A 576,716-nucleotide genomic window follows, 5' to 3' on the forward strand; every position below is an offset into this window, starting at 1 on the left:
TGTAGGAATGTTTAGTGGTATTTTGTTGAAAACCAACACACATTGATTCCAAAAACTATTGCCTACAATGTTGTTCTTTACTAAATTTTTCTGGTAGAGAAAGAAAACACTTTGCATAACTCAAAGAAATATATTCTTTCTAAACACCCAGTCTTCATGGCAGCTGCCCAAAGTCTCCCCAACTTCTTCCTCTATCCCTACCACCACCCCAGCCTCCTTCACCATTCTGGATCTTTATCTCTGGGTGTCTTCCTCATCTTATCTCATAACGTAAGTTTTGCCCTCTCTATACTTCAATACAGAAATTATAGTTATAACCAGTCAATACAACAGAGTCCAGTATTTAAGCAAAAGAAGAAACAAACAAAAGTGACTCTAGAAGGCAAGGTTATCAGGGGATAAATGTGTAAATAAAGATAACAGAGGACATAAATCCTTAAGCTTAATTTTTGGGGGCCTCTCTTACACCAATAGACATTATAGCTTCACACTATTGTACTCTTTACATTCTAAGTTCTCTACTTCAAATGTTCTGGCCTTCCCCTGGGCTTCTGGTCCAACTTTTCAGCTTTACCTGTTCATCCGTGAGGTTTAGTTCCGAGATCCCTCTTGTTTTTTTTGACTGGAGCTCTCACCAAATCCCCCACCCCAACACAGTAAGTGACTCCTTATGCATTCTCAGAGCACTTGGAGCACACTGATTGTTCCTGTACATTGTTCCTGTACACTGATTGTTCCCGTACTAAAACGTAAGCTCCTCAAAGATAGAAATCCTAATTTAGTCAATGATGATTGAGCTTTCACTGGGTGCCAAGCTGTGAGCAAAGTGCTTGAAAGTCATCAGTGAACAAAACGTGAAAATATCTGCCCTTCAAGGAGCTTGCATTCTGGTCAAGGGATGCACACAATAAACAATAACATTCTAAAGCAAATCATGGGTGATGTGAGTCATAAGAATCACGGGGGTGGGGGGAGAATGTACTGGAGGTGCAGACTGCAATTTTAGACTAGATGGACAAGGTAGGCTTGTTGAGAAGGTGAGGTTCAAGCCAAACTTGAAAGAGATAGAGAAGTTAGCCTTGGATATACCCAGGGAGAGAGCATCCAGAAAGATGAGAGTCACATGGTAAAGGCCGAAAGCGGGAGCTAACTGGCATTTTGGAAAAAGAACAAGCATGCTGATGTGGCTCCAGTAGAGTGAGTGAGGGGACAAGAGCCAGAGGGAAGCTTGGAGGCATTCTGGGAACCATGTCATGGAGTTCCTTGAAGTCAAAAAGGCTTTGGCTTCTACTCAACATGACACAAGAAGCTACTTCAGAGTATTAAGCACAGGCTGACATGATCTGACTTACATTTTAGAAGGCTCACTCAGGCTGCTGTGTGAGGACTGACTGTAAGGGTCCAGGGTTGAGAAACAACAGAACCTATTAGGAATAAAATTTCAGATGCTAAAAAGGGTCAGATTCCTTATATCTATTGAGGGTAGAGTCAACAGGAACTTGAGAAAGGGGAGTCAAGGATGACTTTTAGAGTTTTGGTCTGAGTAACTAGAAGGTCAGGCTTTCTATGAAAGTCTTTCTCTAGAAGTGAGTTTGGATGAAGAGAGTTTGAGAGTATCAGCATCTCTGTTCTAGACGTGGTGAGTTAGAAGTGTCTTCTCAACATCCAAGTAGATATATCAAGTAGACATTTGAGTTTTTGAACCAGTATGGGAGAGAAGTCTAAACTGGAGGTAAAAATTTGGGCATCCTTGGTATGTAGATGGTTTTTAAGCCCCGTGACTGGATGAGAGGGCCACGGGAGTGAGTGTAGGGAGGAGGGCCTGACACCCTCCACCATAAACTGGTCAGGACACAAAGGCAAGTCAGCAAAGGAGACTGAGGAACCACCAGCAAGGTGTGAGGAAACCCACGGGAGTGTCCTGGAAGTCAAGTGAGGTGATTATGTCAAGAACCAATCATAAAATGAGGACTGAGACACAAGAGCAATTTGTGTAGAACAGAGGGAGGAGAGGAACGGACAACTGGGGGTGCTAACAGGCCCTTTAAGGAAGTTTGCTCAGGGAGCAGAGAAATTGATTGGAAACTAGAGTCAGAGGAAGTGGGTTGAGAGAAATATGTTGGTTGGTTTGCTTCCTCATTGTGTTTTTTTATTTAATGAATGTATCCCATGCTGATGGGAATAACTCAGAAGGAGGGGTAGAGTTGGATGCAACAGAAGAGAAGTGGGGAAAATTCCTGGGTAGACCTCTTTGAGAAGGTGAGATGACATAGGCTCTAACACATAAGTACCGGCTTCATTAGTTCATCTGTATATATAGGATCAAGATTTAGCTCTGTTTTCCTGAAGGAGAACAATGTTTTCTTCATGGTTGGTGTCCAATGAGTGTGTATATAAGTGTTTACTCAGTCATTTATGTAAAAAATAAAAAATACATGCTCATATTTTTCTTCCCCCACCCTGCTCTTTTATCTGTACCATATTATACTGTAGTTCACTCCATTAGTTCACCCAAGATTTTCATAAGGAGAGAAGAGAGAGAATAGTAGAAGGGAGAGGGAGAGAGCTAGAGTGATCGTGAGAGCTGGGAGAAAGGAGAGACGGGGGGGAGAGAGAGAGAGAGAGAGAGAGAGAGGGAGAGAGAGAGGTGGGGGGGCTTGTGAAACTTCACGGAACTTTTTATTTTATTATATTATTTTATTATTTTATTTTATTGTGACAAACGAAAGCTAAGCAGCGAGGGAAGTGCTGCTGTCCCTGTCCCACCACACATGTAGCCAGGCAGTTTTCAGGGTAGCCTCGTTGTAAATCAACCAAAGTCCTCTGGTGGCTTCGCTGCGAATAGAAGTGTGGATTTGCTGCCCACTTTCCCTCCCCCTCGCCTGATGCCGCAGTGTTTTCCTCTCTTTGGCTCTGTTCCTACGTTCCCAACTGTCTGTCCACCCACACACACAAGGACTGATTTCCCCTGTGGGACAAACTTTTTATTTTTCTTATAAAACTTTAATGTAATTTGTGTTGCTAAATTGGTTCCCTTTCTGTTCCGCGTCTAGAGGGCCTGTCCTAAAGCCGGGTGAGGACTGACCTAGTATAAAAGTGCTCTCTAAACCTCTCTTCCCGACGTGTGCTGGTAACTAAGTATCTTCTAAACTACCCACTAAACCACCTGCAGAATAATTTGTAACAATTGGTATGTCTCACCCCTTGGCCATGTTCCTGAGTTTTGATAACTTTGGGACCGCGACTGAATGGCACATGGGAAATCTGGCCGCTCTGGGAAAAGCTGTCATCCCACTGGTCCCTCCACGTCAGGAGTACAGGGTCACCATGGATTCCACAGAAGAGCTGGTCTGGCGCTATTTTAAGATATCCCTAATTCAGGGATTCTGAAGCCAGCATTTGGCTCAGAGAACACAAGCTGATGCCAAACTTCTATGGATCTGGAACTTTCTCTTACATATTTGAAAGTCATAGATTCTTGCCATATCCTTTACTAATTTCTGCAATGAGGCTTGCATATCCCATATTTCAGTCTCTCAACTTTCCCTCCAAAGCCGAGGCTCTCTGTTGCATTGACTTTTTATATCTTCTGTGTATATTGGAAATGGCAGTCAGAGTCCCTGTTGAAGAGGAGGGCAGGGGTGTTGTGTCCTGGAGACCCTCCTGTATCTACACTAGACACCTGACCCAGGGCAATAGTTCCACAGGTTGGTCAGGGATTTATGATGGGGCCTAGTACAAAAGGACAAGCTGGCCCAATCCCTATACTATTCTTGTACGTTAACTGGTAAATACTGACATAATTAGGCAGTTGATAATGTGAGAGAATCTGAACTCCTGTTGAAAGCCAAGGTGGCTGGGAAAGCCATCATGGTCATGAGTGCTGACCTCACGAGGAAGCAGAAATTATGGATATTCAAGAAACACCGGTTTGTAGAAAGCAGGCTATTAACCCACTTAAGAGAAGCATTGCTGCCTAGGAAATGGAAGGGTTAACTGGCCACCAGGAGCAGGCATAGGTATTTAGGGTCTGAAGGCTACACAATTCTAAGGGTCTTATATAAGAAAAATAATAAAATTGCACATGTAAAATCACATGAAGCTGTCCCAGATTCTCGGTAGAGATTCAAGCCAGTCATAGGTCTCAAAGCTTAAGCTTTAATGAATTCACAGAAAACCCACCCCTGCTAATCACTAGACAGGCTTGATTTCTAATGGTGTTCTGGTATTTTTTTCAAGTTGGTGAGCATCTTCAGAAGAGACACCATTGAACTCGTGTGAGGTGTTTCTTTGCAACGAAAGCCTGATTCAAACATGCACTGTGTGCATCAACTACACTGAGAGCAGGTCAGCAGATCAGTAGATGTATTTATTTATCTCATCACTGCTGCAACAGGAAAAACACTGAACCCACTAGGTATCTAGGTTTCCTCTCCCATTAGCAATGTATATAAAGTCTACACTCTTGAAGTTACATTCTGATGTTATAAGTATTTCTTATACCTTCTTTATTCTCTTAGAATCTAAGTCTGCTATAGTATTAGAAAGGGGCCTGGTGGAAAAAAATTATCAGTAAGAATAAATTTTCTTTAAATTTTATGCCTATTTAAGACTCAGCTTAATAGCTCCAAATTTTAACTTTAATGTAGTCAAATTTATAAATCTTTCCTTTATGACTAACATATGGAGATCTTTTTTAATAAATCATTGGCTGCCCCAAAGTCACAAAGATATTCTCCTATGTTTTCTTCTAAAAGCTTTATTGTTTAACCTTTCATATTTATATCTATAGTTCATCTAAATTTGATTTTATGTTATGTATGGTGTGAAGTAGGAATCAAGATAAAAAAAATTTCTATATTTATTTTTTAATGTATATGCAATTGACACAAACCACTTATTTAAAAGAAAATACTTTTCCTCCCATGTACTTTGTCAAAAATCAAATTATTGTAAAAATGTGGGTCTGTTTCTGAACTCTCAATTTCTTTCACTGTTTTATTATCTATATTTGGGCCAATACTACATACAATTAAAAACTTCCATTTATCAAATGACAATTAAGAACATGAAAAGGCAAACCACAGAGTGAGAGAAGATATTTTCAAAATATGTATCAGATAAATCACTAGTATCCAGAATATGTAAAGAATTTCCACAAATAAATGAGAAAAAATACCAAGAATCAGACAATCCAATGAAACATAGGCAAAAATACTTGAATATGCACTTTTTAAAGAGAACATACAGGTGGCCAATAACTATAAAAAGGTGTTCATCTTCATTAGTTATCAGTGACATGCAAACTAAAACCATAATGTACTACCACTGCCAGTGAGAAACAATTCTCCATAGGTCTCTCATGCTCCTGCATGTGTTGCAAACAGAAGTAATGCTCTCCTTTGAAAGTCCATTTTTTGTTCTAGACTACATTCCAAAGATGCTTGTATAGCGTACAGCATCCAAAGATATGGTGTATCCCTCTGAAGCAAAGCAAGATTGCTTACTGCCTACTATAAAAGATTCAGTTTCTCTAGGCACAGGATTCCACTCCTGTAATACAGTAGCTCACTACTCAGGCTGGTTCCATCTGGCTTTCTTTGCATTGCTCTCTAGGAATTGGGGTTCAGGAAGTGCATGCAGAAAAGTTGATATTCTGATTACTGTAATATTTTTATTTTTAAATTTTTAATTACAGTTGATGTTCAAAATTATATTAATTTTAAGTGTACAACATAGTGGTTAGACATCCATATAACCCACAGATTGATCCCCCAATAAGTCTACCTGACACAGTGCATAATTATTACAATATTACTGACTATATTCCTTATGTTGTACTTACATCTCCATCTGGTTACTATAACTGATGTGAAGTAATAAAACGTCCTTTATTTCTGACCTGAGAATATTGAGTCTTCTTCCAAGGTCCATGACATTGGAGTAAGCTAACTAGTTTGAGTATAGAGTAAAAATCTCAGCTTTTTAGAGTCCTTGACACTGTGCACCCTCTAGAATGGCTAAAAATAAAAAAGATTAATGATACCAAGTATTGAAAATGATGTGAAACAGTTAGAATTCTCCCTGATTTTCAGGATAGAAACTGGCACATCCACTTTGAAAAACTGTTTGACAGCATCTACTAAAGCCGAACATTGTAACCTATGACTCAGTAAATTCCTCTCCTAGGTATATACCCAATAGATTCCCCATAGAAATGTATCCATGTTTATCAAAAGGCATGTACAAGGTGACCATAGGCACACTCTTTATAATTGTCCCAAAAGCAACAACCCAAACATTCATCAACAGAATGGACAGATAAATTGTTGTATGTCCATGCAATGAAATACTACACAGAAACAGGAATGAACAAATTATGATTACACAGAAACTTGAAGGAAGCTTCCAAATATAACACTGAGTGAAAGAGACAAATTATAAAAAAGTACATAGCAGGGTATATTCAGAACTAGGAAAGCTAATATATAGTGTTAAATTCTTGACAGTGGTTTTCTTTGATGGTGGCTAATGAAACGCATGGGGGACCTGAAGGATTCTGCTAAAGTGATAACAATGTTCTTTCTTAATCTGAGTACCGGTTACATAAATGTGTGTTAATGATGTGAAAATGCATTAAGCTAGACACTCATGGCTTGTGAAAGTACACAAATATACTATATTTTAGTAATAAGACTACAAAAATCACAACTCTGAGGCCTTTTACTTATGTTACTTCAAGATAATAATTCTATCTAAAAATTAGACTGAGCTCTTGGGCTGCAGGACGCCTGGATGCCCCAAGGCTGAGGCTGACACCACCAGGACCGTGGGGCTATGGGGGCTCAGATATCCTCATCTTTCCATAAAGCTGTTGCTCTAAATAACTAAATTAATTAAGTAATTAATTAAACTGAAAATTTGGAGCTCCACTGGGTTTTGACAGCATGGTTTGAAACTCCATAAAAACAACAATAACAATAATCATAGTACTAAAGTCACTTTAAAATGAAATGCTTTCATGTTTATATATTTTTGTGCATACTCTAAAATTTTTCTTTTTTATTAAAATGTTGATACATGTTTAAGAGTGAGTGATACTGATTCAGATTATATTAATGAAAATAAGAAATTTACTTAATTCAAAATTGTCTAGAACTAAAATAGCCAGACATACCTTTAGTAATGTTAAATATAGTAATAATAATAAATAACCTTTACTGAGGGTCCTCTACGCTCAAAGGAATCTTAATCCTCAATGGGTATTATTCCACTTAATGTTCTCAACAACCCTGTGATGTTCTATAGCCCATAAACTCCACACACAGTCCCTACCCCAGAGTCACACCTGCATCATTTCATTACAGATTATATTATCAACCAGCAATATATCAAAAGAAACATAACAAATGTCATTTGTGAAGTGACAGCACATTATAACAATTTAAAAAATAACTTTCAAGTAAAAGTTACTGAAAATAACCACCACTCCCTCAAAACCTGCTCTGCAAAACTTAAGAAATGATTACTCCTACTGCTCGCTCACTGTGTTCTGACTCATTTGGCATTTGATAATATGTTAAAGGAAGGTAACAGCAAGAAAGTTAACCCAAGCTTGTCGGTGTGCAGTAGAGAGTTATCTGCAACAAAATTTAAAGGAGCTCATACTAACTGGCTCTAGTTCAAAAATCCTTGTTTGTTGACACTAGAATTTATTACTACATTGCACACTATTAAAGAATCAGGAATGATCACATCTCTTATAACACTGTGAAGTGCTGCTTTATTTTTTATTTTTAAAAAATATATCTTTTTTGATTTCAGAGAGAGGAAAGGAGAGGGAGAGAGAGAGAGAGAAACATCAATGATGAGAGAGTCATTGATTGAACCCACAACCTGGGCATGTGCCCTGTCTGGGAATTGAACCCCGATTGCCTGGATCCCAGGTCGACGCTCAACCGCTGAGCCACGCCCGGCTGGGCTGTGAGGTGCTGCTTTAAAGCACTCTGCTTTGGGCCTTTGGTTGGGGCAAGGAATGGGAGATTCTGCATATATGGTTCTAATTCTTATTTTTTTCAGAAGGCCCATTGACCTTTTCTGAGATTTGAAAATAAAAATTAAATAATTTAGTTCATTCAAATGTAAAAATTATTATGTAAAAAGAGTACTCTTGGGATACATTTTACTAGTTCATGTGTTAAGTCAAGTGATCTATAATTCACCTGAGGTCAAAGCATCAATTTTTTTCAAGTTCACTTTGGAATAAGGTGCCCCAAACAGGCCTATCTAGGATTAAATAATCTTTAAAAATTGCCCCTGAAAAACCAACATTCCATGTGCTATACAAAAGCCAACATTCTCTGGTAAGGACTTTTTATTTATAAACCAAACTTGCCAACAGACAGATTTTTGGTCTTTGAGACCCCACCAAATGTCCTTCATAAGTTCCAGTCTGTTCTTTTCTGACAGAGTTCTGGTTCACTTGTTTATTTTGGTTTTACTATGTCAAAAATTAATAATAACAAACACTTCTAAGGTGCCATATTAATAACATGCCTCATAAATTTCTCTTAAAATAGAACATGATCTATAAAGACAATAAAATAATTTACCCCTCAAAATATTTTTCACCATATTACTGTCCTCCAAAATTCATATATGTTAGGTTACGGCATAGAAACACGGATATGTGAGGTGACTGTGTGGGAGGTTTGCTTTTGTATTTTGCCTTTTTTTCTTTCTATTTGGATGGTCTGAAGGATGGGCTAATTCATTCATTCATAAACCAATATATATAGGGTGTCCCCAAAAATATACATACACACTTTGAATAATTTTAAAGGCAGTGTTTATTGAAATACATTCCATTTTCAAAATTGAGCTATCAGCTGTTAAAGTATGTATACATTTTTGGGGACATACTGTATGTGTAACTGTTACATGGTAGACATAATACTATACTGAAATAAGCAAAAGGAGGGGGCAGTGAGAGCCCAGATTCCAAGGCTGGTGAGCACAGGGCCTGGGGAGAAAGAGAAAGAATAGGGAAGGGCTTCACTGGGACCAGCAGCAGAGGCCCTGGCAAGAGAGCTTCATAGAAAGCTTTCTCTGTGGACTTGGTGCAAGCAGTGTTTTGTTCTTTGATGAATCTGTTGGCAGTGCTCAGATGTGAATCCAGAGAGATAGAGAGACAGAGAGACAGAGAGAGACAGAGAGAGAGACAGAGAGAGGCTCTCCAGACCACTGCGCTGCAGAGGTTTCCAGGTATAAAGTGAGAAGTCCAGCAGGTTGGGTATTGTTTGCTAGGACAATGACATTAAGAAAAATAGAATTGCTTCGAAAGATATTTGTGAAGGAAGAATTAATGTACTTTACCATTTGCTTGGCTGGAGAGACTAAGGAGAAGAAAGATAACACAGCATGTTCCAGCCGAGGCAGTTAGGAGAAGAGCATTTCTCATGTCGAAGAGGAAGTCAAGAGATTCGGTAACAGGATCTTATTTTAGATACGCTCAGGGTTTTGTTTTCTTTCGATTGTGATAATGTCAGCGTTGAATTCGTTCACCAGCAAGAAGATATGTTATGTTGGAGATCTGGAGCCCCTGTGATAATATTTTAATGAAAATGTATGTTATTTACTTGCAATTGTTTGGTGGCTGGTTTAGTATTATAGCTGTGGGGTGGGGGGAAATGTCAAAGAGTACCAACTCTTCACTTTTTATCAGTTTTTTTTCTTTCTCTTCTCATTTCTCAGGAGTGTGTGTATGTGTGTGAGAGAGAGAGAGAGCAAGACAGAGAGAGACAGAGACAGAGACAGAGACAGAGAGACAGAGAGAGAGAAATTTGGGTGCCACGTTCTTCACTTGGCACAAAGGAAGAGGCAGTGCCCTTACCCTGCAAACAACTGGCAAACAGTCATCAGAGTCACAGTGTTAAGAACTCAGCATTTGAAGGATTCACAGCTACCAGCTAAAGCTTTCAGAAAAGACATGGAAGGAAATAATTATAACAGAATTATTAATATGAACTTTTTGCCTGTGAATTTCTTTCACACCGACTGCCTCTCCACTGCCATCACGTGTAAGTGGAAGCCAACAAGGCCTTGGGGAAGAGTACTCATTCCCTCTCTGCCAGCAGGAAAGCAAAGCAGGAGGATTAATATTTATGCGCTTGCCTTCATCTATGAAACTCCTCATGCTTATTGGTACATTTAATCCTCACAACTTCAAGAAGTAGAAATGATTATTCCTATTTTATAAGCCTGAGCTTCAGAGAGGTAGAAGAATTTCTCCCGGGTCCCATAGAGCGGGGTGGTACTTGTGAGTGTTCAAACCCAGGCCAGTGTGACATCATAGCCAGTGCCCTGAAGCATTAAGCCGTTTTGAAAATTATGGTTTTACTCAGATGAGAGGACTCAGACCACCTGGCATGTTCAGAACCAATCTTCACAATGAAGTTCATGAAATTACAGCCTTGATCCAACAAGATTTCAACAGACCATTCTCCCTTCCTTCCTTCCTTCCTTCCTTCCTTCCTTCCTTCCTTCCTTCCTTCCTTCCTTCCTTCCTTCCTTCCTTCCTTCCTTCCTTCCCTCCCTCCCTCCCTCCCTCCCTCCCTCCCTCCCTCCCTCCCTCCCTCCCTCCCGTCTTCCTTCTATCTTTTTTTATTTTTTATTTTTTAGAGAGAAAGGAAGGGGGAGGGGGGAGGGAGAGAGAAAAACCTCCGTCCATGTGAGAGGGAAACATTGACTGGCTGCCTCCTGCATGCTCCTTACCTGGATGGAGCCCAAAACCTGGGCATGTGTCCTGACAGGGCATTGAACCAGCAACCTTTCGGTGCATGAGACGTTGCCAGACCACTGACCAACACCGCCCAGGGTTCTCTCCTTCCTTTTAAAACATTATCTTTGTTTCATAGGTAAAAATTTATGTATATTGCTAGATGGTGACAAAATTTTACCATGTTGAATTAAAATCTGTTTATCCATTTCATAATTGGATGACTTCAAGACATCTAACACCAACAGTAGAAATGATTATACTCCAATAAATACACTGTATGCACACACAATATACATATGCGTATATATGTATATATATGTAATCAATATTTGCCACCAGTTTCCTGCTTAGCCTTAGGCAAGACTCCTCATCTTGCTAAGCTTCTTTTTCCTCTTTTCAACAGAATTGCTGTGAGGATTAAATTAAATAATATATGAAGCTCTTGCATAGTGCCTGGTAAATGTAAGCACATAGGACCTGTTGTAAAAAGTTCAAGTTGTGTATACATTTCGTTGAAATATTATATTTCTATTGTTTAGGGTTTAACTTGCATACTTATTTCTGTAAACTCTGATCTCTTCGTAATCCAAGACTATATACTCAACCTTCCAGTGGTTTAAGAATCTATTGCTGCAGTCAAGTAAACAATCCTTCCTCAAGTTGTTATCTGGTATTAATGTGTGTGATCAAAGACACACTTCTGTTGAGAAGGGGACTGTGCTTAAGCATCTTCATTTCCATTACAAAACTCTCTGAGATCTTCTACTTTGATGAGAGAGAGGCATTTTCTATATTATTATGATCATATGGCATTTTGTGGCTGTTTTATATCTATGGTTTATGTAACAACAGGGTGACATTCCCCTAGAAGTCCTCAATGTGCAGTATGAAACCCAGTCACTAAAACATGGTTAGGCTTCACTAATTTGTAAAGTTCTTGGGAACACGTGGATTTCGTGTACCATATTGGTAGAAAAGACTGTTATTAGTACTCTAATTATAAAACCCTTTTAGTGTCTCTTCAAGTATAATTGAGACACTTTCCTTAAAATTGTGATTCAGAGAATGAGCAATTCTGACATCAGGAGTGCTTATCAGCATAAAATACTTTAAATGTGCTAAAGAGTTCATTCATTGCAATCTGTAGTAAGAGAAGATAGGCTCAAGAAGAGGTTGTTTTATATTCCCAAATCCATCAGCACATACTTTTTATTTGGAATACAGTATAAATATATTGAATAATCTGGAATCTTTTTGAGAAACTCCATGTATCGTTTGAAAAGGGCATCTCCAAACAAGACAGGAAAAGCAGTGAAGGTAATTATGAAACAGCACTTCACTTGCTTTGAACTTCTCTTTATAAAAATCACAGGCTTTCAGAGCTGAGAAGAATCTTGAAAAGTAATAAAATTTTTCTTGAACTTCCTTTTTTTGTCAATGAAGGAAATTAAGGTTAAAGAGCATAGGTCACTAGTGTTTAAATCTAAAATGTGTTTTTAAACCTGTTGACTCATGGTATCAATATTATTGTCTTAAAAACACTGTTACCATAGGAAAGTCTTACCCTGTTTTGTGACTTAGACATGTCACTTTTAATCTTCCAATACACAGAAATCTCAACTAACTGGAAAAAGTTCTCCATGTGTTTAGGAAAAAGCAGAAAACAGTGGAAATACATTTAATACATTTAATATATTTAAATAAATACATTTATTTAAAATAACAAAAATACCTAAAATTACCTAGAATGAGTCTAGCTTTACCATGATAATTGGTCATACTGATGTACCCTAGAACTTCAAAGTCAAAAATATTTGACTAAATTAAAATATTTTGAAAGATTTTCAACAAGCCTCCTCAATTTTCCTCTGAATTCAATGAACAAGAAAATCCCACAAGAACTCTGATTAATAGAAGTCTTTGATAACTTTTTTTAATTTAAAATTTCACACCCTAACTTTGATACAGTATTTATTTATTTATTTTTAAATATATCTTTACTGATTTCAGAGAGAGGAAGGGGGAGAGAGAGAGATAAAAACATCAATGATAAGACAGTCATCATTGATTGTCTGCCCCCTGCACGTCCTCGACTGGGAATCAAGCTCCCAACCCTACGAGGAATCGAACTGTGATCTCCTGAATTCTAGGTCAATGCTCAACCACTGAGCCATGCCCAGCTGGGCTTGATACACTTTTTAAAAAGATGTAAAAAATAAAACTTCTTTCCAATGTTACCCATTGAAGTCTGATTGATATTTCTTATGTAACTTTTTTCTTTTATTAAATAATCATAAATAATTTCTTTATGTTAAATTATAAGCAGAGGCCACAGAAACAAAGGCCACATCCATTTAGCAATGAATTTTTAGATAAGACACCAAAAGTACAGGCAACTAAACATAAAATACATAAATAAACTTGATCAAAATTAAAAACTTCTGTGCACTAAAGGACACTACCAAGAAAGTGAAAAGATAACCTTTAGAATGGGAGAACATACTTAGTATCCAGACTATATAAAGAACTCTTACAAATCAACAACCAGAGGACAGCTCAAAAAATTAGCAAAGGGCGCTGGCTGAGTGGCTCAGTTGGTTGGAGTATTGTGGGTACACCAAAAGGTTTCAGGTTCAGTTCCCAGTCAGGGAACATACCTAAGTTGCAGGTTTGGTCCTGATCCAGTGTGTAGGGAGGCAACCAACTGATGTTTCTCTCACATCAGTCTCTCTTTCTCTTTCTCTCTCTCTAAAAATCAATAAAAAAAAACAAAGATATCCTCAGGTGAGGATTAAAAAAAAATAGCAGGAGATTTGAATAGACATTTCTTCAAAGAAGATAAAGAAATAGCCAACAAACACATGAAAAATGTTAAATATTACTAGTCATGAGGAAAATACAAAGTAAAACCACTACGAGAGGAGTTTGAAGATGGCAGCGGACAGGACCTGATGGATGCTGAGAGTGTGTGAGTGTGGAAGGGAGTGTGTGCGTGGGTGGGAGTGTGGGGGGAATCTGTCAGTCAGTGTGGGAGCTCCTTGGGGGTGCGGGAACTCCTGGCAGAGGAGTTGCCTCAGCTATAGCACTGCTCAGCCCCATCCTTCTCTCAGATTGAGAGTGGAGAGCATAACACTTTGGAGGATCCCAATGGCAACCCAACCCAGCACCCTGTCAGAATGGCTCCATCAACAAGTCAACAAATGATACGTACTGGGGAGGATGTGGAGAAAGGGGAACCCTAGTACACTGCTGGTGGGAATGCAGACTGGGGCAGCCACTATGGAAAGCAGTATGGAGTTTCCTCAAAAAATTAAAAATGGAGCTGCCTTTTGACCCAGTGATCCCACTTCCAGGAATATATAAGAATCCTGAAACACTGATCAGAAAGAATATATGCACCCCTATGTTCATAGCAGCACAGTTTACAATAGCTAGGATCTGGAAACAGCCCAAGTGCCCATCAGTAGATGAGTGGATAAAAATGTTGTGGGACATTTACACCATGGAATACTACGCAGCTGTAAAGAAGAAGGACCTCGTACCCTTTGGGACTGTATGGGTGAACCTGGAGAATATTATGCTAAGGGAAATAAGCCAGGCAGAGAAAGACAAACATTACATGATCTCACTTACATGTGGAATCTAAAGAACTTAATAAACTGATGAACAAAATAGATTCAGTGACATAGAAGCAAGGAACAGACTGATGAATCTCAGAGGGAAGGTGGAGGTGGGTGGGTAAAGAGAGATTAACCAAAGAATTTATATGCATATATACATAACTCATGGATACACAATAGTGTGACAAAGGTCTGGGATGGTCAGTGATTGGGGGGTAGAAGGGGTTAATGAAGAAAAACGGGGACATCTGTACTATTTTCAACAATAAAGATAAATTTAAAAAAGTAAAATAAAGGTAAAACAAACTAGCCTGAACCATCTTAAATAAATAAAAACAAAACAAACAAACAAAAAACTACACTCTTCTACACAGTCTTTGCTATTAGGACGTACAAATGTATTGAATTCACGTTACATCAAAACTAATTCATGCATTAACTATCTGGAGCATATTAAAATAAATCTTTGATAATACACAGGTGAATTACTCTTTAAAATGCTCATATTTTCTGTTTAGTATTATCATCTAAAGCATTCCCACTTCTGGGAATATATCTGAAGAAACCCAAAACATTAATTTGAAAGAATATATACACCCCTATGTTTGTTGCAGCATTATTTACAATGGCCAAGATTTGGAGATAGCCCAAGTGCCCATCAGTAGATGAGTGGATAAAAAAACTGTAGTTCATTTACATAGTGAAATACTACTTGGCTGTTAAAAAGGACCTCTTACCCTTTGCAACAGCAGGGATGGACCTGGAGAGTATTATGCTAAGTGAAATAAGCCAGTCAGATAAAGACAAATACCATATGATTTCACTTATTTGTGGAATCTAATGAACAAAATGAACTGACGAATGAAATAGAATCTGACTCATAGAGACAGAGAACAGATTGGCAGCTGTCAGAGGGGAGGGAGTTTGGGGGGCTGGGTGGAAAGGTGGAGGGATTAAGAAAAAAATACACCTCAAAGACACAAACAGTATGGTGATTAATAGAGGGAAACGGGGGTGGGGGAGGGAGAAGATGGTGAAGAAGGAATAGATGGTGATGGAAGGAGACTTGAGTTTGGGAGGTAAACACACAACACAATATATAGATGATGTATTTTACAACTGTACACCTGAAACCTATAAATTTTATTAACCAATGTCACCCTAATAAATTTTAAAAATAAAATAAACCTGATGTTACGTGAAATAAGTCATACAAATATTCTATGATTCCACTTGCATGAACTATGTAGAATAGGCACATTCATGGAAAAAGAAAGCAGATCAGAGGCTACCAGGAGCTGAGAGGAGGGAGAAATGGCAAATTATTTTTTAATGGTACAGAGTTTCCATTAGGAGAAAAGAAAGTGTTTCAGAACTAGAGGTAATGGCTGCATAATACTATGAGTGTACTAAGTGCCACTAAATTGTATACTTTAAAATGGTTAATTTTATGTTATGAGAATTTTACCTTAACAAAAAGAGATCATTAAATTGCCAAGTTATGTACTAACCTTAAATAAAAAAGAGAGGTTCACAAATAGGTCAGTATTGTAGGACTTGTTGGACAGCTTTCTGTTCTAAATATGTCTTAGAGGTTTAAAAAAATAGTAAGCATTTCTTCCCATATCCTTTTATAAAGACAAAAATCTTAGGCCAAGTGAACACAATACAACTAAAAGTACCAGGACTGTAGTAACTGGAAATACAAACATAACCGAAAAATTAAAAATATAGCTCTGACAACTTGAGTGGCACTTTACTGAGTGTCTGCTTGCCAATGGAGATGTGGGAACAGTTCAAAATAGACACAATGAAGGAATCATAACAAATGCTAGGCACATGTCTGTAATAAGGTTGAGGCTGAATTATAAAGATGAGTTTTTAAAATTGTTTACTTAGTATTTATTCCTATCCTATTGAAACAGGGATTAATATTTTGATTAATTTTACAAGAAATTCACTGGTTATTAACTAAATATTTGCAGATAAAATGTGTATTGGCTGAGCACAGAATCTGAAGCTTGTGTCTAGCCAAATCCTGCATAATTTAACTTTTTTGAGCCTCAGGTTTCTTAACTGAAGATGGAGATAATGTTATTCTCCTCCGTGTGTGTGTGTGTGTGTGTGGAGTATAACAAGAGATAATTTATGAAAGGCAGATTGCCTGGCATAGAACAAAAATAATTAAACATTTACAGGAAGGCCCTCTTTATCCTAAAGCTGTCTCAATGAGGTTTTTGTTTAACATTTGAACTGTGTTTTGCATTTTCTTGGTGGGAGGGTTGGAAGAGAAATTACAGCATTTTTAAAAATGGAAGTCTCTTATGAAGAATGCCTTGGAGCTTTGAAACCAAACATGAGCCCTTTCTGTTTTAAGGAATGGGCTACTCCATGTAAAATTCTTTTTCCAGTTATAGATGATCATAAAGGGTTATCTCTGCATAAACACATTCCTATTGCTGTTTCTCATGACTGTGATTTTATAATTATTTAATCATCTAAGAAGATGCAGTGCCAAAATTAAGAATACAAAAGTTGGACTCTTACCTTATACCATACACAGAATTCACTCAAAATGGATCAAAGACCTAAGAGTAAAACTTAAATCTGTAAAACTCTTAAAAGAAAACATAGGGAAAAGCTTCATGACAATATATTTAGTAACATGCATTAAAACTAAAAATAGATAAACTGAATTTTATCAAAATTAGAAATTTTTGTGCATCAAAAGACACTATCAACAGAGTGAAAAGGCAACTCATGGAATAGGAGAAAGTATTTGCAAATCACATATCTGGTAAGGGAGTAACATCTAGTGTTTATAAAGAATTACCACAACTCACAAAATAAAACCCCAAACAACCCAACTGAAAAATGGGCAGAGGGCTTGAATGGACATTTCTCCAAAGAAGATAGACAAATGGCTAAAGAACACATGAAAAGATACTCAACATCACTAATCATTTAGGGAAATCCAAATGAAATCCACAATAAGTTACCACTTCATACCCATTAGGATGGTACTAAAATCAAACAAGCAAACAAATAAAAACAATCACAAAAAACACCAGAAAATAACAACAGTTTATGAGGAGGTGAAAAAATCAGAACCCTTGTATACTACTGTTCAGAATGTAAAATGGTCCAGTAACTATGAAAAACAATATTGCAGTCCCCCAAATAATTATAAATAGACTAGTAAGCCCAGCTACCCCACTTCTGGATATGTACACAAAAGCATTTGAACAGATGTTTGGAACCTGTGTTCATAGCAGCATTATACCCAATAGCAGCACCCCAAGTAAGTGTCCTTTGACTGAAAAATTAATAAGCAAAACATAGTATACACATATAATGGAGCATTATTTAACATTAAAGAGGAAGTTCTGGCACATGCTATGACATGAATGAACCTCAAAGACATTATGTTAAGTGAAATAAGCCAGTCACAAAAGGATAAATACTATATGATTCTATTTATATGAGGTCCATAGAGTGGTCAAATTCATAAAGGTAAAAAGTAGAATGGTGATTGCCAAGGAGTGCGGAGTTTCGGTTTGGAAAGATGAAAAAAGTTAGGAAGATGGATGGTGATGATCGTTGCCCAACAATGTGAATGTACTTAATGCCACTGAACTGTACACTTGAAAATTATTAAGACGGTAAATTTCATGTAATATGTATTTTACCAAACTAAATAAAATTGAAAAAAAGATAAAAAGCCCATAATTAATAAATAGTATGCAAAATTACACTTGTAGACTTCAACGCTTCTTTCTAATCTACTGATAGAAGTAGGCCAAAAAATTAGTATGAATATGGAAGACCTGAAAAACACTACAAGGAACTTAATCTAATTTACATTTATCTAACAATCCACCCAAGAACAGCAAAATACAAATTATTTTCAAGCATACATTAAAAAAATCCACCAACGTAGATGATTTCTTGAACTATAAACATAAAACAAATCTCATTAAATTTAAAGTGATTAAAAGTATACCCGGCTGGTGGGGCTCAGTGGTTAAGCACTGACCCGTGAACCAAGAGGTCACTGGTTTGAGTCCCACTCAGGGCACATGTCCGGGTTGTGGGCTTGATCCCCAGTAGGGACATATAGGAGGCAGCCAATCGATGTTTCTATCTCTCTACACTTATCCATTCCTCTCTCTCTAAAATTCAATAAAAACATATTTTTAATTTTTTTTTATTATTATTATTTTTTAATTTTATTTTTGTTTAAAATATTACAGATGTCCCTTTTTCTCCCCAATGACCCGTTCCACCCCATCCCTTCCCCCTCCCCAGTCCCTCTCCCCACCATTGTCCATGTCCTTGGGTTGTGCATATATGCATATAAATTCTTCGGTTACTCTCTCCCCCTCCACCCCCCACCCTCCTCCATCCCTAAAGTATACAAGGTATATTCTCTGGTTACAGTGGAAATAAACTAAAAATGAAAAGCAGAAAAATATCTGGAAAGTGTCCCATGTATTTAGGATTGTAAAATCTCACATCCACATAACCCATGGATTAAATAGAAAATCATAAAAAAAAGTAGAAAATATTTTGAATTACATGAAAAGAAAAATACAAGTCAAAATTTGTGTATGCAACTAAACAGGTACTTAAAAGAAAAATTTATAGTATCAAGTGTTTATATTAGAACAGAAGTAAAATATGGAAACAATGATCTGAACTTCCACCTCAAGAAACTAGGGGGAAAAAAGAGAAAAAAAAAACAACCTAAGTAAACAGAAAGAAGGAAATAATATATATAAGAGCATGTTAAAAGTTTTTTAAAAAGAAAACAGAAAAATAATTAAGAAAATCAATGACACTTAAAGCAGGCTTGTTGAGATCAATAAAATTGGTGAACCCCTAGCCAGACTCATGAAGAGAAAAAAGAAAGAATGCACAAATTATTAATATCAGGAACAAAAAGGTAAATGTCACTATAGAACCTATAGATGTTCAAAGGATAGTAAGAATATACTAATAATATCTTTATGCCAATAAAACTGACAGCTAAGGTGAAATGGACAAATTCTTTGAAAAACATGATCAAGGCTTAAGAAATAACCTAAATAGCCCCAGAACAATTAAAGAAATTGAATTAATAATTAAAAGCTTTGTCATAAAAAAAAAAATCCAGATCTAGAAGTGAATTCTTCCAAATATTTTGAAAGAAGCATTACTAATTCTATATGAGCTCTTCCAGAAAATAGAACAGGGGGAAACAGTTCCCCGCACTGGTCTCAAGTTCTGAGGCCAGCATTCCTCTGACATATAAACCAAGGTAAGGTAAATTACACCTTAAGAAAGTTCATTTTAGAAGGAAAAAAAAATTGTGTAATGAAATGATCACTAGGTTTGATTGTCTTTGGTATCATTTCTCAGAAAAGTCTGAAGTAACAGAAGCTTACACCATATAAATGCTTTTTCTGCCTCACTTAAAAGAAGTCTGCAAGCAGGCAGGCCACCCAGAGCTGGTATGGTGGCTTTATGGTGCCATCAATGACCAAGGTGTCTTTTTTACTGCTCGTCCAACTTCATCATGTGGCTTTTATGAGGCTTCATTTTCTAAAATGTCCACTCATGGTTTAGCTAATACATCCACAATCTGGTCAGCAGGAAGGAAGGCCGCGGGGGGGGATAAAAGCATTTCTCTCCCTTCTACAGGTACTTCCCAGAAGTTCTTCACACCCTTCTTACGCTCTGCAGAACGTAGGCGCCCAGCTGCATGGGGCTGCGAGAGGGAAAGGGCAGCTAGTCTTTCATTCCAGGTATCAGTGTCCCAGGCTAAACCAGGTTCGGTGAAAAGGAGCTATGGGCAACTAGGACTCTCAGCTACAAATAAGCTGACAGCTTGGACTGTTTCAGTTCAGACCTGCTTCTTGATAAAGCAGGTCTCACTTTATAGTGTCATGACTTGTGTGTGTGTGTGTGTGGGGGGGGGGGGGGTACTTTCCATAAAAAAAGTTAAGACTGTTTGGAAAAACAAGGAATGAGAGGCCAAAGGCTTTGCTTACAAATGGGACATTTCTATCAACACATAAGTTGGGGCCATAGGAGAGCAAAATTAGAGTAAGTTGGATATTTTTCATTAGTCGTCTGCCCACCCCCTCACCTTCCAACTCTACTTTTAAACTGTACTGAATTTCTTCACCTCCCATCTTTGTATTTCCTGTTCTTTTTGCCTAGAACATTTTTCCTAATAAATTTTCTTCTGAAGTATTTTGCATTTATATTCATCATACTTTGTCTGTGTCTTGCCTGCTCTATAAGTACAGAAGCCATACCTTGTTCAATGCTATTATCCCTATTGCCCTGGATTACAGCAGGTGAGCAAATACACACACACACACACACACACAATGCCAGCAATAAATAACATTTGTGCTATCCATAGCTATTGGGGAGCTCAACCCTACTTCTAGTTAATATATTATTGTAGTCATCACAGCATACAAGCAAAAGAAATAATGTAACTCTGTTTTTCCAACCAAAACCCAGTCTTCACCTGTGCGGCAGAGCCCTTTGAAGTACATCAGACAGACAGCTGTGTTGAATTGAAAATGAGTCTTCAGGTTGGGGGTCTCAAAGATGCGTGGTTAAGTCCTGCCACTTGTCAGCTCTTCAGGCTTGGTTAAATCAGTCTCTGCGAGCTGTTCTTCAAAGCCCACTCACCATGTCTTCTTAAGGCACATTACTCGGTTATATTTCTCAGCCTGTCTTGCAGGTTTTTCATGTGACAAGGGTCTAGCCAATAAAATATAAGTGGAAGAGATGTATGCCTCCTCCAAACTTGGCCAACAAAAACATGCAATGTCTTTTTTTCCTCTTTTGACAAACCCAGATAGGAACAACCATGGTGACATTGGGAGCCACATTTTGGAGATGCCAGTCACTTGAGACTTGGTTTCTAAACTTTAGCATGAAACAGAGTCCCTTCTGATGGTGAATGACCCCAGGATCAAGGGAATACATTTCTTGGTCTCTGATCCACTAAATATTACGGTTTATTTGTTACAGCATTTGGACTTATCCTAACAGAGGGAATAGTAATATCTACTTTAGAGATGAGACAATGTATTTAAATCCTTAACATAAAGCCTGGCACCTTGTATATAAACAAAAGCACCAGTTATTATAGTTATAATAGGGTTTGGATGAGAGATAATTAACACGTGAATGTGCTTTAAAAAGTAAAAAGTGCTCTACAATATCATATATTACAGAGTTCTGACTCCTGGGTAGTTATAAGAACTCATGAAATCTTGTTTCTATGAAGCCTTTTCTTTGGAAGTGAAATTAAGCTTTCCCTGATCACTTGCACATTTCACTTGTAATCTTTACTACACATATGCACACACAAAACCCTCTTACACTGGATTTGCTTGCATCTTTATATGCTTTTAAATACCAATTGGTAATTTAGGCCATTCATTTTATAGTGTAAGTATACAAAAGACAAATGTGTAACTTAATGGAATGCTACCAAGTTAGGCCACTGGCCAATACAGGTATATCCTTATGAAAATGCTAGTAATAATGGCAGAGATCCAGAACTGCAAATGAGGTGAAAGATGATTTACTAAGTAAAATGAAAAATCACACATGGTGTAAATCTGTCCTAAAGAGCTCTTACTCCAAGCTTTTAAACATAGTCACAAATCCACAAGCAAGAGAAGAGTAAAGTAATTATAATCACTGTTTCTTCCACTTACAGGGAACAAAAAAAAAAAAAACAACCCACCCAACTCTTAAACTTCTGGCTTCCTTGGCCAGTGTTTCTTACCAGCCCCTGTTCTCATTTCAAAGCATTAGTAATGCCCAGAATATGTCTGTCCATTACGACTAATGAGCACACTGAAGTTCACAGACAGCTTGAACAAATTAGTCATCTGCATTTGAATGCCTCTGCTGACGACTGTAGGTCTATAATTGCATTGCTGGAGTGTATCTGCATAACTTTTAATGTTGAAAAGAATTAGGCTTTACTTATCAAATTTTAGCTGTCATCTGTGGCTTTTAAAAACTGCACAAGTCAAGGTATGCTAAAAACAAAACTAACCATGATAGAAAGCATCCTTGATAAATTTCTCAAGCCTTTTGCCCTCTATATTTCTTCTGACATTGTTCCCTTGTTTTAGGTAGCGCTAACATAATGTTACTTTTTATTTGAAATCTTTTGCAAGCCAGCCTGGCCTCTGAATGGGTACATTATAGTATGTTAATGTTCAATATGTGCTAATTAAATTAACACAGGTTATAAAGAAGGAATTAATATAATGCTCTCATGCCAGTAAGGATTAGGTAAATGTCTTTGTATGTTAAAACTTGCAAAGCTGCATGCTATATTTTAAGACACATCAAGACAGGTCATTCATTCATTCACTCACTCATTCATTCATTCATTCATTCATTCATTCATTCATTCATGCCACAAGTGTTTTCTTCCTCCATGGTACCTAAAGGTCAGATACCATGCTCAGTGCTGGGGGTACTAAGATGACTAAGACACAACTGCCATCCCCAAGGAACTCTGTCTACTGGCAGAAACAAAAACAAGGAGTTCAGTGTCATAAATTATATGAAAATGAATATAAAATACATCACCTTCGAACATTTAATTCACACTTCACTTTTCCTTTGGCTATATGTATAAGCATTATGAAAACTGATTTTCAAGGTTGTTTTGAAACTTTGTGGCATCTTTTAAAGCCTGATGAAAGATAAAATTCTACTTCCCAAATGGCCATCATTGAAAGTGAATGCACAGATAGTTAAGTATACTATGTGAAATCTCACAAATGTCAAGGGAAAACACTAAGTTTTATCGAGCCTGGTGTTTTTTAAAACCATGTTAGAATTTACCCTTCACCAAGTTTGTATTAACTAATCCATTCACCGAGTTTGCATTAGTGGGTTTCTAAGTGCTCATTGACTAGACTTAAGCTCCAAGTCTCCTGGTCTTCGTTGTCTGTGCTCCTCCAGTGGCACATGATGGAAGCTTGATGTATGTTTACTGAATGAATGCTGAAAGCACTCAGGGCAACTTGCCAGATTCTGAATGTGTGCTGCTGAACCAGCCTGCCTCCTGCCCAGACAGAGCTTATAGTCTAATCTAGAACTGGGGGTAACGTTGTCCCTGTGACTTAAACACTCTCTCAAGAAAACTGAACAGTTTCATCAAATGAACAGACCAAGAAGAACACTGTCAGCAGACCATGGAGATAAAATACATTACATACAACTCCAAAACTTTCAACACAATTTACCACTTTCATACATACAAACATGCACACACACACACACACACACACACACACAAGCACTGCTGATTGTTATAACTTTTTTTTTTTTTTTTTTAACAAATCTTAGCCAGGGTTTTGGGGAGGCTCCCAGACACGGTTTACAAAGCAGAGCATGCCCCCTCCTTGCAGGCTGGCCACCTATCCAAATCCTAACCAACAGCCTCCCAGATGCCCAGTCTGCTGCTTTTCAAAATGTTACTTTATGACTATTATTGCTCATATTATTATAAACCGATTGGTCAGTGCTTCTAGTTGACATTCAGTAAAATTTAAATAAAAACGACAATCTTAACAGCAAAGACGAGGGAATCAATGACACTTTGGATATGCCTAAATCTTTAACCATACCAAGGCCCATTCTTTAAGCCTGACTCAAACCAGGGTATGATAGAGATAGGTTTAAAATATGTTTCTTTCGAGAACAAGTACTGTGTACTATAATAATTTATGCCGCAGCAACAGGTAAAGGAGAGTTGAAGCCTCTTGCAATAAGTTTCTCTATGCCTATTTCAGCATACAAAACTGTACCGGTGCAAAACAATGCCGGCACCTAGAAAACTTGTGCTACAGAGAGTTCCACGGTAGTAAAAGTTGTTGCAATAAGAGGCATCCTCTAAGGGAAAAATAAGTGTCTTATTAGAAAATCTGAACGGCATACTCGGAATGAAACATTCTTGCTATGGCCACTACCAAGAGCTCAGGATTTTAAGGAAGTGCTCATCTGTCCAAAACGTGATATTAAGACTTCTCAACTCTACAGAAAAAGTCCAGTTCTGTACATCAGCAGTGCAGTTTTGCAAAGATGAAAAGAAACGGGGGTCATAAAGGAAAAACTTGGGACTCCGGCTTGCAAGCGGTCGCCCGGGCCCTCCCGGACTCGGCCGGCTGCGGCTGGGGGGCGCGATCCGCAGGGCAGCAGCCCCGGGGTTTTCCTGCCTCCCATTCCTGCCGTCACCCAGCACCTCCAGCTGCTGGCCCGGTGATGTCCTTTGTGGACATTTGCTCTCTGGGGCCACCCGAGGCCTTCACAGGTTTCCGACCTTCCCTTTAGGAACCGAGCCTCCGGACCCCTGGAGGGACCTGTTCCCGCCCGCGGGCCCCCGGGGTCCCCGCGAGGTGGTCGGGGAGCCGAGGGAGGCGAGCTCGGCCGTCCGAGAAAGGCGGCCCCCGGGTGCCAGGCCTCGCTTTCGCGGCTTTGAAAAGTTTCCAGCGCGCGTGCCACGGCGGCGCGCAGCGGCCGAGCCGGCCCCACGCGGCCCGCGCCTCCCGCGGGGAACTTTCCTGCCCGCCGGCCGCCGTGTCACTCTCGCTTTCCGACGCGCCTCCCCCTGGGCTCGCGCCCCGCCAGCGCCCTCCCTCTTGGCGAGGACGGTCCCCGCGCCGCCGCGCCGCGCTCGCTCTGCCCGGCCCGGCCGAATGGCGGAGGGGCCCCTCTCCCCGGCCACCCCGCAGCCCCCGCGCGCGCCGCTCTCCCGCATGGCCCGGCCCCGGCCCGCGCCCTGATTGCCGGCGAGCGAGCGCGGCGCCGAGCCCCGGGCGGCGCGGCGCGGAGCGGAGCGGGGCGGGGAGGGAGGAGGGGACCCGCCGCGAGCGGCCGGAGGCTGCTTGGAGCCGACTTTTCGCCAATGGTCCAAAGCGACATGTCCAAGTCGCCTCCCACAGCGGCGGCCGCGGTGGCGCAGGAGCTCCAGATGGACCTGCTGGAGAGCGCGGCGTCCGCGGGGGCGCAGGGAGCGGCCGCACAGGTAGCGCCGGCGCCGCGCCCTCTCCTTTCTTTGTGAGCCGCGGGGGCGCAGCCCTCCGCCTGGCCCGCGCCCCTCCCGGGATCCCTCGCCTCGCCTCGCCTCGCCCTCCTGCGTGGGTCTCCTCCGCCACCCCCTCCTCCCCTCCCTCGCGCTTTGCCACCCGCTCTCCTCTCCTGGCGCGGCTGACCCGACCCCTGGTCGCCTTGCCCCGGCTCTTCTCCGGCTTCCATTTTCCTTTGCTTACGAAAAACCGGTGGGAAGGGGCGGGGGTGACCTCCCGGCCTCCCGAGGCAGCCCCCCGAGCGGAGCGGGTTCCGCCCTCCTCGCCCCTTCCCCGGAGAGGCACATGGAGAGACATGAACCAGGCGAGCGGACTGGACCTGCTCAAGATCGTGAGTCCGGGGGCGCGGGAGGGGCTCCGCCGGCCGCGGCTCGCGCTCCCACGCCGACCCTTCCGGACGCGCTCCGAGCCGGGGTGGGCGCGGGGAGCAGGTGATGCGGGGGGGGGGGGGGGGCGGCTCCCGGCTCCCGGCTCCCGGCTCCCGGCTCCCGGCTCCGGGCAGCAGCCTCGACGCCGCCCGCGCCCGGGGCACGGCTCTGCCCCGACCGCTCAGCGCCCCTCCCCGACGGCCCGGCTGTGCCTAGACCCCTCGCTCCTTCCGTTGAAGCCGAGAGCGAGCCGGGGAAGTGAAAGTTTTTATTTTTCCACCCCCACCCCCAGCGTTAGCTATTTCAGAGGGCTCCAGGACCCCCTTTTTCTCCGATGGGTATTACTGGTTTCTGGGGAAATTCCTGTTTGCTGCTGCTGCTGTGAAATAGGAGATGTCAGTTGTAGGCGTTGGGCACCGAGACGGTGGCTTTTACGTAAGGCTCTGGCAGGTATGGTGTGGGTTACAGACACCTCCAGGTCTCAGCGGCGAGGGCTCTCAACTTTTATCCCAGCAGGAAAACGACTTAAGGCTCCTAGCTGTGGGCTGGTTGGCGTGCAGAGTGGGGACATGGAGCTAACCGCTTGCATGAATATCTCGCCTCAGCCAGAGGACCTGAATTCTTTCTTCTAGACTCTCGATTTTATCTTGTCACTTACCAGGTTAGATGAGAATGAGACGTGTTCTCAGAGACCTTCCAGGATGGAGGTCCTGAATATTGATAGAGGAAAGAACTTTCAGACCTTGTTTCTCTTTGATCTTCCTTCAAGGATTTTTTTTTTTTTTTTTTTAAGTTTTTATTCTTATGATAAAAATAGAGTTCCTGAATTTCTGAAGATCAAAGTTAGGGCTGACAGAAAGCATGACTGCATTCAGATAAGAGACACTCATTTATTTAGTGGTTTATATAGTTAAACAAAAAGTAAAAAAGTCAGTCAACAAATATTTATTGTACAGCTGCAATGTGGAAATAATTCAGATGTGAATTTCTGCCTTCAAAAGAACGGACATTCTGTTAGCTGCAAGCATGACAGATGTGTGACAAGTATGGCATGGGACTATAAGAAAAGCCTGAGTCTTATGTCGTTTTCCAGCAGTAAAGATCACAAATACTCTATTTGGAGCAACCTGCAAGGACTTCATAGAAGAGGTGGCGTTTGAGAAGAGACTTAATGGTAGGGAGCTAACTAATACAGGAAGCAAAGTCACAGAAGTTAGAAGTCTTAAAGCAGACATTTCTAATGCCTAGTTTGAAAAGAGTGTGGAAAGTTACAGATTGGGCATACTTAGGCATGAGACTGACAAGGCAATTCGAGCCCAGATCTTAGAGGCTTTGAAACCTGCAGTGTATTAAACAATAAAGAACCACGAATGGGATTCAGTGAAGGAGTGAAGTAATAGCTCATTCTAAAGAGTCACCTGGGAAGGTTCTGGAAGATAATTTGGAGCCTGAGGAGTCCAGAGGTGGAGCTACCCGAAGGGAGATTGATGGAACAGTTTGGACAAGAGGTAATAGGCCTAAGCTAAAGAGAGAGAAAAGATGATGGATATGACAGGTCTATGCAAGAGACATTGCAAAGACTCAATCCGGAGTAACTGGCAAGCAATTGCATAGCTACGTGAGGGAGAGGAGAAAGGGAGGAGAGGATATTATAAGCAGGTAAGAGGTATAAATATTCAGCTTCACCAGCATCCATCTCCTTGCTTTCTCTACCTTCCAAAAATGAAAGCAATTTTCCTTGAATTGTGTTCGTAGCACATCCATTACTTGAGGGAAACACTGCCTTGTTTATTTTCTATCTAATAAATCATGGCATTGCAGCGCTGGGAACACTTGGCAAAGGCATCTATCTCTTCCATCTCTGGGCAGGCCAGAAGTAAAACTGACTGAGGAAGGGAGCTGTCTCAGGAGCAACCTCCTTTATGTGACACCAAGTAATCGTAATTCTACTTAGAAACAGAATTTTCTTTGGCAAATGGTACCTCTAAGCCATCGTTGTTTTTACGAATCCTTTCTATTTCACCTCTGGATTAAATTGCAAATTCTGTATGAACAAAGCAAAAGGTGTAGATTCACAGATTCTGCTTGTTTTTTATGTCAATAATCCTACTTGGGGAGGGGGCACCTTCATACATTCCAACCCCTCCCCTCCAGCACACTGTCATAAACAAAATGGATATATTACTTACACGAGAAGCAAGTGGCAGTCTCACTGCAAGTTCTTGAAAGTTCTGATATAAGCAAACTGCATCACATTTTAGGGAACCTATTGCAGTTTCACTGCAAACTTGGCCACAGCCTACCTTCAGAATCAAAGTGCTAATTTAGGACTCTCTCCAAAGCTGCAAAACCTGTGCTGTCCACTACAGTGGCCACTAGCCACATGTGGCTTCTGAGCACTTGACATGTGTTTCTCCTGAACCGAGAAGTGCTATAAATGTAAAATACACACCAGACTTCACAGACTTGATATAAAATAAGGACTATTCAACCTCTTGTTATCAATTTTTATATTGATTACGTGTTACAATGATATTTTGTATATATTGAATTAAATGAAATACATTATAATTAATTTCACTTGTTGCCATTTACCTTTTTAATGTGGCTGTTAGAAACTGTCAGCTACCTACGTGGCATGTATTATATTTCTGTTGGACAGCATTGTTCTACAGTATGGCACTGGTAATTCTCTGAGGAGTTGAATAAATCACCTGTGAAGGCTGGGTGGGTGGGCAGTAGGTAAAAAGGGATTGAGAAGAGGTTGGTGACGGAGCAGGAAGTAGACGAGAAACCAGAGTAGTATCTCAGCACTTCAGGCCTCAGAGAGATTGTAGCAGGCACCTCCAGTCACACCTGAAAATGAACAGACAGTCACCAGAGGGCCTGTTTGTTTTGCTCCTAGCAACAGAACCCAGCTGGTTCCACCCCAGCCGAGTTTGCCAGATGCTTTTCAAGCATGTTGTAGTAATACGGCCCGGTAGTGGCCACATCCTGAATCTGCAGCAAGGAGCTTTATCTTAAAAGTGCAGCAGCCATTCTCCCGTGGCTCTCGAACCAGGTCAATACCATTTTCCAGAAACATCCCGAGGTCGGAGGTATAACAGCCTTTTGCAGCCTCCGAACATAATAGTCATGGGTCCTCTGTTCTATGTTTTGCTGAAACCTTCACTCCTAACCCCAGCCATTTTTCTCTTGAATGGCATTTTTGTTCTGTCGCATGAGCGAGATTTAAAAGCATGCTGATCAGACTTTGTGAGTGTGTTTTAAAATACGAAATATAATATCTGGCTATTTGAGTGATTTCAGGTTTAGTTGATCTTGTAGTTTCGTGTGTTTCTTTTTGTCTTTCTTTTTGTGTAAAGACTTAGTTTATCTGTTGCTACATTTAAATTTTTTGAATTAGACAGTATGTAGCTTGGTCCTTTCAAGAAAGACTGAGCAAAATATGTTAACCCTGTAGGGGGTGATGTCGCTCTTTAATTTTGTGACTGTGGGACATATCTATGTCCTGCAAATAGTATACTTACTTTCACAATTACAGGGAGTTAAAATTAATTATGACACCACTTCAGGTCACTGGGTCTTGTCTTAAGAGTTCTCTCCAAGCCTGGCTGGAGGTAGACTGTGACTAGGGCAAGGTTGGCCCCTGGCCTTCTCCCGCACTCCTTGCTCCCGCGTTTCCCCACTAGGCGTTTCTCTGCTTCCTGACTTGGTCCCTCTGCCCTTCTCTACCTGCCAGACCCCTGAAAAGAGCTCTATTTATGCTGCCTCTTAATTCCTTTCTGCCTTTGTGTAAACTGATCCATATAGAAAACATCTTATAGTTCCCTCTTTCTAGGGAGTTAAACTTCTGTCCTAGTAAAGGATCTGACAGCCTCGCTAAGCTATTGGTAAATGAGATTTCATGTCTGATTCCTCTATGGATAGTTTTGGCTTCGTTTGCTTTGGACCTTAAGATGAGGAAAGTCCTCAGTTCAAAAGGATAAATATCAAAGAACACAAATTGAGAGGGATAAAACTAATTTTAGGCATCAGCATTATGCTATGGGGAGCAGTCTGGAGGTAGGAGAACTGTTGCTATGTCCATCAATCACAGAAGGGACATCATTCTCGAGGCTGAAGTCTCCACTTAACAGGCAACTTCTACGGTTAACTACTACTGTCTACTTCAGTCATACAGAAATTTGCTTTCAATTACCTGTAGAAATGTAAACATGTAGTTGCTGATTTTGAGACTACAGTTCAGTTTTAAAAGTTATTTGGTATCAACAAAGACATTCATTTACACAGTGAATGTTGGATATCTTTTTAATACATCATTTATGTGTTGGTGGAATTCTTTTTTTTTTTAAGTTTCTGAAATCTTAGCTTGGTTGATATTTTAGGAGAAGTAAAGGAATTTAAATATACAGGTTTTTTCCCTTTTTGCTGTGGTGACAGTTTGTTTTTATTGAGCTGCATATAGCTAATAAGCAATGAGTGGAAATTGTTGACTTTTTGGATTGTGTTCCAAGAAGGTCTTAGGGGTCTACATGTGTCAGGGAGCGTGTTATGGGTTACACTTTGCACTCTGGCCAAACCCCTTTCTTCTTTCCCTTTTACTTCTTGAAACCTGGGTGACTCTGATTGTTAACTGTTTCTTATATCAGGTGTTCACATATTTCGCACTGCTAAGAAATATTAAAAAAAAACATTGTTCATAAAAGTAGATACATTTGAAATAGCACCTTACCTAAGAAAACTATACTTTTTTCCTGTCTTCTTCTGTTTGGGGAGCTTGGCCTTTACTTTTTTTATTTTATTTTGAATTCCTTCAGATATAACACTCTAATCCTTATTTTCAAAGATTTAGAGTAACTAAAAACACTGGTCATTCCAGCAAGATGGACTTAATTTTAAATATGCATTGGATTAAAGGAAACTTCATTTTTTAATGGTAGTATAAATTTTCACTAACATTTAAAAAGTATGTAAAAATGGACTATTGAACCATGTCAATACCAGAAACATTCACTTATATTCCAGATGATGCTTTAATTCCTTTTCTGGATCCTGATATTGTTATAAAAAATGACTAGTCACTGAGTAGTCACTCTACAGTTAAAAATACAAAGGAGACTCTAGAAGAGAAATTACTGCTGAAAATAGTAGAAGAGCAAAACAGAGGTATAATTAAGTATGTTTATTTTGGCCTTTAACAAATATGATCTATAATGAATAGGAATTTGCTATAACACTGTTAAGGCATGAACAAGCTAGTAATTTGAATAAATCATCTTTCATAAATTTAAGTCATTGAAGGATGATATATTTTTCTAAAAACTATCACCAGCTTGCAAGCGATTCGGTGTACCATAGCTTTTTTTTTTTAGTGTGCAAACTGTATCTTCGTACGAAGGAAATCTGTGATAATCCAATGTAAATACATTATGTGGGCAGCTAAATACACCTGAAATAATGTTTATGAGCAGTATTCCCAGGGGCCTAGAAAAGTTAATGTGATGTTTTAAAATACATTTGATTTCTTGCAGAGAACGGCAGCCTCCCCTGTGACTGAATGTCTTAAATGCCGTGTGGTTCTCACAGTGCCTGTTGTGCAGTTGTGAGGGGCCGTGAAAAAGCTTACACACCAAAGCAGCTGACTAGTAAAATGTAGTTATCACGAGAAGTCTGAAACATAAGTCAACAGAATTGCAGAGACGCTCTTTTCACCCATTTCAACATGTTACTGGAAAGGCCACATGATAATGGGATGAGATTATATTTTATTTTAGTTCTCAAAGATAATTTATGCTGCTCATGAAGACAAATAATATATATTCGCCCTCCCACTCCAAAAAACATGTTAGGTCCCAAAATGCTTTCCAGGTCAGAAGTGTTTTTCCATATGGAATAATGTACATTTTTTAATTTTAAGGAAATTTTCGTACTTTATTTTAGCGTCCTTAGGCCTTGGAGGACACTTCTGTCCAAACCTTTACATAATAATTGGAAAAGGAAGAACGTTGTTGAAAGAATGTTATTTTTCAACAGTTTACTGAGTAATGTTTACACAAGCAAGAAGAATAAGCTGTTAAGTGAGGAGAACCTTGTATACTACATTATGAAAGCCCAGCCTAGATGATCTTTCCTTTTATGAAGTTGAGAGTTAATTAAATGCCATGGAAACACATTTGTATTATATAAATCCCTGAGATACTTGGAAGAGAAGAAATACATTTAAGAAAAATTTTTGCTTTAAGATTATACCACCCTCTTGCTGATTGCAAATGCATCTAAATTACTCATAACACAAATGTTTGTACTGTAATGGATTTCAGCTTGCCTAAGTGCTATGTATATTATGGTTTGTATTTCCATTTTAATGAAAACCATATGAATATGTAAAATATAACAAAGCAGCATTTTCAAGACCTGAACATGGTGATTTTGAAAAAGTAAATTTTGTAAATTTTGATGATCTAATGAAGTCTCTGTGAGCATAATCATTCTAAGCATATATTTTAGCCCAGTTTCCCTGTACCCTTCCAGCCCTAATGTGGATATCATTTTTTTCATATATTATATTAAGTCCTTACCATGTGCCAGGTATTATACTAAATGCTATAAAGTATTTTATTTTATTTAATATTTAAAATAACTCTGTGAGGTAAGTATTACTGTCCCCATTTTAAGGATGAGAAGACTGATGCTTGGACAGGTTAGAAAATGTGTTGTGTTCAAGGTCTGCTATAGTGGGATCCCAACCTATGTGCATGCAACCATAAAGCTCAGTGATGAGCAACTTTTCACTTATATCTTAATGTTCAATATTCAAAATAACTTTATCTGTGATGAGTTATTTTTCATTTATATTTTAATGTTCAGTGTTCACAGTAACTTTATCTGTGCCTAGAATTAAACATTGACGTATAGTTTATTCTTGGTGCTCTCAGTGTAAACTGTAGATAGAGTAGTAAAGGCAAGGTCATTTGTATATGTCTGTATTTGGTCCAATCCTGTTATTGAAACAAATTGTCTTACCTTTAATGTTCTGTTCTTAAATGCTTACTCTTTCATTATTATTTCATAAAATTTATTTTCTTGCCTTCTCAGGAAAATCATTAAATAATTGAAAAGCAACATTTTCACATCGCATTCAAACATTACAACCATGGGCCAGAACATTTTACAAAGAATTTTAATTTCATGTGATTCACTAGCACTTATATAGCTATTTCAGTAGCTACATTCAGATTGCTTTCAAAGCAATCTCTATAACCATACAGTAGTGTGAGGAACTAGCACCGTGCTTCATTCGTGTTTCGCCTAGACTTACATAGATACATTTGATAAATTTTAAGGCCATCTGAATTCATATTGCAGAATGTTTTTCAGCCACCACATACAATTCTTGCAAGTACCACTCCAATAAATGAGTCCCTGTGGAATTACAAATTAAACCACGAAAAGAGGCAAAAAAATGGGCGCTCATCACCCCTGGACAGCAACGTTTCATTGTGCACGAATCTATTGCTTGCATGCTCTCTGAGAGTTGCCTTTCCTCTCACCTTACTGCTGCTGCCCCAGTCCCTCCTGCACTTAAATACTTACCTTTAAAGGCGTTATCTTTAGTGGGTTTTGCCTCTTGACAACAAACAGGCAAACAGCATAAATTGTTTTTAATTCCCCAGTTATTAAAGGCTTTGTCTAGAAATTTTTCTTCCCTGGACACTCAGTGATTTGTGATTTCTCCAGTAAATATCTTTTCAATAGCTCCTACGTGATGTTTTGGTCTTTGACATTTTCTAGAGGTAGGTGTAGGTTCCTGTGAGAGGGTCTAACAATAATCTCATTTTTTTCTCTTTTTTTAGTCATATGGAAAAGGAGCTAGAAGGAAAAACAGATTTAAAGGATCCGATGGGAGCACGTCATCTGACACTACCTCAAATAGTTTTGTTCGTCAGGTAAGGGAGCTCTTAAATTCATGATTTGGAGAATTACATTTAAATGAATGTTGTTTTCTTTAAGGCTGGTTTTATATCACCATCCTTAAGATTTGTATAGTATGATTGTATTTACTTTTAGTTGAAGTGAAAACTGTGCTGTTTTTGTCACAATTAAAATGTTTAAATTTTAAGTGGGACACTACACTCTTTCCTGCAAGTTGGGGAGAGACAAATGTAAAATTCCGTACAAAAGGATCCCTCCTTAACAGAATGAGTGACTTCTTAGTAGAAAGGATTGCAAGTTTTGGAGGTTTTTTCCGGGACGGGGCAGGCAGTGGGCATCCATGTCACCACCTGTGAAGCTGGGATCTGGTATTTCTCTAGGTTGAGTTGTCTTCTGCGTCCCACTTGGCATTGGTATTGTAAAAGAGAAACTTGTTCTTGGTCTTGAAATGGTTGAGGCTACTGAGGTTAAGTAGAGCATGAGATATCGTTGTGACATGATTTAAACTTCCCTTGGAGTATAGCCTTTATTTCAGATAAACATGTGGTGTAGTCTTGCTTAGCAGTTTGGAACTGTCCCCTGAACAAGGAGTGCCAAGATTCTTAACTTATAAACACTCATATATATATATATATATGGTAACAGAAAGGACTTTAACTACCAGAGGAAGGACATAGGCAACCAGGCCTCTGAGGGTAATAGGTTACGTGTGAAGGCTAAAGTCTCACCAAGTATAGGTGAGCGTCTCTTCATTTACCACTGCTCAGTGGAGAGAAAACTGAGGAGGGTTCTAAAAAGAACCTGCTTTCTGGACTGGAAGACCACCAGTTTCCGGTTGGTATGCTCATAAATAATCTCTTGTTAGTGACAGATGGCTCCCCAAACAGTGGTTGTCAACTGGAAAAGCTGTTCTGTTTCTTTTGGAAAGACAGCCACCTCCCCCTAGAGCAGGGGTGGGGAACGTCTGGCCCGCGGGCCTTCTACGGCCCATGAAATCATTTGGTGTGGCCCTGCCAAGGCAACCACAGGTAGGATTCGAAATTCTATAAATCCAGGAGCTCTTTTCCTAACTAATCTTTAAGTTGATAATTTTGTATGGCCCATGAATGATGTTATAAATATGCAAATGCCCTTGGCAGAGAAAGGTTCCCCGCCCCTGCAGTGCTTCCCGTGTCCCTTCCCCGAGCTTCTCCCCCATGTGGTTAGCAGCCATTGAGCTTACACTTGTTCCCCTGCTGTATCCGTGGGGCTTTTATGCTTGGCTGGTTGCTGCCTCCTTACGCTTTCAGACACAGACAGAGGATGACCCCCTCTTCGGCCACCAAGTTCCCACTTTGCAACAGCTGGTACACCAAAGGTATGTCTGAATGATTTACAGGCAGCAGGCAAAGTTCTGGTTCTGCTCCACGCCAGTTGGGAATTATTTCAGTCTTTGAAAAAGAGTTGGTTAAGAAGGAGTAGAGCTTGTTTTTGCTAGAAAACATTTAGAAAGAAAAAGGGAGTTGAAGCCAAGCGAGGCCCAGCCCTGGAGCGATGTTCCAGGGGGGCTGGGAAGGGGGTCAGAGGAGCTGAAGGTGTGCGCGTTGGCCCCATGTCATTGTCGGCAGAATCCACATTGGGGCCTGAGAACGAGAGAAGGGCCTTGGGAGATGGTGACTTAGCTTAGGTGAGTCTGTTAAAGGAAAGTTACCTAAAATCTTTTCCATTTCAAGCATCCATATTTATTCTGCCCCTGGGGCAAAGAGATTGAACCTGGAGAGCTAGAATACACAACCCTGAGTCACCATCTCAGGACTGAACGTCAGAGGACCTGAAGCAGAAACACATAAGCCTCTTAGGACGTGTAGTAGCTGCAGCAAAGCCACACAGAATGACAAGCAGCTTGTCAAAATCGCGTGGAAAGAAAAACTGGTATGTTTCAAGGGAGCAAGATATTGTAAATAGGAATTAGCAGTATAGAGCTCAGTATTGCTCATTTTAGCTCTGTAAAAATGTCATTTGAAGGCAGTTGCCGTGCCCCATTTTCCAGTTGTCTCTTTGGCTATGAATTCCCCTTTCAAGGAGTAATTCGAAAGGCTGGAAGCGTCTGCCACACTGCGGATAAATGAACTGGAATGTGTTTTCCTCATAACTTCCTTTTGACGCTGAGTTCTGGGTGATGTACGTGAGATTCTGTGCTTGAAACAATTATAACTGGTAAAGAGAGCTGTTAAGCTAATGTAAATTTAGATATATATTGCCAAAACATATGTGAGCAAGTAAGAAGACAAAACCAAACAAAAACAAAAAGAAAACACAAAAAACAATTATCCTAAAGGCCTGTCTCTTTGATTCTCAGAATGGGGTGCTTGCCTTGGCATGAATTTGGGGTAATGGTGACACGGGCGTTGGGAACCCTAAGTGCCATCTTGCTTCTATCACAGAAGGAAAACCAGTGTCTCTGGCTGAGTTCAGCACTGTATTTTACTTTGGTCATTGAATCTCTGCTCTGCTAAAACGGCATTCATATTTTGCTACTGTTTCAAAATAGGCAAAAGCTACCACGACCTAGCTAAATATTTCATAGATTATGGTTTCATCAGAGTATTTGCAGAAATGCACCGTAGGGAATACCAAGAAGCATGTGGTAGATGAAAGAATTCGAAAGAAACCCTTTTCAGTGTTTTCTTTTTGTCATAAGTAGATGTTCTGTCAAACTAGTGATTTGTGTCAGTAAACAGGCTCACCTCCGAGATATTGCGGGTTCGGGCCCAGACCACTCCAGTAACGCAAGTTGTAATCTTTTTGCTGGTGGAGGATTTTGCCTTTTATATGCAAGAAACACAACATCTGTGAGGTGCAGCAGAGTGAAACACAATGAAAAGAGGTGTGCCTGTACTATTTTCACCCCTGTTCCAAACCACCCGGCTAAGGACGACTCGTAGACAGATTCCCACCAGTGCTTTCAGGGTGAACGCATACAAAATTAGTCTTCTTTTAACTTTCTTTTGTATAAGAAGATGAGGTTGTCTTTAGCATTGTAAATTTTCCCTTGGTCTCATGATTTAAAAACAAGCCAAAAGAAAAAACACACAAAACAAAAAAAGCTCAGCATCATTCCTTTACTTCTTTCATCAGAAGTTGCGTCACCATCCAGCATACTCTGCCACTCTTATTGGCAATCAGAATTGGAAGAGTATTTATTTTTTCCTTCCTCCCACGCAAGTCAAAGAAACACACTCTTTTTTGAATCCTTAAAATCTTTTTTTTTTTTTTTTTTTTTCACTTGGACACGAACTCAGGTCTGAATCCCCTGCAGCACTGTGCTGGTTGGTTTTGAAGTCCAATTGAGGCTGCTGTGGGCCATGAACTGTCTTCTGTTGTGAGTCTGGATAAAGTTAGGCACACAGTCAGCATCCAGGTTTACCTGAGGCCCTTTTATAAATGGTTTTTCAGCTTATTAGGACTTTGCTTTGTAAATAGACATTTTAACTTTAAGTTATTCAGGGGCAGAAAGTGTTAAGCATGACTTCTAGGCACCCTAGGTAGAAGATTATTGTTCAAATAAGTTATGTACTAAAAGCTATTTAATGCATAGGCTATGGCTATGATGGAATTATTATTGAGATAACTAAGATATTGAGGTTGTCTTGGATCCTTATATGTAGACTCTGTACTCTGGCTCTGTGCTGTGAACAGATACATCAATAAGAGAACTTCATTTATCATCATAATAAACCTAGAAAAGCTACCATTCTTAAAATCCTTTGCATTTAATTCCTTGCATAAGTTTATGGTCTATTAAGATAATTAAGTTTTCATATAACTAAGCTCTTTCCCCCTACTTCATTAAAAAAGAAAGAAAAAGAAAGAAAAGAATTCCTGACGTCTGTTGTCTGGAAGTAGGTAAGGAGAGAAGGAGGGGAACTAGCAGTTTATTTTAGCACCAAAACCTAACCAAGTAAATTGATTTACTGGACAAAAAATTGGTGGACAGGAGAAACAAGGCCTGCCTGGCACTGAAGGTTAGAACATGCGTGCTGTTCTTTTGGAGACATTGTGCAAGAACTGCTAACTGTATAAATTCTTTGATGCTGCCAAGGTCAGGGAAAACTATGTACATCTGTAAATAAGTACTGGTAATCAAAGTTAAAGCAGCTTGTTGGGGCTGGAAAGGGGGTGTTTGCAACTGTTTAATAAGTCCAGTTGGATCTCTTGTCTCGTCTCTTTTTCTCGTTTTTTTCCTTTTCTTAAAGTTTCTTCATTTTCTTTAAGACATGTGTTCTTCCTGCCTGCATTTATGTACCTGGCAGTATTCCTAAGATGAACACCAAATGCTAACGACCAGTTTGCTTTATTTTGATAATTCTACAGCTTGGCAACTTTCATTCAGAGTCTGCTGTCATCTGAGGGCTACTCTATGCTCTGCCATATATGGCCAGGATGCACAAGCTGTTTCCCTGGATGGTTTTTATGGGTCACCCTGTTGTGCCACCGGTGTCTTTTGCATAGAAAGTTGAGCCTTAGGAATGAACAACTCTTTGGGGAATTTTCAAGTGCCATTATTTTGGGGTATTCACAGGGATCTACTCTGCAACTGATCTGGATATTTTGCTCACCAACATATGTTGTGGTTGTAATGCAGTAATCCTGTAGCTTCTGAGGGCTTCCAGAATACAGATCGAGATGACAGAATGGAATGAACCAAATATTTAACAGAAGGTTGCATGACACTTTCAGAACATAGTATTCTAAACAAATTCCGTCGTTTTCCAGTACCATGTTCTTGGTGCTGCTTTTTTGAACCTTTTATTAGTTCAATTTGGCTTTAAATACAAATGATTAATCACATAGACGCACAGTCTATTTTTTAGTTTTGTTTTGCAGAGACAGATTAAACTGCGATAATGATTACAGACTCCAGGCCTGCGTAGACCGATATGTTTAAGGTTGGATAAATCTTTCAGCCCTTAAATACTGGCTTGTTGCCTTGTAATGCTGTACCCGTCACAAACACAACTATAAATAATAATGTAGTAGATTTATTGCCGCAGTGATTTCCTATAAATGTCTTTCTGTCTTATTAGGCATTCACTTAGATTTTGTGAATGGTAGACTCTGTTTTGAGACCTCTTAAGAGCTCTTCTTAAATATATCAGTGTAAAAATATTGAGCTTTTCAGTACATAAACTCCTTGCTCTTTATATAGCATAAACCTATATAATACTAGGAATGTTTTTGTTTTAGGAGACATTTGGACTTTAAAAAGTGTTAAAAATTAGATTTTTGTGCTTCAACATGTTATTAACTTTACAATGTCTTTTTTAAGGTATATATATTTTTTGTGGGAGAACAGGGCCATGATTATATATGACATCTTCCTCATGGTCAGATTGTTTTCATATATTTGAAACACATACCTGATAAACTAGGTTTGATTAGGGTCTCTAATTATTATAATCATTTTTGTGGATTGAGGCACTTTTTATCTTCGTATATCTTTTCTACTGATATAAATATAACATTTTAAAACTCCAAATTATTCCTGCAGGTGTTTTTAGTTCCTTGGACTCTCAGATATATTTCAAATTATAGCATCCTTTCCATTTGTGCCCCATTTTCTCCCATTATTATTCATGCTTTGTTTGGACAATCCATGCAAAGTCTTAGAAGTTAAAGACTGAATTAGCGCTACTAGATTAATTGAAAGTTTACAAGTGACTACACATGGAGCAGTCATATTACTAAGAAAATAGAGTTTCATTAAACACTGAATTTACAAAAAGTATGTTTCAGTTGAACCCTAAACTTTTAGGAGTGCTGCTGAAGATCAGTTACTTAGCTCAAGGTTAATTATTCATGTGTCTCAGGTCTTCAGGGCATGGTACCCAAGTGGTAGTCCAGTTCAACCAAGGAATAGCTCTCAGTTCCCTACTCTGTCTTTTATAGCTGTAAATAATGCCAGCTTCTCTCCTTATTGATTTGTTTAGTGGAGATTTTTATGTCTGATGATTATCAAGTGCTAAAGAAGTCCTTTTTGGTATGTTGGCTTATGTCTCAAAAATATTTGCTGTGGTTCAGTTCAACAAGGAGGAATCCCCTGTGATCTCATCAGTATCCCACATTCGTGACCCAGCACGTGTGTTTATTACAAAGACCTGAGGTGGAGAAAAGCATCTGAGCCCCCCATCCCCACCCCCGACCTTACCATGCTTCCTTTCCCCATCTGCTTATTTTAGAGTTGGAGGGTGAAGGAGAAGAAACGAGCTGATCACAGGAGGAGGGGAGAAGCTCTGCGGAGTCTTCCATTGACTCATAATTGGGAAAATGTACTTAAAGCTCTTCAGGAAGCCTCTGTCCCCTGCCACCATCTCACCATCTGTGTCATCCCTCCAAACTGTCATCAAGTTTTAGAGAATTATCTTGGCTCAGGGCTGCACATCTCCCTTCATATTTCCTTGTGGCCTTAATATGTGTAGAAAAGTTCTAGCTTCTCTTGGTGACGGGACAGCCCAGGGGACAGCTTAATTATTTGGACTTCTGACAAGGACACTTCGCTTCAACTCAGCTTTCTCCCCTCCATCCCCTTGGGGAATCTAGGCGTTGTGACCACACCAGTTTTTCTATTTTGGAAAGTAGTGTTTTCTCTGGGCCCAGGGCCTTTGTTCCATGTAGATGTGACCTTGAAGTTTACTTTGTTTGGATGTTTATTCCCATAGAAAGATTTGTCGATTTCTCTCTGGTTTATGTGCTATATATCTAAGAATCGGAAAATGGCCAATTGTTTTATTTTTTTAAACAACCCCCACAGCCAAAAGAAAGAGGCAAACTTTTCATTTGAAAGAAAAATAACATAGTGTATTCGATTGCTAGAGTCATCATAGCAAAGTGCCTCAAACTGAGTGACTTGAACAACAGAAATCGATTGGCTCACAGTTCTGGAGACTAAAAGTCTGAAATCAAAGTGTTGGCAAGTAATCTGTTCTGAGGCTGTGAGGGAAGGATCTATTCCAGGGCTCTCTCCTTGGCTTGTAGTTGGCTATCTTCCTGTTCACATGGAGTTTTCTCTGCTATGTGTCTGTGTACAATTTTCTGTCATATGGGTTTAGGGCCCATACTAATGACTACATTTAATTTAATTACCTCTATAAAGACCCTGTCTTCAAATAGAGTCAAATTCTGAAGTATTTGGGAGTTAGGACTTCAACCTATGAATTTGAGGGGAGCACAACTCAGCCCATAACAGATGGTGACTCTGTTATAATTAGATTCATATATAATTTTTTTCTTGTATTGTAAATATTTAACATGAAGATAGACTTACACTAAAAAACATTGAACAAAAACTCTAGCATATAGCAAAAAGACAGAAAAACATCTTTTGCCAGAATATTAAAGGGGTAAGAAGATGCACTTCCTCATGTGTCAATATGATTCACATAGAAATGGAATAACTTTATGTATTTATGTATTTTTGTAATCAATCTAATAAATTAAACTAATACCTTAATTATGAACGTGCTTTAATTTTCTGTATCATAAAAATTTTTACTTAGATTATTCAGTTTCTCCAAAGTATAAAATCTCCTCTTAAGGTCTTCATAACTTATACCTAAGGACATTGGCAGAGATTCATAAAATGTTTAAAAGGCTTGGGGTTTTAAAGATTAAATTCATCAGTGTAACCCAGGATTTGGTTCTCACTTTAGCAGAATTTTTCTGATGGGTAGCATGCCTGTGAACTGCTGCATACCTACAGTAGATGGATTCTTTGCACTTCGCTTCATGGCAGCTGTGAACACAAATACACATTTTTGTGCATATATGTGTGTGTGTGTGTGTGTGTGTTTGTATTCTGTGACTTTCAGCTTTTCCTTTTACCCTTTTCCCTCTTATATTTAAAAGCAGCTATATTTTTAAAAAATAATTATAAGTCTAAATCAGTGTCCTTCAGTATGTATCGAGATTTAAACTACTATTTAAAAATAATTTTTATACTTGCATTTCTCACAGTGAATTATCTCTCTCGAGTTCTTGCAGTTATTAAGTTATTACTTTAAGCTTATAGACATTTAATGCCAAAAAGAATGAGGAATTAGGATTCTCAATTAATTTTTCTCTCTGACTATTATAAGGAGAGCTGTAGCAAGGAGCAAAGCCACAGGATGGATCAGAATACCCTGCTCTGTATTAGCTACTTGTGGGGGGCGGGGGGATCGAAGGACATATGTCATCTCTTGCTGATTTATTTGATGATGCTTCCTGGTGCAGCAGGCTGAGGATCAGACAGGAGAATGTTACTTACTCTTCCAAGGTGTTATTTCAGCTCACATTCCTATACTAAGCAGCGTGTGTTTAAGGAGTCCAATAGAAATCCCTATTAATGACTGGACAGTTATATGTGCTGTTAACATCAGTGGGCTGGGCATGGGCATTTTGGAAACAGCTCCTAAGGAATTCTAACCCTTGCTCATGATTGAGCACCATTACCTGGAAGGGATCAAAGGATCAGACTGGGACTTAAAGAAACAATTAGAGAGGAAGCAGCTATGAAGGAAGTTGTAAACCAAGGCATGACTTATTGACATATGAACAACCATTTGTGAGGGATGAGGGAGTCCTAGCAGAGGAGCCAAAGAAAGTCCTGTGAGAGCCCTGAGGAAGTGATGCCCTATTCTTAACAGTTAGAATAGAAAGTATTTGAGCATTTATCTCAAGAATAATATTAAATTAAAACTTTTAAATGAAATTAAGAACAATCAAAATTTTAAATAAAATTAAGAATAATTAAAAAATTGGAACTGGAGTTACACATTGTGTTTCTGGGATGTATGGAGTCCTGTGTGTGGAATCGGTATATGGAGAGATGGTTGGGAGATGAGGTTGGAGGTTCAGACGGCACCAGATCACAGGGGCCTCTGAGGAGCTTTGATGCAGCATTCTGGAGCTAGGGCAGGTTTAAAAGAATGCACCAATGGGCCAGCTAGTTGGAAAACCAATCATCTTCAAAGAACATATTTGAATAAACACAATAGTAATAGCTAACATTTATTGAATTCTGACAATGTGCCAGCCACTCTGATAAGCACTCTGTTTCATCTTGAACACAAATCACTGAGGCGGGTGCTATTAGGGTCCCCCGTTTAATAGATGTTGAATGGAAGCCTAGGTAGGTTAATTCATTTGCCAAAGTTTATACACATAGAAGTACATAGTATTTATTAGACCAAACTGGTATACTTGGGAATGTTTAGGTGTTCGTTGGGCAGTGAGAGACTTCAGACAACAGTGATGCTCAGAATCTGAGGCAGGTGGTGTGGTGGTTCTGGGTCACTAGGCCAAAGCCAATGACTGTGCCTGGGTTATAAAGCACATTCGGGTGACTGGTTCAGCCACCTTAGCTAGAACTCAGGCAAAAGCTGGGCAAAGTGCTGGGCCCCAAGAGCTGAGCTGGCTTCAGGCAGGGCTCCAGCACTAACAGGGAATCAGGAGGGTCAGGTATTGCATATATATAAAGAAAGATGTTCACAGTGAATGACTGGAAAGTTATACAGTTGTTAATCGTACCATTCTTTAAACTTACCTACAGATTTGAAATATTTTAATATAAATAGTTTGGGGCTGGAGGAAGTGGGAGGGGGTGGGAGTGAGCAGAAGCTAAGGGCAGATCTGTGAAGGAGATCAGGACCCCAGGGCAGGGTTAGAAAGGGCGCTTGGTGAATGTCTGCCCCACAGAGGACACAAAGGCATCTTTTCACACCCTCAGAGATTCCTTAGGTGGCCTTGCCCACCTGGCTCTTGGAGATGTTTCAGGGCCTGAAAGGCCTGATAGAACAATATTGGGAGGCAAAGTATGAGGTTTTCTACCAGCCACCTTACTACAGACTTTTGCATTGGAAAAAACAAATATTTTAAGACTTTTTCTTAGCAGACAAAATAAAACCGCATACCAACTCAATATAAGTAGGTTTCCCTCACAGATGTGGAGTTGCAGAAGGTTAGAGGGTTTATAGCCCCAAACAGCTGCTTATCTTAATGTCACAGTGTGACTTTTTCAGTAAATTCATGCAAACCCCTTTGAACTGGTGCTGCTGACTAACCACCATTTGCCCTTGAGTAAGGTAGTCATTAGTGGTCATATAAGTTGAAAATCAGCCCTCTCCCTCTGCCTCGGGCCATGTGTTTGAGGGAGAACAGTTGTTTGAGAAAATGGGATTATTTGGTTACCAAGAGACACCGCCCTTTACCCTCGCTGATTACCTCTTTTGGAAGAAGAATTGCTTAGTATGTGTTAGACAACCCTGCAAGCTAATGGGCTTTGGGGGATGTCTATAATAATCTCACAAGACAGGCCAAAACAATTTTACTAGCATTTTACAGTTTGTCTCTACTGCAGTTAATAGAGAAGACATCAGCATCCTGAAGATATGACATAAAATATGAATGCAATAAACTGTACTTAAATGAGTTTAAAAAAATGAGGTTGCATATAGCCTGATTTTCAAACACAGTTGTTTCAGGACCACACATCAGTGTTTAGTCTTTTTTATTCAAAGCAGAAAAGTACTCTGGATTCAGGATTTGAAGGTGTCTGTTCTGAAACAATTTCTCTGACCGTTTGTTTGTGTGTATATGAAAACTACCCTGGAAACAGGCCAAGTGCACATGTACTTTCTGACTTTGCTGGGCTTTGTTTGTACTAAGTTCTCTTGACTGATCCTCATTTATTCACTTATTCACCAACATGTGGAGTGCCTTTTCCAGGCACTGGGCCAGAGAGAAAATAAAATAACAAGGTTCTTTTCAGTTTTAAGATAAATAAGTCCTGAGGATGTAATGTACAACGCGGTGACTACGGTTAACAATATCGTGTTGTATATTTGGAAGTTGCCAAGAGAATAGAGCTTAGAAGTTCTCATCACAAAGAAAAAATTGGTAACTGCGTATGGTGATGAATGTTATTGTGATGATCACAGTGCATACCTGTAGCAAATCATTAGAATGTACACTTAAAACAAATACAATGCTGTATGTCAGTTATATCTCAATTAAAAACAAGTTCCATAGATTGACATAGTAATGTATTAAATGTTTTCGTTCTTTAAAGCCCCTGTTAGGAGTTATGTAATAGAGGTGAGTGCAAAATGGGGTGAGTCCACGGGGAAGGGACTGATTGCGTGTACCCTGAGGAAATGGAGACACCACCACAAAGGAGAGAAATGTTCGAGGAGAACTTGGGAAGGGATGTGTCAGGCTGCGAACATCGCCCTGTGCCAAGTCAAGAAGAGAGACTGAAAATGTCATCTTCCCTGTGCTGTGGGTGGTGGCTGGGCAGGGGGGAGATGACGCCAAACGAGTGTCGGTGTGTAACACTGACATATGGAGGAGCAGCATCACTGTGCCTGTGTCCCCTGTGATACCTGGGTGTCATCTGGCTTTTCTCATCAGGACCTCTTCTTCCCCAGGTTCTGAATGAGCTGTTCAGGATCTACTCTAACAGACACCAAATAAGGGTTTCCTTATATAGCGCTCTCAGTGTGGAGCATTTTAAAGGACTGTATGTTTATTAACAAACGCCATATGCCTTTTTATTTCCTTTAGACGTTAGATTGACCCTAGATATTTCTATTTCTGTGCTTTGAAGAGTTGTAGGTTTGTGGGTCAAAAATGCTGCATTTTATTTTAGGTTTTAGATCAAAAATTATCTTTTGGGGAAGTTATCTTATTTAAAAATCAGGCTCTACATATAAATTCATCCTGTATATGTGCATATATATGTATAAGTATATGCAATTTTCTTTGATGGATTACTTTCAAGATAACATGTAATCTAACAGTATTGTTAATGCCATAAGTATTTCTATGATAAATTGGCAATGACAGTTCTTAAAAATTAAGGCAGTTCAAATCTGAATTAATTCGTATTATAATTCTACTCCCTAGATCTATATTCTTTTAAAAATAAAATGTACAGAATTAGTGATAAGAGACATAATTGTATGATAAAAATACTCCCTTCTAAATAAAGTTTTCTGAGTTCAACTTCAATTCAGAGTACTTTACTCAGTCACTTTGAGGCTTTTGATCAAATGCTTTTATTTTATAGGGTGGATATTTTGTATTACATAGTGTAGATTAACTTTTTTATTGGAACATTTACTTGTTGGATCACAGTGTTTTACTCTTTATTTATCACTTATATGTATGGAACCAACATTCCCACCTGTTCATATTACTGCTCCAGTTTCCCTGTGCTGATCTCAAAAAAAAAGAAAAGAGCCCTGCCAGTGTGGCTCAGTGGTTGAGCATTGATCCATGAACCAGGAGGTCACGGTTAGATTCCGGGTCAGGGCACATGCCTGGGTTTCGGGCTCAATCCCCTGTAGGGGGCATGCAGGAGGCAGGCAATCAATGACTCACTCTCACTGATGCTTCTATCTTTCTCTCTCTCTCCCTTTCCCTTTCTCTGAAATCAATAAAAAGCATATTTTTAAAAAAAAGAAAAAGAAGGAAAGCATGGTATATCAGTTAGAATTCTGTTACAAGAGATTGCAGACATGACTCTGGATGGCTTCAGCAAAAAGGAAATCTGAGGGGCTCATTTATCTGTAAAGCCCACGTGTCAAAGACTGGAATGGCTCACGTGTCAGCGGGCAACTGGTTTCTTTCCATCTCTGGCTGTGACTCTCTCTCACGTTTGCTTCATTCTCAGCTCTAGGTGGTGGCAAGAAGGTTCCCAGCAGCTTTAGGTCTATATCCTTCCAACGTCACGCTGTATTGCATCCCATTGGCTCGGAATGAACGACGGCACAGCAGTGACCTAATAGCTCGAGCCGGTGGCCTGCGATTCACTGATGAGCCGTCAGAGAAAAGTCACTTCTTCATAAGGCACATGGACAAAGGAAAAGAAACGTGGTGACTTTGTAGGGGAAACATCAGAGGGCTGTTACCAGGGGAAGAGTGAACAGATGTTAGATGGTGGAAAAAGGAACTGAGGTCCACTTCAGAGGGTGAATGAAACCTGTTGACTTATGAGCTCTTAGATTCCTAGAAATGGCTTAGGAAAGCACCATCCCCCAGGCATGGGGAGAGAATACATCATCGGAACCCCTCAAGCCTTCCTCAAACCGTACCCTGTCCTTTTCTGTCTTGTAGCAAGTAGATTTCTAATGGCGATGAATGAGTCTGTGAAAACATGTCCCTGGGAATCAATGAATATATTCATTTATGTGTATAGGAATATGGGTTGGTGGCCATGCGTGATGCCTCTATATCTTTTAAATGATCAATTTTAGTCTTTGGGATAAAACCACCCTAGGTTGCCAGTATAAGATTAGAATGTCTTAGTGTTGTGTGTGTGCATGTGTGTTCTATATATGTGTACATGTGTGTAAAAAAGGCCCTGGTAGGGACAAGAAGACTAGCTCTATCTGATTGTCATGGTCTTAATAACGTTTGAGCAGAATTGGTGTGTTAGGGGCAAAACAGGGAGTTAACATTTGTTACAGAAACCAGTAACCTGTGTTCTTGACAATGATATCTTTTTTAGCTTGAATATAGTATTGTCAGGCTTTACCGGAATTCTAGACATCTTAGGGGAATTTAATGAGATGTTTGAGAACCTTAATAATTGGAGGAAGTTAACATATTAAGGTTTAGATTTTATAAGTGGTAATGATAACTTTTGCTTGGAATGTTATCTCTGGGGAAAGGAAGATTCATTTGCTAAATTGTGGGCTGTTCCACACCGTGTTATATTCATTACTGTTGGTTTTGTCATTAAAATCACACGTGGCACACATCCAGAGGAAATTGTTGTTCTTGTTTTCAGACTTTTGTAGTAATAATTTTCCATTATGCTTAACAACCCGGGGAAATTTTGCAAGTGGAATTGGGAAGGACATCCAGTTCTGCCTTCTGCAGGGCATTTGCTCTCCTTCTGGAGGATGTTTCCGTTTCCTATCCAGGGAATATAGGGGTTGTCCTTTGGAAAGGGGATTGTGACAAGTTAAGGATTTGGGGTTGTGTCAGAATCCCATCTCAAACTTGCATAAGGGGATTTATTGCCACCTGTAACTCTAAAAGGCTTGGCTATTCCCGGGGATGGCGAGATGCTGGCAGGACTGGGTCTCCCTGCACAGGTATTGGATTCTCTCTTACCACAGACAAGATTTTTCCTGTCTAGACAGGGATGTGACAATTAGAAGCTCCAGGCTCCCTTTTGTCAGCCTTGCTAACAAAGAATAAAAGACTGTTTCTCCGTCTTTACTCTTCCTAACTCCAGTTCAGACGACCACAGAGAAGGACTTTTACTTGACCAGCTTAGGCCATGCAGCACCTTTTGGATGAGTCTCTGTGGACACGGATGGGGTTCTGTGATGGGCCCCCTTGGATTGAATATGTGCGCAGGGCAGGCCCATAACACCGCAGCACAGGGGAGATGCAGGTCAACCAAGGGAGGGGGCCGAGGCAGCTCCTGGAATAAGTCAGAAAGGAATGCTGGGCAAGCCACGTAGCAGTGGGAATAGCTGACTTCCGTCGTACATGATGCTTATATGAGTGTCCCTTGGCCCCCTGCACAGTGTGCAGAGGAAAGCAGACATCTAATAGATACTGTGTGTTCTTTATATTCCCTGTGTCTTCCCCATGAAGTCCTGGATCGTCGCTTTAGGCACAGATCTAGATGAAGGGCAGAGCGAGGTGGGAGGTAAAAGATCTACTCTCCTGGGGAGAGTGAAGAGCTAGCCTTCCACCTGAGTAGTCGATTGAAAAAATGCTTTTCTGTTAACCTTGAATCTTCACTATTCCCCTTAGATTTCATTTACCTTGTGCTTTCTAGTTTTTCATGTGTTTTTTCGTACATCATTTCTTTCTGATGATACAGTATCTTCTGAGAGTGTGGAAATAGAAGTTCAAAGAAATTAGGCCCAAGGCGCCCCCCCCCCCCCAGCCAGGGAATGGCAGAGACAGGATTTAACCCAGTGTTCCTTGCCCACTGTGCCACGCCAGGCTGTCTTTGTTACCAAGGTTTCATTTTAATACTAGTGTCATCAGCATTCATTGCTGAAAGCCTACACCTATTTTCCTTTACCTTCAATGTGTGTCTTTACTCACAAGTGAAAGGCTGACGTGTCAGTAGTGGTCCTTTAGCAGTCACTATGAGCACACACTCCAGTCAGACTCCCTGATTCAAATCTGTGCTCCAGACTCTCTAGTTTGGGCAATTTTTACTTACCCTTTGTGAGTTTCAGTTTATCTTCAAATAGGAAATATAATAAGGCCCATCTTACAAAGCTATTGTGAGAAATGAAAGAGGTGAAATAGATGAAGGAAATAATTCACAAAATACTATGGTTTATATCAGCATCATGCCTGGTACATGGTAAACTCTATAAATATTGTTCCAAATAGTGCTAATCAAACAGCTTATTTTAGGACAGTGTATATTGTAACACAGTACCCACAGGTGAGAGATGTATTCTTCACTGAAAGATTCTGGGACATGCTAAGAAAGAAGTTCCTATGACTGTAGGCCATAGGAACTTGGAGTTTGGTTTAGACTTTTTGGGGTGAGATTAAGGTTTCTTATACTATTGAGTTTATTGTTTAATATTTTCTGCCTTTGGAATTAGCATAATAAGTGAATCATTGCGGCTCTGAATATGGGAGACATGCTTGGATTTTCATGTTTTCTTAACATGAAAATCAAGGATATTGTATGCTTTTTTTGATATTAAGAAGTTTGTATCCGGTAGTAGGGCTGTATCTTGTTATATTTTTGTAGGTTTTAAAAATACTTGGCAATTCACTGAGACTTTTAAATGTTTGGAGTTTGCATTTCTATAAAAGTACCACAAATATCCTTGCAAATTGTTATGCTCGGGGGAAACTGGTGGTAGCAAGGGTAGTTTGCCAGCAGAAAGCTGAAGCTGGTCAGTTTCAAATGGTCTTTATTAAATGAGTATCTTATTAGTAAAAGTCTAGTAATAGATACTTCTGGAGAGTGAAAAAGAGACTCTATTCTATCATAGTTACCAAATAGAGTCTCTGTTCTATAATACAGTTGACCCTTGAACAATGTGGGTTTTGAACTGCAGGGGTCCACTTATATGTAGATTTAAAAAAAACAAATACAGTGAATGTAATTTTGTCTTCCTTATGATTTTCTTAACATTTTCTTTTTTTCTAGCTGACTTTATTGTAAGGATACAGTAAGAATACATATAACAAACAAAATGTGTGTTGACTTGATGTTATCGGTAAGGCTTCTGATCAACAGTAGGCTATTGGTATTAAGTTTTGGGGGAGTCAAAACTTATATGTGGATTTTCAACTGTGTTGGGGAGGTTGGGGATCAACTGTGGTTACCTTTTAAATACTTTGACAAATCGCCTTATCTTTGTTTAATCTTGCCATTGTTAGAAGTAAAAACTTAGCACCTTCAAAGGTGGGAGTTTGAGACACTCATTTCTTTTTCTTTTTTTCTTTTTTTTTACCTGTGTATTATCAAAGATTTATTTCAATATGTTCCAGGTAGTTAATGCATGAATTAGTTTATGGCATAACATGAATTCAGCACATTTGTACATGCTTATAGCAAAGACTGTGTAGAAGAGTGTAGTTTTAGCGTTTTGTGTGTTTTTTTAAATTTATCTTTATTGTTCAAAGTATCACAGGTGTCCCCTTTTTCCCAATTGTTTTGATTGGTTCAGGCACTACCGAGGAGTTTGTGTGCAGACATCTGTCTTTCCTAACATTCGTTCAAATTTAAATACAACTTAGATTTGTTGAATGTGACCTTTAAACTTCTCCCTTGACTAATACAAATGTTTGAAAAACAAATTCACTTTAAGCAGTTGAGATGTACTTTTCACTCTGGTTTCAAGACTTCAAAAATGAAAATATATATTTAGAAACACAAATCAAAATGAAGAGCACCACAGCATCAACGACATAACAATGACTTACAAATTAAATGTCAATATATAACATATAAATAAAGTGACCTTTAACCTATCCTATTGACAAAGCCATTTCATCTGGCTGATGAGACGTTACCTCACTATAGGGTTTTGTTTTTAAATCATTTAAAATAAACCTGTAGAATCTTGGGGTTTTCCATGTTTATTAATATTAAACACAATGTACTTATGTTGAAATTTGCATACTGTTGTTTGAAATACAAATTTAAAGTATCAGAGTGATTCCTGCTGTCATTTCCACATTGGTACCAGTTTAGTACTGAGGGGTCTCCTTTGACTATAGGTCTCAGAGAAGTAGCGGAAGCTTGAAAGCTCTGCTCTCTCAAACACAGTTGTCACCTTACTTCTACTGGTTTACTGTGTTGCACATTAAATAAACAAGATGGATGGAAGTCAATGGGTCATGTTGGGTCAGAATAAAATGATTATGTATGAAGAACAGGTGAGAATTATTGAACTATTAAATCAACATTAGGAACAAAATGTTCTATGAGCAATGTTCATTTTGTTAAAGTTAACAGGTTCCTATTCACTAACTCTTCTGTAGTCACTTTCTCTACACACACAGACACACACACAGATACTTACACTCACACATACACACACTCACATATACACACACGCATATATACACACAGCGACTACAAGGGGACAGGAAGCTCTAGTCTGGCTTTTAAAATTCAAAACACCCTCCCACCCTAAATTATTGTAGTATCCGGTAGAAAAGAAGCACAGTGTATGTAGAAACCCAGGGGTGGGGAGGGAGGGTGAGTTCTTGCCGGTGTATTGCAGCAGACACTATCAGAGCGTTAAGACTGGATCGAATTCTGAATTCAGAATTTTGTGGATGAGAAAAACCTTTCGCGTCTTCATCAGAGTCATGCCTAGTGTGCTGAGGAAAACTGTGCTCTCCAGTTCACAATCCTGTAGTGTTTACGGAACAGCCATAGGAGTGCGTGGATTTTTGGCTTTGTAAAAATGGGAAGGAAAGCATCAGTTACTGGGGGTGGTATTGACAGCTGCTCCTTCCTTACCCAATATACAATATAAGACATTTCCTGGTGTGATCTCCAACCCCAGGAAGCTTACAAAGTGAAGGGAGCTAAAATATGCACAGAATGTGTTTTGTAGAAGTGGAAATGTCTTACACAGGGAACTAGAGAAAGTGCCATAGGAGTTTCCTATTGGAAGGCTGTGTTCTCATTAGGGAACCTCAGGAGGCTAGTAGGAGAAATCAAATGTGAGCCTCCCACAGTGGGAAGAAAGAGCATCCTAGGAGTAGGGACCAGGCTAACAAAGATATGGAGGGTGGAAAAGCATGATTTCTGCAGGAAAATAGTAACATGTTGCTTGGTGTTCAGGGAACATTAAGAATTAGGGGCAGGCAAGTGCAGAAAGGTGGGGTGAAAGAAACAGTGGAAAGCTAGGATGCCAAAGGAAGGCATTAGCGTTTACAGGGTCTGGAAGTCCATCTGCATTTGAGAGGCTGCTGCAGAGGGGACCCCTCCAGCAGCCTGGGCACATTGCAGCTGAAGAGGTGAAGGGTGCGAGGAGTTTGTTCATTGCAGCCTGGAGATTCTAGGGGCATAGAGAAGGTAAGGGGCACATGGGAGAAAATAAAGAGAGGGTGACTGGAGGTTTGCATTAGGAGTAAATAATTCCAGAACTTAATAGCGACGACGGTGAAAAGGGTATAGGCGTGGTTGGGGGAGACCCCCTACATTTTAGGTAGTGACTGAGGGAAACTTTTATTCACAGCGCAGTCTCACTGTGCCTGGGGTTTAGGTTATAAAGACATTTACTAAAGCCATTTAGTAAGGAGAAAATACAGAGGCAGAAGCACCCTTTAGAGTCCTACAAATGACAGGCAAAGTACACAGTATATATAATATTGAATACATCCGGGGCACAGAAAGCAGCTGGCTTGTATTTAGGGGGCATATAGTGTGTATTTTTAAGCTAACCTCCCATCTAACAAGGCACGATGACCATCCTGTGAGGACAGAGCTGTGGGAAGGACTGCAGGATATAGTTAGTACCTCATCTCAGGCTCAGGTGCCCCGGGGCACGTGCCTCTGCTTCTCCCTCTCCTTTGATTAGTGGTTGTTATTGAGGACGTAGACTTGCATTTGGGTACTGTAGAAATGATGTCACTTTATTGTATTTGTTATGTTTTTAAGTAGTAAGTCTGTAGGGATGGGGACTTTGTAATGTCAGTGCACACGATCCTGTGCGTATGAGTGTGTGTGTGTGTGTGTGTGTGTGTGTGATCCTTGCTGCCACTGATCTTCAGACTGATTTTTAAATCATTTAAAATGGTACTGTAAGCCTTAACTGTCCCTATCGGTCTTTGTTAGAGCTTAAATAATGAAACTTCTCGGATTCTTTCTCCTTCAGGAAGCGTTTATTAAATATCTGACTTGTGCATGTCTATTATCATTTAAGTACACGCCAGACACGGAAAATCATACAGAGATGAATCAGACAGGCCGTGTCCTCAAGGATCTGACTGACCAACAGAACCTCTTCCTTTTCAGTTCATTTTATTCTTAACTTGTTTCTTCAGGGTAGGATAAGGTCACCAAAAAAGATGAGTTCGGGGGAGGTTTTTCCCCCCTTTTCCTTGTTTTATTTAGTGTGGATGAAAGTAAGAATATTGGATGTGGGGGTGCATTTACCCTTCAGATGTGAGGGCTAGCAGAAATTCAGTGAAGTCTGAATCGGTGTTTCTGCATTTTCTGTTTTCTGCATTCAGTTCTGAGGCTGTGAGGACTGGCCTCGGGGTTGCCGTGGGGAGAGGGACTTAGAAGGAGCCACCGTTAGCAAGTCTGTTTGAAACTCTGACTTTGAGCCACAGGGAAATGGTGCTGGATAGGCCTGGTGATGGAGCCCGAGGGAATCCTGTATCTCAACTGCCAGCCCTGCAGGGACAGGGTGGGGAATGACCAACATACAGAGCAGCAGATGCATCTACAGCCAGCAGTGAGTCTACCTTTATAAAGAAAGAGAGACCTTCTGGCAGCTGTGTGTTCCAGCGGGGCCGTGAACACAAACAGAACATAATTTTCCCGGTAGCTGCAACCATTTTCATTGCAGTGTAAACTAAATCCTATGAAATAAATGTCAGTAACTGAAGTTTTTCTACGTTCTCTTAGCAGAGTATCAGAAAGCATGATCGTATTTATGAGAGCTGGTGAGAAAAAGAGCTTTTAAATAGGTAACCCTTGCTACCTTGTAAATTGTTGTAGAGTGTATTTGATCCCATAACCATTAATGAGGATCCTCTGTGCCCCTGGGTACAAGGGAGAATGATGGAATTAGCTCATGGACGACAGTGAGCTGAGTGTTCCCGCTGAACACACAGCTTTATCCCCACACTCCATCCCCAACATCATCTTCTTTCCATTTAGTCTGTAACATACCTGGCCAGTGCTGTTGAATGAAACTTTGTTTTTTTGTGCGGTCAGATACATTTGTTGGAATCTAGTAATTCTGGATGTGCCATAATAAGGCCTGCATATTTACCTCTCCTCATTCTGGGGTTGGGGGTGTGTGTGTGCGGATCTTTGGATCAAGAGAAACTCAAATCAGACTTTAAAGATAGAACTGAAGGATTCCTTCCAAGTATTCTAGTACAGCAGTTTGTGTTTTAGTTGGATTTAAATGTTTGTGTGATGCCTTATTGAGTACTAGCTGCTTTTTGCTTACCCATAACACACGCGCCTATGTTTAAAATGCACTTTAACATGGAAGAATTACATCAAAACACTTTTTGTTCAGACAAGTCACCCAAACTCCATTTCCCTCCCAAAAGTCTCACTTGTGGCTTTTATCTTCCTCTGACTCTCATAATCTTATAAAAACCCTTTTGTGCCATTGTTGACCAAGATGTTTTTCTGTATGGTATTGTCCTGGGGTATAGATTCGGCTTTGAGAATGGACGTGTCCTGAAGATCCCATCCTTAGGCTTATATGTACAAGCTGGCACGGCCACGGGGCCGCTTCCTCTGCTGGCTGGAACGGGGCTATTTATAGCTCTTTTCTTGGCTTCCGAGTTAGCGTATCAGTGTGTATTTATGCAAGGCAGAGCTCTGAGGCCATATAAGACTGTAGTTTAGAAACCTAGTAGCCCCATTCTCCTTTAGCTCTCTGGAAGCAGGAGAATGGCATCATATTTTGCCAACATGGAAATGTAGCGGGATGGAGTGACAGAGCAATCACTCCGGCTTCTCTGAAACCACAGGTGGCACAGCAAGGCCTGGGACAGTCTACACAAGGAGGGAACTTGTCCCCAGGAGGAGTGACAGGACGTCTTCCCAGATGAGGGGGTTGCTGGCAGTCGCCCTAGATTAGATCTTTTAGTTCCTTCTGTAGGTAGTACAGTTGACTCTTCAACAACGCAGTGTGTTAGGGGCACAGGGCCCCCCCACATAGTTAAAAATTTGCTTGTAACTTTTGACTCCCCCCAAATTTAATACTAATAGCCTACTTTCACCTGAAGCCTTACTGATAATATAAACAGTCAACTGACACTTATTTTGTATATGTGTTATATACTGTATTCTTCCAATAAAGTAAGCAAGAGAAAAAAAGATTATTAAAATCACGAGGCAGAGAAAATACATTTACTGTAGTAATTTTTATAAATCCACATCTAAATGGACCCACGCAGCTCAAACCCACGTTATTCAAGGGTCAATTGCACCTCTATCTTCCTTGTGCGTTTCTTCGATCACCAGAGGCATCGATGTTTCCTTGAGGCCCCTGATTTCCGATTATAACGCTGGGGCAGGCGGGAGGATGTCATGGAAGGAACGTGGGCCAGATAGGACTGGCGGTTCATTTCGGGGCCTGCAGTCACATGCGAGTCAGGTGATGTCGTGGAGGTCGGCCTCCCTGATCTCCAGTGTCCTCCCCTCATCTCCAGAATGGGACGATTGCATCCGTCCCTCAGAGGGCAGCTGCGGGGAAGAGGAACCGTGTAAACCACAGGGACGCGTCTGGCTCCGAGCAGCTGCCCATCAAATCCTGAAGACGCAGTAAGAGAAAGAAAAGAAAATGGGCCCGAGGCCGTCTTTCCCCCCAGGATCCACTTTAAGGCAGTGATGAAAAACAGAGATCTGTTTCCCTTTCCTCCCCCCTTCCCTTGGCACTCGTTGACCTGGGTCATCTTGCCCTGTGCAGCTCTCCATCTGAGCAAACGCCCGGGTCAGAGTGACCTCACCTGTCTTCCCCTTTCTTCCATGAAACTTGCCTCCTGGTGAAAGTAAAGCTGAGACTTTAGGAAGCTCTCACAGTGGGCCTACCGATGAGTCGATGGAAGCCCGTAGCTTTGGTTAAGCCTCTTTACCTTTTTGGCACTTGCTGCCACTGTTTACAGAACTCTGCTGAGGTTGAGCCTTCAGAGAAAATAGCCTATTCGTAGTGCTCTGTTGCCATTTTTAAAAAAATAGCCGAGAGTCAGAGTTTTGAAGTTAGAGATTAATGTTAAACAGAAGCCAGGAATGCTAAGAACACCTAGTGTGACAAGTGTGAGCATTCTAATAGCAGTCTGCTCCCGTGTGTTCTGCAGGTCTGGGGGGGGCGGGGTGACAGATGGTAGGAAGCTAGTAGGGATCCACTGAGTGACTGGGGGAGCAGCCCACCCCCCCCAGGAGACTGTGGGCTGCCCCCTCCCTTTGGCCCACTTGTGTCCAGGGTGCTTGTTTACCAGTTTGAAAAGTTAGGTAGAAGAGGTAAAAAGAGTAAGTCAAGAGAAAACATTTTATAGCAATATAATTTAAACTTTTAATGAGTTCAGTCATAATTTGCTGTATTGCTTTTTTCTGAAGCAGAAAAGTAGCGCATGTTCATAATAGAAAATGTGAAGGAGAAAGAAACAAAGTAGAAAAGATTTCAAGAGGAAAAGAAAAGTCACTCCTAATCCCTTCCCTCTACAGTTGTAACCATTATTATCTTGGGGCCTTCCTGCCCAAATCCTCTTATTGGACTCTCACTCACACACATTCATGTATATGTAGTCATCACACACATATAAGTAGTTGGGAAAACAGTATGCAAATAGAATTATAAGGTCCTTTTTTTCATTAGTAAGAGACAGAAGAGCAGCGTGGTGGAGAGATTGTCTGTACGTTTGGCTAGACCTGTGTTCGAGTCCTTGCTCTGCAGCAAAGTATTATTTGATGGTGGAAGTAACTCTCAAGCCTCCCTTTCCTCATCTGTAAAGTACAGAACACCGGTATCATCCCCCACACTGTGGAGCTGGGAGGGCTCCGTGAGTGTCATCCAGGTTCCCTAAACTGTAGCCAAGCAAACAGCCATCAGCACTCGTTCCTGTCCTGGTAGCATTGTCTTTTCTGTCCCTTCTCTCTACCCTGTCATCCTCAACATTTAAAAAAACCCTGCTGCTCATTTAAGGTCCAGCCTCCTGTGTTGTTCCCTGTGTGGAAACTTTCCAAGGGTGGGGATTCTCCTGGACGTGAACTTCTAGGTGCTTCTAGAAGGCTGTGTGGTGTAGTGGTTAAAAGTCCAGACACATCACTAAACTCGCCAGGTTGAAGGCCAGCTCTGTCACTCATCCTCAGGGGTCTGACGTAATGGCTCTAGGGTGCCGCATGCTCCTCTGTGGAGATGGTACAGTGCCTGCCCGTTGAGAGGGTCGTTGAAAGGGTTGAAAGCGCTGTTGCATGAAAAATGCATAAAATAGTGCTCAGCCCATGGTTAACTATTATTCCACTGGACATGCTGCATCGGGGCTAGTTATTTGGTTGTTGTGTTCATCTTTTAGGAAAGCCTGGGTTTTATCTTAGTTATCTTTGTATTGGCCGCCTGTGGGAGGTGCTCAGTTGACACTTGCTGAATTGAATGGCATTGGGTTGAAAATTGCAAGAGGAAGACAGGACTTCCTGAGATGATGACAAACCTAAAATTTTATTCCTGAGGCTCAGGGTCGTTGGAAGTATTAAGTTTAAATACGATAGGGAACTAAACATTTTTTTCTTTGTTGGCTTTTTATGTTCAGGCAGTTTTAGATGGAAAGAATTATTGCAACTATGGTACAGAGTTTCCATATGGCCGACACCATTTCAGTTATTACCAACAAGAGTCCTCAGATTTATTCAGACTTCCTCAGTTTCCCCTTAATGTTCTTTTTCTGCCCCAGAATCCCATCCAGGATAGCACATACTTCATTGTTGTAGCCCCCTAAACTCATCTGGCTGTGACAGTTTCTCAGACGGTCCTTGTTTTTGACGACCTTGACAGTTTTGAGGAGTTCTGATCATGTATTTTGTAAAATATTCCTCAGGTGGTTTTATTTAAATTGAGATATCATTCACATACTATAAAATTCACCCTTTTAAAGTGTATAACAAACTATACTTAAAAGTTCCCTGGTAGCTTGATTTTGTTAAACTTAAAATTTATTAACAACATAAGATTACTTAAATTGTATACGAAGTGCTTCCAGATAGGAAATGTGTTATTTAAATTCCATTTATGTGGTGAGCTCAGCCGCTTCTGGGGAGCGTTTATTTGAGCAGGGTTGTAATGCGTTTTGGCAAAAGGGAACCAGAAGGTCATCTTGGGTTTGCTGTTGCCCTGGAAATGTTGAAAGGAATGAATTTGTTCTGGCATCTTGGACTGTTTTGGACACTGTTTTAGCAGGGTACTTGTTTTTATATACTAACTGAAATAGTATTGATGTCAGAGAAGCTTGCATTTGGAAAACAGAGAGGAAAGTGGAAATACATCTTTTACCTTGACAAAAGGCTGCCAGCACATGGGCAGAGAGGGTCAGAAAGCAGAGACCGGGATGTGTGAAAGGGATTCCCATTTGTGCATCTTTCCCTGCATTCATTCATCTCTCCATCCATCCATCCATCCATCCATCCATCCATCCATCCATCCATACACCCATCCGTCCAACAAATTCTTATGCAGTGTGCCAGGAACTGTTCTTGGTTCTTGGGATTCAGCAAAGAGCAAAGCGGACAGAATCATGCTCGCATGAAGCTTACACACTGGTGGTGTAGACCAGACAGTGAACAGATAAATGTGAGTCAGGGGTGATAAGCGGTTTGGAAAGCATTAAATGGGTCAGGTGCTAGAGAAATGTAGATGGGAGGTGTCCCAGAAAGACCTCCGTAAGGTGACATTTAAACAGAGACACTGATACATATTTGACTGAAAGTGTGTCTACAATATGAAAATTCCCTTTGGAATGAAGTTCATTCAATTAAAGTCAGTCAAAAAAATTAACGGAGCGGCTTTTTACAATGTCACTGTACTATGCTTGGGGATTTAATGGTCAGTAAACACATGGTCCCTGCTTCCAGACAACTGACTGCCTTGAGTGGGAAAAGGGCATGAATCAATGAAAAATAAGTCCTTTAGAGACAAACCGTGAGAAGAGCTGGGAAGGAAGAGCCCTGAGAAAGGAGAAGAGGGAGCCAGACTAACCTGGCTGGTCAGGGAAGGCTGCCTTGAGGAAGGGACACTTAGAAACTGAGAGCCAACAGAGCAGGTGGGATGAACAGAAGTAAAGAGGGCTTGGGAGGGAGGCCGATGGGCCTGGGCACCAGGAGCGGGGGGGGGGGGGGGGGGTGGTTCTGGAAGAACCTACAGCGGTGGGAGCAGCTAGGAGAATGGCAGTTACTTACAGTGAGAGCAGGTTCTAAATCATTTGACAGCATCCCATGCTTGGAAACGGATATTCTTACTATCATTCTACACGCCCAGTAAATAGTAGTAAATGAAAACAAGTTAATCTAAAAAAAGCCGTCTAATTCACTTGCTTTGACATTTTTGGAATTTAGAGTGTATGTTAGATTTTGCAAAGATAACTAGAATGTGCTATTATGTATCCAATTTTTGATACTTTATTCAAATAGCCAAAAATTAGAAAAGGGGGGGGGAGAGCACGTGACAGTGTTTTAAAACAGACAACAGTGTGGTGATTGCTGGAGGTTGGGGGGTGGAAGGAGGTATAACGGGGATAAATGGCCATGGATGGAGACTTGACTTGGGGTGGTGAATACACAGTACTGTGTACAAACGATGTGTTGTGGAATTGTGCACCTGAGATCTATATAATTTTGTTAACCGTGTCACCCCAATAAAAAAAATTATTGTTAATAAAAAAATAGATTCTTTTTAGGAGGACAATTTTATTTTTTTTAAATTTTTTTATTTTTTAAATATATCTTTATTGATTTCAGAGAGAGGAAAGGAGAGGAAGAGAGAGACAGAAACATCAATGATGACAGAGTCATTGATTGGCTGCCTCCTGCACACCCCCGACTAGGGATCGAGCCCGCAACCTGGGCATCGAGCCCACAACCTGGGCATGTGCCCTGACCGGGAATCGAACCCTGATCACCTGGATCAGAGGTCGACGCTCAACCACTGAGCCACGCCCGGCCGGGCAGGAGGACAATTTTAAACTCAAGACTTAGAACGTTTTTCTTATTTATTTTATTCTGTTTTTTTTAAAAAACATATCATTAAGTGAAATTTTAGAGTAGATACTTAATTGTATTATACAGTATGGTTCTTAAAGGCAAAACAGCCTTTGGAGAATGCTTTTTAATCTAATAAAATGAATTATCTTTGTTTAAAGCTTTCCCTCTGTCTAGTACATTCAGTTACTTCACGTTGTGCATCATCTTTTAAGAGTGTTTTGAAATGACAAGCTCAGAGTCAAATTACTTTATAAGACTGAACAATGCCTTTGCTAAGGATGCAAAAATGCCTAATCTCTGGCTTTTAAAATGCTTCTGCCTTTTTAGGAAAATGAAGATGGGATTGTGGAGTAGTGCTAAATGAAGGGCTTCCAACAGTGGGGCGGGGCAGGTGTTAATGCTGGGGGTGATGATGGTGGCAGGTTCCTTGGGCTGTTGACATTAAGTTTGGATTATGACCCCTCTGTGCAGTAAACAGCAGACCCTGTTTGGTGACATCTGAATACTAAGTTTTATATTTCCTTTAGTTGAGAACAGATACAACACCCAAAATTCCAATTATTAGTTAAATTCTTCTTTCCAGAGCTTCAAATTTTGAGTAAACGTTGAACTTTAGGACCATTTTGTTTGTGTATTTCTATTTCTTAAGTTATGAAAGTAGCATATGTTTATTTTGGAAAATTTGAGAAATATGGAAAAGTAGGAGACAGATATTTAATCTCATCACTAATATCTCCTGATAGCATGTTAAAGAAATATTTTAAATGAAAATAGTTTTATTATTTTTTCTGTTTATAAAAATAATATATTCTTAGCATAGAAAAGAAAGACTCTATATAATGAGATAGTCACTGTTAAGACCGGACTATTTCTGTTGTGTGTAGTTGTGTGTGTGTGTGTGTTTGTGTGTGTGTTGAATATTATAAAACTTGAATTCAGATCAGTATTGGCATGGACTCTGGGAAAGGTTAGGAATACACAGAGGGTTGTCTACTAAAAAAGAAATCTTCATACTGGCTGCCTCTTGAAATTCTTGGGTTTTCACATTTTGATAATATTCTGGTATTTTCAAACTGGATGATTTCATGTTCTCATTTGTGGCTTTGAGCGCCTTCTTTTGAATGACAACTTAATGTTCATGAATATGTCATTAAAATATTTACTAAGTTATTTAAACAATAATTCATAATAATTTAAGTGGAATTTGAAAATAGAGCTAAAAGGGGAAAAATACAGGTTACACAATTCGCCAGATAATATGTTCCTATAGCCTTTTATGCTTTTTGGATGCGCATATTTGTGTGTTTGTGTATGTATGTGTATCCTTACACAAAATAGTTCGTATTATTTGCATTGTCCGGTATCTTATTTTCCTCATTAAGTTGAATATTGTGAAGTTTTCTTCATTTTGGTCCAGTGTTCTCTATTAGTATTGTCAGTAGGCCTTTGATTTTTTAATAGTCTATATCATATTTTAAGCAACTTTTATTGTAAAACATTTAGGTTGTCTCCATTTTTCCCCCATTATTAAAACACTACGGTGGTGAATATTGCTCTCAGATTATTACCTGGAGGTACATTTCTACAGGCTGAATTATTCAGCATTTAGACTGTGACTATTTTAAAAGTTTTTGTTATATATTGCCTATGTATTCTCCTGGAACAGTGGGTCAAATTCCAAGACCACCGTGTTTGCCTTCGGATCTTCACCAACACTTACCCACCTACTACTCAAGAAAAGTGTCTACTGACCATACAGTTGACCCTTGAAAGACATGGGTTTGAACTGCGCAGATCCACTTATACGTGGATTGATTGTCAATAGATACTATAAATGTGTTTTCTCTTCCTTATGATTTTCTTAATAACATTTTCTTTCCTCTAGCTTAGTTTATTGTATAAATACAATATATATAATACATATGACACACAAAATATGTGTTAATTGACTGTTATCAGTAGGGCCTCCAGTCAATAGTAGGTGATCAGTACTTAAGTTTTTGCTGAGTCAAAAGTTATACTCAGGTTTTCGACTACACAGGAGGTCAACACCCCTAATCTCTGTGTTGTTCAAGGGTCAAATGTAATTCATTTCCCCATACCCTGGCCACCTTGTTGCCATATTTTTAGATAGTTCTATTCACGGGTCTCCATGAAAACCCTGGAGATATATTCTGTTAAATTTCAGCACTTGGATGCTGACCCCAAGCAAACGAGATGGCAGTGAATTCAGGTTTTGGTAGTAGAGAAAGGTTAAGGGAACTCTGGAAATTCAGAACTTCTACATCATGACTGGTGTACATGCCACACAACTGGAAACTTATTCTTTGTGAGGCTATGTTCCCACCATGCACCACAAACAAACTACCCAACTTCTGCATCTATATTCCATATAAATTTAGTAGTAATTATTTGAGTTTGGGGAGATTCTGTGATTTGCCAAAAAGAGTTAAGTTAAATATATGTAATTTCTTTCAATTTCCAAAATTTATTTTTGATACTCTCACATTTTAAAATCATTTGCTTTTCCTAGGGTTTCTCCCCCTCTTTGTTTTTCTAATAATTACATTTTTAAGTGTGCATAATTCTTAGAGGTCGAAGATTACATTTATTTTTCCTATGCCTTTCAAAACTTCATATGGCCCACCCTGCCTCTGTGTGTATGAAGACGGTGGTTGTCATCCAGTGCCTACAAAAGATGTGTATCTCCTTGTGAGAGGAGAGCCAGCCTTCTATAAATGGGGTTTCTATCTTTGTTCCTTGAATAAGGCTTTTCTTTGTGTGAAATTAGTGATTCACATGGAGTTTGGACCTGTGACCTTATGCTACTGGATAGTATGCCTTCCCAGACAAGTTGTTGACTTGCTGAAATTAGGCCGTGGTCAATATTGCAGATTGGGTTCTCTGAGAGGTGGACTCTGAGAAAGAGTTTAGCAGTCTTTATTATATTTTTTTAGAGAGTGTTCTTGGACTCAACATTGTTGGAAGGGTGTAGTAGTGGAAAAGAAATCAGGCTACGTGGAGAGAGTAGTTGAGATGCAGTGCAGAATGACAGCAGCCTCAGTGACTAAATGGGGAGCTCTGGAGTCTGGTTCTTATTGCCTCCCCCTCACAGATGAGTCCTCAGATGGGCACCCCCCAGGAAGGGCATGATGCTGGTAGAGGCACTTTCATTGAATGGGCGACAAGTGATCCTGGCAACATGTACCAGGGTCACTGCACAGCATCAGTCATCTTTCGACAAGGGTTCTTGTGGACTGTACAGATGAAGCGAGGACAGTTGAGCCCCTGGGTATGGAGATAATGATTTTTATCTCATTGGTTGAACTCTAAGATTTGACATTTGTTGGATGGGACAGAAAGGATTTTTAATGTGTATAAATACAAAACAAAAAGAGAGAATGAGTTGCAGCTTTAATACTGAGCCTGAGTCTCCTGCATTAATAAGTCTATATGGGAAGGTAGTTTCTTGTAGGATTTATCACACTTCATCCCTTGGGGGGGAAGACTGACTCCAGGTTCCTCTCTTCTTCCTACTGTGAATTGAAACCTTGAGCACCACACGTATTCCTCTTCATGTGGGGTTATGGGTCAGCGGCCACAGATGAAAAGGGGACGTGGGTCTGATCAGCCTGGTGAGGCTTGTCCACCACACGTGGTTGTGCTGGCTGTGCCTGTTGGCTCCTACAAGGGACCTGCTAAGGTCCTGTAAGTGGAACTTGAAATTTGGCCAGTCCCTCTGGCTGGAGTCTCAAGGAAGAGTTACTTCTTTCTAATCAGTCTCCCTAGAGGGCATCAACTTTGCTAATTTATGCAAAGCCACCACAGTGTGTGCTGATCATAGTCCTGTTCAGAAACCCTGGTTGAAGACTATTTTAAATGGGGGGGGGGTGTGTGGTGTGTGTGTGTGTGTGTGTGTGTGTGTGTGTGTGTGTGTGTGTGTGTGCGCGCACGCGCGCGCGCGTGATGGCTCTCATAAAGCTCAGACCAACAGTGGGGATATGGTAACTCACAGAGAGAGACACTGGCCTTTCTTACCCCAGGAGCCCCTTTGTTATTGAAGCTCCTTTGTTACTGAAGCTCCTTGAGGCTGCAGCTTGTAACTCATGTCTGTATCCTCTGCACTCTTTGGAGTTGTAGGCACTTAACTGATATTAATCAGAAGGGGATTCTCACACTGGCTTTGTACCCGTGACCGGGGCAAGAAGATCCATGTAATAACAGACACATATTCACACAGGTTCTCTCTAATACAGTAGGTCCAGACTGTCAGAGATCCTCAGTGCAGCTCTGATGTCACTGCTGTGGTTCCCTCAGTACATGCCCCTTAGTCCCTCCCTGCTTATTCAGGTTTTCATTTTCGTAGTCATCTTTTGATGTTATCTGTCTACTTCAAACAGGCCTTCTGAGCTATGACTGATTAGTGATGGGGAAGATTAGGCACCTCAGGTCCTTGAGCAGCTTTGGGTCTCAGACACAGGAAGTCATATGTGAGTGAACAAAATCTTCCCAGTTTAACTGAAATTGAGACTCAAAGTGGTAAAGACCTATAGGCCATAGCTGAGTTTACTAGGGAGTTCTAAAATCTCTGTTCTCTAGAAAGGACTTCTAGAAAATTTTGACATCTTTTCAGCTCAGAATTCAGAAAATGCCTAATTCTTAGACACTCCTTGTGTGGCTGCTGAGAACACCCAACAAAAGCTTTGGTGGCCAGATTCCTCCTTGCAATGCCCTCCTTATGCGGAGCTGTTCGTTTCGGGACACAGAGGACCGCAGTGAGGCCTGGGAGGTATGGAAAGTATATTCCTTTAGTGTCTCCACCAGGAGACTTGCCCTTGAAAGAAGAGATCAGAATCACTGTGACTGACGTCGTGTCCAGACTCAGCCTTACCTTTGAGGGTCTTCCGCGCTTCTGTGCGAGGTTTCTGTTTAAGGAAACGAACATACCTATTTTTATGCTTCAGTCGTCCCAGTCGCCTAAAGTAGGAAACTACAGTGTGGACATCAGGATATCCATTCACTTTATAGTCATTGCTGATTTCGAGTTTGTCAGAAGACGATTCGTTTCAGAAACAAAATTTGATTCCAATTTTAAACATTTAGCTCTAGATTCAGCATTTAGGAAACTGCCCCTAGGCTGATTATTAGTATGTTTATGATCTCTAAAATTTATTTCCTTTCTTTGAATTTAAAAATACGCAGGGTGGGACAAAAGGAGGTTTACAGATGTTCATATGGAAAATAATACAATAATTAATAAATAATAATACAAGAATGAATTTGGTGTTTTGTGTACTCACACCTGTAATTAAGACAAGACCTTTCCTTAAATAGACGTTTCCTTAAATACTCAGCTATTGTGAAGGAAAGTTCAAGTTCTTCTCTGGAATACTTTTCCAAAATGTAATGGGGTTTGCTCTTTTTCACTCCGGTTATTTTAGGCAGTCATTAAACAGTTGTTAGCCAGTTTAGTAAGTTTATATAAAACTGCATATTTTGAGGCTTTAAATGCCACAGGAGAAGTTCCAATGTAAACAGAGAAGAACAGAATCAGTGCTTCAAACGGAAGCGCCCAGCACCCTACCTCATTCCAGCGGAGGCAGCGCTTACACGGACGAGGCCCTGACCACAAGCTGCTCACCCCAGCAGTGAAGGAGGTTCTGGGGTGATTGATCTCCAGTTTGGCCAGTAGGGCGAAGAGGCCAGGGCTCGGTCCTAGTTCCGTGTGGGTCAGCTAGATTCACTTTGTTCTGCGGTCACAGATGGTGACTCAGACCCTGGTAAATGTCTCATAAATGCATTCCACTCATCAAGGGAGTGTGGATTATGAGCTGCGGGCTCCGAGCCAGAGGGATGGTCAGCAACCCTCGGACAGGCGTGCCAACAGTTCTCTGTTCCCACTGTCAGTGCCTGACGTGGCGGAGACAGCTCTTGCTCAAAGTGACACCTGCCCTCGGTGGTACACTTAGGGCCTGACCCCTACATGTGGGGACTGGCTCAGTGTCTCCCTGAGCTGCCGCGGAGAAAGGAAAAAGGAGTAGAACTGCTCTTGCTTTCTGAGTCACATCTATGAACTTGAATTTACCAAGAAAGTCAGTCCTTTGGTATGGAGCATCCTATTCATTGTTTCATTAATTCAAATGCATGTGTACTTTTAAAATCAAGCTTTTGTCTGGATCTCTGTGATGCCTTTTAAAAACTCACCCATTTCATTACATTTTATATGTTACATTACATAATATATAAGTGAGATCATATGATGTTTATCTTTCTCTGACTGGCTTATTTCGCTCAGCATAATGCTCTCCAGGTCCCTCCATGCTGTCCCAAAGGGTAAGAGAGCCTTCTTTTATACAGCTGCATAGTATTCCGTGGTGTAAATGTACTCACTTATATGTGGAATCTAATGAACAGAATAAACTGATGAATAAAGTAGAACCAGAGGTATGGAAACATGGGATAGACTGACTAATCTCAAAGGGAAGGGGGGGTGGGGGTGGGGAGAGATTAACCAAAGAATTTATATGCATATATGCATAACCCATAGACACAGACAATGGTGCGGTGAAAGCCAGGGGGGCAAGAGTGAAGTGGAGGGGGTCAGTGGGGGGAAAAGGAACATCTGTAATTCTTTCAACAATAAAGATAAATTAAAAAATATATATATATATCTTTTTTATTGATTTCAGAGAGAGGAAAGGAGAGGGAGAGAGAGAAACATCAATGATGAGAGAGTCATTGATCGGCTGCCTCCTGCACGCCCGCCACTGGGGATCGAGCCCAAAACCCGGGCGTGTGCCCTGACCGGAAATCTAACCCCAATCGCCTGGATCCTAAGTCGACGCTCAACCGCCGAGCCACACCCGGCTGGGGGATAAATTTTTAATAAATAAATAAAGTAAATTAAATACATCAAAAAATATTTACCGATTTCTAGCTCCTCTAATCTGCAGTGTAAGAGTAGCATTAGTAACCCCAGTAATAGCTGTCACTGAGCAATTACTATGTTCTATGCAGGTTTCAAATCTAACTCATTTGATCCCCCAAGTAACTTTATGAAAAGGAAGCTAATGTTAGTATGACCATCCTTATTTTACAGATGAGATGCAGAGAGATTAAGTAAATTGTTTAAAGTTAGACAGTTCGTTGTAAACTGTGGGTTTGGACCCAGTATGTGGCTTCGGCGTTTATTTTAACCCACTGTACAAAGCTATTTATAACGCAGCAGCAGCAACAACACGTTTGGGTGTGCCCTATGGGCCGTGCACTTGTTAAATCAAGACCACTTTTGTCGTGTCGTTTAATCTCATTGGTGTATAAACAAACTCATCTTCCTAACAAAGAGACACCCTCGTTTCCTTTAATGTCATCTCTCTGAATGAAAGGCCTTTGTATGTGTGTCCCACTTGTCCTAAAAATAATTTAGAAAGGCTTAGAACAATTGTCTTCCAGGCAACAAAGCTTAAATTACCAGTCAATTTCTCTATATTCCTGATTTTTCTGGTACAGTGTCTTTTGATTCCATCCTATCCTGAGTTTTTCTTGCTGAATTTAAGACGCTCTGTTGTGCTCCTCTCTCCCCCTCTCCTCCCCTCCTCTCCCCTTTCTCTTTTCATTCCCCATAGGGCACTCCTCTATGCTTCTTTTCCACCTGGGTGTTGCTCTGTTGTAGTGACCAGACATTGGTCAATAATTTTAAAAGCTCTTTGATGGCAAAGACTGTGTCCTATTCAACTTCTTATTCTCCCAGTACCTAGCGTATGGGCCTGGCACACAGGGAACACTAGGTAAATGTTTACTGAATGAGCAGATCCCTTCCTTCCCATTCCTTCTTTTCTTCTGCCAATAACCTTCTCCAGACACTTTTTTTTTTTTTTTTAATATGTCTTTGTTGATTTCAGAGAGAGGAAAGGAGAGGCAGAGAGAGAGAGATAGAAACATTAGTGATGAGAGAGTCATTGATCAGCTGCCTCCTGCAGGATCCCCACCGGGGATCTGTCTCACAACCCGGGCATGTGCCCTGGCCGGGAATGGAACTATGATCTCCTGGATCATAGGTCAGTGCTCAACCGCTGAGCCATGCTGGCCGGGCTTCAGAAACTCTTTATGACTTCATTTCTAAGGTACATCAGTCAGAATGTTTTTGCCTGTAAGTAACAGCAAAGACAACTGAAGCTGGCTTAAGCAATATGGAACTTTATTGGCTGACAAGTGGCAGGCCAGAGACCAGGCAGGCCTCAGGATGGACTTGGCGAAGCATGCCAGTGTTTCTTTGTGATGGTTACAATAGTTCAGGTCCTTAAATTCAGTTACAGTGACATCCAACCTGTATCTTAAGAGGGCACTTTTCCTGTAAGTTTTCAGGAAAATTTGTATTTTGTTCATTTGAATTGGGTCACCTATGTGCTCAAGAACCAGTTCCTGAGGCCAGAGGATTGCCATATTCTGATTAGTTTACAGCTGGATTTGGGAACCATGGAGGAAGGGATTACTTTGAGACACAAATATAGTCGGGTTAGCACCTCCTGAAGCATATGGCCTCTCATGGAAGTGGGTGGAATGCTGAATAAAATTTGGGGTACTTTTGTGAAGGAGGGATGGACTTGTCCCTAATAGCCATCAATGTCCATTACACTCAGCTCTGCAAAACTTCCTAATTGGTGTCCCTTCCTCCAGACACTCCTCCCTCTCACCCTTTCCATATACACTGCTAGCTTACTCTCTCTCAAACGTGACATTTGTGACACAGCAGTGACGTAAAAAATGGTAACTGACTCCCCGTTGCTTACTGGAAGATATTCTGACATTCAAGCCTCTATTCAAGACAATCTCATTTTACCTTCCAATTTTCTGGCATACTAAAGCTGGCATTATGCACTGAATGTTTGTGTCTCCCAAATTTCCTATGTTTAAATCCTAACCCCTCAGTGTGATGGTGTTTGGAGTTGGGGCCTTTGGGTGGAAATTAAGTCATGAGGATGAAGCTCTCATGAATGGGATTAGTGCCCCTACAAAAGGGACCCCAGAGAGCTTTCACACCCTCCCTCCATCATGTGAGGACACAAAGAGAAGGTGGCATTCTGCAGCCAGGAAGAGGGTCTCACCAGGACCCACCATGCTGGCACCCCAATCTCAGACTTCTGGTCTCCAGCACTGTGAGGAACAAATTTTCGTCATTTATAAGCCACCTAGTCATGATAATTTGCTGCAGCAGCCTGAAGGGACTCAGATCACTGTGCTTTGGCCAAATGGATTTAATAATCATTCTCTGATAATGCAGGTACACACCTTTGCTCTGTCCTTTCATCCCCTCCGCCTGGAGTGACCGAGTTCCTTCTCTGCTTCATGTCAAAGTCCTAACCTTGCTTTCAAGTTCCCCCTTAAGTTGTTCTCTCTGAAGCATTTCATGACCACTCTCCTTTGAATCAATCTGCTACTACTCTAAATATTGTAGCATTTATTAATATAGCAGGACGCTCAACGTATGCTGCTTTATAATGCTGGAAAGCTTTTCACTTAAACTTATATCTTTCTTATCTCCCTAAAGGTAAAATGAAAGATGTATATGCATTCATGATCCTCCTAATAGCTAAGTTCCTGTCTTGCACTGGTAGATGCTGGATACAGAGTGTATGCGTGCCAGCCGAGACAAGCGGGAGCAAAGAAGCACGGTGGAAGTGTTGAAAATGTGAAGGTTGTGCCCAGCTCTTCGAATATTGGGTAGTACAGATATTTACCGGTTACCCACTATGCATGCATCAGGCACTGTTCTAAGTTCTGGCACTTACAGCAAGGAATAACCAAATTCCTTTTCCTGAATGAGCTCACATTGCTAGTGGAGAGACAGACAACTATTTAGTAAAATGTCAGATAATTCCAACCACTGAGAAGAAAAACAACGAAGGATTAGAGCACAGTGGGCTGATGCTTTGTAGGTGGAATGATCAGGGAGGGCTTCTGACCAAAGCCCTAACTGTAACTTTAAGAGGTGGTGTGGGACCCTGCCAGTAGTTCAGCTTTATTGTAAGTGACATAGGATGCCTTTGAAGGACCTTGATTCGGGCTGTCATCTGACCCGATTCACATTTTAAGAGAATCTTGTCGTGTTCTATGTGGAAAAGAGACTTCGGGAGAGCCAGGCGGGAAGGAGGAAGGGGGGGAGGAGACGGCTGTGGAGCCAGGTGAAGCGTGGTGGCTGGTCCCCGGGGCCGGCGGTGGCGCTGGGTGAAGCGGTTGGATCCTGTGTATAGTAAAGGTTAAAGCAACAGGATTCGACGTGGATTGAATGTGATGTGTGCGCGCGGGTGCCTGTGTGGAGAATGAAACGAGATAATAGTGGCTTTTCAAATAGAACACTTGGTTTAGCTGTGTTTTAAGAAAATCACATAAATGTCTTTGATCAGTGGACATTTTAAACCATTGTTACTCAAAAGTGCTACAAACGCCACAGGATCTCGCTTATACGTGGAATCTAAAGAACTTCATAAACTGATGAACAGAATAGATTCAATGACATGGAAGCATGGATGAGACTGACGAATGTCAGAGGGATGGAGGAGGGCGGGGGGGGGAGGGGGAGAGAGTAACCAAAGAATTTATATGCATATATGCACAACCCAAGGACAAGGACAGTGGTGGGGAGAGGGACTGGGGTGGGGATGGGACAGGGTGGAACGGGTCACTGGGGAGAAAAAGGGACATCTGTAATATTTTAAACAAAAATAAAATTTAAAAGTTAAAAAAAAAAGTGCTGCAAGTTCCACAGTTATTTAAAAATGCTAAAGAGATGACAAAATAATGAAATCAAAGAGCCCTTGGAGTGAGGAGCTGCATTTGTGACATTGTTGCCTTTCAGAAATGTCTATAATTTCGACATTTTTGTAGACATGCCATGAATTATACACTTTTTAGTTTGCCATGCTGAAAAGCTTCATTGTGAAAATCATGAATAAATTGAGAATATTTTGATTTATGTAATCTGCATATTGTTCTGACTTAAAATTCATTCTGCGTGGTATATTCTTCGGTATATCATATGGCTTGCCTAAAATTTCAGTGTCTCCATTGCTTAAAGGAAGGGGAAATATGCTTGAATTAGTGCGTAAGAATGAGCATAAATACTTTAATAAAATTTAACGCTCCTATTAAAAATAGTCTTTTGTTTTTCATCCTATTAGGCATTATTTCTGTAGTATTTCATTATTCGTTGTTTTATCTATTGAAATTAATTAGTCCATTTCTTGTCTTGATTAAGTGCTGCTTACAAATTGAGGCATTTAGTGAATACCAGATTTTTCTAAGAAACTCAGAACTTAATCAAATTCATTAAGTTTTACAATTTTATAATTGTCAAGTGGCAGTTATTAGGTTGCCTCCATCCCTTAAGTACGGACAATTTTCGAGATAGGGAAATGAGCAATTGCCATTTAGAAATTGTTTTCTAATGCCCCTGTGCCTGGGGTAACCTTCCTCTGGAACACCTTGCCTCTAGAAACAGCAGGTTTTTGTAAGGACGTGTTTTTCAGCACTGAAATTCGCCTCCATGCCATTCATTCTGGCTCTGGATGATGGGGTACGAATTTGCTTGCAGTATGATATTAGGGCTGATGTTCACTGGCTTCAGCTTTGTGGCCAAACTGAATCTGTTGGGTGATCAATTATTTGATTTCCCTCCAGGAGAGTTATTATTTGTTTGATTATTACTTAAAAACGTAGTACTCTTTTCATTGTTTTTTCACTCAGTGGAAATGTATTAAGCACTACCTTTCTCTACCCACTGCTGTTCCATTTTCATTGAACTTTCAAAGCAGTAGACCTGTAAGACTTCTCGCCTACTGCCTTACAATGGGGTCCAGTATCATTTTTAAACCTCTTGTAGGATCTGAGGACAAAATACAACAGAGCAGGTAGAATTTCAAGACTCCCTGCTCTGTATCTTCTCATCTGCTTTGATTCTCAGATTTTCTTTAACACATGACAAAATCTTTCATTACGTCCTCTAAATGGAACATGGTTAAAATGCTAATTTTGGTTGAAGGGCTCTTTCACCAAAGTGTCACCAGCTCAGTATTTATAAATGGTTCCATGTATTGGTGGTAGTTGGGTTAGAGAAGGCAGAGCACATGCTTTGAACTCCTGAAATAGAAGGTAGAATTGACTTTTTTGGGTGAAGGAGGTCAATGAAAAAGTTACCTGGCAGGACACAAACAAAGGTGAATGTAGAGGGCCTCCTAGTAGAGCCTGGGATAACCCTATTGACTTTCTTTTGGGTGGGATCAAACGAACGAGTAAAGAAGGTTATCTTGCAGAATTTGGAAGAAAGGTGTTCTCAAGATAAACAGATCTTATTTCTAGTTTATTCTCTGTCTGTGACTGAGTACTAACAGCTGTCTTCTCTGGACCTGTTTCTCCAGCTCTTACAGGAGACACCTGATATGGTCTGAATGTGTGTCCTCAAAATTCATATCTTGAAATCCTAATCCCCCAAAGGTGATAGTATTAGGAGGTGGGACTTTGGAAGGTAATTAGGTCATGAGGGTGGAGCCTCACAAATGGAATTAGTGCCCTTGCAAAGGAGCTCCCTTCGAACTCCCTAGCCCGTGTCACCCTGTGAGGACACAGTGAAAAGATTCTGTCTTTGAACACGGAAGAGGGCCCTCACCCTACCATGCTGGCACCCTGATCTTGGACCTCCCAACTTCCAAAACTATTGTTTATAAGCTACCCAGTCTCTGGAATTTTGTTGTAGCCGCCCAAGCAGACTAACATAGAACCAAACATTATAATGTTGAGAGTCTCTTACAGGCAGAGAGACCTAGGCCCAAAAATCAGCTCAGACATTTCAAGTTATTTCTTAACTCCTTTAAACCTTCATTTCCTCATCTATACAGTGAAGATAATAATATAGAATCTGTAAGAACTTAAGAAAATTGGAGATAATATAGATTAATGATTTCATACAGCACCTGGAACAGAGAAATTACTCAGTAAAGGGCAGCCAAATAGAACAAATTGTTGTAGCAGGGTTCAAGTTCCAGAATTTCCCTCAGGTGCTATTTTGGGATGTTTATCCATTCTGTGTTATGCTTGTGTGTAACCTCCATCTGAAATGTTGTAGCTCCTAGAAACAGCAGATTCTTTGCCCTTGCTTTCTTTGTCTTAGGAAGCACTCACTTTGTAATCTGTGATGTTTTGACATTGAAACTCACTTTCCCCACACCTATCCTGACCCTGTGTAATTAGGTTGGTTCCATATTATCTCTGTTATTGAAGAAGACTAAATTTTCATCTCTTAGGAAGATCTGTTAACATGGTCCTCATTAGCTGAGCCAACACTAAGCCTTGCCTTGGTTGATGCTTTAAGCTTCTGTCACTCACCCTTTGACGATACCAGCCTATGAAGCTCAGGAGCAGGTTTTGGCCATATTCTGCAGTATCTCCTGGGGACAAAGGAGACACAAGGAAATGAGCTCTCTTGTCACAGCATTGAGACCCAATTATCAGCAAAAAACTTAGCTTCTTCTTCTGTATTCCACTTAACCTCATGGAAGTAGACATAATCAGGCCGACACTAGGGAGGGAGGAATTGTTATAGAGCAGGATCACCGAGTAGGGGAACAGCGGCAAGCTGTGGCCAGAGGGGTGCAGCATCTTTACAAGGCAGGCGGACTGGCCTGGCTGGTGTGGTGTGAACCCCTCACCGAAAAGGGGTTTGAATCTTGGCTAGGAATTAGCCACTTCTCCCCTTTATTGAGATAGAAGTGACATATAACATTGTGTGAGTTTAAGCTGTACAACATATTGATTTGATTTCGCATTATGGTTGCCATTCTAGCATTTGCTGACATCTCTATGAAGTCACATAATTACCCTTTCTTCTGGGGGTGTGAAAAATTAAGATCATCTCTTAGCAAGTTTAATGCTTATGATACAGTTTTGTTTCTGCAGTCACTCTACTGTGCTTTAGGCCTCCAAGACTTATTTATCTCCTGGTTGCAAGTTTACACCCTTAAGCAACATCTCTTATACCCCTACACGCAGCGCCTGGCGACCACCATTCCACTCTCTGAGTTTTCAAATTCAGTTGTTTTAGATTTCACATATAAAAGGTATTATCCAGTATTTGTCTTTCTCTGTCGGACTTCTCACACTTAGCATAATGCCGTCACAATAGCCACTTTTTCTTGTTTGATGTCCATGGCCCTCCCTCTTCCTGTGTGTGTCCTCCTGATGACACACCACGGACGAGTGCAAGAAAGCTTTCATCACGAAGGTAGTAATTTCATTCAGGATTGAAATGTTTTGTTATTTTCCTGTAGTCCCCATATTTCATTTCCTGTATTCAATCAACTAGTACCTTGAACAAAGAGATGACTTAGTGACTTAAAAAAAGATGACTTAATGAGGACTTAATGAGAAAGCATGAATAAATACCAACATATATACATACAGAATTCATTGTGGACATGTGTATGTGTATATGCAGAGAAAGAAATTTAAAAGTTACGTGTGACTGATCGCGTGACAGTTTTAGCAGAGACTAGAGAGTGAGCAACACAATTACATATATGGTAATGAAGAGGGAATGATAATTGTGCTATAATTTCCCTGCTCTGCTTTCTTGCTAGCGACGGCTATTATGAAAAGCAGGTTGTTGGACTACAAAACACCAAATAAAGAATTGTCATTTTATAATGCCATTTTAGAGAATCAGTCTTTTGAAATATAACAAAAATTTTCGCAATCCATGTTTCTCTGCCTGTGCCAATTACCCATTGTGTTTGTACTTACTCATCTGTGCGTGGAAGTTTCAGTAGACAAATACAGTCATTTTTGTAAAGGTTAGATTTATAAGCCTCAATAAAAACAGGCTCATTCAAACAAAAAAGCAATCAGATTGCAAAATGGCAAATAAAAGGGAAGCAGATCCTTATAGAAGAAAAAATATTAAATTTTAGCATTATGTTGAAACAGACAAAGGGACCTACTGCAGACTTTCACAAATGCTCACTTTGCTTCCGCTGCTGAGGTTCGGCTTACAGATGGCCCATGCGATAGTTGCTATAGAAATCAAACCTTTTCCATCCATCTCTCTCTGTTGCTATGGTGTGTTTGGGGTTGCTACACAGAAACTTTTATATGAAGTGTCACTTACGGTTTTCATGGCTGACCTTATAATGAAACGTATCGACGATACATTAACCAGCAAGGCATGGCCTAAAACGATGCATTAGTGCTAAGCATCAGTTATGAAGTAGACTAGGGGGCCCTAAAATTCTTTGTAGGTGTGCCCTGTACACTTGTTAGCCAGGCTATTCAAAACACGTGATAAAGAAAACTTGCTCTGACGGAAGTGGAATCGTTTTATATTTTTTCTTGAAAGTGATTTCTTGTAAGATTTAAGATCTTCCGAAAGTTAAATGTGGAATAGGATTCAGATTTCCTGCGTTGTTATTTTTGCTCTGAAGTTTAATGAGGGGCCTTAGGCAAATCGTTAACCTCTGGGTTTAACGAGATCATGAAACTGTGGCATGATAGTTTATGTATGGTAAGCTCCACGAGGGTCGGTTACACACACTTTGTTCATTCCTGTGCATTCAGAGCCGGGTCCAGTGTCCAGACAGAAAACCTGGGACATAGTTAGCACTCAGAAGTCCTTGCTGAGTGAACGAATGTGCATGTTGTTGCTTCTGATCACACAAGCATCCTATACTATAGTTCCTCTGTGTGGTCTATTTCAGGAGTAGACTTCATTTCATTTTAACTGAAATACTTATTGAATTCTTAGTAGTGATAAAATGCTTCCCTCCTTGCTGGATCCCTTACACTTTGCAGAGATTTGGCTTTCATACCTGGGATTCTGTACTCCAAATTCTCTAACTTTTACTGATCTGTAGATCCCAAGTATTTTTATTTTTGTGTGTTGTTGTTCACAGCTTTAGGTATGCATCCTTGAATATAAATTCCCCGGTCATTCCTTTCAAGGTACATTATCAACAGGACAGTTGTCTATCCAGTGTTAGAAGCACAAAGCCTTTGAATCAGACAGACTCAAGTTACTTCCCATCGCGAGCTTCAGTTTTCTCATCTGTATAATGGGGATGACAATATCGCATCTCGTTATTTTGAGAATTAAATGGGGTTCACCAAATGCCTAGGAATTAATAGAGTGAGAACTCCACGGTGATAGCTGTTATTGTTCTCCTATGGAGAGAGGGTGTGATTGGGTATAGTTTGTGCAAGGTCAAAAATCTGTGGATTTCATTAATGGTTCAATTCAGTGCCTCTAACTGTGCTGTGCCGGCTCTTACCTTTCTACTGGGTGTAGAATAACTTAATAACATTACCATATTCTGTAACTTACCAGTCAATTTTGGGCTATAAAAATGGAATCCTATGTGGTTTAAAATTCCAGTCACAGGTATGCTTCAAATCTGATCACCATGACCTCCAGGCCAGACTCCTGGGTCATGGAATTGGATCTGGCTTGATCTGCTTGCTCATCAATTCTTCCCTGCACTCCAGCAACTTGGAGTTGGGGGAAGGGTGGCCTTTAACTCTTCGCTCTTCCTCGACAAAGCCCAACTCCTCCAGTGCTGTGGTTTAGATGAGAACTCAGGGCGGGGAATATCTTATGTAACCTGTCAGAGATGGGGAGATGTCTTTGTTCTTGCTTGGTCTGCTCTGGGTGGGCCCAGAGAGAGGGTACACATGGTGTTCAGTTTCCCCAGGGCCCCTCCATGGCTGAGCATTCTCAAAAAGAACAGCTGTCCCTCCTTTCAACTTCTGCAAACAGTCCTCACCCCAGTTTCTCTCCAAGTAGAACATCTTCTTGAAATACTATGAAGGCACCCCTTTAGCAGCTGCCCCACCTGGAGCCGCGAAAATGGGCAAGCCCTGCAGCCCTGCCTTTCCTCTCCCCTGTCCCCTGCTATGCCCTGTCCCCTCTTTTCCCTGTTGGCAACAGCGGCTCCAGAAAGCCTGCCTCCCTGTTTGGACATTTCTAAGGAAATGTAGAAGCAAGACACGGGCTGTGTCTGTGCACTTCTCTCAAACTCCAGGGGGGCACATCTAGACTCTCCCATGAACTCCCCAACATACTCTGACCCCTCTCCAAAAGGAGTGCTTGGGGGGGTTGGGGGGGGCCGGGAGGGGGGCCGCTTCTGTGGGTGCTGAGACTGCACATGTGCTGAGACTGTGCAGGCAAAGCCTGAGGACAGACATGCCAGTCCCCTTCTCTTGCTGGCAAATAAAGTAAGGCAAGCGCACATATACATAAAAGTAAAAATTTTAAATCCACTGTGTGCAGGGACTGGTACATCTTAGCTAATAAACATTATATCCTGGAGCATTACAATACATACATTTATCATTTGCCAAAAATTACAGTTTATAACACATATAGAAACCATATGGTGCTGAAATCTCTAATGTAAGCACCGGCAGTCCCGTAAAGTTTACAAAATCGTCTGCACACATTCATTTACCTTTAGCTCTCCATCCATTGTCCTCTGTTTTTAAATGTATTTGACATGCATATTCTAATCAGCATGATGCATTACGTCGCATACCGTCTGAAAGGAACTTTAGCTTTGTTACTTTAAATAATTACTGTGAAACAAAGGTATCATTGTACCAACAGGGAAATAAAAGCAAATTAGTAGAGTTTTAATGTCACATTCTGCATAGTGCGAGTAGGTGTATGCATATTCTGTGCTGTATGTTTTTTTTTTTTAATCTTAAATTTGTTTTTAAAACCCTAAATTTTAAAAAGATGCAAATAATAGGTGCATCTTTCTAGTCAGAAAGACTGGAAGTTTAACACAAATACTGAGACCCAGTCCTGTAAACAAGTCCTTGGGCTGAAAAGCCCTTTCCTCAGCCAGTTATGAGGAGTTCAGGAAAAGCTCCCTTAGTGGCAGTTCTTTAATGGATCTGCTGCTATTCCTCACTCCCCATTGTTTGATCGCCTCATTTGTTAAATTTTTGTCAGCTGACACACTGGAGCTGGCCTGAAGGTCTGAGGTCCTTTCCCATGGTCATCTCAGCTACTGAACAGGCAACTCTTAAACTTACTATTTTAGGGAAGGCCGAAGTGACAGAAGGTACCATGTTTAGAGAGAGAAAGCCCCTGAGCACAGATGAATCCTAAAGCATTGGAAGGAATTGCTAAACGCACATCCAGTTTTCCTGGGTGGAATCTGTGATGTGCGGCATTGGTTTGACGACTGAAATCACAGGATTTCAGCTGGAGAAGGCTCTTATTTAAATTAAAAGTAAGATCACTGGGTCAAATGGCAGGTCAATTTTTAATTTTTTGAGGAAACTCCACACTGCTTTCCATATTGACTGCACCAGTCTGCATTCCCACCAGCAGTGTACCAGGATGCCCTTTTCTCTGCACCCTCTCCAGCACATGACATTTGTTGATTTGTTGATGGAGCCATTCTGACAGGGGTGAAGTGATACCTCATTGTGGTTTTAATTTGCATCTCTCTGATGATTAGTGACATTGAGCATTTTTCATATGTCTCTTAGCCATCCGTATGTTCTCTTTGGAGAACTGTCTATTTAGGTCCTTCGCCCATTTTTAAATTGGATTATTTGTCTTCCTTTTGTTAAGTTGTATGAGTTCCTTATATATTTTGGATATTAATCCTTTATCAGATGTGTTGTTGGTATATGTTCTCCCATCCAGTGGGCTCCCTTTTCGTTTTGTTGATGGTTTCTTTTGCTGTGCAGAAGCTTTTTATTTTGATGCAGTCCCATTTGATTATTTTTTCCTTTGTTTCTCTTGCCCTAGGAGATGTATTGGCAAACATATTGTTATGAGAGATGTCTGAGATTTTGCTGCCTGTGGTTTCCTCTAAGATTTTTTATGGTTTCATGTTTTACATTTAAGTCTTTTATCCATTTTGAGTTTATTCTTGTGCATGGTGTAAGTTGCTGGATAAAAAGCTATGGTACATTTACACCATGGAATACTACGCAGCTGTAAAAAAGAAGGATCTCTTACCCTTTGAGACAGCATGGAGGGACCTGGAGAGTATTATGCTAAGTGAAATAAGCCAGTCAGAGAAAGACAAATATCACATGATCTCACTCATATGTGGAATCTAATGGACAAAATGAACTGATGAACAAAATAGATCCAGAGACATAGAAACATGGAACAGACTGAGGGATCTCAGAGGGAAAGGGGAGGGGAGGGTGGGAGAGATTAACCAAAAAACTTATAAACGTATATGCATAACCCAGGGACATAGACAATGGTGTGAATGCCTGGGGGGAGGGTCATCTGTAATATTTTCAACAATAAAGATAAATTTAAAAAACAAAACCAACCAAACAAACAAAAAAATAGAAAGTAAGATATGCAATACAGAACCAATGTCATCTTTTCCAGGTCAGCCGCCATGCCACATCACCTGCACACCAGCTTCCTTCACCCCTTTTGGGCCACAGGATTGAGTATATGTCGACAATAATGTAAATCTTATGCTTTATTAATGTTTTCAGGAAGCTCTGCCTGAAAAATGACTTTCGATCACATGCACAAAAATATAGTGGGTTTTTTAAAAAAATCATGTGCCTTAGGCAAGAAACAGTTTAATGGCAAAATAACTTCATGGAGCACTAAATTTTTTTTTGAAAAATGGATGAGTTTCTCCAGGGGCATTCTGCTTTAAATTGCAAATGGTATTAAATTTTCAAGGAAGGTCTTCTTTTAATTCTGAAAGTCTACCTACTTTTTTACTTTGACAGCAGGAAGCTAAAGTAAGGATGTACTTTTCCAGATGTCTCCATCTTGCTTTTCATTAACGGAATGGTTTTATAAGTTGGTACCTAATTTTAATCTGTGTTACACTGGCAATGAGAGGACCTACTTGCAAATTTGTTAAAATGTTGCAGTCATTTCCCTTTATATGCCTTATCGAGTTGGGGAGAATTAATATATATTAGCTATTGATATATATTTGTATGTAGTGAAATCAAACTTGATGTTTTGAATATTATATTGTTTTAATTAGTGCCAGCAAATCTGTTTTAAGGGCAACATTATATAGTCGTCTTTGACCGAGGAATTTGTATTTCCAAAACTATTTTTCTGTTATTTGGTCTGTTTATATGCTGAATATGATCTGGACACATTTAACAGGAAAAATCAAATGTAGTCTGAAAAAAAATGTTTTCAAGACCTATTTTTTTTTTTTTTTTTGGTGAAGATGAAAATATTAAATTAGTTTGGATCCACAAACGAGAAGACAGCATTTTGTCATTCACAAACTATCAGAAGCTCTTCATGACTGTCTGGGTTTTGAAATGCATAGAGCAAAAAGAAAGGATATCATCAAGCACTTAAAGTTAATTTCTCAGAGAAGCTTAGCTAACGTTGATGAAAAAACTCCCCTCTAGGTTTATGGGAGGAGAGAATGTTTCAGCTTTATACAGAGTAGAATACTACAGCCTGCTTCTAACACTTTTCCCCCTGCTAAATGTTACGGTTACAGTTCATCCGCAATGTCCCACGTAGGGATGGGTCACTCATTTTCACGCAGGATTCTGTGGTGTGACTGGCACGGTTCATTTGCTGCTCTTTCTGTTGATGAGCATTTAGGTGGTTTCCTCTTGCTATGAGGCAGGTGCCTGAGCTGTGGTACAGATGTGTAGGAGTTTTTCTAGGGCAGTGCTTTCATAACCTTTCCTGAATTCTGGCATATTAGAAAATCATATTTTTGTAGGCATCGCACAGCTGCAGCAGCTGGCTCAGTCCCAGGCCTCAGCTGCCCCTGAAGCTGAGGGGGCGCCTATCTCAGCCACACCTGGAACTTGTTTTCTTCAGCAGACTGAGCAGCTCTGCTTACAGTGTACCTTGGAAGGCAATGGCTCAGTTGTGTACATTTTTAACTTTATTGGATGTTGTCAAATTGTCCTTCAGAAGAGCTGTGCCGTTTCTCCCTCCCAACCAGCAGTAGGTGAGAGAACTTAGAAATGTTGGATGCCTTTGCCCATCTGACTCTCTTTTGCTTTTATACCTTGTCTTTCTGTTTTTTTCCATTTGTGTGTTGTGCTGATTGCTTTTTGTATTGAGCTGTATAAAGTATTTATATATTCTTTATAATAACTGTTTGTCAGCTATGAGTATTGTAAATATCTATCCCAGGTCTATAAGTTATTTTTATGTTTGTTTTGTTTTTTGATGAATATGAATTCTGAATTGTGATGTTGTCAACTCTAACGGTTTTCTCCTTTATGTTTTCCATTTCTCATCTAGTAAGAAATCCTTCCCTAGTAGTAAAAGGGCATAAAAAAATTCTGCTATATTTATTACTTTTTAAAAATTCATCCTTATTTGTTTTTATGATGAGGTAGAAATCTAATTTTATGTTCTCTGTTTGGATAATGACTTGTTCCCAGGCCATTTATTAAATGGTCTTTTCCCCCCTACAGATTGGCAAGGACAGCTGTGTCAAAATATCAACTGTGTATTCTGATTTAATTTATAAGTTTGATAAATGTTGATTTTGAAAATAGAACTCCAGGAATAAACTAGAATTCCTCCATTTGGAATTCAAATCACTGGATTGGATTTAAGAAGACTTGGGTTCTGAGCGAAACTGAGAGTGAGAACCCTGGGACTATACTGATGTATATAATCTCGGTCAAAAGTGTTAGTCTTTCTGGCTTTGAACACAAGTTCAGGTTCCTTTACTTTGGGAATTTGTAGTAAAGCACATGAGGAAGACGGACCCTGCCTCTATAAATGGTCACCTCGCAAACTGGAGTGTCACTTGTGGGAACAGCATGGTCAGAACTCGTTCCTGGTTTGTCTCTGGCCCTGGGTAGCAGGTCACATGGCTCAAAGTCTGGATACAGAGGGAACGCCTGGGGCTGCTTTCCTCCTAAGGGGCCTGGCATGTGGTAGACCCTTGGGGTGGCAGGGACTCAGCTCAGTAAAATGCGTCCTTGTGCTCTTTCACCTTCATTTTCTCATCTATTAAGCAAAGAACATGGAGCAGGTTATTGCTCATGCCTTTGGCGTTTTAGAGTATGTGGTATATAATTATGCATATATTATATGTAATTAAGTAAGTAAGTCACTGAAGAACCAAAGAGCTGGTTGGTGGCTTTGAAAATCTGGTAGGTGGTGTCATCTTTGCTCTTTCAAAAATTGGTGCTGTTTCATTTTATAATAGCTGACCGCCATGTTTGAAATAAATGTCAACTTAATTTTGGAGGGATCAAAAATACTATCTTTTGAATAATTTCCTCACTTCATTCCATAATATAAATTATCCTATGAACCGAAGTACTTTAGTAAAACTCTCTCCTGGTAGAAATGTGTTCAGTTTTATTGATGTGTTTTCAGAGACACATATCAAACTCTCAGAGCCCCTTTGTTAGTGAAATTGCTGTAGACCATGGTACTTGTTGATGTTTGTCACTGTGGTCCTAAGCACCCAAAAATATCTCTTTAGGCTACTTGAAAAGAAATACAGTGTAATAGCTAAGAGAATAGTCTCTGGAGCCAGATCAGGCTTTCAGTGATCAAGAACAGGAGAATGACTTTGTGAAAGTTAATTAACTCCTCTAAGCCTTTATTATTTTTTCTATAAAAGAAAGATAATAGGAGTAATTCATTCATATGGCTCTCATTCTTAATGAGATAGTGCATGTAAAATACTAAGTGTTAGCTCACATAGTAACTTATCAATATTATCTAGCTAATTATATTGTTATTGATATATTTCTATAATTCATTATTTTTATTTATTAAATTAAAAGTTATTGTACAGGTTTAACTCATGCTGAACTCTTGCCCACTGACTACAGACTTTCCTCAATTTATTTCCCAATTAAATTTCTGTATACAGAGTTAATATTATGTGCTTATAGCACTTACTTAATCTCAGATTTTACTTTTAAAAAGTGATTCCTCTTTTATCATTTACATGTGGTGAAAAACTGACTATAAAGATAGACAAGCCCGGCTGGGCGTGGCTCAGCGGTTGAGCGTTGGCCTAGGATCCAGGAGATCGTGGTTCGATTCCCGGTCAGGGCACATGCCTGGGTTGCAGGCTCGATCCCCAGTCAGGGGGTGCAGGAGGCAGCCGATCAATGACTCTCTCATCATTGATGTTTCTCTCTTTCTCTCCCTCTTCCTTCCTCTCTCTGAAATCAATAAAGATATATTAAAAATATATATATATATATAGACAAATTAATAAAAATATGTTTTTAAATGTTCACCTATTTTTTATAAATAACATAATCCAAAAATATTTTTGGAATTTCAGTGTCCAAAGGCAAATTCTAACTTTTGTGTTATTAAAAAAGTTCCAACTCTTAGAGATGAAAAGTGATATCAAATCCTTTCCGATGATTTTTACAGCCTTGACTCCATTGTTTCAGGTAACAGGGTAGATAGGTAAGAATTTTCCCAGGCACCTGGAGGAGGTTGCTGGGCAGGGAGCAAGAGCCCCAGTGACTTTTTGGCAAATGAGGTAGTTATTCAGTTTATGCAGCCCGGGTAAAACAAAAAGCCAAGGGTTATGATGCTGAAGCCAAAAATCTATTCCATGAGATAACTTGATTTTCAGCCTAAGTTAGTAGAATTACTCCCATACAGATCAACTCTAACTCCTTCTCATGTGCAAACAATCTTAGCTGTCAATAATTATGTATTTTATTAAGCATACTAAAGTTTGTATTAGATTTATCTAGCAAGTGAATGTAAATACTCTGCCAAGAAATTTGCATGATATTTTCCATGCAGTCACTTTTGTTCTAAGCTGTTTTTTTAATATTACATTTTCATAGGAAATTTCTCCTAGTCTTATTTACTAAAACACATAAAAGATTGCCTATTAAATATTTTTCAATAAAAGATTAATTCCTGATAATTTTTTGAGATTATCATAAATGTTCCTTTTTGAACAAGAAATGTTTTTTAAATTTAGATTAATGAAACCATCATTCCGGCAAATGCACTATACACCTGTGCTCAGCCATTATTCATGATGTATCATTCTGTGACTGGAGGTTGACAAGCTGGGAACACCCCGACGAAATTATGAATGATATGGTAGGCTCCTTTCCAAACTCCACATCAGACTCAAAATGTCTTCCGTGAAATATCCCTAGCACTTTTTATTTTTCCTGATGTGATTTGCGTTAATACTGAAATTCACCTTATTCCCCGAGTGTGTACGGGTACATTTAAATAAGATATTGTTCATTTTGTTTTCAGATAAACAAAGTGAAATTGTATATCTGTATGAATGTCCTTAAAAAGATCTGCTTTTTAATTTCAAAAACTTTAAAATGGGTGAACCAAAAAAATTAATGACTTATAGGGCTAGAACGGACTGAGGGGTTATTTGTCTCCGACTTCTCCTGTTACACAAACACAAACACAGACACAGGAAATCGTGTAAATGGGTTTCCAAAATATTTGCTTCCATTATTTACAACTGGTAATGGTACCGTTGCTCTTTATACTGTTATTCGTATAATTAAACTATTAAACTTGCATTTCACACCTATATCTTTTCTTTTTTTAATCTTCACCCAAGGATATTTTTCCCATTGCTTTTCAAAGAGAGTGGGGGGGGGGGGGGAGAAACACTGATATGAGAGAGACATCGACTGGTTGCCTCCCGCACTAGGCCCCCGGGGATCAAGCCTGCAACCCAGGTACGTGCTCTAACCACTGAGCAACCCGGCCAGGGCGACTCACCCATATCTTTTGATGGAGTGTTTCTGTGGAAGCACTCAACCTTCTTCTGAAAGGTGCCCACCTTTCAGTTTCCATGACTTTATTTCAAATTTCTTTTTTTTTTTTTTAATTGCCCAGGATCCTAGAACTTGGAAACAGTGTTTCTGTTGGACTGGTTTAACAACAGAGGACATCTACTTCTGCATTCATTTTACCTTACACGGGGATGATATAAAAACACTGAACAACTATATAGTGTGGCAGCAACCTGTCAGGATGGTCACCCACCATAACCTTGCAGAGACAGCTTGTAACCCTATAATTATAACTGGGGGAAGTTGGGGGCCTTTGATGTGAAGGAGACTTTTGGGGCTTGGAGCCGCGTCTCTGTGAACAGGAAGGAAACGTTTCAGTGTCGCAGCAGCTGGGATGTCTGCACCTGTGTGTACTGGCCAAGTGTCCCTCGTGTCACATCCAGTCAAGGGCACTCTGCCCAGATTGGGATAGGAGAAAGGTGGTATTTAATAATGATGATCACAATAAAAGTAATACTTACATCCATGGCTTCGCGTATGAAGAAAAATTTGGCCAGAAATCCTTGAGCCTTATTGGCCGTGCCGTGCTAACGCTACAGAGCCAAAATGATGACAATCGAAATAAAGAGTATATTGAGCGCTCCCTCTCTCATTTCCAGGTTTCCAGAATGGCATTTCATGGGAGCAGCGACATCTAGCGTTCCCTCCCGAGACAGCAAGGACAGAGCTAGAAGTAGCTTGCAGACTTGATTACTTCACCCAGGCCTGACTTTCACCATTTTTGCAGAACATTAAATTAATCTAAGTCAGGAGCCTGGTTTCTTCCAGATTTTCACAACCGCTCAAGCAGGTCTGGCTGGGAGGCCAGACATTTTCTTGTATCCTGGCCCAGCTCTGCACAGTGCTCTGCTCAGACGCCCCCTGGGAATAAGGCATTTCTGGGACCAGTCAGAGAATCTGCAAAGAATTTTAAGCGAGCACAAAACTACTTTTAATATAAATAAGGCACAAACTCAAGCCTAGCCTTTCCTCCTAATGCTTTTTTGACAACAACAACAAAACAACAAAAACAGTTGCTTTGAATTAAATGTGATTGGAAAGCTCTTAAGAAATTAAAATGAAAACTCACTAAAATCTTTTATGACTGCATGTACTTCCTTTTGCTGCTCTTTATCAGATTTTTTTTTAATGCTTGGGATTTCATGAATATGCATTTTATTTGTACTTCTGGTAAACATGGTACTAAGAAATTGAGTGAGTTTCAGGAAGGAGAAAAATCTTTTAGTTAACTATGAATCCTCCCACCCCTCATCCCTATCTCTCCACCGCCCACTGCTGATGCCACCTTGATATTTACTAGTGTCCCGTGGTTTTTTGTTTCTGCTTTTGAATTTACTCTAATGTTTGTAGCAAGTGGGTGATTATATTGTTTCTTGTTTGGATCACATCTCAGTGTTTTCTTTGCCAGGCTGCAAACTGCTGGGCTTATGGTCATGTGTACCTTTGAGATTCCCAGTCATTGTCATCCTATAATTCTCCTTTTATTTTAATTTAAAAGAAATTTTAAGTCTTCCCCTGAAATTCTTGAGTATGGTACTCTCTCTGGTAGAGTCTATAGAAGATGTTTACCATGGCCCCTTCGGTTTTAAGCCAAAACAAAAAATACAAGGTTATTTCATTAGTAGTGAGCATGTCCTATTACAACTCTGCGAGCCATATTGGCACCTGACTTGGTTGGTGACACCTGTAATTCTGTGCTAGAATCCCTCTGTTTCAGTGGTTTAAAAACATTTAGTTGTTGTAGACTTTTTTTTTTCTTCCTGAGAGCTTGTACAGAGCAGCATGAATGCCAGTCTGCTTGTTGGAGTGAGCGGAAAGAAGGCTGAAGCTCCATCTGCTGGTTCTTTTTATTTCTCAAAAAACACTTGCGGTTTTTTAAAAAAATGATTATGTGAAAATCAGCCATTCCTTAATCTCTCTACAGTCCAAAACAGAGGTTGCATGGAAAGTTTCTTAAAAGCAAACATAAATAAATACATTGGCTATAGACTTCTGCTGGGTGATGGGGCCAGTGACAGCGTGGATGTATAACCCTGTCAGGATGCGATAAATACATTTCTCTAGCCAGTCCGTTTATTTGGGCCACATTAATCAATTTCTTAGAGATAACCCAGATATCCTTCTGGGTTGTAAATGGAAGGTTTATATTCATTTATTTCTTCTTAGATTTATTAAACAAATATTTACGTAGCATGTGCTATGAGCCAGGCATGTGGGATACATCAGTGAACAAACATTACTTGTTATCCTGTATCCATCCCTTGTGGGTTTACATTTTACTGGGGGATACAGCTGTAAACAATAAACATAAAAAGGCTGTTGTTCAGTGTGATGGAAGGTTATAGATGTTAGAAAAAATGGAGAACAGGATAAGGGAGATTGGAAGTGTGCATTTCAGTCTTAAATAGGGAGGTCAGGGTGGTCCTCGCTGAGAGACTGTCATTTGAGCAAAACTAGACGTGAGAAGTCAGGAGTGAGGACATTCCAGGCAGAGGCCGAGGCTCAGTCTGCCGAGGTGTTCAGGAACACCAAGGAGACCAGTGAGGCTGGGCAGGGACAGTCAAGGAGTCGGTATGCAAGCCATGAGGTGAGACGGGGAGCCAGGCCAGCACACATGCGAAAGTATTTTTTGTTACCCTGTCTCCACCCCAGGAAATGACTGCTCCTGAGACACCTTAATGGTCTTTTTTCGCTCGAGATAGTTGTGCAATTCTAGTTTTTCAGTAGGAGTTTCACACTATTATGAAGAGCCCCTAGTGTAATGATGAATGTGGCATTTTGTCCCTGTGTTATATTTTGGGGGACATTCTGAGAGTTGGGGGGAGAGATGAGTTCTGTGTCCCCTGGGGCTGTGATGGAGGACCACTTATGTCTAGCATGGCGTTACTATTTTAATACACATATTTCCCACTTGACTGTAAGAAATGTAAATTCTTTGTCAGAGTCTGTCTTACTATAAACTCTGAAGCTATTCATACCATTAATGGGATGACAACATACCACTTGACTTAGCAATTCAACAAAACAACCTATCGATTAAGTCAGATACACAATCTGATTTGCTTTTCCCCTCTATTGATCCCCATGGAATCTAATTCAATTCAATTAGTTTGAAATGGTAAAAGCATAGATTCTTTAAAATTTGGATCCCAGGGGACAGTAAATACTCTCTGTTGTGACTGTTCCACTCCACAGGTGAGAAATTAGAGGGCCAGGGAGATTTTTCTGACGTGCAGCGTGACCGTTCAATCAGCTCTGTGTGTGTCTCAAATTTATCTCTTATTGAAAATACTTCTGCCTCCAGAATTTAGAACAGTATTTTTCCACTCTTGTCCTTACAAGAAGACAAGTGGGTTTCATAAATTTGCTGGTTATGACTTGTTCCCTGTTTTGCCTCAAATGTAAAATGATTCTGCAGTCCTCCTCGGAGGGCAGGGAAGTGATTAAGCTGGTGGTGAAAACAGGAGAGTCAGATGACCTGGTAATTTCGTTTCCAGGTGCTGTTGGCAGGGACGTGTGACCTTCTAAGAAGGGTCAGCCTCTAAGGACTAGATGTTAACTTTTAAATATAGTTATTAGAGAATTCTTTTCTTAATCCTTTTGCCATGTTCTTCTTAATACACATACCCTGGAGCACGTGGTCGAAGACAGAAGTAGACTAGCACAAAAGGTATATGAGACATTCTGCCTGCCTCTATATCTCACTTAAACAGGTTAGTTAGCCAGTGGGACATCCTTTGGAATATAAAAACTTGGGGAAATTCAGGTACTATACTCCAGTCATTTTTTTACAGTTACGTCTCCTAAGGTTGAATAGCTTCTATTATTCATCTTATCTCTGGCTCATCTCTGACAGGTTTGATCTCCTCTTCTTAACTAACTACTAATTGCATATCATTATCTCTGTTTATTTCTAGAGTCTAGAGGAACCTAAAGGATGGAGTTGGAATCTTTCCCTTTTATAGAAAAATGCAAACGATCTCCCTGGTGATGGAGAGAAATTAAGCTGGATGGGGTGGGGCATTTCTGCTGCTGGGCTGCTCTGCGCTGCTAGAGACTCGCTCAGCTGAGAGAGAGCGAGAGAGACGCCAGGCACCTTTATAACCCTTGTTAGAGGTGTTCCCAAAGGCCTTCCCCCGTTTCCTCAAGTTTTAAGAATTTTCACAGCTTGATACCTGCTTCCATTTTCGTACAAGTGTGTAAACTCGTTCTAAGGCTCAGTAACAGCAGCACTGATGGTGCCATGGAGCAATATGGAAATGAAGAGCTTACTGATGATACTCATGTCCTACTCACGACCACTCATTCCTGAGACTATTGCTTTTTCAGTCCCCAGAATTCACTAAATATCTCACATGGTTCAATTAAAGAAATGTTTTTGCCTGTGAGCATTTAAAGGCAGTTTAAAGACCTTTATAAATCCATTAAAAATAAGTAAAAAGTTTGAATAGGACTCTCTCCTCTTTTCTTCGTTGAAACCAACCCAGAATCTTAGACTATATTTCATATCATATCATTATAAAAACTGCAGTGTTTACTTTGTAAAAGTGGCATTGATTAAAACTTGTTTTTAGGGCAGAATTTCTCTACAAGCATCCCAGCTAATAAATGAAGGAGGGATCAACAATTAGAATTTCACCCTCTGCACTCCTCATGGTTAGTTGGCTGGGGGCACTGATGCTGGTACTTGCTAACTTCATAAAGTAAAAGGAGCCTGGCATGTGCTGTTTCTCCTGGTGGAAGTACCCAGTACACCTATGAAGTGTCCTTGCCAAATTCAGATAGGAATCCGATCAAACCTCTAGATCTAACTAGCAGTCGCCACTGGAACATGTTAAATGGTAGTACAGGGGTGCAAAATCCAGAATGTGTAAAACGCTACAGGATACAGGAGCAGTTTCCTCCCTCAGCCAGACTGATTGGGGGGGATCCTGCAGATTCGAGAAATTTGAGACCCAGCAATCAGTTGCAATGTGTAGACCCTTATTGAGATCCTGTTTTAAACAAAAGGTTATAAAACAAATGCTGTGAAACAATAGGGGAAATGAGAGTACAGACTGGTTATTTGCTAATATTAAAGAATTACTATTGATTTTTTAGTTTGTGATGATGGTTCTTACTATTACGTTCATTGTAAGTAGTACCAATCTTTTAGAGATACATGGTGAAAGATTCTTGAATGAGATGAAAAGAGTAGTATTGAGTTTAAAACTTACATCGAATACAAATTATGTGAAACTTGTCTCAGAATTATGCTTTTATTCTACTGGTAACTTATTTCCTTTGAGTGTTCTGTGTATTATGTAAATGACCCATGAGTCCCATCTGACACAACTGGAGAGTGCCTTGTTTCCTGGCAATCACATACAAATGTCACAGTCACGACACACACAGACAAAACCATGTCGATAGGATTCTGAGAGTCACTAATTCTGCCTCAGAAAGTATTCTTTGATTTTGATACTTTTTGCTTAATCTCTATATATCTAGTCTTCAAATGTGAACTGTGGTTTAAATCATATACTCAACACCTTCTACTACGTAATACTGAATATTGGTAATTGATATGTGTCATCACAACTCCACAACACTGTGGAATATCACATCATTACAGGGCTAGCCAGCAACAAGCATCCAGCCAGTGTTTGTTGAATGAATAAATGAAATTTCATTTAGTTTCATAGATTTTTGCAAAAACAAAAGAACATTATACTCTTAATACATTCCTCTTGTTCAGTAATTACTGATTAAAGTATTTTATAAGATTTTTAAGAGTAATCATTATAATGTACTGCTTTTAATACTTACACAGAAAAACACAGGAGACAGAATGCTCCTATATATTTTTTCTTACATCAAGAAACTTTCTTTTCTAAATTTTAAAGTGATATTTTTCTTTACAGACTATTACATAGTCACTAATGAAAAAGGTAAAAGTACTGGAAAAGTTCTTATTTCATCTCCAGATACAACTGCTACTAACATTATTATTTTCTTTTAAAAAATAAAGCTGTATTCATATAAGAAATTCAATTTTCGAGACAAAATCTTATTGCATAAATATTTTCTTTTAAATTTCCTCTTGGTATTCTTTTTCTCTAATAAAATGGGAACTTGTGAGCTTTTTAGAAAATGGAAAACCTTCTGTCCAGTGAAATATGTAAAAAAAAAATAGACAATAAACAGTCAACAGTTTCCAGTAACATAATCACTACAGCTTAAAAAAGGGGGCCTATTTTTGAAATTTTTTAACATTTATTTTTGCCCTGAGAACAATGGGGCTATTTTAATTTCTAGAAATAGCAAGGTTAGGTATGGTATGTACTACTATTATATGGGCCTAGAGAAATAAGGCCAAATTTTACCAAGATACAAGAAATAAAATATTACTCCTCTGCAATGCTTTCCTCCCCTAAACTACTCTTAATTAATGGTACTGTTGTATTTTGTTTTTGGCATTGAATGGCTACTAGAACCCAAGCAACTAATTATATATCTTTTACTTTAAACACTGCAAAACTTTTGAACTCAGTCCTATGGCCCTTAAAGGCTATGGCGACCTACCTTCTTGGTGCCGTCTCCCTTTTACTTTCTCCCTCCCCCAAATTTCTAATTCCTTTACAGTCTCAAAGCTAACATGGGAATAGGAAACAGGCTTATACGACTAGAGAGAGTCAGTTTCTAAATGAGAGTTTTCTATAAAAATCAAGGAATTCCATTCCGTTGGATACGTTTGCTCGCCTGCTTCCACCTTACGCCTTCCAGAGGATTCCTTTCTCTACCCCAGAAGGGATGTGGCAGATGTTAATCTCATTTACTGAGACTTAGGCAGTCAGTGCAACTTGGATCAGGTGAGCGAGCTTGTCCTTGACAGAATGTAAAGGGGAACCGCGACCTCGGACCCATAGTCCTCTGTCACAGAGTTGCAGGTTATGCTTGGGGACAAGGCATATGTCCCACAACCATGAGCAGCCCAGTGTTTCTTGGAGTTCAGTCCACTGTTGGCTCACTCTTCCAAGGGAATAACTTTGTAACAGGCTTCCATGGGCTGCAGAGCCAAGCTGAAGTCAAGCCAAGTTCCCAGATGGCAGGAACAGAAATCGGTTAAATGGCCTAAGCCTTACTCCCACTCCACCTTGTCTGCATCCTGGCCCAAATGTCTGCCTACCCCCCAGATCGTCACCCTTCACTACCTTTATCCAGGTTAGCTTAGCATAGGCACTAAAAATGTCTCCTTGTTCCTCTCATCTTCTCTAAGGCCTTTAACTTTTCTCCTGTCAGCCAGCTTTCCTGCTCAGGCCAAGGGTGTGTGATTACTTAACATAGACATTTCATTTCCTTCATTGCACCTGACCTGCTAAGTCTCAGTCACCTGACTCTGTGTAACAAACTTCTTTTTTTATGTGATCCGTTGTATTGTTCCATGTTGGGAGGAGTCACCGGGACCTTTTTAATATTGGATATTATAAAATCCCAGGCAGGGCGAGGGTGAAGAAAGTAGAAACATGATTAACTAGGTTAAAAACCATGTCCAGCCCGGCCGGGCGTGGCTCAGCGGTTGAGTGTCAACCTAGGATCCAGACGATCAGGGTTCGATTCCTGGTCAGGGCACATACCCAGGTTATGGGCTCGATCCCCAGTTGGGGGCGTGCAGGAGGCAGCCGATCAATGACTCTCTCATCGTTGATGTTTCTATCTCTCTCTCCCTCTCCTTTCCTCTCTCTGAAATCAGTAAAGATATATTTAAAACAACATCAACAACAAAAAACACAACCATGTCCATTTTGTTAAATCCCTGTTTAGCGCACACATTTTATATGCTATCTCAAAATACCACAGTAATCTTTCACAATAAATATTGTCTTCCTTTTTACGGAACAGAAAGCTAGGGTTCTGAGAAGCAGGACCTGAGTCGGGGCTGAACCTGGATTTGTGGACATGGCAGGCAGGCTCTATGCTAATCCTCATTCAACTAATATTTATTTTTTGTAAAAGATGTTTTTGATTGATTTTTTTAGAGACGGAGGAAGGGAAAGGGACAGAGAGAGAGACATCGATGTGAGAAGGAAACAGTGATCAGTTGCCTCCTGCATGCCCCTACTAAGGGTCAAGCCTGCAACCCGGGCATGTGCCCTGACCAGGAATGGAACCAGCAACCCTTCAGTGCAAGGGAAGACGCCCAACCGAGCCACAAGGGCCAGGCCTCAATTAATATTTAAATACTTAAAACATTTTTCTGGGGAGGGTGCAGGCTGGCAGTGGTGAGGGATGCTTTTATATTTCCATTCACTGGCATTAGCCACTTCTGCAGGTGTTGGACCCACTTGTCAGCTTTGCAAGAGTTACCAAGAGCTCTGAGATCTTTTCCCAGATTATTTTAGCAAACTTTTAACACCCCAAATAGACCAGTCCTCTGCTTCCTGACCCTTAACTTGCTCTGACTCTAAGCTACATAGCTGGTAAGGGCAGAGGTGGGACTTAAAGCCTGTGTTCTTTGCTTCTGCCATCTGCCAGCTCTTAAGATTCATGAGTGTGTGGCCGAATGACCACTGATAATTAATTCAGTAAATATTGATTGAGTGGCTACTCGATGCCGTACATTTGTGTATTGTTTTGCAGTTAACAAAGAGTTTTCACAGCTATAATCTGATTTAAATCTCTCCCAGAAACATGTGGATGATGTAGACTAAGGGTTTATCATAACCAACTCTCCTTCACAAGCAGAACAGGCTTCTTAGTAGAGTCAGGACACTCCCATCTTTTAACTCCTAGTTTTTGACACTATATATTCCTGTGTTATTTTTTTATGTCTGTTTTTTCAAATTTTATTTTTATTGAGGTATATTTTTATTGATATGCAGCATTATATTAGTTTCGGGTGTACAACATAATGGTTTAATATTTGCATATAGCAATATGATCACCACAGTAAACCTAGTTAGCATTGGTCACCATACATAGTTACAGAATTCTTTTTCTTGCGATGAGAACTTTTAAGATCTACTCTCTTAGCAACTTTCAAATATACAATTCAGTATTATTAACTATAGTCACCATGCTGTACATTACATCCCCAGGACTTATTTTTTTGTAACTGGAAATTTGTATCATTTGACTCCCTTCATCCATTTCACCACCTCTGGCCACCACCAATCTGTTCTCTGTGTCTGTGCACTTGGTTTTTGTTTGCTTGTTTTTTAGAAGCCACATATAAGTGAGATCATATGGTATTTGTCCATCTGTGTCTGACTTATTTCACTTAGCATTATGCCCTCAAGGCCCATCCATGTTGTAACAAATGGAAGGATTTGTGTGATTTTTATGGCTGAATAATATTCCTGTGTGGGAGTATCATATTTTCTCTATCATTCATCTGTCGATGGACACTCTGGTTGTTTCCATATTTTGGCTATTGTAAATAATGCTTTAATGGACATAGGAGCATATATATCTTTTTGAATTAGTGTTTGGATTTCTTTGAATAAATTCCCAGAGGTGGAATTGCTGGATCATGTGGTAGTTCTATTTTTAATTTTTAAAGGAACCTCCATACTGTTTTCCACAGTAGCTGCACCAATTTACATTCCCACCAGTGGTACCTGAGGGGTTCCTTTTCTCCATGTCCTCATCAACACTTGTCATTTCTTGACTTTTTTATAATGGCCATTCTAACAGTTATAAGGCAATATCTTGTGGTTTAGAATGTCATTTCCCTGATGACTAGGGATGTTGAACATTGTGTGTGTGTGTGCCTGCTGGCCATCGGTGTCTTGGTTCTTGCATTATTGGGTCTCTTTCAGATGATGCTATTGCCCAGCTTGAGAATAAGTGAAAAGAGGCTGGAAGGGAGGGAGGGTTACTTAGTGGCTTCACTTTCAAAACAAGGAGAGTGGCCACTTCCATGGAGCTTTCTTCACCCGTAGCTCTAAGGATGGCATTAGCAGCCCACATTAGAGGCAGGAAAGGAAACCTCCCTTCAGAAAAGACTCTAATGCTATCGCATTTCCTGAGATTATACTAAGAAATGTATGTTACATTATATAATGGGGTCGCTAATGCTTCACAGAGTGATGCCACTGGCACTGGGTCTTGGTAAGTGAATCACAATTTACCCAAAGCAAAGCAGGGAGGAGAGGCAAGACCTGCCTTCTGGGGGGAGAAGGGGAGACTCTCAAAGGTGTGATGGGGAAGGGGGTTTGAGAATGGTGAGTGGGAAGCAAGAGGTGTAGTGGGGCGGGGCTGAAGCCCCTGGACTTTTCTGTGCCAAGGTTATATAATCAAAGAAATGAAGGAGGCTAAGGACCCAGTTGGAAGGATAGACTGATGGAGGAGGAAAGCCCAGAGATGGGGTCCTAATGTTCTTTCCGTTCAGTATTTAACTCCCCCATAAAAATCATGTTTATCAGAAGCTTGAGAGAAAGTGAGTGGTTTCTTCAATGTATCTCCTGAAAAGAGAGAAAGCTAGCTGTCAACATTTTTATATTCTTTCAAGCGAGGAACACAGTGCTTTCCCCGAAGTGTGGTTTCATCTTGTATACAGATGAAACCTCACAAACCTCACAGCCAAAAGATTTGAGTATTTGATGGCTCACTGAAAAATAAATACATTGCTATTAGACAAAGATGGAAAGCATCTCATTCATTCTACAGAGTAGCATCAAGAAATGTCGGAATCCCAGCTCTGCCGTGTCCTTGCTATGTGACCTTGGGGATGTTCCACAGCGGTGACAAAGATTAGTCTGTGACTTGTAGTTAAGTTCTCTGCCGGTTGTGCTTTACGGGAGGTGCCTAATTGTCATTCTTTTCCCATTTTCTTTCTTCATGCAATGGATTTCTTTGCCATTTTAGAAGGCACTTTTATAGTGGATATACACATAAGATAAAATATCTCAGCTGTGTTTCTTATGTAGTCATGTGAGTAATGTCAGTGTAATTAGTATGAGGAATTAGTATTATTCATTAGTATGGGGAGTATTGGTATGTTAATGAAAAAAAGACCAGAATGTCACCAATCTGAGGACTAAATCCACAGTTTCAGCTACATGATTTTATTTCCTGATTCTTAGAAAACCAGAATGATTATTCCCATCTTCAGGGGTTGAGGCAGAAGTTCAAAACTTTAGTTGTATTTCTGTTTGGGAAAATAGCAGAGATCTAAAATTAGTCTTATAAGACCACAGATATGTACCCAGCCAAATTTAATGTTGGATTTTAAAGTTCATGGAGTTAAATAGTTCAGAGTAGCACTGTACAAAGCAAATAGAAAATGCACTTTAAAACATTTTTGTTTAGTTTTATTTGGTGATATCAAAATCACTTAAGGACCGTATTTCCATTTTTATGATAATGATACTTTAAATATTTTGGTGTCATAAAATGCATTAAATATTAAAATATTAACAAAATGAAAGGGATTTTTAGGGGATTTCTTTAGTGGGTATCATATTTGCTACATCAAATCAAAACACTCCTTTTTGTGGTATAAATTCCTAATTATTAGCTACAGATTTATACATTTAAAAGTTAGTCGTAGTTAGGTGTGGCAGTGACTAGTGTGAAAGCTATGATGTTAGGGCACTTTTTAAGTGGATATTCATGATTGAGTTATTTCTTTTTTTCTGTAGCTGAATAAGTTTGAATTAAGGTTTAATGAAATAAAATTAGATGTAGCGTTAGTCCTACCATTTGGGAAATCTGGATTATGACATGTAGGCCCATTAGTATTGAAACTAGGCACCCATTTTCAAAGGGAAAAAAAGCAAAGAAGAATCTTCTGAATTATTCCTGAATAAATCAGCCTCAAATCTTAGAGTGAGTGCAGGTGCACCAATTATTTTACCCGGAATCACCCAACAACCAATTCTTAGTTCATTGATTGTGTTCCAGACACCTGATGGAGGAAATTACTGGCATGATATTTTACATGGTAGGTTCCAAAGAGCTAACTAATTATTGGAAGGAAGGCAGGAGAGGGACGCAGCATCCTCAGCTTCCTCATTCCCTAACACAGTACCTTCCAAGTGGAGTGGTTAGGGAAAAAAGTGATAGAACTGTCAAAAATGTCTCAAATCAACAGCATACATTGCTGCAATAATGTAAAATTTCCTTGAAACTAGAAAATAAAAGCAAAAAGAGTGAGCTTCATCTTGTGGAGAGAGCATCGCCTATCACATTCATCTATTACCCCTTTCTTTTTTTCATACTATTAGTAAACAAACAAATTAACATAATTATCATATGATTGGAACTAGTCCTAGAAAATAAACATATTCGGTAGCACCAGTGTACAGCATATGGTTCCCTGTGCTAGTTTCTTGAGATTTCAAAACATTTTCAAGATATATGGCAGTGACTAGTAAGTAATAAGGGTCAGAGAGTTTTTCTCTTGGAAAAATCTACAAATGACTGAAGCAAAACATGCGCTTCTTAAAGAATCATAAACATTTAGATCTAGAAGGAATCTTGACCATCATTTGGTTAAACTTCATCTTACTAGCGTAACATTTTTTTCCTCTTTCTCTTTTTTTGTGTGCAAGAGTAAACAACACAAGTTCTTCTTCAAGTAGATAGATAGTAAAGCCACTCCCTTAGTCTAGTGCCAGCACAGAGTAGGGCCCAACTGTAGTGGACACAGGGTCCTCTTTACTGGTCCTGTGTGCCCTTCTCAGCCTCGGTGCTTTCACACGACCTAGACACCTGTGTATCTCTTTAGAGGGTCATCCTCCCACCCCTTGGCCCACTATGCATCCTGGGGAGCACTGGGGTGAGGGGGTTTAGCCAGCGGCTGACTGGTGAGGGGTATAAATGCCAGCCTCTTGCCTTGAGTTGGGGCAAGCCCTGAGACGTAATTTATATCCCAGCACTTTCCTACCTGGAATCACATGCTGTTCAGCTTTCCACTCCTGTCCCTGTCCTGCTTCTCCCGCTTCCTTGCCAGTTTCTCCTGAGATCACTTCCTTTAAAGGAGTCACCTGTGACTGGACCCTCATCTCAGGGTCTGCTTCTGGGACACCTGACCTCAGACACCAGGAAACATTTGTGGAATGAATGAAGGGGTGGTACCCTAATACCTGCCCAAGAGAGGGGCAAATGAAATGTGACGCACGGCTAAAGGAGAGTTGCTTTAAAAAAGTTTTTTTTTGATCAGTTCATTACTTTTTATTTTCATACAGTTGTAAACATAATTATAAAAACTTAGGTCTTTCAGTAAATAACTTGGAGGACACAAGATGGTGTGTGTATGTGTTAAAATGTGTGCACATGGCCACTATTAATGGAAACGTGAATAAATAAACACATAATTTGTGAGAAACCATGATGTTTCACTGATTATCCTTTTAAATTGACATTTAAAATTGCACTTGCAACTTCGAAGAGAAGTTAAAATTAGCCTAGTCTTTATTTCCCTTCCCTAAGCACAGAGAAACAACCACAAAGGTATTCATACAAAATATTTTGAGCTCTCTTTTGAAGGTAGATACATAGTTTATAATTTTGTCTTTTCTTTTGAGGTTAATGATTGCAGAACATGTTTCAAAGCATAGTAAGAAGAACTGTATCACTAGTATTGCCCATGGCACTTTATATGTAATGGCTCATTTAATTCTCATGATCAACCTATGCAGTAGATTGTCATCCTCATTTTACAGAAGAGGAATTTAGGTACAGAGAGAGGTTGAGAGTGGTCCCTGGTTACTTAGCCAACATCTGAGCACAGGCCTGTCTCCATATCACCATGGTCTTAACTACCTTACCGGACAACCTCATGGATGGAGACAAAGTATAGGAAACAAACAATTGCAATTTCAAATTCCTGATTGTCATTGTCTGCTTTAGGGAGTGAAAAGGTTTATTGAATTTATCTCTGAATCCTTAAAAGAAGGTTTTTGGAGGAGGGGTCCAAATTATACTAATCTCTGACTTTAATTGTGGGCCTTAGGGTGAGTTTTTGTGTCATCAGGTGGCAGAGCTGAGCTATGTTTTCTCAGCTTTGCCTACTTGAACTTTTCTCTGTCTCAATTATAATTTTTGGAAACTTAAAAAAAAATTTTTTGTGTGAATTCATTAAACAATGTAAGCCTAAGTTTTCCAATATCTTTTCAATAACGTGGAGAGCTTGGGAAAACACAGAGGCATGTTCCTCGCTTGTGCTTTTGACATGAAATTGGCAAGGCTCTGGTGCAGCAGCTACACCACACAAGCCTGGGCTCTCATGTTCCCAGAAGGACTGTCCTTGGAGACAACATGGAAGTCACCCAGGAGACGGCCTGCCCCGCACTTTACGCGGGAGGCTGGAGCAGTTGACTTGGTTTCTTTATTTATTAGAGAGTTGCCTCTTTCATGGATATAGTTACCTTTACCTTGTTATTTTTGTGTGTTGGTTAAAAACTTGTATGCATTTGGGAGTGGAAATATCTGTTTGTTTCTCTTACTGAGACTAGCTGGCTTTCTTTTTGTTAAGTTAAGAAAGGGCTGATGTCCTAAAAAAAAAAAAAAAAAAGGCACTGCTCTGGGAGTTGAGGATGGGGGTTTGATCTCAGACTCTGCCAAAGCTGTGACTCACGTCAGCAATTGGAGAGTTATTGTTAAGGAGCCAGGCCATTTCTGAGTGCTAACTGGCAGGCATTGTGCAAGTTCATGTACACGTTGTCTGTTTTCAGTAGGCACTTTTCAGTACCATTGTGTGTGAAAGAAGCACTGCCCTAGATTCTGTGGGGTATAGAAACGTATAAAAAAAGGGCCTCTCTCCCAAGGGCTTATTTATCAACACACGGGCCACTTATATTACAACAAATCATATCTGAAAACTCATTTCAGTAGTAACTTTTGTTTTAAAAAAAATGCACGTCCCTCTCCTTCTATTTCCACCTCTGTATTAAACATGGCCAGCAAGTACTGCACTGGTGGCCGAGCTTAGGAGGGTCGCCATTGTCTGTGCCATGTGGAGAGGCTGTCACTGAGTGCCTACTGGCCAGGACCAGACCAGCTAATACCCCCCAGGTCTCCAAAGTCTTCCTGCTCAGAGCTCAGGAGGCCCCTGCATCCTAGAATAGGATTGCACTCCAAAGGGGAAAATAGTGGTTCCTGTGTCCTAGCACTAAGACATACCAGAGAGCAGAGGTGGGCAGTGCTTGGCCATGGAGTGTTGGCTGCGAGGTCACATCCTGGTCTTAGAGACCAGTGTAAGACTGAGAAATGCTATCTAGGAGAGGCACGTCTCTGCAATGAGGTGGAAAGTGCGAGCACAAGGTGTGGACATTTCTGTGTTGGTGAGAGATCACGAATCTATGAGGAACCGATGAGGTACAGAGAAAAAGAAGGGGGCTCTGCAGGTGCCTTAGAGCCTTGCATTTCACTCCCTCGACCATCCTTTCTCTTATCTTTAGGTCCACCGCCATCTCAATAGGTCTCCTAAGAGCAAGGGGCCACCTTCTGTTCCAGAAGCTTAAGGCCAAGTGTCAGTAAATGTACTAGTTTTAGGTCAGGCTGTTGCAGAAGAGACAGATTCTCTTAGGACACATGTATTTGTGTTACAAAAAAAGCTAGTACCCCGAAAACAGCAGACTTTGGTTCAGAGCCTGCAGGATCTCCACCACTCCCTGCTTCTCCCTGAAGCCACTGACACCCTTGGAAATATTGTCTTCAATGATTGCCCCCCCTGCCCTTTCTAACCCAGAACTTTTCAGTCTGAGCCTCCCTTCAGCTAAAGTCTCTACTGGGGGATTGTTTCAATCTGACCTTGTAGCTTATCTGTAGGGAAAATATCCAGGGAGCTGGATGTATTCTAGAGGCAAACTGCAGAGGATGGTGCTCCTTCATGAGCCCATAGTACTAGGCACCAGGCAAAGCGCCAAGCAAGGCAAACACAAAAAAAGAAAAATGGAAAAGGGAGGTCCTGCTGACCTGAGGGTCTCACAGGCTGAAGGTGTGTGCAAAACACTTGCACCCAATGTGGTTAACGCTGTTGCAGAGCTACCAGTGAGGCTGAGGCCCAAGAGGTAGCAACCGCCTCTTGGGGAGAGAGAGAGGGGGTAGGAATGGGAAAGGCACTGTGTGGGTTGAATTGTGTCCCCCAAAATGACATTTTGAAATTCTAACCTCCAGTGACTGTGAACATGATCTTATTTGGAAATAGTCCTTATAGATGTAATCAAATTAAGATGAGGTCATATGCGATTAGGGTGGGCCTTAATCCAACATGACTGATGTTCTTAAAGGAAGAGAAAGCTGAGACAGACACACAGAGGGAAGATGGCCACGTGAAATATGAGGTAGAGATTGGGTTGAAGCATCTGCAAGCCGAGGAACGTCAGGGGCCGCTGGCATCATCAGAAGCTAAGAGAAAGACATGGGGACATGGGGCAGATTATCCCCTAGAGCCTTCAGAGAGAGCGTGGCCCTGCTGGGACCTTGATTTTGGATTTCTAGCCTCCAGAACTCTGAGAGAACAGATTTCTGTTGTTTTAAGCCACCCAGCCTCTGGTACCTTGTGAGTAGTCCTAGGAAACTAAGAGAGGTGGTATTAATATTGTTTGAGCTGAGTCTGGACCCTGGAGTGGTTCTGGTGGATAAACAAAGACAGAAAGAGGTGGGGCCTAGGGAAAAACAATAGCCATTTAGAAAGGAGTGCCCCACTGGGGTACTGGGGTGCTGGGACCCTGGAGCGCCAAGGGCAGAGTGGAGTGTCAGGGGGCAGTGGTAGGGAGAGAGGCAGGGGTCAGCCAGACAGGGCGTTTATGCCATGCTAAGAAGTCTAGACTTTATTCACTGAGGATTTTGTGGCTGAATGATTACAAGAAGGCACTGCAGCCTCACACGCCCCACTCTGCACGCTCTCTGCAGCTTAGAGCATATCCTAGTTTGGACCTGATGTTGTCTTGCCCTCTGGAGTTCTTCCAGATGGAAGGTTGGGCCAAGTATGGATGGACTTTAGGGCTGGAAATATGGGGACTGTTTTCTGAAACATCTCTCATTGCATTTGGCATTTGGTTTGTAGAGCTCCCATATCCACCCCAGACACAACTTTATGATTGGCATATAGTGTGCTTGGATCCAAACCATGATTAAAGTCTGTTTTACTTTTCAGATTCTTGGCACCATTTCATGAAACTCTTCCAATTTCTAGTCTGATCCTCTCTTAACAAAACCAAAGCTTTTGATAGCTAGTATTCCAAGATTGCCTTCACACATGTGCACTCACTCTGCACTGGGGAAAGCCAGAGTTTTGAGGTCCACCTTGGTTCAATTTTTCAATTCTTATCACAAACTCACTGCAGTCTTTTCATTTTTTCTCATGATTTGATTAATGATATTTCCAAATCTTTTCTGACTAATGCTTTTTATCTAATGTGAACTTTTAAAAAAAATCTCTGCCCAACATAATTAACTACTTGCTGTACTTTCTTAAAGGGCCATTTTAAATATTTTAAATATTTTGAGTTTTTAAGCTGCTTTAGTTTCACGTGAGTGAGCTGATGCCGAGGGGTATGGAGTTGAAGTGATTCAAATTTTCTTACTCTAAGAATGACTTTATATTTGCCAGAATAGCTTCACTCAGCTAATAGTAACTGTTACAGTGCTATAATTTTAAAAGCAGTGTGGAAAACTACTAAAGGAGATGTAAGAGACCTGAATTTGAGCCCCATCTCTGCCATTAACGCAGCAGCAAACTATTCAACTATTTTTGGCCTCAGTGTTATAGAAAATGAAAGAGAGGTGATTAGACTCTTTGTAAAGTCTACCATGCTGCAAACTTGAACTTCTTTTTTTAATTACAGAAGCAGTGTGAACTCTGACGAAATATTTTAACATGTGATGGCAGCTACGACCCAAATACCTTGAGAGTTGAATCTTGTAGAAACCTTTTCAATGGTGGCAGCATTCTTTAGCCAAGTTTGCCACCTAGTGGCTGCAAAGACTGAACCAGGGCTTTGCTTTAGTTTAAACTATTGAACTAAACAAGGCCCTTTACTAAGATTAATGGGCCACTGAATACAATTAATAAATTACGTTTTTAAAACTTGAGTCTACTTTAAAAGCGGGAAACTGTTCTAAATACTAGTTAATTTTGGATCTTAATTTTTCCAGATTTTAGTTTTAGTTTCTATACACCTGTCTCCCCCACCCCACCCCCGCCACACCCCCCCCCCCCCAAATTTTATAAAGCACTAAATGCTTTTATTTGTCTCAAAGGACTGTGGAGTCTGAGACCCGAGGGCACGCGAGGGCATTCATACATCGTCTTTGCTCTGTGAATTCCTTTTGGAGTCTTACCTAGACAGCTGCTTCATCAGCTGTAACAACCCTGCATGACCTTTGAGTAGCCTCATATTTTAAAAAACATTTGAGCATCTTAAGCGTGAGAGTTTCAGTATTATTTTTATCAAAATATTGAATGTCTGGAATGATAGGAATAGGTCACGCTCTGAACTAACATAACAAAAACTGTGAGTCTTCTATTGACATTAGACAAATGCCTAAAGTCATATTCTACTTGACATTTTGTTCGGTTCCACTTGGACCCTCTCCTGGACAATATTAGTCTACAGTCCAAAAACATGTTGCAAAAGATTTGCAGTGACTCAAATACTAAACATCTTTTCTTTCGTGTATAAGACTTAACCAAAAGTATGATTAAAGCCTTTGCAGAGAGTTGATTTGCACTCAAAAGGAGGACTGTCCTGCTCTGCACTTTGGTGATGTGCCTGCAGTGAGATGCTGAGAAAGTGGAGGGTGTAACCAGGTAGCCTGTTACTAATTTTTGATCCTGGGAACAAATCCAGTTGTTTTGTGACATCTCCTCTTGATTTTCTCAAAGACACCTCAGACTCAATGTGTTGAAGCTGAACTTGTGGTCTTGCCTCCCCCAGACCTGGTTCGATACCAGTCTCTTCCTCGGAAAATACCACTTCTCTCCAAGCAGCTACGCAAACCAGGAACCTCATAGTCATTCTTGATAACCAACCTCTCCCTCAAACCCACCAGCCAGTCTATCACCAGTTCTTTTGGTTTCACCATGCAAGTATCCTGAACAGATTCTTTCATCTCAGCCCCTTCCTTGGCCAGCTACACCTCAGCGGCCGTCCCTTCTTGGACCACTGCAGCAGCCAGCTGGTCTCCACACTGCCCTCCCCCGCTCATCTCCCACCCTGCATGTAACCAGTGTGATCTTTTCTAAATGAAAGTCAAGTCATGTATCCCTCTTGCTAAAACCCCTCAGTGACTCCCCATCATTATCACAAATACAAAACCCCTTCCAGTTGCCTAAAAGCCTTGCATGGTCTGACGTGACTGCTCTCTAGGCTCAGTGCAAGCATATCCCCCTTTGCTCGCTCCACACAGGCCTTTTTATTTAGGATGCTTCCTCGCATGGTCTCTGCACATGCTTGCTGGTCCCTCTCCCTGGATTGCTGTTCCCTTCTTCCTTTCACCTAGTTAACATTGTCATATTTCAGACCTCAGACTTTGTCTCCTTTTCTCTGGGAAGTCCTGGACTAGATGAAAGAAGAAGTCTGTTGTCAGCTCTTGCAGCACCTACCTTTCTTCTTTGAATCACTTGTACAGTTGTGATTTGTACACTCTTTAAGGGTGAAATCTGTGTGCATTTACTCCCCAGTGCATCTCCGGCTCGTCTCCTAGTGCTGGCTCATACTGGATGCCTCAGATGCTCACAAAATAGATAAATGTGTAAGACATTCTCTTACCACAGTATCCTAAAGTCAAAGTAAATCACAGGTTGAAACAAAATAATCCCAACCAAATAGAAACTTGTAAAACCCCCAGGTAAATTCTAATTTGATTGAAGAGGAAACCAACATTATACTAGAAGACTATTTTGACCAACAGTTGTCTGCATTCTTCTTATAGGAAACACCAACAGAGCAGGTGCACTGAGCACACTCGCATCGACCGTGGTAACTACTCAAGAGGTTGCATAAACTGTTTGTACAGCCCCCTGATAGTTACACCTTTTCTGCCCTTCTCTCTCAGAGATTCAGTGCAGAATTCTACACTTGGCATAGTCTGCTTTAGAAAACATTTCAAATCAATCTACTGCATATCAGAGCTCTAGGAGCCCAATAAAAGCAAAAATCTGAGGTTTCTAGGGAATGAAATTAATGCGAGTACCACACTGTGTTCTAACAAGTGCAGAAGTCCACCTTTACCACAGGTGTCCTGCCATTTCACTTTGACCTACAATCTTATGAGTTAAGTAATGATTCTTCTTCTACACTTATACTAGAATTGGAGTAAAACCCATAGCTGACTAGAGAGCCTGATGCTCTTGAAATAATTTCTTTGTTTGCTATCAAAAAGGAAAAAGAGAAGAAAATAAACCAAACTGTCATAACAACCATGTGAGGTACATGCTATTTTAACACTCACTCTAGAGATGGGAATACTGAGGTACATACAGAGAGGTAAAGTAACTTGTGCAAGGTCACAGAGCGTGTAAGTGGTGGAGCTAGGATGTGCGTGTCAGCCCAGTATGGGACTTAGAAACTGTACTCCCACATGAGGAGCACTCTCCTTAAATACAGGAAAATTTAGAGCTACCCCAAATCATTCTTATTTTTAGTACTAATTTTGAAATCCAGGACCATGTAACAAGACATGAAATATAACTAAAAAATGAATATTGGAAACAAACGATCCTAAAGCATATGTAAAACTAACACAATCAAATACCACACATAAAAAGTCATTTAGAAAGAAAATATTTCAACAGAGATAGATTTAAGAAAAAATACGTAAGATACAGCTGTAATGAGTTTGTGAGTGCATTAGCTATTTATAGAATGGTTTTAAAAATCTGTATCTTTGTACTTTTCTGCATTTTTAAATTTTTGATGAGTTGATACGATTTTTACAAGAACAATAGGGGAAATTCTATTTTTAAAATAAGATTGGAAGTAGATATGCCAAGATGTTATGTTAAGTGAGCGATGGAATTATGGATAATTATTTTTTCTTTTTGTTTTTAAAATTATAAAGATTAACTATTTAAAAATACTGAAATATGTATATGTAGACTCAGATAAACTGAGAAGTATTACAAGAACATAGATGAGAATACTAAATATAGAGATATTTTACATCCAAGTAAATTCATAGATTAAGATCCATCCCTATCAAAATCACAAAGGGATTCTTCATAAAGTTAAAAAAAACCTTTAAAAATTAAAATGTTTTAGCAATATGAGAATACAAAGGTCATGAAACAGAAATTACTCAGTTGTGTTTAATTTGTTTAACTAGGTAGGAAAGGTTTTTCTTGCTGTGGCACTACAGCTGGGTAGGCCACTAGGATCTGTGCAGAGCAGCTTCATATGGTCAGACAAGCAGCATGAGTTTTGCAACAAAACACATCATATGAATTACAGGAATGTTACACATGAATTACAGGAATATTACACATGAATTACGGGAATGTTATAAGCTTTTGGCAACACAGATCCTTTTCTCTAGCTGAAACACAAAGGGGAATTTGTCTCACTTACTACCTGGTACATTTCTGTGGTTAGCTAACTAGTTTTTGCAGTTTAAATAATATTGTAACTATTTTTGTTTATATCTACTTTTACTGAATTTTTAATTTTGTATGTATAGTTTACTAAAAAGCCGGAGAAGTGACTTTTGAAATGTTTATACAATAGTAATTTTCAGCTAGAATGATCTTCAGTATTGTGTAATATTTTGAAAGAGTAGTAAGCAAGCACATTAATCTTTTTGGTTATTATAATATGTTCAAGTGACAATAGACAAAAGAGAGGGATGCGTTCAGAAAATAATATACCAACAGGACATTCAGGAGACTTCCAACTTGCCTTCAATTTATGTAATATATAAAAAGAACACAATAAAACAATAGAAGAAGAATATTTAACAAGTAAAAAAATTGTATTAGGATAAGAAGTTAGCTACTTAAAAAAAATTAGATCCTCATCATATGTCGAAACCAATTAGAGTTAAGTAGACCCTGTCCCTGGGAAAAGAGTTGAATATAAAACATATTATGATTAGAATAAAAGAGTATTGATTTATCAGGACAATGGAAAGGTTAAAAAAAAGTCTTTGTTAGTTTGATGTGATAAAAAATTTCACAAAGAGTAACATATTGTTATTTCAAAATATTAAACTGCATAACAAGAAAACAGAATGACAAGATAGGTCAGGAAAATGTTTGAACAAATATGTGAGTGAAGGGTGAAAATACTGCTCGAACAGTTTCTACAATTTGGTAAAGCTGCAGTAATAAGAAACTGAATTTAGTTGTGCCTATATTATAAATGCAATTAAGTAAAAATAGCTAATTTTTAAAGAAAATTTGAAAAATACGTTGATTTTATATATTGAGGTAAAAACTAATATTTGCTATTTTCTAAATTTTCAATATTATACTTTCAGTAACAGTGAAACAAATTTATCAAACATCCTGGTAGATATGAAAAGAACACACTATTTTAGAACTTGTAGGACTATTAAGACAAAATCTCTTGATTTCAACACTGATGTATATACTTACTCTTAAATATGATAACAAATAAACACAAAATTCTGTTAAAACATTTATTCGAGTTAAAGACAAAACAAAATGGTGTATCCTGGGAAGCTAGGCCCTAGTGAGGTGGACATTCTATGTTTAACAGGAGGGCCACCGTCTCTCCTTACTGGGGTCACCCTGGAGAGAGTAGAACAGGAAGAAGGGAGAAAAAGATCACAATCGAAGACAAACTGGCCAGGTTTAAAGAGCAAGGACTTTGGTGTCTAAAGGTTTGGAGCTGAAATCCTAGCCCTGGCATTCACCAGGGTGTCCTTAGACATGTTACGTCACCCTGGGAACACTGTCTGCTCAGTGGTGAAACTGAGCTACTCCTAACTGTGGTGCTGCATTGCTGGGAAGAGATAAATCATGCAATGCATGCAGGGCAGAGGTGCTGCTTTTCTCATTGACTGTTTAAAAGTGTTCGATTAGGTGGAGCCCACTGGCATTTCCATAGTACAGTGTCCTTGCTGTCTGCCACAGTGATCTTGGCTGCAGATCTGTTACATCATCACAAGGATTTTGTGACTTTAAAAAACCCCATTATCTATAAAAGCTAAGATCTGGAAACGGCCCAAGTGCCCATCAGTAGATGAGTGGATTTAAAAGCTGTGGGACATTTACACCATGGAATACTATGCAGCTGTAAAAAAAAAAAAAAAAAGGATTTCTTACCCTTTGTGACAGCGTGGCTGGACCTGGAGAATATTATGCTGAGTGAAATAAGCCAGGCAGAGAAAGACAAATATCACATGATCTCACTTATAATTGGAATCTAATGAACAAAACAAGCTGATAAACAAAATAGGTCCAGAGGCATGAATGTGTGGAACAGACTAACAGATCTCAGAGGGGAGGCAAGTGAGAGGGGAAAGATATAAACCAAAGAACAACAATAAAAGTAAAATAAAACAAAACTAAAAATTTTAAAAAAAGAACTTATGTACACATATGCATAAGCAATGGACACAGACAATAGTGTGGTGAAGGCCTGGGGTGGGATAGGGGCTGGGAGGAGAGGGGTAAAGTGGGAGGGAATTGGGGGACATTTGTAATACTGTCAATAATAAAAATAAAATAATAAAATAAAATAAAGAATCCCTGTGGAACCACAGGTGTCTGGTTTCTCTGTTGAGGTCCATATCGAATAAGATTGTTGAATTCAGCACTGAATTTCAGACATCAAAAGTTTATCTTTAAACAAAAATCATTTAAAAATTAAAATTGAAATTATTAAACCATTTCCTAACTCCCGTATTTCAGGGACAATGGTGGTCCCTTAAGAATATGACTTCTCCTAATGTGCATCATAATCTCTCATTAAAAAATTCTGTGCAGGCTCACGTGAAAGAAAATACTGATCCTTGACCACAGCAGAGACATGTTAAGTGCACTTCAGCAGTTTTGTCCTCTGGGAGTTTTGATTTCATTCGTTAATTTCAAATTTCTGAACTGCCTCCCTGATTCTTTTGTCAGCCTTATGTGGGAGCACTTGAAGTTGGTTAAGATTCAATAGCAAAGTGCCCGGAGCAAAGGAATGGCTCCCTATCCACACACCCAGGCATGGGGGCTGACAAATGTCACCCCCTCTCCAGAGGTTCATATCCTGATCCCTGGAACCCATGAATATGTTACCTTACGTGTCGAAAGGGACTTGGCAGATGTAATTTCATTAAGGATCTTGAGCTGAGAAGATTATCCTGGAAGGCCCAGCGTAATTTCAAGGGTCCTTACGAGGGAAAGAGAATAATCAGAGTTAGAGCAGGAGACTGTGGAGCTGAAGCAGCAGTCAGAGGGATGGAGTTGCTGGCTTTGAAGATGGAGAGGGGCCAGAAGCCAAGGGATGCAGCACCTCTAAAAGCTGGAAAAGGCAAGGAAATAGACTCCCCCCTAGAGTGTCCAGAAGGAACACAGCCCAGCCCTCACCTTGCTTTTTCCCCAGGAAGCCTAAATTTGGACTTCTGACTTCCAGAACTTGGAGATAATAAATGTGTGGTCTTTTAAGCCACTGACGTGGTTTCAGTTTGTTACAGCAGCCACAGGAAACTAATACAGGCACATGTCTTGTAAAAGTGCCCCTGTCGGTCTGTTGCGTGCGTCTAGCTGAGCCAGGGTGGAGCTGTTGGAAGTATTCCTGCAGTGTGGTTGCCTGTGTTCATTTTTTATTCTTGCCAAAAGAGTGCAAAATATGTTTGGAATTAGCCACGTGATTACTGTAACTTCCTCCATCAAGAAGTGAGGTCAGCTGCTACCAGGCATTATCCTTTCCAGCGAGTTGTATTTTAGGGAAGATCATAGGCTTCTAATTTAAGAGAGATTTAAAGTCCTGGGGAGGTGAAGGTATGGGGTTGGACGTAGGAAAAGCACTTTCCTTTATTCTTGTTCTGACCTTGCTTTCAAATATGCATAGTTGTCGCATTAATCAGGTGTTGGGAATCAATCCATTGGCATCACTGGGTCGGTGCTGGGGGAGGTGATGTGCGGAGCAAGTATTCACTGTGGCACTAGGAGGGTGTTCCATTCTGGGAATCCAGAGGACAGCTCTGGGTCAAATCCTGCCACGCCCCCCAGGCCCCTGAGGACAAAAGCCTTGGATGACAGCCTGGATGCTCTAGTGGTTAATCCCACCAAGTCTTCATTCAGAGCCCCCAGAACTGAAGCTCTGCCTCACTTTCCTTAGCTGTGTGAACTTGAGACAGCTATGTAACCTCTCTAGGCTCAGTTTTCCCATGTGGTTAATGGGTACAGAATATTAGCTTAAAGGATTGGTGTGAAAATTAAAAGGAAAAAAATACAAAGTGCTTAGCACATAGTAAGCACTCCATAAATGTTAAACTATTATTATAACATTAAGGTATATCAGAATTTTGAAAGCGGGGAGCCAATAGGCTCTTAGTTCTCTATTTCTTTTTGAAACAATTTTTTACAATCTTTTCCCTACCTCCTCTGTTAAGTAAATGAGCCAAATGTGGCCTCTGTGTAGTGTTTATTTCTTCAGTGAGGGCTGAAACCGCTCAGCTCCAAAGCTGGCTGGTGCCAAATTCAAATTCTTATACATCCAGCTGTTTCAAGCAGAGCCCAAACACGCAGACTTTTAGCCCTTTCCTGCCTGCTTGGCGTACCCCACAAGCTCTTCCCCCACACCTGCTGCTTGTAGATAAGATTGAGCCTTGTGATTATAAGGCCCCCAGCTGGTTAAGCCCTACGAGGTCTTTTTCCTGGAGGTTCCCCACCTAGCTGGACAGACATCACCCAGACATTGTAGTTCCTCTTTCATCTCCCTCTCCCCTTCTGAGTAACAACCCCTGTGTGCCATGGTCTGTGGACACACTCCTGCTGTGAGGGACATCCGCCACAAGTCACCCAGTGAAGCTTGTGTGTGCCATTGCCATAGCTTTTTTTTTTTTTTTATCAGCCCCCAACCCCTCAGGCCCCCATGCCCTCTTTTCCAACAAACACCAACCCCCAGTAGACACACAAGCATATTTTTGCTTCTTCTGCCTTATAGTAAGCCAGATAGGACCAAGGGACAGAGAAGTGAACATTATAGTTTTCCTTAGAGTTGCCCAATTTGGGACATGAAGTGTTGGATATAGAAAGATTGTCAGGGATGCCAAAAGTCGAATGATTACATTCTTTCCATCACACCTTCAAGAAAATCCTACTAAAACTTTAGGCACATCTGTTGATACTTTCCAAAATAAATCTTCCTAATGAGAAAAGTAAAATTCAAACATATAAACATAAGCTTAGAAATTCAATAGCGAAGCCTCACTTGTCCAGAGCCAATTAAGTTGATTTTAGGACCCAAGTGAACTATTCTTTAGAAAGGAGAGAAAAAAAATGTTTATATCAAACATAATGAGTTGGATCTTTCAAAAAGGAAAATTCATAGTTCAGTTATTTCACCTTTGGAACTGTCTGGTTCATAAATCAAAATAACAAAAACTTCTGTGGTCTGATAATAATAAAAAAATTGGGCACATACACTATTTTTGAAGAACTTTATCCCTAACCAGATGACTCTCCCCAAGTTTTCTTTCTCTGATCTTAAATTTGAGAAGACTGTTTTTTGGTGACATCTATTATTTTTGTAGTGTTCTCAACTAAATTAGACAAGAAAAGAAAAATGGGGATTGTCTCACCCATTCCTTTGCCTTCATCGTGTTACCCCATCATTAGCACAGTATTATGAGATGAACTTTTTTTTAATTTTTAAAAGTTTTTTCGATTACAGTTGACATTCAGTATTATTTTATATTAGTTTCAGGTGTACAGCCTAGTGGTTAGGCAGTCCTGTACCTTACAAAGTGACCCGGTATTTCCAGTACCCAGCTGGCACCGTGCAGAGTTATTACAATATTAATGACTATATCCCCTGCGCTGTACTTGACATCCCCGTGACTATTTTGTAACTAGCAATCTGTACTTCTCAGTCCTTCACCTTTTTCACCCAGCCCCCATCAGTCTGTAAGATGAACTTCTTTTGATGACATCTTAGTAATGAATGTCTATGATTTCATTTGACATGTCTGGTATTACACTCCAAAAATTCTTCCTACTGTTCTATTATTTAATTTTTTGTCTTTGTCACCATCTTTTAATGGCCCATCACCCCCCTTCCCCATTGTCCTCACTTCACTTCTTGCTCTGTTTATATTGCATGATCCAACTCTCTGCTTCTTTCTCCTTCTGTCCAGGATTCCTGGGAAATCTCAAGCCCTGCGAAATCTGACTGTCATTGACTCTGCCCTTGAACTTGAGAAGAGGAGCATGGGGTCAAGGGGTGCGGGGAAGAGTCACAACTATGGGGACTGTTTTTCTTTAAGTTCCTGACCACAGATGTCCTGCCCTCAGTACTGCCTATTAACCCGATTTTCCTGCTCATTCCACTCTACCCCTTCTAAGGTGACTTTTTATACCTTCTACCTTCTTCTCAGTCTTGAACACTTTCCCCCTTCTTCTCATTCCCAGTTAATGACCTTTCTTCTAATTGCATTAGGAAAAATAGCAACTCTCCAAAAAAACTTTCCTGCTACTCCTACTAATTCTACCTCCTGGTACCCAAATCCTCTGCCCTCCTTCCTGTGAGAGTGGGTGAACCGACCAGGAGCTCATCTCAGCCAACCACTTTGCTGATCCATGCGATCCCATCCCCTCTGGCCCAACCGAGAACTTCGCTCCTGCAGTTATCCATGGTGTCTTTGAAAGCATCTTCTCCGCCCCCCTCCCTTTTCTGTAGTACCTCCCATTGAAGGGGGGGAATGCCTTATTCCCACCTCTTATTGTGGCTATTTTAATCTTTCTACTATTTGCTAAACAAAATCTTGAAAAAACTCTCCGTGTTCACTGTATCAAGTCCTTTGCCTCCCTCTCTTAATTGAGCTTATTTCAGTCAGACTTTTGACCTAGTCCCTCCATTGAGTCCAGTCTAGTCACAAGCATTAGTGGCCTCCAGCTGACTACATCTGATGATAAATTCCCAGTGTACATCTTACTTGACCTCACGTTGGTGTTGGGCAAAGCACATCACTTTCTCTTCTTGCAGAATACCACACACTCCTAGTTTCCTCCCTCCAGCGCAGTCACTCCTCTTCTGACCTCTAAATAGTGAAATGCCCCAGGAATCGGTTTCCAGACCTCTTCTCCATCCATATTCTCTAGGGAGTTTCACTAAAGCTCATTTCTTTACTACTATTTATATGATGACTTCCAAATTTATATCTCAGCCAAAGCCTCTTTTCTGAACTCTGGGACCATATACTAGAATGCCTACTTGACATCTCTGTGCTGATAGGCTACAGGCCTCTCAGATCATCCCCTCTAAAGTATTTCTTGTTCTCTCCTCCAAGCCTGCTCCTGCCTGTGTTTCTCTTCTCGGGCAGTGGAACTACCACTCACACAGTTGTTGGCCCTTGTCTGCCCCCCTTCCCAAACTGGGATCGTGCCTGGTTTCTTGTCTCTCTGTCACGACATCCGTGTATAGGTCAGTTCTGTCACCTCTAATTTTAAAATATACCTGGAATCCTACCACTTCTCAAGATTTCCCCCATTAATGCCCTTCTCTCTCACCTGAACTGTTGCAGTTGTCTCAAAATTGATCCCTCTGGATCCACCTTAGCTTCTCGCGGTCTCCATATAGCAGACAGCATGCTGCTTCTAAGATGTAAATCAAATCATGTGGGGGTTTTTTGTAATGACTATGAGAAATTTATTTTAGTCTCTTTGTACTTTATTTTTATTATCTAAGAGAGATATTAATATATATACATTTTTAAATGTTTTATTTTTTTATTGTGGACAGTATTACAGATGTCCTCCAATTTTCTCCCCCTTAGCCCCCTCCTCACAGCCTCTGCCCCACACCAGGCCTTCATCACCTATTTTCTGTGTCCTTTGGCTATGCATATGTTGTTCTTTTTAAAGCCCTCCAATGGCTTATCTTCACAACTGGAATAAAATCCAGTCCTTACAGTGACCCAAAAACCCTAAATGATCAAGTCCCCGACCACTAACTTGGGCTCCAGCTACAAGTCACCTTCTTGCTATCATTTCTGTGGGCCAAGTGCATTCCTTCTCAGGGCATTTGCTTGGATTTTTATTTTGCCAGATGATCACGTGTCTCACTCCCTCATTTTATGCTGCTCAAAGATGATCATTTTTAAAGGCTTTCCCTGACCGACTTATATAAAAGATAAACATACTCCTCTCTGTCATTCTTTACCTCTCTTCACCCTATGCAGCAAAATTGCACGTTGACACCTTTTCATATTTTTAAATATTAATTAAGTTAATATCAACAATTTCATAATTAAAACTTAATACTTGCTGCCATTTCCACTGCCTGCCTAGTTCCATGAGAGAGAGATTTTGAGTGTCTCCCTGGTGTCTCATCAGTGTCTGGAACTAGGCCTGGTACACAGGGAGTACTCAGGAGGTATTTGTTGAATGAATGGAAAAATTTAAGCAATTAACTCTTAGCTTAGGCTAGTAACCCCAATTTGTTTTGTTTTTCCACAAGGCCTTATTCTTCAACATCAGCTTCACATTTCTTCTCTAATCTGTCCTCAGGTTTTGAATATTATTTGCTTAGGGTAAGAAATTCAGCATTAGACAAATATCTAACCAGTTGTCTTAATGGATATAGTTCTGCCTGTATTTTTTATGGACTAATGTCAAATTTTTAGTTTTTAAAAAATTCTCATTACCAAGTCATTTTTGCGTATTCCCTATTTTTAATATGAACACAATACTTTATCTTTTCTTCTTCGATTTTTTTTGCATTTATTTACTTTAATGGGATTCTTATGTCACTAAATTTGTTTTGTATATTATTCTCGATGCCTCGGTTTGGCCTAGTGTTTTCAGTGCCAAGGAATACTTAGAAGTATGCATTCATTTATTTAACCAAAAAACTAGCATTGAAATTAACACTGTACTTACAGCATAATTTGAAAAGAACCAGAAATAATAAAAACAGTTTGTTTTCAGACTTGAGCTTAGTAGAAAACAGAAAGTTTGACAATGTGGGAGACTGTTTCCATGGAACTATCAATAGATCCTTAACAGAATCTATACAAAATTTGGCTCTCACTGATATTTTCCTTCTTTTTCTTAAATGAAAAATTTTGGATTGTGTGGAAGTCTTTCACAAGTGAACGTATCAAGGTCTTTGCTGCCCCAGGACCACTTCTTGTCTCCTCTTGGCTAACATCCACCACAGTGCCCCATACACAGGAGGTGCCCAGAAACCTTCTGGAATTAAATGAAGACTGTTAAAGCAACCCTTTCATCTTCTAAATTAATTAAGTTAATTTTAAAACACCCAGTTTCCTATTAGGATTAGAATAATACTACATGCTTTCCTTTGAAGATAAGATGAACTAAAAACACACATTAAAACACATTTATATATTTATATAAAATATAAAATGAACACAAGCTGGTATGAATTGATATTAATACCTACGAGATTAATTAATATTAATCTCGTAGTCTGCTTTTAGATAGTTTACTAAGTGATTTTGAGCATCTATTCTAATATAGAGATTTAGTAATTTTTATGTTATTCCATTTACCCTAAAATGCATATGTGCTTACCAACAGACAGACACTTTATGTCCCCTTCTCAGCTCCTGTTCGTGTCTAGTCCTCCAAAAACCATCTTAAAGTAATGTGAAAGTTGGCCAGTTTAATGACATGCCACAAGGCAATTGGCATTTGATTCTTTTAAGACATCTCTTCTAATTAGTTTCTTAGGCCAGCCTGTCTGCTCTCAGTGTTACCTCACCATTTTTGAAGTTGCCCCTTCTACATGTGGAGAGCTCTTCAGTGGGCAATGACAATGGAAGGACGTCTTTTACCTTAGGACAAACTAAAGATTTAAGATACCCAGATACTTGTGGCCCCTGTAGGAGTGTTACTGTAGAAACAAAACCAAGGCAAGTTGCTTTTGAACTAGACAACATCCATCTTTGGCTTTCTTTATTTCCATTTCTCCATCTCTACTATCTTAATCCCTCACCCAAAGACCCAAATCTTGAAGTCTTAAGCTCCAGCTCCCTCCCAGCTCTGTTCTTATTCCCAGAGCATCCACTCCCTGAAGCTGCCTTCCCCCTCTTTATCCCTTTGTCTGCAATTAGGTGTTCAGAACAAAAGCCATTTGCTTTAAGGACAAGTGTAAACCCAAGTCGGTGGCCTTGTCTTAAGCTGCTTACCTTCCATTGTACTTCCAGCTTGATTATTGGTAATAACAAGATGGATCTGTGTTAAACTAGCCACCTAAAATCAGTCCTAAGGTCAGTGTCATCTAGTATTTATAAGAAGCTTATCATTGAGGAACAGTATTCAGTGGGCTCTTTGAAGGGCACAGAGTCTATCGCTGTCACTCTGGGGCCCTGGAACATTTTATACGGCACCCGACCTACCTGCTCTTCAAACATTTGGGAGGATTCTCTTCTGAAACCGTATTCAATGGATACATTTTTAAAGGGCTTTCTCTATTTTTTTTTCTGTACTAATTGATGTCAACTCTTATGAGGCCAGTTTTATTAAATTGTATATTCTTGGAAAATAAACATTTCATTCAGGTAAAATAAATAAGTATTTAAAAATATAAAACTCTGACCAGGCCAGGCGTGACTCAGTGATTGAGCTTCAACCTAGGATCCAGGAGATCACGGTTCGATTCCTGGTCAGGGCACATGCCTAGGTTGTGGGCTCGATCCCCAGTAGGGGAGTGCAGGAGGTGACTGATCAATGACTCTCTTGTCATTGATGTTTCTATCTCTCTCCCTCTCTCTTCCCCTCTCTGAAATCAGCAAAGACATATTTTGAAAAAATAATAAATAAATAAATAAATAAATAAATAAATAAATAAATAAATAAAAATATAAAACTCTGGAGGCCTAGTGGTTGGGCACAAGAGCTTTGGAGTTCAACAAATCTGGGTTCAAATCCTATTTCTGCCTTAACCCAATGGCTAAACTCTTAAGTCTGTTTTCCTTATTTGTAATCCTGGGGTAAATAATAACAGTGCCTTCTTGAAAGCTGGTATGCAGATTAAAGAAATAGAGCTTACTCAGTGTTACATCAGTAATGTTAGCTCTTTCTGTGATCATTATTTCTGATATCACTTGTGGGTCAAGCCAAATCTGTAAGGAGTTAGGTATCTTCTCTAGCCCATTCTCTCCCCACTCCCCTGGCTTATTTCATTGACCATTGCTATGGTGTGAAACCTAGTTTCCAGTGACGGTCAGTCTCAGAAGCAGCTCTTTAAAACCCATTGCGGTATTGACCTTAAAGATGTCCACAAGAGTGCTGCTTATCACTTTACACAATGTTCCTTTTGACGGGGACATCAGAATTCGATGTCTTGTGTTCGTGCCAAGCAAAACTGTTCTTCTCAGCATCTGGTTTATTTTAAGCTCATGGACAGTAATTTGTATAACTGACTGAGCTTCCCTTTGGAGTTGGCCGCTAGAAAGCTTAGAGCCAAAGTTATGGTTCATTTGTAAGCAGTGCATCAGTTTTTATGGGATATATTTCAAGCCTCATTTCTCACTCCATGTTATGCCCCTGTCATTGTTACTGTTTTTTCCCCCTTTTAATCCCTCTTTTATTTTATGCTATTTAAATGTTATTTTACAATTTGTTCTTGTCAGTTGCCTTAAATTATTTCTGAAGCAAGATGAGAGGCCTAGATAGATAAATATAGATAGATAAAGTAAGGTCTTAAATAATGTAACTTATACAGACGTCTTATAGCTTCTGTATGTGAGAGATGATTACTTTTTCTAAGAAGATAGTTGTTACATAAAATGATTTTTTCGATTGGTAAAATTTCAGACTTTTCAAGGAAGAGAAAGGAAGACTCTCAAGGGTGGACATGTTTTGTAGAAAGATGAGGGTGATTTGGGAAGCCAGCAGGAGAACCTGGAAGGCTGACCCTATGGCTCAAGGTGGAAAGCAGTGTCTGCTGTTGGATTAATCAATCATTGTGTACAAAATACTTTTTACATTTCATAGAATGCCTAGGAAGACAGTGGACTCAGGAATTAAAGTTCCAGATAGAAATCCCGAGTCTGTCATATTCTTGCGCAATTTCTTTATTTATAAAAGCAGTATTTATCTCATAGGGGGTCTCTGGAAAATCAAAGGACGCTCTGTGTGGAGCATCAGTACATGTTAGCGCTCATTCTTCCTGGCCTTTCCACTTCAGCCGCAGATTTTTTAAAAGCTGTCGATCGTCAGTTATGTAAACGAATTGCACACCAGGGTTATTCAGATCGTGGTGGGACTGATGGCACTCTTTCTGATAAGAATTTTAATAAAAACATACAGGGTGTCTCCCCCAAAATGGATACACACTTTAACAGCTGATAGCTCAATTTTGAAAATGAAATATATTTTAATAAACACTGCCTTTATAATTATTCAAAGTGTATGTGCACATTTTGGGGGGACACGCTGTATACGTGGTTTATACGTAGGCCACCGAATTCTATAATCTCAGGAACGTTTCATGGCAACTTGAGACGAAGTGTGTGTTTCTCTTGGTCTTTTCAAACAACCGGGAACTCAAAATCGCCACTGCGAAGTATTTTATCTTGTTATCATCTTAGATTTGTGAGTGTTTCCTTTCTTTAAGCACGTGCTGCATTTCCCTAATAGCGATAATGAATGGAATGACCTGGTCAGGTGTATTCTCTGCAGAGTGGGGGTGGCGTGGAGAACGGGAACCGCGGGTGATTTCTTGGCCATTCCGCCCCCTTCCTCATTCTCCAGCCCCGTGATCAACGGAATGTCACCTTCGCCTCCTCAGGGTTCCTCCTTCCACCGGCACCTAATCTTGTTCCCTCGTTGCCGGCCACCCGTCACACAAAAGGTGAAGTTGGGTAGACAGAGAGGGCTGGAGACGCAGAATAAAAAGGGGCAGGGTTTTCGCTTGCTGGCCCTCCTTGTAGAAAATTTAAGTAATGGGGGAAATAGAAGAAAAAGAGAAATATTACAGACATAAAGCAAATCTACCAAGTATAAGGCTGGGAAATATAGGATAAGGGGGGAGAGAGAATCGGGAAGCTGAGGGCTGGGAAAGGGGGTTTTTTTGATGTTTTTGTTTGCGTGAGAGAGTGAGGGCAGGCTCGCAAGTAGCTTCAGGGCAGGAGAGAGTGGGAATGAAGGGAAGATGTATTTGACCGGTGTGGCTGGGGGGTGTAGGATTCTCTGTCCTATTTCTTGAGCAGTGCAATGAAAGATGAGTGTGATTTTCAATTACTTTTTGTTGTTGGTTTGCATCTCTCACTAGGACTGTGCTCTAAGAGGCCTGGGCTTTCCCAGGCTCCCGTAGCATTCCTCTCATTTTGAACACAGCCTTGTGTGCTAGCTCTGTAACACAAACTACGTTTTCCACTTATCATTGGAGCCTAGGACACGTTTTATGATTATTAATCGTTTCGCAAGTATGACTTCTCCCCCTAGCACACTGCACGTAGTTATTTCCTTTACTTCCGCTGAAATCTGTTCCTGGATGTTGAATAAACTGATGATGCCCCTCTGCTTAGTGAGATGAAATGCCTGGTTGTTGGTCTAGGGGGAAGAGAGAGTAGATAAAAAGGGAGCCCAGACACCACGGTGAGAAACGAGAGAGAGTAAGAGAAGGTTTTAGATCTGTAGAAGCTGGAATAAAATAGAGTGGTGCTTTTTGTAGCTAAAGGAGTGGGGTTCCATGGAAGATGAAAGAGGCCAGAGATAGTCAGGATTCTAAGGTGAGAAGCGAGGATTGTCCTAGAAGAGATGCAAAGGGGAGCTGCCATGAAAATTAAGATGCATCACAGAATGTGCTGCAGGAGACTGACGTTCACTGATGGGCAGAAACATCCAGAATGAAGTGGATTTAGGAATATGTGTCTTTTACACTGAGCGTCTTTTCCTGTTTTCTCTACATGCCCTTACCTGGTTTTGTTTCCTAAATTATCCCATCACCTCACTCGCTTCTCTTACCTTCCGCCTCCACCTCCTTATACGAGACACTATCATCTTTTACTTGGATAATTGCAGCAGCTTCCTAGCTGGTTTCCCTGCTTCCTTCCCGGCCCATCTTCCAGTCTGGCTTCAGCTCCACCACCAAAATGTCTTAAATGATACACACTTGGCCATGCCTCTTATCTGTGTGAGTGGAATCCCAGTGCTCTTAGTAAAAACATGAAAATCCTCAGCGCTGTCCCTGTGACCTGGTGGTCATCTGCCTCTCTCTCCACACCCTGCCCCACTCTCCCCCTCACCTCACCCTCCCACTGTTTAAACACAGCATTCTCCCTTCCTTCTGCCACAGAGAGCTTTGTAAATAATGTTCCTTCCATCTTCAATGGCTGCTGTATTCCCCCTCCCTGCCTCATCTCCCCTGCATTTGGTTAACTCCTTCCCACCCTTAGGACCCCAGCTGAATAGCGCTTCCTCAGGGAGGCCTTAGCCGACTCCTCTAATTCTCGATGCCCCTTTGCTCTACATCTCCATAGTATTCTGTACTTTCTTTCAAAGAGCTTACCAGTTTGTAATTGTACGTGTATGTGATGATTTGCCTCAACTTGTCTTTTCCCCTGGATTTTAAGCCCCCTGTAGTCAGGGACCGTGGTTATTTTACTTGTCCTTTCATGGCTAGTGCCTGGCAGACCCAGGCACAAGGTGAGTAGCTCTCAGTTGATGCTGTTGGCTGAATGGATGAATATAGGCACTTGTTCCTTTTTTCAGTTTGTTTTTACGGATGCTGTACAGGAGAGTTTAGTGGGTGCATCGGCCGGGGTGTCCCTGAGGGGAAGGGCCCCCCTCTCCTGAAACCAGAGCCAGGGCCAGCGGGAAGCCCTCAGCCAGCCCTGACAGGGAGGCCCCGGGCCACTAGAGGCTTCTCGAGGTGCGTCTGATCCTTCAGCATCAAAGAGTCTTCTCGGCCAGAGCACTTCATCCGATGCCTAACGTCCCTTGTGCACTTTATCCCTCCTAACTACTGGTGACACAGAAAGTGAAGAGGCAATAAACATTCATTCTCATACTTTATAAAGACTGCCCACAGGTCAATCTCTTGGACTTTAAAAATTCCTGGCATTGACACAGGCATTGTCTACAATTGTATTTAATTTGTTGCTTTTCTTATTCTACATCAGTGTCACTTTTTAATATTTTACTTTTAATATATTTCACATATAACAAAATAGCAAACGCAACAATTCATTAGGTTTGTGATTTAGCTACATGAACCAAATAGCTAGCTTTATTGACTTTATTTGATTTGGTTATTTAGTAGACATTTATTGCAGATAACTACAGACATTTAAAAGCTTCTGGTTTCTCACTAATATAGAACTATTGACTAGTTCTTTAGACCAAACAGTCTAGGGATTATTTTCCCCCCTCTATCTTAATAAAACAACAGGTATTTTCACATTTAACGGCCTCCATAATTCTGTATGTCCTACAAATACAGTCCAGATCCCCTGCTGTGGTGTTAAGGGCCTTCACAGCCTAGGCCCAGCCTGTTCTCCAGACCCCGCAGGCTCTCCTTTCCCCCTTTTCCGTCTCCCACTCCCCCGCCTCCTCCACAAGCTTAGGTTCTGTGATTTAATCATTCATTCCAGAAACACTTTGAGGTACTCTTGAAAGTACAGGTTTAGCTTCTATACTGAGGGCAAAGTAAAAGGGACTTAAATAATATAGTAGTTTGTCTGTCTTGCACAGTACAGTCAGGATGTAAGCGACATAGGGCTGACATGGCAGCCCCACAGTCCAGGCCACTCGGGTTCTGTCTGTCTTGTTGCTCTGTTTTCCTGAACATACAGCTCCCTTCAAATGAAATGCAGTTGCAGCTCTCGGCAGTGTATCTACATTCGGATCAGCATAGAGGGAAAAAGAAAGAGGAGAAAGCACATGACTGAGATGCTGGCACATTTCATTTCCACTCCTAGCCTGTTGAACAGAATCTGGTCCCTCGGCTCTACCAGGCTGCAAAGGAGGTGGGATAGTTACCCGGCAGTCACATGTCCATTTCTATTCTTAGAATGAAGTACAGAATGTCTAATGAGGGACAACTATGAGTCTTTATCATACCTACAATGTGTCTGTTCCTGTGCCCGGGACATACAGATGCATAAGGACTGAATTTGGGGGAGATCTCAGTTTAGTTTGAGGGACTTTGAATATATCCCGGTTATCTTATTCTATCATGGATATTTCATCTATATACATGCTTCTAGTACAGTCTCTATAAACAGAATTTAAAAATATATATATATATTTTAAATATATCTTTATTGATTTCAGAGAGAGGAAAGGAGAGGGAGAGGGAGAGAGAGAAATATCAATGATGAGAGAGTCATTGATCGAGCCCGCAACCCGGGCATGTGCCCTGACCGGGAATCGAACCCCAATCGCCAGGATCCTAGGTCGATGCTCAACCGCTAAGCCACAGCCGGCCTCTATAAACAGAGTTTATTCTGGGTATATTCTGTATGTAATCTTCTGTGCTCTTGTATATGCTACCCCGTTGGCTGGGAGTCTTTCTGCTCCCATTTCCCACTGGATGTAATTGTACCTCCAGTGTCAAGATTAGCCCAAGAGCTCCCACCTTTGTGAAGCCTTTAGTGTTCTTTGTAGGCATAGATAAGAGCTGTGTCACTGGTGTTCCCATAGTAATCAAACACTGTTCTCTTTCCTCTGTTTTGTTATAAGTGTGTAGAGACACATGTGGATTGTATTTTATTTATTTCCTACCCCCAGCATCTAGCACAGTGCTGAGCAAAAATGCAGGTGCTCAGTAATTGCTTACCTGAATCAAATTAGTCAGTGCTTGGCATCCTTTTGTGGATCCTTGAATGGCAAGGTGGGCGGTATCTCAGGTGAACTGGGGTTCGCGCTCTTATTGTGTCTAATAATGTCATAGTTGATGAAAAGTTCAGTGAATTACAAATCAAATTCAGAATCATTGGAGAGATGATGTCTCCAGTGTTTTCATTGTATCCTAACATTGAGTTAATTTTTAGTCTTTTTTTATTCAGTTATTCTGGTAATGTGTTGTGATTGATGTTGATGAAGGGTCCTTAAGAAAAAAGTTGAATTTGAATCATTCACCTCTTATATTTTTCACTAAAGTTCCTTTAAAAAAACAAATTGAAATCCTGCCTGCGAGAAATATATCTTGCCTGGTCCAGAAAATGTTTTTTCCAGAACTTCCTTCAAAAGCCAATTTGTTGTGTGATTCAGAAATTTTATTTTAGGTTTATGAATTTGTAATCACAAAAGTAACCTTATTGCCCATGTATAGTTCTATCCGTATTTGCCTTTTGGACCTTCAAATACGTAGAAAATTAATTAGTAGATGACAAAGCCATAGAATATTTATAAGCCTATTTAAATTATATAAATTACTAGGTGTTAGTAATATGATGTCTCATGTTACTTATAGACAAAACTCTTCACCATTTGGGGCCTCAGTTACTTTATGAGTCAAATAAGAACATAGAACTAAGGCAGAAGGTTGGGGTGTTTTATTTTTTCCAGCTCTAATAGCCTCTTAGACAACTAATAATAATATAGAGTTGTTACTTTAAATCATGGGTTTTAAGGAAATGTTGGTAGTGTTGAGGATTAATAGGCTTGCACTTTCCGTGGGCCCAAAGAGCATCGTGGTGGGTGATGTTAATCTGTGACATGAAACAGTTAACAGATCTTCTCAGGTGGCAGCAGTCTATGGAGGGTCTTGGGCCTGGGGGCAAATGTGGATCAGGGGCTGTGGCACACTAGAAGTCTACATGAACCATTGCTTATTAGAATGGCCGCTATCATGCAATTAATAGTTTTATTCCCAGATGCCTTTATAATTCATCTTTTCAGGTGTGACATGTATAAGGCCTTTTAGGAAGGATGTTGTGATCAGCCCAGTCTCTGCCAACCATGTCTTTAGAGAAGGGTACAAATTATAGGCTCCACGGAATAGTCATTTGTAAGATCTCGTGCTTGGAAAGCAGCCTTATTTAGTTTTTTTGTATCTAAATCATAGGTGATACATTACCTAAGTAGTTAATTAGCTCTGACTCTGATCAGATTTGCTTTGCCGGAGTTATGTTTATTTAATGTGCTTTAACATAGAAAATGAATATCTGGCAGTGAGAAGAAAAAAAAAAAAACACACACCCAAACCCGACTGTGTTAACTGCAGTGATTGAGGGAGCTGGGTCCTGAGGCCACCCCAGCAATCCTTTCTACAATTCATGTGAAACACGTATTTCGAGACAAAGCGTCTGACAATTTGGAGGGTGGTTCTGTAGTCCTAGGAATCCAGAGTGAATTAAAGTCTAGACCCGGTAATTTTTCAGGCGAAAGGGAGGGAGGGAGCGATTGCAGCTCAGATATGCCCAGAGTGTCACAGAGGGAACACTGAAGCAAAGGGGCTGCTGCCAGTCTGCATCGAGAAGAAGGCAGCAATGGCTGAGCAGCCCCGGGAGCAGCTGCATTCTCAGAAGCAGTGACGGGCAGGGCGGCATCGGGGCCGGGCCTCCTCTTGCACAGAGCAGGCTAACTGCAGCCTCGTGAAATGCAAGATTCTCCGGGGTTCGAAAACCTGCCGGGGTTGAGAACGGCTCCTGGACAAATGTTGCCAAGAAACTCTGATGATCTGCCGGTTGTGACCATGTGTGAGCAATAGTTATTGCAGGGAAATGAGGGATACCTTTGGTGAATTTCTGGTCCATCGACAGCTCCCCGAGGAAGATATCAGATTACCTGAAAAGGAAAAAAAAAAAAAACGGGCGAAACAAAGTTTGGGCATGCCTGCAGGAACAGGGGTGTGCTCGGAAACTACCTGGGAGGGGCAGCGAAGTGTGGATTTGCCCATGCCTCTTACCTGAGAGTTGGAAGGTGGGGAGAAATGGACAGTGGCTCTGAGGAGAAGACGAGGCACAGTGCAGCTGGGTGAAGCCGCTCACTGACGACTGCGTCCTGCACGGCTCTTCATGCAGTGCTGTGGGCTGGTGCATCGGCGGCGAGCACGGGTGTCCTATGTAAGTTTCTGTGGCTGTAAATTGCAGCTGGGGGCTGAAAATGCTGGTCGTGCCTGTCCGGTGCATGTTGCCTGTTTCAGATGTTTTTAACCCCTGTGCTGAGGATCGGCTAGAGAATCAGTCATTTGTACAGTGAGTTTTCAGAGCACCTGAAGTATATGAGATTCTGAGGTGTGTGGGGTTTTTTTTGTTTTTGTTTTTCCTGGAGATGTGTTTATACGTCTTTCGTGCTGTGTTACTTTGATAAGGGTGACAGTAACTTGCACGGGGACTGTTTGGGACGTCCATTGTCTTAGAGATCCGTGTCAGCGCAGACCAGTTGATATAGTCTCTTTTGCCTGGAGTACTCCTGTTTTCATATTTGAATCGTGGCATGACAGAATGATCTTTTAGAGAGCAATGCTACGGAGTTCGTCAAATTAAAGAGAGCCACAGAGGCTGTCATTAAATCCTATTTTGAACAGCTTCAGAAAAAGAGTAGATGATAATCGCCGGATGGGTGATGACACAGCTGTTGCGTTAGTGCCAGTCTTTATGGCAGCTTTATCGTTCTGTGATTATTTCACAGAAAGAGCCCTTATTTCACGGACCTGCTGTGTTTTGCAAAATGGCTGTCTGAGTATTAAATTCTACAAGGCAGGCTTACACAAACACTGAAGTACCACTACTTAAAACGATCGGATGCTAATTGAAATATGCTGTGCGGCACACTCGCCCGCGAGCTCGGAGGCGACGCCTGCTTTATTTCCATATTCCTTTTGCACGCGGCCACGGCCACCTTATTTCCAGGGAGCGACGTGGAAGGGAACAGGAGGTTTCTGCAGGCTGGCCAGACTGCAGTGCTGAATTGCTCAGCACTGGTTGGAGAGTCCTGGCTGCAAAACAAACAGAAAATCTACAAAGGGAGCTAATCAATACTTAAGCGTATGATGTAAAGAAATCTGTGACCTTGGAAAATTGGCCACTAGAAGAGATCTATGTGACACTTCCAGGACAAACAAGGTCATAATCCGATATAATATAAATAATAAAGTTGGAGGCTAGGGATGGGAGAGTGGGGAAGGGGTAATTATATTCCTATCAAATCTTAAAGATAATAGTCAGTTTTATTAAATAAGTAAAAGCATAAGAAACCTTTTCGTTAAAGGTTTTTGTAATTGTTATATGTCTGGCACCATTTGTCTTTTGAATGCAACAGTTGACATGTAAAAGTAAATGTAGTCCGGAGATAACCAGCAGAGATTTTTAAAGACGACATCTGCCGGGAGAGATTTTCTTTTTTTCAACAGAAAAATCAATTGCTTTTCAATAGGATTTGAGAATAAGTGTTAGAAAGTTCTGAAAGTATAAAATTATACACTTAAAGAAAATCTCCAAAAATTTGAAATTGAAAATCCATATTTTATAATATAATGAAGACTGACAATTCCATAGCTTTATGAATTTCTGTTTATTGATACACTGAATTTGAAGAAATCTATGGTTGTATAAACTATTGAATAGAGGAATCTGAAGTAAGACCTCAAACAAAGCAATAATTCTACTTATTTTTATCCTTTTGCTGATGTTGAGCATGTAAATAAATAGAAGAGATAGCATAACCTGTATTTGTCTGGAATCTTGGCTGAAAAGTTAGAAGATTTGGTTCATCTGCTAATTCTCAAACGTTTACCATGTTATTTTGGTTAAGGAAGCACAAAACACATAGCACAACTATATTTTAAAGATAAAGGAAATTTATATACTTTGGTCACTAGAAATACATTTTTCTTTATTTTAGAACCTTTATCTTGGGAATTGGGACCTGTAACCCACCTGCTGCTCTTTCGGGCTCTTCCCCGTGGCAGTTTAACGTGTGGGTTGCAGCCTTCTTTAGAGCTGGCCAACTCAAAGCTACAGGGACGTTACATCTGAAACATATTTCATTTCCTGTGTAGCTGGCGGTGGGTCTCTACTGCCTGCAGAGCAGACGACACAGAGAGCCTGGAAGTTGCTCCTTGAGTAACCAGGTGGACAGCAGGGCAAAGGGCAGCCCCAGACCGTATGTAGTGCTAGTGATTGGGGCTTTGTCCATGAAATGCCCATTAAGTGGACTGTCCTGGTGTCCTTTCTCAAATCTGTGGTCAATTTAAGGGGGTGATGACTTAGATCATACCAGTGCTAAATGCCAGCAAAACTTAGGAATTAAAAGTGTGTCTATGTAAAAAAATATATATGGATATTAGGTATAATATATAAATGAGCTAATATGTACGTGTGTGTATCTCAGTCCCCCACTAGTTCTTACATCTTTTTCAGTATGACAGTTTTCTTAAGGATTCCTCCTACTCTAACATTGTCTCTCAGAAAGAATATGAAATATATGTAGGTTTTGAATAAAGTTCTGTACTTATGCCATAATGCTTCATTTCCAGTGTTTTACCTTTGACAGCTGTCACCTCTATTAAGCTCCCTTCTCTAACTTGTGTAATGTTGCCTTCATATTTAAAAATTGTTCTGTGGGCAGTGGGCCCGCCCTGTAGGCTGTGGCCTCTCTCTTTTTCTATAAGCCTCGCTTTTTGACATTATTCAAATTCACAATCTAGTCTTCATTATGGTTTATACCTAACAATTATTCTTTTAGAACCCAGCTTCATATCTCAGAAAAACACCCTATCTTTATGTAAACTGTCTTGCTGTTCTTATTTCATTAAATGACATGAAAATCTGTTAGGTGAGTCAATACCCTTAAACTTAAAGGGATAGTAAGCTCTGTGTGCATCTCTGTTGAAATAGTTCTAAAATATTTGCATGCACTGAAGAGCAGAAATTGATACTAACTCTTCTTGGTAAACTTTTTATTGAAGGATCGCACAGATGCAGAAAAGTGCAGAAGTCATAAGTGTTACACTTGATGTAGGTTCACAAAGTGAACAGGTCTGTGTAACCAACACTGAAATCAAGAAACCAAGCAAAGCCTGCACCCTTACTCTTCCTTCCGCCCGCCCATCACTTTCCCCTCCTCTGGGGTACCCACTAATCTGACTTCTAAAGTCATGAATTAATTCTTTTTTTAAAAAAATATATCTTTATTGATTTCAGAGAGAGGAAAGGAGAGCGAGAGAGAGAAACATCAATGATGAGAGAGCCATTGATGGAGCCCACAACCCGGGCATGTGCCCTGACCGGGAATCGAACCCCGATCGCCTGGATCCTAGGTCGACGCTCAACCGCTGAGCCACACCCGGCCAGGCTGAATTAATTCTTTTTATTTCCAACTTTTATACAAATGGATTCACACAGTAGAGGGTGTGGCAAAACTAGGTTTACAGTTGTGAGTATACAAAACAGATTTGTTCTTGTATTATTATTTATTAATTCTTGTATGATTTTCCATATAAAGAAATGTAAACCTATTTCGTCCCACCCTGTATATGCTCTTTTTGTCCAGCTTTTGTGGCTCCTCGTTATGTCTATGAGACTAATCCATTTGGTGGCACGTAGATGTAGCTCACTCATTCTCCTGGCTGCATAGTATTCCATTATATGACGATATCATAATTTATTTTCCACACCACTGTCAAGAGGCATTTGGGTAGTTACCAGTTTAGGACTATTATAAACAGTGCTGCTGTGAACGTTTGTGACATGTTATTTGTGAATTTTATATATGCATTTCTGTTGGATATAAATCTAAGGATGAAACTGCCAAGTCAAGGGATGTGTATATACCTATATATATATTTAGATTAAGTTGATACTAGTAAACAGCTTTCCAAAGTGGCTCAGTCGATTTACACTCACCAGAACCTGGTGTTGTCTTTTATATTTTAGCCGTTCAAGCAAATGGATACAAGTACCTCCATTACGGTTTTACTTAGCACTTTTTTGATGACTAGTACAATCAAGCAACCTTCTCATATATTTATTTACCATTTTTATATCCACTTTCATGCAGTACTGTTCAAGCCTTTGCCTTTTTTTCCATTAGGCTGTCTTCTGAGGATTTATTTTTTGTTTAAAAAAACTCAAAAAACTGACAAGGAGAAAAGCAACTGCTGATTAGCATAATAAAATGATTAGAGCCCTGGCCGGGTGGCCCAGTTGGTTGGAGTGTTGTCCTGTGCACCAAAAGGCTGTGGTTGCGGGTTCAGTTCCCGGTCAGGGCACAGACTTAGGTTCAGGTTCAATTCCCAGTTGGGGCTCTTTAGGGAGGCAATTGATGGATGTTTCTCTCTCACAGTGATATTTCTCTCTCTGTTTCTCTCTTTCCCTCTTCCTCTCCCCCCCCCCAAAAAAAAAAAATCAATAAAAACATATCCTCCGGTGAAGATTAAAAAAAAAAATTTAATGATCAGAGACAAAGTAGTATTTACCGACACAGTTAGATATAGAATCAGGCTGACCTAGATTTTACTCTCGGTGTTATTATTGTTTGTTTTCTACTGTTTTGATAGTGGAGAGTATATTTCTCTTGCTGAGCCTCGATTTTCTCATCTATATAATTGGGGAAATAGTAAAAGTTTGAAGGTTTATTTTCAGCACCTAGCATATTACTTGATACACACTTGTTTTTCAAAAAATTGGTAGCCACTGTGAAATGAGATCATGAGATCTAATATCTCCTACAATAAGAGAGTAGTAGGGAATGCCAGGAAGGAAAATGGTAGAAAATTGCACTAGACTGGCTCGGTTACTGCCTGTGTTAGTTACTTAATGCTAATTGTCTTGAAAAGCTTTGATGACAAGTTAGGTGGTAGAGGATGACCTAGTCTGTATATAACCAGTCTCTTATAAGAGCACACTATCCTTAGCATCTGACCACTTCTGAACTTTTAGAGCATGCAAATGTAGCGAGATCACCAAATATTATTTTTGTATTTATCATAACTTCTGAGCAATTCCGTACTCAAGTTAAATCTGATTGTTATGGTTGTCTGATGTACAGTCACAGAGTCCTGCGGAGTTTACAAAGTGCTTCTAGGCTCATATCATTTGACATTAAAGCAGCCTTTAAGAATGAACAAGGCAAGTGATGATATCGCCATTTCATAGAGGAGAAAACTCCAAACGAGAGAAGTAACTCGATTGCCACGGGCCACAGAGCATGAAAGTGGCCAAACTGAGATTCAGACTGAAATTGAATCCTATCCCGTGTTTAATGTCTTCTTCTTCTTTGGAATGTGTTTCTAAGTTTAAATAATGGGGTTATAATTAAATTTAGTTAAATTTTGAAGTGCATTTGAGTATAAATATTAGTTATCATTAAACTTGAGATGCTGAAGGGCCGGTTAATAGAGATATCTGGTTAGTAGAATTGTAGGTAACATACCTTTCTTGAATTACAGTTTTTCTGTAACAATTCATACTTTTTTCAAATTATCAGAATTGTTTTACTAGTTAAAGTAAGTTTAAGCTACATACTTGTTATAAATAACCTTGAAAATACATTCTATTGTAAGTGACTTCTTAAAAGAGTTTTTGTGGCATCGACTCTGCTCCTCCACAGATAAAGCAATGATTCATATGCACAGTGGCTTTAATTTAATATATGCATATGTTATACCTTAAATTACTTGGAGTATTTCCAGCTATGTCTTAAGATGTCCCTGAAAGGAGATATTTCACTTTTAAGTCCTATGTCTTTTAAAGTCAAATATACATATATATATATATATAGCCTTACTTCCTCCCAAAGATATTTTCTCAAGAGACTGCTGACTTTTAATTTGGGACTTTGTGTGTTTTTTAACAGCTTTAATTTTGACCCTATTAAAATCCTTCAAATTTGCAAGGTGCCATTAATTCTATACATTTAAAAAAATTTTTGCTCACCTCTCTAGGATGTGAAAATATTTTGAAGAAAATATATGCCTACATTAGAGCAGACCTCAGCTGCAGAAAAAACAACCTTGAGTGTGTAAAATATTGTTCAATAAAAATACTACTTGATATTTAATTTTTCTGAGCTTTAAATTTTGCTTTAATTATGAGCTTCAGTACATGAGGACATTTTATTAATAGAAAATGAGATAGATGAATATGCCTGTAAATGTTAAGGAGCATGGAGGGGGAAGGGGAAATTTTTTAAGTTAAGGATTTGCAAGCTCTGGGCATGTATACAGAATGAGCTTGTTGATGAGCTTTCAGGGACATGGAGCCCTCCAGCTGCTTTAAAGCCTTCCCAGCACATCCCCAGTTACCACTCATTGCTTTCTCTTCCCACTGGAGAGACAGTTTGTTTGTTCGTTTTTAGGGAGATAGAACTTTTTAAAAATTTCAGCATTCTTGAGGTGTAATTGACAGATAAAATTGGAAGATATTTAAAGTGTACATCGTGATGATTTGATACATGGAATCATTGTGAAAGGCTTCCTACCATCTAGTTTATTAACACATCCATCACCTCACATACTTATCTCTCTCCCTCTCTCTGTCTTTTGGTGAGAACATTTAAATTCAATTCTCATCAAACTTAAGTGATATGTACAGTATTATCAACTATAGTCACCATGTCATACTTTAGATTTTTCAGAACTTATTCATCTTATAGCTGAAAGTTTATACACTTTCTCCAACTTCTCCCTGTTCCCACCCTCCAGCCCTGGCAACTACTTTCCTACTTTCTGTTTCTATGAACTTGACTTTTTTAAATTCTACATATAAATGAGATCAAACTGTATTTGTCTTTCTCTGTCTGACTTATTTCACTTAGCATAATGTCATCAGGGTCTATCTGTGTTGTTGCAAATGGCAGGATTTCCTTCTTCCTGATGGCTGCATAATATTCTGTTGTGTATATATACACCACACTTTATCTAGTCATCCATGGATGGACACCTCAGTAGTTTCCTACCCTAGCCACTGTGAATAATGCGACAATGAACACGGGAGTGTGGAGGGGCAGTTTAACGTGTGAGTGACCGACTTGGAGCAGAGGCCTAAAATTTGTACATTGTAGACCCTTGGGCAGGTCATTCTGTCACTCTGTGCCTCAGTTTCCCTTTCTGTTAAACGAAGAATAATGGTAGACTCTTACTGTGAGGTTTGCTGTTAACATTATGTGTTAAACTATGAAACACTTGGCACAGAGTAAGTACTCAATTACGTGTAAAGTATTTAATTATTTGTTATTCGTACTTCCCTCTGCACCTGATCACCACTTCTCCTATGGTAAGAAAGTTGTTGAAAAAGAGCCATCACTTTTGCAAAGATTGATCTATTGTCTTACAGAAAGCTTTTATAAAGTTTATTTAATTATGTAGAGCTATGGTAGTCATCATCCACCCATTCATTTACTCATGAAGCAATTACTCAGCACCTGTTCTTTATCCAGGGCTATCCTGAAAATTCGAAATTTAAGAGGAATTAAACCCCTAATCCCTCCCCTCAGGAAGGCCTGGCCCAGTGGTGGAGATATATGAGTTTATGGAACATTAAAATGTTAGACTTAACTGGAATATCCAACAATAGGAGAAAATAAATGACATACCACTCATAGTCAAGAACACCAAACAGCTATTAATGAGTAAAGGCCCGATTTGTATAGACTGACATGGAAGTAGGTCTGAACTCTGAAAATATGTTACAAAGCAGTGTAAGCAATATGATCATGTACTCTGAATGTGCTTTTTTTGTATTTGCATAAGAACAGTTCTAGAAGGCTATTCTAATGTGTGGGCATCTCACGAAGTGGGATGATAAGTGTGATTTTACTTTTTATATCATTAGACATTTTACAATAAGCATGGGGTTTTTTTGTAACAAATATTTAATGTAAAATAACTAAGAAAGACATATAAAATACAAATTAACACATAGATTATGTTGGAAAACATTCCATTTGAAATGCTTTCAGTGAAAATAACCCAGAAATTGACAAATATGTTAATTGAAAAATGGTCATATCTACTTAAAGCCCTTTGGAGTAAGAAAGGGCAGGTCTGGCTGCTTCCTTAGGCCTGTTCATGGGGTGTCACGTTTGGATGTGCACAAGTGTGAATCAGGGTTGAGTCCTTTGTTTTGCAGCTAAGAACCTGCTTTGTGGAAGGTGATCCAATCCTATTGAACTTACTTGCCCTCCAGCATGCCTTTATTGGTAGCACATTTCCTAAGTAAATGAAGATCAGAAGAAATATATGAGACCTAAGCAGAGGAACATACATCATCTTAAGAGAGGTTTCTATTAATTTATACTGGCCTGGTGAATCATCTTCCTCCGTGAAAGAGACACACCGGTCAAGATGGTCAGATAGTTGGCTTCGACGCCCATGGCCCCATCCCACCACCTTGAAATGCCTTGTCCTTCACGTCTGTGATGGTCCATATTTCTCTTCTTATTCCTTCTCATATACGTGTCATATATTTGTTTTTTTATTTGTATTCATGGGTATCCTTCAGGCAGGCATAAGTCTGTACTCAGCTCTCAGAGAAACTGATGAAGACCAGCATACATGTGAGGGATACTTAGAAGAAGGAAAGTCTAAAAACAATAGACTTAGGAGAAATGGCCAAAATAATGGAAGGAAAAACTATTCTTTGTATACGCTGATGGCTGCTAGATCCATAAGCCCAGCTCAGGTCATTCTTCCTACTTCCAGGCCCATAAGACCATCCTCAAGCCTTCAGACATCTGTGGAAAGCCTGCTTATCTCCGCTTCTCCCTTCCATTCTCCCACCAAAGCCGGTATCTATCCCCATCTTACCGGTCAGGTTAAATGACACCTTTATGCCCCCCATTGTTCTAGTCAGAATCAGAGCCATTGTCCCCGCCCCGTACTCTCAGATCCAGTCAGTCGTCACGCTTGGTCACCCCTCCCTCCAGAGCTCTGGAGTTTGCCCTCCTTTCCCTTCCACTTACCTTAACCTCGGTCCAGGCTCCAGCTGCATCCTTCCCAAGTTACTGCAGCAGCCTCCTGACTCGGCTCCCTGCCTTAGTCTTAATTCTTTGACAATCCATTCTCCACATTGCAGCCACCACTGGGATTCTTCTCAAATGCAATCATGTTATTTCTTTCCTTGAAACCCTCAGTACAATCTGATCAACATGCCACAGGGTACTTCTTTTAATTATTTAATTATTTATTTTTAAATTCATCTTTATTGTCGAAAGTATTACAGATGTCCCCTTTTTTCCCCGCATTGACCCCCTCCACCCCGCATCCACCCCACCCCCAGGCCTTCCCCATACCAATGTCTGTGTCCATGGGTTATGCATATAAGCATATAAGTTCTTTGATTAATCTCCCCCTCCCCCCACTCACCTACCCCCCACCTTCCCTCTGAGATCCCTCAGTCTGTTCCATGCCTCTGTGTCTCTGGATCCCTTTTGTTCCTCAGTTTATTTTGTTTATTACATTCCACATATGCGTGAGATCATATGGTATGCCACAAGGTACTTCTTGATGAAGCTGCTGTTTGTCTCCTGGGCCTTGACTCTTAGCACCTTCACTCTGAAGTCCCAATGGCACAAATGTCATTTACTTCCCCAACACGCAGTGTGCTCTTTTACCTTTACTCCTCCATGGAGGCTGCTCCCAGGTCCTGTGTGGCACTAACTATACCTTAACATAATTGCTCTGTAATCATCTGCTCCCCTTTGAACTCTAAGTTCTCTCAGTTCCTTTTTCATTGCTGTATCCCTATTGTCCAGCAAGAATGCCTGGCCTGTGGCTGGTACTCAAGACATATTTCTTCAGTGAATTAATGAATGAATGGTGCTGGAGAAATATCAAATTATTTTCTGTTTCCACCACTCATTACAATATGCAGTTTTTTATTTTATGTTTATGTAAAATTCATTACATAATGAATTACACTGCCCCGCACACACACACTCACAAACATGTCCCTAGAACTTTGATGATATAAAGTTAGGTTCCTTGGTCTCCTCAGGACTTACAAAGTAGAAGAGAAATTTTGTCCAGCATTTGAAACTATGTAATCATTTACTTTAGACCACTTTTCAGTGTTTAGATTATATTCTGTTTATTTATTTCAAGGATCTTAAGCAAGAACCAGTTTATTTACTGTGGCAAGGACCCGCTCAAGTGCAGAAGGGATCTTAGCTTGATTTAAATGATGAAATTAATCAAAACCCACAAACTAGCTTCACTTAAAAACAGTGGTTACAAAATAGGTAAATTAAAAACACACACCCATATTTTAAAATATATTTAAGCACAGCCATTTAAAAATACAAACACCACCAGATTATTTTGGGGAAAGCCTTGAATGAAAGGCTTTAGCAGCTATATGTGTAAAAAGCTGCCCTAACACCTTTCCCATATATAAGACTAGCGGCTCTTATTTTAGATGTGCCATTCCCCCCTGCTTCCCCCACGGAAGCTCAGGCAGGTGTCAGCCTTTGTGTTGTAGGATTCGAGCCCTTCTCTTGCCGAACAGCCTTTCTGTTGAATAGATCTGCCTTCCATGGATCCTCACTCCTCTGTTCCCTTCCTTGGTATTACATGGAGATGACAGCCAATTGTATTGTGTTCAAATCATCAGAAGTAGCTTCTTTCCCCCCCCCCACTGTTTTTCCCCCCTTTGTACTTCTGTGATGAGCATATCCCCATTCTTCTCCCCATCACCAAAGGGATAAATAATTTATATAATCCATTCGGATTTCCAAACAGCAATGAAGAATAATGGGAGCTAAGAGGCAAAGCAGCTTCTCCCAGCACTATGACTGGGGCACTGGGCATGTTGGGGTTTCTGTTGCTCACCATTTAAAAAAAAAAAAATATATATATATATATATATATATATATATATATCTTTATTGATTTCAGAGAGAGGAAGGGAGAGGGAGAGAGAGAGAGAGAAACATCAATGATGAGAGAGCCATTGATCGGCTGCCTCCTGCCCCCCACCGGGGATCGAGCCCACAACCCGGGCATGTGCCCTGACCGGGAATCGAACCTCGATCTCCTGGATCCCAGGTCAACGCTCAACTGCTGAGCCACAGCCAGCCAGGCTCATTTTTTTTATTTTTTATTTTGCAGTGGTCTCAGTGAGTCTCTGAAGCTTTCCCAAATGAGCCATTGACTTCTCTGTGTTGTTTCATTATTGGGAAAATCAGGTAGTTCTTTTGGGCAGATATTAGACTATAGTACAAAGTGATAGTCCAAGAGGGTGGATCGCAGCCTTTTTCCTACAAAGATGAGTTGGACATATTCTGATCAGGAAGAGAGGCTTCTTCATGATTTCAAGGGTCTGATTTCTGCCGCCCAAGGGACAGGGCAAGAATCAACTAAAAAAAAGCTGGAGTCTCTCTGCTCTGCTCTCCCCCAAGGTTACACACCTCTATGTTAATAATCACTTTCCAAGGTTCATAAAGGGTGGGTGATACAAAGTGATTTGAAGCTTAGAACTCTTGGCAGTTCACAGCAGTGTTTCTCCATGTGTTCCTTAGTTCACTAGCATGAGAATTCTTACAGATGTTTTGTCAAAAAATGCAGATCCCTGGGAACGATCTGGACCCATAGAATCTGCAGCTTGGGGATGGATCGTCATTATTTAACTTTCAATAATCTCTCAGTGTGATTTGTGTACCCACTTTTGTTTAAGGACAGCTCAGAGAATCAAAGGGAATTTGAAAGGCAGGATATGGGTGTCAGCAACTGTGGTTAAGCTCTTTGGAGTTCTTCCTCTCCTGTGAGTCAACTTATATCAAGTTACTCAAGGTTCAGATCCTTGGAAGAGAGGATCCGAGGGGCCCAGCTTCATCTTCTCAGGCCAGGAGAGGGAGAGCTAGTTGACTGACTCTGTTGCCAGGCCAGCATGCAACGGAGGAGAATTTCCCAAAGGAAAATCCAAGTGGTGTTTCTAGAAAAAAGGTAAATATATCCTGGGTGGCAGAAACCACATACATAGAATATGTGAACACAGTTTTTCAAATGAACCATGCTCTCCTGTGCTTAGCAGTGCTGATGTCCATCATCACATAAATGGGCATTGTGGAAGAGGTAGTGAATAGCAGTAGAGTTTGTAGGAAAAATCAAGAATTGCGTTTGCGATGGAATCGGTGCCTAGTTAGAAAAAACTTGTTAAGAGTAAAGACAATATTTGAATTGATTTAAATAACTCATACTGACAGTAAAGATTTCATTCAGGCGTTCAGCAAATATTGACACCCTATTGAATTGCAATATTGAATTGCAATTGATGTTTATAGAATCAGCTAAGCCACACTGTGAAGGCAGTATCAATACGAGAGCTAAAATAAAATACCATGGATCCTTCAGCTCCTGTAAGGCACACCCTGTGTTGCCAGATCTGGCTCACACCATTTATTTTTTCTTGCGCATCACTGACCTCATTGGAAACGTGGACCTGAGCAGATCCAGTTCTGATAAATATCTACCGTGAAAGATATAATGTGGATTTTGTATTTCCAGAAAGTTCTACACTTTTGAGAGTCTTACTTCAGCTCTAACCATGAAATCATTAGGGATGCCACAGAATGAAATGGGATATCCTGTGCGTGCTGATGTGTGATGGGCTACACAGGCAAAATCTATTGGCAGCTTTCCTTAGAGCAAGGTTGGGTTGGCTAAAATAAATTGGCCTGTCCACTTGTTTTGATGAAATAAATTTCGGTTGTACAAAAATATACAAGGGAGAGAAGGTCCCTGAAGTGGAAAAGTATAAGAAGGAAAACTGTTTCAAAATATGAATAACTATTAGCACCTCAGCACTTTCTTTTTCTGAACAAGTACTGAAAATGCCTTAAAAAGTGATTTAATGATGTGTCAGAAGTTTCCTAAACCAAATCCCAAATGTCTACCTCCCAAATTTGAATAAAGGGGCAATGTAGACAGACCTGGAACTTGTAATCTTATATTCAAGGGCTCTTAGCAAGGTGTGACTTTTCATTTTTGTCTGATTGAAGATGAGTGGAGAGAGGGTTAAAGCTCCCCCTTGTCATGACTTCACCTCCTTTGGGGTCACAAATTTTTAAAAGAGAAATCTGTGTATATGTATTTTTTCTTACAGTGCAGACCTTCGCTTTAGTTAAATTTTTCTGGTTTTAAAAATTTATTCTTTTAAATACTCTTAGTTGATCATTCTTAAAGCAACTGACTCATAGAATTTTTATTTCTGAACTATAATTACAATGTGCTCATTACATTGAAAATTTAACTATAAATTTCATAAATAAAATTATAATGTGCTCATTGTATTTAAAAATAGAATTCTAATTCCTACGGATAAAAAGCACTTAGAATTTTGAAATGAATCTTCACTTCAGAGGGACAAGCCATCACTGCTGGAGGGCATTTATCTGATTTTTCATCTTTTTCCCCATATTTTATTCCCTATTACACTGTTTCTCCCATTGAACCTGCCTTGTCAGCCATGATTGGCAGTACAATCACATTAAAAAATACTCTTAACCTATTTGGGTTTTGTTCAATTTACAGCTCCATGAAAAATGAGATGACCATCTGACTTTTTTCTGAATTGACTGGATATTTCATGCCTACTCTCCCTTTCTAAACCCTTGATGAGACAGGCATGTCTCCATGGCATTTTATAGAGTCATTAAGTCAGTGGGGATTTCTCTCTGACAACTCTGCTCCATTACTATCTGGAGAAAATGGCAGTTACTTGGAGTTGTTACAGTTTCACTGTGATTAGATTTTAGGCTACAAGCTTTAGGTAACTGCTAGAGCTCTGATGGGTCTGATATAAGGACTGATGTGCCATCTAAATACTGGCTATCAGAATTCATTTCCCAGCATTATCCTGTTAATGCCAGTACTTCACAAAGGGGAAAAGTTAGGCTCATAGTAAGGAAACAGATACAAGAGACTACAGGCACATGTTTTAATTTTTTTAAATTTATCTTTATTGTTAAAAGTATTATAGATGTCCCCTCCTTTTACCCCATTGACCCCCCTCCCCCTGCACTCCCCCCAGGCCTTCACCACACTGGTGTCTGTGTTGATGGGTTATGCATATAAGTTCTTTGGTTAAAGATCAGCTCCTAGAAGCTGATGGAAGGGTATGCACAGATAATTATTCTCATAATAAATGAACTGGCACATGAAGAAAAAGTCTGTTCATATTACCCCATGCAAGAATGGTTTTCATTGTTTATTTATTTTAAGTAATGGCTCTGCTCTTTATGAAGCATAGACTGATACAATGCCTAACGCTTTTACTAATGGCTTCGAAATTACCGTGTAGTCCAACTAAGCTCAAGATTTTAAATTTCAGGATAAAGCTTCACCATCAGTTTTTATTAGCAATATGAACCAACTTCTCTGGTTGCAAAAAGATTTCATTGCAAACAGAATGATTAGATTTGGTTCAGATTAAATAAGGAACTTATTATTCAATTTTTCTTCATTCTCTGCCAATCTCTCATAAATTCCCATAAGTTAAAGTATTAAAATATATTTTATAGTAATTCCAAATAATAACTAATAAATACATAACATCAATGTACCGTGTATTCAGCTTCACACTATATAAAAGTTTAGAACTATTCCAAACTTTGGGCAAAAAACAATGACCTCAGACAATTTCATAATGAATTAAACTTTGAAGCAAAGAGTGAAACTGATATGAGCAATAATATAAAGAAGTGGCTAATGATGCCAACCTTACTAGAAGTGCCAGTCATGCACCTTCCAGCCTGTAGCCTTCTATGTGAAATCACCGACCCCATTGTTACTGCCAAAGGGCAGCCCTGTAGAACTGCACAGACTTCAGTCCCCTCGCCCCAGCAGCAGCCCAGTGTGTTCCATCAGGGTAAGCACTTTGGCTCAGGAATTTGGGGAAATTACAGAATTTGTTAGCATTGGGAGCAGGGGCTGACAGATTGTCATGGATGAGTTAGGGTCATGGGGAGTCATGCAAGCCCAAGTTGTGAGTGCTGTGAGGAAGTCGAAGTGATGTGGTAAGGAGTATACACATAGGAAAAGGGGAGAATCATCAGAGTGGCTCAGGGTGCAGAAAAGAGAGCTTTCCAGAGCATGGCCTCTAAGGATGGCACTCCCTCCGGGGATCGCAGATTATGTTCATGGCGGAGCAAGAGAGTAAGGATCTAAACTAGGTCCTGGCCTTTCTGAAGTCTGATTGTTCAGCTTTTCTGCGTTCCTACAAATGTGTGTCTTTTTAATAAGGCCCTGACACCTGGGGGGACTTTAATGATATTTGTTCCTTTCCACAAAATAGCCCGAACTCTAATAAAACAAGCAAAAAACATGGAGACAAGAATGAATGCCAACTGTTAGCATAAACTTAAATGGTGTGACATGACATATCAGTATAAGACAGAGATGAAATATATATGCTAAGGTTCATAAAACAACACACAAAACATCTCATACATAATAAAGTGAAACATTTAATTTTTAGCTTAATGATGTTTAGGTGTATTAATATATTCAGAATTTACTTAGCACCTAGCACATATCAGATACTCTGTATAACCAGTTATATTGTGGCCACTTATACATAAATTTTGGCTCAAATCTTGGATTTAAGCGAGTAGCCTTAGCCCTATCCAGAGATGGATATTTTCTGGCTAACATATAAAAAATTGTGTACCAGTATTTCTAATTAGAGGGAGACAATTATTCTTAATATTGCTGTCACTGCATAGATTTATTTTAAGCCTACTCATAACTGCTGTACATACATCACAACCACAGAGATGCAGGATCGGGATTGAGGCTCAGTGTGAGAGGAAATAAGAAGCTATCCTATTAGTGATCGTAGATCTACAGTTGATGTACACAGAGGCACTCAAGGAGGATTCTTGGTAGCATGGGTGGTTGGGTTCAAATGGGGAAAGTCAAGGAGACCACTATCTTACTTATTCTTGAGATGAGGCAGTAAAGGGATGAGCGTCTCACTTATAGGGGCTGTTGAGAAGAGAAGACAATGAAAAATAAATACTGTGATTCTCATTTCTCCTGTTTCTACTCATAAAACACCACTTATTTAGACCAAAATTTTATTAGTCATAAAGGAACCAGAGGTAGAAAGTGGCTAAGATAGCCAAAGATAGTCATTTTACTTTTTACAGCATATTTTGGAATAATTACCCCTGAAAACAGGTATTTTTTAAAAAAATAAAATCTCTAATAATAAATTTTGGTTGAAATGGAGGATACTTGCAAATCTCATGAGTCCTCTCTATAGCCATTCCCAATGCTTTTTTCTTATCAAGGACATTTTAATTTAGTTGGTTGGCCAGTAAATGAAATCAGAACGGCTTTGGCTGTCTTTTTGAAAGCTGTCCCAGAGCAGGTAAAAAGAAATGTTCTGTTCTTCCTGGAAGAAGTTCAGACAGCCCCTCTCTCCTTGACCTCCCCGCATTGCCCTCTCTCGCCCAACATTCAGTCAGAAAGAGGCAGAAAATGGCTTTGTGACTGTTATTTAACACAGGTCATTGTTGATGGCTCCCCCAGGGGACTGGATGCTGTGGTGAGAACCTTGCTTAAGAAGTCACTGCTCTTTGACACTTCCCATGTCCTTGTCCTCTCTGGGCTGGATTGCTGCAGCGTGCTCTACTCGACGTGTCTTTGCAGTCCACTTGGCAGGTGCTCGCATTGTCATTTCAGCCAACATTTTTTTTTTGGTATATAATGTGTATAGTATTATATATTAAAATAATGAATACGCTTCTTGCCCTTGAAGAATTGTAATCCAACAAGAGACAGCATTTAGTTGATAAGTCGCCATAGGATAATAAATTCTCATAAGAAATATCATGACCTATTGACAGAATTTTAGGCAACCTATTAGAAGTGTTCAGGTTGGAGAGACATATAGTCTGTGGCACAAAAATACATTTAATGTATGCTGGGTGAACAAATAAGTGAGTGAATTTACCATAATCCTGGGTGGGTTTTGGTTCCTTCCCAAAGGATTTTTCCCCCCAGATATCAAAAATATGAATGCAGCTGAGATTTTTGTACAGTAGCTGGGTATCTATTTGTAAATGACAAATCCCAATTTAAATATACAAGTAAATTTTTTAAAAAACTCAGAAGGATCTAAACTAAATACAGGCCACTAAATACAAAATCATTGGTACTAGTACCCCTGGCTAGAGCTAAACAGAGCAATTTCTGGTGGAAGAGAATGAATTCTGACAGCTGTTTCAAATCATCAGAGCTGCTTTTATAACTTGTGTGTTTCAATGGTTCATCAGTTTCTTCATTATAATCATCCAAAATCAAGAAAACGAAATTTATACATTACTAATTAGATTTATTAAAAAATGTGTACACTTAAGTTGGTTTTGTATAGACCTAATTTCTGTTTCGAATGATTAATACTATGTGTCATTTCACCAAATTGGCATGTCTTCATTTCAATTATAGTATGAGTTATATTTATGGAATGATAGTAATAATAATTAGCTATGAGTATTTGTTGTTTACATACTGTGCGCCAGGCACTATCCTGAAGTGCTTTGCACATACCCATTTAATTCTCATAACCTATGAAAAACCTTGTGTTTGACATATGAAGAAATCGAAGCCCGAGGGACTGTGCCCACAGCTGAACAACTAGCGAATGCCAGAACCAGGATTTGAATCTGAGGAGTCTACTGTTTTATTCATCACACTTAAGGCCTCTGCTGGTCCTTATGGCCTCTCTGTGTATTTTAGAAACAGGGCTCTCTTTGAGTGGACAAATTAGAAAAATAACCCCCAATGGGGCAGCCTCTCATGGTTTGACCCCCAACTTGCCCTTCGGCCTGGTCTCTGTGCAGCGCACAGAATGCACAGCTGTATGTGGCAGCTTCTACTCTACCCCCCACTACCTGTCACTCCTTTTGCAAATCTCAGGTAACTTTCACATGCATGGTTTTATTTGATTTTGGCTTCAGCCGTATTAGGTAAACTTGAAAGTTAATTATTCTTCTCTTACAAAAGATGAATCTAAGACTCAAACAGGCTTATATATTGATCACACAATAAATACATCATGAAGACCAGGCAAGAACCGGGAGCAGGAAGCCCCCAGGTACTGAGCCGCTGTGTGCTTTCGTATCTACATGCTTTACACATGATTTTCATACAGTGTTCACAGAGGCTCTGTGGTGTAGATATCTCTAGGGTCTTTATGTGGATGACGAAACAGGTGCAATAAAGTTATTACCTTGCCCCAGTTTCCATATTTTGGAGTCCAATTCAACCCCAGTCTCTCTGACTCCAAATCTGTGCCCCTTTTTGCCATGCTTACTCATCTCTGTTTGAGTATTCCTGATGTTAGGTGTAGACATGTCCATGTGCAATAACACTCATAAGTGTCAGATAGTTGGGGCTTAGTATAAAGCACTACTTAGTTGGAGAAAATTTCCTATGGGGGGATCCACTGGAGAAGATACTGCTTGCGTTTTTAATAGGTTAGAACATGAAGAGATAATACTTTAAAGAGGAAGAACCACTTACTTGACCAGCAAGCACTAACTGAGCACCTGTTAAATGCTGGGCAGCCATCTAGGTGCAATGTGAGAAACAAGTGTGAAAGTCAAAGGGCTTATCCTCAAGGGGATCAGCCTGATTAGTGAGATTACTGAAAGGCCAGGATGTGAAAACTACAGCTACTCGGTAATCGCCAAGGACCTCTTTCAGTAGGAACTCAGTGAACTCACACCCAGTTCCTTCTGAAAGATTTGGAGTGTCTACTCCCTTCTCTCAGTAGAAGCGAGTGGATGTGTCTAATAATAACACATCTTGTTCCCCCAAAAGCAGAGCCTGAGACAGGACTCAGCGCAGGCAGTTTTACTGGGCTGGTGGTCTCTGGGAGACAGGGAAGGAGAAAGCCATATATATAAAAAACATCAGGGTTGTGGGCAAAGCAAGCTAGAGAGCACCAGGCACCCCTGAGAAGGGTAGCAGAACCTCCCAGAATAGTCCACTCTTAAGGATGGCCGTCCGGAGTATTTGTGTGTCAGCTCCTGTCCTGTAATCATTGAGAGTTCGCTCTATGGGCAGTGAGTCTCCCCCCCCCCCCATTTCTGGGCTTGCTGATGGACTGAGTGGATGTTTGTAGGTCATAAGACGGTGGGGCACAGTGGTAGGGTACAAGGCTTGGGCTTGAAGTAGGACACAAAGTTAATTGCAGCTGTGGCTGAAATCAGAGGTGGATTGAGGGACTGAAATGCCACAAACCTGTTTCAGGTCCCTCAGGGGGTTGGCGCACTGGCCGGCTGTTCTTGTAGTAACTGAAAGATAGACCCACGAAGCAGGCAGGTGTGGATATCAGGCTGTAGATGGTCAATGCCGGGTATTGCCAGCGGTCACTTAAAGTCTCTGGGTCTCCATTTTCTATAAAGTGGAGTGATAGTACTTGCCTCACAGGTTATTAGGAAGACTTATTAACTCAGTGCAATGGTGCTTTGTAGAATTCTTAGTAAGTACTCAATGAGCACTGAAAAACCGATATTGGCTGGACAAGGAGTTACTTTTAAGCACTTTTCCCCTTTTATATTCTAACTTGGTAATTCACCTACCTATCTTTTCCAATTTTTTGAAACTCTCTAGAAAGTCAATTAAGAGATTAACCTGCTGAAATATCCTTGATCAATGGGCTATACCTGTTTGGGCACAATAAAATTCAGTTCCTTTATTGCAAACACATGCACTAAAAGGAAAATGCTTAATCACATCAGTGGATATAAAACTTAGTCTCATTCTCTCCCTAGAAACTGGACACAGAAGGTTTGGAATGTAAGTCCATATTCATGACAATGTCTGTTTTATTTCTCCAGCCTATTCCAAAGACCAGGATATGTTTGTACATCGTATTTTTATGATGATGACAATTGTTAGATTCTTCTCGGGGAACTGTTATGTACTAGGCAGTATGCTTGGTCCTTGAAATAGGGAGGGTATAAAGACAAATATATAATGAATCTTGTCTTCAAGATAGAGCACTCTTATTGAAGGAATTGAATAAAAGTGGCTGAATTTTTAGAGATAATGGGGAGCTAGAGAGTATTAAATCACATATTTGGCCCCATTTTTTACTTATTCAAGGCCAAAAATAAGAAATGCAGTGGGAAAGGAATTCATTTGGGGCTTTTTGAGAAATAATTAGCTAAATAACTAGGTAATTAGAGACATGGGTGAGTATGAATAGCAGTCAGAAATCCCATGCTAACCAAATACAGAATTATGCTCAGTCCTTCACCTAGATGGTTATGGTAGTTTTCCATAGTTGTAGCTGGTCTCCACAGATGCCTCTGTCCCCTCTCATGAGCCACAAGAACCAGTATTCATGTTCTTGTGCACTTCCCTCCTTCTGAATCTAGGCTGGTCCTGTGACTCACTTTTAACAAGTATAACACAGTAGAAGTGATGCTGTGTGATTTTCGAGGTTAGTTAAGAATCTTTGCCTATCCCCCAGAGTTTCTTGGAATGCTTGCTCTTGTGATCCTGTCTCTTGGAACCTAAATGGCATGCTCTGAGAAGCTCCAGCCACATGGAGAGGTCACATGTTTACCTGTAGTCACCAACTTCAGCTGAGCTCCCAGTTGACAGCCAACATCAACTGCCAGCCATGTGAGTGAACCACCTTGGATGTCCAACATAGACAAGTTTTCATATGAGTCAGTCCCAGCAGCTACCTAGCCGTTAGCACGTCAGAGTCCCCAGATGGAAACTACCCATTTGATCCCAGTGAACCCACGTAGCCATGAGATATAAATTTTACTTTAAGCCATTATTTTAGGGGATAGTTTGTTACACATCAGTAGGTTTTTGTGTTTTGGTGGTTTTTTTTAGATTCCACATATAAGTGAAATTATCTGGTATTTGTCTTTCTCTGTCTGACTTATTTTACTTAGCATAATACCCTCTAAACCCATCAATGTTGTTGCAAATGACAAGATTTTATTTTTTACTGATGAATAACATTCCACCATATAAATGCACATCTTTTTTATCTATTCATCTATTGATGGATATCTAGGTTGCTTCCATATCTTGGCTATTACTAGTTATGCTACAGTGAACATAGGATACATTTATCTTTTCAAATTGGAAGTTTTTGTTTTCTTTGGATAAGTACCCAAAAGTGGAATTGCTGTATAGTAAGGCAATAAATCGGAAGAATTAATATGGTTAAAATATCCTTACTGCCTAAAGTAATATATAGATTCAATGAAATCCCTACTAGAATACCAGTGACATTTTTCCTCAGAATTAGAATAAATCCTAAAATTTATATGGAATCACAAAAGACTCCAAAGAGCCAAGGAAATCTTGAGAAAGAACAAAGTGGAAAGTATCATGCGTCCTGACATCAAACTATACGACAAAGCTACAATAATAAAAACTGTATGCTATTTTTAATTTTTTGAGGAATCTCCATAGTGTTTTCCATAGTGGCTGCGCTAATTTACAGATTCCCTTTAAAGGTTCCCTTTTCTCCACATCCTTGCCAGCACTTGATATCTGTTGATTTTTTTTTTCATGGTAGTTATTCTGATAGGTGTGAGATGACCTCATTGAGTTTTAATTTGCATTTCCCTGATTAGTGATGTTGAGCATTTTTTCATATGTCTGTTGGCCATATGTATGTCCTCTTGGGAGAAATGTCTATTCAGGTCCTCTGCTCCTTTTTTAATTGGATTGTTTGATTTTAGGTTGTATGAGTTCTTTATGTATTTTGGTTATTAACCCTTTATCAAATGTATCATTTGCAAATATCTTCTCCCATTCAGTAGGTTGTGTTATCATTTTGTTGATGCTTTGCTGTGCTGTGCAAAAACTTTTTAGTTTTATGTAGTCCCGTTTGTTTATTTTTTCTTTGTTTCCTTGCTTGATGACATATATCCAAAAAGATATTGCCAAGAGTGATGTCAAAGAGTTTATTTCCTATCTTTTCATCACGGGGGTTTATATAGGTTTCAGGGCTAATACTTCTTTTTAAATTTTTATTTATGGTTCCATACAAATCTGATGATTACTTTTGTTCTGTTTCTTTTAAAAATGGCATTGAGATTTTGATGGGGATTGCATTAAATCTGTATATTGTTTTGGGTAATATGAACATTTTAACTATGTTGAGTTTTCCAGTCTATAAACACAGAATATCTTTCCATTTCATTGTGTCTTTTTCAATCTCTTTTAATAAGGCTTTGTAGTTTTCAGTATATAGCTCTTTCACATCCTTTGTTAAGTTTATTTAGGTATTTTATTCTTTTTGGTACAATTGCAAAAGGAATTGTTTTTTATTTTTCTGAAATTTTATTGTTAGTATATGGGAATGCGATGGATTTTTGTACATTTTGTATCCTGCAACTTTATTATATTTGTTTACTGTTCCAAATAGTTTTTTGGTGGAGTCTTTAGGGTTTTCTATATAAAGAATCATGTCATCTGCAAAAAGTGATATCTTTACTTCTTCATTCCCAACTTGAATGCCTTTTATTTCTTTCTCTTGCCTGATTGCTCCAGCTAGGACTTCCAGTACTATATTGAATAAGAGTGGTGAGAATGGACATGATTGTCTTGTTCCTGATTTTAGATGAAAAGCTTTCAGTTTTTCACCACTGAGTATGATATTAGCTGAGGGTTTGTCATATATGGCCTTTATTATGTTGAGATACTTTCCTTCTATACCTATTTTATTGAGTGTTTTAATCAAAAATGGATGTTGCTTTATCTATTATTGTTGCAGAAATTTTTAACAAAAATTTATATTCAATGAACTATTTTAAAATTCATAATGGAACTGTACCTAATCAGTCAACAATAGTTATTGAGCAACCATGAGTAGGTACTATATTCCCCAAAGAGAAAATATGTAGTAGACATGAGTCATGTCTTAAGGAGCTTATAGCATAGTGAAACAGATGAGATTTACACACACACACATACACAGATACACAGCATACTCACAATAAAGAAAACATTTCATTTTATAAATTCTTTTTATCTCCACTTCTGTGTCTATTTTAATTTTTCCTCTGATTTTGAATTGGTTTAATATTCAGTTCATATGTGTAATTTTACTTGTAATATCATGGTTTTTAAAATTTTAATATTGATTAATACTGCCTCTACCAAAATCATTTGAAATCAACCTCATGAGATTGTGGTTTCTTGACTAAGTAAGATTTTAAAAGGGTAAAACACTTACCATGCAGTGTGTTTCAATTAATGTTGGCTATTATTATTGACTGTATCTGCTGAATGTATAGCCAAAATCATTAATTATTTAGGCCCTTTGCCTGCAGCACTGATATTTTTGTGATCAACTGTGTTAATGTTTTATACTTTACAAAAATTTAATCCAAAATGTTTTTTATGAGGAGTCCTACAACATTGTTATTTTTTAAAGTAATCAGCAGCCATAATTCCAGAGAATTCTTAAACACTTAATGGAAACATATGGTTCTTAAATATATATAGTTAGTTGGAAAAGACCCAAAGAAAAATATCCTGATAATGCCATTTAGTTTCATTGAGACAGGAGTCTAAAAAGCATTCCTTTGGGCCAGTAGATCTTCATTGAAAGGTACTGAGCATCTCTAAATCTTAACTCCCTCCTCTTTAACATATTGATATTAATACCTCCTTCAAGGATTGCTTGAACTTGAGTATACGTAAATTCCCTTATGTTGTGCCTGGTATATAACAGATGGTCAACAAAAGTGACTTCCAGTTCCCAACCCCTTCTGTAGCTTTCATGATCTCAATTTCTTGCTAAACTGGGTACCTTGTAGAAAAAAAAAATTAATAAATTGGGAAAATGCTGTGCATTTCTTCTATAGTAATTTACCTTTAAATCTGAAAACAACAACAACGGAATTTGAAAAAAAAGTAAAAAGTGAAATAGGTGGTTCCTGCCCCTTCTGTTTGTATACCAGCAGCTTCAGATGGCTAGATTTTCTTTTGTTAACTAACACACTCCCTCTGGCAGAACCTTCCAGAAAGCTTCAGTCTGGTGAAGAGAAGGACACCAGGCTTTCCAGTCGCATGGTGTCGCTTGCCTAGGGAGAAGGCAGAGGTCCGCCCCTATAATCCGATTTCATCGACTCACACTAATCACTAGTGATAGTAGCAGAATTTAGCCTGGATCTGCTTAGTTAATCTAGAGTGACAGGAGGTAAAAGAAACGGGATGCAAGGACACAGAAACAAAGGGAGGAGAGCCAGCTCTGATTTCCAGCCTTGCTCTTCCATCTGGGGCGTCTAATTTTCTCCCCTCTGGGGCTTCCTCTGAACAAATGTGACCGGTTGTTAGGAGACCAGCCTTTCCCGGAGCAGCTTCATGAACAACAGGTGCGCGGTGGGGCCCGGGCCTGCAGAGAGCAGTGCCTGCGGGGCGAGGCGAGGCTGCGCAGAGGGCCCCTCCAGGTACACGTTGTACCTGAGACTATGTATTATTTATTGAAACTGAGCTCTGCATGCTCTCTATTCTCCGGGCAGCCCTGGAGCCGGGCGCCTCCTAACATGGAAGCCGCCAGCAGCTGACCTGCAAGGCTCCCAAATGCTACTTGCTTTCACTCTTTCTCTAAGTAATTGGAAGCTGTCGCTGCTGAGCTTTTTATGAAAGCTTGGGGAGCAACTGGGAATGGCAGTTTAGCAACCGAGAGAGGAATTCCTCTGTGATTTTGGACAGGTCCACAGGGATTCAGGTTTTTGTTTTTTAAGGAAATACACCGCTTTGGATTTTATGGATATATAAAAGACACACATGTTGCAGCTTCTGCCTCCATGTGCTTGACTGCTGATGTGTGTGTTCACGTGCTTGGCACTGAGAAGAGAACTGGGTTACCTGGAGGTTATCCCCATTGCTACTTATGATGCCTGTGCCTGGCAAACCAGGGAACTGTTTGCGTTTGGGTAACAAAGACATTGGGAATATATTCCATTGGATTTTCCATGTTGGTGCAACTGTTTTTGGCCACCTCAGTGCTGCATGTTGCCATGCTAAAACCACCTAAGGGTAAAAATGTCTCCTGGGTAAGTAGACAATGATTTTCTATCTCTTAAAGATATGTTTTCTTTAAAGAAGAAATGTGTAATTTGAGAACTTAAAGGCATCTAGTGGTTTCTTGTTAGTAGAAACGTTTGGAAGAACTTCAGAAAGTATTGCCTTAGAAAAGCAGGTACATATTTTTATATGTTAGAAGTCCTTTGGCAGAAGCGTGGTGGTGTGCTTGCTAAGATACGAACTATAAGACGTGGAAACTCTAGGTCCTGCCACTTGTAAGTTGCTTCATATTCCTGTCCATACACAGAATTTAAAATGTACCAGTGCAAAGCCAAGGTTATGGTTGTAAGATGTTTTTAACTCCAGAACTGTCGGTGCTCAATGAAGATAGTATAGATTTCTCTGGGGTGTATTATGTCAAATTTCAAGGGTAGGATGAGCAGAATTTTTATTATTTGGGAATATCGTCGATATGCTCCTTGGTTTTTAGAAACAAGATAGCAATAGACATTTCTGAGCGTTACATGTCTGATTAATTTATGTCAGTCAGTAATGGCCATGTACAGTGCAGTTTAACATTCCAGGACTAACAGTGACATGTTAGTTTTCATTGAATTTGACTCTTTAATGTTGTTTCAAGTTAGTTTCCTACCAGAATAGAAAGATTAGAGTGAGCTCAAAATAACGAGAACAATCTGTAAACTCGTAAAGGAACAAGTGGCTTTAGTTCCCTGCTGTCAAGTTTAGTGAGCTTAGTAAATTAAAATTAATAGGCAAATGGATTCCTTTCTACTCCCCATCTAAAGCTCTTTCTCTAACACCAATGTTTTAGTCAATATCTCCATATGTAACCCGGTTTTACTCATCAAATAATTTCTTGTTTGATTAGGATTATGGTTTTCTTAAGTTAACTCAGGAAAAATAAATGATTCCATACTTTTGGTCTAGAAATAACTTTTGCTACCTTAATTTGGAAGTCACTAATTAGGTTATCCTTACTTGATATGAAATGTCACAATGTTTATCTGAAGATGATGGTTGTGTGTTTTTTCTGTTGCAGGCAGTCATTCTTTGTAGTACTTAATTAAAAGAGACGTATCTTAATTTAAGCACAACTCCCAGGATTAGCTCCAAAAAATTGAAAAACAATTTTAAGTTACTCATTATTAAAAATTACTATATTTTAAACTCAATATTATTGCTATTATTGAGTTTTCATCTCCTCCTAAAATAATCAAAAGATCTGATTCAGAGACCCTTGGCCTCGACAGTGAGTTTCTTCCCTCCCTGTATAGATGGCCCAGCGGCTAATTCTGAAGCCCGAGTGGGTGACTGCCACGTTCTCCCACAACACAAACACTGAAGAAAGGAGTAGGTTCAAAAGTACGTCCCTCCTTTATCTGATTAAGCATCCTAAAAGATGAATTTTTCCAAAGCAGTGCCTGCCTAATGGAGTGTTTCTGCCCTGAGGGCAAAACTTGAAATAATTCTTTATAACCTTCGACTACCGTTGGGTTTGGTTTACTTAAGACTCAATTATTCTAATATTTTTGGGAAAAGGTCAAGTAGTTGGCTTAAAATTCATTACCAATTATTTTAACAGAGTCAGAATACTTGTACATTTTAGGCTAAAATTTTCCCTGTATATTCCATTTTCTTACAAATGTCTCTGTACCCGAGTTGGTCAAAGCAAAGTTTACAAGCTTAATTACTATTGCATTAGAGGGAATACATTAATTTGGTTGGTGTGTGCTGTGTGATGAATCAATAAAGATATTCATTAAAATTATAAAATGCCTTACTTTGAATATAGTGGGTAGAGAGACACTTTCCAATGTTGACCATCGCTTCAATTTTAATTAGTTGTGGTTGTTTTAGGCATTGAACATCTCTCTGATTTCTCTGGCTGTGTGGAATGAAACTCACGAGGTATTGCATTTTCCATTCGCACATCCATTTAGATGAATTCAAGAGGAGAATGAAATGATTCATCTCGCCTCAAACCACATAGCGAATCTCAGAGCGGAGGGGGCAGTTTTTATCTCTCTCTATCCCTGGGTCTTCTCACGTATTCCTCACACATCCTTTGCCCTATATGATAAACACAAACATATGTTGCTGAACAGCACAAGCTCAAATGAAACACCACCTATAGCTCCCTGGCGCACCTGTGGCACACCTGTGGCGCACCTGTGGCGCACCTGTGGCGCACCTGTGGCAGTGCAGCCTTTGGGCAACTGCTTGAACCCCGCCTGAGAGTTCCCATGGCTGTGAAATGAACAAGAGGGGAGACTCCACCTGTGTCCCCGAGCGGAGATGAGGAGTCAAGTCATCTTGCTCTAAGGATTCAGCAATCATCCAACAAGGGTTTACTGAGAGCCTCTTCTGTGATATCCTTGGCATCGAGGAAACACCAGGGAATAAGGTGTTGGAAATTCCCGTCCTCGCAGAACTTGCGTTCTAGTGAAGGAAAACAGACCAAAGGCAAATAAATACTATTTCAGATGGTGAGCAGAATAAAGCACGGATGGTTAGGAAGCGCCAGGAATTGAGAGGAGGCGTTGCAAATTAGTTGGTCAAGATATACGAGCAAAGACACGAAGAAGGTAACAGAGTCGGCGATGGGGAAACATGGGAATGAAACATTCCCAGCCAAGGGAAAGTCCAGGCGCAAAGTCGGAGGCAGGAGCGTGCCTGGAATGTGTGGGGAACAGCAAGAAGGCCAGGGTGGCTAGGCCACAGTGACACGCTTGGAATTTCCTTTATTTCTTGTATGCACTTGCCTATCTTCGGTGATTGTTTCTTTGGGGATTCCAAGGCATCCCTAATCCCTCTATTCAAATCTCGAGAGAGCAGTGGTTTGTAGAGGTGACATAGGCCAGCACACACTGGAATTTGCCTAATGAGATTGTAGACAGCAGGGGGGAGCGGGAGAAGACTCACCATCCTGACACGTTCATGCTTTACAGATGGCTCACAAGAGTTGAGAAGTTTGCTTATTTCGAATGTTGTTAGCAATGAGCATGATGCTGCTTTGGAGGAACAGAAATTAGGATAAATTTTAAAATAATTTAAAGATGGTATTGAGAAAAAGGATTTGGAAGTAAGGATCCAGATTTATGGAACAGAGCCCTTCAGACAGTAATTTTTACTTTTTGTCAGGATAGATTAAATACACAATATGAAACTTTGTTATGGAACCTCCATATATTCTTTGATTATAAAAAATCTCTTCTAGAAGTGTGGTTTTGAGTTATGGTCCTGTGGGCATTTGTTCATGAAAGCTGTATGGACCCCTGAAGTCTGTAGATGTGACCTTGCGCTAGACTGACCTATTTTGTTGAAGAGTCACTTTGCCTGGAAATACAAAAATAACAGATCCCGCTTAGGAACCTGTCGCTGTGTAAACTCCCTTGCTGTTCTTTTAATTCTCGAGATCTGAAGTCAGTCATACTGAACTTTCTGGTACTCACACCTATGGACCTTGATATATTAATTATTTGTGTATAATATAATTAGCTGCTTTTCCATCTTTAAATTAGGAACAATAAGAAACTAATAATATTTATTTAAGAAAATGAAGGGAAGCTATAAAGAACATAAATGCATACATTCACTTAACACAGAGTGCTAGAGATTAAGAACTCAGAACTCTGGAGTCCACTTTCTATTTCTTGAAAAGATGCTCCTACCCAGTGCATTAAGTGTGTGCATATTGTCATATTATGAAATATATGTTACTAGAAGTTCACTAAAAGACTAACCTGAAAATTAAACACACTTCATATATGATGGGATGCTGACATGGTTGCGAAGTAGAAAGGTGTCCTCCAGGGAGGAATCCCCGGTACCTTTCTTTGGCCACATGACTGTATGTTTCATCTCATTTCCATATAGATGTCTCTTTCAAATTGTCAAGAATACCTGTTCTTGTTTTCCTTTTTAACCTCTCTAGTCACTTAGATATGTGTCTGTCTTCATGAATTTGAAGCGGATGCTTTCAGTTATGACTGTCAGAGATTTACCGCCTGTTGGTTTTGCTGGTCTTGCCATCTAGATTATTCGTCTTTCAGACAATAACAGTTTCTGAAAATATCCACTTTTATATTTTCTTTTCTATACTCTAAACATATACTGCTGATGCCAGCAATATTTCTGGGTGTTATTTGCTTTCCTGTCTTTATTTGTTGGGACACATGAGAAAGTTTACTAAACTTATTTCAAACACCTGTGCAGGTTTTCATTTTTTCAGCTTCACCCAGAATTGACAGGAAATCAAAGTGTATCTGGCGATTCAGACAAGTGCTTTACGTGTGCTCACAGCAGATAAGATTCTTCCAGAAACTCATGTATGATGACAGTTTTTTCTTCTTCCAATAATTTTTTTCTTTCACTAAATAATGGACTCTATGTCTAGGCTGGGAAACCTGAGAGATTGTACCAGGTGGCTCTAGTAAGTATAGATGTGTGGTACTATATAGTCACCCATAAAGCACTAAGGAATATCTACTTGTATGAAGCCTTGTATCTACTTGTATTATTATCTTTTAATTTTTATGTATTTATTTATTTTCCAAACTTTTTTACCTTTTGACCTTTCTCACCCATTTCTCCCACCGCCACCCCTGCCTCTAACAACCACCAATCTGTTTTTAATTTAATTTTAATTGCTTTTTAATATTAAAATGGGAACCCTTTAAAAAACCCTGTTCTAAGTTACAGGGTCCTGAGACATTTAAAAGGGAGCAAATCATCCTTCTTAGTCTCCAAACTAGCTCCTTTCTGCTGCTTTTCTGTTCCCCGTTTCTGGGTGACTCAGTGTTCTCACACTCCAAAACTTTGTGACAATGTTCTATAATGAGGAAAATGCAAACTTTGGAGACAGATTTGGGGTTTAAATCTGGATTTCTCTGGTAGCTGTGTGCCCTTAGGCAGATTTTTAACTTCTGAAGTTGAGTTTATTCATCTGTAAGATGGAGAAGGTGAAACCTTTCCTGTTGGAGTATTTTAAAAACAGGGCATGCCAAGTGCTTATGCTGACACTCCCAGGGAATTTGTTAAATTCCCATTTGCCCCCCCCCCCCCCCCCGTCTTTCTTTCCTGCCAGGTCTCTTTGCTATAGCACTAATTCGGGATTTATTGGTCTGTGTCTAGACTCTGTATTGAGCACTAACTTCCCAACTTCCTCCTCTCCAATCCTTTCCACACACTTCGACTCTTCAAAAAGTTCCCTGAAACCCAGATTCTCATCAGTTTTCTGACAGGTCAAATCCTTTACAGACTCCTCACCATCCACAGCTAAGGTTAAATTAAACATTCCCAAACCCAAGTGAATTTCCTGCACAGAGCAGACAGGAGGGACCAGAATCAGAGGCCGGCAGAGACAGAATTCCCTCTGCTGTGCCTTGGTTGGCCCCTTTCCCGTGGTTTGAGCCCTGGCCTCGGTGAGATGCGCTTCCAGCTGGTGGAACTGCCTTCCAGTTTGCTGGGAGGGCATCTCCGGCTGTCACAGAGCCCCTGCTGGGGCGAGGGAGAGGGACAGATGCTTCACATGGGCTGCAGACAGGTTCCCCCTTGGGGCTGTCATCTCAGCCTGGGAGTTTCCAGGTCTGGGGGTCATGCGCCGACGGAATATGAATCAAGACGGGTGAAGGGGATCAAATAATGCTGCTCAAGCCACTAAGTGTCTTCCCCTTTTCCTCTTTGTGCAAAGGTAAAAGAGAAGGCGGGGGGTGCTCAAGTAGGTGCATGAAAGACACCATTTAAATTCTAAACTTGAGAGCACTGTATCCACACTAAACAGGAAGTGTGACATTTCTGGGAGAAGGTGTTGATCTGTGTCATAATTTATTCTAGATGCCATCTTGAGGCCTTTAAGGGCCCAGGAGTGGGGAGGCCAATTGTGACTTGTTCCCTAAATTAAGATGTGACATCATTTGCGGGTTACCATACTGCAGTTTGTTCAGAGGAACCTGAGTCCACGCCCAGTTGGTGATTTCGTTTTGACCGCCCGACCTTCCTGCAGGCTGGAGATGAGTGACAGCCCTAGTGGGCAGTAGCTGCCTGGTCAGCTGGTCAGCAAACCTTGCCAGGAAAACCCACCACACTGGCTGCCACAGCCCTGCGAGTCCGTGGCTCGGTGAGAGGGGCGGGTGTGGCAGCCCTCCTTTGCACTGAAGCCCAGGTAATAAGGGCGCTCTGGTTCCTCCCACCCTGAGAAAACTTCATGGGGGCCACTGTGGCGGGGATCCCTTTGAGCAGTTTAGAAGGAGACAAGTTCAGGGGTGCTGTCTCTGGAGGAAAGGTTGGAGAGAGTCCACTGTGAGCGATTTCAAATTAAGTTACTAAATCAATGTTAACCCTGTTTCAGGGATTCGTTCAAACTAGGGCGACTGCAGGTCCCATTACAATGCCTGTTGCCCACTACAATTATTTATAGTGTCCTTTTTCGTTCTCAAAGGGGATCTGGTTTGGCAGTAAATTACATGGTCACTCTCATTGTTACAACAGAGTATGAATGGATGATTAAGGTAAAGAGGAGTGGGGCGAAGGAGGACTGGGAAGGTATGAGCTCTTCGCAGAAAAGGCTTTGCTGCTGGGACCCTGAACTTCAGTGGTGGGGGGCAGTGTGAACAAGCCTGTGGACTAACCTGGTGTTAGACAGGGTCACGTCAGCTCTGTGACTTTGGGCAGGCGAATTAATCCCTTGGAGACCACTTTCTCTACCCGCAAAATGGGGATCACTGTACAGGAGCACCTCCTTTTTTAGCAATAAGGTGTGTCTAATTAAGCTATGTACATTGTTTTCTTAGACATAATGCGCCTGCATACTTAATAGACTATAGTATAGTGTAAACATAACTTTTATGTGCATTTGGAACTAAAAAATGTGTGACTCACTTTCTTGCAATATTTGCTTTAGTGTGATGGTCTGGAACCGAACCTGGAGTATCTCCAGGTTTGTACTCACCTCACGTGGTGGTTGTGAAGGTTAATCATAAAAATGCAAGGAATATATGTATTGGGGACAGAGATGTCATCAGAAAGAACAGTTAGGCAAAGATTTTACCTGGCCATGCTACTTAAAATTACCTCTGGTGCCAATCTGGATTCCTTAGCCTGACCTAGAGTTTCTATCCAGCCTCAATCCACGTTTCCAGCCCAGCCCCCACCGCTTCCATAGATGGAACTTCTACCTTTCTGAACACATGTGGGGGTTCGCACCTCTCTGTACCTCAGTTCCCACTGCTTAGCTACCAAGTTGACTCCTGCACTGCTGAAATTTAATTGCTGCTCCTGAGCCAAGTTCAAAACTAAGTCTTATCACTAAAGGTCATGTGATTATTAGAACTGAAGGAGATCATTAGACTTACTCTCACCACATATGTAGATGTAGCCCTTGTGTAAAGTAAATTTGCATTATGTCATTAAGACTGACAGAACATACTACATTTCAGAGTTCTAGGTGTTTATTATGTCTGACAATTAACACATTTAAATATAATCAAAATCTGTGTTTATCATCAACAATGATGCAACGACTTCCTAAAAAAAGATTTTTACAGGATAGTCAAAATACTCTGGGGAGGAAAGGAAGAAGATTGTTTTTCTCCTAAGGACCATTGCTCATCTGAGAAAATGAGGCAATGAGTGAGGAAAGAGCACTATTTTAACTTTCATTCTACGAAAAAATTAAGGTGAGATGGAAACTATCAAAATGCAGAGAAAGCTCGCACTCCTCTCAGAAAGGAGACTCGTGTTGGGGAGTGCAAACACACCAGTGCTCCTCTCGCCATGGAAGTTCACTGCTTTCATCTTGGCACAGTTTGTTCCTTCTTAGCTCTTAAATTTATGATCGTTATTGACTTTGCAAGTCAGACCAGGAGAGTGAAATGAGCTGACTTAGCTCTCTCTGGTAGCGGGAAGGGAAGCACGTGAAGGTGGACGGCAGGGTTCTCTCTATTTGCCTGGTTAAACTAGTTCCTTTCCCGTTGCATAGGAAGGATGTGAATATCTCTCACATTTCTGGGGGCCCAAGAAGATAAGCCAAGTCCTGCATTCTATTTAAATCAGCATAGCCTTAAGAAAGGCTGGGCATAAAAATGTTACCAACCTATCAAAGCAGAAGGGAGAAACAGCACTGGCGTAAATTTCTCAACATTACCAGCATCAGTCTTCCCAGCTTGACAAACGAAAACTCAAAATGGAATCTCTTGCCTGAGAGTACAAGCGTTGAACGTCCCTGAGACATTGTCACAGTGATCCCAGGACCTGCGGAGCAGCAGTCGGGCAGTTCGGCGTGGCTTTTGTGACTGCAGTATCTGAGCTGCCTGTGGATCGGAACGGCAGCAGGGAGGGCACGTATTTTTAAACGCGAACGACAGGTGTGCGGTAGACTTTTCTAGACTTGCGGGCAGATTGCATCCTTGTGCAGCCTGGGCCCGACCGATACAGCCTGCTCTCTTGGTAGGGCTCTCGTATAGGTTCACGCCTGTCAGCGGGTGTCCTTAAAACTCTGAAGCTTCATGGGGGTCTCTCTGGGGGTCCTAGTCCCATGGCGGAGCTCACACTGAAGGAAGCTGAGTCAGGACCTTGTTGGCTACTGGTGTCACCTCTGGAGATTTAAGGAACAGAGAAAGTTCATTTTCGTTTTTGTTTTCCCCTAAAGGCTGTGCTGGAGTACAGACAGGAAAGCAGGGCTGTGAGAAATGTTTGAGGGAGGGAGGAAAAAGAAAGACAAAACAAAACACATCTCAGTGCTGCATGTCTCAGATGACACATTGCTTCTCCTCCTGAGAGCCAGCACTGATGTCTTGGAAGCTGTGACAGCTCGCTCGAGCGTCTTCATTTTCTGCCACTTTCTCAATAATCTTATAAAAAATACTGTGGCGATGTCAGAGTGCTGCCTGATGAGGCGGGGTATCCATTTGGGTGCCCATCCGGCTCTGCCCTGGCCTCTGGGAGAGACTGACACTGTTCAACACTCCGAAAGTGTTCTTATTTTATTGAAATGAGATTGAAATTCATTTGATTTCTAGACAGACCACTGGTGTTTTAAACACAGAATTGCAAGTCATGGTGGCAGGGGACAAGTGTATGTCTCAATGCTCCCTGGGCCAGTGTGTTAACCTCCAAGGAGGAAATGAAGTTCCTTATCATTCAAGACAGCGGAGTGCAACAGAAGATATTAAATAGACTGGTTTCAGATATTGAGTTGAAAAGATGTCTTGTTTCCCCCACATTTTCAGGTGAAGGATAAGTCTGTGCTCACATCACTCAGTTTTTTTCAGCGTAACCTAAACCTGTTAATATCTATATTCAGCAAAGCTGCCGTGGTTGCCTGGCAACCAGGCTTAGTGGGCTAGCGAGGCGCCAAAGCAAGAAATCAAACGCAGCTAACAAAACCGTGATTTATGCGGCCGCTGGACAGAAAACTCATTCTCCCTGTGTCCTGTATGGATTTTTCTTTTCAAAGCATAAGTAAATCTTTCAAAATGTTAGCTCAGTGCTATTAGGAGTTTTAAAATTATGGTATATTAGGTGAGGTTTCAATGCAGTAGCGTAAGTGTGAAGGAGAAATGTCTCTCTGCTCTTCCTTGATTAAAACAGGGGAGTTCTTTTCCTTACAGGCCATCGCGGACTTTCACTCTCATGTTTTGTTTTCTCTTCAGAAGGATGTATGCATTATTCTTGGAATAAAATAGCATGGAAATTGAAGTGTCAAAATTGGGAAATAGGGTTTAGGATTAATTACTTCCAAACATGTATTTTTGTATCTAATGCATGGGAGTGAAAAGAAGAATACATTAAAATAACTTTTAAAAATGGATTTGAGAGAGAGAGAAACATGGATTTGTTGTTCCACTTGTGGAGGAATTCATTATGCCACAACCAGGCATCAAACCGGCAACCTTGGCACTTTGGGACGAAGCTAACCAACTGAGCTACTTGGCCAGGGCCTGAAATGACTTTCCTTAGGTAGATTCTTCTACCTTTTCTTATCTACTTTCTTTTCTTATATTCTTCCCCATGGAAACTTTATCACCTCTAAAATTAAGAAAAAGGAACCACCTTTGGAATAAAAAAAATCAATGTGTTCTACTTCATGGACAGTATATTCAGTGTTACTGGGACATGATTTGGAATTTAAAGCTTACATTATCTGCTGTTTTATTACTTAGCTTGTGTCAGAGTTCAGATTTTATTGGGTAAATCCAATATTCTGGGGAAAAGTAAACTAAAGGACTCTGACTCAAATCCTTTTTGAAATAAGACTGAGAGTGATATAAGATAAAACAAATAACTGGGACTATTAAAGTGAAGATGTGGATAAGTCTGCAAGAATGAGAATAAAAGATAGACAGAATTAACTTAGTAATATCTGTGGTAACTGCTGTGAATCCTCAAAATCTGCAGTGAACGTGTCTTTTGGTTCCTACATGATGGAAGCCAGTCTTTCATTATTACCTTGCTGTCAAACAGTCATTTATATCTATTTGACACTCTTTTATCGTTGTTCCATAGCTGTGATGGTTTTTTTGAGCAAACTGGAAGTTCGGATTTTATGTAAAATCTACTCTAATTTGTAAGTGTTGATTTCGATACAAACTCACAGCGTCAACATGTTCAAGTTTAAACAAAACTTGCCTGGAAGCCAGAATATGCTCACGGTTGTCATTTGTGACTCGTGATGAAGGGGGAGAAGAGAAGAGGGTTGATGGAGGAACCCTGAGGAATTCTCACATTTGAAGGGCTGCAAATAAAAGTGAGATGCTCTGAGGGAGGCACAGGAAACAGGATTGTGCTGGGCACCATCCTGACGGAGGGTGGAGAGGATGTCAGGGGAAGAGGAGCGGCACCTACTGGGTAAAAAGTGATTTCAGTAAGAGGGTATTTGTGATCTAAGAAGAGAAATTTCAAGGGGTTGGTGAAGTCAAGTACAAATGCAGTGAATTATGGGGAGTGTCTAAGTGATAAAAGTGGAGACAAGCAAAATACAGCCTACATTTTCCAGGGGGAAGTAGGCCATAGTCACTTGAGGGGAAGTAAGTTGAGGTCAGATAGAGAACAAGTTTCTGCAGAAGTGGGAGAAGATTGGTCCAAATACAGAGGTCGGGGTTAACCATTGAAAGAATTAAGAATTTAAATGGAAGCAGAACACATAAATGAATATGTAAAGTTTTAGTGTGTGGTTAATGACATGAATTTTGAGTAAATTCCATGTTGGTTGCAATGTTATGTTTGGAGTAGAGGTGAGGTCCTTGGAAAATGAGGAAGGCAGGGTGAGACCGAAGGAAGAATGGAAAAGTCTGTAATAAAATAATTATCAGCACCTGGAGAGCCATGGACAAAGTAATTGGTTTTGAAATTCTCCAGTACTTTGCAGTAACCTGGGAGAAGATGACGGAGATTATCTTTAATTGGTAGGAACTGAAGAAAGTTAAGGAGAGGGCCTCTGGGTTGCCAAAGTTTCTACTGCCGAAGTGTTGGACGAGGGGTCGTGGGTCAGGCAGAGAAGCAAATGAGGTTAATAGACTGAAGATATTTCAGAGATGTTAACTCAAGGTCATGGGAGAGGCTAAGTGTATGTTTACTGTAAGAGAGGGAGCAGACAAGGTAAAAATAAAAAAGGTTCTGATCAGAGAAAAGTTGCAGAGTTTGCAGCCCCTTAGTCAAAACCATTTGGGGTAAAGGCAAGAAGAGGTAAGAGCTCCATGTGTGCAGGGGGCAGAATTTTGCGTGTGACTGTGGCAGAGAACATAGTAGAAAGGAAACCAGGCCAGGTGAAACGAAGCAGTGTTTCAATACCTCTCTTCCCTATGAAACTGAAGGGAAAGGCTGTGTTTTACCTACTTTGTTCACCACAGAACACGCAGTTCCCAGCATAGTGATAGCTCACAGTAGCTACGGTTCATAAGTATTTGTTACGGGAAAAAAGAGAGCAACGGAGGTGGGGGGGACTCATGCAATTTGATGTCACAGGCCTCAAAAAAGATGTGAGGGCACTGACTAAGGTGAGTGGGAGGTGTTTTGGAAGTGGCAGTAAAGAGCTTATCTCTTGATAAAAAAATAAAAGATAAAAATTTCTAGCTCAATTATAACAAAAGACATAATTAATTCAAACATTTGCTGTCCTGCAGGAGACAAAGAAGAAGGTGGTTTAATTTTTTTGTCAGAAGCATGTGTATATTTCACTGCTTTAGTCATATAAACCAAATTTTTTTTTAAGTCTATTTCAAAATTGCGTGTTTTTATGTTTCTTGAAAAATCATTATAAAATGGCAAATGTATTTTAAAATTATAACTCTCGAAAAGCAGGCCGGTGATTTCTAGGGTTACCATTCAATCTTGCACAAGGTCACTTTCAATAGTTCGTGCATCTGGCAGCTGGGGTCATAGTGACTAGTGAGCTGGGTTTGCATCAGCCTGATAAACAGCCCTGACGGTGCCAAGTGCGGGAGCCAGTGAAGTTACAGAAGGCAGAGGTGCGCCTGACACCTTTGGCTTTTGGCAAAATGAGTCAAGGGTATGACTTGACAACTATTTTGGGTGAACAAGTTGTCCCTTTTCTTTAAAATGTCATCAAGAAATGATGTGTATTTGCTGATGTCAGCCAGAAAATGAAGCACTTTCAAAAATGTAATTTTAAAAGAGTAGTATTTGAATATGAACTTAGCCTGATTCTCATTTTGGTTTGGAAGCATTGCAGAATTATTATTATATTTTTTTTAAGTTTACACCCCATAAATGATAGGACTGTATTTTTCCCCTCTTTGTTACCACTTTTTTTTTTTTTCTTCACTAAAAGTAACATTTCCATTCTTGAAATAAAAGTAAAACTATTACGTTCCCCAAATTTTAAAATATTGGATGGTGTTTTCTGGACTAAATCTTTTATCTTATTATATGTGTACAAGGAAGAAGTGGATTTTGTAAAAAAAAAAAAAAAAAAAAATGACTCCTGGATTTTGTAAAAGGGGGAAAAATAGAGGATTTTTTCAGAAACAGAGAGGAAGACAAAGTCAGTCATTTCCAGCAGGTGCATGGACACCAGGATGCCAGGCATTTTTATACTGAGGATAGAACTTGACCAGGAGGTAGGCGTTTCCACAGAATGGGAAGGCCACGGCCACGTGGTGCTGACAGCGTCCAGCCCGTCCAGCCCAGGACCTTGAACGCAGTAGAGCCTGAAGAAGACAATGATTTTATTTGATGCACGAATTTCTGTTTGTTTCAGAATGGATGTCCTGATACATAGTCCACTGAGATGAGGCAGGCATGTTTTTAAACTCGCATATAATAAATGGATTATTGATTAGACAATTACGATGGTGACAGAAGAGTAATGTAAAATTTAACATTAGATTTTCCAGTTTGAAACAGATACAATATAAGGATATCTCTGAGACCAGCTGTGCTATGTAATGAAGAAATAGGTATAAGAATACCTATTTTATCCACCCAACCGATAGCTATGGCGTTACCTGTACAGGAGAATCAGTCCCGGCTCTCAGGCAGCTTACAGTGCGACTAATTCTAAGCCTATTTGTAGAAACTGAGTTATAGCTTCTGATATTTGTTTATTGTCAGTTTATTCTGAATTTTGAGCAGAACAAATTTTTTTATGTTGTATTTTCGGAAATGTGTTTTAAAGCTGTCTTTGAAATTCTAGAATTCACTGATTAAGATTGGATTTTGTAGTTCTTAAACAACATTTTTTTTCAAATCTACTTTAATGGTAATAATTAGGTTTACTCTGTTTCTAAGACAAGAAAAGCATGCAATAGAATAAAAATATTTTTAACCTTTAAGGTAGATATATAAAATATGTATCTTATTTATCCAACAATCTTTTTCTGGAAGTTTTTGTCTCTCAACTTTTTCTGTCTCTTATCTATATATTATTTTCTTACTTATTTTTTTATTTTGACCACAATGCATGCATGGGGGGGGGGTGTGAAGGGGAGGAGTTGTCCAAATAGAAGAAAAAGATATGAAATAAAAAGTAAATATCTGCCTCTATACTTCCCTCCCTTTCTCAATTTTACTCCCCAGGGAAAAACCACTGCTAAGAGAGTTTATACATTTTAACTCATGTGGTGGTTACCGGTATACCTAAATATTAGTTTATCTCCCATTTAGTAATCTGTTAACTTTAGACCCTTTGAAAGAGAAATTTAAAACATACTGCCTCGCGCTTCTTATAGTTGGATCCTGTTTTGAAACGGGAATTAAGCCTTTAACTTCATTCTATGGTATAGTTTTTAAAATTGGAAACTAGTAAACAGCATTTACAGTCTCATAGGTATGAAAATATCATTTACATACTGGTTCCACGGAGGAGCATATGTACTCCATTGTCGTTAAAAGTTGCCATTCAGATGTGACTCTCATACCTCCCAGCCAGTGGATTCTCGTTATTTTCTTTCAAGTTTCTTCTTCTCAGTTCTGTTCAGCTGATAATGTGGTTGATATCCCAGGAAGTTCTCGTTCTTCAATTATTTTTAGTTTTGCTGGAAAACGTTTAGCAATTAGAAAATATCTGTTTATATTTATAATGCACTTTCAGAAATTTCTTCTCTTTGATCTTACATTTAATAATTTATCTTGAGATGGAATTATTATTTAAAAACATATTTTTTCCTCAGAACTTGTTTTTATTGTTTCCCCTCAATCATGCAAGACTGCTAATAAGAAACCTAATAGAAACCTGATTCTTTTATTTGTGGATAATTTGTTTCTTTGTTTTCTCCTTTCTAGGAGCTTTTCATATTTTCTCTTTATGCAGGAATTTCAAATTTTCTGCAGGACAAGTCTAGGGATGAGTGTTCTTCTCAATCATCCTGGTTAGCATTCGGTAGAACTTTCCATCTAAATACATCTATGTTTCTTACATTTGCTTCATTCTTTTTAAAGATAATGTTGAAACACCAGGAGCTATCCGTATTTCTTAACTTCTTTCATATTTTTCATAATTTTCCCTTTGGTTTAACGTACCTCCACTTTGATCTTCAGATACATCCCTTGCATTAATCATCTTGACCATTGCATTTTTTCAAGCCGGCAAGTACATTTTAATTTCCAAGAACTTTACCATTGCCTCCTTTAGTGCTTGTTCATAGCTTCTTGTTTTTCTTTTATAAATGCAAGCATCTCTTGACTCTCTGAAGGTACTAATTTGTATTTTTGTTTGTTTAAATTTGCTTATGTTCCTCTATCTCTGTGTCCTCGAGGGTCATTTTTTAAATGTTTATTTTGGATTGTCTCTTTTAGGCTGTTCTTTTTATTTTTCAAATGTCTGGTTGTCCTTATTTGTTCATTTTCGTGAACGATTTCCTGCATTGGTTCATACAGGCAGGTGGCGTGGGGTCCCTCGGACATTTTTTTAGTTTTGTTTCCCCAGTAGGCCCGCTGTGTGGAGGGGAGGGCGAGCTGTGGTTCTGAGGAGGGAAGAGCTGTATGTGGCGGTCAGGCTCCCTGGAGGGAACCACAGCCACTGGGTTAGAGTCAGGAAGGCTTATACTCCTGGGGGTGGGGCACTTCAGTTCACTGCTGAGAAAACCTACCTTTGCTACCCCCGGAATAGGTCCCTTCTGTGCTTTTGAGGGTGTCAGTACTTAACCTTAAACTGCTGTGCTCCTCTTTTAGTCCTAGCACCTTTTAAAATGCGTTTATCTATATAATACTCCTTGTCTTTTTTAGGCATGTAAGTTATCCAGTACAACTCCCCAAGTAAGCAAATCTTAGGCAATAACATTTTTTTAAAATTTATCTTTATTGTTGAAAGTATTACAAATATCCCCTTTTCCGCCCCCATCAATTTTCTCCACCCTGCACCCTCCCCTCTAGGCCTTCCCCACACTATTGTCTGTGTCCATGGGTTATGCATATATGCATATAAGTTCTTAGGTTATTCTCTCCCCACCCATCCCCCCACCCCTACCTTCCCTCGGAGATTGGTCAGTCTGTTCCATGCTTCTGTGTCTCTGGTTCTATTTTGGTCATCAGTTTATTTTATTAGATTCCATTAGATTCATATGAGTAAGATCATGTGATATTTGTCTTTCTCTGACTGGCTTGTTTCACTTAGCATAACAGTCTCCAGGTCCCCCCATGCTGTCTCAAAGGGCAAGGGATCCTTCTTTTTTATAGCTGCATAATATTCCATGGTGTAAATGTCTGAGAAGATGCTTGATTGGATTTCAGTCTTCTTGAACTTGTAGAGACTTGTTTTGTTTCCAGCATGTGCTTATCTTTGAAAATGTCCCATGTGTACTTGAGGAGAATATATATTAGGAAATAAATTAAAATTATAAATATAGTAAAATTTAAGGTCTCCTGAATATTCAATATAGTACATAAACTTGTTTTCAATTTAAAATCCTCAGTCTAAAGCAATTACTCAGTTATCTATTTTGAACTGGAATTAAAGGCTGACCTAAATTCTCTTAAATGTTAAAAATACATGAAATATGAACTATGCAAGATTCCTCTGCATTAAAATATTAATTATATTTGTTTAGTCATTGAAATACTGCTGTTTATAATTCTAAATTTTTCCAGGCTTACTCAATAAGGAAATAATTCAGCCAATTAGATTATACAATGACCAGAAATACTGGCCCAGACTCTGAATGAATGCTTGTCAATGATTATAATGAAACATAATCAGATCTCTTAAAGTCATTTCATCAGTGTCCTTTTAAACCTATGTGTTTGTGGGCATAAAGGTATGAGATGGGGTGGGGAAGAAATCCTATAAAGCACATCATCCAGATCCCTCATCTGCCCCTTAGTCTAGCTCCTGTGTGCTCTGGATGGGATTTTACCTTTCTTTAGCTTTTAATATTTGTATATGCCTTTGTCATCTAACTGTAAATACCTTGGATAAATCCAGCCTCCTTCTCATGTATTTTCTGACACTTAGGAGTGCACATCGCTTGAAGGATGTTCACATTATATCCAACTGAGTTCTAGAAAGCTCTCGTAATACTGAATTTTCGTTAACAGTGTTCAAGGCCACAGTACTGACAATTCCTGAGAGACTGAGTGACTGCTGACCTCTAGAGGATACTTGAGGAAATAAATTATAATTTTTGTACTAATAACAACACTGACATCAGATGGTTGTAACAAATTTGAATTGGGATGATGCAAGTAAAGTGCCTAGCGCTTGGTGAGGACTCAGTGACTATCGTCATTTCTTACGGCTGCATTAGGTAAAGCACCATCGATAACAAATACTCATATTTAGATGAGAGAGAAACTTTCAAGCATATATTTAGATTAGTGTTTCATATCGCCCCATCTTCCTTTTGTTTTGAGCAATATCTTATTAACCTAGAGTTACAATAATAATTTAGCTTTACAGCAGAATTTCTCATCCTTAGCACGATTGATAAGTATCCTTAAGCTGGATAATTCTTTGTTGCGGGGACTGTCCTGTGGTGTAGGAGGTTTAGCAGCATCCCTGGTCCCTACCCACCACGTGTCAGTAAGCAACACCTCTCTGGTTGTCACAACAAAAAATGTCTCTCGAGCTTTCCAAGTGTCTCCTGAGGAGGGCAGATTCACCTGTGGTTGGAAACCACTGTTTTATAGTGACACCAATTTGTGTATTTAAAAAAAAAAAAAATTTTTCCTCTTTGCTTCTCTAAACTTAGCTCCTATCTTAGGAGCTTTCTATCTTTTGCCCAAAAAGCAGCATAGAATATATCCTCACTTCCTTTTTCCCCCAAGCTCAGTGTCTATGTAAGTGAGAATGTAATTAAGATTAAATACAAAATTTTATTTAAATTACTAATTAACCTATTAGGGGGGAAATATGTTTCCCATAATCCATCAGATAGCACTTCCCGTGAGCCTGATTTTTTGCTTCTTAAGTTTGTTGCTGGTTAAGAGAATTGCAGATGTGTTCCACTGAGGAAAGTGGTATGTTCCCACGGTCAGGCACGACATCGTAGTCTTCTATTAATCATTTTCAAAGAGCTGTTTCTGTTTCTGGTTACTACAAAAATAATAGTTTGCAGGTCATCTATTTCTGATGAAGTTAATTCCTCTCTATTGAGATGCTGTAGGCTTTTGGTGAAAGGAATCAGTTTACTGCTTCTAGACAATCAATAAGTATTTTAACTTTAACCTCAGAGGGGTATTAGCTTTTTATAATCGGTAAATATTAAGTATTGAGAGAATGGATGACTGAGCATAAGTATACATTAGATTTTATCACATGGAAACTCTATGTTTATAATTAACATACTGTAATCCCAATGGTGTGGTTAATAGCTTTCTATAAATTAGAGTTGTTTGAAATCCATTATGTACCACTGTTAAGAGCTGGGATTTGGGAGAAAGAAAGCACCATTTAATTATCAACCTAGCAAAAAAATATCCTAAGGAATATTCTATTGTTAGTAAACTTACACTGTTCATTTTGGATGAGAAGACTGTAAAGATGCTCAGTGATGTTACTCAGTAAATTGCTATATCAGTAGAAATCAAGGTTTCTTTTCCAGTTTTTCCTCCTGGTTCAAGTCTGAAAAATTACTTGCAGAGAGGTGAAAACATATTTAGACAACTGAAATTCCACTATTCATCTTTCCATCATGGAAAAGAAAATGTTAGGTTTTCTAAATATGCATCCAAATTAACCAAACCCATCTATTACCATTGCCCTCAGTTACCTCTCAAGCACATCTTACCATAGAGTAAAACATTTCTCAATACACATAAACCCTAAACAACTTGCCGCAACAGCCACAACAAAAAATTACAATAATAAGCTTCCTAAGTTCCAATGGAAAATATATTTGTTTAGTACAATAGCAATTCTAGTGCAACAGGAGAATTTGACTTTATCCTAGAAACTTCTTGAATTTTGAACTGAGAGGTTAAAAACTACATAGTAAAACCTTATTAACTCCGAACAACTCATAGTAAAGACAACTGAAATTCTAGTGATTTTTTTCTTTTTTTTTTAAAGAAATCTTGCCCTTGGAAATTCACACGCTAGCTGTCACCTAACAAGTTACATAAAGACATGGATAAAGTAATTTCTAGTTCATAGACTGGAATAGTGGTGTGCTGGTAAATGTTTAATGTGAAGCCATCCAAAACAAAACAAAACAAAAACCCTTCTGATTTGTAGAATTTGTCAATTTTCATGATGGAAATTGGCCGGTTCCAAGCTACAGTGTGACCTTACTAAATCAGAGGTGGGAAGAGATGCTCACCAGCACACCCTGATAGTGTATTTCCTTCATATATATAGAGTAGGCATAAATAATCTCAAGAGTATAGATATTAGTAAAATAATTAGGAAACTATGAGTTTTGAATACTTAATATCTTTGTTTTTAAGCATAATGTATTTAGTTGTAAGTTCCATTGTTTAATTTTAGTAATGGCTGTATTTGACAACTGCCTGTCAAAATTCTTGAAATTTTCACAATTAGCCAAGCCAGCTCCAGGTACACACTGCTAATATTTTTTCACTTGTATGTAAATTTTCTAAGGGTTAATAGTTACTTGAATCATTTGTTTCCCAAGTCTTCTAAAGGAGTCTCCTTGCAATATTAACGTTCATGTATTTACTTCTGCAGGTCTAGTGCCTATAGCAGGAGCTGGCATGTACTGTTCTCAGTAAATGTTGGGGAACTGGCTTACCTTAAAAGTGGGAAACAGGCCTGGTAAACCAAAGGAAAGTTCAGTTCGCCCCTCAAATTATCTCTGATTAAAAATCTGTATCAAAGAACAGAAAAGGCCTGAACCTGCATATGGATCCTATGAGAATAAATAAAAGGCTCCGCTCTTGATTACTTAAGCTTTTCCTCACTAGGATTATGCAAAGTTCAAGGGGACCCTTGGCCCCAAGAGAGCCTTCCAATTTACTTCATACGTAGGTGCTATTTTTTATAATTCCCTCCAACAAAAGCCACATATCTTAGGAGAATAAAGAAGAGGAAAGGTGAGCTCCCTTTACAGGAGGAACAAACGATCCTTTTTCCTTCCACCACCTCCTTAATCTAGTTTGAGTGGAAGGAAACATGACCTTAACCTCCTACGTGCTCTTTTTTTATTAAACATTTTTAATGTTGATATTATTGCAGGTGTCCCCCTTTACATCCCTTTGCCCACCTCCCCCCCACACTCTTGGCCTTCACCACACTATTGTCCGTGTCCATGGGGGAGAACATATATGTTCTTTACCTAATCCCTTACTTTCTTTATGCAGTCACCCCACCCCTCTCCCCTTGGGCACCAGCCAGTCTGTTCCATGTGTCCAAGCTTCTGGTTCCATTTTGTTCATCAGTTTATTTTGTTCATTAGACTCCCCATATTAATGAGATCATATGATACTTGTCTTTCTCTGACTGGCTTATTTTGCTTAACATAATCCTCTCCAGGTCCCTCCATGCTGTCTCAAAGGGTAACAGATCCTTCTTTTTTACAGCTGAGTAGCAGTCTATTGTGTAAATATACCACGGCTTTTTTTTTTAAATATATCTTTATTGATTTCAGAGAGAGGAAAGGAGAGGGAGAGAGAGAAACAGAAACATTAATGATGAGAGAGTCATTGATCAAGCCCACAACCAGGCATGTGCCCTGACCGGGAATCGAACCCTGATCGCCTGGATCCCAGGTCAACACTCAACCGCTGAGCCACGCCCGGCCGGGCTACCACAGCTTTTTTATCCACTCATCTACTGCTGGTCACTTGAGCTGCTTCCAGATCTTGGCTATTGCAAATAATGCTGCTATGAACATAGGGGTGTATATATTCGTTCGAATTAGTGTTTCGGGTTTCTTCAGATATATTCCTAAAAGTGGTATTGCTGGGTCATGAGGCAGCTCCATATTTAATTTTCTGAGGAACCTCCACACTGTTTTCCACAGTGGCTGCACCAGTCTGCATTCCCACCAGCAGTGCACGAGGGTTCCCTTTCCTCCACATTCTCGCCAATACTTGTTGTTTCTTTGCTTATTTATGGTAGCCATTCTGACAGGTTTGAGGTGATACTTCATTGTAGTTTTAATCTATATCTCTCTGATGATTGGTGACCTTGAGCATTTTTTCATATGTCTGTCGGCCATCTCTATGTCCTCTTTGGAGAAGTGTCATGTGCTCTTCAACACACAGCAATTTGCTTTTTGTTCCCCATCAGCACCTCAACCCATGTTACTAAAACTGCCCTCCCAAAGGTCTCCAAGGACCTTCTCTTTGCTTAATGTAATGACCTCTTTTCAGTCCTTATCCTGCCAAATTTCTTCCTAATGTTTGACTCTACCAAGCACCCATTCTTTCTTGAAAATTTCCTACTTTTAATCAGTCATTCATTCAGCAAATCCCAACTGAGTTCATCTCAAAGCCAGGCATTGCTCTGGACATTGGGAAATTAGCCACAAATAAGAGAGATGAGGTCTTTGTCACTTGAAGGTTCTATTTTAACTGAGAAAGGCATCAGATAAATAAAACAAATCAGCAAACTAAGGAGAAGGGTGAGTGTTTTTGCAATAGTTTGAAGGCTTCTGTAAGGAGGTGAGACCTGAAAGACAAGGAAAAGCCACTCAGTGATCTAAGGTGTAAAGTATTCCAGGAGGGTGCAAAGGTTCTGAGGAGGACTGAGCCTGTTGTAACTATGGACCAGAAAGGCCATTGTAGCTGGAGGAGAAGGCCAGTGGTGAGAATGTCAGCACATGAGGTTAGACAGGTAGGCAGGGGCCGGACATGTTGTCCTGGTTCTATAGCTTTACTCTTTAGGTTGTTCTAAGGCACCTTCTAGTAAGTGTCATTCCCTTTGGTGAGCCCCTGACCCTTCTCTTTAGACTCTTCCCTCAATAACTCTCAGTTCCTCCATAAATTGGTCACTCAGCAGTTAGAATTAATTTCTTCCTCTTTGGTTCTCACAGAAAATTCTGTTGATTCTTTTATACCCAGTCCTTATGTACTTGCCAATTCTATCAGCCTGGAAGCTTCTTGAGGGCAAACGCTTTCTTGTTGTTTTTGTTTGTTTCACTTGGTTCGTTTTTTTGATAGACAAGTACAAAATAAATGTGTTTTTTTTGTTTGTGAGTGAGAATATGGCTACAGAATGTTGCCCTAGCAAAATAAGAAAGAAAAAAACTAGTGTCTCAAGCAAAGCTTATAAAATTAAGTGTGGACACAAAAACAGACATGATGAAAGGCAGTAGAATGTAATGTTTGAGAGCACAAAATCTGGATCTAGACTTCTGCTGATTACTAACTGTGACCTTGGACAAGTTACTTAACCTCTTATGCCTCTGCTTTATCATCTGGAAAATGGGGATAGTTGTGCATATCCCATAGGGTTATTTTTTAGGTTGAATGTAATAATGCATGTGAAGCATTAGAAAAGAACACTCATAACTCTGTAACTATTGGCTTTTATTTTTTTATTGATGGGCCAAAAAACTTTGTCATACACATTGCTAGTTGTTTACAAATGGAGCGTACTTAATTTTCACTTGTGTTAAAAGCAGTCCTTCTTTGAATTTTAGCAAATTTTGGAATGCCCCCGAAATTCATTTCATTACAAGTAGAATAACCATAGCCAAGAAACTAAGTGTTTGACTAGATGAATCATTGCTTTACTTAATTTACTTGCTTTGTGGTTAGAACTACTATTGACAACACAGAAGGGGAACAGAAAGCTTACATATTCCTTTTGTGGAGACTATTAGTAAGCTCTTCACTCCACATACCACTAACTACAGCATTTCTAAGGAGCAAGCCGGGAGGAAAAGGTGTCTCTTAGAAATGGAGGGAACTGGGAAGGCAAACATAGTCCTTCACAGCTAAGCTGAGAATCTCTGGTGCATCCATGCAGGCTTTGGGACATTTTCTCAGATGAGTAAGAGGTTGCTTTTGAACCTCTACACACTCCCAACGACCCCCCACCCCACCCCAACATAACCAATCACATTCATTGATTAGATTGACTTGAAACATAAACATGATGATGTAACTAAACTTTGAGAGGTTGTCTTATCATGGGTTTCAAGCTCTCTTCATGCATTTGGGAATACCACAGTTCCCTGGGGATTTAATTAATTTCTCCCACAAGCTACCAGGAGTATCCAAATTAGTGACTCATAAGGCAGTTGTTTTTTGGCATTTTAATAGCCTCAATAGTCCACATAAGTGACAGCCACAGGAGCTGTGACTCCATATGAGTTCTGGCCTGCTGAATGAAGCACCTTCTGCTCTCTGCCCCCTTTTTGTAAATTGGGGGCTTTCAATATTGAGAATATTGGGGGACTTTCTAGGATGCTAAAGTCCCTTGAGAGTATTAAGCTTTAATTTCCAAGAGAGCATAGCTAATGGCAAGAATCATTAAAATAAGCTGAAAAACACCCAGAAAAAATGTGACTCATCTTTCATGGATGAAACCTCCTGACTTACAACGAACAGGCAGTGGGCAGATATTTTCTTATTAGTGTTTGTTGATTACTAATGTTCTTTGCTGTTCACCAACCTGTTTAGTGTTTTGTTGTTTGCTTTATTGTAAATATATGTAACAGTGTTTTGTCCTATAAACCATCTATAATTTTACAAAATGATCTTGAATAGATGGAATAAGCAGATTAGAAACAATGATTTGAGGGCTATGAAATATATCTAACATGATTTTATTTCTTAAAAAATATTGGCCCTGGCCAGTGTGCTCAGTGGTTGGCGCATCGGCTGGAGCACTGAAGGATCACGGGTTTGATTCCTGGTCAAGGGCACATATTTGGGTTGCAGGTCCAGTCCCCATCCCCAGTCAGGGCTCATGTGGGAGGCAACTGATGGATGTGTTTCTCTCCCATTGATATTTCTCTCTCCCCCTGCCCCTCTCTCCCTCCCTTCCATTCTCTCTTTAAAAAAAAAATGCAATGGAAAAAATATCCTTGGTGAGGATTAACAACAACAACAATAAATTGGAGTAGTAGTTTGTTAGTTATATTTATCTATGATTTCAAAATGAATGAATGAATGTGAAACAAATAATGACTATATTTGTGAACCTAAAGCCTAAAGTAGATGAAAAATTATCGAAACATGACAATAAAGGAATAAATTCTTAAAAATGTCTTATTTTTGCATTAGCGACCACAGCTGGCTAAGTCATTTTAGATTAATTGATTTACTGTTTTTATATGCACAGTAGTCACCAATTTATTAAATATAAAAGTTTTACTTCCTGCCTAAAACATCTGGGCCATTATTTTTAAGATTTTTTAAAAAATTAGAAACCAAATGCATATAAAAAATTGTAACCACCCTACCTGTGTGGCTCAGGGGCTTAGCATTGACCTATGATCCAGGAGATCAAGGTTCGATTCCCGGTCCAGTTTTGGGCTCGATCCCCAGCAGGGGGTGTGCAGGAGGCAGCCAATCAATGACTCTCTCATCATTGATGTTTCTCTCTCTCCCTCTCCCTTCCTCTCTCTTTGAAATCAATGAAAAAATATTTTAAAAAAATTGTCCCCAAGAAACACCACCTTATCTATATTTAACCAAATAACTACAAAGCAAACTTCCATATAAACCACCCCCCCAAAAAGTCTAAAAACTAGAACATTTCCCAGTAGCCCGCAACATATCCCTCTACCTCTTTTTCCTTTATAATCACTACATGCTCCCCCTGCCTAAAGGTAACCACTATCCTTACTTTTATGGTGATTAGCTCCTTGCTTTACTTTATGATTTTATCTTTATCATTTCTGTACATACCTCTCAGCACCAGAGAGTCATTTTGCCTATTTTTGCACTTTTAATATAAATGAAACCATACTCTCTATATATATAATTTGGGGGCTTGCTTTTTCCCCCCACTAAATACATTTCTAAGTTGGTCTGTGGTGTTTGTATAATATTCCGTCGTAGAACCTGTGTCACAATTTATGTGTTCACTCTACTGTTGGTGAATATTTGGGCTGTTTCTAGTTTTCAAGCATTAACAGAATCATAGTACAATAATTAATGTTCATTATTATAAACCTGAGTCATCAAGAAAAAGTACACTTGGATTTCATATATGTAATGTAAGAATATGCGGAATTAGAGATTATTTACATCAGAATGCATCAAAGTGTGATATTTTTAAGGACTTATGGGAATGGGTTTTAATACCAGAAAATTACTTGGAACATCCTAATAAAAAGGTATAATCACACTTAGTAACTGCACTGCACTGAACTGGGAATCATAGGCTTGGAAGCCTCATGTTGTTAATAGATGTTGCTATCCTTTTATTTTTCTGTACAGAACATTATAGTACTGAGTTTCTTTCAGGCATGTTTTAAGGAGTTACAATATGATTACAATTCTTTGAACGTATCAGAATGAGACAACATAAATCTAGTTACCTCAGTCTTATAGTCTTTTGTAGAGAATGACACATTATACGCCACTAATACCCTGCTGATGTATAGCAGAGAAAATGTTATACACAATGGCACAATGTAAGGAATATGGGATATACCATATACAAACAGAGGAGAAAATATTTCAGATATGTAACTCAGTATATGAGTGAATTTCATGGCAAGAAAGGCAAATGAATCTTGGATAATACTCTAGCTTGCAAAGAATTAATAAGTCATTCATTCATTCATTCATTCATCCCTCAATTATTTAATAGGCACCATCTATATGTTAGATCATAGCAGTACTAAGATGAGTGGACACAGCTCTTGCTCATGTAGATTTTGCTACAACCTTAAGGGGAAGAAATGCATATTAAACAAATATTAGCATATACAGAATGATTGGTGCTATGACAGAGAAATATGCAATGGACAATGACGGGAAACGCTCTCCCTGAGAAGATCGGGAAGGCTTCTGAAAGGAGGGGAAGCTTGAACTGGTCTTAAAATATGGATGGGAGTCCACCCAGGTGCCATCTCACAATGCAGAAATTTTGCTGTCTTTGCCATTGCATGTCATTGTCATTACAAATACTTATTGAATGAGTGCATGGTAGTGATAAAGGAATATTCAAGGAGAGATAAGTAAACTGATTGGGAAGTGCATAACACAGAATGCAGGGCTACAGAAATCATATTTTTAAAATAGTTAATATTTACTGGGAACCTATGTATGTCAGACACTGCTTAGCACTTGAGGTGTGTTGTGCCATGTGCTCCTCACAGCAGCCCAAGAAAGATGTGCAGTTGGTGTCCCAGACATGTGACCTGTGCTTTGGAAGGGTTGATTCTCTGCTAGTGCCATCTTGGAATTCTTAATAATTTTGAACAAAAGGCACCACATTTTCATTTTACATCATACCCCACAAATGATGTAGCCGGTCCAGAGTGTCTCCACTTGTACTTTGCAGAATCTGGGACCTCTAGAGGAGAGTCACTTGCCTTAGGTCACAGTTATTAAGCAGAAGAGTCAGGACACCGACCTCGTTCTTTGCGGTGATGACTCCTGCTGTCTCTTTTTGTCTTCAGTGTTCGAGATAAATGAATAACCAGAGATCCGAGCAACCACAAGTTAATTCAAGCTAGTCTACTGAATCAGAAAGGAAAACAATAATAGGAAAAGAAAACAACAAACTGAATGGTTAATTTAGGAATTAGTGTCAGTGCTACCTTGAGTTAAATGTGGAAATCCAAATTAAATAATTAGTAATTGGGAAACCTTTCCCCAAAGTAAATGGAGCTTTGAATTTAAAGTCGTGTTCCAGGGTGACTGCTCAGTCTTGGTCGTCCAAAGTGCCACTGCAGGAGATTTGTGGTGTTTACAGCCCAGGGAGGGGAGCCAATGGAGGTCGACATGCAGCTCCTTCTTCCTGAGATTCCCTCAGTATTTACTGCGCCCTCTGACTGCATTAGACTAAATATTGCAAATAGACCAGCTCAGGTAGAAGTTTTACTTTAAGAAACCCTCATCGTTTTTCTTTGGCATATGGTCGTACCATGGGTTATGCTTCAATTTTTATTTATGCTTCATGTGAATTCAGCTTGTAGAAAGGATTGATTCTTAAAAGCACTTCCATAGACCACCCTTCCTTGAAGACTAATACATCAGACTTCCATAAAATTAATAAACGATCTCCTAGAACATTCCTGACTTGTTCATGCCTTTGGGGATAATGCCTTGAAATATGTTCTTATGTTATTCCAAAGCACCTGTGGATTTCGGGGTCCAAGTCAGTGACCACAAAAGAGCATGCTTATTGTATAAAGAACATGGTTGTGTAGTGTATCCATTACATGTTCATAATAAAAGCAACATAATTCTCTTTTGATTTATTTCTTCGGCCTCCAAAAATATCAGATGTACTAAAATGCTATTTTGTAAAAATATGCACATCTGGAAATACTAAATAGCACCGGCGGTGTTTTTAACCACCACACTCCTGCCTGGGCAGAAGTTTTGAGACAGTATCTGACTGACCCCCTCCTGTGAAGGAGCAGAGTTCAGCACGTGGGGGCTTCTGGAGCTGGGACTGAGTGGGGACATCAAGGCTGGTTTGAGACCTTGGGGCAGGGGAACTTGTATCAAGGGCCTGAGTGAAGGCAGAATGGGGATTGAGACAGATCAGAAGTGCCAAATGCAGATTGAGAGTTAGGACTGGATACAGCAAAAAAAAAAAAGATCTGCCTGTGGGGCCTGGTGAGACTCTGTAGCCAGTTCCAGAAGATGAGCCTGAAAAGATCCCAGACACCGGAGACAGGGCGTGTCAACCTCCGCTCCAGTCTATGAATATTAAAAGGCATCAAATTCTTAGTTTTGTGGTATGAATTCCAGAGCTACGAGGATTCAAGGTTCAAAGACTGAACTACGAGCAATGATGAAGCCTGCAGAGAGAAGAGCATTTTCATGGCCCGAAAGCAGTAGTTTTCTATCTTAGCTGCACATTAGGATCGCCTGGGGAGCTTTTACAAATCCACATGCCCAAGTTGATCTCAGCCCAATTAAGTCAGAATCTCGGGGGGTGGGGGGGTTCAGGCATCGGCTTCACTTGAAGCTCCCCAGTGGTTCCACTTGGCAGCGAGGCTGAGGGCTGCTGATTTCAGGCAAGTGGCAGAGTTGACGTGTGTACCTGGTTTATCCACTTATGTAGCGTATGGTTCAGAACTCACACATTAATCTCTTAAGCATATGTTGACACTTGAACAACACAGGCTTACAATGCTTGGGTCCACTTATATACTTTTTTTCCTAATAAATACTATAAATGTATTGTCTCTTCCTTATGATTTCGTTAACATTTTCTTTTCTCTATCTGACTTTATTGTAAGAATACAACATATGCTACAAATAACACACAAAATATGTGTTAACTGTTTATGTTACTGGTAAGGCTTCAGTCAGCAGTAGGTTATTAAGTTTTGGGGGAGTCAAAAGTTATACGTGGGTTTCTTGACTTCGTGGTGGATTGGTGTCCCTAAATACTTCAGTTACACTGTCTAGTTGTATACACATGCACTTAGAGTTCTGCTTATTAGGTCTCGATGCACATCATCAAAGCCTGGCACCGCTATAACCAACAGCTTATACCGTCAGCCTAATTTAAAAGGCCACTGTGGAGTAGCAAGACATTTATTCCAAAGAAACTACGTACGTTGAAATAGATTTGGGGCTCAGGGAAATGAGTCCCTCTCTTATCAGGGGTTTGCTGCAGGGCTCCTGATCACCTCTCTATGGACCAAATCCTAAGTTAGATATTTGCAGTAGATGATTTCATTTGGATATTTAGAGAATAAGGGGACCACAACCCTTCCTATCTCCCAAATATTTATTTGTGGGATAACTTCAGTTTTGCATTTGATACTCAGAGAATAATTTTGAGCTTGCAGATCTGGGAAGGTCTCTGGGTCCTCAGACCACACGGTGAGAACTGCTGACCTGGGGGATGTGCGTGGGGAAAGAAGTTAGAGCTGCAGATCAGCAGGAGTGTGTATGTTCCAGTTTTCGCCTGTAGTCGAGCTCTGCTCTGTCCTTGACTTTTGAAGATTTTATTATTATTCTGAACTGTCTCCCCAATCCCTTCTTCACCCAATGGTGGTACATGACCCATTCCGATTAAATGTGAATATTTGGGGCCATACAAGAAGGAATACTATGCGTGTGGATGGACCACTATGTTACAGAAAAGAGTGATGAACACTCAGAAAAAATGACCTCCCAAGTAAAGTGCTAAGCAGCTTTGAAACACAAATAAGGGCCCTGCTTGTGTTATATTCCAAAGTTCCTCAAACAATAAAGGAAATCATCCCAAGTTTTTATTCTCAAAAAAAGCAAATGATGAATTATGCCTGTAGTGTTTTCTAAATGTGGTTGTGAATATATATTTTCTTAGAGTTGGTACTCTTAAAAATCACCTTTTACAATAAAAGTAGTGTGGTGGGAAGGCATGAGCTTAAAACTATGTCAGTGTTTGTAGTCAAAATCAAGGCGTAAACACATTTTGGTGATTTATGGTAAATTTATATCTAGATTAATAGGATTAATGCCACTACTTCATTGGAGAAATTAGTAAAACGAAGTCACATGGTAAGACCATTATATTTTAGTTCATGATCATATTTTTAGCAGCCCTATCTACTTTTTTGTAGTACCTCTACCCCAGATTTATTTTCTTTCTTTATTTATTTTATAGTACTGAATTCATAAATTCATGTCTTTATTTTTATTTATTTGTTTTTTAAAATATATCTTTATTGATTTCAGAGAGAGGAAGGGAGAGGGAGAGAGAGAGGGAAACATCAATGATGGGAGAGTCATTCACCAGCTCCCTCCTGCACGCCCCCTGCTGGGGATCGAGCCCGCAACCCGGGCATGTGCCCTGACCGGGAATCGAACCTCGATCTCCTGGATCCTAGGCCAATGCTCAACCGCTGAGCCATGCCCGGCTGGGCTAAATTCATGTTTTTAAAACTTAGTTCATTAGAGGGTAGAAAAGTGGTTGAGAGGGGCCGAGGGAGGAGGGAAATGGGGAGGGTTTGCTAAAAGGGCACAGACTTTCAGCTGTGAGATGAATAAGGCCTGAGGACCTAGTGTACAGCATGGTGACTGTCATTCATAACACTGTATTGTATAATTAATATTTGCTAAGAGAGTAGAACTTAAATGTCACACACACAAAAAGAAAATAATGGTAAAAAAGATTAATATGTGAGGTGATGGATGTGTTAATTAACCAGATGAGGGGAATCCTTTTATGATGTATATGTATGTCAAGTCACCACGATGTACACTTTATGTGTCTTACAATTGTATATGTCAGTTATGCCTTAATAAAATTGAAAAATATTTTAAATACTTAGAGGTTCTTTTTAAAGATAACACAAATGAATCATAAAAATCACATTCATTATTTAACACTTAAAATGTTTGGCAGACTTCATATAGGTATATATTATTTGATGAAACACAAATGAAGCCAAATGGCAGATAGACTCCTTCTAGGATTTACTATGTGAACAGCTTTAGTTTAAATAAGAATTAGGTAAAAATTCAGTTAACCAAGCAAGGACCAGTTATTCTGACCAGTTTTTTTACCTGAATTAATTGTGAATATCCAAGAGATTACATTTGGTAGCTCTCACTGATCAAGACTACTGTATAGTCTTTTCCTTCAGTGTGTTTAATAGAATAACAGTTTTACGTGAGGATGTAAAGCACAGCATAGGAGATTATAGGCAATAATGTTATAATTACTCTGTATGGTGTCCCATGGATGCTAGACTTATCAGGGGGATCACTTTTTAAGCTCTATAAATGTCTAATCACTATGTAGTGCACATGAAATTATAATATCGTATGTCAACTGTAATTGAAAAAATTTTTAAATAATTTAAAAGAATAATGGTTTCCGTGGTCGGCCTAAGTCATTAGTATTTCTCTAGAGTGACTACCTGAACACCTCTCTTTACATTGGAGGATTCTGAGGCTCAGGCATATCGATAGCTTCACCATTTCGTTCACGGCAGCAGTGTCAGGACTCAGTTCTTCTAACTCCAAGGCTAGTGTACTTTTCACTTTTCTGAATGGATTTCCAGATTTTGCTGGACTATGGGTCAGATTATATTGCTCTAAAAGCAATAAGAGGTCATGAAAGCTGAAACTAGCATGGTGGACAAGCCACAAGTTCTACACTTGGTTTTTTGGGAAGGCAGACACGATCAGTCAATCAAGAAGGCGCCTTCAGCTACTGCTGCGTGCCATAGGGAAGATGACATAGGGAACGTGCTGGAGAGCAGTTCCACCTTGGTCCTGGAGGTCTTGGCTCCTTTGGGGAGATGAGTTAGTAAGTGAGACCTGATTGATGTAAAACAGAGGCGCCACGTGAGCGTCTACAGGGCAGTGCTCCAAGCACATGGGAGAGCTGGTGCCGAGGCCCTGGCCCAGGAATGCCCTTGGCACGGCCTAGGACAGGAGGAAGGCCAGTGTGGCAATGACAGGGCAGAGCGAAGGGACAGGAAGGCAGAGATGTGGCGGAGAATCAGTTCTCACTAGACGTGCAGGCACAGTTATTTAGTTGCCGTGAGAGACTGTTAGGGGATTTTAAGCAGCTGAGTGAGGGAAGCCAGTCTGTGCTTTAAGAAGGACCAGGTTGGCTGTTCTGTGGAGGCTGGACGCAGCCGTGAGATGAGTGAGCGGCTGTTGCTAAGGTGGTCTTGAGAGCGGTGGCCAAGGTCGCTGCCAGAGGGGACAGGACTTGCTGATGAGTTTGGGTCCAGATCCCAGGGAGGTGGGGTGCTATTCACTATGTTCGCTATCGTGTGCATGACTGGGGTGTGGGGGAAGGATCAGGAGTTCCTTGGGCGTTGGAAACCCAGGGGGAGGTGTCTAGTTGGCATTACACACAGGAGCCTGGAACTCAGAGGCCTAGGATATTTAGGACCACCTCACAGAAACGGAGAGTCGGGAATAATTATGCCCTTGGCACAGGTGAGAAGTGAAGTTTGCAGGAAGAAGCCCTAAAATAGCAGGATACAGAAGGGCCAGAAGAGGGTTGGGAGATGGGACAAGACGGGGAGAATCTCAAACACGTGTAAAAACCCCAGCGCTTTGTGTAACCACCCTAGTCCCCGGCACACGCCTCATATTGAATAATTCCGTGGCATTTGTATTAAGGGGAAATATTGAAGCATTAGACATAATACACTGAATTACATAGATTCATACAACTGCTATGGGAAGTAATCAGCAGTTTTTCTTTTATATTAACTCTAGAAAGACACTTGATATAGAGAGTTTTGCTATGTTAAAAGCAGGTTGCAGGTACCAAAAAATTACACGCTGTGCCTTTCAGAGTCAAATTTACTGTGGAACAGATCCATGGGGGCCCAGAGAGGTCAGAGGAGCCCCAAACACCTCCTCCTATTTATACTAGAATTGTTTGAGTGGCAACTTAAATGTAGATAAAATTACTGTTTCTTCATTAATAACAATACTGAAGGCTCTTTTCATACATATCTTGTCCAATGATGGGGAAAAGGGGACGGCGGAGGAGAGAGTCCCTTTCAGTTCTTGCATTTGGTTGGTTGTGATGTTTGAAATTAACCAATTGTCTCCAAAAGGGAGTTGTTCAGGCGGTGGAAGCTCTTAACGAATGCTAAAGTGCACACATAGTATGTGAAAAAGGAGAGCTGGTTTATCAAGAGAGGAAGGAAAAGGCTAACTGAGTTCTCTCCCCAGTGGGGAAACTTCTATGAAATAAAAGAGGGGGGCTTCATTTATTTGAATATATTTTTTAATATATCTTTATTGATTTCAGAAAGAGGAAGAGGGAGAGGGAGAGAGAGGGAGAGAAACATCAATGATGAGAGAGTCACTGATGGGCCGCCTCCTGCTCGCCTCTGACTGGGGATCGAGCCCACAACCCAGGCATGTGCCCTGACTGGGAATCGAACCACCATCTCTTGGATCCTAGATCGATGCTCAACCGCTGAGCCACCCCTGGCCGGGCTGAATCTTTTAATAAAGATTCTCCCTCTGCCTCTGCAGCTAGATGAACTGTGGGCAGGGTTCATATGGGCTGCTTAGGGGAATTAAATCTGAGAAAGAAAATTCAGCAGTACAACTCTTTGGGTTAAATAGTACAGCTTTGAGACAAAATTGCTTTGCTCATTCCCATAGTCTTCTCTGTCAGTAACGGATGGTTCCGTTGGAATGGTCACATGAAATACAAATAATAAATTTATTAGTGACACATATTAGGTGGGAAGAAAACTCAGTGGTGGATGCGACTATTTTCCTTTTGCTTGGAGCGGAGGGAGGGGGCTTGTGTTTTACTACGGTATTTGAAGTTGTTTCTATTTTTATATCTTGAGAAAGCAGTGTGTTTGTTATTTACCCAAAACACGTGGGAGGCTCCAGTGTGCACACACGCTGGAGTTCGTTTTGCTGTTATGATTCACTGTCTGGCTGGTGCACGCTATAGTGATCCAGACGAAGACACAGATCACGGCCTGTTGTAATCAGAGACGACACTATTGATGCATAAGCTCTGAACCCGGGTGACTTTTTCACAATCCTCGCCGGTTACATAAACAGTCTGGACTTTGAAGTCTGGAGTGGCCACTTAGAATATGTGACCTCCAAAATTCTGCATTTTTAAAATCTCCTGGCAACGTAACATATTTATACTTTGGCCGCCACCTCCTCGTGCGGAAAGATCGGCTGCTGTTTTAAAGTTTAAAACAACACGTGGGAAAGTTGCCTCAGGCTGAGGATTGGGAATTGCTGAAGCTGCCCTGCCGGCCTCCTGTGTACAGGCAAATACTAACAATTCCGAACACAAACAGAACAATGCCGAGAGCCCTTCTCTTGGCAGACGACTGAGCATGCATGTTTAGTTATAAAAATAGCACTCCAGGAATCCTCTGGTTATAATGTCATTGTCGTCAAGCCTTTTTCACAATTTAGCAGAGACAACTTGGGACTCGAGTGGCGGGGCGGTAGAAGGGTATTGGAAACAAGCGAAGGCAAAATATTCATGATGTGAGTGCCTGTAGGGACTGCAGGACGTCAGGCCCTTCCATCTGAAATCTGACCCCTGGCCCCTCCAGGGGTGTCTGAGGGCTTCTCTAGGGAATGAGCGTAACCAGGCCCTTGGCCGAGCTCCCAGGGGCTGCTTCTGAGACCCTCCAAACTCACCGTGGTCTGGTTCCCCGGGGCCCCACCTTTACTTCTCCAGGCCCTTCCTTTCAGACAACCCGAAGTGGAGCTAGGTATGACTTGCATTTCACATCGTGTCATCTTGTGTTATAATTGAAGCACATACTTCGCATCGGTAGCTTTGATATAAAAGGCACCTTCAAGTGTTTCAAATTGAGCACGATTGACATATTGAGCTGGGTAATTCTTTGTGGTGGGGACTGTCCCGAGCATTGTGGGATATAGTGCAGCATCCCCGACCTCTGCCCACTACAGGCTAGTGTCACCTCCCCCTCCCCGTGTGGCAACCAAAAATGTCTCTAGACATCGCTAAATGTCCCCTAAGGAAAAGCACGCCCCTCCCCCCAAACCACTGAGTTATACATGGAAAACTAACATTTATTTGGTATCTCTGATGTGCCAGCTGTTAGCTAGATGGTTTACGTAATCCTGACAATTATCCTTTGAAGTCTTGGCCCCTTTTTAAGATTAGAAACATGAGAGATGTCAAGGATAAGGGGTGGTGTTTTTTGTTTTGTTTTTGGCTCTTTATTTTCAAATATGCAACAATGAAAATGTGTTCTAAACAGAGAAATTACCTTGTACTTAGGAAAAACAAAAAAAAAAGTTATTTGAAATATATTTATTCTATAATATGGCTATGTATTTTAGGCATTATCTACGTTACAAACACCTAACTTGAAAATTTGCCAGAAGTATGAAAAGCCAAAAAAAAAAAAAAAATCACTATTGCATATTGACATACCCACCTGAATTAAGGTTGCCTTCCTTTCTCTGTTCTCTTAACACCCACCAGAAAGTGACCGTATTGCCTTGGAATTGTCACTTCTCCCGGTTCCTGGTATGATAAACTACCTTGCATCTAAAATCCATCATTTCCTTTCCTGCGTGTACCTCAGTTGTTCCCGTTCCTGTTTTTCACTCTCAATAGTCCCCTCATCATTGACGCCTGCCCTTCATCTTTTCCCTACATGTTCTTCCCAGGGACCTCGAGAAGATGTCCCTCCATCCCATTTGAAAGCAAGAAAAAATCCTAATGTGTAAAAGAATGATATACCTGTAACAAGACAACAGTGTTGTTTAGTATTAAGTTTATAGGAGCTTGGAAAGGCTTCGAAATTCCTGTGTGTTCCACTCAGGATTTCCATCTTCACCCTCCTCTTCTTCAAACCCCAGTTGTTTTTTGCTTGACTGAAATCAACATTAGTTAATATTTTCCCATGGCAGATTTATTTTAGTGGCATTATAAATTAATGTGGGCTACATTTGGAAAGCTACTAATCTTATATATCATCCTTATATATCATCGTCAGAAAAGAAACTATGTTTCGAATTGAAAACTGGTATCCAAGTACAATTTTTCAAAAATTGCAGAACATTCCTCTCAAATACATATAGAATTAATATGTGCTGAAGATTTTTTTCATTCATCGAGGAAGCCAGCAGGATGGTAAAGCCAGTTTAAAAGATTATGGGAGAGACATAAGTATTTATAGTCACTGAAAGAAAGAATACTGAGCTCAGATTGTTAATTTGGATACAGACCTGGTGAATGCTCTACAGGACAAAAAACAATAATTTGGGAGGTTGTCTTTTATATGAGAGAAATTATTAGCATTTCTGCTAGACAGATTCATTTCTAATTAATTTGCATTTTATCGGTTTTCTGCAAGTTAGTATCTACCCTCACAGAGATAAAATATCCTAATGTGTAGTAAATAGTGAGTTAAACAAAGACTTCTAATTTCCCAAGAAACTGGATAATTCTTGGTTGCCTGTTAGTTATGTAAGAAAACTTTTTTTGAAGTTGAAAAAGTAATAACCTATTGTAGAAAGTTCAAAAAATACTAAATTTTTTAAAAGGAGAGGAAAAACACACACCCTCAAACCCTACCCAGCTACAACCAGTATAAATAAAATTTATGTTTTCTTATATGCTTTTTCTAAATATTTTTAGCATTGAACTGATTAGTGTGAAAAAATTGGCAGGCTACTTTTTTTCTTTTACTTACTGTCATATATCATATCTATTTTGTTACACAATGAAAGTGTCCCATAAACATTTTAATGTCTGATGAACAGGCCTTTTGTATCATGATTCTTTTCACTATTTTTCCTAATTTTAAAACTATTTATTTATTATGCATAAATAATTTATATATTATGAATAAATGATTTGTTTATTATGGATTTTTTTCAGAATACAAAAAAGCATAGATACTAAAATCATGACCAATGGTGTTGGTAGGACCTAGTTTAAGAAACAGAATATCATTCATGGAGTCGCCCTCTCCCCGCATTCGCCCTTCCAAACATACCCCTATCCAGGTGGCACCACTATCCTGCATTTGCTACTCATTTTCACATTTATCTTTGTACTTAAAGAATACAGTGTTTTTTGCAGATTTTCAAAGTTTATACAAATTGTGTTATAAGTTCTTATGGCCTTAAGGTTCTGCTGCTTGCTTTTTTCTGACACCACGTTTGTGGAGATTTATCCACATACATAGTTACTCATGAACTATTCACTTTCACTGCCACATAGTGTCTCGGGATGTGTTCACCCACCTTCCAGTTGATGTGCACTGAGGCTGTTTCCAACTTTACTGTAACCCGCAGTGTTGCTAGGCCATTCTGGACCTACCCCCCCTGGGTACTCATGTGAGGGTTTCTCTGCCTGTGTAAGGAGGACTGGGAGGCCCGTCGAGGATGCACACATCTGCAGCTTCAGGACATTCTGCAAATCTCTAACGTGGCTGTGCCAATTCTCCTTCCACCAGCCAGGCATGAAAGCCGGTTGCTCTGCATCGGGAGTCAGCAAACCTTTCCTGTGAGGGACCAGATAAGAGAGAGTCAAGTCTTGGTGAAAACTCTGTGGTCCCTGTTGCAACTACGCAACTCCGCTGTTGTAACAAAAAGGCAGCCACAGGCTATTCATCAGTGAACGATCGTGACTGATGAACGTTTACTTAAAGACACTAAAATTTGAAATTCATATCATGTTCAAGTGATACACAAAATGCAATCTGTTGATTTTTTTTTTTAACCATTTAAAAATGTAAAATACGTTCTTAGCTTGCAGGTTGTGCAGAACAGATTCCTGGCTGGGTTTGGCCCTCGGGTCTTGCTCTGCCGGCCCCTGCTTGCCGTGCTCACCAAGACCTGGTATTTTCCGACGTATAGGTGTTTCCACTCTCCTGGGTGTGAAATGGTAAATTCTGATTTTAATTTGTATTTCCGATTAGTGTTGAAGTCAAGCATTTTATCATGTTTATTGGACACTAAGATTTTTCTCTCCGGTGATTTATCTATTTATTGTTTTTTTCCCTTCTCCTGTTAGATTTATTTATAGACTTGCAGGAGGAGTTCTTCCAGTTTCCGGCTCACAATCTTTTGTCTTATGCTTTGCAAGAGTGTTCTCAGAGTATCATGGTTATCATTTCACTTTTAAAAGGTGTCTTTTGAGGAAAAGAAGTTATTTTTAATTAAAATGAAATGTATCCAAGTGATACTTATTCGAGGGTGTGAAAGAGTTTTATATTTTTCATACACATTGTATAAAAGTGACCACACAAAAAAAAAGATCACTTTGTTGTGTGCGAAGGAGGAACTATTTCTTCTTTGGGGAGGAGAGGGAAGCTCTCTCTCTCTTTGCAGACTCTCTTGCAGTCCCCTCGTTTCCGTGAATGCCACGGCTGCTGGGCTGTGAGCCTGTCGCGGGGCCCTGGCAGCGCCGCCCGCAGGCCTGCGTCTGTATGAGCGAAACGTTGCCCTGCCCGGGAGTTTGCAGGCAGCTCCCCTGCAGGCCAGCCCGCGTCATTCAGAGCACAAAAGGACCCTCCCCCTTGCGCTGGTTCATTGACGGATGGGCTCCTCTGCCCGCCCGCCCGAGTGGTTCTGGGACTGAGAGAGCGGTTGTCATCTAAAAAACTTTAGAAAGTCACCCTGGCTCAGACTGCGCCCCCGAGCCAGCCAGGAGCAGGAGGGCAGCTGGCATGCAGGTCAGAAAGCGGGTCGCGGCCGCCTTGAGCTTTTCCACTGAGCGCCTGCTCCCCTGAAGGCTGTTCCCCCGAGAGCTGAGCCCCCTGGGGACGGGCTGGCATGCTTGACAGACGCCTGCTGTCCCCTCACACTAAGCGCAGTGTTCCCGGGGTAAGCACAGGGGAGAGAGGCAGGCCAGATGCGCTGCCTGGTGGCTTAGGGAAAATAGGAACCTACCGGATTGTTAAGGAACTGAAGCGACGATCACGTTAGTTGTTTCACCTTTTTTAGAGTTGTCCTTAACTTGCCAGAAATGTTCTCATTCATAATGTTATTTACAGAAATGTTCAGGTGGTTTCAGCAAGTAAAGTGCGACTCTGGTTTTAAACTGTATCTTACTGAGATCCATTGAGTAGCCGGGGAGAGAAGGAAACAGCGGGGAAACAGCGGAAAAGGAAAATTCTTTTCCAGCTGGAGCAGTCACTTGTTGCATCTGGATCACACTGACAGCCTAGCCACTGAGCCTTTTTGTTTCTGATGCCTTTCTGCGTAAATCAGAACGATTTGATTTCCTGTGTTGCTGCAAATTAAGATTTGACTGCTGTTTATCATGCTAATTTTTTTTTAAACTTAATAAATACAAACATGGGAGTCTAATGTTTAAAATACGTAAGCACAGAGCTTTACAACACAGTAATTAGATGTGTGGGTGTTTGGATTTGGTTTGGAACTTTTAAAGAAAAGATAGTATCATTATTGGTGCCCTTCTTTGGAAGGAAGGCTTTGGGAAAGAAATAAGAATTCTAGAATCCAAATGTACACTGTAGCCTCAAAAAATTATAAGGTTAGAAATATCTGTGCTAATAGGACACAAAAATATTTTAAACTCAATAAAGTATAGCTTGTTTAAAAATTCTTTCCAGGTTCCCTCTTTTATTTCCAGTTATTCCAACCTACACTAAATTTAGTTTAACAGAGAAAAAAATACTTGCTAAGAAATATTCACCTGGTAGTCATTTTTTCTGCGCAGTATCATATAGCACAGTCGGTAAACTGTGAGAAGCCTTGTTTAATCTATATGTGATCTCAGTGACCTTTTGTTACATTTCATTTTAAATTTTCTGAAAATAGAATTCTCCTTGCTTGTGTTGTCCCCGTTAAATTTTGTCTACTACAGTTTTATATTTCCTTAGGCTCTGGCCAGGCTGGTAATGTATACACTAGTTATAAAAGATTTCTGGGTATTAAACCAGAAATTGGTTGATACTCATTTGTTTTGAAAAACATCTAGAATCATCGTTTCCTATAAACTTGCCTCCTTTCTAAGAACGTTATCAGACGCGAAATAGCCGCTGTAGCTGTTCCTGCAGAGGAATCCCATGATGAATTAGGAAATGTATAATCCAAACCCCAAATTGCCAGCTACATGCTACCGGTCATTGTGAGTATTTTCAGGGGTGAAATTGGGCACACCACTGTCACCGGTATTTTATTGGAATGTCAGTCTATGTGATTCCAAATAGCTACTTGAATAATTTATTCTATGGAAAGAATAATGTATTCTTTCAGTTCTGTCTTGAAGTGTTACGGGGGATCTGCACAGGGATGTTTATCCTTTTAAGCTATCTCCTCTTTGCCTAGCCTAGGGTTTTTATTTCTTATGACCTCATTTTAACTAATACCTGTGTTTGATTAAGGCTGATGAATACATGGATTTTTTTTTTAATGGTTGAGTTTTAAAATAAGTCTTTCTAAAGACTCTTTTCTATTCCCATTTAACACTTTCACGTAGTCGTTCTCAGAGTTCCCCAATAATGACAGAAACTTTTCTTTCAATCTGGACAATAATATAAATGGAGAGAATTTTAAAAAATACATGCATGATTATGTATTTGTCTATATGTATATGTGTGATGGAATAACTTTGTAGAATGCTGAATAAACTACGTGGTTTTTATTTTGTCTAATCAAGTACGACTTCAGTATTCATATCAGTTATCCTTTTTAAAGTCACTACAAATCCCAAATGCATAAAGCACATTTAGAAATTATGCATTTTATTCTCATTCTTGCATTGAAATGAAATTAATAAACCAATGTAATTTTTTATAGATTCTTTTCCACTGCCAAAGGCAAAAAAAGTATTAAGTATACTTTTTACTCTTTTGTGAATCCTGGCATTTCTGCATTGCGAGTTTCTTGAACATAGTATCCTTTCTGACTGTAATTGTATGCCATGATTCTTAGACCAAGGTGGCCATTCCCTCTATCTCCTTTCCTCCTTCCCTCCAAATAAAAGTAGTCTTTTTGATTTATGCAGGTTTTACTATTTATTTAATATTTTACCTGTGATTTTTTTTCTAACTGTGCTTAAAAGCAAACGTTTGGACCCAGCTAGACTTGACATTGAATATTACACCATCCCCTTTGCAACTGTGTGATTTGGCAAGTTTTACCTTCTTCGGGCCTTAGTTTCGTCGTCTCTGAAATTAGGAAAAATAATATGCCTTTCAAGTGATGTGTGAGCATATTTATCACAGGGCATATAGACTGCTCAGCGTAGTGTCTACAGTTGAATCACATACTTACTTACATTTTCTGCAATGACTAGTAACAAAAAAAAGCCTTAGTTCTGAGATCCCAAACTATGATATCTAGGCGAGGCAGCAAGGGAAGTTCTGAGTTGTTTTTTATTTGCATCTTGGAAGGAAGACGGAAAGATTGGCGTCATGAACAGCCCTGTGAAGTGGGACTCCTACTCGGGCCCAGTGTCAGGGGGCTGGAAGGGGCGGGCGAGTGTAAACGCTCCGAAATCAGCCAACATCCGCCTGTGTGTACGTGAACATCTTCTAGCTTCAGCAGACTCCGAGTGGCCCTCAGCTCCCAATGATGGAGACCCAGAGCTCCTGAGTGGAAATAAGCCTGAGAGAACAGATGATGGAGGCCAAATACTCTAAGAAGTCTAGTAATCTTCGAATTATCCTTCTTTTCTCTGTACCTTTCTATTGCCAAATCAGTTTAGAAAAAAAAGAAAAAGGAACATGTGCCTGAGTATTCCCATATATTATAAAACAAATATGGGCTGAGGCTACAGGTGTCTGCATGATTTTTCGGGTATAATTTATATTAAATGGAAGCATAATGTTAAATAGGCCTGGTGGCTAATGTGTATGGACGTGGGGATGCTTTAAAGGAGACACACGGGGATGCTCCTTGATTAGCCAGAGATGCCAGAATGTTTGGTGTCACCTTGCCCCCCCACAAAGCAGTCAGTTCCTGGAAATACAAATTCTGTGCTATCCCAACAGATGTGCAATGTAATTTTTACTGTTAAAATTGAAAAAAACTTGAAAGAGAGCTTTACCTGTCAAAGTCGTTAATTAAAGTTATTAGTATTAAAAATAAAAGGAACATGAAAGGAAATGTATGTAGGAAGGCCCTACAATTTCAGCACTTTCTGTCAAATATTTCTGTTCTGAAAAATTGCATTCCAGTCCTTTTCACAAGCATATGTATTTTTATAGTTGTACCTATAGCATACAGAATATTCTGGATTCTGCCTTTTGTCTTATTTTGAGACCACTTTCTGATCAAGGAATGACATGGCCTTGTGTGGATCTACCATGATTTGTCCAAATAAAAATGGCCATTCATTGTTGGACTTTTAGTTAATTCTATAATTTTGCTTTTATAGATAGATAAATAAATGTCATACACATTTTGAGCATATGCTTTTTGGCTCTGTTAAAGAACTCTGAGATAAATTCTCCAATGTGGAATTGTATGCACAGAGGGTGGGTTTGAATGTTCTTATGCTGGCTGTGGCTTTCCACATCTCTTTTCAAAATGATTAAACCAATTGACAGTGCCAACATGACATTATTAATATGCCAGTTTCATCAGAATTCGGCCCACATTAGATATTAATAATTGATGTAAAATGTAAACAATTACACAACAGTGTTTTAATTTCTATCTACATTACCAGCAAAGATGAATACTTATCTGAGCATTTGTATATTCTTTGTATCTCTGTGTAAATTATTTCATTAGATCCTGTGTTTAGACTCCAATATTACTTTTATTTGTTAGGCATTGGGTAGTTCTTTACAGAATCAACTATTAGAAAGTTTTTCCCGATCCAGCCCCAGTTATCGAAGTATTCCCTTTCTTAAAAACTGTTCTTACATTTATGTTGCAATGCCCTGCTGGCAGCACTAAATGACACTTTAGTGTGAGGCAAGAGAGTCTTAGTTTGATTAGAAATCAACACTAGGCCAGTCATAAGCGTAAGGCTTAATTTTGGAAAGTGGAATATAAAGCTTTCACCTTTATTCAGATACCTAACTTACTTTCTGCAGAGAGGTAAAGCTATTTATTATACAAGAACCACATCTGACTCAGGCTGTCGCTAACATCAGAAGTGTATTCTGCGTCACCTTTAGGTTTTGCACTGTCACAGACAGCATGAGCCCGTAGATCAGAAGGTGTTTATTGATTCAGGGCCGTCAGAGCCCAGAAGGTACCCTGCACCCTGGTAGATCCCCCGGGGGCTCCCCCTTCCAGTGGTCATCCAGGGGGCCCATCTCTCCCACTCTTCTAGTGAACTTGGAGAACTGAAATTTTCTACTCTTTCTTGGTAGAGGACCTGCTGTCATTTTGACCTTAATGTAACATTGTATCATCTGTTAGCCTTACAAACGGTACTCAACTTTGGTTTGATCATATATTTTTGTTACCTGTTAGTGGTATTTTAGGCATCAGAGAAGGGGAAAATCTGATCCCTTAAACCATTCCTAAGAGCCTTATTTCTACTACTGGCGCCTGAAATAGATATATCACAGTTCAGAAGGTTCCACACCGTGCGATACGAGTGCCTCCTTTACAAAGTCTATTTTTTATCATCCCGGGTTCCTAATCTTCTTACTTAATCACAGACAGAAGATGGCTTTGATCTGAGGACGTGATAGGATGGACAGAGCTCACGACACGGAAAGAAGAGCAGGATTTTATTCTTGACTCGAGCTCTGGTTTCCTTGTTTGGGAGTCGTTAACATCTCTAGGCTTGTTTTATCACCTATAAAATGAAAGTAATAATTCTTATCTCTCCATTGCTCTCTAGGGAGGTTGTAAAGACCCATAGGGGATGATGTAAAATACTGACAGCATCTCAGAATAACCATTTTAGGTTTATCTGGTTTGGTTTTGTTTTTGGAACCCTCACAATTGCTTGAAGAATGTACCTTCAATATTAATATGTATTGAATCAAGTTTTTAAAGCTCATATTTTGTTTTGCGTGCCCCCCCCCCCCCCCCCCCCGCCCGCATTTGGGTCTCTCCAATCTTGGCACCAACACCGGTATTTTTACAGCATGAAACCTGATAAGCCTGAGATCCTTCCTGTTGGGTCCAAGTTTATGACCATTTTTGTGACTTCGTTTAATAAGGTTTAATGTTTAATAAAAACACATGCTTGGAAGTTTTCAAGGCTGTTCCACATCACCAGGTTTTGCACATGAGCCACAGCTCAGCTTCCAGGGCTTTCACAGGGCAAAAAGTCCTGCCTTTTACATTTCCTGCAGTCACCTTCCCCAGGGCTCTTTGTTTCTCAGTGTGAATTGGAGTTACTGTCTAGTGTCCTTCCATTTAAGCCTGAGGGCCTCCCTCCTCTCAGCGTCGAGTGACAGATTTTCTTCGTTTTTGTTTATTTTGGAATGTCTTAGCTTTTGCTTCATTTTTGAAGGCTAGCTTTGCTGGATATGGAAACTAGGTTGCTGGTTTTTAATAAGAAATGAGCTACTCATTCAGGATCCCTTCTATAGAATGGGTTGTTTCTCTTCAGTCAAGGTGCTCTGTGTTGTTTTTCAAGTTTGACGTTGATGTTTCTGGGTGCGGACAGTTTTAAATTTCTCCTACTTAGATTTTACTGAATTGCTCGGATGTGTAGATTACTATTCCTCTATACATTTGGGGAGTTTTCTATTATTTCTTCAAATATCCTTTTTCATTCTTTCTCTTCTCCCTTTCTGGGACTTCTATTGTGTTTATGTTGGTACGCTTGATGGTGTCCCATGGGTCTCCAGGTTCTAGTCATTTTTTTGAGTGAGATTTCACAGTGTGAATAATTAATGTTAATTTGATGTGTGGGTGTTTTTTGAAAGAAGCTTGCATGTGTGCCTCAGATATAACAGTATGAAAAAGAGGTTACCTCATGATATTACCTAAATTATTAATCAGCTAGACATGATATGTTTTGAGTACTACCCATGTGAAGTTAAAGGTGATCTCTGCTTTAAAAGAAATTACCATTTCTTCAGATAGCATAACAAGATAAAAATATGTATGTAACTGTGTAAATATTGAGGAATAGAGAATCATAACTCTATATTCACAGGCAGCATAAATAGTCAGAATTTTCAGGGTAAAGGAATGGTTGAAATTTCAGAAGTTTTGGAATTCACTTCAATTTAATAATTAAAGGATAGGTTGTTAACTGTCTCCTTAGCATGAGTTAGTTATGTATGTTTTTTCACTGTAGTTAGAGTATGGCAGTCCAAGATGATTTTGTGGCTTGATCTGAGCTCAGTAAAAATTTATATTTTAAAGAGATCTCCAACCTGCCTCTATTTTTTGTATTTTATATGAAGAGGAGGAATTCACTGGCCATTGTAGGAGGTTTGATAGGATTCACAGTTTCCATGACAGTCATCACTTGACAACTTCTGTATCACTCTTGAGAGATGTGATGCTGTAGGTATAACAACTAATAGGTATAGATGTTAAAAGTTGTTTGTGTAAAAAGACCCAAAAAGAACAGTTGTCACTGAGCTTCAGATCAATAAAGCTACCTAAACTAATAAATAGTTTGTGTGAATAATAAAGGGTATCTATTACTGATGGAATATCTCTTGTGGGGTTGAGAAAATGTGTATTTGTTTAATTTCTACAACTCGGTGGAGTGCCTGCCTTCTCTGAGACTATTTTTCATTCTATCGGCATAAACCTAGCCCTCATAATGCCATTAAAATGGAAGGCATTATGCTAAGTGAAATCAGCCAGTCACAAAAGACCAAATACTGTGTGATTCTGCTTATATGAGGTCCCTGGAATAGGCAAATTCCTAAGACAGAAAGGAGAATGGCGGTCACCGGGAGCTGGGGGAGGGAGGAGACATGGGGAGTTAGTGTTTAATGGGTACAGAGCTCCAGTTTGGGATAATGGAAAAGTTCTGGAGACGGGTGGTGTATTCACAACAATGTGAATGTACTTATTGCCCGTGAACTGTAACTTAAAATGACTAAAATGGCAAATTTCATGTTACCCATATTTTATCACAATTCTAAAAATGCAGTTAAAACCAATTTAGTGAGCATGTATGTTGCAAAAGGCCAAATGCTTTATATGATTTAATTCTCCCAGCAACCCAGGGAATAGGCACATGATTATCTCAATTTTACAGATGAAGAATCTGAGCAGAGCCAGGGAGGCCCCCGATCCAGGGCGCCCAGGTGTCAGCGGCATCAGCAGGGATCCCGGGCCATTGAGCAGCCTCTGGCGCGTACGCAGGGCTGCCTGTGTGCAGCTGACTTCCTTTTTCCTGTTTTTTCTCTGATAACTGCGCTCTTCCTTTAGGAATAGAGAACTGGGTTTCTGGGGCCCCTCCTCGACCTTTGAGCCCCGAGTGTCTGCAGCAGCAGCGGATGATGCCGCCCCCTCCTCCCCAGGAGCCCACAGGCGTTGCCAGCCTTTCCAGAAGCAAAACCAAAGGCCAGCCGCATACCAAGCGCATCTCTAGAATGACCCATTAGAAATAAAAAAAAGAACTGTTTTTTTCTTATCGTTATATCCCAGCTACTTTTCGGATAAACAAGAGTCCGGATTCAATACCCCTGGGGATGTATGCAGAAGTCAAGTAAAATATTTTCTTAAAGATTGCGTATATATTATATTTTCCTTTTTTTCCCTTGCTTTAGTCTGTGTTTATAGCCAGATTTCTCATCGTTTTTTTCATTTGTTTGTTTCTGTTTTTGTTTTGCTTTGATATGTTTATTTTTGCAATTACAGGCTTTGGACCAAGGATATACTGTCTCCCATCATCCTCTTGGGTTACAGATTAGAAAACAATTAATTCTGTGATCAAATCAATTGCATAAAACAAGAAAGAAGGTTCTTGGGGTGATGGGACTGGGTCAGAGATCCTTTCTGGATTTTGTTATCTAGTGATCATGGCCTCTTGACAGTCCTCTGGATTTTTTTAATTGGGTGAAATAGTGAATTTGAAGACTGCTTGCTACATCCAGAACCTCCAGTGTCTTTCAGAATTTTGTCGGGCTCACGGGCTAATCCATCGAACCTGTTTTCTGCCTTTTCCGTTGCACCACAGAAAGCCAGATGGGCCGTACCAGCTGAGGGAAATCATTTCCACCCAGCGTATTTGCATCAGTTTCTCTCTGCCCTTAATCTGGAACAAAGCAAACAAAATCATAGGCCAAACATAATAAATGCAATTAAGCTCCTAATTCCAGAAATAGGAAACCTTTGGGCGTAACTTAAGACTCCCTGCTCCTATTTCTTTCGAGGTTGCAGAATCCGTTGTAAAATGCGGTCTCTGTGTGAAGCTTTCTCCTGATTAGTTCATCAATTCAACAAGTCCGAATGCTGGCAGTTTTTACAAACCTAATGAAAATAATTCTGCCATTCAAAATACAAATACAGACGTGCAGAACTTCAAACCCTCCGCCCTGCTGCTGCTCCCCAGGCCGAGCAGTTTCTCCTAATAAGGGCGGCTGACCTGCTGGCATTGGCCTGGCAGATGACGCGTTTACGGGCCTGTTCTCCCTGTGTGTCCCCAGCAGTGCCCGAGCTGTACAGGCCAGACCAGCCTCATTCACCCAGGGTGCATTTTGACACCTGAGTCGGCGACGTCATTCTCCCTCCTTCCCCTTAACAGAGGTGCTGCCTCTATTCGGTGTCCGTGTTTTGTTTCAGATTGCTTGGGTTGTGGCGACTTTACCCCCTTGTCGCCTTCCGGGGCTGCTCTGCGAGGCGGGGAAAAACGTGGCATCTGGGCATCTGGTCCCGTTCATCCTTACGACACCCAGAGGACGTAACTGCTTAATCGCAGGGGGCTGCGGAGATAGGGCATGTCACCGCCGTGTCATTGCTCTCGGGTGACTAATGCCATGGTGGCGGTGCCCTGGGACAGGGCAGCGGGATGGACAGGCTGGGAAAGAGCAGGGTAGCCAGCGGTAATCAGGAGCGATAAGCGAGTGCGTGGCCTAAAAGCATTCCAGGGCTGCTATTTATAAGATCTCTGATTTCCTTCCTTCTGCTCCCTGCTCCTTGCTCGGGAAGAGCTTCTCTTAATTAGATTTGATGTTTTTCAGAAATTTCTATTTCGCTCCTATGTGAGTGACCAGCAGAATTGTCTCTCAAGTGATACTTCTTTGTAGCGTTTCATAGTTCTTAAGAAGAATGTTTTCACAGAGCACAATTTGAAATTATTACCTAGCATTTTTTTAGTTGTTCCCCTGAGCAAATGAAGGAGTAGATACATTTGTATCAATAAAATTTGTAAACAGGATATGGGGGCATATTTTGAATCTATCAAGCATGCTGTACCGTCTCTAGTGACGTATGTTCTAGTAATACTTTAATAAGGTTTTCTTATTTTCTTGATTTTATTCATGAAATGTTCTGTTTGATAGCAGCAAAATATGATCCGTTCAGTAAAAAGATAATGAAAGATCAAAATCTTATAATCATTTTTTTTTAGAGAAATAAGATTTCTAAGCAATAATACAGCCTAAATTTTAATTCTAGATGATCTTGTGTTTTAAAAATAGAATTGGACTTTACAGTTTTATGATTCTGTATGAAATCTATATTGTTGCATACTGAGAAAAATCTTAGTTAAGGACATGACTCTTCTCAACTGTTTTTAGCTCAGGAACTTTATGATATAAACTAAGTGTTTAAGCATTTCATTTTTTACAGCTGGATGATCGGTGTTGGTTCAGTATAGAGCACAGGTCAAAGTAAAATGAACCACATAAACATCTAAAACTGAAGGAAAAAAGAAAGCAAAGTTTGGTAAGAGAGACTGTAATGCTCCGGGGATTATGAACTACTGACATTTCTTATTCATTGGAATCTAGATTAAGAATAGGAATTTAGATTTCCAGCTTAGTTCTCAGTTTCCCTTATACTACTCTGTGGCAGTTAAAGGCTTTGCATTAATCATATTTATCGTACAGTGTCTGTTTAGTCTATTAAGTCCGACAACAGCTATTATCTATTTCTTTGCCCAAAGGCATTATAATGAAGTAGTGCTAGCCAAGTTTTATTTCTAGTATAAACAATAAATCTTTCTAGGCATTGGTCACCTCTAAGTATTCTGGTTAATGTTTTGAAACCCTTGATATTTATCAGTATCGGCAAGTGGCTGGTAGCTTGATAAGTACTTGATTAGTATTAAAGGTTATTTTTTTTAAAAAACAACAACAAAACAAACTGGAATAGTTTTAACTAGATGACATGAGCACATCACCCAGTACCCAAGAGAGTATATTTTCTTATCTTTACGATTAAGGTAATAATAACATGAGTCCTATCAACCTCAAGGGTCAAATATAATATACTGTATATGAAAATCGTGGAAACGGGAAAGCACTGTATGAGAAGAAGGGATTGATCATGCGACAGACATTGTTAAGCAGTGGCATGACTTCTTCCTCCTGACGGGGCCCTTAAACTGCTCGCCCGGGGGCCAGCCTCTGTTGGGAGCAGTCTCCTTGGCAAGGCGCCGTGAGAACTCCCATCACGCTTGCTTCCAGCCCTCAACCCCTCCTCTGCCCCTCCTGCCCCCTCCACCAGCTTGCTCTGCCCTTGAAAAGGCCCCCAGGCTGTCGGAAGAGACCCAGCGAGAGAAAAACGGTGGCCCACACCGAGACCGTGGCAGCGGAGCCTGGAGGGCATTGAACGGTGTGCAGAGGGGGCAGCTGCGAGCACCGAGGCTGAAAAGAAAGCCTTGTGTTTAGTTGTAGTTTGTTCTTTCTGTTTCTGTTTAGTTGGCTTGTTTGGAAATTAGAGCCATAGAGAGGAGGGTGCCATCTCTAGACGTGTCTCAAGACACTTTGGGGCCAAAGGCCCAAGAGCAGAGGAATGGGGTGCTTGTGAGAAGTGAGCAGACCAAGCAGCACAGGTAGCTTTTCTGAAAATAGCTTCATCATCTACATACTCTACGTGTGGATTGGCGGGGCTGGGAGAATTAAATATAACACAGCCGGAGAGCCATGTGCCGTTCCTTTCTTCCACAGTCACTTTTGAAGTGAAGGTATTAGTGTTTCAGCTTCGAACAGCTCTTGTTGTTTGAGCTTTCTAGATTTTGGGATTCTGGAGAAAGGGCTTGTCTTATGTAAACCGTACTTGTAAGCTGTTCTTTTCCAGGTATGAACTTGTTGTTTTTTTTAAAAAAAAAAAAACCTTATATTTTTAAAAAAGAAAGAAAAAGAAAAAATCCAGTGACTTTTTTTTTTTTTTTTTTTAAGCTGGGATTTCCATGTGTAAGTCAGCTTTTGGTGTTAATTTTGCATGTGATTTGTTCTCAGGATGATAAATGATATCACAGAATGATTGTAACACTTAAATAAAGGGAGGCTCTATTTTATTTCTTTTTATGCTACGGCAGAGCCTCTGCTAAAACTAAGAGCTGTAGTTATAATCAAGGAACTATCTGGCCTGAGCCCAGCCAGTTAGGCTCCCCATGTCTGATTTTTTCTTTCTCTTGTGTGGTATCTACGTTAGCTAAATCGCAGGTAAAATATACCCCTCACACACCAGCCTCCCAAGAAGTACACCTCTCTGGAAATTTTCAGAGGCTGCTTAGCTGGACCTGTGGCACACCAATGCTGCAGCGCCCCCTATAGGTCCCAGGAGACCTGGGTCTCTGCAGTCCTGCCTCCCTGCGGTGGTCCTTGCATATCTCCCCTTCTCTGAGGGCTGGAGCTCCAGCAACCCCATGGTACCACCGTGGCCTGGGTTCCTCCCCACCTTTTTTCCTGCCACACTGATGCCTGATTCATTCAGCTATCCCTTGCCAGTCCAGTATTCACTTGGTGTCCAGCTCATTCCAGGCACCACCAGAAAGCCCATCACCTGCAGTAATGTCCCCTCTGACTCACTGTCCTTTATCATCATTGACTTCCCCCCCAATTTTTCCAACAAGCTAAGTCCTCTCCAGCCTCACAGACTTGGCTCTAGCTGTTCTTTTTTCTGGAAGGTTCTTCCTGACCCTAGTTCTTACCCTTAATGTCTCAGTTAAACTATGATTCCTGGCCCTGGCGTGCTAACTCTGTTGATTAGAGCATCATTCTGATGTGCCAAGGTTGCTGATTTGATCCCTGGTCAGGATACATACAAGAAGCAACCAATGAATGCATCAGTAAGTGGCACAACAAATTGATGTTTCTCTCCCTCTTTCTCCCTTCCTCTCTCTCTTCCTCCTTCTCTCTCTCTCTCTGAAATTAATAAATCTAAAAACAACCCTACAATTCATCAGAAAGGTTTTCCCTGACCTCCCTGCATAAAGTGGTTCCTCCCATCAGTCTCTATTACAGAACCCAGTTTATTTGCTGCAGACAGATGTGATTATCTGACTTATTTATTATCTAGACTAGTGGCATTTCTAGTCTAGAAACTGAGCAGACTCAGTTTCTTTTACAAATACTTTGGCATGACTCCTTTATGATCCCGCAATCAAATTAATAGTTAATGTGAACATCTGACACAAAACTTGTAAAACATCAGAAAGTAATTAATTTATTTATTCTTAGGCAGCATGTATTTCGGTTTGTGGTTGTGTAGGCGCGACCACACTGGAAGACATGACTTAGTGACATGCCTGCCCTCTGTGGAGGCAGGGTGGGTGGGCAGCTGGAAATGCAGATTAACAGTGGCGTGCGGCCCAGGTGTGTGGCTGTTGGCAAGTTCCAAGCCCAGTACAATCTCCTGTTATTTTACATAGTACTTTAACTTTTAGAAAATTCGGCATATCTGACAAGGATGTAAAAATGCTTCGTGCTTGTATGCAAAATAGAGTTAGAGTCTAGGTTCGAATCACTTTATAAACAGATTTTTCAGCAGGACCGTCAAAGGGCATGAAGGGTGCACACTCATTTTATTATTACATGGGACTGTTGTGCACAATACAGGACATTTATGTCCCTGGCCACTGCCCACAAAGAGCCTGTGATGTCCCTCAGTTATTGAGGCAACCAAAAATGCTGCAACAAATTTCTGGAACACTTTTTTGGGGGAACAACCAGTCCAGACTGTAAGCGTCACTGAGCCCTGGAACCGTGTTTGCCTCATAGGAGCCATGATGTCTAGAAAATCATCTGTATCACAGCAGTGCATGACAAATATTTTAAAAATGAATGAAAGAATGAATGAATGAAAGGGAACGTGTGGACACAGGGAAAGACATTTATCTATTTAATGAATACGTGTTTACTGAGCAACTACTATCTTTGCCAGATGCTATTCTAGGACCTAGGAATGCCTCAGTTAATGAGGCACATTTCCTACTCTTATGAGTTTGTTCTTTCTCCATATTTGGAGGTACTTCGTGACTGCACAATGGCACCTACATTTCCTATATACAATGACTACTTTAGTGTATCAAATTTTTTAAAATTCAGAATACTTACCGAGTTAAGTCAGTCTATGATGATGGAGGAAGCTAGATAGGGAATAAAAAGCAGCAGAAATAAGTCAGATTAGTGACAGAGAGGTGTGAGTTGTGTGTAAGAAAAATGAGAGCCTGAAAATAATATAGTTATTTGTATTTATGTTTGTCTACACAGTATCAGAGAGCAAAACTTTTTAAATCCAAATCTTTGTTGTTGTTGTTAATTCTCACCTGAGGATATTGTTCCCATTGCTTTTCAGAAAGAGTGGAAGGGAGGGAGGGGGAGAGAGAGAGAAACATCGATGTGAGAGAGACACATCCACGGGTTGCCTCCCACACGCACCCCAGCTGGGGCCAGGAGTGAACCTGCAACTGAGGTACATGCCCTTGACTGGGAATCGAACCCGTGACCCTTTGGTGCACAGTCCGACGCTCTAACCACTGAACACACCGGCCAGGGCCAAATCATTTTGTTGTTGTTCTCATATACATGCAGTAAGAGAAATGCTTTAAGTGTCCGCTGTCCCCTGTGCAGTGGCTGTGTTGGGTGTAATGAAACACCTCCTTGAAATCAGGTTAAATTGTAAACCTGAGGGTTAGGCCCCTTTGAGCATTTTGCAGTTAGTGTAAGTATGTTCACGGTTCCATAGAATTTGCTTTGGAGTCACCCCTCTTCTCAGTCGGGCAGCCGGTTCGTCAGTCTCGGAGCCAGCCGAGGCCGCAGGAAGTGGCAGGAGCTGAGCGAGCCTGTTGGAAGGTGAACGCTCCTGCTTGCGCCTGGGAAGCTCCAGAGGGGGATGTTCAGTCCGCTTTAATATACTCCCTGGTGGGACTGAACAGATGGTCACGATCGAAAAGGAACATTTTGGGGGTCTTAATAGCATTGAAATACTGGCTGCCATTTCCTGCTTTTCACTTGGAACAGATTTAGGGAGATATTTTGCAGGCACACCTTGCACTAAAATTACCAGCGCCCTCTGAGAAACCCACCTCCGCCTCCAGAAAAGGAGATGTTGTTTCAAATGATGTTCGGGGTTTACATGTTCTTACATTGGCATGTCGATTGGCCACAACTCTTGAATTTTAAATAGTCTCTGAACTTTTCTGATGTTAGGTTTGACTTTCATGCTTCCTACTGTTGTGAGTGGTACTGAAAAGGCCTGGGTTGTAAATTCGAGTCTCCAACACATACTGCAAACTAACGTGTTCTCTGTTCAATCGAAGCCATAAGTATGGGGACATCACCTTATACTGGGGGGGGGACAAAAATGCAGGAGCATGGAGCGGTCATGCAGAATACTCACTCAGGAAAGATTTATTACATTAATTGATAATGAACCAACATGGTAAGAACAGAAAAATGAAAACTGAAATTTCTTTGACCTCAGTTATTTGTACCACCTTATAATAGGTATTTTTTTCTTTGTTGTATAAAAGAGGAAACTGAGACTCAAAGAGTTTTGTGCTTTTTTAACTAACATTAACTGTGTGCTTTTAACAACTCATGTATCCCTCCTGAGAGTCATGGAAAATAGGGCTGTATTTCCATTTTACACATAAAGTAGCTGAGGTGCAGAACTTTAAGTGACGGCATTGATACAGAGCTAGGATATTTTGGCGACAGGGCATGACTCAAGGAAGCGGACTCCAGAGCTTGTCCCCTTAAACTCGGGGTGCACTGGATGTCAGGTGTTGGGTCAGGGACATGGCTGGCAAGTAGCAGAACGAAGTTGTCTGCCTTCCAACTCCACGCCCCTTACACCATCCTTTGCAGCAAACCCAGTGACTTCCCTACCAATTGTAGGAAGAAGGAAGTGCCTTCTTCCAAGTCATCAAAGCCCAGCTTGACCGAGTCCACCACGATCGCTCCACCCATCCCCTCTCCTCCAAGTTCACTCACTGCTGTCTCCCTCGTGGTGTCTTCTCACTCGTCTCAGTCTTCTCCCTGGCTTTTCTGCCCCATAGGCCATTCTTCCTAGAAACAGCAGAATAGAGTTCCTAAACATTTCAACATCTCAGCTCCCTGTTTAAAAACCTTCAGTCTCTCATTAGTTATGGGATAAATTTCAAATTTCTTATCTTGGCATTCCAGGCTCTCTCCAGAATGGATGGCTGGGGCCTGCCTTTTCAGACAGGACACTTACAGTTCCTGTACAAACTTCCATTCATTGATTGACTGATTGATAACTGACTCATTGGCTACTACCCAGCAGGCTGACTCACTTGAGAATGTCTTGTACGCAGTGACCCAGCTTTCATCCTAGTCCTGGGCACATCCTGTTCCTTCTTGGGATCTTCTCCATCCCCCATGAAAGCCCATCCTCTGAATACCTGGGTGCTGTTTACTGTTTGTCTTGCTAGTTACTTTTACTAACATGTTCGTATCTTATGTTTTCAAAGAGTGTTTCATTACAAAGGCTACTTCCTTCCCTTCTCTCCCATCTCCTTTCCGAATAAGTCATAGAGTATTTAATAGTATCCTTTTATTTTAAAGATATGACTAGACAGGCGGCATTGATGTGTCAGAGAAAAGCAAGTATTTGGGGTAGAGGGTCTGAATTCATATCCTTGCCTTATGTACTCCTAGGACCTCTGCAACTTTGGCCATGGCACCTAAAATCTCCGAATATCAATCCCTCTTTTGTTGAACACTAAAGATAGTAAGACAAATCAAATAGATTTGGCTTAAGAACAAATAAATAACTTGGATGGAGTACATTCTACATCATAAACTGCTATAAAAGTGTTAACACCGGCAGTATTTTTGTTAATGCTGTTTTAAGTAATGTGGCCTTCACGGAGTTGATTCTCCTGGTCTTTCAACATCCTCAGGCTAGTCTTTCCTCGCCTGCCGGTTCCCCACACTGTTCCCTACGACTGCATTTTCTCCCCATATGTATCCATCTGCTGTTCTCTCCTTGCTTTCTATCTTTCTTCCTCTTTCCCAATTTCCGTTTTTCTGTCAAAACCCCATTTCTCATGCAGCATGTCTTCTTGTTGTTCTTCGGCTTTCTTTCTTGTCATCATGTAAAACTGGAAGGAGGTTGAATAATTCTTATAAAATCCAGCCTCCGATGCAATTTCTGTTCTTTAGGGTAGCATTTTGGGCAAGTGCTGTTTAGTTCACGTGCACAAAATTTTGGAATGTTTGAGACAGAAGAAGACAGAAATCCATCTAATCCAATCAACTTGCTTTAAGGGTGAAAGGATATTTCTGAGAATTAACTGGCTTACCCTGGATCTCAAAGTTAATGGCTGATGGAGTTGATAGTTAAGACTGCCTCTAGAGTTCAGCCCGCTGTTGTTTCTTTTCGCTTTTGCTATTCACTGTATTGTGTTTCCTGTCCTAGAGTTTAGTTAAGGACATTATCTAGGGGTTAGTGTGTTCCTGGCAGGCCATCTAGCTGATTGGCTTTGGGTAAGTTATTTAACCTCTCTGGTCGTGAGATTCTCATCAGAATATGAGAGGACCAGCTGTTCTTCAAGGCATCTTTGTAATTATCAATCTTCCTCCATCCATATTTAACAACTGTTGGATAGCCAGTTATTTACATTTATGAGGTGAATTGTATTCTTACACGTGGTTTGTGTTTATATGTTTTTTCCCCAAATGCCACCCCAGGTTGAGCCCCATTTCAATCTATGCAACCAATTACGCTTCTCCAGTATTTGGTTAAATTATTCCTAATTAAGACATCATGGCTTTCTTGGCAGTAATCCTGTCTTTGTTCTACAGGGATGTTTGGCAAAGTGTTTGTTATCATTTTATAAAAGGCTGTAGGAAAAGGAAATATTTTGTTGAAATATTTCCTTTGGATCATAATGCAACCGTATGCCCTTCTCATTATAAACTACCTGAAAGGTGATGGAAGAGCCACAGTATTCTTCATTGAAGGACCAGCATGGCATTAACCAGTATTAACCATTTATGGATTTCTTTGTATACCTTCCCACACAAATGATTCCCAACTTGAAACAAATACCAATCAAGAAAGAAAAAATTTATATACAGGTATCTTTGTTGATATAAGAATGGTAAGAATATATTAGATAATTTGGTTTGTAGGGGATACAAAGTCCAGTAAGTTACTAAATCATTTAATTTTACACAAACTGATTCTCAAGTTTCCTTTAAATTCCTAGAAAACTTTCTACTTATTTAAATAAATGGAAAATTAATCGCACTCAGTATGTTTTTTCCCTACCTACCTGGATGACTCTAATGCTTGCTAGCCCCCCATTGAACACTAGGACCCTTTCCATGTGTAGGTGTGTGTCATGTGATTAAATCACTTAACAAAAATGTGAATGGATGTACCCTGGCCAAGCACTTTCTTTGGTTTATTTTGCTTTTTAGTACTTAATATATTATACCCCAAACTGGTTTTGTTTTGTTGTGGAATTATCACTCAAGTTTCCAGACCATCATTTCCTGAAGTGATTGCAAACAGTCGCTTTTTTGTCTTTTGGTGTCTGGGCCTATTTTAAGAGCATTGCCAAGCGTGGGAAATGATAGCACTGTATTCCAGCTGCGGAAGCAGCATCGCTGTGATAATGCACTTCAGCTTCCTATAAAAGGACTTCTTTATGGCCAGGCTGACAATCTAGCTGAAGGTGTGTATGAAACATGTACCACCATGGCAGTGAGCATTCTGAAGTGGTAAGAAACTCTTTTTACGCTCATTGGCATCTAGCATTTTTCATCAGCTTTTTAAAATCATTTCAAAGTTTGTTTTTAAACTTTCTTCTCAAGTGCTTGACGTCACTCACAAAAATATAAAACAAATAGCTTGTTTCTGAGAGACTAGCACAAACGTTGAAATACTTCTGAACAAAGTTTAAAGTTAACAAACATTTGTAATTTTATTATTTGTTGTTTTTGAGATTGTTTTTGTACTTGAATTTGAATTGGAAATAGTTATTAATATTTTACAATGTCTTTTTAAAAGGTATTTTTAAAAGTCCTCATAAGTGTAGCGATAGGCAATTTAGATTCTTTTTAAAATATCTTGACTTCCCAGTAAAGTTGTATCTGTTAAACTTAATTGAAAGTAATTGAATTGAGAATTCTGTGTTATAAAACTTTATTTTGATCATTTGTAAGAAGCTGTTAGTAAAATCTTACTCTAAGAAACACATTTCTTAAATATTAAAAAAGTATTTAAATTAAGAGTTACATTTATAAGATTAGGATGCTTATATTGCTCTCAATTCATAAAATATGTAAAAAATTAACAATCCATACATAGTGCAAAATGAACAGTAACTATTTCTTATATGCAAATAAAGGATGAAGCTAAACTTTGAATTTTAGACACATTTTTGAAGTTGTAAAAAGGTATTTTAAACCATATATTGCTTTGAAATATTGTGTCATTAAATTCAAATTACATTTCTGATTCCTTAATATCTCGATAAATTAAGATAATAATTTGATCTGATTTTAGAAAGATTATAAGCTCTTTGTTAGGTTAATAATACCGCAGTTTAGCTGCTAAGAAATAACCTTATCGTAAAGAAGGAATTTTGGTTTTCTGGTCATATTCCACTAAAAAGAAGGAATTTTGGTTTTTCTGGTCATATTCCACTAAAAACCAAATTCTCTTTTTAGGTGTGTGTAGGGGCATAATAGAATGAGATGATTTCATTTCTTGTCATATAGCCAGGAGGAAAGAAATTTTTCCCGACAGTAACTGAGCTCTCTGCTTTAAACACAGCAAGTTGAAATCACAGTTCCCTATTTGATTTCTTTATTCCAACTATTGGGATAAGACTAAGATGATAGATTCAAATCCAGAATGAAAGGCGATGGGCTTTGTTGTAAATTTCAAAGTGGTAACACGTGTAAAACTTCTACTAAATAAATGATGCAGAAATGCATCTGACGTCTAAGGCTTACATTGTGAGTGGCTCATGCCAAGTTTGCAGACTGTGTAAGAGTAGCAGTCAATCATCCACTGTCAAGCAGAAAAATGTGTTTTGAGGAATGATGTTAACATGTTAAAGAAAGCATTCCTGAAAATGAGCTCCAGTTTTGTTTTTTTTAAAATAAAGGGTATAAACAAATGCAGAAGTTATTTCCTAGAATACACCCCAAAGAGTATTTTAGGAATATAAACATTCATTCACCCTCATGTGTGTAAAATACACACCTGCTTTACATGATTATGCACAGGAGCCAGTTCTTCATGAATAATTTGTATCATTTTTTTACATAATTTAAGACACCATATGCTTTATAATGAAGACAAATATTTAAAGTATGCAATCATGTTAAACACTTACAGCATGAGTCACTCTATATTTTTTTAAAGTGCTGCCCTAAAAGTGACAACAGTAACTTACAGGATTTGATGTCCATTTGCAGTGTGCTATTAATTTAAAGTCACTGTAAATTCATTAGTTTAGGTAATTTTGCTTATTGAGACAAATTTGGAACTTTTCTTGTGTTAAGTATTAAAATGTTTTAAAAACCTGAAAACTATCTCTGGTGGGGTGGCTCAGTTGGTTTGGAGCGTCGGCCCATACTCCAAAAGGCTGCGGGTTCTAGTCCAGGTCAGGGCACATACCTAGGTTGGGGGTTCGATTCCAGATTGTGGCGCGTGTGGAAGGCAACCAATTGATGTTTTTCTCACATTGATGTTTCTCTTTCTCTCTCTCCCCCTCCCTCGCTCTCTAAAATCAATAAGAAAAACATCCTCGGGTTAGGATTAAAAACAAACAAAAAGAACCTGAAAACTAAATTAGAATATTCACTGAGTACTTAAAGTTGAGTGTATTTGTTCTATAAGAAGAGGTCTACGTTAACTGTTTAAAAATTGACATTGGTAATTCTTTTGGGTTTTATAATGTACCAGAGCTGGTTAACTTTACTGAAGTCATAAAGAATAGTTATATGCAATTTAAAAAAACCAATTTTCCATTTCTTTTTCTGTTTTTCCCCCGGTAAGTCAGATATTTGGTTTGTGCCACTAATTTATTTTGGTATATTTGTCACTAACTTTGAATATTTGAAATGCCCTGTATTTTGCTATGGCATATAGGTCTCAGTCTAAACTTTGATATTTTTAATGCATCCACATTATAATTTTTGTGGTTTCTACTAGATTCCTGTCTACTCAAAGTGTGCTCCATGGACCAACACTTCCAGTATCACCTTGGAGCTTGTTAGAAATGCAGAAACTCAGGCCCCACCCCAGCCTCCTGAATCAGAATCCACATCTTAGCAAGATTCTCCAACTGATTCAGATGCTCCTCACTATTTAGCAAAGCTGGTCTAAGAGGCATTCTCACAGACTAGGTGGTTAGAGGAGTTGAGGGTTCCAGCTCCTTAGAATCTATAAGTCTTTGATTTTAGAAAAGTTAATTATTGAGATTCAAAGAGAGGTCAAGAGCGTAAGGTCTGAGTTTAGACAAGAGGTTGAAACCCAGTTTTGCCACTGTTGGCTTTGAGTGACTTTGGGCAAATCAGCCCATCTAAGGCTCAGTTCCCCTTGACTTTGGGCAAATCAGCCCATCTAAGGCTCAGTTCCCCTTCTGTGAGATGGGGTTGCTAATGAAATAGTACCTGCCTCACTGTTGTAAGATGTAGGTAAAGTGTTTGCACACATAATAAACCCTCAGTAAATAATCGGTTTAACTCACATTGTTAACTCACATTACATTAAGTTGTGCCTTTTTAAAGTGAGACAGACCCACTGACCTTAGCAGGCTTGGACAATTGGGTCTCTTTCTTATAGAATCTAAATTGGCTTTGCAAAGTCTCAAATGACGGTTGCTTGTCTTAAAGAAAAGAGGCCCTGGGGTCCTGTGGTTTGATTTTTGTCACATATTATATTTTTAGGATTAAAGCAAGAAATAATGATCCAGCCTCTTTCAACCATGAAAGAGTCCTTAAATTGGAGATCTAACAGCCTAGCTGGTTTCTTTTTACATTTAAGTTCCACTTTTCCTTCATCTCTCAGAGTGTGTGGAATCCCCCAAACAGCTGTAAAATGTCTTTTGAAAACTCTGCCTGTCTCTCTAACTCATAATTGGGGCCACAGCAAAGTGAAATCCTGTTCTCCTGGTTGCAAGATGTGGAGGGGTGTGTTTGGCAGGCCTTCCTTGGAGAACAGAATTTCCTTTTCAGCAAACTCTGTTTTAAAAAGAATGAACCCAGGGTGAGCTCAAGCTATTAGTCACAATTTTTCATCTTTATTAATGGCTTTTCATCGGGGAGCTAATCTGAGTGGGGGTGGGAGCAGTCTCCTAGTTAAAAATAAAATCCCATCCTTCTTTAATGTTCTTGTACTTCTTTTGACACTAAAAAAGTAATCCATGCTTATAGAATATTATTTTCATAGTACTTTTTATATTTTAGCCATTGCCTTATTGTTGGATATTTAGATTGTTTTACACACACGCGCAACATCATCATTATCATGTGATGGTGAACATTCTTGTACGTAAACATTTTTCTGCGTATTTATTTCCTTCACATAGATTTCAAAAAAGAGAATTACTGAATACATACTTTTAAAAGGGTAGTATGTCTTTTCAAATTGCTTTTAATTTACTTTAAATTTTCCTTTGTTTTTGTATTACAGTTGACATACAATATTATATTAGTCTCAGGTGTACATCATAGTAAGTAGACGTTTAGATACCTTACGAAGTGATCCCCCAATTATTGCTTTTTAGAAATGTTCTACTCATTTTGACACCCACCAGCAGTGTTTGAGTTCACTTCCCTGTAATATTATCATTTTAAAAATAGTTAAATTGATACAAGGAAATATCACTCAGCTATAAAAAATACTGAAAACTTGTCATTTGCCACAGCATGGGTGGATCTTGAGGGCATTGTATTAAGTGCAGTAAGTTAGAAAGAGACAAATACCATGTGCTTTCACATATATGTGAAATCTAAAAAGCACCCATGAACTCGTAGATACAGAGAACAGATTGGTAGTTGTCGGGTGGGGGATGGGGGGCGAAATGAGTGAAAATGGTCAAAAGTTATGAACTTCCAATTATAAAATAAATAAGTCCTAGAGATAGAAAATACAGCATGGAGACTGCAGTTAACAATCCTGTGTTATATATTTGAAAGTTGCTAAGAGAGTAGATCTTTAAAGTTCTCAAGAAAAAATCGTCACTGTGTGAAGATGGCTGTTAACTAAACTTTCCATGGCGATTATCTTGCACTGTCTACATATATCAGAGCATTATGTGGTACACCTGACAAGTACAATGCTTTATGTCAGTTATATCTCAATTTTTAAAATAAGCAAAAACTAAAATAGAAAATTAAAACATTTTAAACGGTTATTTTGGTAAACAAAAATATGATCTCAGTTTTAAATGTCTGCGTATTTCTGATTATTCTTCAGGTTAAATATTTTTTCACCTTTTTAAGCCATTTTTTTTCTTATTTGTGTGTCGTTGGGTAAGTTATTTAACTCCCTACCGCTCAGTTTCTTCATCTTAGGTCATTGTGAAGACCAAATGGGTTAATTAATATATTCAGACATTTAGAATAGTAGGTGCTGTATAAATGACTGGTTTATGGCTTTTGTCCATTTTTTTCAATCGAGATCCCTGTGTTTGGAGTTCGGTGGGGCACTGGCCTTCCTCCTTTGCACGAAGTTGGGAGGGGACAGTTTTCCGATGAGTCTAGTGGTTGTTCTTACTGAGGATCCTGGGGGCAAAGTGATGGCACACTCCTTGGTATTGATGTCATTATCCCAGTTTTACAGACAACACAGCAAAGGTTCAGAAAGTTTCAGTAGCTGTAACTGATTCCTCATCCTGTGCCCCCTCCATGCTGCTAGGGATTTGTGGCCTCACCCTCTCTGAGTTGTACTTTCCGGTGCATATCTTGCTGTGAAGGTGGCTGGTTGATGTGGACTCTGGAGCCACATGGCCTGGGTTCAGACCCTGGCTCTGTCACTTGCTATCTGTGTGACATTACAAGCGCACTCACGTCACCTGTGAAATGGGGACCGTAGTAATACCTACCTCGTGGATTGTTGTGAGGATTAAGGTAGTTAATCTACATGTAAATCACCTAGAACAGTAGTCTTGTACATGGCAGGTGTGGTGTGCCGGCTGCCGGGTTCATTATCACCAAGTTCAGGGTCCTGCGTGGCTGAAAGGCCTTCCTGACATTTGCAGGGGGGTGTCTTTTTGTTGTTTGTCTTTTTGTTTCTAGGGGTGGGGAGAGCATTCCTTAGTGGACTGAGAGCTTTTGTTTTTGCTCACCCTGTGCCACACTGAGCCAAAAAGGAATTTTGTTAGAATGAAAATGATGCCAATTCTGATTTGATTTTGTGAACTGACAGATGAGAAATCCGCAGTCCCTCAGGGCTCCCCAGAGAGAGAACCGTGACAATCCCTGAGCGAAGGGACTCCCGTGGGTCACCGTCACCCTCTCCTGCTGCCATCTCTTGCTTGGAAGCTGCTGAATGTCCTCGCAACAGGCCGCAGTTTGCTCCATAGCATGACTCCTGTCCACAGATGTGTGCAGCTCTCTGGAGACTGTCACTGTTGCTGATGCAGGAAGCACCCTACATCCAGTGGTTTGGGAATAAAAAAGAAGATCGAAACCTTGCTCTGAAATGCAAAATCATTGGCCAAATGGGAATTACAGCCTACCTGTGGGGATAGCACAGAGAACCTTCTTTGCAAAGGTTCTCAGAATCTGTGATGGAGGCAGAGGCTAGCCCTTCTCCATTCATTTGTTCATTCATTCATTCATTCATTCATTCATTCATTCATTCAGCAGGCATTTACTGAACCCTTACTGTGAGCCAGGCACTGTGCTTCCTCCTTCCCTGAACTCAGGTTGTTATATCTGATTCCACTATTATATCTTGATTCCTATTTCTGTTCCTCCCAAACCAAGCTGGACAGCCTTCCTGAAGAGACTACAAGCTGCTGTGCAAGGCTGATGAGAAGGATGGTAGCAGCTGTTATTTATGGACTATTTATATGAGGCACTATATTAAGTGATTTACATGTAGTATTTATTCAAAACAATTTCATTTTTACCACCCACAATTTACAGATGAGGAAAATGAGATTTAGGGAGTTTTTAAAATGTGCCCAAGATCACACAGCTAATAAGCGGGAGAACCAGAACTTAAGTGTGGGCCAACCCAACTGCAAAATCCAAGCCCTTTGTTGCTCTAAATGTTCTGCTCCTCTCATTCGGTCACTTAGCCTTTCATGTCCTGTGCAACAACAAATAACAAAGTAGCACCAAATAGCATGTTCCTAAGTACCACTACACAAGCACTGTCTTTTACAAGTATGCTTAGAACATCACAACAATTTTATATGCCCTGCTATCTCCATCCCATTTTCCAGGTAAAGAAATTCAGACTTCAAGATGTTCTGTAACTTGTCCAAGGTCATCCAACTAAGTATCAGATTTAGTATTTGTCACATTGCCTCCTAAAGAAAGGGTCCTTTAGTAAAAGCAAACGGCTGTGTCTAGATGTAGCCTGAGGAACAGTTATACTTTCTGGGGCACTAGAGCTTGAAAGTGATTGTGATGTGTCCTGTTTGCTTTCATCTTGTCCCGTGATTTCACCCTCCCTCTCCTGTATCAATGCCATAAGGAGAAAGGCACATGCATCTTTATTAAGATAAAGATAATCTTGCCCTGGCCTGATAGCTCAGTTGGTTAGAGCATTGTCCTGATACACCAAGGTTGTAAGTTCGATCCTAGGTCAGGGCACATACAAGAAGCAACCAACGAATGTATAAATAAGTGGACCAACAAACTGATGTTTCTCTCTCCCCTAAAATCAATAAAAAAAAATTTTAGGAAAGATAATATGAATGTGCTAATGGGGATGAAGTCCATTGTTAAATGAATCATTTTCTTAAATCCTCTGAGAGGCAGTATTTACCCTTTGGATTGAGCTTTCAAGGCTGTGTCTGGGGAAAATGTTGGGCAATTTAAAATAGAAAAAGCAGCTTTTAATTTAAGAAGACCTTTTTTTTTCTTGTTCCTACATAATCTAGTTCCTTGAAACTGGGAAATGGAAGGCAATATTTGTCACAAGCCACTGCTAGCAAGTGAAAATTGAGTTTCCCTGACCCTTACTGGGAATGTACAGGGTGGGGACCCATGCTCTGAGTGATAACCTGGATGTTCATAGGCCTGAGCAGGATCATCAGTAGACGTGGAGGTGGACAGTAAGTGCCTGTCCAAATGGTGCTGTATATGCCTGCGTTTGAAGGATGGTTACATTTGCCTGACTGGCTCACATGCTGAAAACCACCATGAAAGTGCCTCAGACATAGATTTGGAGAAGAAAACGATTTTCTCATCAGTTAAGGTAGAGGATTAAAAGTCAACTGTCCTAAAATACCAGCTTTAAGTACAAGTAAATTTTGATGAGGGAATGATGAGATGGGGAGGAAATTTCTTGTGCCACGTATATGGCCTCCAAACTAAACCTTTCAGCTACTCTTGTAAAAAAGGGAATTGGAGTAAGAAGTCATTTGACTAATTAGATATCAACATTATGCAAGCTGGGTAATTTTAAGCCTGGCATATCATAGAATACAGAAGTCAACCAGCTTTTTCTGTAAGGGCCAGATAGTAAATATTTTCAGCTTTGAGGCCACACATCCGCTGTGGCCGTCACTCAGTTCTGCTCCTGTGGTGCCATGGTCACAGTTTGTAAATGACTAAGAGTGACTGTGCTCCAAAAAAGCTTAATTTATGAACACCAGGATCTGAGTTTTATATAATTTTCACATGTCATGAGATATTCTTCTGTCGATTATTTTCAACTAGTGAAAAATGTGACCGCCATTCTTAGCTCATGAGATACAAAAAGAGACAGCAGGCTGGCTGTGGCCACGAGCTGTAGTTGGCTGGTCCCTGAGCCAGTCTGTGGGATTAGAATTCTGAAGATATTTTTATACCAGCAAGTCGTGTAATGCTTTCAACATAATGTTGAAAATTTGGGTCTGCACTATAGATGCTCCTGTGTAAAAAGCTGTTTTATTTGAGTTTTCTGAAAATTATACTCGCCAACTCAAACATTAACCTTCACTCCTAATTCACATGGTATTTTTAAATTTCTACCCAGACTTGAGAATTGGCTGATAAAGATTATTATGAAATACACAGGGCCCTTGACCTCTTTTTTTTTTTGGCTGTTTCAAAAGGTCATTGTCTTTATGTTAATTAGGACCCAGGAACATTACGCTTCAGTTGTTTGTGGAAGGTATTATGATTAGAGAAGTGGTCTAGCTAAATTGAGTGTGGGTGCAGGGAGCAGAGACCAGGCAACCTGGGAGGGTGAAGTTACAGGAACCAGCAACAAAGAAAACCCAGCCGATAATTATGGTAAATTTCTCCCTCTGCCTAAATACAAATCCTGAAATGTGTAAGTTTTCACATTTGAATTATACTGAACTAACGATGGCATACTTGGTGATATGTCAACATTTTAATTCTGAATGAGTGTTAATTGGGTATTGAGTACTGAGATTATTTGTTACCTAAAACACTGACACAACCTGAAGTTCTCTGATTTTTATAATTATATAGCTCATACAGCATTTCTTTCTCTAGATTTGATTGCTTCATACAAAATGTATTTGTGGCACACACTTTAGATCAATTAATGATTCAGAACTGTAATTATTAGACTCCACTGTGACTTCATAGTAAGAGTCTTCCTGAGTCAGCCTGTTCATAGTTTGGGACTGGCTGGGATTGCGAGCCTCAACTGAAGGAAACAAAAAAAGCCTCTCCTTGATGTAATGTAACACATCATGACTGTAGCAGGCGCTGTATGATATATTTGAAAGTTGTTGAGAGAGTAAATCCCAAGATTTCTCATCACGAGGGGAAAAATTTGTTTTCTTTTTCTCTTTTTTATATCTGTGCGAGATGACAGATGTTAACTAAACGTGCTGTGTTCATCATTTCTCCATGCAGTCTTCCCTCCAGATCTGCAGGGGGTTGGGTCCAGACCCCCATGGACACCAAAATCCTAGGAGGCTCAAGTTCCTTATGTACAATGCTGTAGTATTGGCATGTAAACTACACACATCCTCCTTACACCGTAAATCATCTCGAGATTACCTCATACAGTGTAAGTGCTATTTAAATAATTGTTACACTGTATTGTTTAGGGAATTATAACGGGGGAAAGTCCGTACATGTTTATTACAGATGCAACTATCCTGGGCCTAACTACAGTTAGTACTTGTCAGCGGCAACATAACTTTTTTTTCAAATATTTTTATTAAATTTATTGGGGTTACATGGGTTAATAAGATTATATGTTTCAAGTGTACAATATTACAATACATCACCTGTATATTGCATTAGACTCCACAATTGGGTGTGTTCATCACCCAGTTTTTGAGTATTTTTGATTTGCGGTTGGTTGAATCTAGGGATGCAGAACCCATGAATACAGGGGGCTGAGTGTATATGTAAGTCAGGTCATTGTTCTGCACCCCTGAAACTTATACAGTCTGTATGTCAGTTATACCTCAAGAAACCTGGGGAAAAGATACCTCCCCTCCTTCATTTTCCTCCCAACTCCCTAGAACAAATGTGCTGCGTGTCTGCTTATCCAGAGCAGCTCTAGGAGCTGGGGCACCGTGGAGAACGATGCAGTGAGCCATCCTTGCTTTCCTGGAGCTGACTTTTTCTGTTATAATGTATTTGTTAGCTTAATAGAGAGAACTTCCTGCTCTTAAGTCACTTTTTTTTTTTCAAGTTTGGAGGCTTACTCAGATTTCTCTACCAGAAACCAGGTTGGTTTAAAAAACATTTTTTAAAAAACAAGGAAAGGAACTTATTGGTTCATAAAACTAAAAAGCCTGAGGTAGATTTCAGGTATGGCTGGATCCAGATGCTCCAATGCACTGTTCAGGAAAATATTTCTTTTTTTTAATCTTTATTGTCGAAATATTACAGATGTCCCCTTTTTTTTATTGTGGTAAAATATACATATTAAAATTTATCATTTTAACCATTTTTAAGTATATAGTTCTGTGGCATTACTATAGTCATTAAACACAAATTCCCCATCCCCTCACCTTCCCAGCCCCTGGCATTCGTCATTCTACTTTCTGTGTCTAGATGAGACTTCTCAAGGCACCTCATGTAAGTGGAATCTTACAATATGTGCTTTTTGTGATTGGCTTATTACACTGAGCATAATGTCTTCAAAGTTCATAAGAAACTCTGATTTTTAAAATGTTTTTAATTTTTATAGTAAAATTTTTAGTTTTAATTCAGTTAGGTTAAAGCTTTTCATTTCAAGAACAATAGTATTCCTAATTCCTTGGAAAATATATATATATTTTTAATATTGACTGAATCACCAAGCAGTAGTTTTCATTTTGTTTTTGCCTTCGCCAAAAATAAGAAATTTTATTGGTTGAAAACCCTTGAATATTAGTCTAACTATGAGAACCAAAGTGCATTCCTTGCATGAGGGGAAGGAACTTTTTTGAGGGTGGTCCTGCTTTTAATTGCTTTCAAAAGAAAATGAGAAATTATTAATTAGGGAAATAATTTTGTAGGTTATTTTTAGAGAAAAATGTAGCAGAATATTCTTCGTTTTTCAGATCACTACTGAAAATATGAGGAAGAAAACAATAAATAATATCCCAACTGGAAGAATCCTACTTTTTAGGAAATGTGTAGCATTTTCTGCAGGTAATCCTCATGTAATCCAAATTATATTAATTAGCACTTTTCTCCTTATGTGAAGAAAACTGTAGTACCCTCCCTCTAGGATGGGCTGCTTTGCTTGTAAGCAGCCCCAGAAGTCAGTCTAAAGAATGAGAGCTGCGGGTTTTCCGAACGTAGAAAGAGGTGAAGTTAACAGGATTGTTAAATCCTCGCTGCTGAGACCACGTTTTCAGATGCAGTGCCAGCTGGGAAAATTATACTCCTGCTTGCTCTCCTCTGGTTCTGTTGTCAGGAATAAACAGGTAGGCGCTCCCACCTCTCCTACCTAATAGAAGGTTCATTTTCCTGCGATTTAATTGCCTGCAGAGGTTGGAACGTGGAGCTAGAATTGTATTAGCGTGCATGAAATACGTGGTTCACACAGGTGGCAGCAGGTCCCTACCAGTGTGCATTCAGGATGTCGCTTACCCAGAGCTCCAAAGTCCCCTGGCCTGGCCGTAGGCAGTAGGGTCCACCCATTCCAGGCATCTCTCTGGACAGAATGTGGAGATATTCTTGCATTTGGTTGTTTGTGGAAATTACAAAAGGCTAATTTGAAAAGGATTGAACTTCCATTTTTGGAGTGAGACTTTCATGTATTTTTACCATATTGTCATCTTCAAAAAAACTTATGTATAATTATAAATGATGTGCACTGGGGCTTTGATATTAATTTACGTTTTTCAAATTTCTGAAGAAGGCTATAACTCTTAGGTACAGCAAAAAAAAAAAAAAAAAAAAAAAAAAAGTGCCTGCCTCAGTTTGGATCTCTTCTCTTCTAGTGTTGTCAAGATTTGGCCAGATTTTTCAGGAGCGTTGTCTCCTTTGATAGGCTTTGCAAATGCATCTCACCCCAGGAACTGTTTTGCTCTCTGCTTACAGTTTCATCTTTCTCATATTTGGATGTCCCATGGTAGGAAATACAGATGTTGGATTATTTGAGGAACAATGCACTGAGCCCACAAGAGTTGTCTTTTTATCTGCTTGACACCCAATACCACCCAAAGTTTGATATGATAGACATATACTTTATTCACTCACCCCAAAATATTTATTGAGCACCAGCTATGCACCAAGGTGGGTGCCAGGTAATCAGCGAGGAGCAGAAGATCCAGATGTTAACAAAATGAAGTCCCTGTCATTATGGCAAACCCATAATGGGGGCAAGAGGGTCAGAAACCCAAATAGTTTAAAACCCTTATAATGACTGAAAAGGCCAGTTTGAATTTAGAATTCTCCTTAAACTCCACATGGAAATGTGGCCATGTGGAGCGAGCTGACATGCAGCCCTCTTGTTCCATTAGGTTCTGTCGAAGTCTCTGAGGGGCTCTTGTATGTGGGTAGACAACCTATCCTATATGTTCAAGCTCCTGTTTGTTTCTCCCCCCTCGGCAGCAGCTGCTCTTGGCCACATCTGGGTCTGGAAGTGTGCACACTGGTGGGGAAATGTGTCCTAAGAAGGATGAACCTGAGAAGAGACCAAAGCAGGCCTGAGAAACAGGCTGACAGCCATTTGGCCAGGGGGTTTCGGGATGTCTGGTACCCAGAGCAGCTATAGCTACCCTGAAAAATATGGTAGACCTCAGCATGTATGGCTATTTAAATGTCAATTAATTCAAATTAAATAAAATTTTAAAAATCAGTTTCATATTACACCAGCTATATATCAAATCACATGTTGGCTACAGGCTATAGTGTGGGAGAGCCTGGGTACAGGACATTTTCGTCACTACAGAAAGCTCGGTTGAGCAGTGCTGGCCTAGCAGGAGTAGCGAGGGCTGCAGCTGCACATGCAGGGCCTTCTAGGCTCCCGGCCTGGGCTCAGGCGCCTCTTTCCCAGATGTAAGGGCCCTGCTGCTTGACAGAGTTTGCATTCTAACTGGAGGTCCAGGGGACTAGGACAGATGATTCAAATGTAAATAATGATTGAACAAATATGTTTACGACCTGAAAGATCTCCAAAGAAAAGAAACTGGGTGGTGCAATAAAAGAACTGTAGCAAGAGACAGAAGTAGAGTTGTGAACGGGGGGGGGGGGGGGGGGGGGGGGACAGAACTAGAAGTTCTAAAGCGAAGAGAGTTTGCTATGTACAAAACCAAACAGAAGAGGTGGTCTTCACAGCTGGAAGGTAGTGAAGGGAGGGAAAAGTGGTACAAGATGTGTTTGGAGACGTAGCAAAGGCCAAATGATATAGAAAAGGAGTTTGGGGTTTTATTTGAAGTGAAATGGGAAGAAGTTGAAGTATTTTAAACATCGGAGTGATGTGATCTAAAATACATTCGAGGAAGGTTAATTGGGCCACTGGGTGTAGAAGGCTGGGGGTGGGGGCAGAAGCAGAAAGACCATTCCCAAAGCTGTTTCAGGAGTCTACCCACAAAATCAGTGACTTGACTAGGGTTGTGGCGGTGAAGTGGAAGGGGTGGCCAGTGATAGTTTCATAGAGATGAATAACAGCAGCTTCGTCTTCTGCCAACAAATCTTTATTGGGTGTCTGCTGTGTACCAGACCCTATGCTAGGTACTGGGCATTCAGCTGCAGACCAAAGTGACACAAATCCCTGTCTTCATGGCATCTGCATACTAGTGGCAGAACCGAGCCATAAATAAATCCATTAGTACCTGTATGATGTGCCAGAAAGTGAGGAGATGGAAAAATATAAAGCAGAGAAAGGGGAACAGTGAGTAGCTGATAGATTGCCACTTTATTTTTTATTTATTTATTTTTATTGTTCAAAATATTACAGATGCCCCTTTTACTTCCCATTGACGCCTTCCACCCTGCCCCACCTTCCTCCCCAGTCCCTCTCCACACCACTGTCTGTGTCCTTGGGTTGTGCATATATGCATATAAATTCTTTGGTTAATCTCTCCCCCCCCAACTCCCCTCCTTCCCTCTGAGATTCATCAGTCCGGTGCATGCTTCCATGTTATTGAATCATTTCTGTTCATCAGTTTATTAAGTTCTTTAGATTCCACATATAAGTGAGATCATGTGATACTTGTCTTTCTCTGCCTGGCTTATTTCACTTAGCATAATATTCTCCAGGTCCATCCATACTGTCCCAAAGGGTACGAGATTCTTCTGCTTTACAGCTGCATAGGATTCCATGGTATAAATGTCCCACAGCTTTTTTATCCACTCATCTACTGATGGGCACTTGGACTGTTTCCAGATCTTAGCTATTGTAAATTGTGCTGCTATGAACATAGGGGTGCATATATTCTTTCTGATTAGTGTTTCAGGATTTTTAGGATATATTCCTAGAAGTGGGATGACTGGGTCAAAAGGCAGTTCCATTTTTAATCACAGACATCTCAGGTAGTGGAATTTTCACTGATACATCTCCTAGGGCAAGAGAAACAAAAGAAAAAGAAACATATGGGACTACATCAAACTAAAAAGCTTCTGCACAGCCAAAGAAAACAGCCTCAAAATACAAAGGAACCCCACAGTATGGGAGAACATATTTGCCAAGGATGTATCTGATAAGGGGCTAACTTCCAAAGTGTACAAAGAACTCACACAACTCAACAAGAGGAAGACAAACAATCCAATTGAAAAATGGGCAAAGGACCTGAATAGACACTTCTCCAAAGAGGACACACAGATGGCCAAGAGGCATATGAGAATATGCTCAACATCCCTAATCATCAGAGAGATGCAAATTAAAACCACAATGAGGTATCACCTCACACCTGTCAGAATGGCTCCATCAACAAATCAACAAATGACATGTGCTGGTAAAGATGTGGAGACGGGAACCCTGGTGCACTGCTGGTGGGAATGCAGACTGGTGCAGCCACTATGGAAAACAGTGTGGAGGTTCCTCAAAAAATAGATTGCCATTTTAAATGCTAGTTATTTATGTCAAATCTATGACCTCTGACACTGGAAATTTACAGAGACATTTTGGGAAAAAAGAAAAAAGTGTTCCCAGAAGCAGAGTTAACAGGGCCAAAGAGGCACCATGGCCCCTCAGAGTCCTGGAGTCATTCACTGAGTCAATACGGAGATTCTCCCACAAAATCAGGTCAGCTTCCTGCCTGTGGGTCATATTACCAATATCAGTGGACAAGCCTTGGAAGAAACTTGAATATTTTTCATCATAAAAAGCAATTCACTGTCATTGCTCAAGGAATAAGTGATATAATTATATTTATGATAAAATTTTGATACCACCCTTACCATTGAAAAAGCATTGAATTCTTGCTCCTGTCCCTCAATCTGTAAAACTCAAGCTGTAAAACAAAAATAATACAAAGATTGTTAAGGTAAATTTAGTTAGTCCCATGAGTGTAGCAATATTTCCTGGAAGGCAGCTTGGTCTGGTAGAAAGAAAACTGGACTGGGAGAAAATGAGACTTTCATTTAATTCTTAAATCTTTCCTAAGCTGCATACCCATCTGAGTTTCTCAAAAGCCTTTCTGTTGCTCATTAAGGTATAGCTCCTTAGACAGGCCCAGATCAACTTCTTCCTCAAGCTGGTCCCTCTGCCTTAGAATATTGTCCCCATTCCCCTTTCTGTAAAGTTTGCCTATAAACTTCAAAACCCAACCTAAATATCCTTCCCTTTTGGAAGCCTCCTCTTAGACTCTCTGTTACCTTCCCTCGTCACACCCTGTGCTTTTTCTTTACAATGATTACCAAAATGATCATAAACTAATTTTTCATTATTCTATAATGTCTGTGGCCCTCACTAGGCTGTCAATCAGTCATTACATTCGGCATTACATTCTAAAGTATCTGTGTGTTGGGGAAGGGAGGTAAGAATGTTCAGTTATACACAATGTTAAGTGATCGTCATTTAAGTCAAGTGGATAACCTAGTAGGTGTATATCTTTGCTTTGGAGGGTCCGAGTCTGGTGTCTCTTTTAATAATAGTAGCATCAGATGTATAAAATCTGCATGCTCTACCAGTCTGCGGCACAGTAGTCACCAGGCCATAATGAAAGGGTCAACAGGTGACAGTCAGCAGCTGATACCAGGCCTTTCTAATCTTTACCAAACCGTCAAGCCATTTCTGCCCTGCTTGATAGAAGTTGTGCTATCGTTGAAGTTCAGTATACTTTTAAATGTAAAATAGCATGTGTCGCAGTCATTTGGACTGCTGTAAAAGAATACCATAGATTGAGTGGCTTATAAACAGCAGAAATTTATTTCTCATAGTTCTAGAGGCTGGGAAGTCCAAGATCAAGACACTAGAAGATTCTACATCTGGCCAGAGCCTGCTGTCTGATTCATAGATGACTGACTGCCTTTTCTCTGTCCTCACATGTCACAAGGAGATCTAGAAAGCTCTCTGGAGCCCCTTTAATAAGAGCACTAATCCCATTCACAAGAACCCCATCCCAATGACCTAATCACCTCCCAAAGGCCCCACCTCCCAGTACCATCACATTGGGCATTTAGGTTTCAAGGTATGAATTTTAGGAATACAGAGGTGAATATTTTTATTGCAAATATTCGATACATGGTGCCACATTGAGTCTAAGATACCATGTATTGAATATTTGCAATAAAAAATTCTTCCTTATTTGTGAGACAGGAAATATTATATGAATTGCTTTTTACCAACTATGTCCCATGTTTTGTTAAACATTCTTAATATTACCTGGATTTTCTAACATCAGTATTTTTGTGAATATAACCAATAGCCTGGTTATCTTTTCAGCTAAACGATCTAAAATGTGCAGCCTACTTCTAAACATAGATTGGTATGAACCAGATTGTCTCTGTCGTTCTTGAATCGCCTCCTGAAGGTAGGTTAACCGCTTACAGGGATGCATTAACTATTTTAGGTCAGTAGGGTACTTTTCGGTGCTTTATTACTAAATGCTCCATACCACTGGCGCTTTCCAGCCAAATCCCTGATCGTGTAGCCTATTTTTAATATTAAATCTCCCTGAACCAAAGTCATATCTTTCTGGAAGGTTAGACTTTTAGAGCAGTATATTAATAATTTACTACCAAATTACTGAGTCATTTGGCCTGCTTCAGTATCTAAACTAGTACAAAAAATTATTTAAACAGTCATGTAAGAAAAGCCTTATGTTTCAGAGATTGGATATTTATGTTTCAGTGGATATTTAAAGTATGTATCTTAATATATTTTCTACAAAGAAATTCAGTACTTTAAAATGTTAGCATTTCATGTCTAAGTACTTTTTATTCTTGTATCTTCCCTGATGTAATTCAAAAAAATTTTTTTAAATGGGCATAAAGAGTCTTTCGGGAGATCCAGAGCTTGCTTCCCTTCCCCACGTGCAAAAAAATGATCAAGGTTAAATCAGCCAATTATACATCTGAAAACCCTACTTTTTGCAACACAAAAATATATTCAGGCTATTTTGTTAGACATTTTAATTGCAATAAGAAAGATCTTTTTACTTCTATTCATAAAATATAACATTACAGAAAAAAATTTATATTTGTCCTGAAATTTGAAAACAAAGAAAACCAATCCAACTCTATTTATTTGGCCATTTTTGTATACTGCCAGTATTTTTACATACATGAATGTATGTATTTTTAGAAGTGATTCAGGCTTTTAAATTTTTTTACCAAATATAATCATTATAAACATTTGCTTATATGCTCTTTGGTTTTTTGTGGTTTTTTTTTTTTAATCTTTATTGTTGAAAGTATTACAGGTGTCCCATTCCCCCCCCCCCAATTGACCCCCTCCATCTCGTTCCCACCCCCTTTCCAGAACTTCACCCCATTATTGTTTGTGTCCATGGGTTATGCATATATGCATATAACTTCTTCGGTTAATCTCTTCCCACCCTCCAACCCCCTTCCTTCTTCCCTCTGAAATATGATCCTTTGTTGCATGTGTCAATGTCTCTGGATCTATTTAGTCTGTCAGATTCTTTTGTTCATTAGCTTCTTCTTAAAGAAGACCCTTCAAAATTTCATGTATTGCTGGTCTGGTGGTGATGAACTCCTTTAGCTTTTCCTTGCCTGAGAAGCTCTTTATCTGACCTTCAATTCTAAATGATAGCTTTGCTGGGTAGAGCAATCTTGGTTGTAGGTTCTTGTTTTTCATCACTTTGAATATTTCTTGCCACTCCCTTCTGGCCTGCAAAGTTTCTGTTGAGAAATCAGCTGACAGTCGTATGGGTGCTCCCTTGTAGGTAACTAACTGCTTTTCTCTTGCTGCTTTAAAATTCTCTCTTTGTCTTTAACTTTTGACATTTTAATTATGATGTGTGTTTGGGTTCCTCTTGTTTGGGACTCTCTGTGCTTCCTGGACTTGTAAGTCTATTTCTTTCCTCAGGTAGGGGAAGTTTTCTGTATTATTTTTTCAAATAGGTTTTCAATTTCTTGCTCTCTTTCCTCTCCTTCTGGCACCCCAATAATACAAATGTTGGGCTGCTTGAAATTGTCCCAGAGACTCCTTACACTATCCTCATATTTCTGCATTCTTTTTTCTTTTTGTTCTTCTGGTTGGGTGTGTTTTGTTTCCTCATGTTCCAAATTGCTGATTTGATTCTCAGCGTCCTCTACTCTACTGTTAACTCCCCGTAAATTATTCTTCATTTCAGTTTGTGTAGCCTTCATTTCTGATTGGTACTTTATTATGTCATTGATGGTCTCATTTGTTTTTGTAATAGTCTTACTAATATCCTTGAGCATCCTTATAACCATAATTCTAAACTCTGTATCTAGTAGCTCTCTTGTTTCTATTTCATTTAGTTCCTTTTCTGGAGATTTCTTCTGTTCTTTCCTTTGTGACATGTTTCTTTGCCTCCACATTTTGGCTGCTTCCAAGTGTTTGTTTCTATGTATTTGGTAGAGCTGCTATGTCTCCTGGAATTTGTAGAGTGGCTTTGTGTAGTAGGTGTTCTGTAGGGTCCAGTGGCTCAGCCTCCCCAGTCACCTGAGCTGGGCCTTCTAAGTGTTCCCCTGTGTGGGCTATGTGCACAGTGTTGTTTTATTTGAGCCTTGGTTGCTGTTGGCATCACTGGGAGGAATTGACCACCAGGCCAGTCGGCTGTGAAGACCAGCTGCAGCTACAGCCAAAGAGTTGCTGTGCTGGAGACACCCCTATGGAGCAGGATTTACTTCAGTGGAGCTTTGGTGTTCACCAAGTGCGCCCCTTGAATGTCACTCATGGATGCGGTAGGGTTGTAATCCAGCGTGGTCAGGTCTCACCACCAGGTGCACTGTCTCTGGGGCCTCCCGGGAGGTGCAAAGTCAGCCTGTGCCAGTGCCTTGCTCAGGGCCACCCAGCATGAGCTACACAGCAAACCGTAGCTGGCTGCTACTTGTGCTGGGCTTGGCATTGTCCAGGAGAGGCCAAGCTATGAGCCATTGCAGGCTGCTGCTAGTGCCAGGCCTGGGGCTGCTTATCAAGTCATATGGGGCAGCTGCTGCTTGTTTGAGAGACTTTAGGAAAGTCCTAAGCATAAGGCTCGAGAGGCCACTTGCACAGAAAAGCCCCTGGAAATGGCCGGGATGAGCTGCAGGTGGGGAGGGGCGGGGCCTCCAGGAATCATGGGCGGGGCCAGAGGTGTGGGTCAGGTGCTGGCGACTGAAATATGGCGCCTGCCTGCCGGCTGTGTGCGGGGAGGACTCGCCAAAGGAGCCATGGCCTCCGCCAGCCCTTCTGCCCGGGAGGAAGCCGCCCCCCCCACCTCTCGCCCGGATCTCAGGCAGGTTAGTTCCCCCCCGAGTGTCCCGGGTCCTTTCCAGCTGCTGCCCGGCGCTGGGCTCAGAGGGAGCGTCCGAGTGAGTCCGTGCGCGGGCCCTTTAGAGGAGCTGCTGGGGCTCCCGCAGCCTCCGCGACCCTCAGGGACAGTCCCCGCTGGTTTCACAGCCCGGAGTTGTGGGGACGTCTCTTCCCGGCCTGGAGCCTTGAGCTGGGGGCCTGCTGTGGGGCTGGGGCCCCTCACTCCTCCAGGAAACCTCCGCCGCCGAGATTCCCTCCCGGGTTTAACCCGTGGCACCGGGTGTGGGCCCGCGGCCGCGTCTCCGATTCAGCCCGGATCTACCCGCGTCTCCGCCCCTCCTCCCGGTCTCGGTGCTTCTTCAGCTCCCTGGTTGTGGGGCTTCTGTGCAGCCAGATCTCAGGAGGCTCTGAGTGACGGTGGTTCTGTATTTTAGTTGTAATTTTGATGTGGTGGCGGGAGGCGGCGGGTGCGGCGGGTGCAACTGTTACCGATGTGCCATCTTGTTTCTTTCTTGCTCTTTGTTCTTATAACTATTATTAAGATTTGTAACAATTTACTGATTTTATGGACCATAATTTAAGAATTTTAAGATAGGTCCCAGAATTGAAATTATTAATCTAGATCTGTGTTAGTCCAGATACATATCTAGATACAAACAAAAAGAACATTGTTTTCCCAAAGGATTGTATGAAACTCAAAAAGCCGCCATTAAGATGTAAAAGCATCACATCTCACTACATTGTCAATTGGCACTTTGCGAAAAAGATGCTAATTTAGTGAGGAAGTGGGATTGTGTGTAGTTTAGTGAGGCTGAACACCTTTTCTAGGCGCTTGTGACTAGTTGAGTATTTTGTGAATTTCTTATTCATAACCTTTGCCTATTTATATCTGTTGACCTCTTGCAGATTTTCTTATCCATTAGTATAGCAAAGAAAATTTTAGAGGTCAAATCTTTAAGGACTGAAATCATATTCATTTTCACAGCTGTGTGGCTCCTTGGAGGACACACATGATTACTGTCCTTTAATGCCTGTGTGTTGACTGTTCATTGCCACCTGGCAGAATTCGCCCTGAAAGGCAGAGCCAAGATTCAGTGTTTGGTTGTTATGCCATGCAAGGAAAGGCTTGCAGCTGGACATGTCATCTTTGGATGCGGCCTTTATTTAGTCCTACAGGGCTCACTAAGTTGTCCTGGAATTTTATATTTGTCCAGATAGTAAGTTGCATTCCATTAAATATGTTACTCAAAATTGCCTGGAAAAATATCTTCCTCCTCGCTGGCTGGATTTTTAAACATTCTGTCTTACTAGAAGTATGTATGGTCACGTTGTCTGCTGTGAATTTAAGCTCTGTCCCCAGAGAAGTGGGCTAGTGCATGAGAAGTGACAGTCAGCACCAAAGAATCATACAGTATGTATATTTACAACTTTGAACCATATGCAAGAAAATTTTCAAGAATATTCTTTCTAGTAGCTCTGATTTAGCTTACTCATTTTCTGGGGGTTCGCCTGGAGAATACTTACATGACTTGCCTCTGGCTACACAATGAGTCATTAGCAGCTTTAGGATTAAAACTTTGAGTTCCTGGAATGAAGAAGTAGAGTGAATGGGAAAAGAAACTTCCTAGAACATAAGCATTAGTCATATTTTTCAAAATATAAGATCTCAAATTTCTTGGAAGATGGATGCTATATAAACTTTGAATATAATTACTTTTATTTGTGAGTGGCTGACTTGTTATTGAACAGGTTTATTTACCCAACTTACCTATATTTGACATTTACACTAAGTTAATGAATTTGGTATTTACTTAGGTTTATGATAAAACACCAACTATTGAAGTCTTTGTTTGATTCTTTTACTGGCTATAGAAAATATTTATTGGCCACTCACTGTGGGTCGGTCAGATTGCTGTTTATGCCTTTTTGTTTTTTAAGGAAGCTGCATGAGAATGTTTAGGAATATTTGGAAATGTTTAGGAATGCTAAAAAGGACCCCATGCAGTGGAAGAGCTTCAGGATGTGGGATGTGAGGGAGAATAGGCTCTCTCTCCGGTAACCCTTATTTTTTCACTCAACAAATGTTTACAGAGCATGTATTCTGTGCCAGGCACTATTCTAGGCACTGGAATAAATGAGTGAACAAAACTGAAAGCAATCTCTGCCCTCATGGATGTTATATTCTATTGGAGGGAGATAGATACTAAACAATAAACATGACAAGTAAATTATATTACATGTTAGAAGGTAGTAAAAGCACTATTTTAAAAATGTAGAACAAAATAAGTGAGATTATAGATCCTGGGGAGGGCAGTGGGATTACAGTTTTTTGAGTTTTTTTTAAGTTTCTTTATCTTTATTATTGAAAATATTACAGATGTCCCCTTTTTATCCCCATTGAATTGATCCCCTCTACCCCGCATCCATCCCACCCCTAGGCTTTCCCCACACCAATGTCTGTGCCCATGGGCTGTGCTTATAAACATATAAGTTCTTTGATTAATCTCTCCCTACCCACAAACCCCTCCTCACCTTCCCCCTGAGATCCCTCAGTCTGTTCCATGCTTCTATGTCTCTGGATCCACTTCGTTCATCAGTTTATTTTGTTTATTACATCCCACATATAGTGAGATCATGTGGTACTTGTCTTTCTCTGACTGGCTTATTTAACTTAGCATAATACTTTCTAGTTCCCTCCATGCTGTGCCAAAGGATAAAAGATCCTTCCTCTTTACAGCTGCATACTATTCCGTGGTATAAATGTGCCACAGTTTTTTATCCACTCATCTACTGATGGGCACTTGGGCTATTTCCAGATCTTAGCTGTTGTAAATTGCACTGCTACGAACATAGGGGTGCATAAGTTCTTTGTGACTGTTTTTTCGGGTTCCTTAGGATACATTCCTAGAAGTGGGATCACTGGGTCAAATGGCAGGTCAATTTTTAATCTTTTGAGGAAACTCCATACTGCTGCTTCCCATAGTGGCTGCCCCAGTCTGCATTCCCACCAGCAGTGCACTAGGGAGCCCTTTTCTCTGCCTCGCCAGCACTTGTAGTTCGTTGACTTGTTGATGGAGCCATTCTGACAGGTGTGAAGTGAGACCTCATTGTGGTTTTAATTTGCATCTCTCTGATGATTAGCGACCTTGAGCATTTTTTCATATGTCTCTTAGCCATTTGTATGTCCTCTTTGGAGAAGTGTCTATTTAGGTCCTTTGCCCATTTTTTAATTGGATTGTTTGTCTTCCTTTAGTTAAGCTGTATGTGTTCCTTATATATTTTGGATATTAGCCCTTATCAGATGTGTCATTGGTAAATATGTTCTCCCATACAATACGCTCCCTTTTCGTTTTGTTGATGGTTTCTTTGGCTGTGAAGAAGCTTTTTTGATGCAGTCCATTTGTTTATTTTCTCCTTAATTTTTCTTGCCCTAGGAGATGTATCAGCAAACATATTGCTACGAGACATGTCTGAGATTTTGCTGCCTATGTTTCCTCTAGGATTTTTATGGTTTCATGTCTTATATTTAAGTCTTTTATCCATTTTGAATTTACTTTTGTGTATGGTGTAAGTTGGTGGTCTAGTTTCATTTTTTTCCATGTACCTGTCCAGTTTTCCCAACACCATTTATTGAAGAGACTGTCTTTACTCCATTGTACATTTTTGCCTCCTTTGTCAAATATTAATTGACCATAATGGCATGGGTCAATTTCTGGGCTCTTTTTTCTGTTCCACTGATCTATATGTCTGTTCTTGTGCTAGTACCAGGCTGTTTTGATTACAGCTGCTTTGCAGTATAACTTGATATCTGGTATTGTGACCCCTCCAATTTTGTTCTTTTTTTCTCTAGATCGCCGTGGCTATTCAGGGTGATTTTTGGTTCCATATAAATTTTCAAAATGTTTGTTCCAGATCTGTGAAATATGCTGTTGGTATTATGATAGGAATTGCATTGAATTTATAGATTGCTTTGGGTAGTGTGGACATTTTAAGATGTTAATTCTTCCAATCCGTGAACATGGTATATTTTTCCATTTGTTTCTATCTTCCTCTCTCTCTTTTTCCAGCGTCCTGTAGTTTTCCAAGTAAACGTCTTTTACATCTTTGGTTAAGTTTATTCCTAGGTATCTTATTTTTTTAGTTGCAATGGTAAATGGGATTGTTTTTTTAGTTTCTCTTTCTGAGAATTCATTATTGGTGTATAAAAATGCCATCAATTTCTGGGTGTTAATTTTGTATTCTACTACCTTGCTGAATTCACTAGTAGTTTTTTGGTAGAGTCTTTAAGATTTTCTATGTACAATATCATGTCATCTGCAAATAATGACAGTTTTGTTTCCTCCTTTCCAATTTGGATACCTTTTATGTTTTCTTCTTGTCTGATTGCTAGGGCGAGGACTTCCAGTACTATGTTGAATAAGAGTGGTGAAGGTGGACACCCCTGTCTTGTTCCTGTTCTTAGGGAAATGGTTTTAGTTTTTGCCCATTGAGTATGATGTTGGCTGTAGGTTTGTCATATATGACCTTTATTATGTTGAGATATGATCCCTCTATTCCTACTTTGCTGAGAGTTTTTATCAAAAATGGGTGTTGGACTCTATCAAGTTCTTTTTCTGCATCTATTGATATGATCATCTGATTTTCGTCTTTCAATTTGTTTATGTGATGTATCATGTTTATTGATTTGCGAATATTGTACCAGCCTTGAATCCCTGGAATAAATCACACTTGGTCATGGTGTATGATCTTTTTAATATATTACTCTATCCAATTTGCTAATATTTTGTTGAGGATTTTAGCATCAATGTTCATCCAGGGATATTGGCCTGTAATTCTCTTTCTTTGTAGTGTCTTTATCTGGTTTTGGAATTAGGCTAATGCTGGCCTTGTAAAAAGAGTTTGGAAGTGTTCCTTCCTCTTGGATTTTTTGAAATAGTTTGAGGAGGATAGGTGTTAATTCTTCTTTGAATGTTTGGTAAAACTGCCCTGTGAATCCATCTGGGACATGGCTTTTGTGTGCTGGGAGCCCTTTGATTACTGCTTCATCAGCAGTTCTCAGCCTATTCAAGTTTTCTGACTCTTCTTGATTGAGTTTTGGAAGGGTGTATTTTTCTAGGAATTTATCCATTTCATCCATGTTGTCCAGCTTGGTGGCCTATAGTTGTTCATAGCATTTTCTTACTATTCTTTGTATTTCTGTTGGGTCAGTTGTTATTTCACCTCTTTCGTTTTTTATTTTGTTTATTTGGGTCCTCTCTCTTTGTTTCTTGATGAGTTTGGCTAAAGGTTCTTCAATCTTGTTTATCTTTTCAAAGAACCAGCTCTTGGTTTCATTGATCTTTTGTATTCTTTTTTTAGTCTCTATGTCATTTATTTCTGCTCTGATCTTTATTATTTCCTTCCTTCTACTTATTCTGGGCTTTTCTTGTTGTTCTCTTTTTAAGTTTTTAAGTTGTAGGGTTAGAGAGTCTATTAGAAGTTTTTCTTGTTTTTTTGAGGTAGCCTGTAGTGCTATGAACTTCCCTCTCAGGACTGATTTCATTGTGTCCCACAGATTTGGAGTTGTGTTCATTTTCATTTGTTTCCAGGAAGTTTTTTATTTTTTTCTTGATCTCTTTGGTAACACATTCATTGTTTAAAAACATGCTTTTCAGCCTCCATCTGTTTAAATGTTTTTTAGTGTTTTTGTTGTAGTTGATTTCTAATTTCATGCCACTGTGGTCCAAGAAGATGCTTGATATGATTTCAGTCTTCTTGAACTTGTAGAGACTTGTTTTGTGTCCTAACATGTGTTCTGTTTTTGAGAATGTCTGGTGTGCACTTGAGAAGAATGTATATTTTGCAGCATTGGGGTAGAATGTTCTGTAAATGTCAATTAAATCCATCTGATCTAGTGTGTCATTTAGGGTCACTCTTTCCTTGTTGATTTTTTGTCTGGAATACCTATCCAGTGAAGTCAGTGGGTTGTTAAAGTCTCCTAGTATGACTGTACTGCTGTCAATCTTTCCGTTAAAGTCCTCTAGAAGTCATTTTATAAATTTATGTGCCCTATGTTGGGTGCATATATGTTTATCAGGGTTACATCCTCATGTTGGATTGATCCCTTTAGTATTATGTAATGACCTATTTTGTCTCTCATTATGGTCTTCATTTTTAAGTGTATTTTGTCTCATATGAGTATTGCTACCCCAGCTTTTTTTTTTCATTTCCATTTGGATGGATAATTTTTTCCATCCCTTCACTCTCATCCTGTGTGAGTCTTCTGTTCTGAGGTTGGTCTTTTGTAGACAGCATATATTTGGGTCATGTTTTCTTATCCGTTCAGCCACCCTATATCTTTTTATTGGGGCATTTAATCCATTTACATTTAAGCTTATTGAAAGATACTTATCTACTGCTATTTTGTTTCTTTATACCTATGTTTCTCATGCTCTTTATTTCTACTTCTAATTATAGCAGTCCTTTTAACATTTCCTGTAATGTTGGTTTTGTAGTGATAAAGTCTTTTAGCCTTTTTTTGCCTGGGAAGCTCTTTATTTCACCATCTATCTTGAATGATAATCTTGCTGGATAGAGTAGTCTTGGTTTCAAGATCCTTGTTTTGCATTACCTTGAGTACTTCTTGCCATTCCCTTCAGGCCTGTAGAGTTTCTGATGAGAAGTCAGATGACAGCATTATGGGGGCTCCTTTGTAGGTAACAGATTGCTTTTCTCTATCTTCCTTTAAGATTCTCTCTTTGTCTTGGATTCTTGCATTTTAATTATTATGTGTCCGGCTGTGGGCCTCTTTGGATTCTTTTTACTTGGGACTCTCTGTGCCTCCTGAACTTGTGTGACTTTTTCCTTGACCAGGTTAGGGAAGTTTTCTGCCATTATTTCATCAAATAGGCTCTCTAACCCCTGCTTACTTTTGACCTCCTCTGGCAGTCCTATAATATGAGTATTGTTACGTTTCATGCTGTCCCACAGCTCCCTTAGACTGTCCTCTTGTTTTTTAATTGTTTTTTTATTTTTGGATCTCTGATTGAGTGATTTTTTTTCTACCCTGTCTTCTAATTTGCTGATCTGATCCTCAGTTTCCTCTAATCTGCTGTTTATTCCTTCCAATGTATTCTTTGTTTTTGCTATGCCATACTTCACTTCTGATTGGTCATTTTTCATGGTTTCCATATCTTTTTTATGCTGTTGAGCATCCTTACAATCAGTATTCTGAACTCTATATCTGAGAGATTGCTTATCTCCATTTCATTTAGCTCTTTTTCTGGAGAATTCTCTTATTCTTTCATTTAGGGCTTGTTTTTTGGTCTCCCCATTTTGGCTACCTTTTTGGGTTTGCTCGTCTTCAGTTGCAGTTGATTATTCAGAGTGGTTTTTCTATGTTTTAGTTGTAAATCCACATTCTTCCCGGGAGAGTGTCAGTGTAGCTTCCACTCAGTCTGCCACCATCTTGCTTGGATTGAAGTTTTAAACGGGATGGTCACGGAAGGCCTCACTGAGAAGGTGGTGGTTGAGCAGACTTGAAGGAGATGATAGGCAGTCATGTGAAAATCTGAGAGAACATTCCTGGTACCTGTGAGGAACATCAAGGAGGCCCGTGAGGCTGGAGCTGAAAGGAGGTTGTGTGTGTGAGGAGAGAGTGTAGGAGATGAGTGGAAGAGGAGACTTAGAAGGAGCAGTCAACAGGTAAGAGAAATACCAAGGGGAGGGAGGGGGGAGAGAGAAAGGGCTGAGGGTAGGTTTCTTGGGAGCCAAGTTCAGAAAGTGAATAAAGGACAGGGAGTAATATTAAATAACCATGCTAAAGTCTACTGATGGTTAAGTAAGAAGAGCACTGAGAAGTGACCACTGGTTTTAGCCTCATATCACTGATGACCTTGAGTAGTTTTGGTGCAGTGGTGGAAGAGAGCAGGTTTAGGAGAGAACTGGAAGAGAAAAATTGGAGTGAGTAGAGGCAACTTCTTTGAAACATTTTTTTCTGCAAAGAAGAACAAAGACATGGGGTAGGAGCTGGCAAGAAAATGGAGTTAAGGGAAGGTTTTCTTAGGCAAAGAGAAATATAGTATGTATGTATGCTGATTGGGATGATTCAGTGGAAAGACTAACAGTAGTGATGTCCATGCAGTTTCTATACCCACCGTGAATTCCTATATCAGAAATTTCCTCCATATGATTAATTCCTTTTCTCTCACTTAATTTTTTGGCAATATTTTTAGAAAGTCCGCCTCTCCCAGGCTCTATTTTTCTGCTTCTTGTCGATTCATTTCCATTCTCATGACTGAAAAGTGAAGTTTATTATAAGAAATTATATTAGAATTAAAAATTCTTGTTGTCTATCACCATCCATAAATATTTATTAAAAGCCTAAATTAGAAGGACAATTATTTATCCTATGCTTGAAATCCAAGCTTTAAAATAATGTTAAAATTGGCCATCTAATTGTAACTTTTTCAAACTGCTTCCTTTTTTTGCCCTGGCTGGTGTGGCTCAGTTGGTTGGGTGTCGTTCTTGTGCACCAAGAGGTTGCCTGTCCGATTTCTGGTCAGGGCACATGCCCGAGTGAGTTGTGGACTCCATCCCCAGTAGTGGGAGTGCAGAAGGCAGCCCATCGATGTTCTGCTCTCACATTAATGTTTCTCTCTCTTTTTTTTAAATCTTCACCTGAGGATATTTTTTTTTCAATTGATCTTTAGAGAGAGTGGTGGAAGGGAGGGGGGAGGAGAGAGGGAGAAAGAAAGAGAGAGAGAGAAACATCGACCGGTTGCCTCCTACACATGCCTGACAGGCCGGGGATTGAACCTGCAACCCAGGTACGTGCCCCAGTCCAAAAATTAAAACTGTGACCCTCCTGGTGCACAAGCCAATCCTCTAGTCACTGAGCAACACTGGCTCTTTCTCTTCCTCCCTCTCTCTTCCTCCCTCTCTAAATATCAATAAAAATATTAAGGGGGAAATGTTCCTCTGATTGTCAAATTTTGCGAATATTGGATAGAGGCTCTTATGCAAAATATAAACAGCCGCCATACCCTCACTTTAAGGTATAATTTGGTGATGACTGTTTTTAATACATTACTCTTAGAGATATGCTAGTGACGTCTCTGACCTTTAGCCCTACCATTTGCATTCTTTAATAACTTCAGCTGCTGTGCTGCAAGCTAGCAACTGTTCCTGTTGAACTGAAAGGTTACTTAGAAGACACTTGAATTGCAGCCAGCCTCAGGCATCATCAGCTGCCAAAGAGGCTACTGAAGGCCAGCTTGCCAACTTATGTTCATTTTCAGGGAAGAGAGAAAAATTTAAATAGCCGGTTTTTTTACTTCCAATTGTTTCCCTGTTCTACTTATGTACTTTCCATTGTAGGTAAATAATGAAAAGAATGCTTTACAGTTTTGAGCTACTTGGAAGTGAGGAAAATTTCCGGGTAGCAGCCAACTCTGAATCCTTCTTTCCACAAAACAGCATTACATTGATGAATGAGAAATTATCTGTTTCATTGGACCTTCATTGGACCTTCACTGTCCTTTGGGAAGATAAAATTTGAGAATGGGAGGGGGGGAGCATGCACCAAATTTAGCAGAGGTATAGCTATGAACCTAGAAGTCATCATGACATTGATGACCATTAGAAATAGCTATATGTGACCCTGAAAGACAGATGTTTTTGATTAACAGAAACATCAGTTGCATCTAGCTTTTATTTTTAAGAACTGTTGTATGCATGGAACTTGAACTCAGATTTGCTCCTGCCTCCATTGATTATTAGCTTCATAACCTTGGTCAGGTAACTTAGCTTCTCTGTTCCTCAGTTTTTTTATCAGTAAAAATCGAGATAATTAGAGATTAAATTATGTAATGCTTCTGAATCAACACAGTGCCTAGCACAGTGTATGCATTTGTTAAAAATTCACATTTATTATTACCATTCATATACATAGTCTAATGTAAATAAATTGATTGCCCTCATTATTAACAATATAGAACAGTCTCAAAAATATACTTACTTTAGCCTTTAAGAGATAGTGCTGGATTTAGAAGGGTGAAAATCAGACGACTTTGTTTAAATCTCCGAAGACAAGATTGTTCCAATAAAGTGGAATTTACTGACAATTTAAATACCACTTCTAATTAAGAAAATCAAATATGTGTAAGTAGATTTTCTGTGACGTGATGCCATGTAAACAAAAAGAATTCCTAAAATTTGTATTCTGGGTGTGTTTGAATGTTTATCTACCTGTAGAATGAGAAAGAGAGGAAAGGGGAGGAGAAGAGATCTTAAATACTCCTGAAAAAGTAGCATGTTAGCTATACTTCTTTTCACGTTTTCAAAATGCTAAGCATTCCTTGTCCTCAGGGCCTTAGCACATGCTGCTTCCCTGCCTAGACATCTCTTTTCTCAAAATATTCCAGGGCTAATTTTTTCCTTTATCCTTTGGGTTTCAGCTTAAATATCACCTCTGAGTGTCATATCATACTCACTAAGCTAGCATCTTCCCACCATCATTATTTTATCTCAGCCTGTTGTATTTTTTCTCATTGTAATTGTTTTTTGGTAACTTTTTTTTTTTAAATGCTCTTTCACTAGAATATCAAGCTCCATGATGGAAAGAAAGCTTTAATCCTTTACATAATCATATTCCCAGCACTTAATTTACAGCTACAGCACTCACAGTTCTAAATGTATGGTTTTGGTTTTATGGGTTTATTTTTTGGTAAAATTTAATGTTAGTACATACTGTAACCACACAGAGTTATAAATTTTCTTATACTCTTGAGAAAATTGAAGCTAATATTTAACGTTTTACGCAATCATAAAAGTACCACATAGGGATGAACTTACATAGATTACCTTTACTTCTGTTAATGTTTTGACATTAAGCCAAATGGTAGGCCAAGCACATTTGAGATTTCATTACTGGATATATTTGAGTAGAAATTAGGTAATATTTGCAAACTAAAGTACACAATAGCAATGAAAATGTGCTTGTCTCAATAGCCCACATCATGTAGTGTCAAGAACACTTATTTTTGAATTTTTAGTGTTAAAAACGCTCATTATCAGTGAACAGTATATGGTTTTGTTTCTATAGAATCCAACAAAGCATGAAGAGCAATTCATTTTCTTAGAGAGGTCTAGATCTCTTCACAGAAAAAGAAAAAGAAAAAAGTTAATTCTTCTAAACTGTAAAGAGACGACAATATGAGAAATGAAGGAATTATCGCCCCAGCCAACACAAGCGACAATACAAGAGACCCACCCTTGCCCCCTGGTCCTTGTTCTCAGAAATCTGTCCCATTTTGCTTTACTTTAAAAATGTGGCCCGACCAGAATGGCAGCAGATGCCCGTCTATCCCATGGCAGGCCAGGAAGAAACAGTTGAAGTCCGATTTGCCATTGGCTTAGCAGAGTGCTCTACATGAGGAGGTTGTCTGAAGCCTGAAGGATTTTGGCTGGGACGTAGCTTTGTTTAGAACTTGGTAATCGTAGGATACGATGAGAAATTGACTTCGCCCAAAAGCATTGCTTTAGACTTCATGTGAAAATTTTGTACAGAAATTGATGAACAATTTGGGATCAAAACTGTCACTCCTGAATAGGTTGATGACTCTTATCCTTTTGGCTTTTAAAGAGAAAACACGAGAACACTCGAGATAACTGATGCTGGAAATATATATGACTGTTAAACAGACAAGTACGACATCAGAAAAGCAAACTATAAGTTTCAAAAAACGCTGAAGGAAAGGGGTGATGATTTTTGTGCCAATACTTGACATAAAAGTGTTTGGGGTGGGGGGCGGGGACAGAAATTGAAGAGTAGCTAAAAGCATAATTTAATCCTATTAAAATAAAATTTCCTAAAAGCAAAGAACACATATTTGGAGTGAGAGTTCTGAAGCTAAAAGTAGAAGATTCTGCATGAACTATTGGTAGACCTTAGGTACTCATTGTATTTGGAACTGTACAGTGAGGAATGAGAACATTAAGATGTAGAAAAGAAAATGTGGGTAGCTGAACATGTACCTGCAAGGACAAATGCTACCAAAGACGAGTTAATCACATTGTAGGAACTCGAGAGATCAAAGGTACATCTTGTAATGAACCTGTTCTGGAGTTAATGGAAATGATTGCCAGCTGTTCCCAACTAAAGACAACTTGAGGCAGAATGACCCAGAAAGTCCATATGGTACCAAAGGCAAAGCTTAATTAGATATATCACTTCTAGCTGCACATACCCACACTCCCAGAAGGAAGGAGCTTAATTGTAAAGCACATGTTGGGAGGGTGACTTTCAAAATTGTAGGAACTGTGGAGACTACAACGTGCTACTATTTAATAGGGGCTCTCTTTGGTGGGAGGATATGAGGTGACCTCATTTCTCTCTCTCTCTTTCGACAATGGGTACATGTAACTTCTATAATGAAAAATATTTTGAAAGTGTGTACTATTACAGGTACAAGGTGTGAAAATAATGTGGCTCCTTCTGTAAGCTCCACTAAACAGTTCATAAGCTACAGTTCATAGTTATATTTCATATTGTAAAATAGGTAAGGGTTGATATAGTGTTGCAGATATTCAAAAGATCATTGCCAAAAGTCAATGTAGAGGTTTCTTGTGTGTGTGTGTTTTTTAACCGCTTACTTATTTAAACCTGGAAACAGGTCTCAAAATGACTGTGCAATTAAAAGCTACATCTGATTATTAGCAAAGGACTTTTTAAATCGTATTTTGTTTAAAAGGGAAAAACCACATACATTGTGTGTGTTAATACTCTTCCTCTCATTATGGGCTTCTATATGACAGAAATGTGGCCTCACTGAGGTGTGACCTGAAACTTCGGCAGGGTGATTGGGTCTAAAATGCCAGCATAGTGACAATGGGCCCTGAGCCCTTTATGGGGCATAATTGTGCTACTTGGTGATTTTCTCCTGCTATAGGGAACGTTCTGGGAAGATGAGGAATCCCCTAGCATGTGTGTCTGTGTAGAAAGACTCATCTCTCCCTTGAGAATTTTAGTTGAACAAAAAAAATGGAATGTATTTTGTATCCTTTATGCATTTAACATTCACTTAATAATATAAATAATGTTTTTAGTATTAATTTTTGTAGTGATACCACAATTAAGATGCATTCAGTGCATTACTTCTATTCTAAAACCCCTACTCTACTGTATTTTCTAACATTGTCATGAAGACGAGTCTTAGCCCAGAGTTGAAAGGATGAAAGAGGAAAGGAAGGGAAGAAAGGGGAGAAATTCCTAAGAATAGCTTTCTTTCATTTACATAAAACTTAAGTAATTCCCTCACCACACTCAAACAGAAATGTAGGTTAGAATGCAGTGATAGAATTTTGTTTACTTTAAGAAACCTGAAAGTTATATTTCTTAACAAATAAACTTTAAAAATGCAGTTCCACTCATACAGGATATTAATATCTTAAGTGTATTTCCTTTTCAAACCTCAATTGTCTTACTTAGAAGAAAAATTTGGGCTAAATTGTTCCATGTATCCTAACTCGAGCTAATAAACCAACCAAGCTTTGAATTGTCTTCATCATTATTGTTATAACAATTCACACTGTTACATATTCCAGTGACTTTATTTCAAGTGGTAGTTTCTCAGTTGGAGAAGCAGTTCACAGTCATTTTGAGCTCGGTTAAACTCATCGCTTGGAGCTGTGATTACTTTCATGTCCTAATTAAATGGGAAAATTTTTTCCTTGCATCTTGTTTGGGAAGTCACAAGCAATCAAGAGCTGTATGCTACCGTGGTGGTTGAGCATTATTTGATTTTTGTTGTCCAGTAATGTATATAATATCATCTATGAGTTGTCTTATGGCATAGGATAGACTTGCTGTCAGCAGGGTAATGGAAAGGGATCGTTACATGAAAAGATGACATGCTGTGTTTTTGAGAGAATGTTTTATCTGAAACGTAAACATGACAAACAGACCTTGTGCCTGTTACTATAGAACCAAAAGCCTTTCCAGCTGTTTACACTTCGGATGCAAATGGCAATTCGACACAGACTAACCGAGTGTGTGCTGCGAGCGTCCGCGTGAAAGGCTACCTATGGAGCATGCCCAGTGCGGTGAGTGCCTCCTGCCCGCCCCCTCCAGATCTCTGAAGATAAGGCTTGAACTTTGCACTGGCAAATGTCACTGCATACGTTTGGCACTACGTTTTTTGTTGTGTGTGGTGTGTTTTTTTAAAGGTTCTCTTACGACTCATTTCCATGAACAGCCTAAGAGCAGGTTAGAGAATATTCAGGGTAGCAAGATACGTTTAACTTTAGAACGAGTTGGTGCCCGTCTTTGAACGCACTTGAAGTGTTATTTTTTAAAAAGCCACGTAAAGCATTCGAGTGTTTGTTCTTCCCATCGGAAATGGGAAAATAAGAATCTCCGCGGATTGGAGTCCTCCGGGGTCAGGGCTGAGAGCCCCGGAGGCAGACGGGGACCGAGACGAGGGGCTTGCCCGGAGCATGGATGGAGAAAGAGCAGAGGGGGCTCTGCAGGGCTCAGCGCGCGCTGACGATCTGTGCCCGGGGCTGCAGCTGCGGATGCGAGAGGCGCCGCCTGGCTCATGAAGGCCACCTGGATCAGGCTGCTGAAAAGAGCCAAGGGAGGAAGGCTGAAGAATTCGGATATCTGTGTAAGCTCCAGGGCTTTCGATCGGGGAGACGTTGTTTTGCCTTTGCTTCTGTGATGATTGGAGCGAGTGCTGGCACGGGCTCCTTTATTTAGTAATGCGATCCTGATTGCAGGAGGAGGGAGCCAGGGAAAGTCCTGTAATTTTCTGAGCTCCTTTCCCTGTGTCATGATTTACTGCCAAAGGAGCCATCCCAGGCAGGTGTTTTCTGTAGCCGGGTTTTGTTAACATCTATTTAAAGGTATTGAAAACAATGTGTTGCTTGTAGATGGAGGGGAGCTGACTGCTGTTGTCTTGCAGTTTGGGCAGAGACGGTGTCGGGTGAGTAAACAGGCGCACAGGGATGCTTAAGGTGGCAGTGGGAGTCAGCTCCCGGCAGAGGCATTTTGGAGAGTTCAAGTTTATAACTCGTGTGACTTTTCTGTATGTTTTTTATTAGCAGTGTCGTCTTTCTAGGTGTAAAGACTTGCTTTAGCTACAGTGTAGATTGTTTTTGAAGCTATCCTTGAAACCCATCTGTGCCCTTCAGCACTGCACTGCACCACGGAGCTGGTTTAATTATAAAAGAACTTGTTCTGGCTTCCAGAAAGGACAGTAATTGGAACATAAGGCTTGGGAAGGAAATGGTAACTTGGTAGGTACAGCTACCCAGTGAATGGTCTGCAAACCAGAGCATGGTTTTTCTGGATGGTTTGCCATGAGATGGATTATTTTCTACTCTTTTCAGGAACTTGTAGCAAAATCTAGGAAGCTAACTGTGGTGTCAGTGAAACATTTCCAATGCAAATGTCATAGATAGAATCTATTTTAAAATGTAAATTTTCCTTTCCAGGGTTCGGCAGACTCCTACACCAGCCGTCCATCTGATTCAGATGTGTCTTTGGAGGAAGATCGGGAGGCAGTGCGCAGAGAAGCAGAGCGACAGGCCCAGGCCCAGTTGGAAAAAGCAAAGGTAAAATCCTTTTTTCCCTGCCAAGCTCTTTCTCTGCCAGTTGTGCTGAGCCCATGATGGACCACCTGTGGAAGTTTCTCCTAAAATGTATGTTTGGATTCTTACAGTATTTCATTGTCTGGTTTAAAAGAGGTACAAGAAATGAGCTTATTTTCTTCCCTTGGTAGAAAAAGGAGGTGTGATATATAAGAGTGGCCTTGCCTTTTATGTTATTTTATAATCCAAGCAACATGTTTCCATGGGAGATGGTTTATTGAGACACACAAAAGGACCTCCGATTATTCAAAAAGAAAAAACTGTATCTAATATCAAAATGATTTTACTTTATTTTTCCAGCAAACCATTTCTCTGTTCTTCAAGTTAATGTTTATTTTGGTATTTACTTGAATAATCTTACCCCGCAATTTTACTCCATAGGTGCTTTATAATAGTATTTTCTTAGATTTAAAAAATGGATCATATTTTTAAAAAATAAAGCCACAAAGGATTTTATTAATTGAAAATGTTTCTTCCCTTGAGGCATTTCTTCTCCATCCCATAATAATAAAGTGCATATATATGTATGTGGAAGGGTGACTGGAAATCAGATATGAAATATACAGAATTTAGCTGAGATTCTATTAGATTTCACTGATTGTCACGATGTGAATTCTTTTTCCCATGTAGTCATTTGAGGAGCCGCTATTTCTAAAGCACAGATTGCTGTTCAGTTTTAAGGTACCTTGGTGTGTGTAATACTCTGTAACTTTTAAATGAACATATTGGAACACAGCTGTTGGTTTTCTTTTGAAAAAAAAATTACTGCTTTGAAAACAAGTACTGTGTTGACCTTGCTAAAAAATCGAGGGTAACATTAGACTCCTGCTGCTGCTGCTGCATCTCCGAGATAAGTAAAATCTCGGTGTGTTGCTATGGGAATCGTGGCCTGGAGATTCTGGTTGGAAAGTGTGGACAGTCCTTATGTAATTCCCTGACCTCTAGCACAGCTGCCATGGCAGTTGACAGAGGAACTGCCGGGAGGCCATGGCCCTTAAAAAAGCAGTGTTCCCATACATCAAAACAGCGTCCTCACCTCAGCGGCAGGGAAGCCATCCCCAGGGGCGCTAGGGCCTTGACCGTAACACAGCCCGCAGGAGCAGGGAGCTGCTGAGGCTAGGTGCGGCCAGCTGCTATCAGCTCATCTGCTCTACCGGAGTTAATCATTTAAAACATTATGTTGTGACAACATGGATGAAACTGGAGGACGTTATGCTCAGTGAAATGAGCCAGTCCAAGAAGGACAAACGCCGTGTGAGTCCACTCATGAGGTATCTAAAGTAGTCAGACTCAGAGCAGAGAGTAGAGTGATGGTTGCCAGGATCTGGGGGAGGAGGAAACGGTGAGTTGCTATTCAATAGACATGAAGTTTAGGCCAGATGACTGAGGCCTAGAGATCTGCTGCACCGCACCGCGCCTGTCGTTAACAGGGCCATACTGTGCACCTAAACGTTGGTTAAAAGGGTAGATCTCTTGTTAAGTGTTCTTATTACAGTAAAAAATTATGAAGATGAAATCAAACAGTGAAGAAAATTAAATAACAAATGGACTCTAGTGAATTTAATTGCCACAGGTTTGCAGTGTAGCTAGTCAACATTGCAATTTAGAAGCTGAATTGTACGTTCTACATTTTGTACCAGGGTGCAAAGAGAGAAGCCAAGAAAAAAAATGTTTGTATTCCAGAAACAAAAAGTGTTTTATTTGCACTAATTTATTCATGTGATTTTCACACACTAAAATTAAACAGTTTCTCAGGTTTACACCACATCACCATACAACCCAAGGTCTTAACAGGTTTGGTTTGCAAAGTGTCCAGTTGTCTGATCGGTCCATGACTGCTGTAAGTCCTGAGTTAAGCTTTTAAATATCTTTCACACCAACATGGATCAAAGTATTGACCCTAAAACAAGCCAGGTTCATGTTGTCATACAGACAAAAATGTTTATAGTTACAAATAATGTAGAAGGTGAAAGAAAATGAAGAGAATTTAAAACAAAGGGAAAAATAATTGAAGAGCTACTTAGTATGTTTAGTGAACATAGTTTATTTACATCCATTTTTCTTCCTGAAAATTAGATCAATATCTTAAAACTTTGATGTATTCAAAGGAGTTACATTAGGGTAAATGTGAATTTTAATATGTTCTGAAAGAAGATCAGACTAGGATTTAAGTTTACTTTATGTTAAAATCATGGTTTGGTAAATCTGGTTTATTAATTTCAGTACCCTTGACGAAGGAATGCAGAGAGGGATTGTAGATGGCTCATTCATTAGATTATTTTTCTCTGTTCCCCTCCACCATGCCTTTATATCATTATACCTTTTTTGAGACCTATTTCCAAAGGAAGCCTTAAAGTTGAAAAATAATATGAATTCTTCATTTAATTTTAAATAGTTTAAAACACTGCACATCCATTTTCAAAGACTCAAAAGTTTTATAGATGTATTTTGTAATCATCATAGCATCTCTCAAGCAGAAAGATTTTGTAAGTGGATGCCTTAATTCACCCTGCAGATCACGCCCAGTAGGTCTGTGTGAATGCCTGGGATAAACCTCAGCAGTACTTGCAGATCCTGACCCGCTATAAATATGAACTACATTACCCATTAATTGCCTTAAGAATACACCTGTGAAATAAGTTGATTGGCAAGCAGTGAAACTAGAGAATTAACTGACCTACAAAAGTTTATATAACCAGGCACTCTGTGCTTCCAGTAAAACCCAGTTCTTTTCACTACACTTTGTTATAGCTCCTCTCAAACTAGTAAACTTTACAGTGAACAGATTCTATATTAATTTGAGGCAAATAAATATCAACTAGCATGACATGTTTGTTTTTAACTTGGCGTTTTCCGATCCAAAAGCAGATTTTGCTCCTGTTCAATTTTGCCATACTTTGCATATCTTGCCTTATTTCAGCTGGTGCTCTTTGATTCTGCCTTAAAGACAAATAATATGTGTTTAATTTATCCCCAAGTTGATCTTTTTTAAAAAACAACTTGAGATATAATTCACTCATTCAAAGTACATGATTCCCTTTTTAGTATATTCACAGGGTTGTGCAACCATTACTATGATAAATTTTAAAACATTTTCATGACCTGCCCCTCCCCCCAGTGAAATATCATATTTTAAATTAACAGTCACTCTCCATTTTTTCCAACCAACTTAGCCCTAGGCGTCTACTATTCAACTTTATCTCTACAGATTTGTCTATTCTGAATAGTCCATATAAGTGGAATTATACAGTAGGTGGCCCTGTTGTGACTGGCACCTTCCACCTACATAGTGTTTCCAGCATTCATCCATGCTCTAGCATGTATCAGTACCTCATTCTTTTTTATTGCCAGATAATATTCCCTTGTATGGATGTATCGCATTTCATTTATTCATTTATCAGTAGGTGGACATCTGGGTTGTTTCCATCTTTTAGTCATTGTAAATAATGCTGCTATGAGCATTTGTGTATAGGTTTTTGCGTGAACGTATGTTTTCATTTCTTGTATATGTTTATCTAGGAGTGAAGTTGCTGGGTCATAAGATCATCTTTTCTTAACTGAGAGAATGATTTCTCTTTTTCTTTTCTCCCTCCCCCAAAATGGTCCTTTCTACCCTAAACTCAGATGGGAAGTCTAGATGTGGAAGGGATTCGTTCAGAGGTGAAATAGGTTCTGAGCTATATTCTTTGTACGATGAATTAACATTAAATTTTAAGTCCATTGTTCTCTTATCAGTGGATATTTGCTATGAAAGAACTTGCATTAGTCACAGTTACTGAATAGAGGCACTGAAAAGACAGCCACAAAGAAGAAACAGGCGGACCTTTGGCTGCAGAAAATCGCTACTGTTGGTTTAGGAAGAAGAGTTTGGCCTTAAATAATGCTAATTAGAGGTAAAACAGAAGTACCTTAGCTTGAGTGGAGACACCTGTGAGCTTCAGAGGAAAATACTGCACCCTGCTGGCAGGAACAGAAAATCCTTCTTGGAGGAGGTGATTTAAAACTAGACCCTACAGGATGGACAGATGGAGTTTACCTTATGAAGTAGAAAGTGGGGAATGGGGAAGAGGGAAATGCGCCCAAGGCCTAGTAAGTAATGTAAGTAAAGGCCAACGTAAGGAAATGCTTGGCAGCAAGAAAATATGGAATCTTCCAGAGAAAGGTTACTTTGTTGAGATCTTGCCAACTTGAAAATGTGTTTATTCTAGCCTCACATTTAATTAGTATTTTGGCTGGGTATAGTATTCATGTATGAAAAATATTTTCCTCCAGAGATTTAAAGACATTATTTTGTCTTCTAGCTCTAGCTCTGTTGATATGTTTGCTGATATCATTTAGTCCTTGAATGTGGCTTTGAAATTTTTTATAATATACTGAGAGCTGCTCTTCCTTTGGTATTTTGAAATTGCACGTTGGTGTGGGTCTTCTGATTTGTTGTGCCTGGCTTCTCATATGCAAGTTCATTGTGAAGGGCCAGTCACTTCAGTTCTGGAAAGTGACTTTTTTTTCCCCCCAATTTTTTTTCTTCTTTCTAGTTCTCTACTTTGTCAGAGGGTTGATTAGAGCTTCTTCTCTCATTTTTTCTGTACTCGTACCTCTGTCTTTTTGTTCTACTTTCTGAGTTTTTCTCTACTTCTAACCCATCTATTGGAATTTTTCTTACTGAAAATTTCTAATTTCCAAGAACTTGCTTCTCATCTCTGCTTTTATAGATTCCTGTTCTTATTCCATAGGTATAATATTTTCTCTTATACCTCTTAAGAGTTTTTAAAAGATTTCTGGACTGTTCCTATTTTTAAACTTCAAAAATTTTATTTTATTTTTACATACTGGAAACTTTTTCAGAGGTTTAATTTCTGGCTGTCCATTTGTAAAATAAGAGCAAGGCATTGTAAAGCCGACTAGCAGCTCTAAGCGCTATGACAAAGCTTCTTGACTGTTAGTCTTTTACAGGGTAACTAGTTGGGGGTGTCTTTTCTTTCAGTCTGGTCAGTGTCCCCAGAGAGGGGTCCCTGATATGGTATTTTACATTCTCACTCTTTCCCCTCTGTTAATTACCACTGTCTGTCGTTTTCTTTATCTGACATTTTGATCTACTCTCATTTTCTGTTCTTCATATCTGTGGGTCTATACTTTTTGAAAAAAAATATTTTTCAAGAGGTAGCATATGTTCAGTTGACCATGTTTTATTTCCCATATTTATTAATAAACATACTATGAAAGAGAAAATGTTTCTCATAATATGACATGGGGAGAATCCTACTCAATGGGAAATATTCCCCTAAGTAGCCTTTTCAGAAGAAAGAAGAAACATGAATGTGTTTGTTCACCTTCAACTCAAAGGTGAGTTTTTTTATTTCCAAAAATGTTAAATATGTTTTTACAAATGGGTCTTCTTTAGAAAATTATGTGGGAAGTAGGAGAGAAGTATATGTTTATGTCTGTATTGCATACTTTCTTCAACCTATAAGATACACTGTTGGAGAGAATCTACAGAACATGTATTAAAGTAAATGGCGGCTCATAGGACAAAAATGCATTTAATTGGTAAGAGTTAAAATCTAGCAGAGAAATCTCATAATAGAAAACACAAAGTATGGCAGACATTCTTAAGAAAATATTTTAGGCTAACATTAGTTTTCTGTCATTGATTTCAATGCTGTCTTTTAACTTTTGCATTGAAAAATTGTCAGTTCTCTTCTGCTCATAGCATACAAAATAGAATTACAAAACTGGCTAAATATCTCTAACTTCTAGCAGCGCGGGTTAGTTTATTGTTCAAATACACACTAGCTTAGATTACATCATTTCTAACTGTAAGAAATAAAGAGTGTGCCAAAGCCCCATAGACCTGGGTTTGCTTCTATGTTAACTCATAAGAATCCAATTATCTCCAGTGTTAGTTGACAATTATAGAAAGAACAATAACAACACTTGTTGTGTGACTACTGCTCATTAGAGACGGTACCTACAGCACTGATTCCTATACCATCTTTTACATCAGAAAAATCCTCACTCCTTCTCAGTTAGCTTTTGCTACAGAACAGACTGCTCTCAGTTTATTGGCTCAAAGTCACCACCATTTTTACTTGGGTCACAATTCTCTTCCATGCATCAGTGGCCAGCTGGCAGGTGAACTGGTGACCAGGTGACCTGGGAAGGCCTCTTGCATGTGTCTGCAGGTTGGCAGCTGCCAGCTTGAGTGTCCCATTCTCCTCTGGGTGGCCTGTCATCCCCCAGCAGGCTGGTTGGCTCACCCTCATGCTGGTCTCAGGGTTACAGGCGCGTCAAGAGAGAACAGTGCGTGATATTCAGGCCTCTTCTTGTATCACGTGTGCTAATGTCCTGTTGGCCAAAGCAAGCCATGCGGCTAAGCTCATAGTCCGTGTGGGGGGAACTACCAAGGTATCCTGGGACTTGTTACAGCCGTTTTCTGTAAATAATCTGCCACACCCATTTGTTTCTCTCTTACCTCTTTGGAAGAAGAAATGTCTTTTTACTTTTTAAAACAAATAACCCTGCCTTCCCTCTCACCCCACCTTTCCCTTCCTGTTAAAGTCAAGCTTAATTGCCCGAGGCTTTATCCCCCGATTCCAGGCCTTCCCCACTTCCTAGAGACTGATTTTTGTCTCTGTCTCCGTCTCCCTACTGAAGGTCTCCAGTGACTTTCTAAATAAGCTCATTGGCCTTTTTATTAAATATCCCCTTGACTTCCCTGTAAGCCCCGCCTCGCTTTCCTTCTCCGGTAAGTCCATTCGCCTTGCAGGTGCTGGCTTCTGCACGAGCCTGTTTCTCCTGCCTCTGGGTGGTTCCTCTTCAGTCTCCCCCGTGCTTCCTTTGGCCCCCCACTGCAGTGTGGAAGTGCGTCCAGCCCAGCGTTTAGGCCCTGACCTGCTGGCTCTTCCTGCTTCGGGCAGGCCCTGGGTGTCAACCTGATGGGCTCCTCAGGCGTTGCTGCAGAGGCAAAGGGGTGCCCAGTGTCCTGTGCATTCTGAATTCAGCCAAAGCAGCTCTCTCCGTTCATTTGATCTATTAGGACTTCCCTGGAAGTTTTTCTCTGAATGCATTGCTTCGCCTCCGTGGCGAGCTGTCAGCTGCCGCCATCTTTCCCTCCACCCTCATCTGTCTCACGGCTCCACTTGTGTCTGTGCCTCTGCCCCGACCTCTCTCCCTATTGTTAGTATCTCACTTCTTCCCTCTTTTGGCATCTCCATCAGTTCTGACACCCACTTAAAAGTGAGCTCCCCATTTCTTCCCTTCGAACCCTTTCTTCTCTACATTTTTGTATTTCTGTCAGTGTTGACTTTATCTTCCCAAACCTGAAGCTCGGGATTGGCCAGTTTTTTCTGTAGAGGGTCAGATAGGAAATATTTTAGATGCCAGGAGTCGTGTGTTTTCCGTCACAGTTACTCAGCCAGGGAAACCTGGATTCGGATCCATCTCTGCTGCGGACGCTGGTTGCTACGCCTTTCGATAAGCTGTCTGTGACGCTCCGACCTCGTTCCAGTGGTAATTGCATGTGTCAAGCTCAGGGTTCCCAGGCGGGGGACAGGGATGGGCAGAGGCAACTGGAACACAAGGCTCCTGCCTTCAAGTTCGGTGTCTAACGGGGAGTTCGCCTTAGAAGTTATGAAACCACTGTTTTCATTTCCTCTTGAGTGGTGTATGGTTGCCATACACTGTTACCTACGGTCACTGTTGTATTTGAGGTACTTGTTTCTAACTCGGTGGTGAGTGTCGTATGGCAGATCTGTCGTGTCCAGTGGCTGCTGACCTGAGTGGGATGTGACTGGCATTGACTCTGTCACTTGATCTTCACAACAGCTCACTTCGTGGGGTCAGATTGCGGCCCATCCATCCTTCAGACTGAGGCACATGTCCTGTCTCCTGAACTAGACTTTTTCACCTGAGAGTCAGGGAGTGCTCTGTGCTTCTTAATCTCCCTGGTCCAGATTCCTGCCTCAGTTACCAGGAACGAGTTAACACTTTTTCTTGCTGTTCTCACCTGCTGCCTTCTGAGTAATACCTGGGTATTTTAGGAATAAAATTACATATTGTTCTCGATTTCTTTATGGTTATATTTATCTTGGCAGTCTACCTACGAATAAGTCTTAAGTTTCTGATGGGCAAGACTTACATGTTTTAAAGAGAACCCAATATTCTGAGTTAACATTCTCTTATAATGGGTTTATGGTTTTTATTAATGGACGTTCTAGAGGGCTGGGGCTTGCTCCCACTTAAAACTGCGCTCTTGGGTAAAAACCCTTATAAGGACTGTTAACATAATGCAGACTTCTGGCTGTTTCAAAACCATAAATGGATTGGGGAGAGTTATTATAAACTTTGCAGCTCAAGCTTTTCTTTTTTCTTAGAGAGCTATCACTGAACAACTTTGTTGTATCATTATAAACACTGCTATAAATGATTCTCCCGCTCCTTTCTCTCTACCAGATAGGGGCAGGGAGCCACAAAACCTGTATGCACAGCTGAAAACAGTCAACCTCTCCCTGCTCATCAGTTTTTGCCCCACCAATAGCTAAATGACAGATGTTGAAAACTGTGGAAGAGAAATTTATTCAGTTAGCAAACATTTGATGAGTAGTATTGTGCTGTGGAGCTGGGAGCTAAAGGAAGGGGAATTAAAGATGTGTTAGATGTGGTTTTTCCCCTCAAGTGCTCATGGCCTAATGTTGATGCCCGAAGTGTGTGTCGCGGACTGAGAGTGACGGGATAAGAGTTAGACTAGCAGCAGCGTGGGCCCAGTGCCGTGGGGATGGTGAGCAGGGCCTCAGTGCTGCTGGGGTGGAGGGGGGCTGGAAGGCGGAATAGGACGGTGGGCCTAGGGCTGCCCCCCTGATACGGGACTGTCACTGCAGGAACAGCCTTTGCTAATCAGCAACATGCTTCTTTAAGGTTAGCAAGGTGGATTGCTAACTGAGGCTTCTAACAAAGGCTGTTATTTTGGTTTAATTTTGTTTAAATCTCACTTAATTCTACCTTACACTAACCGCACTAAAGTATTTTTTTTTTTACCCTCAGCATTCTGAAGTGTACGGTTTAGTAGTGTTAACTATGCTCACATTGCTGAGCAACAGATCTCTCTAGAACTTTTTCTGTCTTGCAAAACTGGACTGCTATACCTATTGAACCACAACTCTCCATTCCCCCTCCCCCAGCCCCTGGCAACCACCATTCTACTTTGTTTCCGTGATTTTGACCACTCTGGGTACCCCACCTAATGGAATCCTTTTGGCCCGTTTGTGACTGGTTTGTTATATTCAGCGTAATGTCCTCAAAGTTCATCCAGGTTGTAGCATGGGACAGAATTTCCTTCTTTCGTAAAGGCTGGATAATATTCCATTGTATAGAGATACCACATTTTTCTTTTATCCATTGAAGAAAATGGATGCTTCCGCCTCTTGGCTATGGTGAATCATACTGTTGTTTTTTAACCTTGGATTTATTTTCATGGTCCTGTTAAGCTGTGTCATCAGCAAGTAGTAATTATAGCTTATGTTTGTACAGTGCCTCAGTATGTAACTTCCCATTGATTTACTGTACGTGGCCCTTGCACCTGCCCGGTGAGGAAGGGAGGGCCGGCGGAGTTATCCCATTTTGTGAATGAGGAAATTGATGGTGGATAGTGGAGGGTCTTGCCAAGGTCAACTGAGCTCTTAAATGGCAGAATTAAGACAAGGACTCAGGCTTCTGTCAGGTAGGATTCTGTCCTTAGGTTCTTTCTCCTAATCAATGAACCCCTCTTAGATGTAAACTGAGAGTGATGCACTCATGCTGCCTCTGTGTCAGGCTCAGGAAGGATTAAAGGAATAAAACATTTATTTTTTTTAATGGTAAAAGCAAAAAAAAGCAAGGTAACCATGGAAACAATTTAAAAAGTAAAAACATCACCTCTGCTATTTTTTTTGCTATTGAGTCTAGATAGTACTACTGGAGTTTACAAGCAAAATACTCCTCCTTTCCCCCCACATTTTCAGTTTAGACTATGGTCTTTACACCACTCATTTGGAATGAGTGCGTTTTTACATCATTTAAACAAAAATCTTGAAATAAAACTTCCTGAACCTAATAAGCTGTTAAGGAAGGTGCTTTCAGGATGTATGTGGGTACTGTATTCTTGGTTAATAGGAGATACAAATGACATGTTCCTGAAACTATTTGAGTAAGATCTTCCCGTAGAGAAATGGAAAAGTAATCAAACATCTAGGAAATAGGTTGAATGAAGAATGCTGAAGAAACAGAGTTTAAGTAGGGCAAGGGAGAGAAGATTGAAATCACAATGAAACAATCTAAGAAGAGATTTTATAAGTGTTCTCTGTTCCTAAGGGGGGAAAAAAGAGGAAAGGAACTATCTAAAAATTCTGGCAGCCGAAAAAGTAAATTGAGATGTTATAATTGACTAGAGAGAGATGAGAAGGTGTTACAAAGACTAGGAAACTGCTTTAGTGATGTTTTAAAGAAATTTATGTGGCTTAAAAAAGTTTTGTTTTATTTTAACTAAATCCTGTTTGAGAAAGGAAAATGAATCACACAATTAACTGTCAAAGTTATTTATGTTCTAGTGATTCCCTAGTTCTTTCTGGGGAGTTTTAATAGTTCTTTCTACTTATACTTGCAGGATTAATGCCCACTGCTTTTTAAACAAAACAAAAAAAAGTGTTCTTGGAAATCTGAGGCTAAATACTATGGTCCTCCTACCCTCCCAAGACTGGGTCAGGAAGTGTGTCTTGCAGGAGCTGGGTAAAAATGTGGACAGTCAGTCAAGTCTTCAGTCTTTCAGCTTTCTAGATTTATTCCCTGGATTTTAAACAACTTGACTCTTCCTTTTGTCATCTTAGAGGAACTATAGTCATCCTTGCATGAAATATTTATTAGGCCAATTGTAACCTTACATTTGAGGCAACCTACATTCCGTAGAGACGAAAGTCAAGTTACAAGTTTTCTTACAAGGTAACCCAGTTTCACAGCCATTCACGCAGAATTACAGCACATCTTTGACGGTATACACTACTTGCTGTGGTCCGTGAATTGGAGTGGTCTGAAGCATATAATAAGGCATGTAATAGACACACAATGGAGCATAGAAATCCTTTGAATAGATAAAAATGTCCACATGATAAATTTAGGCATTCAGCACACTTGCATTTGATTACCTACCTTGTGGTGTGTGTGATGCTAGGGAATATAAATGATTAAGCCTTGGTCCCTGGCCTCCAGGAGTTCAGTCTAAGAGGACATTTAAATGGTAGCTGTGTGGTAATGTACAATACCATCTGTTCTACTCTTTACTTTAAAATGAGAGAGGGAAGTTGATCACACCGAGGCCCAGGTCCCCAGCTATCATAGACTGTGCACTAAGGTTTAGGAACTGCCCAATGTTTTATGTCAATCTTGCCACATAGTTTGACTCTCAGTTGGCATTTTACAGGTGGCAGTTAAGAGTCAGCTAATGGATCCCAACCTTAACTATTTTATTTAAGCTTAATTTATTAATAAATGAACATTCCATCACTTACCTTTTGCTACAAAACTAAGGCCTAATCTTTGAGTGTTTGCTAATTGAGGTTTCTATGCCTGTGCAGCCATCTTCAGCCTAGAATTTAGTTTGACATCCATGTGATTTTGACCCTATCCAAAGATATTTGGGTTCTAGAATACAAGAACTGAAAAGAATTTTTAATTTCAAATCATAGTCATATTTATACCTCAAAATGATACTTTAAATTTTTTCCTAAATAGCTTAGTTTTATAAAACATGAGCCCTTTTTTTCTAGTCCTATACTTTTAAAAATTGCCTTAGTAAAATAAAAAAGCAGGAATCTGGTAAAATGTAGTATCTTTATACGAGGGGATTTTTTCCTCAAAATTTGTATGTATGTAAAATGTTTTGATATTAGTAAAGTTTAGCCAATCTTGTTAACTCTAGGCCAAGAAAAAGGATCCATTTGAGTTAGGCAAACATGGTACCTAATAATCTTGGCTCTTGAAATAATTTTTTATATTTCCCTGAAATATATATGCTCTTTCCTTGGCTGAAAAATGTTCTTTGTAACATGACCAATATGGAAAACTTTTCTTACGTTTTTTTGTTAACAGTGGTTCTTCATCATTTTTGGATCTTGAGTGCCTTTGAATATATGATGAAGTCTGTGAGCCTTCTCCAGGGAAATAACTCACATCTACACAGCTTGACTGATATTTCCAGGGTCTTCCTAGACCCCTGAGTCAAATGCATGTACCCTAAGGGTTTATAAAGTACAAGAATCTGTAAGAATCTCAGCCTTCCTCCAATTAGAATAGCTGATGTCTGAAGAACTGTGGGACAGTTCTGAAAACACTGTTTTCCTTTGCTCTCAGATACTTGAGCAGATTACCACATGAATTCTTCTTGAAGTTCTCATTTTAGCGATAGTGTTTAGTCTAGTGTGGAAGCAGAGGTTGGGCAAATATACAGCACTCTGCATACTTTCATGTGCTATATATATGTGAAGGGTGTTCTAGTTTAAACAGTTGTCAGTGCTCAGTGATTTCGATGTTTTGTTTTGTTTCGATTTTTTCAGCGACCTGTGTGAGAAAGCAAACAGCACTGAAAGACCCTCTCAAGTTCAGCAGATAGTGGGAGTTAATCTTTCTGAGGTTTGACCTGGCCACGGGCCTGTTGGTGTACTGGTCTCTTGAGCTTCTGAGTTGCTTTATCTTGTGTTAATGCCCGCAGAGTATAACAGCAATTTTCAACCTTTTTCATCTCATGGCACATAAACTTATTACTAAAATTCTGAGGCACACCAAAAAATATATTTTTTGCCAATCTGACAGTAAAATAGGTGTAATTTTGATTCATTCACACTGGATGGCTATTGTTGTGTTGGCTGTTGTCAGTTTTTTATTTGACACTAAGGAAAACAGGTCAGTGCCCTGACTAAATAGTCAGATATTGCGTGTTTTAAACATTATTGTGGCACACCGGTGGAAAATTGCTGAAGTATAACCTACATATTTACTCCTGCGTAGTCTTGCCTAGATTGTCTGTCTGACTTGGATGACCAGGAGCTGACCAGCTGTACAGGGTGATCCTGCCTACAGGTGGCAGAACACTAAAGCTATCTGTTGCCTAATTTTACTTTTTCCCTGAATTAGACAGAAACCTCCTGCCATCTTTCTGGCTTCCTGGAAAAACAAATGAAATATTAACTGTACCCAGCAGCAGGACTTTTTCCTGCCCAAAGGTTTAGGATTCCATTCAGATGTCCCTGTCATTCAGCAGCTGTGTGTTCTCATCTGGCCCGTCACTCTATCCCACCAACCCACCCACTTTCTCCACTTGTCACCTGCCCACATACAACTTGTTCACCCTCCTTACCACACTTAGCATTCCATATTGGGTTATATGTTTCTCTCCCCAAACATGTAAACCTGGGGCTACTTGGACAAAGACTTGTCCTGTTGACACTTAAAATTTAACTCCTTCGTAGAGGTGTAATACATATTTGTGGATTGAATTAATCGCAAATCTGCTGAGTGATCTGGAATCCATGACTGGACCCCTAAACCTTTGGATATAATGATATTGTGCCAACTGTATCTTGTAAATAACTATTTTATGAGGTTATGTCTTGTCTCTGCCACTACCATGTTGCCTCAGAGCGGGGTAATCAGGGAATAGAGTTTACTTCTATCTCTCTCCATGTAGTATGCTAAGTGATATGTAGAAAGACTTTTGGTTACTACTTTAGTGCATTTTTTAGTGAAAATAATTATTGAATAGTTTTTGGTGGAGATGATATGAAGAAGTCTTTTCAGAAAACTTTGTTTGGTAGAGTAGGGCCTCCCACTCCAGGCCTGAGCTGAGGGAAGATTTAGTAGGAACCACATCTGAACAGGGTGGTCTGTGCAGGAGAAAGGGGGGCCCCTCCACGAGGCCTCATTCCTAACTGGCAGCTGCCCAGGCTTTCTGTTCCCTGTCCTGGGCAAAGGTCCATTCTAGCCCAGGTCCTGAGTTGCTACTCTGTTCTAAAAAGATGAGATTATAAATCGGAGTATCTCCCAGGTAAATTGAGGTCTCTATAAAATTCACATTGTGTGTATTCCACAAACAGATGATCAGGAGTCTTGGTCCTTTTGAAGTTTGATTATGGTCCCGTTAGGAATAAGTAGTGAAGAGGAGAAGTCGTAAAGTGACTCTTATATTCCTAGGCACAGACTACCAGATCATTCCATTTGTTTTTGTAACATGGGACTACAGCTCAAGAGAGAACTAGAATTACATGGCCTTGTGATCATTGGAAAGAGGTTGCCTCTTATATACCAATAAATATACTATCATTAAAGACTGATATGTAATAGGAGCATTTTTCTGCAGGTGTTGACTATAAATATATATTCTAGCATAATAAAAAGTTTATTAAAAATAGGATGCCAGCATCTCAATTATATTTTTCAATAAATTAATACATATAAAAGAGTATTTATAATAATAAAGTGAAAAATCCATGCACCCACAGCCTTGATTTGAGCTAGAGGCATCTGGGTAGCTTTGAAGGCTCCCAGGCTGCCCTTCCCAATGCTATTCCTTCCCCTCAGAGATTTTTTCACTGAATTTAATGTTTCTTACTCCCTTCCTTTTCATTGTATTTTGCCTTTCCACATATGTTTATATTCCTTACAGCATACCGCTTCATTGTTGTTTTAGAACCATTATTTATGTGGAATTCACTTAAGGTGTTCTTTTGTGACTTGCTTTTTTTGCTCCACCTTACATATGAGTAGGTTTGTTTCTGGGCTCCTTTTTCTGTGTCAGTGCCATACTACTTAATTACTGTAGTTTTAAAATAAATATTGGATATGTCATCCCACTGTATTCTTCAGGTCAGAATTGGCTATTATTGGACCTTTCTCTTTCTTATAAATTTTAGATAACATGTATGAAGTCAAACAGAAAAAATATATAGATGTCACCTTTTTGAGATGCAATAATATTTCAAACAACTGTGCAATAAATGTCGGCTTGTTTACCTTCTCCCTCTGTTCACCTTTGGCTGTGGGAATAGAATGAATCTGCTTTTCTTTTGATGCCTAAAGTAGGTCTTGATTTCTTTTTTATAAATTTCTCAACACTGTCTAAAAGACCTATTTTGCCTTTTCCTGTGGTTATTGTTTATGAGACAAACATACTCTAATTCAGTCAAAAAAGTTACAGTTCGTTACAGAAGTTAAAAGATCAAATTACACCCTGTGTTTGTAATTGTACGGCACTTACACCTCCATACAACTGCTAAAAACTAAAATATAAAAATAAATGTTCAAAAACAGCATTTCAGAAGCCTCTAGGAGGAAATTCATTGGTGGTATATTTCAAAAGCAACAGGGAGTACAACCAAAATACATGTTTTTACACCATTGAGGTGATAGATAGATGACATGTGTCTCACCCCTCTTTCTACTGCCCAAGCATCTCTTCCCTTTGGACTCCATGTTGCCATGTTTGTTACTTTTTGGCCTTATTAGAATGTAACTGTGTAGATAATACTGCTTATTCATGAAGATATATGTACATAGACATGCATATATACATACACATGTGTGTGTATTTATTTGAGGGCCTGTTAGGTACTAGGCGGGGTGCCAGTGCTGCGGATAGATACAAAGATGATTAAGATGGGATTTTATGCAAGGGGACCAGCTTGCTCCTCAGAGCAGAAGAGAACACGATTTGTATTAGGAACAGCAAGCAGTTTAATGTAACTGAATTAGAGACAAACAACTGAATTCTCTTTTACAAAGTTAGGCTATTTTATATCCCAGCATTTCTCATAACTCAGTTTTAGTGGAAACCAGGTGATGGATTAAGTGTCAGGGTAAACCTTGTGCAGACGCTTCTTTGTTGGCGCATTGTGGTGACCAAGACTAAGCTCATAAGAGAAATAGCTGTTGTTTCTGCAACTCAGCAGCTTTATATGAATTGCATTGGTTTATGAGACAACTGGTCATAGAGTGGTAACAATGTCTATGAATCTATATGTGCTTCTGTAGCTGGTCCTGAGAAGCAAAGAAAAGCCCTTTCTTGTGCAAATAAAAGATGTTAACTAGATAATAGGTTTCTAAGTGATATTTATGGTTAAAATTTTAGAATTACGTAAATACCTACAGGGAAAAATATATTTGTTATGGCAAATTTGAAACTTTCTAGCCTCATATTTTTTTCCAACAATCAAAACTATTTTCTGTAATAAGATGTTTAGTTTTTTTTGAATAACATGGAACTTCTTGGAACACAGCTACTGTGTTAGAACAAACTGTGTTATAACATTCACAGCCATCTCCACAAGAAGCTTTATCAGTTAATTTTGAGCTTTCTCTGAAGGGCACACAGCATGCTTATATAGATAAAATAATGGCTTTAAAACATAGAACACTGAGAGTTTGGGCCATCAACTTGAATAGAAAATGGTTTATGGGTAGGTTCTTCTAATTTACAGTGGGAGTAGGGGGTAATGGTAGGGAAGAGATTTCCCACATCATATGATTTTAAAGTTTTATTAAAAACAAATTCACATATCTTGTATTGAGCATCAGTTGAACTGTCTCATGGTTTGGTCAAGAAAACAACCACCACTTCAAATATTTCATGGAGGAAGGAATTTAATACAGGGAATTAGCAGCTTACAAAACCTAAAGGAACTGAAGCTACAAAGTCAAAGGAAGCTACTAGTTCTCAGGTTGGCCAGTAGCTTTGGCGGAATCTTCTGGAATCGCAGAAAATGGCCACTGGTCATTGCAGCTGCCTGAAGCACGGGATGAGTGGTTCTCAGGACACAGGTTAGAGAGCATTTCTCAAACTTTTTGGTTTCATGACCCCTTTACGTTCTTAGCAATTATTGAACACCTCCGAGAGCTCTTGCTTATGTGGGTTACATAATTTGCTATTTATTGCATTAGAAATTAAAACAGAAAAATTTAAAACACTAAAATACGCAAGCACACAACCCCTTAGCCGTCAGAGCCATAAAGTCCTTATTGGTCACGTAGCTTCTGGAAAATTCCACCGTACAATCATGAGAGAATGAAAGTATGAAAAGACAAATAACAGCTGAGTGTGGCTGTTAAAATAGTTTTGACCTGGAGGACTCCCTAAAAGGATTTCAGGGACTTCGAGGGGATCCTGAATCACTCTGAAAACTGCTGCCTAATGTACCTGGAAAACCTTTTGTCTGCTGAGGCCCGTACATATGCTTTCTGCTGGTGGTAGGGCAATAATATGGCATCTCTCGTGTCTTCTACAACTCACTCAAGTGCCTCTCATTGGGGGTAATTCAACACAATTCCCTATTGGCAGAAGTTATGTAAATACAATTACCAGGCATTCATGTCCTTTGATTATGGAAGAGTCTGGGGAGTTGTGGGGGAGTGCTGAGTTCGCAACAGATAATCCAACACATTTCATTACAAAACCATGAAAATCCACCTGATTTGACAATACAGCTTCTATGTGAAGGGTAGGGTTTCTAAACAGGTAGAGTCCTTATTAATCCTTAAACTTCCCTAAGCCTTTCCCAAGTATCACCCCTGTGCCTCAGTCTTTGACAGAACTAAAGCTATGAAATAACCATCAAATAGATCTTTGACCACTCTCCCAAATTTTTCAATAGATTTATCGATCCTGAAACTGTTTTTGCATTTATACACAGGGGTTTGCAAAAGTAGGTTTACAGTCGTGAGTATGCAAAACAGAGTTTATTCTTGTATTACTATTTATGAATTTGTATTTTTCTATACAAACAGTGGTAGACCTACTTTTGCCAACCCCTGTGTATGTATATGTATATATAAATACACATATTTATATTCATAACATCAATATTGTTGGAGATCCACTTAGCACTCAGCACTTTCTGGTTCTATTTAGAGAATCCATAGGATAGATGAGCCCAGAATGCGAGCAGTTCTTACATGGATCAGGCCTCGGGAGTAGGATAACTTTTTCACAGATTATAAAAATCTAGAGAGTACTTTTAGGTAATTTTTAATGAAAAGAGAATGAGAATAAAAATGAGTATTTCTTCTAGGAAGAATGTTTTAAAGTATGGTGGGTAGAGGGGGAGAGATTAACCAAAGAACTTATATGCATACATGCATAACCCAAGGACAGGGACAATGGTGTGGAGAGGGACTGGGGAGTGGGGTGTGGGGTGGGACAGAGTGGAATGGGTCATTGGGGAGAAAAAGGGACCTCTGTAATATTTTGAACAAAAATAAATTAAAAAATAGGGAGTTAAGGTAGATATTACCTTGAAAATTCTCAACTCAGGTGCAGTAAAAGAAGAATAAAATAGTGAATTAATTTAGATTTTATGTTCACTAATGGCTAGTCTACCAATAAAAAGAGTTTTTCTTTCTTTGGTGGAAAAGTTTAGAAATATCTGTTTAATTTCAAATTTGAATAAAATCTCAGGAGCCATTTCAAGTATATGTTGCAAAACCAATTTTAGCAGGAAAGTATAAATTGGAACCTTCTAGAATAATGTATTCATAGTAAAGCAGAGACCAACAACAATAAATAAACTAATCACCCAATCAGAGCAATGCTATTTTCTTTCTATTAATCATAGCCACACTCCTCCTTCCTTCTAAAATTAGAACAAGACTTGTAGGTTAAAATTGCTCCTTGAAAGGTCTACTTAGACCATGTACATGTGTGGATTAATTCTCCTTGACATATATGGCTCTATAATCAGAAGTACTGCTGCTTGCAAAGCATAATTGGTATTTTTTTAAACACAAAACACCTGAAAAAATAATCAGAGATCCGTATGCATACAAAAATGTTACTAGGTTCCTAGTCCATGTTGATGCCAAAACCAAATGAGCATATACAACTGAACAAAAATAAATTGTGTTTATTTTTTCCATATGCACTTAGGAAGAGAATATGCAAAAATAAATGTTCAGAAATATAAATTTGCCAAAGATTACCACATATGCCTGAATAGAAGATAAGACTTTTTCTCAAAAAGTATTCCTCAGAAAAGAGAGAGTCACCTCTGTTTGAACCCTCACAGAATATCTCCTGGCACAGGAAGCCCATTGGCCTCAGAGATCTCAGTCAGTCTTATTGGGGGGGAGGGGGGAGTGTATCTAATTCACCTGATAAATTTGACTTAAAAATTTAAATAGAGCCATGGCCAAATAGCTCAGTTGGTGAGAGCATCATCCTGATATGCCAAGGTTGTAGGTCTGATCCCCTTCTGAGCATATATAAGAAGTAACCAATGAATGCATAAATAAGTGGAACAACAAATTGATGTTTTTTTCTCTCTCTCCAAAATCAATAAATAAATTTTAAAAATTAAATAGAGATAACATTTATTTCTAGGAATCTGACCTCACAACTGTACATATTAGATGCTATGTTGAACTCAAGAACTCAAAATAAGTCTCTTTTCCAACAAATTAGATGGCAGTTTTCTCCGGAGGGGATTTAGATGTTTCCATGTGTCTACTAATGTCTATGAGACAGGTGAAAAGCTCACAGAAAGTTGTTCTGTGAAATCTGAATAAGGGCATGGAAAGAAGGATATTTCTAAATTAGTATACATTTATATAATGTACTATTTAAATAGTGTTGTGTGTAACTAAATTTTAAGTAGACATTCATTCATATGGGGACAAGTAATACTATCTGCTGTAACAAACAGTCCTAGATATCTCAGTGGTCTAACACAGTAAAGATTTATTTCTCATGTGTGTTACAATCCAGCTCCCACTGAGTGGCTCTTCTCCAAACAGTGGGTGGGTCTGCGGACTCTATTTTGTAATATTGCCATTTTGAACACATAGCTGCCAGACCCACAAACACTCAATACAATGCACAGGTGATGCATTATAGACCCACTAATACTCAATACATACACAGATGATGCATTATAGAATTGTATACCTGAAATCTATGTAATTTTATTAACCAATGCCACCCTAATAAGTTCAATTAAAAAATGAAAGAGAAGAAAAAGAACATGAACAATCACATGAGTCATTTTAATGCCAGGCTGGGAAATGGCAGGCATCACATTCCACTGGCCCAAACTCAATCACTTGGACCCAACTTAACTGCAGGGATGGTGAGAAATGTAGTTGTCCATGTTCCGAAGAAGAAACCAAGGTTATTTAGTGAGCCTCCAGAGTCTCAGCCATTGCACTACCTTCTCTGATCCTAAGAGTTGGATCCCAAAAAACGGTTAAAGTTGTCATTTGTAAAATGTGAGATTACCTTACATTTGGAATCTCCTTCACCTTGGAGATTCTACTATGTGTGTTTTGTTTTTCCAACACCACCAAGCAATGAACTCAGATCTGACACTGTACCTGAAGAGAGTAAGGTCCCACGATAATACATACCCTCTGCAAGTCAGATGTCAACTGCAAGTCCAGGTTTTCACTTGTGCTTCTTACCTACCAGATAGGAGGTTCCATTAACTTGCTAGAGCACTCACAGAACTCAGAGAAACGTTTTACTTACTAGATTACTGGTTTATTATAAAAGGTTATAACTCAGGAATAGTCAAATAGACGAACATCGTAGGGGAGGGCATGGGGAAGGGCGAGGAGCTTCCATGCTGTCTGGGCACACCACTATCCCAGAATCCCCATGTGTTCACCAACCTGGAGCCTCCCCAAACCCTTTCCTTTTGGGATTTTATGGAGGCTTTATTACAAAGAATTGACTGATTGAATCATTGGCCATTGGTCGTTGATTCAACCTCCAACCCCTTCCCCTCTGCTAAGGACTGAAAGAAAGTTCCAACCCTCTAACCTCCTGGTCTGTTCCCCTGGCAATGAGCCCCTATCCTCATGTTATTAGGGCCTTTCCCAAAGTCACCTCATTAACATAACAGAGACACCTTTATTGCTGACAACACTTAGGAAATTCCAGGGTTTTAGGAGCTCTGTGCCAGGAATGGGAATGAAAACCAACTACATATTTCTTATTATAAATTGCAATATCACAGGCATATCCTGCAGTTGCCTCAAAACTCCCAAGTCATAGGAAACTACTTGTTCATTATTAAATTTTAAGAAGGGTTTGTGGAATCAGGTAAAAGTATTCACAGTGAATACCTATTTATTTTAAGTTTTATTTTAAGAATTTAAATTCCATATTCTTCTAAAACTGTTAACTGACATTTGTCTGACCACTATACTGTACATGTGAAACTAATGTAAAATAATAGTGAATGTCAGCTGTAATTGAAAAAAAAAACCCACCTGTTAGCTGGTTAATACTATCAAAGAGTAGAATTTTAGAAGTGAAAGAGACGTAGATTTACTCTGGTTGTTTTTAAACTCTCTTCATTAGTAGGACACCTTTTTCCCCCCTTTTGAATGAAACCTTTTATCAAACCTCACCTGGTGAGGCAGATAACGTGGCTGTCCTGGTGGACCCAGGGAAGGGGACCTGGAATCTGGCCCGGTTGGATTCCCCTCTGCAGCAGCCCCTGAAGCATCCCTAAGCCATTGTGTCTGAACCTTGAGCTCTGAGGAACTGGGCTTGCCAACCACTGATTTAATCCACCTTGTTTTAATGGCCAGGGACCGGATGGCCAGATTCATCAGCTGGCAGTCAAGGCCCCACAGCTTGGGTGGTAGCTGGGACCTTGCAGTCCCAGACCACCTGTGCACTGCGTGTGTTTACACTGCGAACCTCTGGTAGGGATCCAGGCCGGTTATCCATCTGCTCTCCTGCACCACATCTCTCATCAAGGCCATGTCTTCTCTTGGCTGGCAGCCGGTGTCCTCTGCCAGAAGCTCTATTAGAGCGTTATGATTTATATATGGCTAAGTCTGCCTTGCTTTAACATATCAACCCTTTGATCCCAGTTTGCCCCCTCTGGGCCTTGTGGCGTATATGATCACCTCCTCCTCCTTCGGATTTTTTCTTTTCCAGGCTAAAAATTCCCGAGTCCTCATGACATTTTTGTATGCCCCTTTACTGAGTCCTTCTGTCTGAATGTGCTATAAATATATCTCTTACATAGTTGAGCACACATCGAATTAAATACTCTAGTTGTGATCTGGCCAACCACTAAGAAGAATGGACTAGGGCCTGGCCAGTGTGGTTCCATTGATTAAGAGCCGTCCCATGCACCAAGAAGTCATCCGTTCGATTCCTGGTCAGGGGACATGCCCTGCATGTGGGTGCCATGCAGGGGGCAGCTAATTGATGTTTCTATCTCATCCATGTTTCTATCTCTCTCTCTCCCCCTCTCCCCTCATCTCTCTAAAAAGTCAGTAAAAACAGTTTTTAAAAAAAGAATGGATAAGGAAGGCACATGGATTGGTGGTCAAGCAAAGGCTGTCAGGGAGGAAGAACTTTTCCTCTACCCTCCTAGGTTCGTTCTCTGGGGACCTGCAAATTAAACTAACAAAAGACAGATGAGCAGGAGGAAAGGCAAACACTTTTATTAATTTTACATTCATGGGAGTTCACAGAGCAGTGAAACTCAAAGAAGTGGTTAGACTTAAGAGCTTCTACACCATTTTTAACAAAGGAAAGGGGGTTTGGACTTCAAGAGATAAATGATAGGGAAGCTACTAGGAAATAGAGGAAACTAATGCAAGGTGAGGGTTCAATAAGGTACATTTGCACAGACTCATCTTAGTACCCATTCTCTGGTGATAAGAGTCGCTCTCCTGTTCCTGGTCAGGGAGAGAGAGACACCTTCACAAGGTAAATTTATGGGCTGAGTTTGGATGGATACAGTGAGAGCAGAGAGTTCTTCCTGCATCTGTTGGTTCTGAGTTGCCTTCACCTCAGAATAAGCCCATGTGCCATAGTGGCTTATTTTGGAGTAGCATATTCCCATCACCTTCAAGGTATAATTTGATACCTGCCCCTCTACTCCAGTTACCCTGAATTGCTTTCCTCTGGGAGCATAAGCCCCCCCACCTTCCACTACCACTTTCAAAATTAGGCGCTAAATATTATCTTCAGATTATCATACCATGAATTATGATCCTTGAGGTTTAATTGTTTTTACAGTTATAAATTACTTAGTTATTCAATCATTCAACTTCTGTCAGCTTTTCTGCAAAGATCCAAGGTCTCATCTGATATTTGGCCGATTCATTCATTCATTCATTCAGCCTATTGTGTGCCAATTTCTGTCCCAGGAATAATAGCAGTAAACAAAGTCCTTGCCCTCAGGAGGATTATGGTTCAGTTGGGGGAAGCAGGCCGCATACAAACATCTGTATTTATAACGTGATATAGTCATAAATGCTAAAAAAGCAAATTAAGAAGTGCAAGAGGATGGGGAATTGGGAAGTGATCAGAAGTGGCCTGAGAAGGTGATGTTTGAGCAGACACCTGAATGGAGTGAGAGTGCACACATGTGGATATTTGAAGGATAGAACAGAGCTGGCAGTAGGAACTATAGGTGCCAAGGTTCTGAGCACATCCTAGGAGCAGCATGGAGACCAGTGTGTCTGAGCACAGGGAAAGGGAGGCAGACCATGGAGAAAAAGAAAGAAAAGAAAGGAAAAATAAGAAAGGAAGAAAGAGAAGCACTGGCTGTTTTGTGGGGAAAAGGCTGTGGGTTTGGAACAAGTGTGAAGACCAGTCAGCTAGTAGTCTAGACATACCTAATAAACATCCACACTGAGAATGAGGCTTGCTTAATGAGGTTTGTTGTTCATCAACATTTGCTGGCTCCTAGCGATTCTGATTTTATTTCCTAAGTACGTTCAAGCTAGTTAGCTTCTGATTCCTTCTAGAACCTTCCACGATTGGAAAGCCAGCCCTCTGAATGTGTTGGGCATGCAAAGATCATGTGAGATAGAAGGAAGGGACTGTCCTTTGCAACGGATATCCCTGATTTGAATCTGGCTCTTCCTCTAAGCTCTGGTAGAGTAATCTGAGACTCAGTTTTGTTGTGCATAAAATGAGGTGATAATACTTCTCTGAGGAATAAATGCAATGAAGACTATTAAGGAGCTAAAATATATATAATTCCTGCACTTAGGGGCTCAACAAATCTCAATTATTTTTCTACCCATTTTTATTTGATTTTAGCATGCATTTAACCTGATGGCGATGTTTATAAGGATACGAAGTAGATTTTGTTTATGTTTGTGTCCTCAACAGAGTGTAAGTCATACGTAACAGGTGATACATTTAGAGTGAATCAGTGAGTAGGTGCAATCAGGGACAAGTTAGCACACAGCCCAGGTTCTAACACAAGGAAGGAGCCATTTCCAGGTGAGAAGCACAGTGACTGTAGCAGTCAGCAGTTTACCCGGAGTCCTCCAGGCTCCTTGTCAAGTTCACTAGGTGGCTAACTAGCACTCTCAGAAGTGGGGGGAGTCATGTGTGAGGCCAGCAGGGGCCCTGAGGAGCCTTCCTAGCACATTGTGCTTCTCTGCTGGGCTCCTGTGGTTATTTGTTGTTTTGTTCTGTTTCCTGGGCAGCTAAAGGGAGGTAGTAGACCCAACTCCCCAGATACTTGGAATGGCATCAACTAATATTGTTGAACAAATACTGTTCTCACAAGAAGGAAGATCCCCTTTACCCTTCCAGGACAATTCAGCACATCATTAGAGGAGCAAGTTCTGTTCCCTATCTGGGTGCAGGGAACTTACTAGATGATTAGCTCAGACCCTGGAAAATGGTCCCTTGTCATTACTCAGTGACAGCAATGATCCCATTCCTTCATCTGTGGCTCCTCAAACCAACCTATGGGATGCGGGGAAACCTATCTATGGGATGTGCTGACTCAAGCCGGGGAGCAGCAGAGCCTGGGCATGCAGGCAGGGTGGGCCCACTGAAGAGTGCTCTTGTAAAATATGTTTTACTTTTAAAACCCATGTAAATTTTACCTTTGCTCCAAAATATGATTTAAGAGAAAAATATTTTAGATTGTTTAGCAATTAAATTACTTAACATTATGCTCACAAATCTTTCAGTAAAATGGACAGAGCTGGGGAATGACTCATGTCTCTTACAGGCTTCATAAACCTATAGCCTGTGTCATGGGCCAAATTGTATCTCCTTAAAATTTATATGTGAAAACCCTAACCTTAAAATGTACCTCAGAGTGTGACAGTATTTGGAGATAAGGCCTTTAAAGAAAAAATTAAATTAAAATGAGGTTCTCTGGGGCCCTAATCCAGCATGACCAGTGTTCTTTTAAGAAAAGATCAGGACACAGACATTCACCCATTGAGGGGCGACCATCTGGGAGCCAAGAAGAGAGGCCTAAGAAGAATGAAAGCCCATGACACCTTGATCTTTGATATCCAGGCTCCAGAAATGTGAGAAAATAAACTTCCATTGTTCAAGCCACCCAGTCTGTGGAATTTTGTTATGGCTGCTCAATCAAACTAATAAAACCTGTGACCACAAATGGCTGAAAAGCACAGCCTAACACAGTCGCCTCTGAGAACTGGTTCAAAGGTCCTGGTGTGGGGTACTGTACCCATTTGCTAGGGCTGCCAAACAAAGTACCACAAACTGGGTGGCTACTTTGAGGGCTGTGAGGGAGGGATCTGTTCCAGGCCTCTCTCCTTGGTTTGTAGATGGCCTTCTCCCTGTGGCCTTCACATTGTCTTCCCTCTGTGTCTGCTTCTGTGTTTAAATTCTGCCCTTTTTATAAGAACACCCGTCATGGTGGATCAGGGTCCATTCTAACAACCTCATTGTAACTTGATTCCCTCTTTAAAGACTATCTCCAAATAACATCACATTCTGAGGTCCTGGGGGTTAGGACTTCAACATACAAATGTTGAGAGAGAATTCAACTGATAAAAGTATCATCTCAGTTAGAGGATGGTGACTATAATCTCATGCATTTGCCCTCAGTTTATTTATAAGGAGTACTTTCCACTGAGGACAGTGGAGTGCAAAGAATCAGAAAGACCTGGGTTGAAATCCAAACTTTTCCACTCATTTATCTGCATATTCTCAAGCATGTTACTGAATCAGTTGCATTTTCTGTTTATTTAACAAATACAGTGTGTCCCCCAAATTGTATACACTACTAAACGCTGATAACACAATTGCTATTTCTTTCTTTTCAGATTTAACCCATTGGAATTAGTAAATAATTATTCAAAGTGTATGTACATTTTGGGGGGGGGGGCACCCTACATTTATATAAAGAGCTTAGAGTTGCCAAGCATCGTTCTAAGTACTTTAGAGATAGTACCTCATTTAATACTTGTAATAACTGCAGGAGAAAGGTACTGTTAGTGTTCTGGTTTTACAGAAGGTGAACTGGGAAGTGACTTGCTCAAGGACACACAGCTAGTGATGTAAGCAGCAGGACTGGAACCACATGCTCAGTGCCAAGTCAGTGCACGTACTCTGCGGTGCTAGGCTGTGTTTCTGGAATCTGTAAAATAATAAGAACTCTTAACAGCGGTTGTGAGAATTCAGCAAATGTTAGCTTCCTTTCCCCCTTATATTTCATCACTTCATGTATATATGGTTCAAGGATAAAGTGACAAATATCCTGGCTAGAGGATTAGGGACAGCTCCTGGCATTTGGAATTATAAATTGAGGGGCAAAGACTAAACAATCGTATTATGAGAAACAAACACACAAAAAAGAGCAGACTTTTTGGACTTTTGTCCAACAATTTTACTAGTTCTCAGTGGTTTATCCTGTTGTTCAGAAAGATTTTAAACTATTGTTGAACTGGTAATTCCAAGATTTTGGTTTTGTTTTTACCCAAGTACTTGTGGCTTGTTTGTTATATAACAGACTGAGTTTGGCCCAGTTTTTCTTTATCGGAAATTTCCGACTGCAGTGGGGATGGAAGTAGGAATCATTTGTGTGTTTAGCTTCTGCCTTTGGTAGTTTAGCTAATAACTGATATTGACATGGTTCTGTTATTTTTCAGTTCAGAAGTAAGTTTTGTTAGGAAATTGAACCCATCTGATCCCTCTCAGGAACAGGAAAGGACATTGTCTAGCAGCTGGCACTCTGGGAACTGGTGCAAATTGCTACGTCTGATAGTTTATCTTGAACTATGGTGTTTATAGCTACCAACGGAGCATCCATTTAACAAAATTACAGCACTTAGTATTTAAGAGCTTTGCACTTTAAAGGAGAACATGAAGAATTTGCTTTTCCATCACACATGTCCTGGCCACTTTTTGAGAAAGGAGTTTCCAGTGTCCTTGCTTCTGCCTTTAGAGCTTCCATTTCCTTTTCTATGTGCAGGTCAATGGAATGTGACCCTTATGCATTATGCAGGTTATTTCTAGAGCTCCCTGGGCCGTCTGTACTGCATTAGGTGCAGCTGGGGAGATAAATATGCATGAGACATAGTTTATGTCCTCGCTGTGCCGCATTCTGAAAACAGAAGAGCAGATATAACGAGTGCAGTGGAGACAGCCCTATGGGATTTCAAAAGGAGCAGTGACAATTTATGACTGGGGCCTCAGGAAGCTCCGAGGTGGGGTGGGATTGTAGCTGAGCTGTGGAGAACAGTAAGCTTGGAGAAGCTGTGATGTTATTTAAGGATTTCTCATGATAAAGCAAGAAAAAGAGCGTGAACCAGAGCGTGGATGTGAGGAAAGGTGAGGGTCAAGGTCCACTTTAGACGGGACAGGGGGGTGGAGGGAGAGAAAGGAAGGGCAAGCAGGGTTTAATCTGGGTTAGAAAGGACCTTGAACGTTACTTTCTCTATGGTGACATTTATTCTTTAGCGAAGATTTTGAACCAAGGAGTGAAAGGATCTGAGCTGTGCTTTAAGTAATCTGGCCTCAAACTAATTCGGCTGAATTGAAAGGCCAAAAGAATGAAAGTGAGAGGAGTTATAGTACTCTGGCAAGAAATGGGAGCGGCCAGAAGTGGGGAGGTGACCCTATGACTGGAAATAAGGTCTTCGCATAAGAGTCAACCAGGCTGGGCAAATAATCAGATGTCAGAGGCAGAGACAAGATAATGATAAAGGCAGTGCTCCTTAATGTGTAGTAGTGGAAGTTCTGAGTGATGCATTACTTAGTGTTACTAAAGAAATTACGACCTTGTTCACATCAATTTGCAATTGCATGCCTTATTTTTGTGTGTGCAGGATTTCTCAGAGCCTCTCATATGCTAGTATGCTCTGTGCATCTCCAAGAAGATGATTGTGTTATCCCGTCCCCTACATTTATTTGTTATAGAAACCTTTTTTTTAAAAAATGAATTTCTAGCCCGGCTGGTATGGTTAAGTGGTTGAGCATTGACCCAGGAACCAAGAGGTCACTGGTTTGAGTCTGGGTCAGGGCACATGCCCCTTACAGTGGATGTAAGTGGAAGGAATGGGCCTTGTATGAGAGAGGCCATGATTGGGGGGGCGGGTACTGTGACCTGGAGATGGTGTGGAGGGTAGTGAAGACTATACCAAACTTCTTAAGTTGAAAAGAGTAGGAGAATACCAGTCCTCCATAGCAGAAAGTCTGAGGAAGTTGATATGGTCAGGCTAAATGACTGTTTCAGCGAAGTCACAAGGCTGTCTTATGAGACTAGCAAGCACTTAAACATAGCGCTTCTCATGAACTAACTTCTTCTATCCTCACAAGGACCCTATGAGATGGGTGCAATTATGCCCATTTTACAGTTAAAGAAATAATGAGAAGTTAGGTCATTTGTCAAGTTCACAAAGTTAGTAAATGATGAAGCCAGGAGTTGAATCCGGTCTGTGGGGAACTTCATAGAATCTCGCTGCCCAGACATTTGGCTTTCTCTTCTTTCGCTGGGTCCCTTGTCCGGGAGCCAGTGCCCGATGAGGACAGTGCCAGCTCAGGGGCTTGCTTTACGGTGCATTCCAGAGCCCCGCTCCATCTTACAGGGTTGTTCCAGAGCTGCTGTCACCCAGACGTGATTGGAGACATCAGCTAGTTAGAGGAGGGAGGGAACCTCGGCAGTGTTAGGCTTCCATGCCAGCGTTTGGAACAAGAAACAGGCGGGGCTGGAGTGGCTCAAGGGTGCAGACCCAGCCAGGCCGGCGTGGCTCAGCGGTTGAGCGTCGACCTAGGATCCAGGCGATCGGGGTTCGATTCCTGGTCAGGGCACATGCCCCGGTTGCGGGCTTGATCAGTGACTCATCATTGATGTTTCTATCTCTCTCTCTCCCCTCCTTTCCTCTCTCTGAAATCAATAAAGATATATTTAAAAAATAAAAAATAAAGAGTGCAGACCCAGAGCCCACCAAGGCGCCCATTCTCACCAGAATGGAAGGCAGAGGGTAGACAGCAAAAGGCAGAAGAGCATTTCATCAGGCCAATGGCACCAAAAGTCTTCTAGGTAAAACCTGTTGTGTTTTCTCTGTCCCTTGGGTCTATATAATTCTCAAATTAAGAAGTCTGTAAAGCCCCAAACTGTACTGTTGACACACAATTCCAACCATCTTAAGGAATGAGTGGCTTATAAAATACCTAGGTGCTGCTTTTCTCTTTATATCTGTCTTTTTTAAAATGAAAGGACATGGTTGCTGAATCCAGAGTTTGAGTGGAGGAAACCCACACATATTCCATGGGGCTAAAAACATCCTTTAACCAAAGCAGTGCTTTATTTCCCTGCTAGATATTTTTGCTGCATTTTTACTTCATCCCCTAAAACCCAGTGCTTTTAGTTATTATTGAGAAAGAATAAGTTAGAAAATGTGGTGAGTGATGTAATGACGTAGCTCACCCGGGGTTGCAGCTGAAGACAGAAGTGGGTGGTGAGGGAATCCCAGGCGCGGGGGCCTTCTCGCTTCCTCTTCAGAAAACATCTCAGCGTAAGTGGGAGGATCTGAGATAGTTCAAGAATGACCCTCAGGTGCTCCAGTTTACTTTTTTATAAAGGCAAAACGAATCCCTACTGATATTTCAGTATGTCCCTTGGGACATATTTCATCTCTACTGTAGCACATAATCAGACAATCAGTGTCCAGGTTTGTAATTTTAACCATAATGTGATAAAATCTGTTCAGGTGAAGAGATCGTCGTGTGCTAGATTAGGTTCGGCGGAAATTTGTGGGGGGCAGGAACTTGGAGGGTGGGTAGGTCTTGCAGGCATTTGAGCATTTCTTCCGCGGTTCTTGCATTTCGCCTTGTTTCTCAGAACACTTAATGTGAGACAAGCAACCTGCTTAACAGAGGCATCAACAATAAAGCAGCCGCCGTCTGGGCAATTTATCTTAGAAACTTCCAGTTACAATTCTAAGAAAAGGGTTAGAATCATTCTATCAGGTCGAGCATTACTGGACCAGATAGACCCCCAAAGTTCTCACCTCTCCCCTGCCTTGTTTCAATTTTTGTTCATAGACATTGCAGTCATGGGTAGTGTCTTTCTGTCATCAAGATATGCCCAGTCTCTCATGTCACTTCAGTGCTGTTTTAAACTGCATCAGGACAGAATTTGTTCACCGTGACATTTTCTTAATTAGGCATGATTAATTAGGCATGATTAAGAAATTAAATGGCTTCATAACTGTGTTCTGCCATTATACACCTTTTCCCCTACAGAAAACATCTGACCGCTTTCTTCATTACTTTCCTCCCACACAAGAGGGGGACTTTTCACAAATAAGGACTCTTTGCCCCCCAAATCCCCCACACCCACTTATTCTCCCCAATTGTAGCTTTGTCTTATAGGGAAATGTGTTTGCTCCTCGCAATCACCGATGGCCACATAGTCCATTATCAGCACAACAGATACAGGCACACTAGTGAAATCTACATTTTCATGGCAGGTAACTGTGAAAGCATGTCTCTGTCAAACAGAATGATAGGTTATAATGTCATAGCTTGTACTTCTAGATAGGGATCAATTTATCATGCCATTATGTGTTCTTCATACTCTATTGTGGTTTTCAGTTCAGCTTTTCAGTAGCTATAGAAATTCATGTTGCCAAGGATAAAAGAGGTGGCCTAACCCTCACGTCTCGCTTTATTCCTACCCTTCCCCACATATACACCTTTCTTTTTCCAATGTGCCAATTCTAACCCCTTGATCTTAGTCTGTTTGGGCCACTGTACAGAACACCAGAGACTGAGTGGCTTATAAACAACAGACCTTTATCTCTCACAGTTCTGGAGGCTGGAAATCTAAGATCGAGGTGCCAGCATGGTTAGGTTCAGGTGAGGGCCCTCTTCTGGCTTGCAGACAGCCGTTTTCAATGTGTTGTATCCTCACATGGTAGAGAGAGGGCAAGACAGCAAGCTGGTGCCTCTTTTATCAGGAGACTGGTCGCATCAAGGAGGGATCCACCCTCATGACCTAACCACCTTGCAAAGGCCTCATCTCCTAATACCATCACACTGGCGATTAGGATTTCAACTTGGGAATTTGAGGAGAACATAAACATTAAGTCTGTAACAACCCATAAAAAAAATGTATCTTACTGAATTGATTCTATCTTAGTAAATTAAGTTCTTTTAAAAAAAGTCAGAATATCTGTAAATAAAAATAAGCAGAACCGTAGCAGCACATTTAAAAAAAGAAAAACAAACCTAGTCAGTGATCACGTTGAAAAACTGTCTTCCATTGACCTTTACAACAGTGGATGCTATCAAGGTTGGCCTTCTATAGAGAGGTACTGTCAACCTAGCGTAATTTCCGTATTTCTGTCATTGAACTTCACAAAACGTCAGCCAGGTATTTCTCTAACATAATGGGTTTATTTGGGAACAACAAAGAATTGCAGTTTGGAACACGCTTTGGTGAGCCACATGCATGACCACTGAAACAAAGGAAAGGAAAATATTTTTATAGCGGGGAGAGGGAAGTTGGGAGAACTATTATAACCAAAGAGTACTTCCAGTTGTGCTTCACCATGGAGGTAGGGAGTGAGAGCTCCCCCTACAGGCTCTCCCAATTCATTTTAATGGAGGTTTCTGTTGACTAATTTGTTTTCACTGTTCACTAAAAGGGGTCTCTGCCCCACCCCCCCAGGAGCACCTTGGCTGTTTTTGCTGAGTATAATCATTCCTTAATGAGCGAAGCCTTACCAATGTATAAGTTATTCAGTGTAGATGAACGGTGTCCCATCCCTTCCTGACATCAGGCTTGGGTGAGGGGCTGAGATAGAGCAGTCAGAGATGGTCAGACAAATTTATGTCTCCACAACTTGGATTAGAATCAGGCTTTGGTGTTACAGAAATTCCTACTTTGGGAAAAAGCCCATCAGATTCTATGTCGTAAACGGAAGGTAACTTCAAAAATAAAAAATAAAAAAGAAGAAAGCATTCATTTTCTCTCCCTTTCTTTATCATAGACCATATTTTAAAAATTGTGTTTTTTTAGTTAGAAAATGTGCACATGGGCTTTTTGTTCAAACATCTCAGTACTGCTGAGTTATACTTTCCCGGCAATGTTCTCCTTTGGTCAAATCAAAACAGTGGTTGAGCAGATGTTTATCCTCAACTGAATATTTTTTTTAAGACAGTGATCCTCAGTGTGTGGCCCCCAGGTCAGTAACATTGGTAGCACCTCGGGACGAGTTATAAATATAAATTCTTGGGTCCACCCCAAGATCTACTGCATTTGGAACTCGGGGGGTAGGAGGGCCAGCGCTCTGTGTTTTAGCAAAACCCTCAGGGGATTTTAAGGTACACTAATGTATAGAACCACTGCTCTCGTAAAATATCTGCTCTGTGTTTCTTCTGGTCTTAGTCATCTTTATTAGTGGCTTTCATCTCTTTTTAAAACTTCAGCCTTAGCTTCACTACTGCAAACTATCAAATTTTCAAATTTCAAAGTATTTTTTCTCACTTCATGCCTTTGAGATAGACTCCTACAAGGTTTATAAATGGTTTATTCCCCTAATAAATCGGTACGGAATTTACATTAACTGTTGTTGAGGGGTTGCAGGGAGAGAAGTTGAGATTTTTCTGCCATGTAGTTAATTACTACATGTCGAATCTCAGCCACTTACTACACAAATTTCTACTAATATCATTTAAAGATGCCCAGTTTAATAGAATTTCCTTGTCATAAAGTTCCTAGCATAAAGACAACAGAAGTTTTGCAGAATAAGAATAACTGCTTATGTGGTAGATCACTGAAAGCATAATACCTGGAAGAATCATAGCGTCAGTCAGGAAACGTGAAATTTACATTTAGAATCTACTTCCAAATATTAGAAAGTCAGACGTCTTTATATGTTCTCTTTTAGAATTAATAATTAACAAGAGGGTGACATAAGTAGCATACTGAGTTAAAATATGAGATCCAGTGAGAAATTAAGGATTCAACTGTAAGTGTAAATTCCCTCACTTACAGTTGAAGAGAAGTTCATCATAGTCATTCAGTCAACTTTTATTGATGGTCCAAATATAAATAAGCCCCCTCTTTGGAGAAGTTTGGGGTCTGGTAGAAAAGCCTCCAGAATGCTTGGTGGATGCGCCCAAACCTACACAGTCAAGAAGCTTTGTCTGAGACTCGTACCGTAAATATATCAACAGGCTGGTTGGCTCTTCCAGGGAAGAAATAGCAACCGTGGCCAAGAGCCCAGCGTGGAGTTATAAAGTCCTGGGTTTAGATTCTGTTTGTGGCCCTGACTAGCTATTTGAATGATTTTAAACACATTACTTATTTTTAGATCCTCAGTTTCCTCATTTTTAAGACAGGAAAAAGAATTATCTCTAGATATTATAAAAGTAACATGGCCTGATGCTTCATTTATTTAATAAATTTATATTGAATACTAGCTAGATATCAGGCAACGTGCTAGGGATAACCAAGATAAAATCTCACCTGCACAGATGTTACCCGCGCCCATTCCGCTGCTCAAGCCCACAGCACCCTCCGTTCCAGTTTTCCTCTCCTCACCCAGGTGGCTTGTACCCATCCACGTTTGTCCATCTCTCCTGCCACGCCAGTCTCACCTCACCTGGACTGAGAATCCCAGAACTAACTTCCCACCTGTCTTTCCCCCCCCCCCGCTGCTTCTCTTGATCTCTCTCCTTATAACAACCAGAATGAATTTCTTAACACTTAGACACTGGATCCTGTCTCCATCCTGCCTAAAAACCTCTTGGGGCTTTTCACTGCTGTAAGATAAATCGGGACTCCTTACTGTGGTTCAAGGCAGTGGGTGAACTGGTTTCCAACGGGCCTGACTTTCCAGCGTCATGTCCAGCCAACCCCCCGCACCGCCCTCCCACCTCGCAGCCCCGCTGGTCTCCCCTCATCGCCTCCCGGGCCTCCGCCCTCTGCTGGGCTTAGGCTCCCTTCTGACCATCGCATGGCCCACTCACTCGCATCTTCAGAGAGAGGAAAGGAGAGGGAGAGAGAGATAGAAACATCAATGATGAGAGAGTCATTGATCGAGCCCACAACCGGGCATGTGCCCTGACCGGGAATCGAACCCCGATCGCCTGGATCGCAGGTTGACGCTCAACCTCTGAGCCACGCCCGGCCGGGCTCACTCGCATCTTCTACTTCCCAACTAGTTGTTACCTCCTTGGAGATTTCTTACTGATCACTGTCTTTCCTATCAGCCTGCTTTTTCTCCACAGAACCTTAACAAAACAATTTATAAACTGTGTCCCGTATGTGCTTACCTATTTCCTACCTATCTTTGTCACAAGTAGGATGTATGTGTGAGGAGGCCATCATTTTTATTGGACTTGTTTTCCACTGTACTTCCAAGGGCTCAGCCCGGGCCTTTCTCACAGCAGACAGTTCATAAATGTTGAATGAATGAAGGCTGTCTCTGTTCTCTGAAGTAGACAATGTAGTGAGGGGAGAAAGTCCAGCGGGCAATTATAATATAGTGTGATAGGTGCTAGGAGAGGGGACGGATCCAGCCCCTGGGAGCCTCCAGAAGGAGTGTTACCAGATACTTGGGAATAAGAGAAAATGATGTCTAGGTTCCCTAGTGAGTAACTATTATTGAAGGTTACAGCATTAACATTTAATTTCATACAATTTTTACGTCAAAGCAGTGTTTTTCAACCTTTTTTTCATTGTCACTCCCTGAAGGAGGAGCCTTTCTAGATCGTTTTTCCCCGATCACCATACTGTCTTCCCAATGGACTGTGTACCACAACTGTACCATGCACCTGTGTATGTATTCTCTGTGTACCTGTGCTGTTTTTTTTAAAAAAATGTGATATACATGCCCGTTAAAGTGAAAAGTCACCAGTGAAATTATAACAGAGTTCACATAATAATATCCACCAGTGTGTGTTGGGGGTACCTGCCTCCATAAAGACCATAAAAGATGTATCAGAAAACTTGTATTTTTAGGGAAAAAATGTGACAGACGAATGCATGGTAATCATTGCAGATTTTGGAGAGGAAGGTGTCGGGGCTGATTGATGCTGAGAGTGTTCGGTGCTATAGTGAGAAGACGACTTAGTAAGGAGGCGCCTAAGAGATGATTTGGAAATGGTAACTAAATTATTAGGTAAATACATGCTGATAGAATTACCTGGAAGAATTCGGGAAGGAGAGCTGTGTGAAAGGGTCCTGGAGATGATAACGCTTTTTCAGAGAAAGAGTAACCTGACTTCATCCTGCTCTCCCTTGCTGGAGGCGAACTCTGTGGACCGCCTTCACGAACCCAGGGAAATACCAAGCGGCTCTTCCTTGGAGAGTAAAGAGGGTTATAGAATTGGTGTGGGGCATGCTGGCCGGAGGAGTTTTTATGGTGGAAGTCAGCCCAAGGGCAATTCGAGTATCACTCAACACTTTCCACTTATCTTTCAGGAATTTTAAGAAGGTAGAACGCTGGGGCTGGTTAAACGGTTTAACCCCGTAGGCCCCATTTTTATTCTGGCTGTTATTTTGCAACTGCAGATGGAGCCTGCTTCACTATTATACTAAGAGAGCATAACCCCCCAAAGTGATGGGCTTCTCACTCTGTATTTTTAACAGCATTTCTTTTCATTAACCAAGTAGAAATGAGCTTGCTGGTGTGCAGTGAAATGAGGCATGACTTCGCTTGATGGTGCATGAAGGATGCTCAGCGAGGGTGGCACTCAGTCCCTTGAAAGCTGATGTTCCTATTTATACCAAGGATAGTTTTTGCAGCTGCACAAGAGACAAGATATTTCCCTGGTGCTACAGACACTTACCTCCTTCACTTTCATTCCATCTCCCACTTAAGCAGCCTCCTCGTCACTGAGTATCCTCCTTCATCTTTTCAATCTAATCTTCCCTTTCTTGACAGGTTAATGTAAATCATTGCTTTCATAATGCGCCTCCCTTAAGAAACGTCCTGCAGATCTGTTTTGCCTGCCAGTTGCTGAACCTTCCTTATTAACCGGCTAACCACGTCACTCTCCAACCCCCTTCATCGTTCTTTCCAAACACAAACTGCGAGGTCTGTTTCTTTTCCTCTAATGCCCGTTCCCTTCAGCTGCCCCTGAGGTTCTGCCCTGTTGCACACCTACTGCCCACTGTCCTTTCTTTGCTGCAGAGCCTTTACCTCTGCCTCCTGTTACCAGGCATAATGTACGTACAGATCGTGGCTGAAATACGTAAGGCGTCCTTTGCATACTAAAAGTGAACACCCCTTACTCTGAGTACCAGCAGTGTATGCATAGGGTATAAATTAATCTTGTGACTTCATTTAAGACTTATGTCCTTTTACCCGGCCAGTGTCAGACCTGGAGATAGCTTGCTACTGTATACTTGGGCACACGAGATACATGTAATGATGGCTGCAGGAATTAAATGGACATTACCTGAGTTTCTTTTGTTATCCCAGCACTTAACTAACAAATGAGAAAGGATACTGGATGGCAGTTGTTTGGATGAGTGTATAGACAGAGTTTGTCTCTTTGGAAAATGTTGCCCTAGTTGCTTTCAAGTTTATAGATTATTACCAGGATGATCCACCTCTAAGGATTTTTTTTTTTTAATTTTTATATACTGTTGGGGTGTTTTTTTTAGGGTTTTTTTTTATTGTGGTAAAATATACATAACATTTAACATTTTAACGAGTTTTAAGAAGACTATTCAGTGCCATTAAGTACATTCCCATGTTGTGTGACCATCACCACCATCCATCTCCGGAACTTTTTCATATACGCCAACTGAAACCCTGTACCTGTTGAACACCAACTCTCCAGCCCCCACCCAGCCCCTGGGAACCACATTCTACTTTGTGTCTGTCAATTTGACTACTCTAAGTATCCATATAAGTGGAATCTTACAATGTTTATCCTTTTGTGACTGGCTTAACTTAGCACAATATGTTTAAGGTTCATCCACACTGTAGCGTGTCAGAACCCCCTTCCTTATAAAGCTGAATGATATTATGTGGTACGTATATGGCACATCTGCTTTATCCAGTCCTCCCTCAGTGGACACTGGGCTGTTTCCACCTTCTTACTATTGTGATACTGTTGCTGTGAACATGGGTGTACAAATATATCTCCAAGAACTTTCAAACTCTTAATTATATTCAGAAAACTTGGACTGTATGGCATAAATTGAGCTCCTCCTCCACAATGTAATGCCTTTTTTTTTTTTTTTGCAATGCCTTATTTTTACATGCTGCTGAGTAATAGGACTTTTCTGTTTAAATATATACCAGTACCCGTTGTCGGAATAGTGATCTTTTTTAGTAACTTCTTTTTAAAGTAAAAGAAAACTGGGAAAAAGTGGAGAACTAAATATAAATATTAGCTTTTGTTTTTTTTTTAGTAAAGTATATTTGTTCTCAACATAGTTAATTGTTATAGATACTGACCAATATTGGACTGCAGATACATTTCACTAAGTCAGCAAATTATTTTTGAAATATTTTAATGAGCAGAAGGGAACCATTGTATCAACTCCATTATGTACTGGCTTTATGAAACATTGCCTTTAAATGTATACAAGTGTTTTACGCTATACATACAATTAAGTTTGAAATTAAATAAAATATTTTAAGGGGTTCAGTTGCAGGTGAATTTATATACCCCTACGCAGTAGAAATTCAAGATAAAATACCGAGCACATCAAATAAAAGTATTTGGCAGATCAAATATTGTGTAAGCCTATTTTGTAAGAACTTAATCCTTAGTTCACTGTCATGTTTCAATATTGATTTACATGTAGTGAATTTCTCCTTGTATTGATTCTAAGAGGTTGCATAGCTCCAGGAGATGGGGATTTTATTTGTTTTGTTAATTGCACACAGTGGTACTCATTAGATACTGATGCACACAAAAGAATAATCGTAGGATCATTTGGAAACTCTTCCGTAGACTTTGTTCATGCCTTAAGATAAAATTAACAAACAGAATTTTAAGAAATATCTCATATAAGACTAAAAAACACACAAAAGCCATAATAAATGTGAAATAAAAAGTATAAATAAAAGTGAAATATTTTTTCACCTTTTACTATCCTAGCTTTAATAACCAACTAATTCAAGGCCCACACATACTAGGATGGAAGAAATTAAGGTGAACTTTTACTAAGCTTTTAAAAGATTTTTCTCCTGATGGTAACTCAGCGTTGAAGATGGACTCTCTCAATGAATTTTTAGCTGACATTTTTATTTAAAATCCTGTAGTTTTGGCTTTTGTGAAAAGAGGTCTAATTGCTGCCTCAAATTCACACCTATAGCTGTGAATAGTAAAGTGTCCTGCGCGGATGGCACTGGGATCTTCCGATCAGTTGTCATTTGCCCCTCCTGATGCCTTTGCCATGTTTGCTCTGTAGTGATGTCACTTTCCTCTGGAACGGTTTTGGAGGAAGGAGGTGGCAAGACTGTCCAACTGGACATGTGCTTTTCTGAGCTGTGATCATTCTATTAGCGTTCCCTGGGGCTGACCCCAACCCACAGACCACCTCTGAGCTGGGACAACCAAATCCTTCTGGCTTTGCTGCCAGTAGGAACTAACCGTTCTTCACCGCGGTGGTGGTCCATGCCACGGCCGATGCTAGATTGAAATTCTCCAGTCACAGCAAATGATTTTTTCTCCCTTTTGTATTTTTATCCATAATATTCTAACACCGTGTGTAATATATTGGGTAGTTCTTACTCCCTAGCATTTTATAAAAGTAGAGTACTGACATATTCAGGGTTCTTTTTATAAAACAGTCATATTTTACTGATTGTTTATATACACACACACGTATACATACATGCAGGGGAAGAAGTAGGCTTCCAGTTCTTATGAAAAAAGATAATGCAAGTTATGATTATTACAATAGCTTTATTAACTCAAAAGAATGTCACAGTGACACAGTGCACTTAGCCACAACCTCCTAAGTGCTCAAATTGCCAGCCTCCATTATGCACACATTCTTATCTCTACTTGCTGTACTCAAGCACACTTTGGCACGGAGTTTTCTATTGTCATCAATTTCTTGACAACTATAAACTTACTTTAGCCCACCCCCGACACACACACACACACACACACACACACACACGCGCGTGTGCGCGCGCGCGACTGCTCTAGTGACAAATGAAATAATGAAAAGCTGTAATAAGGCATAAAAGAAAGGCATGGGAGAAGTCAGGAGTGTTGTTTTAATTCATGTTTTATCTCCCTGTTTGTGGCTCTTGATAGATTAACACAAAGGAGGCTGGGAAGGACCAGACGTAGTCTCCTAGCCCCGTATGTTGGACTTAGAGCCCACATTTATGGCCTTCCTCTCAGTGATGAGCTCTTGGAGGTTGGGTAGAGATTAGTTCTGAGGGAAGGCTTTCCCAAATTCATCGCTTTACAGGCTTTATGCAGTCATAGCTCTGATGTGTAAGCAGGACAGAGTTTTATATCTGTAGGAATATTTAGAATTATTCATCTTTTTTTTTCTGTAAGTGTTCTGATGTATACAAGTGTGGAGGCTGAGTTCGGTCATAGCTCCAGGGAGAATTCTCTTTGTGGAGATTATAGTGTGTTGGAAGCCCCCTCCTGGAAAAGGAATACCCCTGCGGTTGTGATTCTCTGCGCCAGTGTCCCTTCTTCAATAACTCTGCTTTCTATAGACATTTATCCCTAGGGTGCTGAGGATTGTCCAGCCATAGCCTCTGACCTTTGTCCAGAATGATTCTGCTGCTATAAATATTTTCCTCTGTGGATTGACCCCTTTCTAGCTTTAACTTTCTCATTTGATAGCACTCCCCTCTCTAGTTCCCTTTGAATCCAATGTCCATGATTTTTGCCCTTGATTTTTTTTTTTTTGATAAATTTTTATTTCAGACTGTAGGTTGTTTTAAGCTTTTTGATAAAAGCTCTCTATATTTTGTCCATTGCACTCAATTTGTCCATTGAACTTGGCCATTGTCTACCCAAGTCTGGAACTCCTCAGACAGTATGGTTAGGAAATACCAACGACCCCCGACCCCGCCTATGATGTCACCTCAGGAGGGAGATCATCCACTATCTGTTAAGACATAGCTGCTTCGGAGTACTGAAATCTTTCTGGAGCTCTGGAGAGATGGTCGAGGTGCAATTTTTTTCCATCTTGGATATTCACTTATTCCAGAAATAGATCCCTCTTCACCCTCCCGGTCAAGACCTCATCCAGTTCTGGGGAACGGCTACTCCATCGTGGTCATTTTCTCAAAGGAGTCTTCTGCACTTCACCTCTCCCTTCTTCACCCTTCGGCCCTCACCTCTCTTCAGCCCAGGCTCTGCTCCCACAACTCCAACAACTCGAACAAATTGCTCCGAGTGAGGTCAGTCCTTGTGCTGTGAAATCCGTCCTAAGCTTTGTTTTGCCTCACTCAAGCTGTCAGCAGCATTCGGAATAGTTGGTTACTCTCTGCACCTTGAAGTGTCTGCCCTTGGCTTCTACAAAACCACATTCCTTGGTCATCCCTTGCTAGTTTCCATCTTTTTCTTTTTATTGGGGTGGGGTGGGAACAGGCACCTCCCTCTCGACTCAACCTCTCCAAGTTGGGATTCTTCAGCGCTCAGAACTTGCCTCTCCTTTTGTTTCTCTCTGCTCTTCGTTCTGAGTTCCTGTTGATATTTACAGCTGTCCACACGGTATCTCCACTCCCATAGTTGCACGGTCCTCAAACTTGTCCAAATCAGAGCACTCGATTGCCTGCCTCTACTGCGACCAGGATGTCCCTCTCTCAGGCTTCATCTCGGTAATGGCCTCAGCCACCAGTTAAGTCCTGTTGTTTCTCTCTCCAGGATGTGCCCAGCTTTACCACTACACCACCAGTCCCAGCCACCACCATCTCTCATCTGGGCTTTGCTTCTATTTTTCTTCCTTTCCGACTTATCAAATTAGTAAATTAGAGAAAATTGGCAGCATTTGTATTTAAGCACGAGCAGTCGGAGTGAGAGGGAAGGGATACATTAAATATATATATTTAGCGAGTAGAACAGACTATAATGAGCCAGTGGGCCATGGGTGAGGGACTAAGAGGAAGGAGCCCAGGTCAAAGTGCTGTTTTGAAAAACATGAAGATTTTTGACTAGATGACTTAATCTTTGGACATGTTGAGCTGTGGGTAACCTGATGGATATTCTTGGATATATAGACATGGGAACCATCCAGTATAGATTATACCTGAAGTTTTGAAAGTGGGTAAAATCACCTGGGAAAATGTATAGGGGAGAAAATATGAGCGTCAGTCCTGCTTCTCGGCCTCTGGTTGACTTCTCGTATCTCCCTTCTGTCTCTTCCACACCCAAGCCCGCATCCCTCCCCTTCTCACAGCCTACACCACCGGTGTTTCCCCCTGGTTATCCCCTCCCAGGATGCAAGGTGAAGCACAGTGCTCCGTGCTCCTTTCCAATCTCGTTACTAACAAAGATAAGCAGATGCATTCACTTTCTTCAAAAAGGTTTTGTTGCTGAACTTTTGGCACTTAATAACTTCAGTTATCTTGACCTAGCAAGAGAGTGACAACACTTGACACACAAATACCGTCATACCTCTTCACCCTGGGGACGGCATGTCTGACATCCGTTAGGGCGCACAAAGCCAAGGGTCCCCCAAAACCCTTTCAGCTGTCAAAGTAGAATTATAACATCCAGTCGCTGCCACTGGAGTCTGCGTTTGTCTGTTTTACCCATACTTCTAGTGAGCTTGGTTTTCGGACTGACTGTTAATTTTCGAATTGTGTGAAAGTCCTCTGTGGAAGGTCTAAACTGGTGTTTTAGCAGAAAGAAAAAATATCAGATGTTCCTGTAGCCGCATAATTTGATCATCCGTTATGAATACTAGCAATTGCTGAAGGAATCGGAGACTCCTTTTAATGAAACTTCATAATCTTCATCTAATAATTCTGGCTCACTAATGGTTGGACAAGTTCTAGAACAATAACTATTAGAAACTGATATTAATAAACCAGGCCTCAGATCTAAATGTCTAAACTAAATATGGAATTTAAATAATGTCCCCAAAATATTGAAATACTGTTTTAAATGGAATAGGATGAAATAGAAAAACATTCTTAATTTTTAAAGGGTCCGAAATAATTCTGAATTCATTCCATTGACATGATAAATTCCCATTGCACTCTCCTTTAGTCAAAACGCCAAACATTTACTGATTGTGGTCTGCACTAGTGTTCAAACTCCAGTGTTAGACTTCACACTTGAAAACCACCTGCATTCTCAGAAACTGTTAAGTCTAACTTTGAGGTCAAGAGCTATTTACTGAGTGCCCAGTATGTGCTAGACACTGGAGAAACAGTGATAAATAAGAGGTAGGAAATACCTCAACAAGCTTACAGCTTGGTGAACTTACAGTCTACAAAGACAAGACTTGCATGAAAGATACAGTGCTAGATGTCAGGACAAGAGCTGCGTAAAAGACGCGCGGTAAATGTCTGTGCCAACTGAGGAGCATCCACATTAAGTGCTACAGGATTTCACAAGAGGGGGAATCGGGAGGGCTGCAGTAAGAGTGATTAGAGAAGAATTTACTGCTGTCCATCCAACAGCAGCGGCCAGGAGCCTGGGGGCCTATTTATTGCACTTCCCAACCCAGTTCAAATGGCTTCGCCTTATGGAGCTTTCCTGCCAACCTGCTGCTGTCCTGTGTCCCGCCCCGGCAGAGGTGATGATCCTCTCTGCCGCATGGACACCTCTGTTCTCTGTTGTTAATTATGCTCAAGTACCTTCGAGGCACTGCAGTAGATTGCATGTCTGCTCCCATGCGGAATGAATTCACAAGGTACAAGTTGGGCCCTGAAGGAAGGTTGCATTTTTAAATCAGTAAAACAAAAGACCTTTACCAGGCACATGGTAATCAGAAATAAAGAAAATTAAGTGTGCAGCCAGTGTGACTCGGTGGATGGAGCATCGTCCCAGGGTCACTCCTTTGATTCCCGGTCAGGGCCCATGCCCGGGTTTTGGGCTTGATTCCTGGTAGGGGGCATACAGGAGGCGGCCGGTTGATGTTTCTATCTCCCTCTCCCTTCCTCTCTTTCTAAAAATCAATAAAAACATATTTTAAAAAGAGAGAAGAAAAGAAAGAAAAAGAGAAAGAAAAAGAGAGAAAAGAAAAACTTAAGTAGCCCCTAGAACCGTGGTTTTCACACCTCAATGTGTCTTAAAGTTCCTATTAGCTAGGGCAACAGATAGCCCAATTTATTAGCAACTATATTTTGAATGAAAATCAACTCATGGACTTGAGGAGCTTTATAAAGCTTTATAGAAAGCTATTTTCACTGCCCAGGGTTCTTTTGCTTATTTCTGTCCAACTTCTAAAACATACCCAAATCTAGAAGCCTGACTCCTAACTGACTTAGAAGAGACTGCAAATAGTTTGGTTTTAATCCCCTCATTTTACGTTTAAGCAAACTGAGGCTCGGAGAGATTGAATGATTTTCCTATGATGAAGAGTTATGGTTAATAAACCAAGTTCAAGAGGATTTGCATGGTGAGCCAGCAATCACTATAAAATCTTAGCTACACCCATGGAAGGAATATCTGGTTACTAGGAAGAATAAATTCAACAGTAGCTATAGTTTCTCTAAATTCCCACCACACTTTATTAAAACCTATTTAATCACATCTACGCTTATTTATGAACATTTTTTTCCACCTGACAAGTCACTGGTATTTCGAGGTTAAGGGACCTGGTTCTACTCATTTTTATATGTAGCTTAAGAACTTAAACATAGAGTATGCTCAATAATTTTTTCTTGTCCTGTCATGCTATAAATCCATTTTGCAATCAAGAATGTTATGTGAATTTAAAAAAATGAGTATTTCAAATAAAGTATCCAACTTAGAAACTGCTACCTGGAAATACATTTGTGGAATGCATTTTCTTTATTTAAGGAAGCCAGGTGCTTGCACTAGGCAAAAAACAAAAAAAGATCCAGGTTTTCTTTTTTTCTGTAATTGCATGCAGGAGAAAAACTTCAGAATTATATGGATGGCCTTAATATAAATACATACAAAATGTAACAAGATTTTCAGTGAAAGTATCTTCTGGAGGTAAAATGCCAATGATATACAGTAGTCTCCCCTTATCCACTGTTTCAGTTTATGTGGTTTCAGTTACCCACAGTCAACTGTGGTCCAAAATATTAAATGGAAAATTCCAGAAATAAACAAGTCGTAAGTTTTAAATTATGCACCGTTCTGAGTAGTGGGATGAAATCTTGCCTGTCCTGCTTGTCTTGCCCGGGACATGATTTCCCCTTTGTCCAGCATCTCCACGCTGTAGCTGCTCCCCTGCCCCTCAGTCACTTAGCAGCTGTCTAGGTCATCAGACCAACTGTCACAGTGTCTCCGTGTGTTTGTTCAAGTCACCCTTATTTAACTTGATAATGGCCCCAAAGGGCAAGAGCAGTGATGCTCGCAGTTCGATTTGCCAGAGAGAAGCCATAAAGTGTGTGTATGTGTAGGAAAAACATAGTACATATAGGGTTTGGTGCTACCTGAGGTTTCAGCAATCCCCAAGGGTTGGGGGGGCTTACAACATATGCGCCGTGATTAATGGGTGATTACTGTACCTCGTAAGCTAAGTAATGATGTGAATATGCCTCTTAGGACTTGTTGGGTTTTTAAAACTAAATGTTCATTTTTTTTCCATGTGTTTCATGTGTTTAAAATGTTGTCTCCATTCCTGCCTGTGTATTTACGTTATGTGTGTATGTGAATATAGGTGTGTATTTTCATTTATTAACTATGAACTTCTCAAATATGTCACAGGTCGTATACAGTTTTGGGTTTCCCTGTTTTTCTCTCTGGCCTGTCTCCTCCTCTGGTCCTGCTTCAGTGTGCTCGCACCAAATGATGCCGCTCAGCAGGTGGTTATTGCTGTGGCTCTTCGCTTCCTTAGCTGATTTTCACAAGCACTTAGCCTGGCGGCTTCAGTATCTGGCACACAGTAGGCATTCCGGTGTTTGTTGAAATCTTTGTCGAATGCTGGGTGCAGAGGGTGGTGGTGATGGTGGTGGCAGAACAGAAAAATAAAGGAAACACCATCTTCCTTTAAAGGAACTCGGTCTGCTTGAGGAGGTGGACATGCAGGGTGGGAAGGGCATGACGGTGAGCCAAGCGTGAGGGTTTCCATTCTCCTGGCTCCCAGCAGGAGCTCTATGGGAGGCGGACACCTCTTCAGGTCCCACACAGGTAGTGTGGCCACGTATAAGATGTCAGATGTAAAGACTGGACAGTTTGTCAAATGAGTATTTCTGGAAGACCTTAAAATTAAGGAGTCAGTTGCACGTAATAAAAAATAACTACCTTTCTCTTCTCTAAATGTCATTGAAATCTCTATTTTAACATCTTAACAGTTCATTCTTGTTAGTACTATTTTTCTTCAAGATAGGAAGTCATTATCCTGCTCCCACTGGGCTGTATTAAACTGACCTGAGTTTAAGCCTGTGGATTTTCCAATTCCTCAGGAACGCTAGTTAGCCAGAGCCTAAAATTGGAGCAGAAATTATGGTGCAGTGGAGTTGGAATTATGGGTTAGAGTCCAATCTCTCTGACATCCAGCCATGTGGTTTGGGGCCTTCATCTGATTTTCTTCCTGTGCAGGGTGGGAGTAATAATAATTTACCTACCAAAAGCATTGGACATTCTCACTCAGAAAGGATCTTGAATTTTTCAACTTACAATTGAGGTAAAGAACTGGCTAGATAGAGAGGTGTGTGTAATAAATGATGCAATATCTGTAAAGATGTCTTCTGAATTGTAAGTTCCTGTGCAAGCATCGTGCCCCGACCATATCCAGTACCATAAAATCACACATTTGTTTCTGCTTAACTGCCGTCAGAGCACCTCCACCTGAAGGAACAAATGTCCCGCCCCAGAAAGATGAAACCCCGGTATCTCCCTGTTTAACTGCAGTCATCTCTCTCTATGGCTCCTTCACAACATCAGTTCTATTGCATCTGCTCTTTGATCTCATATGCACCTGAGAGGTTTTGGTTCCCCCATTTTATTTTGGTGGAACATACCTTCTCTGTCTTCTTACACACCATGAATGACCAGCTGAACCATTTTTGGATAAGGAATCTCAATTTCTTTGACACTCAACCCAGCCTTCCACTCTGCCTGCCTGCCTGCCTTGGTTCCATGATGTAAGCCACCTCTGTAACCTAATGTCAGCACAGAGTGGAGTGTCTGGAGTTGATAGAGGAACTGTAATGACCTTTATTTAAATTAGGTCTGCTTTAAAATTTTGTCTGACACAACCACATCTCCCTTAGCGTAATCATCTTGGTTTATTATTTTCAGTTCACTTTTTAGTTCAATTTTTAAAAATTTTAAAACACGTGGCCTTTCAGGAGAACTTCCAAAAAACTTAGTCCTCAAGGGCTGTGTGCTTCCAAATATTCTGCATAGCTTTGTTAACAATACAGGTTTTTTAGGTCTGGGGTGAGACTTTCCATTTGCATTTTGAACAAGCCCCACCCCCAGCAGCTGAATGTGGTGTAGAAACAAAGTGTGAGCATCACAGCTGTTGACTGCATTCTCACTCCCGGACCTGGGGAGACGGGAGAAGCGTTGCTGTTCTGTGTGCCAGTGGTTCTGATCAGAGACTTACATAAGAATCAACCTTAGTGCTTTTAAAGGTCATCAGGAAAAAATTCCATGCTTTGGCTCCACCCGCTGGCAATTCAGTGCAAAACTTACAAAGTGGGGCCCAGCACCCTTGTTTTTTAAAATGTTATCAGGTCATCCTATTTGGTGTATTGTGGTATAATACATCTATAATGAAAATAAATGCATGCTTTGGGCAGCAGTATTTTGATTTGATTTCATTTGATCTGTTAATAAATATAAAGCCAATATTAGAATTGTTATTCAAAGAACTTATAAAAGTAATATCTTATCAAAGTCTATAGATTTACCCCCAGTATTTTTTAAATATAGCTCTACCCAAGCCCTGAAAATAATGGTATACTTTCCCCTTCCCTCAATGAAATCACATTTAAATTCAGAGTCACTAGGGCTAGTTTACATTCAGTTCAAGACAGCAAGCTCTAAAATAGCCTTAATGACGCATGCAAAGCATTTTCCTCGGAACAGACTCTGGGCTTATTAGTGTGTGAAGCGTCAGCCAGGACTCATCTGGTGCACGGAGTGTTGGGAAGTGATGCCAGAAATGTATGCCTTCTCCTATCAGTTACACAGTCACCCGAGAGTTAACTCGACTTGCTTTAAATAGCCGAAGTGGGGAAGGAGATTGACTTTTCAGTTGTTCTTGCTTCTTAAAAATACCTTTTTTTTTTTCTTCTGACTCTAAAATAGCAATCAGAAACTACCATGTAAGTTTAAAAAATAATTTCCTGAGGTACCAATTGTGTTCTCCACGTATCAGGCCCAGGCCCAGAGTGTAATTGCACTCGGGGCGCGGAGCCCCAGATGCACTCGCTGCTGCACTGTTATCTGTGACCTTGAGGGAGACCTAAAATTGCTGAGCTTCACCTTTTAATTTTTAAACTGAGAGGGTTGGATTCACCTGCTAAAGGCTCTGTTAGCTCTAATTATCAAGATGATGAAACGTTATGTTTTAAGACATTTCACCGAAATTAGTCGCGTAGAGAAAGGGCCTTTGAAAAATACCTAATGAGCCTTTTTGGTAGGAAGTAGCTCTCATGGTCGGGTAGGGGGCCACTGTGAACCTGAGCATTGCCACAGCGCACAGGATCATGACGTGGCAGAACTGAAGGGCGCTTACAGACCTGTCACCTCCCGTGCAAGGAAGCGAGGGACAGAGAGGCAGGTGCCTGTGGACTCTGGCTCTGGAGTCATCCCTGGCAGCAAGCCAGGGGCTTAGTCAAGCCGGTGCTAAGGTGCCGTGAGTCACTGAGTGTGAGTCGTCAGGCTGTGTGCCGGTGAGGATGCCAGCTCACCAACTGTTCTTATCCCTGCACCCTCACCGTCCTGGGAAAGAAGGCCTGGCCCCACGAGCTGGCGGCTGGGAGGCGCAGGAGGCATCCAGCTGGCCTTTTGAAAGCGCAGACCCCGCGTTGGCTTCACCAGCCTGGCGGGGCCGCTCAGTGCTGGGTGCGTGCTCAGCCCTGGGCTCCCTCTGCCGGTGTGGCTGTAACTGATGTTCGGGTCAAGAGGCCTCTAACTGAACTTCTCCTTACTCCTTGCCGTCCTACCATTCCCCCAAAACAAATCTTACTCTATCCACCAGGACTGGACAGGCAGAACACAAGGTTGCTTAAGAACGGCTCTCTGATACTTATAATTCGATGGTTACCATTTTTTTGAGTGTGTCCCTGTTGCCAGGCACTGTGCTGAGAGCTATGTGTGTTCCCCCTCATGTCAGATTCGCAAAACCCTCTTTTAAAACATGGGAACTGGGCTTAGAAGGGCTTACATGCACTGGGTCACACAGCCAGTTCAAGGTCGGGGTCTCCAGCTCCCTCGGTCACACAATGACTGCATCCTGCTCTGCTTTCCTCAGCCCTGACTTGTTTCACCACAGCTGAGAATTCTTACGAGTTTTGCAATTTTAATTTTCCTTCCCGCTTACTCGGTTTCCAAATGTGATGTTCTCTAGGACATATTAAAGACATTTAAAACGTATACCGTAAAAAATATGTGGCATGTTGGTGTAGGCACTTGAGACTGAGTGAGAATGCGTAAGTAGTGAACTTCCTTACGCCGTTAGAACAAGGGGGGGATGCTAGCTGGGAGCCCGGCGGAGGCAGTCCCCGTGTTTTCATCCACGTGTGGCCTGTCTGGGAAGCTTCCCTCTCCACCAAGAGGGACAGCATGACTGCCCATCTAGCCGTGTGTAAGCCTGAGGCAGACTGTGGGATAAGGGGAAACATACAGAGCAGAGGCGGAGAGCTGAAGGACAAGACAAGGAAAGGTGTTCTCCGGTTTCTGAGCAACTGGCATTAGGGTTTGTTTGTTTGCTTGTTTGTTTTGAGAGAACACTGTAAGGAAACATCTTTTTAAACACACTATAAATTCGCTAATGTGTGTGTTTACAGTGAACTTCAGACAACTGCACACAGTCATCCATTAGTAATGAAGGGCCTTGTGGACGGACACAAGCTGCCGTCCTGGGCAGACATGTACCTGGTGAGCCTAGACGTGAGGAAAGGACGCCTGTGTTGGATCAGGATAGAGGATCTCTAAGCCACTGAACCACAGAAGGAATAAGTGGGAGTTAATATAAAACCCTGCAATATACCACTTGTAATTTACTTGTATGTAATTATGCTTATGTTGCAACAAGAAATGTTGAACACATTTTTTACTCTGTAATGGGGTTTCCATTTTCCTTAGTTCCTTTATTGTCTATAGAAAGGTCCAGATTAAGAGTTCCCTTTGGGGCTATCAGTAGCTATTCTGGAGATCGTAGTGGGCCCACCCATTGAGAAGAGCCATGGGGGAGGGGGGTAGATAGAGAGAGGTTGGCAAAGGGGTACAAACTTTCAGTTATAAGCTGAGAGTGTTCTCTGAGGATCTAATGTAAAACCTGGTGACTATAGTTGATCATTGAAATTTGCTACGAGAATACAATTTAAATGTTCTTTTTAAGAAAAGTTAAGTATGGGAGGTAATGGATATGTTAATTAAATTGATGGGGGGAGTCCTTTCACAATATATACATATGTCATACCATCATGTTGTACACATTAAATATCTTAAAATTTTATTTGTCAATTATCTCTCAGTAAGTCTGGGGAGTGGGGGGAAGAGCCATTTAGAAAAAAGCTGTCTTTAAGGCTTTTCCCTCCCTGGGTACACTAGCAATTACGTATCAGCCTAAACAATTATGGGAAAACTAACATGCCCGAACTTAAATAAAATGAGCAAGATACCCAAAGGAAAGAAGTAAATTCTAGATCATTTCTTTGTTACTTCTTTAAACAATTTCTTCCATGCACAATGGAGGGGGAAAATATCCTATAAATCTATAACTACTTGAGTGCTTTAAAAATATGGTTAATATTTAGCATTTCTTTTCAAAGTAAAACGATTTGATTGTATAGGATAGTAGATGATAGATGATAGATAGATAGATAGATAGATAGATAGATAGATAGATAGATAGATAGATAGATGATAGATAGATAGATAGATAGATAGATAGATAGATAGATAGATAGATAGATGATAGATAGATCTCTGTCGATCTATATATTGATATAGGTACAGATGTTCTAATATATATATATTTCCCCCTGAAACTCTTTCCCTGATGTTTTTTCTGCCGAGTAAACACAATCAGAGAGTCTATGATCCCATCTCTTGACAGACCTGAGGTGAGAAACTTCTGTAGGCATCCTGGAGTTCTTGGTAAAAATTGTAAGAAGACAGCTTATGGGGACCATAAAAAATAAAAATAAAAACTTCAGAGACCCATGGTAGGGACTGAATTCTCTCAGAAAGTATTGACAAATGGTTAGATCTGTCCTCTGAGGCAACACATGAACTACACAAGGAAGACAGCTCATTACTTTCAGAGTCAAGCAATGTTTTTAATTTAATAAGTTTCTCTCCCAGGTTGATCATGGTCCATTAAAGTTGGCTTTAAATGACTCTGGGATGTTTGAGAAAAACTAACTTGTCTTCAAAGGAAAACGAGCTACTGATATTAAAGGCATTCAAAATATTATACTTTTGATTTGTTGATACTTTCAAAAAAGGAATTTTAAATAATTTCCAAACAGTGGAAGCACACCTGGAATAAATGTACATTTTTTCCAAGAATGCTTTCTTGAAGGGGGGGCCATCACTAATTTGGATTAGTTTATACATGCTTGATTTTTAAAAAGTACTCAAATTATTTGCAGATCCATTTTGTGTGTGTTAAATATTAGATTTTTTTGATTTTTCTCTTCCCTGTTGACCTCGAGGTGTCCTGGTGTAGGACCCTGCTCTTCATGTTGAGTACCCAGAACTACAGGCAAGTGACACCCAGGGGGTGCACCTTTGACCAGTGGTGGTTAATAACACCCTCCTCCTGATAGACCTTCTTGAAGCTTGGTTTATGTGGCTTCTCAGAGGACAGTCCAGGAGAATTAACAATCAGTCTTACTATGTGGCAGTCAAGTCAATAATGGGTCTTCCTATTGTTTCTCTTTCTCTCTTTGCTTTACTCTTAGCCCTCACTTCTGCTTCCTGGAATGACACTCCTGTATGAGTACTTTGCCTCAGCTTCAGCTTTCTGGGGAACTGAGAGGCTATCTAATTCGTTAAATAAGACACATTACTTATTCACTGAATACTACATGTACAGCTATTAAAAATGACTTGGAAAGACAACAGCTTTTTAAGTGAAATAAAATGGTTACAAAATATTATTTTCATTTTTTAAAATATATACTAGTCTGTAAAATGTTAGCTAGACAATGGAGTTATAGACGACATTTCCTTTCTTTGGTTTACTGCATTTTCTAAATTTTCTACTTTTGCAGTTATATTTTTTTAATGGGAAAATACAGTTGGGTATATTTTTTGTAAGAATTTCAACTGGGAAATATAAAAGGAACAAATGTAGAAGCTAGCATGAAGGACACTGAATTTAAATTATTTGAAGAGTTATCAAATATGAATTAGTAACACTTTAGAGAAGTTATGAAATAAGTATACTTTATAGTATTTCCATGGGATATTAGACATGTAGTAGGAATTTTGTGGAATATTAGAGAATAAGTAGAAATAAGTGAAAATGAAAGTGTTAGAAAAGAGGCTGCAGTCTTTCTTTTAAAAATATATATATCTTTATTGATTTCAGAGAGAGGAAGGGAGAGAGAGAGAGAAAAACATCAGTTGATCGGCTGCCTCCTGCAAGCCCCCAACAGGGGATTGAGCCTGCAGCTCGGGCATGTGCCCTGACCGGGAATCGAACCGCAATCTCCTGGATCCGAGGTCGATGCTCAACTGCTGAGCCACGCCCAGCCAGGCACTGTGGTCTTTCTTGATGACAGTACAATTGCTATAAAAGAACATGTGCTTTTGTACTCAAAAAAGACTGGGTTTGAATCCCATAGCCTCACTTGCTAGGCACATAATCATAGGGTTTTGATAGAGACAAAATGAGATCTGTTTAAGCACAATGGCTTACATATAGTAAGTACTTGGTAAATTAAGGCAAGTATTAATTTTTACAGTCTAATAATACTTTAAAAAAATCTGTTTATCAAGCTTGTGCCTAAGTAAGTTAAGCTGATACTTCCTACATTCACACCAAATAGCCAGCAACTTTCTCTGAAAGCTTGGTGCACAGAAGGCCATAGGGAAATATCCCCTGCCTTGACCGAAGATGTCTTAAGCAGATATTTGAGCTGCCTTTCGTAAAGACCTTTAGACTAATTACAAGTTTTAAAGTAATTAAACAAGGAGGCCATTAGACTGGGGTGGCTGAAATACCTTGGTAATCTACATAAGTACACCAGAAACCCAAGCCAGAGTCAGTTCCTATAAGTGCACTGGTATTCCAGAAAACAAAATTTAATAGCAACCAGTCACAAACAGCCAGCTAGGCATTCCCAAATAAGCAACCCCTGGGGCTGTAGCCAATCAAGTAATTCCCTTGCTTTGCTTCAGCATCTTCTCCGTGAAAGCCTTTTCCTTACCTCCTGTTGGCAGAGCTCTCCTACCCACTTTGGGTTTGGTGCTGCCCGATTTGAATCAATGTTGGCCCAGATAAAATCTTGAAAATTTTAATATGCCTCAGTCTATCTTTTAACACAGCTACTTTCAGAGTTTAATTGTAGGTGTTCAAATGAGAGCTTTGCATCTAAAAATACAGCCCAGTCAGTGTTCAGCATTTGTCATTATTTAGGTTTATCACACACTCAGCTGATGTCTGCCTGCCTTGAGTGTCTACCCCTCTGGACCTTGTTCCGCTGATACCGTTGTAAATAACCTGGCTATTAATTAACAGGGAAGGCAAATATTATAGGCATGCCCAGTAAAGCCTGGGTGACATAGGGAAGGTACTCGCCTGTCTGTCACACCCGGAAACAGGTCATTGGCCGGAGTAGGCGTGACCACTGCAAGCCCCGAAAGATTTGAGATTTTGAGCTGCATAAGCTCCTGAGCGAAGGAGTTCACTCCCTTGCTCTCTTGGGACTCCTGTTGCAGGGGGTGTGCTCTCACGCTCCTGCATTTGCCCACATGGTTCACGTCCAGGTGGACCCCACGCACAATGGACTAATGGACTACAACTGGCCTGATGTTACACTGGACCCACCTCCGCCATGGAACGGAAGGAAACTCTGGACTCTGACTTTGCTTCTAGCTCTACAAAATCCCCAGCCGCACCTCTACCAGGCCTGGACCAAGGGAGATGGGAGATGTAATTCCACCCAAATAAAAACCACTCATCATCCTGTGCGAGTCTTAGAACATTCTTTTTCTCAAGATATCATAAGAACCCAACTCCCAGCACCCAGTGGGAAAGAGGTCCCCCACTTCCACTGATAACACTGCCATCTCAAGCATAGTGGCAGTCAGTCACAAAGCTTACTGAGGACAGTCATGCGACGCTGAGGTAAGGGAAGCAACAAAGGTTTTAAAAGTTTCTAGAGAGAACAATCAGAGAGGTCTGGTGTTTAGAACTTGCCACCCCCAGCTCTCTGCACTAAATTTGATTTCTGTCCTGCTGATATTCTACTGTTTGTCTTAAGAAAAACAAAGCACTCCGTGTGAAATGAATAATAAACACACACAACCATGCATAACTTTTGATCACTAGAACTCTGTGGACTTAGCTGAAACTGCAGCTGCTGGAATAGAGAAGAAAGTGAAGATTATGGAATTAAAACAAAATATAATGTGTCTTCCCATGTCAGTCGGCCTGGACTTTGTAAAGGCTTTCCTTGCGTTTGTTTAGAAAGCTGCTTCGGAAATTCTTTGTAGTGTATAATTTTCTAAATGAGTACAGAATAGACATTTTTATGATGGTTTCAATGAAAAGCAATGCTGTAGAAGGGTTCCTCTTAATCCTTTCATTCCTGTACTTGATGTGAAATGAAAGTACTGAGCAGAACCTCAATGGAGATGTACAGCATCCGTGCGGGAGGTACTGGATGTTTCCGGGCCACACTTTGCAGATTAAGGCTCTTCAAAGAATGGTGTGCCTGGTCCCTGTTGAGATGGCACTACGTCACCATGCTTTTTATTTTGATTTTTAATTTTTGCACTTTAAGAAAATAGAAACAGTATAGTTTAGGAAAAATAGCTGAGCCAAGGGGATGGCTAAGTGGGCGAAGTAGAGCAGAGAACAAAGGAAACGTAAGGTTGTTTGTTATCCAGGAGCTGGAAGCAGCAACTACACACACACACAAATGCAGCCAACAAGTAGCAGAAAAGAGTGAACAGGTATCTACACGTTCCACCTGCCTTTACCAGTTTTCATTCTGGAGTAGGCACAAGTTCCCCTAATAGGGTCGCAACGGGCTTAAGGAACGAAACCCGGGATCCTGCCCTCCCTGACCTTGGAACTGTACAGTGCCGGATTTCAAACAAAATAGGTGCTGAGTAAATGTGTGCTGAAAAAAGGGAGAGGGTTTTTAGGGACTTGACATTTTCCTAGTTTTCTCTGAAAAGTATGCAGGAATTTTGGACAGAGAAATTATCTTTGGTTATGAAGACTTTGATATCAAAATGACATAGATTAAAGTTGTGTTTTTACTAGAAATAGAAGCCATCATATTGATTTGGTTAAGGCAACTATGTTAGTCCACTCAAGCTGCCATAACAAAATACCATAGATAGCCAGCTTAAACAACAGAAATTGGTTTCTCATAGCTCTGAAGGCTGGGTCTGGCAGGGTTTGTTTCCAGTGGGGCCTCTCCCCTTGGCTTGCTGATGGCCCCCTGCTCACTTGTGTCCTCACATGCCCTTTCTTCTGTGTGTACCCAGAGAGAGAGAGAGATTTGGTGTCTCCTTCCTTTTATAAGGGCACCAATCCCCTTGGATTACGGCCATGCCCACATGACCTCATTTAATCAAACATTCGGTCCATCAAAACCACTGAAGAAAAAAAAGTGGTTTTGTTTTGTTTTTGTGTGGGGTTTTTTGCAGCAAGCCTGAAGTAAAAATTACTAGCTCCTGAATTATACCCTGGGGTTCTAAATAAGTTGAAAAATACTGTTATCATGGTTGGTAAGACTAATCAATAGTAAAACAAAAGATAAACAATTCTTTTCTTCTTAAGATGCTGGCTTAACTGAAAATTACTTCACATTTCCTCTAAGGCAGGGAGACGTATATTTCACAGCCCAGAATAAGTAAAATTGAGTCCTTTCTCCCAGGATTGGTTTCTTTCCCTGGAGGAGTTGCAGTGCCTTTTGAACAGGATGCTCTTGGGAAAGACAGCTGGGCAAGGAAGCCAGTGCCCTGCTGTTGGAGTGTTTTACTAAGACTAAGTGACAAAGTGAGCAACTCTGTGCTAAGCAGAAGGAAAGGGTTATGCTACATTTATCTCTAGGTCAATAGATAAGTCTGTACGTCACTATTACTCTAATCTCTCTTTTCTCTGCCTGTTGATTCTGCACCTTTGAGCACTACTTGACTTAAGCACTTATAAATGTTGCCCTTTTTGTATTTCAATTATACTTTTTAAGGGGTGTGCAGTATTTTAAGGATTACTGTTATTCACTTCCCAAAACACCTTTGTAACAGCTTATCTACTTTTTAAATTATCTATTGAAAAATAAAACTAAATATTTCATATATTTTTGCTCTGCATTTCACTTAAACTTCGCGTTGTGATTGTTAGTCATTTCAGTGGCTTTTAGGGTGATGACGAGATTTCACATTTTGTTTTAAACATTGACTCCTTTGCTTAATTCTTAATTAATATAGCTGTTTTACACTTAATAAATATATATGTACACTTGCACTTACGTACATGCACATTAATCATATAAAATAAAATCCCGCTCAGGCCAACTTTGCTTCCGTATTGATTTAGCCGTTCGACTTGTGTGGGCCCCGGAGCTGTGGTAACGAACCTTCCATTGGATAGATGCTGAATAAGCACCTGATAATTGATTCTTCTAACAGGAAGGAACCAGTCCCTTAATTGAGTCCTCTAACAATTATTCATGTATAACCAGCACTGTGGTAAATGCTTGGAGGCTGGAATGAAAAAAAACAGGAATATAATCACTCATCTGAAAAGGGTTATAAACTAGTTGAAAGATCAATTCAGGGAAGTAGGTAAAAATGCTCCCAAATATATAGAGAGAATATATGTACACAGACTATAATACGCACTTCCATGACACTGCTATAGAAATTTCAAAGCAAGATGGGAAAAGGTAACTTTAAAGCTGTAATATTTTGGTGTGGGACGATGCTTTTAACTCTTACCTGGGTGATGGCGCTCATTATATTCTAGCGTGGCGCGGCTGGCTTACTGTAAATCCATGACCTTGAGTCTCGGGTCATCTCTAACTGCCAGGCGACCTTTCCATTCTGTCGTAGTCCATTTAACCTTCCGTACTTTTATTTTTTATTTTTTTATTTTTTAATGACTATTGCATCCTCTCCTCCCTCCTCAAACCTCTGACACCCAGGAGAACTATTCTCGAAACTATGCCTCAGTTTCGACTGGGAAGAAGCGTTGTTGCCGGAATTAATTTAAATGCAACAATCCATGCGTAATACAGGCCACACTGCTCGGCACCCTGCAGACACCCCAGAGTGACGGCTTTTGTCATTGTAAGCTGTGCCGTGTACCAGACGAGAAGGCCCTGGAAGGGGAGAACACGAGTTTCTTTACCTCCCTCCCTTCTTCACAAATATTGACCGAAAACAGGCCGAAGGTACTGCGGTGAAATGGCAGCGCCTTTGCGTTTTCAAAGCGCTTCTGCGTAGTTGTCCGGGTAATGAGATGCTACTCTTGTACTTACGGATTTGTCCAGAGAACCTGCTCAGGCTCATCCACAGGCTGAAGTGCGCAGACGTTAATCCCGTGTGGCAGAAGGAATGTACCCGGCACGAGTGGTTCGCCCCCCAACTTACGCTCTGCAGCACGTGCCGACGGGAGGGACCCACAAACACAAAGGACCCCGTCGGTTCCTTCTGCCTTGACACAGGAGAGAGAAGCAGAGACTGGGGGACAGCGCGTCCATGTCGCCTGCTGGCCCCCCACGGCTGCAGAACAAATGGGGGGGAGTGCAGGTGGAAGGGTCAGCAAAGGCAGATGATACGGGCTCTGGCCCCTGGCCTGATCCTAAGGGTGGAAAGAACGTGGAGTTGGGACCCTGTGGCCTCCCAGTCACCTTCGTGTCCTCACGATTCTGTAGCGTGGGGTGAATCTAAGTCTAAATCTGAATTTGGATTTAAGTACCGTTCCACAGTCGTGGGTCATGACAGGACCTTGCCTAGGGCTGCGGGCCCTCTTTATATTTATACTTTCTCACTGTCTTCCCCTCCAGCTATGGCCCAGCCTTTCAGACAAACCTGGGAGGCCCTGGGGGGGGGGGGGCAGAGGTCAACCTGCAGGGGAACCGCCACCTGCAGAGCCCGCCTCTCAGAGCTCACCGTTACTTTCTGTGCGGGGGCCTGGGCCAGCTTTGCTTTCCTCAAGGCCCAGAGCACCTCTGCGTCCCAGCGTGTCTTGGAGCTCAGTCTGTCACCACGGCCCACTCTGTCCTGGTGTTCCCGCGAGGCCTCTGTAGGGCCACCGTTTCTGGGCTCCTATTTATTGTTTCTTCTCAGGACTTTGCTTTACCTTAGGGAGCAAAAAATAGAGAGTAAATGGCCACTGGCTTCAAGACATGAGAGCCCCAAGATTCTGTTATAGTCGCAAATTGTTACGATGGACGTGAGCATGAAGGAGGATGAGGGATCCGTGTCCCGGGGTCCTGATTACAGAGGTGATGCTGGAAACCATAACAATACGGCGGGCATCCAACCGAGAGCAAGGGTCAGTGGGAACCGGGAGAGGCCTGAACGAGGCAAGTCCCAGGAGGCTGTTGACCACACTGCAAGAAAGCCCAAAATGCAGGTGTCAGCGTGCAACAGGATATATTTGATAAAAAATGGTTACGTGGGGTAAAAATTCAGATTCCTTAAGGGATGTTCCCTTGGGACTTCAAGTTGGTTAAAAACAACAAACACGCCGTGTCTGAGGGTGACCAAAAAAAAATCAGAACTAGAGATAGGACACTGTAAGTGAAATGATTATGGGTAAAACGTACCATATTTTCAGCCCTAGAGAATGGGAAAAATCCACAATGGAGAGAAACATCTTGAATATATTCTCATTATATTTAGCATGCATCATATAGCAGATATTAAACTGTGGTAACCAGCTCGTCTGAGGAGGGTTTCAGGGGGAAGATCAGAGAGGAAATATTTGTTCTGGGCCTTAATAGATGAGGGAGTGTGGGGAAACGTATTTCTGTATAGCATTTATTTTGGGTATATAGCAAATGCCCATTTATTGAGCTCGCTCTCTATACCAGACACTAACCTTGCCTTGTGACCTGCATTTTCTGTAATCTCATAACAATCCTGCCAGGTTGGTGTGACTACTCTCATTTTAGCTATGAGACAACATGCTTAGTGAGAGTAAGGAATTTGCCCAGGTCACTCGCCTAGTAAGTGGCAGAATAGCACTTAAGCCCAGTTCCATGCAGAACCCCCGGTCTTGAACCCACGTGAATGGGATTGATGTGGAAAATGTCTTCCATGTTATACACACTCTGCCTGAGGTAGATTCAGCCAAAGTGAGTTCAGGGAATCAAAAATGGCATTGTCATTTGGCCCCGTTGATTAGCACCCTGGCGTCTTTCTCTCAAGCTGATAAGCCCTATTATCCTGGCTACATCTTTTCTCTCCTCCACTTTGACTGTTGTCCATTCTAATTTTAGAAATATCGTTTCTGAAGTAAAGGTACTGAGAGATGGGGTTCTGCTGCCCCCCTTTCCTGCCTGTGAGTTCTGTAAAGATGATTCCTGTATAAAGCGCCACATCTAACGGTAGCATCGTTGGCTATAGGAGTTGAACCAAGGAAGGAGGCACATTCTGAACTGATGTCTTAATCTGAGAAAATAAAATTACTGCCTGTAGCTCCTAACTTTCACTACCCCCCCTTTTATTTTTATTTTTCTTTCTTTCTTTTTTTTTTTAGTGTCCCCTCTTCCTACTATTCCAATGTTTGAAACATTGATCATTTTACAAAAGACATGAGATTTTTCCATGGGCTTCTCTGTAGAGCTGTACATTTAATATTTATGTCTCCTAGTGATGAAAAAAAGATGACATACTTAAACTCTGTATCCCACAAGGAATAAAAGACCCTGAGAGAAATGAAAGATCGTGTTCGCATAAAAAAGATCTTGCATCTGTATTTTTATGATCAGAGCTCTTCTGAATAATGGATGGATCTACTCATGAAAATCCTATTTCTAGCAGTAAAACTGAGTCAGATTAAGACTCCGTGTTATTGAAAAGGGCACCATCAGATCCTGCTGGTTGAAGTTCAAAATAGTGCAGCCCATTTGGACTTAGTTTGGAAAAGAATTTTAAAAGGTCTTGATAAATCAAGGCTTACTCATGCTACCTCTGAGACTCTTTCCCAAGGAAAGAATTCTAAATAGAAAGGATCTTTGTGCAATGATTTTTTTCAAAGCAGAATACTTACCGTAGTGGGGGGGAAAAACCCATAAACCTGAATGTCAAAAAAGGGGGACCGACTGAAGTAACTTTTTTAAATGATAGAGTAAAAAAGTATATCACATAAAAAATGCTGTAATACTTTTAAAATTGGATAAAAGTTAAATATATTATGATTTTAGTTGTGGGAATAAAATCTTATCAAGGATTGTGTTTCAGTGGTAGGAATTACTAGCAACCTTGTTCCTAAAGCCCATATTTCCATTCGAGGAGCAGCACCTCTTATATCATTTCATGTCTCCTGTGCCCATTTCCTGAACTTGGGCCTCGCTTCCACCTGCATCTGTGGATGGCCCTGAGTAACTTCATGGCTCTTAGCTCAGTCCTTGACCCAGACAGCATCAGGTAGAATGGATTCATTGTGGAAAATTTGGAAATGGTAGAAATTTGGGGTTCTCTATTCCAGTTCTCTTTTGACCCCCTGTACGAGTCCAGGTAAAGAGTTTGTTGAGTAAGGAGAAGCTGCTCAGGAGAAATCCATTTGTCAAAATGTGAAATTTTGAAACACATTGCCAGTTAGAACAGTACCACTTTTCACTCTTTCTGAGTTTTCCTATTTTTTTTCACCTCGTGGATAAACTGGTATTGCCTAGATCTCTATCTCAAACACTTATCCGTAAATCAGCAAATAGAGTCTGTGGCTCTTTTCTCATCCCAAACTTTATTGTACCTGTCGTTGGAATTATGTTGTTGTTATTCATTAAAGAAGATGTTGGGGTGGGGGTGGCAGTTACTAAGTCTTTTTCACTGAAACCACAGAACTGGGCATTTTATCTCTGAGTGATATCTGATTTCCAGTTGCTACACACTGTCAAGTGATAAACACCTATTTCAGTAGTTCATCCTTGCCTCTGTTTCTTGTAGTTCTTGTAGTGCTTTTAAAGAGAACAATGGCCTTTTCTAGTTTGGAAATGCGTGGTATGTAGCTGAGAACGTGGAGATGTCATGTGTATTGAATACTAATAAGCTGTTTAGTGATAGAAAACTAAAGTGGAAAAAACAACAGTTGTTACAGCAGTTATTCAGTGTATGTTTGTATTTGGGGGCGGGAAAGGAGGGAACACTTGTTTCTTACCCACCCCCCGACCCCACCCCCCGCTTTTGTTCCCTCTTTAGACAAAGCCTGTTGCATTTGCAGTTCGGACAAATGTCAGCTATAGTGCAGCCCATGAAGATGACGTTCCGGTGCCCGGCATGGCCATCTCATTTGAAGCAAAAGATTTTCTGCATGTTAAGGAAGTAAGGAAAATAATTTGAATTTCTGTCTGCATGCTTGTTTACCCTGAAACGTCGTTTTTTTATTATTGCTGTGAAATAGCATTGCATAGAGTGGCAACTGTGTAACATACACATGAAATCGGTGCCTCTCAGCTGTTTCTAATGTGAATATAACCTTTATAAAGAAGAAAGCAGTTGCAGGCCTCTTACAATAACTTCAAGGGTCCCCTGGGCTCTGTGACCCAGAAATTTGGGAACTACTGGAGGAGATGATCCCTTTTCATGCATAACCTGGACTTTTTATTTTAGTTTGTAGCCTTGACTCTGTGTTGTTTTCTTCTCATATCTCAAGTTTAACCATCTGGAGAGTGTTTAATAATAATAATATCTAGAATTCATGTCCTCTCCTCTCAGCTGACAGTGTCTAAACTCAGACCACTGGTGCCCTGTCCTTCGCTGATTGATCTCTGCAGTTGAAGGTAGAGTGGCCAGAGGTTAGGAGGTGAAGCCAAGGAGCAGATAGCAAGAAAATCCCTTTTCCCCCAGGCCAGAAGTCACCACCTTCCAGTTAACAAGGACTCACATCTGTCAATTAGACAATTCGCCCTTAATTAAGGTTTATTTTGAGTCAACATTGATCAGATGGCTGCTGTGCAGAACACTGTTACGAGGCCAGAAACCACCCCCGACATGATGTTCTCAGGGTGTGAGCGTGAGGTTTCCTGCAACCTGCAGAATTTACCACTGGAGCCTGGGGGAGGGTATGTCCTAGATGCAGATGTGAATTTAACTGTTCTTTGCACTAAAGGTTATAAACAAAGGAGGTGAAGAATGCCAATTTAAAGAGCTAGAGACTTTAGAGCCTCCCATTTCATTAACATTTAAGGGGAGATGTGAAGCACTGGCCAGGAGGGAAGGATAGGTTTTCAGAAGTGATGGCGAGCCTCGAATCTGCCTTTGTAGCAGGAAATAAGATTAATCCGGGGTCTTTTCCTGATGGCTGATGCTTGAAGAGGAATCTCTTTGCACAACAAAAGGAAAAGAAGCCAGAATGGATATTCTTCTTTGAAATGTGTAGGAACAGACCCGAAAAATACTATTCAGTTGAGGGAAATCACACCAAAACCATAAAGGTTTAGGGTAAAATATTCCATCCCCAGGAGGGACATTTTCAACATCAGTAGATGTAGAGAAATCATCTGTGAACACCATACTGCAGTAATTATGAACATGTTGCGCAAAGGTAAATTTTACTCTGCTGCAGAATATTTCAGGTAGATTTCAGTATCTCTCAGTCTTAGTAATTCTGATTCATCTCATTCTGTAAGAGGAAGACTGTAACGCTCTCTAGTTCTTAATGGTCTCTGGTTAGGAAGGGCAGTTAATCTTTTTTTGTGGTTGTTAACCCTCTCCCAAGGATATGTTTTCCATGGATTTTTAGAGCGAGTAGAAGGGAGGAAAGGAGGGGAAGAGAGAGAGAGAGACATCTATGTGAGCGAGACACATGGACTGGTTGCCTCCCCCACGCACCCCAACCAGGGCCGGGGATCGAACCTGCAACCCAGGTCTGTGCCCTTGACTGGGAATCAAACCTGAGGCCCTTTGGTGGGCTGGCCGACGCTCTAACCACTGAGCAACACCCGCCAGGGCAGAAAGTGCAGTTAATCTTTGACCAAGGAGATTTAACCCACTCACAGTGACAGCCGCCGCTGTGAGGGAATCCAGACTAGTCTTAAGTCTTAGCCAAATTCTTTGTGTTAACTGAAAATACTTCACTTTGACACGCTCCACCCACGAACCTAAGGGTGTTTTGAATTGTGATAGTCAGGCACCGGTCATTGTAACTGCCATATTACAGCTTCCGTGCACTGATCTCAACAAATCTGATGTTGTGTTTAGAAATTTAACAATGACTGGTGGATAGGGCGGCTGGTTAAAGAAGGCTGTGAAATCGGATTCATTCCAAGCCCGGTGAAACTAGAGAATATGCGCCTGCAGCATGAACAGAGAGCCAAGCAAGGGAAATTCTACTCCAGGTAGGAGAAGAACATCAAGTGTTTGTGTACAGATTACACCGTCATTCACGCGCTTCCTTTGTGAATTCCACAGTCTTTGTGACATGTTATCGAGGGGACCAGTGATAGGGTTTATTGATAGTACCCCAAGTCCTGTGTTTTAAAAAGTTCATCCCAGCGTCTCATTTTCATCTGATTTGGGAGAGAATCAAGTTATTTATTATCACTAATGAAAAGAGCTACGGTCATAGAATATTAAATTCAGGCCTCAGTGCAGAGGAAATTCTCAAGTCCTGATCTTTCACTGAAAATATTCTGACGCTGAGCAAACGTGGTGACTGATCGTATCTGCGGCTGCCTGATGGCAGGGAGACGTTTTAGAGGCCCAGACATCATTGGCAGGGAGCCGCCCTGTGGCCTGTTAGATTTCATTTTCACTTGAGAAAATCAATTCAGTTCTCCCTACTGCTAAGCACTTAAAGGGAAACTCTGTATGAAACCAGTTAAAATTGCCCTTGCAGGTAGTGATTAAATGAGTTATGTAATAGGCTGGGGCATTCTGGTGGTCGTTGGCTCCTCACTAAAAGAATCACTAGAAGGGTTACTGGAACAGAGTGACTTTGAAATTGAACCCCATGCAGCCAGGTCCAGGAACAGGACACTCTTCTCCTCGTGTGAAAAAGTGTGACGTGGGCAAGTCCTTTCTTCAGTGTGACTAGCGAGGCTCCTGTTTTCTCTGGCTTATATTTTTTTTATTTATAGACCGGTGCAAATTCTTTGTCAATGATAATGTTTTAGTGTGAGCAAGAATTTTTTTCCCAAGTGACCACAAACAAGTAAAATAGAAGATGCTTTTTGCTGTGAAACATCCATCTTCCTTAACTAGTATTTCATAAGTGTCAGGCTCTTTCAGTTCAGATGGATTCCTCCCTTTTTTGAGTCCTCTACCCTGAATTTGAGTTTTATGAATCCCTCAGTTTGTGAGATGCATTTAGTCATAAAAAAGTAAGAGGCATAGAGATAAACAAAGCACATGGACCTTACCTATGGGGCAGAGGAGATCTGACACTATCCATTCTATTTCTAGTGTTCTACTGGCTTTAGTGTGTATTTTTCTATTCTCCGTATTGACAATGGTATCTTAATACTAGTTCATAAAATCTTATAATGTGTCAAACGTTCATTCTCCCGGGACACAGGCATGGCTGATATCAGTTTGGTAGTACTATATGTAGTTTGTTGAGATTTTAAGTTATCTCAGCTGGAGGATGTTTTGTTTGGGTTTTAGTTTGTTAAGAATAATTCAGCATTTTCCAGAGTTTTCCTGTTAAATCACTTGAGAAAAGGGTTCCATGGTCAAATGGTTTAGGATACTACGAAGTTATTTTAGGATTTTTCAGTGCCTTTAAAATGTTAATGTGCCCTGTTAGTCTGGACAGTGGGATGGGGATATTTTTCATGCATATATTTGAATTATCTTATGAAAACTTTTCTCGGCCCCCCGTCTTAGGAATAGTGTTTTGTAGAATACTTTGTGGGAAATCTGGAATGGGACTTTGCAGAGATACACTTATGTATCTTTCTTTGCTTCTTCATATACAAACTGAGGGGGGAAAAAGCTACTTGTAAAGCAGTAGGAAGGGAGAAGTTTTTGCAAAACTGGTGAAGGAAGCGCAGTTTCCTGTGCTTCCCACCGGGGCATCCCTGGTCTAGTGTTAGGGATCAGTTCAGCATTAAAAGAAGTTATGAGAACAGTATGTGTGTTAGAGCCTCCACTTCACAGATGAGGAAACAGGCCTAGAGAAGTTAGGGAACTTGACCAAGGCCACAGAACTGGAAAGGGGTGGAATCAGGATGGAAACCGATCAGTTGGCCGTGGCCTGACCTCAGATGACCACGGTGCTGCACTGAGTCAGGTGGCCAGGACCTGACTCAGCAAGCACAGCACACACCCTGTTACTGTTGCCAGCTCTCAGTGTTCACTCTAATACATATATTGTTTGCTATCGCATTTTTTTCTTTAAAGTCCTATATAGTCTCTGCATTTGGGGAGGGTAACATCACATAACTTAGTCTAGGGAACTGGGTTACCTTTCATATCGCCATAAAAATGCTTTTTGCTTTAATTTTCTTGATTTCATTTTGTCCTCTTTCCCTAAGCTTTTTCCTAAATATGTGAAAATATTTTTACTTACTTTCAGAGGTTTTTACATTTGTCTTCTAACATTTTAAATAGTTTTGGTTTGAAGACATAACCAGAATTCAGCAGTATTTTAAAACTCTAATATATAAATTATAAAATCCGACTGACATCAAAGGCAGCAGAATTGCGGCACTGCTCAAGAAAGTGGCATTTTTGTAGAATTAAAAGTTAGGGACAAATTTGCATTTTGAACATTTTGACTATTTGCAATGTCTTTCGCAGTTTTACACAATTCAAACAGTATTTTGACTTTTATTAAAATTGAAAGAGAATTTAAAACAAATCCATGCCTGAACTGAAGTTAGACTTGGTACTTTAGAAAAAGGAAAAGGAAATTTTGGAAAAAAATGTTTTGGTCCAGGTAATGGATATTGTATAACTACCAGAGAGTGTGTCTATAAATACCACTTCTTATTCATTTTACATGCTGTCTGGTATCCTTGCTAAATGTACTGCAGTATCTTTTTAAGAGGCCTTATGTTAGTTGCTTAAAGTTTTGTTAAAAATCTCAGTAGAGTAGCAATAAAACTCAGCCTGCTGCTGGTATTTTAGTGGAACTTGCATCTTTGTATTATTGTTTACATAAGTAAATACTGCCCTTTGTTACACAGACACTGTAGCAAATTATTTCAATGAGACCCTAGCTTGGCTGTGATAATAAACTGTAGGCAATAAGACTGTCCTCCTGAAATTCCCTGCCACTCTTTTAAGATATTCCTTCCCATCTCTATTCGTGAGGGCCGTTTTGCAATGTGTTATGTAGCTGGGACCCTGGTATGACACATAAATGCTGCTGTCCTAAGGTTAACTGCAAACCTTCTAAGACACAGAATCACGTCTTACGTACAGCTTCAGAGTTGGGTAGTTCTGAAGTCTGTGCCCTTCAGGTCATCCCTAAACTAACCAAGCTGAATCCTCCACGTTAGCCGCGCTTGAGAAATGTCCTGGATGCGATCTGACCTGAGGGCTCAGTCACACGTGTAACACTCTGTTCGCCCTGTTCCTTCGTGCGCCTTTAAAGGTTAGCAAGTTGTGGAACTGCTGTGTTTTTCTTTTCCAGGTCGCTCATGAAAACTTGAGTCCTTTCCATCTTAGTGTATCAAAAGTAATCAAGCTAAGACAAAGGAGCAGGAACCAAATAAAAAGGAAACAATAAGTTTACGTTGCTTGGGAGAGTCTCTAAGATAAAAGCAGCAAAGGAAATCTCTGCTGTTTTCTACCCGTGATCCTGGCAGAGAATTTGAGGGCTGCAGAAACTGCCTGAGTTGTCTTCCATTCTCCCGGGGCCTTTTACAATGAAACCTTGAATCTGGAACAGAGACCATTACATGGCTGTTTGCGGCACTCCTGGAAGCTCCGCTGGGAAATTACTACCTGCCTCCTTGTAGGGAAGACAGATTTAAAGTCCCATAAACACACAATGAGCAATCATGTTTACTGAGCAATATAAATGTTTTAATGTCTGAAATAAGTGTCAGATTTAATATAAATTTTTGCTTTACTCCAGTAAATCAGGAGGAAATTCATCATCCAGTTTGGGTGACATAGTACCTAGTTCCAGAAAATCTACACCTCCATCATCTGGTAAGTAGGGGATAAGCGCTGGACAATTGCACACTGATTTCATGCTCTCCTCGGCCTTACCTGGTTGTATGATTGTACATACACTGAATCTCTGTGCGAACCCTGGACATGTTAAAAGGGATCAGAGACAATGCCCATATACTGTTAGCAAGAATCTGGGGAATTTTTTTCTGGCTTTGGGGGAAAAAGGGAAATATGTCGATGGGTTCACTGTCAGTTGCTCAAGTGCTCGAAGTGATGAACGTGTGTCACTTTGTATTCCTAGTCTCCGCCCTGGTGCCCAGCATCCTGCCACGCCCATTAACAGCCACAGTGCAATGAAATGTAGGCCTCAGTGTTAAGTAAAAAGAGAAGAAGCGTTAGAACTTTGGAAAGGTGAAGAAAGGGAAATAAAATGCGGGAGTTACAAGCCTGACATGAGCTATATTCAGAAGGCCCTGTGGAACGTGTGGCAGATATATAGAAGCATCAAAAAAAACACACAGATAAAAATACTTATGGAAGGAGTGACTACTGTTTTTTGGGTTTTATTTATAAAGAAGTGGATTCCTGCTTAGGGTTGCTAGATAAAATAAAGGACACTCAGTGAAAGTTGAATTTCACGTAAACAGAATAATTTTTTTAGTGTAAGTAAATATTGCTTGAGATATACTAAAAAAATTATTGGTTATCTGAAATTCAAACTTAACTGAATTTTTATTTGCTAAATGTGGCAGCTCTACCATTCTGTGTAGAACTTGGGATTCTATAGAAACAGGAGACTAATTGGTCAAACTGCATGAAAGCCCATCATCAGAGTCTTAGTTTGCTAAGAGATGCAATTGAAAGTCACAGTAATATTATAAGGGTTCACACACAGAACATTTGAGCAAAATGACTCCTTATCTGATTTCTAGGAAGAGGTCAAATACAGAGAACTGCACATTGATGAAGTTCAGGAGCTAGTTGCACTATGACTATTGTGTCTTAAGAACAGGACTCCTCTATGACTCATCACCAAACCCAGTCCAGATGCTGGTGGCTTTTAGAGACCAGCCAAGGGCTTCTTAGTAAAAACTGTAAGACTTTTTACATGAGCAAGATCTGAACACAGTAAGAAATAAGTCATTGTAGGATTCATATTGATTTCAAAAACCACGTACTTATAATTTAGAGCAATTCTGAGTTGCTCAAAATTAAGTAAAATAGTATGTTTGAAAGGAAAATTGAAACTTTTTAGGTAGTACATGGGGCTTATGTCTTTCCTTGACCAGTGGGGAGTAGATATTTCCTGAAGACACAGGAAAGGAGGCTTATCTGAGCTTTTTCTCAAACGTGAGGTTGGAGGGGTTACAGTGTAAACCTTACTCACTTCCTGTGTATGTGAAAGGCTGTCAGGAGACCCCAGAGGCTGGAGACGAGGCTCCTGAGATGGGAAAGTGCTCGTCCCATTGTGATAAAGCAGCAGCTCCTCCCACAGTGTCAGCCCAACGTCTGTAGACCAGGGAGGCTCTTCTGTTCCCTCCAACCAGGACTGCAGATGCAGGACTTCGGAATGACTTATTCTGAGTACCTAGAGTAGAAAATACTTCTGTCTGAGTGGATCGGAGGCATTAGCCAACTACAAAATTTATTGCAGGCATGTCAGAATCCTGGTATAATTTTTGTTATAGCCCAACTTCTCTAAAAGAAAACCCCTGAAAGTTCTACGGAGAGGGTCCCCCACCCACCTCAAGGGATGGCTTCGAAGCCATCAAATGCGGATTGGCCTACAATTGTAATGGTCACCTTTGTTTCCCAGAGGCCCTGCCTACAGTTCTCCTCACCATGGTTAGACCAAAGACAATAAGCATCTGCCTAAACGAAACATATTTATTAGGCAGTTCTGAAGGATTTGGAAAAGGAAATATTGCCACTTCACACCTGGGAAATGGCCTAGTAGCCAGTTGTACAGTGTGCACCCACGGTGTTACCCCAGTGCGCCGCTCAGCTTGACCCAAGTGCCTTAGGTTAAACTAAAACTAAATCTCAAAAAATGTTCCCAAAGCTCTCTATCAATAAAAATAAAAACATGCTAGTGAGGAGGAATAAAAGAAACTAATTTCAGATTTGTGGAAGCGGTTTTTCCCTAGTAAACGCCAATGTTCGCCAAGGTTTGCAAATGTAAGTATGAAAGTAAAAGGGGTAACGTTTCTCAGCGTAAGGAGAACCATCTAGTGAATAAAGTCTGTAGAACTATGGAAAGAATTGAACATGCTTCTTAACTGTTAGTAAGTCTCTTTAAGGTGTTTTGAAAGTGGCCAAATGCTTTAGAATATTTTTTTTCAGAATGAACCTGGATGCCTTTAGATTTAAGAACCAAAAGTCAGAATTAGTAAATGACTGGGGGTTTTGAGTCCTTGTGAGTAAATACAGGTAAATTTCAAACCTGACACAGGCTGTGTGTGTGGGTAGCCAGTAGCTTGGCAGTGTCACAGCAAAACTTTTTGGGCATTTCCACTCTTCCTTTAAAAAGTGAAAAAAAAAAAAAAAATCCAACTGCTGATCACAACAGGTCATAATCAATGGACCGATCATAAGTCCAGTTGATGGACTTGGCTCTCCTAGGGCTCTGTCGACTCTGACATGCAAACAGATCTCAATTTCAGGAAGGCTCTCAGGGGGCACTGTCCCTTTAAAGTGAACTTTATAAGCCCAATAGAAGGTGAGAAAGGTAAAATTAAACAGAAATTTACCATCAGAAGGGAAACTTATCAGAAGGGAAATTTACCATCAGAAGGGAAACTTAAACTAGATGTTGGTTAAGACATAGTATAGGAATAGTGAAAAAGTGTCCCAGATCCTCTCTGTCATATCTGGGACACCGGTGACATGCCTACTAGGAAGGCTTCAAGGAGAACCATTAGAGGGTGCTATAGAAGTCAGCATGGACCCCACCCCCGGGCCCGTTTGATAATGTTTCCATTGCACACTCTGGGCCCAACCTCTTCATTCATCCATATGCATCCGTGACAAAGAGAAAGACATATTTACTAAGTCTCACTGAATTCCTGGAATGGATTCAGTCCGTTCTTGCCTTCACTGGAGAGAGAGTCACAGCTCGCCTGATGCCAGCAGTAGCTGATGTTTGCAGCACTGCACAGACAATGCCAGGTTTCACAAGTCATCACAGGCTTTTGACCTAATCAAATGAAAAGGAACAATTAAACGAGAGAGCCTCCTTTTCAAAAGGCTGAGTCACCTAATATCCATAGTAATTTCAAAACTGAAAAATAACGTGCCGCCTGTCGGATGGTCTCCTGTCATTTGAGAGGTTGGCGTCAGCTGCCGGGAGCACTGAGTCAGCTTGTGCATCACGGGGAGGCAGCGGCTCTGCAGCACCGAGCTGTCCGATATTTCGAGGGTGTAATCTGTTCCTTAAATCGGAACGTACTGTGGTCTCTGGTAGAGGTACCATGTAATGTGATGCTTTCCTGGCTGAGTAGATTTTTTTTTCTTCTGTGGGACTTCATTTAAACCACAGAAGCAGCTTCTCGAGAGCTCAGCCCTGTGACATCTTCTGCATCCTGACTCTGGGGTCCCGGCCCCCTGGGGAGCAGAGGGAACAGGAAGAGCCCACCGGCTGTGAGAAGGGGCCTCACCTGCAGGGGCGCAGCCTGCAGGGTGGGAAGGGACTCCCACAGGCAGGAGAACTAAGTTGAGTCCTGGCTCTGCTGAGTTTTTGCCAAGAACAAGTCCCTTAAACACTTGAAGAGTTTATCTTTTAAAGCTTAAAAATAAGAGGGTTGAAGATAATCTTTAAAATCCTTCCCAGCTCGGACTCTACAGTCCATAAAATTCTCTAGTCATTGCACCTGGCAGCGTTCTGTAAACTTCAAAATGAGATGAAGTTTTGTTTATTTGGCACTTAATTTTTAAGTGATATATTTTCAGGGTGAAAGATTTTTAAAAGTGAAGGCATGTCAAACCACAAACCTAAACCTCTCCTTCTCGAGATAAGGAGACCAGTGGCATATTCTCTGGAGTCCGTGTGCCCTTCCACGCTGCCCCTTGTATTAAATCCAGGGGCTATATAGAAGTCGTTGGAAGTCCCCTTATGTCCCTTTATTAGACTCATGTGATTTGGAAACCGCTGGACCCGTTTCCCAAGCAGCCTTCCATCAGGCCTGCCCTCAATCGGTGCACGTGCCATCTTGAAATGATTTTGATCCTGCCCTCCTGGAACCGTTCCTGAGCCGTTTCCCTTGTGTATGACTTGTTTGTTGGTCTGAATTTAGGATTTTCTATTCTCACTTTCCGTTAAATGCCTGTTTCAGTTTGAGTGAACCTTCCCGCATCGCTCCGTTTTCACACAAAACCAAGCAAGATCAGAAATCCGAGGTGCCCTGTGATAACGGTTCCCAGTGAAGTTGCTTATTACCTAAAAGGCGGTTTAAGATATTGTAAGAAATGAAGTGAATTGTTCTGTACCGTTATGTACATACATGGATATGGAAAGTATCGGTATTATATTTGAAACTACAAATTTAAAATGTTGTTTCAAAAATATTTTTTGAAATCTGGCGTAAAGTTGATCAAGCAAACAGATGCCATGAGGGCCACTTTCAGTTCTGTTAGATTTAATTACAGTGTATTCTTAACGTGCTTTACCTTTAAGTTTTACTTTGTTTACTGTGCTGAGCACTCATTATAGATCTTTTACTATGGTTAATTTTATTTGCCTTCATTTTATTTTTTTATAACCTCTTTTTCCTCTCCTGTCTACCTGATGATTTTTGAATTGTTTGTCTGTATATAGCTATAGACATAGATGCTACTGGCTTAGATGCAGAAGAAAATGATATTCCAGCAAACCACCGCTCCCCTAAGCCCAGTGCAAACAGTGTAACGTCACCCCACTCCAAAGAGAAAAGAATGCCCTTCTTTAAGAAGGTAACATGAACTTCCGAGCTCCCATCTGTCCGCCTGCTCGACTGCACTGCGTCACATTCTAGTCCTGTTGACTGTCTGCGTCCTTTGATAAGCCAATAACATGCATGCTCTGTTATTCTTTGTTTCTTTTCCATGCTGCTGTAGCTAAGCAGAAGCAGAAATCGGTAAGTCTACGTTGACATAAGCTGTGTTTATCCTGCCACTGGCATCATTAGCATTCAATCCCACAGTTTTATGAAATACAGGCATTTCTGTCCTAAGTAAAAGAACCCACCAAACAGCTAATTGAGTCCATGCATTGCAGACCAACTAAATCCAGTGAGTGACCTGTGAAAGCACCATTACAGTACTTATCCTTTTTGATGGAATAATATCTACCACCAAGGGAACCTGTTAAACATCGAAGGATATCGAGCACTGACAACGCCACATAATGCACCTCTATTGTGCATGCTGATTCTGTCTGTCTTTGTCTCTTTTTTTCCCCCCTGGAAATTTAACTTATAATCAAGCATATTAAAACCATTATTAGATTCTGATTTTTGATATTCAGATACATAGCTTGTTCTTAAAAAAAAAAAAAAAAAGTATTCAAGTCTTAATTTAGTCAGTATTTAAACTTCTAATCCATTAGGTGCAAAATCTGCAGATGAGCAAGACCAGTGGAAAACTGCAGGCTTGTTTTGGCGGTTTACTGTGAGTTTTTCCTATTGTCCTGTATAAACGCTCTCCCAATGTCCTCGCCTCCTCCGTCAGCCAGGTTTCAGCACCTCACAGCTGGACAGTGGGGCCGTGGCCGTGCGTGGACCTTTGCCACTGGCCAGCCAGGATGCTGCACAGGGATGCGCCCGTCCCCTGACTGAAAACTGGACAGTCCTGAGCTCCCTTTACTCCAGGCGAAGTCTGGCTCCTTTCAGCATTTTGTAGCTCTGACGCATTATTTTTTAAGGAGGTCTCCCCACCAATTTCCATTCCTTCCCTTCTTTTACATGCCACTTTCTCCGGCCTACTGTGCTGTCTTTATAGTCATACTTCCTAATGTCACCAGGTCCTACACAGCCACGGGTATCTCATGACACATAGATGTTGAGGAAAACCTACTCTGCCCTAAACTCTCCACGTCCCACACTCTCCTCCTCTGCACACAAGTATTTGGCTCTGTGGTAGGACTCTAAGGTCATCAATGAGGTGTCAGATACTGAACTGTGAAGTTGTTTTTTAAATAAATTATGGTTACATTAATAATGGAAGACCTTAGCGCTCCAGGCAAAAATTAAAACACCTGGATTTTTTTGTGTTAACACAGAAGCCCCAGCCTGTCTCTCTGGTCCGATCTTCTTGTCACAGCGAAGGTGACTAGTGGTACAGAAGCCTAAAAAGTCAATATTGCCAGGCTCCTCTGGGCTCTAAAGAGCAGTAACATGAACTAAAACCATCATAATCACGATGAGATTTTTTTGAAGTTTTAAAATCCCAAAACTTTAAAAACGTGTATCACAATTTTCCCACTGAGGAATTCAAACAACATTAAGGTTAGCAGGAAAGGGTAGATAAAAGTGATGAGCACCGAGTAACAATATTCCATCAAATAAGGTAATTTCTGTAGCTACCTTATTGATTACGAAGCTGACTGATTACCAGCATCGGGTAACCCTTTGCTAGCTGGCAGTCACTGACCGAAGGAAACGAAGACCTGTCAAACACCGGGCCCCTTTATGCTTAAAGGCTCGAAATAAAATTTCTTGGTAGCCATTACTGAAATGCATGCAACTTATATTCCTAATTACACTGGTGGAAAGGGCATTCTCATACTTCATAAAGACGTGGCTTCTAAACATTTTCAGAATGATCCCAGGTGGTATAACTATAAGAATTTAATAAATATGCTTCTGATGCCTCCGGCACTGGTAGTCATTCTTACGTTATTGATTATGTGGTCAGCTTCAGTGCAGAGGTCAAACACAGAAACCAGCCTGAGAGTCAGTGACGAGAGTGCTCTCTGTGTTTTAGGTGGCTTCTAGAGTGGTGCTTGTGTGGCATTTGTGCTGTCACTGTATTATGTTTGTCTTGTTTTTTTTTCTGTTTAAAAGTATTCTACCTTTTATTGCTGCTTTTTAAATTAATTTTGAATACTAGGTAAAATTTTAAGCAGTAAAATTTGACAGCACAATCATAGTAATATTTTCTCCTTTCTGATTATATTTATCTGTGACATTAGCGATAACTTAAATAGAAGCTTGAGAATTTGAAATGGTTTTTAATCCTCCCCCCCTTAAGCAAGTTAAATTTAATTAAATTCAGAAAGTTTGCAATAAGCAATTTTAAGCAACAATGAGATGTTCTGAAGCAACAGGCTGATGCACAAATTATATTCACATTTGCAAATCTCTTTATCAAATTCTTAAAATAGTTTAAAGAATATTTTTCTGTTGGTCTGTGTGACTAAAAGAAATTCTTAAATTCTTAAAATATTTTTTTCCAGATGCTCCTTAATGCAGAAAGATTCATATAACAATAATTTGTTTACCTCAGGCCTATAGCCATATATCTCTCTTCTGCATTACAAAATGTCATTTTCAGGATTAGTGTAATGTTTTTTACTATTAAAATAGCCAATTTTAATATCAGACAAATTAGCGGCTACCTAATGCTTTGGAAAAATTTTATTTTGATTATTTTATTTGAAGCAGTTAAGCTGAAAAGTTTTGGAAGTTTAGAAATTGCAACCAAATTAAGCTCCTCCCCCTTCTCTTCCAAAAGAAAGAAAAATTATTGGGGGAAGCCATGAATTAGCTATGTAGCAGAAACACTACTCAGTGCTCCTGAGAGCATTTTAGAGATGCAGGTCGATCATGAACTTTTTGAGGCTTGACTGTCACGCATTATCCACCTTTCCTCCGAGACACATAAACCTTGCTTTTTAAATTTCAAGACAGAGAAACCAGGAATCCAAAAACATTAATCACTAAGCTGTGAATAGGAATCCTGCTTACCGCTTGCTGAAACAAGCATGCCTGCCAAGTTAAACTCTTACGGTGACATAGGATTTTTCAAGTATTTGGTAATGAGAGTTAGTGTTTTGAAATTAGGTGTTATCCAGGTAAGACAAACACCTAGGACGCAAAGGTAATGAAACCTTTCTTTTCTCTGTACTTAACCATGTTAGGTCTGAAAGTGTGGCTCTTCAGACAACTCCAGTGCATCTGAAAAGCAATCTTAGCTTCCAGTCAAGCCTAAAGCACCTATTCTGCATGAGGCATGTTTCTATCCGTTCTACCAACTAGTTTTCATTCAGAAGCAGCACCTTCTGCTTTAGGAACTCATCTGTTAGTAGCATTTCTTAAGGAGAGAGAAAAAAAAAAAAAAGTAGATAATTCAATAACTTGAAAACTTTAGGCAAATAAACCCACCAGTCTTTGATTGGGTTTATTTAGAAAAGAGGCAAGTTAATAAAAAAATTTAAAAATGAAATGTCTGGAAAGCCAGTGCCTCGTCTCGTATTAAGAGTTCAGAAAGAACAGTTTTTACAAAAAATACTTTAAGTTCCTCCTGCCTGTTAACCGTCTGACGTCTTCTCCTCTCTCTGCAGACAGAGCACACGCCTCCCTATGATGTGGTCCCTTCCATGCGCCCTGTGGTCTTGGTGGGCCCCTCTCTGAAGGGGTACGAGGTAGGTGGCTGCCGTCCGGGCACTGAACCGCTTTGTGACGCCACCTCCCTCTCCTGCCTCTTGAATTTTGAACTTAAAGAGCTCCTACCGCAAAGCATGGTGTTCTTCTAGCTGTGGTGGACAATGCTTCCTGTTTTGTTCTGGTTTCTTTTCTTGGCTGTTGCTTTGGAGGTTTCCGCTAGCTACAGTTTACTCAGCCCGAGGGAAACAGTGTCAAATGGAGAGTGACCAAAACCACCTGAGTTGTCGTGTGTTGCCATTAAAACATCAGGATAAATTCAGGGAACTTGGGCTCTTTCATTGTCGTTGTATCGGAACTCAGAACAGGAGTGCGTGATCTCACATGCTGCTTCTTCCAAAGGGAAAGCCCGGGTTTTCAGGCGTTCTTAAGAGAGTCAAAATGTTTTATTGTAATAGTAATATTTTTATTGTCTTTTAACTTACTGCTTGCTCAATTACAGGTCACAGATATGATGCAAAAAGCGTTGTTTGATTTTTTAAAACACAGATTTGAAGGGCGGTGAGTATTTCAAAGTCCTGGGTATTGTGGATTTTGTCTTGAAGATGACAGAACGTGGGTGGGACAGGCATGTGATCCCAAGAGAAAACTACCCTCTGAAGTCTATGGGGTGATAGGAAATAAGATCCATCCAATTCAATCTGATTCCATAAATATTTGTCATATTTGCTCGGCACATCCTCAAACCTGCATAATCCATCTCACTGTTCCTGCACCTGCTTCCATAGGCCAGACTTGGCCAAATGCTTGCTGACTGGCCCCACCCCAAATTCATGGTCAACGGGCCCTCATTGCTGCCCAGAAAGCATACTAAACATCCCTCTTCCATTTACTTTTTCACTCTTCTCAAAGACTTTCACACCAGCTCCTCTCTCCTCAGACCTCTAACATTGCCTGCTCATCTCACCGTCCCTCGTGAATTTGCTTCCTAGTTCATCGAGAAAATAGAGGCTAACAGGGGAACTTCCAGGAGTTGCCACCTATTCCCATTTGCATGTTTGCCTGAGTGCTCTGCTTTTCTCTCATTGCTGTTAGCAATGGCCAACCCACCCGCTTGGGTCCGAGACCCCATTCCCCACCCCCACCCCAACGAGCCATAGCAACCCTGGCCTCTCTCATCGCTATTTCTCATTCTAGTGGAAACACGATAAGAATCTAAAACGTAGTTATTTCTTCCTTCAGCCAAAAAGTTGACCTCATTTCCCCTCTAGCTGTCCCATTTTTCTCCTTTTATAGCAAAGCGCCTTGAACAAGTTGTGTGTACGTGCTCACTTCTCATACCCGGAGCCTATTCCAGTTATGTGTCCGTCACTCAACCAAAACTAGTCACGTCAGATCACTGGTTGTGTCAGAGACGCTCGTCCTGCTAATTCCAGAGTGAATCTGCAGTCTTCCTCTTAACACACCGTCCTCTTTGACATCCTTTGCTTGGTTCTGGAACCACACTTCCCTGGTTTTCTTTGTCTCACTAGCTCCTTTGTCTCCGTTGCTGGCTCTTCCTAGTCAACTAGACACCTTGGAAAGCCCAGGGCTCAGTCCCTTGGTCTTCTCGCTCTTCTGTCTACACCTCTTTGGTGATTTTATTTGATGTCAGACTTTTAAATAGCATTCCCTCCTTGGCCTCTCCTCTTAATTTCAGACCCATATATCCAGCTGCCTGTTCAGCATCACCACTGAGATGTCGGAGGCCCTTCTCACACTTCACCTCCCACCCTGCCTCTCATGGTCTTCCTTTTCTCAGTGGATAGTTTCTTCATCTTTTAGTCCAAACATCCTTCAGTCCCAGGTCATTGAATCATCCTTCACTGCTTTCCCTCTCCCATCTCACACCCAAGTACTATTATCTGTCTATATCTTCAAAACATATCAAGACTCTCTGCACATTTCTCACATCCTCGGCTTTTGGTCTGAGACGTGATCGCCCCCTCCCTGGATGACTGCCGTAAACAGCCTCCTTGCTTCCGTCACTGCTCCCTTAAAGTCTGTCGCCAATTGAACAACCTCAACTGCCATGTTCAGCTGTGAGCTCAATCTTATCACTCCTTTGTTCAGATCTATCCAGTGTCTTGTCTTTTTGCTCAGCATGAAAACCAGAGTTCTTACAGTGGCCTAAAAGGCCCTCCGTGGCCTGCCCATCCCCACCCCCACCCCTCTTACCTTTGACTTTCTTACTACTTTCCCCCTTGCTCTTCCTGCTCCTGCCGCAGTGGTTTCCAGGTTATTCCATGAGTGTTCCAGACAACCAGATACATGCCTGTCTCAGGGCCTTTGCACTTGAAGTTCCCTGTACTAGGAATACCTTTCCCTCGGATATTCTTCTCAGTATGTATGCGCACACACCTTCTCATCATTGGTTGATCCTTGTATGTGCCCTGACCAGGGATCGAACCCGCGGCCTTGCTATATTGGGACGATGCTCTAACCAACTGAGCTACCCGGCCGGGGCTGAGAAATGCAGAGGTGTTGAAGCCACTCACTGTCTTTGCCTATAAGGAACTCGTGGGTAAACCATAAATTGAGACCTCGAGCAGTAAAATGTAAAGGAAGTGAAAGGGCAGCCCGGCGGATGTGTGTCCAAGGTACACCGAGGAAGGACTGACACTGATTTAGGGAGGTCGGCATCCGGGAGGGGCTTTTAAATGGAACCTATGATTTCACCACCGAGTGAATTAGGAAGAGAAAGGGCGTGTCCCCAGAGGGTGAAGATGGTGTGACACAGCATCCTACTCGAGGCAAGCTACCCGGGCAGTCCTCAAGTCAAGTCTAGGCAGAGGGTGGCTGGTAGCAAAGCCAGGGCATGTCTGACGTGTCATGTTAATCATCTTAACCATTTCCTCTCCTCCCCTCTCCCTTCAACTTGCTCCTATAAATGTTTACTGAGCATATTCTCCGTGCCAGGCATTATGAGGAGAAAAGCAGACAGGACCTTGGCTTCATGGCACTTAGAGTCTATTGAGAGGCAGCCTTGAAACAGATAAGCAGTGGGCGCCGTAGGAGAGGGTCAGCCCGCTCCTAACAGGAGTCTAGGGGGAAACTTCAGAGTACAGGGCCGGTGGATGTGTCCGTATTGTTAACGAGATAAATGTCCTGCCTCTCTTTTCCACTTGCCTTTTCTTCTACCGTCCTCACAATACAAGTACAATAGATGGCATCTGTAGGTTTCACTGCTCTTTTAGATTTCTTAATATAGTACTTTCTCCCTCGACCACACCCGCTTGCACAGCCATTTCTAATTTACTTTTGGCAGGAGAGGCAAGGACAGAGAGAGAAACATTCATAGGAAGACAGTATGGTTAGTAATCAAGCAAAGGACTGAGAGAGACAGAAAAGGAAAACAGAATTCAAGGTATAAAAAGACTATATGATCAAAGTCTACCTAACCAAATGCTCCTAATTACATGTTTTTGTTTCCCATTGCTTTATGCAATATATTTTATTTTGTGCCAGGAAACACAGCTTGGCCCTGGGCCTTTGGCTTGGTCCACAGCTGTCAGGCTCTGGCCAAGTATAAAAGGCATGCCTCTAATCGGGCCCGTTTAGCTTTCACTTCTTTATTCTTGGCTCTGTCATTTATCACAATTTGGAATTGTCCACATGAGTGTGCACACCGAGAAAATTCTGCTAGACGAGGCACGATGCTTTCCGTGACTGAGGTAACTCACTGCCCTTTCCTAAATGCCACAGCGGGGGAAATGAGATGGAATCTCCTGATTTACCACTGCTGTTTAAACCTGAGTACGTTTGGAATTTGGAAGATAGATTCCAGCCATAGGGTGTATCTTGGACCCGTGTTCTAAAGTATCAGCCATCCAGATTGATTTCATTGAAGAAATACATAAACAAAATATCTGCATGTTGTACCAATCTTTTGTTTCTGGCCAGAGTAATTTCCATTTAATGGACCTGCCTTGGCTCATCTTGACTCAGAGCTGGAGTTCAACTTTCTAGGCCTGTGATCGCCAATGAAAGATCCTCGAAGTAATAGAGTCCATAAGGCAGAATTTCAAAAACCATACAAAAATCTAAACTTTTTTACTCATGGCAAGCAAGATATTCAGAGTAACTGATTCGTTAAGTGTTTCTGCTTTTGGCAAGCCAAGATAGCAGTAGAGGGTGGAAAGTCACCAAAAGCATCGGGTGTGTCTGATTCCAAATAGACATGTAATTCTAAAAGGAAAAAGTGAATTATTAATTAACTACCTATTAAATAAACTAATTTTTTTAATTAAAGCCCAAGAAGGAGAAAAATATGAAATGAACTGTTGGTCATGAAAAGATTCCAGAGAGGAACTCTTTTCTGTTCTTAAACCTTTCCGTTCCTCTGCTGCAGCCCTGGAGAGTTATCAGAATTGGGGTCCTAGCTGTTGAAATAGCATTTAAGTGTGTCAGGCCAAAGAAGAGATGACAAATCGCCATCCTTTCTGTTGTGTGCAATAGACTAGCCCATTTAATTGCATGACCTGTGTCATGTAAACAAAGCAATTTCCCAATTCACCTGGTAGGACAATGACAGGTAAATTATCAAGGAAATCAGGCACAAGGAGGAAAGCTAGCATTAGCGGTGAATTTAGTTGTCCTCCCAGTGTTTTGAAAATGTCAGCTCTTAGCACTGAGGTGTCTAGAATTCATACCGGATTGCTGTAGGGATATGTACACATTGCCTCTTGTGTGAAGGGATCTTATTGAAAATCAATAATCCTGGGTAACATTACATCACTTTATCTTGTGGGGAATTTACTTGGATGTGAGACAACGCCTAAACTAGCGGGTGTCTACCTTGGTTGCATGTTAGAATCACCTACTGTGTTTTAAAAATAAAACAAAATAAAAAACGGGCTTATATTCCACAGGTGACAAAGTGGAACCAAATCTCTAGGGTGGGACCTAATGTTACTTTAAAAGCTTATATGGCAATTTTGATGCACCAGGTGAGTTGAGAACCACCCCTACACTGAATTGTCCCCAGAATTTTGCCTTTAGGATTTTCAAGGTTTTTTTCCTAGTGGAAACTCAAGTATGACACTTTCCAAAGCATAACTTGAGTTGAAATAGTGTGGTGGCCAGCCTCACACCGCGTACAAAGCTCACCACGGAAGCAGGTCAGTGGAAGCCCGGCTGGACGGTACCAGGTATGGACAGGAAAAAGCATGGGGCACAAAGAGGAAGATGTATTGTTACAGAAAGCTCTGTCCTTCTGCTGAACGGGTTTAGACCTGAGAGGCTCCTGTCTGTCTCGTCACTGCTGTGATTCCATTTCAGGGCGGCCTCGTTAGGCACAGGACCCAGATTCTGGTCATCAGCAGTGCTTGGGTCCCACGCAGCTGTACTAGTGTAATGCCCAGCACCTCAGGTACTCGCTCTTCCCTCTGCCTAGAACACCCTGCCCTCGGCATCCGCAGGGCTCGGGGCTGCCAGGGCCGGGGGAGAGGCAGGATTGACCACAGACGGCTAGCGCAGGGCAGTCTGGAGGTTAATGGAATTATTCTGCATCATGAATGTGATGGTGGATATGAAACTCCATGAACTGGCCCCGACTCATAAAGGATGGATTTTATGGTATATAGATAATTTTTCTTGCAAAATCCAGGAATCCCTTTCCACACTGTACTGAATGCACTGCTATCCAAACGGCAACCGATTTTAACCGCATTAGCTGTATCTTTTGGTCTGTACTCCTTGCCTCTGAATAACACACCCAGTTTGCTACTTGAGTTTCCAGTGTTGTGTCCCATGAAGAATATGTAGCGCTCGTGCATATCCTTCCTCTCTCACACACACCTGCACTCCAGTCCCCCACCAGTGAAGCAGAATTTTTGGCTGGCTCCATTTTTAATGTGTATTATAGCCATGTAAATAACACTTAAGTGGGCCATGTCATACATTGTAATTATTCTCATGTGTGTTTCCTTTGCAGTACTACGAGATGGATAATTTTACTTTTTACACTTGCTTAATTTTCTATATATTTGGCACTAATTCAGCCCCAAATTCTCCCCCAGTTGTCTAAACCTCCCCACAGTAGATTCGCATGCACCAGGTAGTCTCTCACCTCTGTCCTTTTGAATCTGTCTCTGGGAGAGCTCTGGCCTGCTCACATCTGGACAGTTTGTCTCTGTGCTGGTGTCTAGTTGCCGTTCTGGGACATCCTTTGTCGCTGTTCTTGGAATTGCTGTCATCTTTGCTTTAGGATTGGAGCTCCTTTTTCCTAGATCCCTTGGTCTCTTTCAGGGTTTTTCCTGTCATTTTAGTCAGCATCCTCTAACAGTTTCCCTAGAAAGAGTACATAAAAACTTTGAGCCTGAATGTCTAAAAATGTCTTTAGCCCTGGCCAGTGTGGCTCAGTTGGTTGGGCGGCGTCCTGTGTACCAAAACGTTGCCAGCTGGATTCCCCCATCAGGACACGTGCTGGGTTGTGGGTTCTATCTTCAGTCTGTGCACCCAGGAGGCAGCTGATCGATGTTTCTCTCTCTCTCCCCCTCTTCCTTCCTCTCTCTCTAAAAAATAAAAAAATAAATATGTCTTTAGTCAATCCTCCCATGTAGTTCATAGTTAAAATGGTAGTGGAAGTCTGATTGGAGTGATTTCCCCTCAGAATCTTTAAGGCGTTTTACTCCATGGGACCTGTTTTTTCCTCTGGAAGCTTTTAGATTTTGCTTTGTCCCCCGTGTCATGAAATTTACATGGATATGTCGTTCAACCTTTGTGATGGACCCTTTTGTTTGGAAAAACCAGACTCTTCATTTTAGAATTATTATTTTAGTTTCCTATTGTCTGTTTTCTTTACTCTCTTTTTTCTGCTCTGTCTAGGGTCCCCTGGTCAGAGGCCCTCTCTTACTGCCGTAGAGGCTAAGCCGGCACATAGGGAAAGGACGGTCACCTCGCCGCGGCGGAGGGGAGGCGGAGGGCTCTAACTCTGCAACACTTCTAACCGAACCTCCTATTTCTAGTCCCCCCTTCACCTTCTTCAAAGATACTGTGACCCTTCTTTTTCCCCACACCTTTTCCTACTGCCAGTTGGTATATTCAGCTGTCTCCAGTCTGAGTCATTTGCACTTTCTGGCTTCCAGATTCTGTTGTTCTCATTTCTACCCTATCTAAAATGACACCCCCCCCCCCAACCAATTAGTCTGTCACAACACCCTCTGTCCTCTTTACAGCTGTCATCTTAATCTTGAATTATTTTATTATTTTATTATTTATTGCTGACCTCTGCCACTGGACTCCTAGCTCTCTGAGGAAGGACCACGTTTGTCTTGACCTTATTTTCATGCCAATCACAGCAGCTTACTTAAGGGCGGGTCTCTAACACAGGGGCTGAGAATATGGGCTCAGGGGAGCCTGGGTTCACCTCCTAGCTTCCTCACTTTTAGTTAATATGTAACCTTGAATGAAGAGAATCTACCTGTGGCTCACTTTCTTCAGCAGAAGCGGTAAGATGGTAAACCTCTGTTAGAGTTGCTGGGATGACTGAATGAGTCCCAGCGATGAGATCATGCTTAGCACGTGCCTGGCACTCGGTAAGGGAACAATAAATGCTCAGTTAGGTAGTGCAGGGTTAAAAAAACAAAAACAAAAACAGTCAAGTGCCCTAACTTTTTCTGGTTTGAAAATATGGTCATATATATTTCATACTTGGATGAGTCTGAGGCATGTACTTCTGTTCCTTTTTATTCTGTTCATAACCTCAGGGTCTTCTGTGACTTTCCCCCAACAGGATATCCATCACAAGGGTCACCGCCGACATCTCGCTGGCCAAACGCTCCGTGTTAAACAACCCCAGCAAGCACGCGATCATAGAAAGGTCCAACACAAGGTCCAGCCTCGGTGAGTGTGCGCCGCGGGCGGTGCAGCCTCGGAGACCGCCCGCGCTGCCGATGGATCTGACTAGACGCTAATGCCGTGCGCCACCGAGCCCGGACGCAGCAGGCGGCGCTGCCAGCAGCTGCGGCTCCCGTGGCAGTGATTTCACGGCGTGAAGAATGTGTGATGATGGGTTTGAGTTAAAAATCCCACAGGCTGTCAGCACGAATGTTTTGGTGGCGGCTTGTTTTCACTTATGGGACCTTCGGTGTCGGCACACTCAGACAGTCCCTGGCTTCGCGTCAGCGGTACCGTAAGCAAGTCTGTTACCTCTTTACGGCCCAGTTTCCTCATCTAAAACAAAAGAGATGATATTAATGAATCTGTGTATCACTGTAAGGATTAAACACAGTATGTCCTCCGTAAAGGATGGCTGCTACCCCTAATTCCTTAATAGTTGAATTATATCAATAACTGTCTCACATCCAGGGTAGTGTAGTGTGTGTGTGTCTTGAGCTTGATGAAGATGAAGTCAGTTCCTGGTTGTTTCCCACCGGCTGATACCGTGTATCAGTATTTTATTTTTGTTTGTAAAACCAGTGTAAAGGTTTCAGTTGATGTGCTTACAGGGTTGTGTTTGGGTACTGTTCATTAACAGGTACTGATCTGATCGAATGACGCCCTGGGGCAGCTGTTTCCTCTCTTTGGCAGGTGCTTGGAGTTTTAGGTTAATCTCTGTTATTCATGGAACTCACTGGGTCATTAGGTTTCTGTTTTTATAAAGTACATTTTCTTGGGCTTATAAGAGATCTTTGATTTTATTTTTTTCTATTTGTATGTTAAATATATAAATCTTTTGAGAGACTGGGTTTTAACATAGAAGTTTTTAGTCTACTTTGAAGTATATTATGTAAACAATGAAGAGACTTTAAAATAATAAACTTTATCTGGTAGTCATGATAATGTCTAGAAGTTAGTTTTGTCGATCTAATAACCCTCAGCGAGTAAACTTCAGTAATTTAGCTTTAGAATGTACTGGTGAGGCGGAATGTGATCATACATTTTTATAGTGACTTCATTTCACAGCCTTACCCTCTGCAACCCTGAAAACTCTTCTTATACATTGTTGATGCTCATAGTTATTGTTATAAAATGGTCATTTCATTGATTCGACTGTTAACAGTCAAGTGATTCATTTATAGACTCATCAGTTGAATCAGTGGCATGACAAATTTGTTTCGATTGCCAAGACTCTTTGTAACTATTAGCTGTATATTATTTTTAAATGATTCATCCACTTCATATACTTTATTGAGCATACACTAGACAATGAATGTCAGGCAAAAGCCTGGGAATAAAAAGATGAATTAGATGAAGCCCCTGCCCCCAGGGATCTTGGTGTAGCATTAAGACAAATAAGTTAACAGCCCCCTGAAATAGAGGGTGGTAAGTGGGCTTGCACTGAACCAGTTGCTGCAGGAGGGAGTAAGCCCGTGGGAAAGGCTTTTCCAAAGAGATAAGCCAGAGCTGAGACTTTAAGCAAGATGGGGTTTAGCCAAGAAAAGAGGGAAAGGCATGAAGAGGAACAATAGGCTTCTAAAAAAACATAGATGCTTTACTTTGGTTGAGTGAATGGTTTTTAAGAGAGAGAGATATGCTGGGTAGCTCAGTTGGTTAGAGTCATCCCAGTACACCAAGGTTAAGGGTTCAATCCCTAGTCAGGGCCCATACAAGAGTCAACCAGTGGCCCTGGCCGGTGTGGTCCGGTGCTTAGAGCATCGGCCCGTGCACCAAAGGGTCTCAGGTTCAATTCTTGGTCAAGGGCATGTACCTGGGTTGCAGGTTCGCTCCCTGCTTCCAGTCAGGGTGCCTGTGGCAGACAACCAATAGGAAAGCAGTTGTGTCTCTCACATCGATGTTTCTCTCTCTCTCTCTCTCTCTCTCTCTCTTGCTCTCCCTCTTGCTCTCCCTGCCCCCCCCCTTCCTCCCTCCCACTCTCTCTGAAAAGCAATAGAAAAAATATCCTAGGGTAAGGATTAACAAAAACAAAAACAACCAAAAAACCCCCCAAAATACAAAAAAGAATCAACCAATGAATGTATCAATAAGATTAGTAAGTGGAGCCCGGCCGGGCATGGCTCAGTGGTTGAGCATCAACCTATGATCCAGGCGATCAAAGTTCGATTCCCGGTCAGGGCACATGCCTGGGTTGCGGGCTGGACCCCAGCAGGGGACATGCAGGAAGCAGCCAGTCAGTGACTCATCATTGATGTTTCTATCTCTCTCTCTCCCTCTCCCTTCCTCTCTCTAAAATCAATAAAGACATATTTTAAAAAAAAAAAATCAATAACTGGAACAACAAATTGATATTTCTCTCTTCCCCCACTCCCTCCTCCCTCTCTTTAAAAATCAATAAATTTAAAAAAAGTTTAAGAAAATATATAAATAAAAGAGAGAGGTGGGCTATAACACCAGAGATAGGAAGGAGAAGATACTTAAAAATGTGGAAGCTTATCCTTAAGACATTATGGAACTATGTAGTTTTGGGGCATTTATTCATCCCTTTAACAAATACTGGATTACCAACCACATGCTGGACATTACGCTAAGTGCCGGGGACACGGAAGTGATGGACACCAAGTACTAACTCCTACAGAGCTCTTGTTTCATGGGGAAGACAGCAAAGCTAACAGATATGGATGTAGACAGATATAGTCAGTCAGTCAGTGGTTGATGAGCCCCAGAAGCAGGCCAAGCGACAGAGAGTAAGCTGAGGAGGAGGGTGTGATTCTGTAAGAGAAGTCAGGGGAGGCCTCTCTGAGGAAGTGACATCTAGCAGAATGATTTATGTTGTGAATTCCGTAGTCTTGTGAGGAAAGAATATTCTGGGTAGAGGGAACTGTAAGTGCAAAGGCCCTGAGGCAGGAGGATGTCTAATATATTTATCCTGTAGGCCTTTTAGTGTGGATGTGACAGGAAGCTGTAGGTAAGCAGAGAGGTGACATGATGTTACTTGTTTTAGAAGGATCACTGCTCACAGCATTGTGGAAAACGTAATGGAACAGGGCGGTGGAAGTGAGGAAAAATTAGGATTCTGTTGAAGCAGCTTCCAAAATAGTGCACTCTGTGTGGAAACATAGGTATGTAATAAAACTGGAGCCTCAGACGAATCCCTGTATTAGCAGGGGGATGGGGAAGACTTGGACAGGGAGGTCACTTAGGAGGGTGTTGTCATCATTCAAGTTAGAGAATAAGAGAGGCCTGCAGTGAGACAGTGACAGAGGGAATGGCAATAAAAGGAATCCGGAGGTCAATCAGGATTTATCAGTCTGTTGAATGTGGCTCATGAAGGAGAAAACCCCAGGATAATCTCCAGCTTTTTGCCTTGAGAAACTGGGTGAGTGATGGCGTTATTTGGAGGATAAGGGGTTTAGGGTGAGGGGTTCCAGATAAGGAGCCTGTTTGAGGGAGTGGACTGGGGAGGGGTTAGGAAGGTGACGACTGCACCTGTAAACATGTAGAATCTGCAGTGTTACGGAGCATCCGGTGCCCAGCAGGTGATTGTATATACAGATCTGGAACTCAATAGGTGCAGCTGATTCTCAATATTCATGGTAGTTATGTTCTGTAAGTCCCCGCGGACACTGAGCCATGGCTTCTAGCGGAAATGTAGGGGTAGGTTCCTGCAAGCCTCTGGTCACAACATTTTTAAAAAATTTATCTTTACTGTTGAAAGTATTACAGATGTTTTTCCCACCCATTGACCCCCTCCACTCCTGCCCCCCTCCACTCCTGCCCCCCAGGCCTTCACCACAGTATTGTCAATCAATAACCTATTTCCTGCATATTTCTGTTTAAAGACACCTTATTTGATATACACTGTTGACTCAACACTGAACTCAGTTAAGGGCTCTATAATTCATGCCTGAACAGAGCCTAGCTAACACCTTTTTCTCTGTGAGGCACATCACCACCTTCCTGCACTTAGTAGCACTAGACCGCACTTCAGCACCAGGGTTTAGGAACCCCTTTAAACAGTGAAATCTCTCTCTCTCTCTCTCTCTTTCTCTTTCTCTCTCTCTCTCTCTCTCTCTCTTTCTCTTTCTCTCTCTCTCTCTCTCTCTCTCTCTCTCTCACACACACACACACACACACACACACACACACACACACACACGCACACGAGAAAAACATGGTACTGAACTTCTCACAAAATGGACACTTGTTTCCAGTATGAGGGCTGGAGCAAGAAGGCAGTGTCAGTGTGCACATTGGGGAACTTCCGATTTTTGGCTGCTGTGCACGTCCCTGAGTGACTGACTACGAAAGTGCCACGAGAATTGACTTGGGGCTTTACAAATAAATTTTGGCTGGTAGGGAAGTCTGCAAGTACAGAATCCCCAAATAACAAGGACGGACTGTACTTCTGGAAGCCAGTTGTTTACACATGTAGCCAGAGAAGGGAGTGAAAGAAGAAGCCCAGAGCCCTGACAAGAACCAGCATTTTGGGGGTTGGCAGCAGCAGGGAAAAGGAGAAAAGAACAGTCACACTGAGGAGAGCGAGCGTCTTACTGGTCCACCTGCTCCAGGGCTGTCAAAGATAAAGACTGGCAAGGCCCACTGACTTTGCTGACGGCACTTCCATCCTTGACTTAGTGCTTAGATAACGCAGGGGAGTCAGAAGAAGAGTCCCTAGGCCACGTGGAAGGTGGCCGTGGCGCCAGAGCGGGCCATCTGAACTCAGCAACTCAGCATACATTTTTTTCTAATAGTTTGTAGAGAAGGGGAATGTATGTGCTATATATTAACTATTTGTAAGTATGAGGATATTTTAGTTTTTCTCATGGTAGCACTAGGGCAGGAGAATGGTCAGAGAGGATCCCCCCCTCCTCTGCCAATGGAACCTGTTAAATAACATGTCCTGTGTGTTATATGGACTCTGCTGTGTGGGAAACATGCTGAAGTTATTTTGTACAAAACTGATACTTTAGTACTCCAGCTGTCAGTATGTGTGTGTGTGTATGCTATTCCTTAAGATTATTCAGAGTACTAAATGCTACCATTTTTTTCTGTTTTCCATTTTATATATTATGCTTTTAATCTTTATTCTTTTCTTAGGTCTTTCCTATTTGTACTGATTTTAAACTAGCAGATTACTTAGTCTTTGAGTCCATTTCGCACTCAAAAGTACCAATGATATTAAGATTATACCTCTTAGGATTGTTGTGAGAAGCACATGATGTAGTTGCCACACAGTAGAACAGTCAATGGAGGCTGCTATTAGTTTTATTTCTAATTTTCCAAATACAGTGCATAGTTTATATATATAATTCCCTTCTTTATTTTCAGTAACTAAAGTAGGTAAGATATAAATTCAGATCTGATATATAGAAGAAACAGATACAGAGAAATTAAAACATGCAACAGACTGATGTATTTCAGAGGGAGGGTGGGGAGGGCGGGAAGAGATTAATCAAAGGACTTGTATGCATATATGCATAGCCCATGGACAACCAATAGTGTAGGGAGAGTTTGGGGAGGGGGTGGGAACTGGGTGAAGGGGGATGAAGGGGGGGAGGGGGCATCTATACTACTTTCAACAATAAAGATTAAGCCTATTAAAAATAAATATAAAAGTTTGGCGTAGGATCAACAAAGATTCAAACGAATCTTCAATACAAAAAAAAAGAAACATGTCTTAGACCTGAAAAATTTAAAAACTGGTAAATCAGTCAGTCAGTCCTCACTGGATGGGCTCGGGCTCAGTAGAAGGATGCATATAACAGAGTGAACTCCGAAGACAGGTCAACTCAAATGATCTTGACCATCTGTCTTCTCTTGAGAGAGAATAATTTATAGAGAATGAAGGGTTGGTGACAGGCTATAAAATTAGGATTGTAAATAAATGCAGAATTTATGGGACTGGCCGATCTTACGAATCTCACGTTTTCCCTCCTTTTGACGTTTCCATTACCACGGTAGCTGTGCTGTCTGGTGCAATCAGCACACTTATTCCACATTCCACAGCATCCCTCTGATGGCCCGGCTCCCGGAGTGTCAACCCAAAGGGAGCACTTCACTTCATGTATTTTGGTAGTCAGCTGCACTATTCACATTTTTAAAGATTTATTTAGTGACTTTTTCTACAACAGCAGCCTTTACGTACACGAATTTTACAAAATTACCTCATCGCTTATTGAGTTTACTCACTCCAACACGCTTTTTGAGCGCTAACTAGGGACCAGGTTTCAGAGGGAAGGCTTACCAGTAATTATATGTTGTCCCCAGTCTTCCATCAGTTCACAGCCTACTGGAAATGTCTTTAATGGCATCACTGAAATGCAGTGAGATAAGTGTTAACAGAGGCAGGTACAAAGCCATACGTGACATTTATTAGCACTGCTTCGGGAGCAGGCGCTGTAATAGGTGCTGTGTGTTCGCTCCGTCCTCATTTCCACTTTACAGATGAGAATACTTAGACCCCAAGAAGGGAAGCACGTACCCCAAGGGTCACACAGCTCTGTGAAGTGATGAGCCCAGTTTCTGCCCCAAGCCTGAGAGCGCACAGAGGCCCAACGTACTGGCTGCGGGGAAGGAAAAGGCTCTTCCAGGGGGCTTTACAGGTTCCTTCTTGTAAGCAGTTGTCAAAATTAGGGTTTGTGTTTAGTGATGATGAAAATGGCACTGGAATTACTGAATAACTGACACAAGAGCTGCCTCAAGGTCTTATTAATTCCCAGCTGACCACTTATATGCCCCCCACCACTAGCTACAATGAAAGTAATAACCTCCCCTCTCTGCACAGTATTGTTTGATTACTGAAACGTCTTCCTAAAGTTAACTTTCCTTCTTGTCTTGGACATGATGATTGTTCCTGAGTACTGCTTTTAGATATGAGGGATATAAAGTATCGATAAAATACTGTTCATTTGATAAGCACGTTTTCATTCACTGTGTAAGACAGAATGTGGAAGAGTTGCCCATTTTTGCTGAGGGTGCATTTTTGCCCTAGAGAGGACAACTCTGAAGGACCAAACTGGCTTTATGCCCTTTTCAGTTTCAGAAATGAATGTCAGGTAAGTTTTCACTTCTCTTTTTTGAAATAAGCTCTGAGAATGATGTACTCTGTCAAAGGAAACCCCTAGTAGGAATACATTTCTTTTTGAAGTCATCAGTTTTACTTGGAAGTTAAAAATATATTCTTCAAAATTTATTAATCATCTTTCCTTAAGGTTTATTTACTAATATGTTGCACTGGGATTCTGAAAAGCCATTTTAAAATCTTTTAGAATACCTCATTTTTTACCCCTTAGTTTAAAAAGTGTCTTATTTTTGCCTGGCGGGCGTAGCTCAGTGGTTGAGCATCGGTCTATGATCCAGGAGATCATGGTTTGATTCCCAGTTGGGGCACATGCCTGGGTTGCGGGCTCAATTCCTGGCAGGGGACATGCAGGATGCAGCCAATCAATGACTTTTATCATTGATGTTTCTCTCTCTCTCTTTCCCTCTCCCTTCCTCTCTCTGAAATTAATAAAATTATATTTTTAAAATCTTATTTTTGCATGGAAGAATACTAGAAAGATAAATATATGTGCGTACATGTATATATAAGTATACACACATATACATGATACATATATTAATATATTGACATATTAATAAAATTTGTGAATACATAAGATAATGCATTATTTTATCAGTTACCTGGATTTTATTCAGTGAACACATACTGCATTTATAATCAGTAAAAAAAATAATTGTGCTCAAACCTCTGAACACATTAAGTTATATTTGAAGTGTGGGATTCTGTGACTGTGTGAATAGTTATTAACTGAGTGCATAATGAGAATCTTTGTGATAAAATATCTTTTTTATTATGATATAATTGACATATAACAGTTTCAGGTATACAAGATAAAGATTTAATATATGTTGTGAAATGATCACCATAATAAATCTAGTTACCATCACCCTACATAGTTACACATTTTTTTCTTGTGATGAGAACTTTTAAGATCTCCTCCCTTAGCAACTTTCAAATATACAATTCACTATTAAATAGTCACTGTGTTGTACATTACATCCCGATTTCTTTATAACTCAGAGTTTGTGGCTTTGGGCCTCCTTTACATATTTTGCTCACTTCCCACCCCATACATCTGGTAACCATCAACCTGGTCTCTATATCTAAGTGTCTTGGGTTTGTTTGTTTTTGGTTCCACATATGGTGAGATTATACAGTATTTCTCTCTCTCTCTGTCTGACTTATTTCACTTAGCACAATGCCTTCAAGGTCCATCCATGTTATGACAAGATTTCATTCATTTTTATGGCTATATAAAATATAAAATATACACATATATCACATTTTCTTTATCCATTGCTTCATCAGTGTACACTTAGGTTGTTTCAATGTCTTGGCTATTGTAAATAATACTGTAATGAACAGAGGGGAGCAGATATCTTTTGAAGTTAGTTGTTTTCTTTTCCTTCAAATACACCAAGTGAAACTGAAGGATCACATGATAGTTCTATTTTTAATTTTTTAAGGAACCTCCATAGTGCTTTCTGCAGTGGCTGCACCAACTTATATTCCCATCAGCAGTGCACAAGGGTTCCCTTTTCTTCGCATCTTTGTCAACACTTGCTGACTTCTATTTTTTCAGTCCTCACCCGAGGATATGTTTTTTATTGACTTTAGAGACAAAGGGGGGGGGGGGGGAGGGAAAGGGAGAAACATCAATGTGAGAAACATCGATTGGTTGCTTCCTGTAAGTGCCCTACTGGGGATCAAACCTACAACCTGGGTATGTGCCCTGACCAGGAATCAAACCCGAGACCCTTCTATGCACAGGATGACACACCAACGAAGCCACACGGGCCAGGGCAACACTTGTTGACTTTTTGATAAGTCATTCTGACAGGTGTGAAGTGATAACTTCTATGGTTTTGATTTGTATTTCCCTGATGATTAGTGATGCCAAACATCTTTTCATGTACCTGTTGGCCACCTTAGGTCTTTGAAAAAATGTCTGTTCAGATCCTCTGCCCATTTTTAAATCAGATTTTGTTTTTTGCTAATGAGTTGTATGCATTCTTTATAAATTTTGGATACTGGCTCCTTATCAGATATATGATTTGCAAATATTTTCTCCACTTCAGATTTTGTTGATGGTTTCCTTTGCTCTGCAGAAGGTTTCTAGTTTGATATAGTCCCACTTTTTTATTTTTGCTTTGTTACCTTTGCTTGTTCTGTCAAATTCAAAAATCAGCTGTCAAGGAGCTTACCATTTATGTTTTCTTCTAGGAGTTTTATGTTTTCAGGTCTTATTTTCAAGTCTTTAGTCCATTTTGAGTTGATTTTTGTGCATGGTGTAAGATAGTGGACCAGTTTCATTCTTTTGCGTGTCTCTCTCCAATATTCCCAACACCATTATTGAAGACTGCCCATTGTATATTCTTGGCTCCTGTATCATAAATTAGTCAACCCACATAAATATGTGTGGGTTTATTTCTGTGCTGTCTATTCAACTCCATTGAGCTATGTGTGTTTTTTTATGCTAGGGCCATACTGTTTTGAATATTACAGCTTTGTAATGTAGTTTGACATCAGGGAGCATAGTGACTCTAGTTGTGTTCTTCTTTCTCAAGATTGCTTTGGCTATTAAGGGTCTTTGTGGTTCCATACAGATTTTAGGATTGTTTATTTCTGTGAAAAATGCCATATGTATTTTGATAGGGATTGCACTGAACCTGCAGCGGGTAACATGAACATTTTAAAAATACGAATTCTTCTGATCCATAAGCACAGACTATCCTTCCATTTATTTGTGTTTTCAGTATCATCAGTCATAGTTTTCAGTGTAAGGTCTTTCATCTCCTTGGTTACATTTATTCCTAATTATTTTATGCTCTTTATGCAACTGTAAATGGGGTTTTTCTTAATTTCTCTGGTAGTTCAGTATGAGTGTGTAAAAATACGTCCAATTTCTTAATATTAATTTTATATCCTGCGACTTTATGAAATTTGTTTATTCTAACAGTTTTTTGGTGGAGTCTAATTTAGAGTTTTCTATATATAGTAGCATGTCATCTGCAAAGAATAAGTTTTACTTTTTCCTTTCCAATCATATGCTGAATACTCAAGCTCAGACTTTCAATACTGTGTTGAAGAGAAGTGGCAACAGTGGGCATCCTTGTCTTGTTTCTAATGTTAGAAAGTTTTCAACTTTTTGCCACTGAGTATGATGCTAGCTGTGGGCTGATCAAATTTCTATTTCTGCTTACAATAAATGTTAATTTAGATTATAACCTGATTACTGGGGTTAGTAGCCATGAAAACATTTATAAAGCTCAAAGAATCCAGGTTATAGTTTAAATAAAAATTTAACGATCAACAGAGAAGAGTTAAACAAAAGTAATGTTTTAGAACATTATTATGAAATTATAAGAATACCATTTTTATTTTTAAAAATGTTATTTAAGCCCTAGCCAGTTTAGCTCGGTGGTTAGAGCATCGGCCCATGGACTGAAGGGTTCTGGGTTCTATTCCAGTCAAGGACACATACCTTGTTTGTAGGCTGGATGCCCGGCCCTGGTTTGGGCATGTGATGGAGGCAGCCAATCACTCTCTCTCTCTCTCCCTCCCTCCCCCTTCCACTCTCTCTGAAAAGCAATAGAAAAATATCCTCGGATGAGGATTTAAAAAAAAGTTATTTGAGGTAACTTAAATTTATATGAGTGTAGAGAGTATAGAGAACCTCAGGTACTCATCACCCAGTTTCAACTGTCATCTATTCATAGCCAATACTGTTTCATTTCCAGTCCTCTCCAATAGTTTGTGGATTATTTTGGAGCAAATCACAAACATATGACTTTATCTGTAAATATTTCATTATGTATTTCTAAACATTATGGACTTTTTATTTAAATCATAACGCTATTATCGTACATTAATACATCCCTAATATTATATTTCCACTCAGCCTATATTTCCCAATTGTCATATTTTATATATACTATCTATATATAAATATTTTATTTTCATATTATAAATATATATATATTACTATTCTTGAGTCAGGATCCAAATAAAGTCCATACATTGTGATTGGGTTATATAGGTCCTTGAGTCTCTTACTCTATAGTTTTTCATGTGGGTTTTTTTTTCTTCTAATTTTTTACTTGGAGAAACTGGGTTACTTATTCCACAGGGGTCTGATCTGAATTTTGCTATAACTACATTACACTGGTATTATTTATATGATTGTCCATTTTCTGTGGGTTTTTTTTAATAAACTGGTAGATCCAAAAGCTTAATTTTTCTTTCTTTTAGCAAGACGATGTTATGGGTAGTATGTGACCAAACACTATTTTAAAGTTGGTCTATCAAGTGGTGTGGGCCCTAATTTTAAAGGCACCCAGGTAAATAAAAGTACTCTAGTCATAACATATTGTGAGGCAGACAATTAGTGACTTACCTTTTCTTGAATAGTAGTTAAAATTATCTCCAGGAACCTTCTGCATGGATCCAGATGCAGAAGGGGAATTAGAAGTTATTCTGTAGGTCTGAAGTCTCATGGAATTGGCCCTTCATGATAATAATGGGCTCCACAGATTACATATTATGCTTTATTTCCCCGGGCTGCCTAGTACAGGAGTTTCTCTGGCTACTTAATTTTTAATTATTTAAATTACATTTTTCAAATTTAGTTGCTCATTCACACTAGTTACATTTCAGGTGCTCAGTAGCCATATGTGATTAGCAGCTATCATACTGGCCAGAGATGACAGAGAATATTTCCATCATCACAGAAAATTCTATTGGATAGTCCTGTTTTAGACTCGAGAGAGATCCTGGAGAAGTAGATGAACTGAGTGAAATTTTCTTGGTGTTCAAGTAGATTTTTAGATGTTTGGTAAGTTTCCTGTATGTATTATAGCTCAGATTTGTGTAGTGCTGCCTCTAATAGATAACTGCCCTATTAAACCTGAATGTTGCAGGACCATTGTTTCGTTGGCGGAAAATGTGATTAGTGTCTTTCTGGACAAGTTTGGTTGTAGACACTCTCAATGTCTTTCCTAGTATATGTTGTATTTCAGCTTGCTAATAAACATTTAGGCTCCATAATATCCAGAAAGCATATAGTAGGTGATAAACACAGGTAAGCCCAGGCAGTGAAAGGAAGGCTGGTGATGGTTGCTTGGGTAAAGTAGTCAGAACCATACACATGAAAGTTATCTCTTAAGCTTCTGTTTCACAGAATGAAATTTTACAGCTCAAAAAATAAGTTAGCAGAGGGAGCCAAAAATGTTGACTCTTAGAAATAGTGTTATACTGGAAGTAAATTTTATAGCTGGTTGAGAGGAATTCCCTAAATCTGTAAAGATGTTACGGAGAAAACGCTTTTATCAGCTCTACTGCCTATAAACATTAACCTAATGGCTGACCTCTGTACCTTCCTATTAAAGAAATCACGTACCATTTTTCTTTATCTCAATTTGCTCTAAAAATACTGTATTTTAAGTAATCTCTGCTTACCCTTTTACAGCGGAAGTTCAGAGTGAAATAGAAAGGATTTTTGAACTTGCAAGAACATTGCAACTGGTAGTCCTTGATGCGGACACTATTAATCATCCAGCTCAACTCAGTAAAACCTCTTTGGCCCCTATTATAGTTTATGTAAAGATTTCTTCTCCTAAGGTAAGTAGGCTTACTGTTGTTTGCTCTGTAATCAAAGTTTGCCAAATGTTTATGTTATCTTGCAGGTACAACAGGCTACATCTTTATCTATCATAGAGAGTTTGAAGAGATGTTAGTCAGTTTTTAAGACTGATAGAAGCAAAGCATGATTATTAGTTTCATGGCTTAGAAGAGCTGATTCTGAAAGTGTGGTTGAACCTCTGGGAGTTTCTAAGACACTTTAAGAGAGTTCACAAGGTTAAAACTATTTCCATAATAATATTTAACACCATTCACTTTTGCACTGTTTTGATGATGGTGCAAAAACAATGGTAGGTAAAACTGCATGTGTCTAAGCATGAATCAAGGCTCTGGTACCAGACAGTACTAGCAGTTACTGTATTCTTCCCACCATGCACTTGCCTTGAAAAAAAAGCCAACCAAATAACCAGTTTCACTTAATTTTATTAAATTTTGACCCTCCTACAAGCCTCTTAAATATTCTGAGTAATGAAATAGGAAGTACATATGAGCTGCATATACCCACGTAGGTTAGTTATCTTGAGGACATGCACCGGTAATGACTATTTGAGTTGTGAACTAACTGGCCACTTTCTTCAGGGAAGACCATTTTTATAGGAAGGAACTGACAGGCTGTGCTTTCAGACTTGGGTATCACATCAAGGAAAACTACTAACAGCCTTTGTTACCAATGATAGAACTCAAGCTTTCAAAGAAAAATTCAAGTTTTGGAAAACTTGTATCTACCTTTGAGAGCTTGGCAGTTTCCCAATAGTCAGAGACTTTTCTAATGAGATCAATGATAGATCAATGGTAATATTAACAAATATGTTTTAATGTTGTATAATGAAGTGTGTCAACATTTGGAAGATGTGAAGAACTCAGTGAACCATTATTTTCCAAATGACCAACGAATGATGTTACAATCACGCATGGTAACAGACCATTCAAATTCCAAGAAGGCCAATGGAATTTATGTAACAGTGAGAAAGTTCATTATCTGGTATGGTTTCACATTTCACAGAGCAACTGGTCTTTAAGAAACTAGTGTTATTTCTACACTACAAAGAATATCCACAATTATCTGAAAAGGCTACTAAAATATTCCTTTTCTCAACTACGTATTTTTAGGAGGCTGGATTTTCTTCACATATTTCAACCCAAGCCATACATTATAGCAGATTATACGTAGAAACAGACAGGAGGCTTCAACTGTCTTCTAAGAAGCCAGGCTCTGGAGAGATTTGCAAAAAGTGTAGCTATTTTTAGAAATAATAAGTAATTTACGTTAACATAATAAATTAATTTTTAAATGAATATTTTAATTTTTAATACGGTAAATATTAGATATAGTTCACACAAAGAAATACTTTTTGGATTTCTCAAGAGCTGTTTAAAACAAAGGGATCGTGAGACAAAAAGTTTGACAACTGCTAGCCATGAAAACGGACTCAGAAAAAACTCCATGGATAGTTATCTTGAGACTTATGTTAACATATCAATTTTGCAGGTAATCTTATACATTATACTTTATAGCTCAATCTATTAGCCATTTGTGATATATATAGAAAGTCCCCAGAGAAAGGAATAGTGAATCTTGTCATTTACCTAAGTGCAGCTATCCCTCTGTTTAAAAAATCTTTTATTTTACAGGTTTTACAAAGGTTAATAAAATCTCGAGGGAAATCTCAAGCTAAACACCTCAATGTCCAGATGGTAGCAGCAGATAAACTGTCCCAGTGTCCTCCAGTAAGTTCTCTCTGTATACAGTATAATCCACATGAAGAGATCAGACCTGGCATCACATTTAAAAACAAGCACACAGAAAGTAGATGACAACATGCCTATTGGGGGGAAGAATCCTTGCCCACTTAGCAGTGAGCTTCATTCCAAAGAAATGAATGGTTCTGCTTCCTGCCATGAGCACTTGTCCCAGTCATGGCTTACAAAAAGCTTTGTCAAGTTCCGTGGCCACCTTGCTTTGTATCTAACACCTCATTCATATCTCAGATGAACAAGACTGTGGTTTCAAAACCTTGGTTTATTAGATCTATTTGGGGTTAATCCTATTAATTATAGGGGTCAACTTGCTGCCTCTTAATAGCTCTCTGAGAAATTGACTTTCGACAGTGGAAAAACAAATGTCTAAACAATCAGTCACAGAGATTCTGACGTCTGAGTACGGTCCTACTTCTAATTCATGCTTTACATACCATGCCTTGGGACTACTGATGGCTTGCTTCTAGGTGGTTGTTTTTTTAAGTGCAAGTATTTCAGAAGCTCCAGATATTAGGACTACCTATTTTGATAGCTTGGAGTATGTTAACATTTACGATAATCACTTTTTGAAGTTTGGACCATGTCAAACCATCAGTGGTTTTAGTTTCTTCTGCCAAATTTCATGTCCTAATCTTACCTCCTGAATTTCCAGGATTAAGCTTTTCAGTCTGTGTCAAAGCAGCCTTCTTCCTGTACTATTCAGATTGTATTTTTTTCTCTTTAGATCTCTTTCTACCATAGTATCAATTCCTGTTTTCACTATTGACAGACAACTCTTGTATCATGCCCTTTAACAACTACTATTACACCTGTTCACTTCCTGGTCACTGCTGTTGGTTAAGCATCCACTGTTCTAAAAACTGACATAATCTGACTAAATAGGACAGTTAGCGGGATGGAAAAAAAGGAACCTATAAGCCCTAGCCAATTCAAAGTGGTGCAGCTTATGAGCCCCTTCCTGCCTCCCTTCTGTGTGAAACTCAAGTCGGTACTAAGCTGCTATAAGCATGCTGTCTGAAATGTTTGCCTCTGCAGGAGTTGTTTGATGTGATCTTGGATGAGAACCAGCTCGAGGATGCTTGTGAGCACCTTGCTGACTATCTGGAGGCCTACTGGAAGGCCACCCATCCCCCCAGCAGCACTCTCCCCAACCCTCTCCTTAGCCGTACTTTAGCCACTTCAGCGCTGCCTGTTAGCCCCACTCCAGCCTCTAATTCACAGGTAAGAGGAGTTCTTTACCGTCTTCACTGAGAAGCTAGGCTGCCTAAGGTCACATCGCTGGGATAGCCCAGACATCCAGCGCAGTGCTTGTGCCAGGAGAGTGGCTCTATCTAAGCTGAGACATTGAGTCATTTAAACATCTTCAGCGTGAGTGGTGTATCTAAGAAAAGCAGTGTAAACACAACATACTGTGAATATATACAGACTTTAGAACTCTCTACATGTTAAGACAGGGATAGAACTTTCTACACACGGCAGCACAGACAGTAGAATCAGACTGCCTGGTTGCAAAGCCGGGCTCTACCTCTTCCCAAACGTATAACCTTCAGTATGTACCCATCTGCTCTTTCCCTTAGATGCCTCAGGAGTAATACTGGCAACCTATCTCTGGGCTGCTTTATTAATGTGACTGCTAGAACAGTGCTTGTCTCATCGTGTGTCATTTAAGCATTTCATATTCATATTTTTTCTCCTTAATCCTTCCCTTAAGCCAAAGCCAACATCCTAAGGCTTTTTAATCTTCCCACATGTATTCAAATACAGGTAGTTGAGTATACACCCATGTGTAGAAAAATCTCAAGGACCTGTATCTGTATTTAAACCACAAAAAAACATATAAAAGAATGCCCCCCCTCCTCCTTCATTTAATCATTCAAATAAAAAGGTTACTCTGTGTACTGTTCTAGGCACTTACAAATTTAAAAAGTCCCAATATAACATAGTCCAAACCTTATAAATGCCACTAGACATCATCAAAAGAAGTAATGTGGCTAGGTGAAGTTTCATCTCGGCATTTTAGATACTTAAAAGGAACTACACTCAAATAGACTTGCTTTGTGATGCATTAGTTCCTTACACTCTGACCTTGGGTGATGCCTGTGTTTTCCCCCTTCGACATCAGGGTTCTCAAGGTGATCAGAGGACTGATCGCTCTGCTCTTGCCCGTTCGGCGTCCCAAGCTGAAGAAGAACCCTGCCTGGAACCAGTCAAGAAATCCCAGCACCGGGTTTCCTCCTCAGCCCAGCACCACAACCATCGCAGTGGTACAAATCGAGGCCTCTCCAGGCAAGAGACATTTGACTCAGAAACCCAAGAGAGTCGAGACTCTGCCTACGTGGAGCCAAAGGAAGATTACACCCACGAACATGTGGACCACTATGCCCCATACCGTGACCACAACCACAGGGAGGAGCCCCACGGGAGCAGTGAGCACAGACACAGGGAGTCTCGGCACCGTTCCAGGGACCTGGATCGAGAGCAGGACCACAATGAATCCAACAAACAACGAAGCCGTCATAAATCCAAGGATCGCTACTGTGACAAGGATGGAGAAGGAATATCCAAAAAAAGGAATGAGGCTGGGGAGTGGAACAGGGATGTTTACATCCGCCAATAACTTTGGCCCTTCTGTGTTTTGGGATTTTTTTAAGTCTTGTATAACAGCACCCTCAATCTAAATCTTTGGGGTTGACATTGCAATCATATGTGATCTGTCTTGTATATTTTGTATTGCTGTTGCTTAAATAGCAATAGCATGACAGAGTATTAATATACATTTTTTCCTTTTGTAAGTGCTATATAAATTTGCCTGGTATGGCTGCAGTCCTCTGGTTGTGTACTGGACTTTTCAAAAACTGTTTGGGGTAGCTGCCACTTGAACAAATTCTGTTGCCATTCAGGTGGCATTAGTATTTTAAGAAATGTAGCTGACCTTTTCAAAACTGTAGTTGACATATCCAGCAAGCCAGAATCAGCCCAGATAAAAAGTGGAATTTCTTGATTCTCCAGATTTTTAATATGTAGGCACCTGATTTGCATAGTCATTCATCCATGGACCACTGTTTCTTGCTTGTACCTCTGGCTGACTAAATTTGGGGACAGATTCAGTCTTGCCTTATACAAAGGGGATCATAAAGTTAGAATCTATTTTCTATGTACTAGTACTGTGTACTGTATAGACAGTTTGTAAATGTTATTTCTGCAAACACCTTCTTATGATAATTATATATATAATATATATATATCAGTTTGATCACACTATTTTAGAGTCTTAATGCCAAGTCAGCAGATTTGCTTTATGAATTACAGGGACTAGAAATGCCCACATTCAGGAAATTTGTAATAACGTCATCTAGGCACCTATCCCCATTCTAGTAGAAAGTCTGTACATACTGTAAATATGTGTGATTGCTTGACTTGAAAAGGTTTAATTTCTGAATGTTTTACCATCCTTGTAAATTTATAATTTTGACCATAAATTATGGTAAATATAACCAAACTCCAAAGGTTGTTCTAATCCATGCAGCTCACACTGATTGTGACACACATTCTTAGTAGCTAGTGTCTCATGTCACTGCACTGGAGTCTACAAGCCGGAACTCTGTATGCACGGGTGTGTGCGTCTGTGTGTAAGTGTGTGCGTGAGTGGTCAGTAGAGATGACTCTGAATGCTGAAGACTAACAAAGAAACTAGTGACTGGTATTTAGAATCCTACCCACCTGGCTTTGAACTGAATTGTGCTGCATGTAGCTTTAATGATCCATTGAGCAGTCAGGGAGCGTGCTGCCAAAGGTGACTGGGAAAGCGTTCTGTTGGCTCCTTGTCTTTGCTCCTAGAGAGCAAAAAATACAGGCAACTTTTAACTGTGAGTGTTTCACTGGAAATGTACAATCTTTGTGTGTTCGAGTATTTGTTATAGTAAGAAACGTTTACACAGCTTGTAGAATTATTTCGTGGGAAAATAAATTTTTCTAACTTCTCCCACTTCCTTTTCTAACCCTGCTTATTGCTCTGTTATCTCCCAGTTTACCTATCATTCCATCCCTACCACAAACTCAAAGAGTTTCACTGTCTGTCAAAACCTAGAAGTGCTTCTTATAACCAAAGTTTCTGCTCTTCAGAAGTAATCAGGGCAAATGGGGTGACTTAAAGTGAACAAAATGGTAAGAGCATTTTCCTACGTCAAACATCTATGAACGGGAAGCCAGAAGATACTATCTCCATGCTCAAAGATGCCACCGTGAGCAGCTCACAATGTGGTTGTCATGCTAAGGCTAAAACCTGCATGTCTCCTAAGTACATTTTTGTCCAGCTGTGACTAGACCAGTAAGACAGCATTCGGTGTACAAGTACATACCACTTGAAATCTGTCCCTGGAGAATGCCTCTCTATAATTGCCTGACTTCAGATTTGTGTATTATAGAATTATTATTTTGTTAAATAATCTATTTTTTGTTTTGCTTCTTTTATTCTTCTAGGTTCTTGCCAAATATTTTTTGACCTTTATAAAACTGTTTCACATGTAACTCCTTACTTCCCCTACCCCAAAGAAAACTTAGTTTTAAAAATAAGTTACATATATATTGTTTTATCAGCTAATATGAAACATTTCCCTCAGAATCAATGTACTTGTTAATTAGCTCTGTACTGTTGAATTTATTTATTGAATACAAAAACTAGTCTATATAATATATAAATTGATGCAAAGTAGTCACATCATTGGGAAACCATATTCCAATTAAGGTTACTTTTATAAAATAGTTGATAAACTTCTCATCAAGGTAAGATGCTGCTGATCACCAGCCTCAATCCTTTGCTACACGTAATTTCACCCCAATAATGACTTTAGCATATTGAAATTCTTGAAGTGTAACTGGTATGTATCTAACCTGCTGCTTTCAAAAAGTTGTGGTAATGGATTCCATTTTTAAAATTCTATCCCTGGATTCTTAGTTTTTAACTTCATTGTGAAATATGTTAGTCCAAATCAGAGTATTCCTCACAAAACTATACTGCAGGATTTGACATAAGAGCATCTATACATGAAAACTGTATAGTGAGCATAACTGTAAACAGTATGTACTAATTTGTAAATGCAGAAATAATCCCAGAGACAATGGGACATTTACTGACTTGTGGAATGTAAAATTATAGTCTTTTCACACAGCAAAAGCTTAATCTTAGTTGTAGAATCATGACTTCTGTAGTCTACCTAGAAAATGCTGGAAATGTTCTGAACAGTTCTCCTTTTTTTGTCAAACCATTTCATTTTCCTATGCTCTTTCTCTACTGCTCATCTAAGTTATACTGTTACAAAAAGGTGCTGCTAAATGTAGGGTGTCTTAGTCATACTGTACTTTGGGACAATGCCACATTTTTAACATGGTCTGCTCTGCATTCCTGTTAAACATTTGCTGTCAGCTACACTGAATTGTTCAACAAACCTGGTTTAAAATCATTCACATAAAACAAATAAAGAGCTGGCTTCTGCACTGTTTATAATTAGTAGCATCAATTGTGGTTTCAGGAATGATTCCTCTAGTTGAGAATATGCTAAAATTCAACACTTCCCACTTGTGGAGCCTTTTCCTTGGGGCAATGCCAATCACTGATGTTACTTTAGTGACCTGCCTATTATGTCTGATAAAACCATAGCTTAAGGTAGGTAAAGGGTTTTTTAAGATATGAGCACAGCAAATAATTCTCCTCCACCTTAATTCTACATGTGCAGCAAATCTTGATTCGGATTTTGAATTTTATTCATTTTTAAATGAAGATCCATTTTGATGACAAATTTAATTCCTCACCCTTGTCCGTGTGCTCAGTCATGTAATGCTGCTAGTCTTGGATACTCTGATCTTATTGAAACTTTAAGAGTTACACTGTTAGAGAAAAAAGGTAACTAGATGGTTTTGGGTCAGTTGTTTAATTTTGGCTAAATTATATTTTTAACTATTTGTACTTCTCTTTGCTATTTAAACTAAAATGTGATACAGGGTTTTGAAGTAAATGTACTCACTGTTGAATTAAAATGCTTTATCTGTTTCACAGAAATATCTATGTCAACACTAAATATGTTAAAAGATAATATATTAATTTTCTTCCACATTTTCCTGATCTTTTTCCTTTTTATTGTATTTTTTCTTGAGTTTCTTTGTCCTTTAAGATTGACTGTTTTATTTTCCAATTTGCTTTAATTTTTAAAGGAAAGAAACCACTGAAAATGTATATGTTAAAGGAAAATTTTTTAACAATATTATTTATTTGTCCTTACTGTTTTCGATATGCAAATATTTTTCTTCTATTTTGCCTTCAGTGCTTATATTTTGCTATTAGTATTAATCAAAATTTACACATTTGCTGCTACCATTTTCATCCCAGGCTTAGCACATAAGTCTTTACAGAGAGCATGAGAGAGAATGGATTTTGTGTATTTCTTAAAAATATATTTAAAATTTGGAGAGTTATATGCTAAGCTCTAGAAACAGAAATGCCACAGGTAAACACTATTTCTCTTTAGTCAAATGACATCTACTGGATACAAGGCAGAATGAGGAATGTAAAGAAGTCAGTCACATATCTGAATCTTATGGAGCTTGAAATATTTTTCCCCGCATTCAATAAGCATCTATTGGCAATCTGCTCTGAAGCAGTGACAGAAAACACAGGGTCCCTGCCTCCAGGATCTTCCCAAGTCTGAGGGTAGTAGTTAGGAACATGCCCAGAAAACCAGAGTACTTTCAAAGGGCCACAACAGCAGTAGATATGGGCCCCTAGGGGTACAGAAAGACAAATGCCTACCCCAAACTCAGGGAAGGGTGTTCAAGAAAGGCTTCATCAAAGATGAGGCCAACAAAAGGTCTTACCTTATCCAGGAGGCCTTGCAGTCTCGATGAATAATTATGAGACATTCCTTACAGAAACCTATGTGGGGGAAAAGAAACTATTAGGCATTTGTTTCCAATTGTCCACTTATATGCCCAAGGCTCAGGAATTTAGGGATGATTTGATAAGAGTTAACAAAAATTGATGTATATAACTCTACATATGAGAGCCTTTAAACTAGGGCTGGGTGTTTATATATGTTATCTAAAAGGCAGGTAGGATGAAGCAGGAGTAAGTTTATAATTGATTTTTTTTAAAGTAGTCACATTGGCCACTATAGGGGGATGTTTGGTCACTTTTGTGGCTTGGATATGTTCTTGCTTTTATCTAAATTCAGATTTGATTTTGGAGTGGTCTTTTTGTGTCTTGATGTGTCATAGTCATAACAGCCTTGTCTGATGTTGGTGTTCTGTGGAATTATGTTCACAGGAGACCACCAGGCCTTCCTGTAAGTGCTGGGCCAGGTCCCAGTTCTCAGAAGCTGGCTTCCTCTTTCTCACCAATCACATCTTCATTACCTGTCACAGCATGTGTTCCAACAGATGATAAAAGGTACTGATATTGCAGAATATTCTCGTTTTTTTAATCTACAAAGTGAAGAAAAGATTCATTTCACTTTTTAGTTTAAAATCATGGGGGGGAGGGGAGTAAATAGTAAAGACAGACTCTCATTTAGAAGAGGTCCAGACTTCATTTGAAAGGTTTATTTATCAAATAGTAAGCAGAAAAAGAAGTAAAATACCTGGTTCAGTAAATGGCACATGGCAAATGTCATACTTCTCATGCCCCGAATTCTTAAGGAACTACATACTTAGGAACTCAGGAATAAAAAATATTTTTTACAACCAAATTAAATATCGCTAATTTTTTTCCTTGTTAGATTCATTGATTGCCATTAAAAATTACTTGCATTCTTTACCAATTAAGACATATGACCCCAAATAAAAATGTTTCAGACATCTACAGGCATCTGCTTTTCTTTGAACTCTGATAAATCCAAAAGGAAAAATTATTTTAAAATTACAAAATTTAATCTCAAACCACCTCCCCATGACCCACAACTACTTCCTGTGTCTTCTAATCCCTGGTGAAACAGCTGGCAGCCTTTTCTGTTTCCTTAGCAATTACACCATCAGTCATTTGGCTGGACAACAGATGGTTTTTAAATTAAAACACACACAGAGTACATGTTTGGAATTTCCATTGCTAAGGATCCTTCTGTATACTTTTGCATTTTACAAATTTTGCAATAAAGAAACCTATACAATCTTTATTTGCCAGCCAAATCATGTCTTCTACTCTGGCCTCTCTGAGAGAATCAATGTCCATGTCCTGTAATGGCACAACAGATGGATCAAATCGCTGCAGCTGTTTCAATTGTTCAGATGACAGGCCAGCTCCCATCATTCCTTCTCCTCCAATCTGTGGTTCCTGTTTGGAGGAAATAAAAATATACATGAACATCCTACAATTAGTAAGTGTGTGCGCCTGTGCAAAATGTAAAAGACAAATTCAGTTGTAATTAAAGTTCAAAAATAGAAAAATGAGTAAATACTTTTTATTTTTGTATGTACTGTTTTTCCACGTAGTGAACTGAGAAAGCAGTAATATATGGTCACATGAAGAATGAGAACCTATTAAAGCTCATAAGCTTATCAAAGACCAGAACATTACAAAGGATCCGAGATTCATAGTTAAAAATACATGGTTTCAAATCGCAGCCCTGCCACATTTTAGCTATGTGACCTTAAGCAAGTAACTTTACTTCATCTTATAAAATACTCAGATCTGAGACTTAAATAAAGAAGGTGTTACCATGCCTGGAATTTAGTGGCATATAGTGGCTGGCACATAGATTAAACATTATTATTAGTAACAGCTACAGGTAAAAAAAAGTTCAGTTTCGTTTATGATACTCCCACAAACTAACAGGAGCCCCTTAGGCCTCTAAAGATGCCTCTCTCTGACTCATACCAATTGGATGATAAAAGTTTTTATTGTTATTAAATGCATTAGAATATAAAAAAGAAATCAATTAAGGCAGCACCAATCAGTTTAGCGGAACAAATACTAATAAGGAATTGGGTGACTGCAAAAGATCCATAATCCTAATTTAAGTCCCCATTTCACAGACAAGTGTTTATGTGTTACTGAAGATATATTTTCTTAGGTGTATGTCTGAAAACCTATCATTGATTAACCTACAGAGGGGAAAAAATCTCTCTATTAGGTATATATTGAGTGTATATATAGAGAGAGAATATATATTTATTTAGACACACACAAAATTTCAAGTGAATTCTGCTGAAGTCTTCCTTTCATCTTAAATGTAATTATCTTAACTTCTGCATCTAGAAACCATCTCCAGATTGCTTTTTATTTAGGTATTCCAATTATCTGTCAGAATTCTATACAGAAAGGTATTAAAGTGACATGTTGAATGTATATGAATGCATGTAAGCATTATTACAGATTTAGGCTTAATCTCAAACATCATGGGCTAAAAATCTACCTTTGAGACAGCATGGAGGGACCTGGAGAGTATTATGCTAAGCAAAATAAGCCAGTCAGAGAAAGACAAGTACCACATGACCTCACTCATATGTGGAATCTAATGAACATAAATACTGAAAAATATGTTTTCAATAAAAATCATAACAAACATAATGCTAGGAAAAATAAAGTACAAAATAGCTTTTTAAATGCTACCTAATTTACATAAGAAACTGTAAAGAAGCAATAATCCTGAACTATTTCCCCACCTTGACTAGATTAGTCTTTTGATACCCAGTTTTTTTAAAGCCTATTTGGGCTTTGATGTAACAGAGAAAATACTCAAAATTTTCCTTATTTGAAAAATATAGAATGGGAAGGGGGGGACTTGGAAAAAAATTCTGAGCAACTTGAAAAACAATCACAAGTGAAAGAAAGACCTAACAAAAATAACCTGATATAAGTCTGCTCCTCAGCTGGACCTCCGTTGGTAATTAATTCCAGGTGAATGTTTCTCAATTTAAAAACGGGCAGAGGACCTGAATAGACACTTCTCCAAAGAGGACACACAAATGACCAAGAGACATATGAAAAAATGCTCAACTTCACTAATTATCAGAGATAAAAATTAAAAGAACAGTGAGGTACCACCTTACACCTGCCAGAATGTCTGCCATCAACAAATCAACAAACAAGTGCTGGTGAGGGTGTGGAGAAAGGGGAACCCTAGTACACTGCTGGTGGGAATGCAGATTGGTGCAGCCACTATGGAAAACAGTATGGAGCTTCCTCAAAAAATTAAAAATGGAACTGCCATTTGACCCAGTGATCCCACCTCTAGGAATATATCCTAAGAAGCCAGAAACACCAATCAGAAAGAATGTATGCACCCCTATGTTCATAGCAGCACTGTTTACAGTAGCTAAGATCTGGAAACGGTCCAAGTGCCCATCAGTAGATGAAAGGATTCAAAAGCTGTGGTACATTTATACAATGGAATACTATGCAGCTATAAAAAAGGATCTCTTCCACTTTGAGACAGCATAGAGGGACCTAGAGAGTATTATGCTAAGTGAAATAAGCCAGTCAGAGAAAGACAAGTATCACATGATCTCACTTATATGTGGAATCTAATCAACAAAATAAGACAATGAATCTAATGACAAAAGAGCCAGAGACATTGAATCATGCAACAGACTGACGTGTTTCGGGGGGGGAGAGGGGGAGGAAGAGATTAACAATGAATTTATAGGCATATATGCATAGCCCATGGACAGTTCAGAGAAGGCCTAGGGAGAGGACAGGAGGAAGTCAATGGGGTTGGCGGGGAAGAAAACATCTGTAATACTTTCAACAATAAAGATAAATTTATTTCAACAATAATTTTTTTTTTTAATTTTAAAAATATACCTGAGCTCTGTGGCACTTGAACACAATGACAAGGAATGAACATAGGAAAAACTGTCAGGATATGGAATTTTCTATGGGCAGTCTAAATGGAGTTAATGAGAGAAACATTTTTGTTTATGACAGTATTTGTCTCAGAAGTTTTACCTAACATATTTCTTCATAAAAGAGCCTGTGTTTATCCAGCACTTAAGTTTCTGTGACGGAAATTCTTCTTACCTGGGGCTGAAGCTGAAGGCAAGGAAATGCTGTGAGGGCCCAGGCCACTTGTTCTTCATTTTCCGCCAGTGTGATGGTGCACGTGCTGTAAACAAGCACTCCCCCTGGCTTCAGCAGCTTCACTGCCTAAAGAGAACTGTGATCAAACGATGTGTACCACCGGGCTAAAGAAACATTTTAAGGAAATTTATATCTGTATGATACTTTTCAAATATTTGGGATAAATAAAATGTTCTGTATGACCAGGATTCTTTCCTAATTAGAAGTTCCAGACTAGATACATTTCATTATTGGAGCTGTTATAGTCCATTTGGACCAAGACTTTCCCAAATAGGATCATTTGGTTTCATGACTTCAGATACCAAATTTACATTTTTAGGCTAGTTTTCTTTCTAAATTCCACACTCATATATTCAATTGCCTTCTCAATATCTCTATGATGGAATTCAACATGTCCCAAAGTAAACCCCTATCTTCCCTCTGAAACCTACTGAAGTATTTCCATCATTCCAGATGTTCAGGCCCCAAATCTTACATTATCCTTTATCACATTCCCCATATATCAGCAAATCCTACTGTCTCTACCTTCAAAATATTCCAGAATTTGGCTACTTCTCACCACCTCCATTGCTACCACTCTGGTCAATCTCATGATCTCTGCCTGGATTACTGCCTGGATTATTTCCACCTTCTTCCCCTTGCCATTATACAATCTCTTATCAGTCTGGTAGCCAGAGCAGGACTTTCAAAACTTGTCACTTCTCAGCTCAGAGCCCTCAAATGCCCTCTATTATCACTTGGAGTCAAAGCCCAAGTCCTGACAGTGGCTGTGAAGGCCCTACACAAAGCAGGCCGCTTGACGCCTTTCTGGCCACACCCTGAACACCTGCTCACTCAGCTTTAGCAGAGCTGGCCCCTGCTGTTCTGGAGCACACACGGCACACTTCCCCCACAGGACCTGTGCACAAGCTTGGAAAGCTCTTCAGTTTTCTGTATTGCTTGCTCCTTCACAATTTTCTTATCTCTGCTTATGTCACCTTTCCAGTAATGCCCACCCTGACCACCTTATGTAAAACTGCAACTATTCCAACCCAACACCTATCCTCCCTTCCTTTCTAATAACTTACTCATCTATTTGTTAATTTTCCCACCCAATCAGAATAGAAACCTCATGAATAAAGACAGAAACAGTTTATTTTTTCACTACTGTGTTGTCAGCACCTAAATAATTTATTACATATAGTAGGTACTCAATGAGTAACTCCAATAAATACATGAATCAAAAGATAAGGTGTTATACAAAAATAAATTTATTCCAAATAACTAAAGTTTATCTTTTTAAAATGTTAATGAAAAGCTTTTTAAACTAGAGTATGCTGATCAAAATTTAAAATTTGTTACTGTGGGCCAGCTATTATTTTAAGCACCTTACAATAAATCCTTTTAATAAGTATGAGGGATGGTTACTCTCTCCACTGAGGTAAATTAGGTAAAGTTATTACTCCCATTTCTCATATATGGAACCAATGTACCCGAAGTCACTTATGGGGAGGACCTATGACTCCAATCAAGATTTGTCTGATCCTGGCATTCCTCAAGAAACAAGAAAAATCTCAAATAAGCAACCAAACCTTACAGCTAAAGAAACTAGAAAAAGAAGAAAAAAATAAGCCCAAGGTGAGTAAAAGGAAAAAAAATAATAAAGATCAGGGCAGAAATAAACAATGTAGAGTAAAAACAAACAAACAAACAAACAAAAGAACACAAAAAGATAAGTGAAACCAAGAGCTGGTTCTTTGAAAATATAAACAAAACATATGTAGCTTTAGCCAGACTCATCAAGAAAAAAAGAGGGCCCAAATAAAATCACAAAACAAAGAGAAGTCATAACCAACACCACAGAAATAAAAAGAATTATAAGAAAATACTACAAATATATGCCAACAAATTGAACCACCTGGAAAAAAATGGATAAATTCCTAAAAAAAAAATGCAATCTCCCATGACTGAATCAGGAAGAAAAAGAAAACCTGAGAAACCAAAAACTAAAAGAAATCAAATAAGTAATAAAAAAAAACTTCCAACAAACAAAATCCCTGGAGCATATGACTTCATCACAGGTGAGTTTTACCAAATATTTCAAAAAAAGACATCATTCTCAAATTATTCCAAAAAATTAAAGGAAAAAAACTCCTAAACTCATTTTACAAGATCAGTATTTCCCTGATACCAAAATCAGAAAAGACACTACAAAAAAAGAAAATAACATGGAAAACAGTATGGATATTCCTCAAAAAATTAAAAATAGAACAACCATATGACCCACCATTCCCACCTTTTGGTATTTATCTGAAGAAATCCAAAACACTAATTTGAAAACACACATGCATCACTATGTTCACTGCAGTATTATTTACAATAATCAAGATATGGAAGCAATCTAAGTGTCCATTGACAGACAATTGAATAAAGAAGATGTGGCATACATATACAATGGAATATTACTTAGACATTAAAAAAAATGAAATCTTACATAAGTAAACCTAGAGAACATTATGTAAGTGAAATAAGTCAGACAGAGAAAGACAAATATCATATATTTCACTTATATGTGGAATCTAAAAAGCAAACAAACAAAACAGAAACAAACTCATATACAAAGAACCACCTGATGGTTGCCAGGTGGGAAGGGAATGTGGGCTGGGTGAAAAAGGTGAAGGAATTAAGAAGTACAAATTGGCAGTTACAAAACTGCCATGGGGAGGTAAAGTGCAACATAGGAAATATAGTCAATAATACTGCAATAACTATGTATGGAGTCAAGGAAATACTAAACTTACTTCAAAAGTTATATAGATGTCTAACCACTATGCTGTACACCTGAAACTAATATAACATTGTCAACTGTACTTAAAAAATAAAAATATAATATAAAAATACATAAAAGAATAATTGGTCTTGTATAATTATTGGGCCTTTAAGTACATTTCTTATTGGCAGGAAGATGCCACTAGAAACTGAAATAATATATTCCGTGTTACAGGGAAGGTGGCTGTCAACAAGACTTTCTATATTCACTCAAGGGTAAGGACAAAAATATGTCATTTTCTGACTTAGAAAATTCACCATGCATAGGTCCGCAGTGAAAAAATTGCTATTGTAGCTACTTCAACAAAAGGAAAAGTGAATCCAAAGAAAATGCATGGAATTAAGGACACAACTATAAACACAGAGCTAAATTCTTTTTAATTTGGTAAATTTGATTTAAAATTGTCGTGAAAATCTAAAAAAAATTATAGGACAATCTTCCTGATGAACACAGATGTAAAAATCTATTAGAAAACTTAATTCAGCAATATATTAAAAAGATCATACACCATGATCAAGTGGAATTTATTCCTGGTTCAATATACACAAATCAATTAATGTTATACACAACATAAACAAAATGAAGGATAAAACTCATACAACCATATAAATAAATGAAGAAAACTATTTGACAAAGTCCAACAACAATTTATGATAAAAACTCTCAGCAAAGTTGAAATAGAGGGGAATATACTTCAATATAATAAAGGTCATATATGACAAACCCACAGCTAACATCATACTCAATGGTGAAAAACTAAAAGGGTTTCCCTTAACATCAGGAACAAGACATGATGTCCACTTTCACCACTTTTATTCAACATAGTACTGGAAGTCCTCACCACAGCAATCAGAGAAGAAAAAGAAAGAAAGGGCATCCAAATTGAAAAGAATGAGGTAAAAGTGTCATTATTTGCACATGACATGATACTATATAGAACAAACCCTAATTTTCCATCAAAACACTATTTGAGTTAAAAAATGAATTCAGTATAGTAGCAGGATACAAAAATTAATATTAATATTAGAAATTTGCATTTTTAAACATCAATAACAAGCTATTGGAAAGAAAAATCAAAAAAACAATCCCATTTACAATTGCATCAAAAAATAAAATACAGCATGGAGGGAACTGGAGAGTACTATGCTAAGTGAAATAAGCCAGTCAGACAAAGACAAGTACCACATGATCTCACTTATATGTGGAATGTAATAAACAAAATAAACTGATGAACAAAATAGATCCAGAGACATAGAAGCATGGAACAGGCTGAGGGATCTCAGAGGGAAGGTGGGTATGGGGAAATGGCTAGGGAGAGATTAATCAAAGAACTTATATGTTTATAAGCATAACCCATGGACACAGACATTGGTATGGGGAAGGCCTGGGGGTGGGGTGGATGCAGGGTGGAGGGGATCAATTAGGAAAAAAAAAAAAAGAAATGCAGGTGGCTCCTAGAACTAAAATTGATATGAAAACAGATTCTTAGAGTCTCTAGAAGAACAATTTCAAACTCCAAAATTGTAAGAAAGTTTGTGTTGTATCAAATAATAAATTTGTGGACATGTTATAGCTGCACTAAGAAATTTATCCAGTCTGATTATAAATATATATAATGATTTATAGGCATACTGAGATATTAAATTTTATCACTTGAATTCAATAGCTGACTATGATATTAGGACACAGATTTCTGCTAAAATATAGATGTATAATAAGTTGGGAGATTATTCTATATGTTTAATAAATTATTTTAGTTCGATTTAACCTCCTGATAGATTTACAGCCAAAGGAAGTAAACAAAACTTTAAAACTAAAGCCACCATTTCTAAACTTTGGCACAGACTTACTTGAATAAAAGTAAACAAGAGAAAACAGAATAGATGTAAGAAAGTGTAAGAATTGGAAATAAAGAGAAAAATATCCTAGAAAAAAAAAAGAAAAGACAGACTTATAGCTAATAAGCCAGCTGGGAGATAAAATGGAATGATTAAAATATACTTAATACAGCCCTGGCTGGTGTGGCTCAGTTGGTTGAATGTCATCCCATGCACTGAAGGGTTGCTGGTTCGATTCCCAGTCAGGGCACATGCCCCAGTTTCCGGTTCCAAATCCTGTCGGTACGTGAGGGAGGCAGCTGATCACTGTTTCTCTCTCTCCCTTTCCCTTCTCTCTTTAAAATCAGTAAGAACATATTAAATATATGTAACAAAATAAACAAGAAAAAGGAAAAAAGGATAGGAAAAACAAAATAAATAGCAAGATGGCAGATTTAAAAGGCAGAGTTTGTCATATGTATAAAAGAAAGACCCACCTATGTGCCGCCTACAAGAGATACACGTAGGTAAATGTAAAGATACACACATTCTAAAAGAAAAAAATACTACGCTAATACTAATCAACAGAAAGCTAAAATGACTACCTTTCACACATCCTCAGGTGATTTCAAATCTGATGATGTGATGATGAGACACTCAATATTTACAAGCTCCTATCTTATTTAGTTAATTTCTGAGGAATAAAAAGGCCTGAGTCATTAAAAATTATATGCCCTATTTAAGCAAGTTTTCTGGATACTTTATTGAGGAAAAAATGTTGAATACATTTTCTAATACATAAATAATATTTTTAAATGATTTATCAATGTTTAAACCTAATGTATATCTGGATGCCTCTCACCCTCACATCCTAATGGCACATAATTCCTAAAAACAGCAAATTTAAGTAATAAAGATGTTACCGCTGTAATCAGCTAGTTATTAATATTAATAATAGGAAGAAAGCAAAGGGAAGGCCAGACATTATAAGCATGGTGATCTAGGCAGCTTCACCAGGAAGCTGCAACTTTACACTCCCCGTGGAACCACTGGTCCATTTCCTGAAGACCACTGGGGGAAGGGGAAAGATAGGGGCATTCACAGTGAAGTCGGGGTAATGTAGGGAAGGTGCCTGCCTATCAGTCTAACCTGGGAAAAAGATAACTGGCTAGAGGAGGTGGGGTAACAGCAAGCACCCAAAATCCTGAAGGATTCATTGGACAAGCTCTTTGTTAAAATCCCCAAAGAATTCTCTCTTGTTTCTCTTGCTTCCTTGCCCTTGCACTCACTTGTTCCATGACCCACACTAGCTCACTATGTGGCCCTAGAAGCCATGTGGACCCCACACACAGTGGACTGCAGCTGGGAATACAATCTAACCTAGCCAGATGCTGTACCGAATTGTGCTTTGATATGGAGCAAAGACTCTGGGCACTGGCTTTAATCCTAGCTCTCTGCTAAAGACAAAATGGGACATTTTCCATGGTGGAATGAAGGGAGATGGGACCTTGGAAGGGAAACACTTTAATTTTACATCATCAATAATGCTTTCCATGATACCTCATCCTCCTGTGGGGGCCTCAGGAAATTTCTGTTCCCACGGCACCTCAAGAACTCCACTTTCACCAGTGACAGGTGGGGACATGGAGGACACCCCACCAATTGCCATCCTCAGGCAATTATTCTTGGGGGAGAAAAATCTGAGTTGCAAATTCCTTTTACCAGTCTATATATTTTAACCTTTCAGTAAATACAGAAACTAGAATACCCCTTCCTCAGTAAGTGTAACCAAATGATTGTTTCAAGCCCTAGCCAGTACACTCAGTTGGTTAAGAATGTCATCCAGATATGCTAAGGTTGTGGGTTCAATCCCCAGACAGGGCACATACAAGAATCAACCAATGAATGCATCAATAAGTGAAACAACAAATCAGTGTCTCTCTGTCTCTCTTCCTCCCTCTCTCTAAAATCAACTTAAAAAAAAAAAGTAGAGGGAAGAATCAGGTTAGTTGTTGGAAATGGGTTCCAAAGGTGTGAAGGCAATTCCATCCACCGTTAGCAAAGGGAAATGACCCTTAAATCCTAAAATAATCTATCATTAGGTCAAATGATTGTTTCAAAATACTCTCTATTATGCTGCTTTTTCAAAAAGTGTACATTTTTTTTACAGTTAAAATACGGTTGTTTTTTTTAAATTGATTTTTAGAGAGAGGGGAAGGGAAAGAGCAAAAAATATTGATGTGAGAAACATTGATTGGTTGCCTCTCATACACATCTCAACCAGGGATTGAACCTACAACCTAGGTATGTGCCCTTACTGAGAATCAAACCCGCAACCTTTTGGTGTACAGAACAATGCTCCAACCAACAGAGCCACCCAGCCAGGGATATTGTTTGTTTGTTTTTAAGTTGAAATGGCTATATTAATATAAAGTAAAGTATATTTCAGAGCAAAAAATATTACCAAAAATAAAGGGTGTCATTTCTTAATTATAAAAAAGTCATCAAAAGGACATAATTCTAAGTGGTTCTGTATGATAGCCAAGCTTCAAAATTCATGAAACAAGCACTGATAGAACTGCGATGAGAAGTAGACAAATCCACAATCCTAGCCAGACAAAAATAAATAATAAATAAATAAATAAATAACTCAAGAATAAATTTAACCAAGGAGGTAAAAGACCTGTATGTGGAAAACTATAAAACACTGAAGGAAGAAACTGAAGATATAAATAAATGAAACAATATACCATGTTCATGGATAGGAAGACTTACTATCATTAAAATGTCCATATTATCCTAAGCAATCTACAAATTCAATGCAATCCCCATGGCATTTTTCACAAAAATAGAATAATCCTAAAATTTATTTGAAACCACAAACGATCTCAAATAACCAAAGCAATTTCGAGAAAGTAAAATAAAGTTGGATTTACCATGCTACCTGACATCAAACTATATTACACGGCTACAGTAATCAAAATAGCATGGGATACTGGCATAAAAACAGACACATAGATCAGTGGAACAGAATAAAGAAGGCTGAAATAAGCCCATACCTCTATGGTCAATCAGTCTATGACAAAGAATGCAAGAATATACAATGGGGTAAAGACAGTCTCTTCAATATATGGTGTTGGGAAAACTGAACAGATACATGCAAAACACTGAAACCAGACCATTTTCTTACACTATATACAAGAATAAACTGAAAATGGATTAAGTACATATAAGACTTGAAACCATAAAACTCCTAGAAGAAAACACAGGCAGTAAACTTTGTGACACCACTTTTAGCAATATATTTTTTTCTATATACCTGCTCAGGCAAGGAAAACTAAAGAAAAAAAATTAACAAATGGGACTAAATCAAACTAAAATGTTTTTGCACAGCAAAGGAAACCATCGACAATACAAAAAGGACAAACTACTGAATGGAAAAAGAATTCACCAATGGCACCTCTGATATGGGGATAATATCCAAAATGTGTAAGAAACTTATATAACTCAACCAAAATAACAAATAATACAATTTAAAAATTGGCAGAGAATCTGAATAAACACTTCTCCAAAAAGAATGTACAGATGACTAACAGATGTATAAAAAAGAGGCTAATCATCAGGGAAATGTAAACTAAAACCACAATGAAATACCATTTCACCTGTGTCAGAATGGCTATCATCAATAAATCAACAAACAAGCGTTGTCGAGGATGTGGAGAAAAGGGAACCCTCATGCACTGTTGGTGGAATTGTAAATTGGTGCTGCCAGTATGGAAAACTCTATGGGGGCCCCTCAAAAAAGTAAAAATATAACTACCATATGACCCAGCAACTCCACTTTTGGGTATTTATCTGAAGAAATCCAAAACACTCATTGGAAAAGCTGTATGTACCATTATTTACAACAGTCAAGATATGAAAGCAACCTACGTGTCTATTGATACATGAATGGATAAAGATATGGTACATATATCCAATATTATTCAGCCATAAAAAAAAGAATGAAATCTTACCATTTGCAACAACATGGATGGACCTAGCAAATATTATGCCAAGTGAAGTAAATCCGACAGAGAAAAACAAATACCACATGATTTCACTTATATGTGGAATCCAAAAAATAAAATAAATGAACAAACTAAACAGAAACAAACTCATACAAACAGGGAACAAATTGATGGTTGCCAGATGGGAGGGGGATTGGGAGAAATGGGTGAAAGGTGAAGGGAATTAAGAAGTACAAATTTCCAGTAATAAAAATAGTCATGAAGACGTAAAGTACAGCATGGGGAATTCAGTCAATAATAAAAGCTATATATGATGTCAGACAGGTACTAGACTTAAGGGGGTGATCACTTCATATAAGTGTCTTATTACTGTGTTGTACACCGGAAAGTAATATAATATTGTATATCAACTCGAACTGGAAAAATAAATAAAAATAGGTTTTTCTGATTCCAAGTCCACATTATCAATCAATTTCTGTCCATGCCAGATGGCATTCCTGCTGTATTCTCAATTCTCTCTCATACTGTCAGCTGTTCCTTTTAATTGAGATAACGAATTCTAGGTAGCCTTTCTGAATTTTTTTCTATGGCTTAGAAAGAAAAGCCAAGTGTTTTAAGAGTGTCCTAATTTGCCCTGCCAGTTTGGCTCTGTGATTAGAGCATCAGCCCAGGGTCCAAAGGGAGTCAGTTTGACTCCCAGTCAAGGGCATGTACCTCAGTTGCAGTTCAATTCCCGGCACTGGTTGGGAGCGTGAGGGAGGGAACCAATCAATGTGTCTCTCACGTTGATGTTTCTCTCTCTCTCCCTCTCTCTCTCCCTTCTCCCCCTCCTCCCTCTCTCTAAAAATCAGTGGAAAAAATATCCTCGAGTGAGGATTAAAAAAATAGTGTCCTAATTTTACACCCCCCCCCATCAAAATGGATTTTAGCTATAAATAAAGCTTCTTTTACACTGCATGCTGTTTTAACTCCCAGGATGTGTCCTTCACAGATTGTATAAAAGAAGAAAAAGTTAAATTATACACTACCAGTGCCACCTTTGTGTACGAAAGCAGACAACAGGAGAGATGACTAGAAATGTACTCAAAGACAACTTCAGAGACTGAATATTACATTTATTATTGTTGCAGCACGTATATTTATAATTAAGGCCTGAGTAAAAATAATGAAGTAATCCTTGATCAAATGCTATCTATATTCTATGAAATCTACTGTATCATTTTTGCAAGACTGAGAGAAATCCTCAAATACTCTATCTGGGCTTCTTCTGAAATGTACTGGTGACCAATTAAATGCACAAAGTTTTTATGGTTCTCCTATCTCCTACACTGGACACTGTCACTTCCCATTTTTATTTCTATTGAACTTCCCACTTTTACAAAATTTTTTTAAATTTTTCAATTACAGTTGACATAACAATACTGTATTAGACAGTTATACACCTGGACTTCCCACTTTTAATTTGCTACCTAAAATAATTCAGGAACTCTATTAAAAAGAGTAATTGGTTTTATACATAATTATTTACATAAAGTAATAAACAATCCAGTGACATTTTAAAGATAAAGCAGAATGTTTGAAATTCATTGCATCTCAGTGAAGAAATTCTACTATTGCCTGTAAATGAAACAGTGACATCAATGAAACAGTGACATCAACATAAAGGAAAGCTCCCTGTATTTAAAACTAGGCCTTCTGTCCTTTTTTGTGTGGTAAAATATACATAGTAAATTTACCATATTAACCATGTTTTTTAAATATATACACACATATATAATTGATTTCAGACAGAGGAAGGGAGAGGGAGAGAGAGAGAAACATCAATGATGAGTCATTGATCGGCTGCCTCCTGCACGCCCCCTGCTGGGGATGGAGCCCACAACCGGGCATGTGCCCTGACCAGGAATCGAACCTTGATCTCCTGGATCCTAGGTTGATGCTCAACTGCTGAGCCATGTTTAAGTGTACAGTTCTACGGCATTAAATATGTTCACATTGTTGGGAAACCATCCCCACTATCCATCTCCAGATTATTTTCATCATACGAAACTTAAACTCTGTGCCCATTAAACAGTAACTCCTAATTCTTTCATATCTCCAGCCCCTGGTAACCACTAGTCTCTATAAATTTGCCTATTCTAGTTACCTTATATAAAGGGAATCATACAATATTTGCCTTTTTGTGTCTGGCATAATGTTTTTAAAGTTCAGAATTTCATTCCTTTGTAAGGCTGAATAATATTCGTTTGTAAGTACATTATGCTTATTTATTTATCTGTCAATGGACAATTTGGTTATTTCCAGTTTGGGTTATTGTGAATAACGCTGCTATGAACACTGCTTTCAGTCTTTTAAACATCAAACAAGTGAAGGCCAACTTTCTTTCACAGGGAAGTATTATCACATACCACAGTAAAGAGTTTTCGCTGCAATGGTTGATACGATGTCACTTCCTTCAAAGTCCAAGAGCAAGCCATGTTTGGTCTCTGTCCCATTCCACTGCAGGGTGCATCAAGAAGAATACGGTCAAAAGATTCTGGTAAGAATGGAGGCTCCCCTAGAAAGAGAATTATAAACATATTTGTATATGCCCTATTGGTCTATAATAAAAAAACTCCTGACACAGAAGCAATTATCAGGAATTTAAAATCATAGTCTGGAACAGAAAGCAGAAAAAAGCAATTCCTTCCTTCAATCAAGTAACTGGTGAAACTAATCCTGACTTATATTTAATATAGACCTGACTTCATAAAAAGGTTAAAAATGAGATTATTACAACTGAGGGTTACTCTGTTCATACAGTGCAAACCAAGGCCTAATCAAATGAGACCTTGTATCCCCAATGTCAGATGCCACAAATCATCAGAGCTGGGACCGGGAATGAATTCAAGTCATTTCTGAGAGCCGAGCTGATACTTCCTTTGGTAATCCCTATTGCAGACAGCAGAAAAAGAGAGTATCTATCAGGTTCCAGTCAAACATACTAATTCTGTGGTTTCTCAGGCTCCTTGCTTCTGGGGCCATCAGCAAGGCTACACTCTACACAAGTTAACAGCTCCCTGGATCCAATCTTTCACAGGTTTCCCTCTGCATTCATTTAAGTAATTGTCTCCAATCCAATTTCTGATCTATTTGGTGTTATTGGAGAAAGTCATAAAACCAAACAATCTGTTTATATATTTAAGCTAGCTAACAGCAAGACAATGCTGACGACTGCTTTTGTACAAAGCTAGTGGATTCCCCACAGTACCCACAATATCGTTCCGAATCTCACCAACGTAACTTTCTGCTTTTCTCTGACTGCAAAACTGTCAGACAAAAGTTCCTATCTATTTAACTCATCTCCACCTATAACCATCTTTGCTTTACCTACTGTCTCAGAACACACATCTTTTCAACCTAAATAACTATTTTCAAGCTTCCTGATATACTGATAAATGCTCTCTAGAAAGACTATGCCAATTTACACTTCCATTATCATGGGTGCATCTGTCATCCCCAAATCCTCATCAATCCTTTTATTGGCCAATAGTGTTTTTTCTTCATATGGTCACATTCTTTATTTTTGCCCTTTTTATACTGAGACTGTTGTATTTTCTTATTAATTAGAAGAGTTCTTTGTATATTAAGAATATTAATCTCTTCTCCCAGTTTGTTGGGTCTTTTTATACATGTAATTGTTGAATATCAAATATATCCCTTTCCTTGTTGAGTTTTACCTTTGCTTTCATGCTTTAAAATCTTCTCCATTTGTGCAGTCAGATAAAAGCTCACCTTTATCTGCCTCTAGCTATTTTTACTTTAATTCTTTACAGTAAACTCCTTAATCCATCTTCAAATTACTTTGTGTACATCCTTCCCCTCACCCTCCAACATAATTTGTCTCAGACCTATTTATTAACTAATTTATTCTTTCTTCCAGGTTTGAAATGTTTCTTTTATCGTATGTATAGGAACTAATTTCAAGGGCTTTTGTTTTGCCCCCACTATGCTAGCTATTAATCTATATTTTCTGAGCTCCAAATCTACCCGTCTCTCCTCTGCTGTGTGATGCTGAGGTGGGAACTCTGAACAATTCTCCCTTGCTTTCTGGCTTCCTTTCAAGATTCACTAGTTCCAGGAGATAGAGGAGTGAAGGGGGTGGGGAGATGAGAGACAAGGACTACGGAATGGACTTTATCATTCCTGTTTGCTTCCTACTCCTGTCAAGAGCATCCCAACAGCCCTTTACCTTGGCAGCTGCAGTTTCTAGCTTCTTCCATTAAGTATCAATATGGAGTGGACAGAGACCCCTCCCTCAGAGGTCTAAGCCCCAGTTCCATCACACTGCCTGCTTTGAGTCCTACGGAACGAGCAGCAGCTGGGTAGCACCCATGTCCTCAGAGTTTTGAATTTCAGCTCCATGGAGCCTCTTCTGAGAGCTTTTTGGTTCTAATAAGCAATCCCCCTCCCTTTGTTTCTCCCTTTGTTTCTTTCTGCAGCCATTATCTCTAGGTTGCCTAAGTGATCGCCTTCTGCTGTTTCAGCTCTCCAACATCTATTTAACTGACTCCTTATCCTGTTTATTTGTACTAAATTGTCTCTTTCATATAAATTTATACTAAATTCTCTCTATTGAAATACCTTGCACAGTTTTGTTTTGAATCCTGTGGCAGATGAATTCCCCTAAAATACAGCTCTCAATAAGTTTTTCATTCCTCTGACAATAATAAAACCAAAAATTATCATTAGTTCCACAGCTACCTAACATTCGGAAATAAACTCCTTAGATTAACAAATAAAGACCATTAATAATATGGCCTCATCTACTTATACAGTCAAATTTCTCTGTACTCCTCAATATTCACCAATGTTAAAAACAAAGCAAAACAGAACATTGCTTTGTTACCCAAAATGCATAAACTTTCCTATTTGCATGCCTCTGCTAATTCGCTTTACCTGAGATGTCTTCCGCACTCACTTCCATTTGTCAAAATGCTACCTACCCTTTCAAGGTCTGACAAATGCTACCTCCTCCCTTAAGCTCTTTTTCGACTGTCCCTATGAGAAATAAGCATTTTCTCTGATTTCATTTTGTATATTTTAGGTGCACAGTCTTAAAATATAGTCACTAGTGTTCATGTCTTATCCCCCCCACCCCCCCGTCCCCAGGAACTAAAAAATTCTTAAAAGCCAGGGAATCTGCAAGCCCACAAGATACTTTTGTGTGAACTGGACTAAGGCAATCTGACCTCTGGATTAACATGGTCCTGCACAAGATGAACAGAGCATGGGACAGAATTCAGCCCCCACTCACCCCTCAGCCTGGTGTACTTGCACAGGGCAAAATGGTACACTGTGGCCCTGATAAAGGTAGTAGCAATGCCTAGTCACTGAACTCACTGTTCCTAATAAGTACAATTTTCATAAGAGGTACTGGATGACTATAAATAAAGAAATTTATAAAAAATATTCTAAATCTGTCTTAGATCAGACCAAAAATCACCAAAATGCTCTCCAAATGCACCTGATCCAAGTGAAATTTCTCTTATTCAAAACTAGAAAGACAAGGGATAAACTTATAAGGCTTATATGTAGTGCAAGAGTGCCAGTATTTTTGTTTAGACAAACCTTTTTCTCATAATATGTAATCTTGGAACTACCTTTAGAGATTTGTAAAGCTGCATTCCTTTGGGATGGTGTATAATTTAGAAGCAATTTTACATTAAAAATAAATGAGATTGAGACAACTTTTGGAATGAGGGCATGAGGAGCTCCACAACCTTTTCTCCAATGGAACAAGCATAACTGGTGAAAATTATCAAAAATAAAACCTCCATTTAAAGTCTCTGGAAAATGTCCAGGACATACATCAAATGAAGAAACATTTATTCAAGAAAATACACTACATCTTGGCAAGAACAGTGAGAATCTATGGCAACTGAGCCACAACCCATTCACTCCTTTGACCCAACTGCCTCTCTTTTCCCTGAAGCTCAGAATGAAAGGAGATCCACTTCATGCGGGTGCAGCCAAGAACGCATGGCTCCCTCTCTCCCTAAGCTCCAGGTCAAGGAATATGGTAACTCATCCAGAAAGGCAGGTCTGCCAGTACTTTTCTTCCCTCCCCCTCAGTCCCACATTGCAGAGGTTCAACTCCAGGTAAGAGCACCTGAAAACTCTGGGGCTGCCCTCCTCCACCCAGCCCAATTCATAGGTGGGCAGCTCTACCTTGGGCACAGAAGCTGAGAACAGTAAAGCCCCACTTCCCTTAGCCCAATTCACTGATGATGAGGAAGTTCCACATTAGGAGAGGCAATCTGAGAAAACCAGAGGATGCCGAGCCAACCCAGTACTATGCTGCTCACTCATCAAGTGCCACTCCAAGAGAAACAGGTCACCATCTTGCCCTCATCTCTGGAACAGTGGGCCAGAGGTGAGAGGTCGCAAATAAAGACAGAGCTCAGGTGCTCTCCCCAAGTGAACTGATTTTGACTACAATGATGGAAAGTTTAAGCCTAAGGGCACTCTTGAAAATCATGAAGATTGTGATGGTAAGCAATTAAGAGAAGGCCAGCAGCTCCATGACAGCAATAAGCTAAACCACAGACCTGCCAGAGGTTTACCTGAGAACCAAGAAATGAGACAGCTAAGAAGAGCCCTCCTGGGGTGAGAAGAAACCTCAGAGACAGGCCACAAAGATTACATATGCGATGGACTCCAAAATGTTAGATCAAAATGGTGAAGTAGTTTATGCCCCAGAGCACTGTTGAAAACAACAGCATAATCAACCTGAAATGAGCAGAGGCAAATAACATCTTGTAATACCAACGGAAGCAGACCATTTAACACAAAGATCAGAGAAAGAGACAGTAAAGAGAGCCCCCATAAAACCATTGTCATCCCAGGATTACTGTGTACCTGCCTGCAAAATACAACTTACTAGAACAGTCCAGCCATCACAGTAAACATATAAGCAAACAACTACAAGCCTGGGAAGGAGTGATATGTATCTAGAGTTGTTGCCACTTATTACCGAGTTTTCAACAACAACAAATTATGAGTTATGCAAAGAAACATGAAAGTATGACCCAACACAACAGAAACTCTCTTTGAGAGGTCGTAGATGGCAGACATAGTAAAGACTTTATAGCCAATAAAAAATATGTTCAAAGAATTGAATAAAAAGAAATTATGCTTCAGGAAGCAAAGGAACATACAGCAACAATGTCTCACCAAATAAAACACATCAATAAGTACAAGTTACAAAAAAGAAACCAAAAAAAGGAAATTCTGGAGTTGAATGTGTAATAACAAATGAAAAATTTACTAAAGGGGCTCAATCACAGACTTAAACTGACAGAAAAAAGAATCAGTGTACTTGAAGTTAAAAGAACAGAGATTATGCAATCTAAGATCAGAGACATAAATAGAGCCTCAGAGAAATGTGTGACACCATTAAGTGCACCAATATAGACATAATAAGAGCACCAGAAGAGGAGAGACAAAAAGTAGAAAAATAATTGAAAAAAATTATCCAAGAAGCTCAAATATTAAGTAGGACAAATGCGAAAAGATCAGTAATCAGACACATATTAAAAATTTTGAAAGCCAAAGGCAAAGAAAAAAACCTTTAAAGCTACAAAAGAAAAATGACTCTCATGTACTAGGGAACTATAATAAAATTAAAAGACGTTTTTCTCATCAGGAAGAATAGAGGCCAAAAGGCAGGGAGATGATGTATTCAAAGTATAAAAAGATTATCTTTTAAAAATAAAGGTGAAATAGATGTCCAGCCGGCATGGCTCAGTGGCTGAGTGTCAATCTATGAACCAGGAGGTCACGGTTTGATTCCTGGTCAAGGCATATGCTCAGGTTTCAGACTTGATCCCCAGTAGGGGACATGTAGGAGGCAGCTGATCAATGACTTTCATCGTTTCTTATCTCTCCCTTTCCCTTCCTCGTTCTGAAATCAATAAATGCATAAATAAATAAACAAATGTAAAATAGAGATAAACAAACTGAGGTAATTGTTGCTAGAAACCTGCTTTATAAGAAATACTTTGAAAAGTTCAAGTTGAAAGCAACTGACACTAGAAAGTACTTTGAGTCCACATGAAAAAACAAAGAACACAGGTAAAGGTAATTATGTAATTGTAAAAAATAGTATAAATGTGTATTTCTTCTCTTGATTTAAAAAATCAACTATAAATATGCACATAATTTCACTTATTAACCTATATATGTAATAAAGGTTATATATGTATATATACATACTTATATACACATGTATCATATATGTGTATGTGTGTGTATATATACCCATAAAATGTATGTATGTGTATGCATAGGAAATGTAATATATTTACCAATAACAGCAAAAAGGGTGAGTGGAAACAAAGCTGTATTGGAGGAAGAAAATGACACCAGATAGTAACTCAAATCCACAGGAACAAGTGAAGGGAACTAGTAAGAAAGGTAATATAACAAAATCTAAAATTATATATTTCTTCTTTTTTTTTCTCAGTTTCTTTTAGAAATTTTATAGGCATAAAATGATATAAAGGAGTATTATAACCATGTGAGTCTATAACACATAAACTGAAAAATTCATTAACGTAAATAAAATATTACATTAGTGTATGTGTACTTGGCTTAAAAAAAGCAACTAAGGAAGGACAAAGAAACAACAAAAAAACACAAGAGGTATAGAAAAGAAAAAGTAAAATGGCAGATGTAAATCCAACTATATCAATAACAACGTTAAATGTGAATATATTATTTTCAGTCAAGACAGAGTGGGAAAACACTGTGCTCACTTCCTCCCATAACCATATTAAAATTAAACAAAATTATGAAACAACTCTCTCTTAGTACCACCTCAAGACTAGCTGAACAGAAGTCCTACAACTAAGGATATAAAGAAGAAGCCAGGATGAGACTGATAGGAGGTGCAGGAGGGACAGGTCCCATACCCAGGGTGTGGCAGCTAAGAAGTGAGAGGGAATAAAAAAAAAAAAAGAAGTGAGAGGGATTAAAAAAAAAAAAAAGAAGTGGGAGGGATATCTCAGTGGGAGCCATTCCTTCTGAGTAGCAAGGGGTCCAAAGCCCACACCAGGCTCCTAAGCCCCATGCACCAGTTCCAGAAAAAGTAATCACCATAACATCGGGCTGTGAAAAGCAATGGGAATGGCACCCAAGTGAAAATAGAGGGTTGCTGTACGCTGAGGCATCTTTTTAAAGGGCCCGAGCACAGACTTTCCTGCAAACTCACTTGCTCTGGTCTCCAGTACAAGGGCAGTGGGAACTTCAACAAAGAAAAAGCATAGAAAACAAGCAGTCAAAAATAAAAAATACAGTAAGAGAAATGAAGAACACATTACAGAGAAGCAACATCAGATTAGATAAAATAGAGGATCAAAATAGTGAAATGGAAGACAAGGTAACATAACACAATCAGAAAAGCAAAAAGAAAAAATTAGTTAATAAAACGAGGATAGTTTAAGGAACTTCTGGAACAAAATCAAGTGTACCAAAGCTAGAATCACAGGGGTGACAGTATGAGGAGAGAGAGCACAAGAGATTGAGAACCTTTTTGAAGAAATATCAACTGAAAACTTTCCTAAATTGGTGAAAAAAATAAACATACAAGTCCAGAAAATGCAGAGTCCCAAACAAGATGAACCCAAAGAGGTTCATCAAGACATATCATCATTAAAATTCCAAAGGTAAAGAAAGAGACAGAATCTTAAAAGCAGCAAGAGATAAGCAGTAAGTTACTAACAGGAGAACTCCCATAAAAAGGTCAGATGATTTCTAAGCAGAAACACTGCAGGCCAGAAGGGGCTGGCATGAAATATTCAATATTCAAAGTGATGAAAGCAAAGACCTATAACCAAGACTGCTCTATCCAGCAAAGCTAACATTTTAGAATTGAAGGATAGATGGTTTCCCAGACAAGAAAAAGCTAAAGTAGTTCATGACTATTAAACCAGTATTATAAGAAATGTTACAGAGACTTGTTTAAATAGAAAAGAAACTATCAAAAATATGAATAGAAAACACAGGAAAGAAAAAATTTTCACTGACAAAGGCAAACACTGAGTAAAATCAGTAGATCAACCAACTATAAAACCTGTACAATGCTTAAAAGACAAAAGTAGAAAGATCATGTGCAATTATGATAAGTTAAAGGAAACACACAAACATACACACTCAAAATAATTTAAAAATGACAAAAACATAAATGTAGAGGGGGTGAGAAAAATTGTCATTTTAGAATGCATCCAAATGTCAGTGCCCATCAACTTAAAACAGACTGCTATAAATACAGTTTATGTGAAGCACATAACCACCAACAAATAACTGCAAGAGATATACAAAAAATAGACAGAAAGGAACCCAAAGAGAACTCTATAAACAGTCATTAAAATAAAAGGGAAGAGAGCAAAACAATAAGAAAGGTACAGAGATGAACTACAAAACATCAGAAAAGAATAAAATGGCAATAATTAAATACCTATCAATAGTTACTTTAAATGTCAATGAATTAATGTTCCAATCAAAAAGAGACAGGGTGAGTGAATGAATAAAAACAAGACCCATATATATGCTGCCTATAACAGACACACTTCAGACTGAAAGACACAGAGACTGAAAGTAAAGGGATGGAAACAGATATATCATGCAAATGGAAATGAAAAAAAGAGGGAACAGTAATACGAATACCAGACAAAATAGACTTAAAACAAGGACTTAAAAAGCAACAAAGAAGAGAATTTCATCATGATAAAGGGATCAATTCAATAAGAGAGTATAAATAGTGAACATCTATATACCCAATGTAGGAGCACCTAAACATATAAAGCAAATACTAATGACCATAAAAAGGAGAGGGTGCCCTGGCTGGTAAGGCTCAATTGGTTGAAGTGCCATCCCATACACCAAAAGGTGGCCAGTTTGATTATTGGTCAGGGCACAGGGCACATACCCAGATCTCAGGTTCTATCCCTGTTTGGGGCGCATGTGGGAGGCAACTGATCGATGTTTCTCTCTCACATCAATGTTTCTCTCTTTCCCTTCCTATTGAAAAGCTAAATTTTGATAAAAATTCAAAAAATGTAAATGGATTAAATAATCCAACCAAAAGACAGATTATACCAGAGTTTAAAAAAACAAGACACAATTATAAAATATCTACAAGAAACTAAAAAATATAAGTAGGCTAAAAGTAAAAGAATGAAAAAGAAATATCATGCAAAAAAATAACCATAAGGAAACAAGTAGGTTATACTAATATTGGTCAAAGTAAACATTAAAACAAAAAATGTTATAAATTAGGACATTCTGGGGCAAAAGGGTTAATCCACAAGAAAAAAATAAGTAATTTAAATATACATCTAACAAAAGAATATCAAAATATCTAAAGCAAAATCTGGAGATCTGAAGGGAGAAATACGCAATTCCACAATAATAGTTGGAGACTTTGTTATCTTGCTTTCAATAATTAAAAGAACCAGACAGAAGATCAACAAGGAAATAGAACACGTCAACACTATAAACCGACTGGACCTAACATTCTATAGAGTTCTCCACTCAACAACAGCAGAATACACATTCTTTTCCACACATGTGGATCATTCTCTAGGAAAAACCACATGCGTGGACATAAAACAAAGCTCAATAAATTAAAAAATGTTGAACTCATACAATGTTTGTTTTCACATTAAAATGGAATTAAAAGTAAATGATAGAAGGAAATTTGGGAAATTCAGAAGCATGTGAAAATTTAAAAACATGCTCCTGAATAATCGTGGGTCACAGAAATCACAGGCAAATTATAAAATGCTCTGACATGAATGAAAACAAAAACACAACATGCCAAAACTATGGCAAGTCATTAAACAGTGCTTCGAGGAAAATTTCTAGCTGTATCTACATTAAAAAGAATGATCTCAAAACACTAACCTAACCTTCCATTTTTAAAAACAAGTTTTACTGACTGATTTTAGAGAGAAAGAGGAAAGGGGGAGAGAGAAAAGAGAAACATCGATTTGTTATTCCATTTATTGATACATTCACTGGTTGATTCTTGTATGTGTCCTGAATGGGGATCGAATCTACAACCTTGGCGTATCAGGACAACACTCTACCAACTGAGCTACTCAGCCAGAGTGAACCTTCCATTTTTAGACAACAGAAAAAAGATGCAAACTAAAAAATAAAGCAGAGGGAAGAAAATAATTAAGATCAGAGCAGAAATTAATGAAATAGGGAATAGAAAAAAAATAGGAGGAATTAACAAAACCAAAAGGTGTTCTCTGGGAAGACCAACAAGATTGACAAAACAAGCTAGACCAAGAGAGAAAACTCAAAATACTAACTAAAATTAGGAAATAAAATGGTGACATAACTAGCTACTGACCTTACAGAAAGAAAGAATGATTAAAAGGAATACTACAACTGTATAGATAACTTAGATGAAATGGACAAATTGTTAGAGACCCAAACTTCCAGAACTGATTAAAGAAGAAAGAGAAAATATGAATAAACCTATATTAAGTAAAGAAACTGAATTAGTAATTTTTAAGATTCCCAAAAAGAAATGACCAGGCCCAGACAGCTTCACTGATTAATCAACCAAACATTTAAAGAATTAATAGCAATCCTTCATAAATTGTTTCAAAAACGAAAGAGAAAGAAATACTTCCCAACTCATTCTATGACGCAAGTATTACTGATACCAAAACCTGACAAAGACATCACAGGAAAGAAAACTACAGACCAATATCTTTTATGAATATAAACATAAGTATCCTCAACAAAATACAGGCAAACCCAATTCAGCAACATGTAAAAAGGATTATACACCATGACCATAAATATATATGCCATAGATCCTTAAAATCTGGGATTTATCTCCAGAATACAAGGTTGGTTCAGCATCTAAAAATTAATCGAATAAAAGTCAAATACCACATAATCATCTTAATTGACACCGAAGAAGCATTTGACAAAATCCAACATCACTTGTGATTTAAAACACCCAACAAACTAGGGAGAGAAGGAAAATTTCTCAGTCTGATAAAGGGTATTTACAAGAAACCTAGAGCTAGTTTTAAGCCACTTGATCAAAATCTAAATATCAATGTCCCTGTCACCATTTCTATTCAACACTGTACTACAGGTTCTAGCAAGGGCAATTAGGCAAGAAAATGAAACAAAGGGCATCCAAATTAGAAAGGAAACCTATCTCTATTTGCAGATGAACACAGTTGGGTTTTGATTTAAAAATTTACTCCAAAGCTACAGTAATCAAGACACTGTATTGCTAGCTTAAGAAAAGAAGTATCAGTCAATGGAATGGAACTAAGAGTCCAGAAATAAATCCTTACATTTATCATCAACAAGGGTACCAAAATAATTGAATGGAGCAGGATTGTCTTTTTAATGAAAGGTGCTATGGCAACTGGATAGCCACATGAAAAAGAATGAAGTTGGATTTTTTCCTCACACCATACACAAAAATTAATTCAAAATGGATTCTACATCTAGAGGTAAGAGCTAAAACTATAAAACTCTTAAAACATAGCAAAATCACAAGCAACAACAAAAAAACAAACTAGACATATTCAAATTAAAAACTTGTTTGCTTCAAAGGACATCATCAAGAAAGTGAATGGATAACAAAGAGAATGGGAGAAAATATTGTAAATCTTATGTCTAATAAGGAACTTGTACCTAGAATATATAAGTAACTCCTACAATTCAATAATAAAAAGAAAAATAACTCACTTAAAAAATGGGCAAAGGATCTGACTGGACAAGTAGATATAGCATGGCAAATAAGTGTAGCGGAAAAGACTCAGGCCATACACCAGAGGAGGCGAAAGGAGACCTTTATTAACGCATGCGGGCCCAGAAGAGGCAGTCTCCAAATTCTGGGCCCCAAACAAAGGGCTTGGGTCAGCTTTATAGGGTCGTGGGTCGGGCCTGCTTGTGGCTCGAAAATAGTGGGCGGGGTTCCAGAGGTCAGATAAGGTTACATGTACATTCAGGCGGGTAAGCTGATACCTGAAATGGGGAGTCTTCCTAAAATGGCAGCGGTTCCTGCCTCATAAGCACATGCAAAAATGTTCAAATAATAAAATGCTCTAATAAAAATGCTCATTATTAGCCCTCAGGGAAATGCAAAACAAAACCATGAGAGACCACTTCGCACACCTACCAAAATAGCTATAGTAAAAAAGACGGTAAGAACAAGTATGGATGAGGCGGCGAAAAACCTGGTGCCCTCGAACACTGCTGGTGGAAACGCAAAGCGGGGCAGCTGCTTGTGAAACAGCCTGGCAGCTCTGCGAAAGGTTAAATGCAGTTACCAGATGATTCAGTAACTTCACTCCTAGTTATAACTCAAGAGAAATGAGACATATGTCCACACAAAAACTTACACACAAATGTCCACTGCAACATTATTCATAATAGCCAAAAAGGGGGGAAAACCCCAATGTCCATCAACCAATGAATGAATGAATAAAATACAGCATTACTCTTACACTGCGACATTATTCATACATGAAAAGGAATGAAGTACTGGTACACACTAGAACACGAATAAACCTTAATGTTTTTCTGACTATAAATCACACCACAATCCCACCTCCAGTTTTGGCTCTTAGAAGAACTGGCAGAGCAGTCTCCTAGTCCCTCTCCCTTCCACCAGGAAAGACGGGAGACGCTGTCTCAAACCTAGAGATGACAATGTGGTAGGCAGTTAGACAGATATGAGCAGAGCAAGGACGATGGGCTAGGTACAGAAGGTCATCAGGGTGGGAAGCCCTAGGTGCCTAGCAAAGGACAATTATAGGGTGAGACCTCACCTCCAGGGTGGCCTAGCATATCACTGATCATGAGGTTTGGACCCCCTGACCTTTCCTTCCTAGAGATAACATCTAGGCCTAAGTTGTCTTTCAACTCCAGGCCCAGAAAAGCAGCAAAACCCCAAGGCTGACCTCAGGACTAGCTGCATTGAGTAACGACTCCCCACCCTGGTGCTGACCAATCAATCAGTGGAGACCTAGACCCGGAAAGGACACACCTGGAAAGCTGCTGAATATTCTATTGAGATCTTCCACTGTGACCTTCCCTAAAATCTTTACCCTTAAAACCCTTAGGGCAGAGGACCCAGCATGTTCTCCCTCCTGGGGACACACTAGCGCCTTTCCCTCCCTTTTCTCCCTCCCTCCAGGTGCATTACCATTACCTTCCTCACTCCCAAGCTCTAAGGACACTTCCTTTACCTCTATAACTTGTTTCCTCAGCCCATTTCTTCTACAAATTACTTCTCCTACCTACTTCTGTGACTTACCAAATAAATGTTCTCTTATAGTTCAGGTCTTGGCTCTGAATTCTTTCCTAGCCAGAACCTAAGTACTGAAGTTGCTGAACCCAGGTCCAGTCTGACCCCACTGGACTAACACTCAGTGCCATTCCCGCCTACAATTCCATGTGTTTCCTTTGTTTGCTTTTTAAATCTCATGTGGTTTACTATGCAATAGGAGATGTTACAAAATAATTTCTCACTTTCCATGAGTCAGAGATATTGACTGATGTCCTTTCTACCAATCGATTGGGTCTACTGCCTGACCTTCTAAGTTTAACACTCCAAATAAAACCACCACAGAACAGCTGTTATTCAACAAATAGCTAAAGGTGATGACTTATGACCATTAGTGCATGAAGTGATATGGATGAGTGAAAAATCAATTAACATATATCCCAAGTTAGTTAATGGATTATTTCATTATAGCACTAAAGACTGACCTCTAAAATCACTATCCTATATATTTATTTTTCTTACCCTAATGCCAACCTACTGTCCTTGTGAATATGATCACTTTAATTCAGATACGTAAAAATTGGTGACCTAACAACAATTTTAGTGAAGTGATAGTAATGGAGTATTTTGAACTGTCTACTGTCTAATAGTCATGTTTATGAACAACAGCTTATATACCGGCAAAGTATAGGGTTAGAAAATTTTTCCCTATAGTATTAAAGGGAAAACCACAGACAGTATCAAAATGACATTACTCAGTGCTAAAAGCCCCGATACCAAGCCTAGATTTAATACCTGATTTTACTGTTTCAACCTTTCCCAGAAACATCTTAATCAACCAGTCTGGAATTTTCTGGTCAAGCACCAATCCATCACTGTGGGCCCTCTACATCCCCCATAGAAAGAAGAGGCAATCTATAGGATAAAAACCCTTCCTCTTCTCTACTTAGAAAGAGAAAGGAAGGGTGTCCTGGCCAAATATAATCCTTTCTTTGCTTTTGTTAAAGTTCCCTGGCCCCACCCTTCTTCCTCTAAAAACCTTCCACTTGTACAACCCCAGACAGCAGGATAAATGGTATGCTGCCCAATTCATGAATCAGCTCAATAAAGCCAATTAGATCTTCAAATTTACTCCTAGAGTTTTGTTAACAATGGCAATCTAAATGATGTGTAAGGGGGTTGGGAAATCAAAGATCACATCCTCAGCTTTTTAAAAGTCATCTTTAATCAATAAACATTCAGGAAAAACGAATGCCAGTTAGCTCATTAAGATATGCAAGTTTCTGGAGTATTTCATGAAATCAAATCTAAACAAGAGACAGGGATACAGAAATAGAGATAGAGTGACTTAATAAATATAACAGTTTTCCCTCCCTTCCCTGCTCCATAGCCTCACTCCTCAAGAAAAATGAAGAAATAATACAAAATATCTCAGGTATCATAAAATTGAAAGGTTCCGAAGCTTTCTGAGAAGCATTATGAAATTAAGACAAATACCTCAAGTATAAAGAATCTGACCAAGGAAGAAGGGGATGGGTGGAGGTGGAAGAAGATATAGGGGGATAAATGGTGATGGGGAAAAATAATAAAATAAAAAGTAAAATAAAATAATAAAATAAAAAATAAAATAGAGTTTGACCAAGTCTTGGGGATTTGACTTATATTAGTAAAAACTTGATATTCAGGGATGAGATGAAGAGCAAAGGAGTTATCTATTACAGCAAAAAATATTAGATCGATGCCAAAGTTTCAAGGCCCTGTGGATATTTCGGAGCTAGAACAATGAGAGCAAAATCTGCTTGTTTATAAAGTCTTCAAAAGATAAAATTTAACTCACCTTCTGTGTCCTTAACCATATCAAGTTTAAGCGCCTTTGTTCCATCAAAGCAAAAAGCCCTAATGGAATTTAGCCCTAATAATAAAGCATTCTGCTTTATTTTTTTTACTTTGTTGGATAGTTTATCCAGGGCTACTACTTCTCCCTAAAATAAAACAAAACAAAAAAAAACAGAAAAAAACAAAGTGTAAATCCAAAGTAATCATCAAAATTATTAAAAATGAAATGAGAAAACCATGAAAAATTATGGTCTTCCCAATTTCCTCCTACCCCTAGTTTTAAAGTTGAATTCATTAACCAAATGCATATTGAATTTATATCAAATACTTATTAAGTCTTTCCTTAAAAAAAAAAAAAACACCATCATGCCAGATAATTTTCTTATAATGCCCAGCTACTTTTAATCAACAAAACTCAAAACCAAAAATAGTGTTTGCAATCTTCTAAAGACACTTAAAAACATCCACTGGAGGTAAACATTAAAAATCACCAATTTGATGTATCTTGCTCAGCTCTGAAAGAACATGAACTAAAGTCCTGAGACATCTTCCTTCTAGTGTTTTAAGATACAAATAAATATTACTTACAAAATCAATCCTCATTTCAATATTTTCTATGCTATACACATAAAATTCATTTGAATTCTGACAACCAAAGACAGAAAACTATGTCTGTATATCACAGCAAAATGTTCTAGACTGGTATAAAATATAGTTCAAAACGAATTTTAAATGGTAATACTCAGTTAAATCCAAGTCAACAAAGACAAAAGGGTCATTTTAATGAATGTATTGTAATATTCGTATATTTCAAAACATACCATGAACTGATATTGCAGAGATGGTGAAATTAACCATTCAAAGTATTTCCTTGTTTTTGTTCCCTTTATATACACTGTCTTTGCATGACATCTGCATCAGTTGCATAGACTACAATACCAGAAATTTGCTGATAATGTTTCTACATGTGACATTAATGGTAGACATAGTTCCAATTAATACTCTGACAAACAGGAAAACCATTTCAAGTGAGCTGAACTGAAAAAGTAGGTAAAAACAACCAGAATAAGGTTCAAATGTACTTCAGTGAAGGAGTAATTCCAATGGCTGAAGGCTACTTTTACAAAAGTACAGACAGGAGTGTAAACTTACACTAAATCTAACTACCAAAATAAATCAAAAGAGCAACAAAATCTCAGATTAATTCTGGCTCAGGTGTCTTTACTCAGGTGTCCGTTTCTACGCTGCTGTCCCACTGTGAGATTACTAACTTCAGCTCGTTACCAACCTCATCCTCTGCCATTTCCCTTGCAGTACCCTGCCATTCTGACTTGAGCTCAGCTGTGATCTGCACTGGCCAATGGGATGACAGTAAATGTAATGCAAGCAGAGAAATGAAAAGCACTTGAACAGCTGGCCTTGCTCTACTTTGCCCTCAGCCATGGCCAACCCTTAATGATTGCCCTCTGCGGGGTTAGCCATCTATTCCTAGCAGGAGGATAAGGAACACATGGACCAGAGGCAGGGCACACAAGTGGTCTCAGCTGGTGTCACTTTAGATAAACCAACATCAACCAAAACCAAGTGAATAAACCTTCACAATGTCATTAGAACCCCTAGCTAACCAGCTCTGGGTCAGGTGCACAAGCAAGCCTAGCAGGGACCAGCTGAATCCCTGACTCATGGTATGAATATATGTTTAATTGCATGCAGTATAGGCTTTGTGATCATTTTTGCATGGCAGTATAAAACCAACACAACACACATACAACCACAATAACCAGACTCTATTTTGAAAGATCTTAGTAGAGAGAATAAAATTTCTATGAATAAACACCTCTAAGCAAACACAATAAATATCACTATAAATTAAGAGGAACAACAAATATATTTCTTAGTTACTTAAGCTTACTCACTGAAGCTAATCTTGTTTTATTGCTAGAGATTATGCTCACATGCAGGGCATATATATATATACATTTGTACACATACAATGTATACACACACACACACACACACTGTGGATATATATATGGTATATGTATTCACACACACATACAGCACAGACATAGGTTTAACCCTTTAATAAATTTAGTAAAAATATAAACTCTGTGTTTTGTATACTCACAACTATAAACCTACTTTTGTTCTACCCTGTATATGAATTTTCATCAGAAGTCTTTGGATAATTAAACCTTGCATTAATGTAAGAGAAAAGCTACAATTTCATCTTAAAACAATAAATGCTCCTACTATTTTTGGTAAAGCATTACTGTAAATCACTTCTTCCTAAGAATCATTAAATACAGATCAAAAATGAATCGACTTCTGGTAAAGAAGGAGGAGTAGGTAAGTGCTATGTTCCCCTCCTCCCACAACCACATCAAAGTTACAACTAAATTATAAAACAACCATCACTGAGAACTAGATGAAGAACTGCTGAACAAAAGTCCTGTAGCTAAGGACATAAAGAAGCCACATCGAGAATGGTAGGAGGGGCAGAGACACAGAACAGGCTAAGTGTGGTGATTAAAAGATGGGAGGACTATCTCAGCAAAGAAGGTACTCCCCAGAGAGCTAGGGGTACCAGCCCCAGCCCCACATCTGGCTCCCCAGCCCAGATTACCCGTTACTGGAAGAGGGAAGTCTCCATAACATATGGCTGTAAAAAACAGTGGAGACTAACTTGGACTCACTTCCTCTGAGATCCAGCAATGGGGGGGGGGGGTCAGCTTACTCCCATAAAGAGTGCTGGCAGAGGCCAAAATTCCTTTGATGAGCCCTCCCCCCCCCCACAGAGCCATCAGGTGGGCGTCATATCTGAGACACTATCAACCTGGATCCACACTGTATGACCCACCCTGGTAATTCCCTGAGGCCCTGCCTCACCCAACTTTCAGGCCCACCCAAGCTACTTCCAGGGGCTTTTCCATGCAAATGGCCTGTTTTGGCTCCAGAGTTTCCTAAATCTTTTCAAACTTAAGATTTTCCGAAAATCTCTCAAATAAGCAACATCTGGTCTCAGGGAGGCCCCAGGCCCCACACTATCAGCAGCCAGCCTTGTTTCACACCCTGTCCTCCCCAGGGCACCTCCAAGCTCAGCATAAGTAGGCATCTATAGATTGCTTTGTAGCTCATGCCAGGTGGTACACAGATGGTGGCTGACCTTGGACTGCACTTTCCTAGAGGCCCCAGGGCCAGTGTACCAAGTGGACAGCTTCACACCACACTGTAGCACCACCACCCAAACACCTCTACAAACTACAAACTCAAGGGTCAGACTCAGCAGGAACCAGAGTCCTGCTTAAGTAACTCCTGCTCTGTGGGTGGGCCCCTGCACAGCTGATCCTCCACAGTGGTCAGAGGTCGGTGGTCAGTGGTAACAGTCAGTCCTTCCAGCTGGCCATTGTGGGGGTAAATCCCCCCCATTGACATGCTAACAGCAATCAAGGCTCAACTACAAGAGGATGGTGTACACAGCTCACACAGAGAGCACACCTTCTGAGTGCTCAGCTCTGGAGAATGGAGAGGCTGTGTCACTGAACCCTACAACACACCTACTACATTAGGCCATTCTACCAAGCCTGGGAGATGTAGCAGCTCTACTTAATATATAGAAATAAACACAGGGAGGCTGCCAAATTGAAGAGACAAAGAAAAATGGCCCAAATTAAAGAAGAGAACAAAACTCTAGAAACTAAACAAAATCAAGACAATCAATCTACAATGCAGAGATCAAAACACTGGGCACTCAAGAAACTTGAAGTGAGAACTTCATCAGCATAAAAAATGGAAACCATAATAAAAAGTCAGAAATGAAGAATAATTTACAGGGAATCAAAAGTAGAGTAGAAGAAGCCAAAGATCAAATCAGCAATACGGAATATAAGGAAGCAAAAAGTGCTCAGTCAGAAATGCAAAAAGAAAAATGAGTCCAAAAGAATGAAGACAGGGTAAGGAACCTCTGGGACAACTTCAGGAATACGAATACTTGCAACCTGGGTGATGCCTGAAGGAGAAGAGAGAGAGCAGAAAACCTATTGGAAAAAATGGTGACAGAAAACTTCCCCTACCTGGTAAAGAAAATAGATATACAAGTCCAGCAAGCGCAGAGAGTCCCAAACAAGAGGAACCCAAAGAGGCCCACACCAAAACACATCATAATTAAAATGCCAAAGGTTAAGGACAAAGACAGAACCTTAAAAGCAGCAAAAGAAAAGCAGTTAGTTACCTACAAGGGAGCTGCCATAATACTGTCAACTAATTTCTCAACAGGAACTTTGCAGGCCAGAAGAGATTGGCAAGAAATATTCAAAGTGATGAAAGCAGGGACCTACAACAAAGATTACTCTACCCAGCAAAGCTATTATTTAAAATTGATGGATATATAAAGAGCTTCTCATACAAGAAAAAGCTAAAGAGGTTCATCATCCCTAAATCAGTATTGCAATAAACGTTAAAGGGACTTCTTCAAGTAGAATAGAAAAGATCAAAAACATGAATAATATTGCAAAAATAAAATTCTCACTGACAAAGACAAATATTTAGTACAAAAAGCAGTGGACCAACCAACTATAAAGGTTAAAAGGCAAAAGTAGGAAGATAGTGTGTAATTACAATAAATTAAGGGATATGAACAAAAACACACTCACAAAATAAGTAAAAAATGACAAAAACCGGGAGATTAAAGATGACTGAGTGGAAGCTACACTGAAACTCTCCTGGGACCAAACTGGAATTACAACTAAAATATAGAAAAACCTGCCTGAAAACCAACTGAAGAACTGGAGAACACCCTCATAAACCAAAGAAGAAAAGTGGAGATGGTATAGAGACTAGTAGGAAGTATGGAGGCGCAAAGAGGGCTGGCTGGACTCCCACAGGCAGCAGCTGAAGGTCTGGAGGGATATCTCAGCTGTGGGGGGTTCCCACTGAGGACTCAGGGGCCTAAACCCCAGGCTGGGCTTCCCAGCCAATAACACCAGAAGTGAGAAAGGTGCCCACATAACATCTGGCTGTGAAAAGTGGCTGGGTTTTTGTCTGCCAGGGAGAGGTTGCAGGAACTGCAGGCACCCTCTTAAAGAGTGAACATACAAAGTTTTGTAGACAGCCTCTCACCTTGGGCTCCAGCAGAGAGAGGGCAGAGGAGACTGGAGCTATGTGGGGAGAATCTGGGGTTGTAGGCTCTGGAGAGTGAGATCAGAGGGCACCATTTGGATTCCTGTGCCTAGTCATTCCCCCAGACTGCAGAGGACATCTTTCTCAGGCAAACTGTGTGGCTTTTGCCTGAGGGGGGAAGCAATTGCCCCACCCTGCTGGAAAGCCTCTCACCCTGCCCAGAGGAGTTTCTACAGCCTGAGGCTCATTAAGAGAATCAGATTAATCAGCCTGCAGGCAGAGGCAGACCTCAGAGGGCTTTGAGTCCTTGCCTGATCTCCTTCTGGACCCGGGGCCTTGGAAAAGTAGACTTTGGAGTGTATCTTCATCCTGTCCATATGCACCCAGTCCCAGCAGAGGAGACCTCAAACAGAGGGTTGTTGATAGCTCCAAAGAGGATACTCAGGGCCAGTCACAATTGCGTCTGACATTGGCTTGCACCAGAGACCCTCCAAAAAGACTGAGAGTCCTAGCAGATCTACCTAACATATCAGAAATAAAGAATACATTGGAAGGAAGAAAGAGCAGATTAGAGGAAGCTGAGGATCAGATCAGCAAATTAGAAGACAGGGTAGAAAAAAATCACTCAATCAGAGATCCAAAAAGAAAAAACAATTCAAAAACAGGACAGTCTAAGAGATCTGTGGGACAACAAGAAACATAACAATATTCGCACTATAGGAATGCCAGAGGAAGTCGAAAGTAAGCAAGGGTTAGAGAACCTGTTTGAAGAAATAATGGCAGAAAACTTCCCTTACCTGATCAAGGAAAAAGTCACACAAGTTCAGGAGACACAGAGAGTCCCAAGCAAGAAGAATCCAAAGATGCCCACACCCAGACACATAATTAAAATGCCAAGAATTCAAGAGAGAGAGAGAATCTTAAAGGAAGCTACAGAAAAGCAATCTGTTACCTACAAAGAAGCCCCCATAAGGCTGTCAGTTGAATTCTCATCAGAAACTCTACAGGACAGAAGGAAATGGCATGAAGTATTCAAGGTAATGCAAAACAAGGATGTGAAATCAAGACTACTCTATCCAGCAAGATTATCTCTCAAGATAGATGATGAAATAAAGAGCTTCCCAGACAGAAAAAGGCTAAAGGAGTTTATCACCACAAAGCCAGCATTACAGGAAATGTTAAAGGAACTGCTGTAATTAGAAGTAGAAATAGAGAGAAACATATGTATAAAGAATTAAAATGACAATAGATAAGTATCTACCAATAATAACGTTAAATGTAAATGGATTAAATGACCCAATAAAAAAACATACGGTGGCAAAATGGATAAGAAAACATGATGCAAATTTACGCTGTCTACAAGAGACCAACCTCAGAACAAAAGACTCACACAGGATGAGAGCGAAGGGATGGAAAAAATTTTTCCATGCAAATAGAAATGAAAAAAAAGCTGGGGTAGCAATGCTCATATGAGACAAAATAGACTTCAAAATGAAGACCACACTGAAAGACAAGAGAGGTCATTACATAATACTAAAAGGATCAACCCAACAAGAGGGTATAGCCCTGATAAACATACATGCACTCAATACAGGAGCACCTAAATTTATAAAAAAACTTGTATAGGACTTTGAGGGAGAGATCGACAGCAATACAGTCATACTAGGGAACTTTAACACCCCAATGACTTCACTGGATAAGTCTTCCAGACAAAAAATCAACAAGAAGACAGTGACCCTAAATGACACACTAGTTCAGATGAATTTAATTGATATTTACAAAACATTCCACGCCAAAGTTTCAGAACATACTTTCTTCTCAAGTGCACATGGGACATTCTCAAAGATAGACCACATGTTAGGGCACAAAACAAGTCTCTACAAGTTCAAAAAGACAAATCATATCACGCATCTTCTCAGACCACAATAGCATGAAATTAGAAATCAACTACAATAAAAACACTAAAAAACATTCAAACACATGGAGGCTAAATAGCATGTTTTTAAACAATGAATGGGTTACCAAAGAGATCAAGAAAGAAATCAAAAACTTCCTGGAAACAAATGAAAATGAACACACAACTCCAAATCTATGGGACACAATGAAAGCAATCCTGAGAAGGAAGGTCATAGCACTACAGGCTACCTCAAAAAAACTTCTAATAAACTCTCTCTCCTACAACTTAAAAACTTAAGAAAATAACAAGAAAAGCCCAAAGTAGAAGGAAGGAAATAATTAAGATCAAAACAGAAATAAATGACAGACTAAAAAAACAATACAAAAGATCAATGAAACCAAGAACTGGTCTTCTGAAAATATAAACAAGATTGGAGAACCTTTAGCCAAACTCATCAAGAAACAAAGAGAGAGGACCCAAATAAACAAAATCAAGAACGAAAGAGATGAAATAACAACTGACCCAACAGAAATACAAAAGACTGTAAGAAAATACTGTGAACAACTAAGATGGACAACCTGGATGAAATGGACAAATTCCTAGAAAAATACAACCTTCCAAAACTCAATCAAGAAGAGTTAGAAAACTTGAATAGGCTGAGAACTGCTGATGAAGCTGAAGCTGTAATCCAAGGGCTCCCAGCACACAAAAGCCCTGGCCCAGATGATTTCACAGGGGAGTTTTACCAAACATTCAAAGAAGAATTAACACCTATCCTCCTCAAACTATTTCAATAAAATCCAAGAGGAAGGTACATTTCCAAGCTCTTTTTACAAGGCCAGCATTAGCCTAATTCCAAAACCAGATAAAGATAGTACAAAGAAAGAGAATTACAGGCCAATATCCCTGATGAACATAGGTGCTAAATTCCTCAACAAAATATCAGCAAACTGGATCCAGCAATATATTAAAATGATCATATACCATGAACAAGTGTGGATTATTCCAGGGATGCAAGGCTGGTACAATATTCGCCAATCAATAAACATGATACATCACATAAACAAACTGAAAGATAAAAATCACATGATTGTATCAACAGATGCAGAAAAAGCATTCAATAAAATCCAACACCCATTTTTGATAAAAACTCTCAGCAAAGTGGGAATAGAGGGATCATACCTCAACATAATAAAGGCCATATATGACAGACCTACAGCCAACATCATACTCAATGGGCAAAAACTAAAACCAATTCTCCCAAGAAAAGGAACAAGATAGGGGTGTCCACTTTCACCACTCCTATTCAACATAGTACTGGAAGTCCTAGCCATGGCAATCAGACAAGAAGGAAAAATAAAAGGCATCCAATTGGAAAGGAGGAAACAAAACTGTCATTATTTGCAGATGACATGATATTGTACATAGAAAATCCTAAAGACTCCACCAAAAAACTACCAAATTTAATAAATGAATTCAGCAAGGTAAGAGGATACAAAATTAACACCCAGAAATTGATGGCATTCTTATACATCAATAATGTACTCTCAGACAGAGGAACTAAAAAAAAAATCCCATTTACCACTGCAACTAAAAAAATAACATACCTAGGAATAAACTTAACCAAAGATGTAAAAGACCTTTACTCAGAAAACTACAGGACACTGAGAAAAGTAATAGAGGAAGATATAAACAAGTGGAAAAAATATACCATGTTCAAGAACTGAAAAGAATTAACATCATTAACCTTTACCGGATGAAAGGGAACTTTAGTTCCCGGCAAGGAGTGGGTCCCGCTGGCCGAATTTAAATGTTGATGGAATTTAAATGCCGTCTTTTAAAGGTTAAATACTCAGAAACCTAAGCATATACGTTCTTTTTTACAGGCAAAAGGAAAGAAACCATTATTTGTACAGTTGATCCTGGAAAATATATGGAGTTTGTATGATGCTGTCTTTTAAATGCAGTCTTTTAAAGGTTAAAATGTCCATACTACCCAAAGCAATCTATAAATTCAATGCAATCTCTATCAAAATACCAACAGTATATTTCACAGATTTAGAATAAACACTTTGAAAATTTATATGGAACCAAAAAAGGCCCCAAATAGCCAAGACAATCTTGAGAAAGAAGAACAAAGTTGGAGGGATCACAATACCAGATATCAAGTTATACCAGATATCAAGTTATACTACAAAGCCACTGTAATCAAAACAGCCTGGTATGGGCACAAGAACAGACGTATAGACCAGTGGAACACAACAGAGAACCCAGAAATTGACCCACACCAATGGTCAATTAATGTTTGACAAAGGAGGCAAGAACATACAACAGAGTAAAGACAGTCTCTTCAATAAATGGTGCTAGGAAAACTGGACAGGTACATGGAAAAAAATGAAGCTAGACCACCAACTTAAACCATACACAAGAATAAACTTAAAATGGATAAAAGACTTAAATGTAAGACATGAAACCATAAAAATCCTAGAAGAAAACATAGACAGCAAAATATCAGACATGTCTCATAGCAATATGTTTGCTGAAGCATCACCTAGGGCAAGAGAAACAAAGATGAAAATAAACAAATGGGATTGCATCAAAATAAAAAGCTTTTGCACAGCAAAAGAAACCATCAACAAAACGAAAAGGGAGCCAACTGTATGGGAGAACACATTTGCCAATGACACATCTGATAAGGGTTAATATCCAAAATATATAAGGAACTCATATAACTTAACAAATGGAAGATAAACAATTCAATTAAAAAAATGGGAAAAGGACCTGAATAGACACTTCTCCAAAGAGGACATACAGACGGCCAAGAGACATATGAAAAAATGTTCAAAGTCACTAATCACCAGAGAGATGCAAATTAAAACCACAATAAGGTATCCCTTCACACCTGTCAGAATGGCTACCATCAGCAAATGAACAAACAAGTGCTGGAGAGAATGTGGAGGAAAGGGAACCCTGGTACACTGCTGGTGCGAATGCAGACTGGTACAGCCACTATGGAAAGTAGGATGGAGTTTCTTCAAAAGATTAAAAATTGAACTGTTATTTGACCCAGTGATCCCACTTCTAGGAATATATCCTAAGAAACCCAAAACACCAATCAGAAAGAACTTATGCACCTCTATGTTCATAGCAGTGCAATTTACAATAGTTAGGATCTAGAAACAGTCCAAGTGCCCATCAATAGATGAGTGGATAAAAAAAGCTGTGGTACATTTACACCATGGAATACTATGCAGCAGCAAAAAAAGGATCTCTTATCCTTTGGGACAGCATGGAGGGAACTGGACAGTACTATGCTAAGTGAAATAAGCCAGTCAGACAAAGACAAGTACCGCATGATCTCACTTATATGTGGAATGTAATAAACAAAATAAACTGATGAACAAAATAGATTCAGAGATGAAGCATGGAACAGACTGAGGGATCTCAGAGGGAAGGTGGGGATGGGAGACTTGGTGGAGAAAGATTAATCAAAGAACTTATATGTTTATAAGCATAACCCATGGACACAGACATTAGTATGGGGAAGGCCTGGGGGTGGGGTGGATGCAGGGTAGAGGGGATCAATGGGGATAAAGAGGGGACATCTGTAATATTTTCAACAATAAAGATTAAAAAAATAAAAATAACGACAAAAACAAATGCAGAGCAGGTAAAGAAAAATTGTAGTGATTTTGGAATGTGTTCGAACTTAAGTGACCATCAGCTTAAAATAAATTGCTATGAACATAGCTTGTTCTATATAAACCCTATGGTAACCACAAACCAAAAATCTATAAGACATATACAAAAAAAAATAAAGTGAAAGGAATCCAAACACAAACTGTAGAAAGCCATCAACATATAAGAGAACAGAGAAAATGTCTATCAATAATTACTTTAAAGGTCAATGGACTAAACACTCCAATCCTATTTCCATGAATAAACTGTTTCATGCTACTATCTAAAGCCACTTGTACATATATTCCCATCCCTCTTCACCTACTCAAAGATACTATTCTGTGAATTTTCCCTGTTCCCTCTGATATTACAATTTCCCCTTTTAATGTATACCTTTCTCATTAAACTCCTTGCTGACCAGTCACGAGTATACTCCTGTTTCCATGTCTGAATGTTGCTGACCAGTCAGGAGTTAAGTCATGTTTCCATTCCCAAATGTTGTTGGCCAGTCATAAGTTAACTTCTGTCTGCACTTAAATTAATTTAAGTAATTTTAAGGTCTGAAAGCAATGTAGATTTTAAAAGAGCGCTCTAGACTGTTTGCTTGGTTATCTTTCTTTAGGCTCAGATTTTAAAGGGTGCGAGATACAAGCCACTTCACTGCTCAGCAATTATTTCGGTGGTCCCTAGTTTTCCTCTTCGTTATACGTGCCTTTTTCTCAACTTTTCAGTCAGTATTTCCAGAGAAATGACAAGCAATATGTTTAATTTCAACGTATGGTAATATAAACATAAGATATGACAAAATAAAGTACATTTATTCTCATTCAGATGCTTTCATTTAATATTCAAGTGCGGAAAAGTAGCTGGCTGCGTGGGTGAGTTCTAGCTTGAAATAGCCGGTCAGCAAGGGTTTAAGACACAAACTTTATTTCCCTCATCTTAAAAAAAATTTTAAAAGTCCCTGACTTCACCTCTAATTACTGCCCCATTTCTCTGTTCTCTTGTAAAAACAAACCCTGCTTCTGAAAGGAGCCGTCTCAATTCACTTTGATTCCTCTCATCTCAAACCAGGCAAACATTCCCACTCACCAAAACTGCTCACGATAAAGTCACCAATTACCTACATGGTGCTAAATGTTCTGGAAGCTCTCAGTCCTCATCGCATGTGGCCTAGTAACAAGTGACATAGCTGATCTCTTCAGTGTCCTTTTCTATACATGGCTTTCAGAACATCACACTCCTCTGGTTTTCCTCCTACATCCCTGGCCATTCCTTCAACCTCTGAATGTTGGCGTGTTGTACCTATGAGTCTCAGTCTTCTGGCCTCTTGTACTTTCTATTGCCACCCACATTTTATATCTTTATTTATCTATATGCTGATGACTTCTAAATTTATATCTCCAAACCTGACCTCTCTCCTGTACTCTAGATAAATATCCAATTGTCTGCTCACCATTATCTCTTGGACATCTAATACACTTCACTTTAATATATTGAAAACTAAATTTCTGATTTTTCCCTGCAACACTTACTCTTCCCAGTCATCCCTCTCTAGCAACTCTATCTCTCCAGTTCCTCAGACCAAAAACCTTGGGAGTCACTCTGAATTATTCTTATTTTCACAACCCACATCCAATCAAACTATCAACAAATTTGAACGCTCCACCTTAAAAACATATTCATAATCTGACCACTTCTTACCTCCTCCATAACTTTTTCCTGAATTACTGTCTTCTAACTGGTCTATTTCTGCCCTTGCCCTCAATGCAGCTGCCAGAATGACACATTAAATAAAAAATAGGCTTATGTCAAAGCAGCCGCCAGAATGACACATTAAACAAAAATTAAGCTTATGTCACTCTTCTGCTCAAAACCTCCACTGACTTCCTATCACTTGAGTAAAACTAAAGTTCTGTCAGAGCCTACAGAACTGCTCTACCCAAATGTTCCCCACGCCCCACCGGCCCTCTCTCTGATCTCTTTTCCTCCTACTTTCCTCCTTACTTAGTCTACTTCAGCAAAACTGTGGAAGTTCCTCAAACAAGCCAGGTACCCTCCAGTCTGAGCATTTACACTTACTGTTTCTACTAGAACATTCTTTCCACAGACCTCCATGTTGCCCATCACCTTTAAGCCTTTTCTCAAATACCACCTTCAGTGTGGGTCTCCCTCACCACCCTAATTAAAACTGCAAACTCACTCTCTCCCTCCCCTCAATACTCCCAATTCCCTTAACCTTCCTTCATTTTTCACCACAGCCCTCCTCACAATCATATATGCCACATTCTTTTATTCATTTATGTGTTTATTATCTGCCTCTTCTTACTGGAATGTAGGCTCCATTGAGAAGGAAATTCTGGTCAGTGTGGTTTACTGCTCTACCACCAACACTTGGCACATAGTACTAACTAAACACTTGTTCAATCAACCAACCAATCAGTCATTTAAAATTTGATTCCCAATCAACAAATCTATTATAGGTGAAGATACTAGCATGTGTAAGTATTTTAGGAACCATTTAGCTTTACAGAATTTGAGACAAACAAAAAAGATAATATCAACTGGCCATATCCTTCTTGAATTAAAGAATCTTAGTTGAAGTATAGAGTGGTTGCAAGGCCACAGTGAGTGTTGAACACAGATAAAACTAGCCCATAATGAAAGAAAATACACTAGCAAATATGTATATGTAGGGAAAGAGACAGTAAAATCTGAGCTAAAGTTATACAAGGACATACTTATCATATTTTGTGACAGTAAAACAGGGTTTATAATTAAGCCAGATTATAAGATTTTTATGAACCCCAAAACTAGAAGAACGTATACACGTTTATGTGTGTATTTATACACATTTATGCATCATATGTGTCTTTGTATATATATCAACAAAATATATTTTGATACTCTAAAAATGCACTGTCAAATTAACTTTTAGTGGCAGAATTTATTTTAATAGTTTAAAAAGTGGTATAATTAACAACATGGAAAGGTCTCTTAAGTGTTTCACTTAAACTTAATTTTATGACAAAAGAATTCTGTAAATGTATTATCAAATCTGGGGTTCAAGAGGTCTTGAGATAGTCTTCACAAGTGATAACTGTCTACTGATCTCAGTATGTGATGACCAACATCACTGAATAGTCTTCCTTTTGGCTGAATCTGAAATAAATCAGATCATGAATGGTTGCATAATGTTTCATAAGTTACAGGCAGTTCCACCTCCATTACTGCAATATGTAATACAGTGACAGTAGTTTTGCTGTGAAGACAGTCTTACCTGATCATGCATTAGTGCTGCAATGTGTGTTGTCTTGCCTCCAGGTGCTGCACACAAATCTAGAATCTTCTCTCCAGGTTGAGGATCCAGAACATGAGTAACTACAGCAGATGGCAAATTCTATAAGGGGGGAAAAAAATCAATTATCAATGATACTAAATCAATTTAAATTTCAGAATCAGAGAACGTAAAGAAATCTTTGAGGGTAATACAGTACAGCATCCTCTCCCAAGAGTACATTTTTTGTTAACCATAATGGTGTCAGGAAGCTTTCAGTTTCCTTCAGTATCCTACGATATCCAACAACATTCACATACATGCACACACACAATGCATTTCTCCAATCAATTCAGCAAAAAAAAGCATATTGTCCTTCTCATCTCAGTGATTCTCACTATTCTGGAGGCCAGAGAGAGATCCCTTAGAAATATGAGAAAGCTCTAGATCTTTTCCCCAGAAAAAGTATAAAAATTTGCAATTTCAGGTGCTTCATCAACTAACTCCCATTTCAAAATTCCATTTTATGCAGCTAATGGCACTGAAAGGCATGCTTGGGTTCCTATCTTCCCACCACTACTACATTTCAGTAGGAGAAAAGTAAAATGTAAAAAAAAAATTAGCTATTTCTGATAGACACCTAGATATATATTCTGAGATTATACAACCCAAATATACCTCCACCTATAGTAGCAAGTTATATTAAATCATTATTAGTATTAATTACATATGGATTTTACTATAGGATGACCACTTTAAATAAGAGAATAATATCACAAAGTAATTAAAATTTAAAAATACTTGGCAAGAAAAAAGTAGAGACTAACAAGCATAGGGCTATTTAAAGTTAAAAGGTTTCAATTTATTCTCACACCAAAACATTCACATCCATTATTATGTCCTTAAGAACTGTGAGAAGCTTACAACACTCTCAAATGAATCCAAGATCACCAATTCAAAAGAGAAAATCAATGGTGAGAAAGGAAACACAAATAAGCAAGTTTCCACACACACACACCCTCCCTGTGGATACAGGAAGCATTAAAATCAATACAAACAACTGAGGTACCTGAAAAGCAGTCCCTCCCCACTAACCACTAAAAACAGCTCCACCTGTTACAGGTAGTTTTTCTGAACAGCCTGGTCTATTCCAAAAATATTTAAAAACTGAACTCTAATATGAAAACACTAAAACGCATATGTGGCTGATGGAGATTCTTTATCTAGAGATAAGTGGTTATGCTTAACTCTTAATGAAGGTAAGATTAATATACTGGTCAAAGATGACAGAAATTTTCACTGAAATGTAAATAACACATTAAAAACCTTCTGGTGATGCAATAAGTAAAAATGATGAAACAGTCCAAGTAAAGAAGCTTCACTAAGTATTTAAATGATGACAGTTTTCTTAAAACAATTTAGTCTACTACCTTTCTCTACAGTATTTCTCAATCCTGGCTATACAAGAGTATCACCTAGTAATTTTTTTTATAATGCTCAAAAACAGACCAATCATAAAATTCATATGGGGCCACAAAAGACCTTGAATAGCGAAAGCAATCTTTAGAAAGAACAAAGCTGGAGGCATCATGCTCCTGAATTTCAAACTCTATTACAAAGTTTCAGTGGTTAAAAAGATACATTACTGACATAAAAACAGACACAGATCAATGAAACAGTATAGAGAGCTCAGAAATACATTCATGCACATATGGTCAATTAATTTACGACAAAGGAACCAAGAATACACAACAGGGAAAGAACAGTGTCTTCAATAAACGGTGTTGAGAACACTGAACAGCCATATACAGAAGAATGAAACTGGACCACTTTCTTACACTACATACAAAAATCAACTCAAATTGGATTAAAGACTTGAATGTAAGACTTTAAACCATAAAACTACTAGAAGAAAACAAGGGCACTAAGCTCCCTGACATAAGCCTTGGCAATTTTTTTAACCAAAATAAAAGCAACAAAAAATAAGTGAGACTACATCTAATTTAAAAGCTTCTGGAGACTCCTGGTCAAGATAGTGGAGTAGATAAACACTATGTTCGCCTCTTCCCACAACATCAAAATTACAACTAAATTACAACACAACCATCATTGAAAACTGCCTGAAGACTACCTAAACAGAATCCCATAACGAAGGATATAAAGCAGCAGCCACATCGAGACTGGTAGGAGAGACAGAGTCGTGGAATGGGCTGTTCCCACGCCCACATGTGGCGGATAATTGGGAGTGATATCTCGGCTGTGGAGGTCCCCCCTGATGAGAGAGGGGTCCCAGCCTGACACCAGGCCGCCCTAGCCCAGGGCTCCAGTGACAGGAAGCAAAATCCCCATTTCTGGATGTGAAAAGCAGTCAAGAATTTGGCCGTGAGATGGACGACTGCTGGAGTCCCAGCCACTGAAGAGCTTAAAGGGCCAGCTCACAGTCTCACTCACAAACTCACTTGCTCTGAGCTCCAGTGCAACCTCAGCAGATGGAAAAGAGCCAGGGTCATACGAGGAGGAATTGCCTGGCTTCAGGGTGAGCTGGAGGGGCAGCTTTGTCTGGGACTGAAGTGCAAGTAGGCATCATGCTCTTTTTGAGCCACAGCTGGAGGAGCAGGCTGAAGTGCTGAGTACCACTGTTCCTCTGTTGAGCCCTTCTCCTACCCAGCCAGCAGGCAAAGCAGGCATCAAATCTGAAGGCTCCATCATCTTGGGTAACACTGTTCGAGAACCCTAACATATCTGATCTTTGGTATCTTCTTCTATTAGAATAACAACAACAACAGTAATAACACCACCTGACCAAATGGTAACAAATTAGTTAATATACACACAAGGACTTAATAAACTGAACAAGGCAAAACAAATTAGTTAATTTGTTTGGGAAGGCTGTTCGAGAAGTGATTTGTTACAAAACTGAATCATTTTTTCCATTAGAAATAAATTGAATTAATTCATTCCAGACTCCGAAATGATTCCCTTTAACCTTTCTTATATATAGTACATGTCTAATGTACTATTTAATCTATAAACAAACACTTCTTAAATGTATGAACCACCCCTACTAGCTTTACAGGAATTGCTTTCAGCATTCGTTCCAGGAGTGTCTTTCAGGAGGTAAGCATGGGGCATCTTCCCTTTTTCACATATCATTGCCTCAGAAATGCTGTCACTGGTTAACTGCTTTTCGTTTATCCAAATCAACAACAGTTTTTCTACCTCTTCAATTGCCTGTGATCATAGTTTCTTTCACACCCTTAGCAACATTAGCACACTTCATGGCCTCTTTATGTTTTTAAAATTGTGCTAATCATCCATTTCACTAACAATAAAGACAAAAAAAACCCACAAAAATATACTCAAGCACAACTTCCTGAGATGTTAACAACGTGAGGTTCAGCATGAGGCTCAGTGGTAAACTGACTTGAATTCTCTCCTTTGTTTGTGGCCGGAGAGACACTTTGTCATGCTGATAGATCAGCTCAAAAGGGTTGTTCGACATCAGAGACATTTTGAACAACTCTTGTGGAGAACAGAATTGTTCCAGGTGGGAGACATTTGAGAACTGAGGTTTGACTGTACTTGTTATAGCACCACAATTAATAATCACCTGACAAAAATCTGTTAGCAATAAACTATTTGAATCTTACTCAAAGTTAAAAATGAACACTAATACATATAGTAATGCATGTATTATTTACAGATTAATATTCTGAGACAGAAAGCAACAATTATAATAAGCTTTATATTAAAGCACTTGTGGGCAAAAGGGTAATCAGTTGAGAGTTGAGAGGGAAAAAAAGAATGCTTACAAAGTTTTTCTTATTGCTTAACCAAAGTAGATCAGAAAATATAGACCACAAAAAATATATTAATACAAGTAAAAAACAAAAAAAACCCTTAGATTTCAAGTAATTCACTGCAATATGTTTCAATGTCAATAAATATTTTACTTTTAATAATTACTTACCTGTAAAAATAAGTAGCTGGGCAGTACATTGTCAAATGAAGGACTGAGATACACTGGTTCTGTCATTCTTACACCTATACCTCTGAAAATAGGAAATCTAATGTTAGTCTATATAAATTACAATGTCTATACAAACTCTATTTCTAGGAACATACACAAGTAGTAGCATGTCAAATATCAGATGCTCTGCCTTTTTAAAACTTCATTTTACTCAACACCAAAATACTTAGAATATTCCAGTAATTTGTTTCTGAATTTTTACCAACAGTAGGAGGTCATCAGGTGAGCTTAAAAGGATGGTTATGTAAATTTTTTCATTTGGGCACAAATGAGTAGAATGAAAATCAAAGAACATCTGATATCCCTTTGACTGTCTCCTTCACACCATGCCTACCAGCACAAGCATGTCCATCTATACAAAGAATAATTTAAACCAATTATTGCTCAGGTATGGGATTACATGTTTCTTTTGAAACTATTTTTGTAATATGTATTTCCATATAATGCAAAGTATAAGATCTTATAGGATAAGCAGTCTGTTAGTAAATTAATCTACTTCTATGAGTCTACGAATGGTTAAATTCAGCTGGAATTCAAGAAACAAAGGGTGCAAATATACTAGCTAAACACTGGTAGAGTTGGTTCTAAAATTTTTAAAGAATATAAATAAGAAACAGGGTGTACATATAGCATTTCTTTGTAACAGAAGCATGCTTCTTCTCATATAGACAGAGAAAGAAATCGTTAACAGCATAACCGATACTAGGTTTAAAAATTGAGTTTAAACATCAACAGTTTTCTGGAAGATGGTTGCTTTGGACTCTCACCAACAAAGAGAAAATTATTCAAAAAAGTCTGTTGGCACAGTCCCTGAAACTACCACATCAAACAAGATAAGAGGATGAAGAGTGTACCACTTATAATGAACTACAGGAGGCAGTCAAAATATCAATCCCCTGTTACATGACCAAAGATAAACACAGATCTATGCTTTATCTTCATATTCATAAAGCCTTCTAAGGGGGATAAAATCTCCATTTTGGGCCATTTGGAAAGTACTGCTAACTAGAGCTAGGGAATCCAATACCTGTTTCTTCAGAAGAATTAATTTCAACTATAAACTCAACTTGCTACAACATGAAAAACCATTCCAGGAATCAGAGGTATGGTCCAGTCCTATGTGGAGCGGGAAGAAACCTCCCGCTATCCTCCTAGGTTCTTTCAGCAGGTCTAATAAATCTACATGAGACAGATTAGATTAACAAGAGAAAATAGACAAACCTAATCATATTCCTACGTATGGGAACCCTACATACATGAGAGTCAGAGACCCCACAGGCATGAGAGCTTCAGAGACAAGAAGTGAAATGAGATGTGTATGACACTGAGCTAAGGATGAGGTAAGGCAGCTTGGGCCTTCAGAGCGGAGGAAAGTCATTCAGAGAACATTCACAGGACAATAAGAACAGATGTTCACTAATTAGATGTTTACCCTGCCCTACAGATAGGTCATAAAAAGTTATTTTTGGTGATGACTCTTATTATGGGTAAGGCCCCTAATTTAAAAATCTTTAAAGGAGAAGTTAAAGTTTCTCGTGAGCCTGCAGGGTCTCAATTGCCTTTAGCTCAATAGTACTAACATGCCAAAGGGGCCTGTTCTGAACCCCTCCACAGAAATTCACAGCTTTCAGCAAACCTACAACAGCTGTCAACTTTGGAGTTCTGGAGCTGTCCACAGAACTCCTAAAACAGGCTGAAAATACTAAGCAAAATAAGAAATTGGACTGTCCATGAATTTATTTAGAGCCAGTAGCACCCAGAGATGATTTAAAACTAACTATATTTTAATTTGGTTTGAGTAAATCCAAACATCAATTTTTGACCACAAGTATTCAAGTGAGTTCTGACTTTCTGTTAAAACTCATTTCTGAGTAATTTTTTTCTTTTTTGCCCAACCAGAGTGGCTCAGTTGAGCACCATCCCATACACCAAAAGGTTGCCAGTTTGATTCCTGGTCAGGGCACACATCTGGGTGTCAGGTTCCATCCCCAGGCAGGACATGTACAGAGGGCAGCCAGTCAACATTTCTCTCTCCCTCTCTCTCTAGGCATGTCCTTGGTTGAGGATAAAAAAGACCTTTTTTCTTCTTTTTAATTTATATTAAACTCAGGGTTTTTCCTTTCACAAAATCAGAATGTTTAAAAAGATCTGGATAGGTTCACATGATTCATCCTTTATGAAGAAAAGTATTGATCTCCAAAGATGAAAAAATTTCTAATCAATAAAATTCAAAAGGAAAAGTAAAATTATTTGAATTACAGTGTGACTAGTTGCTTACTTAAAACTCTTTAATCTGAGCATTTACTGTTACCTAACAGCATTTTTTCTAAAAACATGGAAATATGGGTTAAATAATTTTCCAGTTCAATTTATACCAAAAAAAAATTCTTCATATAATGATACTAGGTATAAAGTTTTTAGTATTATTTTTAATTTTCCTTGAACCACAAAAAAAAAAAAAAAAAAATGCTTATTTCCCCCAAACAACACCTAATAACATACTTCAGTTCAGGTAGCCCGTTGAAGATTTCTCTGCGGCTTAATTCAGAAATCCCATTTCCAAGAAATATTTTTGTTCCATCAAATTCTTTGGCTCCTTTTTTACATTTGCCTTTAATATCAGAGTATACAGAAACAACATCTCCAGCTTTCATAACTAGAGAAAGAAGAAAATCATATTATAATGATCTATACTTCAACAGAAAAAGTTAAAGTTCTTTAAGCTAGACTGGAGAACTCTAGGGATACCAATAGTGGGCATGAAACAGCCCAAACTGACTCATCAACTCAATATAATCCCTAATAGAAAATATGACTTTCTACTTTTAAATATCCCTAACAATAAATCTAAATTGAAGAATTTTTTTCTAGGAAAACCAAGAAACGAAATAGTCTTCAAAATATCCTATATCAACTGAAGTCTTTAGCAAAGCAGAAAAGGAAAGCTACTTTCAAATTTATTTATTTTTATTGATTTCAGAGAAAGGAAGGGAGAGGGTGAGAGAGTCAATGATATCAATGATGAGAGAGTCATTGATTGGCCTCCTCCTGCACATCCCCTACTTCGGATTGAGCCCGAAACCTGGGCATGTGCCCTGACTGGGAATTGAACAGCAATCTCCTGGATCATAAGCTACCTTCTAATTTAAATTATTTCCCCCAAACCTAACATTCCCTAAAAGACTTCATATAAATCTTGATATTTTGGCTCCATCCTCAAATTCTAAGCTTCGTTCAAACGGACTCTTAAAAACATACACTCAAATTCTTCAAAGGAATCTTTCTAAATCCCATAACCCTATTGGTGTTTCTTTGCAATTTTCCTGTTATAACAATTAAGGAAGATTTTAATGATAAGCACATACATTCATTTATATGTGTATATGTACTTAGAATACCTTGAAACTGTACAGTATACAGAGTTGATTTATATGGCTTGATTAAATCTAGTTTTATAGTCATTTCATTAAATTATTTTCAGTAGAAACAAAAAAACACAAAAAACAGTAACATTAGCAATGGAAAATTGTATTCCACTTCCAAAAAATGTTTTCAGACCTAACCTATTATAAATTTGTCTAGCCCATTACCATGACAACAGTAGTGCAGAGCCTATCAGCTATAGCTAGGACTGTTCAAATCACACAGGTCAGGGGTCAATGAACTTTCTGTGGAAAGGACAAGTAAATATTTCAGGCTTTGTGAGCTACATAAAGTCTCCTGATGTACGCTTCTTTGTATTATTTTTTTAAATCCCACATACTTACATTTTGAAGCCGATACAATTCCTGGAACATAGACATGGGCTCCTCTTAATACAGCATTGCCACATTGGGCTCCAACAATGACTTCACATTGTTGTTTTTCTATATTCTTCCTACAGTCATAAGACAAGAGAAATTTAACACAGGAATATACCTCCAACATGTACTAACCTATTCAATGTTTCAACCTAAACCCTAAATAACCTGTTTAGTCCTGACTGCCCCCAAGATAATGCGATTAATGAATAAATGAGAAAGAAATCTGAAAATATTGAGAAAAGTTTTTTTAAAAAGATAGGCATTTGAGGGGGAAAAAAAAGAGGACCATCTGATAGAAGGCACCAAAAATTGCTTAATCATTTAACAAGCATTGCTGTTTTCATAGCAGTATTAGAAGAGAAATAAAGTCCATCTTTAAAGACTAAAACAAGGAATTCAAAAACATTTCTAAAGTGGTAGATTGCTGCCAGGGAAGGTTTTAATATTTTGAACAAGATGGACAAAGACTATTCTTTTCTTCCCTTGCCAATTTTTTTATGTTTTCCAATTTCTCACCTCCAATTAATTCCTTAGATCACTAAAATCTAGGCATCACTTCTAACGCTCAGAAAGATTTTTTTCAAAGGTCAGGAGGTATCAATTTGATCAGCGCTGAATAAAACTCTTGAGCACTAAGTCTCTAATGAGCTTCCCAGGTTAGAAACATTACATATGTTGTCATAACTCCTTGTTGGGGAACTTATATGTGTCCCATCTTTTTCCATTATCTCCAGATGATCAAATCTCACTAAACTTCTCAGCTTTATACTACTCCTTCCTGGTCCCACACATTCTCATTGCTCATGCTCTATTTCTTAATGAGGTTCATGCCCCAAGTTCCAAAACATGCTGCCATTTCTTCTCACTTTGCATCCTATCCCATGGAAATCTTATGATTTCAATAATCACTTACAAAAATAATCCATGTATTCTAATGCTTAGCCTTTCTAGACTCTGAACTGATATATTTAATTACCTGCAAGTAGCTATATGTAGGTGTCCCACAGTTACTTCAAACTCAAAAAGTCCTAAACAATGTTAATTTTCTCTGACTCACTCCTCAAATGCTTGGCAACACTCCAAATCTTCTCCTCCTCCTATGTTTCCAATCTTAAAGTGTCATTACCTGCCTTGAAAATCAAGTAGAAATCTCAGTATCAACTTAAATCCTCTGCCATACCCCCCCAACCTCCAAATATTAGTTGACATGCTTACTGCTCTGTTTTGTTATTCTTCATTCTAATTCCCGAGTATTTCACTGAAATTCTTAACCACTCAGCTGCACTTTATGGCCTATTTTTATTTAGTATTCCTAGGAGTATATAGCAGGATCATTTCTAGGTTATCTAGTTCACCGTATTGCTGGAAACAACTTATCTCCAGTCTTGCAATTTATCTTATACACACACATACACACAACAAACATTTCATGAAATATCTTTACTATAGGCAATGCAATATGATATATTATAAAATATCCCATTTCCTTTTTAAAATGCTCATTAAAAGACCCCATGAAATTAATTTTACAGCCTACTAATGAATCACAATCTGCACACACTTTGGAAAACAGAGCTTTATGCTAACATCAGTATTATGTTCCTAAAATACAGACCTAATCATAACTAATTAAGTGTTTTTGGCTCCTATGATCTATGCAAAAAAGAAAACACTAGTTAAAAAAAAAAAATCCTTTATACTTCACGGCTGCCTATCCCAACTTCTTCAATCTCATCTTTCACCAATCTCTCTGAAAACCAACTGAATAGCCAAATCTGGTCACTTTTGTGATGAACCACCATACATTTTCATGACTCTATTTTTGGATATGCTTTCTCTTTACCTAACATACCCTTGTCCACCTTACATCCATCCACATCAGCCTAATACCTACTCAAGGCACAAATGAAATAGTATCTACTTGGAGAAAATCTTTACCCATGTCCTTGTACTCTGCCCTTCCTATTCTATGCTCTGGCAGTATTAATTCATACTTCTACTGTTACATTCAGCACAATCTGACTTGTACCAAAACTCCCTGCTTTTAGACTAAACTACTATATTTCATTCATCTTTATAATACCTTTGTGTCTTACCCACAGCCTCAAGTCAAAACATGTTTTGTGAAATAGAACCCTGTAGTGTTAATCAGTGTTTTTATGAGAATAACCGTTTTGTGGAGAGGAGAGAATGAAAGCCTACGGAGAAGACTTAACATAATAGGTTTGAACCGCTAGCCTTTTTTTGGAAGGCCTGGTTAAAAGGTTGGGCCCTGACTGGCATCTGTGAACTTAGATTTCAAGAGAGTTCCTGCTATTAATTGGTAGGTGCAGCTGACTGTGCCTAAATTATTTGTACAAACTATATGGCTTATGGCACACCCACTTTCCTTCTGGGAGGCTAAAATTTAGGTATGTATTAGGCAGAGGGTACCCACATGACCAGTCCAAAAAAAACCCCAGATGGCCCGGCCAGAGTGGCTCAGCAGTTGAGCATCAATCTATGATCCAGGCGATCTCGGGGTTCAATTCCCAGTCAGGGCACATGCTCAGGTTGCGGGCCTGATCCCCAGTTGGGGGCATGCAAGAAGCAGCCGATCAATGACTCTCTCATCAATGATGTTTCTACCCCTCTCTCTCCTTCTTCCCCTTCCTCTGTCTGAAATCAATAAAAATATATTTAAAAACTAATTAATTAATTTTTTAAAAGTTCTGGAGGGTGAGGCTCGAATGAGGTTCTCTGGTTGGAAACATCTCACACTGTCGAACCAATGATGGGGAAAGTAAGTGCATCCTGTGTGGCTCCACTGGAAAAGGACTCTGGAAGCTTGCAAATGGTGTTTCCTAGACTCTCGCCATGCACCTTTTCCTTTTGATTATTTTGTTTCAGATTCTGTACTATAGTAAATCACAGCCATCAGTACAACTATATGCTGAATCCTCTCAGTCTTCCTAGAGCAGAGGTGGGGAAACTTTTTTCTGCCAAAGGCCATTTGGATATTTATAAAATCATTTTTGGGCCATACAAAATTATCAACTTAAAAGTTAGCTATGCCCTAGCCAGTTTGGTTCAGTGGTTAGAGCACTGGCACACCGACTGAAAGGTCCCAGGTTCGATTCCAGCCAAGGGCATGTACCTCAGTTGCAGGCTTGATCCCCAGCCCCAGGTCAGGACATGTGCAGGAGGCAACCAAAGTGTCTCTCTCACGTCGCTGCTTCTCTCTCTCTCTCTCTCTCTCTCTCTCTCTCCCTTCCACTCTCTCTGAAAAGCAATGGAAAAAATATCCTCAGATGAGAATTAAAAAAAAAAAAAAAAAAGCTATCAAAAAAGCTCCTAGATTTATTGAATTTCAAGTCTGCCTTCGGTTGCTTTGGCAGGGCCAGACCAAATGTTCCCCACCTCTGTCTTAGAGAATCATGGAACCAGGGAATGGTCTTGGGGATCCCTCAACACAAGGACTAATAGCATAAAAACAAAATGGTATGTACAAGTATCGAGATGAAAATCAGCTCTGCTGAAGGGGAGGGTTTTAGCCAGGAAATAGAAAAGTTGATGCAGGGCCAAAAAAGCTTAATGTTTAATGAAAAATTTCTAGATAAATGAGTGAAACAACTACTTTAAAGAAAGATGATTTTCCAATAGTACAGTAATACATATTGGAGGAAAAATAGTATGAAGGTACTTTGATTAACAGAAAACTATGAAGCCTGGCTGGGTGGCTCAGTTGGTTGGAGAAACATCCCATACACCAAAAAGGTTGAGGGTTTGATTCCCAATCAGGGCACATACAGGAAGCAACTAATCGATATTTCCCTCTCACATCGATGTCTCTCTCTCTCTCTCCCTCCTCCCTCTGTCCCCTCATTCTTACTATCCCTTCCTCTCTCTCTAAAATCAGTAAACATATCCTCAGGTGAGTATTTTAAAAAGAGAGAGAGAGAAAAACTATTAAAACAGCTAACAGTGAGGTGACTAGGAATTAAACACTGAGATTATGGGAATATTCTACTACAGAGTAGATAAAAAGTATAGACTGTTAACTATTTGGTACTTTTTTAACTGTACATATTACCAATACTATACCAAATAGGAGAGAATATAATTTTGATATATCATGATATTGTGGTATTACAAGCAAATCTTTCTTTTCAGAAGCACTGCCACCTGTATTTAATCAGCAATTAAATTTTGTGCAATTACTTGATTATTCTATTGCCTTTGCTCTATTATTTCATATATACAAACAGTAACTGAAAGCTTAAAGTGCCAATATTCTTGACAAAACAACTATGAAAGATAGAAATCAGTAAGGCTGAAGGAGAAGGGCAAATCCAACCTCATTTGGATCTCAAGAGGTTTATCCTATTGAATGGCATCTTCAAACATGGAGAAAGATAATTTTCTGACCTGCTGAAATATTTTTGTTGGGATTTTTATCAAAAACGGAAGAGCACTAATAAAGAAAATGTAGAGATCCTTAACAATTACAAATTGAATATTGGTCGAAAAAATTCTGATCTAAATGCATTCTTTAGAAAATGCCGGACATGATGTTAAAAACACTCTTGTAACAAGAGAAGCCTAGCATTCAACTTTCTCTTTAAGTTTTTTAATAAAGTTGATATTAACAACAGCATATTCTGCTTTACAACCATATGTTCAGTCTCATTAAATTACTAATGACAAAACCTTCCCAACATGAAAATATATTTAATCAGTATATTTAATATCATGTCAAATAAACTGAGGGAACCTAAACTTATGGTGAAAAATTACTTTTAAAATTGTTCACTGTCTATAAAGTTTAACCCATATTTTGATATTTTAAACAACTGTGTGATATTGAGCTTCTAGTAAAAGAGTGAGAATGCATTTTTTCTGAAGCCCATAGAAATGGAGGGAAACACACACACACACACACACACACACACACACACACATCTGAGAAGAAAATTCCATTTGCAATAAAACTAAGAAAACACTATAATCCTGCCCAACTGGCGTGGCTCAGCGGTTGAGCGTTGACCTAGGATCCAGGCGATCGGGGTTAGATTCCTGGTCAGGGCACATGTCGAGGTTTCGGGCTTGATCCCCAGTAGGGGGCATACAGGAGGCAGCCGATCAATGACTCTCTCATCATTGATGTTTCTATTTCTCTCTCCCTCTCCCTTCCTCTCTCAGAAATCAATAAAGACATTAAAAAAAAAAAAAAAAGCAGCTATAATCCCAATGATGATGAAGAATTTCCTGACACAGTAAAGTCTGGATCAACTCTAGTTCCCCAACAGGGTATAAATGCTTCTGTTTCTAACAAGAAAAGGCTCCTGGGGCCTAATCACATATTTATTACTTAGAACCAGGACTAGAGGTTCCCATAGAAAAAAGGAGACTCTGAGAATGCCTTGTCAGTAATTGTTCACAGCAGATAAAGCTGAAAGAGAAACTGACCTGTCAGGCAAAATGGGCACAGCAGACAATGTATTTTCTAACAAACTTGGTTAAACTGCCTAGAAGTAGCTAAAGGAGGAAAAGGGAAATAGCAACCAACTTTGCTGCTCCTCACCCAAGTCAATGAAGCACACAGGAAACTTAAGTCCAAAATAAAAAAGCTGAAAGCGGAAAGCCTTCACAGAGTGCCTCAGTCTTTATGAGCTCTGCTCACCAAGGCTAGAAATGTGTCACTAGTGAGGATGTGGTGCAAGTATTTCTGAAAAACACATCTGATCAGTTGTCTAGGCACAAGCTTCATCCCATTCAGTATCATCCTTGAGCAAACTGCAAACTAAGTGCATCTATGTGAATTTAACTGTTTCCATTTAATGAAACAGAAGCAGAAAGGATTCATTCAACATAAGGCCTATGCACAGCTAGTACAAGAAAAGCAAAGCCATAATTAAGTGAAAGGCAGATTTTTAAAAATGTACAACCAAAAAGGGGAAATTTTCAAAAATTCTCTATATTTTCAAAGATGCTGAAAGGAAAATCCTCAAAAAAGGGATATAAGAACAAGATAAAAAATATAGAAAAAGAAAAATCAACTTGCAGAGCTCAGGAAATATAGGATAGTATATCCTCTGAAATAAGAGATAACACAACAGGCTTGAGACTGCTATTCTTAGAAAGGCCTGCCTACAAGGTTGGCCCTTGGTTGGCCATCGGGAAACTTGACTGGCATACAGTTCCTGACACTAATATAAAACTTTCCCTAATGGTTAGAATGGTGTACTGTCCCTAACCTATTTATACAAAGCAAGGCAGTTTATTGTGAACACCTGCTTTCTTTTCGGGAGCCTGGGATTTTGGTACATGCTAGGAAGAGGTTGACTGCATGACCAACACCCAATAAAAACCTTGGGCACTGAGACTCTAATGTGCTTCCCTACTAGACAAGCATTTTACACATCACAATTGGGTGCTGGAGAAATTAGGAACATCATGGTAACCTCAGAAGTGTGAGCCTGGCTTCCTCTAGACTTTGCCCCATGCACCTTTTTCCTTTTGCTAATTTTGCTTTTGTACCTTTTGTGTAATAAACCTTCACCATGAGCATGACTATATGCTGAGTCCTGTGAGTCCTTCTAGTCAATCACAAAACCTGAGGGTTGTCTTGAGGTGCCCCAACACAAGGAATATCTGCACTGGAAAACATACAGAGTCCCACTGTTTTAATAACAGAGAATAGAGGAAAATATAACAGAAAAATATTCAAGGAACTACTGGAAGATTTGTAACTAAACAGTTACACTATGTTTCATTAAAAACTAAGAGAGAATAGTAAAAATCAAACTACATCCTAGCCAAGTTTCTAATTTTCAATGAGAAAGAATCTCATAGATCTCTAAGCAAAAACCAAGATACTGTTATAAGGGGGATAATTCTTTTTTTGGTCTCAGATTTCTTCATGGCTACACTCAATGCCATAAGGTTGTAAAAGTAATGTCTACAAAGTGCAAAGGGAAATAACATGTGACCTGAAACTACTATAATTAGCCAAGTTGTTGTTTAAATATAAAGGCAACAGGCAATTCTCAACCAAGAAAGTAAACAGAGCATGTGAAAGACATATTTTGGAGATGGAAGTATGTGCTGCAGATCTGATAAACGACTATGTTCACCAACAAAGAGATCAATCAATACAAAGAACTCAGAAATAAACTATGCCATTAGGGCCAGAAGTAAGCATTGAATCCTTTTGAACCGTGCTTATAGAAACTGTGATAAACCTTTACAGTGTTAAAAAAACTAACATAGTAAATAAAAATTGTCTGGTGGGAATTTTAGGGGAAATTTACATGTAAGAACATCCTCACTTTCCATAGTGGAAAGTCAAGAGATAATAAGTGATGATGAGTTTAAAAAACAAAAAATAATTGACTTGCTCCTTTTAGAAATGCAAGGTACATATGAGGATCTACAATCCTAAATGATTTTTGAATACTTTCCTGTAGTAACTCACCATTTGTATTTTATAGTTCACTAATGTTCTGACGAGTAGCCTAGGTCACTATAAAGAATAGGATGAAAGGATTATTAGAGTCAGGTAAAAGCAGTAAATATAGAAAATAATTAAAGTTAAATCATCAAAATATTTTGAAAGAACTAAAATGGCCACTATTAGCAAGAAGGAAGCATCAGAATCTTTCAAATACTGTTAGAGACATTAACTGGTAAAACTTTTTAGAGGCACTATGTCTCATACTAACATATACACAGGCCACTGAACAAGTGATTCCATGTTGTACTAATTTATCCTGTAGGCATGCTGATGTAAGTCCACAAAGAAGTATCTTAAGAATATTCAGCCCTGGACCGTGTGGCTCAGTTGGTCAGAGCATCGTCCCAAATACCAGAAGGTTGCAACATCGATTTCCTGTCAGGGCACATACCTAGGTGGCAGGTTTCATCCCTGGTTGGGGCAAGTATGGAGGGCAGCCGATCGATGGATGTTCTCTCTCACATCGATGGTTTTTTCTCTTTCTCTCTCTCTCTCTCTCTCTCTCTCTCTCTCTCTCTCTCTCTCCCCCTCCCTCCTCTCTAGACTCAATAAGCATGACCTCAGGTGAGGATTTAAAATATATATATATATATTTTTTTTAAATTAAGTGTCTTAAGGGCTAAAAAACTAAAATTGAGCTCAATGATAACATATACCGTTTATATAGCTATTGAAAAGAATAAAGTAGCATTATAGGAATCAGGGAGAATTATGGACATCATGGAAAGATGTCCACAATATACTCTTAAATGAATCAAGAAGCATAACCTTAAAAGACCTGTTATTTTTAAGTAACTGATTGATTTAAAACTAAATAGAAATAGTAACAGTGGTTTCCTGGTAGAGAAGCAGAAAGTGAGGGGATTTTCTGGGGCGATGGAAATAGTCTATATCTTGTTTGGGGAGGATATTGGCTACACAACTGTTTACATTTGGCAAAACTTAGGAAACGGTACACTTAATTAAGATCTCTCCATTTCACTGCATGCGATTTTCACCTTAAAATACACAGAATAAGGAACTTACAAAATCCATTTTAGATGGCAAAAGTAATACATGCTGATATTAAAAAATAAAACAGAAATGTTACAAGTGAAAATCTCTTCTTACTCCATTTCTCCCAATCCAACCTCCTCATAGTTAACTGCTCAAGAGTTAACCCCTATTAATAGTTGTGGATGTTATACTCTCCAGATTTTTTCTATATATAAATGAATGTACATAAATGTGTAGTTGTGTGCATCTTTCCTTAACTGCAAAGGAAATGTAACTATTCATAGCAACCCCACATTAAAGACCATATAATATGCCACTGCATGGATAAACCTGATTTATTAAACCATCGCTTTACTGTTGACCACTAAATTACTTTTAAAGCTTTAAAAAAAATAAGTATTTCTATATTTATTATAATTCTTAAAGGTATAAAAAAATTACACCATAATTAGGAATTTTAAAATACTCCTTGGGAAAAGATCTCCCATTATAATATGAAAGTCTGTTTTTTCAATTTTCAAACATGCCATCCAAATACATAAATAAGTAGAACAATGCCCGTTCTACTCAGAGAATATACAAAGTAATTTAACATAATTGTGAACTAATGAATAAAATTTTATAAACATATCAGCTATGAAAGTAGGAAATATGTTGTTTTGTATTTTTGCTATAGCTCAAAAAATGTTTTAATTTAGCAGTGCAATCTCCTAAGATATACAGTAAACAAATGGAAGTTACTTAGAAAGTAGAAAGAAAAAAATGTCAATCACTACACCAAATGGATGTAAAATGCATTATTCTTGAGGTATTTGGGCCTATTTCTAGTCTTCTATGTAATATTTTCCATATCACAGTATGACGTCAGCATTTACAAATTTGTGAATTCCTATCTATATAGTTACTATTAATGGAGACACTCAGTATTATCACCAAACAGTACATAAAGAACCTGTGATAAATTTTTACTTAAAAGAATATAATTTGAAAACGAAAGAGTTACAAACCTAGGTCCAATGACAGGAATAAGTAAGACATCCTGAAGGTCTGGATGTTGAAGAATAGGAACATTTAATCCATTAAACTGCTGTTAAAAGTAAATACACAGAATTATAAAGCAATCAATATATTTGATAAATTTCAATTTATGGAGCTTTTCAGTATTGTTACCTAAACAGAGCTTCAGCCTGGTTAGAGATATTTTCATGATATTCCATGGGATACTATAAAAATCAAAGACTTCAAAACAGCGGGAGTATTTATATAACTTCAAACTATGTGCTCTCTCTAATTTGATTCTGAAGTATCCTGACTTCTTTTTTTTCAATTACAGTTAACATTCAATAATATATTTGTATCAGGTGTACAGCATAGTGGTTAGACAATTACATAATTTATGAAGTGATTCCCCCAGTAAGTACCCACCTGGCACCATACATAGTTATTATAATATTACTGACTATATTCCCTATGCTGTCCTGATTTCTTTATAAGGCTAAATTTTGCTCACTGTTTGGTGTTATAAACAAAACCCATGTTTACCTTAAGTGATTTACTTTAAAAAAGAAGTCATTATCATTTTGCCATGTCAATTTTGGTGAGAGAAATAAATGTTTTTTGGTAAAGGTTCAGGACTTTTGGTATCCTCTATCATACTTGGCCATCAGACTGGAAATAGGTTCAGGGCCAGTGGTACAGGTGCTGAAGCCAACTCATACAATCTCATCACAACCAATTATGTGCATCTCTTCCCAACTCCATGGTCACGCTGGTTACTTGAAATTGACCACAGGGGGAGTATTTACATAACTTAAAACAGCAAAATATCACAATGGGTTATTTTTCCCAGAAATGGGTTATTGAATATGTTCCAGCACACCACTGTAACGCAGAAGATAACTGGGCACTCCACACAGCAGAAAACAGACCAGAATAGTGGAATGAATAGCAAGGACTGTATATTCCATCAGAGGGCAACATACAAATATTTGAGAACAAGTCTCTGCCATGCAGGCTAAAGATTATTAACTCATTAATTTTCACATACTACGTGAAAGAATAGTAACAATAATATATACTTGCATTGCCCTGCAGTAACCATACACTATCTAGAAAAGAACTTCTAAAATCAACTTATTAGTAAGTTGGTAAGAGAAAGAAATTGTTCACATTTTAGAAATCCAACTACATTTCTATCAAGTCAATAGCTCTCCTAACTTCTGCCTCCTCCAGGCAAAGGATATTTCAGACTAAACATATCTAACAGATAGCTAATAAGAAATCTGAAGGGTAAACTCCTTCTCATCTGATCAGTCACTTCTCCCTTTCTTTCCCTTTTCTCATTGTTTGGTGGTCTTACAGTATCCAGACTATGGTAAACTGATCTTTACAAAAAGAAAGATAATGTCATTTTGTTTCGTTTTGTTTTAGAAGTACTATTTGCTTTACGCTACAGAAATATTTTATATAAAGATCAATCCTTCTCAAGCCAAGATTATTCTCTTTTCAGTCAGATGTTAAAATGATACAGCAATAAAACTTTCATAAAACCATACAACGTGCATCACTTTCATGAAACAACCAAATAAACTTATTTTTAAACCAATGATACATATCACCTGCTCTTTTTCTGTCTGTTTCAACTCTCTGCCCTTTTAAAACCAGCCTTATTGAGGATTAATTTACATACTATAAAATGCACCCATTTTAAATGTACAATTCAATGATTTTTAGTAAACTTAAAGAATTGTGCAACCATCATCCCAATTCAGTTTTAGATAATTTCCATCACCACACAAAGGTTCCTCATGCCCATTTGTAGTCATTCCATGTTCCTAGCTCCAACCCCAGGCAACCACTAACCTACTTTCTCTATAAATTTGTCTTTTCTAGACATTTCATATAGATGAAAACATACTATATATATTATAATGTTTGTGTCTGGCTTCTTTCACTTAATATGATCTTTCTGAGATTCACCAGTGTTGAAGCGTGTATCAGTTCATTACCTTCACTGCTGAATAGTACGCCACAGTATGAATATACCACATTTTGTTTTCCTATTTACCAGTTGATACACATATGGACAGTTTTTGCCTTTTAGATACTATGAATAATGCTGCTATGAATATTCGTGTTCAAGCATTTGCATGGACATATGTTTTCATTCCACTCTTGGGTTGCACAGTAAGTCTACGCGTAACTTTTTAAGAGCCCACCAAATTGTTTTCCAAAGAGGCCAAACCATTTGACATTCCCCCTTGCAAAGTATGAAAGTTCCAGTTTCTCCACATCCTTGCTAGCTAAATGAAATTATAAATTATTATATTTCAGAATGTGGCCCAGAGAATTTGGGGACAAAGCACCTACTCTTATATCATCCCACTCAAGACATCTCTTTAGGTGACACGGGAGCTTTAGAACATGAAAGGAGAAAGAAAATTTATAGTCTAAAACCTCCTCCAAGTCCCCTTTCCTGCTCTACCCCCCGTTTCCTACCTAATGCTTAAGAACCAACCTCCTCTGTCTTAACCTTTAACGAAAGGAACTCAAAGCCCCCAGAGTTATTCTATCTGCCTTATCCTCAATTCTAGCCCATGAGATCCTGTATACCCCTCAAACTGGGAGACTAGAATATCCAAGCTCTAGGAATAACTTGCTAGAAAAGAAATCAATCTGGATCTCCCTCAGTTATGGACACCTCTGATAGGCCTCAGAACAGTTTCCTTTCTATTGGCTGAAAGCATGTATGCATGCTTATATAAAAGTAACAATTTAGTTGCTTAAAAGAACAGCTTATATTTTATGCCTAACATCATTACTCTCAATGAAAGTATCACTAATTAAAACTCAGATTAATTTTTCTCCAAGTCTTATACTCAGATACCACAGCTGATTCTTCTTATAACATAGTCTTCTACTCAACTTGAAATTTATAGACTTGGCCCTGGCCAGTGTGGCTCAGAGGTTAGAGCATCGCCCTGTGCACCAAAGGGTCTCCGGTGTGATTCTTGGTCAGGGCACATATCCAGCTTGCAGGTTTGATCCCAGGTTGGGGCTCATAGGGAAAGCAACAAATTGATGTTTCTCTCTCTTACTCTCTCCCTGTCCCTTCCTCTCGCTCTAGAATCAATGGAAAAACAAAAAACAAACAAACAAAAAAGCATATCCTCAAGTGAGGATTTAAGAAGAGAGAAATTTATAGAATTGTTCTCAAAGAGAAGCAATACCAGTAATATTTTTCTGAAAGTTTCTGAATATTATACCCAAAGTGATAACACAGACAGTGATATACAAATGGAAGCCCTTGAATCCTGCTTGCCTCTAGCTTTTAATTTACATAGTAATCAGGTAGAAGTAGGTCTGCTGACACCTACAAGTTAATTGTTCTAAGAGTTTTAATAACTACAAAATGCAATTTGAAGTATCCACCTCAGGCATGTTTTCCTCCATTTTACATTTCTTTGGAGGCAAATTTCAATGCACAGCATATGAAACACAAAATGCAAATTATGACAATATAAATAAGAAAATTCAAGCTTTTGAAAGCAAATTATGACAATATAAATAAGAAAATTTGAGTATTTTTATATTTGAAACTTATAAAAAATGCCATTTTAGAATACTGTTTTCATGTACAAAAAATGAGTATTATGCTTAAACTATTTTATTGGTTGAACAAAAAATAATTTGTGTTGATTTAATATAGTCTTTATGTTATTCTAATTTCCTGCTTTTATTAAAGATAAGGTACTTCTCCATCAGTTGTTGTTGTTTTTAATGTCAGATAAAAATATAATCCTACAGGTAATCAGTAGGTACCTCCCTACCTCTGGGCTCACCTCAGCTGTATAATCTGCCCAGCTCAAAGTTATATGCTGCTTATTAAAAAATCACAAACTTCTAGGATTGGACTGGACCTCTTCACATGTATTTTAATGATGAAGCAACTGAAGACCTATCCAATCACTAAAAATAAATTCAGAATCACAAGTGCTAGCTTCAAGTTCCAGCATTACCACTCACTTTGTAACCTTGAAGAATTTAACATTCATGACCCTCAATTTCCTTATTTGTAAAATAGTATTAAATCATTTATACGATTTTAGTGGGGAGCACCATGACATAGACTGTGGAAATGTAATTATGCACCTAAAGACATAAAAAACTTACACAAACCTTCTGAAGTTCATCAAATAACAGATTTTTCACATGTTGCACTGAGGCTAGATGTGTATTTACTCTGACAGTTGTGAATGATGGAGGGTGTGACAAGTGATTTAACAGAGTTTCAAACTTCCTTTCTGCTTCTTCTTTACCAAAAGCTGATACAACCTGAAAAGAAAAGAACGTTGTTTCAGTTTCATTGTATGAATTAAAAATATTAAGCAGAATATGCATATACATTGGTTCCATCTTATGAACATCTTTCAGCAATTGTTCAGTTCCATTTCATTTTGCTGTACTGTTGATTGTTAATAACACTGAGGGAATGCCCATACTACTTCACAGGGTTCTTAGGTTTAACTGTGGTAATAAACACCTAACAAAAGGCCCGACGTAAAGGCTTAAGAAAATACTGCCTCAACTTCAAGGCATTACTAACATTTTGAACATGTTAATACCTGCTATATTTATCCATATAAATTCAGTATTTCATTCTACTTATAATGCATTGTTACACCACTTCTGTAGAGCTATTTACTTACTAACCTCATATCCTAGAGCAAATTGGTTATCAGTCTTTTAAAACACCAGAATTTAAATAAGTAACACTGATATCGTCATCCAAAGGTCCACATGACATCAGCTTTTTATTTTTTTTAAAAAATATATCTTTACTGATTTCAGAGAGAAGGAGGGAGAGAGAGAAAAACATCAATGATGAGAGAGTCATTGATCAGCTGCCTCCTGCACGTCCCCCACTGGGGATGGAGCCCACAACCTGGGCATGTGCCCTGACCGAAATCGAACCACGATCTCCTCAACCGCTAAGCCATGCCAGGCTGGGCTACATCAGCTTTTTAAATGGGATTAGTAAATGTAACAAACAAATAGATATTATCAAAAAAAGTTGGGTAGCAAAGATACTAGTCAGAAATGAAGTTATAGACGCAAACAACCAAGCTCCCTTGTAATTAACTGAAGCTTTTCAAGATATGTATTTTCCCATTTTTGTCATCTTCGACTATACCCTGCCTCACAGAATCTTATAAACCACTTGCCAGTCTACAAATCTGCCAGCCTAAAACTATTAGTACTTTCTCAAGGTTTAGTTTTTTAAATAAATAAATAAAAATTGAATATTCCTTTACCTTTGATACTTTTACAAGAAATGCTTTTTTCTTTTCTAAAATCATATAGTTAGTGGGTTTGAGGCAGAAGTGGTATCAAAAAAATGAATTTGCACCCTAGCCGGTTTTGCTCAGTGGTCAGAGCATAGGCCCACGGACTGAAGGGTCCTGGGTTTGATTCCAGTCAAGGGCCCATACTTCAGTTGCAGGCTCCATCTCCAGCCCCAGTTGGCGTGCATCCCCGAGGCAACCAATTGATGTCTCTCTCACATCGATGTTTCTCTCTCTCTCTCTCTCTCTCTCTCTCTCTCTCTCTTTCTTCCAGTCTCTCTGAAGGGCAATGGAAAAAATATCCTCCGGTGAGGATTTTAATTAAAAAAAAAGGGGGGGGGTATGGGGAAGGCCTGGGGGTGGGGCAGATGCAGGGTGGAGGGTATCAACCACGGGGGTGGGGAGACATCTGTAACAATTTCAACAACAAAGACAAATTCTTTTAAAAAAAAGGTATTTGCATCTTCTTTTATAAAACAATGCTGACCATTTTAAAAGCTGAGAAAAAAATGCTGACTGCTTCCATTTCTCTTACTATGTTCCTTATATTTTAAGTTCTTTGAAAGCAAGAGAAGATATTTTCTCTTTTCATAGCCCAGCCCTTTAACATAATCTTCGGAAATAAAGTGTATAAATCAAATCTAAAGGTCATGGCTTTAGTAACCTTTTCAAAAACGAGTAACATTCAAGCAGCTTTATTTTGAATGGAAAACCAAACATTTGGAAAATATAAAATTGCCTACTAGAGGGATCACAAATCTTTTCAGTTTCAGACTTCAGTACTGTTACTTGAAAGCTGTGTCCATTTGGGTCAATTACATGAGTTTTTGGACCCTCATTTATCTGACCAGGAAATCTCTACCAGAAAAGACTGCGAGGAGCAAGATGTGAAGGTCTGCAAATCATCGAGCACAACTGGTAACATTTAAGAGGCACTCGACAGATAGCATCTCTGCCACCTGAGCGCCAGAGCAAGGGCTATAGGACGTATCTTCAAACAAGACACATTCTCCAGGACAGGTGGTCCTTTCTCGCTCATCTTTGTAAGTAAGCTCTTTGGTGCCACTGCCAGAAACATTACCTCTTTTTTCCTTCCTTTCTTTCCCATTCCTGTGTTAAAACACAGCTCATTTACTCCTCTCGAGAAGCATGAGATACCTGAGGGACGATGCTGGCATTTCTCACACTCGGCAAGACAAGTACTAAGAAACAACCGCTGCAAAGATTGTTTCCTTTTACACTTTTTTGTTTCTCTAGGGTGTGTAAATGTTTGCATGTTTGCAAATATCACCTAACCTGTTTATGTGACCTACCTGCTTATTCATAAAGCCCTCTTTAAGGTAGTTTTCAACCTCAAGTCTCAAAGATATTTTAGAAAAAACAGACATTTTTCCTATGGCCAAGAAAAACGCTGAGCACGACGGTTGTCCTCTTCCCAATCACAGTGAGCACCGTCCGGACGACGACCAGGACCCACGACGCGCCCGGGGGACCAGGCCGCTCGCGCCGCGTTACACCCGCAAGTGCGAATCAGCACCCAGGAGCCGCCGAGCGCCGCCACTTTCCTCGGCTTCCTCGCCGCCTCCACACCGGTCCCCGGCCCGCCTTTAGGGACGCTCACGTCGCCGGGGACGACAGAAAGGCACCACCAGCGAACCTCCGGGGAACCGGACGGAGACCTGGAAGCCAGGCCCGCGGCGCCTCAGTCGCACTCAACCTTAATGCTTATTTTGCAGACCCGCGCCCTCAATTTCTCCGCAGAAAGCGCTCCCAGATTATGTCACTTCCGGCGACGTGGCCCCACCCCCCCACCCCGCCTACCAATCCGCAGCCGCAAATTGCTGCTACGTCACTCCTCCGGAGTTCCCGAGCTCGCGGTTGGCGCCGCCTCGGGCCGGGGGCGGGGCCGGGGGCGGGGCCGGGGTGGGGGAGGAGTTAGGACCCAGGGCTGCCCAGGTGAGCAAACAGGTCGAGCGCGGGGCGAGCAGGGCCCGGTGCCGAGGAGCCGGGCGGGTGGAGGGGAAGGAGTCGAAGCCTTTCCTGGCCTGAGTCGGTGAGGGGTCCGAAAGTTCCGTGCTAGGTGACCTCCAAAGAAAAGATGTTTTGTTTGGACCTATCAGCCACCTACCTGATTTCATGCAATTCCCTTTTTCAGGCACACAGATCTGACTTCAGCTGTGAGTCAACATTACTCAGACTTTCAAAAGCTGGGCTAATGGATGTTCAGGTGAAACTTAAAAACCCACAAGTAGTATTTATAATTAGTTGATTTATACTTTAAAGGCCGGGGGACCTTTGCCGTCATCTTTTTATTCTACAGATGAGGAAAAAGATTCAAAGGGAGAAGGTACCTAATGAAAGTCACTGAGCCGTTTTATGATTGACTGGGAAACTAAAAATAATTCTCCTTTCCCCTTAGTGTGTTTTGCAGCTTCTGTAATTAACACATAACCGTAGGAAACAGCTTTTGCTTAGGTCCTTTTTAATTTTCACACGACCATATTTTTAAAGGTGTAATAGCTATTTTCTATGACACATAAACCAGTTTCTGTAAAAAATATATTTTATCCATTATGCTACATAACATCCTTGCAAGGGGATTATCATCTGTTTTACACACCAGTAAAACAAGACTACAGCAAGACTACCCCAGCTGAAATAACTCCACTGCCTCTCAACTAGTGAGAAAGTCAGGATGGAGATCACAGCCACCCGGCTTCTGAAGCCCCTGCCTACCGTGGCATACTTCCTCAGTAAGTTCATGGGATTCTCCGTGTTTAAATCATCTGTGACTAGGAAAATACCTAGACCAGGCATTTCCAAAGGACTCTTTGCAGCCTCTACAATGTGGTGACCATAGCACCAATAATGGTTGGAATCAGTATTTAGGAGCTAAGGGAGAGGAACAAATTGAACTAGATTGTAAACTCAGCATAAAGCCTTTATAATACCACTTCATACTCAGTGCCTAGCACATAATAGGCACTCAAGTACTGAATGACTAGATAACAGATGGATGGACATCTGTGTGAACTAGAGAAAGAAAATGCTGAGGAAGCACATATTTGTGGGGAAATTAGTTCACTAGTTCAGCACATGTGAACAGTGCTGAGGACAGGTAGACTATCCTTGGCTAGACTTTGTGGTGACCATTATGCTGATGAAGAGGCCTTTCGCGGTCCTAAGGTTGGGTCCAAGGAGAGCATTGCAAACCTGATGTTGGCATAGTGAATGCATATTGTCTAAGCAAAGGTTGACCTTATAAGAATTTAGGCTGTTGTTCTAAATGGGATAATGGCCCCCAATATGGGAGGGGGTTAAAAAAAACAAAACACACTTAGATCTAATCTTACAGTTTTAAATCTGTTTGCAATGCTCCAAATCTTAACCTTACCAAAAAACAAACCAAAAGCAAAACCACACACCCAACTATTCCTCAATATTTACTTTCACGGCAAGGCATAAGGGGATTAGGAAAAAATAAGTCTAGAAAGGCTGGAAATCTATCAATCTCAGCTCATCTGGAGACTGACCAACTAGGCTAAAGTCATAGTGAACATTATCTTAAAGGGTTAGGAGAGTTTTGTTCTGATTTTTTTTAAGAGTCATTGGCAGAACATGCTGTCCCGGGGCTTTTGGTTCAAGCTATATAATTTATCTTAGTTAACTGAGTAATAAATATAATTCAATTCCAGCTATAGCCAGTTCTTCCAATTACTATCTGAAGTTAATTTGTAATAGTTCCTTCTGAGGAATATTAGATAGGATATCAGATTTAAAAAAAATTCCTAGTTGTTCAAAGGTTTTTTCCCTTGACATTTCAGTTTCTTTGTTTTGCTCTAGGTACAGCGCTTGTACTTTTTTCTTAAAATGTGTTAAATTAGAGAGAAAAATTACTGGCATTCATTTCTAGTAAAGTTATTTCCAAGAACACGTCAGAAAATATGTTATAATCCTCATGATTGCATTATCATGCTCCTTTATGACATTTTTCTTCATGAATTCAAGATATATTTACATTCAAATTATAACATTCCATAGAACAGTGTTACCTCCTCTGAATCAAGAGCTACACTGAAATTAGGTTTTAAAAGTTTTTAAAGGATGTTTTTTAAGGAAAATAAAAGCACAAAGGTGTTAAAAGTGCTACATCTAAAAAGCATATTACTCAAAATTCTCTAGTTTGATTAAATTCTTAACAAGCATTCCTACTACAATTTATGTGACTAATACAAAATGTACAATATGAACTAAAGTGTATTTTTTTCTAACAGATCAATAGTTATGGTACATCAGCATGATTTCTATTTAGGTAATCGGTAACTATAGTCTGTTAACCAATCATAGTCATTTTTTCAGTTGTAACTAGTTTTCTTTCCTTCCAGTTAGTAAACTTATAATTTCTATATCTACCAATAAAACTTTTTAATGTGAAAAATTATTTGTCAAATGTTACAGCAGTCTTAGGTAAGTTGTAGAAAACGTGAGTAAATTAGAACAGTTGATCAACATAAGTTTCATACATTTCAAAAGAGTAGAACCAATAAAAATACCAACAGTGTTGCTTAAATGTATTCATTCCACCTAATTTAAAGTGAAAGAATAATTCAGATTTACTGTCTCTAAAGTATCATTAGACCATCATAAAAATAGTTAAGAAATATATAGCTGGGTGTTGGGGAGGGGGTTGCTTCAAGGCTCTGCAAAAAAATGCTTTTTTCAGATTCTGTTTCTTAGAAATTGGAAAGCCAGAAAAAAAGAATGTAGTTTATATTGATGTGTAACGATTGAAACTAAGTTACAAAATCTAAAGTTGTTTAATAAAATTAGGACTACAAATGTTCCTTTAAGCCTCTATTAACACAAACAGAAAATTAGTTACATTCATAGGCCAATGCAAGGCCATGAAAGTTAAACTAATTTGCATAGGCCCAGCAGACACCTTTTCCTCCATATGGGAAGTTGAAACTTGCCTTTAATATCAGAAAGTTGGAGCACATTATCCCATATATAAGGCTTAAAGGGTCTTTGAATCATGACATTGGAAAGACTTAATCATATACTTCTCTCTGTACAGGTAATGAAATAGAGGCATACCTCAGAAATATTGTGGGTTTGGTTCCAGACCACCAAAATAAAGCAAATATTGCAATAAGGGGAGTCAAGAGTGTTTTGGTTTCCCAAGGTACATAAAAGTTATGTTTACACTGCACTGTAGTCTATTAAGTGTGCAATAGCATTATACCTTAAGAAACAATGTAAGTACCTTAACTAAAAGGTACTTTATTGCTAAAAAATGCTAACCATTCTCTGAGTCTTCATCAAGTTGAAATCTTTTTGCTGGTGGAGGGTCTAGTAAAAACATCACAATAACTGCAACGAACAATCAAGCAAAGAGCAATAAAGTGAGGCTATGCCTAGTCTGGTGTGTTAAAAGGACTTGCTACCAGGAGTAAAATCTACCACCTAAATAAAGTCCATAGTCTCTTCAATTAAGTTCGCTCATTCAACTGGTTTCAGAGTAGTTACATTTTATCCCAGGCTGTGAAGCTTCTAAATTTGTTAGAATCTAACCATGGAAAAGAAATGTAATTGAACAGATCACGCAGCAAACTGGTTTATATACAACAGACTTCTGAGTTAACTGAATTAAACTGAGTTCAATTCCAGCTGCAGCCAGTTCCCCCAAGTATTATCTGAAATTAATTTACAATAGTTTCTTCTAAGTTATATTCAGTATATACATTTTAATTCTCTAGTTCTGTTGCCCGGAGACAATGAGACCTAGGTTCTTGTCTTCTTGAGGGAAAATTTTCAATCAAGAGACAAAGCGTAGCCTGGGCTGCGTGGCTCAGTTTACCGAAGACAGGATTTACTAGGTGGCTGCGAACTGCTGTTTACCTTGTCTCAGTTTCCCTATTCTGCTCGTCCTGGAATGTTCCTACCTTGTACTATGCTCTAACAGTGCGACATTTTTTTTTCCCCCATGAAATTTCAGTTTTGCTTCAAGTATAGCACTTGTAGGTTTTTCTTCTATTTTGTTGAACTGGAGAGACTACTGCGGTTACATTTTAAGTAAAGGAAGTTATTTCCAATTAACACTTCAGAAAGTAAGTTATTTTCTTCGTGGATTTGGGATCCACAAAAATATCAAATGCGTGGCAAAACTGGGAGCGCTTAGGTTATTCACAAAACTGAACTCTGGCTACAGGAATGCCGCGGATCCTCTCCCAGTCAACTCCATCCTTAATTACGAATCAAGGCGGCACCGCAAGCTGCGGCCTAGCACAGGGTGAAGCGTAGAGTCCGTTGAAAAGACACTTCCCACTTCAGCGCAGCAAAAACAGGCAGCTCCAGGAAACTGCAGTTGGCGCCCACGTTTAAAGGCCAGGGGCGCACCTGCGAGGCAGCAGAGGCTCCAGAAAGGGAACCCGGCGCGATTCTGAACAGTGACGCGGCAGGAAGCGTTCGCCGCGGGGAAACGCCCCACCTCCCACGCACACCCACCTCCTCCTACACCGCGGGCCGAATGGAGCTCCGCACACCGGAAACGAAACCGGAGGAAGCGCCACGTCGGAGGCGTGGGCTGACGTAAGCGCGACTACGTCAGGGGCCGTCCTCCGGCGAGGGGTGGTCCCGGGGTCGGGAGGGGAGGCGGAGAGGAGGCGGGGCTTGGGTCTGGTTGAGGATTTGGTGGGGCTGTGGGTTTAGACCGAGGGGACTACGGGTCGGCGTTGGGCTCAGTGGGCTCGAAACAAAGGACTATCCGGTAGGCGCTCGGCGCGGCGCCTTCGGCCGGGTACCCAGCGGCCGACCGGCGCTCCTCGGCCGGCCAGTGCCCTCTGCGCGCCGTCGGCCGGCTTCCCCGCGGTCCTGCGCAGCCCGCGCCGCGGTGGGGCGCCGGCGCTGCGGCACCTGCTGCCGAGCGACCCCGCGGCCGGCCCAGGCGCTCATGATGGGGCTGATCTTCGCCAAACTGTGGAGCCTCTTCTGTAACCAAGGTGAGGAGGACGGAGCTGCGCAACGGCTCGAAGCCGCGGAAGGGGCTCCGGCCGCCCGTGGGGACGGCGGCAGGCCGGCTGGCGGGCGGCGCGGACGTTCCGAGACGCAGGGAAGCGACTGAGTCCGGGGAGCGGGGAGCAATTCCTCACTTCAGGCTGGGAGAAGGTGCGGGAGAGGCGTGGGAGACACGGGGAGTCAGGAGGGAAGGCACGGGGCGCCCCAGAATCCAAACTACGGATGTTTGGATATTAGGAGCTAAGCGGAAAACACCGATTGGTACCTGGGAGCGTCTGGGGTGCTTTTTACGTCGCTCATGAAAACGTCCTGAGCCCTGCTCCAGGGTGCGTGTCCGCCCTGAAACTTACCAGCTGCCTTCTGAAACGAGCGCTGCTCGGTTTTCCGACGCGCGCTCGGCCGCGCGCCCGCCCTCCCCCGACCCCGCCGCCGCCTCCCCGGGACGCCGCGGCGAGGCGTCCTTTGGAAATACACCGACGGCTTTCTGGAAATCGGCGTCCTCTGCCCTTCCTCCCTTTCTCAGACGTTAGAGAACTGAAGGCTCCTGGTCCTCGGAGGACCTGGCGTGTCCGTAATTAGTCTGGAACTGAGACATCTAGAGGTTGCAGATCCAAAGGGACAAGAAGTTGTAAAACCTGTTCTGAGTCAGAGAATGAAATGGGATGTCTTCTGAAAAGGGAAAATACCCACATTAAAAAAAAAAAAAAGTAACAGTGGGTAAATTTTAGGTGTTCTTTATTTTTCTTAGTAACTGAAACCAGTTTTTGGACTAGTTTCTTTTCGCATTTGGTATCTGGACATAATAAAAACAATGTTTCTAGGATAATACCAATTTTCTACGGCTAGTGTGGTATCTTTTTTTCTGGATGAAGTGAAGACAGTGAAATGATTTTAGTTCACTTGTTCTGTAGACTGATAAGAACACTAAAATAATCTTTTTCAAGGACTATAAATATAGATCTATGCACACACAGATGTAGACATATTCAGTTACCACAGACTCCACTTTTCAAGTGAGTTCAAAGTGGCCAGAGTTCAATGCCTTATTTTTCAGCACTTTATATTTTCTAATCCTTGTTACATAAATTCAACTACTATGTAAAGCAGCATTTTAAGACGTGCTAAAAAGTATCAAGAGTCGTATAATAATCTCACCTGGTTACTTTTCTCTGTAGATTAAGAAATAAAACATTACCAAAGTTGCTGGTTCTCCCTGGTAACCTGTCCCATTCCCCTTTCTCGTGTTTTTTTGTTTGGTTGGTTTGTTGTTTTTTTTTTTTTTTTTGAGTCTTCCTTAATCAGGCTAAAAAGAACTGGAGGATATAAGGGGAAAATTTGGGAGATGGTGAAAGCCATTCATGAGCAGCTTTTATAGTCATAACTGTTCAGGCTCCCTAAACCCTCATTACTGTTTAGATTTTTTTCCTTTAACTTTACTGCTGTATATTTAGTACTACTGGTTTTCTGTCATTTTATTCTCATTCGTTCTTGCAACTAACATTTAATCATAGGGCATAAACCAGTCTTTAGAGTTAGGCATAGGAGATACAAAGATTTAAAAACAAACAGAAACGATGTTGTTCTTGGCTCTCATAGTGTTCAAAGATCACTACGTGACGGAAAGAAGTAGGAAAAAAAGCAATGTGGTAAATTATTTACCTGATGTGTATTAAAGTGTGGTGATGGCACCAAAAAGAAATGATTAATTTTTGTCATGTGGTTCCTGGAAGACTACAGAAAAAGTGTACTTGGACTTCAGTGTTAAGTAGGAATGTAGAAGGGGCATGTTATTCTAGGCAGGAGGACTAATAATATGCAAATGGGAGAGGAATTAAAAAGTTTGGTACATGGAAGGAAGCTGAAAATAGTTTCATTTGGCTGTATTTTAGTTTTCCTGTGGGTGAATTAGAGGAGGTGAGGTTGGAAAGGGAGCCAGGGCAACCAGATCACAGAGAGCCTTGTATGTTGACTAAGACTCTTAACTACACAGAGCAAGCGGTGGGAGCAGTTTAAGAGTGTGGTCATGGTACATTATTTTTGAAGCAAGGGATTGATACTTTAGTCCTGTATTTTTACTTTCTATATTGACAAAATTAACTGACAATCTCCACATTTTCCATTTTCACCACTATAACACATCTAATCCAGAGATACCCAAGCACTCAACCTTGGGTGCAAATTAGAATAATACGCCCCACCCCAGACCAGTTAAATCAAAATAGGGTGGAGTGGTCTGGGCAGTGCCGAGATAATCCAGATATACAGCCAGAGTTGAGAACTACTTATCTTACCTTAAATACTCCTTTCTCTTATCTATCTTTCTAGTATTTGCCTCACCTCCATCTTTTTTTCCTGTAGCATTTTAGAGCACCAAGCATCTTTTCATAAATTTGATACCTTTCTGGGAATGAGTATACAAGAGTATGTATTGTCTAAGTAAAGCTATTACAAAGTACATAATTAGTTTAAGGTACAAGACTGATTTACTTGGATACTTGTCAATGAGCACTGATAGCCAACTTTTTAAGACATTGTTCTATTGTTCTTCTGACTGCTCAGTCTGGTGTCTTTCACTTCTCTCTTTAACTTATTCTGCTCTTAATTCTGGACTTTTTCCTGGTTTCAAACATATGAAACTTAAACTTACCACCTGTCTGCTTTCTGTTTTCTGGAATACTCTTTATCCCTTACTTCAGATGGTTCAGATTTCTGATCAAATGTCACTCCTCAGAGAGGCCATCTCTGACCACTCTTCCCACCCCAACACTCATTTTCTATTTTTTGAACTAATGTTTTTCTCTACCTGTAATCGTAAGTTTGTTTGCTTCTGTGTCTGTTTCTCTCTATAGAAATAACTTCTAAGGCATGAACTTTGTTTTGTTCACTTATTGTATCTCCAATCCAAAAAAAAATTGTTCAATTTTTTGCTGTTTTGTTTTTGTTTGTTTTTTCACTGACTTTATTGATTTCAGAGAGAGGAATGGAGAGGGGGAGAGAGAGTTGAAACATCAATGATGAGAGGGTTATTGATCGGCTGCCTCTTCTATGTCCCCTACTGGGGACTGAACCCACAACCCAGGCATGTGCCCTGACCGGGAATCGAACCACGATCTAGATCATAGGTCTGTGATCAACCACTGAGCCACGCCGGCTGGGCATTTTTTGGTGTTTTTAAACATAAAATTTTGTAACAAAGCAACATGTACACATTTTTTAAAACGTTAAATAGTGCTAAAGTTTTAGCACTGTTGATACATCGTAGTCAAATCTCTTTAATCTCTTGACTTTTTTCCATAATATACTTCCATATTTTTTAATAATACGCATATATGAAAATTTTAAACATCATTTGTGGGGGTTTTTGAGATATAATTGACATATAACACTATATTAGTTTCAAGTATACAAATCATTTGTCTTATTACGGTAGAAGAGAAATTAGTACCTTTATGACCTTTTCCTTCATCATTCCAATATAGTTTTTTGGTTTGATCCACTCTGTCTTTTCATTGTTGTAACTAAAGTTTTGTCACTGCTGAGCCACAGTATGCTATATTGTTTCCCTTTTTTCTACAACTTTCCTCCCCTAGAGTAAATAATTACAGCCTCTCATTGCTTTAGTTTCTTTGTACATTTGACTAAGTCATTTCATGTTATTCAACAACTCTCTGTACGAGTTTTCCCACTTGGCGCACCTATCAGATGATTTACCCTTATTCCCCACACCCTCAGTATTCCTTCCTGCTCCAAGCTGGACTTGTTTCCCTCTGTGCCTGGTGCACAGCTGTTCTGGGCTTGTCTTTGCTATCATTCAAGGAATTCACTTTTTATTATAACTCATGTCCTTGCTTTACCCTTATTTTGATGGAGCACATCCTTCAGAAATTTCCCAAAAAGTTTTTTAAAGTGGTATTTTTTTTGCAGTTCTAAATGCCTGAAAATGCATTGCTCTGTTCTCACTTTTTATTTATAATTCGGCTGGATATAGAATTCTGCGTTGTAAAACATTTCTTTCAGAATTTTGAAGGTATTGATTGTCATTGTCCTCCAGCTTTCAGTGTTGTCGAGAAGACCAGTATCATTCTTACTCTGATTTTTTTCTATCTAGTAGATTTTAGAATTTTCGGTTTATCTCTGGTATTTTTTAAATTTGAAAGAGCTCTTCCTTGATTTTTTTTTTTTCTCTCTTTTTGGGGTTTTTTTGTTTGTTTGTTTGTTTTTTTGGTTTATTGCTACAGGCCTTCTGGACCTTTTAAATATAAATTTGTACCTTTTTTGGTTCTATAAATTGTTTCCTTTAGATTTAGCTTATGGATCAGTATTTTTTTTTTAAATATATCTTTATTGATTTCAGAGAGAGGAAGGGAGAGGGAGAGAGAGAGATAGAAACATCAGTGATGAGAGAGGCATTGATCGGGTGCCTCCTGCATGCCCCCAACCAGGGATTGAGCCCGCAGCCCAACCCGGGCATGTGCTCTGACCTGGAATCGAACCCCGATCTCCTGGATCCTAGGACGATGCTCAACCACTGAGCCACACCCGGCTGGGCTAGATTTATCTTATGGTACTAAATTATCAAGTATTCTTTTCAATTTTACTGTCCTTTTTGTGTTTGAGTTCTACTTTCTGGGATATTTTCTTTGTCTTCCCATCCTCCTATTCCGTATTTGAGTTCAACTATCAGCATATTTTTTAACTTACAAAAAACTTTTTTCTTAGTTGCTAAATGTTTTTTTTTTATTGTTCTTGTGGCATTTTCATAATGATATGTCTTTAAGTTTCTTTGAATTTTTCCTCTGTTCTTATTTCTTTTTATATTATCGTTTTACATTGGAAGCTTCCCCCCGTAGATCTGTTGTAAGTAATTCCATTGCATGAGTATACCACAGTTTGTTTATTCATTTGCATCATGATGGATTGGAATAATATGAAAACCCTTAAGAGTGTTTGTAGACATGTTTTTATTTCTCTTAGGTAAATATCTAGGAGAACAATTTTTAGATCATAGGGTAGATGTATGATTAAGGTTTTATAAGAAACCGTTAGATTGTTTTCTCAAGTGGGTATATACCATTTTTCTACTTTTACCAGCAGTGTTTGAGACTTCTACTTGTTCCACATCCTTACCAACATCTGGTGTTGCTGGTATTTTTAACTTTAGCCGTTCTCTTAGATGTGTAGTGGTTCCTCATTTTTATTTTTATTTGCATTTCTCTGTTGACTGATGGGTACTTATTGCCCATTTGTATATTTTCTTTGTGAAATGTTCAAATATTTTGCCCATTTAAAAAAATTTTTGTCTAAAAAATTCTATAGAATTACTTACATATTCTGGAATTAAGCCCTTTGTTAAACATATGTTTTGTGAATATTTTACCCAGTCTATGGCTTCCCTATTCATTTTCTTTCTTTTTTTTTTTTTTTTTAACTATATCTGTATTGATTTCAGAAAGAGGAAAGGAGAGGGAGAGAGATAGAAACATCAATGATGAGAGAGCCATTGATCGGCTGCAGCCCGCAACCCGGGCATGTGCCCTGACCGGGAATCGAACCCTGATCACCTGGATCCTGGGTTGACGCTTAACCACTGAGCCACGCCCGGTTGGGCCCTATTCATTTTCTTAATGGGGATTTCTCCTCAGTGGAAATTTTTAATTTTGGTGTAGTCTGATTTCTCAATTTTTTTTCTAATGGCTGTTGCTGTCTGTTTCCTGTTCCTTACATCTAGAAGCTTTAGCTTTTATATGCTTACACCTATAAGCCAACTCAAATTATTTTGGGACTATGATGTGAGAGGGCTTGGAATTCATTATCTCCAGACTTTTCTCTTGCATTGATCTGTATGTCTGTTCCTATGCCATACTACACCATCACCATTACTATACTATTTCATGGTAAATTTTGGAATCCAGTTGTGTCAGTACTCTAATTTTGTTTTATTAATCTTTTTAAAGAAAAGATTTTTATTTTCTTCCATCTACTTTGGGTATAGTTTATCCTCCACCCCTAGTTCTTAAGGGTGGAATGTGTGTGATTGTTTTTGTCTCTTTTTCCTTTCATATATAAATATTTCAGATCTATAAATGTCTCTCTTAAATGCTGCTTTAGCTTCATTTCACAAATTTTAATATGTTGTTCAGGTTTTTATTTTATATTTTAATTTATTTCAGAGAGAGGAAGGGAGAGGGAGAGAGAAATAGAAACATCAATGATGAGAGAGTCATTGATCAGCTGCCTCCTGCTCGCCCCCTGCTTGGGATCGAGCCGAAACCCCAGCATGTGCCCTGACCAGGAATCGAACCTCAATCTCCTGGATCATACATAGGTAGATGCTCAACCACTGAGCCACACTGGCGGGGCCAGGTTGAAAAATTGTTTAAATTTTTGTTTGATTTCTTCTTTGAACTATGGATTATTTATAAGTGTTGTTTAGTTTCAAAATATTTATTTTTCTAGATAGTTTATTATTAATTCCTAATTTAATTGCATTGTGGTCAGAATTATACTCTAAGATGTTCTTTTTTCAAATTTATTAAGACTTTTATAGTCCATTTGTATAGCCTGTTCTGGTGAATGTACCATTTGCTCTTGAAAAGAATGTGTATTATATACCTTAATGTGCATATCTTCTGGAGAGAGCATAGACTGGGCTCTTGTTTGTTTTTTTAATCTAGTGTGAAATTCTCTCCCTTTTAATTGGAATGTTTGGTCCAGTTTGTTTATATAGTTGGATTTATGATGTGGTTAGATATAAAGGTATGCAGTTTTATTATTTGTTTCCTGTTTATCTCTGGTTTTGTTTTTTGCTGTTACTCTTTTCCCCCTTTCCCCCTTTTTGGAGGTTAACTAGTTTTTTTTAATTTTTAGAATTCCATTTTAGTTTTTTATTGACTATCTTAATAGTTCCCTTTTGCATTATTTCTATGGTCCTTCAAGAGATTGTAAATACATTCATATCTTTTTACAGTCTACTTAGAGTTAGTAATTTAAGGCTTGTAAAGGGTAAGAACCTTGAAACTACTTAGTTACACTCTCCCCTCCCCTAGTCCCTTATAACCATACAGGTTATATATCATATGTATTATATCTAAATATGTTATAAACTTTAGAATACAGTGTTATAATTTTTGCTGTAAGGAGTCACATGTTCTTTAAAGTTTTAGAGAGGGTAAAATTTTCTCTTACATTTACCCATATTACTGTTATTTATTTGAATTTCCATCTAGCATAATTTTCGTTCAAGCTGAAGAACTCTGACATTTTTATATTGTGGCTCTGGTGATGATGAATTTTCTTAGTTTTCTTTTATCTGAAAATGCCTTCATTCTTGAAGTATACTTTTTTCTGAATATAGCATCTTAGCGTGATCTCCCCCCCTTTAATACTCTAAAGTCATTTCATTGTCTTCTGCCCTTCCCCCCCCCCCCGTGAAAAGTCAGCCAGTATTTATATCTTTACTTTACTTTATTTGTCCTTTTTAATTTCTTGCTGCCTTCAAGATTTTCCCTTTATCTTTGATTTTCAGATTAACCATGAACTACCTATTTTATCATATTTGGGGTTTGCTGAGCTTTTTGAATATGTAAAATTTTTATAATTTTGTAGTCACCCAGTTAGCCTTCATTTCTCAAATAATTCTGTCCTCCTCCCCCTCCCCAAATTATGCAACATAACCCATTGGTAAGTTGACAGAGTCAATTTAGTGAGGACCAGCATTTTAACAAGCAATGAATATTCTAAAATGGAAATAATCAGAATGTGTCTCAGCTAGTAAAAATACTGTTCTGTGAAACTTTTGTTTCAGTTATGTGTGCCCTGAGTCATGACATAAAACATATTCCTAAACTGTGGTCGTCACTCAACAAGTTTGAAAACCAGTGGATTAGATTGTCTTTGTTCCTTAACATTTACCTTGCAGATTACCATCACCTGGGCAGCATTTAAACACTGTGGAAAACTGCATTTCGGTATTTTCTTGTTGAAGCCTTTCTTAATCATTGCTTATTTTTTGTGAGTTCGGGAAAAGGAGGGATCCTTGGTCTTCTTCCTTAGGCACTTCAGGCACTTCAACCCAGTCTGTGACCTTAGTGTGTTTTACATAATTAGACTTTTTGATTTTCTTTTTTTATCTGTATTTAATCCCCTTGTTTACCTGAAAGTTGTCTTGTGTTCTACCAGATAAACTATTCTTATTATTGTAAGACTGCAAGATTTGATTTGTGTTACAAAAGTGGTGACATATCAAGTTGGGAGAGCATTAGCCAAATTTCAGGACAATATGACCTTAGGCAAGTTGACCTAACACTCAGTTTCCTTATCAGGGAAATGAGGAATAATATTACTTTCTCATAGAATGATTGCGAGGATTAACTTACATAATGCATGTAAAACACTTAGGCTGACAGTCTAGAATATTCCTTTATTATTGACATTTTATTTCCTTAGCTGAGAGTTGGATTCTAGATCTCACTTATCCTTAAGAATATTACCATTTGGCCTGGCCGGCGTGGCTCAATGGTTGAGCATCTGCCTAGGATCCAGGAGATCGTGGTTTTGATTCCTGGTCAGGGCACATGCCTGGGTTTAGAGCTCGGTCCCTAGTAAAGGGCATGCAGGAGGCAGCCAGTCAGTGACTCATCATTGATGTTTCTCTCTGTCTCTCCCCCTCTCCCTTCCTCTCTCTGAAATAAAGACATTTTTTTTTTTAAAAAAAGAATATTACCATTTGATGCTTCTATCTGTTGCTTTGTGCTAATGATGCTATATTATAAGTGCTTGTTTACATACCCGACTTATAAGATTTTTGAGGGTAGAGACTTTACCTTATTCATCTTAATCACAAATACTACAGTCATGTATATAATGAACTCAGTAAGTGTTGAATTGTGTTGAATCATCAGATTTATGTAGTTGCTCTTAACAAAATTCTGGCATCCCGGAATATGGATAATGAGGCGGGAATGGGGGGAGGCTGAAGAATTGGGGAGGGGAGTTAGTATTTTATAGCAAGAAGAGCAGGGAAACAAATGCTAGCTTTTACCTATGTAAAAGAAATTACTAAAACAAATTATTTAACTTCATAAGACCTCCATTTCTTTTTCTTTAAAATAAGCAAGGTGGCCTGGGTTAGTAGTTCTGCATGTTCTTGGAGAATTCTATTTCTCAGGGGTGCCTTATAGGTAGCACATTTTTTGCTGAAGAGGCAGGAGAGAAAGATCTCATTCCAAGCTATAATGTTTTGTGATTCTGTAATCAGTATAATATTGAACAGAGTTAGTTTTTTATGCCCCCCCACCCCCGCCAAGAGCTAGACTTCCTTGGGTTCAGGCCTCAGGTTTCAGATTGTGATATCACATCCTTTGAAAATTTTACTACCTACTTCTTGCAACAATTCAGACTTCTTTTCATTGTCTGTGATATCCCAACTTTGCTAAGTCAACAAATTGGGTGATGATGACTTAGGGCATTTTCTTTGTTTAGTTATATAATTGTTTACATACTCTGTTTGCTTTTGTTATATAACAGTGTTAGTGCAGATATTGTATATCTAGAAGGTAGCATTCCCTATTTCATGGTACCTTTTGGGCTTTCTTATATCTCAAAATTAAAACATCATTTTATCATGCTTTAACAATGTAAAGTAGATGTTAATGTAGTATTTCACAATTAACACTGCCACATTTACTACTTCTCTAATACTTTTGTTAGTCTACAATTTTATTTTATTTTTTGGTTCGGTATCTCTACTAAAACTACAAGCTGAGTTCAGTAAAAGAAAATTTTTTGATTGGGTTAAGGGAGAAACTTTTTTCAATCATTTTTCTTGTTAGTCATATTTTACCCATATTTGTCTACAAGTAAATACTGTTGATAACTGTTGTAATAATCTGGTTATTATTTAAAAGAAAAGGAGTGAAAGGGAAGACGATATAGGCATGCCATTTATACAGCTTTGCCAAAAAGCTACATTTAACACTGTCCAAGTCTGTTTCCTGCTCATTAATGAGGGAAGGGACTAGACATAGGCAGGTTACTGCCTGCCCAATAAGATCTGAGTGACCTGGGAAATGCTTGCCCATCAGTCACCCCTGGAAACAGGTAATTGGCTAGGATGGCTGTGGCTACTGCAAGCCTCGAAATCTAAATATATAAACTTCTAGACAAAGGAGCCACTCTCTCTTGGCTCCTGGGCCCTCTTGGGACTCCTGCTGCCAGGGGCTGCTCTCCCCGATGTGCACGTGACTCATGGCCACGCGGGGCTCCACCTGTGGACTGATGGACTTTAATCTGGCCTGAATGCTGAAACACACCCAGCTGCAAGGTGAAATGGAAACTCTAGACCCTAGCCCTCTTTCTGGCTCATCTGAACTCCCAGGTGCCCCTTTCCAGGACTAGCTTAAGGGGCAGAGGACTTTGGAACCCGAGAAATGTAACTTCATACAAAAAAAGCCGCCTTCCACATCCCATCCTCTTGTGGAAGTCTTAGAAAATTCATTTTCTGAAGATATCACCAGATCCCCACTCCCACTCATATCTGGGAAGTCTGGCGCTTTAATTCCTCTGTCATCGCTGTTGCTGATTTCCTTTTGAAGCCTCATCCGGTATAATCTTCATGTCTTTGCCCTTCTTACAAAAAGCTAGGAGCCAGGTTTTTAGGAGATCCAAAGGAACAAACACTACAGGCAGGACTGCAGAGAAACTTCTGTGCAAATACTTGATCAAAATTAAACAAAAGCTCTGAGATTGGACCTTTCCTTCATTTGGTGTAAATAAACACTCTTCCTGACCGGCTCTGGAGATGCATAGATTAGTAACATTGGAAGTACTCTTCTCAGACCTTTGTTGTGGGGACACCTGCAGCCTGGTGTCCTGGAAGAGCTTGCTAGTGAAAGTGATGCCCAAGGTGACTATCTCATAGTGTGTGGGCATGTTTTTAAAACATTTGGATTCATTATAACTTTGATACTTATAGTAATGTCTTAACCTAAAATTATTTAGTTATCCACTAAGGCTTTTAAATTGTACACACCCCATCCCCAACATACACATTCCTGTCCCTAAGCATGGATAGCTTATATTCTAACAACATATTGATTTTAATAATGCTATTTAAAATAAAAGGAAAGCAAATTTTCCATAATTATATTTGTAAAATTTATTCTAAATAAAGAATTTAGTATTGTCCACCTTATAGTTTGCCCTAGTTAAGGTTAACTGAGAATTGACTGTGTTTAAATCTATCAACTAAATAATTTTGCATTCTTGGAGAGAAGTTTGAGGAGTTAGAAGTTAATACATGGCTTATATATACATGTTGAGGAATGAGTTGAAGTTGTAAAACTATACAGTAGTATAGTTTTCTCCTCACAGCTTTAGGCATTTAAATTCTAGTGAAATGGAAATCTCTGTTATCTGCTGTGTAAGTAAAAATGATGTTCAATTTCTAATGTTTGTCTGACAGCTGATTTTGAAATTTGACCTTTGGGATAGATTCTTTCTTACCTTAATTGTTACTGATTTGTACCATAACTGATATATTTTGAGTGTTTTTAAAAAACTTGATTAGGTAAACAAATAAAAATTATTGTTGGGTAATACAAATAGTACAAATTTATAAGCATCTTTTTATATCTGCTTTTGTTAACTATGGTAGGTGAAGGAAATTATTTTCATCAAGGCTACTCTCCAGGAAATCACTGACAGTTATATAGTTTAGTTGATTGTGTGTTTTTTTTATTTCAACACATAAAATGAGATCTATATATGGCCTATTGATTATGCCCAACCAGAAAGACAGCAGTGCAGAGCAAGTACCTCTGAGTTAATGAGTTTCAAGCATGAGGGCCTATTTTTAACATCAAGCAACATCAGTTACCACTACATGATAGTAGTTATGCTTTTGGTATATATTGTGAAAATTTGATAGACCACTGTGATTCAATATTTTATTGATTTAGACATCACTTGTGGACATTTAAAGAAACTTGTTAATTCTATTTTCTGCTTACAAGAAGGAGATTATACGTCCATTGCCCATATTTTCCTTGTTCTTTGAATGGGTAAAAACTTTACTAACATTTATGAACCTGACATCTTTGGTCATTAACATATCAATTAGCAGCTAAATACAACGGAGGTATTTGAAGGAAGAAGAATTACAATTGTCCAACAGAATACAAACAGCTGTTATTTTGCACTTGCTTTTTTAGCAAATGCCCTTTGAACTTGATTTAACTCTTATGTATAGATAATGATAAAGATATTTTTCAAAGAAAAGATTTAAAATAAACCCTTGGTTATTTCATGCGTTTAAAAGCATTTAGCTCTTTCTATTTTGTTGCTGATGTTTGGTTATATAGAGTCAGGTTGTTGATAATAATTTCAACGTCAGAAGATAGGCCTCAGTTTACCTGAGGGATAGGTATCTGTACTGTCCTCATAAGACAGAGTTAAAATTGTGTTTTGTCTTAATTGCTAGAATTCTCTGACAGTGAGGGAAAAAAGGAATCTCACAAAGACCTTAAGTTAATCAAAGATTAGAAACTTTAATGAAATTCATACTCTTATCTACTTTGAGAGTTTGTCACCTTTGACTTAGTTCTGACTGGGAACCAATCATTCAAAATGATGTATTATTTATGGGTTTTACCATCACAGGCCTTAATACCGTGATCATCATAACAACACAAAATGTGATGCAAGGAGCACGACTGTTTACAAAAGTTGCCTGAACAGTAAATCATCTGGTACTATTCCTCCATTCCCTTCTCCCTGCAGGAGTACCTGCACCCATGTTTAGCTTACCTCTAAATGAGGCTTCCTTCTCATGCCTTCAGGACCCCATGGTCTCCAGATGCTGGGCAGGTGGTTTCCAGCTGTCACCAAAATTTAAAATGCTTGGTGCCGGGTGGTGTGATTGCTACTCCACTAATAAGAATGCTCCTGTTCTTGTACTGTAAGGGAGAAAACAGAGCAACCCTTTAAGACTGGCTTCATTAGAAATTGGGGACTACAAACCAAAAGAGTCAGAAAGGAAGAATTATAGTGAGTTACAATAAGCAAGTTTTGTTTTGTTTTATGAAGCATCTTCTGCCATAGTGATAATAGCCCTTCTAGAGCACCATGTCATTTGTCCTGCAATATTATGTGCCTACGGCGTGCAGGTCATTAGAAGATACAGAGATGGTTTGTCACCTAAGAACTTGTCTGTAAATTATGGCCCCTCTCTTTGACTGATGCAATATTAACATTTTAGATTGGGAATATGACCTGATGTTTGATTAGATGTATAATGAGAATGTTGACATTCATGAAAGGTTAACAAGAGGAGCAGGGTTCTGATATGAACTGTGTCACATCATTGGCTACAGATCAATTGATTGCTCTGTGGTTCTTATGGCAGCTTCCTTACATACCCTGTTGAGGATCACTAGGAACTTTTGAAACATTCTGCTCTGGGGAAGAGCAATCTTTAAGATATTCTGTATAGGTTAAAATCTAGAAAAGATGATATCTGGAGTGTTCTCTTCTGTGTTCAGAGGAGGTTTCAAAATATCAATCACTTAACAGAATAATTAGATGGGCCTTAAAAACTATACTTATGAAGGAAGAGACTGTTGAGGGCATCGCACCAGAAGAAGGAGGGGAATGAAGAGGTTTTTGTTGTACGAAGAGCCAAATAGTATCTGCTCAAAAGAGTTGTAAATTCCAGATTGGGGGGGGGAGGGAGTTAAAGATAAAGTAATTGCATATTTATCTATAAATTAATGAAAGGAATGAAAAACTGGTTGAGAGTATGTGTGTCTTATTAGCAACAGGAAGCTTTTCAGATTCACATTTTAAATTGGGTTTTTAAGTGAATGAGAAAAAAAAATGTTGGTACATAAAGGTGGGAAAACTTCCAGGTGTGAAAACAACTTGAGAAAAAGCAAATTTGATTAGTAGAGATGGCAAGCAGGTGTGTTTATAACACTTTAAAAAAGACAAAACACACTTTAAGTTATAATATCTTTTGAAGACCAGTATTGGGTGTTATCACCCCAAACTCAATATAAGTGGCCAGTTCTCCTATCCTTCCCTTTTTCCTATCACCCACATTACTTTGTTAGAGAGCTAGACAAAGAATATCGTAACAGATTTTATTTCTTAAGGCAGGTAGTCTTGACATCATAAAGTTCTCTTTTTTCTGTATTTTAACAATCTAGTAATAAATATCCAGTGAATGCTTGTCATTCGAGAGATAACCAGTAATCATTGTTGAAAGCATGTAATTGTCGTATGCAGCGGTATTAGATGCTTATGGTTTGCTTTCTCTCTGTAGAACACAAAGTGATTATTGTGGGACTGGACAATGCAGGGAAAACTACCATTCTTTATCAATTGTAAGTATGGGTGTTTATTTAAGTAGTTTTCATTATTTTAATTATTAGAACTAACTTTGTATAATTAATAAGGTATTATTCATATGGTTTTGTATTTTCCCAAACACAAAGTTTATGAAAAAGTAAGATAAATTGCTCTATGCTTGTTAAAGCCTTCACAAACTCCTTTTCTGGCCTTGAAAGAATTAGTATTAAACCAGAATAAATAAAGCACATATTATATAGTGCTAAAGTGAGGTGATAAAGTGCATTTCACTTAGTTATGCTCACACTGAGGTTCGTGTAAATAGATTGTTATCTCTAGGAAGTTATTGCTACTCTCCTAAGAGCTCTGGAAATGTTTAACACACGCAGACTTGTTAAATCAAAAGAAATGAAGATCACCCCTGAAAATATTGCTTTAGTAACTTGTAACAGGGAGAAGCTTGAAAGTTTCAGAGAAATACATTAATTCTTTAAGGAAATTTTAAGAGCCCATCAGTCTACTTGTCAAAGTATATCCCATTATCCTATTACTGCCAATGAAATGATCCTTGCTAAGCAATGAAAATGGATCTGTGTCCCAAACATTTTAACAAGTAGTTATAAAACCCAGAGTGCGCCATTGTGTGGCTCTTGTGTCTTCCCACCTCAACTTAAGTATATCAGCTGACAGCTCTCCAGAAATACTTCACTTGATCAGTGCTTAACATATTTTTCAGGTACTTTGCTAAAAAGCTACTAAGTTATAATTGTTTCAGAGTCGAGTATCTACTTGTTTCTTTAAAACATCAAATACAAACATTTCAGAAACCTGTCATATTGTTGAAATAATTTTGTACATAGCTTCAAAAATGTGTATAATGCCCAGAAGAGATTTGCAAGCTTCTTCCGACACAACACTGGCATGTTATAGGCAAATTCATCTTTGTTGAATAAATTAATGTAGCTTAACAAATGATTATGATAATACATGTGATATGAGTACCAGTGTACTAAATATATTTAGAATTAATTTTAACTAAATTTTTCATTTACCCATAGCCTTATCTTTTTAAGACTATAGTTGAGGTTAATAGGCCTGAACTAATTTTTATGGCTGAGCCAAGCCTGTTTTCTCACACAGACAGTCTTCAGAATTATAGATAGCCAACTATTCCATGGATGCTACATTGAAAGTACTGGTGTCACAGTCACCTAGAAACTTGCTCTTCCAGGATGGAGCATTGGTTCTGCTCTACCTAATAACAGGGCATGGTGGTATTAAAATTTTGGCCACAGAAATGCAAACTCACACCACAGACTTCAGAACAAAAAAAACAGTTTTCCTTCAGTAGTGTTCTTTGTCAGGATATTTGTTTGCACAGATGTTCTATAAGGTTCTATTTTTGATACTTGTGATTTACCATCATTGGTGCAAATAAGGAAGATCAATTCCTGTTAAATACAGAGATTAAAAGTTGCTTCAGGTTCTAGAGATTTACAAAAGATTTTTTACGGTGTCTGTCTTTCAACAGCTTAATGAATGAAGTGGTTCATACATCTCCAACCATAGGAAGCAATGTTGAAGAAATAGTTGTGAAGAACACTCATTTCCTTATGTGGGATATTGGTGGTCAAGAGTCACTGCGGTCATCCTGGAACACGTATTACTCAAACACAGAGGTACACTAAAATTACCACTAAAGTAAATTTTAATAAAAACCAAAGAGTAAACCCAGAAAACAGATAGGCTATACATAAGACATACTGACAGTTGCCTTTTAATAAGATTTTTTTGTAAGGAATTTGAGGTTTTCAAGTAAAAGAAAAGGCAGGTAGAAAGAGTAAAGGCAGCTGTTATTAGATGGTGCTCACTGGTGTGCAGGCCCTCCTTTTGCCCTCACCATGACCTGCGTTATCTCCCCTGGGGAACTTGGGATGGGACGATGAATTATATATCATCTTTCCCGAGATCTCAGCATTTTTAGAGGCCCTGGTAAGAGGAGGAATAAAATACTTTAAGCATAATTTAATACGAGATTTTCAAATAACATGAATTGAACATTCAAAATTTAGCTGTGATTATGCTTTAATTTTTTAAAAAAATGGATTTGTGGGCCATACCCCAGACTTCTCTGTCACTTATTTTATTAGTTCAGAGCCAACCTGGGGAAAAAATATAGAATATCTTCTATTTCTGTTTTTATTCTTAGAGGCAGATTTAAAAAATAATAAAATAAACATGAAGTGCTGTTGAGAGAGGCTTATCTTTGAGAATATTAATATATGATTACATCCATAATTTTACTTTACAAAGAGGTACACCCAAACAATTATTTTTTCTAAAATGAAGCCTCTTAAATTGAGTGGGGGTTTTTGTTGGGAGTGGAGGGGATGCAAGGAATTTTGGGTGAATAATTTGCCTTTTTAAATAAAAAGATGTATTCCTTTAGATTTATATTGTTACAGCATAAGCATTCAATCTAGTGCATTCAATCTAGTGCAGCGTATGACTGGTCAAACCAATATGGCATATCACAGGTATTCAGCAGTTGTGGTAGCACTTAATTTTTTTTTATTTGCAGGGGAGGATAGGTTGGTAAGCAGATATTATGGTTATAGGTTAGCTTAATTTAATCTATATATTTCTGAGTAAAATAATATTCTGAAACTATGATGAACAGATCAAAATTGATTCTTGCTGATTCATATACATTTGTAGCATTATAAGAGGGTAGTTACTGAAATTGTTGAAAATTGACATACATTATTACTTATACCGTTTGCATGAAGTATTCTTTTAATAAGCTATTTCTCCAAAAACCTTTGGCCTTACTGCAGTACACCTGTATAGCACACAGCATTAGCAAACTTAGGTTCTAGGTAGGGATCTTATTATCTATGTAGTGTTCCCCTGATGGCTTTTCTTGTCATCTTGCTTCTTAAATTCTTTATGTTGCACTGGCCGGCATTGCTCAGTGGTTAGAGTGTCGGCCCAAGCATGAAAGGGTCTTGGGTTTGATTCCATCAAGGGCAAGTACTTCAGTTGCAGGTTTGATCCTGGCCCCAGTCGGCGTGCGTTCAAGGCAACCAGTTGATATGTCTCTCTCACATCAATGTTTCTTTCTCCTTCTCTCTCTCCCTCGTCCTCTCTCCCTCCCCCTCCTCCATCCACTCTCTCAAAAAAAAAAAAAAATCAATGACAAAATATCCTTGGGTGAGGATTAACAGTAAACAATCAAAAATAATTCTTTATGTTGAGGAGTCATCCAAAAGCTGAAATGTGTCCATTACAATACAAGGAGTTACAGTTGACTAATTTCTGACATCTTACTCTTATTAACTTATGGAATTATTTCCAGTCTTTGCCATGTTTCTTATATTTATCTCTTCTGTTTTCTTACATCCCTTTCTAAGCTTTTCTCGGTTTATATTCAGATTACCCTAGTTGTCTCCCTAATTTTAAAGTCATCTGAATAATCTAATTCTACCCTTTCTGTCTTGATTTATTTTGCATCACTTCCTCCACTATAAACCTTAACATCATTTAATCTCATTTCTTGTTTCTTCTGCATAAGATGTTCAATTTAGAATCTCTTCTTCATTATATCTTATTTTTCTTATCAAAGATGCTTTTATTTATTTTATTTGTATTTTTATTTTTTAATCCCCAACCGAGGATATTTTTTCCATTGCTTTTCAGATAAAGTGGAAAAGGGGGGGTGGGAGGGTGGGAGGGAGGGCGAGAGAGAGAGAGAGAGAGAGAGAGAGAGAGAGAGAAACATCCATGTGAGAGAGACCCATTGATTGGTAGCCTCCTGTACACACTGCAACTGGGGCTGGGGATCGAACCTGCAACTGAAGTATGTGCCCTTGGTCAGAATCGAACCCAGAACTCTTTAGTCCAAGGGCCTACACTCTAACCACTGAACCAAACCGACTAGGGCAAAGATGCTTTTATTTTTAATGTGTGAGACCTGCCTTTATTCATATACACAATTATCAACAGCTTTTTTTAGTTTCCTTTGCTCTCTTTAATTTCACGCATCATCTTTAGCATATTAACACCTAAGTATTTGTTTGTATTTAGCACATTTTTCTTGTGTTTTTATTGTTGGTATTGTTTATAAAAAAAACTTCATTAATTTTTTTGTTTGTTTTTCTTTCAAACCAGCTTGTGTACTTCTTTCTAATAGGCAAGAGACTGTGTTAAACAATTATTGATTGCCTAAATGAATGATTATAGAGTACTTTTAAGGTTTAGCAAAGGTTATTTTACTAACTGTGATTTTCTTTTTTAAAATTACTTTTATTACTTGCTTTTTAAAATAAATCTTAGTATTACAGAATATTATGTACTCAAATTTCACTTAAAAAATAAAATTGGATATGATTTGTATTTGTTGAAGTTACAAGTTACTTCTTACTAACATTTGGATTTTACTGCTTGATGTAATTCCATATAATATGAACTCTTTGTGATGGAAAAGCAGTAGACTTTTATACTAATGATGATGCCATGTGAAGAAAGTACTTCTATCACTTGAGTGTAGTTTTGCAGAAAACTTCAACATCCCATTCAGTTCTCTTTCTTTTTAATTGTCTCCTAGTTCATCATTCTTGTTGTTGATAGCATTGACAGGGAACGACTAGCTATTACGAAGGAAGAATTATACAGAATGCTGGCTCATGAGGTAAATTTTGAAAGCAAACAAACAATGGAGTAAGGTACCTGTATACTGGCTTTGTTGGGTTTTTTTTACAAATATCAATGTGCTCTACTGTTGGTTATTTCATCATTAACAAAGTTTTATATATTAAATTAATAAAGTCTTGAACTCAGATATTTTCATTACTTTTTCAAACTTAAAAAAATCAAACATGTTAATTTGTAGACTACTGTTATTGAAAACATTTTTCAAAGTTAAAACTACTGATTTATGCCTTAAAATGTCTGATAGATCAAAGCAGGAAAGAGGAAAAGTTAAGTGTTTAAAATCCCAAGAGTTTATAATAACTGAAAATTCTTTAGTGAATACTTTGAGATCTCTTAATTCTAAATATACAAAAAACTTTAATAATAATAAAACACATTCACGCACCCACAACTCAACATAAGATAGTAAATATCTTTTGAGATTTCTCCAGTTTTTCTTCCTTTCTCAAGGAATCCAAAAAGAATTCCACTATCTTAAAATAGTGATTATCATTCCTATGAATATTTTAATACTTTTATTACATTTTTATTTACCTATCAGTTGTACAGAGTATTATATGCCATGTTTATAAAACTTCATGTAATGGTTTTATCTCTCTCTAAACTTGGCTTTTGTGGCACAACATTGTAATTAATCTATGTTAGTACATACGACTTAAGTTCATTTGTTTTAACAACCATATAGTATTCCACTGTATGACTGTATCACAGTTGATCTGTTCTCCTATTAATGAACATTTAGGTTATTTCTAATATTTTGATAGTATAAACAATGCTGCAGTGAACTTCAATGAATGAGCTTAAGTTATACAAAGACTAGTAAGTAGTAAGTTTTGCCCACCCCTCACCTTCACTACTCTCCTTTAAATTTTGGAGAAACTCCCTAGTATTTGGCAACATACTACCATATTTGCCCATTAGAATATTGTTCATATAGTTTTTAGTCAGTACTTAAGATTCAGGTTTATTTTGCGACCCCTTGGGCCCAACAATAGAAAAATAACTTACTCAGTTTATGTTAATCTGTCTTAGTTAGAGTGAATTATTAAATCATGGTTATTTGAGATAATTTGCTCTGTTCCCATAAAAATTTTAAATTAAACATTTGTGCCTAATCATTTTAAAGTGGGAGGGTTTCATTATAACTGTCCAGTAGGGCACATTTTACTCTTCTGCTTCATCAGTTTAATTGGAATTGTGACATTTCAGGTCTTAGAAATATTTCATGTTGATTGCAGGATTTACGGAAGGCTGCAGTCCTTATCTTTGCAAATAAACAGGATATGAAAGGGTGTATGACAGCAGCTGAAATCTCCAAATACCTCACCCTCAGTTCAATTAAGGATCACCCTTGGCACATTCAATCCTGCTGTGCTTTAACAGGAGAAGGGTAAGTGCCAATCAGCATGGGGGGGAGGATGACTTCTTTCAAATTCCTTTCCATTGTTTTAGGCCAACTTGTTTTCTTCTTTGATCATGCTCCCTTTTGGTCCTTAATTAAAGATGGTTTTTATCTTGTGTGGCAGGGTTACAGGATTAAAATAATTTTAGTCAATTACAGTTGTTAAATTACAATTTAACAAAGTTACTGACAAATTTTTTGTAACTTTTAATATAAACAATATTTTGCCAAAAAAGTAGTAAACTTTTGAGTTAAACTTTCACAGTCCACATTTTTAATTGTTCATTTTTTGATTTTATCATTTACTAACTGGGAGAAAACTATAATGTCACTTGAATTAGAGAGGAAGCTTCAAAGAAATTTCACATTTAAGCCTGTGCACCCAGCTTTCCACAAGAGTATGTCCCCTTTATTATCAAGAATCCTTTTGGGATGTGTGTTTCTAGACAGTAAACATTTGAAACAAATGCCATTATAGTATTTTCTTCCTTTCCTAAGAACTTGAGTTTGGATAAATATGCCAAGGAGAACCCAGTGTGTTATGCATGGGTTCCATTCTTTAGAATTTAGGGGGGTAGGTGAAGAAGTTCTGTTGTCCTTCTATAGTGGTTGCAGTTTTAGTTCATCTTAAAGGGGTAGGCGATGAGGCATATTTGCAGTCTTGCTGGCAAAACCGCCAAAGCTGTATCCTCAAGATGAGACTGAAGCAATTTCCCACATTACTCAACTAGGTAAGGTCATTTGGTTTAAGTGAATCTTCCACCTAAAATGTCCACATATTTTAGTGTTACCTGAATATGGTCACTTAAGTGTAGAAATCATTATTGTCCTACCAAGCTTTGGGCAAGACTAAAAATAATAAGTATACTTTCAATTTTTAAGTATAAAGTTTTTCATTTTGAAAATATTTTTCTCTTTTGTTTCAGGTTATGCCAAGGTCTAGAGTGGATGACCTCCAGAATTGGTGTGAGATAACTTTTTTGCTCGAAAGAGACTGCTCTATTTATTCTGTGACGTGAACATTTTCCCCTAGTACTTTAGCTGCTAAGGCAGCAGCATGTTTAATTTATAACAACACAAACCTCTATGAGCAACACTTGAATCAAGTGCAGCTGAACTGGAACGTGGAAGATTTTTTCTTAACTTTTTTTAATGCACTAATCTTCAGTTGGATGAACACTAATGTATAACTGTGTTTTCAGCAACAGAATTTTTCTGACTGCTTATTCTAATTATTCAATGACTGCCTTGTAAGAAATGTTTGTCATATGTTTAATGTTTTCTGAAGTATTGTAATAACTTTAATGTCCAAGTTCTTTCATTTCTTGACCACCCTACCTACCCCCACCAAGTAATTACTGGTTTGACAAAGTAGTGAAAATCATTGGGTACCGCTTGCAAACTTAACCAGCGCTAAATATTTGCTCCCTCTATAAACCAATTATCTTTTGGAGAGAACTTACCATAGAGAAAGAAATCTGCCTAGAAGATATATGTAAGGAAGATTAAACATCACACAAACTGCCTTTAAATGAGTTGACTTCCCCTACATTATTGCAAGTCATGGAATAATTTTAAGTTACTGTTAGCATGGAAATTAAGTAGGCTATTTATCTAAAAGAATTAAGTCCACATTTCTGCCTATAACATGGGATTCATTTTGGTTAAAAACTAATCAAGGTAAAATATTTATTTGAATGCCCTACTTCGGTAAATATTTTGGATAAGTCTGGTATTTTAAGAATGCCACATTATTCAATGCATATATAGATACTGGAAGTTATTAAAGAGTACCAGCACTAATATTAAAACCAGCGACTTGGAATATATTTTACTATCAATTACAAACAACTTTATTATCAGAGTTCAATTATTCCATTTGCAAGGGACATCCCATATGTTTTGGGCAAAGCTAAAGCAGAGTATAAAGTGTTTACTTTATTTCTTAAAATTTGAAATTGTGTCTGTAATAATAATACTACCACCAGCAGTACATTACTTTAAAAACCATATGGTTTTTCTTAAATCTGTTTGAGGTTGTAATGTAATATAAGCTTGAAACAGTTGCCATCTTTATCGTTATGCCTCGTTCTAAAACCTTTCGCTGGAATATAGGAAACTGCTGAATTTAATCCTAGCTTTTAGAATAGTACTATGAGACTCAAAGTTAATACGCTAAAAATTTGTAAATTAGAAAATAGGAAAAAAAGTCATAATCTATGAGATGTTTGTTTATTGGATAGTATTAAAAAGTTTTCAAGGCAGTTCTCTAACATAAACAATAGTGCACACCTTAAGAAGGAGGACAGGTATTGTAATTTTAATCCTCGTTATCTTAAATGTATGATTTTGCTATAATGAAATGGATAAAGTTCATACTTCGAGAATAATACTTCATCTTTGCAGTATTTTTTTTTCCATTTGGGTCAAAAATAGGATTCAGTGTTCTTAAGAATATCAAAATGCTTGTTCAAAAGTGGTATTTCAATTCTAATATTTTTTTATTGTAAGTTGGTTAAATCTTGCTGTGTTTCCAGGTATATTTGCTTTATTCTTTTGAGTCTAATTTAGTCAAACACGGCAGCAGTTTTCCCGTTTCTGTGTGGTGGCAGCACCCCTGGAACTGGACCATGGCCACGGAAAACCTTGGAGCGAGTTTCTTATTAACCCTGTTCTGAACCGTGTTGTTCGTGGCCCGCCCCGGTGGAGGGTCAGTTCGTTGCAGTGCGGTCCCTGCTCAGGAACCCGGGAGGCGGCCGGTGATGGGAGCGCCTCGGGTGCGAGTGTGGCAGCGAGAGGGGCGGGCGTCAGGGAAACCCTACTACCCAAGCACACGCAGCCCGAACTTCTCTCTTCATTGTGTAGTTTAGCTATAAATACTGGGAATGGTTCTCCTGACTCTGTCCTGACAAAAAAACTTGTTAATACTCCTTGTTTTTACTTTGGAATTTGTCGCCCTGTACCTAATAAGATTGGCTGGCTAAGTTTTCACTTACCAAGTTACGTGGTTATTTTTTATATTACCACATCAGCATTATATTGAAAGTGAACAACTGCTAGTATAGATTCAGGTTTGCTATTTAATTTTTAAAATACAGTTTATTTTATTTTCTGAATCCATTTTTCAAAAACATTTTGTTTTGGATTAGAAATGATTTATGTACGCTGTGCGTTGACAATGAAAATGGCATTCAACTCGATTTTGTGCCAACATTTGGGAAGTTGAATTAAGAAATTCATATAAGACCTTTTAAAAGTATATTATAGGTTCTAAATAGACATTTCCTGTTACAGTAATATGAAAACTGATTACCCTTTACTCCAAGAGAATGTTTTGACCCAAACATGTATCTTAATGCTAAAGCATTGATTCTGACATTCATTGTAAATCAACAAACTATAAGATATTGTCTGATGAAAAATGTAAATTTAATTAGTGCCTATATTCATATTTTGAGATGAGTTCTCAAATTAGCAGCTAATTAACACTTATATAATTCGAGTTTTTACTCTACCCACCAATCCCTCAATTGCCTAGCAAAGTTTCTAATAGTGGAAAGCAAGGGATGCACCAACATTAGTTTAGAAATATTCTACATTCTGTTTTTAATTTGAGTATAAAGAAACTAAATGTTATCTTTTAAATATGTCATAACTAAAATGTAATTGCTACCCTTACAAGTTCAAATATGGCACTTTTCTTAATTTTGAACACATTGCGTTCATATTTAAACCCATCTCTCTTATTGAAGCCTATTGGAGAACTCTTAGAATTAACAGGCCCTTTAATATGGGGATATCCTGCACATTTTTTATTGTTAGTGTAATTTAATTTCTTAAAATCTGAAATATATATCTGTAATCTATTGAAAAACTGATTAAATACATAACTTTTGCTTTTAGGTTCTGCATTAGTATACTTAAAGGTATAATTTTATTCTGTTCATTGGAAGAAAGATAACAAAAATAATTTTTACATGTGCACCACCCCTATAGCCATAATGATTTTCATTAAGCATAAGTTAATATTCATTATCTATAACAGAGGGAAAAAAATTTTTTTTTCCTATGGAAACAGTGACTGATGTAGGGAGCAATGTATACAGTATTTTCTGAAGAATTATGGGGAGTCACAAAGCAAAGAAAATTTTTAAAGAAAATAAAATATTAAAAAAATATTTTTGGTGTGGTATATCTTAGGCTAAATTAGAAATGGAATTGTTTCTGACTACCATGCATTTACTTTTTAATATGTAAAACCATATAGGTTGAAAAAATGTACTGTTATGCCTGTAGATTGGTGAGTTCCATTAACATTTATGTTTGAAGACCAACTTTATGAGTCTAACTTTTCATCTGTGGCTTTGGATCCAAAACATTTCACATCCAGTTCAATTCTAAAGGATCCTTTATATTTTGTCAAGGTAAAGTCATTTCAAGATACTGTATGATAAAGAAAAGGAAAAAAAGAAGAGAAAAAAACCCAAAAGATACAGCATGATAACTTGTATCTGGTACAATATTTTGCTAGCTATCGAAAGAAGTGGATTTGAAGCTTAGCTTGGCATTTACTTGTCTAGTTGGCCTTAAACAATTACTGTTTGTGACCTTCCTATTGTTTTTCACATACTGAGGAACTTAAACAAGCTACAACTCCAACATGTCTTTTGATTCTAAAATACAGCCTTCTTCAGTATGCTATATTAAAATTGAAAAACAAAACAAAAATACATGTAATGTGAAATTAATTTCATTTTTATCTATTATTTTATTCCCACCTATTTCATTTAGTATATGAATACAATCAAATAAGAAAACAAAGCATCACCTAGTAACTGCTACTCAGCTTAAACTGAGCTAACAGCTAATGACAATGCAAAAGAAAATAAGCCATATTATTGCTAAGAGCAAGATAGTAAGCTACTTAGGAAACACCAGCTTCTATTGGAAATACTCTTTTCTAGAGAATACCTCGCTTACTTTCCTGGCTTTTACTAATTAGAACCGGTTAGTTTGTTCAGAGTTTATTGACTTTCTGCCATCTCAAACTGCAGTTGTGTTTGACATTCCAGCATTGAAAGGATAGTGCAGCCGGCAAGTCAGTATTTTACAAACACCTACTAAATTTGAGAGTGGCCTGTATTCAAGGGGAGTTTTTTCTTTCTTTTTTTTCAGCACTGTCTCATCCTTACTCATTTATTATTACTGTGAAGACAAATCCAAAAGTCAGGTTCCCAAGAAGTATTTTTTTTAAGAGTTCCAGGTGGCCAAAGCTAAATAGAGAAGGCCAATAAAAAAAGATAATTTCAACTACTTTATATTTAAGATAGAAAAATTGTGGTCAGCAGACCTAAAATGAGCTTTAAATGTATATAGTTTGGGAAATGTTAATTTAGAGAGGTATAGAGGCATACCTAGTAACAAGTCAAAACACTTGATAATAAAGATAGACATGGGTAGAGAATCTTAAAAAGGATATTAAGTAATAGGAAATTTGAATTAAAACAGAATTTTCCCCATTTAGGTACTTAAAGTTAGACTAGAAAGTACAGTCTTTTACCGTAGAACTGGTTGGGCCTATATTATTTTTATCATGGCCAAAGGATTAAAGACTGATCAGGTTTTTAGACTTTGGGAATGTAGTCACATAGATCTTTTGATTGTTAAAACTCAGTAATCTACATCTCTCAGAAGTGAAGAAATAATAAAATGTGCCATGCATATCTTTTGAAATAGAAAACAAAGCTCTAGAAAAATGCAAATATTCTCTTGCACAACTTATAAAATTTTAATTTAAAAATTACCTCATTTTTCAACCCATAATAAGGTGCTTTGCTCAAGGTTGTGGGATGTAACACCATCCCATAAGTACCCCTTCATCCAAACTCTATTTGAAATATGCAAAATCCACAACTAAGGGATAGTATTAGTTGGAGGTTTTGTTACGTTTTGTTCTTGTTTACCACCAGCAGGGCTAGCCTGGCGTGGCGGATACAAACATTGTCTTCATTAAAGTAAGTGGACAAGTGCCCAGTCAATATTTAATTAGTTTAATTAATATCAAGGGAAAGGAAAACCTTAAAATCTGATTATACTGTGAATATATTTCCATTAGTGTTGGTAAGATACCAAATGACTATCAGTTGACCTTGGTTACCTGTAATTGATTTACCTATTTTGGCCCTATTCATGAGAGACTTTAATCGTTTTAATCTTACATTTTCCCTCAGAACACTCAGGGACTCTGTCTGTAGCCCCTCTTTTGTTCTCTTGGAGTAAACTGTTCAGTGTAGTTATGAAAACTTTTGATTTTTTAAAAAAGTTTAGCTGCTATTTCATTAAGAGTGTGAGATAAGATTATGGTTACATTTTTTTCCAATTATGTAATAGTTATAAATTTTACCCTTTTCATCTATTACACAGAACATGGTTTAAAAAGAAAAAAGTTAAAAGCAACAGCCCTGCTCTTGCATTTATTCTAATCAGAATATAATGAATATAATCACATGTTGCCATCTAACATAAATTGGTGCTTTAGAGCATTAAAGAGGAAACAGCAGGCCCTGTATAATATCCTTCTTGCTTCAGAATGTAAAACTACTTTAAAGTGTCTGTATTTGCATTTATGTTCATTTCTTATGGTTTAATACAACCTGGTGTTATTCTTCAAGCTTCAGGCTTTCTGCAAAAGCTGAAACAATATCTTAGCTAATAACCTTGGTCAAATAGAAGATGGTGTTAATAAGGCCAAAATTATGAATTGGATCTCTGTGGGTACCCTGGTTGTACAGAAGAAAAAAAAAAAATGTCTTTCATGCCACAGACTATGCTTTTTAACGTCAAGCAACTGAAATGTGTGCTATTGGTCTATTATATAAGTATTAATTTTTTTAAAAAAAAGCAAACAAATTACTTGCTGTATTTACATCATCTCTTGAAAATGGCTCAAAGCATGTTCTTCTAATGTAGGTTGTTTAAAAGATGTTTTAAATGTTTAATAGCTTCATTACTGTCATAAAGTGCTTCTTTTATATGTTAAGTTTAGGTTGCTGCTAGTCATGATTCTTTATTTCTGCAATTACATTATAATGAGTTGCCTGCATGTCTACATACCCAAGTAAAAGGATGCTGTTTGCTCTGGAATGTTCATCTTTTAGACAAGGTTTGCCTCATTTGCAATCATGGTGCAATACAGTGTAACATTCGTTTTCAGTCAACAGTTTTATTTTTGTCATAATAAATAATTACTTTTCCAATATTACGTGGACGCAGTGTTTTCTTTTAAAGATAAAATCTGTTTTAACAGTCTTTTTTGTTGCAGGTGATGGAAACCCATCCCATTAACGAAGAGCACAGAATTTTATTATAAGGTTGAAATGTGGTGGGTGCTCATAGAACCCAAGGTCAGGATACAACTGGATTTCTGCAATAGGGTGCAACCAGGGACCCAGGAACACTAAGGGGAAACCAGGAGATTATTGCTCCTACCAGTTTCCCCTTTCTCAGTCTTCCACTAGAATGGATTTTTCTGTTTCCTAGTCCACATTTACTAGAGAAGGAGAATCACTGGGCAAGAGGAAGGCAGTCCAAGTGGGTATGTGTGTTATAATACGAAATATGTTTAGTCTGTCCCCTGGTCACCAGAAAGATCAGGTTAGCAGAGGGTAGGACCTTTCGCCCCACCCATCAACCTCTGGGAAGTGGAAGTTGTCGGGGGCAGCGGTGCTGCTGATAAACTTCTATGAAAACTGAACAAGATTTGATAAGCTTCCAGGTTGGTGAAAGCTTCCATATGCCAATAGGATGGTGTACCCCAGTTCCATGGGGACCCTTCCAGACCTCACCCTATGTACCTCTTCATCTGGCTGTTTTTCTGTATCCTTCACCTTTATATTGATTCTTTATAGTAAATTGGTAAATGTAAATGTTCCTGAGTTCTGTGAGCCACCCTAGGAAAGTAAACCCAAGAAGGGGATTATGGGAACTTTCCGATTTGTAGCTGGTCAGAAGTACAGGTGACCAGCTGCATCTGGACTTGGAGAGGGGTCCAGTTTTGTGGGCTGAGCCTTTAACCTGTGGGATCTGATGCTACCTCTAAGTAGATAGTGTCAGAATTTAAATTGTAGGACAGCCTGCTCTACACCAAGGAAGAACCTCGGACTGAGCTCTCGGCTTCCTGCGCTATGCCTCTTATTTATGCCATCTGAGTCAACCACTGCAGGGAAACCCTGGGTTTTGTGGTGGTGGGTTTTTCTTCTGTCTTTCTACCAATGGACTGAGACCTGTCCAATCTGAATTGCACAATTTGGGTTCAGAATAAAGGCCCTGTGCTCAAAAGAGGCCTGGAGAAGGATTTCACACTGGGGGCAATTTTAGCTATCTGCCTGACTGAGCTCCAAAGGGACTCTGAATTCCTCTGCTTAAAAACTAATCAGAAACAGAAACAGTGGCTTCTTGTGAAACCTGTTCTTTTATGTTTTCCTTCCTCATCAGTGTTGCAAGTTTCTCTTTCTGTGAAATTGTGACTTACATGAAGTACATAAAACTATGTACAACTTAATAAATCTACTTGTACCCAAGCGTCAGTGTCCTCTTGGTCTACGCAGTATTCCTCCCTGGAAACGGCCACCTTCTTATGGTTATGAATACCACTCTCACACAACGTACTTAAGACCACCTTCCGTCTCCAAAGGCTTCCCAGGTGGGCACAGTGCTGCCACTGATCCTCTCCCAAAGGACCCACAGGACTCCCCAGGGATGAGTGTACACGTTCTTGTAAGGAGAAATCACAGGGAAAAAGGCTTTCCCCTCCCAGCCATCCCTTTATTTCCTGGAGACTGTGGCGTAGAGCACTCAGATCTGAGCTAAGAAAGGGAAACAGAGAACCTAAATTACTCAGCTCCTACGGTTTTACTGAAGGGTGAAATCCTTAGTAGCAGCGGCTATTAATGCCCATGAGTTGTAACTTCCAGTGCCCCTGCGTTTCTAATGACACTGTTGGTGATGCCCTCCACTCCGAAACAAATCTTGAAGCACTTTCTATGGGAAAAACCAGATGCTCCTGCTTCTGAAGGGGGAGGAGCAATATGAATATATGCTCATGAATGTGAGAGTAAAAAGTTCTTTGCTCCAGATATAAGAAAAGGCTGCTGTTTGAGTCTAATCCACACAGGTAAGTAAGCACAAAACTAAAAACAATCCCAGTTAATCAGTGACAGCCTCACATCAGGGCGTATGCCTCTTTGACAGTGATGGAAAGTCAGTCAGTCAATAACACAGTGACCACGCATCCTCTGCTTTGGGGGCATTCGATAATCTCAAACTCTCCCAACCCCTGAATTACATCCAAAACTGCATATAAGATCACCATTTGCTTTAGAACAGTGGGTCTCAAAATAGAATATCAGCACGGTTGTTAGAAACGCAAATTCTCAGGCCCCATCTTAGACCTATCAAATCAGAAATGCTGGAGGTGAGGGCCCAGCCCCTGTAATCCAACAAGCCCTCCAGGTGATTCTGAGGCATGTTCAAGTTTGAGAACCACAGGCTTACAAATCCAACTCTTCCTTGATTCGAAAGAAATACCTGTTTCAGATACTGACTCATGGCCTGTTCCTTCAACAAAATGAGACATTATTTCTGCAGGAAAAGTCGAGAGAAGGCTCAAGCTCACTGTGGGCAGAAAGCTGGTGGAGGGGAGAGGGTAGGACTCGTCTTTCAGGGACAGAGAAGACATAGGGAAAGGAAAAGAAGGGTTCCTCGGCCTAACGTCGGATGGGAATTCATGTAGAAAACATGACCATCGGCCACCACAGTCCAAGTTGGCTGGAGCCACCTTAGGAAAGAGTCAGGCTGTCAAACCCCAATCTGAGGAGCCTGGAAAACTGCACTGTCAGGACTCTGAGGCGATTATCTCCAGGCTAGCGCTGAGGGAATGAGACACAAACCCTGCCCAACAAATGGAGTGACTAGAGATTCCTTGGGAGTGGGTAAGAGTCTCATGTAGTCTTAGCGAGCTGGTATGACAGAATGCAGCCTCTTCCTTTTCAATAGACTTTTTTTAAGAAAGTAGTTTCATGCCCGGCCTGGCGTGGCTCAGCGGTTGAGCGTCAACCTGGGATCCAGGCGATCAGGGTTCAATTCCCGGTCAGGGCACATGCCCGGGTTGCGGGCTCGATCAATGCCTCTCTCATCATTGATGTTTCTGTCTCTCTCTCTCCCTCTCCTTTCCTCTCTCTGAAATCAATAAAGATATATTTAAAAAAAAAAAAAAAGTAGTTTCATGTTCATAGCAAAATGGAGTGGAAGGTACAGAGATTTTCCATGTTGCCCTGCCCCCACACAAGCACAGCCTCTGCACCAGAGTGCCCCATTTGCTGCAATCGATGAACCTACATTGATGCGTTATTATCACTCAAAGTCCATAGTTTATATTGGAGCTCTCCCTTGGTGTTGTATATTCTGTCAGCGTTTTGAGAAATGTACTGTATAATATCATGTATCACCATTTTTTAACAGGGCCAGTAAACTACATTTATTATTTACTGGGCACATCAGATACAAAGGAATCAGGATGAGGGGAAGTTAGGATAAGCTAAACAAACAAAACAGAAAAGAATAAGCTATATATACAATGCAATAACCTTTTTAAAAATTGTGCATTCATTCTTGTATATATTTCATGTTAAAGATTGCTTGAAAAGTACAAATACTTTGCCCAGCCAGGAGCGGCTCAGCGGTTGAGCGTCGACCTAGGATCCAGGCGATCGGGGTTCAGTTCCCAGTTAGGGCCATGCCCAGGTTGTGGGCTCGATCACCAGTCGGGGACGTGCAGGAGGCAGCCGATCAATGACGCTCTCATCATTGATGTTTCTGTCTCTCTCTCTCCCTCTCCTTTCCTCTCTCTGAAATCAATAAAGATATATTAAAAAAAGAAAAGAGAAAAGTACAAATACTTTGACCTCATTGCTTAGAAGTCTGTATCCGCAGCCCCTCTAAGAAACACCAGAGCATTTGCAGCCCATCTCTCCTTTAAAGTCCACCTTATTTTCAGATTAGCCTACTATCAAGTCCTCTTCAGAACAGTTTATATCTCTTTTTTTCTGATCATCTTCTTCAACTTTCCTGATTTCATTTTTTAAGCAATTTATAGTTCACAACTTGCTTAAAACCTCTCCTTAAGCTCTGCCATTTCAAAGCTTTTTTTTTCCAGCTTCTAATTTTTCTCTGGTTTTCACTTCAAGTTCTGCAAATATTGCTTCATGCTTATAGGCTCCTAACGTTAGCCGACAAGATGTTGTTAATAACGGTTGCATCATTGCTATTGGGTCTTGAAATACCATTTCATCATAGAACTCTGAAACCACTGTCTTTTTTCTGAGCATTGCATTGCTGTGTGACAGAAACAGCTTTAATGACAGGTCTTTCATTAAGAACGGTGAAAAGTATTTTGATGATGATTTCGAATGCACTCCATCCTGTTTCATATGGAGGCTCAGCGGCAACTCTGACAGGACTGCCATAGCTTTCATGTAATTTAAACTGAATTTTCTTCACATATGCTGACATACCCTCATTTCTATATGGTTTTACATGTACTGTCCACTGATCTTTTCTTTCCAAAATATTGAGCAACATTGCCATAAACTATTGGTTTCATGACAGTAACCCCCTGCACTCTCCAGCTAGAGTCAGGCCCAAGTTCGGCCATTCTCTTGAACATATTGTCCTATGGAAGAAGCAGCCGCCACTGGGAAAAGCAGAGTTGCCAGGGCCCTCAGAGGCCTGGCTCCTGCAGTGGGGGCCCAGGATGACGGTTTCCCACCCAGGGAGGCGAGTCACTGGTGCTGGAGGAGATGAGGAACTGCTGACTGTATCCACCGTTTTAGTATCAGGCCATAGTTTCACTGGCATAAAAATCCTCTATGCTCTACCTTTCCCCTAAGTCTATGGCATTGTCACAGTAGCCTGAAGAGAGGAAGACAGATGGAGACTTTGTGATTAATTGATATAAGAGGAAAGGGTTCTGTGTTTGTGTCAAAATGACCGTTAGGTCCCAGAAATTGACCCACATCATTATGGTCAATTAATATTTGACAAAGGAGGCAAGAACATACAATGGAGTAAGGACAGTCTCTTCAATAAATGGTGCTGGGAAAATCGGAGAGGTGCATGCAAAAAAATGAAAGCAGATCACCAACTTACACTATACACAAAAGTAAATTCAAAATGGATAAAAGACTTACATGTAAGTCGTGAAACCATAGAATCCTAGAAGAAAACGTAGGCAGCAAAATATCAGACATCTCAGGTAGCAGAATTTTCACAGATACATCTCCTGGGGCAAGAGAAACAAAGGAAAAAATTAACAAACGGGACTACGTCAAACTAAAAAGCTTCTGCGCAGCAAAAGAAACCATCAACGAAATGAAAAGGGAGCCCACTGTATGGGAGAACATATTTGCCAATGACACATCTGATAAAAGGTTAATATAAAACATATATAAGGAACTCATACAACCTAACAAATGGAAGGCAAACAATCCAATTAAAAAATGGGCAAAGGAGGGGATCAATTCAATGGGGATAAACAGGCGACATCTGTAATATTTTGAACAATAAAGATAAAGAAATTTATTAAAAAAAGAAAGAAAGAAAGAAAGAAAGAAAGAAAGAAAGAAAGAAAGAAAGAAAGAAAGAAAGAAAGAAAGAAAGAAAGAAGAAAGAAAGAAAGAAAGCATTTGTAGGTTTGAAAGAAAAGGGACACCTTTTGTATTTCTTTTATTAGGGTCAGTTTGCTGAGAAGTTAACAATTAACACACATTTCATTTCTGCTTCTCCTTAGGAAAGCATAGAAGATTCCTTAAAAAGTACATTCTAAGTATTACATCACCTCTTAAATAATTTTCTGATCTGCTGCATATAAAAATCTAGGCTTAGGTTCCTCATTCAGAGTTGGAAGCCTAGCTGCATCATTTAGCAGTTAGCTGTGTGACTTTAGGTAACTCTGTTACAAAACCTCTCTGTGCCTATCTCATTAGGAAAAGATGAAAGGCCATTTAGTAATAGTTGCAGCATAGTAGGTGCCCAGTAATTGCTAGTTATCGTAGCTGTTGCTAAGTGAGTGAGTGGCCATGTGGAACTTTAAGAAGGGTCACAAACTTCTCTTATCTGATGGCCAATAGCCAGAAAACTTAAACTCATACTTTTATTGTGTGGCTTTACTCTTTTAGTACTATGTCACCCAAACTGTATTCTGTAGTGTACATATTCCTTGAAAAAAAGTGTACTGTGGTGAAACAAGTTTGAATATGCATTTTAGAACAGTCCAATGGTCTGAGAAGTTCTGCAACGAACAATGCATTTATCTTCAATTTCCTTGAATCCAGTGTTTCGCAAATGTATTTAACTATGGGATGTGTTGTCATCTCAACATTGGTAGGGAAACAAGTTCTTTTGCACAAAGTTATATCCCCGTTAAATGGCAAATAGTTCTTGAGAGGTTGGTTCTTTCAGCCAGAGATTGGTAGCACTGCTCTCAGCTGTTTTTGTCTGTGCTCTTCATATCATTTGGTAAATAAAGTTCTGATCCTTCACTGATGAACACATTTTGAATGAATGAAAGGGAGGGAGACTTATAATGAGGAAAAAAAAAAAAATGGGCAAAGGACTTAAATAGACACTTCTCCAAAGAGGACATACAGATGGCCCAGAGACATGAAAAAATGCTCAATGCCTCTAATCATGAGAGAGATGCAAATTAAACTACAATGAGGTATCCCCTCACCCCTGTCAGAATGGCTCCCATCAATAAATCAAGAAATGACATGTGCTGGCGAGGGTGTGGAGAAAGGGGAGCCCTAGTGCACTGCTGGTGGGAATGTAGACTGGGGCAACCACTATGCAAAATAGTGTGGAATTTACTCAAAAAGTTAAAAACAGAACTACCATTGACCCAGCGATTCCATTTCTAGGAATATATTCTAAGAAGCCCAAAACACCAATCAGAAAGAATATATGCACCCCTTGTGTTCATAGTAGAGTTATTTACACCATCGAAGATCTGGAAACAGCCCAGTGCCCATCCATAGATGAGTGGATAAAAAAGCTGTGGGACATTTACACCATGGAATACTACGCAGCTGTAAAAAACAAGGATCTCTTACTTTTTGAGACAGCCTGGTGGGAACTGGAGAGTATTATGCTAAGCAAAATACACCAGTCAGAGAAAGACAAGTATCACATAGTTTCACATATACGTGGAATCTAATGAACATAATAAATTGACCAACAAAATAGGTCCAGAGGCATGGAAACATGGAACAGGCTAACATATCTCAGAGGGACGGGGGGGAGGTGAGGAAACTGGAAGAGATTAACCAAAGAACCAATATGCATATACGCATAGCCAATGGACACAGACAATAGTGTGGTGAAGGCCTGGGGTGAGGCAGGGGCTGGGAGGAGAGAGGAAAAAGACGGGGTGGAATTGGGGAACACCTGTAATACTGTCAACAATAAAAAATATATATTAAAAAAGTGACCTTTAGTTGTCTAGCTTATACAACCAGATAGTTGGGCTATTTACTAAAATGAAAAACCTGCAAAAAAATTTCCTCTGGGATATCTGTACCAGAGTTTTCTTTTTTTTCCCCCCAAATATATCTTTATTGATTTCAGAGAGAGGAAAGGAGAAGGAGAGAGATAGAAACATCAATGATGAGAGAGTCATTGATTGGCCGCCTCCTGCACACCCCCGACTGGGGATCGAGCCCGCAACCCGGGCATGTGCCCTGACTGGGAATCAAACCCCGATCGCCTGGATCCTAGGTCGATGCTCAACCACTGAGCAAATGCCCGGCCGGGCTGTACCATAGTTTTCTTATGCATTTTTTTAATAAAATATTTTTTAAAAGAAGAATACCTCTCCTCTTTTCATCCTAGATCTACCAAAAATAACTTTTGCTTTCTTATTTATTTATTGCTAATTAGACTGCTATCCTGATATTCCCAAGAACATTTTAAGTTAATCAACTTTATTTTTTAAAGCAGATTTAGGTTTACAAAAAACTGAGCAGAAGGGATAGATAGTTCCCATATACTCCATCTCCCCACCCTCCACAACTTCCCTTATACTTGCATTAGTGTGCTACACGTGTTACAATTGAGTAACCAATTTGACCAAAGTTTATAGTTTACACTAGGGCTCATTCTTTGTGTTGTACAGTTCTATGGGTTTTGGCGAATGTGTAATGCCATGTATCCACCATTACAATACAAGCTAGACAAGTAAAGTTATTTTGTCACAACACAGAACCCCCTTCATATCCAATCACCAAGCCCCATTTGTCTTGGTCCCTTTCGTCAGCTATAACACGATGTCATAAACAACAGACACTTTTCACAGATCAAGCCCCAGATGAAGGCCCTGGCAGAATCAGTGCCTGGCAAGGCCCTCTTCCCACATCACGGGTGGTGTCCTCTGGCTGTGTCGTCACATGGTAGAAGGGGTGAGGGAGCTCTGTGGGGTCCCTTTTATAAAGGCACTAATCCCATTCATGAGGGCTCCTTCTGCATAACCTAATCAACCCCCAAAGATCCCAGTTCCTACCACCATCACATAAATATTCAGTGTATTTCGCCATCTGTTTACCCTTCTCTAGGCTTCCAGTATGTTTCCTCCTCCGGGGCAGCCAAGTATGGCAGTGCAGGCAGGGTGCCCTGCTCCAGGAGACACTGCTGGCATAGACTGCCATCTGATGGGACTTCTCCGTCACCGCGTACTGCTTAGTACAAGCCATGGTGATACATGGCCTCTTAATTGGTCTTGTGCATAGTCCTTGCCTCCTTTCTCGTTGTCACTCACTGGATCCACAGCAATCTTTCTTTCTTTTTTTAAACTTTAAATAATTTTTTAAAAATTACAGTTGATATACAACATTATATTAGTTTCTGGTGTACCCAGTGATTAGACATTATATCACTTACTAAGTAATCCCCTGATAAATCTAGTACTCATCTGACACCATACATAGTTAATACCATATTATTGACTACATTCCCTATGCTCCTACTTTACATACCTCTGACCGCTATGTAACCACCAATTTGTACTTTTTAATCCCTTCACCTTTTTCACCTATCTCCCCAAACCCCCTACATCTGGCAACCATCAAAATGTTCTCTATTATCTATGAGTCTGTTTCTATTCTGTTTGTTCGTTTATTTTGTGTTTTAGATCAGTTTTGTCTGGTGTAAGTATTGCTACACCAGCTTTTTGTTTGGCTTGTTTGCTTGTTTTCTTTCATTGAAATATCTTTTTTCATCCCTTTAGTTTCAGTCTGTGTGTGTCTTTCAATGGATCTGAAGTGAGTCTCTTGCAGGCAGCATAAGTAAGGGTCTTGTTTTATTATCCATTCAGCCTTCATATGTCTTTTGCTTGGAGCATTTAATCCATTTTTACTTAGCCTAATTGTTGATAAATATGTATTTATTGCCATTTTATTATTCATTTTTTAAAAAATTTTCTTTTTAAAGATGATCCTTTAGCAGTTCTTGTAATACTGGTTTGGTGGTGATGAACTCCTTTAGCTTTCTTGTCTGGGAAGTTCTTTATATGTCTTTTGATTCTAAATAATAGCTTTGCTGGGTAGAGTAATCTTGGTTGTAGGTCCTTTCTATCACTTGGACTATTTCTTTTTGATCCCTTCTTGCCTGCAAAGTTTCTGTTGGGAAATCAGATGACAGTCTTATGGGACAGTCTGTTAGTAGATAACTAACTGCTTTTCTCTTGCTGCTTTTAGTATTCTCTCTTTGTGTTTAGCTTTTGGCATTTTAATTATGATGTGTCTTGGTGTGGGCCTCTTTGAGTTTATCTTGTTTGGGACTCACTGCACTTCCTGGATTTTATGTCTATTTCCTTTACCAGGTAGGAAAGTTTTCTGTCATTATTTTTCACATAAATTTTCAATTCCTTGCTCTCTCTCTTCTCTTTCTGTTACCTCCATGATACAAATGTTGTTACACTTGAAGTTGTCCCAGAGGCTCCATTTACTATCCTTATTTTATTGGAGCCTTTTTTCTTTTTGCTGTTTTGATTAGGTGTTTTCTGCCTCATCTTCCAAATCTCTGATTTGACCTTCTGCTTCATCTACTCCACTGTTGATTCCCTACAAAATATTCTTTATTTCACTTAGTGTATTCTTCATTTCTGACTGGTTCCCTTTAATGTTTTCTATCTCTTTGTTGAAGTTCTCACTAAGTTCATCTACTCCTCTCCTGAGTCCACTGAGCTTCCTTAGAACCAGTGTTTTGAACTCTGCATCTCATCCCATTTTGTTTAGTTCTTTTTTGGGGTTTTGTTCTTTTATTTGGGACATTTTTCTTAGTCTCTTTACTTTGGCTGACTCCCTGTGTTTGTTTCTATGTATTAGGTAGAGCTGATACATCTCCTGGGCTTGGCAGAGTGGCCTCATGTTACAGGTGTCCTGTAGGGGCCAGTGGCACAGACTCCCCTGTCACTCAAGCTGGGCACTCCAGGGGTGTTTCCTCTGTGGGCTGTGTTCACCCTCCTGTTGTAGTTGAGCCTTGATTGCTGTCGGCATGTCAATGGAAAGAATTTACCTCCAGGATGATTGTCCCTGAGGACTGGCTTGGACCACTGTGGAGGATCAGCTGTGCAGGGGCTGATCCCACAGAGTAGGACTTATCTCATCAGGGCTCTGATGCATAAGCCAAGAAAGGCCATTGGTAAGGAAAAGTCTTTTGGTTGGGCTCACAAGTTGGGTGGGGTGGGGTCTTAGGGAATCACCAGGGTGGAGTGAACAATGTTAGCCAGGTTGATGGAGTCTCAGACATGGCACCTGGCTGCTGGCCCTCTGGGGGAAGGGCTCAGAAAAGGAATAATGACTTCTGCCAGCACTTTTGTCTGGGAGAAAGTTGACCCTCCAGCTCTCTCTTTGATGCCAGACAACTCACGTCCTCCCTGTATATCACAGGTGCCCCAGTGCTGGAACTGAGAATAAGTGAGTCCGAATAATTCTGCATTTGGGCTCTTTAGGAGGAAAGCGTGGTACTCCAGAAGCCCTCTGTCTCACTCAGCCAAAATCCAAGCTGGTTTTTATAGCTACAAGTCATAGGGACTTTTTTTCCTGGCACTGGAACCATTTGCTTGAGGGCTTGGTGTGGGGCTGGGACCCCTTGCTCCTTGGAGGGACCTCTGCATCCAAGATATCCCTCCCAATTTTCATTTGCCACACACGAAAGTGAGACCAGTTCTTTTGCATTTCCTACCAGCCTGGATATAGCTTATTCTTTATATCCCTAGTTGTAGGACATCTGCTCAGCTAGATTTCAGCTGATTCTGAATGATGGTTATTCTATAGTTTAGTGGTAATTTTGATGTGGTTGTGGGAGGATTCGAATACAGCCTTTACCTACACTGCCATCTTGACTGGAGCCCTCAGAAGTCTTTCAAAAGTGCAAATCTGATTCACTTCCCTTCTTGAAACTTTGCAAAACTTGCTCACTGCCACGTGGTCTCCTAGTCTCCCAATGATTAGATCCCAGGCATCCTATGCAGGCCCATTTCATACTGTTTCTTGCTGATCTTTTAGTTCCAGAGGAGCATCACGCTTCCTCTCATCTCAAGGTCTTTGCATGTGCTGTTTACTCTGCCAGGAGTGCTCTTTCTTTCTGCCTTACTTATGTAACACCTACTTATCATTTGGATCTCTGTTTAAAAATTACTTCTTGCCCGGCTGGGCGTGGCTCAGCGGTTGAGCGTCGACCTAGGATCCAGGCGATTGGGGTTCGATTCCCAGTCAGGGCACATGCCCGGGTTGTGGGATGAATCAATGACTTTCTCATCATTGATGTTTCTAACTCTCTCTTTCTCCCTCTCCTTTCCTCTCTCTGAAATCAATAAAGATATATTTAAAAGAAAAAAAAAAAGAAACTTAGTTCTTTAAAAAAAAAAAATTGCTTCTTTAGAGAAGTTGTGCCTGATCGCCTAGATTAGACCAAGCCCTATTCCCATTAACTCTTTCTTACTCTCTGGGAGTTTTATAACTTTTTAAAAATTCTGATTAATGTTTCATCCCAGGAGACTTTTAGCTCCTAGATATCAGGGACTGTGCCTTTTTCTTATAGCATTTCCCCATTAGTGCCTATCACAATACTTAGCCCATAGTAGGCATGCATTAAATACCTGTTGAAAGAATGGATAAATGAAGTGAAAAAAACCCTGGGCTTTAGAGTAGGCAATGTAGCTTTATAGTGAAAGCTCCACCAATGACTAATGTGTGAACTTGAACAGAATATGGAATCTCTATTGACCTCAGTTTCTTTACTGAAGATGAAGAGATTGAAGTAGATTGTTTTTACTGTCCCTTTGAGTTTTGAAGTTCTTTGATAATGTGGATGGCCATGTTTCCTGTTTTTTTAAAGTATATATTATATTGTAAAATACTCTGAAAAGCAAATACTTTGTACAGTAGGCTGTCTATATCTACAGGTTTTGCATTCATAGACTCAACCAACCACACATCAAAAATATTTGAAAAAAATCCCAGAAAATTTTAAAAAGCAAAACTCGAATTTGCCACACGCTAAGCACTATGATGAAGTAATTTGGAGGCATACCCTGCTGTATGCAGATATAAGTCATATACAAGTACTACAACATTTTCTATAAGGGACTTGAGCATTAGCAGATTTTGATATCTGCAGGGGGTTCTGGAACGAATCCCCTGTGATACCCAGGGACAGCTGTACCTGTAAAATGCCACATTGCAATTTATAATACTGATTAACACTGGGAATATATTAACAAAACTAATTTAGAAAATCTTAAAATGTGGAACTAAAAACTTCAATGAAAACAATCACAAAAAGATAGTTTAAGCCGAAGCATTAGCAGTAACCTACGTTTCCTTTTCCCCTCCACTTCTTCTCCTCTCCCTTCTGGTCTGTCTCTGGCCCCTGCCCCCTCCTCCTCCTTGCTATTGATGACATAAAAAACACCTAAACCTATAGAGAATTTTTATGAGTTTATTTGAGCCAAACTAACATAGGCTGGGCAGCAAATCTCAAATGCTCCAGAAAGTACGTTTTGCAGCTTCTTGTATGCATGTGGAATTAAGAAGGGAACCAAGAAAGATGACATGCGGGTGGGGTGGGGGAAAGCAAGGCCGGGACTGGATTACAGGACGGGTAACAAGATTACGTGCTGTCTGGAGGGTGGTTTCGGTTCATTTCAAGCATGTGTTAACCTAGAGGCACAAAAACGACCACCAGCATTTACTTAAGGCAAAGATAAACCTTTCACTAAAGAAGTTATATGGGAGGAGAAACAAGATGGCGCGTAAGTAACAGCTGCACCCGCCGCCTCCCGCAACCACATCAAAATTACAACTAAAATACAGAACCACCATCACTCAGAGCCTCCTGAGATCTGGCTGAACAGAAGCCCCACAACCAGGGAGCTGAAGGAGCAGCGAGACCAGGAGGAGGGGCGGAGACGCGGGCGGATCGGGGCTGAATCAGAGACTCGCTGCGGGCCCACACCCGGTGCCGGGGTTGAAACCCCAGAGGGAATCTCGGCGGTGGGGGTTTCCCTGAGGAGTGAGGGGCCCCAGCCCCACAGCAGGCCCCCAGCCCAGGGCTCCAGGGCCGGGAAGAGACGTCCCCACAACTCCGGGCTGTGAAACCAGCGGGGACTGTCCCTGGGGGTGGCGGAGGCTGCGGGAGCCCCAGCAGCTCCTCTCAAAGGGCCCGGCACGGACTCACTCAGACGCTCCCTCTGAGCCCAGCGCCCGGCAGCAGCTGGAAAGGACCCGGGACACTCGGGGGGGAACTAACCTGCCTGAGATCCGGGCGAGAGGTGTGGGGGGCGGCTTCCTCCCAGGCAGAAGGGCTGACGGAGGCCATTGCTCCTTGTCGAGTCCTCCCCACACACAGCCGGCAGGCAGGCGCCATGTTTGAGTCGCCAGCACCTGACCCACACCTTTGGCCCCGCCCCGTGATTCCTGGAGGCCCCGCCCCTCCCCACCTGCAGCTCATCCAGGCCATTTCCAGGGGCTTTTCTGTGCAAGTGTCCTCTTGAGCCTCATGCTTAGGACTTTCCTAAAATCTCTCAAACAAGCAGCAGCGTGTCCCATACGGCTTGACAAGTGGCCCCAGGCCTGGCACTAGTGGCAGCTGCATTGGCTCATAGCTGGGCCTCTCCTGGGCACCTCCAAGCCCAGCACAAGTAGCAGTTAACTACAGTTTGCTGTGTAGCTCATGCTGGGTGGCCCTGGGCAAGGCACTGGCACAGGCTGACTTTGCATCTCCCCGAAGGCTGCAGAGACAGTGCACCTGGTGCTCAGACTCAACCACACTGGATTACAACCCTACCACATCCATGAGTGACACTCAAGGGGTGCACTTGGTGAACCAAAACTCCACTGAAGTAAATCCTGCTCCATAGGGGTGTCTCCAGCACAGCAGCATTTTGGCTGTAGCTGCAGATGGTCCTCACAGCTGATTGGCCTGGGGGTCAATTCCTCCCAGTGATGCCAACAGCAACCAAGGCTCAACACAACAGGATAGTGCACACAGCCCACACGGGGAGCACCTAGAAGGCTCAGCTCAGGTGACTGGGGAGGCTGAGCCACTGGACCCTACAGGACACATACTACACAAAGCCATTCTACAAATTCCAGGAGACATAGCAGCTCTACCTAATACATAGAAACAAACACCTGGAAGCAGCCAAAATGTGGAGGCAAAGAAACATGTCACAAAGGAAAGAACAGAAGAAATCTCCAGAAAAGGAACTAAATGCAATAGATCCAAGCAAGCTAACAGATAGAGAGTTCAGAATTTTGGTTATAAGGATGTTTAAGCAGATGGTTAGGGAAATAACTGAGAAAATCGATAACATAATAAAGTACCAATTTGAAATGAAGGCTACATGAACTGAAATGAAGAATAATTTACATGGAATCAACAGTAGAGTAGAGGACACTGAGAATCCAATGAGCAATTTGGAACATGAGGAAACAAAAAACACCCAACCAGAAGAGCAAAAAGCAAAAAGAATCCAGAAATATGAAAATAGTATAAGGAGCCTCTGGGATAACTTCAAGAGGCCTAACATTCATATTATTGGGGTGCCAGAAGAGGCTGAAAGAGACCAAGGAATTGAAAACCTATTTGAAAAAATAATGACAGAAAACTTCCCCTACCTGGGGAAAGAAAGAGACTTATAAGTCCAGGAAGCACAGAGGGTCCCAAAGAAGAGGAACCCAAAGAGGCCCACAGCAAGACACATCATAATTAAAATGCCAAAGCTTAAAGACAAAGAGAGAATCTTAAAAGCAGCAAGAGAAAAGCACTTAGTTACCTACAAGGGAGCACCCATACGACTGTCAGCTGATTTCTCAACAGAAACTTTGTAGGCCAGAAAGGGGTGGCAAGAAATATTCAAAGTGATGGAAAACGTGGAACTACAACCATGATTGCTCTACCCAGCAAAGCTATCATTTAGAATGGAAGGTCACATAAAGAGCTTCTCTGAGAAGGAAAAGCTAAAGGAGTTCATCACCACCAGACCAGCACTACAGGAAATGTTGAAGGGTCTTCTTTAAGAAGAAGCTAATGAACAAAAGAATCTGATGAACTAAATAGATCCAGAGACATTGACACATGCAACAGACGATCATGTTTCAGAGGAAAGAGGGAAGGGGGGTGGAGGGTGGGAAGAGATTAACCAAAGGAGTTATATGCATATATGCATAACCCATGGACACAGTTAATAATAGGGTGAAGGCCTGGGAAGGGGGTGGGAGCGATGTGGAGGGGATCAATTGGGGGGGAAAATGGGATACCTGTAATACTCTCAATAATAAAGATAAATTAAAAAAAAAAAAGTTACATGCCTTGGGCATGACTACCCACCATGACCTGCCCAGTTAGGAATTTAGGATCAGATCACCCTATGAGGTTACTTTCCATAGAAGCCCCCTTTTTTATCCACATTATGCAGTAGGGAAAGCTGAGAGTCGGTGAACCGAGTCATAGATTAAGTGGGAGGACTTCTTCCTCTCCCCTTCTTCTTCTTTTTTTTTTTTTTTTTTTGTCATTTGACATTTAACAAATACCTCCAGAGGGGTTGAAATGTGGGCAAAACATTGGAAAAGGGACCCAGGTGAATGGTGGGAGAGCTTACATCTCAAAATCTGAGGAATTGTTGAGGTATCCTGGGGTGAGTTATTTGGGGAGAGTCAAGTTATAATTGCATCAAAAATATTTGAAAGACTGGCAGATTGAGTTTGGTGAGGTCAAACCCAGGTGCCCAAGATAACCATGGTTACCCCACGGTAGGCACAGATTGTGCCGATGCCCCATAGTGGCCAGGAGAGTGTTCTTGGGAGTCACAGCCATGACGGGGCTCTGCATTTGCAAGTGCAAAGGCCTTGGAGGCCAGATGGGACCAAGCAAAGCTGGTGAGGTGTAAAACCTCAACTTGATACATATCTAATCTGCAGTTTTTCAAAAAATGCTTTTTATTTATTTTTTTATGTTTCAAATGGAAACTTCTATGTGTTTTTTGTTCTTTCACATGTAAGCTTTTTGAAGAAAAAAAATCATGTTAACCTTCACAGTATCGAAAAAGTGATAAAATGAAAGCATAATTAAGTTTGTTCTTTGGTTGCTTTGATAGATCTCAGCTTCCTAGCATCACACAGGCTACTTTCTTTTTCAGTGTTTACAGATAAATAATGAAATTAAACAATTTTTGTGACCTATAGTAAGTTTTGGTTTTAATTATTACAAGATTCAGTAGATTTACTGCTTTCCTACTAGTTAATAAAATAGACTTTCCCTTCCAGTTTTATTGAGAAATAATTGACATATATCACTGTATAAGTTTAAGGCATACATCATGGCAGTTTAATTCTCACATATTGCCAGATGTTTACAATAGGTTCAGCTAACATCCATCTCCTCATTTAAACACAATAAAAAGCGCTTTTTAAAATAAGTTATTTTCTTCTGCGTGTGTGATGAAATCTGATAGTGCTATAGAGAAAAATAATCTCTCTCACAATCCCAGCCCCTTTTTTTGAACAGAACATCTATTTTAAGCTTCAGGAGCCCTTAGGAGTTAGACTGTTTTCTAGGCAGTTAGTATGTCCTCTAGATGGCAGAATAGGATTTCATTTTGCAGTTGAATTTTCTTTGCTATTTAATTGATGGTTTCCTATTGCAGAAAGTTCTTAGTGATTTGGTATCCAAAATACTCAATATGTGTTTAAAAATTTCTTTGTACAGATACAGATAACACCTCACCAATCCACAGTCACTGAGGCAAGGTGCATTACTTGAAAATCTGAACAATGAATTTTTTAAAAACCCCAAACGTTTGATGTTCTTAAGTTGTTAATTATCTTCAATAAATTGCTAATTATCTTACCAAAATGTAGATCCTGATGGACTTGCTTTAATGAATAGATAAGATTTGTTGTTAATTGACCTTTATTGTTGCTACTTAATTAATGTTGCCGAAGTCCTTGAAAATTATTCTTATGTAGGTTAAAAATGTTGTTACATTTGCCTTTATGTTGTAAATTTGCTTACTGACATTTTTTTTTCCCAAAGAAATTTCAAAAATAAACTTTAGAATAGACCTGATTTACTTATTAGGAATTTTGGATTGGTCACATATAAATGATAGGTTTTATATCAAGCCCCGTAAGCAATCATCATCTATAAGAGTTTATAATATTATGAGATGTCATCTCTAAATACAGTTGCCATTGGGGAATCTTTTAGCTTTCTTCCATCTCTTAATAACCTATTTCTACTAGTGCAAACATTTTTCATATAGCAGACATTCAAGAAATACTTATGAATTTCAATGGGCTTGAACACAGGTGACGTTCACAGCTTTGATCTGAAACATCTAAGGAGATAAATTCTAGAGTTAAAGTTTAACCTTTTTTTCTAAAGAGGGATTATTCCCTCCCCTTCCCCCAAAAACACTGGCCCTCACATTTCCCAAAGTGAAGATCACTCTTTACCCCTAATATGCAGATAAAATAATAAGGACTAATTTCTGGTTTGCCTATATTGAGGTTTGAATTCTACACTTTTTGTTTTAGGTAGCAGGGAAAAGTAATAATTTGGGCTTTCTCAGTCTCTGATAATTTTGCTTAAAACTAATTCATACAATAGTTTCCCGTTTCTGTGGGGATACATTCCAAGATCCCTAGGAGACACCTGAAACTGTGGAGAGTACTGAATTCTACACATGCTATGTTTTTTCCTATATGTATGTATCTATGATAAAGTTTAATTTATAAATTAGGCACAGTAAGAGATTAACAACAATACCTGGTAATAAAATAAAACAACTATAACAATTCACTGTAACAAAAGTCATGTAAAAGTCTCTCTACCACAAAGTCTAATTACTATCCAACATCATATAATTGATCCCCCTTAAAAAAAAAAGCATATTTTTATACTTTATCTCTAACTATATATTATTGTCAAAATTCTCAGAGATTGAAACTAGGCATTTTAGAAGAAATTCTAAGCTAGTTAGCCTTTGTCTTGTTTGATATAGCTCAAATATCTATATATCATATGATATTTTAGGATTTAAAGACCATATAAAACCCAGTGATTTCTTGATGTAGATATTAAGAGACACAAAAGAAACACCCAGACCCCATTTACCAGACTTTGCACTAACACCAACAATGCTCAGTTTGAGACTGTTGGAAAGGAAAACAAATATATCTAGGCCTCATCAAACCTACATCTGGGGATCTGAAGGTCCAAGCTGTTTGGATGGCAGTTCCAAGAACATATAGAATGTTAAGACCGGATATTAATTGTTATTATTACAAACCCAAGTTTGAATATATTAATAGGGTTATTTGGCCTTTAAGTTGGAAATAAAGATAAAAGCTTTCCTCATGTGATATTTGATGAGTGTGTTGGGGGGGGGTTGTCATTAGTGTTTGCAAACATTTCTGGTTCTCTCATTCTGGGCATATGAAAAAAACTGAACTTTGTGAACCTTTGTGTTTGAGAAACCATGGAAGTAATTCTGGCCAATGAACTGAGAGTAGAAATGATGCCTGGCACTTCTGGGCCAAACCTTTAATTGCTGGTGTAAGACTTTCTGGGGCTCTCTGCCTCCTCTGGCCTGGTGACCAACATTCGGGTGGTTTCCCAATGAGCCCAAGTCTCCTAGTAATAACAACCAGCAAACCCTCCCTCCTCACCTCTTTCTTCTGTATTGACTCTGAAGGAAATGGGGCAAGAGCAGGAAGCGAATCTTGGTAGTTTTATGCCACTTAACATTTGAGATTGTTTCTTCTTCCAAATAACCTACCTCCTGATACAGGTAACAATATTTTTTATGAGTGGAAATATCACTGAAATGTCATTGACGGCTAACAAACTGTCATGCTTTCATTCAACTTGGCTAATAGGTCATGTCACTTATTCAAAGACACTTTAATTGACAGAGCAAAATCAGATGGAATTTTAAAAACCAGCAAGTCCTAGAAGAGATTAATTAGAAAAGTATACATATCATAACAGCATAAGATAGTACTAGATAGCTGAAGAAAAGCCGTACTTCTTACTTTTCAGATGACTGTACAACTTGGGGCTACAATAGTTTTGTAGACTGATTCCACTATTTCCATCATCCGCAGGCCGTGTGCGAAGTCATGACCTGAGAAGAAATTAAAACCCAAGTACTAAAGTGACTTTAATGGCCTAAACTTGAAAAGAAAATAAGAAACAAAATAAAAGGGTTAAAATAGGACAACCAAAAATCAGATGGCCAGAAGAACGTAAGTGGTAAGCAGCCGCTAAGGTGGCCCCATGTGATCCCTGCCTCCCAGGATTCATGCCCTTGTGTAATCTCCTCTCCTTGAATGTGGTCTGGACCTAGTGATTCCCCTCTAAGGAATAGGATGTGACACATATGACTGCCACTTCTAAGGCTGGTTTACAAAAGATGGTGTTTTCCATCTTCAGCTGTCCCTCTTGCTTTCTGGCTTACTTGCTCTGAGGGAAGTCAGCTACCACGTTGTGAGCTGCCCAATGCAGAGACACTTATGCGAGGAAGTGACAGAGGCATCCAGCCCACAGCCGGTGAGGAGCCTATGTCCTCAGTCTGACCACCTGTGAGGAAGGGAATCCATGTGAGTGAGCCGAGAGGCAGATCCTCCTCTAATCAAACTTTCAGATGTGCCCTCACCCCAGCCAACAGTGTGACCGACAGCTCATGAAAGGCCTTAAGCCAGACGTCCACAACTTAGCCACATCTAAATTCCTGACCCATGGACAGTGAGATAATAAATGTTTGCTCTTTCAAGCTGCTAAGTTTCAAGGTACTTGGTTATGTAGAAATAAATAAGTAAGCCAATACCTTAAGTATATCCTGGCACACGATGCCAAAGAATATAAATGCAAAGCTATAGGTTTCTGAGAGTATATTTTTAAAATGTCTGGGCTAAATCCAGTTATCATAAAGGAAATAGTCCTCTTAGCTAAATCATCAAAACCATATGTCAAAAAGCAGGACTGCTTGAAAGACCAAACTATAGTGTGTTAGAAACTGTTAATACCAGTAACCATGAGCTCCTCCTCATTTGTCGTCTTCTCTTACAGTTAAATTTGCCGAGTGACTAGTTCTGTCCAGTGTGTAAGCAGAAGTAAACTGTTTTACTTCTGGGTTGATTTCTTCCCCTAAAATTCTAGTTAAAGTTTAAGCCAGAAGAGGGAGAAATAAACTTGTATTAAAGCCACTAAGATTTCAGATTTTATTTGTTACCATAGTGTAGCTTCTTGTATCCTGGATGTTCTACCCAGTGATAGTCATAATGCAAAGGGCAGTGTGTCCTTTGGAACAACAGCTTCTAAGTATTCTGACTGGTCTATACATATGGAGAGAGCAGCATCACTAATCCACTTTGTAAGGCAGGTTCTTTGAGTATTTTCATTTCCCCCCTAATAAGCAGATTTTTCTCTTCCGCCACACTGGTCTAGTTACAGTGTAGAGGGGCCTGGATACCATCTGTGCCCTGGAAATCAGTGCCTCTTGCACACTCTGCTCATTTCCCCCCAATCTTGATGACCACTTCACTTGCATGTGAAACTTCCGTATTTTTAGTATTATTTTGCATGCTTATTTATTTTTCTTTTAGGTTATGGGTAAATTCTCGTATTTCTTCAGCTCTTTAGAAAATGACAAATGGCCAGAGTATCTGCTTTAATGAAATATGTGCTTTAACGAAGAGCAACTTACTTCTTAGTCTTGGTGACTGGATGGAAACAGCCCAGTACAAAAAGTGGGACTTTTGGTTTCATTTTTATCTTTTAGGCCACATTTATGCACCTGAGTATCTAGACATGAAATACACTGTGGAGGAGACTGTGAAACTTCTGAGATGTTGTATTTCTAAAAGCAAGTCTCCTGGTGCCACTTCAAGCCCACCCTGTAAAAGTGCATCAAAATGCCTGAATGCATTCAACAAATATTTATCGAGTGTCTAAATTGTGACCAGCCCCCTGTTAAATGTTAAGGACACAAGCATAAAGAAGACCCAATTTCAGTCATCATGGACAATATAGGTCATAGGAAAGAGCCTCCCTGCAAAGTCATAACAAGTGTGAAGAACATTACCAAGGAGGCGGGGGAACAATAGTGATAATTTAAGGGTGTGAGGAAAGGAAACCTGAGTTTGGGAGACAGTGTGTCTGAGATGATCACTATGAGGGCATGGAGAATGTTCTAGATCCACAGAATGGCAAATGGGAAGGCTCTGAGGTGAGAGAAAACTGAATGAGTTGGAGGAACTGAGATAAGACTAGTGTGGCTGGAGGAACTGAGATAAAACTAGATGTGTCTTCCAGGGACCATCTTTTTTGATTTTGACTGTTCTCCTCAATATTGTCCATGCTCTACAAAATGAACTTGATCAAATGCATTTTCTTTTTCAAGTTTCACTGATGGTTGAGCTTATTGTACTTGGTTCCAATCAAGTACATTCCTAACCATTCTATTTATTAAGAATCAAGAGGGACCTGGAGAGTATTATACTAAGTGAAATAAGCCAGTCAGAGAAAGACAAGTATCACATGATCTTATTTATATGTGAAATCTAATGAACAAAATAAATTGATGAACAAAATAGACCCAGATACATTGAAGCACGTAACAGACTGATGGAGGGAAAGGGTGAGAAGAATGGGATGAGAGTAGCCAAAGAACTTATATGCATAACCATGGACACAGGCAATAGTTCGGGGAAGGCCTGGGGAGGGGGCTGGCGGGGGGTGGAGAGGGTCAATGGGGGAAAAAAGGGGACGTGTAAAACTTTCAACAATAAAGATAATTTTTTTTTTAAAAAAAGAATCATGTGACATATTAAGGTGAGGGGAAGTTGAGAGGTTAAATGCTCCAGTTTTAAACAGTTGTAGAGTAACTTCTGTGGTAACAAAGATATTTAATTTCTGGTGTGAATGTTAATCAAAGGATTCACTCAAAATCTTTATAAAAAAATCTCACTATGAAGTCACGTGTGTGTCTATTCTCTCCCCCTAGAAACTCCATTTCTCAAACTTTAGTCAAAACACAATCTTTTATTTTCTACCAATTTCATTCCAGAAAATGGGAGAACTACCAAAATGTTCTATTATTCTGTCTGCACTATGTGATTATGTTTGCCAGTGGCTTGGAAATGAATCAACCTGACTGTTTTAGAAAGGATCTCTTTGCAAAAGCAAACCATAAAATAATATCAGAGTGTATTGCTTGATGGCCATCAGCGGCTGGCAAAGCCATGTGCCCTGAAACACGGAGCCTGCCAGCTGCCATCCTCCCAGTCCTGGGTGCCAAGAGCGATCTGGGGAGTGACACTGCCTTCCCTGTGCTCATCTGCATGTTACTGCAGGACACCCTGTGCCCGCAGCTCATTTATCAGGGAGTAGCACCATCCGCATCGATAATGTCTGCAATTAGAGCCTGTTAGTCCTGATTGAGAGTGAGACGTCAAAGGTGTTATGTAATTTGAGAAAAGAGAAACAACATCTGGAGTCCTGTCATCTTAGTGGGAGACAGTAATGAAAACCCAGGAAGAGTAAATGCAAGCAAGAAGTAAATTGTGGGGTAATTTCTTTGAAATTAAATTCCATATAACTTTATAAGTATTTCACAGTACTGCCAGCATTTATTGAGGGCCACAGGTATTATGGTAAATGTTTACACGTGTAAACTTGCCAAAAGCTCACTACAGCTCTGTGACGTAGTATATTATTATTCTCGTTTTACAGTTGGAGCTTTATAAACATGGGTTGAATGAATGAACCAATTGCCCACACAGTGCCCAAGGGTGGGGAAACTGAGGCTGGAACTACTAAGCAGGGACACTGAACTTTAGCCCCAGGTCTTCTGGTTCTGCGCTCACATCTCTTAATGCTGCACCACATTTCCGGTTCCCCCGACAGAAACGCAAGACATGAAGGACCCTGAAGTTTCATGAAAAATCAGCAGCAGCACTGGCTTCATATAAGAGGGCTAGGCACTCATCTGTATGATTTATTATTAAGGATGAGATGCTTGGGTGTCCCCAGATATTTTCTGCTCTCTGCTAAATGATGCCTGACATTTCAGTGCCTTAAGCAATAGGGTCTAATCCTGTCAGAGAATGTTTTTCCTTCCTGTTAAAATGCAGGAAGGGTAGATCTTTAAGCTCTAAATCAGTCATCGTGTTTGTAATATGAATGAAAGGTAGAAATCTGGTTTTCTCAAGAAATGAGATCACTGTGAGGCCACTTAATGGGGGCTCTATAAGCAAGAAACAGGAGGAACACAGGTAGGGACATTTACTTAAAACAGCAATTTCCCACCTTTTTCTTCTTGTAACACACATAAACTAATCACTAAAATTCTGCAGCACACCAAAAAATATATTTTACCGATCTGACAAAAAAAAGTATAATTTTTATCTATTCACACTGGATGGCTATTGCTCTGCTGGCTGTTGTCATTTTTAAAATTTTACTATCTAAGGGAAAAGAGGTCAGTGCCCCTGACTAAATAATCAGTTATTGCATGTTTTAAAAAGTCTTGCAGCACACCAGTTGAAAAATCTCTGACTTAGATTATAATGTGAGAGATGCTCTCGAAAGGGTCCAACACAGAGGTTGGCAGAGAGTTGGGACAAAGTGTGTGTGCCTGATTGTATGTATTTAATTGAAGACAAACTGAGGACATATTTTGTTTACCTGTCAAATCCTGTTTATACCAGTTCCCAAGGCATCTTCATGCTCAACTTTAAAATTTGCCCTGCTGTTATACCAGGATGAATTTAGGAAGGTTTCTGAAACCTGAAGTGACCCACACATTCCCTAATGTCGAATGGACTTAACAACTTGTCCCTGTTGTGACCACAGAGAATGTACATGACATTTATACACAATGTTACTCCATTTTGGTTAAAAAAAGAAAAAGAAAATTAAACTATTAGACTCAGTAGTTTATAAGTATTTTATGGAACATTTATTGGAATGGGAAATTTTGAAAAATTTGCTTAGCATCAAAGTTATAAAAAATTAGTCTTTAAAAAACTGTTTCTACAGGAAACGTGCTTTGAATTATTACTAGGCAGAAAAAACAAGGGCCATGTTAGGGCCAGATGATAGAAAATGAAAGCTACATGTGGTTTTCCTAGCAAGCATTCCCGAAGGGCCCTGATCGCGGGGCACATGCTTTTGATTAAATTCACTGAGTTTCCTCTATTGTGGCTACAAGCCTTGGACTGGTTACCAAATGTGTTGCTTTCATAGGGATTTGGGCATTAAAAATCACAGAAATGTGCTTTCTGAAAATGTCATATTATATGGATGTTTTATAACATTATGTGAATGTTGACCATTTTGGGTAAGGATTTTAACTTCAAGATAATTAAACCCAGTGTGCTTAGCCCTTGCATCCAAAGGTTAGCAAGAATGGAAAATACTTTTCATTTGCCCATTCTTGGAGGGTCCTTCTCTTTACAGTATGTGTGAAATGCCCCTTTGCTGAACTGCATTTTACTGAAAAAGTATAAATAGACTCAAGCTGCGTGGGTTTGAATTCTGGTTCTACCATTTCTTAACTGCTCAACTCTGGGCAAACCATTAAACTCTCTGTATCCCACTTTGCTTCTCTGTTAGAATAACACTGATAACAATACTTTCTTTGTTGAATTGCTGTGAAAATTAAATGAGATAATATATGTAATGGGCTTGGAATTGTGTGGCACTTAAGTTCTGAGTAAACATTTATTATTACCTTTGCCATTTCTAACATTCTTTTCCAAGTCTTTCCCCTCAATCTTTCTTCCATCATTCCTGCAACAAACATTTTTTGACACCTTCTAACAATTGTTATTTGATGTTTAAGTTTCCTTCCAATTCTGAGCTTAAATTTCTAGGATTCTTTTAGGCAGCGGGCATTGCAATAGGCGTGCTGGGGAGTCCCTGTGAATATATGGTCGCCTTGCAAAGGAGACAGGACAGTCTCACCTAATTGTTGTTTTAGGCGGAATGTGGCAAGTGCTCTTACATATGTAGAAAATGTATTTGTAATATAGGAAAAATGAAGGGAGATACATTTCAATCAGAGAATAAAATATAAGCTGGGAAAACTTTTCAGCTGGACTGGCCTTTGCATTAGATTTTGAAGGATGACATTTTAAAATGAGGGAGTAGCATAAGCAAAGGCACTGAGGCCAGGAAGCGATGAATGAGTCTGGAGAATCTGAGTAATTCTGGGACTTGGGACCTAGGGAATCATGACTGGCAATGCTGCCTAGGAATCAGTGATTCCCAGAGAACTAGAGAGATGTGCCAAGGACTTTGACATTTCTTTTACTTGTTAGGAGATGCCATCGAAGTTAAGCACGAAGAGGGGTAAAACCAGTCGCTGTTTCTTCTTTCCTTCTGTTCTGTTCCCTTCCTATTCTTTCTTTACCTTTACCCCTTCCTATTCTTTCTTTACCTTCGCCCTGGTTGATAGGGCTCAGATGGTTGAGGGTCGTCCCATACACTGAGAAGTCACGGGTTCAATTCCTGGTCAGGGCACATGCCCAGGTTGCCGGCTCAGATATTTCTCTCACAGATATTTCTCTCTCTCCCTCTCTCTTCCTCTCTCTCTCAAATCAATAAAAAAATAAACTAAAATTAAAAAAATAAAAAGTTGCTTTTAATTAAGACAGTTTTCAACCCTACGTAGCCTCTCGCTTTGCTGGACGCTACACCTGCTCCAACTCCCTCTGGGTGCTGATATGGTTATTTACTCTCTGTTGTGGTCTTAACTTACATTTACATATTCTAAGTGAAAAATTCTTTATAATATATAATCTAATGACTTGAGCTTCTTTGGTGATCAGTTTTTAATAAAAACACTGTAGATCACATTTGCCTTGGGTCAAATGTTGATACTATAAACCAATTAGTGAATGTTTGCTTATATGAGCATAAAATAGGCACTCTGAATATAGAGCTCCCTTTTTGAGTATAGCAGTTCCTTAAGTAACACAGTTTCTTCAACATTGTTTAGTTATAGTATGGAGAAGAGGGGGGAAAAAATCAGTTTCCAGCTGGCTCCATGGTCTGTGTGGAGCTGGCACATTCTCCCCACGTCTGTGAGGTTTTTCTCCAGGACTCTTTTTCTCCCACATCTCAAAGGTGCACACTTGAGGGAGCTGGTGTGTCTACACTGCCCCAGTCTCAGTGAGTGCTGGTGTGCCCCGCAGTGGAAGGGCATCCTGCTTTGTGCCACTTGTGACCCTAAACTGGAAGAAGTGAGTTGAAAGAAATCACTCTTATTTTCATTCATCTTTCTTAGATATATGTATAGCTCACATTTTTTTCATTATTTAATGTTAGAAACGTTTTGGGTCTTTATTTTGAAGTTTGGTGGTGTTTTTGTGATCAGAAATAGGCCGTAGGAACTTAACTCTTGTTTATACCAATTAGCCTAGGGTAAAATTGGTTTTGTTATATATTGTTTCACTTAAAGTTGCAGTTTCCAAGGACCTATCAATGGCATTAAATGAGGACTTACTGGATACTTGCCTGACAAATCTAGAATAAGCACAAGTTTAAGGTAACTACATAAGGAAAGGAAACTGCATTCTGAGTCCAGAAAAAACAATGTGATTTTTTTGTTGTGACTATTAAGCTTTCATGTAAATTAGATTCTTCAGTCAGTGTACAAAATTTCAAGGTGCTTGTTATTAGTAGGGCTGAAGTTAATGCCCCCGCATTAAACTATATTCTGTTAAGGTATTAAACAAGGAGACCATTACATCAAGGTGGCTCAAATACCTTGGGAGGCTATGTAGGCAAACTGAAACCTAAGCCAGAGTCATTGCACTTGAATCAGAAAACTTAAGAACAGCTAATCACAAGCAGCCGAGGAGACTTTCCCAAATAAAGCAGCTGTTTAAGCTGTAGCCAATCAAATAATTTCTTTGCTTTTCTTCAGCATCTGCCCTATGGAAGCTTTGCTTCTAGCTTCTGCCAGCGGAGCCCTCCTAACCATTTTCTATTTGGTGCTGCCTCATTTAAATGGACATGTGCTCAAATAAACTTTTGTAAATTTTAATGTGCCTCAGTTTCCGTCTTTCATTTTCCAAGAAAGTGTGAACCAGCCTTTACCTGTCTATGTGATTTTCTGTCTTCTCAGCAAAAGTTACTTAACGTCCCCAAGTCTGTTTCCTCATCAGTATTATAACAGTAGCTACCTCATAGAAATGTTGTGATTAGTATGTTATGGATTCAAAGCTTTTGGATGTGTTTGACACACAGCAAACTTTCTGTGTCAGTAAATGCACTAGTTCATCAATAAGAATCGTAGTTTTTGTTTTGTTTTTTCTTGGTATATTTTCTTCATTCATTATCCCAGGTCAATTTTTAAAAAATATACTTAATTTTTCTAAGAGCAGTTTTAGTTTCACAGCAAAAATTGAGGAAAAGTACAGAATTCCACTAAACCCCACTTCCCATACATGCAGAACCTCCTCCACTGTCAGCATCATCACCAGTGTGATCTATTTGTTACAGCTGATGAATCTACATTAACAGGATTTTTTAGAGCAGTGAAACTACTCCATAGGATACTATGGTGAACTGTAATGGTGAACTGCATTACATTAGTCCCCCCCTTATCCATGGGACATACGTTCCAAGATTCCCAATAAATGCCTGAAATTGCATATAGTACTGAGCTCTATATATACTGGGTGTTTTCTTACAAATTAGGCACAGTAAGAGATGAACAACAACTAATAATAAAATAGAGCAGTTATAACAATATACCATAATAAAAGTTGTGTGAGAATGTGGTCTCTCTCTAAATATCTTACTGTACTGTACTTTCTGCTTGTGGTGATGTGAGATGCTACAAGGCCTATGTGAGGTGAGGGAGCAAGCTGAATACTGCAGGCATTGTGACTTAGTGCTAGGCCACTGCAAGGGTGACTTGAACATAGATACTGTGATACCACAGCAGTCGATCTAATAACCAAGATGGTTACTAAGTGACTAAAGGGCAGGGAGCATCTACGACATGGAGATAGATGCTGGACAAAGGGAGGGGCTGTGTTCTGGGCCGATGGAGCGAAACAGCAAGAATTGCATCATGCTGCTCAGAATGTCACCGGACTGGGACCAGGCTGGAGAGGGTCCACCCCAGGCCGCCCTGTAGTGTGTGGGTCCTTGACTTCGTGTAGGAAAGATTTCACAAATGAGTTCACATGAATTTGAGAATATGCTTATTAAAGCTGGGGACAGTGAAACAAAGGAAGGGCTTAAGGTAGAAGAGCAACAGGAGAAAGCCTAGGTGGTGCTCTGCTTTAGTTCCCTAGAAACATTATAGGAAAGAAGTGAGCCAGGGTGGGGATGCTGTTAGTTCACTGGAAAGTGAAGGTCACAGTGACAGAAGCAAACCAAGGTGGGGCTGCTGTTAGCGCACTGGAAAGTCAGAGAAAAAGGGGGACTTTGGAGACAGGATCAGTGGGTAAGCCCAGGACGAGCTGCTGCTGCCCACTGCTACCCTGGTTGCAAGTCTCGTGGGGATCCTTAAGAGTTTAGAAGGAAGTAAGAAATTCATGCCTGACAAGGGCATGGGCATGCTCTAGCGTGAGCCTGCATAGGCCTTTGTCTTGAGGGTTTTTATCTTTTTTTCTGGGGGTGAGAATCTTACGGGAGGGTTTCAGTAGAATATTCATTAGCTTTCCAGGTGTGTTTTTAATATACTGATGCATTAAAATAAGTGTATAGGAGAGTTTGGGATTATTATCTGGTCTGCTTTACTGTTTTACTTTTTATCTTAGGTCTGTCTGGCTCTATCAGGTTTTTGGTTTGTTCCCCTGAATTCATCTGTCCTTGAGTTTAGCTGGCACAAGTGGCATTAATTAAAATAGAATCTCTCTATTTTCCTGACCAGAGTGACTTAAGCTATGCATTCTCTGATTAGGGAGGAGAGATATAAACCACTTGCTCTCTAGTGTCCTTGGTTAGGGAAGATAAATTCTTATGAACCTATATAAGTTCGTAAGCTGGCTGCAAGTTATTCAGATTCTTTGGTCTTGTTTAACTATCTTGTTTCAGTTCCCCATTCCACTTGCCCAGGAATTTTCCTTGCTTCTTACTATCCTACCTCAAGAACAGCATGCAGTTTAAAACGTATGAATTGTTTATTTCTGGAATTTTCCATTTAATATTTTTGGACCTTGGTTGACTGATGGTAACTGAAAATACAAAAAGTAACACCATGGATAAGAGGGACTACTGTATACACTTCTCCAAACCCTTGGAATGTACAACACCAAGGATGAAACCCTAATGTAAACTATGGACTTTGGGTGATGATATGTCAATGTAGGTTTACTGATTGTCACAAATGTATCACTCTGGTAGGGGATGTTGATAGCGAGTAAAGCTATGCATATGTGGGAGCAGGGAGTATATGGGAAATAGGTGTACAATAAACTGCTCTAAAAATTAGGTCTATTAAAAAAAATCATTGGTGCTCTACCTTTTCATCCCCCACTCCCAAGCCCTGGCAACAACTGACCTTTGACTGTATCCATAGTTTTCTTTTCCAGAATGTCACACAGTTGATGTCATACATCATAGAGACTTTTCAGATTACCTTCTTTCACTTAGTACTATGCATTTAAGGTTTCTCAATGTAATCTCATGGCTTCATGGCTCATTTCTTTTTAATACTAAATAATATTTCATTTCATTGTCTGGATGTACCACAGTTTATTTATCAATTCATCTACTGAAGGACATCTTGGTTGCTTCCAAGTTTTGGCAATTATGAATAAAACTGCTATAAATATTCATGTACAAGTTTTTGTGTAGACATAAGTTTTCAACTCATTTTGGTAAAAAACAAAGAGTACAATTGCTGTATTGTATAAGAGTATATTTAGCTTTGAAAGAAACTGATCAAACTGTCTTCCAAAGTGGCTGTACCATTTTGCATTTCCACCAGCAATGAGAGTTCCTGTTGTTCTAGATACTCAGCAGCATTTGGTGTATAGTGTTTTGGATTTTGGCTTTCTAATAGGTGTGTAGTAGTATCTAATTTGCAATTGTTTAACTTGTAATTCTCTAATGATGTATGATGTTGAGCGTCTTTCCATATGATTTTTGCCATTTATATATCTTCTTTGGTGAGGTGTCCAGTTCTGCTAATTTTTAATTGGTGTGTGTTTTTCTTATTGTTGAGTATTAAAGGTTTTTTTTTGTGTATTTTGGATAACAGTCCTTTATGAAATAGCTTTTGCAAATATTTTGTCAGTCTGTAGCTTGCCTTCCTAGTCTCTTGACCTAGGTCAATCTTTTAAACTAAAAAATTTTAAGTTAGAAAGTTAAAATTTTAAAGTGACAGGAAATAGCATCTGTGAAGCTGCAGAGGGTCATGTGTGTGCGCTTCCACTGCAAAACACTAAATGGTTTGATTGTTTTCTAGTCTTTTAAAAAACATTTCAATTTTGAAATAATTTTAAATGTACAGAAGAATTGCAAAGTTTGTACAGAGAGCTCCTGATTAATTACCCTTCTCTTAATGTTAACATCTTGCATAACCATGGTACATGATCACAATTAGGAAATTAACAGTAGAACAAATCTATTAACTAAACTTCAGACTATTAGGATTTGACCAGCTTTTTCAATAATAATGTCCTTCTATTTCAAGATCCAACCTAGAATTACACATTACATTCAGTTATCATGGCTCCTGGATGTCTATTAATCTTTTCTGGTTTCTCTGTCCTTCCTTATTTTTTATGACTTTGAGTACCAGACAGATATTTTGTAGAATATCTCTCAATTTGTGTCTGTCTGATAATATCTTATGATTAATTCACCTGAGGTTATGGACTTCTGGGAAGAATACCACAGAGATAACGTGCCCTTCTCATCTTGATGTATTAGTGGGTACATGATATCAACATGACTCATACTGGTGATGTTAACCTTGATCACTGGATGAAGGTGGTGTCTGCCAGGTTTCTGTCCTGTCCCATTCCATGTTCTATTCATTAGAAGCTAGTCACTAAATCCAGATGACAATCAAAGGAGGGTAATCAAGCTCCACCTCCTGGAACCACGGTAATTAACAGGTGCCACAATAATTAGTAAATATTATGAGGTGATATTTTGAGGCTATGCTAATGCCCTGTTTCTCCTTAACTTTTGCCTACTACTTTCAGCATCCATTAGTGGAATTTCCCTGCAGCAAAAACGACTGTGGAATTCTAATGATGCTTTCCTACTTCTCTCATTCTTTCTACATTTATTATTTGAAGTAACTTTATAAAAAATATTTCCCCCCATTTATTTATGTATCCTATAATTTACTTATATCATGGATGTTTATTTTATTCTTTGGGTTATAACCCTCTACTGCTGCTTATTTTGTTGCTCAAATCATCCCAGATCTGGGCATTAGGAGCTCTTTCAGGTTGGTTTCTGTATCTCTTTCATATGTCCCCATTCTGTGCTGGTTTTTTAAAATTCATCATGAGTACTTCCTTACTTTATGACCCAAAAGCTGACCAACATATATATTCCCTGCCCCATAATTAGAATCAGCTAGAAAAAAAAAGTATAAATGTATGTGTACATGTATGTATACATACCTATGCACACGTGTACACATAAATACTGCAGTGTCTATCTCTATATCTCTTCTCATGTATATGTGCATACTAAAAGTCATATGTTCACACCAAAAACTTGTATTCCAATTTAACAGCTGAGCTCTTTATGGCCTTCCAACTCGCTCCATCTGTAAGTTCCTTGTACAACAGTGAGAAATCTGGCTTCCATTAACCCCAGTACATTGACTTGTTCGTTCACCCTCTTCTATGATCCCAATCTCCTGTCTGCACCTCTGTCGCCTCTACTCACCTCTCCTGCATTCTTCCCTCTTCCCACAGTGGTGTCAGTGCTGCTCCATCACCACAGGAAAGGGAAAGGAGGAGAGGAGGGCCTGTAATTTTGAAGAGGCATGTTTCAACAGGCAGGACTTCAGACAGGCTTACACAACCATCTTGAAATTTGGTCTTGGGGACTGGAAGACCCCTTGGGTCTTCCCATGAAAGCTTCTGAGGCAAATGTGACTTATATTTTATATCTGGAGCCTCAGGTTATCTCCTGTTAGCCTGACCTAAGACACTTTCAGTTATCGAAGCAGGTGCTTCTTCAGAGGTACTGAGAAGGACTTTTTTCAGACAAAAATATAATTCTCACTTGACCAATGGTTCCTGAAGTCCCCTCAGTGTGGTAGAAGAAAACCTTCTTTCCCAAGTAGCCTATAAAACAAACACAACCTGCCTCACATAGACCCCTATTTTTATTTCACAAACTAGCCCAGACGTGTACTTTGACATGTTGATCAGGACCAATTCTGCCATGAGTTTGTTAAGTCTTCTCAGTGGCTCCAAGGGAACTAGGTGACATTTCCCCCCACTTGGTAGGAGCTCTGGTTGGTTTGACCATAAGAACAGCCCCTTGTTGAGTCCAGCCTGGCTTTCCTGCCTGCATGCTCTTCTCTGTCCCAAACCCACACCAAGCCTAGCTGTGAAGCACTGGGCCAGTGACAGTCTACAGTCACGAAAGGGACTTAAAAAGTCATAAGTGAATCTAGACAAAACAGCAGGGGAAGTATTTCTCAAGAGAATCAGATCCTGGTGGAGTTAGTAGTTGCATATTTGCCTGAGTCAGTTGCACTTAAACTAATTAAGTCTTCCTTTGCTCACCACCCTTTGTTGGATTTTCTCAAGCTCTTTCTGACTCACTGAAACACAAGCTTGTGGCTCTCTCCTTACATTACTTAATAGATCAGCATGTCAGCAAATAACTTATTTGCAGGGAGCTAGTGAAATGCAGGGATGACTGACAACTGCTCAATTTTTAGAAAAAACACAGCATCAAAAAGATCAGGGAAATGAGTACAGAGATTTGAAAACCTTAATGTGAAATTCTAGGTCTTAATGCAGAGTAGATTATTATAAAAATGGAGAGAATGCCTATTAATTTCTGAGAAAAGTAAATAAATCCGGGAATTCATTAAGCATCGACAAAGCTATTGTTTCACCATATTTTGGCTTTTCTTATATGTCATCAGAGATAGAAATTGAATTTTTATTTGGGCCTGTCATATCTGAATGATGAAAATAGTTAGTACATTAGCTAAAAAATTTGCAGCACTAAACTGGTGCCTTTTGCAATTTGGCACAGTAACAGCTGAGATTTTTAGAGAGGATCAGTGGCAAAGGATAGATAAGAGGAAGATGTCATTAAAGTTATAAAGACAGCACATTAAGGGAAGATTGAACTTTAGGGAAGAAAAACCTGGAAATATTTGTTACATGGCTGATTCTTCTCTAGCTGGTCCAAAGTCAAATACTGAGCATCTTCCAGGTGTGGCAATGATAGTGATGGTAATGGCGATAGAGGTAACTTTCTATGTGGGACCTGAGTGGTAGGATCAGAGTAGAACCTTGGGGCCTTCCTATCTCACCCTGCTGCTAGAGCAATGCCTGCAGCTTCTCCTATGAGAATGACATTTTTATCTTTGCATCACAATTTGGGTTTCTGAATGCCCCTGATATCAGGACACAGAAATATCTTGAACATTAATAATCATCAAAGTTCTAGATTAACTGTTTCCCTGCCAGCAGTTGGAAAAATCCAGGAAAATGGAATAGGAATCAACTGGGCAGTACACACAATTATTACAAATGTGGGGACAGTTCTGCTGAAAGCAGGAGGAAGAAGCAGCAAAAATAAATACAGGGACATTCTAGAGCAAGAGCTCAAGCTGTAGACCTGGAAGACTCAGGTATTCAGAGGTGATGAATGAAAAACAGGTCTATCATAGCAACACACTCCTCCCCCCCCCCCTTCTTCTTCTTCTCTCTCTTCTTCTTTCTTTCTTTTTCTTTCTTTTCCTTTTTTTCTACTAGCCATACCTGCTGTTTCTTCTATTTAAAATGCAATTAATATAATGGAAGCGTAGTGATTCCAGTAGAAACCATTTCACTCAGACACAGATTCCTGTTCTGCATAAATTGTAGGTAACTCCTAAAAAGTCTGTGTCCAATTATATAATATTATAAGCAATCTAAATAAAGCTTCAATGCCGTCATCAAAACCCAACTAAAATATCATATTATGTATGTTTATTTCAAATGAATTAAACAATAAAACCTTGGAAGCGGCCATTAATTTTAGATAATTGTCTGCCTCTGAAAGTTAAATGCTTCAAGGAACTGCAAAGAACACTTAGCTGACAAGGTCATGCAAAAGGGTCCCCAGTTTTGATCTGACAGTCAAAACCATTTCATTAGACAGTGATGCCAACTTGAGTTTTTATTATAATGTTATGATTTGATAGTGATTCTTCTTGTAAAGATTTGTATTGTTAAGAGGTCAAAAAAAAAATACTACTTTTCAAAAATTGAGTAAGGAATAGTATTTTTCTTCTCAGTACAGGGTGCTTGCTTATTTTTAGTTTTCTTTCATTTTTTGCTTCTATTCTATACCCATTACAATCTATTTGCATATAACAGCTAGAGTAATCTTCTAGCAATGTAAGTAGGATATGTCACCCTCTGCTTTAATTTTCCTTTGGTTTTCCTTGTATTTAAAATCCAAAATCCTTTACTCTTGCTATGAAGCTGAAAAGGATGAACCTAACTACATCTCATGACACTTTCTCCCATTTGCTCACTCTGTCCCAATCCCATAGACCACTCTTCTGTTCCTAGATAAACCGCCCCAGTCATTCCTATCTCAGGCCTCAGCCTGGCTAATTATCCTGCCTAGAAAGCCTAGCTCCCCAATTTTTGCATGGCTGGCTGCTTAATCAGGTCCCACTTAAATGTCACTTCTCCAAACCTAACAGCACCATTGACCCCAGTCAATATCATGTCACCTGGCTTTATTTTTTAAATATTATTTTTTATTTTCTAAAATGATCAATTCTGTTTATTTTTTGTCATCTTTCTATAAAAGTGTAATGAAAGTAATGAATGAAGGGCATTATCTGTCTCCCCACCCCTCCCATACTTTCAGACTGATAACAGTTTGGAACTATGTAAATACTTCTTCAGTTAGTTAATGGTGACGAACAGGGACTTGACTTGGGATGGTGTACACACAATACAGTATCCAGATGTGTTGTGCAATTGTGCACCTGAAACCAGTATAATTTTGTTAACCAGTGTCACTGCACTAAATTCAATAAAAGGAAAAATAAATAAATAATATTAAAAATAAATAAATAAATAATTTCTTCTTTTATTGGTTGGTTAATTGACATCCACAGATACTGCAAAGCCGTAAACTAGATGTGTTTTAACTACTTTGTATACACAGAGTTTGGCAAATGTTATGAACTCCAAGGAGACCAGGTTCCCCTGGCCTTTGAGCTAGTAAGAGCAGACCTTTGTGTCTAGAAATAAAAATGGTACCAGTTCATTAAGAATATGATTTATTTTGCCTTGCCGGCGTGGCTCAGTGGTTGAGCATTGACCGAGGATCCAGAAGATCATGGTTCGATTCCCGGTCAGGGCACATGCCTGGGTTTCTGGCTCAATCCCCAGTAGGGGCGTGCAGGAGGCAGTGATCAATGACTCTCTATCATTGATGTTTCTATCTCTCTCTCCCTCTCCCTTCCTCTCTCTCTGAAATCAATAAAAATATATTAAAAAAAGAAAAATATGATCTCTTAAGATCAGTCAGTCAGATAATGCAAAGTGCTAATCAAATACAATGTAATATAAATTTAAAAGGGGAGCTAAGTAGGGGGTTCAACAGAGGCTAGAGGGTAGACTATATATAGTAGTCCCCCTTATCCACAGGGGATATGTTCAAAAACCCCCAGTGGATGCCTGAAACCACAGATGTACTGAACTCTATATATACTATGTTTTCCTGTGCATAATTCCTGTGCATAATACCTATGATAAAGTTTAATTTATAAATTAAGTACAGTAAGACATTAACCACAATAACTAATAAAAAAACAGAACAATATAACAATATACTGTAATAAAAGTTATGTGAATATGGTCTCTCTCAAAATACGTTATTGTACTGAATTCACCTTCTTGTGATAAAGTGAGATGATATTAGGCCTACTTTAGGAGATGAAGTGAGGCGAATGACAGGAATTATGACATGGCATGAGGCTGCTATAAGGTGCGTTGAACACAAGCTCCGTGATACCAAAACAGTTTCAGTCTGATGAGGAGGCAGCCACCTTGTGACTGATGGGTGGTGAGCGCCTAAAGCACGGAGATGCTGACGAAGGGATGACACAGCATGGGCAGGACAGAGTAGGACAACTTCAGATTTCATCACACTATTCAGAATGTGCAATTTCAAACTAAAGAACTGTTTATTTCCGGAATTTTTCATTTAGGATTTTAGGAAAATGGTTAAAACAGAAACCATGGAAAGCAAACTCTCAAATAAGGGAGGGACTACTCTATAGATTGGTCAAGATAATTCTTATTCTCATTGTCAAGGTCTAGAGATAGGCTTGCGACCTGAAAGGGTGTCGCCTGAGACCGTGGCAATGACTCTGATGCTTTCTAGATGTACCATGAAAACTGCGTATAATGTGAGGCACGCAGTGAGAAAGCCATCCACGCAGTAAATGAGCAGAAAATTGTTGAGTAGGGGAGACTTTTCTACGAAGGAAGGAGTTGAGGATGCAGTGGTATACTATCCATAGAGGTTCAGAGAGTGAGTCTGTGTGGCTTCGGGGATAAAATACGGTTAAAATAGATATAGACATTGATGGTTAAAATAGAAATAGATATAGATATTTCCCCTTCCTGGAAGGGGGAGTAAGTTTCTAAAAATGAAGCTAGGGTTGTGTGTGGAGGGAGGAAGGGGCTATCTCGAGCTGTCCTTGATGATAATTGAGGGGGAGAAATGAAGTATGTATAGTGTAAGGACTGATTGTTCGGGAGTGAAACTCTTGCCATTTTGAACAACTGTTAAAAGAATCAAATATTTTCTGTCCACCGTCACCTTCTTGAGCCCCTGTGCACATATGTGTAGCATACAACTGATAAGCAATAACCTTGCTGGGTAACTGAACCCATTTCAAAAGCCATGGGCAAGAGCTTTAACCTGGGTTCCATAAGTGAACTTAGAAATATGTGAATTCCTGAAACTACACACACACACACACACACACACACACGTGTGCTCATGATGATATCCTATGTGTATTTATTTCTGGGGAAATAATGCATAACTTTTTCTTGGATTCTTAAAGGGGTCAGAAATTGTTAAAAGGGCAAAGCACTCGGCTGGATGACTTGGCCAATGGTACACTTTTTATGAGAAAACTGTGTCACTTTTCTCTTGGGTAGTGACAATTAAGAGGCTCCATCAAAGGGGCAAAATTGAGACGAACAGGCTTTCTGCTGCTTGGTAAATCTGTGAATGGCAGTCCAGGAGGAAATGATCCTGCTACTCTGAAAAGAGAATTACTGTTACAGTGTGAATAAGACTGTATAGACTTTGGTGGGTAGACAATGACGGGTTCTCAAAAATACAATGGAAAAGCCATGCTTTGCATCTGTTTGGAGTGCAAATATGCTTTACATTGACATTGTGATGGCAAACAACTTAAGTGAAGAAACAAAGACAAAATGTCATGTTTGTGTGCAGGTGCTTCTATTAGAAGCTGAGAATGTGATGGAAGTGCTTTTGAAAATGTGTTATTTCTCTGTGTTTTCTGCTACCTTAAGCACAGGAAAAACATTTTTACTCCTGCTCTTGTTTTCAAAGTCAGTGGATGTGACATTCACGTTTAGCATAAAAACACCAAGAATCTGCACTCTCCGGTGCATACACAACAGTTTGGTGACAGAGACCTGTTACTTCAATTTTTGTTGCAATTTAGAATGATTGGACAACTACTTTTGGGAAACACTAGGTTTTGTGAATACTCACAAGTGTTTTGTGAATACTCACAAGTGTTTACTGAAAATTCTTTATAAAACATCAGGTGCTTATTGCCCTGGAGCTTTGGGCTCAAAGTCTTTAATTTATTAGGTAGAATGAATTGTTCTGGCCCAAGATCACAAGTACCAAGATACTTTTGTGGCTCCTTAAACTTAGTTAGGGAGGCATCTAAATAAGTGCTACCGTGTAGGCCTAAAAGCACCCATGCCCCTTCTCCCACATTGTTGCCTAGACACTGGGAAGATCAGATTTCATACATACCACCTGCTATTATCCCCTACTTACCCTGGAAAAAGAAGGTGGCAAACACAGCTCACCCTACTCAATAACAGATAAGAGAACTTTTTCTTTTCTGAGAGCTATGCAACCTTTGGGTCAATTTGGATGTTTAGAGAATTTTTCTTTTTGTACTTGGTGGGAAATATATACTTTTATATATAAATAGCAATGAGTTTATATCAAACAAAATGACCTACTTAAAATAGAAAAAAGAGAACCGGTTCCATTCATCTGAGCCAGCAGAAGCTGAAAATCCTCGATATTATACTCTCCACCCACTGTCTCACTTCAGGGCTTCTCTTTTCATTTCCTGGACGCTCGTCATTTCAGAGAGGCTGAAACTATCAACTCGAACACCCCTTGAAATGTGACCGCAGACTCTCCGGGAGAACTCTTGGGCTGTTCAGTCCAGGTTATTATCTGATAAGAAAGGACTTATATCCAGAAGCCACTGTCACTCAAACTCCCTCCATTCCAGCCCGCCCTGGGAGTCCTAAGGGCAGGTGAATCCACAGCAGAGCTTCACCGTGCTCGGCGACTCAGTTGCCACTTGACCTTTGCTGATCTTCAGGCATCAAGATTTTGTCACCTCCTTAGTCTCCAGTGTCCACGGCAGCGTGACATTCTCCGCCTCACTTTAGCTGCTGTTCTTCACAGAACCCGGATAGCATACAGAATGGCCAATGCTTAGAAAAGGTCCACAAACTCAATAATCTCACTTTTAAGGACTTTACTTTCTAATTTCCCGTATCCTTTCGTTGAGAACGTTGCTGTTGGTCTTCTCCAGATTGCATACGGCCAGTGTGAGAATAATTCCCATTAACTCACTTTTAACAAATTGTAAATTTGAGCAGACACTGAACCTATTGCTTATTAACTCTGCTGCTTTTCTGTGGGAGCCATGTGAGGGGAGAGTTGGGGGAAGAAAGAAGGGTGGGTGTACATGTGCACACCTGTGTCCAGAATTCTAGAAGTTTTTGGATTGAGAAATAATTGACATATAACCTTATATTAGTTTCAGGTGTCCAACATAATGATTTGGTGTATGTATTGAAAAGGTAATGTTTCTGGCTCAGGATAGAGTCATTCCTGTCTGGGGTGCCACATCAGCAAGCTGCAGCTTAGATAATTAATGCTCATGCCCCTGTCCACGCTCCTCTTGACCAGAAACACAGTGTATCGAGTCAACCACGGCCCAAGCGCCAAGCCAACTCCAGGCCTCCTTGCCCTAAACAAGGTTGACTCTGTGGCCCCAGCCAATCAGAAATTTTCTATTTCTCTCTTCTTTGTTCTTTTTAAAATTTGTTGTTGACAGTATTACAGATGTTCCCCATTTTCTCCTGTTTTGCTCCCCTCCACCCAGTCCCTGCATTCTTTATTCTTTATCCTATAAAGGGCCTCCTGCCTTCCACCCCATTTTGTAGTTTTCAGAAAGGAGACTTGTTTGCTTCATGATGTGTTAAGCAAAGTTTGTTTGTATCACTTAAATTATCTCCTTTAATCATTTCTAATAGTATAATTGCAAAATGATCACCATGATAAGGCTACTTAACATCTATCACCACATACAGTTACAGAATATTTTTTCTTGTGATGAGAATTCTTAAGATGTACTCTCTTGGCAACTTTCAAATACACAACATAGTATTATTATTATTAACTATTATTATCTATTAGCTATTGTCACCATGCTGTTGCATCCCCAGGATTATTTATTTTATAACTGAAAGTTAGTACTCTTTCACCATTTCACCCATGCCTCACTCCAGGATTCTAGAATTTAAAGGCCCAATATGCACATGCAAAATAATTATTATATCAGAAAGCTCTAGCTCCTTTATGTATTTTTAAAATAAAAATTTTAACTTAAAACATGGCATCCTTAGTCATACTCTTACTCTTAGAAATTTTTAACTTAGAAAGGCTGTGCTAATTTACTTATAAATTTCAAATTCAATAATCCTATGAAATCATGAATTAGTTATGATATTGTGAATAGATTTAGGGGAACTTTGTCAAACCAGAGACTGTTGTTTTTTCTACTACCATTCTCAAGGTGACCAGATTCATACACAGTTCTACATAGGAACAGGTTACCTCTGGGACAAAGTGAGACCAAAGCCTCCGACCTGGTAACTTGGGTCTCTTAAAATCTGATTAAAGTTAAAGTAGCAACTTTATGAAAAGAAATATTAAAAGTGATTCAGGTTTGTTTTTTTTCCTGAAGATGGCGCGTAGGTAACAGCTGCACCTGCCGCCTCCTGTAACCACATCAAAATTACAACTAAAATCCAGAACCACCATCACTCAGAGCCTCCTGAGATCTGGCTGCACAGAAGCCCCACAACCAGGGAGCTGAAGAAGCACCGAGACCAGGAGGAGGGGCGGAGACGCGGGCGGATCGGGGCTGAATCAGAGACGCGGCCGCGGGCCCACACCCGGTGCCGCAGTTGAAACCCGGGAGGGAATCTCGGCGGCGGAGGTTTCCTGGAGGAGTGAGGGGTCCCAGCCCCACAGCAGGCCCCCAGCCCAGGGCTCCAGGGCCGGGAAGAGACGTCCCCACAACTCCGGGCTGTGAAACCAGCGGGGACTGTCCCCGAGGGTCCTGGAGGCTGCGGGAGCCCCAGCAGCTCCTCTCAAAGGGCCCGCGCACAGACTCACTCGGATGCTCCCTCTGAGCCCAGCGCTGGGAGCAGCCTGAAAGGACCCGGGACACTCGGGGAGGAACTAACCTGCCTGAGATCCGGGCGAGAGGTGGAGGGGCGGCTTCCTCCCAGGCAGAAGGGCTGGCGGAGGCCATGGCTCCTTTGGCGAGTCCTCCCGGCACAGTCGGCAGGCAGGCGCCATGTTTGAATCCCCAGCGCCTCACACCCTTGGCCCCGCCCCGTGATTCCCGGAGGCCCCGCCGCTCCCCACCTGCAGCTCATCCAGGCCATTTCCAGGGGCTTTTCTGTGCAAGTGGCCTCTCGAGCCTCATGCTTAGGACTTTCCTAAAATCTCTCAAATAAGCAGCAGCAGGCCCCATACAGCTTGATAAGCGGCCCCAGGCCTGGCGCTAGCGGCAGCTGCATTGGCTCATAGCTTGGCCTCTCCTGGACACCTCCAAGCCCAGCACGAGGAGCAGCCAACTACGGTTTGCTGTGTAGCTCATGCTGGGTGGCCCTGGGCAAGGCACTGGCACAGGCTGACTTTGCACCTCCTGGGAGGCCCCAGAGACAGTGCACCTGGTGGTGAGACTTGACCCCACTGGATTACAACCCTACCACATCCATGAGTGACACACTCAAGGGGCGCACTTGGTGAACCAAAGCTCCACTGAAGTAAATCCTGCTCCATAGGGGTGTCTCCAGCACAGCAGCTCTTTGGCTGTAGCTGCAGCTGGTCCTCACAGCTGATTGGCCTGGGGGTCAGTTCCTCCCAGGGACACCAACAGCAACCAAGGCTCAACACAACAGGACAGTGCACACAGCCCACATAGGGGAGCATCTAGAAGGCTCAGCTCAGGTGACTGGGGAGGCTGAGCCACTGGACCCCACAGGACACCTACTACACAAAGCCACTCTACAAATTCCAGGAAACATAGCAGCTCTACCTAATACATAGAAACAAACACCTGGAAGCAGCCAAAATGTGGAGGCAAAGAAACATGTCACAAAGGAAAGAACAGAAGAAATCTCTAGAAGAGAAACTAAATGCAATAGATACAAGCAAGCTAACAGATAGAGAGTTCAGAATTTTGGTTATAAGGATGTTTAAGCAGATGGTTAGGGAAATAACTGAGAAAACCGATAACATAATAAAGTACCAATTTGAAATGAAGGCTACATGAACTGAAATGAAGAATAATTTACAGGGAATCAACAGTAGAGTAGAGGACACTGAGAATCAAATGAGCAATTTGGAACATGAGGAGACAAAAAACACCCAACCAAAAGAGCAAAAAGCAAAAAGAATCCAGAAATATGAAAATAGTATAAGGAGCCTCTGGGACAACTTCAAGAGGCCCAACATTTGTATTATTGGGGTGCCAGAAGAGGCTGAAAGAGACCAAGGAATTGAAAACCTATTTGAAAAAATAATGACAGAAAACTTCCCCTACCTGGGGAAAGAAATCGACTTTCAAGTCCAGGAAGCACAGAGGGTCCCAAAGAAGAGGAACCCAAAGAGGCCCACAGAAAGACACATCATAATTAAAATGCCAAAGGTTAAAGACAAAGAGAGAATCTTAAAAGCAGCAAGAGAAAAGCACTTAGTTACCTACAAGGGAGCACCCATAGGACTGTCAGCTGATTTCTCAACAGAAACCTTGCAGGCCAGAAGAGAGTGGCAAGAAATATTCAAAGTGATGAAAAACATGGAACTACAACCAAGATTGCTCTACCCAGCAAAGCTATCATTTAGAATTGAAGGTCAAATAAAGAGCTTCACAGATAAGAAAAAGCTGAAGGAGTTCATCACCACCAGACCAGCACTACAAGAAATGTTGAAGGGTCTTCTTTAAGAAGAAGCTAATGAACAAAAGAATCTGATGAACTAAATAGATCCAGAGACATTGACACATGCAACAGACAATCATATTTCAGAGGAAAGAGGGAAGGGGGGTGGAGGGTGGGAAGAGATTAACCAAAGAAGTTATATGCATATATGCATGACCTATGGACACAGTCAATAACAGGGTGAAGGCCTGGGGAGGGGTTGGGAGCAAAGTGGAGGGGGTCAGTTGCAGGGGAAAATGGTATACCTGTAATACTCTCAACAATAAAGATAAATTAAAAAAAAAAAAAGTGATTCAGAATCCATTCAGAAATATTAAAATTTTACATAAAAATAAGACCTATGCTCAAAGGATCTCTAGACATGAAATACTATCAATTATCATTTTCTCTGTGTTAGAGTGGGAAAAATTTACTCATATTTTGAAACCAAAGTAGCTCTTGAGCCCACAAACTAGTGTTTTGATGTGTGACAGAGTCAGAATTTGCTTTTTCTGTGAGAGAAACTTCTGCTGGTTGAAGTGGTACCTGAAAACTATCTGAGCAAACTTCATGAGCTTGCTCTCTGATTACTGCCCTCAAGACTGAAATTTTGATGGTGATAGTTGGAATCAGTCAGACAAAATTTTCAAGTATTCTCAAAAACAAGTGTGCTCACTTATCATGAGACTGTTGACCTGGAGTATTGAGTGGCCACATAGGAGAGGGGTCTGGCTGGAATACTTGTGCCTCTCCAAGCATTTGCAGGGTATGGTGTAATCTGAGGAACCAGAGAATAGTCATCAGGCTGATATTTATCAACTGTTATCATGTTGTAATTTTAAAGGTTTTTAAATAAAAAACTCAGTAACCTTACAAAATGATTTATTATTAAACCACTGTGATATCATATTGCATAAAATATAAGAGAATTAAAATTTTTTAAAATAGAAAACTGATGTCTTTTAATTCAGAAAATAGATGTCATTTCAATTGGATAAAGCAGATGTGGCACATATATACAAATTCCTCGGCCATAAACAATGGAATTTTACCATTTGTGACAATATGGATGGGACCTAGAGGGTATTATGCTAAGTAAAACAAGTTAGACAGAGGAAGGCAAATGCTATATGATTTCACTTATATGTGGAATCTAAAACACAGAATAAATGAGCAAACAAAACAGAAACAGACTCACAGATACAAAGAACAAACTGATGGTTGCAAGATGGAAGGTGGGGCTGGGTGGAAAAGGTGAAGGGATTCAGAAGTACAAATTGGTAGTTACAGAATAGTCATGGGGATTTAAAGTACAGCATAAGGAATATAGTCAATAATATTGTGATAACTACGTATGGTGCCAGGTGGGTACTAGACTTACTTGGGGGATCACTTCTTAAGTTATATTACTGTCTAACAGATATTGGGTGAAGTGGGGGATCCTCTTTCCCACTCCTTGCTGCTGGGGGTGGGCTTCTTGCGATATCCAGAGAAAAAGTATTCTCTGAGACTTGCACAGGAGAACGAGTGACTTTTATTTGCATGGAATTAAACCCCTGTGTTTCTAAAGTCCCATTTCCCTTAGTCTAGTCATAGAAGAAGTGGAGTTGGGGTTTCAGTAAAGCTAGAAGCGAAGCCAGTGTCCAGAGTTTCCTTTCCATGTTGGAGGCAGGTCCAGTAGAGCGTCAGGCCAACTGCTGTTCATTAGTCCATTGTGTGTGTGTGTGTGTGTGTGTGTGTGTGTGTGTGGTAGGGGGGATCCACATGGTCATGAGCCACACAGGAGAACGCCAGGAAGCCAAGGGTGAGTCATGAGCCAAGTGTGCCAAGAGGAACCAAGAGAGTAAACTTCTTTGTTCAGGGGATTAAATATCCCAAATCCTCATGCATTTGCAGTGGCCGTGCGGATTCGGGCCATTGACCTTTGTTCCCAGTTGTGACTGACAGAAGTACCTTTCCTATGTCATCCTAACTACTGGGTATGTGTCTATTTTCCCTTTGTCCAGTCCCCTTCCTGCAATGTTTTGCAGGGAACATGCCTATAATGTCTGGCCTTCCTTTTGCTCCTTTCCTATTATTAATAATTAGCTAATTACAATGGTATCATAACCACTACGCTGCACACCTGAAACTAATGTAATATTGAATGTAAACTGTAACTGAAAATTTTTAAAAAAGCAAACTGTGAAAAGAAAGTATGTTTCCACAAATTTAAGAAAAATATGAAAAAAGAAAAGGGGTGTCATTTATTATACCCCAAGTGTCATTCTATTTTTTTCTATGAAGCTCAGAGATAAGCCGATCAAAGAAAGAAAAGAGCACCACGTTATAAAATGATCAATTCTTTGCTTTACATGAAGCGAGCTATTCTGTAAGCAGTGGGGGGAAAATGAATGCCTTTGTCCTCAAAGCAAAAATTTCAGAAATGATTCCATTACACTTAGTAAACTGAAAGATGATGTCTCTTCATCAGAAAGAATCACTCCTGGCCCTGGCCGGTTTGACTCAGGGCTTAGAGCGTCGGCCTGCGGACTGGAAGGTCCTGGGTTCGATTCTAACCAAGGGCATGTATCTCTGTTGCAAGCTCAGTCCTGGGCCCCAGGTCCGGGTGCATGCAGCAGACAACCAATCAATGTGTCTCTCTTACATTGATGTCTCTCTCTCTCTCTCCCACCCACTCTCTCTCTCTGAAAAGCAATGGAAAAAATATCCTCCAGTGAGGATTAAAAAAAAAAAGAAAAAGAATCACTCCTGGGAGCCACTTTCTCTTTCCTTATCTCTGAGGACTTTTGTGAGAAGCAAGTGTGAAAATGTAAAACTGTTCAGCCATTCTTTCAAAGAATTTTTACCGAAGTCATTTTATGAAAGTTTTCTAATAGCTAAACTATAAAATATCTAATCTGTAAAAGCAGTTAACATATCAATGTATTGTGCCCATTTCCCCCCACCCAAGGTGTTGCCTTTTTAAGTAGTCTATACAATTACAGAAAGAAAAAATGTGCTAAGGGACTGCTGACTATCTTTTTGTTTGTTGACTGCCACCCCAGTATGGTTTCCTTTTTCTTTATGACTCCTTCAATGTAGTCTGGAGCTACTTAGCAATGCAAATTAACCTCTAACAATAATTGGATCACTCCCATAAATTTAGAAGTGTCCTTTGAAGTGGATATTTTATGTTAACAAAGTCTTATGGAAATTCCCAGTGGGCTTTGGAGTTAGGCAGAACTGAGCTGAAATTCTGTCTTACCATTTATTTTGATGGTGTTAACTTTCACTTAAAATTGAGGAAGCTACTGTCTGGTTCACAGGGCTGCTAAACGCAACCTTAATTATTACAGGATATGTTATATAAAGCACCTGGCATAGTGCTAGAGAAAGAAGAGGACCGGACAAAGACCTTTGAAGGTATTTTCATGACATAAGTGGAGCTATCTTTTGTGGGATGGGGGTGTAAGATGGTTGGGGGTTGTTCTGTAAACTGTGATTCCCTTAGATTTGCACTGAAACTACTTGGGTGGGAAAATAATTTGAAATTCAGTAAAACTGATGAATATAAGCACCTAAGAGGAATTAACAAAGAAAACCTCAGTGAACTCAAGATGCTATCAAAGCCCTTCAGCCAAAGCCAAGCAAGAACATACCTATTGCTGCAGGCTGGGAACACACATCTTGGCTACAATGGGGGGTTTCAGGGAGAGAGAGTAAGAAAGAACTTACAGCTTTGGGCCTGTGCTAGGTGATTTTGGGGAGGATTTAAGAAAGCAGAGTTTTGCTCTGGATTGGACGCTGTCAGGAAGGGGGTAGTGGTGGACAGAGGTGGATAAGTCTATAATTATGTTTTATATTAGTTTTCTAGGGCTGTCTGGAAAATTTTCCAATACCATTAAGCAATTCTCCTATTTTCAGCAGTCACCAACTGGGCGTCCTACAAATTTAATTTATTTCTGACACTACCTAGATAGAGATAACGTCAGATCCCACAGATTAAGGCCTCAGTCTCACAGGATCATGTAACCATGCAGAAACTCCATTTCTTTAACATGACGCTTTCTTCTTTCTGTTTGTCCATTCCCTTCTTTAATCATTAAGCCCTTAGTACATCAGAGCCTGGTCAGCATCAAATTGTCTTTAGAACAAAGCCTGAGGTTTATTGACCACAGAAACAGTTTTGGTCAAACTCAAGAAAACATCTGACCTCAGTTGTGTTTCAGCCCCTACCTACCATCCCTCACAAAACTAGACAGAATGATGCCATATCTGACGTCAGGACCTGATACCATGGTCAACTACTCCCAACCTTGAACCCAACCAATCAGGAGAGCCCACAACCCCAACTCCCTTAACCACCATGATTAATAATTTTTTTATATATAATCTGCCCCCGTAGGGGCCATCAGGGAGTGAGGTTTTAGAACACTAGTTCACCTGTTCTGAGTTTGGAGCCATTTCCTTAAATAAACATTTACTTTCTTAAACTCCTGTTGCATCTTATTGGGCTTTGATGAGCACAGGCAAATGAACACGTTTAGTTCCGTAACAATTGTCCACACCTCAGACATCAATTACAAGACCAGGTTGTCACGTGTACTTTTGACCAACTGACTATAAATAAGCCACGACTTCCGATTAGGGTTTGATAATTTGTTAGAATGACTCACAAAGCCCAGGGAAACATTTACTTATGTTGATTATCAGTTTATCATAAAGAACACAGATGAACAGCCACAGGAAGAGGTACATAGGGTAAGTTCTGGAAGGGTCCCAAGCACAGGAACTTCTGTCCCCATGGAACTGGGGTGCACCACCCTCCGGCACATGGTGTCCATCAACCCAGAAGCTCATTATGTCATGTTTAAGAGTTTTAGAGAGCTTTACTCTCCAGCTGACCACCCCTCCTGCAACTTCCCAGAGGTCAGTGGGTGAGGCTGAAAGTTCCAGGCCTCTAATCACTTGATCTTTCTAGTGACCAGACCCATCTTGAGACTATGTAGGGACCCCACCCTGTCACCTCACTAGCTAAAACTCAGGTGTGATCCAAAGAGTTTGTTATGACTATCAAGACTCTTCTGTAATTTAAAAAATTACAAGAGTTTTAGGAGCTCTGTGACAGAAATCAGGATGAAGACCAAATATATTTTTTATTATACCACAGGCTGCTATAATAAATTACTACAGACTGGGTGGCTTAACACACAGAATTTAGTTCTCACAATGCTGGAGGCTAGAAGTCCAAGAGCAAGTTGTTGGCAGGGCTGATTTCTTCTGAGGCCTTTCTCCTTACTTGGTAGGTGTCCCTCTTTTCCCTGTGTCCTCACATGGCCTTCCCTGTGTGTTCTAATCTTTTCTTCTTCTAAGGACACCAGTCATAGTGGGTTAGGGCCCACACATTTTAACTTATTTCTTTAGAGAACCTACCTTCAAGTATAGTCACCTTCTGAATTTCTGAGTGTTAGGACTTCAATATATAAATCTTGATGGTGTTACAGGACAGCTTCTATGCTGAGGGCTAGCCCTGCCCAGGCACCATCTGAGACCTTTGGCATGTCAAACGACCTCCAGGTTCTTGAAAATTACAAAGATGAATTGGAATAAGAACAAAGCAAGTTTTATTTAGGTAGAGAAACAGAAAGAGGCCAGGGTGCAGGCTCTGCTGTAAAAGAAGCAAAAAGTATGCGCCTGAGTGGATGCAGGCCAACTTACAAGTGATTTGTGCACGTAGCCAGTTAGTTCTTGGGATTTTTTGTATTTCCAAGGGTGGTGGTGGGAGGTGTTTCCAAGCTTTGTGTTGCCAAATTCTCACTCTGCCTTCTGGTTGGGAGGGGGCTTTGTTCCTAATATGGTCCATTCCAGATGTGTCTTGCCGTTAGTTCCCTTCACCCTCCCTTTTACTTGTGGTGTCAGTTTTCTTTATAATGATGGGATGATGAGCTTCGTGGTCATTTTCTGGTTAGTTTTACCTTTATCTTGGATTAGTCTGGTTCTAATTGGTTTTTGTTATCTATATTCCTGACTATGGTGATTTAAAACACCTGCTCTTAGGCATCTTCAGTTAGGGAGGATAGGGCCTTGTGATTTATTAGCTGGCTGTTAATTGTTCAGCTATTCCAACCATTTGTTCAACCATTTGTCTCAGTTTACTCATTCCACTTGCCAGGGAATTTTCTTAGTTTCTTACTAACCTGCCTCAATGGGACACAGTTCAGCTCCTAAGAAATATCTTAAATAATCTTACCTTGAAGGAGGTCAGACTACGGTAAAGCATTTACTCATATTGCTAGTAGCAATGTAGGCTCTCTGTTCTTGACTTCGTGCTGGAAGGATTTCACAGCAGGAGTCCAGGTGATTTTGAGAATATGTTTGTTAAAGCTGGGAACAGTGAAACAAAGGGAAGATTTAAGATAGAAGAGGCAAGATCATAGCAACAGGAGTGAGCCTAGACAAAGCTGCCTTGGCCCTTTGGAATTATGGGGAAGAGTTGAAACAGGGTGTGGCTGCCTTGGTACTTTAGAAAGAAAGTTACAGAGGCAAAATAAGTGAGCCAGCTGGGCTGCGTGGACTCAGGAAACAAGTTACTAAGGCAAAATAAGTGCTTTTGGAGAAAGAAAGCAAAGATTTGTGCCTTAGGAAAGAAGAGGTGGGAGGCATGGGCATGCTTCAGAGAGAGAGTGCACAGTGGGTCCTTTGCCTTAAGGTTTTTATCTGTTTTCTAAAGGCAGGAATTTTAGAGGAAGTCTCAGGGGAGGATCTCAATAGAATATTCATCAGCTTCCCAGGTATTTCCTTTCAGTATCGTGGTCTCTATCGATTGGCTGGCACTAGGGTAGGGAGTCATTAGTCATTGCATCTGGTCCTGATGTCAGCCATGGCGTTGCTTCATCTGCTTTTGCTGCTTTTTTGGGCCTGGAGCTGAAACACAACTGAGGCCTAGATGTTATCTTGAGTTTGACCAAAACCCTGTCTCTGTGGTCAACAGACCTGAGACTTTGTTCCTAAGATTAGTTGATGCTGATCAGAACCTCATTGTCCAGAGAGTTTAATGCTTAAGGAAGTGCTCATGCAAGGGAGAGGGAGGCAGGTGAGTCAGGGTGCTGGATGGGGCCAGTTGGAATGGGCTCTCTGTCTCAGTTTCCCCACTCCTCTTGCCAAGGAATTTTCCTAGTTTTTTACTATCTTGCCTCAATATTACCTAGGATAGGGGGTGTTTGATTATTAAAGTGGTTTGCCAATTGCTCATGTTTTGTCTGTGTTAAGCTAACTTGATCCATCATGGCCTCAGAATGTACTTATCCAGTGTTCATGTTCCATAAAGTTGTGTTCAAAGGAGTACATCAAGTCCTATCTGTAAGTGCCGGGCCAGCTCCTAGAGTCAGGGACTGCTTTTCTCTTTCTTGGCATCAGTAAAAAACGAAAAGGGCAAAGTGGAATACACCACCAGTTCATATTGCTTCCCTTACCAATATGAAACTATGCGTTTTTGGCTAATAGAACATTGAGAACAGAACATTGAGAGCTTTTCTGAATAGGCCATCACGTAATAAGTGTGAGTAAAAGCTTTGCTTCCTAAAAAAAAAAGGATAAACAGAAAGTTGAAACGAAAACTGCCATGCTAAACTGTACCACAAGACTCTTGCATAAATTGATTTATCTTTAAAAACTCCATTAAATAAGAGACAAACTAATTACTTGTGATTACTCAGCATAATGGGAAAGGCTGAGCATATACTGCTCAAGTGAAGGAAAGCCTATGATGCCATAAGAATGGTAATGGGACTGGAGATGAAGGGACCAAAATTCTGCCACCCTGAAGCTGCTTTCTGGGGTATTGATTTTAAGCTGTTTATTAAGAAACAAAAGACTCAGAAAAAACCTTTGACCCTTACACTTTTCCTGCCCAAGAAATTCAGACAGAAAAACCTGCTTCAGGAAGGAGATTTTAGATTCTGCCTTAGCCTAATTTGAATTAAATATGATAAATAAGAGGGCTTTAGGCAGATGCCTGTTGGCTAGATACCCCCTGTGTCCCATTGCTTCTGAGTCACCTGGGGGTTTTTCTGCCACAAGTGTTCTGCTTTTCCTCAATTGCCTGTAAACTGCCCATTTCACTTCTGAAATCGAATACCCCATCCCTCCTTTCTTCTTTGTTTAAAATGTCTTATATACCCAATGTTTCCTTTTTGTCTTGGGAATTTTCATGGATTTCTCATGTCTATGTGAATTCCCCATGCACATGTATTGGACTTTGATTTTCTTCTGATAATCTGTCTCTGTTCATTTGGTTATTGGCCCAGCCAGAAGAACTTAGAAAGTGGGAGAAAAAGTATTAATATATTTTTTGGTCCCTATGGAGCAGGAGGAACTTGGGCTTTCATGGCAGGACTGAATTTGAACCTTGACTTTTTTGCTAATTAGCTGGGCTACTTAATTTCTCTGAGCCTCTGCTTCCTCATCTATAAAACATATATCATAATAATACTTAATTTAAAGGATTGCTGTGAAGAACAGGATAGAAAAATGCACATAGAAGACTGGGCTTAGCATACGACCCAACACACAATAAATGCATAATATTAGCAATGACAATGGTGATGGTGATGATGATGATGGTGGTGGAGAGGAGTCAGCCTTTTCCTTTTCTGTTTCTCATTCTCCAAATTCAGTCTTTTAGCAAATCGCATGAGTCCTATCTTTATTTATTTATTTAATCCTCAATGGAGGATATTTTTTCCATTGCTTTTCAGACTGAGTGGAAGGTGTGGGAGACACTGACGTTGAAATATAGCACTCCCATTTTAGCACTCCCATTTTCTACCCTTACAATTGCTACTTTGAAGAGAAGCAAAAGCAACAAAATCTGGTAGAAAACAATGACCTCTTCCCCTCCTCTGGCTCTTTGTAAACTTTGTAAAAGATTTCTGCCCATGAAAATTCCAGGGAATGGTTAACCAGGAAGGTTAATTAATGCTTATCTTAGCTTCTGTCTGCCCTTGCAAGTACCCCCCTCCCTGCTCCCCCTCCCCAATCAGGATATGGTTTTTGCCTTTATATTCTCCCTGTGAGGACTATTCGGGGCTGCAAGTTTTTTTAGGGCAGGAGTCCACTCGCAGTCGCCTGCTAATAAATTTCCAAATGGTCAGTTTGGTCTCTGCGTGAATTAGTCTCACGTAGGGTTATAACAATGTAAGAGAGACACATGGACTGGTTGCCTCCCACACTTGCCCTGACCTGGGCCAGGGGTCGAGCCTGCAACCAAGGTATGTGCCCTTGTCTGGAATCGAACCCACGGGTCCTTCAGTCCTCAGGCCGACGCTCCAACCACTGAGCCAAACTGGCCAGAGCTCGAGTCCTAGCTTTAAAATTTGTATTGAATCTGGCAGCTTTACCATCTCTTCTCCTTCCCTGTCCAAGTCACCATAATCTCTTGCATGAACTATTGTACGCTTTTCCTGCGTGGGTCACCTGCTTCTATTCTTCTTCTCTGCTCTCACAGTCCGTTATCCCCTTAAAGAGTAAAATTGAATCGTGGAACCTCTCATTTGTCCCCATCTCCAGAATACAACCTAAACACTTTACCATGGCCTATAATGACTTATACACTCTGGGCTCTTTTTACCTCTCTCCTCCCACTGTTCTCTTCAATGCCACAATTGTGTCCCTTATAGTATTCATCAAATATTAGTTTTCTTTCTTTTATGTTTTTTCCTTTGGCCTGGCCTTGTGACCCTTCTTCTTATTTGGAACCTGAAGGCATTGAGTCAGCCAGTTGGTGTGGTCCATTCTAACTTGAATATTAAGATTTCTAGAGTATAAACATGTGAAAATTTAGAGTTAATAAGCTGCCACTTAGGTTCTGCAGGCATGTAAATCAATGCTTCCAATGGCCCAGAGTGTAGTAGCTGTGGAAAAGAAATATGGACCTTTGAAAATTGATGAGAAAGTACTAAAATTCTAGCAATAGACAGACAAAAAAGAGAAATCAAATAGATAATCTAAATAGGCCTATATCTATTGAAGAAGTTGAATCAATAATGAATAACCTTCCAAAACAGAAAGCACCAGACTTAGATGGGTTCACTGGTGAATCCTGCCAAACATTTAAGGAAGAAATTATACTAATTCTGTACAATCTCTTTCAGAGGACAGAAATAGAAGGAATATTTCATAATATTCTATGAGGTCAGCATTACCTTTACACTAAAAGCAGACAAAGACATTACAAAAACAAAAAACAAAAAGCAGTAGACAATAGATGCAAGAATTCTCAACAAAATATTAGCAAATATATAAAAAACAGGACCAAGTGGGATTTATCCCAGGTATATGAGGATATATAAAAAATATGTAAATAATAAATAAAAATCAGGACCAAGGGGGATTTATCCCAGGTATATGAGGCTGGTTCAATATTAAAAAAATCAATTAATTGTAATCCATCAAATCAAAAGGCTAAAGAAGAAAAATCACATGATCATGTCATAGATACAGAAAAAGCATTTGACAAAATATATATTATAAATGGGAGAAAGTCCATTTATACATAAGAAAACGGAAGCTTGTAGAATTTGACTGAGACCAGAACTCACATCACATATACACAAACTATTCAGCCTTAAAAAATAAGGAAATCCAACCATTTGAGACAACCTGGAGGACAGTATGCTAAGTACAATAAGCCAGATACAAAAAGAGAAATTCTGTATGATCTCACTGATATGCAGAATCTAAAAATGCTGAACCCATGGTAACATAGAGTAGAATAGGGTCTGGGGGGTTGGGGAAATGCACAGATGTTTATCAATGGGTACACACTTCCAGTATCAAAATAAATAAGTTCTGGAGCCCTAATGTAGAGCATGGTGACTAGAGCTAACAATAATGTATGGTATACTTGAAATTTGCTAATAGAATAGATCTAAAGTATTTTCATGTCAAATAAAAGGTAACTGCGTGAGGTGATGGATATGTTAATTAGCTTGATTGTGGTAATCATTTCACAATGTATGTGTATACTGAAATAGCACTTTGTATACCTTAAATATATATTTTTTTTATTTGTTAACTTTACATCAATAAAGCTGGGGAAAATTTATTACCTTTAAGAAGTATATTTTACTGTAAAATCTTTATAAATACAGTATATCTTACTGTAGATTTTATCTTGTGAATAATTTTTCCTACCTTCTATACTTTCTGCATGCCATTTATAATAACAAAATTGGATTTAAATATAAAATTACTTTTGAAGAAGTAACAGCTTTTAGATGTTAGTTTTGATATTATGTTATTTTCCCCATGTTATTTCATATGTCTTTTAATTATAAGTTTTTGAGAGTATATCTTTTTAAACTTAAATACAAAAGGTCACAAAATTCAAAGGTTTTGCTGAGGAGGGATGAAATATGCAATTGATAAATAAGAATGACAAAGAGGAAAATAAAAATATTTTGATATTTTATTTTTAAAGTAGGGTGGTAGCTATATTGTGCCTATTTTAATATTATTTTTATGTTATATATGTATAGTATATTTGTATGTATTAAATATTTCACTATAAAAAATTAAAAATATCCTGTCTTTATGTAAGTTGTTCCTCCTACCTTATACAAGTTCCAAAGATGATGACATGCTCATGTAGAGGTGCTTAAATATATTTAAATATCATGAACCTGCCAGCTTCTGAGCATTGTTAATTCTGAGGTCTAAAGTAATATTACTGCTTAGCATCTTAAAGTTCCATTTAAGAATAACTTCCTATCCTTAACAACTGTAATAAAAGTGTTAATAGTGAATGCTACCACACTGGGATATTTAAAATGGAGGTTTCAGAGGTATTATAACTGTACAAAAATTTTCCTTCTGACTGTGTGATATGAAACAATATGTTTTAAAAAGACACCTTTGAGTTTGGCATTGGTGTCTGAAGGAGAAAAAGATATAAGGAATATGTCAGAAAGGTCTGAGACATTTTTCCTGGGTGGAAAAAATCCTTATTGCTGTGCAGAAATCTCTAGAAATGTTATACTCCAGGGTTTGAGAAGCTGAGATGAAGCAAGAAAATATAAGCTTTCTTTTGGAAGAAACCTGAGCTGAGAACTGATGAAGGAAGAATGGTGCCAAGGTTCAGATGCATTTTTAGCTCACACGCCAACCTGCATTCAGATTTGACCAGGTCATGGTATAAAATAGGTTTGTCTGGTCATGTCTGGTGCACATTTATCTGTAGGACAAACCTGCTCAGTAATATAAAGGCAAAGATAATGTAAATCAGGCCATTTTCAAATGTGTTTTTCTAATTTGCATAAGAGCCTGAGACACAGTCTGACAACTGACTAGATAATTATACCGGTGAATTATGTTTTAATGATATGCATTTAATTACTTACTAATTCATGTTCCACAAATAATACAAAGCAACTTAATTATGATATTGCTATAGTTCTTTACATTTAATATGTTTTACCAGGTTCCATTTTAGTTCTAACAATGTCTCTGAGATCAGCATTAACTGCCCACTTTTACAGCTGAAGTAATGGTAGTTCACAAGGATTAGTTGACCCAGGATTAGTTGACCTAACCAGTTGTGAGGTAGGTGTTAATATTATCTTCTTGCTGGTGGGAAAGAAAGTGAAGCTTAGACAAAAGAAAGTAAGTTGCTAAAGAAGGCATACCTAGTTTGGGGTGTTTTTAGGAGGTGGAATTAAAATTCAAACTTACTGACTTCAAAGGATATCATTAACCACCATGGTAACTCCTCAGAATGTTGCATTTCTGATGGTTTTATCCAATAAAAAAGTCATTTGGTTGATTTATATTTTCTAAATATAAATTTTAAATTATGATTTTTAATGCTACTTTTTAAAACTAAATTCTAAATACTATTTTTAAGAACATGAATGCAAAGTAGAATTAATTTCAAATTCTTCCAACATATTACACAATTTATTTTTATTTCTAAAATATTGGTCTATCCAGGGAATTCTTCTTGTGTTTACTCATATCATTTTTATTCAATAAGTTCTAAGAGAAAATTAACCTTGATAGAAAAACATCTGCTGTTTTATTTGTGGAGAAACCCTAAGTCAGTGATGTTGATTTTTACCAGAGATCAAAATAGTGTGTTAATCTTTACTGTTTACTGTTCACCTTGTGCCTTCAGCAAATATGTTTTCAATCTGATAAAATACAATTGATTCAAGTCTTTACCTGTGACTCAATTTCTTTAACATTAATATGCAGTTTGTTTCCAATTACATTATAGAAGTAAAGTAAGGATAAAAGAAGTGACAGGAGAAATAATGCTGGGTGCTATCCCATTTAAAATATAGACATATTTAGTCATGAGGAAAAGCTGGGGGTTTCTTTGGGAGATAGTTTTTGAGAGCTATTTACATGTATACAGTCAGAGTAAATAATTGAATGAACCATCTGCTTTTTGCTGAATACTAAATAGTAATAAAACATTATTATTCTAACAGCCATTTCTCCTGGGAACAAGATTTTAATACTCTAAGAATCAGATATAGATAAACCTTTACAGCTCAGTTTGCCTTCCTCCAGAATCATTGGAACCTGCCTCTGTGTCAAGTTCTCCCTCTGGGGGTAGGGTAGGTGGTCCTTGAGATGTTACACAACTGATACTGGGGCTGTCACCCTTCTGAAATGCGCACATATAGGGTCCCCTAAGAATCTAAAACCTGGAACTAATGCCAGTGGCCCATTAATGCTGCTCTGACGGCCACACTAAGCATTTTCCACGGCCCCGCTGCTGATATTACCTGGGAGAGATGACTTTGTGTGGGTGCCTAAGACCAGCCACAGAGATGGCTGACTTCAGTCTCTGACAGCAGGTGCTAATGGCCTTTATCCTTTGCACACACTTACTCTGCTGTAGGAACTCTTTTTAGGATGTCAGACTGATCCCCAGCACCATTGTGTATCCTCGAACCATTCTGATGACCTTCAAATATGATTGAGAATCTTCTATCTTGCATCAGCTCCAGTTCTTTGGAATTCGGTCCTTTCTCCACCCCCTGTATTTTCGGCCACCCACCTCCCTAGAATTATGTCAACAGATTAGACATAGGTCTTGTCAAAGCTTTGATAATATGGAGGTGACAAGTTTTTCACCTACTAATGTATAATGCAGACTTCTGCAAGTATGCTGTGGAAAATTAAGTTGAGAATGTTTCATAATAATTACAGCAAAGTTAAAAGTTAATTATAAGAAATTAAACATTAGAGAATTCAAAATTAAGAAATAAAATGTAACATTTAAACTTAATGATGAGATATATGTTCAGTTATAAGATGAAAAAGTCCTGGGGATGTAATGTACAATATGGTAACTATAGTTAACAACATTGTATTATATAAAAAAGTTGCTAAGAGAGTAGATAAAAGTTCTTATCAAAACAAAAAAAAAGTGTAACTACATGTGGTGATGAATGTTAACTAGACTTATTGTGATCATTTCACAATATATATAAATATCAAATCATCAGGTTGTACACCTGAAACGAATGCAATGTTATACATTAATTATATCTCAATAAAAAGATAAATTAAGCGTGACAAAGGTAGCATTAACAAGTATTTCTTTAGAGCCTGGTAGTTTTAGGTTTATGCCTAGGCATGTCGAAAGTCAGAATGGCTCACATAGAAAGAATACTGTCTTTAAAACTGGCCAATTTTACTAAGAATGTACTGGATGCGACTTTTGCCTAATGATTGGGAAATGGACATGCCTTGTGAGAGCCCAGCTGTCATTAAGAACTCTGTGGGCTCTAGAAGAAGCACTGTGCTCAGCATTGACTTTCCTTTTGGAATCTAGGACACAGCTGAAAGAAATTGCTCAGTGCCAATAACCCATTGTCTCATCTGGGGTAATCTTCCTCACAATCTTTCTGGCCTGATAGATATTTCAGTCTCGCACATTCTCCAATCAAACACCAGTTCTCTTCTCTTTCCTGTTTCCTTGAAGAGAAATGATAGTTTATTGAAATGAGAGAATGAAAACAAGGTAGCAACCTTTACCTCTAAAACAATAGTGTAGAAGTAAGACTACAGTTCAGTGAGATAACTTCTCCATAAACCAGACTTTGAAACCCTGTTCTATACTCATAAGTGGCCTAATTTAGCATTGATAAATAATAGTTTTTGCTTCTCTCTTCCTCAGTAGAAGCACATTTGGCTTGTTTCCAGTTTTTGGTGATTATAAATAAAGCTGCCATGAATATTTGTATGCTGGTTTTTAGGTGAATCTAAGTTTTCCTTTTACTTGGATAAATACCTAGGAGTAGAATTGCTGGGTAGTATAGTAAATGTATGTTTAACTTTAAAGAAACTGCCAAACTGTTGTCCAAATTGATTGGGTGCACACTTTGTATTCTCACTAGGAATTAAGAAGAATTCCATTTGCTCTGCATATTTCTGATCACTTACTATTGTCAATTTAAAAAAATTCTTATTTCCCAGATAACTAACGATGCTGAGCATCTTTTCCTGTGCTTCTTGCCACGTATACATCTTATTTGCTGCAGTGGTTGTTCAAATCTTTTGCCCAAAGAATGTTTTAGTAGAATTTATCAGTCTCAGATTTCCATGATATAGAACTCATTCTAAATGTCCTATTCCTGAACTGCTATATTAGAACAATGCTTGCCATGTAATAAGTGCTCAATAAAATATTTATTGAAGGAATAATTTTATAGGTGAAATTTATTGAGCACCTACTATGAGCCAGGCACTGTTCTAACCATTGGAAATGTGGTAGAATTTAGCAATATGTAAATAAAACAGTCTGAGTATAATGCTTACCTCTCTTCCCTTGGGATTTATAAGCCATTAAGTCATCAGCACCTCTGCAAAGGTGGGTGCAGGGGAACATGATACTCCTCAAAAATGTTTGCCTACACTGAGGTTATTTTCAACCAAGGTGGCACAGGTGGATAATATTCGCCTTTATACTTTCCCAAGCCAACGTGGTTTTAAGGCTACATCTATGCAGTCATTTCTGAACTTTTTGATTGAAGACGATGTCATGAAATTTTTTGAGCACCTTTTTCATAATATACATACTTATGTATTGATAAGTTATATAAATGTGCAACTCTACTAAATATTAAAATTATTATAAAACATACACAAAATAGAAAGTTTAAAGTGATGAAGTAACACATAACAATAGATGTAAACAGAAGTTATAATATTCTTTTCTGTAATCCTGATAGGTCATCTTGTTGATTTCCTTAATCTCGCCATTTAAGTTGATTCGAAGCTGCTACATGAGGACAACTTCATCCTTGAATGGCTACGGTTGCTTTCAGAGTTTCCCTTCTTTTAAAGAAGAATTTCAGACAGGTTTCTGGAATTTTACAGCCACAGTTCAATTTTGTTGGTGGCATTTCAGGTACTTAAAGCAAATGAGATCTCTTTATTCTGTATCTTAGGTAACTGTCAGAGTTTAGTCTGGATCATACTGTTCTTTTTTCTCAAAACAGATTATGACGATTCATCTTTGAGAGTCAGAATCTAAGGCTCTCCTCCCTGGTGTTGCTATAGACTGGTTGAAGGTATATGGATACACCAAGTGACTGCCCCTTGGAGGGACAGGCATAGTCCTGAAAAAGTCTAAGCAGCACTGGTCCAAGGGATGAATTAATCATTTATTTCCTGGGTTTTCTGAAGTAAGATCACCAGAAAGTTAGGTTGATACTTTATATGACAGTAGTTTTCTATAGAAATTCACTCAAGGAATTACAACATGTGCCCTAAGTATTTTTGTTTTTAGGAGATTATCATCAAAAAAGCCACATGTGAGTTATAGAAGCTGGTATGTCTCAGACTCAGCCTTTTGAGCTGGTGTGGGGGTGTTCAGAGTGGTCTAGCATTCAACTTACCGTCGGAGGCTGTCCCCTAACAAAACTAGACTGTCCCCAAGCCCTGGTAATAGAACTGTTTACCTTTATGCCAAGGAGGTAGGGAAAGCACCAAACTCTGCCTGTGGCCTGTGCCCAGGAGCTTGTGTTGTGAGACCCGAGGTTCTAACGAGATCTCCTAAAATGAAAAAACATGTCAGCAGGGCCTGTGGTGGATCCCTGTGTACTAAATGTTCCCGCGACAGGACCAAGCGTGCTGTCCTTATTGAGAAGAGAAAACCGTGAAAGTGTTGAAGGCCCAAGCAGAGTCAGAAAGCTAAATAGGAACAAACAAAAAAATGAAGCTTTTTTGGAGTCATAAAAACAAATAAAAAGCTTTTTCTGTTATTTCTCTTATAAAAATAAAGCCTCAAAGAATAAATTGTTATGACCTGTAGGAGGTGCTCCATAAATATTTTTTTTTTTTAGTGAATAAGTAGAAGAAATGGTATTGAATTGTTTGCTTTTCTTATTTATAATCTATAAAATGCTGTTGTGGCTATATGCTCAATCCACTCTATGACTCTTTACCCTGAGAATTTTGGGCTCCTTTGCTGAGCTCATGCTGGGTAATGGAAGGGTCATTCTAAATGCTTTTTTGTCAGAAGAGTCTCTTGCTACTTGAAGTTCTGGTAGAAAACTGGCCCACCACTGCTGAGAAACACAATTACTCTGAAATTTCCTCTGCAACACCAATGTTGTCAGTCTCCTCTGTTCCAACAGTAATAGATCAGGGATTGACCAAGACCAGAATTTTTTGGTCATTTCTTCACAAAAGCAAAATTTATTTTCAACTCATCTAATTATCTTTAGGACCTGATTTGGTAGAATCATTATTTTGTCATTTTGGGAGGATACTTGGAGAAGGTGCCTAAACTGCTCTAAAACATGATATAGTACAAGTATTTTCTCTGTGGCAAAATTGTTCAAATCTGACTTTAGAGTCAGTATTTTTATTGGATATTTAAAATCACTTGCAGGCAAAGTAAAATGTCAATCAAAGACATATATTTAACTGTCACAAATTCAAGATTTTGTAGGATATCTCTTCAAGGTACAGTTTGACAGAAATTAAATTAAATCTGCCATTTCAAATAAATTCTGAGGATGGAGAAATTACAGATGATTTTTAATATTTGATAAAGATATATTTTTCTCTAGCAGTGAATGTTATAGTCAAAGTAAATAAATAATGTTAAAGATTGTTTGAGATAAGAATTGCTTCGAGTAAAATATATTAAAGTCAGAATGAAATAAATATTACAATAAGATTAAAATTCTCCAAATGAGCTTTATAAATTATAACATTAATGTAAAAATTATTACTTGCTTTTAATTAGTTAAAAATATTCCATGTTTAGTAGGCAAGTTATTTGTTAGAAGTTTTGCAATGTGTCTTAAAATACATTATGTTAGAATAGCCAAAATATTATCATATGAGACTTTTAATTTTGAAGACTAGTTAAGAGTAGTTAAAAAAGAAAACCCAGAAGACAGAATATATTACTATAACACTGTTAAAGATATTCCATAAAATTACACTATTTTTAATTTAAAGTAGCTATAAAATTAATGAAAAATTTAAAAGAAAGAAATCTGAAAGTGTGACAAATAAATTGCATTTACTTTTTATGTTTTCCCTAGTACTTATCCAAATCCATACATATTTTTAACAATCATAAAGTTCATGCAATTTATATCTATGATTTTCACTTAAAGTCATATATTTTTCATATCTTGCTATATAATCTCTATGAATATCATTTTTAATGAGCACTTAATATTCCATTCAGTACACTGCTATAATTTGCCTAACTACTTTGTCATGCTGGGCTCAGTCACATTCTGTTTGCTTCCTGAGAAGGCACTTACAATATTTAGTATAATAAAGAACTCCCTATGTGGTATGATTGGAGTAATGCTGAAAAAGATTTCTTATTTCAAAATTTCCATGTAAAGTTATTCATCCTTATACCTTGGCCTGAATCTGTTAGCATATTAGTCCTAGCCAAAATATGAGAAATGCATTTTGAATGGAGAAGACATGAGCATAGTGCTTGAACTTGACTCACACTGGGAGACCAGATCTGGAGGGTTGACACGGAGAACAGGCTCTTATGTGAGAATGGACACCCCAAAGGATCAGAGGGGCCATCTCATTTGCAGTACAAAATCTATTATTGGGCTGAGGTATAAAAATTATAGAATCTGTATAGAGTTTGGTTTTCTAATGACATAGAAAGATACTTCAAATAAAAAAAAACAAGTACAAGTTATTTTTTTCTGTCCTTGGGTGTGAGTGGAAAAATAATAAATTTATTTGACCAGAAATTTAACACAACAAAGGTGCATGACTGTGGTACTAATTGTTCCAAATCAGTAAAGTCAGAGCTGCACTTGTCAGTTCTGCTGTTTGTCATTAATCCCCGAGTAAAATACCAATGACTAGCAAGATTTTGAAAAATGATCAATATTTTTAAGATTCTTTTACAATCCAAATGACCAAGATATCACTGGAGCAAGGGATCCTCTAAATTGTAAGGCAATATACAAGGAGCAATAAGATAACTTTTTCCCCACTAGTGGTCCATTAGCATTGTAATTCATTTTTTAATTTTTATTTGATCATTTTTTATTTTTTATCTACAATCACAGTTGACACACATTATTATATTAGTTTCAGGTGTGCACCCCAGTGATTAGGCATTACATAACTTACTAAGTGATTATCCTGATAAACCTCCCACCTATCTGAAACCATACATAGCTATTAGAATATTATTGACTATATTCCTTATGCATCCCTATGACTATTCTATAACAACCAATTTGTACTTCTTAATCCTTTCACTTTAGTCACCCATCTCCTCAGCCCCCATCCCATCTGGTAACCATGAACATTTTCTCTGTATTTATGAGTCTGTTTCTGTTCTGCTTGTTCATTTATTTGTTTTTTAGATTCAATTGTTGATATGCATTTATTGCCACTTTATTGTTCATATTTTTAATCTTTATTTTCTTCTTCTTAAAGAGCACTCTTTAACATTTCATGTAATATGAAATGTTTGGTGGAGATGGACTCCTTTAGCTTTTTCTTGTCTGAGAAACTCTATATTTACGTTTTGATTCTAAATGATAGCTTTGCTGAGTAGAGTAATCTTGGTTGTAGGTCCTTGCATTTCATTATTTTGAATATTTCTTGTCAATGCCTTCTGGCCTGCAAAGTATCTGTTGAGGAATCAGCTGATAGTCTTACGGGAGCTCCCTTTTTGATAACTAACTGCTTTTCTCTTGATACTTTTAAGATTTTCTCTTGTTTTTAACCTTTTGCATTTTAATTATGATGTGTCTTGGTGTGGGCCTCTTTGTGTTCATCTTGTTTGGGACTTTCTGTGCTTCCTGGACTTGTATGCCCATTTCTTTCACCAAGTTGGGAAGTTTTCTGTCATTATTTTTTCAATTTGGTTTTTAATTCCTTTCTCTTTCTCTTCTCCTTCTGGCACCCGATGATGCAAATGTTGTTACACTTGAAGTTGTCCCAGAGGTTCCTTACATTATTTTCAATTTTTTGGATTCCTTTTTCTTTTTGTTATTCTAATTGGGTACTTTTTGCCTCCTTATATTGTTATGGAACGGGGTCTGGGCTCAGAGTGGGTCTGCTTCTGCCCGGCCAGTAGTGTGTGGATTATTGACTTTGTTCAGGAAAGATTTCACAATACAAGTCCAAGTGATTTTGGGGGAATGTTTATTAAAGCTGGGGATAGTGAAACAAAGGAAGGGCTTAAAGTAGAAGAAGCAGCAAGAGAGAGCCTAGGTGGCGCTGCTTTGACTCACTGAGAAATAGAGTTATAGTAAAAGAAGTGAACCAAGGAGGAGTTTGCTATTAGCTCATTGGAAAGTCATATAAAAAGGGGGCCTTGGAGACAGGTTCAGAGGGTAAGCCTGCGATGAGCTGCCACTGCCCACTGCTCCCTAGTTGCAAGTCTCATGAGATGCCTTAGAGTTTTGGAGAAAAAGAGCAGAGATACAAGGCGTGCTCTAGCTAAAGGGTGCCATGGGTCTTGTCTTGAGGCTATTTATCTTTCTTTGGCTGGCAGGAACCTTAGGTGAGGTCTCAGGGGAGGTCCTTAACAGAATATTCATTAGCTTTCCAGGTGTGTTCTTCCATATGTTGATTCATTAAAATGTGTGTATAGATGGGTCGGGGTTGTCTTTTGGTTAATTTTATTTTCAAAGAAAGTTACATAGAAGGGCCTTAACCAAGGTCAGTCTGCTCTGGAACAGTCTGGAATGTGTAAACTCATTTGCTCTTAAGTGTCCTTGGTTAGGGAAGATAAATTGCTCCTATTGTAAATTGCTCCAATTGTTTGGCTTTGTTTAATTATTTTGTTTCAGTTTCCCTTATTTCACTTGTGAAGGAACGCCCCTACCTTCTTACTATCCTGTGTCAATATTCCAAATCACTGATTTGAATCTGGGCTTCATCTACCCAATTGTTGATTCCCTATAAATTATTCTTCATTTTAGTTAGTGTATCCTTTATTCCTGACTGGTCTTCTTCTTTTTTTTTTTTTTTTTATGTCTTTATTGATTTCATAGAGAAGAAGGGAGAGGGAGGGAATGATAGAAACATCAATGATGAGAGAAACATTGATTGGCTACCTCTTGCATATCCCCTACTGGGGATTGAGCCCACAACCTGGGCATGTGCCCTGACCAGGAATCAAATCTCAATCTCGTGGATCATAGGTCGATGCTCAACTGCTGAGCCTCACCTGCAGGGCTGACTATTCCTTTTTTATGCTGCTGTGGTCCTCACTAAGTTCATTGAGCACCTTTATAACCAGTGTTTTGAACTCTGCATCTAGCAGACTCCTTGCCTCCAGTTTGTCTTGTTCTTTTTCTGGAGTCTTGCTCTGTTCTTTCATTTGGGACATGTTTCTTTGTCTCCTCATTTTAGCTGCCTCCTATGTTTATTTCTATGTATTAAGTAGAGCTGCTATGTCTCCCAGGCTTGGTAGAATGGCCTAATGTATTAGGTGTTCTGTAGGGTCCAGTGATACAGCCTCCCCAGTCACCCAAGCTGGACACTCAAGGTGTGCCCCCCGTGTGGGCTGTGTATACCCTTCTCTTGTAGTTGAGCCCTGATTGCTGTTGGCATGTCAATGGGAGGAGTTTATCCCCAGAATGTTTAGCAGAAAGGACTGGCTGTTACCATGAACCACTGAGCTCAACCACCATGGAAGATCAGCTGTGCAGTGGCTCACCCCCCACAGAGCAGAACGTACTTCAGAAGGACTCTGGTGTCCACTGAGTCCACCTGTTGAGTGTGTCATTTGTGGAGGCGATTGGGTGGTGGTGCTTTCATGTGGTCTGAAACTACCACTAGGTACGCTGCTTCTGCAGCTTTCCAGGAGGTACAGCCAACCCAGCATGACCTACAAAGTGATCTGCAGATGGTTGCTACTTGTGCAGTGCTTAGAGGTGCCCAGGAGAAACCAAGCTGTGAACCAAAGCAGGCTGTGTAGCTCCACTTCCAGAAGGTGGCTGTTATCTTTCCCTTGATAACCTTGTATGAATCTCCAGGAGTAATCAAACTTTTTATGACTCTCTAGGGCTGTGCATCACTCGATGGTCTACATCCCTCTTAGACTTTTCATATGGCACTGAGATGGCATCTTCATACCTGCTGTGGATTGCTAAGGGGAGCCCAAGGCTCAGCTCTGCTACTACTCCCCGCATGCCTCCTTCTGCTTCTTGTTGGGTTGAGCACCCTCCTTCTTCCCACATAATGGCCAGTTGGCAAACACTCAGCTTCTATCTGGGTCTTCACCTGGATAGAAAGAGATTGCTCCAGAAATAAGTTGTAGATCAAGGCTTTAAAGGGCAGAGAAGAAATTAAGGGAATATAATGGCTGGGATGAAAACAACAGAAAACAATAGTGAAGAAGAGAAAACAAATGCTAAAAGTAGTAAAGTGGTATAGTCTTGATATATATTATTGGAATATATATAATTTAAATTATATATACTTTAAATTACATAAATTATAAATATTTAAATTATATGAATTACCTATATCTATATCTCCAAAGCTTTCTGACAAGGAATGCAGATATATTGGTTGTGTGGACAGATAACAACTATGGCTTAACAACATTTACTTTACAATAATTATTTAAAATTTTCCTATGTACTCATTCTTTACACAAACTGTCCACCATATGACCCCTCAATTATAAAAACAGTCTTGGCTCTCCTTGCCATTTACCTTTTGGTGCACTCTGAACACTCTAGCAAACTGGGGCTTTCCTGGGAAGGAGCTTCTGAGGGTATGATGTGGGAAGACACTGCGGGGGGCTTGCTGAGAAGAGGAAGTGCTGCATCTCTACTCCTATGGCTGCAGACTAGAAAGACCACCTGTCATTCTTTGGGTGGCCAGCTGGCACTGGGTGAGGTGGAACTATCCTCTTGATGTCCTGCTGGACCTGGAGACAGGGCACCAACAAAATCCAAAGGTGTGTTGTCACAACACCGAAACCACTGATCTATTTGACCAAACATGATCCAATTAATGGAAAGAAGAAAAATCAGGCAATCTAGTCATTTGACAGTAATAAGTTCAAATAGCCACAGCATTGCCACTGGAGTGTCAGTCTTACACCTTTGACAGGAATTGGTATAACATGAATAGATGAAATCTATACCATTAGGAATTCCCTACAGGACACCAAGACAGCTACTGGGACTCACCTTTGTCGTCTTTTCTTTAATATGGTCCTTTAACCCCCAAATACAAACCTCAGGTAATCATCTAATGAATTTGTGTCCTTTTTCATGAGCTTTCCCAGCAGAGCTTTCCTCCTTTTTATTGTCAGTTACAAGATACTAGTATGCTAATATGTCTGCCTGGGCAGGGATCCTAAATAATCAAATCAATTCCATGTAGTGTGCATTATGTGACTGGCTGTATTGCTAACAAAAGAGGAGTAAAACACAGTCTTGATCCTCAGAGAAGCAGGCTAATTGTTTGGGGGGAATGCTAAAAATTAGGAACGATGTAGTCTTATGTTGTTGTACCCCAACACATGGAAATTCGGGGCGATATATGACAAAAGGTCCCAAATATGCATCCCAGACAAGGAATTTTAGTATTTATGTGTGGGTGGCAAGTCAGATCAATGTGGGTTCATAGTAATTCAGGAAGTTTTTGTGAACAGATTGGGACTTCAGTGGTTTTGAAGAATGAATAGGAGTTGAGTAGACAAGTGGTGAGGAGAGAGCATTCCAAAGGGAGAAACAGCAGAGCAGAGTCTAAGGAGGAAGAAGGTTGAACCAACATGTACCGCAGACAGGGAGAGAGAATGTTGAAATAGCATGTTATACACAAACTGGAAGATCATGAAGGTGAGATGGTTGTTCTTTATTTTGGAGAAAACCAGGAATTGAGGAAGCTATTGAAGCAGGGAACTTGTAAATAGGTAAATTCACATGTTAATTTCTTGCAAAGAAGTGTATTAGATATGGAAAAGAGGGAAGGCAGGGAGACAAGTTGGGAAAGTGGTGCAGCAATCTTGGCGCAACATAAGTATTCTTAGGATAAAGTTGTGGCAACAAGAACAGAAATGATCAGAAAAAAAACCGCACGATAGCCAACACATAGCACTGTAATGTGGCAGATACTTTTATAAGCCCTTTACTTTACGACTTATTTACTCCTTGTAAAAATTTTATGTGGTATATACCATTATAATCATCTCCATTTTACTGATGAGGAAACTGCGGCTACGAGAGGTTGTGTAACTTCTCTATGGCACATAACTATTAAGTGATAGAGCCTGGATCCAATCAGACAATATGACTGCACTGTCTGTGCTGTCAACTGCTAAGTCCCATTGCCTCTGGGATGGGTAAAACGAATGTTTAGGAAGAAATCTGGATATTACTTGGAAATTCTATATTGTGTGTTAAGGAAAACAGCACCACCTCTGTCCCCTGTATAGCGTTTAACTGTTTGTTCAACATAGTGTATTGTTTGAGTTAAAGATAGATAATACACTTTAAAAACGAAATGATGGTAGATAAATTTTAAAATGTCTTGCCTTGATTTTTTTTTTAAAAAAGAGCAGAGATAACATAAATCTACTCAAATGCCTTTAAAATGATAGGCATTTATATTTCCAGATATAAATTTTGTATCTGATGTATTGGCGTATCAGAGATGTAATTTGCAATTGCAAATATAAATGATTGATTCATACTATATACAAAACCCAATTGAGGCCTTTTGTACACATTAGGTTAGTTAATTGTAGGTTTTGTAGCAAAAAACAAACATTCTCCTTTGTGAGGTGGGCAATTTGCCAAAAAGCTTTTGGGTGACTTGGTAATGTGCCAACAAATAACCTGTTTTCAGCTTCACTCTAATAAGAGTACTCCGTACTTATGTTTGAAGACAGAAAAAGACCTATAAAGAAAAGTGTTTATATCTTTTCCCCAGTTCTTACTCTTTATTTAAGTAGTGAATTATACTTCTAAAGAAAGGACAGCCTGGCTGGGCGTGGCTCAGCAGTTGAGCGTCGACCTGGGATCCAGGTGATCGGGGTTCGATTCCTGGTCAGGGCACATGCCCAGTTTCCGGCTTGATCAGTGACTCATCATTGATGTTTCTATCTCTCTCTCCCTCTCCTTTCCTCTCTCTGAAATCAATAAAGATATATTTTAAAAAAAGAAAAAAAAAGAAAGGACAATACCACACTGGGCATAGTATCACACATTATTAAATAGGTGGTTTCCATCTCCTTTCAGAGTAACTTTGTAAGTTGTTTTATAAAAATGCTAACAGCTCTATGTTAATAACTAATCAACTCTGACAGAAGCACAGAGCATTTTAAGTAATGTCATATCTGAGTGGACTTGTTTTGAGCTTGATGGGAGAAATAAAATATTAAAGGCCTCAAAATGAATGTTTGAAAACATTTTTTGGTCTTGTTCCAATGATGATTTCTTTTAACTTGGTTCTTAGTTTGAAGCATACTTTATTTTAAACAAGGAAGACACATGTGTTTATTTCAACAAGAATGAGTTGACTTTAATTTTTAAAGAACAGAAAATGGTCTTATTAATGTGTAGCTCTTATTTTTAAGAAAACTGAAATCTTTATTTGTTGTATAGAGATGTTTTAGAAACATTGGATATTCTGGTGGTAAGGGTCAAGTTCTCTCTTACATTAGTGATTATTTGCAAAGGAGAACAAGAATATTAAAGACTCTTGATAAAGATGCCAGTCTTTCAGAAAAAACCCTCTTCTTTCCAGGGCTTTTTAAAATTTTATTTGGAAGTTCTATTGGTCATTTAACTCTTCCTTGTGTTACCTTATACAATTAAATGATTTCATTTACCTGCAGGAATACGTATCTTTTTAAAAAAATCCTCACCCAAGGATATGTTTTTCACTGATTCTAGAAAGAGGAAGGAAGAGGGAAAGAGAGAAACATCGATGTGAGAGAACATCCGTTGTTTGCCTCACGAACCCACCCTGACATGGAATTGACCCCTTGACCCCTTGATGCACAGGACGACGCTCTAATTTCTGAGCTATACCAGCCAGGGCAGGAATATGTGTCTTAATAAGCCATTTGTAAAGGAAGAAAAATTAGTGTTTCTGGGTGAAAGACCTAAATGTCTCTATAATATGTGGCTGGACAGGCAAAGTGAACTTTAGAATTGCTGGGAGGTAAAATTTAGACTTGCTGACTGGACTAATTATATGTAGAGTCTAAAGTCACTAGAATTATCTACAGAAAGAAAAGAAAGAAAAAAACAAAGCAAAAAAAGTGTTTGTCTCCAAATGCTATGCATTGTATATTCACTCAAACAGTGATTTCTATGACTCAGCAATATTTTCCAGAATAATTTTGTGAGACGCAAATGAAATTCAGCCAGATTAATAATAGCAAAAAATATAGTCATAAATTGCTATGTATCTTGTTGATTTTCTAGTGGTTGTAGATCTTAAGGAATATAGTTTCTTTATGTATACAACATTTAAATTTTAATAGCAAAGTGCAAAAGTTGTAAAGTTTATGTAGGGCTGCATGAACTGTTTAGAAGAAAGTACAGGAGAAGGAAAAGCAATAAATCAACATGTAATTAAATAATGTTTATGATTATAAAAATAACATATTTGCAATATAGACAATTTGAAGGTACAGTGAAGTAGAAGAAAGAAAGAAAAACTATCACACACAACATAGCAAGAACTATCGTTGACTCTGTTGTATTTCTTTACAGTGTTCTTTATTTTTACATATGAATGCAACTAATTGGGATAATATTTAATTATTGGTTTTATTTTGCATTCGTTTTTTCTTTAACATTATACCAGAAAAATCTCATTAAAATTCTTTAAAAATTTAATTTTTAATAAATGAAAGACAATCATGATATAATTTAATGATTCTGTTATTTGAACATTTAGTTTATTTCTACTTCAACCCTGTTACAAATAATGCATAATGAACATCTTAATATATAAATCTTTGTTGTCTCTAGCTTATTATTTCCTTAGAGTTGGTTCCTAGCATTGGAACTAATGAGTTATTTATTCACTTAATCATTCCTGCAACAAACATCCTTTGGAAGCCAACTTTGTTGTATAAAACATTTTTAATGTTTTTGATACATATTGTAAGATTGCTATCCAAGGTGGCTATACTAATTTATTGGTGATTATGTCAATATTTATCTCCTGGTATTTATGCCCTTATATAGTTCTCTTCCATATGAACAGGGTCAACTATGTAAACCAATGTGATATTATGGAAATGAAGCTGGTCAAAGGACATTGTGGCATCTGCTTTGCCCTCTCTTGGGTCCCAAAACTCAGGAAAAACCAGCTGTCATATCATGAGAACACTTAAGGAGCCCCAAGGAGTGGTCCATGTGACCAGGAACTGAGGCTTTATCCAAGAGCCAAGAAGGACCTGAGATCTCCAGTCAACAACTGTTTGAGTGAGACATCTTGTAAGTGTCCTCCAGCCCTAGTCCAGCCTTCAGATGACTGCAGCCCTGGCCAAAACTTTGATGGCCACCTTATGAGAACTCCTGAGCCAGAAGTACCCAGCTAAGCCACTACTGGATTCTTGACTTTTAGAAACTGTGTAAGATAATAAATATTTGTTGTTTTATTTGCTACCTTTTTAGGAAAATTTGTAATATAACAATAGATAAATAATACCCACTTCTACTAGCAACTGAGATAGAGTCCTTGCTGACATTGTAATTTTAAGCTAATTTGGCAGATAAAAATTATTTTATTGTTTTATTAAACATTTTAGTTAATAATTTTCTCATGTTTATTAATCTTTTTTTCACTTCCAATTGATAATTTATGTCCATCCAGTTTTTAAATTAGGGTTTCAATGTTTTTCCTAGGATTTGAATTTCTATCAAGAGCCAATACAACAACATAAAGATGCCAGTATGGACCATGAGAGAGCTTCAGAAATGCATAATTCAAGGATTTTGTTAGAATAACAAAGGGTCAAGATTTTGACAAGAATTAATTTAAAAATATATATATCTTTATTTATTTCAGAGAAAGAAAAGGAGAGGGAGAGAGATAGAGAAACATCAATAATGAGAGAGTCATCGCTGATTGGCTGCCTGCTGCACCCCCATGACTAGGGATTGAGCCTGAGACCTGGGCATGTGCCCTGACCGGAAATCGAACTGCACTCTCCTCAATCCTAGGTCTATGCTCAACTGCTGAGCCATGCCCAGACAGGCAAGAATTAACTTTTAAAGATGAATTTTGGTATTTCTATTGGTATCCTCTTTGATTATCAAAGCAACTGTGGCAGATTGTATATTCCAAAAATGCTACAACAATAGTTTCCATCTACATGCTCCTCCTATAATGCAAATTTGAAACTCCTTCCATTGAGTGGTTGGGTCTATAAATTACATCACCTTGGACTGGATAGATATGGGACTGCACAAGTTCAAATGAGGTTGTGTGAATTTTAAAGTTAGATTATAAAAGATAATATAACTCCTTTTTGATTCTCTTTTTATTTATTTTATTGTTGACAGTATTTGAGATGTCTCCCATTTTTTCCCTTTTTGCCCCCCTTCACCCAACCCCCTCCTTACCCCAAGCCTTCCCCATGCTATTGTCTGTGTCCATGGATTATACATATATGCATATATGGTCTTTGGTTAATCTCTACCTCTCCCTTCTCCCCCAATCCTCTTTCCTCCAACTGAGATCTTTTATTCTGTTCCATGCCTCCATACCTCTGGACCTATTTTGTTGGTCAGTTTATTTTGTTCTTTAGACTCCACTTATAAGTGAGATCATGTGATATTTGTCTCTCTTTAACTGGCTTATTTCACTTAGCATAATAGTCTCTAGTTCCATCCATGCTGTCCCACGGTAAGAGACCCTTATTTTTTATGGCTGCATAGTATTCCATTGTGTAAATGTACCACAGCTTTTTTATTCTCTTGATACTCACTCTTGCAACTCAACTACACTAGTGCAAGGAAGTCCAACTAGCCCACTTGGAAAGGACAGTTGAGGGGCCCCTCACAGGTTTTCTAGCCAACAGCTCAGCAGAGCTCCTTGTCAACAACTAGCATCAATTGCCAAATATGTGAAGGGAGATGACTCCAGATAATTCCAGCACCCAGCCATTGAGTCACCTCTAATCTTTGAATCTTCCCAGTTGGGGCTGCAAACATTTTGGAGCTGAAATGACAGTCTGCTCTGCCCTGGTTGAATTCCTGGCCTACAGATTCTGTGAGCATCTGAAAACCATTGTTTTATGGGTGGTTTGTTATGTAGTAATAGCAACTGGAACAATAACCATATAAGGAATGGTAGGTTATTCAGGTGTTTTTAATCCCCATTTTAGTGCTGAAGAAATTCAGGCAGAGAGAGAGAGAGAAGGAAGGGACATTTTCAGAATTTTATAATAAGTTAAATAGTGAACTATTTCCACGACTTGGCATTCTTTCAAAGATATAACTAGTGATATAAATATAATGGAGATATTTTACACTCAGTCATTCATTCAGAAATATTTATTGAATAGTAGTACTAGGTTGTAGCAAGTAGATGAGGTTTTGGGGGTTCAGTGGTGAGCAAAAAGCAGACATAGTCTCCATCTCTGTGGCAATTACAAGCCAGCACAGGAGTGACATTCACCAAATAATCACACACGTACGGAAGGCTAACAACTGGGTTCATCAAATAAAGGAAATTATAACAGGGCTCTGAGAGCAAAACCAAACTGATAGTGGCCCAGGAGTGCTTGATGAACTGGCATTGGACTTGAGAACTAAAGGATAGGGAATCGTGTTTAGCTATATTTAGGTTTTCTTTTCACACATAATTTAGGTTTTTATTTATTCACTTTCCACCTTAAATTATATATTGCTTGAGGCCAGGAACTGTGCTTTTTATTTTACTTAAATTACTCAACAGAACATATTTATGCTCATAGGTATGTTCAGGCTTCTGCAAATGTCTTAATGGAACACAATGGACTTAAGAGTAATTTACCTTAGGGCTCCATTTCTATAATTGTTTTGTAATGCCACTTTTATATCACTTACCTCCAGGGGTTAGCTGAGGACTCTGCCAGGGGTTAGCTGAGGTCTCTGTATCACCTGCACAAAACTGTTTATTTAAATTTATTGGGGTGACATTTGTTAATATGATCATATAGGTTTCAGGTGTGGGTTTCTGTGTTACACGATCTGTATATTGCACTGTGTGCTTCCCATCCAAAGTCATATCATCCTCTGTCACCATATATTAGACCCACTTCACCCTCCACACCCCATTCCCTTCCCTCTGGCAGCCACCACACTGCTGTTTGTTTTCACGAGCTTCAGTTTTATATCCCACATATGAGTGAAATCATATGGTTCTTAGCTTTGCCTGACTGACTTATTTCACTTAGCATGATATTCTCAAGGTCCATCCATGTTGTTGCAAATGGCAGTATTTCACCCTTTCTTACTGCTGAGTAGGTTTCCATAGTATGTATGCACCATGTCTTCTTTATTTTAACCTCTATCGCAGGACACTTGGTTGTTTCCATGTCTTGGCCACTGTGAATAATGCTGCAATGAACATAGGGGTGCATATATTCTTGCAAATAAATGATTTCAAGTTTTTTGGGTATACACCCAGGAGAGGGATTGCTGGGTCATATGGTAGCTCTATTCTTAATATTTTGAGGAATTGCCTGACTGTTTTCCATAGTGGCTGTACCAGTCTGCATTCCCACCAGCAATGAATGAGGGTTCCCTTTTCTCCACAACCTCTCCCACACTTGTTATTACCTGTCTTGTTGATAATAGCCATTCTAACAGGTGTGAGGTGGTATCTCATTATAGTTTTGATTTGCATTTCCTTAAAAAAATTGCTAGTGAGGTTGAACATCTTTGTCCCCCATGTACAAAAATTACTTCAAAATGGACCAAAGACCTAAATATAAGACCTGAAACAATAAATTACATAGAAGAAAACATAGGTACTAAACTTATGGACGTTGGTCATAGAGAACATTTTATGAACTTGACCCAAAAGGCAAGGGAAGTAAAGATGAAAATAAGTGAATGGGACTATATCAAACTAAAATGCTTCTGCACAGAAAAAGAAACTGTCAACAAAACAAAGAGGGAGCCAACCAAATGAGAGATGATATTTGCAAACAATAGCTCTGACAAAATTTAATATACAAAATATATAAAGAACTCATAAAACTCAACACCAAACAAAGAAACAACGCAATAAAAAAAATGGGCAGATGCCTGGCCCGTGTGGCTCAGAGGTTGAGCATGGACTCATGCATCAAGACGTCACTGATTCGATTCCCCGTCAGGGCACATGCCTGGGTTGCAGCTCTATCCCCAAAAGAGGGTGTGCAAGAGGCAGCCGATCTATGTTGATTTTTCTCTCTCATTGATGTTCTATCTCATTCTCCCTCTCCCTCTCCCTTCCTCTCTTTAAAATCAATGAAACGTATTTAAAAATGGGCAGAGGTCCTAAACAGACACCTCTCTCAAGAAGACATACAAACAGCCAGTAGATATATGAAAAGATGCACAAAGCTCTTTTGATGAGTGTGAGGCAAGTGGGTTGGCACAGTGATCTACAGTGGAGGATTCAATGGCCCGATGAGCCATTTATTTGGAGTTATGTCCATTAAAGACATTAGTGTTTCCTGTGCTATTAAGTATAAGGGAACACTTAGTGGTTAATAATTGGCAATATACACTAGTAACAGTTTATGGAGATTTACAGAACTGAATTTATTCTTTTTTTAAAAAATATATCTTTATTGATTTCAGAGAGAGAAAAGGAGAGGGAGAGAGAGAGAGATAGAAACATCAATGATGAGAGAGTCATTGATCGGCTGCCTTCTGCATGCCCCCGACTGGGGATTGAGCCTGCAACCCAGGCATGTGCCCTGACCCGGAATCGAACCCTGATCGCCTGGATCCGAGGTCGATGCTCAACCACTGAGCCACGCCCGGCAGGGCTGAATTTATTCTTATTAGTAATCTAAGAATGAAAAGAAAGTGATAGAGGTGTAAGATCCTGAAACCTAAAATTCTCAAAAACTCATTTTACAATTTATAGCCTTATTAAGATTCTCAATACTCTATAATGAAATGTCTATGAAAGAATTGTAACTATAAAGGAGACTCCTCACAGGCCCAAACTTAGGTGGTCTGTTGGAACATAGGCTGGATATGCAAGGGATTGCAGGGGAGATGGAAGGGAACCTGAGCAGAACACCATGGGCTCTCCAGTTTAGTCAGGCATTTGTACTCCATCAGGGTTGTAAAGAACAGATGTTCTGAGATGAACATTCCGGAATTGCTCTCTGATTTATGTTCGCCTTTCTTTTGGGAAACCTATCTCTTGCAGTACTGTGCTTCTCCTAGACTTGGTGAAATACAATCCATTCATCTTCTTGTCAGAAACTTGAGCTCTCTAAGGACTGAACAGTGATTGAGGTGGACAGAGTAGTAGCAGGAGATGTAATATATTGGGGAGAGGAAGGCAGGAGGCAAAGTTGATGCTGTTTAACTAGGTGAATGGAGGCTCTTCACAGAGACCAAAATATCTGGCTAAGGCTTAGAGGGAGCACTGGCAAATAAATTTTAAGGCGGTAAAGGCAGTTAGAATACAAGGTTGGTGCTAGGGCAGAAAGCAGGACTAGAGCTATAAATATATTCACCAATATAAAAAGAAGATAGACGGTATGGGGATGATTGAAAATAATCAAAGGAGCCTCTACAGTAATTCTACTAAGCCAGAACCCATGTAGACCTAAGCAGAGTCACTACCCAACTGCATATAGTCCAGTAAGTCTAAATCAAAGTAATTAAAATACCTACTTGTTTTGCTCAACTACTATGAAAGAGATAAAAGTACATAGTAAACTCTATTTATTTTTCTTCCCATTCCTCTATTTATCATTTCCTGATTCCTTATCACAGATTTCTGAAAAGGGAGGTACAAATGAAGGTGGTGAGAAGAGGTAAGATTTTAGATGTATTATGAAGGTGGAGCCAATAGACTATGTTAACAGATATGATTGAGGGTGTGAGAGAAAGAGATGACTTAACAGTTTTGGACTGAGAAGACATTAGTGAAAGAGAAAAACACTGAAGGACCAATAGAGTAACAAAAGAAAATATAAATCTCACATTACAATTTTGACCAGCCTGATTAACTGCTTCTTAACTGTACCCGTGTATGCATGGATGTGTGTGTGTGTGTGTGTGTTTGTGATGGGTGGTAGCATAGGGGAGGAATTGAAATCTGTAACTGATCTATTATATATTGAGAAGATGAAACTTAAAAAAGCCGTGGAAAGTCTGATTGGTAGTCAATACTTTTATCAATCAGTATTCTATGAGAAGTATTTCTCTAAGACCTTGAAAAGCCCTTACAAAACTACATTTTTATATTTTTGTTCTGTTTTAGCATTGGGTGTTTACAGTTCAATTTTTAAATCTCTCAGTACACATTTTTGTATTTTTATTTTATTTTTAGTTGAGTGTTCAGTTGACATTCACCTGAACTGCCTTACAGAGAAAGTCTCTAGATGATGCTTAGGAAGAGTAATGATTCAGCAATCAGTCAAGCCAGACTGCAGAAGGATGATGGTAGAAGTCAAAATATAAAATGGTAATACTGTGGAACCAAGACAGACTCCAGGCATAAAAGGACAGAAGCGCCTACGTTCAGTGACTGCATAAGCATTAGCTTCAAGACATGGTAGCTATCATTTGTTGTCTCTAAAATATCCCCAAATTTATAGTTTTAAATTAAATTCACTATTGAGAGTAAAAGTGAAAGATTGCCTCAAATTTATCTTTTTTACAGGGGTATTAATATTAAAAATTTAGTCAGTGTTGTTGTTAAACTAAGTAGTTTATCATACATTACAACCAGATATATAAATAACTCATACATGTTTTTCATCTTTATCTTCATTACTCTTAGTTTAGGTTGACCCCCAACACTTAATAATAAAAATTTAAAAAGTCTTTACATAGAATATTGAGCACTTAAAGCCCTTTATAATCTCGAATTTGACTGCTCTTTTGCCCCCATGTCCTGCAATTCTTACTACTTCCTTCCTCATTATAGACACACATACCGAGATATTAATCATCTTCTGGACAGGTAAGCCTGTTGATGACTCTGCCTTTGCATATGTCCTGCTTTTTCTTTGCTGGGAAAGCCTTCTAGGATGTACACATATCCTGCTCAACTCCTTATGCTATAAACCTCAGCTTGGAGAGACCTTTGAAATAAATCTCTGTTTTTGTCCCAGAAAGGGAGACAATTGTTTCAAGGGCTTACTTAGCATCTAAACATCTTCTAGCTCTTACCACAAGGAATTGTAACTATTTCCTTACAGGTCAACAAACTCTTGACAGAAAGAGCTCATATCTTATTTTTCTTGTATTTCTAGTCCCTGAAGCAAAGAAGATTTACAGAAATTGTTTGTTGAATGAATTTAAAAGATTTATTAGTAAATAATAAATGAATCATTTATTGGACAAAAAGCTTCTATTTTGGCTATATCTCCTGAAATGTAAGTGGATTTAAAAAATTTAATCACACCCTAGCAGGTGTGGCGCAGTGGTTGGAGCCCACACACAGAAGGGTTGTGGGCTCAATCCCCAGCACGGGGCATACAGGAGACAGACAGCTGATCAACGACTCTCTCTCACCATTGTTGTTTCTATCTGTCTCTCTTCCTCTCCCTTCCTCTCTCTGAAATCAATAAAGACATATTAAAAAAAAAAAGCTGGGCAATATTGTTGGAAAATGTTAGGAAGGGACTGTTTTTATGAATGAGTGTGCTACTGATTGATGCAGAGTCACTCTGGCTTTAAAACATAATCCCACAAAGGTTAAGACAATACTCAGCATCAACAAGCAGACCATTGGGGCCAGTTTGTTTCAAAGACCAGGTTTCTCCACTACTCACAGTGGGAAGCTTATAAATGTGGGGTCTGGGTAAAGAGAATAGCTAGATCAACAAAAATATTAGAGACTTCTGGTCAAGATGGTGGTATAAGTAGGTGGTACTCACCTCCTTCCACAACCATGTCAGAATTACAACTAAACTACAAAACAACCATCATTCAGAACCCCTTGAAATCAAGCTGAATGGAAATCCTACAATTAGGGAATTAAAGAAGAAGCCACATTGAGATTGGTAGGAGGGGTAGAATCTCGGAACAGGCTGGTCCCTCACCCCCATGTGGCAGATAAAAATCAAGAGGGACATCTAAGCTGGGGAGATGCCCCCTGAGGAGCCAGGGTCCCTACCCCATACCAGGCTCCCAAGCCCAGGGATCCAGTGCCAGAAAGAAAAGTCCCCATAACTTCTCACTGTAAAGACCAGCAGGGGTTGAGGCTGAGGGACAAGGAGGCTGCTGGAGTCCCAGGTAGTTCCTTTTAAAGGGCTCATGCATGGGCTAACTCGGACTCACACCATCTGAACTCCAGTGCAGGAGCAGCAGCTTGAAAGGGACCAGAGACATTCAGAAAGGTACTGAATTATCTAGCATCAGGGCAAGCTCTGGGGTGGGGGCAGCATTCTCCCGGACAGAAGTGCTGGCAGAGGACATTATTCCTTTTCTGAGCTTCCTGCACCCTGCCACAGAGCTGACAGGTGGGTGCCACATCTGAGTTTCCATCAACCTGGCTTACGCTTTTTGCCTCACCCAACTTTTGGGCCTAGCAAGCCTTTTCCAGTGGCCTGTTTTGGCTCTTGCTTCAGATTTTCCTAAAATCATTCAAACAAGCAACATCTGGCTTTAGCGAGCCCTGTACTTCTCACTAAGTGCCTCCAGGTCTAGCACTAGAAGCAGCTGGCCTTGGCTCACAGCTTGGCCTTGCTGGGCACCTCCAAGCCCAGCATAAGTAGCAGCCATCTGCAGATCATTTGTAGCTCATTCTGGGTGGTCCCAGGCAGAACTTAGGTGGTGACTGACCCTGACCTGTACCTCCCAGGAGGCATAGAAGCCAGTGCACCCAGTGGATTTCTTCAGATCATGTCAAAGCACCACCACCTGACCACCTCCACAAGTAACAAACTCAAGGGGCAGACTCAGTGGCCACCAGAGCTCCATTGACGTAAGTCTTGCTCTGTGGGGCAGGACCTTGCAGAGCTGATCCTCCACTGTGATCCATGTCTGTAGCCAGTTCTTGCAGAAGATTGGCCTGGGGGTAAAACCCCTCCCATTGATGTGCCAACAGCAGTGACAGCTCAACAGCAAGAAGAGGGTGTACACAGCTCACAAGTGGAGGTGGGGCACACATTGAGCTCCCACTTTAAGTGATTGGAGAGGCTGTACCACTGGACCCTACAGGACTCCTACTACATTAGGCCATTCTACCAAGCCTGGGAAATGTAACAGCTCTACATAATACATAGAAACAAACACAGAGAAGCTACCAAAATGAGGGGACAAAGAAACATGTCTCAAATGAAAGAACAGAACAAAACTCAGAAAAAGAACTAAACAAACTGGAGGCAAGGAATCTACTAGATGCAGAGTTCAAAACACTGGTTATAAGGCTGCTCAATGAACTTAGTGAGAACCTCAACAGCATAAAAGAGGATACACTACTGAAATGAAAAATAATCAGCAAAGCCCTAGCTGGGTTTGCTCAGTGGTTAGAGAATCAGCCCAAGGACTGAAGGATCCCAGGTTGAATTCCAGCCAAGGGAACGTATCTCAGTTGCAGGCTCAATCCTGTGCCCTGGTCAGGGCACATGTAGGAAGCAACCAATCGATGTGTCTCTCCACATTGATGTTTCTCTCCCTCTCCCTCTCCCTCCCTCTCTCTCTCTCTCTCTCTCTCTCTCTCTCTCTCTCTCTCTCTCTCCCCTCCTTCCACTCTCTGAAAAGCAATGGAAAAAATACCCTCGGGTGAGGATTAAAAAAAGAAAAAGAAAAAAAAGAATAATCAGCAAAAAGAAAAAAGAATCCAAAAAATGAGGATGTTCTAAGGAGCCTCTGGGACAAATTCAAGCATACCAACATTTGCATCATTGGGATGCTGGATGGAGAAGAGAAAGAGCAAGTAATTGAAAACCTATTTGAAAAAATAATGACAGGAAATTGCCCTAACTTTGTGAAGGAAATAGACATGCAAGTCCAGAAAGCACAAAGAGTCCCAAACAAGATGAACCCAAAGAGGCCCATAACAAGAGACATCATAATTAAAACACAAAAGGTTAAAGACAAAGAGAGAATCTTAAAATCGTCAATAGAAAAGCAATTAGTTATCTATAAGGAGCTCCCATAAGACTGTCAGATGATTTCTCAACAGAAACTTTGCAGTTCATAAGGGATTGACAAGAAATATTCAAAGTAATGAAATGCAAAGAGCTACAACCAAGATTACTCTACCCAGCACAATTATTTAAATTCTAAGGACAAATAAAGAGCTTCCCAGACAAGAAAAAAGCTAAACAAAACTAGTATTATATGAAATGTTAAAGGGACTTTTTTAAGAAAAAATAAAAATAAAAAATATGAATAATAACATGGCAATAAATACATATCTATCAATAAGTGAATCTAAAAAACAAGATAAATGAGTAAGCAGAACACAAACAGACTCATAGATACATAGAATGTTTTCATGGTTGCCAGGTGCGAGGGGGGTTGGGTGATGGGTGAAAAAGGTGAAGGGATTAAGAAATACAAATTGGTTGTTACAGACTAGTCATGGGAATGTAAAGTACAGGAAAGGGAATATAGTCAATAATATTCTAATAACTATGTATGGTGTGAGATGGGTATGAGATTTATTGGGATGATCACTTAGTAAGTTATGTAATGTCTAATCACTGGGATGTACACTTGAAATTAATATAATAATGTGTGTCAATTGTAATTGTAAATAAAAAATGATAAAAATAAATAAACTGTTTTATTAATTAAAAATATCTCAAATCAAAACAAAATACAACAGCAAATAAAAACCAGAACCAAAACCAAGTCAACTTCCTCTCCTCCCTAAAAATAAAATCTACATTTACTGAGGGTATACCAGTATCTTCTTAGTGAGTGAAAAATAACATATTAAAAGAATTAAATTATTGCTTTCCTACTCCTAAATTAAGCCTTTCTTTTAAAGAAAAAACAAAGCAATACCATTAACAACACTGGTTTGCATTAGCTAGTCTGTTATGGTAGCATCAGGCACCCAGAGTTTGAAGCTATATGTGCCAAAATTAGTCAAGTGACCTTGGGCATGACCTCTTATCTTCTGCTCATCCCATTTGCAAATTGAGAGAATTTAATTAGATGACCTGGAATGTTTCTTCTGGTTCTGGTGTTGTTTAAGAAAGATTTTAGAGGAAGGATGATTATATTTGAAAGATTAGGTCTGTACTGTCACCAGATGCCATATTAGGACATTTCCAAAAGTTTTAGGAAACTTTAATTACTTGCCACGGATGCTACAACATCCAGCTGACTTCCAGTTTGAGCTCTGGATCAGATCTGGAATAGCTCTCTAAGAAATCTTGGCCTGATCTGTGAGAAGTTCTATAGCAGGCTTTCCCTGGGCTATATTTCAAGTCAGGAATTTTACTTTTTATGATAATGTATGTTTTTATCCTTTCTCTCCCATTTATATGTCCAAAAGTTAGAACAAACATTCTCAAACTTCATCACACAAAGAAGCACCTGGGATATTAGTTAATATTCTGATTCCTGCATTCCACCACTGAGACAGGCATTCTCTAGCTTTGAGGTTGGTCCTAGTGTTGCAGGAGGAATTAATGGGCCAGATTTCCCAGACACGAGTGGGAGTAATGTACCTCAAGAACATTACTTGAGGTACCACTGAAATGAGCACTTTCAGAAGCTGCCATGGGAGAATGAGGTGTGGTAAAAGGCTTTATTTGTGTGGAATTATATTCCCCAGGTTGCGAAGTCCCATGTCCCTTAACCCAGTCCTGAAAGAGGGGCAGCTGGTGTTCCAATAGAGCAAAAAGCAAGGCCAGTGTCCAGAGCTTCCATTCCATGTTGCAGCTGGGTATAGTTCATCATACAAGCTAGTTAAAGTCCATTAGTCCATTGTGTGGAGTCCGATATGGTTGTGAGCCACTTGGGCACAATGGAGCACATCCCCTGCACAGGAGTCACGGGAGCCTGGTGAGAGAGAGAGAGAGAGAAAGAGAGAGAGAGAGAGAGAGAGAGATTCTTTGTTTAGAAGTTTAAATATTCAGGTTTCAAATGCTTACAGTGGCCATGCCCATGCTGGCCACTAATTTGTTCCCAGGTGTGAATGACAGTGAGGTAGACACTTTCCCACCTCACTCAGACCTTACTAGGCTTGCATCCAAACTGCCTTTCTCAGGTCCCTTCCCCCACAGATCAGTGGGGAACAGACTTGAGAGTGTTAAATTAGCAAAGCTATATGAATGGCATGCCTATATTATCTAGTCTTCCTTTTACTCCTTTTCTGTTCAATAATAACAAGATTATTATAACAGTATCACTAGGAATATGTATTTGTAGGAAGATGTCATGGGGAATGGACCATACTTGGACACACTAATCTTAGGGACTATTGATTCCTCTTACTCTCAACCTGTGTACCTGCCAGACCTTCACTAGGCTCTTCTCTCTTGAATCAGAACAAATCCAACAGCGACAACTGATTTTTGAAAGTGGCAGCTTTAGGTGGTTGTTCTCCACATGTGGCTCCACAATCACCTGAGAACATTTGTTCTACATGTAGATTCCTGGTCCCAACTCAGGGGTTCTAGGTAATGTACAGTTTTTAGCAGCTCTTGTGTGATTCTTACATATTATTAACTTAGGGAAACACAGGCCTAATGGACTTGTTAATTTCTCAAGGTTTTTCTAAACGTAATATAACACTAATCATCCTTCTATTGGAGGAAGTTACCAGAAGTCTACATATCTTTGCAAAATCATTATCACTGTACCCTTTGCTTTCACCGAGGCTTTGATATTAAAAATAGCCACGTGACATCCTTTATTCTTTACTGCTTTAGAGTTCAAGGCCCATTGCATTCTCAATGTTCCTTATATGAAGATCTTCAGGACAAATTTTTCCTAACACCCAGATTTAAGGAAAATTTTGTTTCTCCCAATGAATTGATGTGCTTTCTTTTACCAGAAACATATCAAAATTTCCCTGCTGCTTAGGCTGCTAGGAAGCTCAGGGCAAATCTTTGAGTTCAGTTGTTATCGCTTTCATCAGTCAGAGTTTTATGGATATTAATTCCTACCTTTCATCTTTAGAAATTGACATTTTAATTTTATTCAATATCCATGTATTTGTGGCTTGATTGTTAAACAGTCTAAATCATTTCTTGAAGTGGAAGGAATGGGTAGCCATAATCCAAATGATGTTACTTTTAAAAGCTGTGATTCTTAACTGCTACTCCATAAGCTCCAGTGAAACTCTGTCTTCCTGTTCTCTACATCTAAGGCCTGGTTTTAACGACTCGCAATCTGCATTAAGAATGTGACCCTCAGCTGCTTTCTCCTACATATTGGATTAAATGCTAGTTGTTTATCCTGCGTTCCCTTCATATCTTGCCTGACTTTCATTTTCCCCTTGTTCAGTGTTTCCAAATTTTGCTTAATCACAGAATTACCTGCAAATGCTTGTTAAAAATACACAATCCCACGCTATCCTCTCCACACCCCTCCCAGTTCCAGGATTGTGATTTGGTAAGTGGATGCTATAACAGGGTGCATGTCATTTACGTACCCGTCTTACTGATGCTAGACTTGAGGGATGACTAAACTGTACATTTTTCCCCCCCAAGATATCTACAAAAGTTGAGATCCTTCAATGCTTTCATTGAAGAATGAAGCACACCTTTGAGGCAAGATCGAAGCATGACATTATCCACCATTTGGAATACTGGCTTTGTGAAGAAAATATCTGTGGAAGTCAGATTGGTCTGTTTTCATCAAGTCTTCCAAAGAATGAAGAGACCGGTACTTGTGCAGAAGCATTCTGTACCAGAAGTGAGAAATATATATATATGGAGATCTCTCTCTCTCTCTCTATGTATGTGTATATATATATATATATATATAGTTTTGGAAAAAAAATCTGAATAGAATCTGATGATTCAACTATATTTAAGAGTTTCTTGTCCAAATTTCAAGGGACTTTGAAGTAAAGAATTTATGAGACGATTTAATAAAATGGTCTTCTGATGGGCCAGTAGATCTCAAGGTTTAACATCTGGGAAGCTGTAGAATTCTAGAGATACATTTTTTTTTTCTAATTGTCAGTCTGAAGACGGCTGAAAGGAAGTTTTACCACATCACATCTTCTCTGGTACCTTCCGCTTCCTTGTGATACTTCTAGTCTTCTCTCTCCCTTTTTCCTTCCTAACTCCCTACCTCTCCTTTTCTCATTCATACCTAGAATCTAAATTATAGAATTTAGTTTACTGAATTGTACAAGTCATCTCAGAAAGTGCTGTTTGGGTACAATCTTGATTAGGTTTAGGGCAGTTTCTTAGACCTGACATTACATTTGAATTACCCAAGGAATTTAAAAACAATACCTAGACTCCACCTCAGGGTAATTCAATCTTGGACTGGGTGTCTGGCATATGTATTCTTCCGGAAACTTTCCAGCTGATTCTAATGGTGTTGAGGGTTGAGTATAACTAGTTAATTTTGTCTGTCAATACTGCATTCAAGACTCGGATCTTCTGCAGTCTGCCATTCTCGTTGTTGTTTCTCAGTTCTTTTTCATGCTACAATTTATATTATATAAGATGGGCTTTAATGAGATGGCAAGCTGGTTCCTGCAGGCCAGAAAGAAAACAATGTGTTCAAGACATTCCTTTTGCCTGATAACCTGAGCACTTACCACCCGGCAGATACCATCCATGAGAAATATGGTTACAGTCTCCGCAAAGCCAGGGTTTTGGGTTGTCTCTTGCCACCCATATTTTTATACACACTTTCAAATGTTTTGTAGTGGACTATGCATCTTCCTTAGAAACTGCAGCTTTTAGGCCTTATAGCTTCCAGGACATCTGACAGCATAACTAAGCAAAACCCTTTTATTCTTTATTTTTCATGTAAGGGAAAGCCTAGATTGTGAATATTTTCACAAAAATTAAAAAAAATTATAAATATATTAGTGCATGTGTTATAATACTTGTATCATCGAAGAAAGCAAAATGGTGAGCTGATTTGTTTCCTTCGGAGCATTTATAATTCTGTTTATCAGATATCTGGGGAACCTCTCCACTGGCCACCAGGTGCAATACTGGACGCTGGGAATGGACTAACAAATCACTTGCTCACTGCCCTCAGGGAGCTCACCTGAATGGGTGAAAAAGGCACGCGAAGCAATAAGATAGGCACGTATGCAGTCCAGTTGGCAAAATAAAGCCAATGCACGTCACAAATGTTAGAAAATGGTTATTTGATCATAACTAGAAAATTACTAAATAATGAAGTGCTGACTAGAGCGCTGCTATTTAAAGGGCAATAGGAATTGAGCAGTTGGAATAAGCTTTATGCAGGAGGTGGCACTTTACCGTGTGTCCTGAAGGATGACATGACTTGCACAAGGGATGTGAAAGGGGAGGCCGGTCTAGGTGTGGGACCCAGAAGAGGAAAGGGGCCAATGTGGTGGGTACGTTCATGTGTGTGTGGAGGGGCAGAGTATGTGCAGACACTCAGAAGAAGTGAATTCTTACTTTTTGGAGGGGATGTCATGAATCCTTTTGATAAGCTCATGAAAGCTATGCAGCTCTTTCTCCAGAACAATGCACAAACATACAAATGCAAAATTTTGTATTTTATTTTATGGATTTGCAATTTCCTTCAAGGCTAATGGAGGAAATAAAGCATAAATGGTTTGCTTCCAAATGACTATTGATTTATGAGGAGAGGAGTGAAATTATTACATTGAGTTTAGGGACATTTTCTTGGCTGAGAAAAATTTTCCTGGTAGTAATGTAACTAGAATGATTGGAAACAAGAATGTAAATATGAAGCAAAGATGATCTGGACTAGGAAGGCAGCTGTAAGAATGAAGACTAAATCTATAAAGTGAAGATATTGCTCATTAATTAAATGAATTTTTTAAATAATTGGAATGCAGTGAATAATTTTCTGTGTGCGTTTTAATTTTGTATGTAATGTTCCAAATATTTTGGGAAGTATTCTGTGATACCAGAAGTTATGTAGTTAGTTATCTTAGAAGCAGAAAGACTTTAGTATGAGCGTTAGTAGTTGGCTATTGTAAATGAAAAAATAGTACTTTTCATCATAGTGCTATCAAATTCCACAGAATAATTAGAGTTTGGTAAGAAGAAAGGTCTTGCATATAACAGGTTTAATAAAAACCCATGGTTTTAAGAATTTTACATTTACTTGTAAATGTGAAAAGCTTACTTAGGTGACTTGATTGGTTATAAGGAAGCGTAAAATAGAAAATCTGATGTGTAAAGGAAACACATGTAAGAGAAAGAGATGAACTTGAGTGTCCTTATGCTTGAAGAAGGCAGTGATAAACCAGCAGAGGGAGTGTGCTAACCAGATTTTCAATAGCGTTAACATTTCTCACACAAGTGATGAATAGGAAAAGCTTTACTATAATCAAGGGAGAAATCAAAATTATACAGGTACCTTCTATCTTGATAATTAGGATCAATTGCATTCTTCTGTAAGAATCTCTGCATCATAGTTTTATGAAATTAGACATGAGGCTGAAATTGGCAAGCTAAGGAATATGGGGTAAACATGTTTTATTCATGGTTCCTGCTGTGAGGTTGATGGCCGTCTTGACTTCTGCTGAAATGCGGGAAGGGAGGTCTGATTTTCAAGGACTGAAGTGTGGTAGTGCAGATGTTCACATTTTTGACAAAAATATTGCTGTATAATTTTTTTCTAAGAAAAAAAGCTGAATTGTGTCAATTTGTCTTCCACTTAAGTTGTATATACTATATTTGAAAGTTATGTTTGACTTTACACACATCTTTTATAACAAAAGCAAACTGACTTCAGAGAAGGCTGTGCTCAGCTTGTGTTATCTGCCAAATCTGAACATATCTAAGCATACAGTAAAAATAGCTGTAGTTTCAGCAACCTATTTATCAAGTTAATAGTTGCTTCCAGATAAATGTTTTTGATAGTTCTTCTGGTCATTCTGTTTCAAATATACAGAATTCCCTGAGATAGCATAGACACAATCAGTGTTCTTAAAACATTAGCCACAAAGAAAAATACTATTCTGTAATTAAATGAAGATAAGATTTTCAAATAGGTGAAACAAAACATTACATTTTTGTATAAATTTATTTTTCTCTACTTTAAAAAGAAATCGTAAATCTGGTATTTACTGTTACTACACACTAGAGCTGCACAAACCAACTAGTTAAAAAAAACCCCTAAGTTTAATTAAATTAATAATTAGTTTATAAATTATTAATAAGTTTAATTAATAATTAACTGTATAATCATTCCAGAGAGAAAATAAGACAGTATACAAGTTTACCTAGAGAAGAAATATGATGTAAAATAAAGGAACAAATCAAGCTTAAAAGGTTGGTGGTTGGGGCCCAAGTCCTTCTGATCGAGGCCCTCCCCCCTCCAAAAGAAAAAGGGAAAGAAGACTGGTGGTAGGAGAGATAAAAAGACAGGGGCAAGAAAATGGAAAATACAGCAGTCCCCTTTATCGTTAGGTGATACATTCCAAGACCCCCAGTGTGCCTGAAACTGCTAATAGTACAAAACCCTATATATCCTATGTTTTTTCTATACATAGATACCTATGATTAAGTTTAACTTATAAATTGGGCACAGTAAGACTAACAACAATAACTAATAATAAATAAAACAATTATAACTGTACTCTGTAATAAAAGTTTATCTCTCAGAATATCTTGGACTCTACTCACCTTTTCACTTAAAGGAAGCACTTTTTTGGATTCTTTTTGGAACATCTGAATTGCCAGTGCCTCTATTCTTGTACTTTGGGACCATTATTAAGTAAAATAAGAACGATTTGAACCAAAGTACTGTGATACTGTGACAGTCAATCTAAAAACTGAGATCACTGCTAAGTGACTAACAGGTGTGTGTGTGGGGGGTGTTGTTGGACAAAGGGATGATTCACGTCCTGAGCAGGAGGGAGAGGTGCAACAAGAATTTTCATCATACTAATCAGAATAATGCACAATTTACAATTTATGAATTGTTTATTTCTGTAATTTTCCATTTAATATTTCAGATCATGATTGACTGTGGGTAACTAAAACTGCAGAAAACACCATTGATAAGGGGGGCTACTATAAAGCTGGGGTGAAAATAGTATTTTAAACTATAATCTATAAAGTTTATACATTTGCTGAAGTTGTGCAGAAATTTGACTGACTTCATAGTAGAAAATAAAATAGGTTACATGATTATCTTCTTTTATTAATTAAAAAATTTAACAACTTTATTGAGATATAACTCAATACAGTTCACACATTAAAAAGTGTACAAATCAATGGTTTTTAGTATATTTACAGATATGTGCAGCCATTACTAGAGTCAGTTTTAAACACCTTGAATGAAAATAAACCCTGTACACCTTAGCTTTTACTTCTCTCCTTTCAACCACGAGAAACCACTAATCTAATTTCTCTCTGTAGGTTTACATATTCTGAACTTTCATATGATCACAGTCATATAGCATGTGGTTTTTGTGTGACCGGCTTCCATCACTTGGAATGTTTTGAAGATTCATCTATATCCGTGATTTTTTTTTTGATATATCACCTTGGGCAAGGGAAACAAAAGGAAAAATAAATAAGTGGGACTACATCAAACTAAAAAGTTGTTGCATAGGAAGGGAAATCATCGACAAAAACCTTCACAACACAGTGAATGGGAGAACATATTCTTTGATACATCCAATAAGGGGTTAATATCCAAAATTTATAAAGAGCTTACAAAAGTCAACATCAAGAAACAAACAATCCAATTAAGAAATGGACAAAGGACCTGAATAGACACTTCTTCAAAGCAGACATACAGGTGGCCAATAGACATATGAAAAGATGCTCAATGTCACTAATCCTCAGAGAAATGCAAATTAATACCACAATGTGATATCACCTCACACTTGTGAGAACGGCTATAGTCAATAAATCAACAAACAACAACAGTGGTGAGAGTGTGGAGAAAAGGGAACCCCCGTGCACTGCTGGTGGGAATGCAGACTGGTGCAGCCACTGTGGAAAGCATTATGGAGTTTCCTCAAAATATTAAAAATGGAACTGTCTATGACCCAGTTATTCCACGTCTGGGAATTTATCTGAAGAAACCTGAAATACTAATTTGAAAGAATATATGCACCCCTAGGTTTATTGCAGTGTTATTTACAATAACCAAGATTTGAAAGCAGCCCAAGTGCCCATCAGTAGATGAGTGGATAAGAAACCTGTGGCACATACACCATGGAATACTACTAGGTCAAGAAAACAAAGGAAATCTTACCCTTTGCAACAGCATGGATGGACCTGGAGAGCATTATGCAAAGTGATATAAGCCAGTCAGAGAAAGACAAGTGCCATGATTTTACTCATATGTGAAATCTAATGAACAAAATGAATTAACCAACAAAATGCAGACAGACTCAGAGAGAGCGAGAGAGCGAGAGCAGGCTGACAGCTGTGGGGGTCGGGGGTGGGGAGCTAGGTGGGGAGAGTGGAGGGATTTCGCATAAAAGAAAAAAATGAGAAAAAAATTATGGACTCGGATAACAGTGTGGTGATTGCTGGGGTGGGGGGAACAAAGTGGGGGGAGGTGAAGGAGGGTATATTGGGGATAAATGGTGATGGATGGAGACTTGGGGTGATGAACACTCAATACAGTGTATAGATGATATGTTGTGGAATTGTGCACCTGAAACCTGTATAATTTTGTTAAACAGTGTCACCTCAATAAATTAAATAAAAAGGAAAAAGAAGAATTAAGTAATCAGACACAACCCTAGTATATAACATGACAAATAAGAAGCAACTCTATTATATGACCTATATATTTATGGTTCAAGACAGGGCACTCACACTGGATGGCTATTGTGTTGGCTGCTGTCATTTTTTATTTGACAATATAAGGGAAAACTAAATAATCAGATACTGTATGTTTTAAAAATTCTTGCATCACAGTGGTTGAAAATCACTGATCTATATTATGGTATGTGATCAGGTCTTCAGTTCTTTTTCATGACTAAATAATATTTCATTATATGGCCATGACACATTTTGTTTATCCATTCATCCATTAATGGATATTTGGGTTGTTTTCACCGTTTGGCTGTCATAAACATGTATATACAAGTTTCTGTGGGGCATTTCTTGCGTTTCTTTTTAGTATATATGAAAGAGTGGAATTTCTAACTCTGTGTTTAGTCATTTGTGGAACTGCCACCTATTTTCCAAAACCGTTGCCTTATTTTACATTCCTACCACCAGTACATTAGGATTCCAGCTTCTCCACATACTTGCCAGCACTTATCTGATTTCTAAAATTTATTCTTGCTACTCCAGTGGGTATGAGGTGGTATCTCATTGTGATTTTTAGTTGCATTTCCCTAAGAACTAATTATGGTTGAATATTCTTTAATGATAGTGAGATAAACAGAAATAATTTTCTTATTATCATATATTCATGTTTCTGCTATGTACACAGACCCGAGGGAACTTTATCTTGTGGGTCTTTATAAAAAAACTCTGTAAAATACAGGGGATCATCTCCTCTAGGATATTTCTACAGTCAACATAACTTTGTGTCAGAGTTGTAGGATGTGATATGCCGTAAGAAAAATTAGAATTTACTATTGTGTTTTATAATCAGGGATGCCTAATTTTTAAAATTTATGTTGATTAAGGAGACACAGCTACTAAAACAAACATGTTTTCTCTAAAGCACATCTAATGAAAAACTAGATTCACCTTTATTTGCCCTCATATAAGTGTACTAATCTTGGCAAATATAAGTCAACAATTCTATTTACTCTGTTCTCCTTGAAATTAAAAGGAAACAATTTAAGGCTCCTTTGGAGAGCCCATTCTAAAGAATATAATTCCTGCTTTTCTTTCCAGGAACCTTTTCTTACCGGTCGGCTCTGCAAAGATTATAAATCCTGTCTCCTGCTGACTGCCCACCCCGTTAGAAACTCAGCATCACTATGTTCTTATTCACTTTAGACTATGTTGATCTTTCCAGATCTCTACAGTTGGGCTGAAAATAATAATAGACAATAACCCTGGGAGGAATTTGTCCCCTCAGATATTTTTGCTGCTGGAACTCAAATAGGGCAATTTTTTTCTGAGTCGTTTTCTTAAAAGTACAGCAGAGCAGGCTGGAAATACGATGCTATTTTTTAAAAAGTACCCTCTTCTTTCCACAAATTAAACCCTTGGGTGTTAAATTGACCCCTGGAGGTGGTTGAATAGAGATAGTGCATCTGTTCAAGAATTAGATGTTTTATAGTTAACGAGACTGCATTTGATGCTCTATTTTCCCCTTGTCAGAGCCTTAGAAATCATTTCATAATTTTGAAAGAACTGCAGGAAGTCGTAATGAAACATTGCTATTCTCTTTAGCAGCCCTTCTCTCTAAGTCTCTTCTAGCTTTGGGGACTTAATCTTTTCAATGTATTTATTTCATGGCTTCCAAGTTCTCTGAGTTTGGCAAAGAGAAGAGAAGTTGCATTTGAAATAAATTACTAACTGCCCTCTATGCGAAATTTTTGGGTCTCAGTCCTATTGTGCATTTCTATCAAGCAAATGAAACAAATTCAGCTATATATATAGATTTTGCTAGATAACCCCAGCAGCTGTGCAATATAACCAGGAAAAATTGTTCCGATTCCAACATCATTTACTAAATACATAATTGTGCATTCTTTGTATTAGCTAACTTTCAACTGGTGGGGGAATTAAATTCAATAAACATTAGATAAAAATGTGTGGATCTGCTTGGCACAAGGGTGATGGAAAAATAAGTGGCTCGAGTAACAGGTAGAAAGAGGTAAAAAGAATAGATTTACTTCCTAAACATTTTTATAGTTATTCAGTAAGAGCGAAGCTGTTAAATGTCACCAATAATAAGAAAAAAATGAAGCAGCTCAAAGCACTTCCCAGAAAGTCTCACTTTCATCAACAGATTTGGTTAAATCTCATTAATTTTTCCTTGGCAGCTCACCAGAGCAGAGAAAGATACGGAGAGGAGGATTTTCCTGTGCCAGGAGAGCCATTTCCATGGGCTCAGTCGGCTCTCATTCATCTTGATCTAATCAGTCCATGTGTCCACGCCTTGGACCGGCCTCTGTTTCCAGAACCCACCTCCTGGGTGTGTGACCAGCTCAGGCACTTGGGGTTTAATGCTCTGCAATTGCCATCTTGAAATTCTTAATATTTAATCTTTGAGTTTGTGCTGTATAATTGAAGTCTGATGGGACAACGGAATATGTGCCAGGGGCTTGGGGGTGATTCCTGCCTTTTGCCACCTTTTACCGAGCAAATGATGCCCAGGCCCCTGCTCCCCTCCACCTCCCTTTTTGCCTCCACCCACAGTGGGGTCTGGGTGTGTGGGGAAGGTTAGGATTGGGCATGAACCCCTTGCTCCCAGTTGTGGGGCAGGGCTGTGAGGTCTTTATTCTCCCGAGAGAGTGCAGCATTGAAGAGACAGATGGCAAAAGCAAGGAGAGAGCCTCTTGCCAGCTTTGTGAACAAGAGGTCTCCGTTTTCAATCTGCACCGTCTTGCAAATTACGTAGCCGGCCCTGTTTGTTACACATTGATTCCCCTCATTTCACCCTGGCTATCAAGTTGTTTTCTTTTGAAATGTATGGATAGAATAAAAATAACATATTTCCCTTGCCGTTTTTCCCCCTGTACATCTGAGGGCTTTTATGGAGGTTTTCACTGGTCAGATCCACTCAAGCACATGGGCTCTATTGACACATTCTTACAAAGACCATTGTTTTTAGAACTCCAGGGATTAGTTTCTGTGAATGACTCTATTGGATTTTTTTTTTTTTTCTCTCCAGGTAATTCAAGCAAACATTATATAAAAGATTTTTGTAATCTTTGTAATGCCCCATACTTATTTTTGTTGTCTGTATTGATTAGTAGCATAATCTTACAGTCAGTCAGAAAGACCTCGCCACTTCTCTGTAGGGGCGTGACAAAAAGGCTGCTCACTGGTCTCCCTTTGGTGTTTTTAAAACAATTTTACAGTTTGCTTTCAATATTATTTTGTATTGTTTTCAGGTGTACAGCATGGCAGTTAGACAATCACATGCTTTACAAAGTGTTCCCACTGTTATTTCCAGTACCCACCTGGCACCATACATAGTGGTCGCAATATCAGCGACTATATTCCCTGTGCTGTATTTTACATCCGTGACTATTTTGTAACTACCAATTTGTACTTCTCAATCCCTTCACCTCTTTCACCCAGTCCCCCAACTTCCCTCTGTTCTGGCATCCACCAGTCTGCTCTCTGTGGCTATGATTCTGTCTCTGTTTTATTTGTTTGTTTATATTGTTCTCCAGATTCCACATATAAGTGAAACCATATGGTATTTGTCTTTCTCTGACTGACTTATTTCACCGAGCGTAATACCCTCTAGGTCCATCCCTGCTGCTGCAAATGGTAAGATTTCCTTCTTTTTTATGGCTGAGTAATATTTCATTCTCACCACTTTTTTATCCACTCACTTTTTGATGGGCACTTGGCCTGCATCCATAGCTTGGCTAATGTAAATAATGGTGCAATGAACATAGGGGTGCGTATATTATTTCAAATTAGTGTTTTGGGTTTCTATGGTTATATACCCAGAAGTGAAATCTCTGGGTCATAAGGCAGCTCCATTATTTATTTATTTATTTATTTATTTATTTATTTATTTATTTATTTATTTATTTATTTATTTATTAATCCTCACCCAAGAATATGTTTTTATTAATTTTCGAGAGAGGAGAGAGGAGGGAGGGGGAAAGAGAGAGAAACATTAATGTGAGAGAGAAACATCTATCAGTGGCCTCCTGTATGTACCCTGACCAGGGATCAGACTGGCAACCTGGGCATGTGCCCTGACTGGGAATCGAACCCACTACCTTTTGGTGTATGGGATGAAGCTCCAACCAAACCGAGCCTCACTGGCCAGGGCAGCAGTTCCATTTTTCAGTTTTTGAGGAAACTCCATACTGTTTTCCACAGTGACTGCACCAATCCTCATTCCCATCACCAGTGCACGAGGGTGCCCTTTTCCCCACATCTTGGCCACCACTTGTTTGCGGATTTGTTGATGGAGCCATTCTGAGGGGATACCTCATTGAGGTGTGAGGGGATACCTCATTGTGGTTTTGATTTCCATCTCTCTGATGATTAGTGATGTTGAGCATCTTTTCATATGTCTCTTGGCCATCTGCGTGTTCTCTTTGGAGAAGTGTCTATTCAGGTCCTTTGCCCATTTCTCAATTGGATTGCTTTTTTGGTGTTGAGTAATATGAGCTCTTTATGAATTTTGCATATTAACCCTTTATCAGATGTCTCATTGGTGACTATCTTCTTCCATTCAGTAGGTTCTTTTAATTTTGTTGGTGGTTTCCTTTGCTTCGCAAAACTACTTGGATCGATGTAGTCCCATTTGTTTATTTCTTCTTTTGTTTCCTACTCCTGCAAGCAGAGTGGGCAGGGAAGTCCTGGGATAAATTGTGCTTCCAGGTGCAGAAAACCACTGAACACTTCTCTCCTCTCTGGCTCCAGAAAGTAAGAAATAGTCGTGGTACCCAAAAGAGCGCTTAGAAAATACTCTTTCAGATATTACCTGGTCCTACATATTGATATACCACAGGCCAAATTTTTGTAATTAGTAGAATTTAATTATTCATTATTTATAGAGGGGCAGCACCTCACATGCCAAGTTAAAACAGGCATCTTAAACAACATTGGGTAGATATATTGAGCATATCTAGCTAAAAATCATGGAAGACTAAACACAAGCAATATTTCAAACTTGTCATAGATTCTCCTCTTTCTCTAAAGCTCCCAGGAGAGAATGCTATAGCTCTGTGACATCTTACATTTCTTTATAACTACAACCATTCTGTGTTTACTTTATAATGCCTGTGCAGTCTAGATTAGTGTTTCACAAAATATTACTTATACTTGCTCACTGTCCCTGTAGTTAATCCCACAAAAAATGCTACACACACCAGCCCCTTCTAGGAGAATTTCAACATGTATTATTATTTCTTTGAAACTTCTCAGTAGGGCCACAGTAAAATGGGTGTTTAATATTTCTTAAACCAGGATTTTCAAACTGATTTGATCAAGAGGCATGTTTTCCTCCATTAACATCTATTAACATTTTAGGGCAAAAAAAATCCATGGTGAACCCTTTGGTAATAACTGGTCAGACAGAATTGGTTGGGAGTAAGATCTTCACCTTTAACTAATTTGATCTGTGTGATCTGAAAGATATATATATGAACTCAGTGATGCCTAAAGGTGTCAGAGTGCCTAGAATCCAGAATTGTGTTTCAGAAGAGGCGGCTGTAGCTGTGTGTTGCAAGAAACCACGAGTCTATGTGAAAAAGGTAAAAATCTTTAGATGGAGCTCCTGAGGGCAAACATCTCAGAAATGGGAGCAGAGATTACTCACCCCATTTCTCTCAATGTCATTTTCACCTCTAGTTTTGGGATGTGGGCTTTTGTGTTAATGGGAAGGGTTGAATATAATTTTGAAAGATTATGCAATGTGAATATAATATGCTGATAATGTGTCTCACACTTATTAGCTACTAATATCTGGAACCTAGAAATGTTATTGTATATGGAAAAAGGGTCTTTGCAGATGTGATTTAAGTTAAGGATTTTGAGAGGGGAAAATTGTCCTGGATTATCTGGTGGACCTAATGCAATCACAGTGTCTTTATAAGAGATGGGCAGAGGAATATTATGCAGAGAAGAAGATAGTGAGGCAGTGTGACCAAGGAGCTGAGAGTGATGTGGCAACAAGCCAAGTGTATTAGTCAGCGTTCTTCAGAGAAACAGAACCAACAGGATATTGGGATATATATACACACACATATATATGTGTATATATACTTATTTCTATGTAATTTATATATAAATATATAAATATATATTTATATGTATATAAATTATAGGAATTGTCTCAGGTGATTACAGAGGCCCAGAAGTCCCATGTCCTGCTGCCTTTGAACTGGAGAACCAGGAAAGCGAGTGATGTAATTCAGTCCAAGTCTGAAGGCCTGAGCATTTTTGGCAGTGGAAGGGGCTGATGGTGTAAATTCTGGTCTGATTCAGAAAACCAGAGAATCAAGACAGCTGATGTCCAAGAGCACGAAAAGACAGGTGTCTCAGCTCAAGCAGAGAGAACATATCCACCCTTCCTTTGCCTTTTTGTTCTCTTCAGGTCCTTAAAAGATGGGATGGTGCCCACCTCTGTTGGTGAGGAAATCTTTATTCAGTCTGCTGATTCAAATGCTATTTCTTCTGGAAATACCCTCATAGACACACCTAGCAATCATGTTTCACCAGCTATGTAGGCATCCCTTAGCCCAGTGAAGCTGACCCATGAAATTAACTATCACACCAAGGAATGCTGGCACTTCCCACAAGCTGGAAAAGCCAGAATGAATCTCCTCCACAGCTTTTGACAAAGTATGGCCCTGCTGATACCTTGATTTGAGCCCAGTGATACTGATTTTGGACTTACGTGTTTTATGGAACCGAACCTGAATATGAGTTCAGAATCAAATGAAATCAGATGGGTAGGTATAACTAAATGTACTTCTATATCTATCATCTATCTATCTATCTATCTATCTATCTATCTATCTATCTATCTATCTATCTATCTATCTATCTATCATCTATCTATCTATCTATCTATCTATCTATCTATCATCTATCATCTATCTATCTATCTATCTATCTATCATCTATCTATCTATCTATCTATCTATCTATCTATCTATCTATCTATCTATCATCTATCTATCATCTATCTATCTATCTATCTATCTATCATCTATCTATCATCTATCTATCTATCTATCTATCTATCTATCTATCTATCTATCTATCTATCTATCTATCATCATCTATATCTATCTATCTATCTATCTATCTATCTATCTATCTATCTATCTATCTATCTATCATCTATCTATCTATCATCTATCATCATCTATATCTATCTATCTATCTATCTATCTATCTATCTATCTATCATCTATATCTATCTATCTATCATCTATCTATCTATCTATCTATCTATCATCTATCTATCTATCTATCTATCTATCTATCTATCTATCTATCTATCTATCTAATCTATCATCTATCTATCTATCTATCTATCTATCTATCTATCTATCTATCTCTATCTATCTATCTATCTATCTATCTATCTATCTATCTATCTATCTATCTATCTATCTATCTATCTATCTATCATCTATCTATCATCATCTATCTATCTATCTATCTATCTATCTATCTATCTATCTATCTATCTATCTATCTATCATCTATCTATCATCTATCTATCTATCTATCTATCTATCTATCTATCTATCTATCTATCATCTATCTATCTATCATCTATCTATCATCTATCATCTATCTATCATCATCATCTATCATCTATCATCATCTATCAATCATCTAAAAATTCATCCATCATTCATCTATATCTATTTAAAAATCCTTTTCTCTATCACCTATTCAATCATTTATTATCTATCAATATTCTTTCTAGCACATTGTTTGATCTATGACTGTCATTATTAACATCTAGACCACTGTGGGGAAAATAATAAAAAATTCACTAAGGACCCTTACTAAAGACCAAAAGGATAACAAGAAAAACCCCAAAATATTTTATTATCTTTCAGCAGAAATTTTAAAGTTATAAACCAAATACAGACATATTCAAATTTGTGGTGTTGAATATGAGTATTCTAGAATGTCAGTTGGCTCAGAAAAAATATCTCTGCAGTCGCAACCACATAACGATATTTAAATTTTATTTCTAAATTCCAATTTACATCACAAAGCTCTTGCCTCTGATGCTCCACCGTCTAGTAAGAGCAAACCTTTCATTTCAGAATTGAAAAAGCTTAGTGAGACCCGGCTAAACATGCGTGCATAAAATGGTATTCATTTAGGAAGGTTGAGATTCACTACTAACGAATGTCCCGTAACTGAATTAGCAAGAAGGAAGAATCAGTCCAAGTGCATTCATGCCATAGATGGTCTGGGCTCCTCACATCTAGAATGAACTCCCATCGACCTACCAAGCTGATTGTGTCACATCTGAAGTCCAGTAGCCAGGTGTCAGTCCTGGGTTCTGTTGCACATATAGGAGTGGGATCACTGGCCACTGGTTGATTTAAATGGAAATGAAAAACCTTTTGTGTTCCATTGGCTCTGAGCTGCCTGCTCTGTGCCGTTCTGGCACTCTGGCTGCTCCTGTTATTACCCCATTCCTTCACCCCTCCTCCTGGCAGCCTCAGTCTTGTCTTTTGGACTGTGGTTTAGAGACATTCTGTGTATTCTGATTTCGACCTGGGCTGAATCCCTTAGACGGACTCTTCACCTACCTTTAGCAGGCCTTAATCTCTCCTCCCACCCCCCTGCCGACTAGGTTATAAGTCTTTTTTTTTTTAAAAAACAGATAAATGTTTATAGCAGCTTTATTCATAATTGGGAAAACTTGGAAGAAACGAACTTTATAAAGCTTCAAAATAACATGGAGGTAATTTAAATGCTAAGTGAAAGAAGCCAGTCTGGAAAGTAATATACTGTATGATTCCAACTATATGACATTCTGGAAAAGGCAAAACTGTAGATCCACTGAAATTCACTGGTTTTCAGGAGTTCAGAACAAAGGGAGTTGGGATGATTAACGCAGGAAAGGGCATTTTTAGGGCAGTGGAACTATTCTGTATTATGCTATAAAGGTGGACGCATAACATTATGCATTTGTCAAAACCCATATGACTTTAAGACTCAAAGAGTGGAACTAAATGTAAACCATGTACTTTAGTTAATAATAACAACATATCAATATCGGTTCATCAATTGTTACAAATGTATTGCATTATTACAGTGTGTTAATAACAATGGAGAGACTGTTGGGGGCAAGGAGAGGAGAACCAGCATCTGCAACTCCGGTCTTTCTGCACAAGATTTTGTAAACCTGAAACTGCTCTTTTAAAAAAAGCTATAAAACCATTCAAAATGTTTTTAGAGTAAATTTATTGATTACAGCAGATGGGATTTTTATTACTTCATGCTGCAAAAATAAACTTTATTATGTTTTTTAAAGAGCTGCCTATACAATTTCATGCATAAATTGATTGTCTTAGAATTAATTTATATATGACTTTGCTGGTGTAGCCCAAAGAACAAAGTGCACAAAAGAAGAATAAAAATTTCTGTTACTTAGATATGTTATCGTTCGCACCACACTCACCCCTTTTAATTTCCATATCCTCACAAATTTTGTTTACTATGTTTTATGTGCCTAGTACCTGGTAGTTACCTAGGCATCACTCCTTCCCTTTTCCACCAGGAGTTCCATTTCAACGACGAGTTAATAAAATGTCAGAGCAAGTTTTAGCAACGAGGAGGTAAAATAATACTTGGAACTAGGATTTGATTAATTTTCAACTTCTATTTAATGTGAAATTCTGTTTGCTTTCTCTTTAAACTCCTTTAACCATTTAACATTAGAACCCCATAAGACTAAACAAAATATTGTAAATTATCCAATCAAAGGTTTTAAAAGATATGAAAAGAAGGATATTTAAATGTTGATTTGCCCCTTCCAGTAAGAAAATACATATTTGGAATATACTTCCAACTCATCATTTACGCTTGAGATATGGTGAAGCCACTTATTATTCTCCTGAAGGGACTTGGAGCCTAAAGTTCATGATAGCAAAGCTGGCCTGGTCGGCATGTTCGCTGCTATGTAAATACATTGAACTTGCTAGAAGTGACTCTTTAGCTCATATTAATCCCTCCTGGGCCTTGTTCTTGCAGTTGAAGCAGCTAATTCCTTACATTGTACATATGCACACAATGGCCCACTCAGGAGATGGAGAGCAGAGTTCGGAGCATTTGGCATCCAGGGTTATAATTCTTGACAAGACTCACCACTGTTTTATTTTTTTCTTTTTATTGTGGCATTCAGCTTCAAATCCTAACTGGGAACTCAGCATATTGGGGACTAGAAGGGATGATAATTTTTCTGTCTTTCTCATCAAATATTATGCTCAGTTCTCTTTCCCCCATCACCAGCAATTATGAAGGCTTGAATATATGTTCGCTGCCACAGTAGTCATATTGCCCAGCTGAATTCTGGCAAGTATAAATGTCATGGTCAGAGGCGACTTACAGCGCAATTCAAACAGGCTGTGCAAACAGTCTCTTTCCCCTTGGCTCTGGAAGCATCATTAGAAAGTTGCAGAAAGCTGGCCGTGAGGACAAACGGAAACGTAGTTGCTATATTAAAGGAAGACAAAAAACCAAAGTAAAATGATTATTGCTAACTTCCTTGGAGTGTGTGTGTGTGTGTGTGTGTGTGTAGGAGGTCGAAATTGGGGAGAGAAGGCAAGTCCCATTTCCTATAAGAGGGGCCAACTCAGTTAAAAATGTAACGAACAACAGATATCAAATATTAATGATGCAACTCGACTTTTGCAAGGCAATGTGGATACATTGAAAAGAAAACAAAACCTTTGTTTTATTTTTGGTGAACTCTCCTTTGTATTCAATGGCACAGCTCATGGGCTCCTCGATGACTTGGATGAAGACCACTTGGAAACTTTGAAGATGAGATAAAAGAGAAGGGACTATATTGGCCCATTTGATATCATCCTTAATGTCTGTGGTGTTTTTTTTTTGTGTGTGTGTTTTTTGTGTGTGTGAGGTTAAGTAATTTTTGTCTGTATTCCTTCGTTTCAGTCTCCAAGCTTGAAAAGGTACTTTAAGTAATGGCACTAAAGGCTAACACAGGCAGTCTAATTCTTTCCCACAGTCCAAAATAATTAAACAAAGGGTGGCCTAATGCTTTTTCATTTCCTATGCTTGAGAATGTTGTAGAGTAAAATAGACAACTGTCTTTCCCTAAGATTTTGTCTATTTTCCTAGGAGGTTCTCTGCCTTTTGGTATTCAGCGAGTCTATAGTGTATGAAAAATATTTGGCATATAATAGGGTAACAGAAAAGGTATTTTTCAACTTACAGAACTTATTTAAGTTAGGCAACATTTAATGAGACCCTGATTCTGAGAAAATAAAATTGCCCTATAGTTATTATTTTTCATTATGGTTTGTTCACTCTCTGTGCTTTTTAAATGACTGTTCCTTACAGTTCTTTCATTGTCTCACACATTCACTGGCATAAGAAAAAAAAAGTCAAAGTAGAAATAATAATCCTTTTCTGCTTCACGCCATTCTTTGCATTTTGGGGGGAACAGTTCTAAACTGTATTTAAAAGTAGAATTTTCTTCCTTTGAAGAAAGATTGGGTTTGAAAACCATCGGAATAAAACTGCAGTTTTCTCAAAGAAAATGACTTTCTGTTTCCTGCCCCAAAGTGTCTTGAAAAACACTGCTGTGGTGTCAGCACTAACTACAGCCATTCTAGTCACCCCCGCAGGTAGGTGGCACGTGTTCTCCAAGCTGCATCCAAATAAAATTTCATTTTTGGACTTAGAATTTTTTAATGTTTTTGAAATCTTATCTTTTTATGGGTAGTATTCATAAAGTAAAAATGGCAACACATAATTAAATTTATTCTGAGGAGAAATATTAAGTATTTCACTCACAAGGGATTTCATTTAAATTAAATTGATTCATTGTAAAGACACAGTGCAATCAATTTTATTCCTGCAAGGAGTACATTCTTGTTGTTAGAAATCACCTTAATATAAACACCTCACAGTTCAGAAAAATTTATGTTTTAGTTTTATGAGGTACATTCGCTATACTGAAAGCAGGAATAGTATGGTTTCCCACCATCTATACTTTACATTACTTTCAACAATAATTATCTAGTGATTTTACTTTCCATCACTAATTGTAGCAAAAATTTAATTTCAATATGAAATGAGTTATTATGATACAACAAATAATTAAAGGATACTTTGATTTTTTTATAGTGCATTAAGATTTTTTAAAGTGGATTTTAGAAAATTCCTCTTTGAGATTCTGGATTGCAGAGGCTGAAACTTCCTGTTACAGTTTTTTTAAATTTTAATTTTTAGTTTTTAAATTACAGTTGACATAGAATATTATATTAGTTTCAGGTGTATAACATAGTGACTAGACATTTATATAAGTTTATGACGTGATCATCCATCCCATTTCCTGCTACCATTTGAAACATACAAAGTAGGATGGCAGAAATATGTCCACATATATCAGTAATAATTATAAATAGAAATGAGTTTAAATCTGTTAGCACAATCTCCTAGATTGATTCAAGAAAATAAAGCCAAACATTGTGTGTCATTGATTTTAAGATGCATATTATTTTCACATTTGACAACTCTGAAATTGTAAAATATGTTATGACATGCTAGGCACCATTTGTGATGTGGTTGCCGCTGGGCTGTGCAACTTGCTTGGTGTTCCTGGTGGCATGACTGGGCGATAACAAGCCCTTGATGTTTCAGTCACCAAGTCATTAAGGATTATTTGAAAAAAATCTAAGTCTTCCCTGTTTGAGAACCTTCTGTTGACATCTTCAGATAAGATTAAGAAAGCATGGACATCAAACCTTGAAGAATGAGTGTCAGCAGCTTGGAAGGAAATTCTGTAGACAAGAATGAAGCTCTTAGTAAATGTCGTCTCACCAATCCTCTTGATAGCACAGAGGAAAAGAGTATATGGAAAAACATGAATATCAACAACCCTAAGTAAAAAACACTGGATTCTTAATGTGAAAAAAAAAATGTTTTAAGAATACTTTGAAACTAATGTAATGTTGTGTACAAAGTATAAATTGATGAAAAACAAAGTTGATTAAATATTCAAAATAATTCGAAATGAAGGCAACGTATTTGACATGTTTTATCTTGCAAATTTTAAGAAATATACTATGAATGAGAGCAAAAGGATATCTGTGAAAATATTTGGGATATTTACACATTCAATTAAATATTAGGAGGGAAATATTCTCCATTGAGTAGAATTGAGTTTGAGGGTAACAGATTCCTCAGAAACTGTAAAGAGATTATTTTCTATATTTAAAATATTGCAGACTATCAAGAAGAGCTAATTGGAGCTGTCAACAATTTCACATTAATTGACCACAAGAATGAAAATTTTAAGAATATTGTAAGCAATAGTATGAAAACTTTAAAAATATTAAGACCTGTTAAAATATTTTTAAGAAAAATATTAGTGACATGATATTGGAGAGAGATTAGCTAAGAAATGGATTAAAGTACCTAAATATATACCAAGAATAAATTTTCTGTTTTTTTTTTTTTAAAGTTCAGATAATATAAAGCAATTACTTTTAGTTTAATGTATGTAGATATATGCTAATTTTATTTTTGTAAATACTTTTTCTTTTGAAAATAGTTTTTGGTGAGAGTTGGTGGTATAAAGCCCACCAAATAATGAAACTAACTTGTGAGTCAGAAGTTATACAATTTTAATTATTTTAGCACCCCCTTTGAGCTAAAAAAATTCCCAGTTAAAATCACAAATTATAGTGACCATACTAACATAACAAGGTGCAAAAAGAAATAGTAGAAAAAAAGTCAAAAGGAAGAGAGAGACAAAAATCATGCATAAGAAGAATGACAAATCTGGGCACATTACAAATGAAAACATTTTACTAACAAAAGATATCGTAAACAAAATTTGAAAATACTGATAGTCTCTGGTGAAAAGTGTGCATGATATAAATCACAGTTAATATGTGAATACCCTATGAGACCTAAAAGTATATTTATGCATTGGGGAAAAACATGAGAAGCATATATAGGCCACCATATGTAAAAAAGTCTTTCAAATCAGGAAGCAAAATACAATCTAATAGAAAAATATGGGCCAGAATGTAAACAGAGAATTCATTTAAGAAAAAATTTGAAGGATATCTTGTTTACTTTCAAGTTTTGGCAGGTATGAATAAAGTTGCTAGAAGGATTTCTGTGAAAGGCTTTGTGTGGACATAAATTTTTAACTCATTTGGATAAATACCTAGGAGCTCAGTTGTTGGATTGTGTGGTAAGAGTATGTATTATTTTTAAGAAACTGCCATACTGCTCTTGTCAGTGTTTTGGATTTCGGCCATTACAAGTGTGTAGAGGTATCTTATTGTTTTAACTTGAATACTCAAATGGCATATGGCACTGAACATCTCTTCATATATTTATTTGACAATTGTATATCTTCTTTGGTGTGGTGTTTTGTGGTGTTTGTTCACATATTTTTCCCATTTTATTGGATTGATTGTTTTCCTATCATTGAGTTATGAGTGTTTTTTGTATATTTTGGATACCAGTTCTTTATCAGATTGTGTTTTGCAAATAATTTATCCCAGTCTGTGGCTTGTCTTTTTATTCTCTTAGTGCTTTTACAGAGCTGAAGTTTATAACTTTTCAATATTCTTTTCATGGATAGTGTTTTTGATTTTGTATCTAAAAAGTTATTGCCTGACAATTCTCTCAGTGGGGGAGATTAGCCAAAGAACTTACGTGCATATATGCATAACCCATGGACACAGACAAAAGTGTGGTGAAGGCCTGGGGAGGAGGGGGGTCAACAAGGGGAAAAAGGGAAACATCTGTAATACTTTCAACAATAAAGATAAATTTTAAAAATAATAATAAAAAGTTATTGCCAAACTCAAAGTCACCTAGACTTTCTTCTATGTTATTTTCTAGGAGTTTTATAGTTTTACATTTTATATTTATGTCTATGATCCATTTTTAGCTAACTTTTATAAAAAGGTATCAGTTTGTGTTTAGATTCATTATTTTGCATGTGGATATCTACTTGTTTCCAGTACCATTTGTTGAAAAGACTATCCTTCCTCCATCAAGTTACCTTTACTCTTTTGTCAAAAATCAGTGGACTATATGTGTGGGATCAATTTCTGGGTGCTTTATTGGTTCTATTGATTTATTTGTCTATTCTTTTGCTGGTACCACACAGTCTTGATTAATATAGTTTCATAGTAAGTCTTAATGTCAGGTGGTGTCAGTCCTCTGACTTTGTTCTTCAGTGTTATGTTGGCTACTCTGGGTCTTTCTCTTTCCATATAAATTTTCCACATACTGTAATTCATGTGCAAAGCTTTAAAAATCATCAAATAATTATTTGTAATAAGCTAGTCATACAATATAATGCACCAGAAAATATGCTAACTTTCTCATTAGTGTAAATGTTTTATAGTTTGTCTCTTAAAGATGTAAAAACCAATCTTTCATGAAATATAAAAGGATCACATAATATTGGGTCATTTCCTCTAATTCTACATAAAATATCCAATTTTGAGAGTTACTTTGAAAAGAGAAATGTCAGTTTTGAATGTCTGAGACTAGTACTGGTTAGTGGTGCTTTGCTTTAGATTTGCAGGATTCTAAAGAAAGGTTCCTCATTCTCCCCTTTATTCCAAGAAGCCACATTCCTAGCACTGGTCACTTCTGGAACTACCTTGATTAGCTATGACTCTAGAGATAATCAACTGTGTAAAGTATACATACAGAAAAGACCAGTTTTATTTTGCTTTTAAGATAATCTTTTCCCTCATGAGTTTCTATGACCTTGCTGGGAAGGAAAGTTTTTCTCAAACTCCTTCATCTTAAAATATGCACTATAGTCAGTGTCCTATTTTAGGATAGTGAATCCCATAGATTGGGTTCCTGAGCTCTAATTAACCCTTCATTATTTGAGTTTCAGATTTTTCATGGATGGGCCTATGCACTTGGAAATGTCACCCACAAGCTTCATTAGGTAGGGAAGTATTTGGAAAGTGATTTTAATTAAGTAGCTCTCTGTTGGAAAGCCCTATGGAATATGGACTTCTACCAAAACATCATATTCCAGGTGAGAATGTGGAAAGTGGCTGGAGATGAAGAATTTAACATGCCAGTTATCCGTGCCTTCTCCCATGAAGGCAGGAAACAGCAAAACTAAATACAATTGTGAACCCATGGAAGCTCACTGCATAAGGAGAAAAAAAATATCTGAACTTCTGGAGCTCTTCACGCTCCATATCATGTGTACCTTCTTCCCATCATTTTGTCCTAAATTTTCTAAATTGCTTTTTCATTGACTTGATCTTCCTTTCCATGTCTTTCTCTCTAACATTTTCAAGTGTCTGTTCACTTTTAGTTTTTTTTTCTTAAAAGAAGAAAAACACCACTTGTATTTTGGATAAATGATAAAAGATGTGATTGTGTGTGTGTGTGTGTGTGTGTGTGTGCGCTGGACACGTGTGATTGCAATGCTCTAAAGGCAGAACCGCAAGTTTTTGTTACTCTTCTAATGATCCAAATTGATTCCCTGGAGACACGAGAAGTATATACCTCTTGAAAACTATTGTAGAAAACAAAATCAAATTTTATCTCACTTCCATGTCCTAACTTTGTTCATTTAACTAATGCTTTCATAGCTACAGGATTCCCCCTAACTTGAATAAGAAATGAGAGTAGGCATTCACAGTGTGGTGATTTGCCAATCAAACCTATTGTCAGTAGTCAACTTGTGTTCCTGTAATTGGAAAATCCTGATGGAATATCTAATTTAAAAAAATGAATGGGCCATGGAGACTGCTGAAAGCAGATAGTTAAAAATCATCTGACATAATTGGCTTCTAGTGGTCCCCCTTAATGTAATCATAACATTGTGTTATCCTGTAATACAGCATTCATCAGAATCAACTGGAAGACTTGTTAAAACAGGCTTCTAGGCCCCATGCTAACTTCTGATTCATTGAGTAGAGGGAGTGTGGGACCAGATAACTGGCATTTCCAACAAATTCCTTGGTGATGTTGTAACTGCTGAAGGGCCACATTTTAAGGAACCACTGTGTTTATGTGAGTTCATTCCCTTCTCTGACCTACCCTCAACTGGTAATCTATAAAATAATTTACATTGTTCTTTTCATGCTTAAGGATGATTGGTTTTTGTCTGAAAAGATTACCTAAAGATTGACTTTTCCCCTCCTGAGAATTAGAAGATAGGCAGAGGCCAGTTTTTTTCACAAAACTAATATTGAGAACAATAAATCCAATCATGCCAAAACATAGGAGGCACTTACCTCTCTCTTATACAGGAAACTTTCAATTTATTTCAAATGCCTCTCTGTTTTGCATATCTTTATACTTCTCTATTGCTGACAAATTAATAATCCACTTTAATATAAATACAAATTATTTAAAAAATTAATATGTATTAGTATCAGATTCAACCTTGACTACCGTATTATTCCATCCATTACTTTGAAAGCCGTATCAAATAGCTAAATATTCTCACTTTTATTTGTATATTTTTGACAAAATGTTAAAGAAGGAAATTCTACCTTTGGCTTTCTAAGGCTTCTTCTTCATTTTTTAAATCACCATTTCTGATAGTTTTCTGCTATAAAATAACATCAGTCAATTCCTATAGGGACTGCTCTCATTGCAGGCCTCTGTTGTCTAAAGGACAGATGTCAAAGTGGAGTGGAAATGATGGAGTGAAGTGGGTATGTTTAGTCTCAAGTGATAAATGTACTCTTATTGCTGTAGGCTATAGATATCCCTTTTCATTTAAATATGGGCAGAAAAAATTAAACTTAAAAATATTTTATTAATCTAGTCATTAATGGTGTAATCTCCACAAACCTCATAAATCATAGTTTATGTTCAGAAGAACTCGAATTCCTCAGGTGATATTTCTTTCCATGTCGAGAAGCTTAAAGTAATCACAACATTAAAGTTATTTTTAGGGGAAATAAAGTATACCTCATGTCATCTCAAAATGTTATCTCTCTAATGGATCCAGGGTTAGTAAAATCTAAATGATTAGAAACTTGGATTTATTGCAAATATATTTTTACAGGGGTCCCTGCGGCATATAATAAAAATGACTACAGATTTCTCCCATTCCTCTCTGCACACCACTTTGTATTTTGACTTTGCCTATTGGTCCCATCAAGGAGTGAAGCCTATTTCCTCATTTATTGATTCAGAGCTTGGCCATGTAACTTGCTTTGGCCAATGGGGCAAATATATCACAAACAGAAGCTTGAAAAAATGCTATGCAATAGGGCTTTGCTATCTTGCTACATCTGGACTCCAAGTACGCCATGTGAATGAACATAGGCTAGACTCTTGGAGAACCAGAGGCTATGTAGAAGAGAACTGAAGCACCCTGGTTGATATTGAATTGACCATTCAGACATGTATGCTAGACTACCAAGACCAGGGATTGGAAAACTATGGTCTATAGGTTGAATCTAGCCTGTCACCTGCTTTGGCAAATAGGTTTTATTGGAACACAGCCATGCCTGTTCATGTATGTATCATCTATGGCCATTTTTGTGCTATAGCAGTAGAGTTGAATAGTTAGAAAAGAGACCATATGATCTACATAGTCCTTTACAGAAAAGGTGTGTTGACTCCTGCTCTAGACCATCTGGTCCCAGATAAGCTGGCCCAGACCAGAAGAACCACCCAGCCAACCCATGGAATCATGAGAAATAATAAATGTGCCTTGTCTTAAGGCTCTACACTTGGGTGGTTTGTTATGAAGTATAAACTGATACTTACTGATATTGCTGATGACTCTGTAACTAACTCTATCCCCACCACCTCAATCCCAAATTTTAATTTCATCTTTCTTAACAATGCCTTTTCTCTGTTGCTCTTAAGCTTGGAGGATTGGTCCATGAGTTTAATGAATATTAGAGCTGGAATAAACCTTAGAGATCATTTAGTCCAATCACTCCATTTTACAGACAAGAAGTTAAACTCCAGGAAGAGCATGTATAGCCTGGTTCTCCAGGCTATACATATAGCTGTCTTTGCCAGCTGTCAATAGGCCTTTCACTTGTGGAACACAAACCTTTATTTCTTTCCAACGAGACTGGGAACATGCCTTGATTTGATTGCTCCAGGAAGAAATTTAACACTTGTTCAGTTGTCCTTAAAGCAAGTTGCACTTCCTTTATATTATTTTTTCTTACAGGGGTATTTGGAACAGAGGATATGAATGTAACAACTGAGATTACTGGGAATACTGCCTTAGGATTTTTGAGGGGGCTGTTTTAGAGAAATGATAGTTTATCTCTTGTGGGGAGCTGCTGTGGCCCTAGGCACTGAGGAGCTGCCATGGTGAGCTGCAGATCTGCTCTCCTGCTCCCTGATCCAGACCTTGAGGCACCAAGGCAGTACTAATTTAGCTTGCGGCCAGTAATTCTCAATCCTCCCCAAAAGTTCCCATTAGAAGCTGAGATAAAGATAGTTACCAAGGTCTGAGCTCATGCAGGTGGCAGGGTGTTTCCTCTGAAAGAGCATTCATGCGGCCTTGAAGAAACGCAGGGCGGTGTGCTATTCAGCAAAATCAACAGTGTCTGTATAAACTGAGCTGGGAAAATAAACTCGGGGCTGCAGTCATGAGCTGCAGTCCTCCCAATCCCATCTTTTTGTGTCTGTCTTTTCTTAATCCTCACCCCTTCCTCAGGACCGTTCGACTTTGCCGGTGGGCTCCTGCAATCTCTGATCATACCTGAATGGGCAGTTTGACCTGATGGGGCAAAGTGAACAACTAAGTATAATTTTTTTGCTTATTTCTCAGTTTCCCTCAATAATCTTGATGGAATTCAGTTGGATAAATTAATTGAATGGTTTATTTTTATTTTTCTCATAGACATCTATGAGGATTGTATGGCAGATATTTGCCATGCAAATTTTTGAAATGCCTTGTAATATTGGTTAAAACAAATAACTGTGGAACTACAATTATTATTTAAGTTTACCTTATTAATGTCTGCAAACTGCAAAAGCAAAATAACCATTTGAAGGATAAATATAGGCTGACTTTTTACCTTTGCAAGATTCATTTTTGGCCTGAATATTATAGAATTAATGGGGATGATGATAATTTTAAGCTTGGGTCCATTTTGATTCTACACAGAGCTCTTTATTCATGGGGAAACAATTGTCACAGGTATATTTCTAAAAGCCTGGGAATTTAAATGAAAATTCAAATAAAGTAGTTTCATTGATTGTATTTTTGTGGATGCATGTTATTATTGCTTTTATTCTGTGTTAATGAAGAAGTCAATATTCACAGATGACATGATATTGTACATAGAAAACCCTAAAGACTCCACCAAATAACTCCTAGAACTAATAAATGAATTTGGCAGAGTAACAGGAAACAAAATTAATATCCAGGAATCAGTGGCATTTTTATACACCAACAATGAACTATCAGAAAAAGAAACTAAGACAACAATCCCATTTACTATTGCAACAACACAAATAAGGTTCCTAGGTATAAATTTAACCAAGGAGGTAAAAGACCTGTTCTCAGAACTAACTATAGGCTATTCAAGAAAGAAACTGAGGAAGATACAAATAAGTGGAAGTATATACTGTGTTCATGTATTAGAAGAATTAACATCATTAAAATGTCTATACTACCCAAAGCAATCTATAGATTCAACACAATTTCTATTAAATTACCAACAACATATTTCACAGATCTAAAACAAACACTTCAAAAATTTATATGGAACCTAAAAAGATCCCGAATAGCTTCAGCATCTTGAGAAAGGAGAACAAAATTGGAGGTATTGTAATACCTGATATCAAAATATACTACAAGTCCATTGAGATCAAAACAGCCTAGTACTGGCATAAAAATAGGCATATAGATCAATGAACAGAATGGACAGGTACACACAAAAAAATGAAACATCACCAACTCACACCATACTTAAGAATAAATTAAAAATGGATAAAAGACTTAAATGTAAGTAGTGAAACCATAAAAATCCTAGAAGAAAACATGGGTAGTAAAATCTCAGACACCTCTCTGAACAATATTTTTGCCACTATGTCTCCGAAGGCAAGGGAAATAAAGGAAAAAATAAAGTAATGTGACTACATCAAAATAAAAAGCTTATGCACAGCAAAAGAAACCATCAATAGAATGAAAAGGGAACTCACTATATGGAAGAACATAGTCACCAATGATGCATCTAATAAAGAGTTAGTCTCCAAAATACATAAGGAACTCATACAACTCAACACCGGGAAGACAAAAAAAAAACAATTAAAAAATGGGCAAAGGACCTAAACAGACACTTCTCCAAAAAGGACATACAGATGGTGAATAGACATGAAAAGATACTAAATGTCACTAATCATCAGAGAGATACAAATTAAAACCACAATGAGATATCACCTCATACCTGCCAGAATGGCTGCCATCAATAATAAATAAATGAACAAGTGCTGGTGAGGGTGTAGAGAAAAGGAAATCTTAGTGCATTGCTGGTGGGAATGCAAATTGGTACAGCCACTGTGGAAAACAGTATGGAGTTCCCTCAAAAAATTAAAAATGAAGCTGCCTTTTTACCCAGTGATCCCACTTCTGGGAATATATCCTAAGCATCCTGAAACACCAGTCTCAAAGAATATATGCACCCCTATGTTCATAGCAGCACTATTTACAATAGCTAAGATCTGGAAACAGCCCAAGTGCCCATCAGTAGGTAAGTGGATAAAAAAGCTGTGGGACATCTACACCATGGAATACTAGGTGGCCATAAAAAAGGAGGAAATCTTACCTTTTGCGACAGCATGGATGTACCTGGAAATTATTACGCTAAGTGAAATAAGCCAGTCAGAGAAAGACAAATACCATATGATCTTATTTATATGTGGAACCTAATGAACAAAATCAACTGAGGAACAAAATAGAAAACAGAGGCATAGATGCATGGAACAGGCTGACAGCTGTCAGAGGGGAGGTTGGGGGTGTCTATGAAAGAAGATGAAAGGATTAGCCAAAGAATATATGTGCATAACCCATGGACACAGACAACAGTGTGGTGATGGCCAGAGGGAAGAGGGGGCCGGGGATGGGTGGAGGAGGGCAAAGGGGGTAAATAGGGACATTTGTAATAGTGTCAACAATACAAATGAAGAAAAAAAAAGAGGGAAGCCAGGACTAAAACCCAAATCTCCTGGCAGCTAACCCATTAATTTCCAAGATAGTTTATTGGTATAAAATTATAGTTCATTATGTTCTCTAGATTTTAATAAAGAACACAAAAAAGAAACAACACAAAGAATCTAGCAAAAGTCCCCTTGTCGTTTTGTTAGGTACATATTACAATGTTATAAAGTTTTCTGGCTATAACATTTTACCACTTAGTCTATGCATAGTTTAAAGTAGGTTATTTTAGTCATTTTACTCTCCCTAAGATTGATCACTGTTAATTATTTGGTTATATTTATATATGAATTATATAAATTATATAATTTAACATATTGATACATTAATCACATTAATATTTCTTATATTTCCACATAGCTTTCTATTGATTTGTACACATTTGCATATGTCTATATTTTTAAAACATATTGTATTTTAATGTATGTATTGTGTATCACCTCAATTATTTTACCTACAATTTGGAGGAATTTTCTGTTAGAACTCATAGGTCTCCCTTTTTCTTTTTAGCGCTTACATATAACTCCAGAGAATGAATTATTATGATATATAAAATTTCTTTAATTGACAGACATTTAATAAATGCTTTTGTACACATTTCATTGTGTGTTTATTTAAGTATTTCTGAGAGATAAATTTGATGAACTAAAGTACCTGGATCTATATCTGTGCCCATTTTAAGTTTTGATTGTTTTTTGTCCAATGTCCTTCAAAATGGTTGTGACATTTTGTATTCTTGCCAATAGTGTGAGGCAGTGATTTTCAACTCTTGTGCCGCAACACTTTTTAAAACATACAATACCTTACTGACTAGTTGGCGACCCTGACCTGTCTTCCCTTAGATTGTCAAACAAAAAAATGACAACAGCCGGGCCAGTGTGGTTTAGTGGTTGAGCATCAACCCATGAACTATGAGATTGTTCGATTCCAGGTCAGGGCACATGTCTGGGTTGCGGGCTCCACTTCCAGGATCTCCAGTAGAGGGTGTGCAGGAAGCAGTGATCAATGACTCTCACTCATTATTGATGTTTCTATCTTTCTCTCCCTCTCACTTCCTCTCTCTGAAGTCAATCAAAAACATATTTAAAAACAAATGACAACAGCCAATACAATAATAGGCCTCCAGTGTAAATGAATCAAAATTGTACCTATTTTTTGTGAGATCAGCAAAAAATATATTTTTTGGTGTGCCACAGAATTTAGTAATTAGTTTATGTGTGCCATGAGATGAAAAAGGTTGAAAATCGCTGGTGTAAAGACATGCCAATACTGGGCTTTATTAGTTTTTTCAATGTATGCCAAGTAGATGGTAAATTGAATTCTCATGGTTCCTAATGATTTGATCATTTTATATGATTATTTTAAATTTGTATTTATTCTTCTGTGAATTGCTAATTCATATGTTTTAAAGATATTTATTTATTTACTTATTTAATAATTTTATTGACTTAAGAGAGAGGAAGGGAGAGGGAGAGAGAGAGAGAGAAACATCAATGATGAGAGTCATTGATCGGCTGCCTCCTGCACACACCCTGCTGGGGACTGAGCCTGCAACTGGGGCACATGGCCTGATCGGGAGTTGAACTGCAGTCCCCTGGATCATAGGTTGATGCTCAAACGCTGAGTCAAGCCAGCCGGGCGACATTTTCATTCTTAAAAATAAATTTGTAGAAGTCCATTATGCACTACAATCCTCATTCTCTCTTTTACTTTTACCTTGTTTAAGGGTTTTTTGTCATTCGACATTTATTTTCTTTCTTAAGTCAAATTATAAAATTTTCTTTTGTGGTTTCTGAGTTTTAGTTTTGTTTAAGAAGACTTTCTCTATGAAAATATAATTTTCTATATTTTCTTTATAAAAGTTTGTAGTTTTGTAGTTCACATTTGATCTTTAGCATGACAAGAGTTTATTTTTGTGTTTGTGTGATACAGTAATCTATCTTTAGTTTTTCAAGTGAATAGCCAATTTTTTAAATATTATTTTTCTCGATTATCTAAAATGTCAACACTATCATATATTAATTCTTACATGCATACAATAGGTCTGTTTGGCAGTATTTGGTTTCATTAATCTACATCATTTCTATGATAGATTCTCTCTCAGGTCCTAAGCTTTTTGTTATTGTTTTGGTATTTGAATTGCCAAGTGAATCATTCTTCACTATTACTTTTTATTTCTTTAATATTTTGTTACTTACTTCACTTATTTAATTTTCTGATTTAATTCTAGAATCACAAAATTTCTACTTGACTTTGATTAAGATTGTACTGATTTTATGAATTTACTTGAGGAAAGTTGATAGACTTACAATATTTTTACCTTCAATCCAGATCATAGTATGAGTCTGCCTTTATCCAGATCTTGTCTTGAATCCATGAATAAAGTTTAAATTTAATAGCTTTCTTGATATGTCCCTTATACATCAATTATCATATTAATTGGTAGGTATATTATAGTTTTTGTTGCAATTATAAACTGGATTTTTCTAAAGTGAAAAATAGTACTTTAGCCAAAAATTGTTGTCTACTTGCTAAACTATTCAGCTGCTATCATATATCATATTATATCATATCATATATATCATATCATCATATCATCTCATCATGTTTTGTGGTCTGCAAGTCTTAAAATATGTTTTAATATGTAAATGGATTTTGAAACTATTTAAAAATCAAGAATATAGTATTTCATTTTCCTGTCATCAGAAATTTTTGTTACCACTTAAAACTGCCAATATATGGAATTATATCTCATTGTTTTGTGTTTTAAATCTTTTCTTTCTATTGGCACTCATTAGAGATCATGAACTTTTCTTGTATTTCTCCAGTTTTTCTGCATTTTATTCCTTATTTTCCTCTATCCTTGGAAAAAGAGAAATTCATCCTATGGGGTATAATAATTTTATTTTACTTAAAGACACTTTACTTCTTGGAATATCTTATTGTAGCTCAAGAATAAGAATTACAAGAAAGCTATGACTTTCAGATAATCAATCTTCCAACCCTTCTAAGTGTCCTCTTTCAAGTGTCACTATCAATGTAGGATTTGTGGTACAGTCAAGGCCAATAGTGATTTATTTTATAAAATAAATGGTTGTTTATTTCACAAAACTTTTTTTGGACAATTGGTGTTGTTTCAGTTGTTACAGTTACAGCTCAACCCCTTGATGGTGCCCATCTGTTTGAGGTGCAGTCGGGTGGTCACAGCCTGGAGACAGGGTCCAGCCCAGCCGACCCCGTGCAAGGTCAGTGCCCAGCTTTTGCCAGTGCTCCTGGGAGCTCCTGGGAGGCAGGGCCCAGGCTGTCAGGTCACCACGCTAAAGCTCCAGGTCATCCACTGCTGTTAGTTGCTACTGCGGCTGCTGAGAGCCACCTTGGCCACTTACTGGAAGACATCGTGGAAGTTTTCTCAGAGTCAGGCTGAACAGTTCAGGTAGCCACTGTGCCCATGGCCTTTGCCATCTCTTGGACCCTGGGGTGGGCCACAGGCTCAAACCCGTTTTTCTGCCAGCTTCTTCACCTTCGACTTGTCCTTGTGCAGGTCAGGCTTGCAGCCCATGATGATGATGATGGGCACCTCTTTGCAGAAGTGATTCACCTCTGAGTACCACTGGTTGAAGATGTTGTCATGGGCTGGAGACATGGAAGCGGAGTAGCAGTGCATTGGGGTCAGGGTGGAACAGGGCCCGCAGGCGGTCACTGTGTCCCAGCAGGAATTTGGGAGCAGCGGAGTGGTGGAAGGAATTTGTAAACATTTTTTCTTTCTTTTTGAATTTTGTATGTTATATTGATATACTTTACAGGCTGTGACGATTCAAAATATTGGCACAGTTAATCAAAATAACATTTCTATATTTCAAAAATAGTTTAAAGTCACCTTAAAAGCCTGATGAATATATGGTTGAGCAAAATTGAAACCACCATTTCTGCTCAATTCAGCCTTAATTTCACCCAAATTTAGTATTACCTGGGCTGTTATTGGCACTTAGATGTCATATGGCTCAAGTTCTGAACCACCCGTGTATAAATATCAAAACATAACCCCTACTAAAGGTATAAAAATAAGAACTCAGATGTTTGTAAAACACTCTATAAATTTGAAGTGGTTTAATTCCTAACATCAACACTCTATTCTGAAGCTCTAAGTGCACTTTAATATAGAGGCTTTAAAAGCATGGGTAAAGCATTTCCAATTTCAGTCGTTAAGGAACACCCATAGTGAAAGGTAATTATTTCCCCTTGATTATGAAACATCAGGTTGTGATGCTGTATGCAGATATTTTGTTTAATTATAAACAGGACAGCCTGGGATTTGACATGGCGACAATGGCTAGAAAAGTAATGTTTAAATGCTCTTCAAGCTGGGTTTGCTTCATTAATGTAAAACTCGTTTTTGCCGACTTCTGATTGCTTGCTGAGAAAAGCATCTCTAGTTTCTAATATGAATATTAATCTAATCATGAATCTTGCACATCTTTTTGTTTATATAAAAGAGACAAAGTTATTAATCAATTCCCCAATGTCTCTGGTAGAAAAAATAAAAAATATATTAAGTATATTTTGACATGATATACTCTATAAGTATTTTCTCAATGGCCACTATTAAGGTTGAGCATTTGTGTGCCTGGTAATTTACACGCCTCTTCTACAATCATCATTAACTATAATATAGGGTAAATTTTGCCCCTATTTTCCAGGAATGACTATTTCTTGTGGTTGCTGTGTGTGAAAATTGTGGAATGATTTTGAGGCTCCGCATCTTACTTCCCTGCTGGGGGAATTTACCTTTGTTTCTGGCATGGAGGCAGTTCAGGGGAAGAACACTTCAATCTCATCTGGGATTGAGATGATTTACAGGTATATTTAAATTGGGGGGAAATCTGTTCTATTTCCAGTTGCCCTTACTCCTATAGCATAGCCCTTCATGAGTCCTAAGTGAAAGCAGGAGTGTGTACTAGGCTCCGCCCCTTGGTGCTTTCTCACCTCCAATTTTTATTTTCTTAGTTCACTGAGACCATTGAAGTCTCTGTTGAACTCTGCTCAGCTTTTCAGCCTCTGAGTTGCTGCCTCTTTGGGTTTTCAGTCTCTTGACCGTCACCGGAGAAAGCCAGGCCTCACCTCTTTGTACTTCCTTTTTCCTCGGGGCCATTGGCCCCTCAAGTCCTTGCTGACTTGGGAGCACATTGCCTTCAGTTGTTGTTTTTTAAAATATTCTACCTGGATTCTCTAGCTGTTTTCAGCAGTGAGTGGTCTGACACTAGCTGGTCCTTCAGAGCTGTACGTGGGAGACCTTCATGGAGGCTTTGGCTGGAAGCTCATTGCATTGATGTTCTGGAGACAAATTCTAGCATTGGTTTGGAATCACATTGCTTTTGTTGCCCCTGTTCTCTCAGGGACAGTACACGATCCATGAGAGCTGAAATACTATAGTGCGTTCTACTGTAAAGTGCATAAAATGCAATATTGCAAGCCTAATGTGTGTATAGTGCAAAGGCCAATTAGAAGTTTGAAAAATTATCCTATGTCAGAAATTTGAGTTTCATTACTTTGCTTGACATTTCCCTAACTAGTCAAGTCATGAGGTACTAAATAGAGCAGTGATGATCACCCATGGCCTTATTAATTACTTGGGGAGCTAGAAGAATATACTGTAAACTGGGTCCAGTACACAGGGATTCTGCTTGACTTGATCTGGGGGTACACAGGAGTCTTCCTACTTCACACCCCTGATCTCGATCTTCCTTAATCAGAGTGTTTTCTTCTCTGTCTTATTTTAATCTACTTGTCTGGTCTATTTTTTTCTCTTACTCTAAATTTCCAAGTTTACTATACCTTAGAACACTTATTTATATATCAATTTCTTATTAAATTATCTTTGTTTCTTGCATGGAGGCAGGTTAGGGCAATAATAATTCAATTTTATCTGGGATTGAGCTGATTTACAGCTATATTTAAATTTTGGGGAAATCTGTTCTATTTCCAGTTGACCTTACTCCTATAGGAGTCAACTCTTTGACTTGGGGTCATATATCAAACTTATTTTGTATAACCATTGACACATCTAGTCCCTGACCAAGAGAAAGTACATAAAAGTGAAAAAAAAAGAGGCAGAACAGAATACTATTCAGAGAAAGCACTACCTTTGCTTAAAAAAATACTTAAATCACTTATTGTGGTATATCAGAACCTGAATGCTGGTTTTAGCAAAACAATACACCTGAGGCTACTGATGATCTTGCTAAATGTATTTGCTTCAGAGATGAGGAGGAATCAGGAGTGAGGAGAAATTAAAAGCTTGATAAGATAGGAGAGAGTGAGGGGGGAGAAACAGGGAGAGGAAAAAGGGAGTATGGCTGAGCCACTGACAGAGCAACTGGCTGGGGGAATTTTAACGAAAGGACATTATTATTCAGTTTTAAGTTGTTCATCTTGCTGCAATGAAAAAAGTTATTTTTATCTCACCCAAGAAATCAGTAGTTTACTACATACTACCTTATTAAGCCTGTTATAATAAGCTTATAATTTGTTTAGCTAAGATTTTTGTTGTTTTTTTAAATTTTCTTATTTTTATTTATTTATTTTTTAGTGAAGAAATAACATTCATCGAGCCCTTATTATATGTCACATTATCTGTGTCCAGTTTCTAATGAGATATCCTCTTAGCAGAAATGTGAGGTAGGTGCCGTTATCCCCATTTCACAAATGAGGAAGCCGAGGCTCAGACAGGGGAGAAACTGTCTGAGATTGTGCAGGTAGCAAGTGGCATGTTGCACCTGGACAGTGGACCACATCCTCTCTGAAAGCATCCGTCACGGGGCTTCTTATGGCCTCATGCATTTGTTTCCTGTGGCTGCTATAACAAATGATCACAAACTTGGTGGCTTAAAACAGAAATTTCTTCTCTCACGGTTCTGGAGGCTGGAAGTCTGAAGTCTAGGTGTTGGCAGGGTTGGTTTCTTCTAAGAGTGAATCTGCTCCGTGCCTCTCTCCCAGCTGGTGAGGACCCGCTGGCAATCCTTGGCCTTCCGAGGTCTGCAGGTGCATCGCTGCAATCTCAGGGTCCATCTTCACATGGCATTCACAGGGTCATCCTCTTATAAGGACTCCAGTCATACTAAATTAGCCAGACCCCACCCGCACGCCACTGTGACCTCATTTTTAATTTTAACTAATTACATCTGCAGTGACCCTATTACCAAATGAGGTCATGTTCTGAGGTGCCAAGGACTAGGACTTCCTCAGATATTTTTTTGAAGGACACACTTCAACTCATAACACCTCATTAAGTGGTACAAGCCCTGGAGTTAAAAGAAAATTGTTTCCTATTGATTTGGAGGAATTAGCACAAAAAGTTGACTTCATTTCTTGTTAGATTCCCAAGTTCCCCAGAAACTGGCAAGAGTCCTAGAAGTCCCACGAATAATTCTTGTAATACTTACACTTTCTCACATCTACACGGCCCTTGGACAATGTCTACACAGGCACTGGCCTCTCATAAAAACACAAGCCCACTGCCTTTCCCTCCAAAAGCCAACCTTCCTCCTGACTTTCCTGTTTTTCACAAAACTAGCTAAAGTCTCCCGTTTTCTAGAAAGAAGCCTTTCTTTCCTTTCTCCTTACACCTCCCAAGTTCAGTTCTTTAGCGTTGCCTGTCCGTTGGGAAGATGCACTGGCTTCCCAGCTCCTCTCCTGGCTCCCAGCCCCTTCACCTGCAGTCCAGCCTCACACGTCTATATATGGCCAGCTTTCTAGAAACACACCTCCAATCTGACTCCACAAAAACCGCATCGGCTTCCACCTCCCTCGGGGCCCTCCATCCTGCACTCAGGGCCCAGCCACATTTGGCTCCAGCCTTCCCTCCCCTCTTCCCTCGCTAATGGAATAGCGCTCTGACCATGGAGATCCGGTGCCAAAGCCACGGCCTCCTGCTTTGCCCTCCCCCGATCCCTGCCTGCACACCCTTTCCCTGCTGAGCTCCTGAAACACCTGGCACCTCTCCAGCTATTTCATTCTACCTGGTATAGGATTATTTCTTAAATATCTAAGCTCCCCCACCAGACTCAGCTCTTTGTGCCCCAAGCAGGGCCCCAGTAGGAGCTCATCAATCTATGTGTCTAGAATAAACCCAGGGAGTCTCCCTGAAGGAGTAACCTCTGTTGTTATTTTTTAAATGGTAGAAAGTGGCTGGTTACTATGTATGGTTAACTCATGAACAAAGCATGAAACAGGGATGTGCAAAGCAGAGGATGAACAATTCCTTGAAGGGCAGAGCTTGAAGTGACTACCAGTTAGAACTGACTACCAGTAAGACCTTGGAACAAATTTTGGGAAGGTCATTAGACTTTCACAGATATAACGATGAAAGTTCAAGCAAATCTCATTAAATCTTAAGGTCTTTAAGCTTTCAGATTTTAAGATTTAAGATCTTAAACCATCACATGAGCTATAGAAAGAAATAGCTTTTCCTTATTTGGTATAAGTAATATACATATATTAATAGCACAGTGCCTGGGTTTAAATGCTGGTTCTACCATGCGTTTTCTATGTGACCTTGGAAAACTATTCAGTTCATCTCTGCCTCGGATTTCTTAACTAAGAACCAGAGATAATAATAGTACGAACCTGTAAAGGTTGTTATGGAGATTAAATGAGTTGAGACATGTAAATCCCCCAGCCTAAGTGCCTGGTACATGGCAAGCACATAAAAATCATTCACTATGATCATTGTTTTTATTGCAGGGTTCTCCACTGGCTTTGCATCAGTCACCCATGGAATTTGAAAAAAATGTACATGCTCAGGTTCTACCTCAAGCCCATTAATCACAATTTCTGGATCTGGAGCCTGGGCATGTATGGAAGAGCCATGGGATTCTGGAGTTGTAGTCAGCTCTGAGAAGCACTCCTGTGATGTGTTCTCAGGTAGAAAAATGTGAAGATAAGTCAAAACTGTGATCACTTATAGAAATTTTATCACTAGAGGCACATAACTCAAGTTATCAAGCCCTAAACCATTAGTACCAAAGAGAGTACTATCCACAAGTCTTTGGCTGTCAAGGGGAAATGTGGAAAAGCAGCTGATGAACACATTTCAAGGTCTGACTGGAACACACCCTTGAGGAAAGAGTGCTGCCTGCGTATTACTAGGTGGCTCTGCCTGAAAGACGGTAGCAGTTTTCTGTTTGTCTTTAGAGTAAATTCAAGTACTCATAGAAGCCAATTGGTGTCCACGGTTATAAATGTTCACATTAAAATGCAGAACTGTCTTTTCCCTTCAAAGTGAACCCAGCTGTTATTGCTTACGAGGAGATTTGCATTTTAGAAGGCTAGAAGGAGGGCGATTATGTCCTGACCCTTCTGACGAGGTGGGCCTCTCCAGGTAATTGTGTTTTCCTGGAACCCCCTTTGCCTGCCACTGACAACTACATGTCCACTGTTTTTGTTGCTCAGACTGACAGCTGGCCACATGTACCTGCTCTTAATTACTTTCTCAGATCCTTCAATGATTTGTTATGATTGTGATAAGATAGTAAAGACTAAACTGGTTGGCTGGCATTCAAGATTCTGCAGTGTGATTCCACCCAGTGCAATTACTTTATCCTGCGTTAGCCGAAGGAGCCTACTTCTGGTGGACCAAACACTCTAAAGACAAAGGCAATTTCTGATGTAGTTCTTGTCATTAGCCTAGTGGTGAACTTTGCCAGGAGGCTCAGTTCTTCCCTCCTGATCTTCTCTTTACAGTCTGAGGATAGGCAAATGATAATTATAAAAAGTAAAAAACTTGTAATAGGGATACAGGGCATGATCATATATACCCCCAACATTAATAAAATTCTTATTGGAGGGAGGCAGAAGATTGCAGTGATTAAAAGAAAATACTTTGGAGTTAGATCTGTCTTGGGAAAGTCTCTTAGTCTCTTTATGCCTCTGTCTGTAAAACTGTGATAAATTATAATAAGTACTTCATAGGGTTGTTAGGAAATTAAATGAGTTTTCTTTACAAAGCATTTCCGAGCACATAGTAAACATTATGTTAGTGTTTGTTAAATAGAGGAAAAAAGTTAGGGCTGCTCAAAGTCAACCATTTGAGGAACCAAGTATGGTTTTCTCTCCTGATTCCTGTCTAGCTATTAAGATGTTGGACACTGATGTTAGTATCTGATCTATTTTTTGCCACCCATATCACATAGTTTCCTCTTACTGTGTTCACCAAAAGTGAAAGGACTAATCCAAACCACTGTGATTTTCACTGGTGCTTTTTACTTTAATGTAAAAGGGCTCTTGTTGCAATCAGACCACCATAAACTTCGTGGGGTAATAGCAAATTCGGCTCAAGAATTCCTTCTCGGTTATTTTGGAAATTACTCTGGGTTCCATAGTTGGCTTCTAGAGTGCAGCAAAGAAAGGAAAATCTGCCTCGTGCTCTGTTGGAGTGTCCTCAGTCCTTGTGTTCTAGAATTTCTGTAGAACTGGGACCTTGCTGCTAAAATGGTCCCTGGACTCAGTCACCGGTCAGCCCAAGCACGTTGTGGCAGTTGCCATTGGTTCTCCATCCACATTTCTCAGGCCTTACCACTTTAGTGCCTCCCATAACTCTTCCAAATGCCATGGTCTTCCAGAGGCCTTTCTCTGAAGCTAAAGAATACAACTCTGCCTAGCTCACGGCCCCCCAAAGCGCAGGAGAGTGATCGCCCGCTGTGGCTCTCAGCCAATGATTGGTGGCAAGTGGTGTATAAATACACCAGGTCCCTACTCCTCATGTTAAATACAGGTTAGATCTCTGATCCCCACCTGCCATCCGTTCTTTTTCCAAATAAAAGCCTTGGATTCGAATTCTTATATCAGCACCTGCTTCTAGAGGAACCTAAACTAAGACTCACATGTTTCTCCAATGTGTAGAATAGAGGTTAGAGTGACGCATTCAAATCTGAGCTGCTCTTCAGGTACTGGGGAAGTTGGCTTTGGCTATTGCCATTGCAGCATTCGTTGCTGTTACAAGCAATATGAGTGATAATAGCAAGTAAAGAGTTTATGTATCATGTAAAGAACAGAAGTGTCTAAGGGATAAACACATCCTTGCTTTTAAGTACCATCCAGTGGGCTTAAATGAGGGCTACTTCATAGATTACAAAGAGAAAATTACTAGTAATAGATGTTGGATGACTGTGTCATTCTAGGTCTTTTAAAATAACAAATTCCAGTTCCATGTATACAGGGACTCAGCAACTGTAAGAGTCCTTCACAGACCACTATACCATACTATTCTACACTATATATACACAGTCTCTTCTCTCTTGCTCCATCAATCCATCAGTGAATTCCCTACTTCCTCCGGTTTGTCCTGGCATTCAGAGACTATGTACCTGGACCCTTTCTGACAGATACAATCCTATTTTGTCTCCTGTATATCCTTGACTTGAGTGAAATTGGTTTGTTCATTTTCCTCTAAGCACAGATCATTCATTCTTGGATATGGTCATGTCTCCCGCTGTGTTATTTTAAACCTGGAGTTCTCTCCCATTCTTTTCTTTTAAACTAAGTTCTATTCTTCATTTGCGCTGTGCCAGCTCGGATAAAGTTCAACTGCAAGTAGCAGAAAGCTAAAGTAATAGTGGTTTAAACAAATAAGATGTAACAAGAAATTTGGAAGTAGGAAGTCAGACTGGTAGAATAGTTTAGTGCTTTCATGGTGAGCCTGGGTTTCTTTTATTCTTAAACTGGTTTTAATCTCTATGGTTAAAATTGTATCTCAAGACACTGTATCTATGTTTCATACAGAAGAAAGTGAAAGGTTAAAGGGCAAAAGGGAAATGCCAAAACTTTCACCGTTGTCCATTTTAAAAAGCCTATCTAATGACTTTTACTTGCATTTCATTGGCTGAAAGTGAGTCATGTGGCTAAACCCAGCTGTGAGGGCTTCTGAGAAGGCATCTCAATTCTCCAATCTCTCTTACAGAAATTATGAAAAAATAAGGCTGTAAATGATTTTTGCATATCTGCTGCACAGCATCCCAACATTCAGCCTTTAGCTTTCACGAACTCCAGAAGCACTTATTTGCGGCAACAATTTTATTTGTAAATCAAGCTATGTTATTATGAATAAGAACAGTGTTTTAGCTCTTTGGCTAGATTTGAAACTGTGAATTTTGTCTTATCATGTCGTGACTAGCACTTACTTAAATGTTTTTTGAAAATAAGCATACTCCACTGAGACTGAATTAAGCAAATGAAGAGAAGCTGCCAGAAACAGGACTGGCTAGATCCATGATCATGATGTCACTGGCTTTTTCTCCTTCCAGTTATTGCTGGCCAGTCCCCATATCTCCTGGGTGAAGTGAAAGCCGCAGGTCCCTACAGACTGAGGGAAGCGCTCAGGGCCCAGGCAGAGGTGCAGAAAAAAAGCATTTAGGAAAGTGGGCGTGGGGGTGGGCTACTTGAGGGAATAAAACAGCATTGTTTTAAATCCTACTTTATGTCGGTGGTTTGTAAAGGAACATTATCTCATGTCATTCTCATTAGACAGGGTTGTAAATTTTTGCCTTCAAATAGACAATGGTGGGGAATGGAGCTGGGGTTGGCAGCCAGGTCTAGCTCAGCAGTTAACTTTTCTGCTGGTTTAGGATAAAAGACTAGGGGAAATTATGTGGCTTGAAAGTTAGCCAACAGCCAGAATTCTAGTTCTCAGTAGCTGTGGTAGGGACATTACTTCACTGTTCATCAAGGTTATCCCTCCTGACTGTGAAGTGAGTACCTATTTAGGCGGCCGTTGCTAGCAATGAAGACATCCTGGGGTTTTGAACCGATTTTGCTTAATGGCTGAGCCAGATACTTTCACATATCTCTGCAGACCCAATCTGAGCAAATGAAATGGAAAGCTAAAAAAAAAAAATCCAGCTTGATAAATAATGGGAGACTTGACACTCTTTAATATTACGGAGTAAATAGCTCTATATTCTAATTACTGCTGTATAATGTTGACTATCTTTGGTGAAGTTAATTAAAGAGTGGCTCTTGGTTTTGCTGAAATTATCCAGGCCTTCCTTTTATACTGTAAAGTCTTTTATAAAACATGTGGGAATTGTTGGGGAGAAACACAGCCAGGTTCCATTTCTTTCTGGATGCTTCATGTCAGGTCTTTGCGTGAAGGGGCTGCAGCAGTGGATGTGATTTATGTTACAAGAGAAGAGCGAAGGGAATCGTCAGGGTCAGGGTTGGAGCTTTTTGTTCTTTTAAGTTCTCGCATTAATTTCTTGGGTACAGATGATGATATACTATTTTGGAGAATTTTTTTTTTTCTTGTGTGCTTTTTTCTTTTGTGTAATGCTGTAGTCTTGCACAATTATGGAGACGATATTAGATTACTTTTCCTGTTCAAATCATGAGAGTATGGAAATTTTATTGATCAAAGACGAATGTGGTAGTTTCCAACTTTTTCACTACAAGAAATTATTTTTATTTTTTTACTTTTTGTTAGTCTTCACCTGAGGATATTTTTTCCATTGATTTTTAGAGAGTGGAAAGGAGGGAGGGTGAGAGAGAGAGAGTAAGAGAGACAGAGAGAGAGGAACATCGATGTGAGAGAGACACATCAATTGGTTGCCTCCCTCACCCACTCTTTGGTGCATGGGTCAATGCTCTAACCATTGAGCACACCAGCCAGGGTGAAGAATTCCTTTTAAAATAACAAAGAAATTAATATAATTTTTATGGTGGTCAACATGACAAAAATGGTATTAATTTAAGAATACTTTTAAATAGCTTATAATGTATAAATCCATAAAATCTATGTAGAGTTGAAATATAATAAGAAATACATGCATGAAACACATGATTTATTCCACCTACATTCAATGCTTAGTGCTATGTGGATCCACTCCAGCCTATAACATTCTTAAAGGCAGAACTGAGTTATTTCACTTCTCTAAGGTATTCTCCATGCACAGTGTTTAAACACTTTTAGGCTGCTTTCATACAATAAAATTCTGAAAAATTCTAGAAACAAGGAAGGTACACAAGGCTCCCTTTTTATACAACAATGAGCCCAACCAATAAATGTGTTTCTTGCCTTTGGAAACATTTTTATTGCTGCAGTGGAGGAATATTTCTTGACTGAAACCTTTTATTCAGGAGCTTCATGTAGTCAGAAGCAGACCAGATAGGTTTATGTCAGCAGAATATCAAATACAAGTGTGTGATGCACTAAAATCCAATTTGACAATATTGTAAAAGTCCCCTATCTGTGACCCTGCAGAAACAGCTTGCCGGGTATAGCTGATTCCATTATCAGATCCTTTTGTGTGAGCAGTAAATATGACCAGGGTGTAGCAGGCTTCCTTTCAGTTCCAGCGACAGCTGATGGGCAGAAAATGTTGACTGGAAGATTTTACAAGGAGAAAGTAAATGCCTCATTCTGTGAAAAAGTTTTACAATTATTGTTGAATAGAGGGAGGTTGCAGTTACACTAATAGCAGGAAGGGAAGGCATGAATGGGCGAATCCCACACTCAGGATCATTGAAGATTTCCCAGTAGTTGAAAACTTGGTACAATGAGTAAGAGCAGCTTTGTGGGATGTAATGAAAAGATAAATTTATTTTTTTCTTAATAGTTTCTCCACACTTATTTGATGGGTCTCATTTATTCTCTGCTCTAAGCTCTGGGGGCCCTTATCTGTCTACACTCTTAAGAAATACAAAATCCCACCATTGCTTGTCATACATTTCTGAAATTAAAATGTCTTCTTCCTACTGGATTTACTTTCCCTTCTGAAATGAACAAAGAAACAAAAACTTGACAAAATATACAAAATAATTTCGAAGGCATTGGACATCAGGCATGGAAGACAGTGATGTCTGAGAGACAGAAAACAAATGAGGTGAGTCCTATGATTATTACAGTGGCCTTGAGAGAATTTTCAGGGTGTAGTGCAGGGTGGAAGAACCTGAGGATATGTTTATTGATTTTATAGAGATAAGATTTTATAAGAGAAAAAGAGAGAAACATCAATTGGTTGCCTCCTGTACATTCCCCTACCGGGGATGGAACCCACAACCGAGGTATGTGCCCTGACCAAGAATCGAACCTGCAACATTTTGGTGTACGGGATGGTTCTCCAACCCACTGAGCCATCTGTCCGGGGCTTCCTCTAGCTTTCTTCTTTTTACTTTTTAAACTTTTCTTTATTGTTGAGAGTATTACAGGTATACCATTTTCCTCTGCAAATGACCCCCTCCACTTTGTTCCCACCCCCTCCCCAGGCCTTCACCCCGTTATTGTCTGTGTCCATGGGTTATGCATATATGCATATAACTTCTTTGGTTAATCTCTTCGCACTCTCCACCCCCCTTCCCTCTTTCCTCTGAAATATGATCATCTGTTGCATGTGTCAATGTCTCTGGATCTATGTAGTTCATCAGATTCTTTTGTTCATTAGCTTCTTCTTAAAGAAGACCCTTCAACATTTCCCGTAGTGCTGGTCTGGTGGTGATGAATTCCTTCAGCTTATTCTTATCTGTGAAGCTCTTTATTTGACCTTCCATTCTAAATGATAGCTTTGCTGGGTAGAGCAATCTTGGTTGTAGTTCCATGTTTTTCATCACTTTGAATATTTCTTGCCACTCCCTTCTGGCCTGCAAGGTTTCTGTTGAGAAATCAGCTGACAGTCCTATGGGTGCTCCCTTGTAGGTAACTAATTGCTTTTCTCTTGCTGCTTTTAAGATTCTCTCTTTGTCTTTAACCTTTGGCATTTTAATTATGATGTGTCTTGCTGTGGGCCTCTTTGGGTTCCTCTTCTTTGGGACCCTCTGTGCTTCCTGGACTTGTAAGTCTCTTTCTTTCCCCAGGTAGGGGAAGTTTTCTGTAATTATTTTTTCAGATAGGTTTTCAATTCCTTGGTCTCTTTCA

The 576,716-nt window shown here is 39.2% G+C and overlaps 3 protein-coding genes and 2 pseudogenes across 8 annotated transcripts; 3 read left to right on the forward strand and 2 right to left on the reverse strand.

Moving 5' to 3' along the window:
• The first annotated feature begins 25,273 nt into the window (after nt 1–25,273).
• On the forward strand, nt 25,274–343,755 carry CACNB2 (calcium voltage-gated channel auxiliary subunit beta 2). Of its 4 annotated transcripts, none has more exons than XM_016213276.2 (14): nt 25,274–25,465; nt 33,751–33,843; nt 241,724–241,843; nt 302,985–303,107; nt 304,986–305,122; nt 308,812–308,888; nt 313,666–313,799; nt 317,389–317,469; nt 317,931–317,989; nt 325,203–325,312; nt 337,840–337,991; nt 339,645–339,740; nt 340,806–340,991; nt 341,893–343,755. In XM_016213276.2, the coding sequence occupies exons 1-14, from the start codon at nt 25,346–25,348 to the stop codon at nt 342,385–342,387; spliced, it is 1,983 nt and encodes a 660-aa protein (XP_016068762.2). In that variant the 5' UTR covers nt 25,274–25,345; the 3' UTR covers nt 342,388–343,755. The 4 variants fall into 4 exon arrangements, with proteins under 4 accessions (XP_016068762.2, XP_016068764.2, XP_016068763.1 ...); XM_016213278.2 differs by lacking the exon at nt 313,666–313,799 and adding an exon at nt 314,434–314,495 and having other exon boundaries at nt 25,298–25,465; XM_016213277.2 differs by lacking the exon at nt 25,274–25,465 and adding an exon at nt 25,644–25,857.
• Nucleotides 343,756–347,327: 3,572 nt separating this feature from the next.
• NSUN6 (NOP2/Sun RNA methyltransferase 6) lies at nt 347,328–414,846 on the reverse strand. Of its 3 annotated transcripts, none has more exons than XM_016213274.2 (11): nt 414,575–414,845; nt 412,090–412,251; nt 407,925–408,004; nt 398,391–398,500; nt 397,126–397,279; nt 394,564–394,645; nt 390,597–390,716; nt 376,625–376,769; nt 361,880–362,028; nt 350,776–350,901; nt 347,328–348,087 (listed from the first exon to the last, which is right to left on the reverse strand). In XM_016213274.2, the coding sequence occupies exons 1-11, from the start codon at nt 414,647–414,649 to the stop codon at nt 347,863–347,865; spliced, it is 1,428 nt and encodes a 475-aa protein (XP_016068760.2). In that variant the 5' UTR covers nt 414,650–414,845; the 3' UTR covers nt 347,328–347,862. The 3 variants fall into 3 exon arrangements, 2 of the variants coding, with proteins under 2 accessions (XP_016068760.2, XP_016068761.2); XM_016213275.2 differs by having other exon boundaries at nt 412,096–412,251; nt 414,575–414,844; XR_001603223.2 differs by having other exon boundaries at nt 348,001–348,087; nt 350,776–350,911; nt 414,575–414,846.
• Nucleotides 414,847–419,982: 5,136 nt separating this feature from the next.
• Nucleotides 419,983–442,237, forward strand: ARL5B (ARF like GTPase 5B). The gene is made up of 6 exons (XM_016213280.2): nt 419,983–420,262; nt 434,599–434,659; nt 436,156–436,303; nt 439,231–439,314; nt 440,576–440,727; nt 441,666–442,237. Exons 1-6 carry the CDS (start codon nt 420,214–420,216, stop codon nt 441,712–441,714), a joined length of 543 nt encoding a protein of 180 aa, XP_016068766.1. The 5' UTR covers nt 419,983–420,213; the 3' UTR covers nt 441,715–442,237.
• Nucleotides 442,238–451,793: 9,556 nt separating this feature from the next.
• Nucleotides 451,794–452,461, reverse strand: LOC107537291 (YEATS domain-containing protein 4-like; annotated as a pseudogene).
• A 53,306-nt stretch (nt 452,462–505,767) lies between these two features.
• Nucleotides 505,768–508,266, forward strand: LOC148094373 (large ribosomal subunit protein eL34 pseudogene; annotated as a pseudogene).
• Nucleotides 508,267–576,716: the final 68,450 nt, after the last annotated feature.

This window comes from Miniopterus natalensis, chromosome 1 (genome assembly GCF_054644295.1).
Source record: "Miniopterus natalensis isolate mMinNat1 chromosome 1, mMinNat1.hap1, whole genome shotgun sequence".
NCBI classification, from domain to species: Eukaryota; Metazoa; Chordata; class Mammalia; order Chiroptera; family Miniopteridae; genus Miniopterus; species Miniopterus natalensis.

Coding starts and splice junctions, on each gene's coding strand:
- ARL5B (XM_016213280.2), top strand. CDS start 420,214: ATGATGGGGCTGATCTTCGCCAAACTGTGGAGCCTCTTCTGTAACCAA. Junction 420,263..434,598: donor GAGCCTCTTCTGTAACCAAG/GTGAGGAGGACG, acceptor TTCTCTCTGTAG/AACACAAAGTGATTATTGTG. Junction 434,660..436,155: donor ACTACCATTCTTTATCAATT/GTAAGTATGGGT, acceptor GTCTTTCAACAG/CTTAATGAATGAAGTGGTTC.
- CACNB2 (XM_016213276.2), top strand. CDS start 25,346: ATGGTCCAAAGCGACATGTCCAAGTCGCCTCCCACAGCGGCGGCCGCG. Junction 25,466..33,750: donor CGCAGGGAGCGGCCGCACAG/GTAGCGCCGGCG, acceptor CTCTTTTTTTAG/TCATATGGAAAAGGAGCTAG. Junction 337,992..339,644: donor TAAAGATTTCTTCTCCTAAG/GTAAGTAGGCTT, acceptor TTTATTTTACAG/GTTTTACAAAGGTTAATAAA.
- NSUN6 (XM_016213274.2), bottom strand. CDS start 414,649: ATGTCTGTTTTTTCTAAAATATCTTTGAGACTTGAGGTTGAAAACTAC. Junction 408,005..412,089: donor ATGAACTTCAGAAGGTTTGT/GTAAGTTTTTTA, acceptor TACTTTTAACAG/CAGTTTAATGGATTAAATGT. Junction 394,646..397,125: donor AACGGGCTACCTGAACTGAA/GTATGTTATTAG, acceptor TCCTATTTTCAG/AGGTATAGGTGTAAGAATGA.